This window comes from Pristis pectinata, chromosome 24 (genome assembly GCF_009764475.1).
Source record: "Pristis pectinata isolate sPriPec2 chromosome 24, sPriPec2.1.pri, whole genome shotgun sequence".
Lineage (NCBI taxonomy): Eukaryota > Metazoa > Chordata > Chondrichthyes > Rhinopristiformes > Pristidae > Pristis > Pristis pectinata.
Window position 1 is genome coordinate 5,010,368 of NC_067428.1, and position 507,268 is coordinate 5,517,635.

At 43.7% G+C, this 507,268-nt stretch overlaps 9 protein-coding genes and 1 non-coding gene across 13 annotated transcripts; 9 read left to right on the forward strand and 1 right to left on the reverse strand.

Annotated features, from left to right (window-relative positions):
- Positions 1–11,301: 11,301 nt before the first annotated feature.
- On the forward strand, positions 11,302–43,777 carry dapk3 (death-associated protein kinase 3). Of its 2 annotated transcripts, none has more exons than XM_052037873.1 (9): positions 11,302–11,355; positions 17,630–17,778; positions 23,353–23,713; positions 31,079–31,208; positions 32,093–32,141; positions 32,761–32,787; positions 36,455–36,607; positions 37,013–37,058; positions 37,937–43,777. In XM_052037873.1, exons 2-9 carry the CDS (start codon positions 17,693–17,695, stop codon positions 38,477–38,479), a joined length of 1,395 nt encoding a protein of 464 aa, XP_051893833.1. In that variant the 5' UTR covers positions 11,302–11,355; positions 17,630–17,692; the 3' UTR covers positions 38,480–43,777. The 2 variants fall into 2 exon arrangements, with proteins under 2 accessions (XP_051893833.1, XP_051893834.1); XM_052037874.1 differs by having other exon boundaries at positions 11,341–11,454.
- A 6,597-nt stretch (positions 43,778–50,374) lies between these two features.
- trnag-ucc (transfer RNA glycine (anticodon UCC)) lies at positions 50,375–50,446 on the forward strand. Its single transcript has one exon. It is a non-coding gene; the product is annotated as a tRNA-Gly (tRNA).
- A 30,098-nt stretch (positions 50,447–80,544) lies between these two features.
- Positions 80,545–107,447, forward strand: LOC127582613 (procathepsin L-like). The gene is made up of 8 exons (XM_052038054.1): positions 80,545–80,824; positions 88,780–88,921; positions 94,569–94,691; positions 96,020–96,178; positions 96,894–97,118; positions 98,247–98,412; positions 102,696–102,801; positions 103,937–107,447. The coding sequence occupies exons 2-8, from the start codon at positions 88,787–88,789 to the stop codon at positions 104,034–104,036; spliced, it is 1,014 nt and encodes a 337-aa protein (XP_051894014.1). The 5' UTR covers positions 80,545–80,824; positions 88,780–88,786; the 3' UTR covers positions 104,037–107,447.
- Positions 107,448–117,033: 9,586 nt separating this feature from the next.
- On the forward strand, positions 117,034–143,947 carry LOC127582614 (procathepsin L-like). Of its 2 annotated transcripts, none has more exons than XM_052038057.1 (8): positions 117,034–117,321; positions 125,675–125,816; positions 131,843–131,965; positions 133,240–133,392; positions 136,540–136,764; positions 138,933–139,098; positions 141,997–142,102; positions 143,013–143,947. In XM_052038057.1, exons 2-8 carry the CDS (start codon positions 125,685–125,687, stop codon positions 143,110–143,112), a joined length of 1,005 nt encoding a protein of 334 aa, XP_051894017.1. In that variant the 5' UTR covers positions 117,034–117,321; positions 125,675–125,684; the 3' UTR covers positions 143,113–143,947. The 2 variants fall into 2 exon arrangements, with proteins under 2 accessions (XP_051894017.1, XP_051894015.1); XM_052038055.1 differs by having other exon boundaries at positions 117,037–117,192.
- Positions 143,948–175,912: 31,965 nt separating this feature from the next.
- Positions 175,913–371,802, forward strand: LOC127582617 (cathepsin L2-like). The gene is made up of 7 exons (XM_052038060.1): positions 175,913–176,029; positions 181,903–182,055; positions 183,023–183,244; positions 185,074–185,239; positions 344,322–344,402; positions 371,525–371,604; positions 371,772–371,802. Exons 1-5 carry the CDS (start codon positions 175,928–175,930, stop codon positions 344,330–344,332), a joined length of 654 nt encoding a protein of 217 aa, XP_051894020.1. The 5' UTR covers positions 175,913–175,927; the 3' UTR covers positions 344,333–344,402; positions 371,525–371,604; positions 371,772–371,802.
- LOC127582616 (procathepsin L-like) lies at positions 200,254–214,760 on the forward strand. The gene is made up of 8 exons (XM_052038059.1): positions 200,254–200,310; positions 200,646–200,665; positions 201,925–202,027; positions 205,234–205,389; positions 206,231–206,452; positions 206,979–207,144; positions 211,956–212,061; positions 214,661–214,760. Exons 3-8 carry the CDS (start codon positions 201,926–201,928, stop codon positions 214,758–214,760), a joined length of 852 nt encoding a protein of 283 aa, XP_051894019.1. The 5' UTR covers positions 200,254–200,310; positions 200,646–200,665; position 201,925.
- On the reverse strand, positions 242,187–261,002 carry LOC127582615 (procathepsin L-like). Its single transcript, XM_052038058.1, has 5 exons — positions 260,865–261,002; positions 253,156–253,278; positions 249,899–250,078; positions 243,858–244,073; positions 242,187–242,312 (listed from the first exon to the last, which is right to left on the reverse strand). The coding sequence occupies exons 1-5, from the start codon at positions 260,994–260,996 to the stop codon at positions 242,256–242,258; spliced, it is 708 nt and encodes a 235-aa protein (XP_051894018.1). The 5' UTR covers positions 260,997–261,002; the 3' UTR covers positions 242,187–242,255.
- On the forward strand, positions 289,801–309,822 carry LOC127582472 (procathepsin L-like). The gene is made up of 8 exons (XM_052037753.1): positions 289,801–289,836; positions 294,576–294,730; positions 297,055–297,177; positions 299,122–299,280; positions 300,574–300,798; positions 304,771–304,939; positions 306,631–306,748; positions 309,720–309,822. Exons 2-8 carry the CDS (start codon positions 294,602–294,604, stop codon positions 309,820–309,822), a joined length of 1,026 nt encoding a protein of 341 aa, XP_051893713.1. The 5' UTR covers positions 289,801–289,836; positions 294,576–294,601.
- LOC127582611 (procathepsin L-like) lies at positions 371,772–408,152 on the forward strand. 2 transcript variants are annotated; one of them, XM_052038051.1, is made up of 8 exons: positions 371,772–371,892; positions 378,712–378,853; positions 381,196–381,318; positions 384,710–384,886; positions 393,777–393,995; positions 397,507–397,669; positions 399,105–399,210; positions 407,781–408,152. In XM_052038051.1, exons 1-8 carry the CDS (start codon positions 371,795–371,797, stop codon positions 407,878–407,880), a joined length of 1,128 nt encoding a protein of 375 aa, XP_051894011.1. In that variant the 5' UTR covers positions 371,772–371,794; the 3' UTR covers positions 407,881–408,152. The 2 variants fall into 2 exon arrangements, with proteins under 2 accessions (XP_051894011.1, XP_051894012.1); XM_052038052.1 differs by having other exon boundaries at positions 397,510–397,669.
- A 57,099-nt stretch (positions 408,153–465,251) lies between these two features.
- LOC127582612 (procathepsin L-like) lies at positions 465,252–498,728 on the forward strand. The gene is made up of 8 exons (XM_052038053.1): positions 465,252–465,334; positions 468,797–468,938; positions 476,517–476,639; positions 484,138–484,317; positions 488,973–489,191; positions 491,234–491,396; positions 492,849–492,954; positions 498,358–498,728. Exons 2-8 carry the CDS (start codon positions 468,807–468,809, stop codon positions 498,455–498,457), a joined length of 1,023 nt encoding a protein of 340 aa, XP_051894013.1. The 5' UTR covers positions 465,252–465,334; positions 468,797–468,806; the 3' UTR covers positions 498,458–498,728.
- Positions 498,729–507,268: the final 8,540 nt, after the last annotated feature.

Consider the following 507,268-nt stretch of genomic DNA (forward strand, 5'->3'; position numbering starts at 1 on the left):
TGTACTGCTGATTGAACATGCAGCCCAGTTTTTATCCTTCAACTAATATCATCAAAGCAGACAATCTGATTATTTTCGTGGGAAGTTGCTGTGCATTACTTGATTAGTGATAAGTCTCGTATGGCCTGACCTCTTCAGATAAAACAAGGCAAGTCCTCTCAAATACACCAGTAACTGCCATTGTTACAGCAAGAAAATGATGAAATCTTGGCTGATAAAATATCAACTATTTAATAGTCTTATCATTTTCTTACTGCCATTCACAGGTGTGTGAATTTTAATGCATAGGTTGGGGCAGAGGTTATTTTGTAGACTTATAAAGCCCCAGTTATCATCAGTACATCAATCTGCTAATGGGAAAAATAGCTGTAGAGCAATGGGCAGTGTTCAAAGAAGAATTTTCCTTGTTATGGTAAATAAGAATCAAAAACAGCAGATGCTGGAAATCTGAAATATAACCAAAATGCTGGAAGCACCCAGCAGGTCAAGCAGCATCTGTGCAAAGAGAAAGAGTTAATGTTTCAAGGACCCTTTATCAAAAACTGGGAATGAGGGTCCAGACCTGAAAATTTAATTGTTCCTCTTTCCACAGGTGCTGCCTGATTTGCTGAACGTTTCCAGCATTTTCAGTTTTTATTACCACATTACAGATTCAGTTTATACCTTAAAGAGCAAGAGATGTGGTAGCCAACAAAACAGCCATGGATGTGTTCGAAGAGCTCAAAGACGATGGAATACTAAAAAGAAAAAGTAAACAAGAAAGCAAAAGAAAGAACCTGACGAAGGGTCTCGACCTGAAACGTCAATGGTTCATTTCCCTCCGTAGATGCTGCCTGACCTGCTGAGTTCCTCCAGCGTTTTGTGTGTGTTGCAAAAGAAAACCTTGTTGACTGGAATAATGAATAATTTTCTTTTCCCTTTAGCATATTAATTTATATTAAATATTAATAATATATTAAATATAAATATATCCATGTAAAAAAGGGTGGTCAGGAATAATGGCCTTTAAAAATGCATTATGATGATATGATAAATGAAGGTAAGAAAATCGGTGATTGATAATCTTGTATCAGTGATTACACTGGAGGAGGAGTGCTGTATCCAGGTATCCATGATAAACAGCATTGGATCTGGAACAATATAAGCAAAGTAGGCAGCGATGAAGAGAACAACTGGATTAATGAGAACCAAATCGCCAGATCCAGACGGATTTCCTCCAAGGATTTTAAAGCAAGGGGATGAGCACCCAGCAGGCGAGCTAATTATAATTTCCTTACGGTCACCTCATTCAGAAACTGTAGCTGGGTTGGAAACGTGACCAAACCACTCCACTGTTTGAAAAGGTGGGGAGAAAATAAGAAACTATAGACATGTTAGCCTAACGTTTGTTGTCAGGAAATTACTAGAATCTAGTTAACTAAGGAAACATTTTAAGGTAGGATTGGTATGGATTTGTGTAGAGCAGAATTCAAATTTGCAGCATATGCCTTGTTAACATAGGAGTGCACAGGAAAAATAGTATGGAAGCAGCCTAACCTCATTTGAACCAACTCCCTTCTTTCCCCATCTGGTGTGATGCATGGAACTCCTCACAGTAAATCAATTCTGGTCCAACTAGGGCTTTGTAAGTCTACAGAATAACCTCTTCCCCAACCCTCTCCCTGTACTCTAGCCGTCTATGTCTGCTTTCTTATTTGCCTTTTTGATTAGCTTTCTTTCCCCGTCTATATCAGTGAAAGCTATCAGGGATGCCAAGAGGCAATACCGACTCAAAATAGAGTCCCTGACCAGCCGTCAGTTATGGCAGGGCTTACATGCCATAACAGGCTACAAGACGAAGACGGGCTGCATAGCTAACAACAGCGCATCCCTTCCTGATGAACTTAATGAATTTTATGCACATTTTGAACAAAAGGGAAGTGGATTGTCACCACCCACCCTGACAGCCACCAACGCAGCTGAACCTGTGATCACAGTGGAGGATGTAAGATCAATCTTCCGGAGAGTGAACACGAGGAAAGCACCTGGCCCAGATGGTGTCCTGGGCTGCGTGCTCAGATCTTGTGCTGATCAGCTGGCAGAAGTATTTGTGGACATATTTAACCTCTCCCTGCTTCAATCTCAGGTTCCCACCTGTTTTAAGGAGACCACTATCATCCCGGTACCGAAGAAAAGCAAGGTAACGTGCCTCAATGACTACCGACCAGTGGCTCTGACATCCACCATCATGAAGTGCTTTGAGAGGCTGGTCATGGCACACATCAACTCCAGCCTACCAGACAACCTGGACCCATTGCAATTCGCCTATTGCCGAAACAGGTCTACAGCGGATGCCATCTCCCTGGCCCTACACTCAGCTCTGGAGCATCTGGACAGTAAAGACACCTACGTTAGACTATTGTTTATTGACTACAGCTCTGCCTTCAATACAATAATCCCAAGCAAGTTTGTCACCTCTGAGACCTAGGACTCAACACCTCCCTCTGTAACTGGATTCTTGACTTTCTAACAAATAGACCGCAATCAGTGAGGATAGGCAGCAATACCTCCGGCACGATTATTCTCAACACTGGTGCCCACAAGGCTGCGTCCTCAGCCCTCTACTCTACTCCCTATACACCCGTGACTGTGTGGCCAGATTCTGCTCTAACTCCATCCACAAGTTTGCAGATGATACCACCGTTGTAGGCCGTATCTCAAACAGCGATGAGTCGGAGTACAGGAAGGAGATAGACAGCTTAGTGGAATGGTGTCATGACAACAACCTTTCTCTCAATGTCAAAAAGACAAAACAGCTGGTCATTGACTTCAGGAAAGGGGGCGGTGTACATGCACCTGTCTACATCAATGGTGCTGATGTCAAGAGAGTTGAGCGCTTCAAGTTCCTAGGAGTGAACATCAACAACAGCCTGTCCTGGTCACATCACGTAGAAGCCACGGCCAAGAAAGCTCACCAGCGCCTCTACTTCCTCAGAAGGTTAAAGAAATTTGGTTTGTCCCCTTTGACTCTCACCAACTTTTATTGATGCACCATAGAAAGCATCCTATCTGGATGTATCACGGCTTGGTATGGCAACTGCTCTGCCCAGGACCGCAAGAAACTGCAGAGAGTTGTGGACACAGCCCAGCGCATCACAGACACCAGCCTCCCCTCGAACTCTGTCTTTACCTCTCGTTGTCTTGGTGAAGCAGCCAGCATAATCAAAGACCCCACCCACCCGGGACATTCTCCCTTCTCTCCTCTTCCATTGGGTAGAAGATACAGGAGCCTGAGGGCAGGTGCACCAGACTTAAGGACAGCTTCTACCCCACTGTGATAAGACTATTGAACGGTTCCCTTATACAATGAGATGGACTCTGACCTCACGAAATACCTTGTTGTGACCTTTCACCTTATTGCACTGCACTTTCTCTGTAGCTGTGACACTTTACTCTGTACTGTTATTGTTTTTACCTGTACTACATCAATGCACTCTGTACTACCTCAATGTAACTGCACTGTGTAATGAGTTGACCTGTAGGATTGGTTTGCAAGACAAGTTTTTCACTTTACCTCCGTACAAGTGACAATAATAAACCAGTGTAACCTTCTATTATACTCTTCTCCCTCCTATAGTTGTCCTATCTCCTTATAAATGCTTTGCTTCACCCACTCCATGTTGTACTTTGTAAGGATCAGCTAGGATGTAAGTTTTCACTGTATTTAGAAATGAATCAGACGATGGAAAAGAATGCCATGGAATCATTTGTCAATAATGGGAAGTTGGTTGGCACTGTAAGCAGTGTAGCTAGATGCATTCAATTACAAAGATAATAGACTGAGCAGATGAGAACAGTGTGGTCAGTGGATTTCAGTGTTGGCACATGTGAGGCTGTTAATTTTAACCTAAAATGACAGACTAGAGTACTTCCGGACAGGCAGGAGGAGTGGAAATCCAAAGAGACTTGAGGATCTGTGCACAAAGACTATTGAAATCTCGTGGACAGTGCAAAACGAAACCTGAACGGCTAGCAGAGGACGAACGAACAAAGGGATAGAAGTTATGCAACAGCCCTGTAAAATAACACGCTGATCACTGTGAGCGGTTCTGGAAATCACAGCAGAAAGGATATACTGGGCTTGGAGGGAGAGCAGCACAATTTATTGGAATGGTATCAATAATTCTGTGGATTAAATTATGAGAAGGGGTTGTTGAAATCAAGATTTATTTTCTGCACTTATAAGGTCAGGGGTAATTTGATTGAACAGTAATTAAAGGAAATTTGCAGGGTAGAGAGAAATCACTTCTGTTGGCTGGAAAATCCAGCACCAGGGGCTGTAGGCAGTAAGTTAAGGTGAAGCCTAAAGGAGTGAAGTGAGGAAAGGTCTCAACTTGCAGACGGTGGTGAAAGTTTGGGACGCTTTTTTGTCTGCAGCAATTGCTGATGGGTCAATTGTTAATTTTAAATCTGAGATTGTTAGGTTTTTGATAATCAAAGCTAATAACTGATACGGGGAAAAGTTAAGAATACAGAGTAAGGTCACTGATCAGCCAGCTGGCGTGGTGCCTAAAACACCTCACAGTACATGAAAAAAATAAAATGCAGATCCTGGAAATTTGAAACAAAAACAACAAATGCTGGAAAAACTCAACAAGTCAGGCAGCATCTATGGAGTCAATGCTTTGGGTCTGTGATCCATTCACAGGAACTGCAAAAGAGAGAAATGCAAGTGAGTTTTCAGGAGGTGGGGAGAGGGATGTGTAGAACAAAGAGAAGGACTGTGATAGGACAAGTTAAAATAGCTTACTGGTAGCAATTATCAGTATGTTGAACTTCTTAGTCTGTGTAATAAGTTGATATAGGTAAGACGGTGGGATCTGCCTAGCAGGCTAAACATCGGTTTTGGTCTAAACAGGGCTTTTGCAAAAAAATGGTACTGTGGATATGAGATATCACAAATATAAAAACATTTGGCAGATCCAGCAACATCTGTGGAGAGATAAACTGTGTCAGCATTTCATGTCAAATGCATCAGGATGGGGAGAAGTTAGAGATAACTTCTCTGCAACTTAACATGTGTTTATGTTGTTCCTTCTCCCTGCATACAAACAGCAGCTGATACGGGAGGATCCAGTAGAGTTATGCAGTGCTGGGCTGAGGAAACAGATGAGCTTCTATGCGACTGCTTTGAGTCAGTGGACTGGTCCACGTCCAAGGACTCAGCTGCCAGCCTAGATGAGTGTCACCAACATCATGGACTTTATCGGCAAGTGTGTTGAGGACTGTGCACCAAAGAGGACAATCCGGGTGTTCCCAAACCGGAAACCATTAATGAACTGGGAGATGCACTCCCTACTGAAGTCTAGGATTGCAGCATTCAAATCAGGTGACCCTGACCAGAATCGAGTCCCAGACTAGCCATCATTTGTGGCAGGGTTTACATGCCATACAGGCTACAAAACGAATTTGGGCAGCATCGTTGACAACAGCACATCCCTTCCCGATGAGCTTAACACCCTCTATGCACATTTTGAACAGAAGGGACCACCCACCCTGACAGCCTCCAATGCGCCTGAACCCATGGTCACAGTTGGGGACACAAGGCCAGTCTTCCGGGGAGTGAACCCACAGAAAGTATCTGGTCTGGATGGTGTCCGTGGCCATGTCCTCAGATCCTGTGCAGATCAGCTGGAGGGGTACTTGCAGACATTTTTAACTGAGGGTCCCAGCTGCTTTAAGAAGACCACTATCATCCTGGTACCTAAGAAAAACAAGGTAACATGCCTTAATGACTACTGCCCAGTGGCTCTGACATCCACCATCATGCTTGGAGATCCTGGTCACGACACACATTAACTCCAGCCTCCTAGAAAACCTCGACCCACTGCAATTCACCTACCATCGAAACGGGTCTACAGCGGACACCATCTCCCTGGCCCTACACTCAACTCTGGAGCATCAGGACAGTAAACACACCTCTGTTAGACTATTGTTTATTGACTACAGTTCCACCTTCAATACTATAATTCCAAGCAAACTCATCACCAAACTCCGAGACCTGGACTCAACATCTCCCTCTGCAACTGAATCCTTGACTTCCTGACCAGTAGACAGCAATCAGTGAGGACAGGCAGCAACATCTCCGGCACGATTATTCACAACACTGGTGCCCCACAAGGCTGCGTCCTCAGCCCCCTAATCTGCTCCCTATATACTCATGACTACATGGCTAGATTCTGCTCTAACGCCATCTACAAGTTTGCAGATAATACTACCGTAGTGGGCCATATCTCAAATAATGATGAGATGGAGTACAGGAAGGAGATAGAGAGCTTAGTGGAATGGTGTCATGACAACAACCTTTCCCTCATTATCAGCTAAAGAGCTGATCATTGACTTCAAGAAAGGGGGCGGTGCACATTCACCTGTCTACATCAATGGTGCTGAGGTCAAGAGGGTTGAGAGCTTCAAGTTCCTAGGAGTGTACAACCACGTAGACGCCATGGCCAAGAAAGCTCATCAGCAGCTCTACTTCCTCAGGAGGCTAGAGAAATTTGGCATGTCCCCCTTGACACTCAACAACTTTTATTGATGCACCATTGAAAGCATCCTATCTGGATGAATCACAGCTTGGTACGGCAACTGCTCTGCCCAAGACTGCAAGAAACTGCAGAGAGTTGTGGACACAGCTCAGCACATCATAGAAACCAGCCTTCCTTCTATGGACTCTGTCTCTGTGTGTAGTGATTAGCGTAATGCTATTACAGCACCAGTGACTCGGAATCAATTCCGGCTGCTGTCTGTAAGGAGGTTTGTACGTTCTCTTTGTGTCTGCGTGGGTTTCCTCCGGGTGCTCCAGTTTCATCCCATATTCCAAAGATGTAGAGGTTAGGAAGTTGTGGGTATGCTATGTTGGCGCCAGAAGCGTGGTGACACTTGCGGGCTGCCCCCAGAACACTCTACACAAAAGATACATTTCACTGTGTGTTTCGATGTACATGTGACTAATAAAGATATCTTATATTTCTCGCTGCATCAGTAAAGCAACCAGCATAATCAAAGACCCCACCCACCCTGGACATTCTCTCTTCTCCCCCCTCCCATAGGGCAGAAGATACAAAAGCCTGAAAGCACGTACCACCAGGCTCAAGGACAGCTTCTATTGCATTGTTATAAGACTATTGAATGGTTCCCTAGTACGATAAGATGGACTCTTGACCTCACAATCTACCTCAATATGACCTTGCACCTTATTGTCTACCTGCACTGCACTTTCTCTGTAGCTGTGGCGCTTTACTCTGCGTTCTGTTATTGTTTTACCTTGTATGACCACCATCCGGGTCAGATGCTGTACGAACGGTACGCAAGACAAGTTTTTCACTGTACCTCGGTACAGGTGACAATAATAATAAATCAATCCCAAGAAGTGGTGGTGCGGAATGGAAGGCAGGAGAGTGTATGACAATGTATGGGTGGGTAGCAGCTGAAGGGGTGGTAGGAGCCGGCGAATAAGAAAAGATGCGTCTCGGGGAAGTGAATATGTTAAATGATAGAAAAGAAAACGAATGCTGGAACTGTGAGATATAAAAGCGGATTGTCTTAAATTATTGAATTCAATTCTGAGCACCAAAGGCTGATGTGGGAGATGAGGTGCTGTTACTCAAACTTTCACTCAGTTGCTCAGAACTCGAAGCACAGAGAAGTCAGCATGGAAGCACAATGGAGCAATAAAACCTCAGCAACTGGGAGCCCATTGTCACACTCCTGAACAGAGATTCTATGCATTGCAGTCACCCAGTCTGTGCTCGGTTTCCCCAGTGCTCAGGAGGCCACGTCGTGAGCACCAGACGCAGTACAAGTTGTCAGTGATGCCGCCACCAGGCGTATTTTCCCTACAACTCCCTCCCATTTCAAAATTCCGAAGGACCATTCCTTCCCCTTAGGATCTAGTCTAGTTTTCTGTTTCCACCACCGCCCGTCCCCCTTCTACATCCTACCCCTTTTGCATCCTTTCCTGTCATCCAGGAATCCAAACACTCCTTCCAGGCGAAGCAGTGGTTTATTTGTATGATTTCCAATTTTAGTGTACATCATAGAGGTGTCAGTGAAGTTTCTACATCTTTTACCTCCATGATATGCTCATTCAGTAATGCTGAATTAGTTTTAAAAATTAAAAAGGAAAAAAAACGGAAAACACGGAATAGCTGGAACAAAAAAAAAACGAGATGTTTCCCCCAGATCTATTACCCTGTAAAGTTCACACAGTTCCCATAGAACCATACAGCACAATACAGGCCCTTCGGCCCACCATGTTGTGCCGTCCATCAAACCAACCTCACACTATCTAACCCTTTCCTCCCGCGTATCCCTCCATCTCACATTCCTCAATGTGCCTATCCAACAAACTCTTGAACCTGTCCAATGTATCTGCCTCCACCACCACCCCAGGCAGTGCATTCCATGCACCAACCACTCTCTGGGTGAAAAACCTCCCTCTGACATCTCCCCTGAACCTCTCACCCATAACCTTAAAGCCATGTCCTCTTGTCTTGAGCATTGGTGCCCTGGGAAGGAGGTGCTGACTGTCTACTCTATCTATTCCTCTCAATATTTTATATACCTCTATCATGTCTCCTCTCATCCTCCTCCTTTCCAGTGAATAAAGCCCTGGCACCTTAAGCCTCTCCTCATATTCCATACGTTCTAATCCAGGCAGCATCCTGGTAAATCTCCTCTGCACCCTGTCCAACGCCTCCACATCCTTCCCATAATGCGGCGACCAGAACTGAACACAGTACTCTAAGTGTGGTCTAACTTGAGTTTTGTAAAGCCGCATCATCACTTCGCAGCTCTTAAACTCAATCCCACGATTTACGAAAGCTAACATCCCATAGGCCTTCTTAACTGCTCTATCCACCTGCGAGGCAACTTTCAGTGAACTGTGAATATGAACCCCCAGATCCCTCTGCTCCTCTACACTGCCAAGTACCTTGCCATTTACCTTGTACTTTGCCCTGGAGTTTGTCCTTCCAAAGTGTACCACCTCACACTTCTCCGGATTGAACTCCATCTGCCACTTGTCAGCCCAGTTCTGCATCCTATCAATATCCCTCTGTAAGCTCCGACAGCCCTCCACACTATCCACAACACCACCGATCTTAGTGTCGTCCGCAAACTTACTAACCGAGCCTTCCACCCCTTCATCTAAGTCATCTATAAGTATCACAAAAAGTAGAAGTCCCAGAACCAATCCCTGCGGGACACCACTAGTCACTGCCCTCCAATCCGAGGGCACTCCCTCCACCACAACCCTCTGCTTTCTACATGCAAGCCAATTCCTAATCCACACAGCCAAGCTTCCTTGGATCCCTTGGCCTCTGACCTTCTGAAGAAGCCTACCATGAGGAACCTTATCAAACGCCTTACTAAAATCCATATAGACCACATCCACCGCACTGCCCTCATCAATCTTCCCCGTCAGCTCCTCAAAGAACTCTATCAGGCTTGTGAGGCAAGATCTTCCCTTCACAAAGCCATGCTGGCTGTCCCTAATCAGTTCATGATTCTCTAGGTGTTCATAGATCCTATCCCTTAGAATCCTTTCTAACAGCTTACCCACCACAGACGTGAGACTCACCGGTCTGTAATTCCCTGGACTATCCCTACTACCTTTTTTGAACAAGGGGACAACATTCGCCACCCTCCAATCCTCCGGCACCATCCCCGTGGACAACGAGGACTCAAAGATCCTTACCAGCGGTTCAACAATCTCCTCCCTCGCCTCTCGAAGCAGCCTGGGGAATATCCCATCAGGCCCTGGAGATTCATCTGTCTTGATATTAGTTAACAACTTCAACACATCCTCTCTCTTGATATCTACAACCTCGAGAACATTACCCTTACCAGCACTCCTTTCCGCATCATCAAGACCCCTCTCCTTGGTGAATACCAAAGAGAAGTATTCATTGAGAACTTCTCCCACTTAACCTCTAGTTTCACCTCTAGTTCTAACCCACTTAACCTCTAGTTTCACCTCTAGTTCTAACCCACTTTCACCTCTAGTCCACACTCTCGGTGTAAAAGCAAAGTATCGATGATGCTGAAGATCTGAAAAATAAACAGAAAATGCTGGATATTGGTATTGGTTTATTATTGTCACTTGTACCGAGATACAGTGGAAAAACTTGCCTTGTATACTGATCGTACAGGTAACACAGTGCAGTTACATTGAGTTAGTACAGAGTGCATTGAAGTAGCACAGGTAAAAACAATATGGTTATATCGCGTTGAAAGGTCCTCGACCTAATGACAAACCCTGCTTCCCTCTCCCCTCAGCTGCCCGGCCGGCTCTGCATCTCCAGCAGTGCTCAGTGCAGCCCATCCCTGGAGCTGGAGCTGGAGCTGGAGCCGGAGGGCGGACCGCAGCGTTTCTGCAGGTTGTACCAGAGCACACCACCACTGTGTCACCGCTTTCACATTTAATCAGAATACCCATACCACACACCTCCTGCCCCCATCACCCTAACTCCACTCCCCCCTCTCCATCACCCTAACCCCACTCCCCCCTCCCCATCCTAACCCCACTCCCCCTCCTCCCCATCACCCTAACCCCACTTCCCTTCCTCCCATCACCATAACCCCACTTCCCCCCTCCCATCACCTTAACCCCACTTCCCCCCTCCTCCCCATCACCCTAACCCCACTCTCCCCCTCCCCATCCTAACCCCACTCTCCCCCTCCTAACCCCACCCCCCTCCTCCCCATCACCCTAACCCCACTTCCCCCTCCTCCCCATCACCCTAACCCCACTCCCCCCTCCCCCTCCTAACCCCACTCCCCCCTCCCCCTCCTAACCCCACTCCCCCTCCTAACCCCACTCCCCCTCCTAACCCCACTCCCCCTCCTCCCATCACCCTAACCCCACTTCCCCCCTCCCCCTCCTAACCCCACTCCCCCCCCCATCACCCTAACCCCACTCCCCCCTCCCCATCTCCGGACAAACCTCCTGCTGCAACAGCGGGGCCGATTTGATTGACATCTCGGGCCTGATACATTTCTGGCCCGTTGCATCTGTGTGACATCATAGCTGTCCAATCAGTGAGCAATATGTCCCCAATGCAGCCAATTAGAAAGGAGGAAAGGCGTACCCTCAGCGAACCACTTACATTCGTTCACTCGATGATTGAGTTGGAATCGGTCGAATCGGAAGAGCATAAGGAGGCGGGTCGTAAGTCTCCGCATTACATCATGCAACTGGGTCACCGTTTGGTTGATTGACGTACGGGTCAGCCTATTATAAGGCTGATTGGATGGGAAGGCGGGAGCTGTGTGCGTGACGTCAGTTCCTCCGGTGGGGCCGGGATCCTGACAACGGTGAGTGAGCGGCGGGACCTTTCGTTCCGTCCTGTCCCGGGACAGACCCCGAGCGGCCGTGTCACGGCGGGAGGCTCCGAGCCGCCGTGTCCTTGTCCGGTAAAGCAGTCATTTTCTCCTTATACAGACGGGCAATGGAAGTGGAGGCACGGAGCGGAGGGTGGCGGAGAGCCCAGGGCGGCCGGCCGCTGCCTCACCCCCTCCCTACCCCCTCCCTTCACCATCGTCCCCCTCCCCCTCCCTACCCCCTCCCTTCACCATCGTCCCCCTCCCCGTCCCCTCCCCTACTCCCCGTCCCCTCCCCTACTCCCCGTCCCCTCCCCGTCCCCTCATCATCCTTTCTCCTCCCTCTTTCTTCCTTCCCCCCCTCCCCTCTCTCCACACCTCCCCTCACCACCCTCCCTCTCTCTCCCCTTCCCCCACTCCTCTACCCTTGTCTTGAGTCTCCCTAACCCTGCTAACTGACTCTTCCTTTCTGATCCTGATGCCTCAATCTTCCCTCCTTCAGTCTACTGAATACCAGAGCCTCTGCCACACAGTGCCAGAGACTTGGGTTCAATCCTGATCTTGGGTGCTGTCTGTGTGGAGTTTGCATGTTCTCCCTGTGACTGGGTTTCCCTCTGGCTGCTTTGGTTTCCTCAGACATCCTAAAGATGTGGGTTGATAGGTTAATTGGTCTCTGTAAATTGCCTCCAGTGTAGGTGAGTGAGTGAATCTGTAGGGAGTTGTGGGGGAGAATTAAAAAAAAGGATTAATATAGGATGAGTATAAGTTGATGGCTGGTGCAGACCTTGTGGGCTGCAGTGCACATTCACCAGTAGCCGTGCATTGCCAAAGCTGGGAATATAATAATGGAAGTGTGATCCTTGATGTTTAAATATAATTTAATATTTGGTTTTGTATTTCAAAATGCTAACCTCTGTGTAGAATTGGAATGGAGAAAATTCTGAGCAGGGTTTTGAATGTTCAAGAAGTTAGGTTGGGAGGAGAGAATTTAAGATTTTCTGTAAATTTGTAATGTTTCATGTGTGTGGTATGTGCAAACCTGGAATGCATCCAGAGCCCAGATGTGATGTGTAACTGGGCTAGTCATGAAATGATGTGTCTCTATTAGTGAATATTCCCTTTTACTTGGGAATCATTGTTACTAAGTTTTCAATGTACAAAAATAACCTTGGTTTTCTTCAGCTAAATTTATTTCAATGTAACACAGAAAATGTAACCATACTTTAACAAATCAGAATTTTGGGTAGATATAGGGGGGATGTAAGAAGTAAGTTTTTCTTAGAGCCAGATAAAATGTTGGCACAACATCGTGGGCCAGAGGGCCTGTACTGTGAATTTAGTACCAGGTGATCTGAAATAAGGGCACAGAAATGATGGTATCCGGTGTGATGGTTATCTCGGTGATGGAGAGCATAGTTAAACTCCCCTCTGGGGCAAATAGTCTAGTTCAGCATCAAGATATTTGCCAGAGAGCATTGGAAGCTAACATATTTATAGATGAGATCCCTAGAAAATAGTTTTTGTTTCCTCAGTATTCAGCTGGAGAGCATGCCTCTTAATTCGGATGTAGTTTAGGGGTTCAGTTCTTAAAGCCCCCACTTTCAGCAAAGGAGACCAAAACAGTGGGTGTAACTCAATCCAATGTACTAACAAACCACCAATGTCTGCGGTTACCTTCCTTTTCTAATATAATAAGTAGGTGTACTCTTGCTTCTAGGATAAGGTTATGGAATCAAGAAAGCATTGGATAGTAATGAAACGGAAGGTTATTTGCCCATTATATCTGTGCTGGTTGGAAAAGAGCTACCCAACCTAATGCTACCTTACAGCTTTTAGTCTGTAGCCCTGCATTGCTCTTTGAGTACACATCCAATATTGTCTAAATGTGATGAGGGCTTTTGCTCCTACCACTCTTTAATGCAATGTGTTCCTGACCCTATTACCATCTGTGTTGTTGTTGAATTGATCTGTATGAACAGTATGCAAGACAAGGTTTTTCACTGTACCTCAGCACGTGATAATTAAGTCCGGTCTGGGTTTAAGAATGAGCAGTGTTAATAAAGCTAGAACCTTATTTTGCTACTGTTGCCAACTCTGTGGACGTTGAGGAAAAGAAATCACTTTCAAGAGCCAGAAGTACTTTCAATCCTTGGATTTTCTAATGGCGAGATATGTCCCCAGGTTTATTAAACCACGGTCTGTGCTGCCTCACACAGCTGTTGAAGATCCTGTGCCACAGACAACAATTTAAAGAGATACACCAAGTGTCCAACTTGGGATTCTTCACTCAATTATTTTCCTTGCTGTCGCTTGTGAAATCTTGCAGTATGTAAAATGTCTGATGCGTAGAACTGTAGTCACTGCTTTTAAGATGAGAGTTCTTGTCTACCACTGTTGGTGTGGAGGTGCTCCCAACTCTCTGAATGCTACTATAAAAACAGTGATGTAGCAAGGAGCTGTTCTAAGTAAGAATGTGGCTTTTTCTCCCCCCCCCCCCCCCCCCCCCCCCACAGGAATTCAACAAAACTATGCAAATAATGCTTTATTATAAATTTCTTCTGTTTCCTAAGCTCCAGCTCCCTGATGGGGGATTTTTTGCTAGATCGTTATCTGGGATTGTTGGAAGATGAGAATTTGAGGTGTCACTGAACTCCCAAGATTCCAGTAATGGCTATGGCTTGAGATTCAAGATGGAGATCTGTGCTTAAGTTTTGTTTCTCTGAGCTAATTTATCCATCTACTCTAGTTGAGGGATATCCACCTACCCAGCCCTCTGGCGCTGCCCAGATCAATTTGCCCAGTATAGATTAGGGTTTAAAACACCACATTTCTATAGAATAGCACAGTACAGGCCCTTCAGCCCACAATGTTGTGCTGACCTATATAAACACCTACACGATTAATTTAACCCTTCCCTCCTACACAGCCCATAACTCTCCATTTTTCCTAACATCTATATGCCTATCTAAGAGTCTTTTAAATTCCCCTATTGTATCAGCCTCTACTACCACCCCTGGCAGTGTATTCCAGGCACCCACCATGTCATTCAGCTGACCATTGTGTCAGTGGTGGTATACTTGCATGCACACACCATTTTCATTTGCATTCTGGTCCATTTATTATTAAGCAGAGAATTACCTGGTCTGCCTATTGATATGTAGCAAAAACACATTCAAAACTTGTGTTGTATAATGACATTGTGATCTCTGGTACACTTTTTCAGATGTTAGCAGATAATATTGTCAGTGTGCAGTTGATACATCTTCAGCTTAAAATGTAAAGGATGATGGGTTTAATGTTTTCCTTTTTGGTTTTGGCTTGTTAATGGAATGTAGCATTGTGCTGTTACTGTGGAATGTGTTTACTTTGAACATTCTCTACAAATGAGCTTTTGGAAGAAAATTGATTCCAGAATTAGTTGGGATGTGATGTCAGAACAGATCTGAAAAGGGGTCAATAAATGCATGATCCATAAATAGCACATCTACAATTCATTACATGTGTCACTGCATATTAGGATGCTGGTAAACACAGATTCAGTTAATGGGATGAAAAATACTGCCGCACTTCTTCCTGAAGTAAGTGGGTAATAGCATGCTAAAATTTAAATCACTTGGTGTGGTTAATGAAAACTGGTTTCACTTCCTTTCAAAGCCTCGAACAACAGTGAGTTTAATTACATTCTTGAAGTGGTTTAATGATTCAGGAATTTAAATAACATTGATTTTTTTTTAACCTTCAGACACAAAGCAGGCAAAAGTGAAACTTGCAGTTGCACCCAATATGCTCCACAAGTGTGGGGATATTGAGTGTCGTTGGTTAATATGGGGAATGACTGAAATGGGATTCCTCGTGCCCCCCATTTGTTTTTGTAAAGCGTCAACATGCAACAATCTTTCCCCCTCCTCCCTTTGGAAGTTCTGATGGACCTTTCCCTCTGCAATACCCTCGTCCACTCCCATCATCCTCTACTCGTTCCTATGACGCTCCTGTGCAAGCACAGGAGATGCAGCACTGCCCTTTTTAACCACCTCTGTCCCATCGCTGGGTCCCAAACACTCCTTCCAGGTGAAGCAATTATTTCTTTATAAATGTTTTCAATATTGTATTCTCTGCTTGTACTGTGGTCTCATTTGCACTGGAGATGGTAAGCGCAGATTAGGTAACTGCTTTGTAGCAGACTTCCATTCTGTGGGCAAATGTGGCCTGAGCTTCATGTTGTCTGTCACTTTAAATCACTGACCTATTCCTTCTCTGACTGCTCAGAAGTTCAGCATTCCTGGAGCTTTCAATTAGGCACTGCAGCCAACTGCACTGAACACTAAATTCAGATTGTAGCTAGCCCCATTTTTCTTAGACAGCTGTTGAAGGCAATGATTTTGTATGTTCGTTCTTTACTAGCCAGCCGTTTTTGCATTGTACCATCTGTCCTTTAGTTATTTAATCTCCCTGCCTTTCACCCTATCATTTGTTCTTTCCCATCTTTCTTTGCATCTAAAACTTAGCGGGAGCATATTTCAACTGTGAATGGCCATATATCTGAAATATTCTCCACAAATGCTGCCTGACCATTGTTTCCGGTAATCTGTTGTTTTAGATTTCCAACACCTACAGTTGTGGTGGCCCTCAATCAGGGCACCACATTTCGGTAAGGGTAGGTTGACCCCAGCATCACAGACCAGGTAAACCAGAATATTAAATATTGAGGACAAATTGCATGTAGTGACTTTTGATTAGACATCTTACTCTCTAATCTTCAATTTAGGTTATTGACTTTTTTGGTAATTTTGCTATCTCCATTCGTGCTTTGTCTGGGCCTTGTTTGTTTCTTACTGTCCTTCTGCCACATCTTTTGCCTTTCACTATCACTCCTTTTGTCCATTAATTGTGCCTCCTACCTTTACAGGCCTGTCTTTTGTTTTAATTTCCTTTAGTCCTTTCCCTGTCTCAGTATAGTGTAAACCTGTTCTATCTGTAATCTCTTCTACTTCAAATGAAATGTCATTGACTGGAGTTATTTGTTTCTCTGTATCCAAGTATTAGGGAATTTGAAAAACAAAAGACTGCAGATGCTAGAAGTCTGGTACGAGGTCTGGTGAAAGGTTAACTGTTCTCACCTCAGATGCTGCATGATTTATTGAATATTTCTATCAATTTGTTTTTATGGCAATTTCTGTTTTAATTGTATAAATATGGGTCTGCACTTTCTGGACTTCATTAAAAATCATACCTCTGCCCTCTGAAGTTTTTAGGGTTGTTGTAAATTGAAAGGAAAATTTTCCTTAGGGGAGGCAATTCAGGAGAGAAGTGGTTCTTTAGGCTGATAAGTTAAGAACTTTTTGACAAAAAAGACAGTTAATTAGTTAAACTTTATCTAACCAATAGGTTCTTTTGAGTTGGAAAATGTAGAACTCAAGTGGGTAAATGGAGTTGAGATACAAATCACCTATGAAGAAACTTCAGGGATTAGTAGAATTAAAAAAAAATTCAAGTCCCATGGTGCTTGGGCTCTAACACACTCCGTTTGACACTTTGCACAAAAATTTGTGCATGAGGTCTTATGGTCCCTGATTGTATTGTGAACACTGGGTTTGTTTTCCTGGGGTTTGCAATAGAGGCATACCAAATGGTGGTAATAGATAGGGTACATAATAAAAAAAACTTTTCCCATAGAGGTTTCTGAAACTAAAGGGCACGGGTTTAAGGGTGCAGGAAGTTCAGAGATCTGAGGAAGATTTTCTTTTTCTCCAGAGGGTGGTTAAAATCTGGAATGCACTGCTGGTGGGGTGTGGTGTGGTGGTGTAGGCAGAGATTTAATTAAATAAGCAAGCAGTTGAATTGCCAAGGCATAGAAGCCACAGACCACCTGTTGATTAATGGGATGAGTATAGATGGGTACTCAGTGGTTGGCATAGTTACGATGGGCCAAAGTGCCTGTTTCTGTGCCATACGACCTTGACTTTTAATGAAGAAGGCAATCTGCTTTTAATGGAGTCATTTGCTCTTGACGTTATACTGGTATGGGAATGTATGGAGGACAAGTAACCATGTGTGGCACTGGAAAGTTCTTGTGTGACGTGCTGTAACTATGCCACAGTTACTGTCCACAGATTTGAAAGGCAATGGAGCTTTTCCTAGGCACGCAGTCTCTTAGAACAAGATTTTCTGAAATTGTGTTTGAGTTGAAAGTGAGACTTTAATTTCCTGTAAATAATATTTGAACTTCTCTGAATATTTAATTTCCTTTGTTTTAAATTTTATGTTCTAGACTCTTGAAATGTGAAGGTTTTGCACAGGAAACATCACCTCCAGCTGATAATCCTTGAGGATAATGACATTGGGTCTGACCTGCACAATGGCAGTTTTCAAGCAAGATAATGTAGAGAAGTACTACGAGATGGGTGAAGAGCTGGGGAGGTGAGATATCATGGCCTGTTGACTGTGGCTTTGTTGCTTTCTTCTTGGCCTTGACTTTTGTAGTTGTGATGCATTTTCCTGAAATGACTTTTTTTTCCACTGAATGTCAGACAAGCTCAGAACACATGGAGAAACAGGTCCTATTGATATCATCAATCGCATAGAGAAATTGTGCAATTGATGATATTGATAGGACCTGTGTCTCCATGTGTTCCTCCTCTTCCCTCTTCAGATTTGTATGCCAATTGGTCTTTAATGCACCTAACTGCATGTCTTAAAATAGCTCAAATGTATCTTGAGAGTATTGATCCGCTCTGAGTTTATGATGCAGGAGAGGTGAATACTTAATGACTGACTTAAAGGCACAGTTCCTTTTGTACACTGCTTAAAATACAATGGTTCCTATGTGGGATAGTTAAGCTAGGTAAGTGCATATCAATGGGATGGTCGTTAATGTGAAATTAAGTTTTCTGTTTTATTATTGACTGCCTTTGGTCCCTTGTGTTAAATGTGTATGCAGCACTAATCATGTAGTGTGCTGCTTCTGAATTCCAACATCGTTATTAATGATATGACTTCTTGACTGTCAAGATTTCAGGTTTGCTTTAGCGGTAGGAATCTTGCCTCCAAGGCAGATAGTTTTGGTTCAATTCCCATTGAGACTTGAGCACACGTTCTCAGTTGATGCCTGAATACAATGCTAAAGGCCATTATCCTAAGATATTGAACTGAGGCTGCATCTGACTTTTCAGCTGGGTGTAAAAGCTCCCAGAACACAATACGAGAAGCACTCAAGTTTCCTGGTCAATATTTAGTCCTCAAACTAATCTGGTGGTCACTTTCTTGCCCAATCCATTGAGTCCAAAGAGTGAATCATTGATCTTTATTCAATCTAGTTCTTTCCTGTCAGAAACATATTTTGTTTGGTCAAACAGCATCTGTGGTGCAAGAAATGGGTAATACTTCAGCCTGATGACCTGAATCATTAACTCGTAGCTCTATCAAGTGCTATATGACATGAGTGTTTATGGCATTTTCAATTTTTGTTTGGGGTTTTCAATGTTCTCAATATTTTGGTTTTATAATATTTGTCACTTGCACTCCTGGGCGAGGAGCAGATTTCCCCTTTAATGAGGATTATTGTCCAAAGTAAAAACATCACTGAATTACCAGGTCTATTCACTGATTAACCCTGGTATTGATCTTCATTTGAAAAGTTTCATTAGATCATTGGTGTTGTGTGGTTGCACTGTAGCATTGCCTCTGCTTTGAGTTTTAAATTTCCTAGTTATGGAAATCTTCTTGCCTCTTTCCCCAAGAATTGATATTCCACTTTTGAGATCAATGTTAGGGAATCATTTACTTGGTCTTGGCGATGCTCTTGTTGGTCCATTTACTTGGGGCTTTTTTTGCTTCAGATTGCCCAGTAGGAAGCTGGAACTATCATCCTGTCATCCTCTGCCTCATGATTCTGACCTTCTGTTCCTTTAGGAATGGGTATTAATCGAATTGTATTCTAGAAGAAATTACCTGAATTAATATTTTGAATACCTGGGACACTATGTAGTTTCAGAACTCCTGAAGGCCTCAGCTGTAAGTTTTGGTAGTTTTGAGTTTGAGTCTAATTCTGATATCAGGCCTTTTGACAACTTAATCAGAAAACAGTCAATTTCCACATGTAAGCTGATGACTCTCTGCTCTTGACAAGACAATTGAATGCGGTTAATCACTTAATTTGACCATATGCCCAACACAGTATTGGATGAAGAGACATTAGAAAGACATCACTTCCCTCCCTCCCTCCCAGATGGCTGAGCCTGAAGTCGACTAATCACAGCCTTTGTGTAGCACAAAGCTCCAAACTCCAAACATCCAGTAAAATCTCTCATTCTGGCATTTCTACCTTTTTAACATTGGTCACCTCTATCCCATGCCTCAGCTTGTCTGTTGCCAAGATCCTTGGATGAATCGTATCATTCCTAAATTAGTTATTTCAATGCACATCTGATTGACATCACTTGTTCTACCCTCTAATCTTGAGATAATCCTAAATTTATCTGTTTGCATTCAAACAAATTAAATTTATCTAAAATCCCTGTTTGCTGATCACATTGTCTCCTGTTTGCAAAATCTGCTTACAAATTCTTATCCTAATTTTCAAATCACACTACCATTTACCTTTTTACCTTTGGTAATCTGTGCAGCTTCCATAATATGTACTTCATCACTTCTGGTTTAGCATTCCCAAGTTTAATTCTGCTTCAGAGGTGCAGTCAACTCTCAAGGCTTTAGAATTCACTTCCTACCTTGTTTTTAATGTAAGTTTTTGATCAACTGTCCTAGTCTGTGGCTTGATATCAAATATAGTTGGATAACACTCCTGTGAAGGTCTGAAAGTAGAAGTTATTGAAGTTAAATCTTCAAGGGCAACCATACCCAACTAAAGCATCTCCCATGCAAACTGACTTAAGATTAAGTGTTTGAGTCATTCTTAGTCAGTGAGTCATTATCATTTAGACTAAACTGCAGACCTTTGCCTTTATAAGGATGTGTTCTCTATTGTATGTATTTGCTCATACTTTATTTACATTATAGACCTCTATCTAGGGACCTTTGCATGAGGTGGATATTTTCTGGAAGACCAAAACATTAAACTTTGCCTTAAATTAGAATTTACCATATTTTGTTTGCCTTTGTGGATTGACATATTAATAAGCCAATGTGGAGATGCTGAGCGACAGTTGTTTGCAACTCTTGGCAACTTTTGGAATTTGAGCAGGAAAACACTTGGTTTTTGTTCTTTTTCTCTCATTTTCCTTTGAGCTGCATGGTTTTTGATTTGGATTTTGAAAGGTAATTGAATGGAAGGTCACACTGTGTGCTACTGGTCTAACTTGCAGTTTTGATTTCATTATTAACATTTTCATCAGCTTTTGGAATGTCAGTTTGCCTTGTCTTTGTAAATGAACTGCTGAGGAATTCCTGCTCCCAAAGAATAGGGGTGATTTTTTTCCTCTCTCCACTTAAAGTGCTTATTATTGTAGTTGGGTTTGCTGTAAAGTTTGATATCAGTCAATAGCTTGTCTTTTTGTGGAATGTTGTAAATTATTTGACTTTCTGCCTTAGGCTCTGGATGCTCAGTCATTCAGTATATTCAAGGTTGAGATTGATGGAGCTTTGGACACGTGGAGATTGGCAGGAAGATGATGAGGTGCAGGATCACCTATGATTTTGTTGAATAGTGAAGCTTTCTCAAGTTACTGTGTGGCTTGTTCCATTTTGTTGTTTAACAAAGTTGTACAGTGCAGCCTGGTGTTGAAGAGTGGATGGGAGCCTGCATTGGGGATGGGAGATGGAGGGGAGTTGGGTGTGCAGGAAAATAGTTTGATTTTTGTACAATACGTCCTTGCATAGGAAAGCCTATAATGTGGAGGCTTCTGTTTTCATTGGAGAATGCAAAAGGGTGCAATTTTCCCTAGTTATCACAGGACATTAAAATTGGATCCTATCTATTAGAAGAGCTGAAGGTGACAGGTGCTTGAAATCTAAAATTAAAACAAAATGCTGGAAACATTCAGCAGGTCAGACAGCATCTATAGATAAGTTAGTCTCAGGTTGATGACCTTTTTCAGAAAGGTGAAAGGTCTTCAGCTGGAAGCATTAACTCTTTCTCTCTGTCTCCACAAATGTTGCCTCAATTTTTTGTTTTTATCTTGTCTGTTTGGGTGTTCTAGTGCACTGGTTTTCAAACTTGAGTGATCCTCTTTTAATCAAATTTTTCACCCACAATGAATAATTAGCTAACTAAATCTAATTGTAGGTGTGATCAACCCATTGAAGTAAATGGGAACCAGCCTTCAAACTGCTTCTGTTGAATGTATGATGCTTGCATGCACTGATGGGTTTTTAAATCAGAAAGTAGAGCTGTGTGAACAGTGTGATTAGAGCAGCAGCTAAGATATTACACAGCAGGCAGCCACTCTCTTCTGTGCATAGTGGAGCCATGAGTAAAATTAATTGTGGCAACCCATTTTCTAATGTCCTGTGGCCTACCTAAGTATTGCTTTGAAGCCACTGTTCTGGTGGGCGACCAATATTTTCAACAAAGACTGATTTAGCTTCCCCACGTGGCAAGATGTATTAATGGCTTTCATGCAGTGATAAAGTACATTGAGTCACTTCAACATTAAGAACTCAAATCAATGTTTAGCTGGAATGTAGATGAAAGTATAAAAATTCTTAATGACTAAGATGGTACAGATGTGAAAGTGTTCCTGATTTTTCAGTTTTCGTGTTTAGTTGACTAAGTTATGGAATTTTGTTTCTCTTCTCTTCCTGGGTGAATTGCTGTGAAAGGCCATCTGTTTTTCCCTTTCAAAGAATTTTTGAAAAATTCCAAAAATTCCCAGGTGGAGAGGCAAAGTAGTCTGGACAAATGCTTCAGAAACTCAAGTTCACATCTCACCACAACGGATGGAGAATTTTAATCTAGCTAATCTGGGTTTAGAAGGCTGGTATCAGGAAAGGTAACCATGAAAGCACCACATTAAGTCCCTTCGAGTTCATTAATATTTCTTCTAGGAAAGAAATCCACTGTCCATACTTGGTCCATGTGACTCCAGACATATAGGACTGTGATGACCCTGTGCTGTCTTCTGAAATGAATCAACAATATGGTCCTACTTAAATTGCAGGATGAGCTTCAAAAAGAATTGTGGCTGAATTGTAGACTGGAGAGAACTAAAGTTTTGTATTTACTTTCTGTTAATTGCTAATTTGCAAATGTTAATGGAGAGGTAACCCCAGAGATGCTGGAGCATATGATCTGGCCCAATGTCACTGATAAGATGATGTGGGATCTGCAATATCATTTAAGTGGGGCATTTAGTGGAACTGTTCTGGCCAAATAAAATCATCACCACCTGCAGGTTTTCCTCCAAGTAGCACTTGTGGCTTGGAAATATCAGTCCCTGCATTGTTGCTGGGTCCAAGCTGTGAAATGCCCTACCTACAATGTAGGTTATTTTCACCAGAAGGATTGCAGCGGTTTAAGGCAGCTCTACCAGCTACTGGAGGATAATTAGGAATGGGCAATAAATGTTGGTCTTATTTCTGGAGTGTGGATGTTACTGATGAGTAAACTAAATGCTGTGTATTCTGCTTGTGTAACTCAACACCTGACTCTCAAATTCTTCCTCCAAATACAAGTCGTAAGTGCAAATACCCCTTACCATGTCGCTACCCCCTAGTAGAGCTGCTCTCTCGGTGCCAGAGACCCAGGTTCAAGCCTCACCTAGGGTACTGTCTTTGTGGAGTTTGCACCTTCTCCCTGTGCCAGTCTTAAGCTTCCATCTGTCCAAACAAACTCTACTTTTGAAATTTTGGCCTAAAATTAACAGCATTTTGACAAATGGGAATTCTAGTTGCAAATTCTGCAACCTTTGCTTGGGGAAAACTCGCCCACTTCTGTTGCAGATGCTGATATGCCTGTTGTATTTTTAGTTTTTCCCTTAGTCAAATATTATGATACTCTATCCTTTGCAGCTTAATCACCACCACTCTTTGTTCCTTTAGTGGTCAGTTTGCCATTGTGAAGAAATGCCGTGAGAAAAGCACCAATATTGAGTACGCGGCCAAGTTCATCAAGAAGCGCCGCCTGTCTTCCAGTCGCCGAGGGGTGAGCCTTGAGGAAATCGAGCGGGAAGTGAACATTTTGAGGGAAATCCAGCACCCAAACATCATCACTCTGCATGATATATTTGAGAACAAGACGGATGTCATTCTCATCCTTGAGCTGGTGTCGGGAGGGGAGCTTTTTGATTTCCTGGCTGAGAAAGAATCATTGACTGAGGAGGAGGCAACTGAATTTCTTAAACAGATTTTGGATGGCGTGCACTACCTACACTCGAAGAAGATTGCTCATTTTGATCTAAAGGTACAGTTTCCGTGGCTCTGTGACGCTGAAAGATGTGAGTTCTATGTAAATGATTTAGTGATAGTCATTTGGCTTTTAAAGTGCAACCTTGCTTCTCAGTTGAGCACTTCTACAAGGGTGATCCTGATCTTTCAGTTGCCTGTCTCGTGAATTCACCACCCCATTCAGATGTTGTCTTCCATCGCAGCTCAAAGCAAACTCAAGGATCCCGATTTGACTCGGCACACTACAGCCTTCAGGGCAGCGTATTTCACATAATCAACCAATCCAGTATCTCCTTTCCAGTTGCATTGTTCTCTCATTTAATTTCATTCAGTTCCTCTTATTCACTCAAACTCTGGGTATTCACTGCCTTATCTGCCTACTTCAGTTGTCACAGTCATTCAATCTTGTTTGGTCTACGCCCTTTGTGTTTCCCTTTACTCCCCCTGCTCTCCTTTTTCTGCAACTTGATTCATTTCTAATTTTTCCTATTTTGGAGGAAAACTCATTAACTGGAAATATTACTTGTCTGTCTCTCTACAGGTGCTGCCTAACCTGATATGAATTTGGAATATTTTCTGTTTTCAGAGTTTCAGCATCTGTGGTATTTTACTTTTGAACCACATCTTCTGTTCCATTTTGGTTTGTCCCACATTATAATATTGGTGGTGCCTGTGGATGTCTATTCTAAACATTCTATTTTTGAAAAATCATCTGCAGATTAATTTTTATCAAGGAATCTTTCCTAAAATTTTCAAATATGGAACTGGCCATTCTGTGCAACCTGTCAGCAGTTTCCTGTCACTCTCTAATCCTCTGAACTCTTCTTTTTGGACTCTGTTATTGTTAGAAAGCAGTAGCAATCAGCCATCGCAGGTAAATGAGATGAGCAAATTCGATTAGATATCTTAAAGAAGCAGTTCCAATAGGTATTTTCTATTGGCTTATAAACTATATAATTAGAACTGGATGTAGATTTAACTCCAAGCTCTCCAGTCTGCACAACATTCTTGTGAATCTCTTCTGCACCTTCTAGCATAATTGCCTCCTTCCTATAGTGTGGTGACCAGAACTGCACACGATATTCCAAGTGTGGTTGAACCAACATCTTGTACAACTGTAACATGGCATTCCAGCTTTTGTACTCATTGTCTCAGCTGATGAAGGCAAGCATGCCATACGCTACCACCATCTTGTCTACCTGTGTCACCACTTTTGGGGGAATTATGTATTCTATGCCCAAGTCTCTCCATTCAACAACACTCCCCAGGGTGCTGCCAGTTGTGTCCTGGCCTGGTTTAACTACTCAGTGCATCATTTCACACTTGAGTTGTATTCAATCTGCCAATTCCTCTCCCCACTTTCCCAGTCGATCAATATCCTGTTATCACCTTAAACCTACTTTACTGCCCACCATACAACCAATGCACAAAACTGGTCTTCACCAGCTCAGGTGAACATAAATTGTCCAGGCAAGCTTTCTAAGTGTCCTATGGATATTTCAACCTATCCAATGCCACTGAGAGATGTCTATTTGTACACCTTGTATGTAAACCTTTGACTACTGTATTAGATTTCCTCTCTTGTGGAAGTTCATCTTTAGGTGGCACCTGGAAGCCACCATTCTGGGTGCTATACCACTTTGCTGTGTAAGCTAGAGTACTGTGGGCAATGGACAGCTTTTGCTGAAAATGATTAAAGGCTCTACTATCTTCTGGAGGAATGCATGTAGTTCAGTGGATTGCAATCTTTCCCTTGTGGTTCACTACTGGGTCAAGTATGGTATCTTGGTAGACGTTTTGAGGATAATATAACTGTGCAAGTATAGAAGTGTGATATAATTAATGGCACAGAAGGATTCCATTAAGTTACAGGATAAAAATTCACTATTTGGGCTACTCCTTCCCATTTTGCTGCTCTATAGCCTGCAAGGCTATGGGTCTTTAAGTACTTATCCAGATAAATTTTAAAAATGATAAAGGTTTGTCTCCACCCTTCCAGTCAGTGAGTTCTGGATTTCCAATAAACTTAAAATTCCTCTAATCCTGTCTCATGGTTATTGACCTCTCTGCTGAAGGGAAGTCCTTCTTCTTACAGCTCAATTCAATCTCTTTCCCATTTCACCCCCACACACGGCCCCACCCCCTGTTCAAAAGAGAATTACCCAGGTCGGTTGCCCTTCTAAGTTTAATTCTCCAGCCCTGTCAATATTCTTGTAAGACCTTTCTGCACTAACTCCTGTGCTATCACATCTCTTCTATTATGTTAAGACCAGAACTTTGCACAGTGCTCTACCTATTGCTTATCAGGTGACTATTTTAACAGCCTTTCAAAAATTACCATTTTTGTGCCCACCAAACTAGCTCATTGATACCTTCCTGTATCGATCACTGCCAACTTTGGTATCTTTGGCAAACTTCCTAATGTGCCTACTATGATTAAATCTCACCAATATCTCAAGCTTGAGTACTAATGCTGAGCCCCATGGAAGCTGTGGGTCACCAGGACTGTCCTTTTTCTCATTGATATCATTTTTAATCCAACTTGCTGCTTTTCCCGTAGATCTGAATAATTTCCTGATCAATCTTCCATGTAAGATCTTCTCAAACACCTTTCAAAAATCCACATGGGCTACATCAAATGCATTACCATAGAACCATACAGCACAATACAGGCCCTTTGGCCCACCATGTTGTGCCGACCTTTAAACCACACCTAAGACTATCTAACCCCTTCCTCCCACATATCCCCCTATTTTAAATTCCTCCATATGCTTATCTAACAATCTCTTGAACTTGACCAATGTATCTGCCTCCATCACCACCCCAGGCAGTGCATTCCATGCACCAACCACTCTCTGGGTGTAATACCTCCCTCTATCTCCCTTGAACTTCCCACCCATTACTTTAAAGCCATGCCCTCTTGTATTGAGCATTGGTGCCCTGGGAAAGAGGTGCTGGCTGTCTACTCTATTCCTCTTAATATTTTGTACACCTCTATCATATCTCCCCTCATCCTCCTCCTCTCAAAAGAGTAAAGCCCTAGCTCCCTTAGTCTCTCCTCATAATGCATACTCTCCAAACCAGGCAGCATCCTGGTAGATCTCCTCTGCACCCTTTGATACGCTTCCACACCCTTCCTGTAATGAGGTGACCAGAACTGGGCACAGTACTCCAAGTGTGGTCTAACCAGAGTTTTGTAGAGCTACATCATTACCTCGCGGCTCTTAAACTTGATCCCATGACTTATGAAAGCTAACATCCCATAAACTCAGTCCAGACATTCCTTAAGTGCACATTGTCTTTCGTTAACCGGTGCCTCTTAAATGCTAATTTATACTGTCCATCAATAATTTATCCATAGAATCACAGAAATAGGTCCTTGTGGCCTACCTCATCCATGCCAACCAAGATGCCTGTATCTCTCTACTCTTCTGTCCAAGTACCTGTCCAATGCCTTTTAAACATTGTAATAGCATCTGCCTCCACTACTTAGCGACTCACTCCAACTATTTACTGCTCTGGAAAAACCAATCCCTCAAGTCTCTCCTCTTCACTTTAAACCTGTCCTCTAGTTCCAGACTTCCCTCCCCTGGGGAAAAAGAGTGCGACCATCTGTTGTATTTATGCCCCTCCATAATTTTATAAACCTCCTAAGGTTACCACCTCTCAGCCTCCTACATTCCAGTGAGAATAAACCCAACCTATCCAATTGTATCTTATAACTGCAGCCCTCCATTCCAGGCAACATCCTGGTGAATCTCTTCCTGCGCACTGTTGCTACTACATCCTTCCTGTACGTGACAATCGGAAGTAGACCTAATACTCTAAGTGCGGTCTAACCAATGTTTTGTACAACTGCAACGTGACATTCTAACTCTTGTATTTGATGCCCTTGTCACTACCCTATCCACCTGTGTCTCCACTTTGAGCTGTGGACTTTCACCCCAAATTCTTTCTGTGCATCCAATGCTCCTAAGGTCCCTGCCACTTTGTCCTACCAGAATTTGACATTCCAAAGTGCATTACCTCACACTTGTCTGGATTAAATTCCATTTGCCATTGCTTTGCCCAACTTTCCAGCTGATCTATGTCCTGCTGATTCTTTTAAACAACTTTCTCTATATGACTCCTCCAATTTTTTTGTTGTCTGCAGACTTGCTAATCATGCACAGTACATCCTCATCCAAGTAGGTCTGAGCACTAATCCTTGCAGCATACCTCTGGTTACAGATATCCAGTCAGAGAAGCACCCATCTGCCACTACCCTCTGCCTCCTCTCACCCAGCCAATTTTGATCCAGTTCACCGACGTGCCTCTGATTCCTTGTGCCTTAACCTTCTGGACCAACCTACCACCTGGGACCTTGTCATAAGCCTTATTCAAGATCATGTAGACCAACATCTACTGCCCTACCTTCATCAATCTCCTTGGTTACCTCTGCATTTATCCATCCTAATGTGCTTCAATATTTCTGGCATTTTGTCCTGATACAGATACACTCAAATATCAGCATATCCCTTCCTTAAATCTCCAGCCTAACCTCTTAAGTCCAAACTCTTACTACCTTGCTTTTAAATGCCTCCCACTTATCAGATTTTTTTTAGAATTAAAATCTGGCTTTCTCCACACCACCACCCCCACCCCGTAGCTGCAGTATATAAGATTTGCTGAATCTTATTTGTATTGTGAGAAACTGAAGCTCAGGATTGTGAACTAGATCTGAATTGTAGGCATACGGTGCATCAGGGTAAGGGCTGAACATTGTGATCCAGGATGCCAGTAGCAGCCTTGATTTGGGCTGTTGTCATGGGCAGGTGGATATGGCTGTAGGGCAGGTGTAAGGATCCTGAATGCTGCAATTCAAGCCTATGAGCTGGTTCAACAGGTATTAGCTACCTGCTTCCTGTAGGATGCAAGAACTGATTAAGGCATCAATGTACGGAAAACAATTCAAGTGAGGAGTAGAAAGGAATGTGGTAGGGGTAGTCAGGGGAAAGAATACGGTTCAGTCAAGGAAAGATTGTATGTTGACCTTTATTGCAAGGGGTTGAGTTATCAGGATCAGGTTTATTATCACTGACATATGTCATGAAATTTGATTTGTGGGAGCAGTACAATGCAAGACATAAAAATTACTATCAGTTACAAAAAAAAGTGCAAAAGAGGAATAATGAGGTAATGTTCATGAACCGTTCAGAAATCTGATGGCAGAGGGGAAGAAGCTGTTCCTAAAATGTTGTGTATGGGACTTCAGACTCCTATACCACCTCCCTGTGAATGTGAAGAGGGCATGTCCCAGATGGTGAGGGTCCTTGGTGATGGCTGCTGTCCCTTTAAGGCACTGCCTCTTGAAGATGACCTTGATGACTGGGAGGGATGTGCCCATGATGGAGCTGGCTGAGTCTACAACCTTCTGCAGCCTCTCACAATCCTGTGCTTTGGAGCCTCCATACCAGGCAGTGATGCAACCAGTCAGAATGCTCTCCACTGCACACTTGTAGAAACTTGCAGGAGTCTTTGTAACATACTGAAGACATTATAATAATAATTGTAATGCCTTGGACCATAACTTGAGTTCAGTGTACAATTTTTAGTCTCCTTTCCTAAGCAGATACTTTCTAGCAGGGAATGCAGTGAAGATTCACCAGACTAGTTCCTGGGTTGGCAAGTGTGCTATAAGAGGAGAGAATGAATACGTTAGTCCTCTGTCTTGGCAAGGTCACTTTTCATTCCTCTGAACTCCAGAGAACATAGATTACTGGAGGGTTCAAGTGGGGGGATGTTTTCCCCTGGCTGACGACTGTAGAACTACTTTCAATATGGGATAAGCCGTAGGTGTTGGACGAGAGAAATGGGGGGTGGTAGATCTTTAAGATTCTCTACCCTGTAGTGCTGTGGAGGTTTCATCATAGCTTGCATTCAAAACTGGAATCGAGGAACATGGGGTTGAGGTAGAAGATTGGCCATTATCTTGTTGAATGGTAAAGCAGGTTTGAGAGACCTCGTGGCTGTCACCTGTTTCTGATCGGGCTGCGCTGAATGCGCTGGCAAGTTGGAAAAGTTAAGACTTTAGATTTTAATACAAAATAATTGGGTGGGTTGGGTGGTGCCATTTCAGCTTGAGGGAAGTATTGAAATTTAGCAAGGAAAGATAATGGCCGTCGCAATATAACTAACAATAAGCAGAAGATGCTGTGAACACAATGATAGTGCTGTGACAGTCGAGGTTGGAGGGGAAAATTAAGCTTCTAACTGAACACAATATTTGAATTGGATGCACAAGTATAGATAAATGGGTTCAGTCTAACAGCATTCCAAAAATGGTTGGAAGATGATCCAAAGCTCCAAAATGAATACTTTATGCCGCTTGACATTTTGGAAAGAGGTAGAATGGGAAAGTGTTGATTGGGGGGGGGCGGGAGGAGAGGGTGTGTTTGGGAGGGGAGCTATGAAAATAAAGATGACATTAGGTCAGGAATGGGAAAGGATCTGGGGTTGGAGGTGAGGAAAGTGGAGTAGTCTACAGGCCCCCTTGTGGCTACCCTCAACGATGAATTAGAACCTATTGGAAGGAATTTCTTGGGACTGAATCTATGGAATTCAGTACTCTATCGAGCTCTGGACCCCATTAAATGCATTTAGTGTTGAGAAAGATCTTTTGGGAAAACTGGAGAATTGAAGGTATAAGGGTCAGGCAGGAAATTAGAGCTGAGACCAAAGATTGATCACTTATAGTCTTGCAGCCTAAGGGGCTGTGGCCTACTACTATTTGTTTGTATCATTGACTCATTAATGAGATGGTATTTCTCCATTCAAGATCAAAATTTCATAATTGTAAAAGCACCATTAAATCCACTGCCTTCTCTGCTGTAGTGGAAGTGATGTTAACATCGTCCTTTCTACAATAGGATTACCCAAGAAAATGGTACCATAATCATTGTCAGCAGTAAATTTGTTATGGTTTTGTACTTGTGTGCATTGAAAATGGGGGTAAGTGAACACGAGAAGTTGGTAATGAATGAGATTGGAGGAGAGCAAGCCATATGTTAAATCCTGGCAAAGGACATATTGCCTGTTTAAAACCATCGGGAGGTTTTGAAAACTGTGATTAGCTGCCAACTTAATTCCTGCCTTAAAGCTGGCTGTGCATCATTGTTTTGGTGAAACTGTATATTAAGACTCATCTTTTAAGGTTTTGAAATTACTTGAAGAATCAGGGTTTCAGATAGATGAAAGGAAAATGTCATTGTAATGTATTTATTAACCTTGTATCACATTAGAACTGGTCCCAACTTGCATTATCAAGTAAAAATTTGCTTTCAAGGTTTTGTACTGTATGTACAATTTCTTTTATCTTAACTGTTTTTAACATCTTTTCCAGCCTGAGAATATTATGCTTCTGGACAAAAACGTTCCCAATCCCCGCATCAAGCTGATCGATTTTGGTATTGCACATAAAATTGAGGATGGCAATGAATTTAAAAACATCTTTGGAACCCCTGAGTTTGTTGGTCAGTATACTTATTGGTGGTTTGAGATTTTTAGCTATTCAAATGAGAGCAGGAGAGTTACTGAAGATGCAAGGAAGGTTTTGTTAACTAGTCAATATACTGAGTAAGCAGTGAGGCTGCAGAATCCTGTGGAACAGCCTGTCAAGTACAGTTTTTACTGTGGCCCTTGAGTAGCACAGTTTAATGTGAAGCAGTGTTAGTAAATGCTAGTTCTGTGAATAAAGAACAACTTATTTTTCAGACCAGTGGGAGATGAATACTGGGCAATAAACTATTGTTGACCTTTTAAGGAGAGTCTTGAATCAGGAATGTTTCGAGAGCTAACACAAGTCCTGGCGGAAAGCTGAATTCCCTGCCAGGTGCTTAAAGGCCTGGAAATGGGTGAGGTTTTGATCTTTGGGATAAGCCCGTTTTCAATTGCACACTTTTTTTTTGAGAAGGAATATCTGGTTCAATGTATGTGAGCAGGTTTGACTTGTAGTCTTTGAACGTTGGTTTTATCCAAATCTGTTTTTGACTTTTAATCAGATCAAGAGTGCAGTTGACTTTTATTGTTTTTCCCCTATTAATTCAATTGAATTCCTGCCTTTATCTACAAATCAGTTTTAAGTGTTCATGATGTAATTGCCCATTAACTAAATTTGAGACATCCCAGTTTGATGTCTGAAATATTCTTTGCTTTTTATAGGGAGGAATGAAAAACAAAACTCTTCATCAGTCCAAGTTCGATGACCATACTAATGTGCGTTTTTGAGAGAACATTGTTTTGTGGTTATCAACTGTACAATTTTCACTATTTGTTCCTCCTTGCTCCCCTTCCTGCCATTGCAGCACAGTTTCTTTAAGTAACAGCTTATTGAGCGTCCTTTCTTTCTTTCTTTTAGCTCCTGAAATAGTCAATTATGAACCTTTGGCTTTAGAAGCAGACATGTGGTAAGTTCATCCCATGCTAGTAATGAAACTTTATTTTTTTTAATTTAAAAATAGGCGTATCCTTTACTGCCCTTCTGTATTTCCTTTCCTGAAGGGATCAATCTTTGCTATAATACAGATCCATGGATACTGGCTGTTGCAACTAATCATTGTTGGAAGTAGTGTCTCAGCAGGGTATCCAGCTCTGAGACAATACTGGGTCAACTCAGGTCCTTGGGTTTCAAATGTGCCATCCTTCAATAGTTTACAAGAATGAGAGCACTTCTGAAGATGTTCTGCATTGCACTGTTGTAATCTATATTTTCAAACTAATGGGCATAAGAATTTCAGAAATAGGTTGACAAACCCTGGTCAACTTTATAGTGAAAAATTGTTTAACATCTTTGCCACAATTTAAGCATCGTTTCTCGCATTAAATTAACCCTCTTGTCTCATTTTGTTGCTCTGCTAAATTGATACTGTCACCTTTTTGATGTTATCTGTACAGTACACAAGCTGGTTTGCTTTGATTTTTCTTAAAGTAACCCAGCATATCACTCAACCTATTGCTGATTCTACGTGTATTGAGATTTATGCAGAGTATTCCAAAGCTAACCAATATCCTTTTCTTTTGCTGCAGGAGCATTGGCGTTATCACTTACATTCTGTAAGTATATCAGTGCTGTTGTTTTATGCCTCGGCTTGTAAAGAGCATAGCGTGACTTGATGCACAATTCCTGTTTGGTTTTGCAGAAGTATTTTCCTACAGGCAATTAATTGTCAGTTGAGATCATTGAGTAATTTTGGAATTCTTGATTGCAGCTTAATAGCATGTACCCTTGGTAACTTGATTTTGTACTGTGGTTTTTGTTCATCTTTTCCCACCCACCTTGCAGTCTTTTATCTAATGCCTAAGTCATAGGCTTCTATTTAATGTGAGTTTGTTCTCTTTCTCTGCTCCCATTCTCCCTTTTTCCTTTCTTTCATTTGACCTTGGATGACAATGGCCATATCTAATCCACTGCGCACTTTCCTATGAGAATCACTGGTTACAAGCTAGAGGTGTGAGGAACCAAGATGGTTTTGTTTAATTTTCTACCCGAAGCTGTGGAAGCCAATGGTAGTGCCCAGTTAATCTTGTTTTTGGTTGTCTAACTCAATACAAACCAGAAATAATTACTGGACATTTTGGTTAATGCTAAGTGCTAACCATGGGTTATTTTGGTTCATTAGGTCACTAAGGCATTAAGTAATTAGGCCCAGTTTTACTCCATTACTAGTGGGATGTGGTGTAGTCTTGAAGCAAACACCCATGTCTCTGCAAATGGTTGAGAAGCAGCTGCTTCAAACAAATGAGGACACTAAATAGCAAGAACTGATCAGCAATAGCTGGCACAGATTAGGTGGGAGATCCTGTCTGACTAATTTGAGCTTTTTGAAGAGAACTAAACCTATGAGGGCAGTGTGCTTTGTGGTCTTCAGTAAAACTGTGACAAGGTCCCAAATGGAAAGCTGGTCTCAAAGGTTGGAGCCTAAGGGATCCAAGGCAAATTGGAATCTGAAATTGGTTTGGTAATAGGAGACAGGGTGATGTTGGAGGGCTGCTTTTGTGATTAGAAGCCTGTGACCAGCAGTGTACCACAGGGATCAGTTCTGGGACCTTTTACAATTTGTTATGTACTTTAAGAACTTGGATATGAGATGATTAAGTTTGCAGATGACATGAAAATTGGTGTTGATAGTGATGAGGGTAATCTTGGGCTACAGAATAATATTGATCAACTGGTAAATTGGGTAGGACAATAGCATATGGAATTTAATCCTAATAAATGTGAGGTGGTGACTTTTCATCTAATCAGGGTATGATGTATACTATGAATGGTAGGGCCTCTTGGAGTATTGAGGAATAGAGATGGCAACACAAATAGATAGTGGTGAAAAATGCATATAGGATGTTTGCCTTCATTAGCCAAGGAGTAGAATGCAAGTGCAGGGAGATCTTTGTACAACATTTATTTAAAAAAGAAATTGGGCCACAGGTGGAATATTGTGTGTGGCACTGGAGAGGGTACAGAGGAAATTCACCAGTAAGTTGCCTAGGATGGAACATTTCAGTTGTGAGGGGAGACTGGGTCTGTTTTCCTTGGAACAGTGGAGGCTGAGGGGGCACCTAAAATACAAAATTGAGGGGCAAATATGGGGTATAGAGTATAAACCTTTGGCAGAGGTATCTAATACTAGAGGGCATAGGCTTGAGGTATGGGGTAGGAGGATCTGAGGAATATTTTTCATCCAGCAAGTGGTTGCAATCTGGAAGATGCTGCCTGACAAGGAGGCAGGTACTTTCAACTTTGAAGCATCTGGCTGAGTAATCAAATTGGTAATGCGTAGAGGATGAACCAAGTGCTTGCAACTGGGATTAGCTTGTATAGATACTTGATGGTTGGCATGGACATGGCTGAATGGCCTATTTCTATGCTGTATGACTATGAAATACAGATGGGAGGGATAAAATGACAATATAAGTGGTTCATTTTCTTGGTTACTTCCCTTTTTAACCACTCCAACATTCTGTCCCTCACTCGTCAATTCTATTTGCAAACTATTGCTCCATTTTAACCCCTCTGCCCCTGGTCTCTAAATTCATGTTCATCTTTGTTTGAACCTTTCCAATCAGATGCCAGGCCAGTATTTTGAAGGTTCTAGTCAAAGACACAGACCACCAGAAAAAATGGTACTTAAGATTATAGAAGTAAGAAAAGGCTATTTAACCTGCTCTGTCATTTAATGAGATCATGGTAGATCTGTGACCTGACTCTAGATTCGTGCCTTTTCCTGGTATCCTTTGATAACTATTGGTGAACAGATGTCTATCGATCCCTCATTTAAAACTGACAGTGGGTCAGGCATCAATTGCCATTTTGTGAAAGTGTTCTAAATTTCTACCACCCTGCTGTTTTCTAACTTTGCTCCTGAAAGGCCTGTCTCTTAAGGTTTTGCCCCCAAGACAAAGCAGCAATAGTTCGATTTCCTTGCCCAGAGTATTCTAAGATTTTCAATTGTGACTTAATGTTCTAAATTCCACAGAATACAATTTTATTTCTTTAATCTCACGCTGTTTAAACTTTGGAGCCCAGGTATTCTTGGTACACATTGTTACTGTAGTCTGAAGAGTTGGATTTGTGGCTTTGATTGCGACTGAAGTCCATACCCTAAATACATGGACAGTCTTGCTGTGGCCACAAGTATTAACTGGTGTTTGAAATTGCACGTCTGACCCCCTTTCACATGCAGCTTAGGAACTGTACTTTTGACTTTGCTCAAAACAATTACATGCTTGCAATCTTTGACAAACTCAGTAAGTCTGGTCCTGAACAGTTTTAGTTGACGCTGTACTACTGAAGACTGCTTTTCAAATTGTTTGAAGTGCTTGTTTGGGCAATCCTTTCTCTCAACTCCCTTTGTGTTTGTTTTGGGAAGTGATGGCCTTCCATTCTCATGATGTGTCTTGTCCATTTCAGCAGTGTTTTCTTGATGCAGGTTGTATTTGCATTTTCAAGGACCTGATCATTCTGTTCAGCCAGAAAATGCTCATTGAGCCATGGGGAAAATGAGAAACTTGCACAGTTTAATGTGCCATCTGTGGAGGTTATAAACCTTAACTAAAGATGATCGACATACTATATTGTAGATATTGTTAGTTGAGGACTTTTATACAGAATTGGCTTGGGCCTGATTATAAAATCTGAAAGCAGCTGCCTTATGTTTTTCACGTGCCCTGGATTTTTTTTTTATTGACTAGGTTAACTAAATATCTTCTGGTTACTAATCCTTTTTTCCTGCTACACTCTTATCAAACACTTAATTTTGAACATTAAATATCTTCTTATTATATTCCCTTAATCATCTCTTCTGTGGGAAAACTATCTTGGGTTCTCTCGCCAATCCTCCGTATAACTGAATCAGAGTAACTTCCGTGTAATTTTTCACAACATCCTGCTTTTGGTTAATATTTTTTTTAACTGCTTGGCATAAAATAGTTCAAGTATTTCTCTGTGTCTTCCTCCCTTCGAAGTGAGGTGAGCTAATGCTGCCAGTGTTGGATTTACTCTACTGATCTTTACTTTGGCGTGGCATATGATTCAGGTTTCTGAAAACTACCAGAAATTTCATTCCCGATTTTCCTTGCAAATTAGCAATGAATCTGACACATTCCTGCTATACTTTTAAATTAGTTGACCTTATTATGGTGCAAAAGTGTACTTTCCCTTCAGAAGAGACAGCTGATGGAATGATGTGCTGGTATTAAATACAATTCTTCCCCCAATTTCCAGTTTGAGTGGTGCTTCTCCATTCCTCGGTGAAACCAAACAAGAAACCCTGACAAACATTTCTGCTGTGAACTACGACTTTGATGAAGAGTATTTCAGTAACACTAGTGAACTGGCGAAGGACTTCATCCGCAGGCTTCTGGTGAAAGACCCCAAGTAAGAAAAGCCTTTACCAAATCATTCAAAGATTGAATGTGCCAGTAATGAGCAGAGAACACTTTGATTTGTCAGTTAGATTTTATTTTGTGATTAAGATTTTTTTTTACTCAAAATTGTCTTTGTCAATTCTTGAGAGATGTGCATGTGCATCTGGAGTAAACATTGTCACCTCCCAAACTTCTCCCTTTGCACTTCACAGGTGATCAGGTACTCGAGCTATTGATGTTTAGAATCACTAATGCTTAATTTGCTTTAATATCATGACATTGCTTGTCATGACGACCTCCATCTGACTGGGGGAAGAAACCATGATACACAGCCTCTGATGTAAAGTAGGGGGAATGTGGGGCCTGACCATCTGGCAATATTTGTGTAACTTCATACCTTTTGCCTTTCTTTCAGAAAAAGAATGACCATCGGTGATAGTCTTGAGCATCCATGGATTAAGGTAATCCTTTTATTTTGTGCTTCTGTGTTAGAGGTCCAGTTGACTTTCTGTGGGGAAGGCAGCCTACTTGGTTGCGCTGTGGTGCTAAATGACAACCCTTCTACCTTGCCTGTAGTAGTGTTCAAGCAATGTGATTCACCCTGGAACACTATCTCTATCTGGTAGTGTCAGTAAAGTACTACAACATGCCAAAAATTTGTATGTATTTTTTCATTTTTTAATATAGTAAATCTTCCACAAGTGCTTCATTATATGTTAGTTGTGAAGATTTTTTGCTGTATAGGAGATAGTTGGCCAAAATTGAGGGTGTTAAAGCAGCAAAGTGTTAAGAGTTAATCGGTATAGAGAACATTCCAGAATTTAAGTACTAGGTATCTGAATGATATCTAAAATGTTGGAGGTCAATGTTGAAAATTTGAAGTACTAGAAGAGGCCATAGAGATGGGATAAGTAGACTTGAAAATTGAGGATGAAGGTTTGAAAATTGAGGATGAAGGTTTGAAAATTGAGGATGAAGGTTTGAAAATTGAGGATGAAGGTTTGAAAATTGAGGATGAAGGTTTGAAAATTGAGGATGAAGGTTTGAAAATTGAGGATGAAGGTTTGAAAATTGAGGATGAAGGTTTGAAAATTGAGGATGAAGGTTTGAAAATTGAGGAACTTGAGGCCAGAGTAGATCAGCAAGAACAAAGCCAGTTGATAGGTAGCTGAGGTTGTTTATACAGGATACAACATGTTACGCTGCCAGCATGAAGTTTAGAAATGTGCGTGTATGCATTGCATACAAGGTGGGCTCAGTTACATTATCTGCAGCAGGGCAGAACTTGATTAATGCTGAAGTGGCCAACCTAACATATTCCTCTTCACCCCTCTTAAAGGTGATCAAGAGAAGGAATGTGAGACGGGAAGATAATGGCAAGAAGCCAGAACGTCGTAGACTGAAGACAACGCGGCTCAAGGAGTACACAATCAAATCTCATTCCAGCATGCCTCCAAACAACACCTATGTCAACTTTGAGAGATTCTCTAAAGTCCTAGAAGAAATCACTGCAGTAGAAGAAAGCATTCAGGAGCTGGTGAGAAACAAGAAGTCCTTCAAGGAGGACATTGATGCCCTTGTTTCCATTTACGATGAAAAGGAATCGTGGTATAAAGAAGAGAATGAAAGCATCAGCCAGGACCTCGGGCACATTAAAAATGAGTTGCGCAAAACAGAAACCCTGAGGAAGCAGGCACACGATGAAGTCAAATCGACCATGCTGTCCACCAACATCCTGAAGCGGAAATATACTAAACTAGAAAACCGATACGATGCATTAACTGCAGAACTGAAGTGGGTTGAGGAACTCCTGAAGTCCGTAGAGCAGGAGGGAATGCAAGGAGGGATTGGTAACGATGGCCGGCACGGAGGAATGCGCTAGGTGCCATTCCAATGGGGAAAATGTGAACCTCCTGAGCCAGTCTGTTATCTGGAACTCTTGCCAAATTGGAAGTTGGCTACAGCCACAGTTCACAAACCCGAGTGTTTTCAGACTGATTTGATCTTTATTTCTAGTCCTCAAGGGTTTATTGATAAATGTAAATGAAATTTCACCTTGAATCTCATGAGGATATAGACCTGTCAGTGGATTCTCGATCACAAGCTGCGCATGCTGCTATTGGCATTGCCTTTGCTACACGTGTAGTTGTTTACCTCCCAGTGGGCCCCATTCATTTCCCATCACTATTGGCCATCATAACTCTAGAGGACATGGCCATGCTTTATTTCAGCACCTCTATATTGGGGATGGCAGGGAGGGCATTGATTTGTTCAGAAAGGTGTTCTCCTGTTTTGGACAAAATTCAAGCTCCCACCCACCCATCCCTCCCCCAAAAACAAAATCACCCTTTACCCTTGTACTGGGGTTATGGAACAAATCTTGTAGCAAAAAAATCTAAGGAAAATGTTAGTCTTCCCCACTTTTCTTTTTACTGCTAGAATTATTTGAATCTTTTGAAGGGAATATGGTTGTGTCTATCAAGAGCTAATCTAAGTGGGTGATTGGGTTGCTGTCAGGTCTGAGTCTTGTGATGAGATTGTTATAATCAGTCTAAGATGGTTACATATGAAACCAGATGAGAGAATTTCCTACTTGCATGAGTTGACATTCACTGGAGAAAAAGCAATCTTCAGGAAAAGACTAGATGTATGATTTGCATCAATGATTACAGTAGTGTTTAGTGAAACTAAAGACCAACTTCGTTTGGTTTTCGAGGAGAATTCCCTTGTTTTACACACTGGCTTTTGCTTCACTGCTTCAATAGGGAGAGTAAATCTTTCATAATTCTCACTTATTGCTAACTCCGGCAGATTGATGTATCCTGGATATGAGAGGATAGCACAGATGTGTGAATTGAAATTTAAATTCTCTGAGCACCCTGACTTCATCTCTGCAGTGAAGAGATGGTGAGTGTTGGGGTGAATCTCATGCTGCTTCTGTCTTAAACTGCAAGTTCGGGTCCAATTCTCAGGAGTCCAATGGGCAGCACTCTCACATTTCCTTTGAGACAATCTGACATTGGGTTTATTTAGCTGGCATGGACCACTTTTGTTGCCTATAGGTAGATCTACTGAATCTGATTTGGGTGCTATGACATTGACATAATTAGTATTCGGGAAGAATGAGATGAAATGGGTCTTTATTTAAATCTAACTTGTGAAATGATTTGTTAATTGCTACACAAAGGCATCATATATGTTAAATGTTTACATGGTTATGAACAATCTCCAGTTTGGGTAGCAGAGTTGATGTTTCATGTGTCTGGGAACAGGCCAACTACCTTTCTGCTAGCAGAAGTCCTGTGGCAGAACTGGCAATGGTGTGGCACCAGACTCAAATGGAGCCAAACTGCCCCATAGTGGTATTTTGAACTGTTACATGTCAAAACAGTGTGGATGCCTGATTTCAAGTTTAAAGGGCCCTCATTTGTTCTGTAAAATCAGCATTCCACAAGTTGTTGAACCTGACTCTACCTCCCGCAAAATGACTGCTGAGGTCTCTAAACAATTTCAACAGTCCCCTTTTTATTTAAGTCTGTTAGAACATTGTATCTTCTAATAAAGCATCCGTTGCTTATTTGCATATTTCTTGTTCCTGACATGTACGTTGTGGAGTTCCCCAAAACCTCACATGATCTCATTCAATTGTTGCACCAGCCCCTCATTCCTTAAACTTCCCCTCCCATCTGCCAAACCAGGTAAATGCAAATACATCTTCAGGATACAAATATAATGCAAGCGTCATTAGTTGAGTAGAGTGTTGTCCCTCCTGTGTGAAAGGGACGGCCCCCAAATATAAACTTTTTTCCACCAGGTCAGTTTGTAGTGCAGTTTTTACTAAACAGTTTGAAGGTTGTAGGAAAGAATTACCTGTAAGTGGCTGAGATTTCAATGTGCCATGCACTAGAAGGACCACTGCAGTCAGTGTACTGTATTCATTTTTCTAAAACTGCTGCAAGTAACATTGGCTGTGGCTCCCTTCCCCTCTCCTATGATCCCTTGTAATATTCGTGGCTAAAGTATATCACTGGGTTTTTTGCATTCCTATTTTTGTACAGCAATATTGTCTTACACTCAATACTGCATTAACTTTATTTCCTTTTGAGCTTTACTATAAGCAAGTTAAATCTTTATTTATAATTTGTGATGTAAAGAACTCCAATGTAGTGAAGTGAAACTTTCTTTTGATCTAGTCCTAATGTTTAAATGTCCAGTTTGCACATTAATTAGTGCATTACATTCCATGCAATAATAAACTTAAAAAATTTCAAAGCATTTGAAGTTAGGAAATTAGTTTTGTTAATGGGTTTAATTTGTGGAGAAGAATATCCAGAGGCATCAACTATTCCTGGACTGTGAGTAAAAGGCACTTGGATGCCAAACTGTGGAAATGGTAAAATGTTCCTTGAGTAATCGACTATACTCTGTGGTGATAGGTCCATTTTGATCATGTGATTTTGTTTTTTCTTCATTGAGCAGATTTTGTATTGCAACACTCCCTTTAGTCCAGTTGTGTTCAGGAGTGATCTGCATTGTTACTGATGTCACCTTGGCCTGGTCATTTTGCCTTGATCAATACAGAGGGCAAACACTTCATTAACTGTAGATTCTGGTATATGGTCAAAATGTCTGGGTTTGCTTTTCCCTATCCTAGAATATATTTAGCAAAATATTAACTGAGCTAAATCATTGTACATTCCACATGCAAACCAATTTTTTCAGACTTGAATCTTGATGGTTGTGGACAACATGAATATGAAGTTATTCCAGATGTGTATTGTATGCATATTGAGTCTTGGTGTCATGTGCCACACATTGCAAAGTCCATGTTTATTCAGCTGAGCACTAAATGCACCTTCTAAATGTTTTGCTTATTTACCCATTGACCATACCAGTTTTTAATCCATTATGTATTTCTGGAAAACATCAAAAATATGGTCTTGACAGCACAGCTCAACATGGGTACATCTTAAACTCTGTTAATGTGGGTTAAAGTGCCAACTGTCCAGTATTGGAGAAATAGGAACATTAAAATGAGTGTTTGGTCTTGGAAAAGAGCATCGAGATTTTGCACCTCCCACTCCCAACCCTGCACTCAGCCAGAGAGAATGGAAGTTTACTAAATTGATTTCTGATGTGTGGAGTTAACCACCCTTGTAGTTAGCATCAACACCCTTTGTCAAGGAGAGAAATCTGGGCACCCTCCAACTATCTAGCAACTCCCCTGATTACACTCATTTGGACATTAGTGATGTTGCTTCCCTGCAGTCAAACAGCCTGCCCACTGGGCTCAAACCTGTTGAATAGCTAAGCTGTTTTTGCCTGCATTCGGTGCTAGGCTTTCAGGAGAGAAGGGCAAAATCCTACTTGGATGATGACAACATACTGAGATACTACCTCTGACAAAAACTTCCTGTGATGCTGCAATCTTGCATCTTTTTTTTGTATTGTTTCATCTAAAATCCAATCTAATCTTTTTATGTTTGAGCTGGCAGTACACAGGCCAGTGTCTTGCTGTGTTTAGACTATTGATATCAGTTGATCCTGAAGACTAGGGATTAAAGTTAATTTGTGGAAAATGAGTTGCAATTGGCCTACCCTGGTGCTTTGAATAAGAAAGTATTGTCACTGGAATATTAACTAGATTTCCGTGGATCCTGTACTGTCCCCACCATGACAGAAACATAACCTTATCTGTGGAGACTTGCTATGCACAAATTGGCTACTGCATTTTCTACATTACAACAGTGACTAACCTTAGTTACCCTCAGATTTCTGATCTATTGATTATCCCATATAATCCAACCTTTCTGTTGCACAATGTGCCATTGTGCAACAGATCTTGACATTTTCTGCAGGTACAGCAAGTCTTGTTCTGGGTTAATGTTTCAACTATCCCAGGTCACGTGAAACGATATGGTCAATCCAAGCAAGTGATCAGTTGTGAGTTTCAGGATATAGTCTCGCTCAGTGTCAAGTGTATTCTGTAACCAGTCCAGTTGTTTATCCTGTTCCAATTTAAACCAATGTTTTGGTACAACAAAAGGAATACTCTGGAATTGACTTTCAAACCAGCACTTGATAGGTTGAAAGCATAGCACATGTTTTTGAGGAACACATGATACACATTTGCACAATTAAAAAAAAGTGGGCATGTTTTACACCCAATTAGCCTTGGAGAATTTATCTGTAAATTAGCACTCATAATTAAACTATTTCACATGCACTGAGCTGAGAGCCCAAGACTTACAAAACAGCAAAATAATAGCCCTTTTCTGGGCTGTAAGTGCTGTTTGATCCATCAGGTTTTTGGTGTTTATACTGCAAGTTGTCCAGCTTTTGCTTTCATTGAACCTTATCAACATGTCCTGTTCCTGTCCTATTCAGCTTCCTTTTTAAATGGACATTCATGGTCTCGACCACTGTGCAGTTGTTCCACTGAACTTTCAGTGCAAATGAATTTAACTTTTAAATTGTATTTGTGTGTTGGTGGGGGGAGGGGGGGGAGAGTGGGAAAGGATCATTTGAGGAAAATATTTAAAAACATTTGCCTATATGTATCTGCTTCAGAGAGGAGAGGTTAAAACTTTTGGCTGCACCCAAGAGGTTCTCCAATTTAAGCCTTTTTCAGTGGGTGCAGGGCCCCACTTTGGGGTGAGTAGTTACCTGCCCTGTGTTTGGATGCTTGTTGCTAGCTGGTATCCTCACCTGACCACTTGGTTCCTGTTTATTACTGTTAAGGTGCAACTAAACTCATCAGTATTATTTCAATGAGCACTTGAGTTCTATAGGAGAAACAATATGTTTTTAATGATTTAAGGTTTAACAATTGTTTAAAGCAAATGGGACATTGATGAAAAGATGCCATATTTTATGGGGGGAGGTGGGAGAGAGATTAAGGTCCATCTATTATTTATCGCGTATTTAGTGTTCACCTTAATATTGTGGGTCCACTGTTTTCTAATACATTTGGTGATCATCTGTGATACTCTCACTATCATGTGTATGATGCATGTATTTAAAACCACATCTAATATTTTCCTTTTGTAAACTTTGAGCATTAGTTGCTATTTGTATGCTTCACACACAAATATCTTAAAGTGCTATTAACAAAGTATTTTATAACCATACTGTTTAAGGTGATCAAGGCCTGTTTCTTTAACATTTATAATAAACTTTTAAAATGAAATATGGTGGTATTTTTAAACTTGCCTGCCAATTGTGATGGGTCACTGAGATAAGGTCACTGCAGATGTTCTCATTAATGACCCCTCCCAAAAATGAACCTTGTGACTCTCCACCGAGCACTTTTCCCGTTTAGCTGATGAGTGGCATAACTGAGGCTTGGAACTTGGCTCCTGTTTCAAATACTGGACACCGTCTTGCATCTGTCCCCTACTTTATCCAAGTACTTTCATGAAGTGAACTGTGCATCAATAAACTAATTTTGGATTAACTGAATACTTTTGACAGGGCAATGTTTCGGAAAGAGGCATGGGGAGTGAGAACTAATGGTGCTTATGGAAAAATAGATAAACGGTGTAAGTGGACCAACAATCAAGGTGAACTGATGTTTAAGGTTGTCAGACTATAGGACTGCATGAGAATCTTTACTGAGCAATCCAGGGGAAACTCAAGATAACATGTACTTTCCCCGCAAGATGTTACAATTACTCAGTACACAAGATGGTTGAAGCAAGATGGGGCGTAGTTGAGAGGGAAGGACCACGGACTTCAAATGTGGTGTCGGTATTTAATAACAAAGGGTTACTGTGCAAGATGGGGTTTTGGGTAGCATATGGGTAAAGGATTGATCAACTAACAAAATATTGAGTAGGGATAAAAGGGTGATTTTCTGCTTGGCAAACTGTAACTGGCAGATGCCTAGAGGGATTGGTGCTAATACCTCAACAATTTTGTATTTTGATTTTGAAGAATCAAATGTATTATTGGAAAACTTGAATATTATACAAAGATGGTGGGAAAGCAAACTGAGAATGAGGTGCAATGTCTGCAAAGGGCCATAGACTGAGTGGGTGAATTGATGGCAGATGGTGTACAAGGTTTTCTATTTTTCTAAGAATAGAAAAGCAGAATAAAGCTAATGAATATTCAGATTGGGGTGGTTTACCAATAATGGGTAGCATTATTCAGAAGGCAACTAGTATGGGCCTTTATTGCAAGAGGAATGGAGTGCAAAAGTAAGTTTTTTGTACAATGGTGAGGCTAGATACTATGCAGTTCTCGTCTCCTTGTTAAGGATATGTTTGTATTGGAGGTGATGTAGGGAAGCTTCACAAGATTGATTCATGGCTAGTGATTTATGGGGAAAGTGACTAGATTATAGAGGGCCTTAATAGATTCTATGGGTGAATAGAATAGATTTGGAGTTTTTTGAAGAATGAGAGGTAACTCGAGTGCTTCCAGACTACTTTGTTTCCATCTCCGTTCTGTATTTGACTGATACATGGAGGAATTTTGACTCTGGCTATGAATCTTTGGAATTCTTTGCTCCGGAGTGCTCTAGTTGAGTCATTACCTACATTCAAGGCTTGGGTTAAATTTTGAGTAATCCAGGGTGAGTTTTGTGCTAGTTGGGCTTGTGACACCGGGTTATCATTAATACACTTTGCAACTTTTCCAATTCCCCCATAAAAGACATCTAACTTCTGCTTAGTACCTGCCCCTGTGGCTGAGAGAGGACAGACCTGAACCTGTGTGCAGCACAACTCAAAGGTTTAATCATGTCAAAACACAAGTGTGAAGGTGGGTTGGAAGTGGGTGGGTGATGGATTTAAACTAATCTTGACTGGCAGTGGAAACTGACAATTGCAAATCAACAGCTGGTTTAACTTTCCAATGTTGCATAAGGTTACAAAAGGGGACTGCTAGAGGCCATCGCACAATCATTCTTTCAGCTAGGATGAAGTTCTTTCCCTACGTTTTGTCATTTTCACATACAAGGAAATTCATTTGTTTTTGTTTTCAGAATGCCACAAATTAGATGCTCAATGTTGGAGTCCATTGCAGCTCTAACACCTTTCAGACCAAGGTACAATCACAAGTCAATCCTCCAGATCAGTCTGTTGTGTTTTTGTGGAAATGGTATAAATGGCTTTCGCTCTTTATTGACTGATTTTTTTTCCACAGCACTATGTACACTTTATACCAAGACCAGCCCCAATGCACACTCATTTTAGGATCAACCAGAAAAAATAGAAATATTGCCAGAGGAGAAGGTAACTGGAGACAGTCTAGGATTCCTATGAAATTTACAATTACACAAGTAGAACCAAACTGGATATTTGGCACTGTTGTGCCTAGGTTAACATCAAAAATGAAGAGAACAAGCCATGGTGAGCATTGACAACACCCACACCAATTTAGTGCGCCTGCGCCATCTCTTATAGAACAGTACAGGAACAGGTCCTTCGGCCCACAATGTCTGTGTTGAACACTGTCAAATTAAATCTCTTCTGCCTATACATGATCTGTGTCCCTCCGTTCCCTGCATATTCATGTGTCTATCTAACAGCCTCTTAAACACCACTGTGGTAATTGCTTCCACCATTGCCCCTGGCAGCCCATTCCAGGCACCTAGCTTGCCTCATGCATCTCCTTTTAAACTTTCCCCCTCTCATCCTGAGCAGTCAGAACCAGGTTCACAGGCATATTATCACAACCGATCTAATCTATACTGGTTTTCAGTAATCCCAATAATCCCATACTTAATTTCCCTGTTACCCCCTTTCTCTCACATGTGTATCAACTCCATCCTGAATTTTATTATTATTATTTCTTTATTTGTCATTGTACCGTTGCAATGACAACACAATGAGATTACAATGGCACTCCCTTGCCTAATAAAAACCAAAACAGTAAATTGATAAGAGCAATTATAACTATAAAATAAAACAAACATACTTGCACAAATATAAAGTATAAAAAAATAAAAAGGCAGTGTACAAATGAACCATGATAATCAACAGCATATCAATATATTAAATAACACCGTGATGAGTCCAGCTGGTAAAGGGGGGAAGACATAGTATGTGTGTGTATGTATGTATAGGAGGTGTCAGTCCATGTTCAACAATTTAACAGCTTTGGGGGAAGAAGCAGTGTTTCAGTCTTGTAGTGTGTGCATGTATTGCCCTGTATCGCCTACCAGAGGGGAGTAGTTTAAAAAGGTAGTGAGCAGGGTGAGCTGGTTCTCGAATGATGTTTAAAGCCCTGCTCCGACATCGAGCCTGATAGATGTCCTCCATCGCCAGTAACTGAGTCCCAATGATGTTTTGGGCCGTCTTGATGACCCTCTGCGGAGCCTTCTGCTCCTTCCTCGTGCAGCTGGCATACCGAGCAGTAATGCTGTATGTCAGGATGCTCTCTACCGCACACCGGTAGAAGTTCACCAGAATGTTCTGAGACAGTCTGGCTCTCCTCAATTTCCTCAAAAAAAAATAGAGGCATTGCTGTGCCTTCCTAATAACAGCTGAGGTGTGTATGCCCCCAGGAATTTAAAACTGGAGACTCTCTCCACAGCCTCGCCACCAATGAACACTGGACCAAGATCTACCATGATGCTACCATACAAGATGCTACCATCTACCTAAACAAATAGTAATTTACAGTAATCAATTAACCTCCCAACAACACATTTGTAGAAAAAGTTCCATTAGCTATTAGAGATGAGGTACCCAAGTTAATAGCATAGGTTCAGCTTGTATGAGCCATGAATGTCCATGAACTTTTAATATTAGAAGCTTAAACCCACTGAATAAATGCAGTGTAAAGTCAACATTATTCCTCATATGTTTTTAAATGTGCTGTTTCCAAGTTAAGTCCAGAAGATGCCCTGGATTCTCAGAGTGCAGTAATCTTGCTAGTGATATCCGCTAGTGGGTAAATGCTGGGGTAATGTTTATACCTTAAACAATTTAACTGAAATCCTGATGATCTAGTCATTAACCCTTTGTAGATGCTGTCCCTATGAAGTTAGCCACATTACAACAGTGAAAATATCAAAATACAATTTTTACCTGTAAAGTGTTTTGCGATGTTCCGATGTGAAAATGAGCCTGCCTTCCATTTGAACATCAACTGTTCAGGATGCAGGGAAGACTTAATTAAGGCAGGCAAAGATAGGACACTCTATCACTGGATAGGCTTAAGGTAAATCCAAAGATGTTCTATATTTATATTAGAGGAAAAAGAATAACTAGGGAAAGAGTAGTGCTCATTATGGACAACAGGAGCAATCTGTGCGTAGAGACAAAGCTATAGCTGAGGTTTGGAATGAATACTTTTCATTGGTACTCACAAAGGAAACAGATTTTGTAGCTGGAAGATTCAGTAAAGGGGAAGGTGAAATTCCAGTCCAAATCTCCAGAAATAGAGAGGAGGTATTTGATCTCCTAGTGGGCTCATAGGTAAGTGAATCCTCAGAGCCGGATGGGATTTATCCCAGGCTGCTTTGGGAAGCAAGGGGCTTTTGGAAGCAAAGGGCTGCTTTGCTAGGGCTCTGGCTGAGATCTTTAAATCTTTGCTGGCTATAAGGTGTCACAGGATTGGAGGATGGCAAATGGTCTGGTAATTATAGACGTCCGAGACTAATATCAGTAGTAGGGAACCTTTGGAAAAAATTCTGAGGGACAGGATTAATGATACCTTGGAAAGTTAATCAGAGATGGCCAGCATGGCTTTGTCAAGCAAATAAGCTACTGGAGGAACTCAAAGTTAAGCAGCATCTGTGGAGGGAAAGAAATTGTCGATGTTTCGGGTTAAGACCCAGCAACAGGACTGACGAGTGGAGATGGAAGATAGCCATGTACAGAGGAGAGAAGGGTAAGGGTGATAGGTGGACTGAGGAGGGGTGAGGGATGATGGGCAGATAGAGCCAGGTGGGGGAGGAGAGGGGTGAAGTTGGGAGACTCTGACCAATCTGATAAAACTTTTTGTATTAACAAAATGTGTAGGTGAGGAGAGTGCAATAGATGTGGTTTACATGGATTTCAGCAAGGCTTTTGACAATGTCCCGCATGGGAGACTGGTCCAAAAGGTTAGGGCCCGTGGGATCTAGGGCACGTGGTTTAATTAGATCTGAGATTGGCTTGGTAGAGGGTTGTTTTTGTGACTGGATGCATGTGACTTCTGGTGTTCTGCAGGGACTGGTCCTGGGACCCACGCTGATAGGGGGAACCTAGTGTAGCTGGGAACCTGCAGTACCACCATGCCCCTGAGCTCCAGGATGGGGTACAACTAGAATGGGTTTAGCCTGGGAGAGATGGGGTGAGAGATGCTGGGGAATGGGAGAAATGGGGAAAAGTTCAGGTAGCAAGTGTGACAAACCTGGGCATGTTTTGGGGCTAGTTGGGTTGATGTATTGGTGGGATGCGTAGTTGGAGATGGTTAATTTTCAAAAATAAAAAGCTCTCTTCATTTTGATTTGTTGCCCAGCCTCCGACACCCTAAATTATCTCCATCCAGAAGGCAGAGGTCAGGGATGTGATGTGATGCAATGCTCTCAGCTTGCCAGGATGAGTGTATCACCAGCAGCTCTCAAGGAACTCTACACCATCAAGCATGAAGCAGCCTGCTTGTTTGACACCTTATCTCCAACCTAAATATTGATCACCACTACTACTGCTGTGCAGTGGTTGCAGTGTGGACCATCTATGAAACACACTGCAGTTATTAGCTCAGACTACTTTGACAGCACCTCCCAACCCACAACCTCTACCACAAAGAAGGGCAAGGGTAGCAGACGATGAGAGCACCACCCACTGCAGATTCCCCTCCAAGTCACATCCCATCAGACTTGAAAATATATTGCCAGTCCTTCATTCTCACTGGGTCTAAATCTTAGAATTTTGTACTGAAGAGCACCACCTTTTGGAGGTCATTTAGGGATGGGTAATATGCTGGCCTTGCCAGTGGCACCTAGAGCCTGAGAAATGAATTTTAAAATTGGTAATTGTATGTCGGAGCCAACCCCTCATATCCAGCTGATTCTGATGTTATTGGGTTCGTATTGTCACGCTTGGAGGGTGAGGGAGAGATGGGATAAGGGGGAGATAACGTGGGAGGGATGGAATGAGGTTGAACATAAGAACAGAAGCAGGTGTAGGCCACTTGGCCCTTCTGGCCTTCTCTCCCCAGAAGATACCAACACATACCAACAAGGTTAAGGACAGCATCTATCCCATTGACTCTTGAATGGACCTCTTGGATAGGTCTTGATGAAGGGTCTCAGCCCAAAACGTCGACTGTTTATTTCCCTCCATGAATGCTGCCTGCCCTGCTGAGTTCCTCCAGCAGCTTGTTTTTTTTTGCTCCAGATTCCAGCATCTGCAGTCTCTTTGTGTGTCCACTGGAATGGTCTGCGTTTCAATAACATTGCCTCCCGTTATTCTGAATTCCAATGGGAATAGACTCAATTTAACAACCTCTCTTCAGCCATCAATCCCTCCCTTCCAGGAATCGTCCTGGCATGGAACAGAAGGAGATCCAACCCATAGAGAGGTACAGAGCAAGTTGCCGAGGTAATGGGAATGACAGAATATAAAAAGGGGATAAAATGAAGGTTGGGGCTGCTCTCATTTTGCGTCCCTGGGTCTGTTATAATTCCCTGCACCAATTTTACAATGTTGTGAAATAAATAAGCGTGTTAATAATAATCTTAAAATCAAGTATCAGTTATATAGCAAAGCTCTCATTTCCTAGGGTTACGTGTGAGACCATTGATGTAGTGCGCGCATTGAGGGCGCCTCTCAGCGCTGCGATGGTGGTATAGTGGTGAGCATAGCTGCCTTCCAAGCAGTTGACCCGGGTTCGATTCCCGGCCATCGCATCCGTTTTATGGAAGAGTTGAACCGGGCGCCGCCTGTGATGGTTTTTTTCGCTGACGGCTGATGTTTCAACGACGGTGTGAGGTTGTCACGGCCGCAGAGCGGCGCCGCCCGCCGTCACTGGCGGCCCGGGCCGTCCTGTGCCACCGCCTTAACTTCACAACAATGTTCATATTTCCCTCCCCTTGCTTCTGATTTCCTTTCCCTTCTCACTGTGCCCCCGACTGATGGTTCATCATGTGAATGGTGTATTCGGGGGGGGGGGGGGGGGTGGAGCGGCAATACTCAAATACCACCCCCCCCCCACCCCGCTCCGAACCCCACCCTGCCCGGTGCTGCAGCAGCCGCAGATCCGCTGTTGTGCGGGCTGCCAGCGGGATGATGCGGAGATTCACCCCGCTCTCCGGAGAAATCAGCTCCGGGACGGGCTGGGGGAGGCTGCGGGCCGGATCGTCCCTGAGCTCCTGTCTCCGCTGGTGGGACGTGACCCAGGTTCTATGTGTCTCCGTTGGTGGGACGTGACCCAGGTTCTGTGTGTCTCCGCTGGTGGGACGTTGACCAGGTTCTGTGTGTCTCCGCTGGTGGGACGTTGACCAGGTTCTATGTGTCTCCGTTGGTGGGACGTGACCCAGGTTCTGTGTGTCTCCGTTGGTGGGACGTTGACCAGGTTCTATGTGTCTCCGTTGGTGGGACGTGACCCAGGTTCTGTGTGTCTCCGCTGGTGGGACGTTGACCAGGTTCTATGTGTCTCCGTTGGTGGGACGTGACCCAGGTTCTGTGTGTCTCCGTTGGTGGGACGTGACCCAGGTTCTGTGTGTCTCCGTTGGTGGGACGTTGACCAGGTTCTATGTGTCTCCGTTGGTGGGACGTGACCCAGGTTCTGTGTGTCTCCGTTGGTGGGACGTGACCCAGGTTCTGTGTGTCTCCATTGGTGGGACGTTGACCAGGTTCTATGTGTCTCCGTTGGTGGGACGTGACCCAGGTTCTGTGTGTCTCCGTTGGTGGGACGTGACCCAGGTTCTGTGTGTCTCCGCTGGTGGGACGTTCACCAGGTTCTATGTGTCTCCGCTGGTGGGACGTGGACGGGACCCGATACCAGCGGCAGTGCCCTGCCGAGGTTCCCGTGTCCGAAGTTGAATCTCACCCCGTGTTGTGTAAACTGGCACCACACATCACACTTGTTAATCCGTGTTTCGGGTGGTTTAAACGGAGCCTGTGTGGTTCCCGACGGGGCTACAGCATGGAAACAGGCCGTTCGGCCCCTGGAGTCCATACTATCAACCATCCATTTCGCACTAATTCAGCATCAATCCTATTTTTTATTCTCCTCACATTCCTCACACAATTTACTCCTCACCACACCCCCCCCCCCCCAACACACACACACAGTTTACAGCGGCAAATTAACCTACCAGCAGAACTTTGGGATGAAGGAGGAAACAGGAGCACCTGAAGGAAACCCATCCGGTCACAGGAAGAACGTGCAAACTCCACACAGACAGCACCTGAGGTCAGGATTGAACCTGCGTCTCTGGAGCTGTGAGGCAGTAGCTCTGCTCCCCAGGTCACCCCTCAGCCTCCCTCGCTCCGGGAAAAACAAGCCCAGCTTCTCCAATCTCTCCCCATAAATTCCAGGCCCCATCCTGGTGAACCTCCTCTGCTCGATCAATGCCTCCCTGCTTCATCCGCTCTGCTGAAAGGCGACAAGGGTTGGTGTTCTGCTACGACTTTCCCAGTTGCCCCACTCGTCACTCTTTCCCTCCTGATCCTGCTGCCCTGCAGCCTGCACCTCAGCAGGACACCAGTGGGTATCAGGGCAGTAACCCAGGCTGACCCAGTTACCTCTCCTGGGTGAGCTAAACCACCTCAGCTCAGCACAGACTGGGCTCTGAAGTGTTGCAGGCTGATCACCCCATGAAGATCAGGGATTTAAACCTTGCTCAAGGGTTGTATAGAACTGACGACATGCCAATGTTAAGTCATGTTATTCTAATTATAGGCCAACCCCAGGTTAAGAAGGCCAGACTTATGGACACCCCTACATATAAACAAGCTCCCATAATATTACTGAATTCAAAGGTCTGACGTACGTACATGCTTTTGTTCCTATGAGTGGCAGAACTAATTTCCCCTCCGTCTCTCTTTCTCCACATTTAGTAATTGTTCTTTGTTATCACTCTTATGTCCTTTTGGTGCCAATATGTGGTCACCATAGCGACTGACTTTTGTGTATTTTCTGACTCACAGACAGAATCGACATATGGATGTCTGTAAAAACAGAACCCATTCTGTACTGGTGATGAAAATGTTCAGGAATGGTCTGTATTTTATAATTTTTTTATGAATAAAGTATATTTTTAAATAAAATCCTTCATTCAGACCTGATCCCCAAACTAGGCTTGCGCAGCTGTCCTGCATTGGTGTCATCTTCTGAATGACTTGTTAGCATGCTAAGGATTCCAGCACCCTGCTCCGGGGAGCGGTGGTGTGGCTGTAGTGTCCTGCCCTCTAGTTATCCCCAGCCCACATCACCGGTCAGGTGTTGTTCTTTGTTCTTTGCCGCCCATACATCTCCCGGCACCCCCCCCCCCCCCCCCATTCCCAACTCCCCAGCTGGACCACCAGGGATATGAGCACACAAATCTCAGTGTAGTATTGAGGAAGTACTGTACCGTCAGACTCAGTTTGGATGAGACCATTATCTTTTGGACAAGGCATCAAACAGAGACCATTTCCACTCTCTTATCAGAATATAATAGATCCCTCCTTGAGGTAGAGCTGGGGAGTTATCTTGGAGGTTCAGGGCATTAGCTATCATCAGTCAGCAGCATTAAAGCAGAATATCTGGGCCTTTTCACATTGCTATTTGTGGGAGCTTGCGGCGCAGATATTTGTTGCTGGATTTCCAACATTTCAACAGTGACTACACATGTACGGTGCTTGGGAATTTTCTGTGTTTGTGAAAGGCACTGTTTAAAAAGCAGTCACTCTACCTTAAAAGTGGCTTTAAGCACTGAACCTATTCAGGTCCATATTATATGACACGTTGATGTTGAAAAGAAACGTTATTGTCCTTTCGGAGATAGGAAGGGTTACATCTGGCGATCAAACAGCCAAGCACAACGGAACTGCTGAAGACACCATTTACCTGTGATTTGGGAAATTTCATCCGCAAGAATCCCACAGTTGGATCCTGAAGTCCAAGTTATTTCTGGGATGGGGGCAGGCCAACAGTGTGTGTTTCAAAGGACCTCAGGTATTAGGTTTCAAATATCTCAGCCTGAATGGACTAGTGCTCAATCTATCAGTGTACTAAACAATATTAGGTCCTACTTAACGAAAGACTTAAGCCTCATATATTTCGGAAAACTTGAAAATACAACAGAAAATGAGCTGATTTCAATGGAAGTTAATGTGCAGGGCGATCACGTTCCTTGGCCGACATTCTTACAAGGCTGACAGGCGAGTCTCTCCACCATTATCTCTCAGCTGCATAGTTTCCAGCCAATCCCAGGAATTATTGTGAGTTAATGCCAAGGTCAACAACCTTTGTGGGAAGGTCTGCGGGTGAACCATTAAAAAGTTTTTAAAATTTATTCATTTATTGGGATCTGAGCATCCACAGCGATAGAGCACAGGAAGAGGTCCAAAACCCACCATATCTCTGCCAACCATCAGGCACCTGTCTGTACTAATCCCATTCACCAGCACTTGGTCTGTAGCTTTCTATGCCTCGGTAATGATCACTGGTGATCACAAGGATCACCGGGATGGACTGCAATTCCAGATTTTGGGAATAAAAATCTTAAAATGTAAGCCCCAATATAAACATTTTTTTCTCAGAATCTATCTAGATCACAGGATCGCAAGAGGCTGCAGAGGGTTATAGATTCAGCCAGCTCCATCACGGGCACAGCTCTCCCCACCAGTGAGGACATCTTCAAGAGGCGGTGCCTCAAGAAGGCGGCATCCATCATCAAGGACCCTCACCACCCGGGACATGCCCTCTTCTTGTTACTACCATCGGGGAGGAGGTACAGGAGCCTGAAGACCCACACTCAACGATTCATGAACAGCTTCTTCCCCTCCGCCATCAGATTTCTGAACGGTCCATGAACCCATGAACACCACCTCGTTATTCCTATTTTTTGCACTAATTATTTATTTTTGCAATTTATAGATTTTTATGCCTTGCACTGTACTGCTGCCACAAAACAACAAATTTCACGCCGTATGTCAGTGATAATAAATCTGATTCTGATTCTGGATTTGATCCAGTCATTGAGGTGTTGTATTAAATGCACGTCGTTGTTATTTGCAGTCCCACCGATTGCCTGTAGCTGTCCTCATGTCACCACAGGCTGACAACAGTGCCTTCCCTGTCTTCCCCAACCCAGCCCACAGCCCATTCCGCTTTAATTTACTTCATACTTTGAACAGGACTGAAATCCATGGAGATTCCGGTAAGTAAGTAGCAGCGAGAAAGCAGCAGTGAGAAAGAAGTAGCAGAAACACAAGGACCATCTGGCTGTCTCCCAGCATGAGATTTTGCTGCATATGGTCCAGTGCGGTGGAGCGGGGAAGGACAGCAGGGCGAGCAGTGGTCATGGTACTTCCTCAGTTTTTTTCCCCACGACGTGGGAGGCCATTTGGTCCATCAAGTCCATGCCAGCTCTCAAAATAACCCCATCAATCCCATCCTCCCACTTAAGTGTAACCCATACACTCTGGTGCTCTAAATGAGGTCTCACCAGAGGTCTGAACACTCTCAATGAGATTTCCCTTCTGTTGTACTTCAACCCCCTTTTCTATAAAGGCCAACATACCATTTACCTAGCTCACTCCCACCTGTTTACTTTTGGTATCTCATGAACCAGCGCACCAGTATGTCTCTGCACACTAATGTTTACAGGTTCAGCACCTTTTAAAAAGTACCTGGTTTCTCTCTTCTTCTGACTAAGTGTGTTTCAAGAATCTGAATGATGTGAGCTGCCTGTTGTATCTGACTGAGAGTGAGTGCCTAGGGCCTCATTACTGGGTGATGTTGGCCAGGGACAGGCTGCTGACCTTGATTTGTTCATCCTTCCAGTGGATTTGGAGGATTCTGCAGAGGCAATGTTGGTGATATCTCGCTAGTGCCGAGGTGCTTGCTGTAGGGAATCCAGATCTCCAAAACATACCAGAAGTGAAGGATCGCTGCCTAGTGGACTGTGACATTTTGGTCATGTTTGATTTTCAAACACTCTTTTTCCTCAACCACTTTCGTCACCAACGTCTGCCTTCAAGGAGAGGTGGCTCCTGAGATATGAAATGTGGTCCACACGGGTCTCGTTGTGGTCCTTTATTGTTGAGAGCGGTGCAGAGCAGTGGGGCAGGTTGGTTGAGGACCTTAGTCTTGTGGATGTTGCGCGTAAGGCCCAAACTCTCAAATACTCCGGTCTTCTCCGTGGATTGTCACCTTGTCGTGGTGGAGAAGCCTGTGTGGTCCTGAGATCCCGAGAGTGATGCTGTCTGGAGCTATGCTCCTGGTAGGGTCACCCATGGCGGTAAGGTCGATGGTGAGGTCCCTGACAAAGAACAATCCAACCAAGACCTCAACGGTGGAGCAGGCGGACGAAGTTACTTCGAACTCAACGGCTGTGAAGGCGGATGAAGGCTGCAACAAATCCATCAGCTCCAATCGTCGTGGTTTCCATGCCATTGGAATCAGTTGGTTGATTTGTGAAGTATCGTGAGCTTTTTGTAGTCCAACATCAAGTACACGTTAAACAAACACATGCACAGGTGTCTTCGCTCTGTGGGCTACTTCTCAAGTCTTTCGGCGATCGGGGGAGGGCGACGGGAGCAGGCAATGTGATAGCTGGAAGCCGCTAGTCAAGAACCGGCAGCAAAGCAGTGAATACTTGATTCAGTTGCTCAACTTTTGGACAGAAGCAGGAAAGTTGTTCGGCAGCAGTGTTCACATCAGGGCAGCCCTATTTAGGATCCACTCTGCTAACCCTGAACTGGGAGGGGGCTAGAAAAGGTGCCCTAAAAATAGTCTGCTTCACCCCACCCTGTCTGGAAAGCCGCGTCCAGAGGGGTCACCATCATTGCGGTCGAAAAACATGGAGAAGTGAAACTATGAAATTTGGAACCTGGAATATACGGACTCTGATAGAAAACCCAAACTCAGACCAACCAGAGAAGAGAGCTGCCTTTGTTGCCTGGGAACTTCAAAAATTCAACTTTGACATTGTTGCTCTGAGTGAGACCCGCAGAGCTGGAGAAGGGCAACTAAAGGAAGAGCAAGGTCAATACACCTTTTGTTGGAAAGGACTTGATCCTGAACAACCGAGGATCCATGGAGTAGGTTTTGCCATCCAAAACAGCCTACTTCAGAAGCTGACAGAGCAACCACTGGGAATCAACGAACGTCTCATGACTCTGCAAATCCAGCTCGTCAATAACCAACATGCCACCATCATCAACACCTATGCTCCAACTCTGGACGCTGAAGATGAAGTAAAGATGAACTTCTATGCCCAACTTGATGATGTCCTTTCCTCTGTTCCCAATAGTGACAAGATGGTTCTCTTGGGAGACTTCAGTGCTAGAGTCAGGAAAGATCATAGGCTCTGGACTGGAATAATAAGCAAGGAAGGAGTTGGCAAGGTCAATGCCAATGGAACACTCCTCCTCACCAAATGTGTTGGACACAACCTGGTGATTGCAAACACCCTATTTCACCAGAAGAACAGGCACAAAGTCTCCTGGCAGCATCCACACTCCAAACACTGGCACCTCATCGACTACGTCATCGTACGATCTTGGGACCAGCAAGATGTACTGATAACAAGAGCTGTTACTGGAGCCGACGAGTGCTGGACAGACCATCGACTCATCTCGTCCACCATGAGAATGAAGATTTGGCCCAAAAGGAGGCACCAAAATCAGAACACTATTAAGAAATTCAATGTTGACATCCTTCAAGACATCAACCATATACAGAAGTTCCAACAAAATCTTCAAGAACAACTGCCTCAACAGATCCCACTATCTGTAGAAGAACACTGGAATAAATTGAAGAATGCTATCATCACCTCCTGCAAGGAAACAATTGGGTTCAAGACAAAAAAACATCAGGATTGGTTTGACGATAACAACAAACTACTCCAATAACTCATCGACGAAAAGAGAAAAGCTTTCATCACTTTACAAAATGACCAACAATCAGCTACTAAAAGGAAACACTATCAGGAATGCAAGGCTGCAGTCCAGAAGAGCACCCAAAACCTGAAAAACTAATGGTGGAGGAAGAAAGCTCAGGAAATCCAACAACTAGCAGACGCCAACGACACTCGAGGATCTTTTAATGCAACTAAAGCTATTTTTGGCCCATCCACTCACGGTCAAGCCCCTCTCAAAAGCAAAGATGGTTCAACCATCCTGAAAAGCAATGCTGACATCAATTCTAGATGGAGGGAGCACTTTGAAGATCTTCTAAATCAAACTGTCTCATTTGACAGGAATATGATTAACAACATTCCAAAACAACCTGTTGATGACTCCCTAAGCAAAATACCAACACTTGAAGAAGTCAAGGAAGCGATCAAAACCTTGAAGAACAACAAGGCTGCTGGACTCCATGGAATACTAGCCGAGGTCTACAAAATTGGAGGTGACCTGCTTCATTACCAACTGCATCAACTTCTCATCAAGATCTGGATAAATGAAGATGGACCAGTGGACTTTAGAGACTCAGCAATCGTTACCATCTACAAAAGGAAAGGTGATCGATCCAAATGCGGAAACTATCGTGGAATTTCCCTGTTAGCAACAGCAGGAGAGATCCTCACCTGCATCATGAACAACCGGCTCAAGCCTTTAGCCGAGAAGATCCTTCTGGAGACAGAAGCCGGTTTTAGACCATCATGTAGAGCAATTGACATGATCTTCACAATGCGACAACTGCAAGAAAAATGTCGTGAACAACTTCAACCTTTGTACATGGAATTCATCGACCTCACCAAAGCCTTTGACTCGGTATCAAGGGAACTCCTATGGGATGTCCTATCCACCTATGGATGCCCTGAAAAGTACATTTGAATCCTGAGACTCCTCCACGATGGCAGGCTTGCCCCAGTCATGGTCAGCAACAGTAACTGTGAGCCTTTTCAAGTCAAATCAGGAGTAAAACAGGGATGCGTGATTGCTCCAACTTTGTTCACCATCTTCATTGCAACAATCATCCACATCATCAAGGACGATCTACCCCCAGGAATCAAAATTGCCTACAGAACAGATGGCAGACTTTTCAATCTTGCCCGTCTCAAGTCCGAAAACAAGATGTCCGTGAGTTCCCTCATCGAATTCCAATACACAGACGGCAACTGTGTTGCAGCTCTCTCAGAAAACCACCTGCAACAGATTCTGACTGTCTTCAACCGTGCGTACACGAAACTTGGACTTACCGTCAATTCCAAGAAGACTCAGATCATCTACCAACCATCACCAACTGAGACAAATCGGATAGAACCATCAATTCAACTTGGCAAAACAACCCTGGAACACGTGGACCACTTGCCATATTTTGGAAGTCATCTCTCCTCCAATGTCGACCTTAATGACGAGATCCAACATCGTCTTAAATGCGCTGGAACAGCTTTTGGACATCTCCGAACAAGAGTCTTTCATGATCGTGACATCTGAACAGACACTAAAATGTTAGTGTACAAAGCAGTGGTGATCCCAACGCTCCTGTATGCATCAGAAACCCCGACAACATACCGACGACATCTGAAGGCACTTGAAAAGTTCCATCAATGCTGTCTTCAAAACATCTTAAATGTCAGCTGGGAAGATAGAAGAACCAACGTCAGCGTGCTAAATGAAGCAAAAACAACAAGCATTGAAGCCTACGTTATCAAGAACCAACTAAGACGGAGCGGTCATTTTGTTTGGATGAAAGACGAACGTCTGCCGACACAAATCTTCTACTCCCAGCTTAAAGTAGGCAAGCGTAAAAGAGGCGGACAACAGAAGAGATTCAAAGACGTCTTAAAAGCCAACTTGAAAAAATGTAACATCAACGTCAACAATTGGGAAACCAATGCCAAGGAAAGGAAACTCTGGCAAACCATCATCCGAGAAGGAACAGCAACCTTCGAAGCCGACAGATGTGCAGAATTAGAGGAAAAGAGAAAATGGGAAGAGGGGCAGCGACACCCAGAGCCCGATCTGCCGTCTGGAACCACCTGTCCTGAATGTGGAAGAACTTTCAGAGCCAAGATTGGACTCATAAGCCACTTGAGAGCCCATAAATAGATCAACGGAACGAAGACCATCATCCTCGACCTTGAGGGATTGCCACGACGACGATACTCTGGTGAATGAATCGTTGATTACTGTGGTGCCTTTACAGTCTCTCAATCTGAAAATAACCTGTGAATCCTCACTGTCTCTGCCCTTTAATCAATCTGCTTTCCGTACTAACTTTTAACCTCCAAACTCACAAGGTCTTATCTCATGCGACAACTTATTGAGTGGTACCTTCTCAAATGCATTTGGAACATTACCTATTTTCTTGTATGAATCTACTTAGGAGCTCATTAGTTAAACTAAGAGTTGTTGAAGCACAAAGGGGAGCTGAAGCTTCAGAGAGATTTGGAATCAGGGAGAAATTGGGAGTCTCATTGCTGGACACTGACCTTCCAAGGTGAGATGAAGGGAGCAGGGACAAGGGACGGTCCCCACACCACAAGTTGGGTTCAGGTCAGCTTTTACCTTTGTACCCAAGCAGAAGTTTAGTGCAGATGATTAGACAAGAGTTTGCTCAGCAGGAAGTGTGCAACAGTCACGGGATCCACTAACCAGCTCACACAGCGGCAGACGCAGCAACAGTGTCAGAGAGCTGATGTCAATGCTGCATGTGGTGTGGGAAAACTCACGTGAGAGAGAACTTTGTTTAAACTAATCGCATGCAGTTTGAGTGGAGTGGGACAAGCTGAAAGAGGAAGGATTCATGATGGTCTGGAAGATGAACCTTCCCTTTCTGGGTCATCACAATCTTCTGACTGGGGTAACCACAATTTCGAAACTGAATCCAAAAAGGAGCACGACAAGACGACAAGATGGAAACTATATTATGCAGTGCAGTGAGGCAACAACAACTTAACGTCCTTCACGGAGCAAAGCCTCCCAGGGCCATTTGCAGGAACAGTTTGTCACCAAGCCATTGAAGGAAGCCAGATGGTAAAAAGCTTTGTTCGAAAGGTAAAGTTCAGGAGGCTGATACAGGAGGAAAGGACAGTGGAGAGGGGAAGAGGGTTAGCATTGTGAACTCCAAGGCAGTGGAGGCATGGCCGTCAGTGGTGGAGTGATTACGTTGAGAGATGAACAAGAGGTAAGACGTGGAGGGGCTCGGATATCTCAGAGGGCTGCAGGTGATCATGGGGGGGCAACAACGTGTGAGGGACCTGGACACCAGAATGAGAATTTTACAGTTCAAGCACGGCTTCACACAGCTGGTGGAGGTGATGAAGTGTTAGGGTGAGGGTTGAATGGGAGGAGCTGAGTTAGGACGAGTTTTGGATGACCTGAAGTTCAGATGGTACAAAGAGGGAGAAGTTGTACAAATATGTGAATAGTGACTGTAGATTCACACAGCCAATAAATGATACAATTATACACAGAGTGGTCTCATCAAGGCCTGGTTTAATTGCAGCAAGGTATCCTTGCTCCTATATTCAGTCTTCCTGCTGCGAAGGTCTACACACCATTTGCTTTTTTACACCAGCAGGTTTGCTTTCTGTAACCAGTGTCCCTGTACATCAGCACTTCCTAGTACATCGACGTTAATGTAATGTGCCACCTTTCTGTTTTTCCAATGTGGGTAACATCACATTTAACCACTTTATGCAGCCATGTTCACACCCACTGCCCTATCTGCCTAAACCACCTTGTACACGCCTCACGGTTCATACTCCCACCCAGCTTAGTGTCTTTGAAATGTTACATTTGGTTTGCTCATCTGAATCATCGATCAGCGTGGCCCAGTGGCACAGCTGGTAGAGCCACTGTCCCACGGCGCTGGAGATCCGAGTTCAATCCTGACCTCAGGTGCTGTCCGTGCGGAGTTTGCACGTTCCCTGTGACCGTGTGTGTTTTCCCCCAGTGCTCTGGTTTCCTCCCACGTGAACGTTGACTCTAGTGAGTGGGAGTTGAAGAGAATGCAGGGAAGATTAAAAGAAAGGAATTAATGTAGGTTAAATGTAAAATGGGTGGTTGCTGGTGTGAACTCGATGGGCTGAAGGGCCTGGATGGGTGCTGTATCTCTCTATGCCTATGTGACGTGAATAGCTGCGGCCCAAGCACTGGCCCTGTGGTACCTCACTGGTTACCACCCACTGTTTCCAAAAGACTATATTTGCAGTTGTTCCGTTGAACCCATTCCAGTGAGCTCATCCTGGGATCCGACAGGGCCGACACCACGGGCACCATCTGATACACGTCTGGGTCTGGCCTTCACTGTCAGGGCCAGCATTTATTGCCCATCCTTAATTGCCCTTGAGAAGGTGGTAGTGTCACCTTCATGAACTGCTGCACCTCCTCTGGTGAAGGTACTTCCACAGTCTGTTGGAGAGAGAGTTGAACGATTTAAACCCAGTGATAGAACATACAACGTAGAGCACTGCAGCACAGTACAGGCCCTTCGGCCCACAATGTTGTGCCGACATTCTATCCTGCTCTAAGATCTATCTAAACCTTCCCTCCCACACAGTCCCCCAGTTTCTATCAGTCATGTGTCTATCTAGAAGTCTCTAAAATGTCCCTAATGTATCTGCCCCCACAACCTCTGTCGGCAGTGCGTTCCACGCACCCACCGCTCTCTGTGTAAAAACTTACCCCTGACATCCCCCTTATACCTTCCTCCAATCATCTTAAAATTATGTCCCCTCCTGTTAGCCATTGTCGCACTGGGAAAAAGTCTCTGACTGTCCACTCGATCTATGCCTCTCATCATCTTGCACACCTCTATCAAGTCACCTCTCATCCTACTCTCCAAAGTGAAAAGCCCTAGCTCACTCAACCTATCCTCATAAGACATGTTCTCCAATCCAGGCAGCATCCTGGTAAATCTCCTCCACACCCTCTCTAAAGCTTCCACATCCTTCCTATAATGAGGCGACCGGAACTGAACACAATGTTCTAAGTGTGGTCCAACCAGAGTTAGATGATGACGAAAGCCTGGTGATACTTTTCCAAGTCAGGATGGTGTACAGCTTGCAAGGGAACCCTGCGTGTGGTGGCGTTACTACAGGCCTGCTCCCCTTGTCCAGCTTGGCGGCAGAGGTCACAGGTTTGGGAGCCGCCTTTGCAGTAGACTGAGCAAGTAACGGCAGTGCATTTTGTAGATGGTCCACACTGCAGCCACTGTGTGTCAGTGGTCGTGGGAATGAATGCTTCGGGTGGTGAATGGGGTGCCAGTCAAGTGGGCTGCTTTGTCCTGGATGGAATTGAGTTTCTTGAGAGTTTTTGGAGCGGCAGTTATCTAGGTACACGGAGAGCTTTCCACCACACCCGTGGCGTCTGCCTTGCAGATGGTGGAAAGACTTTAGGGCGTCAAGAGGAGAGTTGCTTACCACAGGTTCCCCAGCCTCTGGCCTGCTCTTGTAGCCGTGGTGGTTATGTTTCTAGTACAGTTGAGTTTCTGGTCCATGGTGACCCGCAGCCTGTTGATGGTGGGGGACCTGATGTTGATGATGATGCTATCGAATGTCAAGGGTAGGTGGACAGACTCTCGCTCGTGGCAGATGGTCATTGCCTGGCTCTTTTGTGACAGGAATATTACTTATCAGCCCACTCCTGAATGTTGTCTAGTCTGGTGGCAGACAGACACGGGCCGCAGCATTAGATAAGGAATTGTGAATGGAATTGAACGTTGTGCGATCATCAGTGAGCATCCCCGCTTCTGACCTTATGATGGAAAGAAGATCCATGATGAATCAGCTGGCGGACATTGTGTATCGAGGAACTCCCGCAGTGATGTCCCGGGGCTGGTTTCCAACAATCACAGCCACCTTCCTCATGTGAGGTTTGACTCAAACCACTGGAGTGTTTCCCCTCGTTGTCCTATTGATTTCACTTCGATCAGGGCTCCCTGAAGCCACACCAGGTGGGGTAATGGGCAGGAACTCTCGCCTCACCTCCTGGAATTCAGCTCTTTGGTCCGTGCTTGGACCAAGACAGCGATGAGGTCTGGAACGGAGTGGTCCTGGTGAAACCCAAAATGGGCATCAGTGATCAGTTACCGGACAGTAAGTATTGCCAACATGGGCTTAATTGTCAGTAATTAGCTGGATTGTATTTGCTCTGGTTTTTGTGAACAGGACATACCTGGGCAATTTTCCACAGTGTTGGCAGGATGAGATAAGATTTCTTTATTAGTCACATGTACATCGAAACACACAGTGAAATACATCTTTTTGCGTAGAGTGTTCTGGGGCAGCCCACAAGTGTCGCCATGCTTCCGACGCCAATGTAGCATGCCCACAACTTCCTAATCCGTACATCTTTGGAATGTGGGAGGAAACTGGAGCACCCGGAGGAAACCCACGCAGACACGGGGAGACAGTGGCCGGAATTGAACCCGGGTCTCTGGCGCTGTAAAGGGTTACGCTAACTGCTACACTACTGTGCCTGCCGGTGTTGTAGCTGTCCTGGAGCAGCTGGGACAGAGGCACAGCTGGTTCTGGAGCAGACCTTCACGGCCCGGTGGCGTGACGCTATTACAGCACCAGCGATTGGGGTTCAATTCCCGCTGCTGTCTGTAAGGAGTTTGTATGTTCTTCCCGTGACTGTGTGGGTTTCCTCCGGGTGCTTCGGTTTCCTCCCACATTCCAAAGATGTACGGGTTAGTAGGTTAACTTGGGTGTAATTGGGCTCGTTGGGCCGGAAGGGCCTGTTACAGTGCTGTATAAATGAAGTTTAAAGTTTAATAAAGTCTTTGGTACTACAGCTGGGATGTTGTCTGGTTCTGGAGCCTCTGCTGTACTCAGTGCTCTCAGCTGTTTCTTGATATCACCTGGGGTGAACTGAATTGGCTGAAGATTGATTTCTGTGAAGGTGGGGACCTCAGGAGAAGGTTGAGAAGATCACCCACTTGGAACTTCTGACTGAACGTGGTTGTGAATGCTTCAACCGTGTCTTTAGCACTCATGTACTGGGCCCCACTGTGGCTGAGGATGGGGATGTGTTTGGAGCCCCCGTCTCCACTTAACTGTTTAACGGTCCACCACCATTCACCACTCGAGCTTTGACCTGATCCAGTGGATGTGAGATCCCTCAGCTCTGTCCGGTACACACTGTTTCTGACGTTTACTGTGCGTGTAGTACTGTGTTGCAGCTTCTCCCTGCTGACACCTCGTCAGTGTTGGGTACGTCTGGTGTTGCTCTCAGAAGCCCTTCTGCACTCCTCACTCAACCAGAGCTGATGCCCTGGCTCAATAGTGAGGGCAGAGTGAGGGATATGCCGGGCCGTGAGGTTACAGATTGTGGAGATGGACATCTCTGCCAATGCTGATGGTCCACAGAGCCTCATGGATGCCCAGTTTTGAGCTGCCAGAGCTGCTCTGAGTCGGTCCCTTTGAGCGCAGTTGTAGAGCCAAATGACCCAATGGAGAGTGTCCTTGGTGCAGGGATGGATCTCTGTCTCCACAAGGACTATGTGGTGGTCACTTCTACCAATATGATCACGGATGCATGCATCTACCGCAGGTAGACTGGTGAGGATCAGGTCAATCAGGGTTCTTCCTGGTGTTGTTCACCCACTACCTGCCGCAGGCTCAGTCTGGCAGCTCTGTCCTTCAGGACTCAGCCAACTCAGTCTGTGATGCTACCAAACCACCCCTGGTGATGGACACTGAAGCCCCAGCCAGAGTATGTTCTGTGGCCTTGCTAGGTTCGGTGTTTCTTCCAAGTGCTGTTCAACCTGGAGGAGCACTAATTCACCACCAGGGAGGGCATGGGTGGTTGTCAGGGGGACACCTCCACGCTCATGTTTGATCTGATGCCACGAGACTTCATGAGGCCTGGGTTCAATGTTGAGATCTCCCAGGGCCATTCCTTCCTGTTTGTGTATCACAGTGTTTAAACATCTCCGTCCACTTCAGTAATGTGGAGCTGCTGGGTCACCGCACTCTACACAATCAGTTTCTTTCTGCTGGCACTTAGACAGGTTCTCCCCTATCCATCTCTTCCTGCACTAGAGATGGACGGTGCCTTCTTATGTTGTGGTTCTTTGACCCAGTATCTCTCAAAGTCAAAGTCGAGTTTATTGCCATGTGCACAAGTACACGTATGCACAGGTGCAATGAAAAACTTACTTGCAGCAGCATCACCGGCTCAGAGCATCGGATACGCAACATTCACAAGAAAAAAACAAATTAAACATAAAATATACACAATTTTTACAAGAAAGAACACACAAATAGAACAAAGAAAAAGTCCATTGTAGTGCAAAGTGGTCATGGTGTTGCTATATTGAGGCAGTGATTAAGGTATGCCGGTTGGTTTAAGAACAGACTGGTCGAAGGGAAGTAGCTGTTCTTGAACCTGGTGGTGTGGGACTTCAGGCTTCTGTACCCCCTGCCCGATGGTAGCTGCGAGAAGGTGGCACGGCCTGGATGATTTTGATGGTAGACGTTGCCTTCTTGAGGCAGCCCCCTCTTGTAGATACTACCTGTGGTGGGGAGGGATGTGCCCGTGATGTATTGGGCTGAGTCCACTATTCTCTGCAGCTTCTTGTGCATTCAAATTGCCGTACCAGACCATGATGCAACCAGTCAGGATACTTTCAACAGTACGTCTGTAGAAGTTTGTTAGAGTGTTCGGTGACAAGCCGAACCTCCTTAACCTTATAAGAAAGTAAAGATGGTGGTGTCCCTTCCTTGTGATTGCATCGATGTTCTATCTTCCTAAGATACCAAAAAATAGTTGGTGATTTGAATCAATTTCAAAGTACTTTATTGAACAGTAACATGGCCTACTATAGGAGAACATCTTTGCTGTGGCTTCCTTCCGTTCTGCCCAGTTCTACACACTGTACTGGGTCACACGCTAGAACTCTTAACATTCACTATTAATGAGCTATATTTGGATGACTTCCTGTTTCACTACATCTGACTTCCAGTTGTCTGGAGATCTGAATCCGTTTCAGTATGAATGCCGGCGTAAGACTCTTCCTGGAGCTCAATTTTTTGTCAACCCTCATACTTCTAGGAAGAGGCTTTAATTTGAGTTCATGTCTCAAGAATGCACATCAACACTCAGTGATTAATGCTGACACTCAGGATTTCCTGTCATTCCCAGTGAGTGTGTGATAGTCTCTGTGACTAGGTAATGGTCATGCCCCTGAATTAGAAGATGACAAATCCAGAAAGCCAAGTACAATGTCTAACGCAATGTAGAGAGAGTGTTGCACTACACTTTGTGAAACCAAAAGAGAATTTGCCCTTTCAAGTTTTTTTGTTTACAGGATGTGGGTCTCACTGGCAGGGCCTGCACTTAGCTGTCATCCATCATTGCCTGCTGCCTTCTGGACTCTCCGCTGTCCTGGTGAAGGTCCTCCCACAGTGTTGCTGGGGAGTGTGTTCCAGGATGTTGATTAGCTGGAGGTCTACTCCAAGTGACAGTGTGTGGCCTTGGGGGGAATTCGCAGAGGGTGGTGTTCCCCTATAAAAGGCACCACAGCACAATATGAAGGAGAGCAGGGAATTTTTCCTGGTGTCCCAACCTGTACTGTCTGGGCCATATCATGAAAAGGAGTTGTCTGATCATTATGGTGTTGTTGGCCACTCTGCAAATGGCAGCCAATTACTTCTCCACCTTATCAAAGAACCCTTGAGGCAGCCCTCATAAAGAAAGCAACTTGCTTCATAAACCCGGTCTACAGACGTTTCAGTGTGAGGGGGTTAGAACAGGAAGTTGTGTTGAGCTGAGGGATAGAACGGTGGATCAAGTGTGGGGGGCCGAGTGGCCGACCCCTGCTTCTGTTCCTTCTGGTGCAGGGTGACCTCACAGTCAGTCCTGTCCTTCAGTGTTGGCTTGTCCTACCTCCCTCATTTTCTCTTTCTTCCAGTTCTTGTCCTGTCTTCAAGTCAAGTTGAGTTTATTGTCATGGGCATGTGTGCAGTGAGGTGCAGGTACAATGAAAAACTTGTTTGCAGCAGCATCACAGGCATGTAAGTACAGACATCACACAGGATATAGATTATATATAAAATAAGATATCTTTATTAGTCACATGTACATCGAAACACACAGTGAAATACATCTTTTTGCATAGAATGTTCTGGGGGGCAGCCCCGCAAGTGTCGCCACGCTTCTGGCGCCAACATGGCACGCCCACAACTTCTTAACCCGTATGTCTTTGGAATGTGGGAGGAAACCGGAGCACCCGGAGGAAACCCACGCAGACATGGGGAGAACGTACAAACTCCCTACAGACAGTGGCCGGAATTGAACCCAGGTTGCTGGCGCTGTAAAGCGTTACGCTAACCGCTAGTGAAAAAAAGACTGCAAAAGCAAGAACTTAGTGCAAAAAGAAAGCAAAGACACAATCAAAGACAAATCCACGGCAGTGCAAGAGGTGGTCCATAGATTTCCGTTGCTGAGGTAGGGTTAGGGTTGTGCAGGTTGGTTCGAGAACCAGATGTTTGAATGAAAGTTGCTGTTCCTGAACCTGGTGGTGTGGGACTTCAGGCTTCTGTACCTCCTGCCTGAAAGTAGCAGTGAGAAGATGGCATGGCCCGGATGGTGGGGATCTTTGATGATAGTATGGTTTGCTGGCCTTCATTCTGAGTTCAAGAACCACGAGGTTCTGCAAAGGGAATTTAGGGAGCTAGGCAGAAAGTTACAAAGCAGGATCTCTAAGGTTGTAATCTTGGAATTACTCCCTGAGCCACATGCTAGTCAGGCCAGAAATAGGAAGGAAGGTACAGTTGACTGCGTAGCTAAAAAGCTGGTGTAGGACGGAGGGCTTCAGATACCTGGGTCATTGGGCTCTCCTCCAGGATAGGTGGGACCTGAACAAGAAGGAAGGGGTGCACCTAAACTGGAGGTGTACCAATGTCCTCATAGGGAGTCTTGCTGGTGCTAATCGGGGGTGGGGGGGGAGGTTTAAACTAGTGCAGCAAGGGTTGGAACCAGAGCAGGTTCCAATGCTCTCCGTGAGCTTGAGACAGTCCAAGGAATGCTTGACAACCCCACTGAAGCTGTCAATGACTTGTCCTACTTTGATTGCATTGACAGCGTAATGGAAAAGGTGGGGAGTTGCTTTACTGATCAGGGGGAATGTCACGGCTGCACTAAGAGAGGACATCCTGGAGAGCTCATCAAATGAGGCCATATGAGCAGACCTCAGGAATAAGATAGGTGCAATCACTCCAGTGGGATTATACTACAGGTCTCTCCATAGGCAGTGGGAGCTAGAGGAACAGATATGCAGGCAGATCATGGAAAGATGTAAAATCAACAGGGCAGTTGTAGTGAGTGATTTCAACCTCCCCAATATTGCCTGGGACTCCCAGGAGCTCAGATGGGGCAGAATTTGTTAAGTGCATCCAGGAGGGTTTCTTGAAACAATATATAACAATATATAGATAGTCCGACTAGGGAAGAGGCTGTACTAGACCTTGTTCTGGAAATAAGCCCGGCCAGCTGATGGAAGTTTCAGTGGGGGAGCATTTTGGGAACAGTGGTCATAACTCTGTAAGTTTTAAGATAGATTGAGACTGGTCCTCGGGTGAAAGCGCTAAATTGAGGGAAGGCTAATAACAACAGTGTGAGGCAGGAACTGCAGAGAGTAGATAGGCTGCCAGTGAAGGATGCTGGGCTGTGGAAGTGGCTAGATGTTTCAGTATTAGATTGGCCAGGGTGCCAGATTTAAGCAGAAATGGAGAACCAACTATCAAACTAGTCACACTTCTGCAGGGAAGGTCCTGTCTAACAAATTTGATTTGAGTTTTCTGAATAAGTGACAAAAATAACTGATGATTGTAGGGCAGTAGATGTGGTCTACATGGACTCCAGTAAAGCACTTGACCAGGTCCCTTATGGTCGGCTGGTCCAGAATATGAAGTCACATGGGATCCACAGTGAGTTGTTAAGTTGGAAACAAAATTGGCTTGGTCTTGGAGGGCGAGGGTAGTGGTGGAGGGGTTGTTTCTCTGACTGGATGTCCGCGAGGCCATAAGGCCATAAGACGTAGGGGCAGAATTAGACCATTCGGCCCTTCGAGTCTGCTCTGCCATTTGATCATGGCTGATTTATTTTTCCCTCTCAACCCCATTCTCCTGCCTTCTCCCCGTAACCTTTGACGCCCTTACTAATCAGGAACCTATCAACCTCTGCTTTAAATATACCCAGTGACTTGGCCTCCACAGCCATTTGTGGCAATGAATTCCACAGATTCACCACCCAGTACTGGGACCTCTGTTACCTGTGATATATATATATAAATGAACTGGATGAAAATGTAGGTGATCTGATTAGTAAATTTGCAGATGACGCAAAAGTTGGCAGAGTCATGGACAGTGAGGAAGGTTGTCAAAGATACAGCAGGATATGGATCAGTTAGAAATTTGGGCAGAGAATTGGCAGATGGAATTTAATCCAAACAAGTGCGAGGTCTGTGGTTTGGGAGGTCAAATGCAAGAGGAAAGTACACAGTTAATGGCAGGACCCTTAGGAGCATTGATGTACAGAGGGATCTTGGGGTTCAAGTCCATAGCTCGTTGAAAGTCGCTTCACAAGTGGATAGGGTGGTAAAGAAGGCATATGACGTGCTTGCCCTCATTGGTTGGGACATTGAGTATAAAAGTTGGGAAGTCATGTTGCAGCTGTATAATAACTTTGGTTAAGCCACATTTGGAGTATTGTATGCAGTTCTGGTCGCCACACTATAGGAAGGGCATGGAGGCTTTGGAGAGGGTGCAGAAGAGATTCACCAGGATGTTGCCTGGATTGGAGAGTATTATCTATAAGGAGACGATCGACACACTTGGATTGTTTTCTCTGTCTTGTTGAAGGCTGAGGGCCAACCTGATAGAAGTTTATAATATTATGGAAAGCATCATTAGAGTGGACGGTCAGTCTTTTTCCCAGGCTGGAAATGTCAAATACTTTAAGGTGAGAGGGGGAAAGTTGAAAGGAGATTTGCAGGGCAAGTTTTTTTACACAGAGAATGGTGGGTGCCAAGAATGTGCTGCCAATGGAACTGATAGATGCAGATATAACATGAACAAGCAGGGAATAGAGGGATGTGGGCCATGTACAGGCAGATGGGATTGGTGAGATTGTCATTATGGTTGACACAGACATGGTGAGCTGAAGGGCCTGTGCTGTACTGTACTGTGTTCTCTGTTCTATATACCTGAAACATTAACTCTGTTTCTCTTCCCGCAGATGCCGCCTGATCGCTGAATGCTTCTGCCATTTTCTGTTTTCATTTTGGGGTTCTAGAAGTGCCTTGAGGAGTGAAAGAAGTTGTGAGGTTCCAGTTCTGTGGCAGCAGAAGCCCAGGCTGCCAGTGAAGGATGCTGGGCTGTGGAAGGTGATGTTCGGTATTAGATTGGCCAGGGTGCCTGACTTAAGCAGAATGGAGAACTAACTATCAAACCAGTCACACTTTCTCTTCAAAGTGACTTGCATTATTTTCAGTAAAAGCTTAAAAAAAAGATCTGTCAGTGTAAGCACTGGGAAAAACTGTCTTTAACTTTGCTTTCAGCCCGAAGAATGGTAAACCCTGGTGCTCCCTGGTGTTGGGAGCAGTTGAGAATATTGGTGTACGGAGCAAAATGTCAGGGTTTGTCAGTGCTACAAAACTTGGAGGTATGGTCTACAGTGAGGTTTGAAACCAGTCAGTTGTATCATGGTCACTGACGGGCAGGCACTGGCGGATGGAATATAGTACAGAGAAGTGAGGTGAGGTAACTTTGGCGGAAGGGGCGGGGAGAAGCAGTTATTGGCACAATTCCGAAGATCGTACGGGAACAGGGAGATGTGAGACGGGACACATTGAGAAAGATATTAGCAAAACAACTTGGCTTCATAAATAGGGGTAGAGTAAAACTTTGGTAACCCGCTCTCTGATCATTCACAAATCCTGATGGTTCGGCCACTGGCTCACCAGGTAATGTTTCCGTAATCCTTGTGAGCTGGTTGGATTCCCATTGACTCACCGGGCCCCTGATTCCCACGCTCCCTGTCCACTTGCCAGGGCCCCAGGTCCCCTGTTCCCTTGAAACTTACCCAGTTCTGCTGCTCACCCTCCCTTTAAACTTACCGGCTTCGCTGAAAGGTTAGTATGTAACCTCCTTAAACATCATTAAATATGCATAACATCATTAAAAGTATGTTGAGGTATTAATAAAATATTATCCGATAACCCAGAAGATCCACTGGCCCAGTTACCCATCAAAGTCCTGAACCTGTTGGATTAATGGAGTTTTACAATATTGAAGACAAAATTGGGGAAGTTTTGGTGAACCTTTATAATTGTCTGCTTAGGGCACAAGGAACATAGAACATAGAACATTAGAGCACAGTACAGGCCTTTCGGCCCACGATGTTGTGTTGAGGTTTTATCCTGCTCTAATATCTATCTAACCCTTCTCTTCCACATAGCCCTCCATTTTACTGTCATTCATGTGCCTACCTAACAGTCTCTTAGGTGTCCCTAATGTATCTGCCCTCACAACCTCTGCCGGCAGTGCGTTCCACGCACCCACCACTCTCTGTGTAAAAAACTTACCTCTGTCATCCCCCCAATACCTTCCTCCAATCACCTTAAAATTATGCCCCCCCCCCATGTTAGCCATTTTTGCACTGGGAAAAAGTCTCTGATTTCACTCGATCTGTGCCTCTTATCATCCTGTACACCTCTATCAAGTCACTTTTCATCCTCATTCGCTCCAAAGAGGAAAGCCCGAGCTCGCTCAACCTATCCTCATGAGATGTGCTCTGCAAACCAGGCAACGTCCTGGTAAATCTCCTCTTCACCCTCTCTAAAGCTTCCACATCCTTCCTATAATGAAGCGACCAGAACTGAACACAATACTCCAAGTGTGGTCTGACCAGAGTTCGAAGAGCTGCAACATCACCTCACGGGCTCTTGAACTCAATACCCCAACTAATGAAGGCCAACACACCATACACCTTCTTAACAACCCTATCAACCTTGCATGGCAACCTTGAGGGATCTATGGACATGGACCCCAAGATCCCTCTGTTCCTCCACACTGCTAAGAATCTGTATTCTGCCTTCAAATTCGATCTTCCAAAGTGCATCGCTTCACACTTTTCCAGGTTGAACTCCATCTGCCACTTCTCAGCCCAGCTCTACATCTTATCAATGTCCTGTTTTAACCTACAGCAACCTTCTACACTATCCACAACACCACCAACCTTCGTGTCATCTGCAAACTTACTAACCCACCCTTCCACATCCTCATCCAAGTCATTTATAAAAATCACAAAGAGCAGGGGTCCCAGAACAGATCCCTGCGGAACACCACTTGTCACCGACCTCCAGGCAGAATACGCTCCATCTACCACCAACCTCTGTCTTCTACGGGCGAGCCAATTCTGAATCCACACAGCCAAGTTTCCCTGGATCCCATGCCTCCTGACTCTCTGAATGAGCCTTCCATGAGGAACCTTCTCAAACACCTTACTAAAATCCATGTACACCACATCCACTGCTCTAGCTTTATCAATGTGCTTTGTCACATCGTCAAAGAATTTAATCAGGCTCCTAAGGCATGACCTGCCCCTCACAAAGCCTTGCTGACTGTCCCTAATCAGCCTATGCTTCTCCAAATGCTCATAAACCCTGTCTCTAAGAATCTCCTCCAGTAATTTGCCCACCACTGAAGTAAGACTCACTGGTCTGTAATTCCCAGGGTTATCCCTTCTCACTTTCTTAAACAAAGGAAAACATTTGCCACCCTCCAATCATCTGGCACTGCTCCTGTGGCCAGTGAGGATGCAAAGATCATCGCCAAAGGCGCAGCAATCTCTTCCCTCGCTTCCTGTAATAACCTTGGATATATCCCGTCCGGCCCCTGTGACTTATCTATCCTAATCTTTTTCAAAAGTTCCAGCACATCCTCTTTCCTCACATATACATGCCTGAGCGTATCAGCCTGTTGTACGCCACCCTCACAAATGTCAAAGTCTCTCTCACTGGTGACTACTAAAGCAAAGTATTCATTAAGGACCTCCCGTACCTCTTCCGACTCCAGGCACATGTTTCCTCTTTTATCCCTGATCGGTCCTACCCTCACTCTGGTCATCCTCCTATTCTTCACATTTGTGTAGAATACCTTGGGGTTTTTCTTAATCCTACTCGCCAAGGACTTCTCATGCCACCTTCTAGCTCTCCTAAATCCATCATTAAGCTCCCTCCTGGCTACCTTGTAACTCTCCAGAGGCCTGCCTGATCCATGCTTTCTAAACCTCAGGTAAGCTTCTTTCTTCCTCTTGATAAGATATTCTACATCTCTTGTCAACCACGGTTCCTTCCCTCTACCATCCTTACCCTGCCTCAATGGGACAAACCTATCCAGAAGCCCATGAAAGTACTCCCTAAGAAACCTCCACATTTCCGTTGTGCACTTTCCCAAGAACATCTGTTCCCAATTTATGCTCCCAAGTTCCTGCCTGATAGCATCATAATTCCCCCTCCCCCAATTAAACACTCTCCTTTATCGTCTGCTCCTATCCCTCTCCAAGGGTCTGGTAAAGGTCAAGGAGTTATGGTCACTTCTCCAAAATGCTATCCCACTGAGAGATCTGAAACCTGATCAGGCTCATTGCCTGGTACCAGGTCCAGTATGGCCTCTCCTCTAGTCGGCGTGTCCACATACTGTGTCAGGAATCCTTCTTGGACAACCTAACAAACTCTGCCCCATCTATCCCCTTTACACTAAGGAGGTGCCAATTAATATTAGGGAAGTTGAAATCACCCATGACAACAACCCTGTTATTTTTGCACCTCTCCAAAACCTGCCTCCCGATCTGCTCCTCAGCGTCTCGGCTGCTATTGGGGGTCTGTAGAATACTCCCAATAGAGTGATTGCTCCATTCCTGTTTCTGACTTCCACCCACACTGAATCAGTGGACGATCCCTCCAGGACATCATCCCTTTCTGCAGCTGTGACACTGTCCCTGATCAGCAAAGCCACTGCCCCACCTCTTTTACCTCCGTCCCTGTCCCTGTTGAAACATCTAAACCCTGGAATATCCAGCAGCCATTCCCGCCCTTGCGACAGCCAAGTCTCTGTAATTGCCACCATGTCGTAGTTACATGTACTTACCCACGCTCTAAGTTCATCACCCTTGTTCCTGATACTTCTCACATTAAAGTAGACACACTTCAGCCCATCCAACTGACTGCAATTTTGCCCTTTCAACTGCCTATCCTTCTTCAGTCTTTCTACACGCTGCATCTACTTGTACACTAAATGCACCAACCTCTAACCTATCACTCGGGTTCCCATCCCCCTGCCAAGCTAGTTCAAACCCTCCCCAACAGCTGCAGCAAACCTGCCCGCAAGAATATTGGTCCTCCTCCAGTTCAGGTGTAACCCGTCCCTTTTGTACAGGTCATACCTTCCCCAGGAGAGATCCCAACGATCCACAAATCTGAAACCCTGCCCCATTCATCAACTCCTCAGCCACGCATTCAGCTGCCAGATCAACCTATTCTTACCCTCGCTGGTGTGTGGCACAGGCAGCAATCCAGGGATTACTACCCTTGAGGTCCTGCTTTTCAGCTTCTGACCTAGCTCCCATTATTCCCTCTTCAGTACCTCATTTCTTTTCCTGCCTATGTCATTGGTACCAATATGTACCATGACCTCTGGTTGTTCGCCCTCCCCCTTCAGAATGCTGTGGACCTGATCAGAGACATCCCTGACCCTGGCACCCGGGAGGCAACATACCATCTGGGAGTCTCTTTCACATCCACAGAATCTCCTGTCTGCCCCCCTTACTATTGAATCCCCCATCACTACCGCCCTCCTCTTCTCCCCCCTTCCCTTCTGCACCACACAACCAGGCTCAATGCCAGAGACCTGGTCACCACAGCTTTCCCCTGGTAGGTTGCTCCCCCCCAACAGCATCCAAAGTGGTATACCTGTTATTCGGGGAAAGGCCACAAGGGTACTCTGCACTACCTGCCTATTCTCTGTCCTCCTCCTGACAGTCACCCAGCTACCTGCCTCCTGCAGCATAGGAGTGACAGCTTCCCTGTAGCTCTTACCTATGAACTCCTCGTTCTCCGTAGGAGCCGAAGGTCATCCAGTTGCAGCTCCAGTTCCCTAACACGGTCTGTAAGGATCTGCAGCTGGATGCACCTCGTGCAGATGTAGCTATAGGGGAAACTGGATGTCACCCAGAACTCCCACATCTCACAAGCTAAACACACCATTGACCCTGGAGCCATTCTAACTACTCTAGCTTGGCACTGAAGGAAAAATCAAAGAAAGAAAGAAACTTACCAGAGACTTACCTCAGCCTCCACCTCCTCTCGCTGAAGTCTCTTGAGCCGAAGCCTCTTGAGCCGAAGCCTCTAGCGCTCCCCACACCTGGTCACCACACCTGTGGAAAGTTCTGAAGACCCTGGAGAGGGTGCAGAGGAGGTTTACTGGAAAGGTTCCAGGGATGAGGGATATCGGCTACAAGGTTAGACTGGACGAGCAAAGGAGGTGGACGGGAGTTTGATAGAAGACAGGTTTAGAAAAGGCAGACAAAGAAAAATTGTGCCTGTGAGCCGTAGAGAAACAAAGGACAGAGGTTTTTGGGCAAGAGATGCGGAGGGGGTGGGTGGATTTGAAGAAGAACTCTTTTACACAGTGGGTGTTAGACGCTGTTAGGGCGATGGAAGTGGAGGGAAATTTAGGGGGAATTTGAGGGAATTGAACCTGCAAAGCAATAGTGATAGAGCAGGGGAAAAGGATTGATGGGATTGCTCATAGAGAGCTGGCATGAACTGGTCTCCTTCTGTGCCCTGATGACTCAACGAGTGTGAGCCTCCTCACATGATCCAAAGCTCAAGAAGTAGTTTCACTTCTGTCGCAAAACTGACTTTGGAGCAGGGGCTGATACTTTGAATCAGCATATATTAGGCAATAAAGTGTCAGGCTCTGATTTTGGCTGCGGAGGCAGCAACTGAGCAAAGGGCATGAACCATGTTGATTTGTAATCTTCAAGATCCTCTCTTTTTAAGCAAGACAACCACAAGACCTAAGATTGTTTCTTTTTTAGCTTGAACTTCATATAGGAGAAGTTGTGCAAGAATCAAATGACAAGTAAACAATTTCAAAACACTGGTAGGGTTTTGGGCAAGGTGGTTGCAAAGGGGAAATAAAAACAAGCACATTAGATTAATTTGTTTAATTTGATTAGTGGTTTGTCTTCAGCTGATATAAAGATCCAAGATGCTGACTCAAATCTCATATCAATCATGGTCAGAAAATTTGTATTGGTGATTATCTTAGAGAACTGTACTGATTCCTACTGACTCTCACTGAAAAGAACTTGATGCTAAAGGTTATGCACCCTTGGAATTTCAGAGTACTGTTGTGATATTGGTATTGGTATTGGTTTATTATTGTCACTTGTACCGAGGTACAGTGAAAAGCTTGTCTTACAAACCGATCGTCCAGGTCAATTCATTACACAGTGCAGTTACATCGAGTCAGTACAGAGTGCATTGACGTAGTACAGGTAAAAACAATAACAGTACAGAGTAAAGTGTCACAGCTACAGAGAAAGTGCAGTGCAATAAGATGCAAGGTCACAACAAGGTAGATCGTGAGGTCATAGTCCATCTCATTGTGTAAGGGGACCGTTCAATAGTCTTATCACAGTGGGGTAGAAGCTGTCCTTAAGTCTGGTGGTATGTGCCTTCGGGCTCCTGTATCTTCTACCCAATGGAAGAGGAGAGAAGAGAGAATGTCCCGGGTGGGTGGGGTCTTTGATTATGCTGGCTGCTTCACCAAGACAACGAGAGGTAAAGACAGAGTCCAAGGAGGGGAGGCTGGTGTCCGTGATGCGCTGGGCTGTGTCTATAACTCTCTGCAGCTTCTTGCGGTCCTGGGCAGAGCAGTTTCCGTACCAAGCCGTGATACATCCAGATAGGATGCTTTCTATGGTGCATCGGTAAAAGTTGGTGAGAGTCAAAGGGGTCAAACCAAATTTCTTTAGCCTCCTGATAAAGTAGAGGCGCTGGTGAGCTTTCTTGGCTGTGGCTCCTGTGTGATTTGGCCAGGACAGGCTGTTGGTGATGTTCCAGAAACTTGAAGCTCTCGACCCTCTTGACCTCAGCACCGTTGATATAGACAGGTGCATGTACACCGCGAAGGAGAAAATGAACAAAGAGCTTTAATCATAAAGGTAGCCCTTGCAATGATTCTTTGGTTGCTGTAGCCCAGGTAATACTGCAAAAGTTCCTTATGATGGAGTCCAAGACCTAGCCATCTTCAGCTGCTTTGTTAATGCCCTACCCTCTTTCATAAGTTTAAACACGACATTGTTCGCTGATTAATGCATAAATTTCAATTCCATTCTTTATTCGCAATTTCTCTTCTAAGTCAAACAACATCAGAAATGTGATGTTGCTCCTTCCTTGTCACCCAACAGAATGCTACAACTTACGCACTGTGGGAGTGCCTTCACCACAAGGACTGCTGCAGTTCATGAATGTGGCTAGCACTATCTTCTCAAGCACAGCAAGATACTATGGGGGCTCGCAGACTAATCAGAAAAGGGGGGAGGAGTATTCATCAATGGCGCTGATGTCCAGCGCGGAGTGCTGCTGCTTTCATGGAGTTTTGTTTGCTTTAGCTCTGTCTTATCATGAGGAAGTTGGAAGCTATGGGTGAAGATGGTCAAGTGGTAGATTTTATTGGGGCCTCTGCCCTTTTCACTGTAGGTGCAGGAGCCCAGGGTTTAGAAGGTGCTGTTGAAGAAGCCTTGTTGAACTGTTGCAGTCATTTTGTAGTGCACAAGCTGTCAGATTAATGAGAAATTCACTGAACCCACAACTAGGTGAGTAAGGTGGCCCTGTGCCACTCAGAATGTTCAATCTATGATTCTAATCGTCTATTTGACGGGATCAGGAGGTAGATAGTTCAGCCATTTGGATTAGAGACTCTTAAAGTTAATGGGTGGGTTTTCTGCAGTTCAGCTGATCAGACATCAACATAAATGATCAGAGACTCAACTGGAGCAGCCACATAAATACTGTGGCTACAAGGGGCTGGCTATTCTGTGGTCAGTGACTTACAGACATCCGAACTTGGAGTCACAGAGTCCTAAAATGGGGAAAAAGGCCATTCAGCCCACTGTGTCCATGCTGACTGATGGGCACCCATCCGTATTACTTCTATCTTCCAGCTGTAGCCTTGTACGCCCGGGTCATTCAAGCATTCATCCGGACAAATGCTGTCAGCACTTTGAGTTCCACCACCATCTCAGCTGGTTCATTTCAGGTATTCCTGGGTGAAAAAAGGTCCCCTTCCTTTTCCTTGGAATCAGAATCGGTTTATTCATCTACAAGGCACGAGTCTGGAGTGTGTTGGAATACTCTCCACTTGCCTGGATGAGCGCGGCTCTCTCATTCAAGAAGCTCGACACCATCCAGGACAAAGCAGCCCCCGATTGGCTCCCGATCCACCATCCTGAACATTCGTTTGCTCTACCATCAGTCAACATCACATCTCTGCACCGTCTACAAACTGCACCACAGTTACTTGCCCAGGCTATTCGGACAGCGCCTCCTCTCCCACCGAGAAAGACAAGGGCAGCCACCTGTGGGTTTCCTTCCAAATCACTCCCCATCCTGATTTGGAAATTTATCACCAGTCTAAATCCTTGAACTGCCTCCTCGACAACACTGTGGGGGCACCTTCACTAAAGGACTGCAGCGGTTCAAGAAGGCAGCTCCCCACCACCTTCCGAAGGGCAGTTAGGGATGAGCAATGAATGCTGGCCTTACTCATGCCACCCAGGTACTAAAATATGAATAAATATTAAAATAGTACACTGATTGCAAAGTTAATATTAATTAAACTGTTGATTTCCATTCAGAAATTAGCCTTCCTGGTAAAATGTTGTCACGTGTTGGCTGATTGCCTCAATCATAGAAAGATAACAGTCGTTCGGCGACAATCTGCTGGAAGAAACCAGCGGGTCGAGCAGCATCTGTGGGGGGAAAGGAGTTGTCGACATTTCGGGTCGAGACCCTGCATCAGAACTGAGGGCGGAGAGGGGAGACGGCCGGTGTAGAGAGGAGAGGGGGACGGGTGAGACGGGGGCCTGAGGGGATTGGTGGACTGGGGGTGGGAGGCGAAGGATGACGGACAGATTGTGGCAGGTAGGGGAGGGGAGGGGCGGTGGAGCTGGGACACAGAGGCAGGTGGGTGATAGGCGGAGGTAGACCAAGATGGGGTGCGGATGCAGCGAGGTGGGAGGGGGAGGGGGAAGGTGGGAGACAGCTGCTGGAGGGGGACAGACAGGAACACAAAGGGATAGTGAGAATGGGAACCATTCAGGGAGAGGAGCACGGCAGGCAGAATCAGAACCAGAGGGGGCAGGGATGTGGGGCAAGCTGGTGGGTGAATCATGTGTGGGTGGATGGAACCTGGAGGGGGAAGGGGGAAGAAGATGGGTGTTGGGGGGGGCTGGGGGGGTGGGAAAAGGGACATAAGTGGGAGGACAGGAGAAGGATTGGAAGGAAAAAGGGGAAGAGGGTAGAGGGGTAAGGTGGCGACCAGCGGAGGGGAGGGTTACCTGAAATTGGATATCCTAACAGGGATGGATTGATTCTGTCTCTCCCCCCCCCCCCCCCCCACAGATGCAGACTGACGTGCTGAGTATTCCCAGCATTTTCTGCGGCTGTTTCACCATCGTCAAGCAGATCCAGGCAGTTGCTGCAATGATTTCCTGAGTCCCTGCCCCAGGGTTAGCCAATGGGAACATGTCCCAACACAGCGGAGGAAGTTCAGCTGCAAAAAGAAGGCGTTTGTTGAGAGCAAACTTGTCGGAAGGGAAGTCCCACCGCTGTCACATGAAGTGTGGAGGGGTGGAGTCGGACCAGTGATAAAAGCCCCGGGAGGAGGTGAACGTTGTCCGTCTCAGCAGCCGTCCCGTCCCGTGTGAGGAGCGAGTGCTCCAGCGCCAGGTTCAAGGCTTCGGACCCACCACCGACCAGTCCTTGCAGCGGATCGGATCTGAAGTCCGCCTGCAAGAGGAAAGGGGAACTTTGCCGCATCTCCAGGAGGTGAGCCGGACCCCGGAGCTCGGGAGGAGAGGGTTGCTGCCAGAAGTTTGGGGTAAGTGTCACCTCCCCCTCCAAGACTGCCGGAGAATGACATTCGCTGCACGGACAGGGTAGTTCAGAGATGTGATTCCAGGCAGGGTTGGACTTTCTATCCGCTGAGGTTTGAGACTTTAGTTTCAGTTTAGTGTGGCTTCACGGTTGAGCAAGTTGGACCCTGCTCAACCCCTGGTCCCCCCGAACCCACGGGTTGTCTCGGTTCATTGAGCCGTACAGTGGAAGTGAACGGACCAACCCGGGTTGGGCACTTCACCCACTCTGCATGTGCGGCGGTGGGGAGAGGGGTGTGGGGTGAAACCTCACTGGTGTCTACAGTCTGGGCCGGTTCACTGGTGTCTGCAGTCTGGGCCGGTTCACTGGTGTCTGCAGTCTGGGCCGGTTCACTGGTGTCTACAGTCTGCTCTGGTTCACAGTGCATCTTTATCTCATTTACAACCAATGTTCTCATCCCCAAGGGCCCATAGATTTGTTTTTTTGTTGATATTTTTACTGTAATTTTCTTTCCATTAGTTTTACTTTGCCCCATGTTGGGGTCCGGCGGATGGACATTGAAACTGCTGGATGTGGGCCGTGCATTGATTGTACGTCCCAATGGGCTATGCAGCCAGCATTGATCCTGATCTTGTCCTAAACGCACGTACATTAGTTCAGTGGGTGGCAGAAGAACCGGAGCAGGAGAAGGTCCCCTATCCCACCTGACGACTCCGCCCTTCGATATGATCATGGTCCATCTACCCCATGCCCCAGCCCTTCTATGTAGCCCATAGCCTTCAATCCCCCGATCTTTGGGAAATTAATCTACTTCCTCCTTGAATATCGCCAGTGAGCTAACCCCCACAACCCTCTGTGGTAGTGAATACCAGATACTCACAACAGTGTAATATGAGGGTGTGGATCGCTGGTGGGCAGTATAAGGCAGGAAGATTGAGCCTTGCTTCCTCAGCTTCGGAGAGGTGTGGATCTAATAGAAGGGGAGATGGGTACAAGGACTGAATGATCTGCTGCTCTTGGTGCACTGCTACCAGAACTGAACCTGCTGCTCAGGTTCAGTTCTGGTACATGAGAATTCTCACAATAAAATGTTTTAATAAAGAAATAAGGTGCCAACAGTGGACCAATGATATAATTTCATCATGTGAAAGGTGTGGAGGGCTGTCGGAGCTTACAGAGGGATATTGATAGGATGCAGAGCTGGGCTGACAAGTGGCAGATGGAGTTCAATCCGGAGAGGTGTGAGGTGGTACACTTTGGAAGGACAAACTCCAGGGCAGAGTACAAGGTAAATGGCAAGATACTTGGCAGTGTAGAGGAGCAGAGGGATCTGGGGGTTCATATTCACAGTTCATTGAAAGTTGCCTCACAGGTGGAAAGAGCAGTTAAGAAGGCCTATGGGATGTTGGCTTTCATAAATTGTGGGATTGAGTTTAAAAGCCGCGAGGTGATGATGCAACTTTACAAAACTCTAGTTAGGCCACACTTAGAGTACTGTGTTCAGTTCTGGTCGCCGCATTATAGGAAGGATGTGGAGGCATTGGAGAGGGTGCAGAGGAGATTTACCAGGATGCTGCCTGGATTAGAGCGTATGGAATATGAGGAGAGGCTTAAGGTGCTAGGGCTTTATTCACTGGAAAGGAGGAGGATGAGAGGAGACATGATAGAGGTATATAAAATATTGAGAGGAATAGATAGAGTAGACAGTCAGCGCCTCCTTCCCAGGGCACCAATGCTCAAGACAAGAGGGCATGGCTTTAAGGTTATGGGTGGGAGGTTCAGGGGAGATGTCAGGGGGAGGCTTTTCACCCAGAGAGTGGTTGGTGCATGGAATGCGCTGCCTGGGGTGGTGGTGGAGGCTGATACATTGGACAGGTTCAAGAGTTTGTTGGATAGGCACATGGAGGAATGTGAGGTAGAGGGATATGCGGGAGGAAAGGTTTAGATAGTGTGAGGGTGGTTTGATGGACGGCACAACATGGTGGGCCGAAGGGCCTGTTTTGTGCTGTATGGTTCTATGGTTCTATTAATTGTATGGAGTGTTGATTACAAAGTGATTTCTAAAACCTGTGACCGTCATCAGTGGCAGGAAGCAAAGAGTGATGATTTCTGGATGGTTTTTTGACTGGGAAGCTGTTCCTAGTGGAGATCCACTGTGCTCTGTACCCAGTCTCTTTCTGTAGTCGCTGAGTTTTGCAAGGACTCCATTCCCGAGAACTGTCCATAAGCCGATTTCTCTGCAAGTCAGAAATGTCCATTTTCTACAGTAACCCCCATTGTGTCACTCTACATACATTTGCCATAATTCTTGCAACCCTAACACTCCCCATAATTAGACTAATGGAATGTATACTGTGTCCAGTCATTAATCAATACCATGAAACATGTTATTACTAACTTGAAGAAAACTTTAAAAATATAAGGGAGAATTTGAGTAAAGTCAGATCTCTAACTCAGGTCATTTGTAACCTGGGGAGCCCCTGCATAGATTAATGATTTAAACTTGAATACTGGGGCAAAGAAGGTTGAAAATAATAAAGAAGTTAACATGTGGTGGAAAGAGAACTTCAGCCTGCAGTGAGATATCGATGGTCCATTGCCCAGGTGGAATTTAATCCAGAGAAGTGTGAGGCTGAGATTGTGGAGGAACAGAGGGACCTTGGAGTGTACGTCCACAGATCCTTAAAGGTGACGGGACAGATCAGTATGGTGGTTAAAAATGTACACAGGATGTTTTACTTTTTTTAACAATAGAATCTAAAGGCAGGAGGCTTTGCTAGAACTGTACACAGTGCTGGTTAGGACACTGCTCAGAACATAGAACGTAGAACTCTACAGCACAGTACAGGCCCTTCGGCCCACAATGTTGTGCCGACATTTTATCCTGCTCTAAGATCTATCGAACCCTTCCCTCCCACATAGCCCCCTATTTTGCATACAGTTCAGGTCACCGCATTACAGGAGCGGTGTGGACGCAAAGGGTATTGATGATGATGTTGCTGGGGCTGGAAACTGTAGCTATGAGGAAAGTTTGGATAAACTAGGATTGTTTTCTTTGAGCTGTAGATAGACTTAATTGTGTATAAAATTATGAAAAGTTTAGAAGGAATAAATAGAAGGATTTATTTCCCTCAGCAAGAGGGTCAAAAACTGGGGAGCACAGACTTTAAGTAATTTGCAGAAGGATTAGAGGAGGAGTAAAAGCTTTTCACCCAGAGGTGGTGTGGGTGTGGAACTCACTGCTGGCAGGCTGATGGATACAGAAACCCTCACCACATTTCAGCAGTACTTGGGTAGAGTAATGACCTGCAGGCAGTGGTCACTACTTGATTTTTGTCCCAGTATGTGTTTTTATCATCCAAAGAGAATCACTTAACAGGTAAACAGATCAACAATCCCTCCCCAGTTCCATCCCACACCAGGATATCCCGAAGGCCCTTCGATTAGACACCCAACACATCCTCCTCGTTACTGTTCCCCTCCACCCTGTTTCTGTTCCTGTTTCTCCTTTAATCCACTCACTTCCTCCAAGTCGAAAGTGCAGCTGTGGGCACGCACTTGGGTCCAAGCTCTGCTTGTCTCTCTGTGGGATACATGGGACAATCCCTGTTCCATGTTCTATGTAGTCACCAGACACATTTTCCCCTTCGCTCTCCTCTCGGTGTTCTGAAGGGACTTTACGTGCTGTAGCTCCCTGCTTTTTCAGTCTAACATCTCCATCAATAGCTACCCCGCTTCTCACAGCACTTTCCAATGTGACTGCAGGAGAAAATCCTGTCACGTCTTCCCTTCCCACCATCTAGGGACTCGAGCACTCCTTCTGGGTGAAGCAGCGATTCACCTGTACTTCTTCCGATGGCGTACACGGCATTCAATCCCCTGTACATCGGAAAAACCAAACGTGGACTGGACAACCACTTTGCTGAACACCTCCATTCAGTCCACAAAGGCGACCCTGAGCTTTCAGTGGCCTTCATCCCATCCCCACCCTGATCTCTTTGTCGTCGACCTCTTGCCCTGTTCCAATGAATCCCAAGGTAAGCCGGAAAAACAGCAGTTAACCTTCAGACTGGACAAGTTAGGGCCTTCAGGAATTCAACGATTTCAGATAAGTTGCCTTTTATACCAGAACTGGCCAGTTCTGAAGAAAGCTGTCAGCCTTTAAAGTTAACTCAGTTTCTCTCTCTCTCTCAGATACTGCCTGACCTTCTGGGCATTTCCAGCATTCTCTTTTATTTCAGATCTCCAGTGACTGTACTGCCACGTATCTCACAGGTTCCTTCATCATTCCCTCTGTCCTTATTCACCCTCGTTTCATACAAAGAACAGAACGCTGGGAAAACTCAGCACGTCAAGCAGCATCTGTGGAGGCAAAAGGTTTATGTAGACATTTCATGCTAATTCCTGATACACAGTCTCAACCCACTCTTTCAGCCACCACCATGCACGACGGCCTGTGGGAGCCGGGGGTGGGGGGTGGGGGGCGTGGAGGGAGATGTCTCGGCGACCCCGTTTGAGGGCGAAAGGTGTTTAGTGAGAGCGACCAAAGGTGTCCCATTTGGGATGAAGCAATCAGGCCTGCAACACTTGGTCTTCCACTCTCAGACACCCCTCCCACTCCCCTGCAACTTCAAACTTATTTGATACTCCACATTTTCGATCTTTATGTCAGATTTCCCACATCAGCAGATTTTCTTTTTGCCTTTTGAGTGAAAATTGGTGAGTTTCAGGAAATGCAAACCAACATTCGGTATTTTAATTCAGATCAAGGCCCACTCTCCCATGACCCCTGTTATCTCTGACCTGCATCGACTATCCACTAACATTTAAAAACTTCTCATCCTCGGGTTTACGGCCTCAGTTCTCTGTATCTCTTTCACCCTCTGCAACTACTGTTGTACTCAAATTGTGCAGCCCCCGCACTTCTGCATCGTTGGCAGCTGGGCCTTGTGGCCTCAAACTCTACAGCTCCCTGCCTACATCTCTTCATTTCTCTTTCCTCTAAGCTGCTGCTTAGAAACCTCTTTGATGAAGTGTTTGATTCAGCTCATTGTCAGCTTATCTCTAAATATCGTCTTGTATGGTGCCAGGTAAAAGTTCTAAAAGGCATTGAGGCTGCAGAAAACATTTTTTTTTGATGTAAACACTTTAAACTAAGCAGGTATTTCAATTATGGGCAATCTGGTTTTCTGTTGTAGCAATGGATGTACTAGTGTTTAAGCAGTGTTATACCGCAGAGATAATTTACAACAAGTGAGAGTGGAGATATCCTGTAGTGATGTCAAAGTGAGGGCAGCCTCTAACACTAACGTAATTCTGTCAAACCTTTGTTGAGGAAATGAGTAGCTGAGAGGTTTCTTTCCTTGCTATCTTGTATTAAAATCGCCATTAAAGGAAGTCACCAGTGGTCAAATAGACATGATTTTTAATGACTGCCGTGGTTAAATTGAAGCTAACCACTCAATGGTAATGGTTGCTTAACTATTTTCTGATTATTACCATCTTTGAAAGTGCTAACTTGTCTGGCAGCCTTGCATACTATAACAGACAATTTATACGCTAGAAGTTGTTGCTTGGGTATCTGTACAATTTTTTTTACTTTCAAAAATAGACTTTAAGTAAAGTCGAGTTTATTGTCATTGGCACATGTATGGTGAGGTACAGGTACAATGAAAAACTTACTAGCAGCAGCATCACAGGCACATAGGTACAGGCAAAACACAGAATAAAAATCATACATAATATATACAGTTGATACAATCAGTACGCATCTTCCTGTACGTTTATGTACCATCATTTCAATACATTCTCTTACAATGCGTCAATGCCACTCATGTTTTCTCCTTGAACAATGACCCACAGAGCGTTAGGGAGGCTGTAACAGAGGGCCCATCACCTCAGAGTCAGGTGGCGGCAGGACCTTAGGTAGCACGAGCCGTCGCTCGGAAATACCCTCCGTGCAATTCTACGCCTGATGGAGGCGTTTCCGATATGAGCTGCTCCTGCACAGTCTCCACTTCCTTGCCCTCATGTTCCATCTGGACACGTTCTGTTCACTCTGCCGTCCCGCAGTGAAGGGGTGGAGGTCTTTCTACGCGGAATCCTTCTCCTTTACGTTGGGGACCAGGGTGGAGGGAGCCCTGTAACAGGCCTTGAGTAGCTTCACAGACTTCCAGGTTGCCTGCTGCTTCTGCTTGTCTGTGTGTATTGAGTGTGAGAGCTTGCAGCCCCTGTTTGAGTATTTGAAAGGGCAGCTCCTTAGGCAAGGCAGAGAAAGATATGGACGAGTGGGATTAGTGTAGAAGGGCAAAAAGGTCAGCACGGAGATGGGGCCGAAGGGCCTGTTTCTGTGCTGTACATCTCCATGACTCTATGACTCCTCAAGTTCTGGTTGCAATTTAGCCCCTCTCTCCTGACCTTCGGACATGGTGCGGAAGAGGATGAATTTGTCAAAAGACCTCCTTGTCCGTCTGCTGCTGGGCTTGGCCTCTTCCGGGTGTCCCTGGAGACATAGCACATGGAGTCCACTGGCTCTCTGGAGGCCTCCTGAGATGCACTACAAATGTATGGATCCCATTAGACTACAAATGTAGAGACTACGAATGGAAAGAAAGCCACACAATGTTTTTTCGTATTTCTTGTGTATAGTTTTTATGTGTAAAGTCTATTTTTGAAATAAAAAAAGATTAACTGTGAAGTAGAGGGCTCTGTGTTGTTTCCAGCAACACATCCTGAGACAGACATCGAACGCTGTGGGAAGATATTATCTCAGTGAATGACGCACTTTGGTCTGGCCAAAACTTGTTGGTCTTCCCATGTAAGGAGATGTCTGCAAGCGACGTTGCTGACTGGCACATTCCACGGTGCAGGAGAGTACTCACTGAGGGACACACTGAAGCTTGATACAGTCACTACAAAGGCTCTGTTGGGAAGGAGTGCAGTCCACAGTGTAGGGTCATGCTGCCACTGGCACTGAAGGGCTGGGTCCTCTGTCACAGCCTTTCAGCTGTTTCACCGATGGAATATTTGAGATATTTATTAGTCACATGTACATCGAAATACACAGTGAAATCCATCTTTTTGCGTTACTGAGAGTGTTCTGGGGACAGCCCGCAAGTGTCGCCACTCTTCCGGCGCCAAAATAGCATGCCCATGACTCCTAGCCTCTGGGTCTTTTTTTTGGAATGTGGGAGGAGACCGGAGCACCCGGAGGAAACCCACGCAGACACGGGGAGAACGTACAAACTCCTTACAGATAGCAGCCAGAATTGAACCCGGGTTGCTGGCGCTGTAATAGTGTTATGCTAACCGTTACACTACCGTGCCACTACATTAGTAGCATAGATATGTTGAAAGGGAATGTACAGAATTGCTGGTACAATGAATGTAGAAAATGACACGTCCTGTTTGTATTTACTGTTTATATAGTGAATAAAGTATATTTTTCGAAACGGAAAGGCAAAACCCTGCCACAACTGGACACTGAGGGGCTGGACCCTGTGTAACAGCCTCTCAAATGCTTTGGTGATGTAATATCTAAGGATGCAACATTAGGGACATTGACATATTGTAAGAGGATTTGAAAAGCACTATGACACTATCCTCCAGCATCATCATGTTTTTCATCTAGATTCCAGCATCTGCAGTCCTTTGTTTCTCTAGTAAGAGAATTTAATTGCTTGGTTCAATGAGTAACAGGTCCCGATTGTATTTTCTGTATATATTATGAATAAAATGTATTTTTGGAAAAGGAGAGGAGAAACCACCTCATTGATATTAATTTGTAGGGAGCTCTTTATTACAAATGCAAATGATAGGACTCAGACCTCTTCTCTGCAAGCATTAAGAAGGTTGAGTGATCTCCTTAGTTAAGAAACATCCCAAGTACATAATTCCATTGGGTTGCCTGTGGATCACTGTCCATCGTCCTTCATTGACTCCAGTTTGTTTGTTCGTTAGGTCCTACATGATGAAGCCTTTGTTCATTTCCATTGGCGCGTTGGCGCCCTTTTTGGCTGTCGCCTTTGCGAACCTGCACAACCCTGCGTTAGACGAGGCCTGGTTGAACTGGAAGTCATTTCACAAGAAGGAATACGTGGGGGTAAGTGGCTGACACAAGCAAACTCAGGTCAAATCCCAGTTAGTAAATGTCCACATCACCACCGTAACCATAAATTGTGTAGAACTCCCATTATTTCTTGCATGGCCAATGAGAGTATCAGATTATTGCACCTTTTATGTAAACCTCCAGCATTTTGTGTGCGTGTTGCTCCAGCTTCCACCTTCTGCAGAATCTCTTGTGTCTCCGTTTGGCCGCTCCACTCCGAAGTCTCTTCGAGGTGTGCCTACCCTGAAGAAGTTTTCCTCCAGCAGTCCGGATGAAGGGTCTCAACCTGAAATGTCGACTATTTATTTCCATCCATAGATGCTGCCTGACCTGCTGAGTTCCTCCAGCATTTTGTGTGTGTTACTCCAGATTTCAGCATCTGCAGAATCTCTTGTGTCTATACAGTATATCCTGCTTCTGTTATTTTAGACCATTATTTTAAGTACATCCCAGTTCCCTAAGGCTGAGAGAGTATCCGTGTGGATTCAATACCCTGTTGGGCCAGACCAGCTCTCAACATGGCCAGTTCTCATTGTGGGAATCCAACTTCATTACTCTCATGTCAGAGCACTGCCGTACTATCATACATTTGATAAGCTCTTCAGTTTCCCACACAGCTAGGATTTGTATGGCCTACTCTTGGTATCTGTCAAATAATAGTCAGGAAGAGAGGAACACTCCCTACAGGTCTATAGTTTCAGTCTTCCCCTCCCTCTGGAAGATGATATCCAGGATCCAGACCTTACCACTGCAATCTTTAGTTCTCAGTTCTTTAAAGGCAGTGCAATCTTATGATGGCACTTGATCACATTGTAAGCTGTTAGAAAGGATTCTAAGGGATAGGATTTATGAACACCTTGCGAATCATGGACTGATTACGGACAGCCAGCATGGCTTTGTGAAGGGAAGATCTTGCCTCACAAGCCTGATAGAGTTCTTTGAGGAGGTGACCAGGAAGATTGATGAGGGCAGTGTGGTGGATGTGGTTTACATGGATTTTAGTAAGGCATTTGATAAGGTTCCTCATGGTAGGCTTCTTCAGAAGGTCAGAGGCCAAGGGATCCAAGGAAGCTTGGCTGTGTGGATTAGGAATTAGCTTGCATGTAGAAAGCAGAGGGTTGTGGTGGAAGGAGTGCCCTCGGATTGGAAGGCAGTGACTAGTGGTGTCCTGCAGGGATCGGTTCTGGGACCTCTACTTTTTGTGATATTTATAGATGACTTAGATGAGGGGGTGGAGGGCTGGGTTAGTAAGTTTGCGGACAACACTAAGATAGGCGGTGTTGTGGATAGTGTGGAGGGCTGTCGGAGCTTACAGAGGGATATTGATAGGATGCAGAGCTGGGCTGACAAGTGGCAGATGGAGTTCAATCCAGAGAAGTGTGAGATGGTACACTTTGGAAGGACAAACTCCAGGGCAGAGTACAGGGTAAACGGCAAGGTACTTGGCAGTGTGGAGGAGCAGAGGGATCTGGGGGTTCATATTCACAGTTCATTGAAAGTTGCCTCACAGGTGGAAAAAGCAGTTAAGAAGGCCAATGGGATGTTGGCTTTCATAAATCGCGGGATTGAGTTTAAGAGCCGCGAGGTTATGATGCAGCTTTACAAAACTCTAGTTAGGCCACACTTAGAGTACTGTGTTCAGTTCTGGTCGCCTCATTATAGGAAGGATGTGGAGGCATTGGAGAGGGTGCAGAGGAGATTTACCAGGATGCTGCCTTGATTGGAGAGTATTGAATATGAGGAGAGGATTAAGGTGCTAGGGCTTTATTCACTGGAAAGGAGGAGGATAAGAGGAGACATGATAGAGGTATATAAAATATTGAGAGGAATAGATAGAGTAGACAGTCAGCGCCTCCTTCCCAGGGCACCAATGCTCAAGACGAGAGGTCATGGCTTTAAGGTTATGGGTGGGAGGTTCAGGGGAGATGTCAGAGGGAGGTTTTTCACCCGAAGAGTGGTTGGTGCATGGAATGCACTGCCTGGGGTGGTGGTGGAGGCAGATACATTGAACAGGTTCAAGAGCTTGTTGGATAGGCATATGGAGGAACGTGAGATAGAAGGATATGCGGGAGGAAGGGGTTAGGTAGTGTGAGGGTGGTCTGATGGACGGCACGACACGGTGGGCCGAAGGGCCTGTTTTGTGCTGTATGGTTCTATGGTTCTATCTACAACTTTATCGTGACGACTGATCTCACTGGTTTTAATACAAATTCATCTGTTTGGGATATTGTCAATTGCTTCAGCACATCTTCTGCAAGATTTAAGTTAGTCCTTCGAACCGGCATGCTGCATTTGGTAGGGTACACATTGGTCTTTAAAGCAATAAAGTCTTCAATTTGGGTTGTTTAATGGGTCTCACTAATGTCATCCACTCTTTTGAGATCTTGCCATTTTGAAATTTAATGATTCCTGTACCCAGGTGTGGGAGATTCGACCACATACTGAACATCCTATCTCCCCAATGAACATAACTGCTGCACAAATTATACAAGTCCGTACAATTCTGAATAGAACCAACTTCCTTTCACAGCTCAGGACAGTTGTTGCCTGCAAGTGATCAGGTTCCAAAGTTTGTTAATTCTGGCATGCAAATTAATGCCAATAGGCCTTTGAGAAGCTCACATACATTGGGAAGGCCTGAACCTGGTCTTTGTTACCTTCTCAGAAGACTGCAGGGGAAGCAATAAATCTTTGTTGGCCAAGAAACCCATAAAGCAGCTTCTCTTGTTAGAGCCATAATCTTGTTGGAGCAAGAGAGCTCCATGTCACATTAATACATGTGACCTACGGAATGCAAGCTTGTCCTTTGCAATGTTAAACTCAGCTCTTTATTATTTGTTAATTCTCAGGATGCACTGAGAAGGCAAGTATTTATTGGCAGTGAAACAGCCGAATTACTCACCAGGTCTACAGTGGTTAAAAACCAACCGCTTCTTGGGAGACCAGCTGGATAGGTTTGTTCCTTAAAGGGTAGTGGTTTTTAACTGTAGTCCAAGCCAAAACTCAACTCAAGTTCTTAAAATACAATGGGAGGAGTTAAATTCACATTCTCACAGTCATTTGTTGAATCCAGGATCTAGTAAGCTATCATGAAGCTATCGTTCCTGTGTCGATATACAGTAGACCAATAATCCTCTGAAACTGATAATATTGGATCCACCTATTTGCTCATGTGTTCGTTATAGGTCTGAGAAAACATGAGGGGTGGTGGGGAGGGAACGTTCCTCCAGGTGCTGGATTTCGGATAAGGTGACAGAGATATGTTACCTTGGTTTGCTCTCCCACCAACTGCCCTGGGCTGCCCCAGTGTGTTGTTCCTGGACCAGTGCCTGAGGATCCCATCCACGTTCTTGATGTTCACTCCCTCCATCACTGCCACACAAGAGGCTGCACCTTCAACTGTGTACTGCAGGAGCTCAACAATGCCTCATCCCAAACCCACAACCTTTGCTATCAGGGCAAGGGTGTCAGGCCTGTGGACACACCACAATTGAATGTTCTCCTCCCCGTCAGGAAACGTTCTGATTTGGGAATATATCCTGGTTCCTTCTTTGTTGTTGGTTCAAAATTCTGGAACTTGCTATCCACAGTGGCATAGCTGGTGGAGCCATTGCTTCACAGCTCCAGTGACCTGGGTTCAATTCTGATCTCTGGTGCTGCCTGTGTGGAGTTTGCACCTTCCCCATGTGGGTTTAACTCGGGTCAATACACAAGAAGTGCTGGAGGAACTCAGCAGGTCAGGCAGCATCCATGGAGGGAAATAAACAGTCAACGTTTCAGGCCGAGACCCTTCATCAGGGCTGGAAAGGAAGAGGGCAGAAGCCTGAATAAGAAGGTGGGGCAAGGGGGAGGAGCACACGTAGGCAGGGGACAGGTGAGTTCAGTTGATAGGCGAGTCCAGGTGAGAGGGGGAAGGTAGGTGGGTGGGGGAGGGGGAGAAGATGTAATAAACTGAGAGATCCTCCTGTTTCCTCAACCCAAAGACGTGCGGGTTGGTAGGTTAACTGGCTGCTGTAGATTGCCCCCTAGTGTGTAAGTGAGTTGTAGAATCTGGGGGGGGGGGGGGAGTGGAGTTGCTGGCAATGTGAGGAGAGTACAATATGATTAGGTGGGCGGTTGATGGTCAGCAAGGACTCAGTGGGCCGAAGAGCCTGTTTCCGTGCTGTATCTCACTATGATCTGTGGTTCAGGGTAGTGATAAGGCATTAAATGCTGGCTTCTCAGCAAAGCAACTTAAATCCTTGCACTACTCCTATAAGCAGTGACTGGCCGTTATCTGTCTACTCCAGTAACTAAACTGAAATGTTTAATGGTGTACTTTTCGTGTGAGTCACTATTTGTTTCTGTTTGCACCTGGCTGGTGACAAACCAACAGCACAGTCACATTGTCTTCAGGGCAGTTTCATTTCCCTGTCCCCAAGTGGTTTTCTGCTCACAGAACCTGATCTGTCAGTGTTTCAAACTCTGCACAACTAGGGTGCTGCCAAAACAAAACAAAACTAGATTTGCGTGTTCAAAATAAAGTGAATTGTTTCTTTCTCCCCTGGTGGTGAAGTCTCCCAATGCCTCAGGCTGAAATGAAAATGCCAATAGCACTGGAATGTAGTGAGCAGGCATTTCTTGAAGGGTGTGCCAGCAAACTAATCCCTTTTTCCGGGAGATGGTGCCAGTTATGAGACCAGGAGTGAGTGCTAAGCTCTCAGAGCAGTGGGCACGTCAATAGGGGACTGGGAGAGAAAAGAAATAGGATGCAAAAGGAAGATAATAAAAGATAAAATGACATGTCAGAGTGCAGTGCCAAGCAGGAAGTTGCTGCCGAACTGGGACCTTGCTCAGCTGGTCCAAAATATAGTACCAGCCAATCCCTCCCCAACAAAAGAGTGATTGCAATCAATGATTGTGATCATGTTCAACAGTTCCTTTTATCATATTTTAAGAGCAAACCCTTTGATTTAGTAGCACTGTTTGTATGTCTAAGTAGAGGATGCCGCATTTGAAGCCTGCTCCAGATTGATCGGAATTCTGGGTTGATATCCCAGAAGTCTGGGTTGTGGTGTCCATCAAAACCCCCTGGTATCCAGAACCAGGAACCCAGGTTTTTCCTGGCCTTGGAAGGAGTCTAATGCCAGGGTCTGTTGGACTAAGGTATGAACTAAGAGCAGGACTGAGCCAATCAGTCCCTCTGCCATTCAATAAGACCATAAGTGATCTGACCGGCACCTTGAGTACATTCCTGCCTTTCCCCCAGTAACATTTCACCTGTCTTGCTTATACAAGAACCTCCACTTTAAAGATATTCAAAGACTTCCACTGCCTGAGGAAGAGAGTTCTAAAGACTCACAACACTCAGAAGGAAAACATTTTGCCTCATCTCTGTCTTAAATGGGGGGGACCTCTTATTTTTAAGCAGCAACCCCCGGCTCTGGGTCCTCTCACCAAAGGAAGCATCCTCTCCACACCCTCTCTGTCAAGACCCCTCAGGATTTTACATCTTTCTGTCAATTCCTTCTCCTGATACACTCTTCACACCAGAAGATACATAAACAGTGGCTACTCCAACAGTGGTAATGACAATTTTCAAGACAAGTTTTCGTGCAGCTTGTAATATGTGACTACTTTGTTTTTCTTTTTTCCCTCTCAGAATGAAGGCAGTTACAGGAGGACGGTGTGGGAGAAAAACCTGCAGTTAATCGAACTCCACAATCTGGAGCATTCCATGGGAAAACACTCGTTTCAGATGGGAATGAATCACTTTGGTGACCTTGTGAGTGGGACGAAGTGTTGCTTACAGTACGAAAGGTAGTGGGTGCTTGATGTTCAGTACAGACTCAGTGGGTTGAAGAGCCTGTTTGCATGCTGTATGACTGCAGGGTGCAAACTCCATAGTACGGTACACTTCCAATAATCTTCTATCCGATAGTTCAGAAACCCTGGCTTTGGTTCACCGGGACCCTGTTCCCACACTCGCTATAAACTTAACAGCGACCTGTTCCCACATTCCTCATAAACCCATGGGGCCCAGTTTCCAACGCTCATAAATTCACCAAGACTCCATTCCCATTGCTCCTTATAAGCCCACCAGGGCCCCATTTCCCATTCCTTCAAGCTCACCGAATTTCTTCTCCTGCACTCTATTTAAACTCACCGGGCTCACTGAATAATTATTGTATTCCTGCATAGCTTCTTCAGAAAAAGTGAATTAGAAGTGTGTTGGGTATCAGTAATCTGATAGTCCAGTCCAAAGTCCCGAAGCAGTCAAGTTACCCGAGTTTTAATGAATGTGGTGTTCAGTAAGGTGCAAGGCCCAAACCCCAAACCCCAACCTAAACTGGGTGAATCAGCCTGTAGGGAAGATATGGGTCTGGTATAATTGACCTCAGAGTCCTTAGGCTCAGGAAGGCAGAAATCCAACTGGTCACTACCCAGTGATCTCTCCAAGGAGTGCTCATGTCTAGCACCCATCTGAGTGCTGGAGAGATCACTTTGCTGAATGCTGGTGTTGACTGATTTAGTGGTTGAGCTGCATTTAGATTCAGCTGCCATGCTAGTTGATGTAGAGTTTGCCTTTGGTGGGAGTGGGCTGCTACTCTGCAACAGAACAGGTGCCTGACACAGGAAGGAGCTTGTGAGTGAAGTGGGTCAGTCGATCACAGGGTTAGCTACACTGACAGCAATGAGGAAGTGAACCTATGAAAGTTTTAAAAATGCCCCCAAAAACTCAAGGGAGTGAAGACAAACAGAACATCCGACCTTCTCCAACCCTCCCCCAACTGCAGGTGAGACTTCAATGCAGGCCATGAACCTTGGAATAGAACATAAGTGGGGAGTTTCAAGGCTTGGAGGAATTCCAGCCTCACCTGTCATTACAACAGCTGAATGTGGATTAACTAGTTCTGGGTTTTATTCAGCCTGAAGTTCCTGTTCAATACTGTGGTTGCCAGTTGTGGACTGACCAATCACAAGATGAGAAACCACAGGAGATTTTCTGCTTCTGATTTGCTGATTTGGTTTGTAGGTGTAAGGATTTTTTTGGGAGGGTGGGTGTGGGTGCAATGGTTGGTCCTAACTTTAATTATCTGCTGATTATTACAGACAACTGAGGAGTTCAATGAAGTTTGGAATGGATTCCAAGCATTTGAAGTGAAGAACTCATCCAGGAAAGAGGCTGCTTCTGGTGGGCCCAAACCTTTCAAACTCCCTCAGAGTGTTGACTGGAGGGCCAAGGGTTACGTAACAGAAGTAAAAAACCAGGTAAGGTGGTGACGAGAATCGTGGTTAAGGTATCTGAAGAAGCTGTCAACTACTTAGAAAAGGAAGGACCTGAAACAGCTTTTGCTGCTGATTTGCTTTTCCTCGTGAAGATCAGGACACAGCTCCGAAGCTGCCTGTTCCTTCTCTCCAAAGTGGTCCTCTCCAGAATGTAATCTATCACAGGCCCTGAAGCAGTAGAGTCAGAGTAAGACAGCATGGAAATAGGCCCTTCGGCCCAACTCATCCATGCCAACCAAGGTGTCCACCTAAGCTAGTCCCATTTACCCGCCTTTGGCCTGTATCCCTTTCCTATCCATGTACTTATCCAAATAAATTTACATATCCATGTACTTATCCATAGATTTGTCCATATACTTAGCCACACAACAAACCCTCCCCAGTCCTCAGGGTAATTGCCAAGCACCGGCTCTGCAATTAGGTTTTCTCTGTCAATTAAGTTCTCAGCCCCTGAGGAGGAGGACCTACCTTTCTCTAGATGCTTCTCTGTCCCAATATGCCTGAGATTTTGGCTATAAACAAATATCAGAGCAATCCTGCTGATGCTTGTTGGTTCTTGATATGCCAATATCTTAGAGTCTTTCAATAGCTTATTATTTCAAACTATAATTGCTGTAAATTACCTTCAAATTATGGTTGGACTTATATTGGAATTATTACTATATTAACACCAATTATTGTTATCACTGTTTTCTAGGGTTACTGTGGCTCTTGCTGGGCTTTCAGTGCGGTGGGCGCCCTTGAAGGACAAACATTCAGGAAGACAGGAAAACTCATCTCGTTGAGTGAGCAGAACTTGGTCGATTGCTCCAACTCAGAAGGGAACCATGGATGCAATGGTGGCCTGATGCATTTGGCCTTCAATTACGTACAATCTAACAATGGGATTGATACCGAGAAGTATTATCCATATACTGCTCGTGTATGTTTAATTTCTCACATTGCTGTCTTTTGCTGAATGTATTTCTTCAACATTAAGTTCAGTTCCACAGCTGTTAGCTGACCATTAGAATAGCTGTTGTACTATACTATTATAGTATAGCTAGGTGGCAGATAGCATTAGGATAGCCCAAATAGTTCATCTTCATCTTTAAGTCTATTCCAGCCCAGGGCAGCAGAGTCATGTTTGTTCCTTGAATAGGAGTCAGGACATACAATAGCAGGACATACAGCTGCCCTACTTTCAGTAGCTCAGATAAAGAGGGTAACAGTAGCAGAACTCATCATTTTGCCAGCTGGACCAAGTCAAAACTGTCAAGGCAAAGACCTTACCTGATCCTTGCTTGTCTATGTGGATCAGTAACACATGATATGATGCATTATTGAATGGTTTACTGACTTTGAAATGATTTCCCCCCACCTCTTCCAAAATTGTAGAGCAAAGAATTCCAACAAAAATCCACATTCAGAGTTCATATACTAGAACTTAATGGTTTTAAAGGAATGGTTTCAACTGAAGTAGAGTCATAGAGTTGTACAGCACAGAAACAGTCCCTTCAGCCCACAACGCCCATGCCAACCTTTTTGCCATCTACACTAATCCCATGTGTCTGCACCAGACTGCACGGTAGATAATGTTGCCAAGAAACTAATGACATGAGGAGGGAGGGAAGGAGTCTGTAGAGTTCAGCAGAGTAGCCAGCTTTGATCCCGACCTCGGGTGCTGTCTGTGTAGAGTTTGCACGTTCCCCGGCGAACTCTGGGTGCTCCAGTTTCCTCCCACATCCCAGGACATGAGAGTTGGGAGGTTAATTGGCCACTCTAAGTTGTGTAGGTGAGGGGTAGAATCTGGATGGAATTGATGGGAAAATGGGGAGAGGAAAATGAATTGGTGTGGGATTAGTTGAATTGGTTGTCATTTCTACTTGTTCTGATTTTTTTGAAATAAATGATGCATTTAAACGTGGTATCAGTCTTCTGTTGAGAATTGTACCCTGCTCTCACTGTGACCGAAGGCTTTATCAGTTTTGTTACTACAAGTCAAAGCTTCATGATTAAATAATCATGACTACGCAGTTAAATGTTTTCTTTATAATTTCCTCTCTTATAGGAAAGCACCTGTAAATATAATTCCATTTGGCGTGGGACCACTTGCCACGGTTATAGATTTGTAGCCTGGGGTAGCGAGACGGCACTGGCAGAAGCTGTGGCCACTGTTGGACCGATTTCTGTTGCTATTGATGCAAAACATCCATCGTTCCAGTTTTACAGATCAGGTAAAAAAAAGAACCAATGATCTGCCATTTTATATCTGTCCATCTCTTATTTCCCATCTACATTACCCTTGGCAACATTATGCAAAGACATGGAGTCTGTTTCTGCATGTCTGACAGAGCTACAACTAGGGCTCACTGATTAAAATAAGGGGTCGCCCATTTAAGACAGAGAAAAGGCAAAGTTTTATTCTCTCAAAGTGTTGAGTGTTTATATCGCAGGACAGGACAGATACCAGGAGGAGACTGGCGAAATCAGCAGACACATGGCAGGTGACTACAAAGTGATTCACTTTTTGTAGGAATCACAAGGAGAGGCAACATGAAATGAATGGCATCGTTTGAAAGGTTGTGCGGGAAGAGCGAGAGTGTGGAGTGTCAATGGTGGTGGGACAGGATCCTTGGCTTCATGAACAGAACTGTAGGGGACCAAAGCTAGGAAGTTGTACTAAACATTTAGAAGCCATTTTCAGGCAGCACTTAAAGGAAGGATGATGAGGTTTAGGAGAGATTACAGAGGAGATTTACTGGAATCGTACCTGGGACCAAAAGCTTCAGTTACGTGGGGAGGCTGTCGAAACTGGGGCTACTCACCTGAGAGAAGGTCAGAGGGAGGTCCGAGAGCAGTCTACAAAATCATGAAATGTTCGTACAGGGTAAGTAAGGAGAAAAAGAATTCAAAAGTAGAAGGGTCGGGAACCAATGGACACAGACCCAAGAAAAATGGGAAACGAACCAGGACCTGAGGGTGGAATTGGGAGCAGATTCACAGAGGATTCAAAAGGGAATTTGATAAGTAACTGAAGGGGAGAAATTGACTGGAAGTACAAGAATGAGACTAGTTTAGTAACACTTTCAAAGAGCCAACACGGGCAGGGCATGCCGAGTGGCCTCCTTCTGTGCTGTTTCATTCTATCTGCCACAGCTGCAGGTTGTATGAGGACGACCAGTGGGAAATTCTGAATGAGAGTCCTGAATTTAGATATTGGAATTGGAATTGGTTTATTATTGTCACTTGTACTGGGGTACAGTGAAAAACTTGTCTTGCATACTGTTCATAGAGATCAATTCATTACAACAGTACATTGATGTTAGTACAAGGTAAAACAATACAGAATGCAGAATAAAGCATTACAGTTACAGAGAAAGTGCAGAGCAGGTAAACAATAAGGTGCAAGGTCATAATGAGGTAGATTGTGAGGTCAAGAGTCCATCTTAACGTACTAGGAACGATCGTATAATCGTTCAATACTTTTATAACAGCGGGATAGAAGGCTTTTGCATCTTCTGCCCAATGGGAGAGGAGAGAAGAGGGAATGTCTGGAGTGGGTGGGGTCTTTGATTATGCTGGCTGCTTTACCGAGCCAGTGAGAAGTGTAGACAGAGTCCATGGAGGGAGGGCTGGTTTCTGTGATGTGCTGAGCTGTGTCCGCAACTTTCTTGAGGTCCTGGGCAGAGCATTTGCCATACCAAGCCGTGATGCATCCAGATAGGATGCTTTCTATGGTGTATCGATAAAATTTGGTGAGTATTAAAGGGTACATGCCAAATTTCTTTAACCTCCCGAGGAAGTAGAGGTGCTGGTGAGCTTTCTTGGCTGTGGCTTCTACGTGATTTGACCAGGACAGACTGTTGGTGGTGTTCATTCCCAGGAACTTGAAGCTCTCAACCCTCTCAACCTCAGCACCATTGATGTAGACAAGTGCATGTGCCCCGATCCCCCCTTCCTGAAGTCAATGACCAGCTCTTTTGTTTTGCTGACATTGAAGGAAACATTGTTGTCATGACACCATGTCACTAAGCTCTCTATCTCCTTCCTGTACTCCGACTCATCGTTACTTGAGATACAGCCCACTACGGTGGTATTATCTGCAAACTTGTAGATGGAGTTAGAGCAGAATCTGGCCATGCAGTCGTGAGTACATAAGGGGTAGAGTAGGGGGCTGAGGACGCAGCCTTGTGGGGCACCAGGGTTGAGGATAATGATGCTGGAGGTGTTGCTGCCTATCCTCACCGATTGTGGTCTGTTGGTCAGGAAGTCAAGGATCCAGTTGAAAAGTGAAGTGTTGAGTCCCAGGTCTTGGAGTTTGGAGATGAGCTTGCTTGGAATTACAGTATTGAAGGCAGAGCTGTAGTCAATAAACAATAGTCTAGTGTTGCCGTCCAGATGCTCCAGAGATGAGTGTAGGGCCAGGGAGATGGTGTCCGCTGTAGACCTGTTTCGGTGGTAGGTGTATTGCCGTGGGTCGAGGTTGTGAGGGAGGCTGGAGTTGATGCGTGCCATGACCAGCCTCCTGAAGCATGATGGTGGATGTCAGAGGCACTGGGCAGTAGTCATTAAGGCACGTTACCTTGTTTTTCTTAGGTACCAGGATGAAAGTGGTCTTCTTAAAGTAGGTGGGAAGCTCAGATTGAAGCAGGGAGAGGTGTTACGACCAGCAACAAAAGAAACACACTGAGTCATGATTCAGTGTTAAAAACTACTTTATTAATAACTACTTATGATAATAAGAAAAATAAAAGTAAAAATGTTAGAATGTTAGAAGTAAAAATGTTAAACCTTGAACATTAACCCCAAAACTAAACTCTGAGTGTGTGTGTGGCAAAGTCCCAAACTCCAAGTTCAGCAATTGTTCTTAAAGTTCAGTTCCGCAAGCCATAAGGTGAAACATGAGCAAAGGCTTCTTCAACAACCACCGTTGTCTGAAGATAAGACGTAGATGTTGAGAACATAGGGAGAGTAATTACGAAATCCAAATGTTCCACAATGGAACCCAAATGACACCTCAGTGTTTACTCGGTAGTGACTTCCTCACCCCAAAAAGCATCCGAATTGTGGCCGTCCACACAAATACCTGTTTCCCTCTACAGGTCAGCAATAAAGTGAACTCCACCAGATTACTTCCAATTTCCATACATGGATTGTAGTGACGGACACAGTTATTGTTTCTCATCCATCGATAGAGAAAACTAGCAGGCTGGTGTCTCTCTCTTTCTCCTCTGACTGACTCCTTCAACAACATCATTACGTCCTTTATCTTCTGTTGACGTAAGCACACCACACACACACACACACACACACACACACACACACACACACACACACCACTATGCTCTATCTTAAAGGAACATTCACCTAGTCCGTAACAGAGGTTAAAAATGTCTGCAAATATCCCCACCAGCTGATCTGCGCAGGATCTGAGGACATGGCCAGGGACACCATCTGGGCCAGATGCATTCCGCGGGTTCACTCCCCAGAAGACTGATGTGACACCCTCAGGGATGATCATGGATTCAGATGCATTGGAGGCTGTTGGGGTGGGAGGTGACAAACCAATCCCCTTCTGTTCAAAAAGTGCATAGAATGCATTAAGCTCATCAGGAAGGGATGCGCTGTCGTTGGCGATGATGCCCGACTTCATTTTGTAGCTCATTTTAGCACGTAAACCCTGCTGCAACTGATTGCTGGTCTGAGACTCGATTTTGGACTGATATTGTCTCTTGTCATCTCTGATAGCTTCGTAAAGGTCAAATCTCAATTTCTTGTAAAGGTCAGGGTCATCTGATTTGAATGGAGCAGTCCTGGACTTCAATAGGGAGTGGATCTCCCGGTTCATCCATGGTTTCTGGTTTGGGAATACCCAGATTGTCCTCTTTGGTACGCAGTCCTCAACACCCTTGCTGATAAAATCTGTGATGGTGGTGACATACTCAGCTAGGCTGGCAGCTGAGTCTTTGAATATGGACGAGTCTACCAACTCAAAGCAGTCACGTGGAAGCTCATCTATTTCCTCAGACCAGCACTGTAGGACTTTCTGTACTGGATCCTCCTGTTTCTGCTTCTGTTTGTATATGCAGCGAGAGGGAGCACAGCCTGGTGGTCTGACTTACCAAAGTGAGGGTGGGGGGAGGTGGTTGTGTAGCAATGGTGAAGGGTGTTTGGGCCCCTGGTGGGACACGAGATGTGCTGGTAGTATTTTGGTAACACACTCTTGAAGTTGGCCTGGTTAAAAACAGGTACACCGGAATGGCACAGCAAAAACTAATCATGAGATCATCAAAAACTTACAGCTAGCTGTAATTTAAGGATGTTTATTTGTATCTAGCCTTGGTTCTGCTGGAGAGATATTTAGTAAAGAAGCAAAGGTTTATTTGTTCCTTGAGATGCATTTGGCTGCTGATCCCAAGGTTTTCTCTCCTTAGGGCAGTGTACACATTGAGGATGAACTTGCTGAGATTGTGGCCTCTGATGATTACCTTGTGATTTAAACTGTTTATCACTGCAGGTGTTTACTATGAGCCGAACTGCAGCAGTGTCAATGTCAACCATGGAGTACTAGCCGTGGGATACGGAAGTGAAAATGGAGAGAACTATTGGCTCGTTAAAAACAGGTACATCGGAATGGCACATCAAAACCTAATCATGAGATCGTCAAAACATTACAGCTAGTTGTGATTTGAGAGGAAAACTATTCAAGCAGTTCTTAGATTCGTCAAATGTACTTCAAGGTCCCTGAGTGAAATGTTGATAAGAAGTATCTTAATAGATGCTATTTATATTTCCTCCTTAAAATACAGAGTGCAAAATAAAAGTTATGAAGCATTAATTACAAAATGAAGCCCATTTTGGAAAAGGATGAGGATAATTTTATGGCAGGTGGGAGATGGAGAGCAGTGTATCACAAGACCATAAGATATGGGAGCAGAATGAGGCCATTCAGCCCATCCAGTCTGCTCCACCATTCAATCATGGCCCATTCTCCCACCTTCTCCCAGTAATCCTTAACTCCCTTACCAATCAAGAACCTATCAATCTCTGCCTTAAATACACCCAATGACTTGCCCTCCAAAGCCCCATGCAGCAACAAATTCAGCTGAATTCTATCCATGCTGTCACTGACATTTGCCGTGGTTTGGTTTGTTTCTGACAGGTTGAAGTAGAAAATGATCTCAGATGTACTTTCTTCCTCATGCACCACTCCCTTCCAAGGCTCCTACTAGAACCCTTCTTGTTCCAGATACTCAAAGAACCTCTGGGATTGGCTGCCCTGATGTTCACCCTTCCTATGAGCCTGCACCTAGCTGCATAAAACCATTCACTCTTGTGTCATGATCGAATCTGAGAACTCAGCCGCAATTAGGATTGTGAAGTTCAATGTCCATCCTGTGATAGAACAGGCCAGGTGGCTGCATAAATTGAAATCGAAGTCTCTGAGTCCATAATTGCCAAGGAGACACCCTCATCCTATCAGCCTTGTGGAGCCCCAGCTACTAAATCCTTCCTCAGCCTGTCCATGTCAGTCCTATAGGGGAGAGTTTCCTGTGTCCTGAAACAGACCACGTTGTTGGTCTGGGAACCAGTTCTATTGGACAGGGCACGAACTGAGACTGAGGGACTTGAATAAGTCCTTCCCCAGTGACTACACCTCAGCTTTGGATGTTTTAGGAAGCCTTGTATTGTATGTTTTGTAGACAACAAATGTAATCTGACAAGATTTTATTCAAACTTTAATATTTTTGTCCTCAGCTTTGGAACAGGGTGGGGAGACCATGGCTACATCAAGATGGCCAAGGACAGGAGCAACAACTGTGCAATTGCTACCTATGCAGTCTATCCTCTGGTTTAGGACAGAAGGGATTATTGTCTTCGCAAAACAAAACATGCAGCACTTTCTGCAAGATTAGATGCTTCCACATATTGTTTTATGTGTGTTCATTTATTATGGACTGTGAATCATGAGTAAATTCTAGTTTCCACCAAATATTGCTCGTTTCAATTTTGGTGTCACTCATACTGAGTCCATCATTAATTTTGACATTAAATATCGACGGGCCAAGAAACAAGTTACAATTAAACACGCAGTTATTGGAAGAATTCTCCCTTGGACAATATTCTACCTATTTTGGGATGAAAAGCCCACCAGGTGCCATTTTGATTTTTACATTGACTTTGGCTTTTACATGGACAACACTATTCCCAGTCAGATTGGAGAGGATTGGGTAATTTAACGATCCACCAAGTCCATTGAGTACTCTGCTGTAGGTAACTGAGATAGTTTTATCTGATAGTTTGTCAGTGGCTATCCTCCATTCACTGCAACTTTCTGGAGAAATTATCCTGCTTTTCTTGGGAGACATTGCTGTAGTGTTTGTTTTTACTTCTGTTTCTCTGATCTTTAACTGGACCATGTTCTCTGCGTAAATTGTCTTTGGCTAATGTGCAATCAACTGCCTGCTGTGAGCCCAGTCAAATGACTTGCCCCACCTTCAACTCAGTGGCTGACACTAATTGGTCAGTATTCAACCCCCAGGTATTCTTTAAAGGTAGTTATAGGTGGAATTTAGCTTTCCTCCTATCTAGTTACATTAAATGAATACACAGAATAAAACAGACTATTTGTCAAGTACCTTCTAACTGAAGTGCTTGGCTTGGGATAAAGCAATGCATTCAAATGTGTATTGTTTAATAGGATTCCCTGAAATTCTTTACTGAGGTTAATTTATTTTTAAACCCAGTAACACATTACTGGGCTTCACAGTCTGATGAGAAATGTTGAGGAGATCGTCAGTTGTCCAGTAGAACTCTCTTGTAAAAAATGTTTAAACACCTGTGGCTTAGTTGCCTTGTAGGAAACCAGGTAATAAAACATGCAGAGCAGCCCAACAGCTGGTCTGAGATGAGTCAGCTGAAAGACACTGACTCACTGTTTGTTTATCCCATTATTGATTGTGGGATCTTGCTGTATGTGAGTTACTTTGGCACAAAGGTAGTTTCGGTCAAATTGAATGCAATATGTTTTAGAACATTTGAGAAATAGTTCATATAAATTCAAGGTTTAGCCTGAAGCTACACCTTTGGAGTTTGACTTTGGAACCATTAATTGTGTGGGATCAATTAATACAGAACCCTGCAGAAATCGTTGATTGCTTATTAGAAATCCATCTTGTATATCACAATGGTGAACTTCATGAGGAAATTCCTACTGACACTGGAAATCTTAAATAAAATAAAAGAGAAGTGCTGGCAGCAGAGTCAACATTTCAAGTCAATAACCTTAATCAGAACTGGGGAATGTCAGTGATAAAACATGTTTTTAGATACAAGTAGTTCTACTGTAACTTGTGTTTTCATAACATGAATTGGTCATAACATGATTGATGGCAGGCATGGTAGTGTAGCAGTTAGCATGACACTATTACAGTGCCAGTGACCCGGATTCAATTCTGGCCACTGTCTGTAAGGAGTTTGCACGTTCTCCCTGTGACTGCATGGGTTTCCTCCGGGTGCTCCGGTTTCCTCCCTCATTCCAAAGATGTACAGGTTAGGAAGTTGCGGGCATGCTATGTCGGTGCCAGAAGCGTGGCGACGCTTGCGGGCTGCCCCCAGAACAATCTATGCAAAGATGCATTTCACTGTGTGTTTTGATGTACATGTGACTAATAAAGAAATCTTATCTTGTCTTACGATTGACAGATTAGGAACACTATTTGCATTACACAGGCTGCATTGGTCGTACCATGATCGGGAAAATCTGTTTAAATCTGTACTTTGAAGGCAACTACAGTCTGTTCTGCTATAATGCGAGTTTCTATATGTGAGGTTTCTTAGGGATGTGACTATCGCATTATAGCAGAACTATCTGTACAGAAATAGTACGGAGAGATTGAGGGGACGAAGGGGAAGGTCTGTGTGAGGATTGAAGACAGAAACAGTGGTGGTGCAAGGTGAGGGATGTGGCAGTGGGGATAGAATGATCAGTGTGGGCTGGAGTGAATGTGGACAAGCTGAAACTACCAGAGGAATGTGGCGTGTGCACTGGACATCTGAGACGTTGATTATCTGCGAGTGTCAAATGTTGAGTCCTGATGGCTGAGATGTGCCCAGTTGGAAAATGAAGTGCTGTTCCAAAGGCTTGAGTTGGGTTTTGCTGACTATGTAGGAAGCTGAGCATAGAGATGGAAAATTGAAAGTGACACGGACTGGCAGCTCAGGACCACTTCTACAGACTGATGGAGGTGTCCCGCCGCGAGGAATCGCTCATTATGCCTTTAGTGTTACAGTTTGAGCTGTGAGTACGGTACACCAAAATTTGAAGTGTAATTAGTTGCTACTTCAAGATATTGCTCTGGATATTGGGGAAGGAAGTGGTGAAAGGGTAGGTCTTGTGATTGCACAATAAGATGCTGTGGGAAGAGGAGGTAGTTACTGGAACTGGTAGTTCACTCATGAACTACTGAAAGGGAAGGACAGGGGACGTGTTTGGTGGTGGAACCATGTTGGATGTTTCAGTCATTAGAGGATGATATGTTGAACATGAAGGCCAGTGGATAGGGAACTTGGGGAATTATATCCTGGTGCTGGGATTGGGGATAAGGGCTAACATGTGGGAAATGGGAAAGGCACATTTAGGGGCCTTGTCATCTCTGGTAGAGGGGAGATCATGGTTGAAACAAGGAAGAGGTGTAGTAGGTTTATCAGGGACAAATAAGACACAGAAGCTAGGAAAATGGAATGGAGTTTTCACACAGTGGAGTTGGGTTGAAATGCATCACTAGTTGTGGGAGTCGGTGGGTTTGTGGTGGATACTGGTCCTTAGCACATCCCCTGAAATGGAGATGGAGAAAATGAGAAAAGGAAGAGCTGGTGAAGGTGAGAGCAGGGTGGGAATTGGAAACAAAGCGGCTGAAATGTTCTCATTCCGGACAAAAGCAGGAGGTAGTAACGTTATAGTCATCAGTGTACCAGAAAAATCGGGTGGTGGGTGGACTTGATGGGACTGAAATTGAGAATGAGAAATGAAATTTATGGTAACTGGAAAAAGCAAAGAACTGTAATAGGTCAGGATGCAGGAGCCCTGCCGAGCTCTTTAATACAGTCAGTCTGAGGTCCTTGGATTGGTGAGGGTTTGTGCTTTTTAAAAAGCCACTTCCAAACTAACTTCCTGCTCTGGTCTGATGTTTTACCCAACTTTCCTCTCTGTTAACAATGTATGTGTCTTTGTTTTTATTGTAATTTGAAATAAAAGCATTAAGAAAGATCAATTGTTCCTACTTTTCTTTCAAAAATAAATCCTTAACAAAAGCTCTTCCAGAACAAAAGATCACCTTTTCCTCTCCTTGGGTTTGTTTTAAGCTCTCGTTCATGGGATGTAGGAGTTGTTGCCCTTCCCTCATTGCTTGGAACATGTTGCTGTTGGCTTGGTTGGGTCATCCCATGGTGTTGTTGGGTAGCAATTTTCTGAACTTAGACCCAGACTCAGCAAGCCAGGACGGTATGCAACTTGGAGGGAAACTTGCAGAGTGATGGTGTCCCCATGTGCCGTTATCCTCCTTGGTAGATAGCACTGGTTAGGGAAGTGCTGTTGAAGAAGCCTGAGTTGATGCAGTGCATTATGTAGCTGGTACACATTGCAGCCACAATACACTAGTAGTAGAGGGAGTGAACGTGTCGTGTGGTAGAAGGGGCGCCCAAACCATTTGACCAGTTTAATGCACATGATGGAATGGCATCAGGCTTTGCATCCCTTCCTCCATCTACAACCCTCTGTCCTGATGGGTGTTAATGGATTGCGGAGAGAAACTTCGACACTGGTTGATTGACTTCCACACATCACTCCTTAATTCCCACTGGTGAATCTGCGTTCACCCACATGGACGCCCTACCTTACTATTTAAAGGCATTGCCCACAAATTGCAGCTTAATAGTTGCAATTCTGTGTTTTGGCTGGTTTGAGCATATGCTTAATGTTTCAATAGCATTTTTTTGCTGATTTAAAGAATAAAACCAGTTGCTTCCTGGCTGGTTGGCTCAGAGGTGGTCCCAATGGGGAAAAGTAAAACTGAGTGAATGATCAGGTCGAGGAAGCTCTCTCAGCAAAAACTCATGTCCAAAGGAGTAAATCTTTAGTTGGCAGACTGTTGAAGTGCTGTAACTGCTGGGGGGCCCTGTGCACACTGGGGACACTAGTCCACTTCTCCATGCAGCAACCCCACCTTGCATGGTGGCTTGGGTCTAACCCAAACATTCCTTCCAGGTGAAGTTCACTCACACTTCTTCCAGTCTAATCTACTGCAGTTGAAGAACCACACGCACATTGGGTCATTGCTTCGCGGAGCACCTACGCTCAGTCTGCAGAGTTGATCCTGACCTTCACGTTGTGTGCAACTTTAATTCTTAGTCCCACTCCCATTCCGGCCTGTCTGTCTGCAGCCTCCTCATTGTCTTGGTGAGGACCAATGTAAACTAGAAGAGCAACAGCTTATCTTCTGTCTGGGCACTTTGCAACCTTCTGGAATGAACACTGAATTTTCCAACTTCAGGTAACTGCTCTCTCATCTTTTCCCATTATCATGCTTGTGTCCCCTTCTCAGCTCATTTCTTTAAATTGCCTCGCTAACAGTCAGACCTCAAGATCCTTATCACCTGATCTGTCTCAGCCTATCTCCCTATAGTCTTTTCTCATATACCTCTCTCCTTCCCCCAGCTCTGCTTTGAAAACTGTAAACCTTCCACTTACCTAAAATATAACAACCTTCCCCTTAAAAATATTCACAACACTGTTTCCATTGCCCTTTAGAGGAAGAGGATTCCAAAGTCTCACAACCTCTGAGAGTAAACATTTCACTTTATTTTTCTTAAGTGGGTGACCTCTTATTTTTAAGCAGTATTCACTAGTTCTAGATTCTCCCACAAGAGGAATCATCCCCTCAACATGCACCCTCAGGATCTTGTTTCAGTCAAGCCCCCTCTCACTCTTGTAAACTCCAGCAGATACAAGCCTAGTCTGTCCAACCTTTCTATTCCAGGTATTGGGCACATAAACCTTTGAGCTGCTTCCAACACGTATGCATCCTTCCTTTAATAAGTTGACCAACACTCGTCAAATAGGGGTAGGACGTGTACAATAAATGGTGGGGCATGAAGGAATGTTGATGAATAGAGAGATCTAAGGGTCCAAGTCCATAGTTCCCTAAATGTGGCAACATGAGTGGATGGGGTAGCGAAGAAGCCATATGGCATGCTTGCCTTCATACATCACGGCATGGAGTATAAGAACTGGGACATCATGTTGCAACTTTGCAAAACACTGGTTGGTCCATAGTTGGAGTATAGTGTGCAGTTCTGGTTGCCACAACACAAGGAGGATGTGATTGCACTGGAGAGAATGCATGGGAGATTCACCAGGAAATTGCTCGCATTGGAGGACCTTAGCTAAAGGGGAGAGATGGACAGGTTGGGTTTGTTTTCTGACAGTGCAGCGACTGAGGAGTTACCTGATAGAGGTAAGACTATGAGAAGCATAGCTGGGGAGACGGTCAAAATCTATTCCCCATGTTAGGGGTATCAAAAACCAGAGGGCATGAGTTTAAGGTGAAAGGAAGGAATTTTAAAGGGGATCTGAGTGGTAAGGTTTTGGAGAGAAGTTGATATCTGGAAATGTGCTACCGGAGGTGGTGGAGTTGGATACAATCTCAACATTTAAGAGGCATTTAGACAGACACTTAAATAAGTAAGGCATAGAAGGATATGGTCGTAATGTGGGCAAATGGGATCATTCTAGCTTGGCAAAAAGGTCAGCATGGATGTGATGGGCTGAAGGGCCCACTTCTGTGCTGTACAACTCCAAGACTATGACACAGTACTTTAGATGTGGTCTATAAGTGAAGCTTAACCTCCCTACTTAGTACTTCTCCTCACCATAAACAATAACATTATGCTAGCTATTTGTTGTGTGTTATTACCGGCCTTTGGGACACACAGATCCCCCTGCAGCTCAAAACCCTGCAATCTCTCACCAGTTAAATAATGTTTTTTTTCCTGCCAAATTAGGCACTATCACACTTCTCCGCAGTATACTCTTTGCCCACTAACTTTATATCCCTTTTAGCCTTCTAATGTCCTCTGCACCACTTACTTTTCTATCAATCTTTGTGTCATCAGCAAGTGTCACACCACACCTTCTGTGCCTTCACCCAACTCATTAATATAAATAGTAAAAAGTTGATGCCCCAGGACCAATCCCTGCGGCACACACCACTTGTTACACCATAGCAAGCAGAAATAGACACATTCAAACCTACAGATTCCTGTCAGCCAATCTTCTACACCGTCACACCATGAGCTTTTATTTTTCCACATTAATCTTTCAATGTTGCACTTCATCAAATGCCTGCTGGAAATTGAAGTATAGTACACCCATCTGTTCTCCTTTCTCCACAATATACCTCTCGAAAGGATGTTTAAGTCTCTCATAATTTTGAATAAAGGATTGTTTCTATTGGCAGGTGGTGGGTAACCAGAGAAACACTTTTCGGAATCACTGGCATAAGGCCAGAGAGGGTGATGAGCAAGTCCTGCCTCACCTAGTCATGAATGGCGATGGACCATCGAACAGTTAGTGGAAGATGGAGGCCCCGAGAATGTTCCTGCCCTGAACAACGACAGGGTATATTATGTCTCTGCGAAAGACAAGGTTAAAAGGTTTGCAACCATTTTTCAGCCAGATATGTTGAGTAGATTTCCACATTTCCTTACAACATACGAGGGGGCCATTTGGCCCATTGGGTCTGTGCTGGCTCACAGAGCAATTTTCCCTGTAAACTCTGCTCCTCACGTTGCTGTCGGCTCTTCCCAGGGTCTACCACTCACCTACACACCGGGCACAATTTACAGAGGCCAATTAACTAGCACATCTTCGGGATGTGGAAGGAAAACGGAGCACATGGAGGAAACCCGCACAGTCACAGGGAGAATGTGTAAACTCTGCGCAGCCAGCACCAGAGGTCGGGATAGAACCCAGGTCACTGGAGATGAGGCAGCAGCTCTAAGTGCGCCAGTGTGCGGCCTTCAGGAGGAGGTTGAGATTAATCATCAAGAAACTGTTGAGAGCATTGGTTACAGCAAGGGCTCCGGGACTGGCCAACATCTCGGCTGTACTGGACAGCCAAACTCCAGGCCAATTTGTTCCACTACCATTACAACACTGAAACCGTCTGACAATGTGGAACAGACGCTGAGGCAAGACATGCCCAGAAAAAGCAGGACAAACCCCACCTGGCTAATGACCACCCAATCCGTCTACTCCCTGCCATCAGCAAAGTGATAGAAGCTGCCATCAACAGTACCATCAAACAGCACTTCTCACCGGTAACCTACCCAGTAATGCCCACTTTGGGTTTTGTCAGGACTATTTGGCCCAGGTCCAAACATGGATCAAAGAGCTGAATTCCAGAGGTGCCGGGAAGTGACTGCCATTGACATCAAGGCAGTATTTGACGGGGTGTGGCATCGTAGATCTCGTGGATATCAAGGGGAAAGCATACGGTCAGAAGTGGGGATGTGCCATCGGCGGTGAACAATGTTCAATTCCATTTGCATTTCCTCAGCAGAGGAAGCAGCCCATGGCCTTGACAACATTCAGTGAGGGATAATAAATGGCAAGTAACAAGTGTCAGGCAATAACCACTTCTAATGAGAGTTTAGCCATCATCCTTGGCATTCAATACCTTTACCATTACTGAGCCACCACCATCAGTATGCTGGGAGGTGTCCACTGATGTGGAAGTCAGCTGGACCAACCATATTAATACTGGTGGCTACAAGTGTAGTGATTCTGTGGTGAGTGACTCACCTCCTGACACCCCAATCATCTACATGGATGTGTCTATTTCTATTTTATTGAATTCTATTGAATGTGTCTATTTCTGCTTGCTATGGTGTAACAAGTGGTGTGTGCCACAGGGATAGGTCCTGGGGCATCAACTTTTTACTATTTATATAAATGACTTGGGTGAAGGCACAGAAGGTGTGGTGCGACACTTGCTGATTTCCATCATCTACAAGGCACAAGTCAGGAGTGCGATGCAATGGTCTCCACCAGAGTGGATAAATGCAGCTCCAACAACAACTGAAGACGTCAACACCATTCAGGCACCCCATCCACCATCCTAATCCATTCCTTCTCATAACCAGCAATGCATTCATGTGCAAGGCATTCTGTCTGCAAAATATACCACAGTACTCGCTTAGGTCTACCTACAGCAGATCCCAAACCTGTGACCTCTACCACATAAAGACAACAGCAGTAGGAACACCACCACTTGCAATGTTCCCCCCACAAGTCCTGATTGTGCCATTTCTCTGTTGTTGCCTGGTCTAAATCCTGGAAATATATCCATAAAATAATTGTGGGAAAACCTTCACCAGAAGAATTGCAGCAGTTCAAGAGGGTGGCTCACTACCAACTTCTCGGAAACAGCTGGGGATGCTGGCTTTGCCATGAATAGTTTTACTCTGAAAAAGGAATGAAAACACTCTAATGTTTATCCACAAAACAAAGAAGTCTGATTAGAAAAACAGAGGGCCATGGAATAAAAGGGAAGAAGGTAGCATGAATAAAAACATTGGCTTGATGGAATAGAGAGAGCCATGGGACTTTCCGCTGCAGACTTCAGTGAAACAGCCATTCTTTCTAACCTGGTCCCATCTGCATAGTAATTGTTGGCAACATATTGTGAAGGCAGAGAGTTGCTACAACAGAGCCTAATCCTACTCTCACTCAATGCCCTCTGACGCTGGCTGTTCCTCACCTGTCTGCGGACGTTGATCTCGGTAGTGTTCAGACTGTTACCTGAGCAGACCAGTTGAAAGGATGCTTACTCAATGGGAAGAGATGATCAGTCTGTTAACTCTCTTTTTAATATATTGCAATCATTTCCACATTCCTGTTAGTGTGCTTGGAACTAGATTAAGTGGTAGTGCTAGTAAAATGTGAGATCCACAAATCAAAGCTTTGCACTAAATTCCCACTGGGTCCACAATGCACAGCATCTGCCTGCCCTTCAAACCTGGGTCTGTGTGGCTCAGTGTTTCACTGAGTTACCAGGAGACCAACTTCCGCTGTAGACCACCAACATCACACCATGTCTGGGAATCGAGGTTGTGATGTTGCAGTTAAGTGCAATTGTTGTGTGGCATCCAGCAGCTGGGTTTATCCCTCATTTTGACATGCTAAGCTCGTACTGCATAAAGAGCTAATGCCCATTTTTTATGGGATATGGGCATTGTTGGCAAGACCAGAATTTTTTGTGTATCCCTACCTGCCCCTGTACAGAGAGGTTGCTCGGATATTTTGTTGTGAGTCAGGAGTTACAGGTAGGGGTAAAGGGGACAGGTCTCCTCTCCTGAAGTACACTGGCGAAGCAGCAGCTGGTTCTTTTTGTTAAATTGAACTAAACCCAGCAGGGTTTTACCTTAACATTCCAGATCATTAACTGGATTGCTATGGCGGGATTTGAACTTGAATCTCTGGACTCTTGGATTGCTAAAATAAAAACAGAAAATGCTGGCAATACTCAGCAGGCCAGGCTGCATCTGTGGGAAGGGAAACAGAGTCAATGTTTCAGCTCAAAGACCCTTTGCCAGAACTGAAAGGGAGACAAAAGAAGTTTGTAAAGCTGGAGTGGGGTGGCAGAGGATAAAACCAGGGTGACCACAGGGATAAGCTGTAAACAAGGTTATCTGGTCAATGAGTGAAATAGGAGCAGTTCGAGAGTGAGAACACAAGCAAAAGAATGTAGGAGGTGTGAAATGCAGAGCAGGAAGACATGCCCGGAAGGTCAGGCTGCGACACAAGAGATTCTGCGGATGCTGGAATCTGGAGCAACACACACAAAACGCTGGAGGAACTCAGCAGGTCAGGCAGCACCCATGGAGGGAAATAAGCAGTTGACATTTTGGGTTGAGACCCTTGATCAGGACTGGAAATGAAGAGGGCAGAAGCCGGAATAAGAAGGCTGGGTATGTTCTCCACTCCTATAGAAGAGGAAGGAAAAAAAAGAGAAAAAAAACAAAGCTGAGCCACTATCACAGATGGACAACTGATACAGACTGAGAGATCAAGTTACCCAAAGTTGTAGAATTCATTATTGAGTTCAGAATGTTACAACATACACAGACGGAAGGTGAGGTGCGGTTCCTCAAGCTTGCACTGGGCCTCACTGTGACAGTGCAGGAGGCCACATACCATTAGGTCAGAGTGGGAGTGGGATGGGGAATTAAAGTGGCCGGCAACGGGTGGCCGCTGCAGGCTGAACACCGGTGTTCATCTAATCTGCGTCTGGCTTCTCCAATGCAGAAGAGACCATATTGTGAGCACCAAATGCAGTGCAGGAGACTGGATGAAGTGCAAGTGAATCGCTGCTTCACCTGGAAAGGCTGATGGTGGGAAGCAAAGAGGTGGAAGAACAGGTGTTGCATTGACTGCGGTTGCAATGAGAAAGTGCCTTAAGATGGGGGGTGGTGGTGGAGGGAGGTAGTTGGTGGGAATGGAAAAGTGGATCAGGGAGTCATTAATGGTCCCTGCAAAATGTTGAAATGGGAGGAGAGGAAGATGAATCTGGTGGTGGAATGTCGTTGTAGATGCCAGAAATTGTGGAGAATGATCTGTAGAATGTGGAGTCTGGTGGGCTGTCAGGTGACAACCAGGGGGACTCTATCCTTCTTCTGTCCCAGAGTGAGAGCAGCATGGGACATGGATGAGATGCAGTCAAGGCTTTGTTCACAATGGTAGAGGGGAAGCCATGGTTCAGGAAGAAAGAACACATTGGAGCAAACACAACAGAGACAGAGGAACTAACGGGAGGCAGGGTGGGAGGAAGAGTATTGAGATAGCTGCGCGAATTGGTAAGCTCGTCATGGATGATAGTAGCCGGCCTATCTCCTGAGATGGAGACTGAGATCTAGAAAAGAAGGGAAGAGTCAGAGGTTGACCATTTGAAAGTGAGGGCAGGGTGCAAATTGGCAGCTAAAGTAATGAAACTGTTGAATACTGAATGAGTGCAGGAGGCAGTACCAATGCAGTCATCGATGTACCAGAACAAGAGTGGGCCTGGGTAGGACTTGAACAAAGACCGTTCCCCCTATTCCACAAAAAGACAGGCACAGTGTGGGCCCATGCAAGCGCCCAAACCTAGATCTTTGATCTGGTGATGGTGGGTAGAGTTGAGAACAAGTTCAGCCAGGTGAATGGGTGTGCTGTTGGAGGGGAACTGGTTGGGCCTCTGCTCCAGGAAGAAGCTGAGGGTCCTCAGACCATCCTGATCTGGGATGGAGGTGTGAAGGGACTGCAGGGACCAGGGAATTGGAAACAGTCAAAATGGGGAGGGCATCAGAGCTATTATGGATACAAGTGGGAAGGGACTTGACCAGGAGAGAACGGATTGAGTCAAGGCCAAATGGTTTGGTGGGGCAGGAGCAGGCTGAGACAATGAGTCTGCCAGCACAGTCCTGCCTGTGGATTTTGGGCAGGAGATGGAAGTGGGCTTCGCAGGGCAGGGGGCAGTGTCAACAAAGAGGCTGTGATCAGTGAAGGAAGAACTGGTGAATCATTTTCCATGATGCTGGCCTCCGGAAGAGAAGTGGAGCTGGCAGATGCTGTGGGACGGCCATGGATGAGAGAGCGGGGCTTTTTAATTACTGACAGCGCCACCCCCCCACTCCCAAACACCTGCCCCGAGGTTCAGTGAGTGAACAGCGAGGGTCGTAGGTCGCACACAGAAGTTCCAATTTCTGCCACAGGGAAAAGAGGTAAAGTCGAGGGGAATTGTCGGAGGATGGAGATAGAGAGCTTAGTGGAATGGTGTCACGACAACAACCTTTCCCTCAATGTCAGCAAAAGAGTTGGTCATTGACTTCATGAAAGGGGGCGGTGTACATGCACCTGTCTACATCAATGGTGCTGAGGTCATGAGGGTTGAGAGCTTCAAGTTCCTGGGAGTGAACATCAACAACAGCCTGTCCTGGTCAAATCACGTAGATGCCACAGCCAAGAAAGCTCACCAGTGCCTCTGCTTCCTGAGGAGGCTAAAGAAATTTGGTTTGTCCCCTTTGACTCTCACCAACTTTTACCGATACACCACAGAAAGCATCCTATCTGGATGCATCACGGCTTGGTACAGCAACTGCTCTGCCCAGGACCGCAAGAAACTGCAGAGAGTTGTGGACACAGTCCAGCGCATCACGGACACCAGCCTCCCCTCCTTGGACTCTTTCTTTACCTCTCGTCGTCTTGGTGTAGCAGCCAGCATAATCAAAGACCCCACCCACCTGGGACATTCTCTCTTCTCTCCTCTTCCATTAGGTAGAAGATACAGGAGCCTGAGGGCACGTACCACCAGACTTAAGGCTAGCTTCTACTCCACTGTGATAAGACTATTGAACAGTTCCCTTATACAATGAGATGGACTGAGCTCACGATCTACCTTGTTGTGACTTTGCACCTTACTGCACTGCACTTTCTCTGTAGCTGTGACACTTTGTACTGTTACTGTTTTTACCTGTACTGACTCAATGCACTCTGTCCTGACTCAATGTAACTGCACTGTGTAATGCATTGACCTGTACCATCCGTTTGTAAGACAAGCTTTTCACTGTACCTCGGTACAAGTGACAATAATAAACCAATACCAATATGCCCAAGTCAATCTCCCAGCGGGATGAATCCCACCCGGAAGCCACCGCGAGCTTAACACTAACATGTTCATTAAAAAAAGAGCCTGAATCGGTCCAAGTTCCGGGCTGGCATTTTTTGCACAGTTACACCCTACAATTGCTTCCACTTCTCACCCTGCGGGAAATATCACACATTGCACAACCCGACTGGCTGTTCGGATTCACAGTCACATGAGAGCGGCGAAGGGAAGCTGTTACAACTGTTGTATTTGCACGGAATCCTGACAGTTCCCGCCGGGGCTGCAGAGCGGAGCCGCGGGAGAGGCAGCGAGGTAGGTCCGCGGATCAGTGATTGACAGTCGGTCCGGGCACCGCCGCCGGGGGAGCCGGACCCGGAGCCGGACCCGTGGCAACTTTCTCTGGGAGCCGTTCCAACCGGTATCGCGTATCGGTTCATATCGGTATGGAGCTCAACGTGGAAACTGTTGGGCCGCGGGAGGGGAATTGAAACAAAACCCGTCTCACCCGTGGGTCCGGGACTGGGAGAGGCTTCACTTTAAATGTGGAAAGTTATTTGAGGGAGGGGAGGGGAGGGGAAAGTGAGAGAGGGAAGGAGGGAAGGGAGGGAGAGGAGGAGGGCAGGAGAGGAAGGGGGAGAAGGGGGCAGGAAGTTGGGAGGGGGGGGGAGGAGAAAGTGAGGAGGTGGGGGAAGGGAGTTGTGGAGAGGTAAATCACAACGGGAGAGAAGCACCCAGAATGGAGGGTGTGGCTGACAGACGGTGGAGAGAGTAACATGGAGCTTGGTGGCGGAGAGGGAGATGGGCCCAGAGGGCTCCCAAGAGAATCGGGATCCACATTTTCTTGCTTGATGCTTTTTTTTCCCCCAGGAGTTTAGCAACTGTGTTCCGTGCCTTATTCTCTGACCCATGTCACTGACCAAACTGACAACGTCGCTGCTTATCCTCTCAGACCACTTGGTTTGCAGATAATGTTATTTTTTATCCAGGCCCAAGTGACCTCAAAGTTAACATCACTGCTTGTCCAAGCCCACCGCTAACCGCAATGTCATGGGTTCATATCAATTAACATATTGATACTGTCCCTGCTGATTAGGGCCTATTACTGACCGTGTTGAGAATGTTAATACAGGCTCATTGCTGCTCACTCCGTTAGATCCATCACTACTTATTCAGGCCCATCACTGACCATGGACCTAATGCAGGCAAATGCAATTAATGTAGCCGTGAACAGCATGGACGTGGTGGGCTGAAGGTCCTGTTTCTGTGCTGTATGACTTTATAACACCGTTAATGTCACTGTTTATCCATGCCCATCAGCTACCAGATTTATAACGTCACTTTTCTACACACCCATAACTGATCCCGCTTGAATCTTGTGGTTTGCTGACTGGTAATGTTGCCTCTTTTCCATACACATCACTGACAGAGAGAGAACATCACTAGATCTTGGGCGATTGCCGATTACATCATTGCTTTTCCAGACCCATCACTGACAAATTGCTGTATATTGTGAAAAGCTGTGTAAGAAAATGTGAATCACTAATTCCAGTGTTGAGCAGTGGTCTGTTTTCAACTGTATTTGATAATTCATCAAGTATATCAGAATACATTTCTTTATGAAGACAAAATAAGATATAAACAGAGACTCTCAGTAAATTGAGCTCTAGGCCTTATTCAGAACCTAGAGTCATAGCAGCATACAGCAGGAAACAGGCCCTTTGGCCCAACTTGTCCGTGCAGACCAAGTTTCCTAACTGAGCTAGTCCCATTTGCCTGCGTTTGGCCCATAGGCCTCTAAACCTTTCCTATCCATGTACCTGTCCAAATGCCTTTTAAATGCCACCTCTACCACTTCCTCTGGTAGCTTGTTCAATCTACTCACTGTGTGGTAAAAGCTCCCTTTTAAATCTTTCCCCTCACTTTAACCTTATGACCTCTAGTTTTGGACTCCACTCCCCTGGGGAAAAGACTTTGGCTATTCATCTTATCGATGCCCCTCATGATTTTATAAACCTCCATAAGGTCACCTGTCAGCCTCCTATGCTCCAGGGAATAAAAGGTCCCAACCTTTCCTGGCCCTCCTTATAACTCAAGCTCTCCAGTGCTGGTTAGGTGTTACAGTCATTTTATTTTTCATTGCTTCCTGATGTTGCCACTGCAGTGGGCAGTTCCCCTCGGAGCTGATAAAACCAAACAGAAAGGCTTCTGCTAGCCCAGGCTGGACTTGGGCAACTTTGAGGCAAACTGGAATTTCTCAACAGCCTTACCTTTGGGTGGCACACGATGAAGCTGCATTCTGTGTTGCTTGTGATCTGATGAGTTGTTGCTGAAGTAACTGGAAATGTTGGTTTATTGAAAAAAAATGTGAAAGCCCTAGATTGGGAAAAAGTTGGTGAGATGCCACATTTTGTATTTATACGTTTCTGTCCAAAACTAAAATATGACTAATTCTTAAACTAGGAACAAGATTAAAACCAGAAACAATATTCTTCTAAAGACTAAATACACATCAACAAGGGCTTGAAAAAAATTTACTGAACAAGGGAAAACTTGACCTACTTCCTTTCTCTATTTCAGAATTGTTGCATGGAAATTGGATTTCACACATTTTTGTTGTGGTAAATTGTGTTTAGTTCAGCAATTAATGCCAAATGGAAGATCACTCAAAAAAATTTTGGAACTGGGAGCATTCTTGCATCATGAAAGCATTTTGATCATTTACCAGCATTTAAGTGATGTTAAAACCTGACCTGTGTGATTGACACACAGACACACAGACAGACAGACACACAGACAGACAGACACACACACACACACACACACACACACACACACACACACAGAACACAGAACGTTACAGCACAGTACAGGCCCTTCAGCCCACGATGTTGTGCTGACATTTTATCCTGCTCTGAGATTTATCTAACCCTTCCCTCCCACATAGCCCTCCATTTCTCTATCATTCATGTGTCTATCTAAGAGTCTCTTAAATGTCCCGAATATATCTGCCCCCACAACCTCTGCCGGCAGTGCGTTCCATGCACCCACCACTCTCTGTGTAAGAGAAAAACTTGCCTCTGACATCTCCCTTATACCTTCCTCCAATCACCTTAAAATTATGCTTCTTGCTAAACAGATGCCCACAATATCAGTGTGCTGACTTCCAAAAAGTGGTCACATGTCTGGTGGAGGGAAATTCAGATGAGGAGGATTCTGATAGAGACCTGAATATAGAACAGGCAAAACGTGTCCCAAGTCGAGCCCCTCTATCTGATTAGTGGCAGCATCGAGTCAGAGTTCAGTGAGCTGCAGTTATTGGTCCACAAACACCCTGATCTGTACCAAGGGCTGCGATAACAAAAGTTTAAGGAAGTGGATGTTACTCGGGGTGACTGTCAACATATAAAAACTATATCCCAAAATTGTGTGCAAAGTGCTGTTGACACATCAAGAACAGGGGCAAATGGGATTTATCTAATCTAATTCTGGGATCGCACTTCCAGTCAAAGCCATTCCAACTTGCTAAGTCAGATATTAGTGCTAAATACATTCATTTATTTAAAAGACTGCAATAGTTAAGGAAGGATTGTTTATTGCTGACACTTTTGAGGAGACGTGGGAAAGCCAGCTGAATGTTGCAGAATCTTAAGATTGTCTAGCATGTTTTACAGTGATAACGAAATGACGTAATTTACCACCAAATGCTCTGCAGTGAGTTACACTGGAGTGGGCGGAATTGATCTTTGCTGCACCCCCTTTATCACAAGTATACTCTTGGGTAGGGAGGTCAGACCTAATCTAAACTCCAGATTTCTCAGCAGTGCTCTATATAGTTGGAGCAAGACATCTCTACTCTTATCCTCAAAGCCTCTTGCAATAAAGGCCAACATTCCATTTATCTTCCTAATTGCTTACTGTACCTCCAGTGATTTGTGTGTAAGGACACCCAGGTCTCTCTGAACACTGATCGGCTCCTTTCAAAGTCTTATCGTTTTAAAAAATACTTTGCATTCCTATTTTTTCCACCAAAGCAGATGACCTCACATCTTTCCACATTATATTCTATCTCCTGTTTCCTTGCCTGATCTCTTATCATATCTATATCTGCCTGAAGCCTCTTAGTCTCCTTCTGACAACCACACAAACGCTCATTATTGTGTCATTATTGCATTTCATCCCCTTGTCAAGTCACAGATATACTGTATATTGTGAACAACTAATGCCCAGCATTATATTCTATCTCCTATTTCCTTACCTGATCTCTTATCATATCTATATCTGCCTGAAGCCTCTCAGTCTCCTTCTCACAACCACACAAACGCTCATCATTGTGTCATTATTGCACTTCATCCCCTTGTCAAGTCACAGATATACTGTATATTGTGAACAACTAATGCCCAGCACTGATCCCTGTGGCCCCCACAAGACACTAACTTCCAACACAAAACGACCTCTATCCCTACTCTTTACTGAATGTTAACCAATCCATAATCCACGATAGTTGTACCATGAGCTCTAATTTTGTTTAATAACCCTTGTGTGACAGACTCCACCACTGTTGTATCCTGTTCACCTGGCAGGATGATGAGGAGTGCAGAAGAACAAGCTGGGAACAACATCAACCATACCTAGAAATGACAGGCCTAGTGAATCTGCAACACAGGACCATTGATCTGATCCATTAGTTGTGAGAACTAAGCCATCTCACACTCAATGGATCAGATCAGAGCTCTGCGGTCCTACCACATCCAGTTAGGAATGTTGGTGGACAATTAAACAACAAATGTGCAGAGGAGGTTCCAAGAACATCTACATCTCAACAATGGTGGAGACCAGCACGTGAGTGCTAAAGAAGGGGCTGAAGGATTCAGAACTATGTTCAGCCAGGAGTATCAAGTGGGTGATCCATCTTGGCCACCTCCTGAGGTCCCCACCACCACAGAAACTAGTCTTCAGCCAATTCAATTCACCCCACATGATATCAAGAAACAGCTGAGATCACTGGGTACAGCAGAAACTCTGGGACCAGACAGCATCCCAGCTGTAGTACTGAAGACCTGGGCTCCAGAACTAGCTGTGCCTCTAGCCAAGCTGTTCCAGGACAGATACCACACTAGCATCTGCCCGACAATGTGGGAAATTGTTCAGGAATGTCCCATTCACAAAAAGCAGGACAAATCCAGTTGGGTTAATTACTGCTCAATTAGTCTACTCTCAATTGTCAGCAACCAGAATGGTTTGATTTTGCTGGGACTGTTTGGCTGCAGACCTCATTGCAGCCTTAGCCCTAACGTGGACCAAAGAACCGAATTCCAGAGATCAAATGATACTGACTCCCCTTAATATCAATGCAGCATTATAACAAGTGTGGCATCAAGGTGCCTGGTAAAACTGAGGTCAGTGGGCATCAGGGCAAAATACTCCAGCATTTGCAGTCATACCTCACACTATGGAAGGTTGTCGTGATTGTCGGAGGTCAATCATCCCAGCCCCAGGACATCACTGCAAGAGTTCCTCAGGCCCAACCATCTTCAGTTCTTCATCAATGACCTTCCTTCCATCATAAGGACAGAAGTGGGGACGTATGTTAATGATGATTCAATGTTCACTTCCATTTGCAACTCCTCAGCAATGAAGTTACACGCGCCTACGTTCAGCAAGACCTAGACAATATTCAGGCACAGGCTGATAAATGGCAAATAATATTTGCAACACAAGTGCCAGGCAATGACCAACTCCAACAGAGAGTCTAACCACCTACCCCTGACATTCAATGCATTGCCTTCACTGTGTCCCCCACCATCGATATCCTGGGGATCACTACTAAGATTGATTAGACTAGCCACATAAATCCCATGGCTACAAGAGCAGGTCAGAGGCTGGGTATTCCATAGTGAGTGACTCACTCCCAAGGCCATTCGACCAACTACAAGGTGCATGACGGAATATTCTTCACTTGCCTGGATGAGTGCAGCACCAATGACTCAAGAAACTTGACGCCATCAGAACAAAGCAACCTGCTTGTTGGGTACCCCTTCAATAAACCTAAGTATTCATTCCCTCCATCAGTGGCGCACAGTGGCTGCGGCGTGGATCATCTTCAAAATGCACTGCAGATATCTGCCCCGGCTACTCCGACAGCACCTCTCAAACCCATGGCCTCCACCACCGAGAAGTGCAACTGTACACCTTCGTAACTTGGAAATAAATCAGCAGTCCCTCACCGCCACTGGATCTAAATGCGGAGGCTCCCTCCCAGCAGAACTTGGGAGTTTCTTCACAAGGAGGACTGCAGCAGTTCAAGAAGGTAGTTCACCACTATCTTCTCAGGGGTGGTTGGGGTTCGCAACAAATACTGACCCTGCCGGTGACAACCAGATCCTGAAAATGAACAAAAAAGGAAAAAAATCTTTATTGACAATTTCCATACATCCACGTTGACACTGCCCAAACCTATTATTATCTTCCACTGTATCCTTCCTAATAGATCCCAGCACTTTATCTATTTCTAAAGTCCTCAAACTGTCCTCTAATTCTTGACTAACGAATAACAGTATTTCATCTGTAAGCTAGTACTGAGATTTCACCCTCAGATAAGTGAAATTATGTGAAAAACATCCTTTCTCATCAGGGCCAGCAGAGATTCTCACAACATCTTCATATCTTTTTCTCTTCCTCACTCACTTGGTAATGGGGTGAGAATGGTGCAGCTGCCTGCAGTCTGCAGAAACCTGTCCTTATCTGTTGATTGCTAAGCACCAGTACATTTGCTCAGCCTGCACCTTGTGTATATACGCACTTTAATCTTAGCCTCCGTGTCTCGGCTCTCATCCTCGTCACTGCCTCCATTTTATGACTACAAGGTTTTATCTTAATCAAGTATTCTTACCAAATATTTATGGTTCAGAATTAACTTGGTTAATATGGTTATTTTTCAGCATCATGCAATCAAGAATTGATTTTTTTTCTGTTTGCTTGTGTGAAACGCTGTCATTCCCACTGGATCATTTTGTGTCACTGTGGGAATTTGAATTCGCCCTTCTTGGGCACAAGTCACCCTTGCACCCACCTGACGGTTCACATGTGGATGTATGTGGCGTGTAGGACGACATCATCCCATGAGGGCACATAGGACGACATCATTCTATTTGAATGTGGAGGTCACTGTCCTGGGACACTTGTCATTGGGCACTTCCATGAGAGTGGGCTGATTCTGGAATGCGGACCTGTAGGTCCTGCGATGCAAGTAAAATACTTACCTGGACCTTGTGCCTCCTTGTACTTGTCATCTTCACACCATCCACCACTACCTACCCTCCCACCTCACCCAGGGACCCAATCCTCCAAATACAAAGTGCAAGTGCTGGTCTTTTACCTCCCAATTTCTTCTCGAGTGCTACTGTTTCTTGCCTTTCCAACTCTGTGACCCAGTTGCACCCCTTCTTCACTGAATGATGGTCTCTTAGCCTCAACCCTAGGTCATGGGCATTGGCAGCCTCCCAAAACCAGTCTCATGAGAGGAGATTGGGCCAGAACACTGACAATGTGCAGGGCCCTCTCTGTTGTGATTGAAGCCTTGGGCCTTGGTCCCAAATGAATTTTGAAGTGGTGGGTCAATGAGCAAATCAGTCATTATTGCCAATAATAATGATATGTAATTATTTCCCATTTATCTCATTACTGGTACCAGTAGATCTTGGTGTCCTTATTTAAGATTTCTGAACCAATTAACACAGACAGCCATCTCCGAACCTTATGACCAATACAGTTCAAAATGGGACAAGTCAGCAAGTGTCATTCCTTGGTGTTTTTGTGGTGTGAATGCTAGTTACCTCTTTCCAGTCATGCCTGAATGTTGGGTTGGTCTTGCTGTGTAGAGACATGGGTTAATTTATTTGCTGAATTGCTAATGGAATTGACCATTGTACAATCATTGGTGAACATCAGACCTTGTGATCGAAGGAAGGTCATTAATGAAACAGCTGAAGATGAACTCCTGCAGCGATGTTCTGAGGCTGCAATTATTATCTTCAACAACTAGAACTGTGGCACAGCTAGTAGAACTGCCGCTTTACAGCTCCAGCACAGGGTTTGTCCTGACCTGCGCTGCTGTCTGTGTGGAGTTTGCATGTTCTCTCTTTGACCATGTGGGTTTCCTTCAGGTACTCTGGTTTCCTCCCAATCCCAGATACTTGAGTTGGCAGATTAATTGACCATAAATTGCCACAGGTGTCTAAGTGAGTGGTAGAATCCATGAGATGTCGATAGAAATGTGGGGAGTATAAAATGGGATTAGTGTAGGATTAATGTAAATGAGTACCTGATGGATGGTGCAGACTTGGTGGGCTGAAGGGTCTGTCTCTGTGCTGTGTGACTCTATGATAACAGTAAGTGTAGCTATGATTGAGATATTGGTTCATAGTTAACTTGATTTGCTTTAGTGGTGTGGTTCTCTGGGAGAGCAATTCCACTGGTTGTGTGTTCCAGTGGCATTGTGTTCATGCCCATTGTCACACCATGAGCCCAGGCAGAAATAGGGGCAATGGAAATCCATGCAGCAATACGTGATGGGAAATCTTCCAATGTAAGATGCCCGTTGCTTGCATGATTTCTAACGGGGAGGGAGCACCAGAGCCTGACTGGACTGCAGTGAACCATGAAGCCCAGTGTGTGGCTCAGCAACTAATACTGTAACGTCGCCATCAGCTGTTTCTCATGTTGATTGGGCTGCAGTTCCAGAAATGGGGAACCTTGAACAGCAGAAGTTAACTGTGCCGTGTTTTAACTTTATCAGGTGAGCTGTCATGAAGGCCCTTCAGCTTGTGGAGACTTTGCTCACGGTGGTTCTGACCGTGGTTGCCGCCTCTCCAGTTGATCCGGCGCTGACTGAAGACTGGGAGAAGTGGAAGCTGTCACACCAGAAACAGTATGCAGAGGTGAGGCCATGAAACGGCAGGTGCACTTCGTGTGGTTCAGGATGTAGATTGTTAATTCAAAAGAAAGGTTAAAACTTACATTTATATAGCACCTTTCATAACTTCAGATGTCGCAAAACTCTTCATGCCCAACTCCATTGACCAGGGTTTGATGCTGACCTTGGGTGTGGTACGTGTAGAGCTTGCATGTTCTCTCCATGACGGCGTAGATTTTCATTGGGTCCTCTGGTTTCTTCCGAGATCCTAGTGTGGTGCTGGATGGCAGGTTATAAATTGTCCCTTAGCGTAGGTAAGTAGTGGAAGAGTCAAAGGGGAGTTGATGGGTTTGTAGGGAGAATAAGGTGAAGGGCTACAGTGTGAATAAGGTGAGGGGAGTGGAACTGATGTGATGGCTCTGTTGAGATCCAGCATGGACCACAGTGGGCTGAATGGCCTCCTTGTGTGCCACGGTAACCAGGTAAGAAGTACTTTTGACCAGCAGGGGACATCGAGGAATTCGCCAGCAAGACCTGGGAACAAATGTTTTTGCTTCAGGCATTGATTTGGGGGGATAAACATCAGCGACACAGGGAAGACCTGACTGATGTTCTCAAGAATACTGCTATGGATCTTCTTACCACCTGTGAGAGAACTCGGGGCATCATCTGAAAGATGCCACCTCTGCCAGTGGGAGCACTTCCTTGGTACTGCAGAAACATGTTGGCCCATGTGCAAGTGTCCAAGAATGTGACGTGCCCTCACTGCACTCCCACAGCGGCAATGTGACGTGCCCTCACTGCACTCCCACAGCGGCACCTACATTTTAATGATACAGAGAAATAATAAAAGAATAAAGCATCCGAGTGCTGATTGATCAGATCTGAAATAATTTTAACTTCGTCTGACACGAAATAAACTACGGAAGTACATAAAGTCCACAGCATCCTGCGGACCTAGTAATTCCAGTGTCTGGACCCTGCAGCAGTGCCAAACATTAGAACCTTATGAAATAGAATCAGAAGCAGGATACTTGGCTCCATCTGGCTGATCTTTAACCTCACCACTACTTTCCTGCACTAGCCCCATAATCCCTTGATTACTTGAATATTCAAAAACCTATCAATCTCCGCCTTGAATAGGGAATGAGCCTCTGGAACCTTCTTGGGTAGAGAATGCCAAAGATGCACCATCCTCTGGCCTAAAGGTTGTCGCTCATTTGTTTTAATGAACGGACTGGGAAGGGTTTTCATGGACTGGTGTCGGGGGGGGGGGGGGGGGGCGGTCAGCTGGAGGACCCGATGAAAATCCACGCCTTCATGGAGGGAACATGCAAGCTCCCTACAGAAAGCAGCCAGAATCAAACCTCGGTCTCTGAAGTTGGTCATGAAGAGTTTTGGGATGCCTGGGGGTTATGAAAGGTGCTACATAAATGCAAGTTTTAACCTGCTATCCACCATGACACTGCGATTAGGAGAGAACTGGAAGACCCAACATAAATCCATGCAGACACTGAAGGAACATACAGACTCGGGATCAAATCCCAGATGCACCCATGAGCCTGGGTCAGGCTGTGTCAGGACACTGCTGCAGTCTGTTGGCTCATTGATATGTCTGATTAAAGTCCTGCATGTCACAACCCACCATAAAACCTCCACCAACTGTCTGATGGTTATCAGCACTGAGATTAGTCACACCTATTCTGATCAGTTCAGGTAGGAAACATCAGTAGCTGAAGAGACTATTTATAAAATATGCAATCTATGTCATGCTATATAGCAAACTGACATTATAATTGGTAATGAACAGCCCAATTATCACTCAACTCCTGGCTTAAAAGTACTTTTTCCCCAGTGTTTGGACTTGCTCACCTTGTCCTGGCCCATGATGGAGGCAGTCAGTGCCCCTGATGTTCTTCTTTATACGGCAACTGCTCTGCCCAAGACTGCAAGACATCGCAGAGAGTTGTCAACACAGGCCAAGTCTATCATGAAAACCAGCCTCCCCTCCACAGACTCTGTCTCTGTCCTGCTGCTTCAGGAAAGCAGCCAATATAATCAAGGCCCCCTCCCGCCCCAGTCATTCTCTCTTCTCCCCACTTCCATCGGGCAGAAGATTCACACATTTGAAAATATGCACCACCAGGCTCAAGGATAGCTTCTATCCCGCTGTTATAAGACTTTTAAACAGATCACTTGTACGGTAAAGATGAACTCTTGATCTGTCTACCTCATCATGGCCCTTGCACCTTATTAGTCTACCTGCACTGCACTTTTTCTGTAACTGTAACACTATATTCTGCACTCTGTTATTGCTTTTCCCTTTGTATTACCTCGATGTACTTGTGTTTGGAATAATCTGTATGGATGGCCTGCAGAACAACAATTATCAGTGTATCTCTGTGCATGTGACAATAATAAATCGATTACCAATTCTGGGACCTATTGCCTGGATTGTTCCTCCCAGCTGAAACATGGTCTTATGATCAGGACAGGGGATCATTATTGGGCACCCGAATATGGGGGTGGGTACGCTCCCCCACACTAAGTGTTTTGAAGCCAGAATACAGGATAAGATAAGATATCTTTATTAGTCACATGTACATCGAAACACACAGTGAAATGCATCTTTTGCATAGAGTGTTCTGGGGGCAGCCCGCAAGTGTCGCCACGCTTCTGGTGCTAACATAGCATGCCCACAACTTCCTAACCTGTCCTCTTTGGAATGTGGGGGGAAACTGGAGCACCCGGAGGAAACCCACGCAGACACGGGGAGAACGTACAAACTCCTTACAGACAGCGGCCGGAATTGAACCCGGGTCACTGGTGCTGTAAAGCGTTATGCTAACCGCTACACTACTGTGCCTGTGTGCCTACCTTGTGTACACTACCTGTGCGCCAAAGAGTGGAAGCAGCAGGCAGAGCTCAGCATTCCCACAGCCAGTGGATCAAATCAAAGGTCTTGAGTCAAATCACAGTCATTGTGAATGGGGGTTGTCAATTAACGGGCTCCAAAAACTTTCCCATCCTTAATGATGGCAGAGGCCAGGACCTGAGTGAGAAAGACCAGAGCCTAGAAATGTATCTGCACAACACCCGTACAACTGATGTTGCTCAGGCGATAATCATGTTAACTAATTTTGGACTTGATTCTGAGTGAGCTAAGGCCAGTCATTAAAAGGATGGGACTCTTGGTTCGAGGATTCAGTATAATCTTACTGTTATTTTCCTGTTGTTTGGCTCAGCCAAATGACAGCAACAATGCAACACCCAAAATTCATTTTCAGCGAGATTTTGAACCATGTTGGCCTGAGTATGATAGGCACTGATCACTCTTTCTAAAAAAAAATAGCCTACAGTTAGTCAGTTTTATTTAACTGGTTCACGTTGTCATTCCTGCAGTCTTGGCTAGAGTGCTGCTCAACTCTCTACCAAACGCACACAGTACCTGAACCAGGGCCCCAGTCATCACCTCACCCTCCAGGTGGTTTCAGCAGGTTGACCCTCAGAACTAAGTGGCCAGAGATGATGGAGGAATTCTGCAAAGACAGAAATAGTTTCATGTTCATAATTTGGAGAAAGACACCTGAGACAGGAATGTGCCAGGGAGGAGTCAGTAAGGGCAGGAGTGCCCTCTATGAATGCCTGCACTTCCGAAACCTTGAACTGTGGCCAAATGCCCCTTCCGAGTGTCAATGCTGAGGTCGCACTCACTGAAAGTGAAAGATTCCCCACTTTGCTGGTGGGGCATTTCTTGATAACAGCATGGCGGCAAGGAACAGCAAGGTGTTTCAGCAGAGGTAGCCTGAAAGGATCTGTGGCAGGATTGCTGAACCAGCAGCAACTTCCTGTACATAATGTTCTTTAGAAATCTATGCTGATTCCTTTCCCCCACAGAAGGACTCTGCCGGCTCCACCCATCACAGTGCACTCCTTCCCCTCCCAGTTCTCCCCAGTAGCTGAATGAACCCAGGTGTAGTGTGGTCTAATCCTTTAAGGGTTACTTCCTAGGGTCAGGACTGTGTGGAAAGATGCTACTAATGTGGGAAACTTGATCCCTATTGCCCCTGTTCCTGAAACTGAATAATAATGCATGTAAGAGCCTGCTGGCAGTATTTTGAAACTGGTGCTAAAAACTGTTGCTATTTTGTCTTGTTGGAATTTTTTCAAATAATGTTACTAACACTGCTCTAACACTGGAAAGCTGACGCAGGTGAATCTCTAGGCCAGTGCCTATTGGTCCAATAGATGACCAATCTTGGCTTTCTCCTGGGCTCACAGAAGTCAAACATCTGTTCACCCCTTGTGATAAAGGGTTGGGAGCCACTGATACAACAAGGTTTTGTATCGCCACAACATCCCGGCTGCAGTGTTGAAGAGTTGTGCTCGAGCATCAGCTACGCTCTGGGCAAGCGGTTCCTCTATAGATGCAACACTGGTGTCGAGCCAACAACGTGGAAAATTTCCCAGACATGTCTGGTCCACAAATATTTGGACAAATATCAATCCACTGCATGTGACGTTCAGCAAAGTGACAGGAGGTGCAACACAATACTTGCTCAACAAAAACCTGCTCACTGGGCCTCAGTGTAGGTTCTGTCAAGGCCACCAGATTGCAGACCACACTGCGATCTTGCTGTGTAGACAACAGCTGCAACCCGGAGCCTCAATAGGTGATCCTTATCGGCGTGTGAGAGCCTGGCTGCCTCATCGGACCTTTGAAAAAATGATAAGTTGTCGTATTGGGTTCTCCTTATAAATAAATAAAAAGAATGCTCTCCTTTGATTCTATACTGGGTGTAGTGTGTGTGCCCCATCCTGAGTAGAGGGTCCATGCACTGGTGGGCTGGGGGAGAGAATAAAAGGCATAGGGACCTGAACTGATCAACGGGTAAGGGCGGTGGCCTGGGCCATGGGTCCTCAGTTGTGTAATGGGTGGAGCCCTGACAACCTTACAACTCCACCGCAGCCTGATGGGACCTGACCATAGGGGTCGAGCTCGGGTCAGGTATCAAAAAAAATAAGTCCTCGGGTTCAGGTGGGTTTGGTTAGGTTTGTCTTTATACCTGAGTGGCCCTCTAACACATGAGTGTGGACACTGGTTGTTGGACGAGTGGCAGCTTCCTGCCAAGAATGCAGTTTGCACTGGGAACTTCTGCATGCTTTGTTCGTGAGAGGCGTGCTGATTCCTCTTCCCCCATGCCAGCTCCCTCCTACTACTGTAGGCTGCACTCCCATCCCTTCGCTGGATACGCAGACGGTACCAGAGCCACGTCCAACTCTGACCTCATCATTGTCTGGAGATGGAAGCTTTCCAGCAAGGAGTTGATGTTGATGAGGAAGGTTGGATTTGTTGGGGTCAAATTGCACCCTAGTTCCAGCGTTGTCACCATCTTGCAGCTCTGCATGGATCACTACTTGAACATGTGACCTTCCATCTTTCCATGACCTGCTTCGTAGAGGTCAGTGCAAACGAACCTGCGAATTAGAAGTAGGAGTAGGCCACTCGCCCCTCGCACTTGCTCCGCTGTTTACTAAGGTCGTATAAGATCATGGCTGATCTGAGTAACCTCAACCCTGTGGTAATGTTTCGTCCCACACTTACATATCATATTTCTATCAAGCTCTGCTCTAAAAATATTCAAATACTCTGCTTACAATGCCCGTTGAGGAAGAGAGTTCTAAGGTCTCTCAAAACTTTTGTCTCATCTGTCTTATATGACTGACGGTTTATTCTTCAATAGTGACCCCTGGTCCTAGACTCCTAGTGCCATTCAGTTGTAAAGAATAATGAGAATTCATGTAAAAGTTAAATCCTTTGGTTAGAAATCTTTATGCACAAGGAGAACATTGCGCAATATTATTAAACTTTTTCCTTGAACGAGGAGCAGGAATAATTGAAAGTTACCAAGACATCAAGCACGAGGCTATAATGGTGGGTGACTAAGGCTATCTGTGGAAGTGACGAACATGTCCTTATCTCCAGCTGCAGAAAGCTCCCTGAGAGATGTTGTTTCATCAGCAGAACTCTGTTTTCTTATTTTCCTTCAGGAAGAAGAAAGTCTTCGGAGAATGGTGTGGGAAAAAAACTTCAGGTTAATTGAATATCACAACCTGGAATACATGAAGGGTAAACACACCTATGATCTTAGGATAAACCAGTTTGGAGACCTGGTAAGTGAGAAGTTCTTAATGTGGAGAAAGCATTTGAACAGAGGCTTAGAGCTGGGTAATATGTGTATAAAGTGCTGGTGGTGACATAGCTACATCTCGTGATGGGAGTGCCTTATGAATATGGGTGGCGCAGTGGTGCAGCAATTAGTGCTGCTGCCTAACAGCTCCAGGGACGTGGGTTCGATCCTGACCCCAGGTGCTGTCTGTGTGGAGTTTGCACGTTCTCCCAAAGGGGAGTTGATGAGCTTGTAAGGGAGAATACGTTGTAGGGGTCCAGGAGAACAAGGAAAGGGGGAATGGGTTTCATGGGATTGCTCCCCTGGGAGCTGGCGTAGACCTGATGGACAAATGGCCTCCTCCTGTGCCACTATAAGATGTCATGCAAGGAGTTTAATGTTCCATTGTCATTAGCCGAGATGAAATTTTCCTGAGAATATGGATATCAGCCAAGCCAGGTGATAACATGGTGATGTTAAAGCCTGATGATCCACATCTGTTGACTGAGTGTTGTTGCTTCCTTTAATTTTCCTAAAGCTGACTGTTGAACTCTGGAGAGGTGGGAACAGGTTGATCTGACTTGGGATGTGAGCCACATGCAACCATGCACAAAGGGATCACAAAATAATACACCGTCCTCTGAAAAAAGATACAATCAAAAAAAAGCAGTGGCGTTAATAGAGATGGTTCTCCGGACGAATACACTGAGGAGCCAATTAGTGAGCAGGCCATTCTGGACTGGGTATTGTGCCTTCAGAAAGGATTAATTAGTGATCTGTTTGTGCAAGGCCCCTCAGAGGGGAACGACCATAACGTGATAGAATTCTTCATTAAAACAGAAGGTGATGTGGTAGATTCTGAAATCGGTCCTGGTTGGCTATGAGATTGAGAGACATTGGCTGTGAATCAGCAGTGGCGTACATTTAAGGAGCAAGTGGATGAATTCCAATAATTGTTGATTCCTGGGACAAGTATAAAACAGGAAGGGTGGCTCAACTGTGGCTAACAAGTAAGATCCAATAAGAAGGCATATACGGAGACACAAGATGCTGGAATCTGGACCAACAAACAATCTGCTGGAGGAACTCAGCGGGTCAAGCAGCATCTGTGGGAGGAAAGGAATTGTTGACATTTTGGGTAGTTGAAAATTGAGGGCATTTTGTAGCCTTGTCCAGCGAGTGAGTCAGGGATTGTTTCCTGCATTTTGGGAGTTCTTTGATTCGTTCCTCTGCCGATGTGATGCCCACCCTTTACTAACACACTCGCTCACCTTTCAGACTGCAGAGGAGTTCAACGAGCAGATGAATGGGTTCCGTCCACCCAAATCCGGGAACTCAACGCAACGGCTTTTAAGGATTCCAGAATCAGTCGAGATTCCAAAGAGTGTTGACTGGCGTGACAAGGGATACGTCACTCCTGTGAAGAACCAGGTAAAAGAATTTCGCCTAAGGAAAAAAAATTAGGGAAGATTTTCCTTGTTGGAGCAGCAGTAGTAGAGGAGGTGCTGGGGAGTGTTCATCTGGACAGGACCACTGAGGCTGAGATTAGACTTGGGCCCCAGGGAATCAGTAGCCAGTTTTAACCCACCCCCAACATTATTTCAAATGAGTCAGTCTGGTGGCATGAGGAATGGGTTAGTGCTCAATAATAATCTCACCCCTGTTGTGCTTTCTTCCTGACAAAACTGTCAGTCCTTTCAGTTATTTATGGTGTCAGTGGCCCTCAGACAGTGAGCAGCAGCAGGATAATCTCCCACAAGGGTCGATATTATACATGGAACATAGTCAAAATTGAGTTAATTGTCATACGCACAAGTCCATGTGTGCACAGGTGCAATGAAAAACTTACTTGCAGCAGCATCACAGGCACATAGCATTGTATAAGCAGCATTTACAAGAAAAACATAAACATAAATAAAACACAATTTTTACAAGAAAGAACACAACTAGTACAAAAAAAATGTCCATTTTAGTGCAAAGTGATCAAAGTGGTCATAGTGTTGCTAAACTCTAGGGTTGTGCCGGTTGGTTCAAGAACTGAATGGTTGAAGAGAAGTAGCTGTTCTTGAACCTGGTGGTGTGGGACTTCAGGCTACAACAGTACAGCACAGGAACAGGCCCTTCAGCCCACCACGTCTGTGTTGACCATGGTGCCAACCTAACCTAACCCCCTCTGCCTGCACATGGTCTGTATCCCTGCCGGCTCATGTGCCTGTCTAAATGCCTGTTAAACATTCCTATCGCATCTGCTTCTACCATCTCCCCTGGCAACACATTCCCGGCACCCACCACTCTCTGTGTATAAAAAAACTTGCCTCAGAAATCTTCAAACTTTCCCCCCTCACCATAAACTCTGCCCTCTCGTATTTGATGTTTCCACCCTGGGAAAAAGCCACTGACTATCTGCCCTCTCTTAGCCTCTTAGAATTTTATAAAGCTCTATCAGGTCGCCCCTCAGCTTCCATTGCTGCAGAGAAGACAATCCAAGTTTGTCCATTCTCTCCTTATAGCTAATACTCTCCAATCCAGGCAACATCCGGGCGAACCTCTTGTGTGCCCTCTCCAGAGCCTCCACATCCTTCCAGTGGTGTGGTGACCATTAGGGGAGGTTATAGGTCCCTCCTTTAGGTGTCACCATCAATGACCGGAGCAGCTGCAGGTCTATGTTTCCTGATCCAGGGGTGCGGCGGTCTGTGGTGGCTGCCTCCCCCACTGTCCGTACCGAGAACAGCAGCTTGACGGAGAGTAGGCCCTGAACCTGGGACTTTCCTGGAGTGTATGTTCTGGTGACAGAGGGGCTGAAATTCATCGAATCTGGTTGCAGAGAGTGTTTCACATGTGGTGAGAGAATCCCGTACCTACACGGAGGCTAACAGAGGTCCTGGTCAAGTTAGTTCTGATGAGGGAAGGAGTAGTCTTTATCCCACTGTACAAGATGATGGTGAGGCCACACTTGGATATAGCTTTGGTCACCCTTTTATAGGAAAGATGTCATTAAGCTGGAAAGATGTCATTAAGCTGGAAAGAGTGCAAAGAAGATTTATGAGAATGTTGCCAGGACTTGTGGGCCTGAGTTACAGGGAGAGGTTCGTCAGGCAGGGATTTTATTTCTTGAAGCGTAGGAGGCTGAGGGGTGACCTTATGAAGGTGTATAAAATCATGGGAAACTTTGATAGAGTGAATGGTCATAGTTTTTTTCCCAGAGAAAGGGACTCAAAAACTAGAGGACATGAGGTGAGAGGGGAAAGATTTAAAAGGGACATGAGGGGCAACTTCTGGTGCTTATATAGAATGAGCCTCCAGAGAGAGTAGCTGAGGCAGGTACAATGATGAGATTTAAGAGACGTTTTGATAAGTGTATGGACAGGAAAGGTTTAGAGGGATAGGGGCCAAACATGGATAAATGGGACTAGCTTAGGTCAACATAGATGAGTTGGGTGGAAGGGCCTGTTTCCATGCTGCGTTACTCCATGACTCTATGACTAAAATATGACTTTAACGTCTTATAGAAACCATGTCCTGCAGGGGGAGGTATTTGATCCCATCTCCTCTCCCCAGCTCGGAATACCTCAGCTGTACTATGTTTCCTGAGCTTTAGAAAGACCCCTATTTTCTCTCAGTTGGTGTGGGAATAGCTGGGCCACATTGCTCTGTTGGGTAGGAGCTCGATGGTAACCCCTTCTCCCTGAGACCTGCCCCAATTTGCTAACCAGGTGACAGCCAGCCCCAACACACTATCTGAAGGAAAACCAGTGGAGCCTCCACCTGACTCATCAGCCTCCAGTCCCTCTCCCTGACACAGATAACCCTCAAGTGCTGCTTCTGCTATCAGAAATATGAGATCCATTTATGACTGAAGTCAAGAGTTTGGTTTAGAGGCACTACATGAATGATAGAACAAGAGGGAGTACGTGGATTGATTCCTCATTGTAACTTCACATTGGAAATGATCCTCTAGTCACCGCAACACTACATTCTGCATTCTGTTTGTTTTTTACTACCTTGCTGTAATTATATACGGAATGATCTGTCTGGATGGCACGCAAAACAAAAGCTTTTCACTGTATCTCAGTACACGTGACAGTAATAAGCCAATACCAATACCATCGTTAAGGAAGTGTCCACCCGAGTACGAGAAGGAAGGCTCCTTTTTCACTTCTCGCTGCACTACAGTGTCAGGACCAGTATTACTGATAAAATAATGCTCTCGACTGGGAGGAAGGTCTTGTGTGAAGGTCCACAGAGGCTCGAGTATTTGGGGAATAAATTCAGGAGTGGGATTTTTCTGCAAAGACCTTCGGAAGAGTTGTACAAGCTGAGCCCTCACTCTCCTCCTTTCCCTTATTTCCAAGGGCGAGCTTGGAGTTTGATGCGGAAGGAACACATGGGTTAGGAGTTCAGGTTAAGTATCCTTCACAGCAGGAGAGCCCCATTCCTTAACTGAACCCTGATCAGCTTCAATGCCCAATGTGAATGTTTTGCAAGGGCATCGAGCAAATAACATTGAACTTTGCAAGTTTTGCAAAAAGCAACGGTACTTTCTAAAGTTCAGCTCTATTTGGGATTGTGTGTCCTTAGGGAAGTTGTGGATCCTGCTGGGCATTCAGTTCAACCGGAGCGTTGGAGGGGCAGACCTTTAAGAAGACGGGAAAACTTATCTCCCTGAGCGAGCAGAACCTGGTCGATTGCTCAAGGGACCAGGGGAATGCAGGATGTCATGGTGGATGGATGGAAAATGCCTTCTTGTATGTACATGAGAACAATGGAATTGACTCTGAGGTTGGATACCCCTACACTGGGACGGTGAGTAATCTCTTACTTGCTACATTAATCATGACGTTCTTCAGTGATTTTTTTTTCAGTGGTGATCCAACACTTGAATGTTTGATGTAGTTTTAGGAGAAATGTAAAGAGGTTGCTCAGTCATTACTGCCCCTTGTCCCCATTAGCCAGGGTTCAACTCCAGTCGATGCCAGTATTTCCTGATGGGCAGCAATCCCCTGTCTCCCTCTCACAAATTTTCCCTTCTGTTGGGGTGGTGGTTCCTCAGGGAGCAGCCAAAGCCAGGAGAGGGACACCTTGAGTGGCTCAGTTGCATAGGAGGAGAGGCAGAAGAGTGAGCGAGCAATAGTGATGGGGGATTCAATAGTTAAGGAGTTAATGCGTTCTGGACGTGATTCTAGAAGGTGCATTGCCTCCTGCGTCAAGGATGTGACTGAATAGATGCAGGAAGGTAAACAGTCGGAGGTTGGGGACCATATGACAATGATAGAAAGAGAGATGAGGTCCTGCAGGCAGAGTATAGGGAACTAGAAATAGATTGAAAAGTAGAAACTTGAAGGTAGTCTTCTCTGGGCTGGAGAGAAAGTGTGGGAGGGAGGGCTTTATATTCCTGAAGAATTGGGACCCCTACAGGCCACCTCAACAGGGCTGGGACGTTGTAGGGGTACAGTGTTGTTGGGGAGGGTTTAAACTACCTTGACAGTGGGGGAGTAGGAACTTGAGGCAGAATAACAAGGAAGAAAAGGTGAGCTGGTAGGGACTCAGGATTGGGTGTTTATAATGACAGGGGTAACTATAACTAGAGCATATTGGGAAGAGGGGAGCATAGAGTCAGAGTAAGGAAATACGAGAGGATAAAATTAATGGCTCTTTATCTGAATATGCACGACATTCATTGCACGATGGAGGAGATGATGGTACAGATAGAAATAAATGGGTATGATCTGGCCACCATTACAGAGAAGTGGTTGAAAGGTGACCAAGGCTGGGAACTGAATATTCAGGCATATTTGACGCTTCAGAAGGAGAAGGAGAAATGGAAAGGAGCTGGACAAGCTCCGATAATGAAGGACAAGATGACTGTGATGGTGAGGGACAGTACTGGCTCTGAAACTCAAGGTGCAGAATCAGTTTGGGTGGAGATGAGGAGTAGAAGGGGTAATTAGTCACTGACGGGAGAAGTGCACAGGCCCCCTAACAGTAGCTATACTGTAGGACAGAGTATAAATCAGGGAATTATGGGCGACTTCTAGAAAAGAGATTGCAATAATTATGGGTGATTTTAATTATTATATAGATTGGACAAATCAAATTGGTGAGGGTTGCCTTGAGGATGACTTCATAAGAGTATATTCAGGATGGGTACTTAGAGCAACACTGAAGAACCAACCAGGGAACAAACTATTTTAGATCCAGTATTTTGTAATGAGATAGGATTAATTAATAACCTCATGGTAAAAGACTTCCAGAAAAGAGTGATCATATTCAGAATATCAAATTGTTTAATTGTGAGAAACCTGGAACTGAACGTCCTAAGATTCATTAAAGGCCATTTCAATGGTATGGGGACAAGAGGTGACTAAAGTGGCCTGGGAAAATAGATTAAAGGAGAAGACGACAGATGTGTAGTGGCAGACATTTAAGGAGATATTTTGTAAATCTCTGCAGAAATATACTCTGGTGAGAAGGAAAGGCATTATGATAAGGATGTATTATCTCTGAGTAACTCAGAAAGTTAAGGATGGTCTCAATTAAATGTAAAGGCATAAAATGCTGCAAAGATTAATGGTAGGCCAGAGGACTGGGAAATTGTTAGGAACCAGCAAAGGATACTGAAATTAATTACAAAGCAGATAGAGTTTGAGAGTAACCCAGCAAATAATATGCAGAGATAGAAAGAGCTTCTGCAGATAAATGAGCTGAAGTAAATATTGGTCCCTTTGAGGATAGGTCTGGGAAATTAATTAAAATCACAGAACAGTTTACACCAGCACTCTGAGACTGACATCAGTGAATTCAGCACTGAATTGAAGAGGAATTTAGTTCAGGAAGTTTACTTAACTGGAATTATTCAGGTACCTTTTTGAGTTTAGGCGCACTTCACTTCTCAATCATTGAGCTTACAGAATGTTTCTTTGACAGTGTGATGATAACATTGTATTTACTGCAAGTTTTGTTTTTCTAAACAGGACGATCCCTGTGCTTATAAAATCAAGTACAAAGCTACCAACTGCACCAATTACTATTTTGTTCCTCAAGGCAGTGAAAAAGCTCTAGCTCAAGCTGTCGCCAGAAATGGACCAGTTTCTGTTGCTATTGACGCCACACATTCATCCTTCCAGTTCTACCACTCAGGTAATTCCCTGTGGGCAGTTTAAATATCCAGAGGGAGCTGTTCATGTAGGATTGATGGCTTCACTGTATCTCCCGTGAAAGTGGAGCGTTAAAGGACAATGTCGTCACAGAGTTAGCGAATTGCAGAGATGTTGCGTTTGTGTGCCAGATGTTACCTATTCTGTATTATGATGGCTCAGATCTGATACTGAAATGTGTTAGAGTCATTGGCCTTGATATTAACCCACAAGAAAGTCAAATGAGGATTGAAGAGGTCTTAAGACTTAAACATGGAGAATTCACCTCAAAACAGTCATACAGCTGCCCCTGTAATATTCAACAAATTGCTGTGGAGAGACAAGTCCTCCATTAACATATTTTAATTAATTTCCAACGTTGCAATTGGGAATTTGATTTGAAATTCAGTGATCCTGTGTGGATTTCCTGGCAGATGAAATTCAAGTAATAAAGGCAGTGCATTTCTGGAGTGAATTTGGGATATTTGGAGAATCAACAGGGGCGCAAATATAGAGATTAGTAATACAACTGGAATGAGATTTCAGTTTGCTGATAAATTAGAGCCACAGAGTACTACAGCACGGAAACAGGCCCTTTAGCCCAATTTGTTGATGCTAACCAAGATGCCCATCAAAGCTAGTCCCATTTGCCTGCGTTTGGCCCATATCCCTCTAAACCTTTCCTATCCAAGTGTCTTTTAAATGTTGTTATTGTACCTGCCTCAACCACTTTCTCTGGCAGCTCGTTCCATACACGCACCACCCTCTGCATGAAAAAGTTGCCCCTCAGGTCCCTTTTAAATGTTACCCCTCTCACCTGAAACCTATGCCCTCTAGTTTTTGGTTCCCTTTCCCTGGGAAAAAGACAGTGTGCATCCACCCTATCTATGCCCCTCATGATTTTATACACCTCCATGAGGTCACCCATCAGTCTCCAATGCTCAGAGGAATAAAGTCCTAGCCTGCCCAACCTCTTGCTATACCTCAGGCCCTTGAATCCTGGCAACATTCTCGTAAATCATCTTTGCACTCTTTCTAGCTTAATGACGTCTTTCCTGTAACAGGGTAACCAAAACTGTACACAATACTCCAGGTGCGGCCTCACCAACATCTTGTACAACTGCAACTTAACGTTCCAACTCCGATACTCAATGCCCTGACTGATGAAGGCCAGTGTGCCAAACACCTTCTTCACCACCCTCTCTACCTGGTAAAAGAGAGTAAACATTTCAAGTTTAAGCAAGACAAATATGAAGGGTATGAGAAATGAAAATAGCATCTTCTGCACTGTCAATCCCTTTCAGAATTCAAAACACAGTCTGTATTCTGGGGAATGCAAATTTAGTGTATTTAATCTGATAATATAACTTGATAATGTAACCCTGAGAATATTCTGGTGAATCTTTCAGGCTAATATGACCTGATGTTCCCAGAGGTGAACGCACAGGTGTAGTCTAACCAGACTTTTACACAGCTGGAGGAAAACTTCTTTGCCCTAGTACGCCGGTAATTTAGTTATAAAGGGTGACATTCCATCAGCCTTTTTCATTATTTCTTGTACCCGACTGCTACATTTTAGTGATCTGTCTTTGTGGACCTCCAGATTTCTTTGCATCATTAAGTTCCCTGCTTTCCATTAGGTATAGAACCCTTGGATTTATCCTTGCATTAGCACTGAATAGAAGACCTCATAACCTCTGTTAAAAAATACTGCAGATGCTGGAAATCTAAAATAAAAACCGAACTGCTGGAAACATTCCACAGGTCAGGCAACATTGGTGGAATGATGAACGGGCAATGTTTTGGATCTTTGGCCCTTTGTCAGAACTAGAAAAGAGAGAGAACTAGAAAAGGGAAGAGCGGACCAGAGAGTCACGAAGGGAACGATCCCTGCGGAAGCTGAAAGGGGAGGAGAATACGTGTCGGCTGTTGGAATCTTGTGGGAGCTGGCAGAAATTGTGAAGGATGGTTCATTGAATGTGGAGGGTTGTGGGTTAGAAAGTGAGAACTCTGTTCTTATTTTGTCCAGGAGGAGAAGGGGTGAGAGCTGAAGTGCGAGAACTAGGTGAGCTGTGGTCAAAGGCTCTGTCCGTTGTGGTGGAGGGGAAGCAGTGGTTCAGGAAAAAGAAAGACATTCTGTGCGAAATGTCTCACCAGATGACAAGTCTAACTGCGGCAGTTAGTCCAGAAATATCTCACTGTAACCTTATGCCATCAACATTATTTGCAGTGGCACCACCTAGTGCATTATCTAAGTTCTTTTTAACATAATTAACCATTCTATCGATTGTTCTTTGTTGGGACATTAGTATAAACTTTATTAGTAGTGGGCTGTGAGTGGCCACAGCAAGGCCACATTTATCACCTTTGAGAATATGGTGGCGAACTGCCTTTTTGAACCGTTGTAGTCCTTCTAGTTCCTGCAGTGTGTGGGAGTAGCAGGATTTGGACCCTGTGATAGTGAAGGAAAGGCCATGTATTTCCAAGTTAGGATGGTGTACAGCTTGGAGGGAAACCTGCAAGGGTGGATGTCCCTGGCAATCCCCGTGCAATCTCTTTAAAATGATGCCAGGGGATCTTTTATTTCCACTTGATTGAACCAGTGGAGCCTTGCTTTAATTCAAGGACCAGAGTGTAATCGGACAAAGCTTTGTTACAGCCGTACAAAGCCCATGGTATCGGCTCAGATTGTTTCAGGGGTGGGAATCAAACCCACACCTTCTGACACTGAGAAGAAAGCCACTGCCCACGCACACAATACATTGAGATGGATTTAAAAATGGAACCTGTAGCAGAAAGCTCTCTATTTTTTCAGAAGCATATTCTAGTTTATTTTTGTTATAGAGAAGACTATGTCCTGTAGACGAGATTTTCCTGAGGAAAGTGTTATTTCACTCTCCAGGCATCTATTACGAACCGGAGTGTCAGACTAACATTATGAGTCACGCAGTGCTGGTCGTTGGATATGGAAGAAAATCCAGGCTGAACTACTGGATTGTTAAAAACAGGTAGATTTCTAACATGGGGCGTTTAAGTACAAATACTATAATTCCTCTTGCCATGTTGGTTCTTTATTACCTTTAAGGGTACTTAAGAAAATATTGGCAGCTTGCCAAGAGAGAAGGCGTCTGGCAGGAGACGGGGACATTCCATTGAGTTTGTCTGAAGCTGACACCTAATTTACATTGTTGAAATACCAGCTTGGTAGAGTGTAGCTGGAACGTAAGCAGAGAATGCACGAGATGCTCAGTGGGTCAGGCAGCATCACTGGAGAGACAAACGGTAGACGTTTCAGGCTGATGAACCACCAGATTTAGGAAAAGTTAGATGTCAAATGTTTTTAAGTTTCGGGACGGGATGGGTGGAAAGAACCCAGGGAGTGTCTGTGATAGGCTGGAGGTGCAATATCACAGAGTCATACAGCATGACACAGATCACTGTGTCTGTACCGACCATCAAGGACCCATCCACACTCATTGTACACTATTCCCACAGGATATATAAAGGGTGCAGGGTGTACATAGGGGACAGTGTACTGGACAGTGTATGTATACTGGAAAGATGTATGAGAATGTATTCAGTGGTATATGTATAGTTAAGTTTAAAATTAATACAGGGCAGTGTAGAGGATGTATACTGAACTGTAAATACATAACAGTGTAGATAGTGCATTGGAGAATGTGCGTATGGGAGTATACTGGACAGTGTATACACAAGACAGTGTGACGGGCAGTGTATATCAGGGACAGTACAGGGCAGTAAACATATAGAACAGTACATTTAGGAAAATACACAGACAGTGTACAGACCACAAAGGAGTGTCCAGGGAAGCAATGACCACAGCAGAGGTACAACAATATTACTAATTGCAAACCATGTAATTTACTAATTTGTCATTTCTTTTTTACTGTTTTCTAGCTATGGCATTGAATGGGGAAATCAGGGCTACATTTTAATGTCCAAAGACAGAAGAAACAATTGTGGCATTGCAACACACGCTGTCTACCCAGTGATTTAAAGTCTACTCTGGACAGAGTCTGGGACTGCAGTGTAGGCGGTGCTTCACCCACTCTGTGTCTGTGTGAAACTGGAGAGAGAGAGAGAGAGGTTTTATGTTGTTTTAATTACTGTTGCTTCATTTTAAATAGAATCACAACCTATAATTTTCTGTGGTGATTTAACATAACTTGTCTTTCCTGGAACTGGAACTGCAGTTCTATCTAAATGGTACACACAGAGAATGCAATGCTTGTTAAAGTGATTGACTGACGAACAGGTCTTGTTGATGATGTAAATCATGTGACTACTTCAGAATGGAGCATACTGCCCTGCTGGACAGGGCATTCCTTACCTTCCTCCCCTTGAAGACAGCAGCCTGGGTGGAGAACTTACTGTGACACAAAGGAGGCCATGTGGCCCTTTGGTTCTATGTTGACTCCGAGTCAATCCCAGTCCGCTCTGTATTTTCCCTGCACCCCTGCAACTTATTCTCTCTCAAGTGCCCACAAACCCTTTTGATTCTTTTGCCATTTCACTGCACTAATGGTACATTCCAATAGTCAGCTAACCTACCAGCAATAAAAACAGAGAATCCTCAAACACTCAGCAGGTCAGACAGCACCTATGGAAAGAGAAACATTTATAGCACATCCTTGGGATGTGGGAGGAAACCCACACGGTCACAGGGAGCACCAGGGGACAGGATCAAACTTGGGTCACTGGAGCTGTGGGGAAAGTTCAACTAGCTGACTTCTTATGGTCAGCTTTATGGAAGGTCCTAATTCTGAGTGTCCTGCAGCTACCTACATGGTGGTTGATGTTTACAGGTATTAATAAACATGATTAACCCATAATGTGAAGAGTGTGGTTACTGATTTTATGTCTTGCATTTATTTTTTAAACCTCCATGTCTCTCAGAGAAGCAAGGGTTCTGAGACGCAAGCACGTCAGAAGATTAAAACAAGGAGCAGGACTTGGCCAATTGGCCCCTTCAGACTCCTGCACCATTCAACCATGGTTGATAAAAAGGTAATCTGGGGACTCACACCAGTGCAGTATGGTGTGGGCATCAGCACCACTAGTTAACAAAGATCTAATAGATTGAACAAACAGTTTACTGAGCATCAATTGCCATTTGTAGAAGAGTTCTAAATCTTGGGAATTAACTTCTGGAACTGCTGGTTTCAGATGGTTGTAAGCATTTGTATGAGATTTAAACCCATGGAGCCGATGTGGGGTGTTTGGCACCAAGCACCGATGACAGGTCATAAACATTCCCATCAGACAATACACTGACCCCGGCTACATCTTGATCCGATATCGTTACACTAAGATTACTGTGCCAGTTGGGTGTTCGTGGGGAGCACTGTTGTGTTAATGTTCGAATGCAGGGTGTTTTAGATGGTTTGACTCACAGTTCTAAGTTTGTGGGATCTTGCTGTGTGAAAAATGACTGCTGCATTTTCCTGTATAACACTGGTAAAATAGTATCTCTCAGCAGATGAAGTGCTTAAAGTTGTGTTAATCCAGATTTAACTTTAAATCCATGTGTAATGCTGGGCACTCTAGTGGCGTTGACAAGGATAGAATCAGAGAAAGGGACAGTGTGGAAACAGGCCCTTTGGCCCATCAACTACCCATTTACACTAACGCTACATCAATCCTGTTTTGTTTTACCCTTCCATATTCTCATAACCCCAAATTCTACCAGTCACCCGCACACCAGGGGCAATTCACAGTGGCGAAATATCCCTCCAACCATCACGTCTTTGTGATGTGGGAGGAAGCCAGAGGACCCAGAGAAAACCCACGGAGTCACAGGGAGAACATGCAAACTCCACACAGACAGCAGCTGAGGTCAGGATTGAACCAGGGTCACAGGCAGCTGTGCCACCCCTGTGAATGTCTGGCATTCTCCTGCAGTTCTGCCTACAACATTGTAATTGTATTAAAGGGTAATTTCATCGTCTGTTTATTACCTAAAGCACTCACCAGGCTGTGATGTACTGAGATTCTTCTGAGGCTCTGTGGGTTATTGTTGAACTTGTAGAGCAAGGCAACCTGATTTGTCTCCATTTGGAGAAGGTTCTGGGGCATAGGATTTGTGTCCACTTCGAAAGTCAGGGACTGATTAGGAGGAGTCAGCAATGGTTCTGTGCGGGGGAGATCATGTCTCACAAATCTGATTCAGTTTTTTTGAGGTGGTAAATAATAAAATTGATGAAGGCAGAGTGATAGACGTGGTTTACGTGGACTTCAGTAACGCTTTTGACGAGGTCCCGATGACAGGCTGGTCCAAAATGTTAAGGCACAAGGGGTCCGAGGTACGTTGGCAAACCGGGTCCAAAATTGGCATGATGACGGGGGGCAGAGGGTAATGGTGGATGAGTGTTTTTCTGTCTGTAACAAGTGGCGTACCGCAGGGATCAGTGCTGGGACCTTTGATGATGTGATTACTTGGACGAGAATATAGGTGGTCTGCTTAGTAAGTTTGCAGATGCCATGAAAATTGGTGGAGTGAAGGAGGTTGTCTAAGGAAACAGCAGAACAGATCAGCTGGAAGGTTGGGTAGAGCGGTGGCAAATGGAATTTAATCCAGACAAGTGTGAGCTGATGCACCTCGGCAAGTCAAACTTTAATAGGACTTATAGGGATCTTCGGAGCATTGATGTACAGAGAGACCTTGTGATGCAAGTTCATAGCTCCCTGAAAGTGGTGACACATGGATTGGGTAGGGAAGAAGGCATTTGATATGCTTGCCTTTGTGGGCTGATGTACTGAGCATAAGAGTTGGGACATCATTGGTTAGACTGCACTTGCAGTATTGTGTACAGTCTGGTCACCACACTGCAGGAAGGATGTGGTAGCAGTAGAGAGGCTGCAGAAGAGATTTATCAGGATGTTGCCTGGAATGGAGGGCTGTAGTTATAAGGAGAGATCAGAGAGGCTGGGTTTATTCTCACCAGACCTTATAGAGGTTTATAGCATTATGAGGGGTAATGGATAGGACAGATAGAATCTTTTGTCCCAGGGCAGGCGAGTCTAGAACTAAAGGGCACAGTTTAAGACGAGGGGAGAAATTTTGTCCCGGTTTCCTCCCACATTCCAAAGACGTACAGGTTAGGAGCTGTGGGCGTGCTATGTTGGCACTGGAAGAGTGGCAACACTTGCGGGCTGCCCCCAGCACATTCTTAGCAATGTAAGAAGACGTATTTCACTGGGTGTTTCGATGTACATGTGACTAATAAATAAATAAATATATCGAAGCCGACCTGAGGGGTAAGTTTTTCACACGGAGGGTGGGGAATATCTGGAGTGAGCTGCCAGAGGCGGTGGTGAAGGCAGATACAACTGCAACATTAAGAAAGCATTTGGACAGGATAGGAAGAGGGGGAGAGGGCCTAATGCAGGTAAATGGGACTGTGGACATCATGGTCGGCATGAACAAGAAGGGCCTGCTTCCGTGCTACATGCTTCTATGATTCCAGCATACAAAGAGTTAACTGACTTGGTTTACAAGCCTCTTCTCTAAAGTTGGCCTGAGCAGACCTGAGTTACAGTTGGAGTAGGGTTTCTGCTCTCAGTCCATGGTCCATTAACCATGTTTGGGCCTCGGCTGAGACATGGACTCAGAAGCCTCCCACAGTAGGACAATCTGCTAACACACTTCCTTTTCATTGCCTGTTGGCAGAGTTAGAAAAGGAGGTGGGTTCAGTGTGTGCTGGGCTTTGGCTTCATTTATATCCTCTAGCATTTCAGGGGGCTGGTTGGGGAGGATTTAGCTGTGTGCCTCAGTCTCGGTGTGGGGCCATGCACTCTGCAATAGGGGACCTTCCTCAGATCCCGGAGCTGTGCAGTGAGTTGAAGGTGAGCCTGGGGTTTCTGGCCTTTCCAATGTACTGGGCTTCCTAGGCTGTGGGTTTTCACCAGCAAAGGGCCTGTGATCAGTCCTGGCCGTGTCTTCCGCCCAGCCTCTCAGTGTTCAGCCTGGCCTGGGAGGGGAAGCTTGGTGGGGACTGTTTTCTGCCTCATGCCGGGCAAAGCTGGCTGTCGGATCAGTCTGGCTGTCGGATCAGTCCGACTGTCGCAGTCCATTGCGGGAAGTTGGGCCAGGGGTGTGTTCACTTCATAGAGAGGAGTGCCTGGTGCGAGTCAGTGTATCCAGGAGAGGAAGGGAAAACCTGGCAGGGAGAGGTGCATAATTCTACAAATGCTTTGGCTTGTGACCTTTCCCACTGTTGAATCAGTCCCCAAATATAAAGCATCATAATTACACCACTGGCACTGTTTCTTAAACTACTTGCTGTGAACTTACTTATTGAAGAAACAGGGTCCAGGAAGTGAGCTGGATCAGGGGATTTCCAAGTCCACAGTTCTGGGGAAAGTCCACCGAGCAGTCATGGCAGAGCACCACATCTGTAGGCATTGTTCTCAGCCTGCAGCACCCCACACCAGAAAGCACTGGCTCTGAATGTTACATTTCTCTTGTTAAACCTTTGGCAGGTTTGGTCTTAGAGGAAGGAGCAGCTTCTGTTGCCGACTGGGAGAAAAATTGCAGGAACATTGGCCGGGTTTAATGGAGGAGGTTGATTGACAGCTTACTCCATGCTTTCCTCTAGGGGCCTCAGCGCCATCTTGTGGAGTGAGCAACCCATCACCGAAACCAGCCTCAGCCGCTGGTTCTTGGGCTTGGGGCTACCACTGGAACAGCATCACTTACATCCCTGGGTTTGATTCTGCCTGCTGCAGGAAGGGCAATTTAACATCTGTTCACCAGTTACTGTCTCTGCCCAAGGAGCAGCTGAATTGTACTGACCGATGGAAATGAGGGATCGCACACAATCTTCAAGAATGAATCATGATTCTACATTATAATAAGTTTAAAAAGGCGCTCATCTCATTTACAAACAAGAGATTTTAGGATGAGTAAATTGAGCATGTTTGCACAGTGCGGGCACAGTGGCCTTTGGTCAGGAGTTTGGAAGTTGAAGACCTATCCAGAAACTAACTCCTCGCTGGCAGTGTGGTACTCACTGTGTTGGACAAGATGTTAAACCAAGGTCCCGTCTGCCCAATTAAGAGGCGACAAGAGATCCCAGCAAAGTTTTTCGGAGCCCTTTCCAGGAAATGTTTAAGAATTTAACGTGCTCAGGATGACTGTGATTAAAGCTGGGAAGTTTCTTCTATTCCATGTTCTTCAGCTTTATTTTCTTGCAGTGGGAATCAAAATCATTTTATTCTGCAGATATTAAAAATATAGAAGGATGCAGCAAATAAGTAAACACACAGAATTTTCAGGTCAGGGTTAGGGTTAGAGGTGGTGGTGTTCCCATCAGTACAGATAAGTACAAAGGGAGGGGTGCTTCTTGTTGCTGCTGGTACCTCGTTGATAGGCTCATAACAGCCAGGATGGGCCGCTGGTGGGAACTTGTCCCGAGGAGGTTTTAAGGGGCACCTCAAAGGAACCGAGAGGTGGAGGAGCTAGGGAAAGATTCCAGAGCTTTGGAATTTGAAGGCTGAAGGTATGACTGCCAGTGTTGTGATGGGAGCAACGGGAATTGCACAGAGGACGGAGTGGAGGAATAGCGTTGTTGGTCCGAGGGAGGTTACAGAAATGAAGGGCCTGAGGCTAAAGAGGAATTTAAACGGTTTAAAGTCCAGGCATTGGTGCTGGGAGCCAGTGGAAGTCGGCAAGCACAAACCAGCTGGGAGAATGGGGCAGAGTGGGTTTAAATAAGCACAGAGAGTTTGATTGACTGCTTTCAAGATTCAGACAGTGGACCTCCCTACAAAGCACCGAATCATCCGAGCTCTGGCATTTCCACATGGACCAGTGGATTCTCTCACTCCTTGCACGTTGGTGACCTTCCTCACCACCATCCCTCACCCCTTCTTTTCTTCCTCACCACTTCACCACACTCTTACCCCCTTGCTCATCTTGGTATTGGTTTATTAGTATTGGTATTGGTTTATTATTGTCGCATGTACTGAGGTACAGTGAGAAGCTTGTGTTGCATACTGTTCATACAGATCAATTCATTACATGGTCCATTGAGGTAGTACAGGGTAGAACAATAACAGAATGCAGAATAAAGTGTAGCAGCTACAGAGAAAGTGCAGTGCGGGCAGACAATAAGGTGCAAGGTCATAATGAGGTAGATTGTGAGGTCAAGAGTCCATTTGTACTGCCCAATTAAGGGGCGGCAAGAGATCCCAGCAAAGTTTTTTGGAGCCCTTTCCAGAAAATGTTTAAGAATTTAACACACTCAGGACGACTGTGATTAAAGCTGAGAAGTTTCTTCTATTCCATGTTCGTCAGCTTTATTTTCTCGCAGTGGGAATCAAAATCATTTTATTCTGCAGATATTAAAAATATAGGAGTTCAATAGTGGGATAGAAGCTGTCCTTGAGCCTGGTGGTACGTACTTTCAGGCTTTTGTATCTTCTGCCCAATGGTGGGGGGAGAAGAGAGAATGCCCAGGGTGGGTGGGGTCTTTGATGATGCTGGCTGCTTTACCCAGGCGGCGAGAAGTGTAGACAGAGGTCCTCAATGGCCCTGCAGCCCCTTTGCTGCTCTCCCCCCCACTTCCCATCGGTCTCTCAGTCCTTTGTTGGGGTCTCAGTCCATTGACCATCCCTCATGGCCTGTCACCCGCTCAACATCTCCTTCCCCCCCTCACCAGCCTCTCGCTGTGGGGAATCTCCCAGTCTTTGTGTTGGTTGGTGATCTACGATGGCAGTGATCAGGGGTGGGGGTGGGGGGTGTCTGCCAGCTCTCGTTGTTGCATCAGGACCATGAGGTGGGGAGTGTAAGACCTCAGACTGTGAGATCCCAGGAGGAACTGACTCACTCTGGGATGGGTGTTGGAGAGGGAGGGGCGGGCAGTTGGTATGGGAGGCGTGTGTGGGTTCAGGGGACTGTGAGGGAGAACTACGTTTAATACCTTTGTGTTTTAATTTATCCTCCTGTTAACACAGCCCATGGGAACCAGCCTCCCATCCATTGACTCCGTCTACATTTCCCGCTGCGTTGGGAAAGAAGCCAACATAGTCAAGGACTCCTCCCACCCCGGTCATTCTCTCTTCTCCTCCCTTCCGTTGGGCAGAAGATACAAAAACTTGCAAACATGTTCCACAGGCTCAAGGGCAGCCTCTATCTCACTGTTATAAGACTCTTAAATGGACCTCTTGAATGATAAAGATGAACTCTTGATCTACCTCATCATGGCCCTTGCACCTTATTGTCTACCTGCTCTGCACTTTCTCTGTAACTGTATCGCCATGTTCTGCATTCTCTTTTCCTTTTGTACTACCTCAATGTATTTATTATGGAATAATATGTCTGGATGGCACGAAAACAAAAGCTTTTCCTGTATCTTGGTGCATGTGACAATAATAAACCAATTACCAATAATATTTTTGACAGTCTAACATTCACCCGGGGGACAGTGCACACCAGGGCAAGGCAAGAAGAGTGAGGAAGGTTGGCCTTCCCCTTCCCTCCCCTCCCCTCCCCTCCCCTCCTCGGGATGTCCTACCTGTCTGATCCAGGAAGGAGGTGCCCACCCACTACACAGGAGGGAAAGGGTGTGGCAGGTTGACATAGACTCAGCCATCCTCGTCCCGTCCACAGGTGTCCCGTCACCACACAGGGCCCTGATTATTAATCATGTCCGGACCACTGTCTGACAGTAACTCCTGCTGTTTGTATTGCTGATTTGTCTCCTGATATTACATAGGTGGGGGTGGGAAGACGGGAACTGCACTACAAGGCTCAGAATCACAGGAAACCAAATAATAAATGTCAGACCTCAAAAACTAAAGGGAAGAGATATCACGTGCTTTCGTAACACCAGAACAGCAGAGACAGGAGCAGGAGTAGTCCATTTGAGCCCTGTAGCTGCTCACCATTCAGGAAGACCATAGCTGATCTTTTACCTCAGTGCCATTTCCCTGCACTGACTACAGTAATATCTAAAAAGTTCTCAAGCTGTGTCTTGAACTTACTCAGTGACTGGGCCTCTGCTGCCCCACTGGGTGGACAATTCCAAAGGTTCACCTCTCTTTTGGTAAAGATATCTGTCCCTGAATGGCAGACCCCTGAGGTACTGTGGGAACATATCTCGGCACCTACCATGCTGAGTCCTGTTTCAGTGAGATCACAATTCAGTCTTCTAAACTCTAAGGAGTACAGACCCGGTCTTCGTATTCTCTCATTATCTCTTCAAGACTCAATCTGGTGAACCTTCATTACCTTCTCTCTACTGCAAGTATAATTTTCCTTAGGCCTGGAGTCCAGACCTGTACAGAGAGTCCAGGTGCACCTCACCAGAGCTCCGTACAATTAGAGCAAGGCACCTGTACTCTTGTACTCAAATCCACTTGCAATAAAGGCCGACATCCTGTTTGCCTTTCTAATGGCTTGCTTCACCCCTATGTTATCTTATAATTAGCTATCCCGACTATACCCCCTACCACCCATCCCATTCTCCCAATTTCTCCGGCTCCATCACACCTGTTCTCCTGATGTCACCTGTCACACCAGCACTTTTGATTTGTCATGCTTTTACAATGGCTTTCTCTCCACTATCTCTGATGAGAATCTCAACTGTGTCTGTTCTGTTTATTTCTGCTCTTGCACCTCTTCTCCCATCCAGAGCAAGGATAGGGTTGCCCTTGTCCTCACCCTCCACCCCACCAGCCTCTACTTCCAATGATTATCTCCACACCTTCAAAGAGATTCCACCACCAGGCTCATCTTCCCCTCCCCCTCCCCTTTCCGCATTCAACGGTTTGCTTTTGCATTTCCTCCAAACCAACCCTTTCTCAAGGCACTGTCCCCTGCGACCACAGGAGACCCAAACCTGCCCTTCTTCTGCTTCCCTTTGCAGTATGCAGGAGCCCAGGAGTTCCTCCCAGATGAAACAGCGATTCACTTGCACTTCTTCTGATCCACTGTACTGCACCTGATGCTCACGACACGGTCTCCTCTACATTGGAGAAACCAAACACAGATTGACTGTGATGCCTAACACCTCCATTCAGTCCATAAGTATGGCACAGGGCTTCCAGTCACTTGTCACTTTAATCCTCCATCCCACTCCCAGTCAGGCCTTCCTTTGACCTCTTGCACTGATCCAGTAAAGCCCAATATAAGCTCAAGGAATGGTACATCATCTTCGGAGCAAACACGTGCAACTTAAAACATATCTGATTTCCAAATTTCCCCAAATCTAATGACAAGTCTTTGATCTGAAACCGTAACTTAGTTTCTTTTCAACGGTCCTGTACAGTGTGACATCAGTTATGGGGACCGGATGGAATTCACTTCTGGTTCACCTTAATGTCTGATGAAACATCATCAAAATGCTGCCTGACCTCCCGAGCATTTTGCGGCATTTTCTGTGTTTACCTACTGAAACCATCAAAAGTGGTTTTATTTGCTAAAAGGATGTCCTTGATCTTCCCCTCACTACTGTTTATGTTTGTTTGTAGGATTAATTGAGCAGAAATGCCTTTAGAGATTATGCATCTGCGGTTCTCTCTCCACAGAGCTATAGACAAAATAACAGGAGATGCTGTTGAAAACTTTGCTGAAATAAAACTGCACTCAAACCTCAGTAAAAATTAGTCCCTGGCTTTCCAAGTGAACATAAATCCGGTCCCTCAGAATCTTCTCCAGCGACCTCCCTTCTGCTGATGTAAGGCTCACTAGCCTGTGGTTGCAGGCTTATCCCTAATGCCCTTTTTTAACAAGTGGACAGCATTAGCTATCCTCCAGTCCGCTGTTACCTCATCCGTGGCTAATGAAGATACAAAAATCTCTGCCAGAGCTCCAGCAATCTCTCCCTTGCTTCCCTTGGCATCCTGATTGACGATACCAGTGCTCATCATCAATGATGCTGAGAAACAAGGACACTGCAGCCAAGAGGTGTGTATATTTGCTACCCCAGCACTAGCCCACCTTGGTTATAAACTCCATGCTGAACTGCTCAACCTAATTGAAGATGATGGTAAAGGCATGTTGTATCTAGTCTGACAGAGTTGAAGCCCCGTTTAGGGCTTCTCAACTATTATGAAGATTTCCTTCCATCTTCGCAGTTGCTGCACTTTTCAAGCAGATACGAGCAGTTCCAATGGATACATCTACATCTCAAACAGTGGTTTCAAGGCTGGGAACGAACTCTCCTGCACGTGGTCTTCCAGGGTCAGTGGGAGCAACTTCATTGGTGTTGAATGTGCCGAGATCCCCAGAAGGAGTGGAGACCATCTCTATATGAACATCTCTATACACCAGCTTCTGTTTGGCAGGAACGGCAGTTAGACTGTGAGAGAGTGGAAGGATGTGAAATGGAGAAGGTGCATGTTTCTTACTTCACTGCTGGTATCTACCTCAGATCACCAGAGCACAGACACCAGCCGGCACTGATAGGCAGATGTGTCGGGAAGTATTTGGATTCAGTGAAGCCACGATTTAGTACTACAGTGTGTTTGAAACAAGAAAAGTAGAAGGGGCAAGATGGTGTCAGAACCTGTGATCACCATCTTGATGTAGATTGTCCTGTACAGTGTTATAGGGACACATCCTCAATTGGACTGAATGGAACTCACTTGCGGTTCACCTTGGTATTGGTTTTGGTTCATTATTCTCAGGTGTACAGAGATACAGTGAAAAGCTTTTGTTCCGATGAAACATCATCAAGGCCACACAGACATCAAGACCACACAAGCCAGGACCAGAACCTTCCTCATCAGTTGCTAAACCTTTGATGTAGTGACGAGAGAAGCCTTGAAAAGACTTATTGTCATCCACTGGTGATGTTCCAGAGCAAACTGAGTTTGTCATTGCATCAGACATACTGAATTTGTCGTGACGTGTATGTTTGTTACATGGTCCTACTGTAGCATTGTACTTACTTCACTGCTTTTTAGGCATGCATGTTTAAATCCACATTAACAGGGAGGAGATGCGATCCTTTTTGGGAGAGATCCCTTATGCAGATGTTGTGATTCTATTGTTATCAACACCATCTAGTGGTGAGATGACAGCACAAAATGAAATAGCTTTGGATACAGCATTGGTGACCTGAGATTGTTTTTAACTCAATGCATGCACTGTTCCGTGTCATTATGATGCTCCACAGTCTGGATTTATAGAAAAACCTTGCCCTCTATCCATAAGATAGGGGTGCATGGAGTTGGGGGTAATGTATTAGCATGGACAGAGGATTGGTTAAGCAATAGAAGGCAGAGAGTTGGGATAAATGGGATTTTCTCCGGTTGGCAATCAGTGGTGAGCAGGGTGCTGCAGGGGTCGGTGCTGGACCCACAACTGCTCACGATATACATGAACTATTTGGAAGAGGGGGCCGAGTGTAGAGTATCTAAGTTTGCTGATGACACTAAATTGAGTGGAAAAGCAAATTGTTTAGAGGATGCGGAGAGTCTGCAGAGAGTTATCGATAGGTTAAATGAGTGGGCAAGGGTCTGACAGATGGAGTACAATGTTGCTAAATGTGAGGTCATCCACTTTGGAAGGAAAAATAGAAGATCAGATTATTATTTAAATGGTGAAAGATTGCAGCATGCTGTTGTGCAGAGGGAGTTGGGAGTGCTTGTGCATGAATCGCAAAAGATTGGTTTGCAGGTGCAACAGGTTATCAAGAAGGCAAATGAAATGTTGGCCTTCAGTGCCAGAGGGATTGAATTTAAGAGCAGGGAGGTTATGCTGCAACTGTACAGGATACTGGTGAGGCCGCACCTGGAGCACTGCGTGCAGCTCTGGTCTCCTTACTTGAGGAAAGATATACTGGCTTTGGAGGCGGTGCAGAGGCAGTTGATCCCAGAGATGAGGGGTTTAGCCTATGCGGACAGATTGAGTCGCCTGGGACTATACTCACTGGAATTCAGAAGAATGAGAAGGGATCTTATAGAAACATATAAAATTATGAAAGGGAGAGATAAGATAGAGGCAGGAAGGTTGTTTCCACTGGTAGCCTCAAGATTTGGGGGAATAGATTTAGGATGGAGATGAGGAGAAACTGCTTTTCCCAGAGAGTAGTGATTCTTTGCCCAGGGAAGTAGTAGCGGCTACCTCATTAAATGTATTTAAGACACAGTTAGACGGATTTTTGCATAGTAGGGGAATTAAGGGTTATGGGGAAAAGGCAGGTTGGTGGAGCTGAGTCCATAGCCAGATCAGCCATGTTCTTATTAAATGGCAGAGCAGCCTTGACGGGCCAGATGGCCGACTCCTAGTCCTATTTCTTATGTTCTTATCAAAAGTGGATACCATCTTGGGCTCAGAGGGTCAAAGAATGTGGATTCACGTCACAAATGCATGAAGCCTAGCTTTTATCCAAAGAGGCAGAGGTTTACTTATAAGACAAACTATTTAGTTACTGAGACATTAAGACTTGCTGCAAGCTGAATGTCTATGTAAGACCTTGTTGAGAGCAGGGACACCATGCAATTCTCCTGACCAATCAGAATCCTGACACGAACACACTCATTGTTACAGAGAGACCAAATGTTCGATGATTAAAGGTACACCTCTCCAATTTTAAAAGCACCAATGTGATAAAAGTGGATAATTAACATAGGAATTTACCAAACAACTATGAATTTAGTTGTAACTGGGTTTCAGTTTTCCTGATCGTTACAGTTTTTGTGTTAAATCCACTTTTGCACCGTGTGATTCTGGATTTGAACTGTTTCTTTGTCAGACTGGTTTGTAGTTAATGCTTCGCTCCTGGAGTCCGCCCGCATCCGAAGCAGACTGAACCTCAGTTTTGCCACCCATACTTGAATCAGAATCAGATTTGTTATCACTGACTAATGTGATGTGAGATTTGTTGTTTTGTGACAGCAGTACAGTGCAAAAACATAAAATTACTATAAATTACAAAAATAAATAAATAGTACAATAAAAAAGGAATAACAAGGTAGTGTTCATGGGTTCAGGGACCATTCAGAAATCTGATGGCAGAGGGGAAGAAGCTGCTCCTGAGTCATTGAGTGTGGGTCTTCAGGCTCCTGTACCTCCTCCCAATGGTGGTAGTAAGAAGAGGGCATGTCCCGGCTGGTGAGTGTCCTTAATGATGGATGCTGCCTTCTTGAGGTTGTGCCCGTGATGGAGCAGGCTCCTGTACCTCCTCCCAATGGTGGTAGTAAGAAGAGGGCATGTCCCGGCTGGTGAGTGTCCTTAATGATGGATGCTGCCTTCTTGAGGTTGTGCCCGTGATGGAGCTGGCTGAGTCTACAACCCTCTGCAGCCTCTTGTGATCCCTTGTTTTATCTCTAGCCAAGATCTGCCGGCAATGGTGGTGGAGGCTGATACGTTAGGGTCTTTCAAGAGACTGTTAGATCGGTATATGGAGCTGAGTAAAATAGAGAGCTATGGGTAAGCCTAGTAATGTCTAGTGTAGGGATATATTTGGCACAGCTTTGTGGGCCGAAGGGCCTGAATTGTGCTGTAACTGTTCTATGTTCTATGTTCTATCTACATTAACATTTCAGATTTTATCACCAATTTGAACTAAATATTGTTTGGTTCTGCAAACTTCTGTTATAGTTCTACCTTCTACTTGTGTGAGCTCAGCTTGTTCTTGGTGGCTAAAAATATGAACGTGATCTCTTTGTTTAAAACTGCATTCCTCCTGTTTAATGTGATTTGAGAGATTGCGACTTTTTTGACTCATCAGTTTCTGTTCACCTCTAGAAGCCAAAGCTGGTTGAACAAAACTGATCAGTGTCCTGTCTTCTCTTCACGAGGAGTTCTGCTGGGGTAACCCCTGCGGTAGTGTGCAGGCTATTCTTGAGTTAGCAAGAAATTGGCCAAGTAACGGGTCGAGCTGAGGTTTGACTATTCCTGCAACCCTTCATCCTTGAGAACTTCCTTCACAACTCTGACTGATATTTCAGTTCTCCCATCCAAAGTAAAGGAAATGAAAGTACAAATGTAGGTTTGACACTGTTCTATTTTGCAAACAGAGGAGCTCAAAACAGAGGGTCATTGTCAGATAGAGCTCTTCTGGGAAACCATGATGGGCCCATGTAGACCCCAGCTCACCTACAGTAAGGTCCACAGCAGTACAAGAACACTTGTTTCTCTTCGATCCACTGTGAGTGACTGTCAATCATTTCTTGCCCTTTTCACAAAGGGCTACATGAAGCCTCTGAAAAGATTTGGTTGGCCATAGCCATGACTACAAAAGACGTTTTAAATGGCTTGTTCCTACCAGAATGTGCACAACACCTCCCACCCTTCCCACCCCATTGGTGTATGAATCTGAAAAATCTCCCAGAAAACATCATCAAATTGGCAAATTAGGCCGGGTTGGATGAATTAGACCAGGACAACCAGAACTGCATTGTGAAAGATCAACAAATGAGGAGCTGTTAAGAGTTTGAGCAGCAGGGAATAACGTTTGGGGCCAAAATGCTCAGCCATGTCCTCAGTGTTAACCAGATGTCTAGGGGCAGTGTTAATGATGAGCAAGTCTCTGTTCTGTTTATTCCTTTGATGAAGTGAGAAAGAAGCAATGTGTGTAATCGTGGAAGGGCAGTGCCATCATACTGGCTTGTCTGTTAGTTCACTGCATCACTAGAAGATCGGTCTTTGAAAATCCCTTTAAATCCCTTGGGTTCCCTGAGTAGCAGATTAAGAGAGACATAAACCTACAGTCACTCTTGGCTTTACCTCCAAGGAGAAGGTTAAGATGACCTTTGGCTAACCTGAAGCTTGGAGCAGTTTTCTTGGCCTTGAGATCAACATGTGTGGGGCCAACCTCTCCCAAAAGAGCCCACCTCATCCATCTGAGACACCTGTTGGGAGAGTAGCCGCTTCCTCAATATGTTTCAGCTGCTTGGGAATATTTTCTGCTGCCTCTGGATCTGCACTCATCGCTTCTCCTGCAAGATCAATATTGTGCAGATCGGCATGTTTGTTGAAATGTTCAAACCGGCCAAGGCTGACCTGCCAGAAAATCCATTACCCCCCACCTTCTGTCAAGTCTTGCTGAAACAACCTTGCTTTTCACTAGATCATCATCAAACTCAGGGACGCATGCAATTGATTGGGATGTTCTAACCGCATGTTTAACATGTTACGGACTCAGTGAAAGTCCCTTTAAAATAGAGAGTGTGTGTGTATGTGTGTGTGGGGCGTGCTTATGTCAATAGAAGATAAAGGACGTAATGACGTTGTTGAAGTTAGAAGAAGAAGGAGAGAGAGAGAGAAGGGAGAGAGACACCAGCCTGCTTGTTTTCTCTATTGATGGATGAGAAACAATAACTGTGTTTGCCACTGAAACCCATGTATGGAAGTTGGAAATAATCCGGTGGAGTTCACTTTGTTGCTGACCTGTAGAAGGAAACAGGTATTTATGTGTGGACGACCACGGTTCGGATGCTTTTCGGGGTGAGGAAGTCACTACCGAGTAAACACTGAAGTGTCGTTTGGGTTCCATCGTGGAACATTTGGATTTCGTATGTACTCTCTCTATGTTTCTCTACGTCTACGTCTTATCTTCAGACAACGGTGGTTGTTGAAGAAGCCCTTGCTCATGTTTCACCTTATGGCTTGCGGAACTGAACTTTAAGAACCATTCCGGAACTGGGAGTTTTGGACTTTGTCACACACACACACGACGAGTTTAGTTTTGGGGTTAACGTTCAAGGTTTAACATTTTTTGAATTCTAACATACTAACATTTTTACTTTTATTTTACGTATTATCATAAGTAGTGATTAATAAAATAGTTTTTAACACTGAATCATGCTCAGTGTGTTTCGTTTGTTGCTGGTTCGTGACAAACACTTTTTCCATTATAGTGAAAGGCAATCTGCTGGAGCTCAGTGGGTCAAGCAGTATCCGTGGGGGGAGAAATCATTGATGTTTTGAGTCGAAACCCTTCATCAGAACTGAGGGTGGAGAGGGAAGATTGCTGGCACACAGAGGAGAAGGGGAGGGGTGAGACAGGGGCCAGTAGGTGATAGGTGGACGGAGGAGGGGTGAAGGACGATGGCCAGGTGGGGAGAGGGGAGGGTGAAGGTGGAGACAAAGGCTGGAGGGTGATAAGCGGGGACACAAAAGCTACAAGTGCTCGAGTCTGGTAAGTAAGGAAGGTGGTAACAGGAACCAGGTAAGGGAGAGGTGAAGGACAGATGGAACCAGGCGGGGGCGGGGGTCGGGTGGGTGAAGTGTGTGGGTTGTCGGTGGATGGGACCAGGAGGGGGAGGGGGAGAAAAGTGGGCGATGGGGGGGGGGTGCTGGACGGGGGTATGGGAAAGGGAAAAAACAATGTGAGGACCGGAGGTGAGGGTTACCTGAAATTGGAAAACTCAACGGGGACACAAGAGACTGCACGGATACGAGGTGTTGCTCCTTTAGTGTGCGTTGGACAGTGGAGAAGGCCGAGGTCAGTGTGGGGATGGGAAGGGGAATTGAAATGACACGGAACCGTTAGCTGGGGATGGCCATGGTGGACAGAGCTCTGTGAAACGTTGGCCCAGTCCGCGCTTGGTCTGGCCGGTGTAGAGGAGGCCACATCGGGAGCACCGAATGCAGTAGACGAGGTTGGAGGAGGTGCATGCGAAGCTGTGCCTCACCTGGCCGGGCTGTTTGGATCCCTGGATGGTGGCGAGGGAGGAGGTGTAGGGACAAGTGTTACACCTCCTGCGGTCGCAGGGGAAGGTGCCAGGGGTTGGGGAGGGCTGGGTAAGGGGGATGAGTGAAGCAGGGAGTCACAGAAGGAGTGGTCCTTGTGGAAGGAGAAAAGGGGTGGTGGGGGAGGAAGATGTGGCGAGTGCTGGGATCCCGCTGCGGTTGGCCAAAACGTCGAAGGGTGATGTGCTGGATGTGGAGGGTCATGGAGTGAAAACTGAGGGCGAGGGGAAACTCTGTCTCTGTTCTGTCTGGAGGGAGGCAGGGTGAGAGCAGGTGTCTGAGAAATGCAAGAGAGGGCTCCATCGACCGCAGTCGACGGGAGACCATGTTTCCCGAAGAAGGAGGATATTTCAGATGTTCTGGAATGGGAGGCCTCATCTTGAGAACAGGTACGGCAGAGATGGAGAAACTGGGAGAAGCGGATGACATCCTTACAAGAATGTGGTCTAGGTAGCTGTGTCTCCGTTATAGTATCTCTGCCCTGTGTAACACATGATACAATGCCAGGGCTACATCTAATAGCAATAGTGTAAATAGTTAATTATGACTATAGACTGTGGTTTCTTTCAGTAGCACTTATGTCAATGGTTTGTGTAAATCACAGTGTATTTCAGAGCAGCTTTGGTGGATAGTGAGCTTTGTTGATACAGCTACCTGGGATTTCAAGTACTACCATTGCTAATATTGATATCATCTCTCTCTCTCTCTCTCTCTCAATACCTTTTTTCAGCTTTATAGTAAAATCTTTGTAAATTGCGAGCATGCACACCCAAAATAGTCAGCAGTTTGTAAATCGAAAGCTCAAAAATTACGGGACACCTGTAGATACTGGAGACCAGAGGATGTGACGCATTTGGACTTTAAGATGGCCTTCAATAAGGTGCCACATAAGAGATTCTTAAACAGAAGTTGTTCACATGGGCTCGAGGCTAATATACTTCATGGAATGAGGATTGGTTAACGGACAGAAAGCAGTGAGTGGGAATAACTGGATCATTTCTCGGGTTGGGAGGTTGTGAATGTCACAGGAATCCATTTCGGGGCCTCAGCTGTTTACAATCAATTTCAATTATGAAAGGTGAAGGGTGCGTGTAACACATCCAAATTTGCTGGTGACAGTGTGAGTTGTAAGAAGGATACCGAGAGCATTTGGGGGAGAGGATAGGGGGAAGTTGGGCAGGCTAAGTGAATGGCCGAGGTATATGAGGTCATTTCTTGCTGGAGTGACTTGAGTCATTACTGAACAGTTTGTGCCAGCGTGAATTTCCTTATCAATTGCCAGTTGTTAATCTATGCCTTTATTCAAAAGTCTGTCTGCTTGGTGCTGCTGTTTCTTGTGGCCGTCATTGTCTGAATGAGCTGCCAAACTCAGGTTCTTTTTTCTGTTTTCATTTTGAATTATGTTTGCTGCTTGTCTTGGCCTTGGATCTGCAGGATGTCAAAATGTGAAACGGAAAGATTTGACTAAACTGACAAGACTGAGTTTAATGATGCCCATTGGCAATGGTCTCGTGAGTACACTTTAGACTCAGTTTCATTCCTTATATTTTGCTATGACTGAGTTATCGCTATATCAGTCAGTGTGACCAACAAACTTCTGATTTTTGTATCTTTGTGAGGCGCTGGTTATTGGACAGAACATTGATTGCTTTGGATGGGTTTCACTCGTGATTATCTTGGATGGTGGTCATGTGATGAAGTGTCGGTCTCATAGCTTTGGATTTTGCTTTGACTCATTGATGATGGACTTCTGCTATCGCAGTCACTTGTGATCGACAAAACTCTCTGGCTTTCTTGGATGCCCTTTCCGTTAACACACAATTTTATATGCATTTCACTTTTTAAAAAATATTTTATTTACAGCGTAGTAACAGGCCCTTCCGGCCCAATGAGTCCGCGCCGCCCATTTGAAACCCATATTAACCTACCCGTACTTCTTTGGAATGTGGGAGGAAACCGGAGCACCCGGAGGAAACCCACGCAGACACGGGAGAACGCACAAACTCCTTACAGACAGCGACGGGAATTGAACCCCGATTGCTGGCGCTGTAATAGCGTAGCGCTAACCGCTACGCTACCGTGCCGCCCTCACTTGCATTTGGTTTTGCATTTGAACTTGTTAATCCACCACTTCAAACCTGAGGCACGATCCAAAAAGGCACCAACATTGCAATGCCATTATAAGTTCTTCAGTGAACCCACGTACCTACTGATTGCTCCATTCTTAAAGGTGCAGTCCAGGACTTGGAACTGCGGTGCTTTAATGCCAGTTGAATGGGTTGTATCCTCACCTTTTCACATGGACTTTAAGGTCTTCCCCTCGGGTGCTTTTAAAAGACTCCCGTCAAGCCATTCAGTGAAGAGATGGTAAGTAACTTAAGTTCCAAAATGTGCCATGCAAATGCAAGCATTTGGCAAAATTGTGTTTATGGATTAACAGACAATTTCACTTACTCAGACAGAGAAACAATTTCACAGTACATGGGAGCATGAGAGGTGGAGTCAACATTGCTGGACAGTGATGTGTAAATTTTTACTATTTATGATTTGTTTCTTCTTTCATTAACTCGCTGATCTAAATGTTATTTTGTTCTTTTAAATATCTTAACTGCAGGTTTTATCTATGGATCAACAGAGGGCGACGTTGCTCTCTGAACATTATCTTTGGAAGGTTCGCTGGACTCTGCAGTTCGTCGTTGGTCTCGCGTTTTCTCAGCGTAGATTGGTTAGACCCTGAGAAATGGGCACGAGTAATGTGGTGAATGATGAACCCACCCCCATTAATTAAACTGCAAATTCTGTGCTGCCTGGCTGTTTTAGTGTCCAGACAGCACCTCAGCAATCATTGGTGCACATGGAGGCTTTACATTCAGCTGAGCCTGTGACCAGTGAGTTTTATTATTAAAATTCCCCAATCTTTGCAACTTTGTTCCTGTTTAAGAAGGCATGTGACCCTACAAGTAATGCTTACATTACAGTGGTGTGTGGTGATGGAAGTAGACATACCTACATCTTCATCATGGTACAGAAGACATCACCAGGGACTAGACCAGCCCTCTTGCTCTGATTTTGAGGAGATTGGAATCAGGAGCCCGCTGGTGTTAGCGATGGACTTGAACCCTATGGTGAGCATTGTGTGCTGAACGTTTGTCCTGTTTTCTATCCTTGCCCTCCCTGTTGTGTGATTGGCCAGGAGCAGCGCAGCGAGATCCCAGAGGGATCAATGAGATGCAGCACATTGTGTTGTCACGTGCAGTCCCCTCGAGCTCATGGCTGATTTTTACCTCAGCACCACTTCCCTGCACCAACCCCATTATTCTGGGTTTCCTTCCACATCTAAAGCTCTATTGATCTCTGTCTAGCCCTGCTGGCTGGGGAGTCAGTCACCATTGCCGAGATGGGGTCGGAGCCAGAGCCAAAACCATCAAACTCATGGTTTCCTCACGCCTGTCTTCCTCCTCCTCACGTCACACCTCCCTCACCTCTGTCAGCTCACACTCACCACGCAATTATGGGCTACAGATTAGACTCAGAATTAAGCACCACAGCCCTACCATGGAGGAATACCGCATGGAAACAGGCCCTTCGGCCCACCTGGTTTGTGCTGACCATCAGGAAGTCGTTTCCATCATTCCCAGTTTCTCCTCTTCCGTTCCCATCAACTCCTTCCAGTTCTCCTGTCATCCTCTTACACTAGAGACAATTTACAGCGGTCAATTCAACCAACCAACCCGCACGTCTTTGGGATGTGGGAGGAAACCGGAGCACCCGGAGGGAACCGACCTGGTCACAGGGAGAACGTGCAAACTCCACCCAGACAGCGCCTGCGGTCAGCATCGAACCCGGGTCTCTGGTGCTGTGAGGCAGCAGCACTAACCACTGCACCACTGTCCCGCCCCTTTCTCTGTTTCAGGAACTGCACCTCGGAGAGGCCACAGAAGGACAGCAAGGTGACAGTGAGGGGAAGGCACATCAGCACTCGATCCCTCCTCACAGCCTCCTAATTTAGAGGTTGGCATGGCGATGCAATGGAACATCTGGCACAAACAGCCTGCAGTCAGGTCAGGGGTCAAGGACAGGGCAAGGGGCTACACCCCACCCTGCACAGGGCAAGGTACTGATGGACGTGTACAGTGAAGTTCCCGCTGTGTTAGGTCATCGTCAGGGAGCCTGGAGCCCAGCCTTGGCAGCCCGCAGTGTTGGTGAACCTCATCCATACACTGGTGGGCTGAGTGACCAATTGGCAATGTCACGGCTTCCACTGCAGTGAGGGCACCACTGGTAGTGCCAGCTCAGGCCACTGCCATCGCGGCCCTGGGTCACAGTGCAAAGGCGTTGTCCGGTGTTCTGATAAACAGGGCATCGGCCAAAGTTCAGACTGAACTACCACAGGACACCAAGAGGTAATACATATCCTCTTCTTCCTTGCAAAAGTGGTGCTGGTCACACATTTTGTGGGGCTCATAAACAGCCTGAAAATCACCTACCAAAGTGTACGGTCATTGGTGGAAAAGACCTGGACCACCAGCACCAGGAACCACCCAATCATCTTCCAAAACACCAGCACCAAGAAGTGAAGCACGTTGAGGACGACAGTTGAAACCGCCTGCTGTGCTGAGTGATGGATGAGCCAATGTGGGCTATTTCCCAACAGGAACATTTCATTTTTGTAAACCGTTAACTAAGTAAGGGAGCCACATGATGTAAAGAATGGGCTGGAATAGGGTCATCCCTCAATTCCCAGCCTACTCAAGTAGTATAATGTACAGTACGGTAGTGTAGCGGTCAGCATAACACTATTACAGCGCCAGCAACCCAGGTTCAATTCTCGCCGCTGTCTATAAGGAGTTTGTACGTTCTCCCCGTGTCTGCGTGGGTTTCCTCCGGGTGCTCCGGTTTCCTCCCACATTCCAAAGGCGTACGGGTTAGGAAGTTGTGGGCATGCTATGTTGGTGCCGGAAGCGTGGCGACACTTGCGGGCTGCCCCCAGAACACTCTACGCATAAGATGTATTTCACTGTGTGTTTCGATGTACATGTGACCAATAAAGATATCTTAAATCCCCTCGTATTCAGAGACCAGATTCTTACGGGCTCTCTGGTGCAAACATTCTGATTCTAGGATGGGATGAAGACCCCTGGGATAATGATCACTCCATCTGAAATGATTGTAGCTTCGAGAATGATTTGAGGATAAATAACTATTTGCAATAGAACCCTATGCATTGCAGCGGTACAAACCTTATTTCAGCAACGATCACTTCAAGTAAACGTTGGCAAGCACAGCAATACAGCACAATATATGTACTGGCATCTCAGCCTTGTTATAGCAGGATTACATGACACTCACATTCTAGATTGACCACAACCCCTGCTATGTTTTTACCAGGACATTTGGACAAGCTGAGGCCAGGCTCCATAAGGGTGGAACCTGCGGCTTCACGAATGAAGGACTTGTGTTTGGGAGTCACTTGATGAAAAACTCCAACGGAACACCTGATAGCTGATAAACCTTCACTTGTTTCAGCCACGCTGGAGAAATGAAGTCACCCTGAGAGGCAGAGTACAGCTGTAATGGAGCTTTGATTGTCATAAAGCAGCGACATCCAACATCACTGGAGCATTGTAAGTGAAGGCTTGGGCTTGTTATTAGGTTTAGGAAGGTGGCTGGGGCTGGCTGGACTTCACTGGATTCGACCATTCTGTATCTGAATGGCTTCACAGACTATTTTAGATGATGACAATATTTAACCATGTATGCTGGAACTTAAGCCTCATACAGACCAACCAGAGTAAGTATGGCAGGCTCTTGTCCCTACAGAACTTTAGTAGACCAGTTGGGTTTTTAACAAGAACTGAGAAACTTTTGGGTTCAGCCTGTCAAGGTATTCAGTGTATTGTGCTGTATCTTACTGCTGGTAGCTGGCAGTTTTGATGGGGATAGATGGGGTTCAGCCATTTGACCTGAAGTAATTTCCAGGCCTATGTGCACACAATGTGAATCGGAGGCTCACTGATAGATCTGTGGTGGGGGGCTAAATCTGTCACTGTGCTCCCTGGCCAGACTCCACTTAAAAAAGATTTACTCCAATTTTAACAGTTGTTAAATATTTTATAATGTCAGAGACTTTAATCACTGTTAAAATTCATGACAGCATTAACAGATAGCAAAACTCCAGCCCAAGCTCTGCGTTCTGCTGAAGTCAGCTGTGGTCACCTGCAGCCTCCGCAACCTTTGACCCCATCGCAGGGCTGGAGGGAGGGCAGGGCTCCTCATCTAGCAGTGGTGAGTGGTGGGGGGGGGGGGTGGGGGGAGCGGGGGCTGTGATTCTGGGCAGCCTGTCCCGTCCAGCAGGATCCAACCTGTTGGAGGGCTTCAGTGACAAGGAGAGATCAGTTAGGCTGAGATTATTCTCACTGGAGCACAGGAGGCTGAGGGGAGACCTTATAAAGGTTTATCAGATCATGAGGGGCATAGATAAGGTGGATGGTCACCATCTTTTTCCCAGGGTGGGGGAGTCTAAAACTAGAGGACATAGGTTTAAGGTGAGAAGGGAGTTAAGGGAGACCTGAGGGATATGTTTTCACACAGAGGGTGGAGGGTACATGGAACGAGCTGCCAGAGGAAGTGGTAGAGGCGGGTACAATCACAGCATTTAAAAAGCATTTGGACAGGTACATGAATAGGAAAGGAATAGAAAGGTATGGGCCAAATGCAGGAAGTCGGGATTAGCAATAGATAGGCATCTTGGTCAGTATAGATGTGTCGGACTGAAGGGCTGTTCTGTGCTGTACAAATCTATGACTCCCTCTGACTCTATACACAGTTAAATCTCCAATCAGCCTCCACTATTCCAAGGAAAATTTCAAATTCATATTTTCATATTTCTCACGACATAGGACACCATTCGGCCCATCGAATCTATTCCTGTCCTCACAGCTATCCCATCGACCCCATTCTCCAACTTATTTCCTGCAACCCAAAACTGTCAATCATTCCTCCTTGGTTAAACCTCCCCTCCTGGGCAACAAACTCGTCTATGTCTTTAGTGCCCCCTCTAGTGCCAGTGGAAACCTTCCAGCAATGAGTTGATGGGAACCACATACAGTGCTCTAGATCACTGTGGGATCAGGTTCCACTGTGCTAACAGCATTTCGGGGGCAGTGTTGAATGCCACAAGCAAGATTTCTGAGACTACTTTCCCTGGGGAGCTGTACTCCAGTATCAATCAGCATTTTATACAAAATAAAGGAAAAAAATCCATAGTGAACTATTAACCTTGGTATTCAAATTATTCACACATATTAGAGTATCCTGAGTGTCAATGGTTACATGACAACGAAGCTTGTTTAAAGATTGGGAAAATCTGCATTTATATAGCACCATGAAGCGCCATTCTTGGTGCTGCTCATGAATTACCTTTTGAAGTGCAGTGACTGTCCTCTGTACTGGAAAGAAAAGAAACTTATTCAGCAGTTTCTGCGTAATATACTCTTCCATAACACGTGGCTAATATTACTTGTGGGATTAGCAACTCCTTAACTTACCAATCAGTTTTTGTTAGAGCAGCATCTTGGCAAAGAAAGGACAAGGAAGGGGTGTATATATACAGTCTAGACTCTCTCAGGGGACATTCATACCAAAGAAACTACAGGACAAAGTCCGCAAAACTGGAGGGTAAGCTCAATGTTTTCTTACTGATTCCATAAGAATTAATACTTCCATTTTTCAGGCAACAGTATGTGTAAGGAATCAAAAATGGAAGCATAACAAAATACAAGCTGTTTAATTTTTGTCTCTGTGTTTAAAACCATATTCACTTAAAACACTGACTGTGGAATTCAAAATCAAAAACTGCAGATGGTGGAAACCTGAAACATAAACAGAAAACGCTGGAAACACTCAGCAGGTCAGGCAGCATCTGTGGAGTGAGAAACAGTTAACGTTTCAGGTCTGAAACACTTCATCAGAGCTGGGAAAGAGAGAAAATCCAGTTTTCTGCTACTGAAAAGTTACTTGTTTTACTCTCCCAGTTCTGATGGAGAGTCCCATTAACTGTTGACAACCTGCCCCTCACAGCATGGCTTTGTGAGGGGCAGATCATGCCTCACAAGCCTAATTGAGTTTTTTGAGACGGCAAAACAAATTGATGAAGGTAGGGCAGTGGATGTGGTGTATATGGATTTTAGTAAGGCGTTTGACAAGGTTCCCCATGGTAAGTTCATACAGAAAGTCATTAGGCATACTTGGCTGCATGGATTCAGAAATGGCTTGCCCACAGAAGGCAGAGGGTGGTAGTAGATGGAGCATATTCTGCCTGGAGGTCCGTGACTAGTGGTTTCTCCGTAGGGATCTGTTCTGGGATCCCTACTCTTTGTGATATTTATAATGACTTGGATGAGGAAGTAGAGGGAGGATTAGTAAGTTTGCAGATGACATGAAGGTTGGAGGTATTGTGGATAGTGTAGAAGGTTGTCGTAGGGATATAAACAGGATGCTGAGTTGGGTGGAGAAGCGGCAGTTGGAGTTCAGTCTGGAAAAGTGTGAAGTGATACACTTTGGAGATCAAATTTGAAGGCAGAATACAAGGTTAATGGCAGGATTCTTAGCAGTGTGGAGGAACAGAGGGATCTTGTGATCCAAGTCCATAGATCCCTCAAAGTTGCCACACAAATTGATAGGGTGGTTAAGAAGGCATATGGTGTGTATGGTGTGCTGGCCTTCATTAGTCGGGGGATTAAGTTCAAGAGCCACGAGGTAATGTTGCAGCTCTATAAAACTCTGGTTAGACCACACTTAGAGTACAGTCTAGTTCTGGTCGCCTCATTGTAGGAAGGACGTGAAAGCTTTAGAGAGGATGCAGTAGGAGATTACCAGGGACGCTGCCTGGATTGGAGACCATGTCTTATGAGGAAAGGTTGAAAGAGTTAGGGCTTTTCTCTACGGAGCAATGGAGGATGAGAGGCAACGTGATAGAGGTGTATAAGATTATGAGAGGCATAGATAGAGTCGACAGTCAGCACCTTTCCCCATGGTGGCAATGGCCAATACCAGGGGACATCCATTTAAGATGAGTGGATGAAAGTTTAGGGAAGATGTCAGAGGTAGGTTCTTTAACACAGAGAGTGATGGGTGCCTGGAACACACTGCCAGGGGTGGTGGTAGAGGCTGATACAACAGGGACATTTAAGAGACTCTTAGATAGGCACATGGATGTAAGTAAAATGGAGGGTTCTGGGCTGTGTAGGAGGGAAGGGTTAGATTGATCATGGAATAGGTTTATATAGGTCGGCACAACATGGTGGGCCGAAGGGCCCGTACTGTGCTGTACCATTCTATGTTCTATGCCGCCTGACCTGTTGAGTGTTTCCAGCATTTTCTATTTTTGCTTCTGGGGATTCAAAGGCCAAGCCTGTGTCTCTGCAGAAAAGTTCATTGAGGAGGTAGTAGAGGGTTCAGAGAAACAATGCGAACTGTGCCCCAAGATGAGGACGTCTCCCATTTGTCGAGTAAATATTTTGATGAACTAAAATGAAGTCTACACTCCAGGCTTCTAAAATAAATTTTCCAGAGTAATCTATGAACTGCATTCCTGTAGATGTCACAGCAATGGTCTTCTTCCATCAGTTTGCCCATCATGAAGCTCCTTCTGCTTTTGGCCTGTGTGATGGGCTCGGTTGTGGCAGAAATCTCCAACTCCATGTTTGACCCAACATTAGATGAAGGTTGGAAGAGCTGGAAGTCATTCCATAGTAAGCAATACGAAGAGGTAAGAAACAATAAATGCTGTCCTTCTACTGTCCAAACCCTTGACACACAAAGAGTACGATGATTTTAGTTTGCTTTATAATCTGCTGCTTATTTGGCTTTGATTGACTACCAGAGCATGACTATTGGTAAATTGGTAAATTTGTTTATTACTGTCACATGTACCAAGGTATAGTTCAAGGCTTTGTTTTGCATGCCATCCTTACAGATCATTTCATCACATCAGTGCATTGAGGTGGTACAAGGGAAAAGCAATAACAGAATGCAGAATAAAGTGTTACAGTTACAGAGAAAGTGCAGTGCAGGCAGACAATAGGATGTAAGGCCATGACGAGGTAGATTGTGAGATCTTATTGTACAAGGGGACCATTCAATCATCTTATAACAGTGCGATAGAAGCTGTCCTTGAGTCTGGTGCTACACGCTTTCAGACTTTTGTATTTTCTGCCTGATAGGAGGGGGAGGAGAAGAGAGAATATCTGGGGTGGGTAGGGTCTTTGACTATGTTGGCTGCTTTGCCAAGGCAGCGAGAAGTGTGGATAAAGTCCATGGAGGGGATGCTGGTTGTCGTAATGTGCTGAGCTGTGTCCACAACTCTCTGCAGTATCTTGTGGTCTCAGGCAAAGCAGTTGCCGTACCAAGCTGTGATACATTCGGATAAGATGCTTTCTGTAGTGCATCTATAAAAATTGGTGCGGGCCAAAGGGGACATGCCTAATTTCTTTAGCCTTCTGAGGAAGTAGAGGGCACTGGTGAGCCTTCTTGGCCGTGGCGTCTATGTGGTTGGACCAGGGACAGGCTATTGGTGATGATTCACTCCTAGGAACTTGAAGCTCTCAACCCTCTTGACCTCAGCACTGTTGATGTAAACAGGAGCATGTGCACCGCCCCCCCCTTCCTGAAGTCAATGACCAGCTCTTTTGTTTTGCTGACATTGAGGGAAACGTTGTTATGCCACTAGGCTCTCTGGCAATGGTGAATTAGCTGCTTATTTTCCACACTGAACAATCTTTATTCCCATTGACAGTTTTGGAAAGGCGATAAGATTCAAAAATAGGGGAGAGTTAGACAGTAAAGCAGTCTAAAGCCTTTGTTTTTTTGCCAGCCATCATTAATCTGACTCCTCCATTACTGGTCCTCTGACTTACAACTATTAAGGACATTTCCTGATTTGAATATTGGCTGTAAATCTCCTTTGAACATTCCCTGCTCAGTGGGGTTAGAACCCCAGTTATGTGATCTCTCCACATCACCAGTAATATTCTAGCTAATCTTTTCTTCAACCACTGTGAGATTTCCCCTGCTGTTTGGGTGAGGGTAGAATCTGAGGGAAGTTGATGGGAATGTGGGAAGAATTAAATGGATTAATGTGTGATTAGTGTAAGGCATGCCTCGTGGTTGGTGCGGACTTTGTATGCCAAAGGGCCAGTTGCCTCTGTAGCTTCATGATTCTATCCACCATAAAAACCAAAAAGTATGAAATGGCCGTCGTGAAGTTCACTCCTACTATGGGAAGAGAACAAATTACTTTGATAACCAAGAATTATATTGACAAATTCATTCACAGAATATTGACCAAGGGCAACACTTCCAATCAATGCAGAACCATAGCAACAACAGCGCAGAGGCAGCATTGTGGAATGTGTCAGAGAAAGAAGAGCTCAACGGTATTGTACTCTGATCGGAGTGGGCCTTGAACACTGCCACCAGTTCTGGTTGCCTGGGAACAAGGCAGACGTTCTAGCACTGAGGGTGGTGTAGGGGGGAGCAATGATAGGCTGATCCTGTGGGTGGCAAAGAGGGAACAAGGAGTCACCACGAAAATAAATTCAAGTTGCGACTTTTCTTGTATGGATTCTACTGCTGGTTGAACGACGTTCTATGTAGGGTCATGGGGGTCATGCAGCACAGGGACAGGTCCTTCGGCCCTCTGTGTCCATGGCAACCATCAATAACAATTCCATTTCCCAGCACTTTGCCCATAGCCTTATGTGCCTTGGTGATTCAAGGGCTTGTTTAGATACTTCTTCAATGTTAAAGAGTCTCAACCTCCACCACCCATCCAGGCAGCTTGTTCCAGATACACGCCATCCTCTGGGTGAAAATCTTTTTTCCTCAGATCCTCCTTCTCTTCACCTTAAACGTGTGCTTTCTGGCTTTCTACACCTCTGCTTTTTTTAGAAAAGTTCCTGTCTCTCCTCTCTCTGACCCTCCTAATTTTGTATACCCCATTCAGGACCCCGCTCAGCCTCCTCCATACCAGGAAAGACAAATTAGATCCATTCAAGTCTTTCCGCATAACAGAAACGCTCCATCTCATGCAATATCCTGGTGAATCCTCTCTGCACATGTCCAATGCAATCTTGTCCTTTCTATATTGTGGCAACTAGAACAGCACACAGTTCTCCAACTGTATCCTAACCCAATGTTTTATAAAGTTGTATCAAAACCTCCCTGCTCTTATATTCTATGTCCCAGCTAACAAAGCAAGTATCCATATGCCTTCTTAGCTACCTTATCTACCTGTGCTGCCAATTTCAGGGATATTGGATGTGCACCAAAGGTCCGCCTGTTCCTCTATGCTTCCTAAGGTCCTACCGTTCATTGTATATGTTCTAACCTTATTAATCTTCCAAAAAGTGCATCACCTCACACTTATCAGGGTTCAGTTCCATTTGCATTGTCCTGCCCAATTTATCAAGTGATCAGTGTCATCCTGGAGCCTAAGACTCCCCCTTCTCACTCGCAGCAACATCACCCAATTTTTATGTCATCTGCAAACTTACTAATCATTCTGCCTGCATTACCATTCAAGTTCTCGATGAAAACGAACAGGGGGGGTCCCAGCACTGATCCCTGTGGTAAGCTGCTGCTCACAGGCTTCCAGTCACAAAAACAACCCTCAGTTATTGTCCTCTGTCTCCAAAAAGCAAGCCACTTTTGGATCCAATTTGCCGAATTGCTCTGGATCCCATGGTGTGCAACCTTTTGGACAAGTCTCCCATGTGGGACCTCGTCAAATAACTGGTCCATGTAGACTACATCACCTGTACTACCCTCATCGTTACACACTGTTACCTCCGAAAAATTCAATCACATTTGGCAGACAGGATCTCCCCTTAACAAAGATATGCTGACTATCTTTGATTGATCCTTGGCTTTCCAAGTATAGATTAATACTGTCCCGCAGTATTTTTCAATAACTTCCCTACTCCCATTGCCCTTCTTGAATAATGATGCCATATTTGCTATCCTCTGCTCATCTGGCATCTCACCTGTGGCCAACAAAGATTTTAAATTGTCTGTCATGGCCCCAGGAATCTCTCCCTTGCCTCCCATAGCAGCCTTGGATTCATCTCATTAGGCCCTGGGGATTTATCCATCTTTAAGCCCATGATAACATGTAGAATTTTACTGTCCCCCTCCTTGAGTTCTACAACTACAATGTCTTTCTCCCTAGTGAACATGTAAGGCCTCACCCACCTCCCCTGGATTCACATAAAGACTGCTCAGTCCCAACTCTTTCCTTGGTTAGTCTCTTGCCCTGAATATACTTATAACATGCCTAATGACTTTTCTTGGTCTTTGTCCATCTGTGACAGTTAGTGCTAACTTTTTACCCTCCTTTTTTCTTTTGTAAGTACCCCCAATACTGTTTATACTCCCATCAGATCTCCCTCACTTTCACTTCGTTTGCATTTGCTTCTTTTTATTCCTTTATCCAATGCTCGGTATTCTTTGATATCCTGGGTTACTTGGACTTGTCATGCGTACCTTCCACCCGTATTTGAATGCGTTGGCCCTATACTCTCACTTTTGTTAGATGGAGATTTACCTGCAAGTAGTTCCTCCTGCTCTACTTTAGTCAGGTCTTGCCTTAATGTATTAAAATCGGCTTTCTACAAATACAGGACCTTAATTTCTGCTCCATCCGTATCCTTTTCCATTCCTACAATATACTCTCAGCCTTCTGCCATCCATGGGGAATAGGGGTGGGGAGGCGACTGCATGAAAATCACTCAGAAATAACCATTACTGTACATCACACACAAGTATCCTATGCATAAACCTTTAAATAAATGACCGGACTATATACAGTATCATCTCCTTACCCTTTTAAATAACAAGGTTTTACACTGCAACTTTTTTTGTTTTAAACAGTTTTAATGTAAAATACAGCAAAAGTAAATCAATTGACTGACTGTACTCACTACCACATGAAGTGCCAAGTCCAAAGCTTAACATTCTTAGAATTTTTTGCCGGTTGCATGAGAGTTCCGGATGCATAAATAGTGGATAAAGGAGAGTTTACTGTGTGTTGAACGTTATAGAGTTACGGTCAATACCTCCAAGTGCTCTGCAAAATGGCCTGGGAGTGAAATACTACAGTGCTTACAGGGAAGAATCACAAGGCTGATTTTATTAGAGTAAACAAACTCGCACTCTAATCCCTATCCTTAACCAACACCCAACGGGGGACCTTCTTGGATTGACTCAGACATCATGGGATATTGTTCCTCTCTTATCTTCCTCAGAGATCATGGATTTGACAATTTACATTGTGAAGCTGCCTCTTGAATATTACTATATATTCTCATGTCTGAGTCTCAATGAGACATGAAGAGTCGTAGAGTCATACAGCACAAAGTCAGGCTCTTCAGCCCAGCCTGTTGTTCTGTCCCATCCACACTAATCCTATTTACCAGCATTTGGTCTGAAGTCTCTCATTGAAATATCATGTACCATAATGACACTGAGAATGTACTCTCCAAGCGCACTTTGTCATTCATCCTAGTTTGCCGCATTTTTGCCTGTTGCCATTGGGCTCAGCAAGGTGCCAGTAATGGCAACGTACAAGGATCTTAAAGTAAGAACAGACCATTTCTTGTGTGTGATATTGTCACAGATCATTCAGAATGTTCTCAGGGACAACCTTCTGCTTCCCTGACTCTCAGCCCATCATTTTCCATTACTTTTAATTAATAGAAACAAAAAATCCTGGCGTTATAGCAAATTGATCATCTGTTTTCACTCTGACATCAAGTAGGGACTTCCTATCATGCACATGTCTATCCAACTGATCCTTCTTTTTGGGACTTGGGCAGAAATTTCCAGTTGAAATCTTATGGAGCAGTTAAAAAATAACTTGTATCTGTTAAGCACATTTTATAACTCTAGGATGAATTACTTCTGAGAGTAGTTACGATCCTCACTTCAGAGATGCTGGGTACATGAGAGTTCAGCATAGTCAGACTACATAAACTGCAATGAAATAAATGACCATATAATTTTAGTTTATGGAGGTTGTTTGAGTGATCAGCATTGGCCAGGGTGCAGAGCGAGTTACTCTGCTCTTCTAACAGTGCTGTGGGAATTTCTTTTGTTATCCACCCAAGAGGTCACTGTCAGGAGTTAATGTCTCCATAGAAAGGTGGTGGCCCAGTAATGAAGCAGTGCAGTAAAACGCCGATAACCCTACATCCAATTGTTTGGAAATGCTGATGATTTTCCACCTGGCTCATTCATTAGTCCAGAAAGTGAGCCGGTGGTCCGGAGCGCTGCCAAATCTGGGGTCTGAACTGTGGGCCGGGTGTGCAGCTGGATCCAGGGGTTATGCTACAGAACACCAGGGGTCAGGAACGTGGGTAGGTTTGTGGCCAGAGCCAGGGCTGAGCATTTCCTGTTCCCTTTAAACTCATCGAGTTTACTGGAATATTTATTAGAAAAAATGTGATGTTAAGAGTGTGTTGGGATACCAGTAGGAGTAACATCCAATAGTCCTGAAAATCTGCCTGTCCAACATCACAGTGTTCCGATGGTGCCGGATTATTGGGGTTTTACTGTCCTGCATTAGTGTCAGCATACAGTACACAATGAAGAGTTTGTTATGGGGATTAAACCCACAGCTACAAAGGAAAGAACCGTTTCTGTGACTAAGATAAACTAAAACCTCACGTTAATGTATCCGTTACGGAGATGTTGTAATTGGCCAAGCTGTTCCAAGTTGGTCAGAGGTGATTAAATGATTTCCTGATCAAATGGTAGTACCGTCTGTTGTCCACCTGAAATATTTCCCTACCAATCTCTGTGAGAATCTCAGCTACACCGAGGAATGCGGATTAAAACTGCTGTAATATTGTTGCTCCACAATCTGTATGTGTTTCGTTCTTGGAGGATAATTTAAGGAGGAGTATTGATCTGTGGATTTGGATTTCAAAAAATTTTACAACAGAATTTTCTTTTTTCTTAGACTGTGATGTGGTCAAGGAACAATTTCATGTCCTTTCATGGCTTTTCTCTCTAACATAAAGAGCAATTCTCAGCGTTTACAGTGATAAAATGAATTAGAATTTAACTTTGTTGCGTTATTTTTCAGAATGATGAAAAATACAGAAGAATGGTTTGGGAGAAAAATATGAACTTCATTGCGAAGCATAACCTGGAGCATTCAATGGGAAAACACACATTTACTGTAGGAATGAATCAGTTTGGAGATCTGGTATGTACAGAACCACCTAAAGTAAAATTAATAGGGCATAACAGATCCTTTGGCCGACCTGATCTGTGCCAGCATTCATGACCCATTTGAGCCTCTTCCCACCCACTTCCCCTAATCCTGTCTGCTGCTTCTTCTATACCTTCTCACTCAAATTACCTCTTAAAGGGGGTTGATGATGTTTGCCTCACTTATTCTAAGCAGTAGTGTGTTCCATATACTAACAGAAGCCCCTGATACATCCTTCATTGGATATATGAGTTCTTAGCTTACATCATTATTTTGGATGTATGTTAGTGGATATCTGTATATCATAATTTTAAAATCTATTAATTTGCACCTCGGTCATCTCTTCTGTAGAAGGAAGAGGTCCAGTTTGCTTTTTGACAGCTAAAATGTTTCTGTTGTGTTGTGAAGGGGAAGACAAAGAGAATAGCAGCACGGAGGTTCCTTCAGGGAACCAAATGTGATGCTGCATCATCAAACAAATCAAACAAGGACCTTGTGTCAGCGCCAGAGTCTCTCTGTGAACAGCAGTTGCCTTCTCCTGTGTTATTCTTTCATATTTGCTTTAATTCCCTGTGCATGTAGATATTTGGAAAATGTGTTTGGTTTACCGGCTGGGTTCTCTGGGACATTCTTATGGACACAGATTTCCTGGCTGAACTCCCAATGTCATCTCCTAGAATCTTAAGGCAGTAGTGGATCCCACCATCATAATCAACAAGTTTAAGGAGGCTCCTACAGACAATCCAATATATTCAGTAACTGTGTACAAGGACATATATATATATATATTAACTGTTGGTTGCTTGATCCATCATCTGAGTTCATCCCTGCAGAGCTAAACAAAGAGCCAGCCCCAGGCCTTTCTTACCACCTGTACTTGCTCACTTGTGCTTGGCAATCCCCAGCATAATGCCTTTAAACTCACTACCAAATGCTTGCCAACTTCTGCACTGCTTTTTGACATGGTAAGAGAAAAGACAATAATGATGCACCATTAATAAGGTTTCCATTTTCTTTGCAGTTCGAGTCTTCTGAAGGAGATAGAGAAAGTTAAGAGGGTCAAAGTCAGGATGAAATATTGATGGCTAGGACCTTCCAGGACACGGGTACTATTATACTGTGCTTCTGTGCTCGGGAGATGAGCGAGTGCATGACTGAAAGAGTTAAGTTGAAAAAGTAGGTTGGGAAGCTGTCCACAAGTACTGTTGGGACATCAAGCATTTGGGACATCTGGACTATTGCCTTAATATCAATATGTATTTCTTCTTTGGTCAACAAGTCTGACATGCTGCTTTCATTGATAAGACTGTTAAGTTAACAAAATACAGTTGATGAAGACAATGGTACCTAAGAGTGACAGATCACTGGGAGGATTTGGTTCCGTTCTGGGCTTTAAATTAAAGTGGGTGAAAACATTGTAGGCTGGAAAATTGTGTATGTTAATTTTATTATTTAAGAAAAGTGTGTAAGAGGGAAACTGGGCAATTAAATTCCAGTTAGGCTAACATTTGTTGTTGAATTATCACTTCTGCCTATAATTAAAGATTGACCGTTTGAATCCCTTGAATTTTTTTTAGCTAATCAGAATTAGTCAGCATACATCTCTAAAGGGCAAGTCATGTCTGAGGAAATTGAGCTTGTTTTTGAAGAGTAAAACAGGTGACATGGGATTGTATATGGATGTCAGTTATAAACACATGCAGAAGCCATTTGATAGAAGTCCCTCATAAGAAGCTGTTGGTTAAGGTAAAGCAAATTATTGACCTAGTTAAGCAATTGGTGGAGCAGAAAAAATAGTAGGAATAATGACCAGAAACATCAGCATGAGGGTGGTGGTGTCCTGGAAGGATCTCTGTTGAGGGCAGAACTCTTTAGCTTACTTATTAATGACTTAAGTGCTGGGATAGAAAGCCACAAGGTTGCTTGTGACAATGACAGCTGCATTGTCACAGTCTCAATGAAACCTAAAATTATAAATGTTGGTTAGTGGATTAAGCATAAACCTTTTTATTGCAAAGGGACTTCATTGAAGACAAATGGATTTGAATAGAACAGAGCAGCATAACTGACGAAAGACAGTGGAGATCTAAAGAGATTAGTGGGGTGGATGCTTGTAAATCTTTCAATTATCATGAACTGATGCAGAAAGTAATCAAGGTGACCAAGAATAAGGGGTAATTTACAGTCGCCACTTAACCTATTAACATTTATGGTATTTGGGAGAGAACCGGAGTACCTGGAGACAATCTCACACAGACAGCCCCCGAGGCCAGGATTGAACCTGGGTCCCTGGGCTGTGAGACAGAGGCACTAATTACTGCCACACTGAGCCATGGGGAATAAGGAAATGACAGAGAAATTAAACAAATATTTTCTGCCTGTTTTCTTGGAAGTGGATGCAATGAAACTGCCAGAAATACCAGAGAACCAAGGGTCCAGTGAGAATGAAGAACTGAAGGGAATTAATATTAGTAAAAATATCTACCGGAGAAGTTGGTGAAATTGAAAGCCAATAAATCCTAAGGACCTAATGATCTACATCCCAGAGATTTGACGGAGGTAGCTTTAGAGATAGTGGATGTATTGGTTACTATCAATTGCTCAGGATCTAGGAAGCATCCTGCTGATTGGGGGCCGGGGGCTGGAGAAACTGTGATGCCAATATTGAGAAAAGGAGTGAGAGAGAAACCTGGGAACTACCGACCTGTTAGCCTGCCGTTAGCAGCGAGGAAAATACAGGGATCCATAATGAGGTCTGTAATAACAGAACATCTCGAAGAATAATAGTACTGAACAGAATGAGGTGGGAAAATGGAGTTAGGCCGCAAGTCTGGCATCATCCCACTCAAAGGTAGAACATGCCCAAAAAGGGGAATGAGTGTCTGCTGTCCTTTTGATCCCATGATCCATGCAAAAAGGAATCCCCACTGTTTGTTGGGATCTCCCCTTGACAGGGCAAACAACTGGCAACATATTTGATTCCAATCTGAAGTTATGAAGAAATTCATAACTGGAAAGCTTTGAATTGATACCAATGAGCAGTTAACTCTTGTTCAATTCACCCTGACACCTTGAACCTTTAAAATCAGGCTGGTAACCACTTTAAGATGCCCTGGAGAGTGCCAGGGTCGTCAACGATTTCCCCTTCGGTGATGGTTCCAGGTAATGGCACAGTCGTCAGCAGGAACTCCTGTGGATGTTCACAGCCATTGCAGACACTGTATCCAGACCAGATATCGACTTGAAGTGTGAGTTGGGCCCAATGGGTGCTGCAGGAATATCAGGATTCTCTGAATGTGACTTTTTAATGCACTGCCTTCTAATCCCAGGGACAGAACAAAAACAGAATTAATGTGCTTCTCAAGGTGGAGAAAGCATTTCTTTTTAATTCTAATCCAAAATCAAATTACCACTCATCTAAAATCTGAAATTCAAACAGAAAATTGCTGGAAAACACTCAGCAGGTCAGGCAGCATTTGTGGAGAGGGGAAGTCAACTTTCAAATGCAAAACTGTTTCTCTCTATGCAGATGCTGCCTGACCCGTTGAGTGTTTCCAGCATTTTCTGTTTTTTTTTAAAATTCCCATTATTTTAATTCCAGTTGAACACAGAAGCAGATAACAACTGGAATGATGAAGTAACAACACTGGTGGGGGTGTGAATCAACCAAATGGATTTGCTGCCCTCAGTAAATTAGACATTGGAATTCTGATGCAGAGTTTGGTTTATGTTGGAGGAATGGAGACACCCAGCTTCCACCACTTCCATCTTCATTTTGATTCTTTCTGTTGGACTTGATATCACTTACAGTCACTGAATCCAGTTGGGAAGTTGTCCTGACGGGACAGTCTTGAATACAAACTACAGGTTGAAACGCTCTGGTCTGGCATTCTCCGTTCTGGCACGTCTTAACTCTGTACTTCACATCTGTACTAATTAATCTGTACTAATCTGTAACTCTAACTAAGATCTTACCATGATTCTAAAATTAACTAAGATCTGTAGTAATCTGTAGCTAATTAACCTAGTTTTGCGATCTCAGCTGACAGCGTTTTCCAACTCTAGGTTACAGTGTTCTCTATGTAACCCAAGAAGTGTCTAAAATAACAGTGTTAAAAAGAAGAGCTCTCTTGCTCAGAGGAAGGGTGGTCTGGAGGCAGCTTCTGTGGGTCCGGAACCGGTCAAGTCCCAAGGGTGCCAGTGTAGAGAGTTTAAACTTGTAATAGGCATCTTCCTGTGGGGTTTCATCCATTAGTGGCTACCGTTAGGCTCTAAGGAGATCCAGACTGTGAATATAAGATAAGACAAGATCAGATGGATATCTTTATTAGTCACATGTACATTGAAACACACAGTGAAATGCATCTTTTGCGTAGAGTGTTCTGGGGGCAGCCCACAAGTGTCGCCATGCTTCCGGCACCGACACAGCATACCCACAACTTCCTAATCCGTACGTCTTTGGAATGTGGGAGGAAACCAGAGCACCCAGAGGAAACCCATGCAGACACAGGGAGAACGTACAAACTCATTACAGACAGTGGCCGGAATTGAACCGGGGTCGCTTGCATTGTAATAGCATTACGCTAACCGCTACACTACCGTGCCTGCCTGACCAGTGATGCAGGGTTTCAACCCAAAACGTCGACAATTCCTTTCCCTCCCACAGAAGCTGCTCGACCTGCTGAGTTCCTCCAGCAGATTGTTTCTTGGTGTGAATATCTCCAGCTGAGGTTAAGGCAGCTCTGATTGGATGCATAGGTACAGCTCCAGAGATATTAAGCTGCTTAGTCCTAAGCCACCTTTTGTGGATCAGGACATTTTGTACAGTGTGTAACTTCATGCAAATTCACTTGTGGTACAATATGAATCAACCTCTGCAAAGTATTAATAATAGAACCATAGAACCATAGAACCATAGAAAACTACAGCACAGAAAACAGGCCATTCGGCCCTTCTAGTCTGTGCCGAAACATTATTCTGCTAGTCCCAGTTACCTGCCCCCAGCCCATACCCCTCCAGACCTCTCTCGTCCATGTATCTATCCAATTTACTCTTAAAAGTTAAGAGCGGAGCCCGCATTTACCACATCAGATGGCAGCCCTTCCACACTCCCACCACTCTTTGAGTGAGAAGTTCCCTCTAATGTTCCCCCTAAACCTTTCCCCTTTCACCCTAAAGCCATGTCCTCTCGTACTTATCTCTCCTAATCTAGGTGGAAAGAGCCTACTTGCATTAACTCTGTCTATGCCCCTCATCATTTTATAAACCTCTATCATATCTCCCCTCATTCTTCTCCGCTCCAAGGAATAAAGTCCTAACATGCTCAATCTTTCCTTATAACTCGACTCCTGAAGACCCGGCAACATTCTTGTAAATCTCCTCCGCACTCTTTCAATCTTACTGACATCCTTCCTGTAGTTCGGCGACCAGATCTGCACACAATATTCTAAATTTGGTCTCACCAATGACTTATACAACCTCACCAAAACATTCCAACTCCTATACTCAATACTTTGATTTATAAATGCCAGGATGCCAAAAGCCTTTTTTACAACCCTGTCTACCTGTGACTCTACTTTCAGGGAATTATGTATCTGAACTCCCAGATCCCTTTGTTCCTCTGCACTCCTCAGTGCCCTACCATTTACTGTGTATGTCCTCCCTTGATTTGTCCTTCCAAAATGCAACACCTCACACCTGCCTGCATTAAATTCCATCTGCCATTTTCTGGACCATTTTTCTATTTGGTCCAGACCCCTCTGCAAGCTTTGAAAGCCTTCCTCGCTGTCCACTACACCTCCAATCTTAGTGTCATCCGCAAGTTTACTAATCCAATTTACCACATCTCAGCTTTCTTCATCTTCTAGACCATGAAGGAGTTTGCGCAACTTTTGAATAAATTCAACAAAAAAGAAGTGGGGAATTCGACGTACAAAGTGTTTACAGCTCAGCAGAATGCTGACCTGCCGTCATTTGTTGACTGGCGCCCTAAAGGTTATGTTACTCCAGTGAAGGACCAGGTAAGAAGGGATGAAGGACTCCATTGATTATTAATGTGTGAAGTTTTGAAGAATTGCTGGTGAAAGATGATATCGTCACCCAGACCGTTACACACTGTGCAATGTTTTCCATTCAAGTTTTTCAGAGAAATCTTGGGTAGTCGGACTTCATTTTCAATGCACAACAATTGCTAGCATAAAAATTGCATTCTTAATGCAGTAAAACATCTCAAGAAGCTTTTTCAGGAGTAAAGCACACAGTGAACCAAAGCAGGACATACTGAGCCCAATATTGCCATTGTAGCTCGTAGCTCCCAAGGGAAGAGCTGGCAATCAAAGAGGAGCAATTCTTGGACAGAGGGGTGCCCACCATGAGTTGAGGGCAGGTTTTTGGGGGCTGCATCCTCAGCATGCTCCAGGGAATTGGCTCTCGGACCCTGCACTGGTCAGACTGCACAGGATCTGAAACACTGCTTTTCAGTGGGGGCAAAGGGCAAGGGCCAGTTATATGATCATCATTTTGATTTAGTTTAATGTTTTTAATTATTTCTGAGTGTGTTTATACAGTTTTCATTAACTATCTTTTGTAACTTTTATTTTGTTAATTACTTATTTCAATTGAAAAATAAAACAGAAAATGTTGGAAATACGCAGCTGGTCAGGCAGCATCTGTGAATAGTGAAGCATAAGAACACAAGAAAATAGGAGCAGGAGTAGGCCACGTGGCCCCTCAAGCGTGCCCTGCCATTCAATCTGATCATAGCTGATCTACACCGGCCAGTTCCCCATCACCCTCAATCCTCTGATCTTCCAGAAATGTATCTACTTCCACCATAAAAATGATCTAATATCCACACCCCTGAGGTACAGAATTTACCCATTACATATTTACCCTCGTGTTTCTAACCTCACAATGCGCTGTGCCCAGCTGCAAAGGTTTCAAAGTATCACGAGCACTTTAATCCCAAAGTGATTGTTTGTTTTCCAGGGACAATGTGGCTCCTGCTGGGCTTTCAGCACGACTGGAGTACTTGAGGGCCAGGTATTTAAGAAAACAGGAAAACTCATTTCCCTGAGCGAACAGTACCTGATGGACTGTAGCAGAGATGTAGGGAACCGAGGCTGTAATGGTGGATACAAAGTGCGATCCCTTCTATTTATCAAAGAAAAAGGCATCAGTTCAGAGCAATCCTACCCCTACACTGCAAAGGTAACCTTCCTTCTTCTTTAAGCTTCCTAAGAATTTTTATCATCCTCAGAAAGTTAATATAAGACTTTTTCTATTAGTCACATGTACATCGAAACACAGGGTGAAGTGAATCTGGGGGCAGCCCGCAAGTGTCGCCACGCTTCCGGCGCCAACATAGCATGCCCACAACTTCCTAACCCGTACGTCTTTGGAATGTGGGAGGAAACCGGAGCACCCGGAGGAAACCCATGCAGACGTGGGGAGAACGTACAAACTCCTTACAGACAGCAGCCGGAATTGAACCCGGATCGCTGGCGCTGTAATAACGTTACGCTAACCGCATAACGCTATTACTACAGAGGGTTTTACCTTATCTGTCAGCTGGGATGACTTTCCTTTTTAATTTTATATAATCTATATGACATAAATGCACTTTCTCTGTTGCTGTGACACTTTATTCTGCATTCTGTTATTGTTTTCCCTTGTACTACCTCAATGTACTGACATGATGAAGTGATCTGTATGGACGGCATACAAAACAGTTTTTCACTGTACCTCAGTACATGTGACAATAAGAAACCTATTTACCAATTTATATATATTAGCACACACTCACACACACACGTGTACATATTTATAAACATCTATATATAATATATAATAATAAAAATCTAATATAATTTCATAAAACCCATTAAAAAGGATTTAAACTAGATTAAGAGCATAGATATGCTTAGGATTTCCTCAGCTCGATGCTAATTGGGGATGACCATGGTTGCTTTGGTCGGACCTGCCCCATGGAAATATCATGAGGGTAATCTAAGCTTTCGACGATGATGTGAGAAGGGGGGACTCAGAGACGTCATCTCAGTTCTTCCTGCTGCTGAAGTAAGTGGTGAGAAAAATTACTCACTGTTACTCCATGGCATAAATGAGTCCCCTTTAAACGATTGGATTAGTGATCTGAGAAGGAGCTCTTTCCTCGGTTTGCTTTTAATGGTAAAGATGGTTATTGCAGGATTTTTAGCAAATGAAAACTAAAACGGTTCACCTATTTGTGCAGCATGTTGCCATGACCAATCAGTGGCAAACTTTGTGTGTATGTGGATGGGATTTACTGCCCCTGTGCAATCAGCAGTCAGTGGTTAGGGTGATGCAGTCTGTAACAGAAGATCCAGCTCACCTTGTGCTAACTTCCTTCTCCTGACTCCCCTGGGCTTCCTTCCTTATTATGACGCAGAAGGGGAGACCAATCAGTGCATGGGTCCAGCCGAGCGATTCCATCTGTCCCATTCTCATTCCTTGTAGCCCCGCACCATCTCCTTCACAAGCTCGTCAACTCCCCTTTGGTTCCTGAGTCACTTAGGTCCATGTGGGGGACTGGTCATAGGCAGGGGGGACAGCTGAGGAATTTATTACAGCAAGGCTTGCAGGTTGGACACATGAGGAATGGAAGGCTTACTTGAATGCATCAATTAATAAGGATTTAAGCTGTAAGAAAGCTACGGACGTAGATATGCCCGACTTTCCTCAGCGCCACACATGGAAAACTGGAGTCATGTCCGAAGCCCAAGGCTGAACAGGGCCCACATTAGCAGAGGGACTTTCTTCAGGCGCTCCACCAGTGCAGGCTGTCAGGTAAATTGGGAGCTGGATTGTAGTGTGGGGCAAGGGGGTTGGGGGTTGCTGTGGGGCAGACAGGCCTGGTTGAAAGGAGCTGTGGTTTGAAAGGGAAGTCAGGGGGAGTCTCAGATTCGAGCAATTGGTAGTAGTGTGACTAGTGACTGTGGATGGGGGGAGGCATTGAGTCTGGGTGGGTTTATCAGCTTTCTACCACCTCTTTCTTTCAGGATGGGGAATGCAAGTTCAACAGAAATGATATTGTCGCCACTTGCAAGGGTGTCAGGAAGATTCCGACAGATTCGGAAGCGGATTTGGCTGCAGCTGTGGCCACAGTTGGACCGATCTCTGTCTCCATCGATGCAGAGCACAGATCCTTCATGTTGTACAAATCAGGTGAGAGCCACGGACCAGGAGGTTCTATTGCAGAGCTCGCCATTGTGCAACCTCCAGTGATCAAACGCTCGATCAGTAAGTGGAGACCATGGACTGGTGCACTGTTTGTCTTGATCTAACATTAGAAGAAATTGTTCTGCATGTATGAGACCCGGTAATGCAAGGGGCTAGTTCACTGAAACAGGCCTCATCCACAGATCCAGCCCTCCTCGGTGCTGTTGTTAAAGGGACCTCCCCCTTCCCCCACTGCTGGGAACTCCGAAAGCTTCATCTTAAAGGGCCAGATCGTGCTGACCCAGTCCCTCTGGCTCTGCCAGCCATGGTCCTCCCTCATATCTGGGCCTAATATGGATGGCCCCTCTTGCCCCTTGAACTCAGTGGCCTGGTCTGGGTTCCAGGGGCAAGGGAAGCCGTCCGTAAGCTGGAGGGGAACTTCTGCAAAAATTGTCATTTATTTTAATGGGTTTTACATGTCTGGCATCCTTTAATAACAGTTAAAATCAAAGTAAATATATTAAAATTGTAACAATTTTAGAAAATAAACTAAGAATACATGGTGACAACTGAAAACATTAATAAAGCAAAATAATTTAAAAGTATCTCCCATCTATCCAGTCAGTCCAGAAATCAATCGGATTTCAAATGGACCTGGCCCAATGTCCCAGGGGGATTTGCCCCATGCCACACTATGAAATCCGCCCCCCCCCCCCAAGAATTGTCCTGCAGGTGGGGTCCAACAGTGCCCCAGATGTGTCAGCAGGTCCCATACTGGTATTTTCCACAGCATGTCAATGGATGTTGGAGACCGGCTGCGGTTCCAATGCTGGACACTGGAGGTGCTGTTGGGACCATTGGCGCACTGTTGGGCCCCAGGTGTTTCTCTGAGTGCTCCCTCCCACCAACCATGCCTCTGGAGTGCAGACAATATTCTCAGCCGCTCCCAGTCCTTCCCCTAAAGGATGCTCCCCTTTTGTTTCCCCAAGCCTTGCCATCGTTTTCCCAATTCTCATTCCCCTGATCATCTTCCCACCATCTTCACCCAAGCTGCTTACCGAGTAACATAACCTTGACCTTTATTCTCCACACTGGTACCAGCTTCTGGATGAAAGGATGTTGTGGGCATTACGTTGTGCAAAGACTGTTCTCTCAGGTAACAACATCTTGGGCCTCCTGGGCATTAGAGAATGGCTGAAGTTGGGGCTCCCACTCCAGGGTAACAGTATGTCATCCTCCCTAGGTATATTTTATGAGCCTCACTGCAGCTCTGCCAGGCTGGATCATGAGGTGTTGGCTGTCGGCTATGGGACTGAAGATCAGAAACCGTACTGGATCGTTAAAAACAGGTACGTCGGTGGGGATGGAACTGACACATTAACTCAGCCACAGAGTTCAAACTGGCAATGCTGCACCACTTCAGTCTTTCCACATGTACAGTACGAGGGACAACATAGTCATGTAGCTGGTGGACCTGTTGCCTCACGGCTCCAGTGACCCCGGTTCAATCCTGACTTCCAGCACTGTCTGCTTGGACTTTGCATGTTCTCCCGGTGATTGTGTGGATGTCATCTTGGTGTCCCTGTTTCCTCCCACATCCCAAAGATGTGTGGGTGGGGAGGTTAATTGGCCAGTGTAAATTGCCCTTAGTATGGAGTTGAGGGGTAGAATCAGGGAGACGGGTGTTAAGGGGAATGAGGGGGAATATAAAATAGGATTAGTATAGTGTAGTGGGTGGTTGATGGTCAGCAGGGACTCGATGGCTGAAGTGCCTATTTGCATGCTGTATGACTATGACTCTAATGAATGACCTTCCCCCATTGAAGCTCTCTTGCATCTTTGTCTCTTGGAGCTGTTCGAGTTTCCTCCTTGCACGTTCCAGAGAGCCAGGGACACTTACTGCGCTGCACTTATAGAATCAATAGCACAATACAGGCCCTTTGGCCCACCATGTTGTGCCGACCTTTAAACCTCGCCTAAGACTATCTAATCCCTTCCTCCCACATATCCCTCTATTTTAAAATCCTCCATATGCTTATCTAGCAATCTCTTGAATTTGACCAACGTACCTGCCTCCACCACCACCCCAGGCAGCGCATTCCATGCCCCAACCACTCTCTGGGTAAAAAAACCTCCGTCTGATATCTCCCTTGAAATTCCCACCCATTACTTTAAAGCCATGCCCTCTTGTATTGAGCATTGGTGGCCTGGGAAAGAGACGCTGGGTGTACACTCTATCTATTCCTCTTAATATTTTGTACAGCTCTATCATGTCTCCTATCATGTCTCCAAAGAGTAAAGCCCTAGCTCCCTTAGTCTCTCCTCATAATCCATACTCTCTAAACCAGGCAGCATCCTGGCAAATCTCCTCTGCACCCTTTCCAACGCTTCCACATCCTTCCTATAATGAGGCGACCAGAACCGGACACAGTACTCCAAGTGTGGTCTAACCAGAGTTTTATAGAGCTACATCATTACCTCACGGCTCTTAAACTCGATCCTCCGACTTATGAAAACTAACAACCTATAAGCTTTCTTAACTACCCTATCCAGCAGTGAGGCAACTTTCAGGGATCTGTGGATATTTGTTCTGAAGCAGATCGTAGGTGGGAACAAAATTTCTGTTTATCTCTTTTCCTCAATCCTGGGCTCTTTCCTGGATATTTTGGATATCCAGCAAGATACTTTGGATACCTTGCACCATTCACCCCGGAGCCTGTCCTTGTGGGAGGTGGAAAGGAACCTCTGAGGGTAAAGAGATGCACAGTCCTAACTGAGTCTAGACCCATGGGGTTTGTGCAAGAAAGAGGTGCTGAGGTCAAAGACCAGCCACAATCCTGTCGAATGGTGGAACCAGGACAAGGGGCTGATTGGCCGACTCCTGATGATCCCTTTCTGCAACCCATTGCACTGAAATGAGACACTTAACATTGGCCAGCAGGGTCAGATAGAGGGCGCTTCTAACCGGAGCTGCTTAGGTGAGACTGACGGGAGTATGTTGAACAACCTCTCCTCCTGACTCGTGTGACAGCAGATTGAGACACTGTAATAGGTGCCCAGTGTGTCTTCTGATGGGAAACACAGGGCCTTTGGAAGGGAAGGCTGTGAACTGCTAGTTCCCCTTATATTACCTTAACTACTTCTAGCTCTACAGTGGCTAATCTCTTCACCCCCTCCTCTCCCTGCCTCTCATCTAAAGCAAAGATAATTGATTTTAAACAAGTATAAAGATCTGTTTAATCAGGGCATTAATGCAAATCTTTTTGGTCCATTTAGTTGGGGGACAAGTTGGGGCATGGAGGGATATGTCCACATGTCCAAGGATATGGATAACAACTGTGGAATTGCGACAGATGCGGTTTATCCTGAGGTGTAACGGCTGCCTCTGGTGGAACTGGACGGCACTCCACAACATGAACCGGATTCCTAAAGCTGTTGATCCGATGTATTATTGTTAACCACAGAGCCGTGCCTTACTCTTCTCATTGTCATTTACAGCTGTAACAGGCTAAAAGAAAGTACATAGAAACTTCCCTGTTGCAAGGATTGTTCAGAGTTCTTAGAAACAATATAACAGTTACTATCTGTATGTGCTTTAACAGTTATATTTGTACATTTTATGCTCGTAGCAACGTTGCACTTTAAAATTATTTTACAACAATATGAATAGGTGAATTGCAGTAATGTAATAAATCTTATTACTTGTCAATCTGCGAGCCCTGTTTATGTAACTACTGATAAAATGGGGTGAGTGAACTAACTGCGCTCTATCATTCCAGCTCGGGCCCAGTCTCCTGCCTCTCTTCCAGCGTCAACGTCTTTACAGCAAAACACATTCCACAGAAGTGTTCAAGGTGTCAGCGTTGCTGGTTTAACTGGCCTGCTGACCTTTCTGCTGGTTAATGGCAACAGTCCGTCAGATGAATCTTTCATTTATCTTTCAGTCTTGCATTTCAGTCCATATGTGAGAGAGAGAGAGCATGAGAGCGAGAGAGTGGGAGAGAGTAAGAGAGTGAGAGAGAGAGAGAGAGAGAGAGAGAGAGAGAGAGAGAGAGAGAGAGAGAGAGATTTCGAGTTTGACCAATGCCAAAGCACCCAATTTTAACATGAGGAGTTTTTAACAAGTAGCATTGTGGACACCTAATGGAGGGGTCTGTTCAGAATAGAGCCAAGCACATTGACCTCATCCAGAGGCAGTTCTCACCAGGTGAAGGCAGTATCAACAAAACAAACCAATCCAATGTTCTGCACAAAGAGTTGTCACTTCAAGTTTGTTGGGATGTGGATATCACCAGCTCTGCAGTCATTGCCAACTCCTGATTGCTTTGAGTGGGCAAGCTGCCTTTTGAACTGCCAGGCCATTCAGGGGGCAGTCAATATTGGCCAGTCTGGACCCAGGTAACGGCAGCAGTTTCCCCCAGAAAGGCATTAGTGAACCAGAGAAGTTTTTTTTACAAAAATTCATTGGTTTCAACATTTCTGGCAATATTTTTTAAAAATTCCATACTATTAATTAACTGAATTTAAGTTCCACAGTGGATTTTTTAAACTTATTTTGACACGAAGGAGTCCCTTTAGCCAATACCTTCCATGTGGATCCCAGCAGAGCATTGTTGGCCTAGGCTGAAGATTACAGGCCCACTAATGTAACCACTGATCTGTTACTCTGCCCGCTACTGTAGTGAAAGGACATTCACCAAGGTCTAAGCAGCTGCCAACACATTGTTAAGCATGGCGGTTGTTTGTATTTTGGGTGGCACAGAAGTGCTGCTGGCAGAGCCTCTGCCTCATGGCTCCAGTGACCCTGGTTCGATCCTGAGCTCTGGTGCTGTCTGTGAGGAGTTTGTGCTTTCCCTGCCACAGTGTGGGATGCTCCATTTTCCTCTTGCGTCGCAAACAGTGCGGGTTGGTAGGTGAATTGGCCGCTGTATGTTACCCTGAGTGTAGGTAGGTGGCTGGAGTTGAAGGGGTATGCCTTTAACTTACAGTAATCCTAGAATGTGTTGTTGTATACACTGAAACCAAAACGTGAAGCCACCCTCTCTGCACAAAACGTGGTCAGGTTCTCCTTCCATGTCACAGACCCGTCTCTCCCTCTCCTCCCATTCCTCCACGGTTCCCATCTGCCCTCCCCACCTCCCTCACTTGATCCCGTGTTCCCTTTCCTTTCAAATTCCATTATCTTCAGCACTTTGTTGCTTCCACATTGCCTCTCAGCTTCTGGTGCTATTTCTACTCTCTCGTCCTCCATCTGCCCCTCTTCACGTGGATCCATCTGTTGCTTGTTAGCTCCATCCCTTCCTTCCACCTTTTTACACTGGCCATCTCCCTTCTATCTCTCAGTCCAGATGAAGGGTCTCGAACTGAAACGCTGACTGTCCATTTCCCTCCACGGAGGCTGCCTGACCCGCAGAGTTCCTCCAGCATCTCGTGTGTTGCTCCAGATTCCGGCGTCCCCAGTCTCTTGTGTCTCCATCTCCTTCTCTCACTCTGTCTACTTAGACCTGTGTTTGGACTTGGCCTCTATGTGGAGTTGGTAACTGAACTGGGAGCTGCTCTGTATCTGCACTTCATGGGCTGCACTCTGAGAAGGACCATGCAAAGAACTCACACGTAGTGCAGTTGGCACAGAATTTAGGTAGTTCTCAAGGGCACATCATCCTAAACACAACTCAGCACCAAACCATAGCTGGACCTCAAACTCAACAATGGTTTTCCAAGAGTGATAGAAATCACCCAGGCAGAGGGGCCACTCAACTCCTCCTAGCTGTTGCCAACCGAGAAAAGGCAGAGTCAGGAAATATGGCATAGGAGCAGCAAATGTTGGAAATACTCAGCAGGTCAGGCAGCATCTGTGGGGAGAGTTAAAGATCCTTCGCCAGGATCCTGTACCGGTGCTCTGTTTTGTGACTCCTTCCCTGCAGATCCTTTTGAAGGGCAAAGGGGAAAGTGCAGGGAATGGGATCGATCTACCGGGAGCAGGCACGGAAACAATGGGCTGAGTGGCCTCTTTCTTTGCCAGAATAATTTTATAAATTCCATGAATTTTCAATCTATATCCCATTCCCTTCCAAGTTAAAGGGTGAGGGTGGGGACAAGGGGATTTTGAATTTTCTGTAGGTATTGAGGGGCTGGTGGGGATTAATACTGAGAGGCAGTAATTCATCAGCTTGTTGGGTTCACTCCAGTGTGTTCATCTGGGAGACACAAACCCTCTAGAGAGGTGGGTTTTCAGTTGGTAAGTGCTAAATTGAGTGGTGGTGACACTGATTCACTTGCTGGGGCCACAGATTTTTACGAGTGAGAGCACAGCAAATGCAGAGAGGCCATTGAGGGGCCCCTGGCTATACTGAAGAAGGAATCTTAAGAATTATAAGAAATTGGGAAAGTTTGTAATATGGTCAACTTAAGTATCATATAAGTTAGAAAGAGGTGATGGGAAAATGGACCAATCGTGGAGATGGCTTAAAGGTCACTTAGAAGAAACAGGCTACTACTGAGAGCAGGGGAGTGTTTAGATTACAGGACATAGCTGGCTGGAGCAGAGATAAACAAACGATGGTCAGAATACAGCTTAGGTGCAGGACAACTGATCGTGAGATAAGCTGAATCATGACAGAAGGGCAAGACCATAAACCAGAGCACTCAATTGTAGGGAGAATGGGGGAATCTACTGTCTGGCAAAGGAAGTAACGTCCCATTTGTCGGACAGTTAGAGGCAACCCCGGCAGAGGTAAAGCAAAGATCGAATACTACAAAGAGAAGTGGGCTATTGATGAAATTGTGAAATCTGCATGTAACTATTGTAATGCGAATACTATACGTTGCTGTAAGTCTTTTGGATCAGTGGAGTATCTTTGAGCTCTCACTCAAAGTGCTCCCCAGTGGACACTGTAACAGGCCTGAATAAACTGACGTTGGAGAAACTCACCACTGCTGTACAAGAGATTTTCTTTGTGTGTTGTCCTGTTCTGAGCGGCAATTAAGGGGGCAACTGGGCCCCACGTGAAAGCCAGACTCAGGGTGTAGGTTAAACATATAAATTCCTCCTACAATACATCGCACCTTCACCTTAGCCATCTGTATTGTGTACAGTTTGTCCTCCTCCCTGGAAGTTTTATACCAGCAAAGCACTCCGGTCGACACCGACCTACTGATGGCCCAACGATGCCTCGATATTCAAGTCCCTCCAATGGCCTCACCCTTCACTGGATATGAAAATACCTCTTGCATTATTGATGCTCCTCCAACTCCCAGCTCTTCTGCAGTGTCCATTTCCTCTGCCTCACCATCCCTTCACCAATCTAAGTTCTGGCAACGGCTCCTTAACCCTCCTTGCCTCTCCACTTGTCTCTCCTCCGACCGGCATACTAATTGTACATTTCGGAAAGTGACAATGGGATTTATAGACAAGTTAGAGAGGCTCACTTACTCCAACAATAACCAGAATGCTGGAGGAACTCGGAGAATGTTCATACCATTGGGTTGCAAACTATCCAAGTGGAATATGAGACGTACATTGAATTTTCCGGTTTCAGGTGACCCGCACCACCAGGTGTTCTTCTCCTACACACACTCACCTGTCCACCCAGTCCACCCATGTCATCCCCCCCCCCCCCCCACCCTTCCCTACCTGGTTCCATCTGCCCATCATCCCCCTCCCCATCTGGTCCCACCTATCACCTAGCAACCTCCGTCCCACCCCCTCCCTTGGACTGCTGGCAATCTTTCCCCTTCCCTCTCAGTCCTGATGCAGGGTCTCTTTTGCCTCCACAGATGCCGCCTGTCCTGCTGAGTTATTCCAGAATTCCTTTATTTGTTCCAGATGCCAGCATCTGCAGTCTTGTGTGTCTTCAGGCTCATTTATTTACTAAGATCGAGGTCTAAGTCCATCACCTTCTGTTTGGTGGACATTTACCTACCATTCCATTACTACCATGGACATGATGATTCTCACAGAGGCTTTACTGAGTGGGTGGAATGAAATCCAGAGCCAGACCCACTTAATGTGATCTCCAGGCTCAGCTACGCAGGCCAGCCACGGGACTGTAACATGAGATCAGCTCTGTCAGGTTGTAATAAATGCAAAAAATGCTGGAAACATTCAGCAGGTCAGTCAGCATCTACACAAAGAGAACCAGAGTCAGAGCTGTCAGGCTATATGTCTTGCACCACCCAATCTTCCTGTGTTTGCTGCCCGCAGACAGTTTAATAGTCCCAGATACAGAAACGGGAAAAATTTGGCGTAGTTGGCAAGGAGACTATTTTTCAGGGTGTTCTGGTCCATTTGCCCAGACTTTGTATGGTAGATCCCAAGGGATCTCAACGGGGTGGATCTGGAGAAGATGTTTCCTCTTGTGGGAATATCTGGAACTAGGGGTCACTGTTTAAAAATGGGTGATTGCCTACTTAAGTCAAAGATGAGGCAATTTCTTTTCTCTCAGAGATGGTCTTGAATCTTTGGAAGCAAAGTCTTTGAAGATTTGTAAGCAGGAGGTAGATAGATTCTTGATAAGCAAAGAGGTGAAATGTTATCACTGGTAGGTAATTGGTTTATTATTGTCACATGTATTGAGATACAGACAGATTATTCCATACATTAGTACATCGAGTTAGTACAAAAGGGGAAAAAAAACAGAATGCAGAATATAGTGTTACAGATACAGAGAAAGTGCAGTGCAGGTAGACAAATAAAGTGCAAGGGCCATGATGAGGTAGATTGAGAGATCAAGAGTTCATCTTTATCAAATGAGAGGGCTATTCAAGAGTCATAACAGTGGGGTAGAAGCTGTCCTTGAGTCTGGTGGTATGTGGTCTCAAGCTTTGGTACTGTCTGCTCGAAGGAAGGGGGGAGAAGAGAGAATGACTGGGGTGGGAGGGGCCCTTGATTGTGTTGGCTGCTTTCCTGAGGCAGCGGGAAGTGTAGACAAGTCAATGAAGGGGAAGCTAGTTTTCATGATGGACTGGGGCTGCGTTCACAACTCTCTGCAATTTCTTGTGGTCTTGGGCAGAGCAGTTGCCGTACCAAGCTATGATGTGGTGTATGATGTTATAATCAGATCAGCCACGACATTATTGAATGCTGGAGCAGGATCAATGGGCCGAATGGCCTACTTCTGCTCCTAGTTCATATGTCCGTAGCTCCAACCGGGGGCAGCATTTACCCAACCTGCCTCCAAATGATAAGAAACAGCACAGAAGTCCAGCACTCAGTGAAGGAACAGTAGAGAAACAATGATCACAATACTGGAGGACACACTGGAGGTCTTGTCCACAGAGGCAATTTGGGTGGAGCTCAGAAGTAGGATAGGTGCAATTACACTGATGGGATTACATTATAAACCTCCCAATAGCCACCAACAGGTGGAGGAACAGATATGTAGACAGATTATGGAAAGGTGCAGAAACAACAGGGTTGCCATGGTGGGGGACTTTAACTTCACCAGTATTGATTGGAATTTCCTTAATACACGAAGTTTAGATGGGGTGGGATTTCTTCAGTGCATCCAAGAGGGGTTCTTGAAACAGGATGTGAAAAGTCCAACTAGTGGAGAAAACATACTGGACCTGGTTTTGGGAAATGAGCCAGGCCAAGTGACAGGCCTGATAGTGGGTGAACATTTTGGGAATAATGACCACAACTCACTATGTTTTAAGTTAGTTATAAATAATGATAAAATCGGATAAATTGGGGGAGGGCAAATTACAACAGGATAAAACAGGAGCTAAGGAGCATTGATTGAGAGCAGCTGCTGTCGGACAAGTCCACGTCTGACATATGGGATTTATTTAAAGACCAGCTGATCAGAGTTCAGGATCAGCAGGTTCTGGTCAGGAGTAAGGAAAAGGATGGTAATGTGAGGAAACATGGATGACCCGAGAGGCCGTAAATTTCGGTTGAAAGAAAAAGGAAGCATATGTAAGGTTTAGGAAGCTAAAATCAGACTGGACCCTTGTAGAATATAAAGACAGCAGGAAAGTTCTCAAGCAGGCGATTAGTAAGGCCATGACCAAAAGAGGTCATGAAATGTCCTTGGCGAGCAGGATCAAGGATAATCCCAAGGCATTTTATACTTATATTAAGGAAAAGAGAATAACTAAAGAGAGGGTAGGTCCACTCAAGGATAAAGGAGGGAATTTGTTCTTGTTGTCAGAGCTTGTGGCTGAGGTACTAAATGAGTACTTTGCGTCAGTAGTTACTGAGGAGAAATTGGAGGATAGTGAAGGCAGAGGGGGGCCTGCCAAAGTGCTGGGACATTTTGAGATTAAGGAGGAGGTCGTGCAGGGTCTTGTGAAAAACATTAAGGTGGATAAGTCCCCAGGGCCTGATGGCATATTTCCTGGATATTGAAAGAATAAAGTGAGGAAATTGCTGGAGCTTTGACAAAGATCTTTGTGTCCTCACTAGCAACAGGTGAGGTCAAGGAGGACTGGAGAGCAGCAAATGTTGTGCCTTTGTTCAAGAAGGGAAATAGGGATAATCTAGGTAATTATAGGCCAGTGAGCTTCACGTCAGTGGTAGGGAAGCTGTTGGACAGGATACTGAGGGATAGGATTTAAGCACATTTCGGAAAGGCATGGCCTGCCTAGGGACAGTCAGCATGGTTTTGTGCAGGGCAGGTCATGCCTCACAAACTTGATTGAGTTTTTTGAGAAGGTGATAGAGGTGCTTGATGAGGGTAAGGCAGTGGACGTTATCTACATGGTCTTTCGTAAGGCATTTGATAAGATCCCTCATGGTAGGTTGAATCAGAAGATAAAGACGTCTGGGATTCAGGGTGAATTGCAATTTTAGATTCAGAACTGGCTTGCCCATAGCAGACAGAGAGTAGGGGTGGAAGGCTGTTATTCTGGCTGGAGCTCCGTGACCAGTGGTTTTCCAGATCGGCGCTGGGTCCTCTGTTGTTTGTGATATATATCAATGATTTGGATAAAAATGTAGACGGGTGGATTAGCGACTTTGCGGATGACACTAAGATTGGTGGAGCTGTGGACAGTGTAAAGGACTATTAAAGAATACAGTGGGATATGGATCAGTTACAGATATAGGGAAAGACGTGACAGATGGCATTTAATCCAGGTAACTGTGAGGTGTTGCACTTTGGGAGGCCAAATGAAAGGAGAAAGTATACAGTTCTTGGTAGGCCCCTTAATAGCACTGAGGTACAGAGGGATCTTGGGGTCCAGGTCCATAGTTCACTGAAAGTGGCCATGCAAGTGGATAAGGTGGTAAAGAAGGCATCTGGTATGCTCGCCTTCATTGGTAGGGGTACGGAGTATAGGAGTAAGGAAGTCATGCTGTAACTATATAAAACTTTAGTTAAACTGTACTTGGAGCATTGTGTTCAGTTCTGGTCGCCCCATTATAGGAAGGACGTGGAGACTGTGGAAAAGGTGCAGAAGAGATTTATCAGGATGCTGCCTGAAGTAGAGGGTATGAACTATAAGGACAGGTTGGACAAACTTGGGTTATTCTCTTTAGAGCATCGAAGGCTGAGGGGAGACCTGATAGAGGCACAGATAGGGTAGACAGTCAGAATCTGTTCCCCAGGGTAAAAATGTCAAACAGCAGAGGACATGCTTTTAAGGTTGGGAGAAGTTTAAAGGTGATGTGAGGGACAAGTTTTTTACGCAGAGAGAGGTAGGTGCCTGGAAAGGGTTACCAGGGGTAGTAGAGGAAGCAGGCAGTTTAGTGGTGTTTAAGAGGCCTTTAGATAGACACATGAATATGAAGGGAATGGAGGGATGTGGATGATACACAGGAGGAGGACATTTAGTATCAATCAGCATCAAGATCGGCACAACATTGCGGGCCGAATGGCCTGTCCAGTGCTGTACTGTTCTATGGTCTATAATATCAGTAATGTACAAGGACATGAAAAACAGTTGTGGATAATCACCCTGCTCGGGTCATTGCCGTGGGAGATTCCCAGGGTAGGGTAAAGCCACAATAATCTTCAGTTGCCGCGACGATGGTCTTTTCTCCATTATAAGTTCAGAAGAGGAGATCTTCACTGATGATTGTAAAATGTTCAGTCCCAATCACTGTCCATCAGGTAGTAACAGAGACTGTGCATGTGTGAAGCAAGTCCTGGACATCATTCAGTCTTGTACTACTGAGTGGCAGGTAACATTCTCACTACCCAAGTTTCAGACACTGACCATCACCAACCTAATAAACTCCCAACGCCTCTGGAGGTGGCAAAGTTCCAGAGTCTGTGGAATCGTGCCCTGGTGTCAGTCTGCGTCTTCAGGAGAGAAAGAAATCAAAAATAGTAACTGTGGACTGTGAATATAACAAAACCAACTTGTTGCAAATGGTGCAACTTAGTACATTTGACAGGAGAAGGATCTTATTGAAAAATATACCCTTCCCCAGCACATGATACCTGCTATCACTTGCCAGCATTGTGACCGCTTCACTTGTCAGTGAGGTGAGCTGCAGCAGCATCGTGGGGCAGGAAGGACGCTGAAAAGGTTTGCAGTATAAAGTACACCCTCTGGCCTTCATGGTGTTGCATTTAGACACCAGAACGCTGGAAGGTAGGCTCATTGAGATAATTTTTCTTCTTGGTTATTATTACAATATTTATGTATCTGTGTGGGCTTTTCAGCAATTATTATCTGATTAAATTAATATCATTGGTGCTAAATATCAGCATTTCCACACATGCTCTAACAGCTTTTCAATATTCCAGAAACAAAATATTTTTGCTTGTAATAGTTTAACATGGGCAGGCTAGAAAACGTAAGCAAGTTCTGATGTATTGGCAATAATTGGAGTTAGTACTAGGAATGTAATGAATCCTATTGTTAGAATTTGGATGCTCATTATGTTCAGTCCCTTGATAATGTTGAGTGAATGATTATGCATTGTAATGCTGACCCCGAACAATATCTGCAGTGAAGACTAGAAAGATCCCTGAGGCGTTAAAGGCAAGAGCAGCAGTGGCTCCCACTGTCGTGGTAATTCTGTACCCGACTGATCCGCACACCCTCTCTCTTGAACCTCATCCTGTAGGCTCCTTGTCAAACCATGTGGCTGGGCTATCTCAGGTGGTCCACTCCCTGAACTAGAGTCATAGGGTCGTACAGCACGGAAACAGGCCCTTCGGCCCAACTGATCCATGCTGACCAAGATGCCCATCTAAGCTAGTCCCATTTGCCCATGTTTGATCCATAACCTTCTAAACCTTTCCTATCCATGGACCTGTCCAACTGTCTTTCAAAAATTATTAATGTACCTGCCTCACCCACTTCCTCTGGCAGCTCACTCTGCATACGTACCACCCTCTGTGGAAAAAAAATTGCCCTTCAAGTTCCTGTTAAATCTTTCCCCTCTCATCTTAAGCCTATGCCCTCTAGTTCTTGATTCCCCAACCCTGGGGAAAAAACTAGTTTCCCCGGTGCATGCCCTGAGGTTCCCATTGACCAAAATGAACTCATCCTTCCTGTACATAACATAGCTACTACGCTTGTGATGCTAAAGAGCATCTTGCTACCTTTCCTTTTGTTAAGATGATGAACACCACCTTGGGTTTGAATTCAGGACCCTTGCTCTTATTGTTCCTTCTTACCCCTCTATGTACAAGTTAGCAGGACTTCATTTGACTGAACTGCATTGCAGTCTTAGTATTCATTAAGGAGCAATGTTTCTGCCGACACATTTATAACTAAATATTCTTAAAATGGAAGGAAAGTCATTATCAATCTTGTTTATGTTGGTCAACTTTTTAGGAATATTTAACAGGCATGAAAATGCATGAACAGGCATAACTCACTCTTGCTGACATGGCCTAATCTTATTTGCTGGGACATTCCTTCTTCTTGAATTAGAGTCACAGAGTCATAGAGCTGTACAGCACAGAGACAGGCCCCTTGGTCCCTTTTGTCAATCTGTACTATCTATACACTGTCCATTTGCCCACATCAGGAACATATACCTTGCCTACTTAAGTGTGGGTAAACATTTGACACAACTGAAAACCAAAAAAAACCCCTGCAGATACTGGAAATCTGAAATAAAAACAGAAAATCCTGGAAACACTCAGCAGATCAAACAGCATTTGTGGAAAGAGAAACAGTTTCAGGTTCAGGACTCTCTGTTGGTTCTGATGAAGGTTTGAAACATGAATTGTTTCTCCCCCCCATAAACGCTGCCTGCCCTGCTGAGCGTTTCCAGCATTTTCTGCTTTTATTTGACACAATTTAAAGGCTTCCAGACAACTTCAGAGGGCAATTAAGGAGCAACAAATTAGAGTGGGACTGGAGTTGCATAACGACTAGATTGGACAAGAATGTTATGATTTAGCGTCTGAAGGAGACTGGTAAACTAGATGGATTTTTACATCAATATGGCAACTTAGTCACAGGATCATGCAATGTGGAACCAGGCCCTTCGGCCAACATATCTGTGCCAGCATCACCCACCTGTTTACAGTAATCCCATTTAATTCACACCACATTCCCATCCACTCTCCCTAGATTCTACCTCTCGCCTACACTCTAGGGGGCAATTTAAAGTGGCCAATTGACCTATCAACCATACATCTTTGGGATGTGGGAAGGAACTGAAGCACCTGGGGAAAATCCATGCAGTCATAGGGAGGACATGCAAACTCCACACAGATAGCACCAGAGATCAGGATTGAACCAGGCCTACACAGCTGTGAGGCAGCAGTTCTATATACTGTGGCATTGTGCCACCTACGTGGCCATGTTACTGAAGCCAGCTTTTCACTTAAGGTTTGCTTAGAATTATAATTCCCAAAATAGTCAGGTACCATTTCAATTAAGTTGTCGGGATTGTGATCCATAGCACAACTAGTGGACTACCAGATCAAGTGTTCATAAACAGTTAAAAGCAATGATACCTCAAGAACCTGGGAATGTTATTCACAATTGTTGATATATTCCAAAGGCCTTGCTCTGTCAGACCGTCCAACATGAAGTTCCCTCTGAGTGCAGGCTGTGCAATGGTCTGGATTCTGGCTGTAGCTTTTGGCTTACCATTTGACCCATCACTGGATGAAGATTGGATCAGCTGGAAATCATTCCATGGGAAGCAGTACCAAGAGGTAAGAGGCAGTAAATGCTTGTTGTTCTATCAAGGTTCTGAGCTAATGAAGGTTGTAGAGCTTTCTCACAACTCAAATTACATTGAAACAGTAGCTAGCATTTATCCAGTGTCTTTAAGTAGTAAAACATCCTGAGACCCTTCAGGGGAGTCAAGCGAAATTTGATACTGTCACCAAAGGACATAATACAACATAACCAAACACTTGATGGAGGAGGTATATTTTAAGCATCATCCTGTAGGAGGAGATGGATGGAGGTGCAAGGTCCAGGAGAGGAATTCCTCAGCAATTTGGGGTGTCCAGGAGGCCATTCTGGGAGGAGTTTGGGATCTCAGAGGGTGGAGGGTTGGAAAAAGTTACAGATACAGGGAGGAATAAAGGCATGGAGGGACAGCAGAGCAAGGATAATGATTTCAGAATGGAGGCATCACCAGACCTGGAGCCAATGTAATTCAGCAAGAGAGGTGTAAGTTAGAAGGTGCGTTGCAGTGGTTGGATGAACACAAGGCAGCAGGACTATTAACTGACCAGAACACCAGAAGTGACAACTCAACTGCTAATCATTCTTTATATAATTTTTTCCTGTTACTACTTTATACTAAGATTCAAAACATAATACTTTTAATGAATGTATGAGCTGAGCAACATTTCAGAGTCTGAAGATATGTTTCCCAAGGTCCTTTATGGAATTATTCTGTTAAAGGACAACACAGAAAAGCAATTCAAAGATATCTAAGTTACAGAACTGACCAATTAGTATCCAGTTAGGTAATCTTAACTTTGTGAATCTGTTGAGGAATTAATATAGCTTTTAACATCATTCTCTCAGCATGTTAGTATAGAATGCTAAGACACATTAATCTCCTGGAATGTTCTACATAAAGAATTACACATCTCAACCAAGCTTAGACAAGTGTGTGACAAGCTGGAGAGTGTGGTTTGTTCACTCACTGCTTTGGCTGAATCTCTGCTCCAGATCTGCCACACGGTAATGGGATGTGAACAGTAGATGTTCCTGGCTGGGTGGTAGCGGGAGCTGAGTGGGAGCAACAGGAGAGGAGGGGTCATTCTGAAAGGCTTCTTTCTGAATATAGTACCTAAGAGGGCTGTAGTTGGCCTGGTACTTTCTAGCAACCAGGAAGGAAGATGCACAACAATGAGAAATTGGAGATTCCCACTGGTACCTACATTTATAAGAGTCTGACTTCCATTAAGGATGCTGGTGAGAAATCCTTTAGAGCAGTACTGCAGTAACATTTACTCAAGAGTAGACTTGTACACAACAGTTCAAGAGTACACAGCAATTTGTGCAGAATGGGACCCTGCTCAAAAAACAGCAGAGGATCACTGTGGGTGAAATTCAAGGTCCTGACCCGCTTCCAGCAGATAGCCCACCTTCTGTTGTCATTAATAAGGTGAGTTATCTTCTAATATTGAAGTTCAGAGCTATAGTGGGAATGGAGAAATGGGAATATTGACATGGAATGTGGAACCTGTCCATTCCCATTTGATTGGGCTGCTGGAGTAATAACAAATATTGGGCACAATGATCAAATAAGTTAATGTTTACTTTTAGTGCAATGTTGCTTTTTAGGAAAATGTGAATCACAGAAGAATGATTTGGGAGAAGAATATGAGATACATTGAACAACATAACCTGGAGCATTCAATGGGGAAGCATTCATTTACTGTGGGAATGAACCAGTTTGGCGATCTGGTACGTACAAAGTGGGAGTGAGGGATGCCAACGTCCAAAAATACTGTCAATGGATGAAAGGTGATGGTCCACCATAGAACAAATGTGAAGTGTACCAAATGTTCATCTTGTTTTGGTGAAGGATCACAAACGTTGACTGTTTCTCTTTTCACAGATGCTGCCTGACCAGCTGAGTTTTTCCAGCATTTTATGGTTTTGTGTCTATTTTGTTTAATTTGATTACCTAACTGCCCAATGCTGTTGGAAAATGAACACCAGATGTAATATTAATCCAGTGCAAAGTATTGAGAAATACACACATTTTTGTTTGCCCTAAGGGATATTACATTTGCTTCCTAGAGTCCAGGGAGTTTAGGGTTATATGAATTACTCTGAGCATAGTAAGTGGTTAAAGAATTAAAAAGTTGATGGGTATGTGAGAGAGATTAATGTACAGGACTATAGGGAAACATGGAGAGAAGGAACAGGATGAAGAATGGATCTAATGGGCCAAATGGCCTCCTCCTGTGTCTTCAGTGTCATGGGAAGCTCAGAGGAGAGTGCCATTGGGAACCTCAAGTCATGATTCCCTTTCCTGGCTTGTTCGTAGGGCTCTTCGAAACTGGTCTCATGCTTCATTCAAAATCTTGCAATGATCGGGCACAATTCCAGCCTGTAGCTCGGGAGTGGGAGGAAGAAGAGGTGGAGGACGAAATGAGGAAGAAGGGTGTAGCTGTGTCAAAGAGAATGGTACGAGGAGCCCACTCCTCTAGCTTAGGTCTCAGACAGAGAGACGGTTCTTCTCTGCCAGAACTTGGCAGGATAAGTAGCAATTCACTATGTTCTATACTGTCCCTGGCAATGACTTTCAACGCGGTGGAAACCTCACCATCTCCTTACCACATTCAGTGCCATTGCCCAATTCCTGAGGATCACCAATGAACAGAAAATAACCAGGAGATAGTTGGTTGCCATAGTTCCTGCAGCACTTTGGAGACTGATTACACTTCTGTGAGGGATCAGTTCCTTACTTCACGCAGCAATGCAGGAATGCAAGGAGAGGTCTCCACAGCCATAGAGACTCGGATGAATTCTCCATACAAGCCGACTTTTGCCACCTGGAAAACCAGGAGCAGCTTCTCCTTGGATATTTCAACATGTGTGGACTCCAAGTCACACCATATCCTCAGTTGGAAGTAGACATTTTTTCTCCTTTGATCAGTCACAATGTGGGAGTTGTCTCTGTAACAATAATATCAATGTTTCCTCTCTATAACCACTCTGCTGGATGAGAGACAACTCCTCACCACCCTCATGGAAAACAGGGAAGGTCAAGGGATGCTGATCTCCCAGCAGAGCCATCACTATCAGCAATAACAAAGGAAATCCTGAATGTCCCTGGTGGTATAGTTCACGTGACCATCTTTCTGTTTCTGGTCACCTCAGGCTCCAGTAATACACTCATCGTGAAAACCAGAACCAGGCAATTCAGCAAGCCAAGCATTTTCCTCCATTCAATCAAGATCAAAGCCATTTAATATTCATCCAATCAGCTTGCGCATTCCCTTTCGTTCCTGGCTCCCAGTGGCTGCTGCTTGATTATCTCAAAACAGCACCATAGCCAGCTGGTAGACTGACGTTCCCTTAGCACGGCTGTGCAGAGTGACCCTGAGCAGCTGTGGGCCTGGATGCACTGCGTTCGGACGGCATGGTCAAGTCCTGAGTAGTGGCAGTCGGGGGTGGTCAACTGATGGACGAGCATCAAGGTCAGTGGTGGGGCAGCAGCTGTGGAAGCATGAACTATGTCACCCTGAGGGAGGGGCACTGATCCTTTGCCCAGGGAAGTATTGCCATTCCAACAGGGCAGGGCATTAACTGGGCTGCCAATCTGCTGGGGAAGTGGCTTCTTCAAAGCTCTGGCCAGCAGTAAAATCCATAGCCATGATGGCACAACATGGACTTGCATGAAGATGACCTGAGCCTACAAGGCAGAAGCTTTCAGTGCAGATCTCATGCATTGAGTATTTTGTCTTTGGGATGCTCTCCATGGTTGGCTTGGAGTGTGTTGACGTGGAACTGGTCACTCTGTCCATACTGGAAAGGATGGGCTCAGGCTCCACATTAGGACATTTGCCAGGTCGGAGCTTCTCTTTCCTCCAGTACATCTCTGATTGGCTGAACGATGCCAGAAGCATCTTTGTGTTCATGGGTGTCAGCCTTCACCCATGCTGCCTTTACACAGCCCTCATCCGCACCTTCCAGAGCAGGATTGGGATGCGGACTCACCATCGAGGGAGCTGGAGCACTCGCTGTCCTTTCCTCTGGCCTGCTTAAAGTTCACTTGTACTGGTGGTTAGAGCTATGGTCATGGTAAGGTGAGAGGTGCATGTTTAAACTATTTGATTCTTATAAGACTGGAGAAACTGTGGGATGAGGGGTAAGTGGGATGGAGGATGCACACACTGTTACCCTCAGTAATCTGCTATTCTCTTCCCTGCTCTGTGCTGGCTGGGCTCATGACCGCTATACCCTCTTGCCCAGGTGACTTATCCTTTGGGCATAGTTGGCATCACTCCCAACTGTCTCCTGCAATCTTTTCAGCTGTGTGAGCTAACCTCCTGCAAGAGAAAGAGTGTCAGTGATTATGACCCAGTGTGTGCGAGGATGTGAGTGTGCGAGTGCATTGATATATTCAGCTAATGTCTTCCAGCAGATGTCATCCTAAATCTCAACGTATCACACAGGTGATAGGTATCTTTCTTCAATGGAAGAACATGCTGCGGAAGTATCTGCCTCCATCTCAATCTATCTTTGAGCAATGAACATCTTCCAATTAATCCCTCCATGTCAACCATCAATGTCCTCCTTGCCATTTCTACAGGTCCCTTGTTTGGTGAAGCCTACCAGCTCTTCTGCAAAATGCTCTACTGTGGTTGCTTAAAAAGGACGTATGTGTGATTTTTCTCTGAAGTTAAAACGACCCATTTATGGGATCACACATACGCTGTGAGGAAATTGAGCCACAGATGTCAGCAGCTCTGATTTGCTTAGTTAATAAAGTCCCCTTGTTGACAGTGATTCTCAAACTCTTGTTTCTAGTGGTCAGAATTTAATGAATGCTTTTAGTGCAGTGAGCAATTATGGAAACATACTGTGAAATTGTAAAACATTATGATAGAGTCTTCAAACTGTTAGAAGTTAACATTTCAGATTTCTTGAATTTCTAGACTCTGGAGGAATTCAGGCGACTTCTGCTGAATACGAGCAGGATAAAGGAAGTTGAGAACTCAACTTGCAAAGTATTCACAGCACAGGCGAATGCTCAATTGCCTCTGAGTGTTGATTGGCGGCCTAAGGGCTACGTTACTGCAGTGAAGGATCAGGTAACTATCGGCTGCTCAGTAGTTTTAAACTGGGCAGTTTATTGATAATGGGCAATATCAAAACTTCACTGGGATAGATCTTGAATTTGGAAGGGGCAGTGTTGAATGAATAATTTTCTATAATTTGCTGAAGTTTTTATAATACAATTAATTGCTGAAGATGAAATTATTGGGCTTTTTTGACTTTATGTAGCATTCTTTACAGTCCGTGATTTTCTACCCAGTCACACAAAGAAAAGCCTTTGATTTTCCCATATTTCCCTTGTTTCTTTGTTTGTTCTCTTTAAGTTGCCATCTGTTGTCCTCCAGCACTCCCTTCCTCCCTCACACTCCCTTGATGTGCTGCAAGTCTCCTGGACTCATTTCCTATGCTGACCAATCCCTCTCTTCACAAATATAGTACTGCCTTTCATCTCTTCCAATGTTCACAAATTGCTTGAAACTCAGGGAAAATCAAAAAAAAACTGAGGAATGCCGGAAATACTCAGCAGGTCAAACAGCATCTGTGGAATGAGAAACAGATGTTAATGTTTCAGGTCAAAGATTTTTCATCAGTCCTTACAGAATCTGTAGTTTTTCTCTTTTTGATTAAAAGTTTTAAAATGTCTCTGAATGTTGGAGCAATTTAAAAACAGTTAAAATCCATGATTGTCCAAACAGCTGGCAGAATCCAGCTCCAAGCTTTGCCCCCAAGAAAGGCTGCCACCTAACCCACACCACTATATTTCTTCCCTTGACTCACCTTCTTGCCCTTGGAGTTCAATATTCCTCAATAACTGGGAAGACAGGAACTGCTCTGCAGATCTTCTCCCCTCACTTTGAATCTTTGTTTATTCATTAGGGCCAATGTGGTTCCTGCTGGGCATTCAGCACCACGGGAGTACTGGAGGGACAGGTATTTAGGAAAACTGGAAAGCTCGTTTCCCTGAGCGAACAGTACCTGATGGACTGTAGCAGAGCTGTAGGAAATGCAGGCTGTAATGGTGGATCAGTCATGGCCAGCTTCTCGTTCATAAAAGAAAAAGGTATTGCTTCCGAGCAGTCCTATCCGTACACTGCAAAGGTAATATTCCTTTTTCTTCGACTTCATTGGTTGTACCTGTCACACGGTTTTCTGACTTTATTTGCTCAACTTCCTCATTGCACAGTCGGTAGAGTTGCTGCCTCACAGCGGGAGAGACTTGGGTTCAATCCGCACCTCTGGTGCTCTCTGTGGGGTTTGGACGTTCTCCCAGTGATCGTGAGCTTCCTTCGGACAGTTGGGTTTCCTCCCACATCCCAAAGGAATGCAAGTTGGAGGTTAATTGGCGGCTGTAAATTCCCCGTTGTGTGTAAGTGAGAATCTGGGGGATGTTGATGGGAATGTGGAGAGAATAAAAAATTGGTTCAGCGTGCTTGATGGTCAGCACAGGCTTGGTGAGCAGAAGGGGTCTTTCTGTGATGTTTGACTCTACGATAATGTAGCATTTTCCAAAGAGCTAGCAGATTTACGTTGCACTTCAAGCAAAGTTGTCTAATCAGTGCAAGGCAATTCCTGGCCATTGTTTGGGTCTCATGTACTGGCCTTTTTCTGGTGTGTTTTGCTCTAGAATGGTGATTGTAAATCCAAACAGAGCAACATTGTTGCCACTTGCAAAGGTGTCAAGCAGATCCCAAAGGACTCTGAAGCGGATTTAGCTGCAGCAGTGGCCACAGTTGGACCGATCTCTGCTGGCATCGACGCAGAGCACAGATCCTTCATGTTGTACAAATCAGGTAAGGAGCAGGATTTGAGACAAAAGTAGAAAACTAGAGCTGTGGTTTGGTGACACTAAACTTCAGTTTCAAGAACGGAAACAGAAAATGCTCAGCAGGTCAGGCAGCATCTGTGGAAAGAGAAACAATTAACATTTGGGTCTTCTGAAACCCTACTGGGAACAAGATTTTGTTCCGCTGTCCCAATGGGAGAGGTAAATTGGCCCACGTCTGTTATAAATGCAAACCAAGGATAACATCCAAAATAGCCCACAGATCCTCCAAAATTGGTCTTGGGCCTCATCCTAATTTGGGGCAGCTCTACTGTAAAGAAGCTTTGGATTTTTTTCAGGATTTGGCCATTGCTGGCATTTATGGTCCACCCCCCCAATTGTCCCTTGAGATGGTGATGGTGAGCCACCTCCAGCTGAATGTCTTTCTCAGCCATTTGAGAATCAAACAGATGACTGTGTGCACTCATATACAGACCAGTTCAGAGAAGGACAACAGATGTTGGCCGTCCAGGGACAAAGCAGAAGAAAGGTTCAGAATTCTTTCCGTAGCCCCCCTTTAGTGCGCGAACATGAGGAATAAATGCTGTTGGCCCATTTTACATGGACAGATTGACGATTAGCAGGTAAACTGGTGGCTAAGTATGTGTTTTTTTAATGTCATTTGAAATTAATTTTCATGTATTTAAAATTGACAGGCCCTCCAGCTATTAGTGCAATTGATAAAATGCGTACATTTGCACTAATCCAACATTAATTCAATTTTTAAAAGTTTTCTCCACATTCCCATCAATTACCCCTAAATCCTACCCCTCACCTACACACTGGTGCCCATTTACAGTGGCCAATTAACCTATCAACCCGCAAACCTTTGGGATGTGGGAGGAAACCGGAGCACCCAGAGGAAACCCATGCAGTCACAGGGAGAATGTGCAAACTCCACAGAGAGAGAGTCCGAAGTCAGGATTGAACACGGCTCGCTGGAGCTGTGAGGCAGCGGCTCTACTAACTGCGCCACTGGTCCACCCACCTAATCTCGGAAGTTTAAGGAGCAATTTGGAAGGTACAATAAATGCAGGTCATGCCAGTGATGTTTACGGCCCGTGAGCGAATAGTAACAGAAGATCCAGCTGAGTGATATACAACATAATCTCTCACAATGCATAGTATTGCCACTTCCAGAAGGAGAAAAGCAGGAACTTCTTTCTGCAACTTTACTCTGTTCCCTCAGAATCCATGAAACAGGGTCATTTCCCTGCATTGGTGGGGTAGGGGAGGTATTCCTGGCCTACTGAGAAGTATGATTGTGGGATGATACTCGCTTCCCAAATCACCCCCTGAACTCAATGACTTCCTAGATCATTTCGAAAGGCAATTAAACTTCACCCACATTGGTGAGTTTGGAGTTACACTGTAGATTGCAAACTTCCTTCCTTCAAGGACATTAGTGAACTAGATCAGTTTTTCTGATAACACGGTTGTTTCATGACTCTAGATTTTCACTCCAGAGAGATTCCTGATAAGCAAGACAATGAAAGTTTATGGGAATTGAAGTTACAGTCAGGTCAGCCATGATCTTATTATGGGCTAGATCAGGCCTGAGGGGCCGAGTGGCCTTCTCCTCTTCCTGTTTTATGTTCAGATGTACCTTCCTTTCCTAAGAGGATCAGCAAAGTCACCAACTGAGCCACAGATGAATAAAGAAGAAAGTTTTGCACATTCAGGTCCAACTTCTATGGAAATTATGAGAGCTGTGTCTTGCCTGGACCCTACACCTGTACTCTGAGTCACCTCTTAATCCAATTATTGCTTGTGGGCACTGCAGTCACAAGGGGAGCAACTTGGTTCCTTCATTAATTGGGACGCTACTGCTCATTGTACAGGATGCAAGAGAACTGAGAGGAGAAGATAGATCAAAATGCAATGGAATTGTAAAATCATAGAAACTCTCAGACACCAAAAGAGTCCATTTAGACCATTGTGCCAACTGCTGGTCAACAAAGAATAAATCTACCTCCCTGCAGTTGTTCTGAAGCCCTGCAGGTTACGGTTCTTCCACTAACATCCAAGTACTGTCTTCAATGAGCTCCCCTTCTCTACCTTGTCTTGTTCTCCATGCACCTCATCATCCATGGGGTTATAGTCTTGGCAATACCACCCTTTCTCTTTGGGGGAAGATATTTACTCTGAAGTTCTTTCTTAGATGCCATCATTCTGAGACTGAACCATTGTTGTTTCCAGTTCGTTTCTGCTAAATGACTTCTCACTCCAGTAAAATGGACCCTTTCCTGCAATCTAAACCTAGAGTTGCACCATACCACACACCCCTTTGTTCCTTCGTTATTGGCTTATTACCTACCAGATAAATGACTTGAATTGAAGAATTATGTATGCTCTATACCCTTTACACTGACCGTCTCCCACTTAATATTAGGGCAATTGAAATTGCCATTTGCACTTGTCCAGTACTTGCTTACAAGTTTCCCTTTCTATCTCCCTCATACTGTTTGGAGATCTACTCCCATCAATGTGATCAGTGTCATTCCACCCAAATAGCCTCATTTGACTATCCTCTCGTTCCTTCTCATAGTTGGAATTATTTCTTTAAATAATATTGTCATCCACTATTTTTATCCCTTCTTTAACCTTGTAACCAGGCCAGCATCCGCAGTCTCTTGTGTCTCCAGACTTTCTATCCCACATGAATTAAGCTGTACTTCCATAATACCTATAATATCATATTTCTACACATCATTCATCAGTGCCCTCAACTCAGCTGCATTACGTACTATACTTTGAGGTGTTAGGATTAAACCATTAGGCATTTTCAGAGTTTATATTTTGTCTTTTTTCTGTTTTCTCTACCTTAAGCTCTTTCATTAACTTTCTGCCTTTCATCCCCAGTTCTGCTTTTCTCTCTTCAGAATCTTTGTTCCATTTCCCACCCACATGTCAGGCTGGTTTAAATCCTTCCCATCAGTGCTAGCAAACCTATCGGAAGCAAGAGTTTAAATAGGGTGTAAGTATCATTGGAGAGGACCGACTGTGGTAACTACAGAGGGGTTTCCCAGTTGTCTGCTACAGGGAGAGTCATCGCCAGGTTGCTCCTCTACAACTTCCTCCTAGTGGCTGAACAACTGTGCCCAGAGGACATGGTCTTCACCTTGCAACCAGTCCAAGAGAAATGGAGGGAGCAACAAGACCCAATATATACAACCTTTCTCAATTTCACTAAAGTCATTGACTCCATCAAGTGGGAGGGTGGTGGAAGACCCTCCAAGATGATCTCCATCTTACACCTTACATTTGCTTCAGAGTGGGTCCACAACAGAGTGAAGCTCGGTGAAGCTGACCTGCCTTAATGACTACCATCCAGCAGCACCTACATCATCTGTAATGAAGTGCTTTGAGAGGTTGGTTATGGCGCGAATCGACTCCTGCCTCAGAGAGGACCTGGATCTACGTCAATTTGCCTACCGTCACAACAGCTCAACAACAGATGCGACTTCTCTGGCTCTTCACTCTGCTCTGAACCATCTGGACAATAGGAACACATCCATCAGGCTTCTGTTGATTGACTACAGCTCGGTGTTCAACACAATCATCCCATCTAAACTTATCATCAAGCTTCAAGACCTGGGACTCTATACCTCCATCTGCAACTGGATCCTAGAATTCCTCATTGGCAGACCTCAATCAGTGAGGATTGGTAACAACATCCCCTGCTCGCTGACCGTCAACACAGATGAACCTCAAGGCTACGTGCTTACCCCCCTGCTCCACTCTCTATACACACATGACTGTGTGACTAAGCACAGCTCCAGTGCCATATACAGATTGGCTGACAACACCACTGTGGTGATACGTCAGTGTACAGGAGCAAGATAGGACACCTCATTGAGTGGTGCCCCAACAACAACCTCTCGCTTAATGTCAGTAAAACTAAAGAACTGATTGTTAACTTCAGGAAGGGGAAGGAAGGTGAACATGCGCCAGTCTACATTTGGGGGATCGGCGGTGGAGAGGATCAGCAGCTTTAAATTCCTGGGCATTAACATATCAGATGGCCTGTCCTGGGCCCAACACATAGATGCAATCACAAGGAAGGCACACCAGCATCTCTACTTTCTTAGAAAGTTAAGGAGGTTCGGCATGTCACCGAACACACTTACAATAGTGGAAGGAATGCATAACCTCACAGTGCACCCATCCCGGCAGCCCCATCAGTGGAAGAGTCTGCGCTTTCCATATTGGCTTCATCAGCCACCTCAGAGCCCACAGAAATGCAGTGGAAGCAAGTCACTCTCGACCCCGAGGGACTGTCTAAGAAGCAGGAGCAAAGAAGAGATAATTGAAGGAAGGGGGCTATGGAGTTCTACACCATTGAGGTGGGAAAGAGAGTATTGGATGATGAGCATGGTCTGAATTTTAGCACAGAAAGGATGCAAAGAGGATAGTTCAGAGGTCAGTGAGAGAAAGGTCACCCTTCCCCTTCCTCCTCCTCCAGTGGCTTTCAGCTGGGCGTGATATACCCACTCACCCTGATTTCACCATGAGAGGAGAAAGATCTTTCCTCGCTACTATTCCTAGAGCAAGATGTGGGTCAGGAAGCTGAGATGTTATGAATTCACATCAAATTTTTACTCCCCTGGGATCTCCCCTGCCCCATCCCATGTGAACCCCTGCACTGCAGAGGTTTTTCCTTTGGTTTCCTCATACAGAATTTTATCATTCCCACACAGGTTTCCGATCCTTATTGTAAAATTTGCCACATTGTTTGGAAATTCCATGATAACATGCCGTTTTTAAAATTTTCTGCAGGAATTTTTTATGAACCTCGCTGTAGTACTGTGAACCTTGATCATGGAATTTTGGTGGTCGGATATGGAATGGAAAATCAGAAACCATACTGGATCGTAAAGAACAGGTAGGTTGCTGAGTGGGAATTGGAGGATTGCATTAAACACAAGTTAATCTGAACTCAGACTTTGATTTTATTTATTATGAATCAATGAAAATGTGAGGTCACTCTGGTAATCAAAAGAGAAAATGCTGGAAGAACTCAGCAGGTCAGGCAGCATCTGTGCAGAGAAACAGTCAATATTTCAGGTCTGTGACCCTTTGTCACACTGACAAGTTTTCAAAATTATTTTCCACTCTCCTTGACTGGGATTTATACCTAATGTAATTAAATTTCACAGAAGACGCTTTCAGTTAGGGTCAGATGTATCCCATGACTAATACTCTGTCTTTAGGAGTTTACAAGTTAAAGTCCCATGCCAAGCATTTGAGCAATTCCTTATCTTAACTCCTGTTACAGAGGAAGAGCCACTCTGCAGATGTAGAGTCTTTCAAATGAGCAAGATAACAGAAGCCCTGCTTGCCTCTTTGGGTGGATGTACAGAATATCAAGACACTATTCAAGCAAGAGGGGTGTCCTAGATGAAAACAGGCTCTCCCTGTCATTATAGAATTATTGAAGTTCAGGCACAAGAAGAGGCCATTTGGCCTTTTGGATCCATGCCAGCCAACAGGTCATTAGGTTAATCCACCATTACTTGTGGGATAAGGTCACAAGTGGACCTTTATAAATACAAATTGTATTGTTCATTAATTGGATGCCTGGACTCATAACCAATACCGAGAGGAGATAAATCAAAATGCATTAACTTACAATAAGCTAAGGTTTGAATATTGCCGACGATTTGAGGAAGGAGGCTACACAAGTGAGGCTGGCAAAGAAAATTAAAATAAGAAATCTGCAGATGATGCAGGTCTGAAACAAAAACAGAAAATGCTGGAAACACTCAGCAGATCAGGCAGCATCTGTGGAAAGTGGAGTAGATGTTAACATTTCTGGACAAAGACCTTTCATCAGAGGAGACCTCACAAAATTTGCAGTTTTTTGCTCTTTGATTAAGTCTTACAATGCCTCTGGATGTTAGAGCCATTTAAATAAATGTTAAAATTCATGATAGGTTTGACAGCTAGCAAAGCTCCACTTCAGAGTTAACGTCTAAGGTCCAGAAACCTTCTGGTGAAGGGTCTCTGACCTGAAACATTAACTCTTTCTCTTTCTGTAGATGCTGCCTGACTTGCTGAGTGTTTCCAGCATTATCTGAAGAAGGGAAAGATTGGATTGTGACTACTACAACACACAGATTATGTGACAAAGGTTTAATTGACAGGGAATTTAGCCAATTATTCCCATGCTAGCTGGGAGTAATACTGTCACCATGTGCAGCCATGGAAAAAAGGCAGGTTATTAAAGTTAAAGCACTTGATGTGGCAGAACGGGTTGAAAGTTCATCAGCCAATTCTGCCTCTACTTCATCTCAAGTTCTTCAGCAATATTGTAGCTGTACAGATCCATGTGAAATGCAAAAAATCCCCTGCCAGGAGTCCCCATTCTGCCTTGCCAGGTGTTCCTTGCCCTTGCACACATGGAACGGGCCCTTTCCTTGATGGAAACTCTATACTAATTCCCCGCAGGCAGTCAATACCCCTTGGCACAGTGTTGATGCTCATCCCTTCTTGCTGCTCCTGATGCATCAGCAAATTCAGAACACGACAAAAATATCGAAAGGAGCTGAGTTTGCATGGATGAAGGAAGATGCTTGTACTGGTGAGGACTGGTTGTCCCTCTGCACATTGGACCTGGTTCACGTACAGGACCCATGTGAAGGCGAGAAATAAATGTGGGTGAAATGATTGATTGTTGTGTGGAGCACAGTTGTTCCAGAGATACTGTTGACCAGACACATTTTGTGGAAAGAACACCTGGGCTTAGAAGATTAAGTTAGAAGGGCAGGTTGCATACACTTGACTTTGACAAGTGAGCTCTAACTGAGGTGTTTAAAATAATAGTGACTTGATAGGGCAGATTCAGGGAAACCACTTCTTCTGAAACAAGGTAAATGTCAATCAAAATTAAAGGCATAAATTCAGCACAAGTTCAGGACATTCTACTCCATACAAAGGATGGTGGAAATGTGGAAGTCTCTCCCTCGGAAGCCTGTGGATGCTGAGACAATCGAAGCTTTGAACCCTGGCATATTTTTGTTGGGAAAAGTACCAAAGACATGGAAGCAGTAACTGAAGCTGCGGTAGAGATTGGCAAAGATCCAGTTAATGGAGAGAACAAAGTCCTGGGCTGAATGTCCTGTTTACAATGTTCCTATCCCAATGATTGCTATCTGTCCACCTGCCTTCATGATAAAGTAAGATTTTGCTTGCAAACCTTGTTTATATGAGAAAATCTTCGAAGAAATGACTTATCAGAACATTAATGCAGAACATTTTTGTTTACACTGAGAGTGGTGGGTGCCTGGAATGTGCTGCCGGGGTGGTAGTGGAGGCAGCTAAGATAGTTTATAAAGCTCTTAGATAGGCACATGAATGTGCAGAGAATGGAGGGATATGGTCCATGTGCAGGCAGAAGGGATTAGTTTAACCAAGTGTCATTAACTTAATTAGTTCAGCACAACATCATGGGCTGAACTCTTCTATGTTCCATGTTGTTTCAGTTGGGGACCAAGTTGGGGCAATGAAGGTTATGTCCACATGGCGAAGGACATGGATAACAACTGTGGAATTGCTTCAAATGCGGTTTACCCTGAGGTGTGACTATTAAAAGTATATCGTATGGAATGGATAAAGGAATCACTTTTTGTCTGCCTGGAGCTGCTGCTTTGCACTGTTGTTAATCTTCATTTAACTTTGTCACAGCCAGTTATGGATACAAAGTATTGAACTAAAGCACAATTCCTGTCATTGAGAGGGCTGAAATCCATTGCGCATGTTGAAGTGTTACATAAGTCATTAAGAAATTGCTGGGCATAGGTGATTCTGCATTGATATGTTGAGTGATGACATGTCCAAAGTGTAAAGCCTGTGGTCTGCATGTTTCAGCAGTACAGAACTATATAATAAAGTTTGCCAATAGTTAGTTGTTGTCCCTTTTCTTTGGTTTTGGGTACCTTGCCTGTCCATTCATAGCAGGGAATCGGCCATAACACACCCCGTTCTCGCCCACACAACATTGCCTGAAGACCCCAAAGATCCATCCTGTTTCTCATCTGTCTGCATAGTGGCACAACTGATAGAGCCTCTGCCTCACAGCTTCAGCTACTTGGGTTCGATTCCGACCTCAGGTGCTGTCTGTGTGGAGTTTGCACGTTCTCTCTGTGACCGGGTGGGTGCTCCAGTTTTCTCCCACATCCCAACAACATGCAGGTTGGCCATTGTAAATTGCCCCTGGTGTGTGGTGAGTGGTGGAATCTGGGGGGAACTGATGGGAATTGTGGAGAATAAAATGGGATTAATGCAGGATTGGTGCAATTGGGTGCTTGTTGGTTGATGCAAACCTGGTGTGCCGAAGAGCCTGTTTTGTGTGGTCTGACTCAGTGTCCCTGTGCACAAAGATGTTACCCAGCTCCATCTCAGCACTGATCCCTCTCAACCCTTTACTGCCTCAGTGATCATCCAATATTTGATGCAGAATGAATCACATTTCTAGCAACAAAATATGGAGAAGACAGTTGCCTTTAGCCCAGTCCAGAAGCTCTGTTCTCTTGTGGTCGATTTCATTTGCCTCTCTGTTCACTATCTAAAGCCAAACCAAACTTCTGAAACATCGGAATTCTATTTGATCTTGAGCAGGACTCCTGACCTTGCATCTTCTACATTACAAAGGCGCACCCTTATAATTTCACCCCTCTCAGTCCCTGCCACAATCTAGGGTATGTGGGATAAAAGGTAGACCATGGCTATACGAAACCGGCTGGACCAAGCTGGAGGATTGGAGGTCAGCTTGGACACCGCACCTTAGAAAAGTCTGCAGCATTAGGGGGAACCCAGTGTAGATTTAATATAGAAGGTTATAATCCCTGGAATTTAGGGGGGGTTATGAATCGATTTGTTTGTAATGTGGCAGCTCACCACCACCGAGGGCAATTAGGGATGGGCAATTAAATGCTGGCTCAGCCTGGGAAGCTCACATCCCTTGAACGAATAAAAGAATTAGTTTTTAAGGTGAGGTTACAGTGCAGGCAGGAAGAAAATGCATCTGCTGGTTGGGGAGCTCAGAACCAGGGAATCAGCTGAAAATTAGAAGCAGTCGTTTGTAAGTGAATTTTGAAAACATTTTTGCAAGCAGTAAGGGGTAGAGTTGTGGAACTCTTCTGCAAATGGCAGTTAATATAGGTCAATTATTAAGCTTAATTCCAAGATTGATCAACTTTGTTTGTCAATCATGCCATCGAGCAGCACTTATTCTCCCATAACCTGCTCATGGATGTCCAGTGTGCTTTCCTCAGGGCCATTTGATCCTGATCTCATCGCAGCTGTGGTGAAACGAGAAGCTCAGTTCCAGAGGTGAGTTGAGAGTGACTGCCCTTGACATTAAGTGACTGCCCTTGGCATTGACTGAGTGCTGCATCAAGAAGCCCTGGTAAAATTGGAGCCCATGGGCACCAAGGATAAAACACTCCAAAGTCTGGAGTCAAACCTCACAAGAAAGAAGATGGTTGCATTGTTGCAAGTTTATCATTCCATTGTCTAGGACATCTGTGCAGGAAATCCTCAGGACAGTGTCCAGGGTCCAACCATCTACAGCTGCTTTATCATTGACCCTCCTTCCTAAGATCATAAGATCAGAGGGGGAATGTTCATGATAATTGTACATGATTCAATTCCATTTGAACTCTTCAACAAATGAAGCTGTCCATACCTGCATTTAGCACACCCCTCAGATAACACTTAGGCATGGAATATGAAGGGCAATTCACGTTGGAAGTGCCAGGTAATAACCATCTCCAACAAGACATGGTCCAACCGCCAACCCTTGGCATTCAAGGGCATTACCAGTGCTGGGTCTTCCACCATCAACGACCTGGGGCCACAGAGACCAGGAACTCAACGGGACATAAATACATGGCTACAAGAGGAGGTCGGAGGCTGGATATCCCGCAGTGAGTGACTGAGCACCTAACAACCATTCCACCATCTACAAAACACGTATGCACTTCAACAGTACCACCAGGACAAAGCAGCCCACTTGTCTGGCACCCCATCCTCTACCCTAATCATTTGTTCTCTCCATTATGGCTGCAGTGTGTACCATTTACAAGGTGGACTGCATTTACTCACCCAGGCTGCTCCAACAGCACCTCCCAAGCTGTAAACCAAGAAGGACAAGGGCAGCAGGCAAATGGGAACATCACCACCATTTACAGGTGACACCACCGTAGTGGGACGTATCTCAAACGATGAGACAGTGCAGGAAAGACAGCCTAGTGGCAGGGTGTCAAGGTAACAAACTCTTCCTCAAGGTCAGCAAAAAAAGAGCTGGTCACTAACTACAAGAAGTGGGGCAGAGTATACGTCCCCATCTGTATCAATGGTGTCGAGGTGAAGATGGTTGACAGCTTCAAGTTCCTCAGCGTGCATTTCACCTACAATTTGTCCTGATCCAAACACATAGATGCTATGCTTAAGATACCACAACCATGCCTCTACTTCCTCAAAATGCTAAGAAAATTCTGCATGTCCCCGAAAACTCTCACCAATGTTTACAGATGCACCATAGAAAGGATCCTTTCCAGACGCATCACACTTGGTACAGCAACTGCTCTCCCGAAGACTGCAAGAAATTGCAGAGAATTGTGAACACAGCGCAGTCCATCACGCAAACCAGCCTCCCTTCCATTGACACCGTCTATACTTACTGCTGCCTCGGGAAAGCAGCTAACTTAACCCACCCCAGTCATTCTCTCTTCTCCCCCTCCCATCAGGCAGAAGATACAAAAGTTTTAGAACATATACCACCAGGCTCACGGACAGCTTCTATCCACTGTTATCAGACTCTTGAACGGACCTCTTATAAACTAAAGATGAACTCTTGTTCTCTCAGTCTACCTCATCATGGCCTTTGCATCTTATTTGTCTACCTACACTGCACTTTCTCTGTAACTGTATCACCATGTTCTGCATTTTTTCCCCCTTTTGTACTACCTCAACATACTTATGTATGGAATGATCTGTCTGGATAGCATGCAAACAGAAATTTTTCGCTGTATCTCGGTCCATGTGACAATAATAAACAAATTAGCAATCACTAAGTACCCTCCAAGTTGCACACCTCCTGTCTTTGAAACTTATTTTAGGTCCTTCCACAGTGCTGGATCTAAATCCTGGAAATCCTCAGCCAATCAGACAGCATAAGTGCCTTAACTAGAAGGACTGCATTAGTTCAAAAAGCTGGCTTCCCAGAGTTTTTGAGAGAGTACAGTAAATGCTGGCCTTGGCAGTGACACCCAAATCATGAGAAATTAATAAGTTCAAACAAGCTTGGGGAAAAGGTGGGCACATCATCAATCAGCCACAGCTTGCCTGAAGGGCTAGAGTGACGTGCCGACCATTAATGCCCTCATTCTCTCTGTCACCTCTTTCACCGCTGGTTCATTGGTCATGGTGTTCAAATTGACCCATGGTCTCACGCTCCTCTCTCTATGCAACTTTCCCCACCACTACAACCACCAATGAACTCTGCTATCTACAGACCGGATCCATTACTCATTCAGAAATCCTGAGTACACTGGTCCGTCATTTAGCACTCAGGATGTGTTCCCAGGTATCCAGTGACCATGATTCTATTAGTTTTAAAATACGACTATAAGACATAGGAGCAGAATTAGGCCATTCGGCCCTTCAAGTCTGCTCTGCCATTTGATCATAGCTGATTTATTTTTCCCTCTCAACCCCATTCTCCTGCCTTCTCCCCGTAACCTTTGACACCCTTACTAATCAAGAACCTATCAACCTCCGCTTTAAATATTTGGCCACCACTGCTGTCTTTGGCAATGAATTCCACAGATTCACAAGTTCAGTGAACTTGTGGCACAAATCAGCACAAAGGGGTATGATTTAGTGGCCATTACAGAAATATGCTTACAGGGTGGAGATGAGTGGGAATTAAATATCCCAAGGGTATCAGGTAATACGGAAGGATAGGCAGGAAGGTAAGGGAGGTGGGGTAGTGCTCTTATTTAAGAATGAGATGAGGGCAATAGTGAGAGATGATATAAGATCTAAGGAGCAGAATGTTGAGTCCATCTGGGTAGAGATTAAGAATAGTAAAGGGAAAAAATCACTGGTGGGAGTTGTCTGTAGGCCACTGAATAATAACGTTACAGTGGCACAGGCAATAAACCAAGAAATATTTGATGCATGTAAGAATGGTACAGCAGTTGTCATGGGGGACTTTAACTTCCACATAGATTGGGCGAATCAAGTTGGTCGAGGCAGTCTTGAGGAGGACTTCATAGAATGCATCCGTGATGGCTTTCTTGACCAGCATGTAAGTGAACGTACAAGGGAAAATGCTATCTTAGACCTGGTCCTGTGCAATGAGACAGGTAAAATTAATGATCCTGCAGTTAGGGATCTTCTTGGAAAGAGTGATCATAGACCCTAGTATGAATGAATTTCTCATATACAGAGAGGGTGCAGTAATTTGATCTAAAACCAGTGTATTATGCCTAAACAAGTGAGACTACAATGGGATGAGGCAGGAGTTGGCTAGTGTAGACTGGGAACACAGGCTATGTGGTGGGACAGTTGAGGAACAGTGGAAGATTTTTAAGAGATTTTTCATGGTGCTCCACAAAAGTATATTCCAGTTAAGAGCAAGGACAGTAAGGGTGGGGAGAGCCAGCCTTGATTAACTAAAGAAATAAAAGAAGGCATCAAGCTAAAAGCTCATGCATAAAAAGTCGCCAAGGGTAGTGGGAAATTGGAAGATTGGGAAAACTTTAGAAAGCAACAAAGTGCACAGTTCGCTGAAAGTGGCCGCACAGTAGGCAGGGTGGTGAAGAAGGCATTTAGCACGCTGGCCTTCATCAGTCAGGACATCGGGTTTAGGAGTAGGGACATTATGTTGCAGTTGGTGAGGCCGCACTTGGAGTACTGTATACAGTTTTGGTCACCCTGTTATAGGAAAGACATTGTCAAGCTGGTGAGGGTACAGAAGAGATCTACGAGGATGTTGCCTGGACTAGAGGGCCTGAGTTATAGGGAGAGTTTGGCCACACTGGATCTTTATTCCTTGGAGCACAGGAGAATGAAGGGTGACCTCATAGAAGTTTATAAAATCATCACCCACACACCTAACGACGTCACAAGATGCACACTGCATTTGAATGTAAGTTGCAGCTGTTGGGTGCAGCCATCAACCTTAGTTGAACAGTCACAGAAAACAAGGAACACGTTGTTCTGCGTTCACCAATAAGGTGTCAATAAAGGGCCTTTATCTGGACGTTACAGACAGCAGCAGCTGGCCTTTGTTTCCAATGTCAGAATGTTTGTCAGGGCCGTCAGCTTTTACATGGAGCAAATCAAATTGACTGAAGCCAAGCTTCTCTGATGGTGGTGACTTCAGGAGGAGATTGAGACCTTTACATCTCTTTGCTGCTCTTTCCCATCTTCCCACCATTTGTATCACATTCTGATCTATCATTTTTAGGTATAGAATGGATGACCCCACTCTTCCCTATATTAAACTCCATTTGCCAGAGGTTTGCTCAATCACTTAATTTACCCTCTGTAACCTTTTGCTGCCACCTGCATTAAATTTAATATCATTAGCAAACCTGGATTTCTGGCTCCTTACTCCTTCACACTCATCACTTCTGAAGCCCCAGTACATATTTCAAGACCACCATTGCTCACGCACAGAAAACTTTAGCCCATGACAACTATTCCTACCCCTTTCCTTCCTCTCAATCTGCAGTTTCCACCTGTTTTAAAAAGATCACTACCATCTTGGTACCCAAGAAAAATAAAGAAAAACACGCCTTAATGAATGCCGCCTGGTGGCTCTCACATCCACCATCATGAAGTACTTCGAGAGGCTGGTCATGGCAGGCATCAACTCCACCCCCCAGGCAACCTCGACCCACTGCAATTCCTCTACCGCTGAAACAGGTCCACAGTGGATGCCTTCTCACTGGCCCTACACTCATCTCTGGAGCATCTGGATAGTAAAGGAATCAACATCAGATTACTATTTATTGACTACAGTTCCACCTCCAATACCATAATTCCAAGCAAACTTATCTCCTAACTCCTGGACCAGGGACTCAACACTTCCCTGTGCAACTGGATCCTTGACTTCCTAACCAACAGACTACAATCAGTAACGAAAGGCAGCAACACTTCTGCCACAATTATCTTCAACACTGGTGCCCCACAAAGCTGAGTCCTCAGCCCCCTACCTTACTCCTGATACATTCACAACTGCGTGGTCAGATTCTACTCTAACTCCATCTACAAGTTTGCAGATGACACCACCACAGTGGGCCGAATCTCAAATAACGATGACACAGAATACAGGAAGGAGATAGAGAGCCTAGTAGCTTGGTGTCATGACAACAACCTTTCCTTCGACGTCAGCAAAACAAAAGAGATAGTTATTGACTTCAGGAAGGGGGCGGTGTATGTGCTCCTGTTTACATCAACAGTACTGAGGTTAAGAGGGTTGAGAGCTTCAAGTTCCTAGGAGTGAACATTACCAACAGCCTGTCCTGGTTCAACCACATAGATGCTATGGCCAAGGAAGCTAAAGAAATTTGGCATGTCCCTGTCGACCCTCACCAATTTTTATAAATGTACCATAGAAAGCATCCTATCCGGGTGCATCATGGCTTGGTGTGTCAACTGCTCTGCCTGGGACCACAAGAAACTGCAGAGGGTTGTGGACACAGCTCAGCACATCATGGCAACCAGCCTCCCCTCCATGGACTCTGTCTATACTTCTCACTGCCTCAGTAAAGCAGCCAGCATAGTCAAAGACCATAGCCTGGTCATTCTCTCTTCTCCCTGCTCCCATCAGGCAGAAGATACAAAAGCTTGAAACATGTACCATCAGGCTCAAGGTCAGCTTCTATCCTCCTGTTACAAGACTATTAAACAGTCCCCTTGTACAATAAGATGGACTCTTGACCTCGTCATGACCTTGTACCTTATCATTTGCCTGCACTGCACTTCCTCTGTAACTGTAACAATTCCTTCTGCATTCTGTTATTGTTTTTCGCTTGTACTACCTCAATGCACTGATGTGATGAAATGATCTGTAAGGATGGCATGCAAAACAATTTTTTTCACTGTACCTCGGTACATATGACAATAATAAACCAATTTACCAAACTTAGCGTGCCTCTATGTTATCTCCACATCCCTAACTCTATTGAAGTCATAACTAATCCAAAAGAAAACCTCTTCAGAAGTCTTTGCTGTAGACAGGAGACTCAGTAATATGAGATCCAGACAGTGACTCAGTGAAACAATAGATGTAAAGTGAAGCAATGCTGCTCAACGTTACATGATCTAGGGTACATCAACAAGCAGTGTAATAACAACTGAAATGGGGTTAGCCTTTAACTCAACCATGAGATTGTGAATTATGATGAATTTCATGACATTTATGCTGAAATGGTATAAATTAGCATTCCCCAGAACATCTCAGGAAGGCTATAGAAGCCAAGCTGTTAAATAAGTGAGGGAAAAAGGGTAAGATTAACTGAGTAATGAAACCAACAGACAGTGTGATGAGTTGCCAGAGAACCGTGCATCCCATCAATGGGAGAAGCAAGCCAATGCACTATCACCATTACAACAGATGAGAGTTGAACCGAACGCAATACAGCCCAAGACACATGATGCGTTCTGAGGAACCACAAGCTGCAAAATATGAAATCAGATCACCATGGCTGATGTGACATTGAACAGCTGTGCAGAAAAGTTGCTCATTATAATTTAGCCCTTTGATTACCTTAGAATGTTTGGCATTCCCTTGGTTTTCATGTGTCTGCTGATCTTAGATGTTAAGAAATACACCCGCAGTCACTGAGCTCATCAGTTCAATAACCTTAATTCAACAAGATAAAGGTGCAAATTCTGAACCAGTAAACTCTGGGTGCACCATCAGGGCAAGGGTTGGCACAGAATTAACCAGAATAACCAGAATATAAGGAATAAAATGGGCATATTCTGTCAAGTATGATCCCCCTTTCAATAAGATTGTGGTTGATCCCATAACTTATAACGTATCCTAGCTGTTATCTCCCTGTGGCCCTGCAGCTGATTATTTCTGACATGCCCATCAGCTGCCTTCCTGCCACTTACCAACACCAGTTACGGGGTAGGTACGGCCAATTAAACTACCAGCAGACAGTTGGGATGTGGGAGGAAATCAGAGCACACGTGACCACATGAAGAAACTGCAAACCCCACACAGATGGCACTTAAGCTCAGGATTGACCCTGGGTCCCTGGAGCTGTGAGAAAGCAGCTTTACTGCTGCACCACTGTGTCACCCTGCTGTCCCTCTGAAATGTTATTGTCCAAGATCTATTGATCCCAGCTTTGAACACACTCAACAACTGAACATCTACAGCGCTCTGAGTTGGAGAATTCCGATTCACAACATTCGCATTGATCAAATTTCTCCATATCTCATTCGAAATGACCAACAACTTACCATGAGCATGGGTCCTCTGGATCTAGATTCTGGACCCTAGAATCTGGTATGAGATGACCTCTGATTCTTCCAGTAATGAAAATCTTACTGAATCCCTTCTCATTGGATAATCTCCTCATCTCGTGAGTCAGTACAATGACCTGCATCCCTTTCAAGGTAAATACAATCTTTCTTACAGACCAGAGTTATGGCAAATCAAATAACCAGATCTGTAGTTTAAGTTTTACAGTTTAATTCTGTGAGTTGAGAAGAGGTCAGGTGAAGAGAATTTTGGAAAATTATAAAGGACAAGTCTGGTCATAGAGGTGAGTGTGACAGGACGGGGCAGAGTTTGTGACTGAGTGCAGCAGTAAATAGTGTTAAAGTAGGAACAATTAAAAGCTCTTTATCTGAATGTATGACAAACCTTATTAAGTGTAACTACAGAGGTACGAAGGGAATGTTGCCTAAAGGAGACTGAGAAACAAAGGCATGACGTAGTTGGTAAAGACATATTTATTAATTCTCAATCATGGTGTATTTTAATATAACCACAATTATACAAGACCGTCTGTGACCACAGGACAGGCGATGAGACTTTGGAATTCTCTTCTTCCGAGGGCTGTGGAGGTTCAGTCATTGAGTCCATTCCAAACAGAGATTGATACATTTCTGTGTATTAAGGGAGTCGAGGAATGTTGGGATAGTGCGGGAAAATGGGGCTAAGATGGAAGATCAGCCTGGATCCTGACGAATGGCGGAGCAGGCTCTAAGGGCCACATGGCTGACACCTGCTCCTAATTCTGAGGTTCTTACATAACAAGGACTGTGTCGGAAAGAGGATTCAGTTGTAGCTAACTAATATGTGAGGGACAGTCGTAGACTTAAGAATTGAGAGAATGGTTGTTCTGAAAAGTGGGAGAATTCTTGAAAGCTGTAAAGTATGAATATTAGTAGCTTCACAATGGCACAGCTGGTAGAGCTGCTGTTTCACAGTTTCAGCGTCCACAGTTCAATCGTGGCCTCTGCTGCTGACTGTCTGGCGTTTGCACCTTCTCCCTGTCACTGTGTGGGTTTCATCCGTGTGCTCCTGTTTCCTACCAGATCCCAAAGACGTGAAGGTTGACAGGTTAATTGGCTACTAAACTGCATGGTGAATGCCAGAATTTTAGTGGAATATTGGGAGAATAAAATAGGATATCTGAATGGCTGCTTGATGGTTGGTGTGGACTCATGGGCCAGAGGGCCTGTGTCCAGGCTGTATGACTCTACCACTCTACATTGATAGAGAGGCAGAAACAACATATGAGAGTGAATAGGAAAGAAATATAAAAATAGATTGTAAGAGCTTCAGTGAGTTTGTAAAAAGGAAGAGAGTGTCAAATGTAAATGTTAGTGCCTTGGTAGCTAAGATGGAGAATTCAATATGACAAATAACGAAATCAAAGAGACTTTAACAGCTATTTTTTTAGCTGCCGTCACCATGGAAGACACTTAAAGCATACCACAACTAGTAGGCAGTAAAGGGTAAAGGAAGGGAGGAACTTAAATCAATATCACATTACAAGACAAACTCATGGGGTAAAAAGGTTGACAAACCACCTGATATTGATGGTTCACATCCCAGTGATCTAAAAGAAATGGTTGCAGAGATAGTTGATATCATCATAGCTGCTTTCTTTTAAAATTCCCTGGACATTGGAAAGGTCCCTGTGGGTTGGAAAACCACAAATATATTATTCCAGAAAAGAGGAAGAGAAAAAGCAGAGAGATGTAGTTCAGTTAACCTAACTGACCACCAGAAGTAGTAATCATAATATGTTCAAGCAGAGTTAAATAGTTTTATGAAAGGGGGGTTGTGACAAACTTATGAGAGTTTTAGACCTTTAGATATATAATGAGGTGGGACGAATGGAAGAATTTTTTGAGGATATCTTTAGCAGAGTGGATAAAGGGAAAACTCTGTACCTTCCTCTGTAGCTGGATCCTTGTCTTCCTTATCAGGTGACCACAGTCAATGTGGGTCGGTAATAACATCTCCTCCTCGCTGACAGTCAACACAGGCGCACCTCAAGGATGCGTGGTTAGCCCACTGCTCTACTCTCTCTACACTCATGACTGTGTAGATAGGCACAGCTCAAGTGCCATCTGTAAGTTCATCGATGACACCACTGTTGTTGGCAGAATCTCAGATGGCAACAAGGAGGTGTACAGGAGTGAGATAGATCAACTGTTCAGTAGTGTCACAACAATAACCTCGCACTCAATGTCAAAACCAAGGAATTGATTGTGGACTTCAGGAAGGGGAAGTCGGGAGAACACACATCAGTCCTCATTGAAGGGTCAGCAGTAGAAAAGGTGTGCAGCCTCAAGTTCCTGAGCATCAACATCTCAGAAGATCTATCCTAGGCCCAACACATTGATGCAATCATGAAGAAGGCACGCCAGTGGCTCTAGTTCATTATGAGTTTGAGGAGATCTGGTATGTCACTAAAGACTTGCAAATTTCTACAGATGTTTGGTGGAGAGCATTCTGACTGGTTGTGTCACTGCCTGGTATGAAGGCTCCATCCAATGTGCAGGATTGAAAGAGGTTGCAGAGGGTTATAGAGTCAGCCGGCTCCATCACAGACACAACCCTCCCCATCATCAAGGACAAGAGCTGATGCCTCAATAAGAAGGAGCCCGTCATTAAGGACCCTCACCATCTGGAACATGCCCTCTTCTCGTTACTACCATCAGGGAGGAGGTACAGGAGCCTGAGGACCCACACTCAATGTTTTGGGAACAGCTTCTTCTCCTCCACCATCAGATTTCTGAATGGTCAATGAACCCATGAACACTACCTCGAAATTGCTCTTTCACACTATTTATTTATTTTTGGTAACTTACAGTAATTTTTATGTCTTGCCCTGTACTGCTGCCACAAAACAACCAATTTCACGATATATGTCAGTGATAATAAACCTGATTCTGATCCTGATTCTCATTCTGTTGTTTTTCATTTTACTGGTTAATCCTTTAACATTGGTTAACAATTTGTGCTTTTTTGTCAAGGTGCTGCATAAAATTAGTAAAGGGGTTAGCAATCTTGTTAAAGTTGCGATACAAAGACATCTGCTCTGAATAAATGCCAGTGCTGGCAATTACAGAACAATTTCCACTTCGTATGTCTTGATCTTTTCCATCACCAATGAAGTCTCTCTCTGTTTTGTAAAGCCCATCCTAAACTTATCATCTTATCTTTCCTCCTCAAAACTTAGCTTTTTGGCTGAGTTTTTGATTGCCCAATCTAACATTTGCTTATGGGACTCGATATGCTATATTACCTGACGTTCTTTGGGACATTTACCACAATAAAGACACTGCAATCATCTCTCGTGGATGACTATCAGACTATTAAAGAGGCAGGGGTGAAAATAAGAACAAAATTGAGAAGGCAGCTAAAGGGAAAATACCAACCACCTCTATGTGAAAAACTTGCTCCTCAGGACCCCTTTAAATTTTTCCTCTCTCACCTTAAACCTGTGCCCTCTAGTTTTAGACTCCCCTACCCTGGGAGAAAGACTGTGACCACCCACAATATCTATGTCCCTCATGCCCGGGATGGTGTCAAACTTCTTGCTTTCCGTTGCTGCTGCACTCAGCCAGTGAAATAGAACATAGAACACTACAGCACAGTACAGGCTCTTCAGCCCACTACATTGTGCCGACATTTTATCCTGCTCCAAGATCTATCTAACCCTTTTCTCCCACATAGCCCCCCCCATTTCTCTATCATTCATGTGTTTATTTAAGTGTCCCTTAAATGTCTCTAACGTATCTGCCCCCACCACCTCTGCTGGCAGTGCATTCCACTGTAGGGCGTTCCTTACTTGTGCCTTGTAAATGATGGAAGGATTTTGGGATGTCTTGGGGTGAGGTGCTTCCGGCAGGATACTCAGCCTCTGACCTAGTCTTGTAGCCATAGTGGCTGATCCAGTAGTTTCTAGTAAATGGTGGCTTCCTGGATGTGGTTGGTAATGTGATTGAATATCCAGGGTAAGTGGTGGGACTGTAGTCAATGGTCATTGCCTGGCACTTTGGTGGCACAAATGTTGATTGCTATTTATCAGCCCATGCTTGAATGTAGCCTAGATCTTGCTGTACACGGCTATGGAATGTCACATCTGCAGAGGGTTGTGAAAGGAAGTGAATATTTTGTAATCATCAGTGAACATCCTCAGTCCTGACCTTATGACGGAATGATGGTCATTGGTGAAGCAGCTGAAAATGGTTGGGCCTAGGACACAGACTTGAGGAACACCTGACATTCTGGGGCTGGGATGATTGACCCCTGATCACAACCATCTTCCATCACATAAGGTAAGATTGCAACCATGAAGTGTTTTCTCCTTGACGTTCATTGATGTCATTTTTACCAAGCTCTTCGATGCCACTCTTGGCCAAATGCTACCTTGATGTCAAAGGCAGTTACTCTCACCTCAGCTTTAGAATGTAGCCCTTTGGTTCATGTTGCCAGTGCTGGGACTGTTCTAGAACAGCTTGGACAGAGGGGCAGATAGTTCTGGAGCACAGGTCTTCAGTACTAAGGTTGTGATGTTGTCTGGTCCCTTGGCCTTTAATGTCCTTGGTGCCTGGTGCTCTCAGCCATTCCTTCATATCACATGGAGTGAATCTAACAGGCTTTTACAGCAGTGGGGATCATAGGAGGAAGCTAATTAATACTTGGCACTTCAGATTGAACAGCTCCGAGTGCTTCAGCCTTTTGTTTAGCACTCACGAGCTGTTCCCACTGTTGTTGTGGATGAAGATGTTCTTGGAGCCCCTTGCTTCTGAGTTGTCTGCCCCCATTTATGACTACATGTGATGGTACAACTGAAAGCCTTTCCATTTAAGAATTAACCTCTGGTGGGTCTGGAATCTGATATAGGCCAAACTGATGAAGAAAAACGTACTTGTTCCCCTGAAATGTATCAGTGGAGCAGATGGATTCTTACGACACTCCAGTAGCTCTGCAGTCATCATTACAAATGATTTGTTACCTCTAAAATTCCAGATTGTTAATTGATTTCAACTTCCACAGATGATGTGGTGGGATTTGAACATCTGTGTCACAAATGGGACAGGCAATGGATGTCTCCAACAAGAGAGTCTAGTCACCTACCTCTCACAATCAATGGTGGCATTTTACCTGGGAGAGTTCAGGCTGTCGGCTTGCTTGGCTGGTAACTATGCTGCAGCACCAGCTCTGTACCCACCATACCTGGTCATGGTGAAGAGGGAGGTAATATAGATGTAGACACTGAGGAAGAATTTGAAGTATTGGAGGAAGGACAGGTTTTTATAAAGAGTCCAGCATTGTTGAAAGTAGATAAATCATTTGGTCTGGATAAAATGTCTCCTGGGCTCCAAAAGGAAGCAACGGGCAAATAGTGCAGTCTTGGATCACCACTTTGGTTATGTTGTTTGCTGGAGGACTAGAACTTGAATAAATTGGTACCATTGTTTAAAAAAGGTGAAAGGAGCTAGGATGCCTCCAAGAATTACAACCATTTTTCTTTGTGAAAGGCATGGAAGGTTGCAGTGTTCTCCCTTTGCTACCCATTGGCATCAGTTTTCCAGGGCTCCTTGAAGCCACCCTCGGTCACATGCTGCCCTGATATCAACGCCATTCAATCTCACTTAACCTTGGGAATTCAACTCTTTGATCCATTTTGGGACCAAGGCTGTGGTGAGGTTTGGAGTTGCAAGATCAGGCAGAACCTCAGTTCATTAACCACGTTTGAAATAAAGAAACAATTGAAGAGATTGCCAGCAGCTTTTATTAATTTCTCAGCACTACAACTCATTGCCTCGACACAACTTGAATAACACTGTCACTCAGAATTGCAGTTAACAATACACCATTAGTTTCCCTTTAATACCACACTGACGAGGATGCAGAAGCTGCGATTATTCCCCTGGACTTGTTTTTAATTGCTGTAGAATGTTAAAGCAACAGCGTAGAATGAATAAGCAGCAGCAGAATTTCCACAATTTTTCAGGCTGGGTTCTGAAGCTCTGGTTGAACGTTGGAGCATTTACAAAATTGGAAAGACTGCATAATTGGCTATTCCACAATTATTGTTCCTGTCCTTCGCCATTTTAATGTAGCCCTTGTCACCCCATGTTGTTCCCCAACTGGAAAATGAGAAATGAAATGGTGTTAATTTCACAGTTCTGTTAGAGTGTTAACCTTGAAGAACTGGGATTTTATACATTGCAAAAAAGGGATTTTGATTGGATCGGATTGTAATCTTTAAAATAATGTCAAGGCACACAAGTTATTTGAGTTAGATAGCTGAGTAGAATGTCGCAATAATTTTTTTTTAAATGTACAGTTAGGTTAAGAGTCAAAAAGTTTTCTCTGACCTCTGACATACAGTAAATTGTTAGTCAGTGGGTTGAGTGTGGGTTTACCACAAGCTTTCAAATCAGAGTTGGGTGAGAATGGAAAGTATTTAAAACCAGGTGGGGTTAACAGTATCAGTCATCATGGTATCCTGGAGCTTGCCTTGTTGTCTAGAGACATTTTGACCTACATCATGTTAAGCTTCCTTCCTGCAGGAGATGGTTTGAATGGAAAAGGAAATGATGCTGAATGTGGGCTGCATCATATCAGGACTGGACTGGCCTGATGGGCCGGCTGGCCTTTTATCACCAAAAATTTTACATCCTAATAGCCCATGACTTGATAGTGGGGACAAGGTTAAAAAGAACATGGGAGTACAAGAGTAGGGATGTCATGTTACAACTGTAGGAGACATTGGTGAGACGGCACGAAGTATTGTGTGCAGTTCTGGTCACACAGCTTACAGGAAAGATGTCATTAAGCTGAAAATTGTGCAGAAAAGATTCACAAGGATGTTACCATGACTGGAGCACTTGAGTTATAAGGAGAGACTGGATAGACTGGAGCTTTTTTCCTCTGGATCGTAGGAGGCTGAAGGGTGAATTTGCTGAGGTTTATAAAATCATGAGGGACATAAATATGATGAATGGTCACAGTCTTTTTCCCAGGGTAGGGGAGTCTAAAACTAGAGGGCACAGGCTTTTTGTGAGAGGGGAAAGATTTAAAGGGAACCTAAGGGGCAAATTTTTCACAGAGAGAATGTTTAAAATACATTTAGACAGGTACAAGGATAAGAAAGGTTTAGAGGGATATAGGACAAACGCAAGTGAACGGGACTAGTTCAGGTTGGCACCTTGGTCGGCAAGGGCCTATTTCCGTGCTATATAACTCTATGATTCTATGAGTACGAGGCTCTAGATTTGAGAGCAGAAATGAGTTTAAAAAGAGCGGGAGGCTTGAGACATGAGAGTGGAGCTAACATTTCAGATTGATGGCTTATTGTCAGAATTAGGAGAAGGTTAGTCATAAAACAAACCAAAAAGTGTAAGGTCATGCACCTTGGTGAGAGGAATCAAAAGGCAGACTATTATCTGAAAGCACAGAGATTAGAAATGAGTAGAATTCAATGGGACTAGGTGCTGTGAAACAATGAGTGTTCTCAGGTAAGTACAGAAGTTGCTAGCAGGGCAAATGGCATATTGGCCTTTTTGCAAGGGGACTGGAGTTTAGAAATAGGCAAGTACTGGTATTCATGAGTTAATACTTGGAGTACTATGCACAGATTTGGTCCCCTTATTTAAAATAGGATATACCAGCACTGGAAGCCAACCAAAACATATTCTCTGGGCTAATTCCTGGGATGAGAGGGTTGCTCTCTCACAAGTGGGTATAGAAGTTGGACCTATATTCTTTAAGTTAGAAGAATGAGGAGCAATCTGATTGAAACGTATAAGACACTAAGGGGGCATGACCGGGTAGATGTTGAGATTTTACCACTCATGGGAGAGGCCCAAATGAGGGGATATGTTTCAAGATTATGGGCAGTCTTTTAAAACTGAGGAGTTTCTTCTCGCATAGGATGGTGAACCTCTGGAATTCTCTACCTTGGAGAGCTGCGGAGGCTAGCTCATTCAAGGTATTTAAAGAGGGAGTATTTACACTTTTGAAATATTGATGAATCAAGGGCTACGGGATTGGTACAGAATAGACGTTGAGACTTGGGGCAGATCAGCCAGGAAAACATTGAATGGTGTGGCAGATGATGCGGCCAGGCAGCCTACTCCTTCACCAGTGTGTTCTTGTTTTTTTTAAAGTATCTTTATTAGTCATATGTACATCGAAACATACAGTGAAATGTATCTTTGTGTAGTGTTCTGGGGGCAGCCCACCGGCACCGACATAGCATGCCCACAACATCCTAACCTGTACATCTTTGTAATGTGGGAGGAAACCGGAGTGCTAGGAAGAAACCCAGGCAGACACGGGGAGAACATACAAGCACTTTACAGACAGCAGCTGGAATTAAACCTGGGTTGCTAGCGCTGTAATAGCGTTACACTAACCGCTACACTATCATGCCTGTTTCCATGATATGTGCTTCATGATATATTGAAGCACATATCATGGGCTTCAACCAATAATTCTAACATGCTAACAAGCATTAATGCCATCTGTCTCATCCAACCTTGCCACTTCCCATTGACCCCTGCTGCAACCCACCACACCCAACCGTTCTATCACTCCATCAGATGCTGCCACAATCCATTCCATTGAGTTGTTCCTCCATTCCTATCACTATTGCCAGCACAAATCCATCCTCAAAATAGAACAGAAAACCCTGGGAATACTCAGCAGGTCAGGCAGTGTCCATGGAGAGGGAAAAAGAATTAACTCTACAGATTGATGATTATCAGAATTGAGTAAAAGATTAGTGATGAAACAAATTATAAGATGCTGAGAAAGTGGAAAAAGCAAGGAGAGAATAAAAGGAAAGGTTTTGATGGAGTGGAAACTAAGGGACAATAAAAGAAAGAGGGACAATTGCCAAGGGAGATGTAGATGCTGAATAATTATCTAAAATTACTAAAGGAATGTAGAAGGATTACAGGAATTTGGAAATACAAATCCAGTAAATGCTGTTATCTGAAATTGATGAGTCTGGAGGCTATAATATGCTTGGTTAGAAGATAAAGTATTGTTCATTGAGTTTACATTGAGCTTCATTGCAACAGTGCAGATGGTCAAGGATTGAGAGGTCCCAGTGGGAGTGAGATGACAATGAAAGTGATAAACAAGTGAAACTCAGAATCACACTTGTGATCTGATTGCAGGTGTTCTGCATCACGTCATTCAATCCTCATCTGGTTTTCCCAAATTACAAGAAATCATTTTAATAAGCAGTAAATATGGTACACTAAATTGAAAGAAGTACAAGTAATTCACTGCTCCACGTGATATGCATGTTTGGGAATTTGGAAGGTGAGCAGGGAAGAGGTACAAGTACAGTGTTGCATCTCCTGCTGTGGGAAAGAGACTGTGTGGTGAATCAGATGGAAGAGTGAAGCATCTTTTTGGAATGGTGAAACTAAACAGACGGAGGACGTTGGAGGTGTTGGAAGTTGCAGATAATGATCCAATGAATGTGAAGACCAGTGAGGTGGATAGTGAGGACGAAAGGCATCCTATCCTGGTTCTGAGGGCAGGGAGGAGGGCAAGAGCAAAGGTGCAGGAAATGGACTGGATGCACTTGAGGACATCTTGTCAATCCCATTCAACTGTGTCACTGACTCTTCACATCTATAAGAACATATTTTCTGGTGTTGGTCACATTGTTACATCGTCTACATCACCATTTAGACCAACTGATTTCTGTAACGTTAATGCTCTACAAGAGCCTCCTCTATTTAAATACATCTTTTCAGTACTTTCTCCCTCATGTGATTGTCTGTAGTATTCCTAGTGGTAGTACATTCTTTCCATGCTTTAGATAAACAAATTCCTTTGAATTTCCTATTGGACGTATAAGTGACAATACAATAGTAAGGATGTTTAGATTTGGACATTTCCACAAATGGAAACATATTCTCTGCCCTATTCATTTAATTTATAATTTTAAAGATTGTTATCAGGTTACCCTAGACTTCAGTTTGCTATGTAAAAGAGCCTCACCTCAGTCAGCTTCTCCTGATAAACATATTTCTTAGTTCTGATATCAATCTTGTGAATCCTTTCTCTGCTGCCTCAGGGTGGTAATCAGTTTCCCTCGTGAACTACATGAACACTCAGACCAAACACAGTGTTTTGCCACTGCTCCTGCTGTGGTCATCTTTTGTCTTTCATCTTTTGTGGTACATACCTGTTTTTAACAAGCCAATATTTTACTCCATTCTCTCTGCCATATCCAACCGCCAGCACTGCATGGTTCACAGTTCTAGAGTTGCAACGTTGATCATAGTAGACGCCTGGAAGGAAACATTTATTCATATAATTGAAAAATGTGATGACCTCGTGTTGCACAGATATTTACTCTTTGTTATCCTGCCTTTCAATTGACACCCACTCCACAATTCTGTTTACTTCTGTTTGTCACATTTCTTTCATTTTTGTCTACATTTTTTACTATAAATCATAATGTTCATTTTTATAATGAGAAATCCCAACATAAATTTCTTGTGTTGTAACTGTGTCATCCAACCTGCCCTCAGCGTTCCACCTCCACATTCCTTGGACTGTGCCATGAGGAACCTTCTCCCGTGGAACCAATATCAATTTCCATATCAATGCAAAGTTTGTTGATTTAAGTTGACCATATTTTCTAAGTTGCTTCTGGGGATCAGCAAAAGTAGGACACAGCAAAGCCAGGATAGTAAAGGCAGCAGGGTGGTGCAGCTAGTACAGCCAGTGACCTGGCTTCAATCAATCCAATTTGTGGAACAATTTTTTTTGGCTTCTTCACAAAATGATTGATTTTTGTCATGTACTTTACAATTTTGAATATGAAAAGATCACTTGCTTTATTATTCAATGATGTAGTTATTGTTCGCTTTTCTGATTGGATTCATTTTGGTCAATCTACGTGTGGAGTCCATGAGAAGCCTTTGATCTTTTTCACAATTTGAAGTGTACTTAAACATTTTGTACAATTTGTGAATAGTTAATTCAAACAGAATTGTGATAAATAAAGTTGTCTCTTGCTGTTTGCTCAATATATCCACAAAAACATGAGAAATCTGGGATTGATTTAACCTCAAAAAGTCAAGTAATGATTTTGAAAGCAGCAGGGAGACTGAACTTGGTCCCGTGTGCCAGTGTTTTATCACCCACAGTGTTCTACCACAGGTGCACAGGGGGAATGGGAACATGTACCAATTGGTTTTACTCAACCCTGTTTCTTAATACAATGGCATTTAAGCAATTTGTGTCATGATTTCTCCATTCAGGTGTTGGAAAATGGGAACACTGGAATGGACAGACACCTTTCGATAGCACCAGAATGCACGTGCTGGGGGTGGTAAAACTTGACGGGAAAGTAAGGGTGATATAATTTCCATTATAAATATTCAACAGGAATTACTAATGATAAGCAAGTTGAGAGAGGAAGTGTGTGTAAATGTATGATTGTTAATATAATGCATGGAATGTATAATTAGTTTCTTACCTTGTTGTAATACTGGAAGGATCTGTGGCTTGCGTCAATGGCAACAGAAATTGGTCCAATCTTTGCCAGTACTCTTGCTAAACATACTTCATTACATCTTAGTAAAATCCAAGAATGGACCTTGGCAAAAACTTTGTTTTCCTTAAATCTGCAGTCTCCTTGCTAATTGATAAATTAACCATTAGAATTTGAAGTTCATCAGAATCATACAGTATTACAGCACAGAAACAGGCCCTTTGGCCCATCTAGTCCATGTGACCTAATCTTCTACCTAGTCCCATCTACCTGCACCAGGACCATATCCCTCCAAACCCCTCCCATCCATGTATCTATCCAAACCTCTCTTCAATGTTACAATTGAACCCGTATCTACCACTTCCGCTGGCAGCTTGTTCCACGCTCGCACCACCATCTGAGTGAAGAAGTTTCCCCTCAGATTCCCCTCATATATTTCACCTTTCACTCTAAACCTATGACCTCTAGTTCTAGTCTCACCCAACCTAAGGGGAAAAAGCCTGTACGCATTCACCCTATCTATACCCCTCATAATTTTGTATACCTCTATAAGATCTCCCCTCATTCTCCTGCGCTCCAGGAAATAAAGTCCTCACCTCTTCAGCCTTGCCCTATAACTCATGTCCTCACGTCCTGGCAACATCTTTGTAAATTTTCTCTGCACTCTTTCAAGCTTAATGATATCTTTCCTGTAGGTAGGTGACCAGAAGTGCAAACAATACTCTAAATTCAGCCTCATCAACGTCTTGTACAAGTTCAACATAACTAACGCCTGTACTCAATGCTCTGATTTATGAAGGCCAAAGTGCCAAAAGCTCCTTTTACAACCCTATCTACCTGTGGCTCCACTTTCAAGGAACTATGGATCTGTAATCCCAGGTCCCTTTGTTCTACTGCACACTTCAGAGCCCTACCATTCACTGCGTAAGTCTTACCCTGGCTTGTCTTCCCAAAGTGCAACACCTCCCACTGGTCTGCATTAAATTCCATCTACTATTTTTCAGCCTATTTTCTCAGCTGGTCAAGATCACACTGCAAGCTTTGAAAGCCTTCCTCGCTGTTCACTACATCCCCAATCTTGGTGTCATCTGCAAATTTGCTGATCCAGTTAACTACATTATCATCTAAATCATTAATGTAGATGATAAACAACAACGGACCCAGCACTGATCCCTGCAGCTGCACATTAGTACCACACAATGCTTTTCAAAGTGCCTCTCGGCTGGTGCAGAGCTTTGGAAATTGAAGATGCAACCATTATTGGCACATTCAATTGAAAAGGGAAAACTGAGAACAGGGTAAAAATTGAAAGATCTCCTTATATAAATTGTTACGGACTCAGTGAAAGTCCCTTTAAGATAGAGAGTGTGTGTATGTGTGTGTGGGGCGTGCTTACGTCAATAGAAGATAAAGGACGTAATGACGTTGTTGAAGAAGTCAGAAGGAGAAGGAGAGAGAGAGAGAAGGGAGAGAGACACCAGCCTGCTTGTTTTCTCTATCGATGGATGAGAAACAATAACTGTGTTTGCCACTGAAATCCATGTATGGAAGTTGGAAGTAATCCGGTGGAGTTCACTTTGTTGCTGACCTGTAGAAGGAAACAGGTATTTGTGTGTGGACGACCACGGTTCGGATGCTTTTCGGGGTGAGGAAGTCACTACCGAGTAAACACTGAAGTGTCGTTTGGGTTCCATCGTGGAACATTTGGATTTCATATGTACTCTCTCTATGTTTCTCTACGTCTACGTCTTATCTTCAGACAACGGTGGTTGTTGAAGAAGCCCTTGCTCATGTTTCACCTTATGGCTTGCGGAACTGAACTTTAAGAACCATTCCGGAACTGGGAGTTTTGGACTTTGCCACACCCACACACACACGAAGAGTTTAGTTTTGGGGTTAACGTTCGAGGTTTAACATTCTTGAATTCTAACATACTAACATTTTTACTTTTATTTTACGTATTATCATAAGTAGTGATTAATAAAATAGTTTTTAACACTGAATCATGCTCAGTGTGTTTCTTTTGTTGCTGGTTCGTGACAAAATTGGGGGCTCGTCCGGGATAGTTCCCAAGGTTAACGAGATTCGTCCAGGATCCAATCCAAAGATTAACGAGTGTCATCTGGGATCGTTCCCCAGATTGACGAGATTCGGTCGGGATTCAATCCAAAGATTGTTGAGGGAGGTCTGATAAATTCTTTCTAATTGGCTTGTGTGTGTGGAAACCAGCAACAATGGATACATTTTTGAAAAAACCCTCTCCTGGAGGATTGCAGGGGATGAGGAAGCCTGATTTGGTGAAAATTGCTGCAGAGTTACATCTTGAGGCAGTAACGCGATTTATGAGGAAGGCAGATATTCAGAGACTGATAGCTGGCCATTATGTGGAAAAGAAGGTGTTTGAGGAATAAGTGTTAAAACAGTTTCCTGGCAGTGAAATAGCAATTTCTGAGGCACAGGTGCAGATAGCAAAGATGGAGTTAGAACAAACACGACTGAAGTTCAAGTTGGGACAAAAGAAATTAGAGGCTGAACGAGAGCAAACCCAGTTAAAGATAGAGGCTGAACGAGAGCTAACTCGGATGAAGATAGAGGCTGATCTAGCAATGAAGCAGATGGAATTGAAGAGGATGGAGCTGGATAGTGAGGAGAAGGAGAAACAGAGGCAGCATGATTTACAAATGATGCAAAAGAGTGTGGAATCTGATTCTGATGATGGTTTTTCAGCCAGCAGGGAGGTTCGATTAGTCCCTCCGTTTGAAGAAGATCAGGTTGATCAGTATTTCCAACATTTTGAAAAGGTTGCTGTGAGTTCAAACTGGCCAAGGAAAGGATGGGCTCTTATGGTACAGAGTGTGATTAAAGGTAAAGCTCAAAAAGCTTATTCTGCTTTGTCTGCTGAGGATGCAGCTGATTATACCAAGGTAAAACAAGCTATATTGAAGGCCTATGAATTGGTACCTGAGGCTTATAGACAAAAATTTAGAGACTTGAGGAAATCTGCAGATCAGACTTATATGGAATTTGCCAATGGAAAGAGAATATGTTTTGAACGATGGTGCCTGGCTAAAAATGTAGATGTGGATTTTGATAAATTGAAAGAATTGATATTAGTGGAAGACTTTAAAAGATGTGTTCCAGCTGAATTAACAACATATTTAAATGAAAAGGGAGTGGAAATTTTACAAGAAACTGCTAGGTTGGCAGACATTTATGCTTTAACCCATAAATCCAAATGGGGACAACCTAAAACCTTTCAAACGAGTTATAAGGACAATCCAGGTAAACTGGAGATTAAACTGGGAGGTAATCAAAAAGGAAAGGATGAAAAGAAGCGAGTGCTGGAGAAACCTATTGAGCGTACTTGTTATTACTGTAAGAAACCTGGCCATGTGATAGCTAATTGTGCCCTTTTGAAGAAAAGGAAGGAAGCTGTGCCCAATGCTTGCTTTCAGGCAATTAAAAATCAAAAAGGTTTAGGAGATGCTGTTAAAGATCAGTCCTTGCAAGAGGTAAAGGCTGAAAAGTTGGTGGAGGTGAGGAAGGAATTCCGTTCTTATGTATCAGAGGGTTTTGTTTCACTGAATGATGGGTCACCCCAGGTGCCAGTGAAAATTCTTAGAGTTACTGGGGCTAGTCAATCTCTCTTGCTGGACAGTGTTTTAAATTTTGGTGAAGAAAGTGACACTGGTGAGGTAAATCTAGTGCGAGGCGTTACAGGTGACACCATGTCTGTCCCTTTACACAGGGTGATTTTAAAGTCAAAGTTCGTAGAAGGACCAGTCGAGATAGGGATAAGACCTAGGTTGCCAGTGGAAGGAGTTTCTTTGTTATTGGGAAATGACCTTGCAGATGGAGAAATTGTTCCTGTGGTACGGTTAACAACCAAACCAAGGATTGATGAGTCTGAGAATGATCCAGATGTTTACCCATCATGTGCGGTGACTCGAGCTAGAGCTAAAGAATTAGCCAAGACAGACAGTCCGGTGCAGTCTGATGTAGTTCCTTGTGACAGTCCTAAACAGGAAGAAAATTATGATGCCTTATCTGAGACTTTTCTGTCTTCATTGGAGGATCAACATCCTTATAGTGAGCCTGAATTTAAAGATTTGTCTTTGTCGAGGAAGGATTTTATGGTGGAACAGACAAAGGACCCTGAGTTGACAGAATTGAAAGAAAAAGCTCTCTCATGTGAGGAGATTGAAAAAGTGCCAATTGGATACTATGTCAAAAATGGAGTGTTAAGGAGGAAATGGAGACCTCCCCATGTCCAAAAAATTTAAAACTTGGTTGGAGAGAGTCTGCCAGCTAGCGAGAGAGAATTTGAAAACCAGCCAGATAAGAATGAAGACATATTTTGATAGATGTGCTCGGCCTAGGACATTCGCAGTGGGGCAAAAGGTGTTGGTATTTTTCCCTAGCCAAAATAATCCCTTGCAATCTCGTTTTTCTGGACCCTATGTTATTGAATCTCGAGTGGCTGATCTAACATATATAATCAAAACACCAGATAGATGCAAGAAAACACAACTCTGTCATGTAAACATGCTAAAACCTTATTATGAGAGGGATTCAGTTGTGGCCTTGGTGGATGGTGTAAAGGTTGTTTCTAGAATGCCTGATGTTGATGTTGAGGAAGGCCAATTTAGACCAAATATTGTTCCATCGAAACTAAAAAACCAAAATATCATGGAGAACCTTGAAACGAAATTGGACCATTTACAAGTTTCACAAAAACAACAGATGAGAGAATTAATTTTAAAATTTAAAAATCTGTTCCCAGATGTTCCAAACAGAACATCGATAATTACCCATGATGTTGATGTTGGGGATGCAAAACCAATCAAACAACACCCATATCGAATGAATGTGGAAAAAAGTAAACTTGTTGATCAGGAAATAAAGTACATGTTGGAAAATGATATTATTAGACATTCAACTTCAAATTGGAGTTCGCCCTGTGTTATTGTACCTAAACCTGATGGAACTGTTAGATTTTGCACAGATTACAGGAAAGTGAATGCTGTAACAAAGTCAGATGCTTACCCTATTCCTAGGGTGGATGATTGCATAGACAGAGTGGGAAAGGCAAAATTTCTTACAAAGATTGACCTATTAAAGGGGTACTGGTGTGTTCCATTAACAGATAGAGGAAGGGAGATTTCAGCCTTTGTAACCCATTCTGGATTGTATGAATACAATGTTTTGCCATTTGGAATGAAAAATGCTCCGGCAACATTTCAAAGAATGATTAATTCAGTGATTCATGGGTTAAAACATACAGATGCCTACATTGACGACTTAGTGACTGGGAATGATACTTGGGAAGATCACATCTCTGCGTTAGAAAGGTTGTTTGAAAGACTTTCCAAGGCTAACCTTACAGTTAACTTGGCTAAAAGTGAATTTGGCCATGCCACTGTGACGTATCTTGGGTATGTTGTAGATCAAGGCAAGCAAGCTCCTGTTCAGGCAAAAGTTCAAGTGATATCTGAGTTCCCTATTCCCACAGGCACAAGAAGCATTTGAGAAGCTGAAAGCCATTTTATGCTACCATCCTGTGCTCAAAACACCTGACTTTGAAAAGCCATTTTCATTAGCAGTAGATGCCAGTGATGAAGCTGCAGGAGCTGTGTTGTTGCAGAAGGGTGACCTTGATGATATTGACCATCCTGTAGCTTACTTTTCAAAGAAATTTAATGAGCATCAAAAGAATTATTCCACCATAGAGAAAGAATTACTGTCGCTTGTTTTAGCCTTGCAACATTTCAGTGTATATGTTTGCACTGCTCAGAAACCATTGACTGTGTATACAGATCATAACCCATTGGTGTTTCTGAGCTGAGTCAAAAACAAGAACAGAAGGCTGTTAAACTGGAGTTTAATTTTGCAAGGGTTTGATCTCATGATAACTCACATTAAAGGCAAAGATAATGTGATTGCTGATTGTCTTTCTCGATGTTAAATGGGAAACATGTATCTGTACTAATCTGACAGTCTGTAGTTGTGTAGCATGATAATTATTAACATTACTAACTGTATGCGCGGTTAAAATTTTCTTGGGAAAATTTTTTTTGTTGGTGGGAGGTGTTACGGACTCAGTGAAAGTCCCTTTAAGATAGAGAGTGTGTGTATGTGTGTGTGGGGCGTGCTTACGTCAATAGAAGATAAAGGACGTAATGACGTTGTTGAAGAAGTCAGAAGGAGAAGGAGAGAGAGAGAGAAGGGAGAGAGACACCAGCCTGCTTGTTTTCTCTATCGATGGATGAGAAACAATAACTGTGTTTGCCACTGAAATCCATGTATGGAAGTTGGAAGTAATCCGGTGGAGTTCACTTTGTTGCTGACCTGTAGAAGGAAACAGGTATTTGTGTGTGGACGACCACGGTTCGGATGCTTTTCGGGGTGAGGAAGTCACTACCGAGTAAACACTGAAGTGTCGTTTGGGTTCCATCGTGGAACATTTGGATTTCATATGTACTCTCTCTATGTTTCTCTACGTCTACGTCTTATCTTCAGACAACGGTGGTTGTTGAAGAAGCCCTTGCTCATGTTTCACCTTATGGCTTGCGGAACTGAACTTTAAGAACCATTCCGGAACTGGGAGTTTTGGACTTTGCCACACCCACAAACACACGAAGAGTTTAGTTTTGGGGTTAACGTTCGAGGTTTAACATTCTTGAATTCTAACATACTAACATTTTTACTTTTATTTTACGTATTATCATAAGTAGTGATTAATAAAATAGTTTTTAACACTAAATCATGCTCAGTGTGTTTCTTTTGTTGCTGGTTCGTGACAAAATATATTGGCCAACATGCTCCTTAGGATCTACCAAAGCTGTCACTAGTGTAGCTCAGAATCACAGAGGAATCCAGAGCAAAGAGGAGCGCAATCAATAAATTGTAGATGCAGGATGTACACTCATTCAGACAAAGAGGCAAATCTGGAGAGAACACAGTGCCAGAAGGCACACCGATCCCAAAGTCTCTCTTGTAGTTGCAGTCTCAGTTTGCCTCCATGAAACCAGCCCGCACATCAGAGAGCCTGACAAGTTTCACAGATGATGGAATCACCCAGCAAGTCAGGCAGTAGCTATGGAAAGAGAAAAAAAGTTAGTGTTTCGGGTCAGAAACTGTTTGTTCTGATGAAGGGTCTTTGACTTGAAATGCTAACTCTGTTTTTCTTTCCACAGATACTGCCTGACCTGCTGAGTTTTTTTCAGCATTTTCAGTTGAGATTTCAAATTTCCAGATCTTTGTTTTTTTTGATTTTCACAACAGATCAGAGCCATCACAGATCACAAAAGATAGAGACTCAGAACGCAATGTGAGGTGCTGAGACAGAGAAAAATAAACTGTGTTGGGTCAGTCCTGATAATATAGTACTGGATAAAAACAGATAGATAATGTGGGTAAGGAATTCAAAAATGAGTGTGTGGAATTGCCAATGGAGCAAATTTAAGGAAGCTGAATGTACACAACACGGATAAAAGCAGTCAGGAGATGCTTGTGGTGTACCAATCAGGATAGTACACAATTCTAATTCTAGGAGCGATTGTCAATAGCAGGAGGTGCACTGCTGAAGAAACAGCATCAATGTTAAACATCAATGATATAAATATTTACCTGAGAACAATTTTAATCATTATTTCTTGATTTAAACCCAATATACAAAACTCTGAACTTGTCAAATAATGGCTTAATTTTCATTCCTAAGAAATAGATCTCTTTCTTAACAAATAACTCTGCTTACAATAAGTTACTCTACACAATAGTTCACACCCTAAATGTAATCCTTTGTATCAAACATTAATGGCTTTTTATCGGCTACACCCCAAATTTAAACCACTTTGTGCTTAAACAGTAGCACAGCAGTTGGTGCTGCCGCCATAAAGCTCCAGCAACCCGAGTTTGGTCCTGACCTCTGGTGTTGTCTGTGTGGAGTTTGCATGTTCTCCCTGTGACCTCTTGAATTTACCTTGGGTTCTCTAGTTTCCTTCCACATCCCAAAGATGTGCTGGTTGGTAGATGTTTAAAATTCCAGAAGTCAAATACAGAGCAGGTACAATGTGTTGACTCAGGTGACTGATACACCAACACCCAGCATCACAAGGCAAGGGATGTGGTAGCAGAGTGGTTATATTCTTGGACTAGCAGCCAGAGGACTGGGCTGTTGATCCAAAGACCTGAGTTGAGATCCCACCATAGCAGGTGGGGAACTTAAATTCAAGTAATTAAACAAATCTGCAACTTATAAATTTTTACTTTCATTTCAATAGTCATGAACGAACAGAACTACTGTAAAAAATACAGCTGGTTTTAATACTCTTCAGGGTAGGAAATCTCCCATCCTTACCCAGCAAAGGCAGTATGTGACTTCAGATCCACCAGTGTGGTTGATTCACGGCTGCCTTCTCTGTTCAGGGGCAATGGGAGAAGGACAATAAATGCCAACATTGGCAGAGACCTCTGCATTCCCATGACTGAATAAGTAAAATCAAAATGTTCTCATCTCCTCAACCAAGTAATGTACCTGAACAGAGAAGACATACCATTTGGACATACGTATGTTATGCTTTGCCATCTAACACCATGAATGAACCTGGGCAAATTAAATACATATTGAAAAGAGACTTACATGTGCAGTGTAGCGATAAGTACGTTCAGAGTTTATGCCACCAAGTCTCATTATACAAGAGAAGGCACCGCCCATATATCCACCTCTGCATCCATGAAATTCAGGGCAACAATCCAGCACGTTTTGTTCACTCAGAGAAATAAGTTCATGTTTTTTTGCCCACTGTCCCTCGAGGGATCCAACTGCACTGAAGATCCAGCAGGAGCCACATGGTCCCTAGCAATCAGAAACACAGTCACACTGAAAGCAATACAATGTAAACATCACATCATTTTCATCTCTACTTAGATGGAGTACAGATCTACACTGGAGAAATGAATCTGGCTTCTTTTCGGAAATGTACAGAGACTTTCCGAGACAATGAGCATCAGAGTTGTAAAGGCAGTGCTTCTGCCCTTGTTCTTCAGGGCTGAGATGTGATTGTTGCAGAAGAATTTGAGCAAAATATTTTAGGCATCAGACCAAGGTCACTGTAGGTTAGCATGCTTCTGGACATCCAGTTCTCTCTGCTGATAAAGAGGGTCAGAGGGAAAACTGGACCATCTCAACACAATTCTCTATAAATATTAGACCAGAATCCAAAAAAAATGCCCAATATGTCTAAAATAGCCCAGAGCCAGAATGAATGATTGGGGTAGGAGATGAGAATGTCAGTCAGCAATGTGTCATTAAGACTAACTGATGGATAACTTTCTCTTTAAGATACTTCTGCATGTATTGAATGATAAGGGAGAAGATCACAGAGTGGAAACAGGATTAGTGGGGTGGAGAGATGGTGTGGTGGAACAGAGGGCATGGGATGATAGAGATAGTGCCATGAGAAGAATTGGACTGGGTTTGGTGGAGGTCAAGAGGTTGGGCCCTTGGGAAAGTTGGTGGGGGTTCATCAGTCTGGAAGGTGACTGAGCCAATGCCCAGGTGGCAGCCCAGTTAACACTTAACTGGATCAAAATAGGCCTCTGCCCTTCTGACTTGTCCTGGGCACACAGAAAAGTTTATGCAAGTGATATCATAACATGCGTCACATGCCCTTTGAGGTCACAGCCATTGTCCAGTAACCTCTGTGCACATGCATCTCACTTGTATAGAGGACCCAGAACGAAAATGTAGAAGCATGCTATCAACATGCTAAGTGCACAATTACATTTAATGGTTGGATTTTTTGATAAAATTCCATCATGCAGAGCACAAAAATGTTAGAGTCATAGAGACATACAACACAAAGACAGTAGTTTGGGCCCACTGAGCCTGCACTAACCATCAACCACCCACATACATTAATCCTACAGAAATCCCGCTTTTAATTCTACCCACGTTCTCATCAACTCCTCCCTGATTCTACCATTCATCTCCACATCAGGGCAATTTACAGTGGCCAATTAATCTAAAACCTGCAGTCACAGGGAGAGGGTGAAAACTCCACACAGACAGCACCCGAGGTCAGGATTGAATCCAGATCTCTGGTGCTGTGAGGCAGCAGGCTCTACATACTGTCCCACCCCTTCACCCTGTTAAAAAAATTTCAAGACTGAGGACATAGATTAAGTCATGTTGTAGGTATGGACTGTGAGGCTGCGAGGGGAAATTGTGCTTTACTTGTGGAATAAAAATATTTAATTGGAAAGGTTGCTTCCAGGGACAATACAACTTCCAGACAAGAGAGGGAATGAATGGTTAATTTAGTTATTGGGATTGGAATTGGTTTATTACTGTCACTTGTACTGAGGTACAGTGAAAAACTTGTCTTGCATACCGCTCGTCCAGATCAATTCATTACACAATGCATTGAGGTAGTACAGGGTAAAAACAATAACAGAATACAGAGTAAACAGAATACAGAGCTACAGGGAAGTGCATCGCAGGTAGACAATAAGGTGCAAGGTCATAACAAGGTAGATTGTGAGGTCAAGAGTCCATCTCATCGTATAAGGGAACCATTCAATAGTTTTATCACAGTGGGATAGAAGCTGTCCTTGAGCCTGGTGGTATGTGTCCTCAGGCTCCTGTATCTTCTGCCTGATGGGAGAGGAGAGAAGAGAGAATGACCCAGGTGGGTAGGGTCTTTGATTATGCTCGCTGCTTCACCAAGGCAGCAAGAGGTATAGACAGAGTCCATGGAGGGGAGGCTGGTTTCTGTGATATGCTGGGCTGTGTCCACAACTCTCTGCAGTTTCTTGCGGTCCCAGGCAGAGCAGTTGCCATACCAAGCCATGATGCATCCAGATAGGATGCTTTCTATGGTGCATCAATAAAAGTTGGTGAGTGTCAAAGGGGACATGCCAAATTTCTTTAGCCTCCTGAGGAAGTAGTGGCACTGGTGAGCTTTCTTGGCCGTGGCATCCACGTGGTTGGACCAGGACCGGCTATTGGTGATGTTCACTCCAAGGAACTTGAAGCTCTCAACCCTCAGCACCATTGATGTAGACAGGTGCATGTACACCACCCCCTTTCCTGAAGTCAATAACCAGCTCTTTTGTTTCGCTGATATTGAGGGAAAGGTTGTTGTCATGACACCATGTCACTTAGTTCTCTATCTCTTTCCTGTACTCTGACTCATCATTATTTGAGATACGGCCCACTACGGTGGTATGATCTGCAAACTTATAGATGGAGTTAAAGCAGAATCTGGCCACACAATCATGAGTATATAGGGAAAAGAGTAGGGGGCTGAGGACGCAGCTTTGTGGGACATCATTCATCCTGAAGACCACACTATTGTAGTGCACGTGCATAATTTGTGTACAGCTATCCTCCATTTGCTGCATTTTTTTCTGCGGAAATCACACTGCTTTTATTAGGAGAAGTTGCTCAGTTTTCTGCCATAAGTTCTGTTTCTTCCACTCTCTCTATCAATTCTGCTTTGAGTAAATTGACTTTGCTTGCTGAACAATTGCTTGTTTACTGTGAGTCCAGGCATCATAAGCTAACACAGGAAGTCCAGAACTTGGAATTGCCTGTTTTAATTGAAGGATTAGGGATGAGGAACTAAACAATATGGCATATGTTTAGATTGGGTGAGCTTTGGTCTATGAATAATGTACAGCACTCCTAGGTTAGGCATCCAAACAAATAGCGTATGGAATAGCTAGAAATCATTGAACACAAGTTTAGGATCATGAAATGGCCATTTTAAGAACATAGGAACAAGACCAGTCTATCCTGTCATTCATTGAGATCATGTGATCTAGCTCCTTGTGCCGCATTACTTGACACCTTTATTTTAGAAAAGCCTACCGATCACAAATTTAAAATTAACAATTCACCTGAGTCATTTTGGCATTTTGTGGAAGAGGATTCAAATTTTTGCTCCCAACTGTATGTACAATGGATTCCTAACTCTTGAAAGTTTCAATTCTGCTTTTTAGATCATGTTTCTATCAGTATCTTTCCCCTAATACTTCGTAACCTTCAGTCAAATCACTCCCTTAATCTTCTGAGTTCCAGGAAATTCAACCATAAATTCTGTATCTCTTACCCTAATTTAACCATCGAATTCCTGATGACATTCTGGTAAATTTATGCTGGGCTCTATCCAAGGCAAATATATCTTTACAAAGATGTGGTGACCTAACCCAGACATTGTATTGGTGTAGGATAACTTCCACTCTCTTTTTTCATAGCCCTCCAGTAATAAAGATCAGCATTCTTCAGCCTTCTTAAATCATTTTCTTTAACACTTCATGTACATGGATCCTTCTACTTGTCCTTTCACCATTTAGAACGTGCTCTTGTAACCTTCTTAGATCCAAAGTGGATAATCTCACATATGCCCACATTGAAATCCATTTGGCAATTTTTGCTAATTTGCTTAATCTATTTAAGCTTTGGAATTTAATACTTTCATCCAGATTGTTCACAACGTGGCTTATCTTTGTGCCATTGGCAAATTTGATTATGTGGTTTTCTATCACATTCTCTAAGTCATTTAAAAATATTGTGAATAGTTGATGGCCCCATACAGATCTTTATGTGAATTCACAAGTTACATCCTGCCAATGTGAGTACTTGCCCATTATTCATATTCTCTGTCTCCTGCTACTTAATTAATTTCTGAAACAGGTTAATAAGTACAATTTCTGAGCTCCATGTTTAGGTAACAGTCCCTGTGAGAGGCTTAATCAAATGCTTTCTAGGATCCACAATTGGCTTGCGAATAGGAGGCAGAGGGTGGTGGTGGAGGGTTGCTTTTCTGATTGGAAGTCTGTGACCAGTGGTGTACCATAAGGATTGGTGCTGAGACCTTTCATATTTATACATTAACAACTTGGATGTGAATGTATGAGTTATGATCAGTAAGTTTGCAGATGATACAAAAATTGGTGGTGGTGTTGATAGCAAGGATGGTTGTTTAAGCCTACAGCATGATATAGATCAGCAAGAAAGTTGGGTGGAATAATGGTGAATGGAATTTAATCCTGTAAAATGTGAGGTGATGCACTTTGGGAAGGCAAGTAAGGTTAGGATGTGTACAGTAAATGGCAGAGCCCTAGGGAGTGTTGTTAAACAGACGGAGCTTGGGACAAGTCCATAAGTCCCTGAAAGTGGCACAGATCACAGGGGATAAAGTGGGGAAGAAGACATATGAGATGATTGCTTTCATTGGTTGTGGCAAATAATAAAAGCACTAGAATGTCACATTACAGCTTTATGTAGTTCTGGATACCCCACTATAGGTAGAATGTGATTGCACTAGAGAGAGCGGAAAGGGGATTCACAAGGATGTTGCCTGGATTGCAGCATTTCAGTGACAAAGCAAGTCTTTTTTTGCCCTGGAGCAGAGGAGGCTGAAGGGCAACCTGATAGAGGTATAGACAGGGTGGGTACGAGAAATCTTTTTCCCACAGTGGGAGTGTCTAAGACAAGAGGCCTTAGGTTTAGTGTGAGAGTGAGGTTTAAGAGGGGATCTGAGGGGGAATTTGCTTTCACTCAGAGGGTGGTTGGAGTCTGGAACACACTGCCTGAAGAAATGGTGGAGGCAGATACTGTCACAACATTTAAGAAACAGCTAGACAAGTACTTGACTCACCAAGGTATAGAAGGTTATGGACCTAATGCAGTGAAATGGAATCAGTGTAGTGGGCAGCATGGACGTTGTGGACTGAAGGGCCTGTTTCTGTGCTGTACGAATCTATGGTTCAATGAAAGTTAATATAACATCCAAAAATGTTTCCTTCTTTCTTGCTGTTGCCACCAACTTAAACTTGCCCAGATGCAGAAGGGGCTCAGGTAAGTAATACTGAACATATTTCATATTGCAGGTTCCAGGCGCAGCAAGGATAGAATGAAGGAATATAAATATTGGACCTGTCAAGAGTGTACCTTGTAACATTGTTGATGTTGAGTTTAGCCAGGTTTTATCTCAAGATCAATTTAATTTGTTTTAATTCTGCTTGTACATTGTATAGTAAAATCTGTACCGCCCTGCAAAAGAAAGAGCATATTTTGGAATAAATTACCCATAGCCTCTTTCTGCAAAGGATGAACCTAAAGCAGTCAACAGCAATGAAATTCATCCTCAGTCACAGGCCCCAAGTTTATAACGTAGCATTCAAGTTCAAGTTCATTGTTGTCGTAAACATAAAGGATATAAATGCCAGGAAAATTAGCTTTTTGAAGCAGCAGTGTCAACATTATGTCAAGGACAAACATAAGGTAACATAAACTTAAATTAAAAGAACATAACTCACATGTGTGCAAAACCAACAACAAAATAAACGCTGTATGCATGTTGTAGTCCACTTCTGACACTCAGCTTCTGTGTCTTCCATAGAACTGGATTTCGGGAAGCAAGGGATGCTATGCATATGCCACTCTACTACCTATTGACTGTGTGGGACTGAGGATGAATTTTGCCCTGTAGTGCATGACTCCACATGTGTGGCTGAACTCAGAAGACATCAGCAGCATTATCAAGCAAGTAGGGGGCAGCACTTTCAGACAAATAAGACTCATTAGTTCCTAAAAGACATCAACAGAACATCTTAATTAGCGCTGAATGTTAGCGCAGCAACATTTCCAAAATGATACAAACCAGTTTTTACCTGGTTCTTCACTGGTGTAACCAAACCCCCTTTCCTCCAGTCAACAGTACTTGGTGGCTCGAAACCATCTTCATTATCATCATCATCAAGCCCATCATATTCTTCAACTTCTTCCTCAGTTGAGTTTTCAGCTTCATTCATGCGGAATCCATTCATGAGTGTATTGAACTCTTCACTGGTCTAGAAAGACAATTACATGTACATTTATTAATGTAGTGACAGTCCATGGGGAATACGCAGGAGGAGGATAGGGAACCTCCTGGGGTTACAATGCACCAGTGTTTCATTTACAATATCAGGAGAGATGAGAATATCAAGCACCCTCTTCCTTACCTTTTGATGAAATCAGGTTTTTCGAGCTAGCACAATCTGAAGTGTTTATAGCTACATTTGTCTGTATCATCTTTATGATGTTAAAACAGCAATCATGATTCCCCTAAAACAGTCTCAATAAAATGTGAAATCTGTCAGCAACATTTCCAAAATGGTGCAAACAAGCTCCCTCACGTAACACCTTCAGGAGCAGTGGGCATCGGAGGGTTATTCTGGAATCAAAGGGTTGCTCTTCATGTCCCATGCCACAATACAGCCACACTCAAACAGCTGCTGGGGAGAATTGGCAAACCATAAATGTGAGCTATAATAATGGGAGAAGTGGCTGGCAAAGTTGCCTGGGGCAGGTGGGGTGTGGTGTGGAGAGAGGAACCAACCCATGCTGATGAAGAACTGTTTGTACAGGAAAGAGCTTCCTTGCAGAAAGGGCACTTATGGCAGGAAGTTACTAGGGAGGAGACTGTAAGCAAATGTGCCTTCTTTGAAGGCCTGCACTTTTAGAAGACCTGGACCACAGTCAAATGCCACCTCCAGATGTGCATGTTATAGTTGCGTTTATCAGAAAGATTTCTCACTTTCTCAGTGGAGCTAATCTTGTCCCCTGCAAAGTAGCTGTCAGCACCAAAAAGACATAATGTAGCTCATCTCAGAAGGGACAGCCTGCAGGGATTCTGAAGCAAGGCTTCTGAGACGGTGACCCTCACCTAGACTTTGAGAGCAATGCAGGTACTTGTATTTGTTTGCTACTTGATAAGATTTCTTTATTAGTCACAGGTACATTGAAACACATAGTGAAATGCATCTTTTGCATAGGGTGTTCTGGGGGCAGCCCACAAGTGTCGCCACACTTCCGGTTCCAACATAGCATGCCCACAACTTCCTAACCTGTACGTCTTTGGAATGTGGGAGGAAACTGGAGCACCCAGAGGAAACCCACACATACATGGGAAGAACGTACAAACTCCTTACAGACAGCACTTTGAGATATTCCTGGCAGCCAAACACGTGCCTGTTCTTGCAGTAAAGTCCGGGTCACACTTACTCTCAGAAACCCTGCCTCAGATTCCTTACAGGCTAGCCTCTGCTGAAACACATTGCTGCTTATCACTGCCATGCAGTTATCAGGAGTAGCCCCAGCAGCAAAGTGAGGAAACCTTCATTTTTGGTGTGACCTCAGCATTTACACCTGGAAGGGGCATTTGGCCACAGTTCAAGGTTTCCAAAGTGCAAGTGTTCACAGAGGGCACTCCTGCCCTTACTGACTCTTCTCTGGCACATTCCTGCCATGAGTGCCTCCTCCTGTCTTAGGTGTCTTTCTCCTTGTTCTTTTACTTGTCTATACTTGGTTCTGATCTGCTGGACATGGTACCATTTCTATTAATTTCAAGGTTCACCCTGCTAAAATCACCGAGTGGGTGGATGGGGTAAGGTAGTGCTGATTGGGACACTGGGTTGGGTTAGCCTGTGTGAGGTTTGTTTGGCAGCACTTAGTCAATGGCTAAAAGAAAGACCTGTCTAACCTTTTAAATAATGCTCAGTTTGAGCCTTTGGCATTATTAAATGTTATTTTTTTCTGTGAGGGAACAGAGCAGTTGTGGTCCCAACCAAAGTAGCTGAAGATCCTGCCAGAAATAAGTCCTGGGCATGATGACACTTATTGAGCCTAATTAGGTGTGCTGGACTCCAGGAAAACAGCGCTGCAGTACATCATGATGGGAAGTCCATCCTTATTAATGGTTGGTGTTAACTCAACTGGCAAGTGTCTTAATGTTATTTTTTACATCAATGTTTTGTGTTTTGTAAACAAATTCTAAACCATATTTCTTCGGAATCTGATATAAAGGGTGTTATGTTTAAGTTGAAAAAGACAACAAGGCCATTGCACGATACTCAAAATTGGAGCCATTATTATTCATGCAATTTATTTAATCTGAAACCAGCTGTTTTTGTGAATGTAGAAACCATCTTCCATTGTGAATATAACCTCACAGAGCGCTTAAAAGGGAAATGGGTAAAAGCTGCCACTCCATGATGCTAAATTATCTGGGGCAAAACTGAGTGTCATTTATCAGGAAGGTCTCAGCTTTCATTTCCAGCCAATGTGAATTAATTGTTGTCAGCTGGACTGCGGTTGAGGTCTACATTTTGCCTCACTGCTCTTGGACTTAGAGAAGAAAGTCAGGCAGCATTCCTGTTTCTGATTGTGATTTAATGCACTGATGCAAAGCAGTTGCACAAGGATCAGAAACAATAACAGAAAATGCTGGAAACATTCAGAAGGTCAGATGGCATTTATGTAAAGAGAAGCCGAATTAACTCTCCAGGTCAGACTTGCACAAGGATCAGCTTGGTTCTAATACTCTGTGGTTAAATCCTATGGCCACCCTCACTGAAGCTCATACATTGAGGCAGAGAGTGCTTCTGGATTGGAGTCATTGCTCTGGAGGACAGAAGTTGACATTTTGAACTGTGTTCCAATATTTCTCATTTAGATTTTATTTTATTTTATTTTCAGCTTTGCTTCTCTCCAATTTTGCAACATCCTGCTTATGAAGATAATCAAAATCAATGCTTGGTTGGATTTTATTTCAGTGAAGGGGGTGAGGATCAGGAGAGTTTGATATGGCTGGTGCATGCAGCACAGCCTATACACAGTCACTATTTCTTTAGTGCTACTTGGCCTGGTGCAGCTGTGGCCATCGTGTTCCTTTACTTCACAGTGGCAAACACAAAGAGGACACTAGGCTCGAGGCAGCAGCTCACCATGATGCTGGCTGCATTGGTGAGCAGAAAGAAAGAAACACATTGGCAAGAGAGGTTGGACTTTGTAACGTGATACCACTAAATGGAACATAGCTCACTCAGTAATAGCACCTCAGTAACCGGCATCTGACAGACACACATATTTTGCATCTTGTACACACCAGATCTCCAAATTGGTTCATTGCCACAGTAAATGTGTGCTTCCCCAATGAGTATTCTCGATTGTGCTGTTCAATGTAACTCATGGCACTTTCCCAAATCATTCTCCTGTTGATCTCCTCACCCTGAAAAAGACATAAAGGCAAAGTCAAGCTCTATCACCTTTCTTTACCATTATTATACAAGTTTTCAAAGGCTGTATGCAAAAACTGAATTAATACTTTACAGCAATGCTTCAATTGCCCCTACCTTGTCTGAGAGGAGGGACTCAATCCACATGCTGGGTCAACACTACTTGCATTTGTATAGCACATTTAATCCAGCAAAATGACCCAAGTCACTTCACAAGAGCTTCATCAAACAAAATGCGAAGCAACACAGGAAAACATTAGGGCAGATGATCAAGAGCCGGGTTTTAAGAAGGAAAGAGAGCTAGAGAGGTAGATGTACCTTCTGAGGAATTTCCAGTGTTTCGGTCATGGTGACTGAAAATATATCTTTCAACTAAGGAGTAAGTAAATTCTAGGATGATTAAGAGTCCTACAGCATGGAAACAGCCCCTTTGGCCCAACTCATCCATGCCCACTGTGTTGTGCAGCGAGCTAGTTCCATCTGTCCACACTTGGCCTATAGCCCTCTAAACCTTTCCTATCCATGTGCTTATCGAGATGGCTTTTAAATGTTGCTAATGTGCCCACCTCAACCACTATTTCTGGCAGCTCATTCCAAATACGTACCACCCTTTGCGTGAAGAAGCGGCCCCTGATGTCCCTTTTAAATCTCTTGCCTCTGATCTCAAACCTATACCCTCATTTTTAACACCCCTCCCCAGGAAAAAGATTATGTACTTTCACCCTGTCTATGCCCCTCATGATCTCACATACCTCTCTCAGGCCACCCCTCAGTCTCCTATATTCCAGGGAATAAAGTCCTGGTCTGTGCAACCTCTCCTTTTAACTCAGCCCTACAAGTCCAGGCATCATCCTGATAACTCTTTTCTGCACTCTTTCTAGTTTAATAGCATCTTTCCTTTAACAGGGTGACCAAAACTGTATACAATACTCCAAATGTGGTCTCACCAACATCTTATATAAGTGCAACATAACTTCCTAACTCCTGAACGCAATGGCCTGACTGATGAAGGCCAGCATGCCAAATGCCTTCTTCACCACCCTATCCACTGGTAATGCCACTTTCAGTGAACTACGCACTTGCACTCCTAGGTCCCTCGGAGTCCTAGGTCCCTCAACATCCACTGCCCTACCCTCATCTACCCTCTTGGTTACCTCTTCGAAGAACTCCAAGAGATTTCTCAGACACAACTTCCCACACACAAAGCCGTGCTGATTGTCCCGAATCAGACCTTGTCTCTCCAAATGTTGGCAGATCCTGTCCCTCAGAATCTCCTCCAGCAATTTACCTACCACTGATGCCAGCTTCACAGCCCTGTAGTTTCCTGGCTTGTTTTTGCTACCTTTTTTAAACAATGGTACTACATTAGCCACTCTCCAGTCCTACGGAATCTGACCTGTGGCCAGAGATGAAGCAAAAACCTCTGCAAGGGCCTCCCCAATCTCTTCTCTAGCGTCCCACAAGGTCTGAGAATGCACCAGGTCGGGCCCAGGGGATTTATCCATCTTAATGCACTTTAAGCTCTCTAATACCTCCTCCCTGCTAATTTTTATGTGGTCCAAGACATCACTACTTATTTCCCGCATTTCCTTAGCTTCCATCATTTTCTCCACAGTACAAACTGAAGAAAAATATTGAATAAAAATCTCTCCTACTTCTTTTGGTTCCACACAGAGATGGCCATGCTGATCTTTAAGGGGACCTATTCTCTGCCATGCCACCCTTTTATTCTTAATATACCTAGAGAATCTTTTGGGATTTTGCCCTACCTTGCCTGCCAGATCCCTCTCATATCCTTTTTGCCCTCCTAACTTCTCTCTCAAGTGCACTCCTACACTTCTTGTAATCATCAAAAGATTCACTAGTTCCCAATTGCTCCTGTGCAGTGTATGCCTCCTTTTTCTTAACCAGGGCCTCAGTCTCTCTCGTCAACAAGGGTTCCCAAAACTTGCCAGCCTTACCCTTCAACCTAACAGGAACATGCAGGCACAGAACTCTTGATATCACACTGTTAAAGGCCTCCCACTTGGCAGAAGCTCCTTTTCCTGCAAACAATCTCGCCCAGTCAACCTCTGCAAGATTCTGGCTAATGGCTCCAAAATCTGCTCTGCCCCGGTTCAGGACCCTAACCTGTGAATGGGTCATATCCTTCTCCATAACTATTTTAAAACTAATAGAATTACGGTCACTGGACCCAAAGTGCCTACTGACAGACACTTCCTCCTCTTGCCCTACCTCATTCCCCAGGAGGAGGTCCAGTTTTGCACCCTCTCTAGTAGGTCCCTCTATATATTGAGAAAGGAAGCTTTCTTGGACACATTTCACAAATTTCACTCCATCCAAGCCTGTGACACTATGGTTGGCCAAGTAAATATTAGGGAGGTTAAAATCTCCCACTAACACTACCCTATTATGTTTACAACTAGCTGCAAACTCTCTACATATCTGCTCCTCCAATTCCCGTTGACCATTGGGGGGCCTATAATTCAATCGCATCAGAGTGACCATCCCCTTCTTGTTTCCAAGTTCTACCCATATGACCCTACTGGATGATCCCCCAAGAATATCCTCTCAGGGAACCATTGTTATGCCCTCTTTCATCAAGAAGGCAGCTGCCAGTCCTGCCCTTCCCTCAGCCATGTTTCTGTTATAGCTATGATATCCCAGTCCCCAGAGCCAATCCGCGCCCTGAGATCATTAGCCTTACCTGTTTAAGCCTCTTGCATTGGTTTAAATTGCATTTATTTCAATGGTCTCCCTTTGCTGTGCTCCTGTCTATCCCGATGACTAAACTTGTTTTCATCATATTATCCCGATTTCTCATCAGCCACTCTACTGTTCAGAGTACCACCACTCCTGCCACTCTAGTTTAATTACTTCCTGAGTAATTCAGAGACCACAACTGGAGAAGTGCAGAAGGGTGTAGGGCTGGAGATAATTAGAGGTTGGAGAGCTTGTGCTTTGTAGACATTTTAAAACATCACTGAGGAATTTACAACTGAAATTTGCTTAACTGGAAATCAATGTGGGTCAGCAAACATTGGGACGATGACTGCACAGAACGGTGGACCTGGGATACAGGTAGTGTATTCTTAGATGGTCCAGAGATTATGCAGGGTAAAACAATGGAAGCTGGCAGGGTGGGTATTTGAATAATAAAATTGAAAGGTAACAAAGGCAGAGGTGATCGTTTAAAAGTTCCTGACAATTGTCAGGGAGAGGGCTGTGATACACATTACCCATTCCCACTTTGCCCAAAGCAAGCAATGCACCAAATACTGTTCATTGGCTTATCACTTCACCAGGGAGGTTAATTTTGTGAATGACTAGCCTGCATCTCTTAAAGGGGCTGTGGTAGGTGCTAGGAGGCCATCTGCTATTGAAGCTGATCCTGCAGGTCATGAGGTCACTCAGACACACACTCAGAATGTAGTGTGGGGACAGCTGTTGCATTCAATGGTGCAAACAATTCAATAGCTTTTAATGTGTGACCAATGTCATTGAATGCATGCTTGAATGACTTATCCAGTGGACTGAGCATCTCAATACATCAAATCCTCACTACTCTTCTGCAAACAAGCTCCATCATATCTCACCTACCTAACACTCATTTGCCCCACTGTTTGCACACAGTCTTGGTGCTGCTGCAACCCTCAAACCCAGAGCTTGTACAAAATGCCAGCAATTCAATTGCATTACCCAATGGGAGTGCGTGGCACTCACTTATACATTTCCCTTTCTCCTTCAGGACAAGAGGGCAGACAACCAGAGTCACCGGAAGCTACCTGGAGGGTGACAGATGAGACAGCATCAGATCATTCCAATGGAGGAGACAGAGGCTGTTATCAATGGACTGGCCAATGTGGATGCTGTATCGGCAGTGGGATGGAAACTGAAGGATATACCACAACCCGCTTTGCCCCTCATCATACATTCTCTTCTGATGAATTCACACTGTCACTTGATAGAACATCTGCAGCCACAGACTCAGGTAATGAAGCTGCACATAACCTAGGAGACAGCTTGAAGAGGGGATTGCTACCACACATGAAAGATGTCTTGTGCTTCATTTATTTATTTTTCAGGATGTGGTCACCACTGGCAAGGGCAGCGTTTATTGCCCCTGAGGAGCTGCGGGTGAGCCACCTACCTGAACCACTGCAGTCCTTGTAGTGAAGGTGCTTCTACTGTGCTACTTACAGGGTGTTCCATGGCTTTGGCCCTGTCATGATAAAGGATTGGACACATATTTGCAAGTAAGGATGGTGCATGACCTGGAGGGGGACCTGTGATGTTGGTGTCCACATGCACTTCCTTCCCTTGACCTTCTTTATGATGGTAGAGGTCGCGGGTTTGGGAAGTGCTGTCAGAGTAGCCTGAGTAGTAACTGCTGTTCCTCTTTCTAGATGCCACGCACTGTTGCCACTGTGCACCAGTGGTGGAGGGAACGAATGTTTGGTGTAGTCAGTGTAATCCCCATCAAATAGGCTGCTTTATCCTGGATAGTGTCAACTTCTTGAGTGTTGTTGGAGCTGCACTTGTCCAGGCACATTCTTGACTTGTGCCTTGTAGATTGAGAAAGGTCTTGGTGTGTCAGCCCATGAGTCACCCACTGCAGAACACCCAGCCCCTGACCTTCTCTTGTGGTTGCAGTATTTATGTGACTGGTGCTGTTGAGTTTCTGGTTAATGGTGTCTACCAGGATGTTGACAGTGGGGAACTCACCAATGGTGGAATCATAAAATCACAGAAATGTACAACAAAGAAATAGGCCATTTCAGCCCACCTAATCCGTGTTGTCGAGCTGCATTAATCCAATTTGACTGTATTAGGCTCGTATCCCTCCAGCCCTTTCCAAATACCTGACCGAATACCCTTTAAAAGTTGTAATAGTATCTGCCTTCACTATCTCCTCCAGCAGACCATATAACCACCCTCCCCTCTCACCATAAATCTATATCCCCTGGTTCTGGACTCCCCTGCCCCTGTTAAAAATATACTTTAACTATCTATGTCTCTAATAATTTTGTGAACCACTATAAGGTCACCCCCTGGGCCTCCTACATTCCTGTGAGAATAAACCCAGTCTATCCAATCTGTCCTTATAACTACAGCCCTCAATTCCAGGCAATATCCAAGTGAGTCTCTTCTGTACTCTCTCTATTGCAACCACATCCTTTCTGTAGTGTGGCGACCAGAACTGTACACAACACTTTAATCAGTGTGAGAAAGAAAGGACTGCAGATGCTGGAATCTAGATGAAATAAAACAAGATACTGGAGGAACTCAGCAGGCCAGGCAGCATCCGTGGAAAAAAACAGACGGTCAACATTTTGGGTCAGGACCCTTCTTCAGGACTGAAGACTGGAAAAGGGGAAGCCCAAAGGGGAAAACAGAGCAGTGATAGGTGGACCAAAGAGGAGAGGTGGGGTGGGCACAAGGTGGTGATAGGTAAATGCAGGTAAGAGATTGTGATTGGCAGGTGCGGGGGAGGAGGGGAGAGCAGAACCAGGGGGGGATGGGTCAAAGGTATGGAGGCAGGTGGGATAGGGGGAGGATAGGAGAGGAAAAGGAGGTAGAGAAGGAAAAAAAGGAACCCCACTCCAATGGGACCCCACCACCAAGCATATCTTCCCCTCCCCACCCCTTTCAGCCTTTTGCAGGGACCGCTCTCTCCGCAACTCCTTAGTTCACTCCTCCCTTCCCACCCATCCCACTCCCACCCCAGGGACTTTCCACTGTCCCACCATAGGTGTAACACCTGCCCCTACGGCACCTCCATCACAGGGCCCAAATAGTCCTTTCAGGTGAGGAAGAGATTTACCTGCACCTCCCCAAAATCATCTACTGCACTAGGTGCTCTAAGTGTGGCCTCCTCGACATTGGTGAGACCAAACGCAGACTAGGTGATCGTTTTGTAGAACACCTGTGCTCCATTCGTAACCATGATCTGCATCTCCCCATTGTCAGTCACTTCAACTTCCCCTCCCACTCCATCACTGATATGTCAGTCCTCGGCATTCTCCACTGGCAGCATAAGTCCAAATGCAAACTGGAGGAACAACACCTCATTGTCCGTCTTGGGACCTTAACAGCCCAATGGCATGAACATCGAATTCTCCCACTTTAAGTAAACAAACCCCCCCAACCATGCCTCTTTTCTTTCCTTTCCAAGCCTATCTCTTTCCTCCTTGACAATTTTTTTTCTTCTCCATCTCCTTTTCCTCCCCTCCCCTGATGCTGCCTGCCTTCGTACCTTTGACCCTTCCCCTGGTGGATCTGCTCTCCCCTCCTCTCCCACATCTGCCTTTCGCTATTGCTTACCTGCATCTACCTATCACCACCTTGTGCCCACCTCCCCTCCCCTTCTTCTGTCCACCGATCACTGCTCTGTTTCCCCCCCCCTATACATTGGGCTTCCCCTTTTCCTATCGTCAGTCCCGAAGAAGGGTCTTGACCCGAAACGTTGACCATCAGTTTTTCTCCATGGGTGCTGCCAGGCCGGCTGAGATCCTCCAGCAGCTTGTTGTTTTTTCACTCTAATCAATGCTTAGTACAGCTGCAACACAATGCCCCAACTCTTATTCTCAATGCCCTGGCCTACGAAGGCAAGCATTCCAAATGCCTTTTTAACTCCCCTTTCCACCTATATTGCCACTTTATGGTAGCTATGGACTTGCACCCAAAGGTCTCTCTGTACGTCAACACTCCCAAGGTTCCTGCCATTTACTCTATTAACACACTTATTAACACAACCATATGAATTGTTTGATGCCCAAAGGCTTGGCCTCAATTGCAGTACAGGCAAGTCACCTGATATCTGAACATTGTTGTCCAAGTTCAGACTATTGTCATTCTGTTTTTGGTTATGTGTTCAAATGTGTTCCAGCAATACGTCCTTCATCTGAGGTACTTCACAGGAGTCATGCTGACAGCATTCATGATGGCATCAATGCCGTCTGCATTCTCTCCCACCAAGAAACCCTTACTCCCACTACAACACCTGCTCATCAGCACAACTACAACCACCATCACCTTTCCCCAACCACACCCCCTTCCCAACACAATTCCTTCACCCCACCACTCCTCCCTCCCTCCACCCAAACCCCTACAATTCTCTTGCTACCAGCCAGCAGTCCAGATTTTTTACACAGATCTAACCCAGTTGGCCCTTCTTAACCCAGGTGTGTTCCAGATTGTGTTCTAACACTTTTGTGACCCCTGCCTCAACTGTCAGGTAGAACCCTCCATTATTCATACCACCAGGGTTGCACGGTGTGTAAAGGCACTTAGGAGACAACCAGGTTCATTAATTAAGATTGCATGCAACTTGGATTTTTTTGATTCATTAGCTTGGTTGGGAGTGCTTATTCTGACATTGGGGTAGGCTGACACTGCGGTAATCAGCAGCGATGGGAAAGTGGAATGTTAGACCAGTGGCAAATGGGAAATAAGGGCAGTGCAGATCGATGACTTGGTCACTGACAAACTGGTTAGAAAGAGACTGCTGAGGTTGCCCTTCCTCCTCCTGGCATACACTGTCACAGTAGGTGTAGTCTGAGAACAAATTCTGTTTTACCTCTGAGTACTGCTTGCTGTACTGTAGTTTCCAGTTCTCCCATTCTTCATTCAGTGCTGAATTGAATTTGTGGTCTGAGGCTACAAGCAGAATAGACCCCGCCACAAAGCCCAGAAACAAAGAGAACTTCATTGTGCAGAACCTAAAGAAACAAATGAAATGGCATTACACTTTGAACGGGCTGTGTTCATTAATTATGATAAAAGTAGTTGTTTTGTAAAGTTACTGTGAATAGAGAGCAATGGTCCTGATATCATTCTGTTCCAAAGACTCTCAAATTTTTCCATCTTTGCTGTAGTAAACTGAAAAATACTTCACAAACATGGTTTCTGGATTAATATCTACCTGCACTTTAGCTCTGCTTAAATAATATTCAAAATAAGATCAATTATTCAAAATAATAAGCTGTAAAGAAAACAAGAGTACTTGTTTTATATATCTCGAAATCCCTGCATACCCTTCTTGGGGTATCAACATCCACTGTGATACTTGTAGTGACTGGAAACAGGGCACTTTCCCATTTAAGCATTCGCCCAGTGAGTAGATCAGAACACCAAACTTTGCATAACATATTGTTTTATTTCACAGTAAATAAATTATCATACTGTACTGGTTACTGTTCATGCACTGACATTCACATATGCTAAGCTGTATAAATAATTATACATATTATTTACATATGGTACACATTGAAACTAGTAGTTGGAGTTGGCCATTCAACTATTTATAGCATTGTGGGAGGCCTCTCCTGATAAGATTTTTGTAAAATAAAGGGCTCAAAGGGTTAAGAATTCAGGGCTAGAGCCGCGGAAAGCTTAAAAAGTGCTGAAAAAGATGGTGTACAGAAGTAAGGGTATGGACACACAATGTAAGGATAACAGGATGTGTAAAGAGTGAATAACAAGTCCTTGTTTGGTAAGAACTTGTCAGCAAGCGGTTGCAGATGTCCTTGTAGCCGAGGATAACAAATAGTACAAATTAAGGAGTAACTGCCGTAGGCATTGTAGACTGCCATGGAATGTGAACACCCCCATCTCTCATGAACGGTATAAATCTGTTAGCTAATCAATGTACAGACAAACTCCCTTGGACTCTGACCAGCTGTAGTCAACAGTGAGTCGGGGTAACAATGTAGTTCTCTACCTCTGCAGAGAAATAAAGAAGTTTGGTCCTGAAAATGTTTCTGAGTGATGATCTCGGTTTATAGTAATTAAGAATTTGCGAGAACTCACCTGGCCTTGCCCCACCTCATTGTCCCTGCTTTAATTGCACGCCTCACCTTCAGATCCTCCTCTGCCATAATGTCTTTATGCTACTCCAACAGCACCTCCCAAACCTGTAAGACTGGCTGGTTCAGAGAAACAACCGACACCTACAGGTTCCCTCCAAGTCGTGCACCATCCTGATTTGGAAATGTATTGTCACTGGTCTCCATCTCCGACAGTACCACCGGAGTACCTTTACTAGAGGACTGCAGCAATTCAAGAAAGCAGCTCATCACCAACTTCTCAAGCGCAAACAGGGATGGGCAATGAATGCTGGCCCTGTAAACTATGCCAACATCCAAAAAAAACAATTAAGATAAGTCTGAAGTAATATAATGCATAGATGTGTACTCTACCGCCAAGAACCTTTCTTTGTTGTTTTATAATAAATGGCTTATAATGCCTTTGGTGGAAGCAGAAATGTATTGTACATTCAATAAATTTTTATGCAGTAATACTGGCGATGGCTATTTCTATCCTTGTGACTTCTCATCTCTGCCAACTTTTATCTCCATTAGGCGTTCCTTGCAATCAACAGGTAACACCCAAAACAGAAATCAAGCAGAAGTAATTGAAGGAAGCCACGCAAACTGGGAAGTGATGTTCTACAAGAATTGGAAATGGGAGCACTCCTTGTTATTATTTACAAATTTTGGAAGCAATTTCAAAAGTTAAAGCTGACACCAAATTGGGGTTAATTCAGAAAAGGACAGTGGAAAAGTACAGAAGGAAATGAATGACTTTTCTGACAGGGTGTGCTACTGGGGCAAGGATTTTAGCTTCAATAACTGTGACGTTACACACTTAGTAGGAAGAACAAGGAAGCCACATATGTGCGTAAATTGAGTAGGGGTTGCCGGGAGCACTGATGTACAAATGACTGGAAGCTGCAACATGAGTTAGTAAGGCCATGACAAAACTAAAACATCTGGATTCATTTCTGAAGGATTAGACTAAAAAGCCGAGGCATTTATGTCAGACTTCTGTGTGGACCCCAGTACAGATTACACATGGAGTTCTGGTCCCCAGGTAAAAATGGTTACAGAATTACCAAAAAAGATGCAGAAACAATTTACTGAATGATGCCAGAACTGAAAGATTATCCTGACATGAAACAATTAACCGGCTGAACTCTTTATTTCCCCGAAAAGTGAAGACTTGAGGGGATCAGAAGTTAGTTCACACAAAAAAGGGAAAAAGGAAATGTTGAGGATTTAGTTAAGTGCGGAGGATTGGGTGGAGCTTATGACAAGTATCAACACTGGCATGGCCAGTTAGGCTGAATGAAGCTTTCCTGCTATACATTCACTGCAACACTTTATCATCAGCCACCACCCCTTGATCTGGATACCCTTTGCTCCTATTCTTTTATAAATATGGTCGTTCCTTTGGTGAACTTTGCCTTCTTACTTTAGTCTCTCTGTTATAAACAACAAAGTTCCTGTGTAAGCTCCCATTTACAATGTCCATCATTGACCATTGAGTCTGGAACCAACCATGACAATACCACAGGTACAGGTACAACTACTGGCTGGGTACTTTGAGACAAATGACTCACATTCCGACCCATCTTATCCTTTCCAAAGTTTACAAGATTCAAGTGAAATGTAATGGAATAATGACCACAGCCCTGGATGGTGCAGCAGCATCAAGAAGGGAACATTACACATGATTGGTTTGCTCACCGCCAGACTCCACTTTCTGCTGGACTTTGGCTCAGGATAATCTATTTCCAGGACTTGCAGCAAATTACCAAAGTTATTGTAACCTCTATCACCAAGAAGGATTTGACAGCAATGTCTTGTAAACAACAATACTTCCAAGTCATATTCCATCCCCGTTCCGTATCATTGGGTTGGTGCACCACCTAATACCGCTCTGGAATCATCTTCATCCCAAGTACATCAAATAAATAACCCTCAACCACATTCTGAATGTGGCCAGGAAAAGGCAATAAGTTCTGCCCCACTGCTAACTATATCCTGTGAAAAAGTATGAGGAGAAATTTGGATTGTTTGCTCTGGAGCTTCGAAGGCTGAGAGGAAATCTGAGATAAATATATAAAATTAGGAGAAACACAGAGAGTCAATGACACAGAGATTCAGAAAGCCAATGCCTTTTTCCCAGGATGGAAAGGTCAAATACTAAAGGATATAGGTTGAAGGTGAAGGTGAAAGTGAAAGTTTAAAGATATGCAAGGCAAGTTTTTTTACACAGAGATCGGTAGGTGCCAGGAACGCTCTGCCATGGGAGGTGGGAGAAGCAGATATGATAGCAACTTTTAAGGGGCACTTAGACAGACACATGAACAGTCAGGGAATGGAGGTACGGAGCAAGTGCAAGCAGCTGGGATTAGTTTCGATTGGCATCACTGTCGGCAGATATGGTGGGCTGAAGGGAGTGTTCCTATGTTTAAGAATTAGGACAGCACAGTGATGCAGTTAGTACACCTCCTACTTCACAGCTCCAGTGAGCCAGGTTCAATCCTGACTTCAGCTGCTGTTGGTGTGGAGTTTTCACACTCTCACTGTGATCGTGTGTGTTTCCTTCTTCAAGCCAAAGATGTGTGAGTTGGAATTTAATTGATCACTGTAAACTGCCCCTAGTGTACGTGTGCGGTAGAATTTGGGGGGAGTTGATGGGAATGTGGGAAGAATAAAATGGGATGAGTGTAAATGGGTGCTCGATGGTTGGCACGGACCCGGTGGGTTAAACATACAGAGGATCAGAAGTTCATTAACCTGTTGATAAGTGACTGGTAATACACTCCCAAAAACACTGAGACCAAGGAATTTGTTCCCTGTTCCATCTAGACCTTAATGTAAAATACACACAGATCCCGTCCCACGCCTGCTGTTCCATCACATACCTTCCAGTCCTGTCCCGTTCACTCTACACAAGGAATAAGACGGAAGGCTTGAATTAGCAAACTCACCTTGCCCTTGAAGTTTCACTGAACATTGGGTGCACCTGTTAAATACATGTGCAGCATCCCAGGATCCGCCCTCACTTCCCATGGCAACACCACTGATTGGGAAACCTATGGAAGTAACATCACACATTTCCTGACTTTCAGAGTGATACTTGAAAATCAAATTCCTCTTTTTTGAAGATAAACAAAACAAAAATATGAGATATAATTCTCCCTTTTAATTTTTATCTTTGGTTAATTTTATGCTTATTTTGATATCAGTACTGGGCATACTTACAGATGTGCTTCGGTATCAGTCATGATTGCAGAGTCTTTCCATTGAACCTGCTGTGCTCCTGATGTATTCTGTACTGAACAAGGAGATTAGTAAGAATAAATGTTAGAGGGCTCACCCCTTTCCAGCATTTTCTGTACTGTGGGGTCATGCAGGATTCAAGATTTGAGCGAATTCTGGTTTGAAGTGTTCTTTTTATTGACTTGCGACTATGCAGCGTCAGAAACATGAGTAGGTCATACAGCCCCTCCAGCTTTCTCTGCTATTCAGCAAGACTTTGGCTGATCGAATCTGTGTGCTCAATTCCATTTTCCTGCCTAATCCCCAGAACCCTTGGTTCCCCATACCCCATATTGAGTACAATGATTATGAACCTAACGTTATCATGTAAAAGATTGTCAGCACTGAGAAGGAAAGATTTCCGAGGTAATTTTCACTTAACTGTCTGCACTGCCCAGGTTTATCATGGACATATTCACTATCTCCCTTTAGCAGGACAGTGTGTGACTAGGAGGGGAACCTGTAGATGGTGGTGTTGTCATGAGCCAACTGCTCTTGATCTTCTCGGTGACAGAAGTTCCGGGTTTCAGAGGTGCTATCAGAGTAGCCTGGGTGAGTAACTCCAGTTTCATGGGGTAGATGGCTCTGATGGTGGAGGGAATGAATGGTTAGGGTGGATGGCGTGCCAGTCAAGTAGGTTGACCTCTTGTGGGAAGGCATTTTAACTTTGTCTCTTGTCCTGGATGATGCTAAACATCTTGCATACTGCTGGAGTTGTGTGCATCCAGGCATGTAGAGAGTATTTGATCATGTTGCTGACTTGTGCTTTGAAGTGGGCAGCACTGTGGCACATCTAGTTGAGCCACACTCTCACTGTGCCAGACACCTGGGTTCAGACTCCTGGGTTCAATCCTAACCTCAGGTGCTATCTGTGTGGAGTTTGCATGTTCTCCCTATGACCACACGGGTTTCTCTGGAAGCTCCAGTTTGATGTGCAGGTTGGTAGGTTAATTGGTTGTTGTAAATTTCCCCTCATGTGTAGGTGAGTGCAGAATCTGGGGGGAGTTGATCAGAATGTTGGGAGAAGAAAAAATTGGAATTAATCTAAATGGGTAGCTGATGCGTGGCATGGAATCGACGGGCTACAGAGCCTGCTTCAATGCTGTATCTCTTTCTGACTACGTGTCAGAAGCAATCATGAGATACCCAGTCTCTGACTGGCTCTTGTAGCCACTGTCCAGTTGAGTTTCTGGTCAATAGGGACATCCAGGATGTTAATGATGGAGGACCTAGCAAGGGTAATGCCTTTGAATGATAAGAGGAGGTGGTTAGGGGCAATTTATCAAGGCCAATTAACCTACCAACCTGCATGTCTTCAGAATGTGGGAAGAGACCAGAGCACCTGGAGGAAACCCACGTGGTTACTGGTAGAATGTGCAAACTGCACACAGACAGCACTGAAGGTCAGGAATGAACAAGTCCATGGAGCTGTGAGGCAGCAGTTCAACTAGCTTCACCACTAGGCTGCCCTTTATTCGCCGCTTGCCAGCCATGCCTGAATGTTGCCTAGGTCCTGCTGCTTGCAGGCATGGGGTGCTTCATTTGCTGACGAGATATGAGTGGAACTGAACATTGTGCAATCATCAGAGAACATCCACCTTCTGGCCTTATGTTGAAAGAATAGTCAATGATGAAGCAGCTGAAGATGGTTGGGCCTAGGACACTGCCCTGAGGAACTCCTGCAGTTATGTCCTGGGGCTGGGGTGATTGACCTGCAATATATATAACCATCTTCCTTCGTGCGAGTAAGACTCCAGCCATTGAAGTGTCTTTGCTCTGCTGCCAACTCTCTTCAGTTTTATCAGGTCTCCTCGATGCCCCACTCAGTAAAATGCTGCCTTGATGCTAAGAGCAATCACTCTCGCTTCAACCCTGGAATTCAGCTCTTTGGTCCACGTTGGTCTGAAGCTCTGATGAGGTCTGGAGTTGAGTGATCCTGGTGAAGTCCAAACTGAGCATCTGACCAGGAAATTGGTGAATAAGTGCCTTGTGATACCACTGTTGACAACACTTTCCACCTCTTTGCTGATGATTTCAGCAAACTGATTGGGCTGTAATTAGCATGATTAGGTTTGTCCTGCTTTTTGTCGACTGGACGTAACTGGGAAAGTTCACATTATTGGGTAGATGGCAGTGATATAACCGTACTGGAACAGCTCTGTTATAAGTGCAGCTGGTTCTGGAGTGCAGATCTTCAGTCAATCTCCTGGGATGTTGTCTGCTTGCACAGCTTTGTCTGTATCTAATATGCTTGGCTATTTCTTGACATCATGTGCAGTGGATCAATTTGACTGAATACTGGTTTCTGTGATGGTGGGCATCTCGGGGGAAGCTGAGGTGATCTTCGATTCAGTAGCATTTCTGTAAATATGGTTACAAATGCTTCAGCTTTACCTGCAGCACACATGCGCAGAGGACAGGGATGGTCTTTCAGCTGCCTCTTCCAGTTAACAGTTTATTTGTCCATCACCATTTATGATGAGACGTGGCAGGCCTGCAGAGCTTAGATCTCCTCTGTTTGTTGCAAAGCTATCTACTTCAGGCTGCTTTTGTTGGTTGGTAGGTATGTAGTCCTGCACTGCACCTTCACAAGGCAGCCAGCTCATTTCTCGGTATTCCCAGAGCTGCTCCCAGCATGCTCTTCTACACTCTTCATCAAACCAGGATTGATCCTCTGGTGTGATAGTGAGAGGATCAAACCAGAGTGGTTACAGATTGGGTGGTGCACATTCTGCAACTGCTGATGGTCCACAGTACCTCTTCGATGCCCAGATTCGAGCTCCCAGATCTGTCCTGAGTCTATCCCATTTTGCACAATTCTAATACCACATGACACAATGGAGGCTGGCCTCAGTGTGAAGGTGTCATTCTGTCTGCACAAGGACTGTGCAGTGGCCACTTCTACCAATTCTCTCATGGGCAGATGCATTTGCCACAGGTAGAATGGGCAGGATGAGGTTAAGAAGGTTTATGTCTTGTGTTGGAGACACAAGCGGCTGCAGATACTGGAATCTGGAGCAAATAATAAACTGCTGGAAGAACTCAGCAGATCAAGCAGCATCTGTAGAGGCAAAGGGATGGCCAATGTTTCAGGTCAAGATCCTACACCAGCCCTGACACGGGGCCTCTACCCAAAACGTCGACCATCCCTTTGTCTTCAGAGATACTGCTTAACCTGCTGAGTTCTTCCAGCAGTTTACTATTAATCTCTTGTGTTTATCAACATTCACAAACTTACCCTGGCAGACATATTCATCAGGAGTCAGCCATTTCAGTCTGTGGTGGAGCTACCAATACACTCTGAAGTACCAACCCAGAGTACATTCTGCTTCATTGTTATTTTCAGTGTTTTTTTCTATCATGGAAGAGCTGTGATTCATCTAACGAGGGAGGAAGATATTTGGTGATATTTGGACAAAGATTCCTTGCCCATGTTTGACCTGGTGCCTTGACTCTTCATGGGATTTGAATTCAATGTTGAGGAATTTGAGGGCTACTCACTACTCCTTTAAGCCACAATGTGGCCATTTCTGGTGGATATGACTTGGTGGTGGGACAAAATATACCCAGGGATTGTGATGGAGGAGTCTGGCATGTTGTCTTTAAAGGATGATTCTGTGAGGACAACTTTGTCAGGCAGTGGCTTCTCTGGTCCATGGGACAAATCTACAGTCCCAAATTGTTTGTGAGGTGGAGTTTGGAAGGTCAATTGTGTTGGGATTGACTTTGCCGTGTCTGAATTTGCTGACTAGGTCGATCCCCGGTGGTCTGTTTGACTTTATCCATTTTCTATAGCAGTGATGGAACAAATGTTTGACTTGTTAGGCTATTTAAGAGTCAAGCACATTGCCATGGGTCTGGAGATCAGACCAAGTAAGGCAAAGAGAATAAACTTCATTGCAGTTTACACATTTCAGTGTTTTGAAGTATTGAGAAATCCTGGCCAGGATTACACTTCACTTTCTCACAGTTTCTACCTGACCTCAAAATCAGAAATAGAAATTTGGGCAAATATGTTTCTCAATCTTTGTTAACAAGGACTGTTTGCAATGGAGGTAGTGGAGACGGTTATGAAAAAAAACTGACCTTTGTGGGACCATAAAATGATCACCGAAAAAAATCATTTGACTCAAGATGACGGGGTGAGAATGTTCATGTGATTTTGACTGTTAATGGAAATGTGCGCCAGATTCCCATCTAATAAATTATCATCCTTTGTTTGCAGACAATACCAATGATGGTCAGCCTTCATAATGTCGTAAGAATGCCTGAACTTTGTTCTAGATATCATGCTATCGTGGAGCAGAATGTGCTCATTTTCTGTTTAAAGTACTTTCACTCTAAATTCACATATTATCAATGCTCATTTTGCAACACTAAGCATAGGTCTAAAGAAATACATGGGAAATTCTGTGTTGGTGTTGACTGAACATACAAATCAGGAGCATGAATAAGCCATCTGGCCCCCTTGAATGACGGATTGTAACCTCAGCTCTGCAGTCCTACCAACCTGTGGTCATCCTTCACATCTTGCTTGTCAAGTGTCTATTTACTTCTGCCTTAAGAGTATTAAAGACTGTCCTTTGAATAAGAACAATTTCACTTCATCTCTGCCTTAAATGGGTGACCCCTTTTTTTAAAATAATGGCTACAAATTTGAGATTTTCCCAGAAGAGGAAACATCTCCACATCTATCCTCTCAAAAACCCTCAGGACCTCATATGTTTCAAATCTCTGGCAAATACAAACCTAACCTGTCCCAACTTTCCTCATAAGACACCCACCCATTCCAGGTATTACACAAACAGAAAATGCTGGAAACACTCAGCAGGTCAGACTGCATCCGTGGGAAGAGAAACAGAGCCAACGTTTCAAGTCCAGCATCTGCAGATTTTTTGTTGACTTTCATTTCAGGTGTTATTCTGGTAAACTTTCTACGAACTGCTTCCATTCCATTAACATGTTTCTTAAATGACCAGACCAACTCTGTGCAGAGTATTCCAATGTGGACTCATTGATGCTCCTGATTTCTTTGACCATATGCTCATATGTTACTCTGAAATGGTAAGAGTAACACAACGCTGAGAAAAAAGACCGATGGAAAAGTTATATTTGAAAGGCTAGCAGAAAAGGCTGTGTTAAAGTGAAAAGGTGGCGGGAGTGAGGGGGGGGGGGGCGGGCGGAGGGAATGGGACTAATATGATTGCTCTGTTGGGAGCTGACGTGGACCTAACAGGCTGAATACCCTCCTTCCATGAAGAAGTAAATACCAACACAGCTAAAGATTGTGGCTGAAGTCAACACCAAGACAACCACAGGTAAATATTTTCACAGAGAGGAGACAGGTACTGAATGCATTTTCATGCAGAGTCAGGAGCTGGAGCGAGATTTTGAGCGGGACGCTTGAGAACTGGTGAGTCTCTGTGCGGGAGCTGGTGAGTTTCACCTTGCAAGAGTCTAAACGAGGCACATTTGCAAATTGTTACCTGCTGATTGGCTTATTAACAGCAGCAAATAAAGGGAAGGCAAGTATAAGTGGAGTGGTCATTGGGTGAGTGGGGGAGCTGAGGCTGTGGTGAGAAGAGGCAAAGGTAAGTCTCCAGGAACTTTCTTTCTTTGAGTTGGTGTTCCCTGTAGTGCAGAGCAGTGAGAATGGCTCCAGGGTCAGTGGTGTGTTCAGCTTGTGAGATGTGGGAGTTCTGGGAGACATCCAGTCTCCCTGACAGCTACATCTGCATGAGGTGCATCCAGCTGCAGCTCCTCACAGACTGTGTTAGGGATCTGGAGCTGCAGTGGGATGACCTTCAGCTCATATGGGATACTGAGGAGTTCATAGACAAGAGCTACAGGGAGGCAGTCACTCCGAGGCTGCAGGAGGCAGGAAGCTTTGGTGACTGTTGGGGGAAGGATGGAGAATAGGCAGGTAGTGCAGAGTGCCGTTGTGGCCATTCCCCTCAATAACAGGTATACTGCTTTGGATACTGTTGGTGGAGATGGGGGGGGGGGGGGGGGGGAAGATGGTGAATGGCCTACCAGAGGAAAGTCACAGTGACCAGGTTTCTGGCACTGAACCTGGTTGTGTGGTGCAGAAGGGAAGGGGGGAGAAGAGGAGGGTGGTAGTGATGGGGGATTCCATGGTAAGGGGGGCAGAGAGGAGATTCTGTGGATGTGAAAGAGACTCCCAGATGGTATGTTGCCTCCCTGGTGCCAGGGACAGGGAAGTCTTGGATCAGGTCCACAGCATTCTGAAGGGGGAAGGTGAACAGCCATAGGTTGGTGCCAATGATGTAGGTGGGAAAAGAGATGAGGCCCTGAAGAGGGAATATAGGGAGTTAGGTAGGAAGCTGACAAGCAGGGCCTCAAGGGTAGTAATCCCTGGATTGCTGCCTGTGCCACACACACCAGTGAGGGTAAGAATAGGGTGATTTGGCAGATGAATGCGTGGCTGAGAAATTGGTGCAGGGGGCAGGGTTTCAGATTTATTGATCATTGGGATCTCTTCTGGGGAGGGTACGACCTGTACGAAAGCGATGGGTTACACCTGAACTGGAGGGGGACCAACATTCTTGCGGCCAGGTTTGCTAGAACTGTTGGGAAGGGTTTAAACTAGTTTGGTGGGGGGATGGGAACCAGAGTGATAAGTCAGAGGTTGGTGCATTTAGTGTACAAGTAGATGCAGAGTGTAGAAAAACTGAGGAAGGATAGGCAGTTGAAAAGGCAAAATTGCAGTCAGTTGGATGGGCTGAAGTGTGTCTACTTTAATGAGAAATATCAGGACCAAGGCTGATGAACTTAGGGCGTGGGTAAGTATGTGGAACTATGACGTGGCCATTAGAGAGACTTGGCTGTTGCAAGGGCAGGAATGGCTGCTGGATATTCTGGAGTTTAGATGTTTCAAAAGGGACAGGGATGGAGGTAAGAGGTGGGGGAGTGGCTTTGCTGATCAGGGATAGTGACACAGCTGTAGAAAGTGAGGATGTCCTGGAGGAATCTTCCACTGAGTCAGTGTGGGTGTAGGTCAGAAACAGAAAGGGAGCGATCACTCTATTGGGAGTATTCTACAGACCCCCCAATAGCAGCAGAGATGCTGAAGAGCAGATTGGGAGGCAAATTTTGGTGAGGTGCAACAATAAGAGTTGTTGTCATGGGTGACTTCAACCTCCCTGATATTAATTGGCACTTCCTTAGTGTAAAGGGGATAAATGGGATGGAGTCTGTTAGGTGTGTCCAGGAAGGATTCCTGACACAGTATGTGGACAGGCTGATGAGGAGAGGCCATACTGGATCTGGTACTAGGCAATGAGCCTGATCAGGGTTCAGATCTCTCGGCGGGAGAGTATTTTGGAGACATTGACCATAATGCCTTGACCTTCACCATAGCCTTGGAGAGGGATAGGAGCAGACGATATGGGAAAGTATTTAACTGGGGGAGGGGGAATTATGTACAGGATACCCTGAAGGTTAACCACCAGGTTGGATCAGTGGTTTAAAAAAAAAGTGAATGCTATGTTGGCATTCATTTCAAGAGGTATAATGTATAAAAGTAAGGAAGTATTGATGAGGCTCTATGGGGGCACTGGTGAGACCTCATTTGGAATACTGTGTGCCGTTTTGGGCCCCTTATCTTAGGAAGGATGTACTGATGTCGGAGAGGGTTCAGAGAAGATTTACGAGGATGATTCCCAGAATGAAAGAGCTTGCATACGATGAGTATTTGTCGGCTCTTGGACTGTACTCATTGGAGTACAGAAGAATGAGAGGGGACCTCATAGAAACATTTTGAATGTTGAAAGGACTGAACAGAGTAGATATGGCTAAGCTGTTTCCATTGGTGGGTGAGAACAGGACAAGAGGGCAATGTCTTAAAATTATAGGGTTTACAACAGAAATGAAGAGAAATTTCTTTAGCCAGAAGGTTGTGGATTTATGGAATTCTTTGCCACATACAGCTGTGGAGGCCCGATCATTGGGGGTGTTTAAGGAGGAGATTGATGGGTATCTAATTAGTCAAGGTATCAAGGGATATGGGGAAAAGGCCAGAAATTGGGGCCAGATAGGAATAGTTTAGTTTGGCTCATGGAGCAGACTCGATGGGCCGAATGGCCTACTTCTGCTCCTTTGTCTTGTGATGATGCTATTAGGCAGGAACTTGGGAGCATAAATTGGGAACAGATGTTTGTGGGGAAGTGCACAACAGAAATGTGGAGGTTCTTTTGGGAGTACTTACATGGGCTTCTGGATAGGTTTGTCCCATTGAGGCAGGGTAAGGATGGTAGAGTGAAGGAACCATGGTTGACAAGAGATGGAGAATATCTTGCCAAGAGGAAGAAAGAAGCTTACCTAAGGTTTAGGAAGCATGGATCAGACAGGCCTCTGGAGAGTTACAAAGTAGCCAGGAGGGAGTTTAAGAATGGATTTAGGAAAGCTAGAAGGGGGCATGAGAAGTCCTTGGTCAGTAGGATCAAGGAAAACCCCAAGGCCTTCTACATGTATGTGAAGAATAGGAGGATGACTAGAGTGAGGGTAGAACTAATCGGGGATAAAAGAGGAAACGTGCCTGGAGTTGGAAGAGGTAGGGGAGGTCCTTAATGAATACTTTGCTTCAGTATTCACCAGAGAGAGAGCGCGAGAGAGAGACCTTGACATTTGAGAGAATGGTGTATGACAGTCTGATATGCCAGGGCATGTCTATGTAAGGAAAAGATGTGCTGGAACTATTGAAAGACATTAGGATAGATAAGTCACCGGGGCCAGATGGGATATATCCAAGGTTTTTTAAAGGAAGCTAAGGAGGAGATTGCTGCACCTTTGGTGACAATCTTTGTGTCCTTACTGGCCACAGGAGTAGGGCTGGATGATTGGAATGGTGGCAAATGTTGTCCCTTTGTTTAAGAAAGGAAGTAGGGATAACTCTGAGAATTACAGACAAGTGAGTCTTTCTTCAGTGGTGGGCAAATTACTGGAAAAGATTCTGGGAGGCAGGATTTATGGGCCTTTAGAGAAGCATAGGTTGATTGGGGACAGTCAGCATGGCTTTGAGGGGCAGGTTGTGCCTCATGGGCCTGATTGAATTCTTTGAGGATATGACGATGCACATTGAAGGTAGAGCAGTGGATGTGGTGCACATGGATTTTAGGAAGGTGTTTGATAAGGTTCCTCATGGAAGGCTTATTCAGGAGGCATGGGATCCAGGGAAACCTGGCTGTGTGGATTCAGAATTGGCTTGCCCATAGAGGGTAGTGGTAGATGAAGCCTATTCTGCCTGGTGGTCAGTGACCAGTGGTGTTCTGTAGGGATCTGTTCTGGGACCTCTGCTCTTTGTGATTTTTAAAAATGACTTGGATGAGGAAGGATGGGTTAGTAAGGTTGGTGGTGGTGTGGATAGTGTAGAAGATTGCTGTAGATTACAACAGGACATTGATAGGATGCAGAGCTGGGCTGAGAAGTGGCAGATGGAGTTCAACCCGGATAAGTGGGAAGTGATACACCTTGGGAGATTGAATTTGAAGGTGGAATACAAGGTTGATGGCAGAATGCTTAGCAGTGTGGAGGAATAGAGGAATCTTAGGGTCCACGTCCATAGATCCCTCAAGGTTGCCACACAGGTCCATAAGGCTAAGGAGTATGGAGTGTTGGGCCTTCATTAGTCAGGGTATTGCGAGGTGATGTTGCAGCTCTTTGAACTCTGGTCAGACCACACTTGGAGTATGGTGTTCAGTTCTGGTCGCCTCATTATAGAAAGGATGTGGAACCTTTAGAAAGGGTGCAGAGGAGATTTACCAGGATGTTGCCTGGATTGGAGAGCATGTCTTATGAGGACAGGTTGAGCGAGCTAGGGCTTTTCTCTTGGGAGAGGAGGAGGGTGCAAGGTGACTTGACAGATGTACAAGATAATAAGAGGCATGGATCAAGTGGAGAGTCAAACTTTTTCCCAGGGCAACAATAGCTAATGTGAGGGGATATAACTTTAAGGTGATTGGAGGAAGGTATAAGGGGGATGTCAGGGGTAAGTTTTTTTTTTACATAGAGCAGTGGGTGCGTGGAACACACTGTCGGCAGAGGTCGTGGGGGTAGATACATTAGGGACATTTAAGAGACTAAGACAGACACATGAATGATAGAAAAATAGGGGGCTATGTGTTAAGGAAGGGTTAGATATATCTTAGAGCAGGATAAGATGTTGGCACAACATTGTGGGCTGAAGGACCTGTACTGTGCTGTAGTGTTCTATGTTCCATTACATCTTTACAGTAAATTGTTGACAATAAGTTATCATTAAACTGGTGGCTCTGATGGGAAAGATGTTTTTTGACTTTCAAAGTAAAATTTCCAAATATATTTACAGCAAAATTAGTAATTCTTGACAATGAGCCTGACCTGGAATTTGGTATCTTCTAGATGGATTGATGTAGATTACAGCCTAACCTCCCTTTGGTCTCATGAGAACAATACGAGTCCAGGCCAGACTCAGGAAGATGCACTTGGAGATTTCAAACCTGATAAACACTGCTGGTGTAAGGGCTCTCTGCCCAGTTCTGGAAGAGATAAGGTTATATTATGACTAGAATGAATAAGGATCTGTATCAGAAAGGGAAAACCTGCAGATGCTGGAAATCCAAAATAAAAATGCTGAAATACCCAGCATGTCAGGCAACATCTATGGAGAGAAACATTTTGGATGTACTGTTATTGATGCAAATGTACATTGTACCACAACACTCACTACACTACTATATTCTGTGTAGAAACACACATGGCACCTCTTGGCATTTCATGACTTGTAGCCTGAAAATAAGGCTGCAAGAAACAGATTTCAGTCTTAAAGCATAATTAAAAAATAGTTTTGAGAAAGATAAGACATAACAAGGCTGAAAGAGTGGCAGAGACAGAAACCTCTACCACATACAAAAAGTATCTGAAAGAGGAATTGAAGAGCCCATCTGTTTCAGTGTTGACATCTTTCATTTCACAACTAGTGCTCATTGTGTGGACGAGTAAAATCACTTACTCCTAATGATATTGGTGTCAGGTTGGAGCAATGAACACCAAATAAGATCAAATCTTCCCAAAAACCTTTGGTTTATATTTCAGAATAACATTTCCACGGCAGACAAGCTGATCATTGAGGTCCAAGGTGGGGATTAGTTTTCATATTGCTGAACCACAGAAACCTCATGTTGATTAACACTAAGCCTTTGTTGGATTGCTGTGACCCAATTTGGCATCAAATTAAATTCAATGAGGACTCACAACATCAATTGCCTATACTGTATACTGCTGGCTAATGCATCCGATGTGTGGGCAACCGAGTGATGCCACTTGCTGAGAGGTTTTTTAAAAAAAGACAGATTGCTGGAGATACTCAAGCAGCAGTTGTTGGGGGAAAGGAATTGGTGAAATTGCATCAGGACTGAGAGTGGAGAGGAGAGCTAGCTGGTATAAAGGGGAAAGGGATGTGGTGAGATAGGGGCCAGTGGGTGATAGATTCCCCAAGGAGGGGTGAAGGACGATGTGCAGATGGAGCCAGGTTGCCAAGAAGGAGGGGTGGAGTTGGGAGACAGAGGAAGGTGGGTAATTGGTGGAGAGATGTAAGTTGCACTAAAATTGTGGACTTGAGGCTGAAGAAAGCAACCACTACACAAACCAATTTCACGACCATCATTTTCAATTGGCGTGTGGCTTGAGCTCATGGTGTAGGGGCTGTAAAATCACTGCAGAAAAATCAGAATGGTACCGATAGAGAACTGCCAAAAGAAATGAAAAATGTTTGGAAATAGTGGTTAGAAGTTATAACGAACTAACGAAAGTACTGTTAAGAATATTAAGAAATTATCTGAATCCTAACAGCTCGTTCCCACACTTCTTTCTGGTGCACTGCTATTGCGGAATAAAGTGCCAAGGACTCCAAGATGCTTCTTGCCTAAGATTGTAGCACACTAAACAGCTAATGCTTTCTCACAATATTTGCCCAGAAAATATGTGACCTATTCGTTAACAAACAGTTACAAACAACTACATTAAACACAGGATTAAAATTTCAAGCATGCTGGAATCTGTGTACAGGGATAGTAATACAGATGATAGAGTGAGAGAGTCATAGAGATGTACAGGAGGGAAACAGGCCATTCAGGCCACTATATTCATGCCAACCATTGGGCACCCATCCACTCTAATCCCATCTCCCCAAGATACCCCCAACAGTCTGACCCAGAGGTGTTCTCATCTGAAATTTAGGCATGCAACACTATTGTAGGAAAAGGTGGCATATAATAGCTGCTGTGGTAGACTGGGTGCAGATCTACTGTGTCCATAGGTTCAGTATCTTATAACCAACCGTGCTCGCTATCAAAACCTGCAGACCCAACTATAGTGCTGTAGCTGCTGGTAAAGCCAAACCATTACTGCCCGCTGTCTCAGTATGGACAGACAGAGCATCTGAATTACTTTTTCCCAGGTCAGGGGAGTCTAAAACTAGAGGACATAGATTTAAGGTGAGAGGGAAAAGATTTAGAAGGGACCTAAGGGGCAACTTTTTCACACAGAGGGCGGTGGATATATAGAACGAGCTGCTGGAGCAAAATGTAGAGGTGAATACAATTACAATATTTAAAAGTCATTTGGACAGGTCCATGGATTGAAAAGGCCTAGAGGGATATGGGCCATAGGAGCCATTTGGGATATCTTGGTTGGCATGGACGAGTTAGGACAAAGGTCCTGTTTCATGCTCTATGACTCTTCTCTCGATTGAGAATGGAACACTGTTATCTGAACTGGTGGCCATCAATGACAGATCAGTGACTGGATGCTTCTGTGTTCTGTGCCTTATTTGCCAGGGCCTAAGCATTTGGTTGGACCTGGATAGCTGAAGGGCAGAAGATGGTTGTGTGGTTGTAATGCAGCATGCAAGAAAGACGTGCTTAAGTTTGGCACTCCTTGCAAAGTAGAGACAGAACCCAACCAGTCACTGAGGACTCCAGTGGAAACTCTGACTTCCCATGTACAGCTTCAGCTCATTGCCAAAACAAACTCTGGAAATTAGATGTTGGCATCTGTATTCTTGACCAAAACCTGTTGAATTTTCATAGAAACATTGGTGTTCAATGATGTCCTTTAGGGAACAATACTCACCACACATTCCTGTTCATGATCCTAGTAAATTAAAATAAATCACTTGCTATTCAGATCTCCGTGAAGTGCCGTATTAAGCCAAGTTGAATCCAACTGCAACCACTGATGGTTCAAGAGATGATCCATCATCATCTTTTTGGGGCAATGAGGGATGAGTAATAAATGCCAGCTTTATCAGCTAATCTCTCTAGAAACTAAATTACCTACCATTAGCAGCAATCTTTGTCCTCAGCAGTTCCTAACGCACCTCCTAATGTTAATCCAATTTTGGTGTTTAGCATTTTTGGACCACTTCAACACCAGCCAGCAATAGCCCATGGAAGTTTTCAAATTACATTTTCCATTTTCTCATCTCATGAGGCTTTTTTTTTTGAGTTCCCTACATTTCACAAGTTATTGGAATGACAATTTCAATTGATCCATAGACACGTAGAGACAAAACAATGTCCCAATCTTTCCTGAGGTCATCCAACACGAGTAGGACATCTTTTTATTATTATTATCTAGGTGATAAAGGAATGGAGTTCCTCCAATATGTACAGGGCTCCTTTCTAAACCAATACGTAAAATGCCCAATTAGGGAGCTGTTGCTGTTATGTCTAATAAAAGACTTAAACCAGAGCAGGTAAGAGGAGACCAAAGTACAATTTGCTGAAAACAGAGAAGTACATAAGAAAACCTCGGTTAATAAGGTGGAGGAAAGCTGATTTTAAGGAGCTGGGAATAGAATTTGGGATGATAGAATGATTAACATTACTGGAAAATGTCAATGTAGGGCAACACTAAGAAGCATTTAAAAACGCTGTTTGACAGTGTGCGGGAAAGTGTATTCTGTTGAACGGAAATAACAAATTAAATGCCCATGAGACTTCATGGATGAAAAAAGACCATGAAGGACTAATTGAGTGTAAGGAAAGAGGCTTACATTAAGTGCATGTTTAGCAGAGGAGTCTGGTAAGAGAGAACATGTAGGAGAGAAGTAGAGAAAAATCAATTGGGAAGATGAGATTAAGTCATCAAGGAACATAAAACAAAATGTAAAACATCTTTTGCAGACACATCAAAAAGAGAGCAAGGTTGGGATGGGAATATGGTCCTTTATAGATATACAGGGAACCTGATCAGTAACAACAGTAAGATGCAGAAATATTAATTTACTTTCTTGCTTCAGTATTTTCCAGAGATAGAACAGGTGGGTGTAGTGTTGGATGACATATAATTACGTGGGAATGTTTAAAATAGATAAAGTGGATACATATGTAAAAGAAATCAAACTGAAAGAAGATAAATCCTACATTCCAGATGGATTACTTCTATGCATTTCAAAAGAATCCAGGGAACAGACTGCAGAGGCATAGCCTCACATATTTAATAATTAATTAATGAAAGGAGTAAGGGTAAAAGGACCAGTGGATAGCTAATGTAATACCCGTGTTTAAGAATGGGAATGGAACACGTCAATTCAACATGGGTGGTGGGAAAAATAACTGATTCAATGATAAAGAAAAGAAACACAGCTGGAAATACCCAGCCAGTCCCCTCATATAAAGTCAATGAAATTGACAAAAAGATGTTAGAGACGGTGCAATCATGGTTTACATCCAAATTTAGACCTGCACAGTTCCTGAAGGGACATGTTCTAAATTAGCAGAGCTTCAAACATGTCTTCACGTAACTTTGAGAAGTATTTCTATATCAGGGAGTTCCTTGTTGCTTATGTAGTCAATACCTGCTTCATCCGCTCTGCTGAAAGGCGACAAGGGTTGGTGTTCTGCTACGACTTTCCCAGTCGCCCCACTCGTCACTCTTTCCCTCCTGATCCTGCTGCCCTGCAGCCTGCACCTCATGGCCCTCAGGCTCCGGGTTTGCAGGCTGCTCTTCCTTCGGTAACAGCTGTTGCCTTCCACATAAAAGCTTCAATTTATGCTTTAAAGTGGAAGTGTGCATTCTGCAACTCATAACATGATGAGATGTTGTCAGATGCCAGAACTTCAAATGTGATAATGTGAATTAGGTCCTCTTTTCCAGTGATGCAATTTCACTCAAAATCAATAGCTGTTGATAGAGGCCCTGTTGGTGAGGAATGAGATTCAGTCCCTTGCAAGGGGGGACATTGAATCAGGAGAAGTAGAGTCAGTGTGGATAGAACTGAGGAACTGTAAGGGCAAAAAGACCCTAATGGGTGTTATCTACAGGCCTCCGAACAGTGGCATGGATATTGGGTGCAAGCTGAATAGTGAGTTAATGTTGGCATGTGGCAAGGGTAATGTCACAGTAGTTATGGGGGATTTCAATATGCAAGTGGACTGGGAAAATCAAGCTGGTACTGGACCCCAGGAAAGGGAGTTTATAGAGTGCCTCCGGGATGCATTCTTGGAGCAGCTGGTACGAGAGCCGACCAGGGAGAGGGCTATTCTGGATTTAGTGCTGTGCAATGAGCAGGATTTAATAAGAGAACTTGAAGTAAAGGAGCCATTGGGAGGTAGTGACCATAACATGATAAGTTTTCATCTGCAATTGGAGAGGGAAAAGGGCAAATCAGAAGGGTCAATTTTGCAGTTGAACAAAGGAGACTATGGAGCCATGAGGGTGGAGCTGGCTAAAGTTGACTGGGCGGGCATCCTAGCAGAATTGTCAGTGGAACAGCAATGGCAGGTATTCTTGGGAATAATGCACAAGGGGCAGGATCAGTTTATTCCCCAGAGAAGGAAAGACTCAAAGAGGGGTAAGGGGCCACCGTGGCTGACAAAGGCAGTCAGAGATAGCATTGTGTTAAAAAGGAAGAAGTATGGCAGAGCCAAGCTGAGTGGGAAGATAGAAGATAGGGAAATTTTTAAGGTGCAGCAGAATTTAACTAAAAAGGTAATTCAGGAAGAAAAAATGAGGTACGAAGGCAAGCTAGCCAGGAATATTAAGGAGGATAGCAAAAGCTTTTTTAGGTATGTGAAGGGAAAGAAGTTAGTTAGGAACAATGTTGGGCCCTTGAAGACCGAATTGGGTGAAATTATTACGGGAAACAGGGAGATGGCAGTCGAATTTAATAAGTACTTTGGATCTGTCTTCACCGGGGAAGATGTAAGAAATCTCCCAGAAGTAAGGATGGACAAAAGGCAGAGGGTGACAGAGGAACTGAAGTGGATTGACATTAGGAAAGAAATGGTGATGGGTAGACTAATGGGGCTGAAGACTGACAAATCCCCAGGTCCAGATGGTCTGCATCCCAGGGTACTAAAGGAGGTGGCTCTAGAAATTGTGGATGCATTGGTGATCATTTTCCGATGTTCCTTAGATTCGGGGACAGTTCCTGAGGATTGGAGAATGGCTAATGTTATCCCACTTTTTAAGAAAGGAGGGAGGGAGAAAACAGGGAACTATCGTCCAGTTAGCCTAACATCTGTGGTGGGGAAGACGCTAGAGTCCATTATTAAGGATGAAATAGTAGCATATTTGGATAGCAGTGATAGGATTGGGTCGAGTCAACATGGATTTACCAAGGGCAAATCATGCTTGACTAATCTACTGGAGTTTTTTGAGGACGTAACCAGGAAAATAGACGAGGGAGATTCAGTGGATGTTGTATACCTCGACTTTCAGAAGGCATTTGATAAAGTGCCGCACAGGAGATTGGTGGGTAAAATTAGGGCTCATGGAATAGGGGGGCGGGTATTAACATGGATAGAAAACTGGTTGGCGGATAGGAAACAAAGGGTAGGGGTGAATGGATGTTTCTCAGAATGGCAGGCCGTGACTAGTGGGGTGCCACAGGGCTCGGTGCTGGGACGGCAGCTGTTTACGATCTATGTTGATGATTTAGATGAAGGCATTGTGAATAACATTAGCAAGTTTGCTGATGATACAAAGTTGGGTGGCAGTGCGACATGTGTAGAGGAAGTTAGGAGCATTCAAGGTGATTTGGATAGGTTGGGTAAGTGGGCAGATACTTGGCAGATGAAGTTTAATGTGGATAAGTGTGAGGTTATCCACTTTGGGAGCAGGAACAGGAAGGCAGATTATTCTCTGAATGGTGTGGAGTTAGGTAAGGGGGAAATACAAAGGGATCTAGGAGTCCTTGTTCATCAGTCACTGAAAGTGAATGAGCAAGTGCAGCAGGCAGTGATGAAGGCTAATGGAATGTTGGCCTGTATTACAAGGGGAATTGAGTACAAAAGCAAAGAGATTCTTTTGCATTTGTACAGGGCCCTGGTGAGACCACTCCTGGAGTATTGTGTACAGTTTTGGTCTCCAGGGTTAAGGAAGGATATCCTGGCTATAGAGGGCATGCAGCGTAGGTTTATGAGGTTAATTCCGGGGATGTTGGGACTGTCTTATGCTGAGAGGTTGGAGAGACTGGGATTGTACACGCTGGAATTGAGAAGATTGAGAGGGGATCTGATTGAAACATACAGGATTATTAAGGGATTGGACAAGATAGAGACAGGAAATATGTTCCAGATGTTGGGGAAGTCCAGGACCAGGGGGCATGATTTAAGAATAAGGGCTAGGCCATTTAGGACAGAGGTGAGGAAAAACTTCTTCTCCCAGAGGGTTGTGAATTTGTGGAATGCACTGCCTCAGAGGGCAGTGGAGGCCAATTCTCTGGGCACTTTCAAGAAGGAGCTAGATAGGTTTCTTATAGATAGGGGAATCAAGGGATATGGGGACAAGGCAGGAACAGGATATTGATTGTTGAGGATCAGCCATGATCTCAAAATGGCGGTGCAGACTCGAAGGGCCGAATGGTCTACTTCTGCTCCTATTGTCTATTATGATCTAAACTGGGTAAAATTTATGTGCTATTTCTGCTGAAACCAGATGCTAATGTACCCAATTTCTAGCCACCACAAGATGTGTAATATGTTGGTCTGTTGCACTCCAGCTACCAAAGTACTGTTATTGAATGAGCTCCGTTACACTCAGTGGTATCACAGCATCTAATTTCGACCAAGTCTCCAGCCTCCATCACCAATGTCTGATTCTGCCAAGTTAGATTCTTCTCTCCATTTCATCCTCCGTTCCATTTCATTAATGCAGCCACTGACAAGTAGCACCATGGAAATGATAAGTGTGTAGGCTGTGTTGCATGCACCAGCTGCATCAGACTCTCCTGATCCTCACCCACTTCGCTGGACTAAATTCCAACTATGGCAACATGAGCACTGATCACTCATTATCATTTGAAATGAAATCAACTATTGAAAAACTGATGCAGAACAGAGGCATTAATTCATAAAAGACAAATAACTTCAGCATCTCTTCTAAACTTAACCACCATAAGTATTTGCCTTCACTGCCCATGGGCTTAGAGAAGAATGTTAGGCAGGATTCCCATTTCGGATCACAACTGGATCAAAGCAGTTCCACAAGGACCAATATGGGTTTGATGCAAAATGGTCAGATCGCATGGCCACACTAACTTTGGCTCACACAACAAGATAGACGATGACACAAGACACTGCAGGTGCTGGGATATGGAGCAAAAAAACAAATTGCAGGAGGAACTCAATGGGTCAGGCAGCATCTGTGGAGGAAAAAGGATAGTGGATGTTTTGGGTCAAGACCTTGCATCAGGGTAGAGGGTACCTCTGCTTCTCTAATGAAATGTAAGAACCTGTGAGGGAGCTGCAATCATGAAGGGTTGGTTTTCTATTCTATTTTTCCATTAACTGCTCTTCCACTTGCTTCTGAACTCTAGTTAAGGCTTGGCAGGGAAACATTAAGAAAGAAGACAAGAAGAAAATATTAGAAAACAGAAAAACAGAAGTAAGATTCAAGGCAAGCCCCTTCAAAAAAAGTTTAAAACAAAATGAAACAGTTACTAAACAGGAATAAAATGAAAATGGACAAAGCAAATAAGGGGACAAGTGGAAAAGTTAAGCAGAAAATAAAGATAAAAGGACAGAGTGGTAAAAGGAGTTACTTCATACTTTTCTGTGTTAAAATTCATCTGTTGTCTGACTGTCCATTACGCAAAGCTTGCATTATTCTTCGGATGTCGATTACCATTTTCCTCACTGTTTCTGAGTTTTATGCCCAAGGCCAGACCGATCGTATGTACCAAAAAAACAGTGGTTCTAAACCCAAACCAGGGAGATCCATTGTATGGAAATTAGATTAGGTAAGGGATCCACTGTTTAAGGTGGCTTTGTTAATCTCACTTCCTTACAATTTTTCTCCTTTTAATTCCATCGTCTTAAATTTCACTCATTTCTATCATGTGGCCTATTATCCAATGTTTCTCTGAAGTCCATATAGACAAATCAACATTAGTACTCATCCATTAGGGCTGGGATGATTGTTCCTAAGAAACATGATCATCAGAGCTGCTCATTTCCACCTGTCATTAATATTTTGGCTCAGTTTCTCTTTTATCTACTAGCACAGCCTGACCTTCTGGGGTGTCACACATTAACACAACAAACAGATAAAGAAGCATAGTGTGCCTCTAACTGCTGCTCTGACTGTTACATTAACTCATTTGGTCTCACAGTATCAGAGATATTGCCTTTGTTCTATTCATCGATCCCCCATATTTTCAAGTTAACTTTTCAGGTCAGGACTTTTTGACTTTGTCAGGAACTTTCCACACATGTTGCTTTACATGCTGAGTATTTCTAGCATTTTTGTTTTTTATTTCAGATTTCCAGCATCTGCAGTTTTGGTTTTCATGAAACGTTAACTGTTTCTCTTTCCAGAGATGCTGTCTGACTTGCTGAGTGTTTCCAGCATTTTGTTTTTACTTCAGATTTCAAGCATCTGCAGTTCTTAAAAAATGTTCATTTACCAATTTTTCTTTAAAATTTTCATTTATCTTTGATAAATTTTTGTTGAGGGCAAGGTCTAGATAAGCTATTCCTTCACAATGTATCTCTCATGTCTGCCTCACGCACCTTCTGCCTATATTCTCCAGGATTCAGTCCTCTTTCTTAATGCTATATAAGTATGGTTGATGGACATTAAAGTTCCTACCCAGAGCGCTTTCTATCCTCAGTGGTTTCTCCAAGTGATGTCCAACTTGCACGACTTTACATCCATTCTTATCTATGCTGTCATAGTTGGAGATCACCTGCAATCACTATCTTATAATGGCAGTGTTTTGTCTTTGCAAACATTGAATAAAGACCACTCACATGTCAGCAGCTTTCTGTGAGGCCATTTTATTTTTGTGTTACTATCCAACCACTAAAGGGAGGTCACAATATGACTTGAAGCCTCAGGGTCACTGTCAGGATTTACAGGCTTCTCCTCTAGTGCTGTATTGTCACCACTCTTCCCCCAGGATCGAAATTCTAGCCCCTCCTACTTCTCAATTAGATGCTGCTCCCTGCCAAAACCACAGCAGATGCACTGAAATTTCCTCTATTTTAATACTGAGAAGACAAAAGCCACAAGCACCATTCTCTGGGCTCAGTGGCAACTGTCTGAAACCAAGGTAACTTCTGCATCCTACCTGGGCATGAGGTGATCTGTGGACTACATATCTGTGTCATTGCTAAAACCAGCATAAAACTAGTCCACACCTCCTCGCTTGTCACTGACACCCAATCCTCTTCTGGCATGCCTCTCTCTTTCTACCCTTTGTAAACCTGAAGTCAACCAAAGCCCTGCACCCTGTGTCTTCCTCACATCACTTTGTTCACCCATCACTCCTGTGCTTCTTGGCCTACACTATCTCCCTGTTAAGCATCATCTCGGTTTGAAATTTTCCACCTTTGATGTCAATTTATTTGATGCGTTCATGCCCCTTTCTAATGTCCTCTCAGTGTCCTCTCTCCCTTTGAACTTCTGAACTGCCTGCATTCCTCCATATCAGTTTGCTATCACCTCAAATCCATTAAATATCACAGCAACATTTACAGTCAGTTTTCCCTCTTTTTATCTTGCCTACAATCCTTATATTTTAGTATTATAAGTCCCAGCTATTTGAAAGTTTTGCCCTGTTCTTTACAGTTACTTTACACTCAATTGTATTCTCCTCCCACCAAAATTTCAAGTTCAATGTGAGAACAACCATATTTTCATAGGCGGTAGAGTGACTGTAGACTCATTCCTAACAAACACATGCTTCAGTATTTGGATTTAACCTTGTCAAATAGTGTAAGTAAGTTATTCTCAGCTTTTGTTTTCAGCGTGTTTTTACTGTGCTTTTACTTTTACTGCATGTTTTTACCCTTTGGCTGGTGAACTGTACCCATAACCTATGGTCCCCTGTCGGTGCTACTTGAATGGGAAATGAGTTTTTGGTAGCAGAATGTTGTTCACTAGTGGGACATTCCTGTGGCCATGTGCTAGTTTATGGACAGCTCTGCAGCTACTATCAGACTGCACAGGCTGTTGTGGCCTACCATTTTGTGAGTTCTACGAGTGGCCCACCATGTTGAATGGACAGGGAAATGAGCCTCAACCCAGAGCGTGTCTGTGTTAATATCTTGGCCAAAGATTTTGCTGTGGGTCAGAATAGTTTGGCCCAGCTTTGTTTTGTGGCACTAAGCAGGCTGGGGGACAGGAGTGGCGGTGTTGTAGAGTCCTATCGGGGAGTAGGAGTGCTGTTATCCTGAGAGAGATCAGCAGATGCCTCTTCTATGGAGTTAATGCCTTTTCCTAGGATGGTGCCTCCCTATGCCACTGTGGGGGACAATGATGACCTTTGGGGGCTCCTGTAAGCAGTGCCTCCCAGAACTACAGACAACCCATCTTAAATTCCAGGAAGTTGTCAGCTTAGATTCCATGTTATTGGAATCATCATGGTGCTGACCATTTGATTCATTCTCATCAGAATGATCTCCATGCTCTTGTCAAAGTATTATGGCTAGACTCCTCCAAGCTTTGCTTCATTATGTGCAAGCTCCCTGCTGGGCTGCCCAGTGTACGCAAGAGATCTTGGGAGATGCCGATGGATCTGCTTTATGAGTTAAAACAATGGAAGAACGATGAAACCACACCCTCTACGCTCTCCTATCTCCTATCCTATCGCCAGTCAGGAAAGGAGGTGGGTGCAGCATTTAAGTTAATAATCCAAAGGCCTGGGCTAATGATCCAGGGATGAGTGTTCAGTTACCACCACTGCAGCTCTGGTATTTAAATTCAGCTGATGATCTAGCTTTTGTTTTAAAATAACAGCTAATCTACAAAACTACCAAGCTGTACTTAAAAGCCCAACTGGTTCTCTGATATCTTCAGGAGAGGAAATTTGCCAGACTTATCCAGTCAGGCCTAAATGTAACTCCAGACCACTAATGTGCTTGACTCTTAACTGTCCAGTGAAATGTCCTCGCAAGCCATTCTGCTCAGGGCAATTAGGGATGGACAATAAATGGTGCCCTTGTTATGTCCACTTGCCAAAAAACAATAAGCAAAGGAAAGTCTGCACATTTGTGTCTGGTCAAATGTGGACATGTCTTCCCCTCAGTTGTAAAGTCCAAATGGTGTCAGTATCTGAGCTGGTGCTAGCAAGGACCAGACTGAGTACAGCACAGTCTAGGAGCCACACTTCTTCCAATGTTACTTACACACAGGCTTCGACATTCTTAACAACTAAAATGAAAATGAAAGGCAAGGGGTGATTTGTGGTGTGAAAGTACAGCTGCGAAAGAAGTGGCTGTTTCACACATCTGCAGCCCATGTGCACAGTGTGGTATGAGGCAGAAAGGGGATATGATATGAAGAAGTCCTAAGTGACTTTCCCTTCAACATCACCAGGCATCAGAACGTTGACTCTGCTCCTAACTGAAAAGGGAGTGCTTTCTTAAAGTTCATTGAACGTGTGCAGACTGCCTCTTCCTCCTCCATTATCAACTTGTCTCCAGCTGTCTGACATCTTCTGCAAGAAAGGAAGGAGCGTATTGGTGAGAGACTTGGCAGATGTTTTGAAAGTGCCTCTGTTAGGTAGAATAGTTGACAATCTGCATGTCAGATATGTTGTAATACTTGTCCTCAGGTGTGCTGTGTGAATGCACAGGAAAGTGGGCAGGAAATAGAAGTGGGTGGGGGGAATGTCTTCTGATGACTGAAGTTGTAAGCTGTGGAGCTTTTATCAGCAGTCTTTTTTTACTGTAGCTACACCACTAATACGATTGCATGTCTTCCAGTACCACACCCTCTTCTGAATTTCAGGCTCCTGCCATAAACATATCCTGTGACTTCAGTTTTCTCCTGAATTAACGTCTGCAGGACTTTTTTAACCCATCGTGGAAGAAACGGTTGGATCTTTAGATATTAAGGCAATTGAAGAAAATGGGGTTAGTGCAGGAAAGTGACGCTGAGGTAAAAAAAAGTCAGCTATTAATTTGCTAAATTACAGAGCAGGCACAAGGGAATGAATAGCTTACTCCTGCTTCAGTTTCTTATGGTCTTATATTCTTATGTCTGTCCTCTTCTACTATCTGATTTGGGCCTCCTAGGCAGCATCTGACAACCACAGAGATCCCTTGACATCTACTTCAGACACTTCCAAAAGTCTCTTCCTGAAGGTGCTGGCTATCTTTCTGTGGCATTGACTTAGCACTGCCCCACTCCTCCATACAGTTGTGCAATGCACAGCACAGTTGCTTAAAGCAATCAGGTTGTCTGGCCTGAGTCAATGGTAACAGCTGGGTGTGCCCAGGTTCCACCTGTGATCAGATTGCAAGGCCTCGATGCCAGGACCTTGTACCTCTGTCCACAGAGGTTCCCTGCAGACATCTATGGAGTTGTTCAGGTGTTTGCAAGAATTTTGATCCCTAACCTGTTCTCACTCATGGCTTTGTTTCATAACTGGCTGGGCATTTACTGCCTGGGGATGAGGTGGTGAGAGTGGTGTGTGTAGGGAGGGGGGGGGAGGGGTCATTCCTCAAAGATTCTGTGTAATAAAAACATATTATTATGCTTCTTCAGCTGTTACTCATGACTTTACAAATCAACAACCACTAACAAAAGTTATTAATGTATAGAAATTGATCTAAAAGCAGGCACGCTCTAACCTCGCTGCATGTTGATATCCTGATGACGGAGACATAGACTGCAATCTACTGGTACAATTTTTAAGTGCACAATGGAAAAGCATTGGTGCACTCAGTACTGTTACCACTCATCTTGGTGAAAGGAAACCTACTTACTTGCAGGTTTAATTCTGGCAGTTGCAAGAGTGCGTGCATGCACAGGCTTTTGAGCTTTTTGAAGTGCACTTGCTTAGTTAGTGATATGAGAAATCACCGCATAACAAGGAAGCTGAACTTATAAATTAACACCAGTAACTTAGTCGGTGACTCACAATGGTTTTAATCTAAAGGTATATGTTAGTGTCCAAGAACTGCCAGATTCAACTGACAAGGTTATAAGGTTAGTTAATAATCTTTCTGCTTCCTCCTTCAATAACCTACACTCTTTAAACATGTTTTCTTTACATTTTCTCTCATCTGCAAGTCTGTTAAGATGAAAGTTTTGCATTTTAAGTAGTATTTGCTTTCACTCAAATGGCATTTATATAGTCATTTTAATGATGTCATGTAATCTCAAAGAGCTTCAAAATGAAGCTTTGTTAAATCTAGTCACTGCTGTAATACAGAAATAGAGTAGCGAATTTGCACAGAGCAAGATCCCACAGACAGTAACTAATGGTCAGATAATATGTGTTAGGAACACTGTTCGAGGAATAAATACTGAACTTTAACTTCTTTAAAATAGCTTTCACATCCAATCTGAAGGGGAGAAGGAGACATCTCTGAAAGTCAGTATCTCTGAAATGCAGCATTTCCTCTGAATTGCACTGAAGTTTCAGCATAGATTAGATAGAGAAATCTCTTCAATGTGAGGATACAACTCATAGGAATGGGTTACTAACTGAACCATGGCCAACACCGTAAAGACCTAGAAGCAGTGCAGAAAGGATTTTGAAAATTTTATTGTGGAATAGTGTGACACACAAAATACATGAGATGGATGCTCTGTTGAAAGTTCACTGACCTGAAACGTTAACTGTTTCCCTGTCCATAAGACCATAAGAAATTGAAGCAGGAGTAGGCTATTCACTCCCTTGTGCCTCCTCTGCAATTTAGCAAATTAATAGCTGATTTTTTTACCTCAGCATCACTTTCCAACACTTCCTGTTATTTTAGATTTTTAACATACACAACTTCAATAATATGCCTAGGAATGGTAATTGCTATGAAGCAAAGGTTTTCTCTTAAGTTAATTATTGCTGAGTACAATCGTATTTAGTCTGAAATGTCATGAAAAAAATTAAATGAGTAACAAACATCTTTCCCGTGGTCAAAGATTGGCTATGTACTGCTTCACTTCAACTGTTTGAAAGTTTAAATCTGAAGTTTAAACAGTTTAAAACTGATTAAATCTGAAGTTTTAGTCAAACTAATCAAACCTAACCTGGGCTAGCATGATGGATAAAACCCCAAAAATTGGATGGACAAGCTCATTGACTGATTGTCTCCTTTGAGAGACAGATTGGTGACTCTCATTCTCCAGGTATGGGATTATATTGACTATGCTTTTAATTTAGTCAGTTAATTTTGCAGATAGTGACTTGTCTCATTAAGATATAGGGCATGTTTGGTGGTGTGAGAGATGTGTTTCAGCTTCAGAGTCAGAGTTGGTTTCATAAGAACAGAAGAAGCAGAAACAGTAGAAGGCTACACAACCCCTTAGCTGGTAACACCATTCAGCAGATGAGCTTCAAAACCTCATCTTCTTTCCCACCCAGTCCTAATAACACTGGATTTCCCTGGACTCCAAATCTCAGCTCTGAATAAACTCAAAGACTCAGCATCCACAGACATGGACAGAAGGTTAGATAACTTGGGATCCAGGGCGAGCTAGCCAATTGGATACAGAACTGGCTTAACAGTATGAGACAGAGGGTGGTAGTAGAACAGTGTGACACAGGGATCGGTGCTGGATCCATGTTGTTTATCATTTATATCAATGATTTCAACAAGAATACAGGTAGCATTGTTACTAAGTTTGTCGATGGCACTAAAATTGGTGGTATGGTGGACAGTGAAGAAGGTTATCTGAGAGTATGACAGGATCTTGATCAATTGAGCCAGTGGGTTGTGGAACGGCAGATGAAGTTTAATTCTGATAAATGTGAGGTGTTGCATTTTGGTAAGAGAAACCAGGGCAGGACTTACACAGTAAATGGTAGGGCCCTGTGGAGTGTTGAAGAACAGAGAGACCTTGGGGTGCAGGTATGTAGCTCCTTGAAAGTGGTGACACAGGGTGGTGACGAAGGTGCCTGGTATCTTAGCCTTCATCAGTCAGGATATTGAGAACAGGAGTTGAGACAGCATGTAAGGTAAGGTATCTTTATTAGTCACATGCACATCGAAACACACAGTGAAATTCATCTTTTGCATAATGATCTGGGGGCAGCCCACAAGTGTCGCCACGCTTCCAGCGCTAACATAGCATGCCCATAACTTCCTAACCTGTATGTCTTTTTTTGGAATGTGGGAGAAAACCGGAGCACCCGGAGGAAACCCATGCAGACAAGTGGAGAATGTACAAACTCCTCAAAGACAGTGGCCGGAATTGAACCCGGGTCGCTGGTGCTGTAAAGCGTTACGGTAACTGCTACACTACCGTGCATGTTACAGCTGTACAAGACATTGGTAAGCCAGATTTGGAGGACTGCATACAGTTCTGGTCACCCTGCTATAGAAAGAATGTCATTAAACTGGAAAAGGTGCAAAAAAGATTTACGTGGATGTTACCAGGACTGGAGGGCTTACACTATAAGGAGAGGCTGGACAAGCTAGGACTTTTTTTCCCTGGAGTGTAGGAGGCTGAGGGCTGACCTTATAGAGACTTACAAAGTCATAAGGGGCATAGATAAGGTGAAAAGCCACAAGCTTTTCCCCAGAATAGAGGATTCCAAAACTGGAGGGCCTTGGTTTAAAGTATGAAGGGAAAGATTTAGAAGTGACCTGAAGGGCAACCTTTTCACACAAAGGGTGGTGCATAAGTGGAAAGAGCTGAAAGAGGAGGTGGTAGAGGTGGGTACAATTAGCACATTTAAATGATATTTGGAGAGTTACATGAATAGGAAAGGTTTAGAGTGATGTGGGCCAAACACAGTCGAGTGGGACTAGCTCAGTTAGGCAACTTGGTTGGCATGGATGACTTGGGCCATTTGGCCTGCTTCCGTGCTGTATATGAGTTCTGGGGCAGAAAATTCCAATGATTCATAACTCCAAGTGAAGAAATTCTTTATTATCTCTGTCCTAAATGGAAAACCCTTTATCCTGATAATGTCTCTTCATTCTGGACTCTCCAGCCTGTCAAGCCCTCTAGGTTATTATATGCCTCAATGAGATCATCTGTCATTCTTCTGAACTCTTAAGAATAATGGCTCATTCTATCATCTTATTATAAGGTGGTCCCCTCATCTGAGGAATGAATCAGGTGAACCTTCATTGAATCATCCAATTCCTGTTTGTGGAACATTGCTCCATATAAACTGCTTGCTATTTTTATCTGTGTTAGAACAATGTTTACACTTTGTTAGCTGCACTGCACTCTGCTATATACAGTGTATGCTCAATATGTGAAAGGTGTCATGTTAATTCATTTCCTTTCTTGCTCAGTATGCTACTGTCTGCCATTTCTCATATAATTTATGCGCCTATCAACCAGAAATCAAGTAATTTTGAAACATACAGATTTTTGAAATGTGCTTCAATTTTATCCCAAACACAGAAATTAAAGAACATCTGGTCTGAAAATGTCACATGTAACATTATCCAACTAAAATATAACTCTTATTAAAACCAGAACTACAGTTACACAATCCATGCACCATTAAAGTTGCAGAACTTTTTTTACTGAGGTCAAAACCACAAACAATTCTTTCCAATTTGATCTTACATCATGTTTAGCACTGTGGTTTAATTACCAGAGTTTGCATTGAAATGGTTAGGACACTCATTTTCTGGTACATCTGACACCTTTTGCTTTAATCTTCCCTCACATCTAATATGCTATTAAAACTACAAGTAACTTCACTAACCAGGTACTTTAATGATTTGTTTTCTTGTGTGATGATTTCACTGTTCCACAGAAATTTATTGAAGATCACTAAACCAAGCTACAAAGAAATTCATAAAGGTGTCTGTAATGGAATGCACAGGGACATGTATTGACAATAAATCATTGAAAGAGTTCACAGCTGTGTTTGCTGTTGTAGAGATATAGGCTAAACCCTGAGAATGGATAAGAAATTGGCTGAAGGGTAAAAAATCTGTATGAAGATTTGAACAGTCTGCCCTGGGATCAGTGCTCAGGCTCCTGTTTTTTTTAAATTTAGACATTCAAATAGCTAACGTTCAGCTTGATGGAAGTGTCTACTCAATGCAATCTGCAACTTGCTAGATTTACCTGATGTATCTGTCAAATAGTGTGTCTCAGGCTTCATCATCACCAATAAGGCAAAGAGTCATGCTCATCATGTAGGGGTGAAGTATCACGTTTAAATTTAAAAATTAAATGGAGAAAGTGACTGTACTAAAATGAAAAGTGTGCTTTAAAGTAAATTAGATAATTCTCATTCTGGACACACCATAATAAGCTGTTGACCAGAATATACTTTTTGCCTTGGACAAAAAAAGAGATTGCCCACTGAGAACTAGCTCTCAGCACTGCAATTAATACCTTGGCAGGAGGCCTTTGAAATTAGGTGTCATTTCTCATACTTTTTTTCTCATATTATTTCATGACAGAGGAGGACTTTCAGTCCATTGAGTCTGTGCTAGCTCTCAGAGCATTCGCATCAGTCCCAATTCCCTATTTCTTTCCCTATTAACCTATTCTCTCTCATATGCCCATCAACTCCCTGCCCCCACCCCAGTCCCCCTGCCACCCTCCTACACCACAGGCAATTAACATGAACCAATTAACTTACAAAGCACATCTTGCGATTTAAGATCAGGATCAAACTTTGATCCTTGGAGCTGTGAGGCAGCAGCACTAAGTGCTACACCATTGTGCCATCCACTTGGAGTTAATTATAACACTCGGAAGCTACTGCACTGCACCAGAATAATAACTACTCTTGGATCTAACAGTTGATTTCAGTTTTAGACAAGAGATCATGAAGATTCTTCTAGTGCTGTGTGAGGTGACTTGCATTTTGGCGGCAATCTCTTCACTCACTTTTGATCCAACATTGGATGAACATTGGATGAACTGGACAACACTTCATGAGAAACAATATGGAAAGGTGGGAAACAGATGAAGCCTTAGAAAGATGACTGTTACTTGATCTGCTTGCTTCCAGTAAAATGAATCAACTTGAAATATCTCTTGAAGTCCCAGATATATTTTTGTTATGCTCCCGGAGAGCAGGGGTAAAGTATCAGCCTTTTTAAAAGGTAAAATTCAATGCAGAAAATGACTTCATTAAAATGAAAAGTACGTTTTACAGTCAACTACATACTTTGAAATGTAAACATTCTTGTAATATAGCCAGTCAATCAGCATACACCAAAATAAACAATGAGATACAGAGCAGATATGGGTGGGATAAATAATGGAAAGGACACCAGGAATAATTCTGATGCTGACACAAGAGACCACAAATCCTGGAATCTGGAGCAAAAAACACATTGCTGGAGGAACTCAGCAGGTTAAGCAGCATCTGTGGAGACAGAGGGATAGTTGATGTTTTGCGTTGAAACCTTGAATCAGGACTGTTCTTCTGTCTTCACACTGGTTGACTGCTTGACCCTTTGAGTTCCTCCAGCAGTTTATTTATTGCTCCATAATTCTGGTGCTCTTCAAATAATATGACACATATCATTTAGATTTTTATGAAAGGACAGATGGCACCTCAGTTTAATTTCTCATCTGAGAAACAGTGGAGCTTGCAGTAAAGCATTATACTGGAGTCATTCCAAAGTATATTCTGTATCCACTGGAATGGGACATCAACCTCAAGGTACTGACTCTATTTATGACTCTTGTGATGTAGTTCCAAGGGTAATTTGCCTAAAAGTTAGTGCAGAACCTTGGAAAGTTTAGGTTTAGCAATAGCCCATTCACCCATATCTTTGCCAACTCTTTACTTGAACAACCTAAAGGTAATCTCAGAAGATGTTGGAAACACACCACAGGTCAACCAGCACCTGTGGAATGAGAAACAGAGTTAATGTTTCAGATTGAGAAGGTATAGAATCAGCCATGATCTTATTGAATGCCAGAGCAGTCTCAGGGATCTTATAGCCTGCTCCTGGTTCTAGTTCTTCAGTTTCCTCTTTCCCAACAAAGGCAAAGCTAGATCATCAGAGCAGTTATCCATCTCCAACAGCCACTTCCCTCCTCGTGACATTTACCCATGCAATACCTGCTCTTTCATCTCGTCTCTTCCCTCCACCCAGGGACAAAAATTGTCATTTCAGGTGAAGCAGGATTCACTTCCACTTTTTCCAATGTGGTCTTCTCTCCAAACTTCCATATCTGCTTTTTAAAAGCCACCCATTGTTCTCACATGAGTCATACAGCACAGAAATGGACACTTTGGCCCACCACACCCTTGCTGACATTTTTGCCCATCTACACAAATCTTATTTGCCTGCATTAGGACCATATCCTTTTATGCCTTACCCATTCAAGGGCCTGTCTACTTGCCTCTTATATGTAGTGATTGTATCTGGTTCAACCATTTCCTCTGGCAGCGCATTCAGATATCAAACACACATGTAAAAATTAACTTTCTCCTCAGATCCCTTTTAAAGCTCCTTCCTCTCAACTTAAACCTATGTCCTCTTGCTTTTAATATCCTTATCATGGGAAAAGATTCTGACTATCTACCTTGTTCTGTTACAGTTTTAACCGCCAACATTTGGTGTCACCTTATTCAAGTAATGTCCTTTCTTGTCCAATTAAAGACAATGTTCATCCAATTTAGACTTTGGATTTCTGCTTGCCCCTCTCCATTATTCACCCCAAGTGTTATATTGACACACAGTCTAACTGGCTCACCTCATTCTCCAGAACCAGATCGTCTTCACTGGGCTGGAATGTGCTGATTAAGGAAGTCCTTGAACACTTTTCAGAAAGTCCACTCCTTCCTTGCCCTTTATTCTAACACCGTTTCGGTCAATTCATCCCAACATCACCTACATTAATTTCACTCAGTTACTAACTTCAATATTTTTAACAGACAATTTCAAATGCCATCATAATCCTTTAACAGGTGACCATACCCATTACTGTTTTAGCTAAATTTGTTTCTGAGTACTTAAGTGTTTCAGTAAGAGGCTCTTTCCTCAGGCTGGAGAATGGCTAGTGATATAAGGACTTGGATATTTATAACCGACATGTTGAGAAATTTTTCCTTAGAAAGATGAAAATCTTTGGAATTTTGTGGTTGTTCATTTACTGGGTGTATTCAAGGCTGTACTCTAAGGGAATTAAGGGGTGTGGAGAATGGTCTTGAGATTGTCAATCTTACTGAATGGCAGAGCAGACTCAGAGACCATATAATCTGACCCTGCTTGTTTTTTGTTATGAAGTTATCAATTTTTACTTTGTTTTTATACATAGAATGAAGAAAAGTGGAGGAGATTAATATGGGAGAAAAACCTCAAAAACATTAAACGTCATAACCTGGAGTATTCAATGGGTAAACATACATTTCGCATGGAGATGAATCATTTTGGTGATATGGTGAGTGCCAAGCATGGAGTGGCCAGTCATGACAGTCTCACCTGCTGACAGTGACAGTTTGACTCAACTGGCAGCACTTTTTCTGCAGCAGATTAGAGACTGAGGGAGTTCTGCTTTGTAATAGATGCTAATTTTCAGGTGAAGGCGATTCTGATATTCCTGAGAGAAAAGGAAGGTGTTCTCCCGGTGTCCTGGCCAAGATTCTTCCAATACCATCAAAAACAGACTGTCAGGTTATTCCTTCATTAAATATTTGTAGGAAAGTCTATGTGCAAATTGGCTGCTGCAATTACTTACAAACTGACTGTATTTCAAAGTAAAAACAGAAAGGGCTGGAAATACTTTGCAAATCAGGCAGCATAAATGGAGAAGGAAATAGAGTTAATGTTTCACATGAATGTCCTTTCACCAAAACTGGGAAAAGTTAGAAATCAAAGATGTTTTAAATGGCAGAGAAGGGTGAGGGTAAAGTGAGCAAAGGAATGTCTGTGATCGGACCAAACAATTCTTTAGCTTTGAGGTGACCTGAGGGCATTATATAATTGCTATAAAAATTAATTCTTTCACTACCAGTCAATCAGAATGGCTCAGTTAATCAAGTGGCACAGGTTTAAAATAATTGGTAGAATGATTCGAGTGGAGATGAACTCGGGTGATAGGAGTCTAGAACTCAAAGTTCTGAATAGCTTAGATCTACAGAACTTCAGACCATGTGCATGACGGTGGGATTAAATTGAGCTGATCTTTTTCAGACTGGTATAAACAAGATAGGATGAATGGCTTCCTTCATTACTGCAATTTATTTATGATTCTACTGTTCTATGAATTGGAAGATGTTCTGCTCATGGACAATTACATTACGACAAAAAATCCTAATTGTGAATTTTTAACAAATAAGATACTGCATCCTTTCAGAAACATTCTCCACTCTTGAAAAATCATCAAGTTGTGGAAGAAAGCAACTAATGTTTTTCTAGAACTTAATTTCTAATTGAACTAATACGTATATAACTAAAGGTCACAGAAGTGTGGTGTGGTTTGCAGTCTGCAAAGTGCAGCCTTCATGATGATGAGAAATGACCTTTGCAAAGTGGATCACAGGAGTGGCAATAATGTTCTACAGTTCTGCTGTACTTGAATGTTATATAGTATGTTTCTCATATGATATTGATCATAAACACAGAGCATTTATCACATTCATTCCATGTGTTTACTGTGATTCATGAATGTTAGACATATCAAGGGTTAATGCATAAAAAAAAGGAGGCTTTAAATAATATGTCTTAGTCCAGGGCAGCAATACATAATGGGAAGTGTAATTCTGTGAAAATAGCTCCTAAAAAAAGAAAAAATATCAGCAGCTAAGTTCCTCATATCAACAAAGATCTAAAAGGATCCTTGTCTTCATTAGGCTGTGGTAAGTAGCAGAGCATTGGGCAGGGACACATGGGCAGGGTTGCAATGGAAGCAGCTGTAAGGAGAGAGGGAGAGTGAGATTCGGTGGGAGAAAACGATTCTGTAATTCATGTTTCCGGGTTCGAGCCTTACTCCAGGGCCTTGTACACCAAATTGAGACATACTCCTAATGCAGTATTAAGGACACTTGTCTCTTTTTGAAATAATGCTTTTTCAGGTGAGATGATAACTGAGGGCTATGTCCACTCAGATTAACCCACAGATTCCTATAGCACTGTTCCAAAGAAGAGCATGGAAGCTGATCCCAGGATATTGGTCAATATTCATCACCTGACATCACTAAAAACATATCAATTACTTATTATCACTTTGGTGCTAGTGGTAAATTGGATGATGTTTTTAATGACAACTTTAACAGTATGTCTTTGGCTGTATGTCAGATTATGATGTTCTGAGGTTGCAGAAGGCACTGTATAAACGTAAGCCTTTTTTAGATAATAATAACACTATTCTTTTTATTTTCTTTAGACTAGTGAAGAGTTCACACAAATTATGAATGGATTTACTCCAAGGAACTCACAGAACACAGCTTTCAATGAGCCAATGCTCCAGCAAAATGACTTTGTAGAAATTCCCCAGTCCATTGACTGGCGTGTACATGGCTATGTTACTGAAGTGAAGAACCAGGTGAAAAAATATATTCTTTAACAGTATTTCTGTTGCAATTCAGTTAAGCAAATCACATTCCTGTGTGATGGATTCTTAAGAATGTTCATTGATTTACCTCCTAAATTTAATAATAAATTGGTGAGATGCTTTTGAAGAAGCAAAAAAGGCATTTCTCATAATCCTATTTAATGTGTACCATGAATAGTAGGATAATGAGAAATGTCAAGAACTGAGAGATCATGAATGCATGTCATGGATCCTTTAAAATAACAATTCATATAGATAAGGTGTTTGGAAAGACATGTAGAAATGAGGCATACAAAATCAGAGCAGGGAGATTATACTAAAATGTATAAAACACCAATTAAGTCAGAGCATAAGTATTGGATACTGTTCTGGACATTGCATTCTATTCACAAACCCTCAGCAAATGAAGCAGCCTATGCCTGCATGCAGCAAGACCTACACAGCTTTCAGGCATGGGTGATGTGTGGCAAATAACATTTATGTCACAAAAGAGCCAGGTAATCACCATCTTTAAAACCCAAGTCCTCTACCATCAATACCTTGGGAGTCACCATTGAACAGAAACTCACAGGACCAGCCACATAAATACCATGTCAAAAGCTGGGCTTCTGTGGTGAGTTACTCACTTCCTGACCCCCCAAGACCCTTCCACCATTTAAAAGACACAAGTATCAAGCACAATGGACAAATAGATAGGATCTATTTCCTGGAGCAGATGGGTCAATAACAAATAGTTTAATATTTAAAATAGTTGATTGAATAACTTGAGGAGAATTTTTTTCAGAGTGGTGTGGATCTGGTACTCACAGCCTGCAAGGGTGGTGGAGGCAGAAACCTTCATTGCATTTAGGGAATTTTTTGAGAAAGATTCAGTGAAGAATCATGGTCAGAATATGCTGAAGAATTTTTTTGAATACTCATTATATAATCAGCTTCATTAAAAAACTGGCTCCACAAAATACTTATCATGCTACCACTTCTGAAATCAACTTTGTTGACTGCTTTAAAGCAATGAATTAAATAATAATTTCAGGTAGGAAAAGACCTTTGATCCATCTAGACTCCCTGTGCATTTCCAATTATGTACCTTTCTAGCTCACTGTTTGAAACCCATTACAAGCTTTTGATCCATCACTGCCCATGAAGGTCAGTATATTTGCATATCTACCACCATAGTAACAGATGAGGAAATTTTCTTGAGGAAATGTGTTTATTGTGGAGAATAACACTGTAACTCAGAAAGCTAGAGATTGATTTTATTCGCATTCATTGCTACATCAACAGGGACACTGTGGCTCATGCTGGGCTTTTAGTGCCACTGGGTCACTAGAGGGGCAGATCTTCAGGAAGACAGGGCAACTCATCTCACTAAGTGAACAGAATCTTATTGACTGCTCGAGACATGTTGGAAACAGAGGATGTCATGGTGGATGGGTAAAACAAGCCTTGAAATATGTACAGAGCAATGGTGGAATAGACACCGAGTCTTCCTATCCCTATACTGGAATGGTAAGATCTTCTTAGCTAAGAGTAAAACAAATCCAAAGTTTCCTTTGTTTTTACCTAAACAAATGAGTATATCTACTGCATGGTAATGTAAGAGGGTTAATACATCTGCTAAAATTGCAGGCTTTTACTTCTCAAATCATTTTTTTGGAACATGGGCATACTGGAAAAGCCAACAATTATCGCCCATGAGGCAGCTGAAGACGGTTGGACTAAGGATAATATGCTCAGGTACTCCTGTAGCAATGTCCTGGAGCTTGATTGATGGACCTCCAGCAACCATAACTATTTTCCTTTGTCTGAGATATGGCTCGAACTATTGGAATGTTTTCCATTTGACACCCATTGACTTGCGTTTTACCAGGGCTCCCTGAGGTCGTACTTGGGGTCAAGTGCTGCCATGATGTCAGGGGTAGTCAGTATCACATCACCTCCAGAATTCAGCTCTTTGACTAATGTACAGGCCAGGGTTGTGATGTGATTTGGAACAAATGCTACATGATAGCAATGTCAATATCTTCCATTACTTTGCTGATGGTTAAGAGTACACTGATTGGGCAGTAATTAGCTGGTTTGAATTTGTCTGGCTTTTCTGTGAACCACGTAATTTCCCTGTTTGTTTCCAAGATGCTGACCTACTGGTACAGCTTCGCTGGACGTGCAGCTAGTTCTGGAGTGCAGGTCTTAAGCACTATGGACAGGAGGTTGCAGTTAATCGATTTAAAGTGTTCACACCTCTCCCCACCACCCCCAAAATTATTTTAATGTATTAAAAATTTAGATACTAGTAGCACTGAGCACAGATTAAATAATTAGTGTGCTGATATTTTCAAGTCAGTAGAAAAGTAATTAATTTACTTGACTAGAAACCTTAAGGATTATAGTAATAATCCCAAGAAACAAATTCAATCCTTCCATGAACTCCCATGAATTTAAATTTACTATATCACTGAAAGAGACTGCAGTGCTTTCGGCTGTCCTTTACAATGTCCAATGTTTCACTGTGTCCTTTATGAGGGGAACTTGCTGTTCTTTGACTTAAATACAACTCCAGTGATTGACTACCTGATTCCTGAAGTGACTATCACCACCACCCACTTGGGCAACTGGGGATGGGCAATAAACCTCAGGCCTACACATCAAGAATAACTTTCTCAAAATAAACAAACTAAATGGCAAAATAAACATCTGCCATTTTATTGTACCCACACTAGGTGATGTTAGGAACTTAAAGATTGTAGGCACAGGAGTAAGGCATTTTGCCCCTTGTTCCCATTGCATCAATTAATGAGATCTCACTCAACAACAGTATCTCTTTGCTTAACAAACTTCTACCAATCTCAGATTTTAGATACAGAAATGGCCCAATCTTTGAGATGAGATGAGATATCTTTATTAGTCACATGTACATCGAAACACACAGTGAAATACATCTTTTGTGTGGAGTGTTCTGGGGACAGCCCACCGCTGCCAACATAGCATGCCCACAACTTCCTAACCTGTACATCTTTGGAACGTGGGAGGAAACCGGAGCACCCGGAAGAAATCCACACAGACACGGGGAGAACATACAAACTCCTTACAGACAGCAGCTGTAAAGCGTTACGTTAACCGCTAAACACTTAAAAGCAAACATTAAAAAAGAAAAAAATATATTAAAACATCTTAAAGTGATTTTATTTGCTTGAGTTTTGGCAAGGATAATGATCACTTGACCATTTTAAATGGGATAATCTCTTTAAGTGAGATAATTCTCCAGTGCTTTGATTGCAGCCTGCCTTTGTTACATCCTTGAGCATTTTACCCAAACCAACTATGTTTTATGGTTTAGAAGCCCTACCCAAAGCCCCTCTCTGCCTCTAAAAATCCTACAAATTCATCTCTTTAAGTATTCACTTGATAAACTCTTCCCATATCTCTTTCTTTGGGCTGCTGTTTGATTTTCAGTATAACCTTGTGAAGGAGCTTGAGATGTTTTTGACATCAGAGAAGCCATATAGAGACAGGAGGCCTTCTCTTCTCACAGCTGCTTGCTGAAATCAAAAAAGAAAATGCTGTAATCACTCAGCAGATTCAGGGCTCACTTGTAGAAACGGCAACAAGTTAACATTCCAGGCCAAAGACCGGGAAAGGAAGGAAATAAGTTATTTTAAGTTGCAGTGAGGACAGGGGAGGGATGGATAGGTCAAAGTGAATATCTATAATAGGCTGTGGCTAGTGTTGTGGAAGTGATGTTTATGGAGCTCTCTGGTTAATAGATTAATGAGAGAAGATGGATAGAGAGAGAAAAAAAACAAAAAAAGGGACATGTTAAAGCTGTGAAAAGCAGAGTGGTTGCAGAGAACTGTAACCGAAAGGAGAATGCCAGAATGTGTCTGTGGAAGGAGAAAAAAAACAAGTTAATATTCAAATGAATAACCTTGCAGCAGAACTGATCAAATAGCCAATTATTTGAAATTGTTGTATTTGATATTGATATGGGAAAACTGCAACGCAATGACATGGAGGATGAGGTGCTGTTCTTCAAGCTTTTGTTGGATCTCGTTGGCCACAACAGATGGATTAGAGTGGTAGTTCAGACAGAGAATTCAAGTGACAGGAAACTGGAAGTTCAGGGTTGCTCTGCAGACTGAACAGAGGTTCACTACAAAACAGTCACCTATTCTGTGTTCGGTTTCTCCAATGCAGAGAAGGCCATATTATGAGCATGGAATGCAAATACACTAGATTGGAAGAAGTGCAACTGAATCACTGTTTCACCTGGAAGAACTGCTTGAGTCCTTGGATGGTGGGAAGGGAAGAAGTGAAAGAATGTATATTACATCTTTGTTTATTGCATGGGGAAGTGCCATGAGAAGCAGAGTGATTGGGGGAGATAGAAGATGGTATGATCCCTTTGGAATGCTGAAAGAGGTGGGGAAATTGCGTCTGATGATGGAATCTCATTAAAGGTTGGAGAGAAATTACAGACGATGATCCATTGAACGCGAAGACTGGAGGGGTGAAGGTGACACTCTGCCAGGAAAGAGAATGGCAAGAGGAGAGGTGTGGGAGATAAATGAGACATGGTCAAGGGTTCTGTCAATTGTGGGGAAGAGGAAGCCAAGATTCAGGAAAAAGGAAATCATGGCAGAGTAATATAAAGTCTTGTCATCAGAGCAGATAAAACAGAGACTGGGAGAAGGGAATGGATCCTTACAAAAATTGACAGGGTGGGGTAGAAGAGTATGGTTAAGACACCTGTAGGAATTAGTGGGCTTTTATTGGATAGTGGTGGTTGACTTATTCCAAGAGATGGAGACAAAGAATCCAGAAATGAAAGTGAAGAGTCAAAGATGAACCACCTGAAAGTGAGAACAGGGTAGATATTCACAATAAAAGTAATGAATTTTTTTTGTATTATTTCAGAAAGCAGCACCAATACAGTCATCAATGCACAAGAAAAAGAGTTGAGGAAGTAGGCCCGAATCAAAGACTACAGGTTATCCCTGCATTATGGAGGTTGCGTTCCTCGAAATGGGCTGTATCACAGTTTTCCATAATATGAAGCCGTGTCATTTGCCTCTGCACCAAGAAACGAGAATAGAAAAAGAATAAATTTTGTTTTGATTTATTTACTTTTTTTCCCCCACATAAACTCATGACAGTAAATTTTATTCTGTATCTCAAACTTCTGGGTAGTGATTTGTGAATTCTGTAAGGGCGAATTTCTAAGCGAGGGTCACCTGTATTTCACATATCCCACAAAGAGACAAACGCAGCTTGAGACATGCAAGTTTCCATGATTACACCTTCATTCTGGAGAAAGTGGAATGTTAATTCTGTTTCACTGTAACAGTGATGCTACCTGATCTGCGTTTTCAGCATCTTCTGTTTTTATTTCAGGTTTCTAGTATTTGCAGGTTTTTTCTTTTGATTTTCAATTGCCTATAATTCCACATTTCTCGGTGTGAACATTATTCTTTTACGTTACAGGATGAGCAGCCTTGCAGATATAAACCTCAGTACAGTATTGTCAACTGTACTGGGTTGAAGAGAGTCCTTAAGGGCAGCGAGAAAGCACTGGCGATGGCAGTGGCCTCCATTGGACCTGTATCAGTTGGAGTTGATGCAGGCCACTTGTCCTTCCAATTCTATCACTCTGGTAAAAAATGTGTCATGATTTTGTGCTTGTGTGTAGAGTAGGAAGTTCAGAGATTTGATATACCTTGAGGTCCTCTTTGTTATCACCCAAAACTCTTACCAGATATAAGAAGTGTTGAAAATCTGAGGGAGAATCCTGCAGCAATTTGTCTACTCTCTTTCTGAGGAGTCAGTTATACTTTGGACCATGCTACCCCAAAGGGCAGTGGAAGCAACGTCTTTGAATATTCTTATGGCAGAGGTGGATAGATTCTTGATAAGCAAAAGGGTGAAAAGTTACCACAGGTAAATTAGAATTGGCGTTGAGGTTACAATCCAATTAGCCATGATCTTATCAAATGGTGGAGCAGGCACGAATGACCTCTGCCTGCTCCTGATTCGTCTCTTTGTATGACATTCATAACGAACAATGCTTTCTTGCTGAAGACTAAAACAAACTCACTTTCTCAAGAATGATCACAAGAACATGAAGTTAATGAAGGATAACATGCATGTGCTGTGGTAGCATTTGGTTGGGACAGGGTATAGGATCCAGTTATATAATAAAAAGAGCAGCTTTGTCCATTTATTTCAAAAATAACAAAGTATTTCTCTCAGGTGCACATCTTTAAAGATGGCAGGACAAGCCTATGAAAATGATCCTTGGCTTATTATCAAAAAGAGTATTAAAGCAAAGACATCGTGCTACAACTATATAAACAAAAACCTGGCTAGGTCTCAGCTGGAGAAATGTGTTCAGTTCTGGGATCCAAGTTTTAGGAAGGTCAATGTCTTGGAGTGGCATTGAAGAGATTTTCCAGAATGGTATGAGATGAGAGATTCTGGTTGTCTGCAGAAGCTGAAGAAATTGGGTTTGTGGCCCTAAGGTTGAAGAAGGTTGAGAGGACATATGATAAAAAAAGTTTAAATTTATGAATGGTTTTGATAGTCAATAAGAAGGAATAGGTTTGAATTACTAAGTGATCAGTATCCAGAGATTTAAGGTGATTGGCAAAAGAACCAAAAACACAACAAGCAAATAGTCATTCAGTGAGTGGTTGTGATTGAGAATGCACTTTATAGAGTGAAGAGGCAGTATATTCATTACTTAAGTATTGGATAGAGTAAAAATAGAGAAGAAGCAGGGAGGTGCAGTGGTGCAGCAAATTGTGCTGGAGACTCACAACTCCAGCAACCTGGGTTCTATCCTGACCTGTGCGTCCCATCTGTTCTTACATGTTCTCCCTGTAACTGTGTGATTTCCCCCAGGTGCTCTGGTTTCCCCCAGATCCATGAGACATTCTGGCTGGGAGGTAAATTGATTACTGTCAAAATTGCCCTTAGGATGGTAGGCGAATCAGGGTTAATGGATATACGAGAGAGAATGGGCTATGGGGTAAATAAATGGGGGAGGTCGTGATCGCTCTGACAGCCAGTATAAACTCGATGGGGCAAATAACCTCCTTCCATGCTGTAAGGGAATAAAAGATATGAAATATGAGAAGTGGGACAGTTGGATATCTCTACAAAAGAGACATAATAGACTGAATGATCTCCTCTGCTGTATCACTGTGTGTAATGCCTGGTGGGCTACACATGGACTATAACAAAAAATATTCTGGCTTGATTTCTAAAGGAAACCAATTCATCACCAGATCTTAAAGGTGAATACACAGCAAGCTCTTCACTCTTGTTAAATGTGTTCCTATACAGGGATTTATCATGAAAGCTTGTGCAGCAACTCCAAGGTGAACCATGCAATGCTGGTGGTGGGATATGGAAGTTACGGTGAAGGAGAAGATGTACAGAATTACTGGATAATTAAAAACAGGTACTTTACACAAAATTGGTTCCAGCTCACTTTGCGTTGATGGCTTTTGTATTAGAAACTGGTTAACAACCAGTTTGGTTTGCTGCACTTTTAGCCATGTAAACAAACCTTCAGATTTGAGGCTGGCTCAGAGTGCAGTCAAATTATCTTACTTATTCAAATAGGTGGAGGCCATTCAGCCCATCAAGTCAATGTTAACTCCCAACAGAGCAATCCCATCAGTCCTCTTCTCCCTTCCTTGATTCCTTGTAGCCCAGCATCTTATTCCCTCTCATGCTTTTTTAGTTTCTTTCCCCACTTATTCACATAAAGGGGCAATTTTACAGCAGTACATTATCCTGTTGGCAAATCTCTGGGATACAGGAGAACACCGGAGCACCAGCCAGAAGTTGCACGGTCATAGGAAGAACATGCAATCTCCTCAAAGGTAGCACACAAGGTCAGAAGTGGACCTGTGGTCCCTGAGCAGTACTAACTGCTGTGCGCCCTTAGATCTTGCAGATGATATTCAGAAATTTATTTCTGGGAAGAACTGAAATCTTTTCCTTCAGGCCTTCCATTTTGCTGTAATTATTTTCATGTGGAATTTAACTAGAGTTTGTAGATCTTTGTCTCCTTGTGTCAGCAATTCTTATCCAGTGAGTGAAAAAGCCATCAAACTTCAACCCTCAAAATTGCTTCACACAACTCCAAAAAAACAACACTACTCAGAAGTCAAAAACCATACTTGCCAGTGGCTCCTATGACACCACTAAACAAGCACAATATTTCCCCAATATGTTGAGTGCCTGCTGGGCAATTTGACACCTGACAAATTGGCAGGATTTTCATCTGCACTAGCTTGGATTTTCTGGCATTAGATATCCACGATAGGGCAATACCCAAAGTTCTCCAATATGATTTTCAGCCTTACCAGTCTGAAAAATGATTTGTTCACAGAAATAAAGAGGTTTACAAGTCTAATTGCCTGGTGGCACCATGACTCATTTGCCTATTACACATAAATATACAACAGACCAGTCAAGTACCACCCATCACATTCATACTCAGGTAATCTTGGCCTAAAAATTTCTTTTCACATTTTGAATAAACTGTTGTCATGCAGTTAAAAATAGGCTTAAGCCGGAGCAGAGTGTAATTACACTCTGTTTGGGCCACTTAGCACCAGGCAGGAAATTCAACCTCAGAAGTTTCTGGTAGGATTTTCATCAACACGAGAAATGTTTATCTGGTACAAAACTCCCCCGTAAGATCCACAACTTCATCTGAAACATGATTTTCAAACATTGCTCTGACAAATGCTGGTTCTTATTTATTTGAAGAACAAGCAGGCTTCAATAACTTCAAATCCCTGAAACTACTATTTAAAGGACCATAAATCAAACTATTTTTTGGCCAGGATGTGCCAGACCACCCTGCAGCTCACTGCTCACTCTACACATTGCTCACACTTGACACTGAGCCTTCCCTGTATCTTCAGCAGCTTTTCTGTCTCCAAGCTGACCAATGTGGCTTTGTCTACACATATATCTCTTGCTGGAAGGCGTTGAGATGGATCACAGACATCAGAGACAGCATAAGCAGCAATGGGAGCATACAGAGAGAAAATCATTACCAAAAGCCTATCTGTCCTGAGTTTATAGGAAGCTAGACTTCTCTAATGAGCAATGTCTACACATCAATACAGTCCTCACTCAGATCTGTCATTTTCTGCGACCCCAAATTCAGCTCACATGTGCCTTGTCTGATTTAACTGTGGAGGTCAGGGTCATGGTCACTATCACTTTCCCAGCCTCGAGATCAATCCAGACTGCTGCTGCTGCTGCTGATTTCTCCCCATATTCCACGTTGCTGATTGCTGCTGCTTTCGGAAGGCCACCCAAACTCCACACTCCAGACACACTTCATCTATTATCTCTATTTGGAGTCTTTCCAAAGTATGTTCATATACTGCACCCATGTGATAGTACTCCTTGCAGAGACCTCCCTGGCAAACTCCTTCCAGGAGATCCTGGCTGTAGTCCAGGTCCCTGTGAACCCCAATCCCCCACACGCCCTCTCACTGCAGCATCCATTCTTTAGGCAACAAGGCTATCCAGTGGCTGGAACGGTGCGTCTTGTATTGTGATTGGTCCCTTTAGGAGCTTGCTGCCAAGACTGCAGCTTCTAAGCTAAAGTACCTGCAATAGATCAATAGAATAGTACTGCACGGAAATTGAAGCCGTGTGGTGTTATATAAGGAAGCTGGACAATACTGTTCTGCATAATTGAATATGTTTAAGCGACATCCAAGTACAATAAAATGTAAGATATGTGGAAGCAATTTCTATGACCCATTGTCCACAAATGGGAATCTTTGGGGAACTTTATCTGCTTCTTTCTTAATGGTTATATACTGAATCACTAACAAATTAAAGCCTATGTATTTCTGAAAAATTCTCTAATGTGACAGATTTACCAGAAGGCTAATTGATTGGGTCTAGAGCAATGTTAACAAATCTTGTTAAATGAATGCCTCACTTATTCACACTCAACAAAATATGTGCCCATAACTTGCCTCCCCTCCCTCCACCAAGTCACCATGAGCATCTGAAGGTCTCCAGGGCTGCTCCCTTTAGGAATTGGAGCCATCCAATGGATTCCCTATGACAGAACAACTCACATGCAAAGTATATTTTATTTACTTTAACAATTTTCTGAACATTCTCACTTAATTACCTCAATATTGTGGAACATGTGTAATCTCTGCAAACCCCTAGAGGGGTCACTTACCCCAGATTGATATCCACTAATCTAGAGTTTATAATTAACGCACTGCATCTTCTGTTTGATGAACAAGCATCAAGCTCAACCCTAGGAAAAATATGCTGCAGTCAGGATCATCCTGCCTTGACTGCATCACACTGTAAATAACTTTAAATTGAAATCACAGACAATGCAGTAAATTAATAAAAATGTTTTGTCTTTGCAGCTGGGGAGAACTGTGGGGCACCAATGGCTACATGTTCCTTGCCAAGGACATGAACAATCAATGTGGCATTGCCTCTTATGCAATTTATCCTCTGGTGGAATGATCAATTCACCAACTGTCTGTAGAGGCAACTCACAGTGACTAGGCAAGGAAGTTACTACAAAATGGAAACTGTCACATCAGTGCCAACTAGAAACTTACTGCACTGGACTGCAACATTTAAAATAAAACATTTGAGCTTGGCTGATGACAATGTTTGTAGTTGGACTGATACTGAAAATTTTTCCAAGGATCTGAAAAATGGTGCATGATTTCTGATGCAATTACCATCACATCAACTACTTCCATTCAACATTAAATTAATATTGTCATTTCCCGAGTTATAGAATTTCTTGTATTTGTCTGCCTTGAGTCATCATAGTGCTGGATTACCATCAGTTAATCAGCAGAGGGAATGTAGAGCTGCGGAGTCAAACAGCATGGAAACAGGCCATTCGGCCCACCGTGCCCATGCCAACCAGCAGGCACCTTTCCATATAAACCCCCTGATCCTGCCTTTGGCCCACAGCCTTCTATGTTTCTTAAATGCTGCCAGCAACTCTGCTTCCACCACTCTCTCCAGCAATGTGTTCCAGATACTCACCACCTTCACAAAATGGTCCCTCTCAGCTTACCACTAAATCTCTGACCCCTTTCCCGAAATCTACATCCTCTCGTATTATTCACCTCTGATAAGGGGAAGTTTCCTGCAATCTACCTTATCTATACGACTCAATTTTATTTACTTCAATCATTTCCGCTTTTAACCTCCTCCACTCCACAGACTTAGCCTCTCCAGTCTCTCCTCATAACTAGAATGCTCCATCCCAGGATACATCCTTGTGAATCTCCACTGCACCCCTTCCAGCACTGTTACATCTTTCCTATAGTGTGATGACCAGAACTGCATGCAATACTCCAGCTGAGATCTTATAAAGTTGCATAGCTTCTGTGCTTGTACACAATCCCTCAACTAATCAAGGCCAGAGTCCCATCTGCTTTCGTAACATTACCTACATGTGCTTTCAAGGATCTTTGGAATTCAACACTAAACGTCTCTGTTTCTCAATGCTCCCTAGGACCTTACCATCTATGATGCATGTCCTAACCTTATTAGTACTCTCAAAATGCGTCACTTCACATTTATCAGAATTCATCTGCCATTTCTCAGCCCACTTGACCAACATATCGAATTCACCCTGTTGCCTAAGACTATCCTCCACACTGTCAACAATTGCACCAATCTTCGTGTCACCTGCGAACTTACTGATCAAGCCTTCTATATCCACATCCAAATAATTCACATATATTACAAACAGCAAGGTCCCAGCACTGATCCCTGTGGAACACCAGTAGTCACAGGTATCCATTCACAAAAGCAACCCTATACCATCACCCTCTTATCTCCTTTTGCCAAGCCAATTTTGGATCAAATTTACCAACTTGCCCTAGATCCCAAGGTCTCTAATCTTTTACATCAGTTTCCCTTATGGGACCTTTTCAAAGTCCATGAAACCACATTCACTGCACTGCCCATATCAATAGACTTCGCTACTGCCTCAAAAATGCAATCAGATTCATCAGACAAGATCTCCCCTTGACAAACCATGCTGGTTATCCCTGATTAGTCCCTGCCTTTCTATGTGATCATTAACCCTGTCCCACAGAATTTTTTTTCCAATACCTTCACTACTACTGATGTTAGGCTCACAAGTCTATAATAAATAGTCTTTTTCCTGCTGCCCTTCTTGAAAAGGGGTACAACATCTGCTGTGCTCGTCATTTGGTACCTCACTTGAGGCCCCAGTGAAAATTTAAAAATCTCAGCCAGAGCCAATGCAGTTTCTTTCCTCGTCTCCCATAGCAGCATAGGATAAATCTCTTCCTGCCCTAGAGATTTATCCATCTTTAAGCCCACTGAGGCATTGAGTAATTCCTCTTTATTTCTGCAGCCTTGCACTAGAAATACTTCCACTTTATTTATGGAGACTAGAGGAGAAGAAAAATGAAGACAGCTGCACACTGGTGAATAACACAATTTCCTATTTGCGTTATTACAAACATGGTTGCCATTGATGCACTGAAGTTACGCCGTGTCAGGGACTGCTTCACCCCATAAATTTGTATGTCAGCTGACCCAAAGGGACCTTGCCTACATGGAGCAGAGATCATGCTGGGGATTAAGGAAAATAACTTAACTGTACCCAATATCGAGTTAGAAGAAATTTCTACTCATCCTAAGCACCAGTCCTGTCAACCAATTTAACACTTCAGAGTGAAGGGGTTAGGAAGGTGGTGATGAGGGTAGAGTTGAATGCCATCAGAATACAAGTAAACACTCACTAACTTTGCAGTAAACACATGGGCTGCTTGGCAGCAGATATCCTCAGTTTGCTGTGTGGTTTGGACATATGCACTACCTACAACGGGCACCTCAAAGTAACAAGAGATACTTACTTATTGTGTCCATACCAACTCCAGGCAGAATATCCCATCAATCCTATCCCCCCCTCTCTTAATTTTCTCCGTAGCCCTGCAAGTTATCTCTCTCACATGCCCATCAATTCCCCTTTGATTTTGTTTTACCTACACTAAGGGGTAATTTACAGCAGCCAACTGGCCTACCGGAACATCTCTCGAACAGATGCTGGCTTCACAAAGTCTTCCAAAGCCATTCTCAGAACAACATCAGTATCCTCTTCCAGGCCAATACCTCCAGCACTGAAGCCCTAATTGCAATCAGTTGGCTTTGTTGGGCAAGCTATATCATACATATTCCTGACACTAGTCTCCCAAAACTGACATTGTCTTCTAACTGCCAATGCACAAAAAGATTATCAAGGGGACACAGGAAAAGATTCAAGTAAATTCTAAAACCTTCCTGAAAAATGTAACATTGCCACTGAGTTTTGGCAATTCCTAACCCATGACTGATCAAAATGAGGGATCATTCAGGGTGCACAGAGAACCTAGAATCTCTTTGTCAAGAGCACACAGAGCCCTGTAAACACAGCAGAAGGAACACACCAATATCCCACACTCAGTACCACCTCCGATTCTTCACCCTCCCCAATCTCCTCTCACTCCCTCCCACTCCAATACACCCCTCCTCTCCCTCCTATGGCCCTTTGTTTCACCCCTTCAAACCCTGCCATGTCTTCATCATGCACCCCCCCCCCCCCCACCACCAACCTCCTTCTCTCAAAAGCTGAGTTGTCAGTCCTCAGCAGTGTTCTCACCTTTGTACCCTCCTGCCTGCACCTCAGTGAGTTCTGGGCCTGATATGATGTCAAGCTATTCTTCTGCCACCTTGGACTCTGCCTAAGAAAGTGTGAGAGGGAAGAGTAGGGCAAGAGAGAAGGAATTGGGGGAAAAAAAGAGATAATGAGAGGGGAAATGAAGAGTGCAGTATCCTGCCATCTTGCAGGCACAGAGTCCTGACTTGGGTTAAAAGCCAGGACTTGGTTTGGAGCACCCTCCAGCTACTGTCCTCTGGCAGCAGTCCAGCCCTCGTCTATCTTTCTCTCCTCCCTCAATTCATCTGCTCCTTCTCCCACTCAACCTGCCTTTTTTCGGTCTGCTTCTCTCTCCTACCCGTCCTCCATCCCACTTCTCTTGCTCACTCTTCATCCTGTCTCCCTCTATTCTCCCACTACTCTTTTGCACTAAAATACTGAAGGCAATTAAAATGATCAGTAACTGAACACAATCTTCACATAATTAATGATAACTGAGTCACTGAAACTTACAAAGACAACCAATGCATATGGTAGGTCACCAGGAACAAGACTGGGAAACCACATCAGTCAAACATGAGATGGGTCTTAAAGGCAGGGTGCCACTTTTGTTGGGTCTGAACACAACAAAATAAGAAACCTTGACCAAAGAGGGTAGCAGGAACACCATTTTCTGCAGATTCACCTCCTAGTCACATACCATCCTGATTTCTAAATATATCACCAATCCCTTATCAGCTCTGAATTTAAATACAAAGGCATTCTGGGAGGACCTTCACTAGAAAGACTACCATGGTTCAAGAAGAGGCTCACCATCACTGTCCCTGGGGTCATTTTTGATGGGCAATAGATGCTGGCCTGCCAATGATGCCCATTACCATGAAATAAACGAACTGATGAAATTGTAGGCCTTTGAAGTTGAAACTGCACTGCAAACTTCCTGTCAAACTTTGTATAAGCCTCCTCTTCCTGCTAATTTTCTAAATGAATTGAGTTAACTCTTAGTTCAAACAGTGGAGAAAGACATTTCCTAAATCAGAACTTGGGCCCCGTTCTTATCAACAGTTTTAGATACCTGCACTTTAATAGTGACATTCTACCTTATGGAGGCCCTGTCCTCTCCTCTGCTCCCCTCAATACCTGTGTGGCTATACAAAGAAAGTATGGATACCAGGCCTGGATTAACCAGCAATGTGCAACAGGTTTTAAATTGAACAGTTTTTCTTTAATCCTATGGTAAAGTGAGTATCAGTTTAGTTTCACTTTCAAATTATGGATGTACAAATTTCTTTTAGGGCTTGACATGGGAGATGCAGAGTTGATGTTTCCCTTGTCTCTGGTGTCTCACATCAAAGTCTTAAAATAATGGGTTGCATATTCAGCAAAGAGATTATTTCACCAGGTGGTTAGCAAATATTAGTAATTCTCTGCACAAGGAGATTGTGGAGGTTCACTCACTGAGTACATTCAAGACAGAGATTGATAGATTTCTGGGTATTAAGGGAGCAAGGGATATGGAATTAGTGCAGGAAAGTTGCACTGAGGTAAAAGATCAGCCATGATCTTCTTGAATGGTGGAGCAGGCACAAGGGACTGAAAGGCCTACCCCTGCTTCTAATTCTTATGTTCCAATGTTCTCTGACCACAGACCCACACAGCTCAGGTACTTTCAGCCATAAAACATTTACACAGCTTCCTGTTTCAGAGTTTTTATATGTCTAGTAATTGTTTTACACAGCTTGCAACATAAAAATAACCTAGCCCAGGCTGACACTTGTGAGCTGCCTTATTCTACTCTTACCAAAAGAATTATATACTTCTTTCACAGGAGGCATGAGTAAGTGAGGAACAGAGGCGGTGTCTCCACCGCAGCAACTGTTGTCATTTTACCATATGCACACACCTGTTTGGCTCAGCCTCAACATTACAAAATTAGTAACTGCAAACTAGAATTCAAAAGTAAGACACTGTTTCATAGCAAGGCGTATGCATTTTATTCTTCAGCCAAGAGTCCGAGGGTGTAATTTATTGCATCCGGTGCTCCTGGTGTGGCCTCCTGTACATTGGTGAGACCTGACATAGTTTAGGCGACCACTTCATCGAGCGCCTTCACTCCATTTGCCACAACAGCCAGGACCTCCCGGTAGCCACCCACTTCAATTCCACATCTCACTCCCATACTTACATGTCTATTTATGGCCTCCTCTACTGCCACATTGAGGCTAGATGTGGGTTGGAGGAACAACACCTCATATTCCTCCTTGGGAGTCTCCAACCTGATGGCCTCAACATCAATTTCTCTAACTTCTGGTAATCCCACCCCTTCTTTTTCTTCCACCCCCCCCCCCCCCAACTCCGTTGTCTTCCATTATTCCTGTGGCTCCCTTCCCCCACCTTCATGACCTGCCCGAATCCTCTCCATCCTTTATTCCACGGTCCACTGCCTTCCCCTACTGGATTCCTTCTTCCTCAGCCCTCTGCCTCTTCTACCTATCATCTCTCAGCTGACTACATCTTCTCCCCCTCCTCCACCCACCTACCAACCCCTCACCTGGACTCGCCTATCACCTGAACTCACCTATCACCTACATGTGTGTGCTCCTCCCCCTCCCCCCACCTTCTTATTCTGGCCTCGGCCCTCTTCCTGTCCAGTCCTGACGTAGGGTCTCGGCCTGAAGTGTAGACTGTTTACTTCCTTCCACGGATGCTGCCTGACCTGCTGAGTTCCTCCAGCACTTTTTGTGTATTGCTCCAGATTCTAGCATCTGCAGAATTTTTTATGCCTCTATTCTTCACAACCCTTGTTTTACTTTCTTGTGATACTTTTACAAAGCTGATTTGTTTTTCTTTCAGCAAGGAAGCATGCCAATTATAAACCTAAATGTGAACATAATTAGGATAGAAGTAGGCCACTCAGCCCCTTGAGCCTGCTCTGCCTTTTAATTGATCATGGCTGTTCTGATTGTAATCTCAACCTCACAGTCCCATCTTCCCATGATAACCCTTCACTACCATGCTTATCAAGAGTCTATCTCACTCCACCTTAGAATTATTTAAAGACTCTACTTTCACTACCCTTTGAAGAGAGCTTTAAAGACTCGTAACCCTCAGGGAGAAAGAGTTTTGCCTCATCTCTGTCTTAATGGGCAATCCCTTATTTTATAGCTCTGCACATTCAATATTGATGTACTTTGTTTCTACTGTTATATACAAAAAGTTCCCTCACTGACTGATCCCTCTGGTGGTTCCCTAGTTGGCTTCCAATCATCCACACTTTCCTAAACTTCAGGTCCTCCAGAATTACTCAATTATTGCTACCCTTCAATCCCATCCTCACTCACTGACAATGATCCACCAAGGATTGGGCAAGTTCTCCTGATATCTGAAAGCTTCACCTGCCCAGCCAATACCTAGACCTGGGTCTCTCTCATTCTGCCCTTTTAAGCATTTTCCATACTTTGCCCTAGCTGTCCCACAATCAGCCACCCAAACTTCACACTGCTCATTCCTGGTCTCTCTGCTTTTCTCACCCCTTGTAATATTGTCATCATTGGTTTGGCATTCACTTTTAATGATTCTTCTAATGGCACAATTAGTGCCAAGGGCCACAAATTGGCTGGGTTAGCCTGGGAAGTGGGGGCAAGGAAGTAGTACTAGTGACTATCAGCTGTCCAGTGACCCATGCTGAACAGTGTTGCTATGATAACGATGAATGATTTACTGATAATTAATGCCTCTGATGTCAAATGGCAACTCCCTCAGTAGATATCTCACAGATGAAACAAACTGCCAAAGACTGGAGGCTTCTTATCATCTGTGATGAAATATAGAAATTGCAAGTTGTGAAAATACCAATTCAAATTTGATTGAGATCAACATATCTGATGAAAATGAAGAGGTAATTCCAAAATCCCAGAGTAGGCTGCTACTGCAGGTGCGTATTTCTAGGGAGTTAAAAATAATGAAATGCATTGTCTGGCCCCAAAATTGACATCACTTCTCACCAGGTAGAAAGTGTTCAGCCAGTAGTCGGAACCTGACCATTTCTATCCTTTCTCAGATCAACTCCTCTAGTGGACTTTCAATGTCTTCTTCATTGTGCATTCTTTGTAGAAATGATTTTCAAATCTTCATTGCACACATTTTCCCCATAAACAGGTCATTTCTTTTACAGTGGCATGTGTTGCTTCCACAATATTTGTAACATCTTGGCTGTAATTTCCTAGTTCTGCCTTTTGTTTCACATTTCACCAAGCCTTCTTCCTGCTGATGGCCATCCAACATTTCTGGCCTGGTCTAGAGAGTTCCCGCAGCTTTGGATGCCTGTGTACTCTTTCCTATCTTTAACAGTCTCACATGGTAGCCTTTCACTCAGGATTGAATCCTGGATTCCATGAATAATCTAATCTCTGAAGGGAGAGTCCTTCAGACCTGTGAAACTGCAGTCCTCTACTTCTGCAAAACCACGGTTGACTGAAGATAAGATGGAGATGTAGAGAGTAATTATGAAATCCAAATGTTCCACAATGGAACCCAAACGACACCTCAATCATTGATGATCTCCATTCCTTTGTTCTGAAGTACCTGCCACCCCGAAAGGCATCCAAGTCGTGGCCGGCCACACAAATACCTGTGTCCTTCTACAGGTTAACGACAAAGTGGACTCCACTGGATTTTTCCACAAATCCATACGTGGATTGTAGTGACAGACACAGTTACTGGTTTTTATCCATCGATACAGAGACCAGCAGAGAGTGCCTCTCTCTCTCTCTCTCTGACTGACTCCAAACTGAGTGACCGTCTGCTCCAAAATGTCATCACATTGTTATCTCGTTGCCATGGTAATGCCACACACACTACGGTACTGTGTCTTAAAGGGACATTCCCCCAATAGCAACCTAACCTGTAACACATTCTATTTGAAACTAGCCCATCTGTAAGAGATATTTAGTATCCTCCCTGGCAAAAAAATTTGTTTAACATATTTGCCATTTCCTTGATATAATTCCCCAGCCTCATTCTCTAAAGATTTCACACTTACCTCAGCCACACTTTTTTATCGTATATCCACAGAAGCTTTTGCTGCTTGTTTTGACATTATATACAAGTTTTCTCTCAAAATCAATTTTCTCCTTTTGTATGAACTTTTTAGTCTTTCAACTGCTGATTCCTGAAAATTCCTAGTCCTCTCGTCCACCACTTGCTACCTTGCATGCTCTACAAGTGCATGGGAACACAATTGTGGACACAGCCCAGCGCATCACAGAAACCAGCCTCCCTTCCTTCATCTTTACCTCTCACTGCCTTGGCTAAACAGTCAGCATAATCAAAGACCCTTCCCACCTGGGTCATTCTCTCTTCTTCCATCAGGGAGAAGATACAGGAGGGCACGTACCACCAGGCTTAAGGACAGCTTCTATCCCACTGTGATAAGACTATTGAACGGTTCCCTTATACGATAAGATGGACTTTGACCTCACGATCTACCTTGTTGTGACCTTGCACCTTATTGCACTGCACTTTCTCTGTAGCTGTGACACTTTACTCTGTACTATTATTGTTTTTACCTGTACTACCTCAATGCACTCTGTACTAACTCAATGTAACTGCACTGTGTAATGAATTGACCTGCACGATTGGTATACAAGTTTTTCCACTGTACCTCAGTACAAGTGACAATAATAAACCAATACCAATGCCATTTCCCATTTGTCCTCTCCAAACTGCCCACTATCCTGATTTGGAAACATAGTTCTGGTCATTCATTAATGTTGGGACCAAATCCTGGACTCCCTATCCAACGGCATTGTGGAAGAACCTTCACCAGAGAAACTGCAGCAGTTCATGAAGATGGCTTAAGGGCAATTAGTGATGGGCAATAAACAGTAGCCTTGCCAGTGACGTAAGATCCTGGTAAATGAATGAAAATTTGTTCTCTAAATTCACCACATGTGCACGACAGGAGCAGATGTTGACACTTGAGCTTATTTTCAGTCAGCAGTAATAATTGTTGCTATCCTGCCAGGGGTTTTAGCAACCCGGCCTAGTGCGTCCATTAGGTGAAAAATACCCCTCCTTTCAACTTTGTTTTATTTCCCCGTTTACAAGTAGAAGCGTAACTGGAAGTATTTTTAGTTTATTCCTCCTTCGATTTTGTTCCCAACCACACCTGCTTCTTACCACAGGATTCACCAAGGGAGATTTGGATCACTGATTCCCTGTGTGAACTGTACTTACTTTACCTTCTCCTTGAGCAAAAGCCCGATTCTTGGCGTTAATTATTAATTTAAGTATCTTCCCGCAGCGCTTCTGAGGCTCGCCGACATAACCCGACCTAAACACCACCACTCGCCGCCTCTGCCCCTCGATGCAGCCGCCAAAAGGCGCGTCATCAGCGCATGCGGGGACCAGTCACGTGGTGGTGGTGAGCGCGGGATCTGCTGTTGGGTGGCGGGTCGATGGCGGTCGTCACTCTGAGGTAAAAACTCTGTAAGCCGCGGGTTTCAGGATGTTGATGGTGTGAGACTTGGCAATAGGAATGCCACTGAATGTCAAGGGTAGGTGGTTAAACTGACTTGCTGGAGATGATCATTGCCTCGTATGAATGTTACTTTTCAATGCTTACCTGAATGTTCTCCAGGTCCTGCTGCATTGCCGGCACAAACTTTAGTTCAGGAGCAGGTAATGGGAATGAACATTGTTCAATCATCAGCAAACATCCCCACTTCTGGCCTTATTGATAGTAGAAAGGTCATTGGCAAAGCAGCTGAGGCCGATTAGAGTTAGCACGCTGCCCAGAGGAAATGGTGGAATAATTAACTCTTAACAGTCACAACCATCTTCCTTTGTATGAAGCTGAAGTCCAACTACTGAAATGTTATTCCCCTTGATTCCCAGTGACTTCAGCTTTACCAGGGCTCTTTGATGTCCCACATGGTCAAATGTTGCCTTGATGTCAAGAACAGTAACTGTCACCTTGCCTTTGGTGTTCAGCTCTTTGGCCCATGTTTGTTTGGCCCAAACCATGATGTGATCTGGAATTGAGTGGTCCTGGTGAAAGCCAAACTGGTCATTAGTGGTCAGGTTATTAATGAGTAAGTGTCACTCGACCACGCTTGTGACACCTTCCGTCACATAACTGGTGATTGAGAATAAGCCGATTGGGTGGATTGGGTCAGATTTGTCCTTGTGAACAGGACACATTTGGGTGATATTTCATGTTGTCGGACTGATGTCAGTATTGCACCTGTAGTGGAACAGCTTGGCTAGAGGTGCAGTTAGTTCTGGAGCACAGGTCTTCAGGGCTACAGCTGGGATGCTGTCTAGTCCCTCAGCCATCTCTATCCTATCAATTGAAGATGGGCCTCTGGGGATCTTGGGAGGAAAGCTTGTTGGCTTTGACTATCCCAATATTCCTGCTCAATTAGCAACACATATTAGAATTATAGAAAACTAACCAAGCAGAAGGAGGCCATTTGGCCCATCATGTGCTTGTCAGTCTGAAAAGAGCTAATCAGATTAATCCCATATTCCAACACTAGGTCCATAGACCTGGAAGTCTCTACTCTTCAAACATGCATCCAATTACTGTTTCAATGTGGTAAGAGTTTCTGCCCCAACCACTCCATTAGGTCATCATTTGCAGATGACTACCATTCGCAGAGTGATACCTTGTCTTTCTTCTACTGATTATTTTTCATCCAGAAAGTCATGAGGCATGGGACCAATGGAGACTTGGCTGCATGCATTCAGAATTGGCTTGCCCACAGAAAGCAGAGGGTGGTAGTAGATGGTGAGTATTCTGCCTGGAGGTCGGCGACTAGTGGTGGTCTGCAGAGATCTGTTCTGGGACCCCTGGTCTTTGTGATTTTTTTAAATATAAACAACTTGGATGAGGAAGTGGAGGGGTGGGTTAGAAAGTTTGCAGATAACATGAAGTTTGGAGGTGTTGCGGATAATGTAGAAAGTTGCAGTAGGTTACAGAGGGATATAGACAGGATGCAGAGTTGGGTGGAGAAGTGGCAGATGAAGTTCAATCTGGAAAAGTATGAAGTGATACACTTTAGAAGATTGAACTTGAAGGTGGAGTACAAAGTTAATGGCAGGATTTTTAGCAGTGTGGAAGAACTAAGGGATCTTGTGGTCCAAGTCTATAGATCCCTCAAAGTTGCTGCGCAAGTTGATAGGGTGGTTAAGAAGGTGTATGGTGTGCTGGCCTTCATTAGTCAGGGGATTGAATTCAAGAGCTGCAAGGTAATGTTGCAGCTTTATAAAACTCTGGTTAGACCACACATACTGTTCAGTTCTGGTTGCCTCATTATAGGAAGCATCTGGAAGTTTTAGAGAGAGTGCAGAGGAAATTTACCAGGTTGAGTGAGCTAGGGCTTTTCTCTTTGGAGTGACGGAGGATGGGAGGTGACTTGGTAGATGTGTATAAATAATATTGAGAGGCATAGAGTGGTCAGTCAGCACCTTTCTTCCAGGGTGGCAATGGCCAATACAAGAGAACATCCGTTTAAGATGAGTGGAGGAAAGTTTAGGGGAGATGTCAGAGGTAGGTTTTTTTTTACACAGAGTGGTGGGTGCCTGGAATGCACTGCCAGGTGTGGTGGTAGAAGCTGATATAATAGGGACATTTAAGAGACTCTTAGGTAAGCACATGGATGTAAGAAAATTGGAGGGTTCTGGGCTGTGTAGGAGGAAAGGGTTAGATTGATCATGGAATAGGTCTATAAAAGTTGGCACAACATCATAGGTCGAAGGGCCCGTACTGTGCTGTACTGTTCTATGTACCTTAGCTAAGGGAAATAAATCTTCCCTCTTTACTTATGATCCCCAAATGTTATGCAACTCAACTAAGTCTTTCCTTTGAACTGAGAAGAGAAACCGACTTAATGTTTCAGGTCAAAGATCTTTTGTCAGAATTGGGAGGAGGAGAAAGAGATAACATTTCACGTCAAAGATCCTTTGTCATAACTGGGAAATGTTAATTCTTTCTTTTCACAAATGATGCCTGCCCTGCTGAGTCTTTCCAGTATTCTCTGAACTATTTGTTGAGTCTTGAAGACTAATGTCCCCATTTGGAAGATGAAGTGCTGTACCTTGCACTTGCTTAGAGTTTACATGGAATGGTGTAGGATGCTAAAGACAGAGAGGTCATAGTTGAAGTGGATAAACCAATGGTCTTGTATGCATTTTGAAATTTCCATACGAGTGAAGAGAGATTTCATAGCTCAGCTGGAAGTGGTATTGGTGGTGAACTGGTGATAGGGATTATCTGTATCGTTAAACATAAGGCATTGCAATCATATGGATTACACTGGATGAACCAATGGTCTTGTATGCATTTTCAAATTTCCATTCGAGTAAAGAGTGTGCACATGCCTTGGTGATTAATGCTATATTGTCTCTTTGCTAGACTGGGTGATGCTATTGATCAGTACAGTACATTGGGTAAGAATGTGGCAGTACCCTTGAGCCAAGTGTAAGTTAAAGTAATTATCCTCATTGAAGTTGTAGATTTGTGTGAGCTAATGGAGATCTTTGTGAAGAATAGAGAGAAAATGATGAGATGAGTACGACAGGAGGAAAATTAATGACGTTAGCCTGCATGGACACAAGCAAGTAAAGAGGATGGTAAAGCTTGGGCTACTGACCCTACATCAGCAAAAATCACTCTCAACTTCCTCTGGCATCCCATAGATATCCAATGGATCAACAGAAACTATAACTGAAAAGTGTTCAAAAAGATTACCCTTGACTGATGCTAGACCATTTATAATTACTTGGTTGATCCTTCTTTTTAGAAGAGAGATGTTATTATTTAAAGTAAAAGCAGAAATGGCTGGGAAAACTCAGCAGATCAGCTGGTATTGTGGAAAGAGTTAACATTTTGAGTTGAACTTCAGAACTGAAAAGATGAGAAAACAAATTTGTTTTAAGGTGCACAGAGGGTTGAGGAGGGATGGATTGGACAAAAAGAGCATCTCCAATAGGGCGAGGCCAGTGTTGCCACAGTGATATGCTTGTTATGAAGCAGTCTGTATGATAACTTATGGGAGTAATTAGAAAGAAGGGAAATAAACAAAGGGACATGTAAAGTTATGAACTGCAGGTCAAAGCTGTTGTAGAGAATTGAAACCAAAAAGAGAATGTTGGAAATAGCCAATTGATCAAGTAGAAAAGTTGGGTTAATATTACAGATGGATAACCTTTGCTTTAGAATTGGAAAGTTCTAACGTAACAGAAAGCGGGTTACCTGAAATGTTGAATTCAATAGTGAGTCCCGAAGGCTGCAACATGCTCTAATGGAAATGAGGTGCTTTTCCTTAAGCTTACGTTGGTCATGTTAAAACAGTGGAGAATGCAAGAAACAGGTCAAGGTGGATGGAGAATTAAAGTGACAGGCAATTGCAAGCGCCGGATTGTTCCTGCAGACTGAATCAAAGTGCTCAACAAAGTTATGAAACCACATCACTATGACTGAATGCAGTACAAGAGATTAGAAGAAATGCAAATGAATCACTGTTTCATCTGTTCCTGAATGGTGGGAAGGGATAAGGTAAAAGAACTGCTGTTGTATTGAAAGAACTGTCAGAAGGAGAGCAGTTGGTGGAGATGGGAAAGGGGAGCAGGGAGTCAGAAGGAGAACAGACCTTTCGGAAACTGAAAGAGAAGGGGAAGTAGTAGCATTTGTTGAAAGTGCTGGAAACTGAATGCAGAAACTGGTGAAATGAAAAGTGAGGATTGGGGAACTCTTCTTCGGCTGGGAGGAGAGTAGGGGAGAGCAGAGGTATTGGGCGTAGATGAGAAGTGGTCAAAGATTTTGTCAACTATGGTAGAAGGGAAACCATGGTTGAGGTAAAAGGAAAACATGAAAAGGAGGCATCTGTGTGGAAAATCTCAAGATCGGAGACACAGAAGAACTGGAAGGATATAATAGGGTCTTTACATAAGGCAGGGTGGGAGGAAGTATAGTTGAGAGATTTTGGAATCTGTAAGCTTTGATTTTTTTGCTAATCTGTATCTCCTGAGACAGACAAATCTAGGTAGGGACAGGAAGAGTCAGGAATAGATTTTGTGGACAAGAGAACAGGGTGGAAATTAGCAGTAAAAGTGGTAAAATTTTTGAGTTTCTGAGTGCAGGGAGCAGCCCTATACAATCATCTTTAGGCCCAAGCTACACCATTGACCTGGAGAAACTGAATGGATTTGAAGAAGTAGTTCAATGTGTGTATGAGTTCAGCCAGGTGAATGAGTGTGTTGGTGAGAAAAACTGGTAGGGTTTCTGTTCGGGGAAGAAGTAGAAAATCCTCAGACCATCTGGGTGTATGATGGAGGTGTAGAGAGGTTGCATATCCATGACACAGATGAGCTGATTGGGCACCAGGAAATTGGAAACTGTCAAAATGGCAGAGCACATTCAAGGCGTCACAGAAATAAGTGGAAGGTCCTGGATCAGGGAAAAAAAGATGAAGTCAAGGTAGGAAGAAATAAGATTGTTGAGGCAAGATCAGACAGAAGCAATGGGTCTGTGTGGACAGTTCTGCTTGTTGATCTGGGGCTAGTGAAGGGAAAATCACATGAGCAAATGAGGCCCGTGACTGCCTGGGAGACAATAATATAATGTTCAGTCATGGGGTCATGGTCCAAAGGAAGGTATGATGAGGTATCTGAGAGCTGACGTTTTGCATCTGTGAGATGGAGGTCAGTTCACCAAACCACAACAATACCATCCTTTTTGGCAGATTTGGTGATGATATTGGATTTAGTCAGCAGAGTGATTGAAGTTCAGGAGGAAAGGTTAGAGTTAGCAAGGGAAATGTGGGGAAAAAACGAGGCAGTTAGTGTCACATTGGCAGTTTCGGATAGATCTAGAGACTGTAAAGCTGAGGCCTTGTTCTTACTTTTCCAGTTCAGCCTAAAGCTTTAATTCTGTTTCTACAAGTGCTGCCTGACCTGAGTGTTCCCAACAATTTCTGTTCCGATTTCAGTTTTCTAGCATCTTGATGTCTAATGTTACATTATTTACACTTTAGTCCTCTGATACAATTTGTATAATCCAAGAAGGACCAAAGGAAAATATGATCAGTACCATTGTTATTGTCTGTATCTCAGGCTCCATGCAATCAGCACCTAATGAGTTAACCTGTGATACTAAAGATGTTTTTTTTCAAAACTGCTTTGCCATACAATGCTGCAATAATTATCAAACATCCCCCTCTAGTGATTAAAAACGTTTACTATCTGCAGTCATACTTTCTTTTTTCCCCCAATTAGATACCCCTCTGAGTTGAACTATGCTCTTAATTTGCTTCTAACTGTTGTTCTTTTCCTCACTGGATACCTATTGCCCCAAAGTACTGCATGCTTTCCCTTTGTGCCTCTATACTTGGAGGGACTAAAACTATATATTTATTAAGAGGGAGCTGTAGTATTTTTTCCACATTGCTTCCTCCTCCCAGTTTAGGACCACCCAGTTCGTGGACTAAAGTGTTGAATTCCAGAGGAGGGGGAAGAATGATTGTCTTAGCATGAAAATGGTATTTGACTGAGTGTGGTATAAAAAGAAAATTCCATGGTTGGAGTCATACCTCACAGAAATACAAATGATTGTGTTTGTGGGAGATCATGCTGTAAGACCTGGACAACATTAAGTACAGGCTGATAAGTGGCAAGTAACATTTGTGCCATTAGAAGTGCAGGCAATGACTATCTCCAACAGGAGAGAGTGTAACCACATTAAATAGCATTAGCATTACTGTGCCCCCTCTGCCAGCATCCTGGGGCACATGATTGACAGGAAATTCAACTTGACCAGCCACGTAAGTGTATGGCTGGCAAGTCTGGATCAGAAGCTGGATATCCTGCAGCAGATGACTCACTTCCTGACACTGTATAGTTTTTCCATCATCCACAAGAAGTCAGAACCATAATGGGATTTTCACCACTTGCATGGATGATTGTAGTGCCAACAAATCTCAAAGCTCAACGCTATCCACACAAAGCAGCCCATCAACCACCTTATTCATTGCCTCCACAGCCATGCAGTGAAAGCACCTTCCTAATCCATAACTTCTACCATCAAGAAAGGTAAGGATAATGGGTACATGGAACCTGCAGGTTCTCCAAGTCGCCATCCATTCTGATTGGGGGAAAATATATCACCTTTTCTTCATTATCGTTGGGTCTAAATCCTAGAATTCCCTACACATCAGCACTGTGGGAGTACCTTCACCAGAACAGCTGCAGTGCTCCAAGATGGTGACTCACCATCATCTTTACAACGGCCATAAATGCTGGCCTTGCTATTAATGCCCAGATTCTGAAAGCTAATTGAAAAATCTTTCTGTGGAGTGTCCATTCTCTGGAACTTGTCCTCAAGAAATCCTGCTCCCCTACCTTTCTGCCACTTCTGCGTGACCCCCTTCTGAAAGTTGCAGTGTGCATCTGGCTAGTCCTTGTGTAACACAGGTTGACACTTCATATACACGTTTTCTTGGACACTGCACCAAGAATATAATGGACTACTCTGCCACAAGATCAGTGAGGATGTTCTGCTCTGGTAATTAATTAGTTTAAGTCTATTCTCATCTCCCTGCCTGACCTTGCAGATTCGAGTCTCTTATACTTTTTGGCCAAACTACCTTTTTGGGGCAATGTCATTTCCTACTTTTTGTAAAAGTACATGCAGGGCATGAGCCTGTTGCAAGTGAAAAACTGCTGGATGGACGTGAGGCTTTTAAGTTTTAACATGCTGACAGTAGAAATAGCCTGTGTACATCTTGGAATGTAAAGTATGGATCATTTTTCCTTCTGCTCTAACTTGAGACTGAAAGGTAAGAATCCACATCAGCCTCGCAGACAAGCTAGAACCTCTGCAATTTTCATACAGGAAAAATAGGTCTACGGAGGACACCATCTTCCTTGCACTATATTCAGCTCTGGATCACCTTGACAATAAGAATACATACAGTATGTCAGGATGTTATTCATTGATTACAGCTCAGTCTTCAACATGATAATAACTAATAAAGACATAGCTAAACTCTTGGTCCTTGGCCTTGGGGGAGGGGGGGGACAGTCAGGGGGTTTCTGTAACTGGCTTCTGGACTTAGAGTGACAGACCTCAATCAACTGAGCTGCTGTAGAGATGGCTGACAGCTTCAAGTTCCTAGGCATCTACTGTATATTACCAGCAATTTCTCCTGGTCCCTCCAAAATAAATGATGTGGTCATCGTGAAAGCAGATCAGTGTATGTACTTTCTTGGGCATCTGAAAAGATTCGGCTTGTCCATGAGGATTCTCTTGAACTTGTACAGATGCATTAGGGGATGTATCCTGATTAGTTGCGTCTCAGCCTAGTATGACAGCTGCTCTGCTCTGGACTGATGGAAACTGCAGTGGATGGTAAACAGTGCCCAGTCCATCACAGGCTCATCACTTCCTTTCATCCAGTCCACCTTTGTAGTGCGTTACATTAGGAAGACTATCGTCAAGGATGGCTGCCACTCTGGCCATTCCCTTTTCTCTCTTCTACCTTCCAGGAGAAGATACAGGAGCTTTGAAAGCCCAGATGACCAGACTCGAACAGCTTGTTCCCCACTGCTATCAGACTTCTGAACCAATCACCTCTTTCACATCTCCTTCCCAGTGGTGGTGGTACGATCTCGAACCCTTAATTCCACCTTTTCTGTTATTGTTACTTCAGCATTTCTTTTTGCACTGCTTCAGTTTGCACTACTGTACTTCACACCATTCCATTGTTTGGCACTTGTTGTATTTATTATTACCATGTATACTGTTTACTTCGTGAGCTTCACATCAGCAAGGAATTTCATTGCACCCTGGTGTAGATGACAATAAACTGATCTGAGTCTGAATCAAGCAAAATTCGGACCATATACACTACTTCTTGGGGACCACCACTGGTCTCCTCTTTAATGAGTTCACAGATGATCGGTGGGTTAACCACTGGAATTTCCTGGGTAATGTCTCAAAATTAAGGTCAACCCTATTTCCTTTAAAGTTGAGCACTTTTTGTAAACTTACTGTGACCTTGTGTTCCATGGTTACTTCAAACGTGTTCTTCTTTAATAGTCCTAAAGCGCAGAAATTTTTCATAGATGAATCCTTCAATCTCCAGTTACCAGACTGTAAGGTTTCATGCTTAAGTTTCTCCAACCTTGCTCTCTATAGTTCAACACAAAACCCATCCAAATCCATTGTCTTGAACACACTTCAGATCATTGAGTAATTTTCCTTTTATGTCTTAGCATTCATTTTTTTCCCCCTTGCTTCAACGAAATCGCACACTTTAACAATGTTAATCCTGTTATTAAAATGGAAATTGCTGCTATTGGATAGGGATAGGATTGAGCATATGTATGTTGTCTCCCAATATCTGCCATGTTGAACATCTAGGACACCAAATATGAACTACAAGTTTTGTGAGGAACCCAAGGACATCCAGAATCTGAAACTGGCCAAACAGGACTGATATCTTCAGGAGAGTGAGGTTAAAGTCAGTAAAGGATTTGAGATCAATGCAAATTGAATTAAGTGATACAATTATTTAATGAGTTGCACTGCCATACATTTATTACAAAAGAATAAGAATTTGTAAATATATTTTCTTTCAATACACATTTTGAATACTCAGCAAAGTTGTTGTTGGTTCCTGCCCTGAAACAAACTCCCTGGGTGGTACAGTTTGCAAAGATTAAAACAAGTCTTTTACTGAATGGCAATGTGAAACCAAGTTCCTATGGGGATGAATTTCAGAACTGTGGCTGCGAGCAGACAAAGTCTTTTCTTTAAAAGAAAGTACATCAAATTCCCAACAGCAGGTTTGTACATGGCTTTTGAAGTTGAGAAAATAAGCATTCAGATCTTTTTTTTGTTCAGTTACAACCATCATGGAGTCTAAGGCATGTGAAAGGGAAAAAAATGCTGAATTCAATGCTGATATATGGTTTGGTGAATCAACTTTAACTTCACATAGCATCATTAACATTTATCTAAATTCAACCAGAATAAGTAAGTTTGGGCTAGTCAGTCAATCCTGATCACTTGTGCTGTCTGTGGAGTTTCCGTATTCTCCCTGTGACTTGTTTTTCTTTGAGTGCTCTGGTTTCCTCTCAGTCAACAATATGTTGGCTGGTAGGTTAATTTGCCACATTAAATTGTTCTGAGTGTGAAGATGAGTGGTAGAATCTTGGGTGAAGGAGGAGGGGTTGTTGCGAATGTTGGGAGAATAAAATAGGTTGGAGTAAGATCAGTATAAAAATGGCCTCCTGATGATCAGTGCAGACTCAGGTATACCAGCAGTGCTGGCGCTCCGAGCACCTGATGGACTACAACCTGCGGCGCCAGTGGCTTGTCTGCATGGTGTGCGGCAAGGGGCTGGCCACCCTCACCCTTGGCACCATCTGGCGCCACGTGCTCCAGAACCACCCCCACTCCCTGCACTTCAACTGGGCCGAGAAGGAGAACGTCCTGGAGGCCTGGAACGAGCAGCCGTGGAGTCAACAGGGCGACAGAACCGCTGCCCCTTTGGTTGGCAGGCAAGAGGCCCCTCCGGTGCTACCAGCAGCGCTGGCGCTCCAAGCACCTGATGGACTACAACCTGTGGCACCAGCGGCTTGCCTGGTGTGCGGCAAAGCGCTGGCCACCATCAGCCTCGGCACCATCTGGTGCCACGTTCTGCACAACCACCCGCACTCCCTGCACTTCAGCCCGACCGCCAGGGAGAACATCCTGCAAGCCTGAAGCAAGACGGTGCCCTGGCAGTGCGAAAAGGAGAGCATCCCACTGGACTCGGGGCAGGTCCAGCCCTCGGCCCCCAGCTTACAGCATGAAGCTGCAGTAGTACTGGTGGTCAGGGAGCTGGGGCAACCCCAGGAGGACAGGCCACGGAGCCCAGTGAAAATCGAGGTGTACGTGGAGGAGCCAGAGAACAGCCCAGCGGCCCGGAGGTGTTTCCCGGCCCAGGATCACCGGCGCAACTACCAGGAGCGCTGGCGCCTCAAGTACTTGATAGACTATGACCAGTGGCGGCATGGGCTGGTCTGCATGGTGTGCGGTGCCACCCTGGCCACCCTCAAGCTCAGCACCATCAAGCGGCACATCCTGCAGAGGCACCAGGCCTCGCTGGGCTACACTCTGACCCAGAAGGTGCTGCTGGCCCAGGAGTGGAACAAGAAGGTGGCCGCCATCGCCAGGATGGACCTCTGGTGTCTCCCCAGCAACCAGAGTGAGGAGGGTCATCCCAGGGATCCGGGAGGAATAGCTGCCGGCGGGACTTAGGGGGTGGCCCGTTGGTTGTCATGTAAATTCTTCCCCTGCCACCCTTTCTCTCTCTCTCTCTCTCTCCCCTCCTTCTCCTCTCTACCCCCTTCGTTCTGTCCACCCCTCCCCTCTTTCTGTCCCTCCCCTTTTTACCCCCTTCATTCTCTCTATCATGCTATGTTGGCGCCAGAAGCATGGCGACACTTGTGGGCTGCCCCCAGAACACACTACGCAAAAGATGCATTTCACTGTGTGTTTCGATGTACATGTGACTAATAAAGATATCAACTTCATCATCATATAAGTGTATGCTTCTGTGCAGATTTGGTCCCCAACTTGCCCTTAATCACTACAGGAACTGGGGCTTTTCAGTGTTCTGTATCCACCATGTAGATTAGGGAGTGAGGGGGGAAAAGATCATAGCAGCCAAGCGCTACCATTAGAAGACGCAAGTTCACAGCAGATAAAGATGGAATTAGGTTCTTCTGATCCTTTCCATGAACAAAAAGTCTTCAAATGCAGTGTACACAAGTAGAATCTATGGATGTAACCCCCACCAAAAATCTGCATGCTCTATCCAAACTGTCATTGCTTTTGTTGGACTCTGGAGATGAAGGCTTCCAGAAATAATCAGATGTATAGGCACTAGTAATAAGGTATCTTGAAAAATTTGCAATTGTACAGAAGAGTTCAGTGGAACAACCAGCAATGTATTTGACCTTTTCATTGCTCAGGGATACAGGGCAATGACTTTTGTTCCACTTCAATTATTAGAGTATTTCAATGGGCATTCTGAGCTACACATAGAATGTAGGAAGAAGGGAATAACAAAAACACAGAAGTGGAGTATTAACATACAGAAGTGAACTTGAAGCAAAAGAATTTCCAGGTGTATGGCTGCATCAGGTCTTGAAGGGATTTTAAGATAAAGAAAAAGTAAAATTAATACATTTTGGGAATGGGAACAAGTTAGAGGGAAGCAGGTTTGACCGTGATGAGCTCAGTTTTTCTCTCGTTATTAGCATAGCTTTCCCTGCATTTTTCAGGTTTTGCATAACTGGGTTTTCTATCTATAAATGCCTTCTTCTCACAGCTGTGTTTTTGTTTTTTCAGACTTCCAGCATCTGCACTTTTTTGATTTTCATCTGACAGTGATACAAGCTGATGTCTCCATGCTGGACATAATATGAAGATCTTTGAATTCAGCAGGTGAAAAAAGTGGTAGGGAATTTTGGCCTTCAGGCAGCAAAACCATGGACAAAACATTTGGAGCCTGGCAAGGTAGGAATGAGGGAGGGCACTATTGCAAGGGTGGTAGCAGTTATGCTGATGGGTCAGTGCAGTGTATAATCAAGATCAGAATTAACAGGGCACGTGACCTGGTTTAGTCCAAAAGCAACCATGGAGGGAGAAGGATCAACTGGAATTGTCTCTGATCTCTAAAATTTTGACTTAACAGTGATAATGACATACAGGAGTATTACAAAGGTGTCCATTTTGTAAATTAAGCTGTGCTAGGTGTCAGTAGTCCGTAAACAGAAATTATATTTCCAAATGCGGCCATTGGATGGCGTTAGGTCGTCAAGGAAGAGTAAAACATAATAAAAATAGCTATGGGTACGCTGAACAGGAAGAGAAGCCATTGGTGAAGCTGTACTGATGGAACCAAAGGGTTTTTGCACTGGACAACACTGGAGAGTTAATGGAGGAAAGGTGATGAAGCAATCTGATACATCAATTGCTACAAACAAAGAGGATGATAAGGCAGGTTATTGTACCATGGCAAGAGTTGCAGAAGAGTTTGGCAAGGATTAATTTGCTAATGTGAGTGTTGGTGCAGCCTGGGCATGTAGTGTAGAAAAAACTGCTACTCCCCAGTGCAGAAGGTTGCTACTTCAATACTGTCACCACCTGCTGTGAAGGAGATTACGGAGGTACGATGGAGCAGTTGGCCAACTTTTCTTGAAGTCATCTATCTGGGCAGAAAGCTTAAGGTACATGGAAGAAAGAATGCAAGCACATTATTGCAAGACAATGGGCTACCCAAAGGTGGTGGAAATCCCAGAGACACCATGAATGCAGTTGAGGACCATTCATAGAAGTAAGTGCCACAGCTCCGATCACTGGTCTGTGACATTATACAGTCATAGCCAAGCCACCATTGCAGATGCTGAAACTGACACCCGGCCCCAAAGTGGTCAATGGATGATTGGTCTTGCCTGTGATATTCCCACAGACAAATAAAAATAGTGTCATTAAAACAAGTGAGTTACAATGCAAACTGGGTGAGGATTCGTTATAGGAAAATGGAATGCATGGTGAGTCCTAACTAACCGAGAATTTCAGGTAGTACAGCACAGGTAAAACCAAACTTAAAATCACAGAATGATAAAGCAGAGAAGGTCATTCAGTCCATACTGTATGTTCTTTGAAAAAACTTTTAAATTTGTCCCATTCCTTCTTCCCAAAGCATTTTTTTTCTTTTCAGGTATTTCTTCAATTCCTTTTTGAAATTAATTACTGGATCAGTTTCCACCACAGTTGTAGACAGTGCATCCCAAATCAAAAACCCAATTTTCCTCATGTTGTCCTTTGTTCCTCAGATCTAATTCTCAGAATCTCATGTGTACGCAGAATTGCTGTTGTGATTACTAGGCTCAACTCAAACTGTAGAAAATGCTAGCTACTTGTCCAACAGAAACTGCCACTTCTACTAAAATACTAGTATGTGGGTTTATCAGGTGGAAGATAATTCATTTCCTGATCCAAACTGTTTAGACAATCAACTGCAGTGGCATGTACTGTACCTTCCATGCTCAGTCTGTCAGACTAGCTAGTATTTCAGAGGGTTAGCTTGGCAGTGAACTTCTCTGACTGGTATGATCTTGGATCTTTCTCAATTCTAAGGTCTACCTGCATTCTTCCCCAAGGAATTCAGTCACTATACCTTAACAAATGCAAGAAACCATTCCTATAAGGGAATGATTCAAATATGAATTCGCATATCTATTCAACCTGGATATATAAACCACTGTTTCATCATCACCTTCAAAATCCTGGAATATTCCACCCAACAACATGGGAGTACATTCACTAGATAGTCTGACAATTAAAGAACATATCCCGAAACCACCTTCAAGAACAATGAATAAATACCAGCTGTGGTGGCAATATAAAATATTGTTATGAACTAGGTTACTATTGGTGAATGTCCCTTTAAGATAGAGCATTGTGTGCGTGACGTGCTTACATCAACAGAAGATAAAGGACGTAATGACGTTTTTGGAGAAGTCAGTCGGAGTCAGGAGAGAGAGAGAGACAGCAGCCTGCTAGTCTCTATCGATGGATGAGAAACAGTAACTGTGCCTGTCACTACAATCCACTTATGGATTTTTGGAGTAATCCGGTGGAGTCCACTTTGTCATTAACCTATGGAGGGAAACAGGTACTTGTGTGGACGGCCACATCTCGGATGCTTTTCGGGATGGCAGATACTTCGGAACAAAGCAGAGTTCACTTTGTTGCTGACCTGTAGAAGGAAGCAGGTATTTGTGTGGACGGCCACGATTCAAGTGCCTTTTCGGGGTGAGGAAGTCACTACTGAGTAGACACTGAGGTGTCGTATGGGTTCCATCGTGGAACATTTGGATTTCGTAGTATCTCTATTTTCTCTCTACATCTGCGTTTTGTCTTCAGTCAACGGTGGTTGTTGAAGAAGCCTTTGTTCACGTTTCACCTTATCTCTTGCTGAACTGAACTTTAAAAACCATTCCTGGACTTGGAGTTTGGGAATTTGACGCGCGCGCGCGCACACACACACACACTGAGTTTAGTTTTTGGGGTTAATGTTTAAGATTTAACCTTTTTACTTCTCACAATCTAACATTTTTATTTTTCTTATTATCATAAGTAGTTATTAATAAAGGTTTTAACACTGATACATGAGTCGGTGTGTTTCTTTTGTTGCTGGTTCGTAACAATATTGTACCATTATTGGAATTCATTTCAGCAAAATCTGTTTTTTTTAATTGCCATTTAATTTTCAACAAACTAGCTATTACAATGAATAAAAGTCTTGCAATGGCCTTATCTGGAGGCTGCAGGTTGTGAGATTTATAAAACATTGCCATACAATTTGAATTCAGATTTACCATAGAAGCTGAAAATTTCAGGTGGCACGTAATCAGGCAGACAACCTTTACAAAATAAGGGAGAAAAGTTAAAACTTACTCTACCAAGTAACAGGATTATAGGTCAGTTTATCAAAGTTTTATACAGTTTTAGATATCAACATCATTAGTATCAACATTGGTCAAAGCTTCATCAAAGCTCCTCCAAGTCAACCACTAGATTTGTGATCAATGTTGCACTAAAAGACTGCTGGACTTCCATTCCAAACCCTAGTCTCTTGAATTACTAAATGTTGGAGGAAATTTAGGGCTCCTAATCTGATGTTACATGGGGCAAAATAAATAACCGCTAGGTTTTCTACTTTTAATCATTATCTCAGAAAAGCACGGTGAGGATGTCACATAAAACTAAGATTTACATAGATTTAGCCCTGCAGGATCCAGATCTTATTCAGGAGAGGGATGCCACCTAATATCAAGTGAGAGAAGGAGCCCACATAGCCCCTTAAGGCATCTTTATGACCACACTTAAATCTCAATTAAGTCTCAAAATTAAATCACAACAAGATTATGGCAAAACTTAAATCTCAAGTCCACTTTTTTGCCCAATTCCCATTGATTTCATCAGATTCCAAATATAGAACGTAGAACAGTACAGCACAGGAACAGGCCCTTTGGCCCACAATGTTGTGTCAAACCAATTCCATTAGTAATAAAATGCCCAACTAAACTAATCCCTTCTACCTGCACAGTGTCCATATCCTACCATTTCCCTCACTCTAATGTGCCTGTCTAAGAGCTTCTTGATCACCCCTGTCGTATTTTGTCTCCACCACCACCCCAGGCAGCGCATTCCAGGCACCCACCACTCTCTGTGTAAAATAAAAAAAACTTGCCCCCATCACCTTAAATGCATGCCCTCTGGTATTAGACATTTTAACCCTAGTGAAAAGATACTGGCTGTCTACTCTATCTATGCCTCTCATAATCTTATAAACCTCTATCAGATCTCCCCTCAGCCTCCACTGCTCCAGAGAGAACAACCCAAGTTTGTCCAGCCTATCCTGATAGCACATGCCCTCTAATCCAGGCAGCATCTTGGTAAGTCTCTTTTGCACCCTTTCCAAAGCCTCGACATCCTTCCTATAATGGGGTGACCAGAACTGAATGCGATACTCCTGATGCAGCCTAACTAACGTTTTATAAAGCTGCAGTATAACTTCCTGACTCTTGAACTCAATTCCTTGACTAAGGCAAGCATCCCCTATGCTGCCTTTACTACCCTATCAACTTGTGTAGCCACTTTCAGGGAGCTATGAACTTGGACCCCAAGATCCCTCTGATCTGATGATCAGATAAGGGTCTTGCCATTAACAGTGTACTCTCTCTTTACATTTGATCTCCCAAGGTGCAACACTTCACATTTGGCCAGGTTGAACTCCATCTACCATTTCTCTGCCCATATCTGCAACTGGCCTACTGTATCCTTTGCCAGTCTTCTATGCTATCCACAACACCACGAATCTTCGTATCATCTGCAAATTTACTAACCCACCCATGGGAAGGGGAACATATGACTTGTGGTGGGATCCTGTTGCTGCTGACGGAAATGACAAAGGATGATGTTCTGGATGTGGAGGCTAGTAGGGTGAAAGGTGAGGACCAAGGGATCTCTATCTCTTTTCTGTTTGGAAGGAGGAGGGATGAGAGCAGAAGACGGGGAAATGGAGGACATGCAAGAAAGGGCTCCATCAACCACAGTAGAAGGGAGGCCAGGTTTTGTGATAAAGGAGGACATTTTAGATATCCTGAAATGGAAGTACTCATCTTGAGAGCAGATGCAGTGGAGATGGAGAAATTGGTAGGAAGTGATGGCATTCCAGGACATCTGAAATGTCCTCTTTTTTTCAGGATCCCCATAAAAATCTGAAAAAGCACTTCCAGGTGAGGCAGAAATTCACATGCACTTATCCAACTTGGTCTATTGCATTTGATGCTTGCAATGTGGCCTCCTCTACAATGGTGAGACCAAGCATAGATCGGCACCTGCACTCTGTCTGCAGTGGCCATCCCAGCTCCAGGTTGCATGCTATTTCAACTCGCCTTACCATTCCCACACTGACCTGTCCATCCTCTGCCTTCTTAACTGCTAACGTGAGGCCAAATGCAAACTAGAAGAACAACACCTCATATTCTGCCTGGGTGGTCTACAACCATATGATATAAACATTGAATTTTCCAATTTCAGGTAACCCTTACCTCCTGTGTTCCCTTCTCTCTCTCTTTCCTAATCCACCTCTGGTACTCCAATTTTGTTCACTTTCCCAAACCCCCATCACCCATTTTTGTCGCATTCCACCTCCTGGTTCCATTCACCTACTACCCATAATTTACCCACCAGAACCCCTTCCCCATCTGGTTTCATCTACCTTTTGTCTCTCCCTCAAATAATTCCCATTACCAGCTTGCTAACTTATCAGATTCCAGTACTTGGAGCCTTTGTGTTCCCGCTTATCACCCTCCAGCCTTTGTCTCCACCTTCACCCACCACTCTTCCCACCTGACTTCATCTGCTCCTTTTTTATCCTGGTCTGTGTACACCTACCACCCACCTGCCTCTGACTTCCAACTCCAGCCCTCCACCCTCCCCAACCTGGCTCCTTCTCACTATCATCCCTCACTTCTCCTTGATTCACTATCACCTACTGACTCGTGTCTCACCACTCCCCCTCTTTACTTGACTGTTGTCCCTCTCCACTCTCAGTCCAGATGCAAGGTCTTGACTTGAAACTTTGACAATTCCTTTCCCCCCCACATATGCCACTCAACTCACTGAGTTCCTCCAGCAGTTTGTTTTTTACTCCTGACTTCAGTACCTGCAACCTCTTGTGTTTTCCTGTCTATAATCACTCTTCTGGGTGAGAGACAACTCCTCACCATCCTAATGGAAACAGGGAAGGTCAAGGGATGCTGATCTCCCAGCAGAGCCATCACTATCAGCAATAACAAAGGAAATCCTGAATGTCCCTGGTGGTATAGTTCACGTGACCATCTTTCTGTTTCTGGTCACCTCAGGCTCCAGTAATACACTCATCGTGAAAACCAGAACCAAGCAATTCAGCAAGCCAAGCATTTTCCTCCATTCAATCAAGATCAAAGCCATTTAATATTCATCCAATCAGCTTGCGCATTCCCTTTCGTTCCTGGCTCCCAGTGGCTGCTGCTTGATTATCTCAAAACAGCACCATAGCCAGCTGGTAGACTGACGTTCCCTTAGCACGGCTGTGCAGAGTGACCCTGAGCAGCTGTGGGCCTGGATGCACTGCGTTCGGACGGCATGGTCAAGTCCTGAGTAGTGGCAGTCCGGGGTGGTCGACTGATGGACGAGCATCAAGGTCAGTGGTGGGGCAGCAGCTGTGGAAGCATGAACTATGTCACCCTGAGGGAGGGGCACTGATCCTTTGCCCAGGGAAGTATTGCCATTCCAACAGGGCAGGGCATTAACTGGGCTGACAATCTGCTGGGGAAGTGGCTTCTTCAAAGCTCTGGCCAGCAGTAAAATCCAGAGCCATGATGGCACAACATGGACTTGCATGAAGATGACCTGAGCCTACAAGGCAGAAGCTTTCAGTGCAGATCTCATGCATTGAGTATTTTGTCTTTGGGATGCTCTCCATGGTTGGCTTGGAGTGTGTTGACGTGGAACTGGTCACTCTGTCCATACTGGAAAGGATGGGCTCAGGCTCCACATTAGGACATTTGCCAGGTTGGAGCTTCTCTTTCCTCCAGTACATCTCTGATTGGCTGAACGATGCCAGAAGCATCTTTGTGTTCATGGGTGTCAGCCTTCACCCATGCTGCCTTTACACAGCCCTCATCCGCACCTTCCAGAGCAGGATTGGGATGCACACTCACCATCGAGGGAGCTGGAGCACTCGCTGTCCTTTCCTCTGGCCTGCTTAAAGTTCACTTGTACTGGTGGTTAGAGCTATGGTCATGGTAAGGTGAGAGGCGCATGTTTAAACTATTTGATTCTTATAAGACTGGAGAAACTGTGGGATGAGGGGTAAGTGGGATGGAGGATGCACACACTGTTACCCTCAGTAATCTGCTATTCTCTTCCCTGCTCTGTGCTGACTGGGCTCATGACTTCTATACCCTCTTGCCCAGATGATTTATCCTATGGGCATAGTTGGCATCACTCTCAACTGTCTCCTGCAATGTTTTCAGTTGTATGAACTAACCTGCAAGAGAAAGAGTGTCAGTGATTATGACCCAGTGTGTGCAGAGGATGTGAGTGTGCGAGTGCATTGATATTCAGCTAATGTCTTCCAGCAGATGTCATCCTAAATCTCAATGTATCCACAGGAGACAGATTTCTTTCTTCAAAGGAAGAACATTCTGTGGAAGTATCAGATTCCATCTCCTTCTATCTTTGAGTAGTGATCATCTTCCAGTTATTCCCTCCATGTCAATTATCAATTTGGAATATCTGGATAACAAAGATATTTACATCAGACTCCTATTTATTAACTATAGCTCTGCATTGAACACCACAATTCCAAACAAACTCATATCCAAACTCCTAGACCTACGACTCTACAGCCCCTCTGCAACTGGATCCTGACTTCCTGACCAACAAACCGCAATCAGCAAAGAAAAGCCAACAACACCTCCTCCACAATGACCCACAACACCAGTACCCCACAAAGCTGGACACTCAACCCTCAATTATATTCCCTCTGCACTGACCGTGTGGCCAAATTCCACTCTATCTCCATTTACAAGTTTGCAGATGACACTGCTGTAGTAGGCCAGATCTCAAACAACAACAAGACGGAGTACAGGAAGGAGATAGAGAGTCTAGTGGCATGATGTCAGGACAACAACCTTTCCCTCAATATCAGCAAAATGAAGGAGCTGGTCATTGACTTCAGAAAGTGGGGTGGAGTACTCATCCCTGTCTGTGTCAAGCGTGCTAAGGTGGAGGTAGTTGAAAGACCCAATGTACCTTGTTGTGCCCCTTGCATTTTATTTGTCTACCTGCATTGCACTTTCTCTGTAACTGCAACACTATATTCTGCATACTTTTTTCTTTTTACTACCTCAATTTATTTATGTATGGAATGATCTGTCAGGATGGTGCGCAAAACAAAGTCTTTTCACTGTATCTCAGTACATGTAACAATAATAACCCAATACCAATGTCCTGGTTGTTATCATTTCTACAGGTCCCTTGTCTGGTGAAGCCTACCAACTCTTCTGCAAATGTTATTCTGTGGTTTGTTAAAAAGGACATATCTGTCATTTTTCTCTGAAGCTAAGACATCCCATTTTTGGATCACACATACACCGTGAGGAAATCTGAGCCACAGATGTCAGCAGGTCTGATTTACGTAGTCCCCTTGTTGACAGTGATTCTCAAAAACTCTCATTTCTAGTACTCAGAATTTAATGAATGCTTTTAGTGCAGTTAACAATTATGGAATCATATTGTGAAATTGTAAAACTATGATAATACTGTTAGAAGTTAAAATTTCGGATTTCTTGAATTTCTAGACTCTGGAGGAATTCAGACAACGCACAGTAGTGTAGCGGTTTGCGTAATGCTATTACAGCGCCAGCGACCCAGGTTCAATTCCTGCCGCTGTCTGTAAGGAGTTTATGTGTTCTCCCTGTGTCCCTGCATGAGTTTCCTCTGGGTGCCCTGGTTTCCTCCCACATTCCAAAGACACAAGTTAGGAGTTGTGGGCATGCTATGTTGGCGCTGGATGAGTGGCGACACTTGCGGCACATTCTCAATAACGCAAAAAGACGCATTTCACTGTGTGTTTCGATGTACATGTGACTAATAAATAAATATCTTATGTTAATTTCTGAGTACAAGCAGGATAAAGGAAGTTGAGAACTCAACTTGCAAAGTAGTGACACCGCAGGAGAATGCTCAATTGCCTCCAATTGTTGATTGGCAGCCTAAGGGCTATGTTACTGCAGTGAAGGATCAGGTAACTATCGGCTGCTCAGTAATGGAATTGTAGTTTGTGCTTTTCTACCCAGTCACACAAAGATAAGTATTTGATTTTCCCATATTTCTCTTATTGCTTTTATCCTGAACGTTGTTTCTTTGTTTGTTCTCTTTAAGTTGCCATCTGTTGTCCTGCAGCACTCCCTTCCTCCCTCACACTCCCTTCCTCCCTCACACTTCCTTGATGTGCTGAAAGTCTCATGGACTCATTTCCTGTGCTGACCAATCCCTCTCTTCACATGTATTACTGCCTTCCATCCCTTCCAACGTTCACAAATTGCTTGAAACTCAGAAATTTTTTTAAAAACTGCAGGATATTGGAAACAGTAAGTCAGACAGCATCTGTGGAAAGAGACAGATGTTAATGTTTCAGGTCAAAGATTTTTTAATCAGAACTGTCCTTACAGAATCTGCAGTTTTTCTCTTTTTGATTAAAAGTTTTAAAATGTCTCTGAACGATGGAGCAACTTAAAAACAGTTACAATCTATGATGGCCTTGGCAGCTGGCAGAATCCAGCTCAACACTGCTAGAGAGACCTGGGTTCAATCCCGACCTCCGGTGCTCTCTGAGGAGTTGGTATGTTCTCCCTCTGATCATGTGAGTTTCCAACAGGTGGTGGGGTTTCCTCTCACCCCAAAGAAATGCAGGTTGGAGGTTAATTGGTGGCTGTAAATTGCCCCTAGTGTGTAGGTGAGTGGTAGAATCTGGGCAGGCGGGGGGGTGGGGTGGGGTGGTGGGGGTTGGTGTGTGTGTTGATGGGAATGTGGAGAGAATAAAAAAATGGGATTAGTGTGCTTGATGGTCAGCACAGACTTGGTGGGCAGAAGGGCTTTTTCTGTGCTGGATGATTCTTATGATAATGTAGCATTTTCAAAAAAGAGCTAGCAGATTTATGTTGCACTTCAAGCAAAGTGCAAGGCAATTCCTGGCCATTGTTTGGGTCTCATGCACTGTCCTTCCTCTGGTGTGTTTTGCTTTAGGGTGGTGATTGTAAATTCGAACAGAGCAGCATTGTTGTGACTTGCAAAGGTGTCAAGCAGATTCTGAAAGACTGAAGCGGATTTAGCTGCAGCAGTGGCCACAGCTGGACCGATCTCAGTTGGCATCGATGCAGAGCACAGATCCTTCATGTTGTACAAATCAGGTAAGGAGCAGGATTTGTAGGAGAGGTCGAAAAGGTGAGACAAAAGGAGAAAAATAGTGGTCTGGGTTTGGTAACACTAAACTTCGGTTTCAAGAATATAAACAGAAAATGCTCAGCAGGTCAGACAGCATTTGTGGAAAGAGAAACAATTAACATTTGGGTCTTCTGAAACCCTGCTGGGAACAAGATTTTGTTCTGCTGTCCCAATAGGAGAGGTAAATTGGCCCACAACTGTTTTCAGATGTAAGCCAAGAATAATGCACAGGGCAAAATAGCTGGTCCAGACATCCTCCAAAATTGGTTTTGGGTCACATCCAAATAACCTGGGGCAGCCCTGTTGTAAATAAGCTTTTGATTTTTTTTATTTTTCAGGATCTGGACATCACTTGCATTTATGGTCCATCCCTGATTGCCCTTCAGATGGTGATAGTGAGCTACCTGTATCTGAATGTCTTTCTCAACCATTTAAAGATCAAACAGATGGTTGTGTCTGCACTCGGATATAGCCCAGTTCAGGGAAGGACAACAGATGTTGGCCATCCAGGGACAAAGCAGAAGAAAGGTTCAGAAATCTTTCCATAGCTCCCCTTTAGTGCACGAACACGAAGAATAAATGCTATTGGCCCATTTTACATGGACAGGTAGATGATTAAGAGGTAAACTGGTGGCTAGTTAAGTGGATGTGCTTAATATTGTTTGAAATTAATTTTCATGGCAGACACTCCAGCTGTTAGTGCAAAATGACGAAGTACACCCTTTTACAATAACTCTACACTAATTCCATTTTTTAAAATTCTCCCCACATTCCTATCAATTGCCCCTCATATTCTATCCCTCACCTCTACACTAGAGCCAGTTTACAGTGGCCAATTAACCTACCAACCCACATATCTTTTGGATGTGGGAGGAAATTGGAGTGCCTGAAGGAAACCCATGTGGTCTCAGAGAGGATATGCAAACTCCACACAGAGAGAACCCAAGGTCAGGTTTGAATTTGAGTCACCGGAGCTGTGATGCAACAGCTCTACTAACTGCACCACTGGTCCACCCACTTGATCTTGGAAGTTTAAGGAGCAATTTGGAAGGTACAATAAATGCAGGTCATGCCAGTGATGTTTACGGCCTGTGAATGAATAATAACAGAAGATCCAGCTGAGTGATATACAGGGCATTTTTGCAACACAATAACAACATCTAGTATTTCCGTTTCCAGAGGGGAAAAAGGCAGGAGTTGCTTTCTACACCTTTACTCTGTTCCTGCACTACTAAGAATCCATGAGGCAGGGTCATTTCAGTACATTGGCAGGGTGGGAGGGGATCTCTTGGTGCTAGGAAGTATAATTGTGGGATGATACTCTGCTTTCTGAACTACCTCCAAAACTTAATGGCTTGCTAGATCATTTCAAAAGGTAATTAAACTTCACCCACATTGGTGAGCTTGGAGTTACACCAGAAACTTGTTGCAGGTTTATCATTCCATGGTCTAGGACATCCCTTTAGTAGTTCCTCTGTACCGTGTCCTAGGTTCGTCCATCTACAGCCATTTTATCAATGACCCATCTTCCATCTTTAAGATCAGAAGGGGGAATGTTCATGTTAATTATACATTATTCAATTCCATTTGCATCTCTTCAGCAAATGAAGCAATCCATGCCTGCATTTGCAAGACCCAGGAAGCATTTAGACATGGAATGCTAAGGGCAAGTCATATTCTCACCCTGAAAGTGCCACGCTATAACCATCTCCAACAAGACATGGTCTAATTATCTACCCTTCCCATTCAAAAGCAACATCATTGATGGTTCCTCCACCATCATTATCCTAGGGCCACATTGACCAGGAACTCAACTGCACAAACATACGTGGCTACTCCTCAGTTCAGACATCTCTGTATACTAACAAGCTTGATGGCAGCAACCACCAATGCTACCATGCAGAAATTTTCATGCTGGGGTCAGCTGAAGGAAACCATGGGATCCAGGCAGTCTGTCAACACTTTGAGCAGGGATTAACTGTCCCCAGCAGTGGCTGCACACACCATGCTGATCAGGGTGAAGCCCTGAGCCCCACATTTCAGGGCTGAATGGCCACACCCCTCACTCCAGCCCCATTGAACTCCATCCTCCAGGGCAGTCTCTGAGCACTGGCACACTCACACCAATCTGAGGGGGGGGGGGGGTGAGATCAACATTATCAACATTTCATCACTGCAGAAGCACTGATAAAAGGCTGGAGTTAGTGTTAGGTTCCCTGCACAGTAGTGCGCAATCCTAATGAATGTTTTCAGGGGATACCAATCTATGAGTATCCAGATTGAAGGCCCGAGAGTGCTACAATGAACCAGCATCCATCAGGCAGTGCTAACTGGGCATCTGTGTAAGAGCAACCTCACCTGGGTTAGATTGCATTAGCAATCATTTCTGGGTAACATTGCTTCCATTGGCAAATTATAGAAATACGTACAGCACAGAAACACATTTTTTGGCCCACCGAATTTGTACGACCATCAACCACCCATTTACACTAATCCTACGTTAATCCCATTTTTTTTATTCTCCCCATATTCCCATCAACTCCCTCCCAGATTCTGCTACTCACCTACATACTAGGGTCAATCTATAGTGGCACATCTTTAGGATATGAGAGGAAACCAGAGTACTCAGGGGAAACCCAACGGTCATAGATTTATTCTATACCTCTTCAATCTGAAATGTTAATTCTTTTTCTCTTTCCACAGGTGCTGGCTGACCAGCTGTGTTTCCAACATTTTCTGAGATCAGCTTCAGGTTGTTCAAGCAAAAAGCTGGCAAAGATACAGGTGAGCCTAAAACTTCTAAGGTTCTGTACTAATCTTTATGTAAATTATAAGAATAATACATCAGAGAATCTTAATGTACTGAATAGAGTCAGTACGTTAAGATGGTGTCCCATTCTAGTGGTTACAGAATATACTTTGGAATGACTCCAGTACAATGCCTTACAGTCAGCACCACTGTTTCTGAGGTGTCATCTGTCCATTCACATAAATAAAAAAAATTATCTACGGCACATTATTAGCAAAGAACACCAGAAATATTCCTATTGTCCTGTCCATTATTATGTAATTTCTGCACTCACATCTGCTCTTTATCTCATTGTCTACCTTGGTGTATGCCAATTCACTGCCTTACTGCCTACAGTACAAGAGTGACAGCATCTCAAAAGTATAGAAGTATACCTCAAAAGTAAAAAAGTATATCTCAAAAGACTTCAACATACTTTTAATGTTAGTGCAGTAATTTTCTGCATTCAGTTTTTGCATATTAAAGAAACTGACATTTCACCCCTGCTCTCCAAGAGAGAAACAAAAATGTATCTGGGACTTCAGCAGATATTTCAAGTTGATTCATTTTAATTGGAGCAAGCATATCAAATAGCAGTCATCTTTCTAAGGTTTCATCTGTTTCCTACCTTTCCATATTGTTTCTCATGAAGTGTTGTCCAGTTCATCCAATATCCATCCAATGTGGAATCAAAAGTGAAGACATTGCAGCCAAAGTACAAGTTACCCCACACAACACAAGAAAATCTTCATGATCTCTTGTCTAAAATTGAAGTCAACTGTTGAAAAGGTTAAAATTGAAATCTAGTAAGTTGCAGAATGCATTGAGTAGACGCTTCCATCAAACTGAAAATGGCAGTTTGAATTGTGTAAATTGCAAAAACTAGAGGCTTGAGCACTGATCCCTGGGCAGACTGTTCAAATCTTAATCCAATTTATTTTCTTACCTTCAGCCAATTTCTCATCCAGTCTCAGGGTTCAGCCTGAACTACAACAGCAAACACATCTATGAACTCCTGTGGTAATTTATTGCAAGTGCATATTCCTGTGCATTCCATTACAGGCACCTTTATGAATTTCTTTGTAGTTCGGTTTTGTGATCCTTTTTGAATTTCTCTGAAACAGTGAAATAATCACACAAGAAAACACATCATTAAAGTTCCTGGTTAGTGAAGTTCCTTGTAGTTTTAATAATACATTAGATTTGAAGGAAGATTAAAGCAAAAGGTGTCCGTCCGATCAGGAAAATGATACTAGAAAATGACGGTCCTGGCTATTGCTATGGAAACTCTGTACTTATACTACGTTTAGCATTGTGGTTTAAGATTAATTGGAAAGAACTCTTTGTGGTTTTGAGCTCAGTCTCACTCTGCAACTTTAATGGTGCCTGGATTGTCTGGGTGTAATGAGATTTATATTGTAGTTGGATAATGTTTCATTGATGTGACTTTGTGAAGCCAAATTTTTGTAAATTTCTCTCAATTCAGGATGAAATTGAAGCACATTTCTAAAATCTATGTTACCAAATTATATGATGATTCTGGTTGATAAGCCTATAAATTATGTGAGAAATAGAGAAAACAGCAGCATAGTAAGAGGAAGAAAGAAAATGAAGTAATATGACACTTTTCACATGTTCAGCATATCCCAAAGCACAGTGCAGCTGGCAAAGTGCGATTATTGTTCTAATGCAAGTAAACATAGCAAGCAGTTTGTACAAAGCAATGTTTCACAAACTGTAATCGATGATACAATGAAGATTCACTGGATTCATTCCTGGAGTGGAGGAACTATCTTATGAGAAGATGATCAGAATGAGCCATTATCCTTAAGGGTTCAGAAGAATGAGAGGTGACCTCATTGAAGCATATAGAGGGCTTGACAGAAGGGATGTAGTGTTTCCTCAGGCTAGATAGTCTAGAATTAGGGGAGATTATCAGGATAAAAGGTTGGCCATTTAAGGACAGAGATCAGGAAGAATTTCTTCAATTGAAGTTATGAATTGTTGGAATTTTCTGCCCCAGAAGTCTGTGGATGCTGAGTCACTAACTTTATTCAGAGCTGAGATTTGGAGTCCAGGGAAATGAAGTTATATGGGGATTGGGTGGGGAAGTGGATGAGGTTTTGAAGAACATCCATCGGATGGTGTTCCCAGTTCAGAGGTGGCGTAGCCTTCTACTGCCTCTGCTTCTTCTGTTCTTATGAAACCAACCCTGATTCTGAAGCTGAAGCACATCTCTCACACTAGCAAACATGCCCTGTATTTTAATGAGACAACTCACTGTCTTCAAAATTAACTGCCTAAATTAAAAACATAATTAATATAATCTCACACCTGGAGAATGACAGTCACTAATTTGTCCCTCAAAAGAGAGCTTGTCCATCAGGTTTTATGGGTTTTATCCATCATGCCAGCCCAGGTTAGATTTGATTAGTTTAGCTGAAACTTCAGTTGACATTTGAAGTGAAGCAGTACACAGCAAATCTTTGACCATGAGAAAAAAGTTTGTATCTCATTTAATTTTTCCATGACATGTCAAACTAAATATGATTGAACTCACCCCTAGCTAATATAAGAGAAAACCTTTGCTTCACAGAAATTACCATTCCTATGTATATTACTGAAGGTGTGTATGTTACTGAAGGTGTGTATGTTGAAAATCTAAAATAAGAACAGGAAGTGTTGGAAATGTTTATCAGTGGCATCTGTGGACAGCGAAACAATCAACTTTTCAAATCAGAAAATGTTCAACAGAGCATCCGTCCATCTCATGTCTATTAGCTTTTGCATGTCATACCAGTCCACAAAATTTTCAAAATCCATTCTGCACTGCTTCTAGGTCTTTATGGTGTTGGCCATGGTTCAGTTAGTAACTCATTCCTATGAGTTATAACCTCATGTTGAAGAGATTTCTTGACTTAATCTAGGCTGATACTTCAGTGCAATACAGAGGAAATGCTGCCTTTCAGAGATGCTGACTTTCAGGTGAGATGTTAAACCAAAGCTGCTCCTCCCCTCCAGGTTGGATGCGAAAGCTATTTTTGAAGAAGTTAAAGTTCAGTATTTATTCTTGAACACACGTTATCTGGCCATTAGCATGTTGCTGTCTATGAGGAACAGCACTTCGTATCCCGCCGGGGTAGTCTACAACCTAACAGCATGAACATTAAACTCTCCAATTTCAGGTGACCTGCTCCCCCTCTGTTCCTTTTCTCTCTTGCTGTTTTTTTCCCCTCTTCCACCCACTATCTGCCTATCACCCACACACTCCTTCCACTGGGTCCCCTCCTCTCCCCTCCTCCTACTGTTCACATCTACCCCTCCCTGTTCCCTTATTTGGTTTCATGCCCCACCTTCCTTTCTATCAGATTCCATCATCTGCAGCCCTTTGTTGCCTCCACCTGTCACCTAGCCTCTCTTGCTATTTCCACTCTTGCCCCCTCCATCTACCTATCACCCACCTCCACTGGATCCACTGATGTCTTGTCAGCTCTTGCTCCACCCCTTCCCCTCACCTCCTTATACTGGCTATATATTTCTGTCCAAATGAAGATTCTCAACCCAAAATGTTGACGGTTCACTTCCTTACACAGATGCTGCCAGACCCGCTGAGTTCCTCCAGTAGTTTGTTTCTTTGCAAGTAAGTGGGTTTTCTTTCACTAAGATGAGTGGTAACAGTACTGAGTGCACCAGTATTTTTTCCACTTCGCAGCCTAAAAATTGTACCAGTAGATTATAGTCCATGTCTCCTTCAACAGGATATTAACAGGCAGAAAGATCAGAGCATTCCTGCCTTTTGATCAATTTGTATTCATGAGTAACTTTTTGTTAGTGACTGTTGAATTGTAAATTTGTTAGTAATAGCTGGAGGCAGAAAGATGTGTCTTTATTGCACAGAATCTTTGAGGCAACCCATAAACAAACAAACATGCACAGAATGCCCTCATCACCTCAGCTCATAAAGTAGATTCATAGACACTATTCCAAACTTATGCACCCTAAAAACTTGTTGTCCATTTAGGTAGCACCTATGGGGGACCATAAGTTATGGGTACAGCTCACCAGCCAAAAGACATTATCAAACAAACACACACACACACACACACCCTCCCCACCTCCCCCCCCCCCCCCCAAATAGCTGGGAATAACCTTCTTACACTATTTGACAAGTTTAAGTCCAAAGACTGAAGCATGTGTTTGTTAGGAGAGAGTCGACAGTCACTCTACCGCCTGTGAAAATGTGGTTGTTTTCACTTCAAAGTTGAGATTTTGGTGGGAGAAGAATGCAGTTGAGTGTAAAGTAATGTTAGAAGTCCAGGCAAAACATTCAAATAGCTGGAAAGTATAAGATTAAAATATAAGGATTGTAGACAAGATAAAAGGAGGGAAAAAAGACTCTAAATGATGCTGTAATATTTGTGGCTTTGGAGTGATAGCAAACAGATTTGGAAGAACACAGGTAGTTCAGAAGCTTATAGGAATAGAGGACATTAGAGAGGAGAATAAACCCATCAAATAAATTGACAGCAAAGGTGGAAATTTTAAAACAGGTGATGCTTAACAGGGAGATAGTGTAGGCCAATAAGCACAGGAGTGGTAGGTGAACAAAGTGATGTGAGGAAGAAACAGGTAGAAAAAGAGAGGTATGTCAAAAGAGCATTGGGTGTCAGTGACAAGCAAGGTGGTATGGACTAGTTTTATGCTGGTTTTAGCAATGGCACAGATATGTAGTCCACAGATCACCTCATGCCCAGGTATGATGTGAAAGTTGCCAGTAGCCTACTTTGGTTACAGACAGTTGCCACTGAGTCTACAGAATGGAGCTTGTGGCTTTGGTCTTCCCAGTATTCACTGAAGGAAATTTCTGTCCATCCACTTCTGGATTCCAGTCTGAAGAGATTTATAGTGAGTTAGATAGACATTCACAGTGTGCATGTGGAAGTTGACACTGCTTTCAGCAGGGGCAGTATCTAAATGAGGTTTAGGAGGGGCCATAATTTAGATCCTGCAGGAAGAAAGGTGATAATACAGCACTAGGGGAGAAGCCTGTAAAATCATGACAGTGACCTCGAGGCTTCAAGTGATAATGTGACCTCCCTGTAGTGATTGGATAGCAACACAAAAATAAAATGTCTCCACAAAGAGAAAACACAGCTTCAGCTGCTGAAATATGTTGTTTATTTGACGTTTGCAAAGACAAAACACTGTCGTTAGGAGATAGTGATTGCAGGTGAGCAAAATGCACCTGAGGCAGGTATGAGAGTTACATTACAGGTGAACAATTTATTTAGACTTTGCCCTCAATAAAAACTTGTTGCAGATAAATTTGTTCATGTCAGTATTGGTAAATGATTTAAAAAAAAAACTGCAGATGCTTAAAATCTAAAATAAAACAAAATGCTGGAAGCACTCAGCAAGTCAGACAGCATCTGTGGAAAGAGAAACAGCTAACATTTCATGAAAGTCAAAACTGCAGATGCTGGAAATCTGAACTATAAACTGAAAATGCTAGAAACACTCAGCAGATAAGGAGCATGCTTGGAAAATTCAGACAAAGGGTCTTGACACAAAAAGTTAACTATTAAAAGAGATGGCGGGATGGATAGAACAACGGGAATATTTCTAATAGGGTGAGACTTCAATGTAGCAGTTAGAAGCATGTTGTGCTTCTTTATCTGTGTATTGTACTAATGACAAGAGTATGCAAGACCAGACTTTGTAGCAGAAAAAAAGAAAACCTGAGCCAAAATAATGACAGTCAGTAATGGCCCGTTCTAATTCAGACAGAAAGAAAGAATACGTTACCTAAAGTTTGAAATTTCAGTATTGAGTCCTGAAGGGTGCAAGGTGCCCAGATAGATGATGAGGTGTTTTTGTCAAGTTTGCACTGGGCATCATTGTAACAGTACAGGAGGGCAATAACAAATAGGTCAGAGCAGGAGTGGGATGGGTAATTAAAGTAGCAGGCTACCAGAAGCTCAGGGTCACTCCTGTGAACTGAACACATGCTCCGCAATGCAATTACCCAATCTGCATTTGGTTTCTTCAGGGTAGAGGAGTCGACATTGTGAACACCAAATGTGGTGCACAAGGTTCAAAGAGTGCAAGTGAATTGCTGATTTACTTAGAGAGACTGTTCAGTGCTAAGTGGCACTTCAGTAATTAACTTGTCACTGTTCTGCTTGGGTCTCACCTGGATTACTTGGCTTCAGACATCATTAAAGCCTTAGTCCATGCATGGACTAAGGAGTTCAATTCCAGAGGCAAGATGAGAAGGATTGTCCTTTGCATTGATGCAGTAATTGACTAAGTATGGCATCAAGAATCCCTGTTAAAACTGAAGTCAACTGAAAACACTGTAACGGCTCAAATCATACCTTGCACAAAGGAAAATGATTGTGTTTTGTTGGAAACAATCATCCCAGCCTTAATGGATGACTACTAATGTTGATTTCATCTACATGGACTTCAGGGAAACATTTGCATAATGGGCCACATGATAAAAATTAGCAAAATTTAAGCTTATGGGATTAAAGGGAGAAAAACTGTAAAGCAGCATTAAGTAGAGGGTTCCTTACCTCATCTAATATCCATACAATGGATATCTCTGGGGTAGGTTCAGAACCGCTGTTTTTGTTGGTACATATATTTGGTCTGGCCTTGGACATAAATCTCAGAAACAGTGAGGAAAATGGTAACAGACATCTGGAGAATAAAGCAAGCTTTATGTAATGGACAGTGGATAGCAGGTGAATTTTAACACAAAAGTATGAATTAGGTTCTTTTATAACGACTGTAGAGACGGTTTCACAAGAAAGAAGGAGCATGGATAATAATGTCTATTGATTATTGTAAAGTGGGCTTTATGGCTTTATTAGAGTGATAAACCGCTTGGTTTTGGGATGTGGTCGTGGACCAGAGCACCCGGAGGAAACCGACACAGTTACAGGAAGAACGTGCAGACTCCACACAGATAGCAGATCAGAATTGAGCCTGTGTCTCTGACACTGTGAGGCACCGACTCTACTAGCTATGCCACTCAGGGCACAGTCATTAAAAAGATTATTAGCAGCTTTGACTACCGTGTTCTCTGTGCTTTTAGTATGGTAGAAGTCAAAGTGAAGAGAATCGAAAGACTGGAAGAGTTGAGTATGTAGTTGGCAGAGAACAGAACATTGATTGCCCTGGAGATAAAATGGTGGCTGAAAAAGACAAAGTATTTGGGGCAAATACAGCTATGCCTTCATTTTAAAAATAAGAGATCACTCATTTAAGACAGATATGAGGCAAAATGTTGCTCTTAGAAGATTATAAGTCTTTGGATGTCTCTTCCTCAAACGGCAGTAGAAGCAGAGACTTTGAATATTTTTTAAGGCAGAGGTGGACTTTTGGTGAGCAAGAGTAGATAGGAACGTGAAGTTGAGGTTACACTTAGATCAGCCAAGATCTTATTTAATGCCACAACATGTCTGAGGGGCTGAGTGGCCTATTCCTGCTCTTAATTAGTATGCTTTGAATTATTAGTTCTTGAGGCCGAGACACAGCAAATCTATATAAAAAAGGTTGAATTTTTTTTTAGCAAGTCTGTACTCTTTCTATTTATGTGCAAAGTCTGAAAGCTAGTGCTGCAAGCTTAATATCTGTGAGATTTTCTGTGATTTTACTATGTTGTTGGAAGTGAGCAGGCCACAATATCTCAATGCAAGCACATGCGCTCACACACACACATTTTTGAGGCAACCATTTAGAAGATAGAGTTAATCAGCTTACAAAAGATAAAAACAAGTAAAAGTATTGGCTTTTATCACTGAATCATGAAAAGTTCCACCACAAACCACTTCCCTGTTTCACCTGCTGGATATTTAAAACAGTCTATAATTGGAGCTTAAATTATTGACTCTTGTTCTCCTGCATTGGCACTACCCACTTTTAGGAGCAGCACCTAGGGCTGAGGAATACCTAATACTTGCTGGGATCCTTAGTACCAGAATATCTGTGTGACTTGGATGTATAAAACTTTTTATCAGAAAATTTGCAAAGATATTTCCAGAAATGCAGGCGTATACAGACAGACAGGAAAAGACAAACAGATCAATTTTTTTTGAGGAAAGAAGGCTGCGTGGTGTTCTTATAGAGGTTTTTAAATTGATGAAAGGTCTTGATAGACTGGATACGGAAAGAAGGTTTTTAATTATGGGGAAGAGCAAAAGTTATTCACGATTTTCACATTTTAATAAGTCTACAAGTGATAAAATAGCATAAAACTTCGACTAACCTCACATTTTGGGAAGTTCTATTGTTCAAAAGATTGGGAAATCTTGGTATAATACAATTTCACTTTTTACTATTTCTACATGACCACAAAAACAGAAAGCAGAAGTGTGTTTCTCAATCTCTGTTAGCAAGAACTGTTTCCACAAACTCCTGATTGAGTGACGAGAAAACAGAAATTGGCACTTAAATGATTTTGGTAACAGCAGACTCTGTACAGAGCTGCAATTTATAACTTATCATTTCCAATGTCCGTGGCACAAAATTTGGTGATGGGTGGACATGTACTTCACAATTGCTTTGTTTCTGTACACAAGCTAAACTCACACTATCTAAATAGTAAACAACCTCTCTATTTTACTTGCAAAATGTATTGTCTTGCACTTATTGGAGTTGAACCTCATCTGCCAATGATTTTCAATTCTTCATTATGACATTCTCCACTAGTTTGGGTTTATTCGCAAATTTATAAATTGTTCTTTTGATTCCAGAGTCTGTATCATTAATGTAGGGTATGAACAACAGTTGTCTGTTATTGTTTTTACCCGTATTACCTCAATGCACTCTGTATTAACTCAATGTAACTGCACTGTGTAATGAATTGACCTGTATGATCGGTATGCAAGACAAGTTTTTCACTGTATCTCGGTACAAGTGACAATAATAAACCAATACCAATACCCCCCTTCTTCCATTATGAATGTCTACCCTTTACTCCAACTCTCTACTATATTTCTTGACACTCGCTAGCAATGCATTCTGTTTTTTGTCGCCTGACTTCATTTTCTCAGACCTCATTCATTCATGGGGTAAAGTACTGAAAAGTTTTGAAAATCTAGATAAGTTATATCTACTACATGCTATTGTCCAAACTCACTGATCACTTCAAAAAATTCAGTAAGGTTAATCAAACAACACATTGCCTTTTGAAATCCATTTTATTCACTATTATACATTTTATTTCAACTGTTTTTCTTTTTCTTTAGCAATGATTCAGTTATTTTTCCTACCACCACTGTTGAATTGACTGGCCTACAATTTCCTGGACATGTTCCATTTCTTAAACATGGGTATTACATCACAAGATCACAAGACAAAGCCATTCGGCCCATCGAGTCTGCTCCATGAGCTGAGCTAAACTAAACTATTCCTATCTAGCCCCAGTTTCTGGCCTTATCCCCATATCCCTTGATACCTTGACTAATTAGATACCTATCAATCTCCTCCTTAAATGTCCCCAATGATCGGGCCGCCACAGCTGTACGTGGCAAAGAATTCCATAAATTCACTACCCTCTGGCTAAAGAAATATCTCTTCATTTCTGTTTTAAACAGGTACCCTCTAATTCTAAGACTGTGGCCTCTAGTCCTGGACTCACTCACTAGGGGAAACAGCTTAGCCACATCTACTCTGTCCAGTCCTTTCAACATTCAAAATGTTTCTATGAGGTCCCCTCTCATTCTTCTGTTCTCCAGTGAGTACAGTCCAAGAGCCGACAAACGCTCATCATATGTAAGCCCTTTCATTCCGGGAATCATCCTCAAATCTTTTCTGAACCCCCTCCAACATCAATACATCCTTCCTAAGATAAGGGGCCCAAAACTGCACACAGTAATTAGCTATCCATGAGTCCTATAATACAACTCCTTGCACTAATAAATTATTAAATATGTGAGATAATGCCTCTGCAATCTGTTCCCTGGATTTTTTGGAAATGCATAGAAGTAATCCATCTGGAACACAGGTTTTATCATCTTCCAGTTTGATTAATTTTTTTAAATATATGTATCCCCTTTACCTATTTTAAACATTCCCATGTAATTATATATCATCCAACATTATATCTACCTGTTCTGTCTCCATAATAAATACTGAAGCAAGATAAAAAAGTATATATATTTCTGCATCTTCCTGTTCTTTCCCATTGGATTGTCTTGTATATCTGTAAAGGGACCTATTCCCATCCCAACCTTCCTTCCTTTATTAATGCATCTACAAAAAATGTTTTTAATTTTGTTTTGTGTTCCTTGATGACTTTGGTTCATGATTCCTCTGTCTTCCCAATTGACTTTTCTCTACTTCATATTCTGTCTTATCATTTGATATCATACCGAATTTGTCCTTTAGATCTCTTTTCGTCCATGAAGTCTCATGAGCATTTAGTTTGTTCTTTCCATTCAACAGAATACACTTTTCCTGCACTCTGATTGATGACGACAGGTAGTGGATATTGTCTACATGGAATTTTGTGAAGTATTTGATAAGGTCCCTCATGGTAGCCTGGTCCAGAAGATTAAGTCACATAGGATTCATGATGAATTGATGAGCTGGATACAAAATTAGCTTGTCATAGAAGATACATAGGAGAAGGGGTGCTTCTCTAACTGGCGCTCTGTGACCAGTTGTGTTCCACAAGGATCATTCTGGGACCTCTGCTATTTGTGATATGTATTATTAATCAGATCACCTACATTTTTATTCAGATTGTTAAGTTAGAACCATAGAACAATTCAGCACAATACAGGCCCTTCGGCCCACCAATTAGTACCAACCTTTAAACCACGCCTAAGACTATCTAACCCCTTCCTCTCACATATCCCCCTGTTTTAAATTCCTCCATATGCTTATCTAACAAACTCTTGAACTTGACCGACGTATTAGCCTCCACCACCACCCAAGGCAGTGCATTTCCATGCACCAACCACTCTCTGGGTGAAAAATCTCCCTCTGATATCTCCCTTGAACTTCCCTCCCATTACCTTAAAGCCATGGCCTCTTGTATTGAGCATTGGTGCCCTGGGAAAGAGGCACTGTCTGTCTGCTCTATCTATTCCTCTTAATATTTTGTATACCTCTATCATGTCTCCCTTCATCCTCCTTTTCTCCAATGAGTAAGGCCCTAGCTCCCTTAGTCTCTCCTCATAATCCATACTCTCCAATCCAGGCAGCATCCTGGTAAATCTCCTCTGCACCCTTTCCAATGCTTCCATATCCTTCCTATAATGAGGCAACCAGAACTGGACACAGAACTCTAAATGTGGTCTAACCAGAGTTTTGTAGAGCTGCATCATTACTTTGCGGCTCTTAAACTCAATCTAATGATTTATGAAAGCTAACATCCCATAAGTTTTCTTAATTACCCTATCCACCTGTGAGGCAACTTTCAGGGATCTGTGGATATGAACACCCAGATCCCTCTGCTCCTCCACACTACCCAGAATCCTGCCATTAACCTTGTACTCCACCTTGGAGTTTGTCCTTCCAAAGTGTACCACCTCACACTTCTCCGGATTGAACTCCATCTGCCACTTCTCAGCCCAGCTCTGGATCCTATCAATATCCCTCTGCAAGCTTCGACAGCTGTCCACACTATCCACAACACCACCGACCTTTGTGTCGTCTGCAAACTTGCTAACCCACCCTTCTACCCCCTCATCCAAGTCATTAATAAATATCATGAAAAGTAGAGGTCCCAGAACCGATCCTTGTGGCAAATCACTAGTCACAGCCCTCCAATCTGAGTGCACTCCCTCTACCACAACCCTCTGCTTTCTACAGGCAAGCCAATTCTGAATCCACATGGCCAAGCCTCCCTGGATCCCTTGCCCTCTGACCTTCTGAGAAGCCTACCATGTGGAACCTTGTCAAATGCCTTACTAAAATCCAAGTAGACTACATCTACTGCACTACCCTCATCAGTCTTCCTGGTCGCCTCCTCAAAGAACACTATCAGGCTCATGAGACATGATCTTCCCTTCACAAATCCATGCTAGCTGTCCCTAATCAGTCCATGATTCTCTCAATTTTCATAGATCCTATCTCTTAGAATCCTTTCTAACAGCTTGCCCACCACAGACTTAAAGCTCACTGGTCTATAATTCCCTGGACTATCCCTACTACCTTTTTTGAATAAGGGGACAACATTTGCCGTCCTCCAGTACCATTCCTGTGAACAACGAGGACTCAAAGATCCTAGCCAACGGTTCAGCAATCTCCTCCCTTGCCTCGTGGAGCAGGCTGGGGAATATTCCGTCAGGCCCCGGGGACTTAACTGTTCTAATATTTTCTAACAGCTCCAACACATCCTCTCTCTTGATATCTACATGCTCCAAAACATTAACCATACCAACACTGTCCTCAGCGTCATCAAGGACCCTCTCCTTGGTGAATACTGAAGAGAAGTATTCATTGAGAACCTCACCCACTTCCACAGCTTCCAGGCACATCTTCCCACCTTTGTCTCTAATCGGACCTACCTTTACTCTCGTCATCCTTCTGCTCTTCATGTATGAGAAAAAAGACCACACAAAAATTTGTAGAATTGTGGATAGGGAGAAAGGTTGTCGGGATATAGATCAGTTGGAAGTTTGGGTGAAGAAATGGCAGATGGAGTTTAATCCAGGCAAGTGTGAGGTGTTGCATTTTGGGAGGTCAAATGCAAGAGGAAAGTATACAGTAAATGCCAGGACCCTTAGGAGCATTGATATACTGAGGGATTTTGGGATGCAAGTCCATAGTTTCCTGAAAGGGGCAACGCAAGTGGATAAAATGGTAGAGGAGGTGAATGGCAAGCCTGCCTTCATCGGCCAGGATTGCAGCTGTGTAAAACTTTAATTAGGCCACATTTGTAGTATTGCTTGCAGTTCTCGTCACCACACTACAGGAAGGATGTGGAGGCTTTGAAGAGGATGCAAAAGAGGTTGTCCGGATTGGAGAATATTAGCTATGAGAAGAGGTTGGACAAACTTGGATTGTTTTCTCTGGAGTATCCGAGGCTGAGGGGTGAACTGTCAGGTTTATAAAATTATGAGAGGCATAAATAGAGTAGCTAGTCAGTCTTTTTCCAGGGTGGAAACTTCAAATACCAGAGCACATAGGTTTAAGGTGGCAGAGGGAAAATTTAAAGAAGTGTGTGGATTTTTTACGCAAAGTGGTAGGCGACTGGAACACACTGACAGCAAGGCTGGTAAAAGCAGATACAAGAGCAACGTTTAAGAGCATTTGGACAGACACTTGAACAGGCAGAGAGTAGAGGGATATAGAACATATGCAGGCAGATGGGATTAGATAGATTGGCATTGTGGTCAGCACAGACATGGTGGGATGAAGGGGCTTTTCCTTGCTGTACTGTTTTACGATGAACAGCATTTCTGAACGTTTCTCAGTGTTGCTCTACATTGACATTTTCCAGTATTATTAACCACTATATCTTCCCAAGTTCTATTTTCAGCTCCTTAAAATCAGCTTTTCTCCAGTTTATTAAGTTAGTTTTTCTTATACTTGTGTATTTCTCTGTTTTCAGTAGATTGTACTTTGGTCTCCTTCTCTTACCTGCTCTGGTTCAAGTCTTTTATTAGATCCAAAAGTAAGTGTTCCCTAATTGGGCATTTTTCATATCGGTTTAGAAAGGAGACTGGTGCATATTGTAGGAACTCCATTCCCTTGTCACTAGCTAACAGTAACAAAAAAAAAGGCTTACTCATGTTGGATCACCTCACAAAGGATTGGGACATTGTGTTGTCTCTACATATGTATGAATCAGTTGAATTTTACCATTTGGATAACATGTGAAATGTAGGGAACTCAAAAAAAAAACCTGAATGTGGGCTAATGAGATGTGAAAATGAAAAATGTAATTTCAAACATCCCATGGACTATGGCTAGTGTTGCATGGGTTCAAGAAAACTAAACACCAAAGCAAGATTAACATTTAGAGATATGTTAGGAACTGCTGAGGGAAAAGATTTCTACTAATGGTAGGCAATGCAGTTTCTAGAGAGATTTGTGGCCATTCACTTCCAATGAGAGTGTTGCTGATAAAGCTGGCATTTATTGTTCATCCCTTGTTGCCCTGAAAAGATGATGATGGATCGATCATCTTTTTGAACCATTAATGGCTGCAGTTAGATTCATCTTGGCTTAATAAAGCACTTCACAGAGACCTTAACAGCCAATGATTTATTTTAATATATCGGGATCATGAACAGGAATAGATGGTGAGTATTGCTCCCTAAAGGACATCTCTGAACACCAATGTTTCTATAAAAATTCACAACATGTGGTCTTGCTTCCATAGTTTGTTTTGGCAATGAGCTGAAGCTATACATGGGAAGTCAAAGCTTCCACTGCAACCCTCAGTCATTGGCTGGGTTTCTGTCTCTGCTGAGTCGTCTTACTTTACAAGGAGTCAAACAAGCATGTCTTTCTTCCATACACTTGTGCCTTCTGCCCTTCAGGTATCCAGATCCAACCAAATGCCCAGGCCCTGGAAAATTAGGCACAGAAAACAGAGGCACTGAGTCACTGATCTGTCACTGACTGTCACCAGTTCAGATAACAGTGTTCCACTCTCAGTCAAGAGTAGTTCAGATGCTCTGTCTGTCCATACTGAGAGACTAGGCAAGAATGGTTTGGCTTTACCATCAAACACTGTAGTTGGGTATGCAGGTGTTGATTGCAAGCACAGTCGCCTCTAAGATACAGAGCCTATGGACACAGTGGATCTACAGCCAGTCTACCACAGCAGCTATTACTGTATATGCCACCTTTCCCTACAATAGCATTACATGCCTGAATTTCAGATAAGAACACCACTGGGTCAGACTGTTGGGGGTATTTTGGGGAGATGGGATTAATGAAGGAGTGCCCACTGGTCATCGTGGATATGGTGGGCTGAATGGCCTGTTTGTATGCCGTATATCTCTATGACTCTCACTCTATCTTCTGCATCACTATCCCTGCACACAGATTCCAATGTGCTTGAATTTTAATCCAGTATTTTGATGCAATTGTAACTGTTTGTTAAAGGATATGTCAATTATTTTCCGGGCAAACACTGTGGAAAAAGCATTAGTTGTTTATTGTAGCATCATGGAATCCATGGCACTTTATTCCACAATAGCAGTGCAGCAGGAAGAACTGGGGGAATGAGTTACTACAATTCAGATAGTTTCTTAATATCCTTGCCACTAGTTTGGTTAATTCGTTATAACCTCTAACCAAAATTTCCAAACACTCTTCACTTCTGTTGCAGGTTCTCTTTTGGTACCATTCTGACCTTTCTATTGTGGTTTTACAGCCTCTATACCTTGAGCTCAAGCCACACGCTAACAGAAAATGATGATCATGAAACTGAGTTGTGTAGTGGTTGCTTTCTTGGAGCCACGAGAGTCAATTTACATCTAGTTTTCATAGTTATCCACAAGTCCATTTTTTTTAGTGCAACTTCTCAGGAAGTCAGATCACTCAGTTGCCCATACATCTTATGCACGAGCCAGGAGTATACAGTACAGGCAGTTGGTGATATGAGTTGTCATTGAATTTGATTTGATTCCAAATTGGGTCACAGCAATCCAGCAAAGGCTCGTGTTAATAACATGAGGATTCTGTGGTTTAGCAGTGTGAAAACTAATCCCTGCCTTGGGCCTCAATGATTTGCATGTCTGCCGTGGAAGTGTTATTCTGAAACATAAAGCAAAATTTTTTGGGAAGATTTAATCTTATTTGGTGCTCAGTGATTCAACCTAACACCGATATCATTAGGAGCAGGTGATTTTATTTGTCCACAAAAGATAATGAGCGCTAGTCGTGAAATGAAAGAAGTCAACATTGAAGCAGATGATGGGCTCTTCAAGTCCTCATTCAGATATTTTTTTGATGTGCTGAAGGCTTCTGTCTCCACCACTCTTTCAGTATTGTTATGGCTTATTCACAGAATTATTTCTTAATTACATTTTAAGACTCAAGTCTTTTTCTTGCAGCCTTATTTTCAGGCTACAAGTCATGAAGTGCCAAGAGATAAAATGTGTGTTTCTACACAGAATATAGTAGTGTAGTGAGTGTTGTGGTACAATGTACACTTGCATCAATAACAGTACATCTGAAACGTTTCTCTCTCCATAGATGTTGCCTGTACTTCAGCATTTTTTTTCATTTTGGATTTCCAGCATCTGCAGTGTTTTCCCTTTCTGATACAGATCCTTATTCATTCTTGTCATAATATAACACTATATCTTCTAGAACTGGGCAGAGAGCGCTTACTCCAGCAGTGTTTATCAGGTTTGAAATCTCCAAATGTATCTTCCTGTGTCTGGCCTGGACTTGTATTGTTCTCATGAGACCAAAGGGAGGTTAGCGTCTAATTTAGAAGATACCAAATTCCAGGTCAGGCTCTCAATTGTCAAAAGTTACTAATTTTGCTATAAATATATTTGAAAATTTTACTTTGAAAATCAAAAAGCATCTTACCCATCAGAGCTACCAGTTTAATGATACCTCGATTGTCAACAATTTACTGTAAAGATGTAATGCTTTCAGTACCTGTCTCTTCTCTGTGAAAATATTTACCTGTGGTTGTCTTGGTGTTGACTTCATCCACAATCTGTCTTTAGCTGTGTTAGTGTTTACTTATTCACAGAAGGAGGCTATTCAGTCCATCAGGTCCATGTCAGCTTCCAATAGAGCAATCCTGTTAATCCCATTCCCCTGAACTGCTGAGAATTTCCAGCATTTTCTGTTTCTGTAATACCTGGAATGAATGGGTGTTTAATGAGGAAAGATGAGACAGGCTAGGTTTGTATTCGCTGGAGTTTAGAATAGAATGAGGAGACATTTGAAACATATGAGGTCTTGAGGGCTCTTGAGAGGATGGATGTGAAAATGTTTTCTCTTTTGGGAAAATCATGGTAGTATAGTGGTTAGCGTAATGCTATTACAGCGCCAAAGACCTGGGTTCAATTCCGGCCACTGCCTGTAAGGAGTTCGTACATTCTTCCCGTGTCTGCGTGGGTTTCCTCCAGGTGTTCCGGTTTCCTCCCACATTCCAAAGATGTACAGGTTAGGAAGTTGTAGGCATGCTATGTTGGTGCCAGAAGCGTGGCAACACTTGCGAGCTGCCCTCAGAATACTCTACGCAAAAAGATGTATTTCACTGTGTGTTTTGATGTACATGTGACTAATAAAGATATCTTGTCTTAAAATCTAAAATAAGTAGCCATTATTTAAAAACAAAGGGGTCATCCATTTAAGGCAGAGATGAAGTGAAGTTGTTCTTATTCAAACGGCAGTGGAAGTAGAGTCTTTAATATTTTTAAGGCAGAAGTAAATAGATACTTGATAAGTAAGATGTGAAAGGTGTCTACAGGCAAGTGGGACTGCAGAGTTGAGGTTACAATCAGAAGAGCCAGATGGCCTATTCATGCTCCTGATTTGTATGTTCAGTCAACAGCAACACAGAATTTCTCATACATTTCTTTAGACCTATATTTCATGTTGTAAATTGAGCATTGATAATATGTGAGTTTAGAGTGAAAGTACTTTAAACAGAAAGTGAGCAGATTGTGCTCCACGATTATGTGATATCTAGAACAAAATTCAGGCATTCCTATGACATCATGCAGCTTGAACATCATTGGCAAACAACAGAGGATAATTTATTAAATGTGAATCTGGTGCACATATTGTCCAAATCACATGAACATTCTCATCCCATCATCGTGGGTCAATTGGATACTTTCTGTGTCATATCCTTCTATGATCCCACAACAGTCTGTTTCTTCATAACTGACTCCACTACCTCCATTGCAAACAGTTATTGCTAACAATGGTTGAGAAACATATTTGCCCAAATTCATATGTTCTAATTTTGAGGTCAGGTAGAAATTGTGAAAAAGCAAAGTGCAATCCTAGCCAGGATTTCTCAATTCTGAGAAACACTGAAAACTTCCCAAAATGTAAAGTGCAATGAAGTTTATTCTGTTCTCCTTACTTGGTCTGATCTATATGTGACTCCAGATATATAGCAATGTGCTGGGCTTTAAATGGCCAAACAAGTCATACATTTGTACCATCACTGCTACAGAAAATGGATGAAGGCATACAGACCACCTGGCATCGACCTAGTCAGCAAACTCAGACACGCCAAAGTAACTCCCAACACAATCGACCTTGCAAATTCCACCTCACAAATATTTTGGGACTGTAGATCAGTCCCATGGGCGAGTCAAGTCACAGCCTGACAAAGTTGTCCTCACAGAATCATATTTCAAAGACAACACGCCAGAACTCCTCCATCACAATCCCTATATTCATGGAGAGGTTGTAAACTGGATTCGAATTGGCTGTGTGGGAGAAGACAGAGTGTGGTAATGGATGATTGTTTCTCAGACTGGAGGCCTGTGACTAGTGGTGTGCCTCAGGGATCTGTGCTGGGCCAGTTGTTGTTTGTTGTCTATCAGTAATCTAGATGATAATGTGGTAAATTGGATCAGCAAGTTTGCTGATGACACTAATATTGGAGGCATTGTGGACAGCGAGGAAGGCTTTCAAAGCTTGCAGAGGGATCTGGACCAACTGGAAAAATGGGCCAGAAAATGGCAGATGGCAGACAAGTGTCAGTTGTTGCATTTTGGAAGGACAAATCAAGGTAGGACATACACAGTAACTGGTAGGGCACTGAGGAGTGCGGAGGAACAAAGGGATCTGGGAGTTTGGATACATAATTCCCTGAAAGTGGAGTCACAGGTAGACAGGGTTGTAAAGAAAGCTTTTGGCATCCTGGCATTCATAAATCAAAGTATTGAGTACAAGGGTTGGGATGTTATGGTGAGGTTGTATAACACATTGGTGAGGCCAAATTTGGAGTATTATGTGCAGTTCTGGTCACCTAACTATAGGAAGGATATCAGTAAGATTGAAAGAGTGCAGAGAAGATTTACTAGAATGTTGCCGGGTCTTCAGGAGTTGAGTTACAGGGAAAGATTGAACAGGTTAGGACTTTATTCCTTGGAGTGCAGAAGAATGAGGGGAGATTTGATAGAGGTTTACAAAATTATGAGGGGTATAGACAGAGTAAATGCGAGCAGGCTCTTTCCACCTAGATTAGGAGAGATAAGTATGAGAGGACATGGCTTTAGGGTGAAAGGGGAAAGGTTTGGGGGAACATCAGGGGGAACTTCTTCACTCAGAGAGTGGTGGGAGTGTGGAACGAGCTGCCATCTGACACGGTAAATGCGGGCTCACTCATTGGATAGATATGTGAATGGGAGAGGACTGGAGGGTTATGAACTGGGTGCAGGTCAATGGGACTACCGGAATAAAATTTTGACACAGACTAGAAGGGCTGAATGGCCTGTTTTCTGTGCTGTAGTGTTTATGGTTCTATGGGTATATTTTGTCCCACCGCCTGTTACGGACTCAGTGAATGTCCCTTTAAGATAGCGTTAGTTGTGTGTGTGTGTGTGTGTGGGGCGTGCTTACGTAAACAAGATAATGGACGTAATGATGTTGTTGAAGAGGTCAGTTGAAGTCGAAGGAAGAGAGAGAGAGAGGAAAGGGAGAGAGACACTAGCCTGCTAGTTTATCGATGGATGAGAAACAATAACTGTGTCTGCCATTGAAATCCATGTATGGAAATTGGAAGTAATCCGGTGGAGTTCACTTTGTTGCTGACCTGTAGAAGGAAACAGGTATTTGTGTGGACGACCACGATTCGGATGCTTTTCGGGGTGAGGGAGTCACTACCGAGTAAACACTGAAGTGTCGTTTGGGTTCCATCGTGGAACATTTGGATTTCGTATTTGCTCTCCCTATGTTCTCAACATCTATGTCTTATCTTCAGTCAACGGTGGTTGTTGAAGAAGCCTTTGCTGATGTTTCATCTTATGGCTTGCGGAACTGAACTTTAAGAACCATTCCTGGACTTGGAGTTTGGGACTTTGCCACACACACACGAAGAGTTTAGTTTTTGGGGTTAATGTTCAAGGTTTAACATTTTTGAATTCTAACATACCAACATTTTTACTTCTATTTTTCGTATTATTATAAGTAGTGATTAATAAAATAGTTTTTAACACTGAATCATGACTCAGTGTGTTTCTTTTGTTGCTGGTTCGTAACACCGCCAAAAATGGCCACATTGTGGTTTACAGGGAGTAGTGAGTAGCCCTTGAAGTCCTCAACATTGACTTCAAACCCCATGAAGACTCATGGTACCAGACCAAACATAGGCAAGGAATCTTCCTTCTGATTGTCACCTACCTTCCTCCCTCACCTCATAAATTAGTGCTCTTCCATGTTGAACAACACTTGGAAAAAACACTAATAATAACAATGAAGCAGAATGTGCTCTGGGTTGGCACTTCAGAGTGTATTGGTAGCTCTACTACTGACTGAAATGGCCAATTCCTGATGAACATATCTGCCATGTTATGTCTGTGAAACCTGGTGAACAAACCAACATGAGCGAAAAAAAAATAAGCTGCTGGAAGAACTCAGCCTGTTGAGCAGCACCTGTGAAGGCAATAGGATGGCTCACAATTCGGGTAGAGGCCCTATGTCAGGAATGATGTAAGGTCTCGACCTGAATGTTGACCATCCTTGGCCTTCTCAGATGCTACCAGACCACTGAGTTCTTCCAGCATTTTATTATTTGCTCCAGATTCTAGCATCTGCAGTTTCTTGTGTCTCCAGCACAAGACACAAACCTTCACAACCTCATCCTGCCCATTCTACCTGTGTCAAATACATCTGCCCATGAGAGAATTGGTAGAAGTGGCCACTGCACGGTCCTTGTGCAGCCAGAATGACACCTTAACACTGAGACCAGCCTCCATTGTGTCATGTGGTATTAGAATTGTGCTAAATGGGATAGACTCAGAACAGATCTGGGAACTTGAAACCGGGCATCTAAGAATTACTGTGGACCATCAGCAGGAGCAGAATGTGCTCCACCCGATTTGTAACCACTCTGGCTTGATCCTCTCACTATCAAGCCAGAAGATCAATCCTGGTTCGATAAAGAGCAACTCTGGGAATAGCTAGAGCTGGCTGCCTTGTGAAGGTGCAGTGCAGGACTACATACCTACCAACCAACAAAAGCAGCCTGATGTAGATAGCTTTGCAACCAACAGAGGAGATCTAAGCTCTGCAGACCTGCCATGTATCATCTTAAATGGTGATGGACAAATAAACAGTTAACTGGAAGAGGCAGCTGAAAGACCATCCCTGTCCTCAGCACGTGTGTGCTGCAGGTAAAGCTGAAGCATTTGTAACCATATTTACAGAAATGCTGCTGAATAGAAGATCACCTCAGCTTCCCCCTGAGATGCCCACCATCACGGAAGCCAGTCTTCAGTCAAATTGATGATCACATGATGTCAAGAAATAGCCAAGCATATTAGAAACAGCCAAAGCTGAGCAAGCAAACATCCCAAGAGACTGACTGAAGATCTGCACCCTAGAACCAGCTGCACTTATAACAGAGCTGTTCCAGTACGGTTATATCACTGCCATTCACCCAACAACGTGAACTTTCCCAGTTACGTCCAGTTGACAAAAAGCAGGACAAACCTAATCAGGCTAATTACAGCCCAATCAGTTTGCTGAAATCATCAGCAAAGAGGTGGAAAGTGTTGTCGACAGTGGTATCATGAGGCACTTATTCACCAATGACCTGGTCTGACGCTCAGTTTGGATTTCACCAGGATCACTCAACTCCAGACCTCATCAGAGCTTCAGACCAACGTGGACCAAAGAGCTGAATTCCAGGGTTGAGGCGAGATTAGTTGCTCTCAACACAAGGCAGCATTTGACTGAATGGGCATCGAGGAGATCTGACAAAACTGAAGAGAGTTGGCAGCAGAGCAAAGACATTTCAATGGCTGGAGTCTTACTCGCACTAAGGAAGATGGTTATATATATTGCAGGTCAATCATCCCAGCCCCAGGACATAACTGCAGGAGTTCCTCAGGGCAATATCCTAGGCCCAACCATCTTCAGCTGCTTCATCATTGACCATCCTTTCATCATAAGGCCAGAAGGTGGATGTTCTCTGATGATTGCACAATGTTCATTTCCATTTGTATCTCTTCAGCAAATGAAGCACCCCATGCCTGCAAGCAGCAGGACCTAGACAATATTCAGGCCTGGCTGACGTGGCAAATAATATTGGGGCAGCCTAGTGGTGAAGCTAGTTGAACTGTTGCTTCACAGCTCCACTGACTCAAGTTTAGTCCTGACCTTCAGTGCTGTCTGTGTGGAGTTTGCACATTCTCCCTGTGACCATGTGTGAGTTTCTTCCAGGTGCTCTGGTTTCCTCCTACATTACAAAGACATGCTGATTAGTGGGTTAGTTGCCCCTAACCACCTCCACATCATTCAAAGGCATTACCATTGCCAGATCCTCCAACATTAACATCCTGGAGCTCACCATTGACCACAAACTCCATTGAACAGCGGCTACGTGGTGATTGCTTCTGACACGTAGTCGTAAAGAGTTACAGCATTGAAACAGACTCTTCAGCTCATCGAGTCCATGCCACACATCAGCCAACCATTTAGATCATGGAATCATAGAAAGTACAGCACAATAAAGGCCCTTCGGCCCACAATGTTGTGCCGACCTTTAAACCTCACCTAAAAACTATCTAACCCCTTCCCCCCACATATCCCTCTATTTTAAATTCCTCCATATGCTTATCTAGCAATCTCTTGATTTTGACCAATGTACCTGCCTCCAGCACTGCCCCAGGCAGCGCATTCCATGCCCCAGCCACTCTCTGGGTAAAAAAACCTTCCTCTGATATCTCCCTTGAACTCCACCACCGCCCCCCCCCCCCCATTACTTTAAAGCCATGCCCTCTTGTATTGAGCATTGGTGCCCTGGGAAAGAGGCACTGGCTGTCTACTCTATCTTTTCCTCTTAATATTTTGAATACCTCTATCATGTCTCCTCTCATCCTCCTTCTCTCCAAAGAGTAAAGCCCTAGCTCCCTTAGTCTCTCCTCATAATGCATACTCTCTAAACCAGGCAGCATCCTGGTAAATCTCCTCTGCACCCTTTCCAACGCTTCCACATCCTTCCTATAATGAGGTGACCAGAACTGGACACGGTCTTCTAAGTGTGGTCTAACCAGAGTTTTGTAGAGCTGCATCATTACTTTGCGGCTCTTAAACTCGATCCCACGACTTATGAATGCTAACATCCCATAAGCTTTCTTAACTACCCTATCCACCTGTGAGGCAACTTTCAGGGATCTGTGGATATGAACCCCCAGATCCCTCTGCTCCTCCACACTACCCAGAATCCTGCCATTGACTTTGTACTCCACCTTGGAGTTTGTCCTTCCAAAGTGTACCACCTCACACTTCTCAGCCCAGCTCTGCATCCTATCAATGTCCCTCTGCAATCTTCAATAGTCCTCCACACTATCCACAACACCACCAACCTTTGTGTCGTCTGCAAACTTGCCAGCCCACCCTTCTACCCCATCATCCAGGTCATTAATAAAAATCATGCAAAGTAGAGGTCCCAGAACCGATCCTTGTGGGACACCGCTAGTCACAGCCCTCCAATCTGAATGCACTCCCTCCATCACATCCCTCTGCTCTCTACAAGCAAGCCAATTCTGAATCCACACGGCCAAGCCTCCCTGGATCCCATGCCCTCTGACCTGAAGAAGCCTACCATGTGGAACCTTGTCAAATGCCTTACTAAAATCCATGTAGACCACATCTACTACACTACCCTCATCAGTCTTCCTGGTCACTTCCTCAAAGACCACTATCAGGCTTGTGAGACATGATCTGCCCTTCACAAAGCCGTGCTGGCTGTCCCTGATCAGACCATGATTATCTAAATGCCCATAGATCCTATCTCTAAGAATCTTTTCCAACAGCTTGCCACCACGGACGTAAGGCTCACTGGTCTATAATTCCCTGGATTATCCCTACTTCCTTTTTTGAATAAGGGGACAACATTTGCCACCCTCCAATCCTCCGGTACCATTCCCGTGGACAACGAGGACTCAAAGATCCTAGCCAACAGTTCAGCAACCTCCTCCCTCGCCTCGCGGAGCAGCCTGGGGATTATTCCGTCAGGCCCCGGGGACTTATCTGTCCTAATATTTTCTAACAGCTCCAACACATCCTCCTGCTTGATATCTACATGCTCCAAAACATTAACCATACCAACACTGTCCTCAGCGTCATCAAGGCCCCTCTCGGTGAATACTGAAGAGAAATATTCATTGAGGACCTCACCCACTTCCACAGCTTCCAGGCACATCTTCCTACCTTTGTCTCTAATCGGTGCTACCTTCACTCTCGTTATCCTTCTGCTCTTCACATAAGTGAAAAAAGCCTTGGGATTTTCCTTAACCCTACTTGCCAAGGCCTTTTCATGTCCCCTTCTTGCTCTCCTCAGCCCCTTCTTAAGTTCCTTCCTTGCCACCCTATATTCCTCAAGAGACCTATTTGATCCTTGCTTCCTAAACCTAAATGCTGCCTTCTTCTTCCCAACTAGTTGTTCCACCTCTCTTGTCACCCATGGTTCATTCACCCTGCCATTCCTTCTCTGCCTCCATGGGACAAATTTATCCCTAACTTCTTGCAAGAGATCCCTGAACAACGACCACATCTCCATAGTACATTTCCCTTCAAAAATGTCATCCCAATTCACACTCGCAAATTCTAGCCTTATAGCCTCATAATTTGCCCTTCCACAATTAAATATCTTCCTGTCCTCTTTGCTCCTATCCTTGTCCATGGCAATGCTAAAAGTTAGGGAGCGGTGGTCACTATCCCCCAAATGCTCACCCTTGACCCGGTTCATTACCTAATACTAGATCTAATATGGCATTCCCTCTAGTCGGCCTGTCAACATACTGTGACAAGAATCCGTCCTGAACACACTTTACAAACTCTGCCCCATCTAAACCTCTGGTACTAAGCAGGTGCCAATAAATATTTGGGAAGTTGAAGTCTCCCATGATAAGAACCCTGTTATTCTTGCACCTTTCCAAAATCTGCCTCCCAATCTGCTCCTCAGTATCTTTGCTGCTACCTGGGGGCCTATAGAATACTCCCAGTAGAGCAAAACCTCCTTTCTTGTTCCTAACTTCCACCCATACTGACTCTAGAGAGGATCCTGCTACATTATCCACCCTTTCTGCAGCTGTAATAGTATCCCTGACCAGTAACACCACCCCTCCTTCTCTTCCCCCCGCTCCCCCATCACTTTTAAAACACTGAAATCCAGGAATATTCAGTATCCATTCCTGCCCTGGTGACAGCCAAGTCTCTGCAAGAGCCACAATATCATTAAATTTAAATTAAATTTAAAATCTTTTTTTTAGATTTAAATTTTATTTACAGCGTGGTAACAGGCCCTTCTGGCCCAACTAGTCCGCGCCGCCCATTTTAAACCCAACTAACCTCCCCGTACGTCTTTGCAATGTGGGAGGAAACCGGAGCACCAGGAGGAAACCCACACAGACACGGGAGAATGTACAAACTCCTTACAGACAGCGACGGGATTCGAACCCCGATCGCTGGCGCTGTAATAACGTCGCGCTAACTGCTACGCTACCATGCCGCCCCTTTAGTTCCACATATTTATCCAAGCTCTTACTTCATCACCCTTATTCCTGATACTCCTTGCATTTAAGTAAATGTACTTTAGCCCATCCACCTTTCTACTTTTATACCCTATGCTCTGCTTCTCCTTCCTCAAAGTCTGTCTATATGTTAGATCTGACCTTACTCTATGCACTTCTTCCACTGACCTATCCTTCCGGTTCCCATCCCCCTCGCAAAGTAGTTTAAACCCTCCCGAACCACACTAGCAAACTTGCCTGCAAGGATATTGGTCCCCCTCGAGTTCAGGTGTAACCCATCCACTGTACAGGTCCCACCTTCTCCAGAAGAGATCCCAATGATCTGAAAATCTAAATCTTTGCCCCCTGCACCAACTCCTCAGCTAGTAACTGCCATCTCCTCCTATTCTTACCTTCGCTATCATGTGGCACTGGCAGCAATCCTGAGATTGCTACCCTTGAGGTCCTGTTCTTCAGCCTCCTGCTTAGCTCCCTAAACTCCCTTTTCAGGACCTCATCCCTCTTCCTACTTATGTCGTTGGAACCGACATGTACCACGACTTCTGGCTGCGTTCCCTCCCACTCAAGAATGCTGTGGACCCGATCAGAGACATCCCGGACCCTGGCACCTGGGAGGCAACATACCATCCAGATTAATCCCATTTTTTTCTTCTCCCAACATTTTCGTCAACTCCCCCCAGATTCTGCATTCACCTACACACTAGGGGCAATTTACAGCAACCAATTAACCTACCAACCTGTCTATCATTGGAATGTGGGAGGAAACTAAAGTACCTGGAGGAAACCCATGTGGTCATAGGGATAACGTACAAAGTCCACACAGCACTCAGTGTTATGATTGAACCCAGATCTTTGGCGCTGTGAGGCAGTGGCTCAAATAGCTGTGCCATGGTGCTGCCCACTTCAAAGCACCAGCCAGCAATATGATAGAATACTCTGCATGCCTGGACGCACACAACTCCAGCAATATGCAAGACGTTTAGCACCATCCAGGACAAGACATGCAGTTAAAACACCTTCCCACAAGAAGTCATCCTACTTGACTAGCAATCCGTCCACCATCCTAATCATTCATTCCCTCCACCATCAGTGCCATCTACAACATGAAACTGCAGTTACTCGCCAAGGCTACACTGACAGCACCTCTCAAACCCAGAACCTCTTTCGCCAGGAAGATCAAGAGCAGCAGGCTCATGATAACACCACCATCTGCAGATTTCCTTCCAGGTCACTCACTATCCTGACTAAAGGGAGATAGTGTAATGGTGAACTAGTCCATGATTAACCTGGGCAGTGTAGACAGTTAAGTGAAAATTACCTCAGAAATCTTTCCTTCTCAGTGCTGACTATCTTTCACATGATAACGTTAGCTTCATAATTATTTTACTCAATATTGTGGTACATGGAGTGAGCTCTCTAACATTTACTCTTGTTAATCTCCTTGATCAATACAGGATTCATCAATAACATTGCAAGTTCAATGGAAAGAGTGTCATAGATTCTGAGCAATCATTAGTGATACCCAAGCACGTCGGTAAGTATGCCCAGTTCTAATGTGAAGATAAACATAAACTTAATCAAAGATAAAAGTTAATAGGAAGAATTATAACTCATACTTGTTTGGTTTATCCTTGAAAAAGAGGAATTTGATTTTTAAGTATTGCTCTAAAGGTCATGGAAAGTGTGACATTACTTCTCTAGGTTTCCCAATCAGTGATATTGCCATGGGAAGTGAGGGCGGATCCTGGGATGCTGCCCATGTATTTAACTGGGATACACCCATTGTTCAGTGGAACTTCATCAAGGGCAAGATCATATCAAGGTGAGTTTGCTAATTCAAACCTTCTCTCTTACTCCTTGTGCAGACTGGGTCAGACAGTACTAGATGGGATGGGATAGAACAGCAGGGGATGGGATGGATCTGTGCTTATTTTATTTTGAGGTCCAGATGAAACAGGGAACAAATTCCTTGGTTTCAGTGTTTTTGGGGAGTGTGTAACTGGTTACTTATCACCAGGATGTTACAAGGTTGTTACTGGGACTGGAGGGCTTGAGTTATAAGGAGAGGCTCGATAGGCTGGGACTTTTTTCCCCAAAACCATAGGAGGTTGAGGGATGATCTTATGGAGGTGTATAAAATCATGAGGGGCATAGATAGGGTGGATAGTCACAGTCCTTTTCCTTGGGTAGGGAAGTCTTAAACTAGAGGACATAGATTTAAGGTGAGAGGGTAAAGATTTAAAAGGGACCCAAGGGGAAACTTTTTCACAAAGAGAGTAGTGGGTATATGGAACGAGCTGCCAGAGGAAGCTGTATAGGTGGGTACAATCACAATGCTTAAAAGATATTTAGACGGGTAGATAGATAGAAAAGATTTAGAGGGATATGGGCCAAATGCAGGCTAATGGGACTAGCTCGACATAGATGACTTGGACCGAAGGGCTATATAACTCTTAGGTTAATGAACCTCATCCCCTTTATGTTTCGAGACATAGAAATGTACAGCATAGACACAGGCCTTTTGACCCACCGGGTCCGTGCCAACCATCGAGCTCCCATTTACACTCATCCCATTTTATTCTTCCCACGTTCCCATCCACTCCCCTCAGATTGCACCATTTACCTGCACACTAGGGGCAATTTACAACAACCAATTAACCTCCAACTAGCACATCTTTGAGATGTGGAGGAAAGTGGAACACCCAGAGGAAATGCATGCGATCACAGGTAGAATGTGCAAACTCCACACAGGCAGCACCTGAGGGCAAGATTGAACCTGGCTGACTAGAGCTGTGAAATAGCAATTCTATTAACTGCATCACTGTGCTGCTCTAATCCATAAACATAGAACAGTACAGCACAAGAACACTTCATTCAGTCCACCATCTCTGCTAACTGTGATGCCAATCTAAACTAATCCCATTTGCTTGGACATGGTTTATATCCCTCCATTTCCTGCCTGTTCATGTGTTTGTCTAAATGGCTCTTAATAGTTGCTATCATATCTCTTCTACCACCTCCCCAGCAGTGCATTCCTAGCACCTACCAACCTCTGTGCAAAAAAAAACTTGCCTTGCACATCTTTAAACGTTCACTCTCACCTTAAACCTATGCCCTCTAGTATTTGACATTTCCACCCTGGGAAAAAGACACTGACTATATCCCCTCTCTGTGTCTCACATCATTTTATGAATTTCTATCATGTTTCCCCTCAGCCTTCGAAGCTCCAGAAAAAAAACAATCCAACTTCTCATACTTTTTTCATCGGATATAGTTAGCAGTGGGGCTGAATTTATTCCCTTTACCTGGCCATATTCAGAGTGTTTATTTGAATTGATTGGGATGAAGATGATTCCAGAGTGGTATTAGGTGGTGCACCAACCCAATGATATGGAATATGACTTGGAGGTATTGTTGTTTACAAGACATTGCTGCTCAAGTCCTTCTTGGTGATAGAGGTTACAATAACCTTGGTAATTTGCTGCAAGTCCTGGTGATAGATTGTCCTGCAGCCAAAGTCCAGCAGAGAGTGGAGTGAAACTGAGTCTGGTGGTGAGCAAACCAATCACATGTAATGTTTCCTTCTTGATGCTGCTGTCTGGGTGCAGCCGCACCATCCAGGGATGTGGTCATTATTCCATTACGTTTCACTTGAATCTCATAAACTTTGGAAAGGATAAAAGGGGTCAGAATGTGAGTTATTTGTCTCAAAGTACCTAACCAGTAGTTGTACCTGTACCTGTGGTATTGTCATGGTTGGTTCCAGACTCGATGGTCAATGGTGGACATTGTAAATGGGAGCTTACACAGGAATGTTGTTGTCTATAACAGAGAAACTAAAGTGAGAAGGCAAAGCTCACCAAAGAGACGCCCATATTTATAAAAGAATAGGAACCAAAGGGTATCCAGATCAAGGAGTGGTGGCTGATGATAATATACATTTTGCAGTGAATATATAGCAGGAAAGCTTCATTCAGCCCAACTGGCTATGCCATTGTTGGTACTTCTCATATGATCCATCCAATCCTCCACACCTAACTCTGTCAACATTTCCTTCTTTCCTTTTTCTTTTTTGTGCTAACCAGTTTCTGGTCCTCTCAAGTCTTCACTTTTCAGGGAAAAAAAAGAGTTCACCTAGTTAATTGTTTTGTGTCAGAATAATCTTTCAGTTATGGCATCGTTCAGTAAATTGTTTCTGCATCTTCTTTGGCAATTCTCTGTACATTTTTACCTGGGGACCAGAACTCCATGCGTAGTCTATAATGGGGTCCACACAAAAGTCTGACATAAATGCCTTGGCTTTTTAGTCCAATCCTTTAGAAATGAATCCAAATGTTTTGCTTTTGTCATGGCCTTACTAACTCATGTTGCAGCTTCCAGTCATTTGTGCATCAATGCTACCTACTCAATTTACCACATATATTTCAAGCAATATGTACTGTAGCTTCCTTGTTCTTCCTACTAAGTGTGTAACCTCACAGTTATCGAGGCTAAAATCCTTGCCCCAGTAGCCTATCCTTTTGTACTTTTCCGCTGTCCTTTTCTGGTATCAGCTCTAAATTTTGAAATTGTTCCCAAAATTTGTAAGCTGTAACAGAGTGATGCCAGTGCCAATGCTTGTAGAACACCACTTCCCAGTTTGAGTAGCTTCCTTTAATTCATTTTGCTTGATTTCTATTTTGGGTGTCTGGAATAACAGGGAAAGCCTAATGGAGATAACAAGGTGGCAGAGATGGGAAATCACAAGGATAAAAATAGCCATCGCCAGTATTATTCCATAAACATTTATTAAATGTACAGTAAATTTCTGCTTCCACCAAAGGCATTATAAGTCATTTAATATAAAGCAACAAAGAGAGGTCCTTTGACATTACAGTACACATCTATGTATTACCAAAGATTTCTTCCAACTGGTTTTTTTTTGGATGTTGGCATAGTTTACAAGGCCAGCACTCATTGCCCATCCCTGTTTGCCCCTGACATGTTGGTGGTGAACAGCTTTCTTGAATTACCACAGTCCTTCTGATAAAGGTACATCCATGGTGCTGTTGAAGATAGGGTTCAGGGATCAGAGGATCAGTCAGGATGGTGCACGACTTGGAAGGAAACTGTAAGTGCCAGGTGTTTCCATGCACCTCCCTCCCTTGACCTTTTTAGAGGTTTGCACTGGGAGGCACTGCTGGCATAGCAGAACTGTCTAATGGCAGAGGAGGATCTGTGTGCAGGGTGTTGCAATTAAAGCAGGAACAATGAGGTGGGTCAAGGCCAGGAAAGGCTGTCCTGGTTGCAAATAGCTGATTGGCCAACTCCAACTACTAGTTCCAGTGTGTATAATATGTAAATAATGTGTGTGATTATTTATATAATTTAGCATACATGAATGAATTATTTATAGTGAAATAAAACAATCTGTTACGCAAAGTTTGCTGTTCTGATCTCACTGAGGGAATGCATGGATGGGGAAGTGCTCTGTTCCCAGTCACTGCACATGTCACTGTGGATGTTAGTCGAATGCTTATGGGGCACAATTCTTACTCTCATCTGTTGTAGAGCTTTTTAAGATGCATTCTTGGGATGTGGACATTTCTTGCCCGCTTCCATTTGGAGTGGGACTGGAGTCACATAAGGTGAGGTCAGATAAGGATAATCATTTGGAGAAAGAAATGAACTAATCTTTTTTTATTTGACTGTCTGACAGGTTTATGGTTACATTTCTGGTTGTAATAACATGAGGAGAATTTAGACAACATGGTCGGGCACGCATAGAACAGGACTGGGAAGAGTCAGGGAAGAGGGGCATGGGATGGTTGACACCAATTAAGTAAAGTGCATCAATGTCTTAACACCCACGCCCTACACCACAATCTGCAGTCTGCCTGCAGTCTTGTTATCCCTCCAACCTCCGCTGAAATCCCAATCCCACATCTCCAACATGTGACTGGCCATATGCTGGTCCTGATCATAACATTTCCCTTTTTCAAAGTCCTGATTTCCTGTCCACTTCTAAAACATGGTGTTGGTCCCTCACATTGGTATCTACCCTTCCACAATGCCAGCAGGTTGAGAGCCAAAGATCAAACAGTCATAGGCAGCCTGCTGCTTCACTCATCAAATACCCTGTGAAGGGTATGCTGGGATATCTAGATTTTTAAAATAAGTACTCCTGTTTTCGTTACAGCTTATTATTTCAGATAATTGATCTTGTTTTGAACATTATTTAAGTAGTGCTAAAGGGCAGGTAGGCATTAATCCAGAAACAAAAATCAAGCTGCTGGGGGAGCTCAGCGGGTCAGGCAACATCTGCGGATGCAAAGCGAGAGTTGACATTTTGTGTTGAGACGCTGCAATGGAACTGAGAGTGTAAACGGGAGATAGTCTGTATAGAGATGTGAGGCAGGAGTTAGCAACTGATAGATGGATCCAGGTGAGGAGGAGTTGATGGGCAGATGAAGCCAGGTGGGGAGAGGGAGGCGAGGAGATAGTGACAGAGGCTGGGAGGTGATCATAGAAACAACCAGGGATTGCAAATTATGGAATCTGATAAGAAAGGAAGGTAGTGAATGGAACAAAATCAGGGAGGGATGCTGGGCAAAAAGGGAACAATAGGAGGGGGGAGGGGATGGGGGACTGAGTGGGTAGAGTGTGTGAGTGATAGACTGATGGAACCAGGTAGGGCAGGGGAAAGAAACTGGGAAACGCGGCTGGAGGAAGTGGTGGTGGTGGGGGGGGGGGGGAGGTTGGAAAGAAGTGGGTGAGGGGGTGTGCAAGGGGACCTGGGTGAATCAGGAGGAGAGAGAAAGGAATGGAGGGGATGTTGGTTACCTTAAATTGGAGAATTCAGTTTTCATGCTATTGGGTTGTAGACTACCCAGGCGGAATATGAGGTGCTGCTCCTGTAGTTTGCGTTTGGCCTCACCCTGGCAATGGAGGAGGCTGAGGACAGGTGGGTTGGTGTGGGAATGGGGAGGGGGAATTGAAACGGCTTGCAGCCTTGAGCTCAAGATGGCCATTGCAGACAAAGCAGAGGTGCTCTGCAAAGCAGTTGCCCAGTCTGTGTTCAGTATGTCTGATGCGGAGGAGGCCACATCAGGAGCTCTGAATGCAATGGACCAGGTTGGAGAAAGTGCATGTGAATCTCTGCTTTACCTGTAAGGGCAGTATAGGTCCCTGGATGGTAGTGAGGGAGGAAGTGTACGGACAAGTGTTACACCTTGTATGGTTTCAGGGAAAGGTGCCTGGGGAAGGGGAGGGATGGATGAGTGAACCAGGGAGTCAGAGAGGATGCTTCCTGCAGAAAGCAGAAAGGGGTGGGGAGGATGGTGGGATCATGTAGCAGTTGGCAGAAATGATGAAGAATGATGTGCTGGATGCAGAGGCTGGTAGTGTGAAAGGGAAGGACCAAGGGAAGTCTAACTCTGTTCTGTCTGGTGGCAGCTGGGCTGTGAGCGGAAGTGCAGGAAATGGAGGAGGTTGGGTGAGGGGATTATCAACCACACCAAAGGGAAAGCCACATTTCCTGAAAAAGGATATTTCCATCTGTCTATCACCCAGGCACTCTACCCACCCATCCCCCCTTCCTCTCCCCCTTCCTCCATTGTTCCCCATTTGCCCAGCATCCCTCCTTATCTGGTTCCACTCACCACCTTCTTTTCTTATCAGATTCCATAATCTGCAACCCTTTTTGTCTCCACTATCATCTCCCAACCTCTGTTGCTATCTTCACCCCCAGCCTTCCCACCCCACCTGGCTTCATCTGCCCATCAACCCCTCCTCACCTGGATCCACCTATCCTGCTTCCCCCCTCCCCCTTCTCCAGTAGCTTGTTTTTCGCTCCAGATCCCAGCACCTACAGTCTCTTGTGTCTCCACTAATCCAGAAACCATTTTTCTGTTTAACAGGGCTAGGATGCAAAACTGTGAGAGCCATTGGAGCAGAATGATATCAGGACTGTTGCTCTCCATTTCAGAGCAACCTTTACAAAACAACTAATCTCATCATTTTTCAGACTGGAGACCAGTAGTGTACCATAGGAATCATTGTTGGTCATATATATTAATGATTTGGATGAGAATGTAGGTGGCATGATTAGTAAGTTGACAGATAACACCAAAATCAGTGTATAGTGGAGAGTGAAGAATCTTGTCTAAAGTTGCAATAGGATATTGATCAACTGGGAAGGTGGGCAAAGTAATGGCAGATGGCATTTAACTCAGATGACGTGATGCATTTTGGGAAGTTCAACCGGGCCAGTACATACAGTGAATGGCAGGGCCCTGGGGAGTTGTGTTGAACTGAGAGACACAAGGGTACAAGTACATAGTTTCCTGAATGTGGCAACATAGGTAGACAGGGTGGTGAAGGAGGCAAATGGCATGCTTGCATTCATCGGCCGTGGCATTGATTACAAGACTTGGGATGTCATGTTACAAAATATTGGTTGGACTGCCCTTGGAGTAATAAGTGCAGTTATGCAGAATGGTTTAGAAGAACATGGGCCAAATGCAGGCAAATGGGACTCGTTTAGATAGCCATTTTATTCAACATGGATGAATTGGGCCAAAGGGCCTCTTTCCATGCTTTATAACTCTATGAATTATTGAACATTGCTCAAAGTGTAATGCCATTTCATTTGTTTCTTCAGGTTCTGCACAATGAAGTTCTCTTTGTTTCTGGGCTTTGTGGCGGGGTCTATTCTGGTTGTAGCCTCAGACCACAAATTCAGTTCAGCACTGGATGAAGAATGGGAGAACTGGAAACTACAGTACAGCAAGCAGTACTCAGAGGTAAAACAGAATTTGTTCTCAGACTACACCTACTGTGACAGTGTATGCCAGGAGGAGGAAGGGCAACCTCAGCAGTCTCTTTCTAATCAGTTTGTCAGTGACCAAGTCATCGATTTGCACTGCTCTTATTTCCCATTTGTCACTGGTCTAACATTCCACTTTCCCATCGCTGCTGATTACCGCAGTGTCAGCTTGCCACAATGTCAAAATAAGCACTCCCAACCAAGCTAATGAATCAAGAAAATCGAAGTTGCATGCAGTCTTAATTAATAAACCTGGTTGTCTCTTAAATGCCTTTATACACTGTACAACCCTGGTGGCATGACTAATGTAGGGTTGTACCTGACAGTTGAAGCAGGGGTCACAGAAAGTATTAGAACAGATAGAACTGCAATACTTAAAAGGCATTCATACAGGTACTTGGATAGGAAAGGAGTAGAGAGATATGAGTTTAATGCGGACAAGTGGGATTAGTGCAAATGGGCAGAGTGAACAACCGGGGCTAAAATGCCCATTTCTGCGCTATTCTGTGATTTTATGATTCCACCATTGGTGAGTTCCCCACTGTCAACATCCTGGTAGACACCATTAACCAGAAACTCAACAGCACCAGTCACATAAATACTGCAACCACAAGAGCAGGTCAGGGGCTGGGTGTTCTGCAGTGAGTGACTCATGGGCTGACACACCAACACCTTTCTCAATCTACAAGGCACAAGTCAAGAATGTGCCTGGACAAGTGCAGCTCCAACAACACTCAAGAAGTTGACACTATCCAGGATAAAGCAGCCTATTTGATGGGGATTACACTGACTACACCAAACATTCGTTCCCTCCACCACCGGTGCACAGTGGCAACAGTGTGTGGCATCTAGAAAAAGGAACAGCAGTTACTACTCAGGCTACTCTGACAGCACTTCCCAAACCCACGACCTCTACCATCATAAAGAAGGTCAAGGGAAGGAAGTGCATGTGGACACCAACATCACAGGTCCCCCTCCAGGTCACGCACCATCCTTACTTGCAAATATGTGTCCAATCCTTTATCATGACAGGGCCAAAGCCATGGAACACCCTGTAAGTAGCACAGTAGAAGCACCTTCACTACAAGGACTGCAGTGGTTCAGGTAGGTGGCTCACCCGCAGCTCCTCAGGGGCAATAAACGCTGCCCTTGCCAGTGGTGACCACGTCCTGAAAAATAAATAAATGAAGCACAAGACATCTTTCACATGTGGTAGCAATCCCCTCTTCAAGCTGTCCCCTAGGTTATGTGCAGCTTCAGTACCTGAGTCTGTGGCTGCAGATGTTCTATCATGTGACAGTGTGAATTCATTGTCACTTTCCTCTGTGTCTTCTATGATTGCCTGGCCAAGTTCCATTGCTGAAAGGAGGAGGCTTGATAGAGGAGGATGGTTTGGTAGGGGGAGGTAGATAGTGGGAAGTGGTTGGCTACAACATGTGCTGCTTGCAAATCAGATGAAATTGTAGGATGAGGGGCAAAGCAGGTTGTGGAATTTCCTTGAGTTTCCATCCCACTGCTGATACAGCATCCACAGTGACCACTCCATTGATGACAGCCTCTGTCTCCACTGGAATAATGTGATGCTGTTTCACCTGTCACTCTCCAGCTAGCTTCTGATGACTCTGGTTGTCTGCCCTCTTGTCCTGAAAGAGAAAGGGAAATTTGTGTTTGAGGGTTACAACAGCACTAAGACTGTGTGCAAACAGTGGGGTAAATAAACGTTAGGTAGGTGAGCTTTTTTGTGGAAGTGTAGTAAGGATTTGGTGCATTTAATTGTTCAGTCCACAGGATACGTCATTCAAGCATGCACTCAATGACTTTGATCACACATTAAAAGCTATAGAATTGTTCGCAGCATTGGATGCAACAGCCATCGTTCTACATTCTGAGTGTGTGTCTGTGTGACCTCATGCCCTCCTGCAGAATCAGGATATCTCCTCCTGGACCAAGCCTCCGATGTTGGATAATAGTTTAACCAACCCTTTCCCAGGTTCTGCCATTCTTGAACCTCTCCCAGATCAGCTTCAATTGTAGATGGCCACATCCTGCCACAGCCACCAAGCACCTCCCCTTTAAGAGATGCACACTAGTTTCAAATAGCATTCGTCAGTCACAAAATTAGCACCTATGGTGAAATAATAAGCCAATGAGCAGTGTGCTCCCTGCATGTGGAATGAGTCCCTCCTCTCAGACAAGGTAGGGGCAATTGAAGCATTACGTAAAGTATTAATTCAGTTTTTGCATACAGCCTGTGAAAACTTGTATAATAATGGTAAAGAAAGGTGATAGAGCTTGACTTTGCCTTTATGTCTTTTTCAGGGTGAGGAGATCAACAGGAGAATGATTTGGGAAAGTGCCATGAGTTACATTGAACAGCACAATCGAGAATACTCATTGGGGAAGCACACATTTACTGTGGCAATGAACCAATTTGGAGATCTGGTGTGTACAAGATGCAAAATATGTGTGTCTGTCAGATGCCGGTTACTGAGGTGCTATTACTGAGTGAGCTATGTTCCATTTAGTGGTATCACGTTACAAAGTCCAACCTCTCTTGCCAATGTGTTTCTTTCTTTCTGCTCACCAATGCAGCCAGCATCATGGTGAGCTGCTGCCTCGAGCCTAGTGTCCTCTTTGTGTTTGCCACTGTGAAGTAAAGGAACACGATGGCCACAGCTGCACCAGGCCAAGTAGCACTAAAGAAATAATGACTGTGTATAGGCTGTGCTGCATGCACCAGCCATATCAAACTCTCCTGATCCTCACCCCCTTCACTGAAATAAAATCCAACCAAGCATTGATTTTGATTATCTTCATAAGCAGGATGTTGCAAAATTGGTGAGAAGCAAAGTTGAAAATAAAATAAAATCTAACTGAGAAATATTGGATCGCAGTTCAAAATGTCAACTTCTGTCCTCCAGAGCAATGACTCCAATCCAGAGGCACTCTCTGCCTCAATGTATGAGCTTCAGTGAGGGTGGCCATAGGATTTAACCACAGAGTATTAGAACCAAGCTGATCCTTGTGCCAGTCTGACAAAGAGTCTTTGACCTGGAGAGTTAATTCTGTTTCTCTTTCCATAGATGCTGTCTGACCTTCTGAGTGTTTCCAGCATTTTCTGTTTTTGTTTCTGATCCTTGTGCAACTGCTTTGCATCAGTGCATTAAATTACAATCAGAAACAGGAATGCTGCCTGACTTTCTTCTCTAAGTCCAAGATCAGTGAGGCAAAATGTAGACCTCAACTGCAGTCCAGCTGACATCAATTAATTCACTTTGGCTGGAAATGAAAGCTGGTTCAATGACACTCAGTATTGCCCCAGATAATTTAGCTTTTACCCATTTCCCTCACTGGCGTAAGTGCTCTGTGAGTTTATATTCACAATGGAAGATGGTTTCACATTAAATAGGTTGTATGAATAATAATGGCTCCAATTTTGAATATTGTGCACTGGCCATTTTGTCTTTTTCAACTTAAATATACCTTACTTTATATCGGATTCTGAAGAAAGATGGTTTAGAATTTGTTTACAAAAAAAACATTGATGTAAAAGAATTACATTAAGACATTTGCCGATTGTGTTAACATCCATCAATGTAAGGATGAACTTCCTATTATGATGTACTGCAGCACTGTTTTCCTGGAGTCTAGTGCACCTAATTAGGGTCAATAAGTGTCATACCCAGAACTCATTTTTGGCAGGATTTTCAGCCACTTTGGTTGGAACCATAACTGGCTCTTCCCTGACAGAAAAAAAGCATTTAATGATGCCAAAGGCTCAAACTGAGCATTATTTAAAAGGCTAGACACATCTTTCTTTCAGCCATTGATTAAGTGCTGCACAATTCTCTGCCAAACAAACCTCACACAGGCTAACCCAACCCAGGGTCCCAATCAGCACAACCTTACCCCATCCACCCACTCAGTGATTTTAGCAGGGTGATCCTTGAAATTAAGTGGCCAGAAATGAAGATATGTTGCTGAAGCAGAAATGATACCATGTCCACCAGATCACAGACAAGTAAAATAACAAGGAGAAAGACACCTAAGACAGGAGGAGGCACTCATGGCAGGAATGCCTGGGAAGAGTCAGTAAGGGCAGGAGTGCCCTCTGTGAATGCCTGCATTTTGGAAACCTTGATTTTGAAGTGGCCAAATGCCCCTCCCAAGTCTAAGTGCTGAGGTCACACCAAAAATGAAAGATTCCCCACTTTGCTGTTGGGGCCACTCCTGATAACTGCATGGCAGGGATAAGCAGCAAAGTGTTTCAGCAGAGGCTAGCCTGTAAGGAATCTGAGGCAGGGTTTCTGAGAGTAAACGTGACCCGGACTTTACTGCAAGAACAGGAATGTGTTTAGTTGCCAGGAATATCTCAAATAACAAACAAGTACAAGTACCTGCACTGCTCGCAAAGCCTAGGTGAGAGTCACCCTCTCAGAAACTTTGCCTCAGGATCCCTGCAGGCTGTTCCTTCTGAGGTGAGCTACATTATGCCTTTATGGTGCTGACGAGGGGTCAAGATTAGCTTCACTGAGAAAGTGAGAAATCTTTCTGACAAATGCAGCTATAACATTCAGATCCGAAGGTGGCAGTTGACTGTGGTACATGTCTTAAAAAAGGTCCACAAAACAAAGTCAGGCAGCATTGCTCACAACAGCACATCCCTTCCTGATGGGCTTAACGTATTCTATGCAAGTTTTTAACAGAAGGGGATTGGTATATCACCACCCTCCCCAATAGCCTCCAATGCACCTGAACCCATTGTCACCAATGCAGATGTAAGATCAGTCTTCTGGAGAATTAACCCGCGGAAAGCATCTGGCCCAGATGGCGTCCCTGGCCATGTCCTTAGATCCTGTGCAGATCAGCTGGCAGGGGTACTTGAAGAAATTTTAACCTCTCCCTGCTTCAATCTGTGCTTCCCATATGCTTTAAGAAGACCACTATCATCCCGGTATCTAAGAAAAGCAAAGTAATGTGCCTTAATGACTACCGCCCAGAGGCTCTGACATCCACTGTCATGAAGTGCTTCAAGAAGCTGGTAATGGCCCGCATTAACTCCAGCCTCGCAGACAACCTCGACCCACTGCAATTCACCTGCCGCCGAAATAGGTCTATGGCAGATGCCATCTCCCTGGCCTTACACTCATCTCTGGAGCATCTGGACAGCAAAGACACTTAAGTGAGACTATTGTTTATTGACTATGGCTCCACCTTCAATACTACAATTCCAAGCAAACTCATCACCAAACTCCAAGACCTGGGACTCAACACCTCCCTCTGCAACTGGATCTTTGACTTCCTGACCAACAGGCTGCAATCAGTAAGGATACACAGCAATGCTTCCACCACGGTTATTCTCAACACTGGTGCTCCACAAGGCTGCGTCCTCAGCCCCCTGCTCTACTCCCTAAACAATCATGACTGTGTGGCCAGATTCTATTCTAACTTCATCTACAGGTTTGCAGATGATACCGCCATAGTGGGCCGTGTCTCAAACAACGAGTACTGGAAGGAGACAGAGAGCTTAGTGACAAATTTATTGAAACTGTTTTAGGCGAATTGTGATTGCTGTTTTAACATCAACAGGATGATGCAGACAAAGTTCTAGAGCAATGTAGCTATAAACACTTCAGATCATTCTTGCCTGAAAAACCTGATTTCCGTCAAAGAGCAAGCAAGAGCACAGAAGGTGCTTGATATTCTCATCTCTCCTGATATTGTAAACAAAATACTGGTGCATTGTAACCCCAGGAGGTTTCCTATCCTCCTCCTGCGTATTCCCCATGGACTGTCACTACATTAATAAATGTACATGTAATTGCCTTTCTAGACCAATGAAGAGTTCAATACACTCATGAATGGATTCCTCATGAATGAAGCTGAAAATTCAACTGAGGAAGAAGCTGAAGAATATGATGGGCTTGATGATGATAATGAAGATGGTCTCGAGTTGCCAAGTACTGTTGACTGGAGGACAAAGGGTTTGGTTACACCAGTGAAGAACCAGGTAAAAATTGGAAAACAACACTCCAGTGCTAATTATGATGTTTCATTGATATCTTTTAGGAACCAATGAGGTTAAGTCTTATTTGTCTGAAAGTGCTGTCCCTATTTGCTTGATAATGCTGCTGGTGTCTACTGAGTTCTGCCACACATGTGGAGTCATGCACTACTGGGTAAAGTTCATCTTCAATCCCACACAGTCAATATGTAATATAGTGGCATATGCGTACTATCTCTTGCTGCCCAAAATCCAGTTCTTTTGAAGTCAAAGAAGCTGAGTGTCAAACGTGACCTACAACATGAATATAATGCTATATTAGGAACTTAGTGTATGTGACTGAAGATGAATTTCATTGCAGTTGACTGCTGAAGATCAATCCTTTGCACAAAGAGGCAGTGGGTAACTCATTCCAAAATACACTCTCTTTTTTGCAGGGCAGTACACATTTTAAAATACAATATACAAGTATAATTAAAACAAGTAAAATAAAATCTTGAATTAAAACCTGGCTAAGCTCAACATCAACTATGTTATGAGGTACACCTTGGACATGTCCAAGATCTGTATTCCCTCACTCTGTCCTTGTGCCTGAAACTTCTAATGTTAAACAGCCTTCAGTATTACTTAACTAAGCTCTTTCTTCTTGTCCAGGTAAGTTTAAGTAGTTGGCAAAAGCAGTAAAGAATGGAACGTTTTTAGATGTTATATTGACTTCCTTAAAGCCATAGATTTGTACAGCAGAGAAACAGGCCCTTCAGTCCACAATGTGCATGCTGCCCATCGTACCTACCGACACCAGTTCCATTTATTTACATTAGGTCCAGAACTTTCTACTCCTTGCCAAATCAAGTACTTGTCTCGCTGCTTCTTAAATGTTATGAGAGTATCTGCCTCCACCATCTCTTAGGGCAACACATTCCAGACTCCAACCACCCTCTGAATTAAAAAAATTCCTTGTTACATCCCCTTTAAACATCCTCACTCTCATCTTAAACTTATGCCCTCTTATCTTAGACACCCCCACCATGGGAGAAAATTTTTTACTATCTACCCTATCAAGGATGTCTCTGAGAGGGCACAGGACATTGTAAAAGGGGAGGGTGAGTAGCCAGAGGTCGTGGTCCATATCGGTACCAATGACATGGACAGGAATACAGATGAAGTCCTGTAGGGAGTTAGGTATTGATTTATAAAATAGGCCCTGTAGGGTTGTAATCTTGGGATTACTCCCCCCGTGCCACAAGCTAGCGAGGCAAGAAATAGGAAGATAGTACAGTTAAATGCATGGCTAAGGAGCTGGTGCAGTGGGGAGGGCCTCAGGTATATGGATCATTGGCTCTCTTCTAAGGCAGGTAGGACCTATACAGGAGGAATAGGTTGAACCTGAACTGGAGGGGAACCAATATCCTGACAGGGAGATTCGCTAGTGATACTCGGGAGGGTTTAAACTAGTCTAGCAGGGGGATGGGATCCAAAGCAGAGGTGTGGCAGATGGGAAAGTTGAGGCTAATATAAATGTTAAAATGTGCATATTCAGTAGACAGGACAGGTAGGTGCTAGACAGAGAGCAAGGAAAGTATGAAAAACTAAACTACATTTATTTTTATACAAGAAACCTGATAGGTAAGACAGAGGAACTCAGGACATGAATTGGTACATGGGACTGGGATATTATAGCCATAACAGAAACATGGTTGAGGGAGAGGCAGGACTGGCGGTCCAGTGTTCCAGGGTACATATGCTACAGGCATGATGGAGATGGAGATAATAGAGGAGGGGGAGTGGTTGTTTGGATTAGGGAGAACATCATGGTAGTACTTAGTGAGGATATTCTTGGGGCATCATCCAGTGAGGCTATATGGGTGGAACTTCGAAATAAGAAGGGGATGATCACTTTGATGGGATTGCATTATATGTCCTCCAGTAGTCTGCGGGAATTAGAGGAGCAGATATGTACTGAGGTCAGAGGCAACTGTAAGAATAATAGGGTTGCAATAGTAGGTGATTTCAACTTCCCTCATGTTGACTGGGCCTGCCATAGTTCAAAGAGCTTGGATGGGTTGGAATTTGTTAAATGTGTCCAGGAAAGTTTTCTCAAACAATATGTAGGTGGCCCTACTAGAGAGGGCAACACTGGACCCCCATTGGGAAATGAGGCAGGGCAAGTGATTGGGAGAGTCTGCTTGCAGGTAAAGGGATGTCTGGCAAGAGGGTGGCTTTTAAGCATGAGACAGGGAGAGTTCAGGGACAGCTTGTTCCTATTAGAGTGAAAGGCAAGGCAGGCAGGATAAGGGAACCCTGGGTGACGAAGGATATTGAGGCTCTGGTCAGGAAAAAGGAGGCGTATGACAAGTATAGGCAGCAGGGATGAGGCACATCTCCTGAGGAATATAAGAGGTGTAGAAGTACACTTAAGAGGGAAATCAGGATGGCTAAAAGAGGATATGAAGTAGCTCTGGCAGATAAGGTAAAAGAGAATTCTAAGAGATTCTACAAGTATATTAAAACCAAAGGGGTAACAAGGGAAAGAATAGGTTCCCTTAAGGATCAATATGGTTGTCTATGTGTGGAGACACAGGAGATGGGCGAGATCTTAAATGAATATTTCTCATCTGTATTTACCATGGAGAAGGTCATGGAAGCTAAGGATTTAAGGGAAATGAATAATGTTTTGGAACATATCCACGTTAAGAAAGAGGAGGTGCTGGCTATCTTAAAGCATATTAAGGTGGATAAATCCACTGGCCAGACCAAGTGTACCCTAGGGCATTGTGGAAAGCTAGGGAAGAAATTACAGGGGCCCTGGCAGAGATATTTGCATCATCTTCAGCCACGGTTGAGGTACCGGAAGACTGGAAGGTGGCAAATATTGTGCTTTTATTTAAGAAGGCCTGCAAGGACAAGCCAGGGAACTACAGGCTGGTGAGCCTAACATCAGTGGTGAGAAATTTTCTGGAGGGGATTCTGAGGGAAAGGATCTACCAGCATTTGGAAAGGCAAGGACTGATTAGGGATAGTCAGCATGGTTCTGTGCATGGGTAATTGAGTCTCACATATTCAATTGAGTTTTTTTGAAGAGATATTGAAAAGGGCAGGATGGTAAATGTTGTCTACATGGACTTTAGCAAGGCCTTTGACAAGGTCCCATATGGTAGTCTAGTCTGGAAGATGAGATCACATGGGATCCAAGGTGAGCTAGCCAATTGGATACAAAATTGGCTTTGTGGAAGGAGTCAGAGATTGGTAGTGCAGGGTTGTTTTTCAGATTCAAGGCCTGACCAGTGGTGTGCCGCAGGGATTGGTGCTGGGTTTATCATCTATATTAAAGATTTGGATGAGAGTGTAATTGGCATGGTTAGTAAGTTTGCAGATGACACCGAAATTTGTGGTTTAGTGGACAATGACAAGGCTTATCTAAGATTACAACAGGATCTAGATCAATTGAGGAAGTAGGCTAAAGAATGGCAGGTGGAATTTAACTCAGAGAAGTGTGAGATGTTTAACTTTGGCAAGATAAACCAGGGCAGGACCTACACAGTAAATGGTAGGGCCCTGGACAGTGTTGCAGAACAGACTGACTTGGGGGTAGAGGTAGAAAGGATGGTGAAGAAGGTGTTTGGCATGCTTGTCTTCATCGGTCAGGACGTTGAGTGCAGGAGTTGGGACATTATGTTACAACGGTACAAGTCGTTGGTGAGACCATACTTGGAGTATTGTGTATAATTCTGGTTGCCTGGCTATAGGAAGAATGTCATTAAGCTGCAGAAGGATGCAGAAAAGATTCATGAGGATGTTACCTGGGCTGGAGGGCTTGAGTTATAAGGAGGGTCTGGATAGACTGGGCTTGCCACGTACAGCAGTGGAGGCCAGATCATTGGAGGCGTTTAAGGAAGAGATAGATAGATATCTAATTAGTCGGGGTATCAAGGGATATGGGGATAAGGCTGGAAATTGGGGTTAGAATAGTTTTTTTTTGCACCCCCCCCTCCCCACCAATTTCTCACTTCTTTTTCTTTTTTCCCTTTTCTTTGGAGCAGACTCGATGGGCCGAATGGCCTACTTCTGCTACCTTGTCTTGTGATCTTGTGACATTTTAAAAGGGAACTGAGGGGCAACTTTTTCACACAGATGGTGGTGGGGATGTGGAATGAGCTGTCAGAGGATGCTGTAGAGGTGGGTACAATTACAATGTTTAAAAGACATTTGACAGGTACATAGATAGAAATAGTTTGGAGGGATGTGGGCCAAATGTGGATAAGTGGGACTAGCTCAGTTCGATAACTTGGCCGGCATGGATGAATTGGTCTGAGTGGCCTGTTTCCATGCTGTATATCTCGATGATTTTATAACCCTTCACAACTCTCCCCACTATTGAGTACATCTTCAAGAGGCGGTGCCTCAAGAAGGCGGCATCCATCATTAAGGACCCTCACCATCTGGGACATGCCCTCCTCTCATTATTACTGCCATCAGGGAGGAGGTACAGGAGCCTGATGACCCATATTCAACGTCTTAGGAACAGCTTCCTCCTCCACCATCAGATTTCTGAACGGTCCATAAACACATGACCACTACCTTATTATTCCTCTTTTGCACTATTTACTTATTTTTGTCACTTATAGTAATTTTTATGACTTGCACTGTACTGCTACTGCAAAGCAACAAATTTCATGACATATGTCAGTGATAATAAGTCTGATTCTACAACTATGTATCCCCCTCACAATTTTATATACCTCCATTAGGTCTCCCTTCAGCCTCCTCCACTCCAGGGGGCAGAAAGTCCTTGTTTTATAACTGAATTGCAATTCGGACAACATCCTGGTGAATCTCCTCTGCAGCTCTTTCCAGCACAGTCACGTCCTTCCTATAGTGTGGCAACCAGAACTGTCCACAGTCCCCAAGTTGTGACCTAACTAGTGTTTTATAAACTTGTGAAACATTGACATCCCAGTTCTTGTATTCTTTGCCACATCAATGAAGGTGCCCTCAGTCATCCTATATGCCTGCTTCAGCACCTTATCCCCTGTGCTGCTACTTTTAGGGATCTATGGACTTGTGCTCCAAGGTCTTTCTGTTTATCAAAATCCCTAGGCTCTACAATTTACTGTACACATCCTACTCTTGTTTGCCTTCCCAAAATGCATTACCTCGCGTTTGACAGGATTAAACAACACCACCAATTTTTGTATCATTTGCAAACTTATTTATCATGCCTCATACATTCACATCCAGGTGACTAATATATATCACAAACATGAAGAGTCCCAATCCTCATGGTACACCACTGGTCACAGACCTCCAATTAGAACCCTCCACCACCACCCTCTGCCTCCTCTTAGGAAGTCAGTTGTGGATCCCAGAAAGCATTTGATAAGCCTCTTGAAGGAACTGTTATCTAAACTTGAAGCTTAGAAATTGCAGATATCTTATTAACCTGTTTCAGAAATTAATAAAGCAGCAGGAAACAGAGAATCTGAATAATGGGCAAGTACTCACATTGGCAGGATGTAGCTTGTGAATTCACATAAGAATCTGTATGGGACCATCAACTATTCACAATATTTTTAAATGACTTAGAGAATGTGATAGAAAACCACATAATCAAAATTGCCAATGCAACAATGATAAGTCATGTTCTAACCAATCTAGATGGAAGCATTAAGTTACAAAGCTTAATAGTTTAAGGGAATGGGCAAAAAATGTCAAATGGATTTCAGTGTATTTCCTAAGTGTATTTCAATGGATTTCCTAAGACTATCCACTTTGGATCTAAAAATAGTACAAGGAGCACATTCTAAGTGGTGAAAGGACAGAAGCAGCCAGATCCATGTACATGAGTGGATAAAGAAAATGTTCAAAGGATGCTAGAGAATACTGATCTTAATTACTGGAGGGCTATAAAAAAAGAGTAAAAGTTATCCTATAACAATACAATGCCTAGGTTAGGCCACCACATCCTTGCAAAGGTATATTCACCTTGGAGAGAGTTCAGCATAAATTTGCCAGAATGTTATCTGGAATTCAATGGTTAAATTAGGGTAAGAGATATAGAATTTATGGTTGAATATCCTGGAAGATTGGGGGAATGATTTTATTGGAGTTTTCAAGGTATTAGGGAAAAGAGACTGATAGCAGAACTGAAGGTTTCAGGAGTTAGGAACCCATTGTACATAGAGTAGGGAGCAGAAGTTTGAACTCCCTTCTGCAAAATGCCAAATGGTTCAGGTGAGTTGCTGATTTTAAATTTGTGATTGGTAGGTTTTTGTTAAAAGTATCGGGTAAGATGATGAACAGGGAGCTATATGGAGATACATGGCATGACCTCTATGAATGTCACAATAGCCTAGTCTTATGGCAGAAAACAGAGCAACTTTTCCCAATAAAAGCAGGTGATTTCCTCAGAAAAAATGTAGCAAATAGTACACAAATTATGGACATGCAATACCATAGTGTGGTTACCAGGATGAACGATTAACTACATTAACCATTCCCTCTCTTGACTAGAAATAGTATTGTCGCTGGACGCAGCCTTTCTAATTCAATATTTTTATTCCACAAGTTTCCTTCACAGCCTCACAGTCCATATCTACAACATGGCTTAATCTATGTCCTCAGTCTTGAAATTTTTTAACAGGGCACAAGGGTGGCACAGTGGCACAGAGCTGCTGCCTCACAGCACCAGAGTCCTGGATTCAATCCTGACCTCGGGTGCTGTCTCTGTGAAGTTTGCAGAAAGTTGCAAGAATAATAGGGTTATCAAGACTGGGACTGCCATCGTGCTAAGGGCTTGGATGGGGTGGAATTTGTTAAATGTGTTCAGAAAAGTTTCCTCAGGCAATATATAGAAACCCCAACCAGGGAGAGGGCAAAGCTTGACCTACTCTTGGGAAATAAGGCAGGACAAGTGACTGACGTGAGTGGGAGAGCACTTTGGGACCAGTGACCATAGTTCTATTAGATTTGAATTAGTTATGGAAAGAGACAGATCTGGTCCACAAGTTAAAGTTCTAAGTTGGAGCAAGGCACATTTTGGTTGCATTAGAAAGTAAAAATTGATTGGATTAGGTTATTTGCAGGCAAAGGGACATCTGGCAAGTGGGAGGCTTTTAAAAGTGAGATATCCAGAGTTCAAGATCTGCGTGTTCCTGTTAGAGTCAAAGGGAAGGCTGGCAGGAATAGGGAACCCTGGATGACAAGGGATATTAAGGCTCTGGTCAGGTACAGGCAGCTGAAATCCAGCAAATCCCTGGAGGAGCCCTGGAAGTGCAGGAGTGTACTCAAGAAGGAAGTCAGAAGGGCGAAAAGAGGGCATGAGATAGTTTTGGCAGAAAAGATTAAGGAGAATCCAAGGAGAAGGGAAAAGGAGTAACTAGAAAGAGAATAGCTCCCCCCCAAAGACCAAAGAGGACATCTTTGAGTGGATCCACAGGAGATGGACGAGATCCTCAATGAATATTTCTCCTCTTTCTTTTAACCATGGACATGAAGACTTTGGGGCTTAACATAGTTAATGGGGATGTCTTGGGGATAGTCCACATTAAGGGAAGAGGAGGTACTAGATGTCTTAAAGTGTATGAAAGTAGATAAATCTTCAAGGCCTGTTCAGGTACATCCAAGAACACTATGGGAAGCTATAGAAGAAATTGCGGAAGCCCTGGCTGAGACGTATCATCGTTAGTGACAGGTAAAGTGCCAGAACACTGGAGTGTTGCCAACGTCCTGCCTTGATTTAAAAAGGGCTGCAAAAAACTATAAACCAGTACACCTAACATCTGTGGCAGATATGTTACCAGAGGGATTCTTGAGGGATAAGATATACAAGCATTTGGAAAGAAAGGGGTTGATGCACACTTAGCATATTGTAGCATACTTCTATATTTTTGTTCTGGGTCCTTTATACAAGTGAGGTGCATGTGCACAGGGGCTACTGGGCAATTGCCATGACCTCAAGGGCATGTTATGATATCAGTTGCATTAATTTTTCTGTGCACATGACTCAGGCAGAAGGGCAGAGGCCTGTTTTGGTCCAATTAAGGGTTAACTGGGCTGCTGCCTGGGCATACATCGTCTTCAAAGTCAATCTTAGCTATTTTTCTCTGTGGTTGTTCTTGCCACAACTTCCTGACCACCTCGTTGTTTATGTCCCCTGCTCCCTAATCGCCTTTGCATCTTATCCCAATTCCCACCCAGACACAGGCTCATTCATCTTCCAGACTGATATTCACTGCACCAATTCCCCCAATGGCCCAACTTCATACATTCCTGTTTTGACCTCCACCAAATCCAGTCCAGTCCTTCCCATGACACTAACTGTATCATCTCTTGCCCTCTGTACCACCACATTCTCTCTCTACCCCACTGATCCTGTCTCCACCCTGTGATCCTCTCCCTTATTGTTCAATACATGCAGAAACATCTTAAAGAGAAAGTTACTTAATGACATTTTGCTGACTGACATTCTCACCTCCTACCCCAATCATCCAATCTGGCTTTGGGCTAATCTAGTGCCATTCTTTGGGCTTTTTTGGATTTTGGTCTCATATCTATCAAGAAATTGGTTGATATGGTCCAGTTTTTCTTCTGACCCTTTTTATCAGCAGAGAGAAATGGATGTCCAGAAGCATGCTAACCTACAGTGTCCTTGGTCTGATGCCTCATCTATTTTGCTCAAATTCTTCTGCATCAACCACATCTCAGCCCTAAAAAACAAGGGCAGAAGCAGTGCCTTCACAACACTGATGCTCATAGTGTCTGGAAGTCTCTGTACATTTCCCAAAAGAAGGTACACTTATTTGTCCAGTGTAGATCTGTACTCCATCTCAGTGGAGATGAAAATGAGGTGATGTTTACATTGGATTGCTTTCAGTGTGACTGTGTTTCGGATTGCTAGGGACAATGTGGCTCCTGCTGGGCCTTCAGTGCAACCGGAGCCCTCGAGGGACAGTGGAAGAAGAAAAAAAATCAACTTATTTCTCTGAGTGAACAGAACCTTCTGGATTGTGACCGTAGATCTCATGGATGCAGAGGTGGATATATGCGAAGTGCCTTTGCGTGTGTAAAGAGACTCCGTGGCATAAACTCTGAACGTACTTATCCCTACACTGCACAGGTAAGTCTCTTTTCAATAGGTATTTAATTTGCCCAGGTTCATTCATGGTGTTAGATGGCAAAGCATAACATGTCCAGATGGTATGTCTTCTCTGTTCAGGTGTATTACTTGGTTGAGGAGATGAGAACATTTTGATTTTACCTATACAATCATGGGAATGCGGAGGTCTCTGCCAATGTCGGCATTTATTGTCCTTCTCTCATTGCCCCTGAAATGAGAAGGCAGTCGTGAATCAACCACACTGGTGGATCTGAAGTCACATACTGCCTTTGCTGGGTAAGGATGGGAGATTTCCTTCCCTGAAGAATATTAAAACCAGCTGTATTTTTACATGAAATGGAAGTAAGATTTGTTAAATTACTTGAAGAGTTCCCCAGCTGCTGTGGTGGGATTTCAACTCAGGTCTTTGGATCAACAGAATATAACCGCCCCGCTACCACATCCCTTGCCTTGTGCTGCTGGATGTTGGTGTATCGGTCACCCGAGTCAACACATTGTGCTTGCTCTGTGTTTGACTTCTGGAATTTTAAACATCTACCAACCAGCACATCTTTGGGATGTGGAAGGAAACTAGAGAACCCAGGGTAAATTCAAGAGGTCACAGGGAGAACATGCAAACTCCACACAGACAACACCAGAGGTCAGGACCAAACTTTGGTTGCTGGAGCTTATGGCGGCAGCACCAACTGCTGTGCTACTGTTTAAGCACAAAATGATTTAAATTTGGGGTGCAGCCGATAAAAAGGCATTAATGTTTGATACAAAGCATTACATTTAGGGTGTGAACTATTTTGGAGAGTACTTTATTATAAGCAGAGTTATTTGTAACAAAAGAGATTTATCCCTTAAGAATGAAAATTAAGCCATTATTTGACAAATTCAGAGTTTTGTATATTGGGTTTTAATAAAAAAAATGATGAAAATTGTTCTCGGGTAAACATTTATAACATTGATCTTTAATGTTGATGCTGTTTCTTCAGCAGTGCACCTCCTGCTATTCACAATCACTCCTAGAATTAGAATTGCTAATCCTGATTAACAATTGTGCTATCCTGATTGGTACACCACAAACATCTCTTCACTGTTTTTATCAGTGCCGTGTACCTTCAGCTTCCTTAAAATTGCTGTTTCAGTAATTAAACGTACTTATCTTTGAATTCCTTACCCACATTATATATCTGTTTTAATCCAGTAATATATTATCAAGATTAACTCAGTTTATCTTTCTCTGTCTCAGCACCTCACATTGGGTTCTGAGGCTCTACCTTTTGAAATATGTGATGGCTCTGATGTGTTGTGAAAATCAAAAAACAAATCTATAGATCTGGAAATTTGAAATATAAACTGAAAATGCTGAAAAAACTCAGCACGTCAGGCAGCATCTGTGGAAAGAAAAACAGAGTTAGCATTTCAAGTCAAAGACCCTTCATCAGAACGAACTGTCTCTGACCTGAAACGTTAACTCTTTTTCTCTTTCCATAGCTACTGCCTGACCTGCTGAGTGTTTCCATCATTTTCTGTGTTGTGAAACTTGTCAGGCTCTCCGATGTGTTGGCTGGTTTCATGGAGACAAATTGAGGCCGCAACTACAAGAGAGACTTTGAGATCGGTGTGCTACTTGACATGATGTTCTCTCCAGATTTACCTCTTTATCTGCCAAAGAAGGAACTGAATAAGCAGGTACCTATTGATGTACAATCTGCATCTACAGTTTGTTGATTGTGCTCCTCTTTGATCTGGATTCCTCTATGATTCTGAGCTACACTAATAACAGCTTTGGTGGAACCTGAGGAGCAAGTTGGCCAATAATTGGTAATTTAGTTGGTTTATTATTGTCACATGTACCGAGGTGCATATGAAAAACTTTGCATGCCATCCACAGATCATTTCACCACATCAGTACATCGGTGTAGTATAAGGGAAAGGCTATAACAGAATGCAAAATAAAGTGTTACGGTTACAGAGAAAGTGCGGTGGAGGCAGACAATAAGGTGCAAGGCCAGGACAAAGGAGATTGTGAGGTCAAGAGTTCATCTTATCATACAGGAGGTCCGTTCATTTGTCTTATAACAGCGGGATAGAAGTTGTCTTTGAGCCTGATGGGACGTGCTTTCAGGCTTTTGTACCTTTCGCCTGATGGGAGAGGCGAGAAGAGAGAATGTCAAGGGTGGGAGGGGTCTTTGATTTTGTTGGCTGCTTTTCCAAGACAGTGAGAAATGTAGACAGAGGCCATGGAGGGGAGGCCGGTTTTGTAATGTGCCGTGCTGTGTCCACCACTCTCTACCATTTATTGCAGTCTGTGGCTGAGCAGTTGCCATACCAAGCCATGGTACATCCAGATAGGATGCTTTCTGTGGTGCATCTATAAAAATTGGTGAGGATCAATGGGGACATGCCTAATTTCCTTAGCCTCCGGGAAAGTAGAGGCACTGGGGGTACACTTTCTTGGCCATGGCATCTATGTGATTGAACCAGGACAACTATTTATGATGTTTCCACCTAGGGACTTGAAGCTCTCAACCATCTCCACCTCAGCACCATTGATGTAAGCAGGAGCATGTGCACTGCCTCGCTTCCTGAAGTCAATGACCAGCTCTTTTGCTTTGCCAACATTGGGGGAAAGGTGGTTGTCATAACACCATGCCACTGTACTCTCTATCTCCTTCCTGTACTCGTTATTTGAGATTCGGCCCACTATGGTGGTGTCATCTGTGAACTTGTAGATAGAGTTAAAGCAGAATTTGGCCACACAGTTGTAAGTGTATAGGGACTAGAGTAGGGGACTGAGGATGCAGCCTTGTGGGGCACCGGTTTTGAAGATAATTGTGGCATAGGTGTTGCTGCTTATCCTTACTGATTGTGGTCTGTTGGTCAGAAAGTCAAGAATCCAGTTGCAAAGGGAGGTTTTGAGTCCCAGGTCTAGGAGTTTGCAGATGAGTTTGCTTGGAATTATGGTATTGAAGGTGGACCTGTAGTCAATAAATAGTAGTCTGTAGTAGGTGTCTTTGTTATCCGAATGCTCTAGAGGTGAGTGTAGGGCCAAGGAGCTGGCGTCCACCATAGAACTGTTTTGGCGGTCAGCAATTTGCAGTAGATCAAATTTGCCTGGGAAGCTGGAGTTGATGTATGCTGTAACCAGCTTCTTGAAGCACTTCATGATGGTGGATGGTAGAGCCACTGGGTAATGGTCATTAAGGCAAATTACCTTATTTTTCTTTGGTACCAGGGAGATAGTGGTCTTTGTAAAGCATTTGTGAACCTCATATTGAAGTAAGGAGAGGTTAAAAATGTAAATAGTTATATAAGGAGATCTTTCAATTTTTACCCTGTTCTCAAGTTTCCCTTTCCAATTGAATGTACTGACAATGGTTGTACCTTCAATTTCCAAAGCTTGCACCAGCCTAAAATTTGAAGGGCTAATAAAATTCCTCGCATTCATATCACTGGCACTTTGAAAAGCATTGTGTGGTAGTAATGAACTTCAAATTCTAATGATTAATTTATCATTTAGCAGGGGTATTGCAAATTTCAAAGAAGGAGGATCGCTGCTAGGCTCCAAACTTACGGAGGAGTCAAGCGTAGGGAATATTATTTAGCAAGAGCAATAGCAGCAATTGGACCAATTTCTGTTGCCGTTAATGCAAGACATAGATCCTTCCAGTATTACAGTAGAGGTAAGAAACGGAAATTATTAATGTATACTTAAGGTTCCATCCCATGCAGTATATTACAAAACATACATATGTACACATATACTCTGTCAACTTGCATATCATTGGCAATTCCTGTTGAATATTTATAATGGAAACTTACATTCCTGTCAAGTTCTACCATCCCCTGGCATGTGCATTCTGGTGCTGTCAAAAGCTGCGTGTCCATTTGGGCGTTCTCATTTTCCAACACCTCCTTTTGGTGTTAACACTTTTCTCCCTCTCCCTGAATGGAGATTTCATAAGACCGACACTCTCTACGGTATCTCCTTTCATCTTAACTATACGTTACATTCCAGGACAGAACTCACATGCCAATAAACACTCAAATCACCCTTCCACTTTATTCAAAACCTGCAACCAAGTAAATCTTCCTCTCATCTTCTGTATTCCTCTTTTGTAAAGCATAAACTTAAACTAACATATGATTAGAATCTTCAGTAAATAGAATTACCATCTATCTTATTATAGCAAACTTCAAGATAGAAATCACGATACAGATTTGTTAAATGCCATTACATAAAGAAACTGAGTTCAGTAAAAACAATGCTAAATGTTCCTGTTCCATCCTATCCCTCTGTACACCTATGGTAGAACACTGAGTGATAAAATACTGACACACAGGACCAAGGTCAGTCTCCCGGCTGCTTTCAAAATCATTACTTGAGTTTTTGAGGAAAAATCAATCCTAGATCTGTCATCTTGTGGATATATTGAACAAAGAGCAATAGACAACTTTATTTATCAAAATTATGTTTGAATTAACTATTCACAAGTTGTTCAAAATGCTTTAAGTACAAAATTGTCAGAAGGTTCAAAGGCTTCTCATGTTCTTGATTGACATGTGGATTGACCAACATGTATCCAAACAGAAGAGTGAATGCATTTCCACACTCCAGATTGTAAATTACTTTACAAAAATCAATTATTTTATTGAAGAATCCAAAAAAATATTGTTCAACAAATTGGATTGATTGAAGCCAGGTCACTGCCTTTTCCATCCTGGCTTCTTTGCTGCCCTCCCACTTTGGCGATCCCCAGAAGCAAGTCAAAAAATATGGTCAACTTAAATCAACAAACTTTGCATTGATATGGAAATTGCTAATGGTTGCATGGGAGAAGGTTCCCCATGGCACAGTCCAAGGAATGTCGAGGTGGGATGCTGAGGGCAGGTTGGATGACACAGTTACAACACAAGAAACTTATATTGGGATTTCTCTTTATAAAAACAAACATTATGATTTACAGTAAAAAAAATGTAGACAAAAGTGACAGAAATGTGACAAACAGAAGTAAACAGAATTGTGGAGTGGGTGATAATTGAAAGGCAGGATAACAAAGAGTAAGTATCTGTGCAACATGAGGTCAATCAATAATATGAATAAATGTTTCCTTCCAGGCGTCTACTATGAACGACGTTGCAACTCTAGAATTGTGAACCATGCAGTGCTGGCAGTTGGATATGGCAGAGAGAATGGAGTAAAATATTGGCTTATTAAAAACAGGTATGTACCATAAAAGATGAAAGACAAAAGATGACCACAGCAGGAGCAGTGGCAAAACACTGTGTTTGGTCTGAGTGTTCATGTAGTTCACGAGGGAAACTGATTACCACCCTGAGGCAGCAGAGAAAGGATTCACAAGATTGATATCAGAACTAAGAAATATATTTATCAGGAGAAGCTGACTGACGTGAGGCTCTTTTACATAGCAAACGGAAGTCTAGGGTAACCTGATAACAATCTTTAAAATTATAAATTAAATGAATAGGGCAGAGAATATGTTTCCATTTGTGTAAATGTCCAAATCTAAATGTCTTTAGTATTGTATCGTCACTTATACATTCAATGGGGAATTCAAAGGAACTTGTTTATCTAAAGCATGGAAAGAATGCAGAATGTACTACCACTAGGAATACCACAGACATAGTCAAGGAGAAGATGGATAAGCACATGGTGGAGAAAGAGCGAAAATATATTTAAATAGAGGAGTTTCTTGTAGAGCATTAACATTACACAGATCAGTTGGGCCAAATGGTGTTGTAGATTATGTAATATGTTTGTGTGAATGTCAAGAGTCAATGACGCAGTTGGATGGGGTTGACATGGTGTCCTCAACTGTATCCAGTCCATTTCCTGCACTTTTGCTCTCTTCTCCCAACCCTCGGAACAGGATAGGATTTCTTTTGTTCTTACCATCCATCCCACCGATCATTATCTGCAACTTCCAACACCTCCAACATCTTCTCCCTCTTTTAGTTTCACCATTCCAAAAGGATGCTTCACTCTTCCATCTGTACCACCACACAGTCTCTTTCCCACAACAGGAGGTGCAATACCTGTAGATGTACCTCTTCACTCTACCTTCCAAACTCCCAAATGTGCATATCACGTGAAGCAGTGAATTGCTCGTACTCTCTTCAGTTTAGTGGACCGTGTTCACTGCTTATTAATGTGGTTTCTTCTACATTGGGAAAACCAGATGAGGATTGAGTGATGTGATGCAGAACACCTGCAATCAGATCACAAGTGTGATTCTGAGTTTCACTTGTTTATCACTTCCATTGTCATCTCACTCCCACTGGGACCTCTCAATCCTTGACCGTCTGCACTGTTGCAATGAAGCTCAATGTAAACTCAATGAACAATACTTTATCTTCTAACCAAGCGTATTACAGCCTCCAGACTCATCAATTTCAGATAACGGCATTTACTGGATTTATATTTACAATTTTTTGCAATCCTTCTACATTCCTTTGGTAATTTCAGATAATTATTCAGCATCTACACATCCCTTGGCAGTCACTATCTTTCATTTATTGTCTCTTAGTTTCCACCTCATTAAAACCTTACCTTTTATTCCCTCCTTGCTTTCCCCACTTTCTCAGCATCTTACAATTTGTTTTATCACTAACCTTTTCCCAATTCTGATGATCAGTCATCAATATGTAGAGTTAGCTATTTTTTCCCTCGCCATGGACACTGCCTGACCTGCTGAGTATTCCCAGGATTTTCTGTTCTACCTTGAGGATGGATTTGTGCTGGCAATAGTGATAGGAATGGAGGAACAACTCACTGGAATGGATTGTGGCAGCATCTGATGGAGTGATAGAACGGTTGGGTGTGGTGGGTTGCAGCAGGGGTCAGTTGGAGGTGGTAAGGTTGGATGAGATGAATGGTATTAATGTTTGATAGCATGTTAGAATTGTTGGTTGAAGTCCATGATATAAGGGTTGAATGGAGTAGCAAGATTTGGATACAAGAACACAAAAAAATCAGTGGATGAGTAGGCCACCAGGCCCTTCAAGCCTGCCCCACCATTCAATATGATCATGGCTGATTTGCTCTGGCCTCAGCTTCTATTCTGTACCATTCCCTGTCACCTTGAATCCTAAAATTTTCAAAAATATACCTACCCCCTCTTTAAATACCTCAAATGATTTAGACTCCACAACTCTCCAAGGTAGAGAATTCCAGAGGTTCACTATCCTATGCAAGAAGAAACTCCCACAGTTTTAAATGACAGCCACCTTATCTTGAAACATAGAACATAGAACTGTACAACATAATACAGGCCCTTCGGCCCACAATGTTGTGCCGACCTTTAAACTTCACCTAAGACTATCTAATCTCTTCCTCCCACATATCCCTCTATTTTAAATTCCTCCATATGCTTATCTAGTAATCTCTTGAATTTGACCAATGTACCTGCCTCCACCACCACCCCAGGCAGCGCATTCCATGCACCATCTACTCTCTGGGTAAAAAACCTTCCTCTGATATCTCCTTTGAACTTCCCACCTATTACTTTAAAGCTATGCCCTCTTGTATTGAGCATTGGTGCCCTGGGAAAGAGATGCTGGCTGTCCACTCTATCTATTCCTCTTAATATCTTGTATACCTCTATCATGTCTCCCCTCATCCTCCTTCTCTCCAAAGAGTAAAGACCTAACTCCCTTAGTCTCTCCTCATAATTCATACTCTCTAAACCAGGCAGCATCCTGGTAAATCTCCTCTGCACCCTTTCCAACACTTCCACATCCTTCCTATAATGAGGTGACCAAAACTGGACACAGTACTCTAAGTGTGGTCTTACCAGAGTTTTATAGAGCTGCATCATTACCTCGCGGCTCTTAAACTCAATCCCTCGATTTATGAAAGCTAACACCCCATAAGTTTTCTTAACTACCCTATCCAGCTGTGAGGCAACTTTCAGGGATCTGTGGATATGGACCCCCTGATCCCTCTGCTCCTCCACACTACCAAGAATCCTGCCATTAACTTTGTACTCTGACTTGGAGTTTGTCCTTCCAAAGTGTACCACCTCACACTTCTCTGGATTGAACTCCATCTGCCACTTCTCAGCCCAGCTCTGCATCCTATCAATGTCCCTCTGCAATCTTCGACAGTCCTCCACACTATCCACAACACCACCAACCTTTGTGTCGTCTGCAAACTTGCCAACCCACCCTTCTACCCCAACATCCAGGTCATTAATAAAAATCATGCAAAGTAGAGGTCCCAGAACCGATCCTTGTGGGACACCGCTAGTCACAGCCCTCCAATCTGAATGCACTCCCTCCACCACATCCCTCTGCTCTCTACAAGCAAGCCAATTCTGAATCCACACGGCCAGGCCTCCCTGGATCCCATGCCCTCTGACCTGAAGAAGCCTACCATGTGGAACCTTGTCAAATGCCTTACTAAAATCCATGTAGACCACATCTTCTGCACTACCCTCATCAATCTGTCTGGTCACCTCCTCAAAGAACACTATCAGGCTTGTGAGACATGATCTGCCCTTCACAAAGCCATGCTGGCTGTCCCTGATTCTATCTCTAGAATCCTATCTCTAAGAATCATTTCCACAGCTTGCCCACCACAGTCATAAAGCTCACTGGTCTATAATTCCCTGGACTATCCCTACTACCTTTTTTGAATAAGGGGACAACATTTGCCACCCTCATCCCTCCGGTACCATTCCCATGGACAATGATGACTCAAAGATCCTAGCTAAAGGCTCAGCAATCTCCTCCCTCATTTCGTGGAGCAGCCTGGGGAATATTCCGTCAGGCCCCGGGGACTTATCTGTCCTGATATTTCCTAACAGCTCCAACACATCCTCTCTCTTGATAGCAACATGCTCTAGAACATTAACCTTACCAACACTGTCCTCAGCATCATCAAGGCCCCTCTCCTTGGTGAATACTAGAGAACCATAGAATAATACAGCACCGCAAACAGGCCATTCGACCCTTCTAGTCTGTGCCGAAACGTTATCCCGCTAATCCCACTTCCCTGCACCCAGTCCATAACCCTCCAGACCTCTTCCGTCCATATATCTATCCAATTTATTCTTGAAGCTTAAGAGCGAGCCCGCATTTACTACATCAGATGGCAGCCCATTCCACACTCCCACCACTCTCTGAGTGAAGAAGTTCCCCCTAATGTTCCCCCTAAACCTTTCCCCTTTCACCCTAAAGCCATGTCCTCTCGTACTTATCTCTCCTAATCTAGGTGGAAAGAGCCTACTCGCATTAACTCTGTCTATGCCCCTCATAATTTTGTAAACCTCTATCAAATCTCCCCTCATTCTTCTCCGCTCCAAGGAATAAAGTCCTAACTTGTTCAATCTTTCCCTGTAACTCAACTCCTGAAGACCCAGCAACATTCTAGTAAATCTCCTCTGCACTCTTTCAATCTTACTGATATCCTTCCTATAGTTAGGTGACCAGAACTGCACACAATACTCCAAATTTGGCCTCACCAGTGACTTATACAACCTTACCATAACATCCCAACTCCTATACTTAGTACTTTGATTTATGAATGCCAGGATGCCAAAAGCCTTCTTTACAACCCTGTCTACCTGTCACGCCGTTTTCTGGGAATTATGTATCTGAACTCCCAGATCCCTTTGTTCCTCCGCATTCCCCAGTGCCCTACCATTTACTGTGTATGTCCTACCTTGATTTGTCCTTCCAAAATGCAACACCTCACACTTGTCTGCATTAAATTCCATCTCCCATTTTCTGGCCCATTTTTCTAGTTGGTCCAGATCCCTCTGCAAGCTTTGAAAGCCTTCCTTGCTGTCCACAACGCCTCCAATCTTAGTGTCATCAGCAAACTTGCTGATCCAACTTACCATATTATCATCTAGATCATTGATAGACAACAAACAACAATGGGCCCAGCACAGATCCCTGAGGCACACCACTAGTCACAGGCCTCCAGTCTGAGAAACAATCATCCACTACCACACTCTGTCTTCTCCGACACAGCCAATTTCGAATCCAGTTTACAACCTTTCCATGGATACCTAGTGACTGAACCTTATGAACTAACCTCCAGTGTGGGTCCTTGTCAAAGGTCTTACTAAAGTCCATGTAGACAACATCCACTGCCTTTCCTTCATCTACTTTCTTGGTAACCTCCTCAAAAATCTCTACAAGATTCATTAAACATGATCTACCATGCACAAAGTATTCATTGAGGACCTCACCCACTTCCACAGCTTCCAGGCACATCTTCCCACCTTTATCCCTCATCAGTCCTACCTTTACTCCTATGTCCCTACCTTTACTCTTCACATAAGTGAAAAATGCCTTGGGGTTTTCCTTAACCCTACTCGCCAAGGCCTTTTTATCTCCACTTCTAGCTCTCCTCAGTCCCTTCTTAAGTTCTTTCCTTGCTACCCTATATTCCTCAAGAAATCTATCTGATCCTTGCTGCCTAAACCTTATGTATGCTGCCTCCTTCCTCCTAACTAGATGTTCCACCTCTCTTGTCAACCATGGTTCCTTCACCCTGCCATTCTTTCTGTGGCTCATCGGGACAAATTTATCCCTAACACCCTGCGAGAGATCCCTGAACAATGACCATATCTCCATAGTACATTTCTCTTCAAAAATATCATCCCAATTCACACTTGCAAGTTCTAGCCTTATAGCCTCATAATTTGCCCTTCCCCAATTAAATATCTTCCTGTCCTCTTTGCTCCTATCTTTGTCCATGACAATGCTAAATGTTAGGGAGTGGTGGTCACTGTCCCCCAAATGCTCACCCACTGAGAGATCTGTCACCTGACCCAGTTCATTACCTAATACTAGATCTAATATGGCATTCCCTCTAGTCAGCCTGTTAACATACTGTGACAGGAATCTGTCCTGGACACACTTAACAAACTCTGCCCCGTCTAAACCTTTGGTACTAAGCAGGTGACAACCATGTCCTCTTGTTTGAGCCTCTCCCACTAGGTAAAATCTCAACATCTACCCGGTCATGCCTGCTTAGGATTTTATATTTTTCTGGAAGTTTGACCCCCATTTTTCTAGTTTCTAAAGAATATAGATCTGCACCCGCTTGTGAGAGAATATCCCAGGAATTAGCCTAGAATTAGAATTAGACAACTTCCAATGCTGATATATCTTATTTTAAAGAAGGGGACTTAAACTGTGCACAGGACTCCAAGTGTGGTCTCACCAGCAGCCTGTATAATAGTACCAATACATGCCTATATCTATACTCCAGTCATCTTACAATAAAGGCAAATATGCTATTTGCCTTCCTAACCACTTCTGCACTTGCCTGTGAACACTTTGTATTTCATGCACAAGTACATATAGATCCCTCCGTTAACCACTCATTTCCAATTTCTCCGCATTCAGATAATTGCCTTTTGATTCCTTTCGCCAAAGTACATGACCTAATGATTTTTGACATCAAACTGAGAGGCAAGTTTTTCACACAGAAGGTGGTGGGTACATGGAACGAGCTGCCAGAGGAAGTAGTAGAGGCAGGTGCAATTACAACATTTAAAAGACCTTTGAATGGGTACATAGACAGGAACAGTTTAGAGGGATATGGGCCAAATGCACACAAATAGGATTAGAGTAGAATAGCATCCTGAAGACCCAAAGACTGCATATGCTGGAACGTGGGGCAATAAGTAAACTGCTGGAAGAACTCAGAGGATCAAGTAGCATCTGTGGGGGGAAAGGAATTGTTGATGTTTTGGGTTGAAATCTGGCGGGAGTGGAGGGGGCAGGGGTGTGACAGGGGCAATAGGTGGATTAAGGAGGGGTGAAGGATGACAGGCATATGGAGCCAGGTGGGAGAGGAGGAGGGGTGGACATGGGAGACAGAGACATTCTTATTCCTGATGCAGGCTTCAACCTGAAACATTGGCCATCTCTTTGCCTCCACAGATGCAGCTTAATCCACTGAGTTCTTCCAGCAGTTTGGTTTTTGTTCTTTGCCTCTTTTACATCAAAGTGGAGGAAATTAATGCAAGGGTTGTGATTGCCTCCTGGAACACAGTGTCCAGGTAACTCTCCCCCTTCCTTGTGTCACAGTGTTTGAAGATTGAACTCCAGCTGATTGACTTTCAGCTGAAGTTCCACAGCGAGTTAACACTCACTGCAGATATGGTCACTGAAAACCACACTGGAGTCACCAGTTTCCCCAGGATGCATGGAGTTGGAGGTAATATATTAGCATGGATAGAGGATTGGTTAACCAATAGAAGGCAAAGTTTGGATAAATGGATTTCTCTGATTGGTAGTCAGTGGTGAGCGGGGTGCCGCAGGGGTTGGTGCTAGGCCCACAACTGTTCACAATATACATTAACAATTTGAAAGAGGGGACCAAGTGTAGTGTATCTAAGTTTGCCGATAACACTAAATTGAGTGGAAAAGCAAATTGTGCTGAGGATGCAGAGAAATATAGATAGGTTAAGTGAGTGGGCAAGGGTCTGGCAGATGGAGTACAGTGTTGGTAAATTTGAGGTCATCCATTTTGGAAGGAAAAACAGAAGATCAGATTAAGGGGATAAGATAGAGGCAGGAAAGTTGTTTCCACTGGTAGGTGAGACAAAAACTAGGGGACGTAGCCTCAATATTTGGGGGAGTAGATTTAGTACGGAGATAAGAAGGGACTGCTTTTCCCAGAGAGTAATGAATCTATGGAATTCTCTGCCCTAGGAAGCAGTAGAGGCTACCTCATTAAGTATATCTAAGACACAGTTAGATGAAGTTTGGCATAGTAGGGGAATTAAGGGTATTGTGGGAAAGGAAGGTAGGTGGAGCTGAGTCCTCGGCCAGATCAGCCATGATCTTATTGACTCAACGGGCCAGATGGCCTATTCCTGTTTCTTAGGTTCTTGTGTTCACATGTTGCAACAACAGCACATTGCCTGCCCAGCCATATCTGTTCTAATTAATTGCTTAGATAAATTAGATTATTTCATTTGATTTGGATTTAATTATTTTAAATGTACATCGTTAGCTGTATTAATGTACCCCCCCCCCCCCCCCCCCCATCTAAGCCTTGACAATTAGATGAGATGGGAAAGAAATGCCTACCAATCATCTACCTGCTGTCTGGGGATATCACACTCCGGTACTGACAATCAGGAACAAATTATAACTATGTCTATGCCTTCCCATTCATTTAAACTGAATTCTGCTCACTGTCTCGCACCTCCCTTTCTTTTTAAACTCGCTTCAACTCTCAAGTCTCAGCCTCCCGCTCTTTTCAAGCTCACCTGCACTACTAGGATGTAAAGTTCTCTGGGACAAAAGGCCATCTGGTTCATCAGGCCAGTCCAGTCCTGATACGATGCGGCCCACATTCAGCATCATTTCCTTCTCCATTCAAACCATCTCCTGCATGAAGGAAACTTAGCACGATGCAGATAAAAATGTCTCCAGGCAACAAGGCAAGCTCCAGGATACCATGATGACTGATATTGTTAACCCCACCTGGTTTCAGATACTTTCTATTCTCACCCAACTCTGATTTGAAAGCTTGTATTTAATCCATTCTGACTAACAACTTATGTCAGAGGTCAGAGAACATTTTGACTCTTTACCTAATTTTGGTTTACAAAGCATATTGATATTGCAACATTCTGCTCAGCTGTCTAACTCAAATAACCTATGTGACTTCACATTATTTTAAAGATCACAATCATTTCCAACAAAATCCTTTTTTGCAATGTATAAAATCCCAGTTCTTCAAGGTTAACACTCTGAAAGAACTATCAAATTAACACCATTTCATTTCTCATTTTCCAGTTGGGGAACAACATGGGGTGACAACGGTTACATTAAGATGGTGAAGGACAGGAACAATAATTGTGGAATAGCCAATTACATGGTCTTTCCAATTGTGTAAGTGCTCCAATGTTCAACCAGAGCTTCAGAACTCGACCTGAAAAATTGTGGAAACTTCTGCTGCTGCTTATTCATTCTACGCTGTTGCTTTAACAGTCTATAGCAAATAAAAACATGTTTAGGGGAATAATCACAGTTTCTGTATCTTCTTCACTGTGGCAAGAAAAGCAAACTAATGGTGTATTGCTAACTGCAATTCTGAGTGACAGTGTTTTTCAAGTTGTGTCGAAACAATGATAGTGCTGAGAAATTATTAAAAGCTGCTGGCAACTACTTCAACTGTCTCTTTATTACAAACATAATGAATGATTTTGTCTTTCATTTTCCATGAATAGCCTTGGTTAAATTAAAGCTATAAGTGTCCTATAACTGCACAAAAAAACATAGTGCTTTAAAAATAAGGCTACACCTTTTAATACCAGAGCACCCCTGCAGAAATGTGTAATCTGATTCTGTCAGACTGTGGATTGACACATACTCCACTGAAGCAAGTTCAAACAAGTGAGGTATGTTGTTTAATCCAGTCATTAGACCAAGCATTGCCTAAATTCATAACTTCAGATAAAATACATTAAAACAGATTAAATTTAGAATTAATGTAAGAATGTGAGGAGACTGAGACCATCTTGTTCATCATGTGGATTAGATTTGGACAGCATAGCTATTATTCAGTAAGTAGGATTTCCTTTCCTGCATGTTCTCAGTTCAAGTCCAGTGACCTGAGCACAAAACTTGCTTGTGTGCTGAGATGCTAAAATGCGGAAGTGCTGTTTTTTCAATGAAGGAAACATTGAACTGAGGTTCTGCCTGATCTCTCAGCTCCAAACCTCACCTCAGCGTTGGTCCCAAAATGGACCAAAGAATTGAATTCCCGAGGTTAAGTGAGATTGAATGGCATTGATATCAGGGCAGCATGTGACCAAGGGTGGCTTCAAAGAGCCCTGGAAAACTGGTGCCAATGGGTAGCAAGGGGAGAACACTTCAAACTTTCATGCCTTTCACAAAGAGAAATGGTTGTCGTTCTTGGAGGTCAAGCATCCTAGCCCCTGTCACCCTTTTTAAACAATGGTACCAATTTATTCAAGTTCTAGTCCTCCAACAAACAACCAAAGTGGTGATCCAAGACTGCACTATTTGCCCGTTGCTTCCTTTTGGAGCCCAGGAGACATTTTATCCAGACCAAATGATTTATCTACTTTCAACAATGCTGGACTCTTTATAAAAACCTGTCCTTCCTCCAATACTTCAAATTTTTCCTCAGTGTCTACATCCATATTACCTCCCTCTTCACCATGACCAGGTATGGTGGGTACAGAGCTGGTGCTGCAGCATAGTTACCAGCCAAGCAAGCCGACAGCCTGAACTCTCCCAGGTAAAATGCCACCATTGATTGTGAGAGGTAGGTGACTAGACTCTCTTGTTGGAGGCATCCATTGCCTGTCCCATTTGTGACACCGATGTTCAAAGCCCACCACATCATCTGTGGAAGTTGAAATCAATTAACAATCTGGAATTTTAGAGGTAACAAATCATTAGTAATGATGACTGCAGAGTATCATAAGAATCCATCTGCTCCACTGATACCTTTCAGGGGAGGAAGTACGTTGTTCTTAATCAGGTTGGCCTATATCAGATTCCAGACCCACCAATGAGGTTAACTCTTAACTGGAAAGGCTTTCACATGTAGTCATAAATGGGGGTAGACAACTCAGAAGCAAGGGGCTCCCAGAAGATCTTCATCCACAACAACAGTGGGAACAGCTCGTGAGTGCTAAACAAAAGGCTGAAGCATTTGGAGCTGTTCAATCTGAAGTGCCAAGTATTAATCAGCTTCCTCCTATGATTCCCACTGCTGTAAAAGCCAGTTAGATTCACTCCATGTGATATGAAGGAAAGCTGAGAGCACCGGGCACCAAGGACATTAAAGGCCAAGGGACCAGACAACATCACAGCCTTAGAACTGAAGACCTGTGCTCCAGAACTACCTGCCCCTCTGTCCAAGCTGTTCTAGAACAGTCCCAGCACTGGCAACATGAACCAAAGGGCTACATTCTAAAGCTGAGGTGAGAGTAACTGCCTTTGGCATCAAGGTAGCATTTGGCCAAGAGTGGCATCGAAGAGCTTGGTAAAAATGACATCAATGAACGTCAAGGAGAAAACACTTCATGGTTGCAATCTTACCTTATGTGATGGAAGATGGTTGTGATCAGGGGTCAATCATCCCAGCCCCAGAATGTCAGGTGTTCCTCAAGTCAGTGTCCTAGGCCCAACCATTTTCAGCTGCTTCACCAATGACCATCATTCCGTCATAAGGTCAGGACTGAGGATGTTCACTGATGATTACAAAATATTCACTTCCTTTCACAACCCTCTGCAGATGTGACATTCCATAGCCGTGTACAGCAAGATCTAGGCTACATTCAAGCATGGGCTGATAAATAGCAATCAACATTTGTGCCACCAAAGTGCCAGGCAATGACCATCGACTACAGTCCCACCACTTACCCTGGATATTCAATCGCATTACCAACCACATCCAGGAAGCCACCATTTCCTAGAAACTACTGGATCAGCCACTATGGCTACAAGACTAGATCAGAGGCTGAGTATCCTACTGGAAGCACCTCACCCCAAGACATCCCAAAATCTTTCCATCATTTACAAGGCACAAGTAAGGAACGCCCAACATTTCACTGGCTGAGTGCAGCAGCAACAGAAAGCAAGAAGTTTGACACCATGCAGGGCATGAGGGACATAATGTGGATGGTCACAGTCTTTTTCCCAGGGTAGGGGAGTCTAAAACTAGAGGGCACAGGTTTAAAGTGAGAGAGGAAAGATTTAAAGGAGACCTGAGGAGCAGGTTTTTCACACAGAGGTGGTTGGTATTTTCCTTTTAGCTGCCTTCTTAATTTCGTTCTTATTTTCACCCCTGCTCCCTTAATACTCTGCTAGACTTTTTGTAACGTTAAGCTCTCAGTACTTGTCGTAACTTCCCTTTTTTCCCTTGTCCATCCATGTATGTTCCTCAACATAGTTGTAAAATTGAGGTCCCCTCTATTCTTTCACTGGGAACATACTTGGACTAACCTGACGTCATCTCCTTGGCTGCCTGCCATTGCTCCGAGATTGATTTTCCTTCAAGTTGCTGCTTCCAGCCTAATCAAATCTCAGCCTGGTAACGTCGGCTGTGCCCAGTTTTAAGTGTTTACCCTGCTCTGTCTCTGTCCTTTTCCATAATAATATTCACTGCCTCCAAAATATATTCTCCCACTTTTCAATCTCAAGGTTAATCCTTAAAATTAAGTCACCCTTCTGTTGTTGGACTTTTACATACTAATTACAAATGTTCTCAAATATATTTAAAGGGTTCTGCAGCTTTGCCCTTTGTAGTTCTTGTGTCCCAGCCATGTTAGGCTAATGAAATACAGCTTTGTCATCATTGCCTCTTCTGGTTGTTCGAGCAACTACAGTACATTCCCAGCACCTGGGTTCTTTTTAGGTCTGCAGTTCAAACCATAGAAAGTAAAACACTTTTAATCCAGCACACTCAGGACTCAGATGGTGCCAGACTACCTGATGCTCCGGACCATTGGATGTCATTCGATTAACGATCCATTGCATGTTTATTTTTTTCTCTAAAGGTTACACAATGGAATTTTAAATTTTAAAGTAGACCTTAAGGGAAGGCAGGAAGTTGGGCTCCCGTAAGTTTAAAAGAAGAGCAGCCAACAGAACCAGGTGAATTTAAAGAGACCACAGGAAATGGGGCCTCGGCAGGTGGAAGGGAGGATGGAAGCAGGGCCTTGGTAAGTGTACAAGTGTGTGGCAAATGGGACCCCAGTGAGTGTACGTAGAGTGCGACATACATCACCTGGGGATCATAGGTAATCAATGATGACTTCTATAAAGCATCACTCTGGACAGCTGCACCTGTCCATTTGCCTCATTCATTTATTTTACCAGAGCCAGACGCCAAACCATCAGGATTTCTGAATAGTTGGATCGCAGAATACAAGAGTTTTACTGTGGTCTTGTAAATCCTTCTTCTTAGCGGTATGTTATCTCAATCAATACTGCAACAACTCCTGCTTTTTTTGCCACCCTAGCCCCATACTCTATCTCATCTGAACAAACTGTAATTAATGATGAAACAAAATAGGTGGAAGGTACGATGAGGATAATTGGTTGAGCTGCATTCTGCTTACCTTTGTCAAGAATGGGCCCATGGAGCAGACCCTCACAGATCTGCATGCCCTTAATTCTGCTTCCTTGCATTAGACACATCAACCTGTTGAGCCTTCTTTAGAATTTTCTTCCAACTTCCTTTCCAACTTATGTGGAATCAGTCAAGACAATTATTGTTGTCTTGCAGGACTTACATCAATGTGCAGACAAGCTCAATATTTGAGTTCTTTGACATTTATCATTTGCAACAGGCAATGGAAGAGCTGGAATCATAGAACAGAAGGAGGCCTTTTGGCACATCACACCCGTGCTGGCTATCTGCAGGGAAGTCCCATTCTGCATCCTTTTCTCTCTCTTTGTTCCATGCAGTGACTCAGGCCCAGTTCTCCAGATAGGCAGGAAAGGAATATGAGAATTCTACTGCCAAGAGAGTAGCTTTGCCAGAAGTGTATCGGAATCTCAGTTAAGACTCATACATCCCATTGGCGTTTATATACATAAAGTTATATCAGCTATTTACAGATACAAAATTATACAAACAATTAATCAGATACACAAACACACATGTATACGGTTATAAACTGAACAAAACACACTCTGTCCTTGCAACTTCCAAAGACCTTACCAGTGAGCTCTACTCCACTCCCTAGTAATTTCACTGGATCACTTCTCCAGAGAGGTGTCAGTTATATGTGTCATCAAAAAGTTGCGGATGCCGGAAATCTGATATTAAAACAAAATGCTGGTGATCTTCCATCAGAACTTCATTGACTGGAACATTAATTCTGTTCTCTCCACAGATGCTGCCAGATCTGCTGAGTATTTCCAGTAATTTCTGTTTTTAATTTCAAATGCATCGATCCCAATCTCATATAAAGGTAACTACAACTATTACCTTATTTCTATAACTCTGCATAACTGTAAATACATTGTTATATGTACTTTCTAATCATCAACTGTTAACATTGATCAGCTGAAATCACTTGTCAATAATTCAGTAGTAACAAATATGCCATGTATTTGGTACACTATTAGATACTATGAAGTCAATCACAGTCATTTCTACATTGGTTCTAAAAGAAGGCTCTAATGTTTTACCTCTTGCTTCACTCTGAACTGCATTACTGTGTTGTACGATTCTATGAATCTCTGACTATCAGCTGACACAAAAAAGCTGGTGCTCAAGGTAAGAGGTCACTGTGTTGGAGGAAATGTGTTCATATGAATTAACGGCTGGTTGTCACAATGAGAATCAGAATAAATGTCTTTTTCAAGCTGGAAGGCTGCAACTAATGCAGTGCCCCAAGGTTCAGCTCTTGGCCCTCAATTTTTTAACATCTGTATTAATGACTTGGAGGAAGGGGCAGAGTGTAAGGTATTCAAGTTTGCTGATGACACAAATATAGGTGGAGGGATATGTTATGATGAGAACATTAGGTCTCTGCAACAAGAAGTGGATAGGTTGAGTGAATGGGCAGAAACCTGTCAAATGGAGTTTAATGTGGGGGAAACTGAGAGGTCATAGACTTTGGTAAGAAGAAACAAAAGGCAGACAATCATCTACATGGAGAGAAACAGCAAATAAGTGGAGTATAGAAGAAGCCAGGTGTCCTTAGGAATGAATCACAAGACATTAGCAGGTAGATGCAGCAAGTACAGTGAAACTCCAATAATCCACTGTCTCATCTCCAGAAATCCCAAGGGTTTGGCATTTGGCTCACGAGAGCACCATTTCCCACACTTCCTCTAAGCTCAGTGCAACCCTGTTCCCCACAGTCCCATTAAGTTCACCAGGGCCTTGGACTCCTTCAACTATCTCCACAGTCTTCTCGATTCAGCATCTCCGTAAACAACCATGGTCTAGCACACACTGAGCTCTTCCCCTAAACTCTTGCAGTCTCACCTTCTGCAGCATCATCATCTGTGAACCTGTGAATACTTGCAATGGTACCACATCATTCCACAACTCTGGTGAACCAGCTCACTGTCTCCAAACAGGTTACTGACTGTTTCTCTGAACTGCTTACTAGTTAGGATTATAAATATTCTCATTGCTTTGAAAGTGCTAGGTTACTGTAAATGGGTCTTCTGCACACAGACTGCTCATAATGAACTGTCTTTCCCTTGGGACATCTCACTCTGGACTAATTTTCTGGCCACATGACTCTTTTTCGTAGGCTTGTTTCATAACCTCATGATGAGCCCTGTAGACTCCCAACAATGACCACCTTCTACTTTGAGTATCTAATGTCATATGATTTGACGTGTTTGTAGTTGCTATTTTATTTGTGGAATTTACTCAGTATTAATAAATTTCTAAAATGTGCTCTGGATTGTGCTGCTCTGTGAGCCTGGACTAGCCTTAACTGCCCTGACAGAGTTATGCTTACCCCAGAACTCAGGTGTAAAACTATTTGCAGGAAAGTGCTCTTAATATTCTCTCTATGTAACTGAAGTGCATTCTTTGTTGACATTGCCAACTTGCACTCCCAACTCAGTTCTGGGGATATCACTTTCCTATTTTCCACCATACAATTTCACCAGTCCTTGGCTCTGCTCCCAGGAAGACCTAACCTGCAATTGCTTATCCAGCCCAAGCTGTTCTTTCTTCTTCTGAAGGACTATCACCAAGTTCCTTCTGCAAGGCACCGGTGCGTCATCACCATTGCCTTGATCTCCACACCTGCCTTCTTGGAGAAAGCTGGTTATCTTAACTGTTTGCAGTACATCAAGCAACATAGAAATGCAATCAACCTTTGGGTTGGTTTCTTTCACTGAAGTGGAGCTGACAATTCCTACCAGAGGGAATCATCTAAAGTTGTTAACAGTTACAAGTAAATGATTACCAGTGTGTAGGTCTGCAAAATCAGGACTAACATTAACCCATTGCCGTTTGGATATCTCTGACATTTGTATCAGATATTGTAGACGTCTGTGGATTTCATTTTTAACCAGGTGATTTATTCCTGGGATTCATACTTTTTCTCTAACAACAGTTAGTTTTCACAGTTCCTAGATGATCTATCACGTATTCTGTTAGTGATGACAATATGATTACCTCTTTGTACCAGGTCTGAGATAGGTACAGTTGTGAGTACATTACAAACTTTGAGCAAACCTTGCAGAGTCTGTAAGCTATCATGAGAGGGTGCACCTTTGATGTGAGATAATTGTAGTGTCTTTATTGAGGGAAATGTCCCAAAGAATGTCAGATAATATTGCATGTCGTCCCATAAACAGATGTTAGGTCAGGTAATCAAAAACTCAGTCAAAAAGCTAAGTTTTAAGGAGGAAAGATAAGCTGATAAGTTTAGGATGGGCTTTCCAGAACAAAGAGAGACTTCATTGGTGATGCAAAGGATCAAGACATAGGAAGTTGAAATTGCTCTGTAATTGCCAGCACTGGCATTTATTCACTGCAAATGTCTTTGTATTGCAACTTTAACAAGATTGCTAACCCCTTTACTTCATGCAGCAGCTTAACGAAAAAGCACAAATTGTTAACCAATGTTAAAGGTTTAACCAGTAAAATGAAAAACAGCACAGTTGAACAGTGCGTAATTTTCCCCTCATTTGCCTAAACAGTGAATAGCTGTTTAGCCAACGATCCCTTCGTACCTCTGTAGTTACACTTAATAAGGTTTGTCGTACATTCAGATAAAGAGCTTTTAATTGTTCCTACTTTAACACTATTTACTGCTGCACTGTGTTACAAACTCTGCCCCGTCCTGTCACACTCACCTCTATGACCAGACTTGTGCTTTATGATTTTCCAAAATTCTCTTCACCTGAACTCTTCTCAACTCACCGAATTTAGCTGCAAGACTTAAACTGCAGATCTGATTATTTGATTTGCCATAACTCTGGTATATAAGAAAAATTGTATTTACCTTGAAAGGGGTGCAGGTCATTGTACTGACTCTCGGGATGAGGAGATTATCCAATGAGAAGGGATTCAGTAAGATTTTCATTCTTGGAAGAATCAGAGGACGTCACACACCAGATTCTAGGGTCCAGAATCTAGATCCAGAGGACCCATGCTCATGGTAAGTGGCTGGCCATTTAGAATGAGATATGGAGAAATTTGATCAATGTGAGTGTTGTGAATCGGTGGAATTCTCCAACCAAGAGCGCTGTAGATGTTAAGTTGCTGAATGTGTTCAAAGCTAGAATCAAAAGATCTCGGACAATAACATATCAGTCAGAGGGACAGCAGGGTGACACTGTGGTGCTTTAAAGCTGCTTCCTCATAGCTCCAGGGACCCAGGTTCAATCCTGAGCTTTATTGTCGTCTGTGTGGAGTTTGCAGTTTCTTCATGTGGTTGTGTGTGCTCCAATTTCCTCCCACACCTCAGATGTGTGCTGGTAGTTTAATTGGCCATACCTACACCGTAATTGGTGTAGGTAAGTGGCACAAAAGCAGCTGATGGGCATGTGAGAAAGAATCAGCTGCAGGGTCACAGGGAAATAAGAGCTAGGATAAGTTATAAGATAATAAAATAAATTATGGGATCAACCACAACCTTACTGAAAGATCCTATTGATTCTGTTCCTTTTATTCTGTCTAATTCCGTGCCAACCCCTGCACTGGTAGTGATCCCAATGTTTATAGGTTTGGAATTTGCATCTTTATCAAAAGCTTTAATCTTGTTGATTTGTAGTTATTGAGCTGATGATCTCAGTGACTGTGGGTATATTTCTTTGCCCAGAACTGCTGAGATCAGCAGACACATGAAAATCAAGGGTGAGGCCACATCTGGAATATTGTGTTCAGATTTGGTCGCCCTCCTATAGGAAAGAGAGCAGAGGAGGTTTACGAGGATGTTGCCTGAACTTGAGGGACTGAGCTCTGGAGAGAGATTGAGCAGGTTGGGACTTTTTTCATTGGAGTATAGGAAAATGAAAGGTGAACTTATAGAGGCATATAAAGTTATGAGGAGCATGGATAGGGTTAATGCACACAGTTTTGTTTTCCAGGGTTGGGGAATCAAGAACTAGGGGGCATAGGTTTAAGGTGAAATGCAACTTTTTCACTTAGAGGGTGGTCAGTATATGGAATGAGCTGCCGGAGGATGTGGTTGAGGCAGGTACATTAACAACATTTAAAAGGTACTTGGACAGGTCCATGAATTGGAAACGTTTAGAAGGATATGGGCCAAACACAGGCAAATGGGATTAGCTTGGATAGGAATCTTGGTCGGCATGGATCAGTTGGGCTAAAGGGCCCGTTTCTGTGCTGTATGACTCTATGAATGCAAAACATTCTTAAGTAATCAAAGGACTAAAGTATAATGAGCAACTTTTCTGCACAGCTGTTCAACGTCACATCAGCCATGGTGATCTGGTTTCATATTTTGCAGCTTGTGGTTCCTCAGAACGCATCATGTGCTTTGGGCTGCATCGCGTTTGGTTCAACTCTCATCTGTTGTAATAGTGACAGGGCTGTTACAGTTCCTTACTTTGTAGATTGCCGCTTCAGTGCAGCCATAGTGCATTGGCTTGCTTCTCCCATTGATGGCATGCATGGTTCTCTGGCAGCTTGTCACATTGTCCGTTGGTTTCATTACTCAGTTAATTTTACCCTTTTCCCCCACTTATTTAACAGCATGGCTTCTATAGCCTTCCTGAGGTTTTCTGGTGAATGCTAATTTATGCCATTTCAGCATAAATGTCATAAAATTCATCATAATTCACAATCTCATGGTCGAGTTAAAGGTTAACCCTATTTCAGTTGTCATTACACGGCTTATTGATGTACCCTAGATCATGTAACGTCAAGCAGCATTGCTTCACTTTACATCTAATGTTTCATTGAGTCACTGTGGGGATCTCATATTACTGGGTCTCCTGTCCACAGTAAAACTTCAAAGGAGGTTTTCTTTTGGATTTTGCATTCCAAATCCAACGATCAAAATTCCATGATCAAGGTTTACAGTACTGCAGTCAAATATTTCCTGCAGAAAATTTTAAAAACGGCATGTTATCATGGAATTTCCAAACAATGTGGCAAATTTTACAATAAGGATCGGAAACCTGTGTGGGAATGATAAAATTCCGTATGAGGGAACCAAAGGAAAAACCTCTGCAGTGCAGGGGTTCACATGGGATGGGGGGAGATCCCAGGGGAGTAAAAATTTGATGTGAATTCATAACATCTCAGCTTCCTGACCCACATCTTTCTTTAGGAATCGTAGCGAGGAAAGATCTTTCTCCTCTCATGGTGAAATCAGGTTGAGTGGGTATATCACACCCAGCTGAAAGCCACTGGAGGAGGAGGAAGGGGAAGGGTGACCTTTCTCTCATTGACCTCTGAACTATCCTCTTTGCATCCTTTCTGTGCTAAAATTCAGACCATACTCATCATCCAATACTCTCTTTCGCACCTCAATGGTGTACAACTCCACAGCCCCCTTCCTTCAATTATCTCTTCTTTGTTCCTGCTTCTTAGACAGTCCCTCGGGGTCGAGAGTGACTTGCTTCCACTGCATTTCTGTGGGCTCTGAGGTGGCTGATGAAGCCAATGTGGGAAGCTCAGACTCTTCCACTGATGGGGCTGCCGGGATGGGTGCACTGTGAGGTGACATACCGAACCTCCTTAACTTTCTAAGAAAGTAGAGACACTGGTGTGCCTTCCTTGTGATTGCATCTATGTGTTGGGCCCAGGACAGGCCATCTGATATGTTAACGCCCAGGAATTTAAAGCTGCTGATCCTCTCCACCGCTGATCCCCCAAATGTAGACTGGCGCATGTTCACCTTCCTTCCCCTTCCTGAAGTCAACAATCAGTTCTTTAGTTTTACTGACATTAAGTGAGAGGTTGTGGTTGGGGCACCACTCAATGAGGTGCCCTATCTTGCTCCTGTACGCTGACGTATCACCACAGTGGTGTTATTGGCCAATCTGTATATGGCACTGGAGCTGTGCTTAGTCACATGGTCATGTGTGTATAGAGAGTGGAGCAGGGGGGTAAGCACGTAGCCTTGAGGTTCATCTGTGTTGACGGTCAGCGAGGAGGGGATGTTGTTACCAATCTTCACTGATTGAGGTCTGCCGATGCTTCCATCCCCTTGCTTAAGACGGCGTCGCAGTGTGGCAACTCATTGCAAGCTGCTCTCTACAAATCTACTCATTACCCTTACTATAATCATTCTACATGTTTAAATTTAAACTCTATGTCACTAACGATTACTAATAATGTTCTTTTAAATCTTCTTACAGAGCTGGCGATCTTTTGACTTCCAGGAATGACTACGAAGTGGACCTGACTCCCGGACCCAGAGGGAAATGACCAGCGCAGCCTAGGATGGGCCTGTCCACATGGAAGCCTGCGCAGGGCGAAGAGACGCCCCCACAGAACCCCCATCGCCGAGACCAGACTCCCGGACCCCACTGGAGCACCAGATGCCAAGACCTGACTTACCAGAGCACCTGATGCCGTGACCCAACTCCCAGACCCCAACGGAGCACCCGACACCGCAACCTGACTCCCAGACCCCAACAGAGCACCCGATGCTGAGACCCGACATGTGGAGGACGAGTCTCAAGGCCCAGCCCGGCCCAACCCGTGGGAGCTGAGTCCCGACCCGATGAGATCGACTCCCGAGGCCTGACCAGACACGAGGGCGAGTCCCGAGGCCCGACCAGACGTGAGGCCGAGGCCTGACCCGTCACGAGACCCAACCAGCTGGGGCACAACACTGGGGCCCCTCCAGATCGGAAGCCCAATCCTACAGAGCACCCGAGACTGAGTCCCGATGCCGAGGCCCCCCTAGACGCCCCCACTTACCTGCTGAGGCAGCTCACTCCTCCTCAGGACACTTAAACCTGTGTGGAAACAACAATTTACCTCACAAGATAGGAGATTCCACCCCAGGTCTTCCAAGTTTACCTCCCAGTCCAGGTGGATCCACTCCAGGTCTTCCAAGTCTGTTCACAAGCAGTCACTTACCTTGCAGTCCAGGTGAATCCGCTCCAGGTCTTCAAAGTCGAGCAAGGCAAAGTTACTTACCATCCAGTCCAGGGAATTCCACTCCAGGTCTTACAGGTCTGACCTTAAACAATCACTTACCTGGTGGCTCCACTTCAGGACCGAAGAGTTGCCGCCGCGCATCTCGGAAACGTGGCAAGAGGGCTCAGCTGCAGGCGAAGCTGAAACAACGTGGATACAAGACCCCCCCTCTCCCCACAATACTACTAGCTAACGTCCAGTCCATTGAGAACAAAGTTGATGAAGGGCAAGACTGACCTACCAAAGAGAACTGAGGGACTGCTGTGTATTATGTCTCACTGAAACGTGGCTTACACCTGCCTCACCTGACTGTGCTATCCAACCTGAGGACTTCTCAATTCATCGAATGGACCGTACAGCGTCCTCCAGCAAAGTTAAAGGCGGAAGGGTCTGCTTCTTAATCAATAACTTGTGGTGCTTGGACGTGACGGTCCCGGTGAGCTCCTGCTCAACCAGCCTGGAATATCTAACGGTGAAGTGTCGACCATTCTATCTGCCAAGGGAGTTCACTTCAGCTATCCTAATGGCAGTCTACATCCCACCACAGAAGGACATGAAGCCTGCACTCAATAAGCTATACTCCGTGGTCAACAACCTTAAGACAGGATACCCTGAGGCCCTCTTCATTATCACAGGAGACTTCAATCAGGCCAACCTCAAGAATATGTTACCAAAATACTATCAGCACATCTCCTGCTCCACCAGGGACGCTAACACCCTTGATCGCTACTATACAACCATCAAAGATCCCTTCTGAGCCACCCCTCGTCCTCACTTTGGGAAATCAGACCACCAGGCTGTGTTCCTTTTCCCTGCCTACAAACAGAAACTGAAACGGGAGGATCCGGTACAGAGAGTCTTGCAGTGCTGGTCTGAGGAAGCAGATGAGCTCCTACGCAACTGCTTTGAAACAGTGGACTGGCCCATGTTCAAAGGCTCAGCTGCCCGCCTAGATGAGTATGTCACCATCATCACAGACTTTATCAACAAGTGTGTCGAGGACTGTGTACCAAAGAAGACAATACGGGTGTTCCCAAACAGGGAACCATGGATGAACCGGGAGATCCACTCCCTACTGAAGGAGAGGACTGCTGCACACAAATCTGGTGATCCTGATCTGTACGAGAAATCGAGATATGACCTTCGGAATGCTATCAGGGATGCCAAGAGGCAATGCCGACTCAAAATAGAGTCCCAGACCAGCCGTCAGTTATGGCAGGGTTTACATGCCTTAACAGGCTACAAGACGAAGACGGGCTGCATTGTTGACAACAGCGCATTCCTTCCTGATGAGTTTAACACATTCTATGCGCTTTTTGAACAGAAGGGAAGTGGATTGTCACCACCCACCCTGACAGCCTCCAATGCAACTGAACCCGTGGTCACTGTTGAGGACGTAAGATCAGTCTTCCGAAAAGTGAACACGAGGAAAGCATCTGGCCCAGATGGTGTCCCTGCCCGTGTGCTCAGATCTTGCGCTGATCAGCTGGAAGAAGTATTTACAGACATATTTAACCTCTCCCTGATTCAATCTCAGGTTCCCACCTGTTTTAAGAAGACCACTATCATCCCGGTACCGAAGAAAAGCAAGGTAACATGCCTCAATGACTACCGACCAGTGGCTCTGACATCCACCATCATGAAGTGCTTTGAGAGGCTGGTCATGGCATGCATCAACTCCAGCCTCCCAGACAATCTCGACCCTCTGCAATTTGCCTATTGCCAAAACAGGTCTACAGCGGACGCATCTCCCTGGCCCTACACTCAGCTCTGGAACATCTGGACAGTAAAGACACATATGTTAGACTATTGTTTATTGACTACAGCTCTGCCTTCAATACAATAATCCCAAGCAAACATGTCACCAAACTCCGAGACCTAGGACTCAACACCTCCCTCTGTAACTGGATCCTTAACTTTCTAACCAACAGACCGTAATAAGTGAGGATAGGCAGCAATACCTCCGGCACAATTATTCTCAACACTGGTGACCTACAAGGCTGCGTCCTCAGCCCTCTACTCTACTCCCTATACACTCATGACTGTGTGGCCAGATTCTGCTCTAACTCCATCTGCAAGTTTGCAGATGATACCACCATTGCAGGCTGTATCTCAAACAGCAATGAGTCGGAGTACAGGATGGAGATAGAGAGATTAGTGGAATGGTGTCATGACAACAACCCTTCCCTCAACGTCAACAAAAGAGCTAGTCATTGACTTCAGGAAAGGGGACGATGTACATGCACCTGTCTACATCATCGGTGCTAAGGTTGAGAGGGTTGAGAGCTTCAAGTTCCTGGGAGTGAACATCACCAACAGCCTGTCCTGGTCAAATCATGTAGATGCCATGGCCAAGAAAGCTCAGCAGCACCTCTGCTTCCTCAGGAGGCTCAAGAAATTCAGTTTGTCCCCTTTGACACTCACCAACTTTTATCGATGCACCATAGAAAGCATCCCATCTAGATGCATCATGTCTTGGTATGGCAACTGCTCTGCTCAGGACCGCAAAAAACTGCAGAGAGTTGTGGACACAGCCCAGCGTATCACAGACACCAGCCTCCCCTCCTTGGACTCTGTCTTTACCTCTCGCTGTCTTGGTGAAGCAGCCAGCATAATCAAAGACCCCACCCACCCAGGTCATTCTCTCTTCTCTCCTCTTCCATCAGGTAGAAGATACAAGAGCCTGAGAGCACGTACCACCAGGCTTAAGGACAGCTTCTACCCCACTGTGATAAGAATGTTTTCCTTATACGATGAGATGGACTCTGACCTCACGGTCTACCTTGTTGTGACCTTGCACCTTATTCTCTACCTGCACTGCACTTTCTCTGTAACTGTGACACTTTACTCTGTACTGCTATTGTTTTTACCTGTACTACCTCAATGCACTCTGTATTAACCCAATGTAACTGCACTGTGTAATGAACTGACCTGTACGATCAGTATGCAAGACAAGTTTTTCACTGTACCTCGGTACAAGTGACAATAATAAACCAATACCAATCTGGAATGAAAACCTAGAATCATGAAACAACCATGTTATCAGAAAAACTGATCTAGTTCATTAATGTCCTTGAAGAAAGGAAGTTTGCCATCCCCACCTGGTCTACAGTGCAACTCCAAGCTCACCAATGTGGATGAAGTTTAATTGCCGTTCGAAATGAGTTACTGAGTTCAGGGGGAATTTGGGAAGCGAGTATCATCCTACAATCATACTTCTCAGTAGGACAGGAGTTCCTCCCCTACCCCACCAATGCAGTGAAATGACCCTGTTTCATGGATTCTGAGGGAACAGAGTAAAGGTACAGAAAGAAGTTCCTGCTTTTCTCCTTCTGGAAGTGGCAATACTATGCATTGTGAGAGATTATGTTGTATATCACTCAGCTGGATCTTCTGTTACTATTCGCTCACGGGCCGTAAACATCACCGGCATGACCTGCATTTATTGTACCTTCCAAATTGCTCCTTAAACTTCCAAGATTAGGTGGGTGGACCATGGCGCAGTTAGTAGAGCTGTTGCATCACAGCTTCAGCGAGCCGTGTTCAATCCTGACTTCGGACTCTCTCTCTGTGGAGTTTGCACATTCTCCCTGTGACTTCATGGGTTTCCTCTGGGTGCTCCGGTTTCCTCCCACATCCCAAAGGTGTGCGGGTTGATAGGTTAATTGGCCACTGTAAATGGGCACCAGTGTGTAGGTGAGGGGTAGAATATAGGGGTAATTGATGGGAATGTGGAGAAAACTTTTAAAAATTGAATTAATGTTGGATTAGTGGAAATGTACGCATTTTATCAATTGCACTAATAGCTGGAGGGCCTGTCAATTTTAAATACATGAAAATTAATTTCAAATGACATTAAAAAACCATATACTTAGCCACCGGTTTACCTGCTAATCATCAACCTGTCCATGTAAAATGGGCCAACAGCATTTATTCCTCATATTCTTGCACTAAAGGGGGGCTACGGAAAGAATTCTGAACCTTTCTTCTGCTTTGTCCCTGGACGGCCAACATCTGTTGTCCTTCCCTGAACTGGTCTGTATATGAGTGCACACAGCCATCTGTTTGATTCTCAAATGGCTGAGAAAGACATTCAGCTGGAGATGGCTCACCATCACCATCTCAAGGGACAATTGGGGGTGGACCATAAATGCCAGCAATGGCCAAATCCTGAAAAAAATCCAAAGCTTCTTTACAGTAGAGCTGCCCCAAATTAGGATGAGGCCCAAGACCAATTTTGGAGGATCTGTGGGCTATTTTGGTTGTTATTCTTGGTTTGCATTTATAACAGACGTGGGTCAATTTACCTCTCCCATTGGGACAGCGGAACAAAATCTTGTTCCCAGTAGGGTTTCAGAAGACCCAAATGTTAATTGTTTCTCTTTCCACAGATGCTGCCTGACCTGCTGAGCATTTTCTGTTTATATTCTTGAAAACGAAGTTTAGTGTCACCAAACCCACAGCCCTATTTTTCTCCTTTTGTCTCACCTTTTCGACCTCTCCTACAAATCCTGCTCCTTACCTGATTTGGACAACATGAAGGATCTGTGCTCTGCTTCGATGCCAGCAGAGATCGGTCCAACGGTGGCCACCGCTGCAGTTAAATCCACCTCAGAGTCTTTCGGGATCTGCTTGACACCTTTGCAAGTGGCAACAGTGTCGCTCTGTATGGATTTACAATCACCATTCTAGAGCAAAACCCATCAGAGAAAGGCCAGTACACGAGACCCAAACAATGGCCAGGAATTGCCTTGCACTAATTAGACAATTTTGCTGGAAGTGCAACATATAGTTGCTACCTCTTTGAAAAATGCTACATTATCAGAGTCAAACATCACAGAAAAAGCCCTTCAGCCCACCGAGACTACACTGGTCATCAATCACACGAATCCAATTTTTTATTCTCTCCACATTCCCATCAACTCCCCCAGATTCTCACTTACTCACACACAATGGGGGATTTACAGCAGCCAATTAACCTCCAACCTGCATTTCTTTGGGATGTGGGAGGAAACCCGACCATCCGAAGGAAGCCCACGGTCACTGGGAGAACATACAAACTCCACAGAGAACATTGGAGGTGGGGGTTGAATCCGGGTCTCTCTAGCTGTGCAGCACTGGCTCTCCCAGCTGTGACATGAACAAGTTGAGCAAATAAAGTTAGACAACCATTTGACAAGTACAACCAATGAAATCAAAGGAAAAGGAATATTACCTTTGCAGTGTATGGATAGGACTGCTCGGAAGTAATACAAAGAGAAGCTATCCATGACTGATCCACCATTACAGCCTGCATTTCCTACGGCTCTGCTACAATCCAACAGGTGCTGTTCACTCAAGGAAATGAGCTTTCTAGTTTTCTTAAATACCTGTCCTTCCAGTACTCCCGATGGGCTGAATGCCCAGCAGGAACCACATTGGCCCTAATGAATAAACAAAGATTCAAAGTGAGGGGAGAAGATCTGCAGAGCAGTTCCTGTCTTCCTAGTTATTATGAACTCCATTAAGGGTGAAAAGATGAGACAAGGGCAGAAAAATACAGGTGTGGGTTTGGTGACACCAGTTTTAAGTAAGAACAGAAAATGTTCAGCAGGTCAGGTAGCATCTGTGCAAAAAGAGAATTAACATTTGGGTTTTCTGAAACCTACCTCTGGAAACAAGATTTTGCTCAGCATTCCCAAAGGTCACTTGACCAGCTGTTAGAATGGCCACTCACGATCCCGACACACCTGCACGCACCTGGGCAAAATGTGAAAGGCTAATCAAGCTGGCAAAGCACACCCCCAAATGTCGTCAGGCAGTTAGGGCTGAATGATGATTAGTCCATGAGTAACAGTGCAGAAGTCCTGTCCCCTGAACACCCCTTTCTCCTTTCTCAGGGAGCAGAGCTCGGAGCTAGATTCTGCCAGCTGTTTAGGCCATAATGGATTTTAACTGTTTTTAAATTGCTCCAACGTTCAGAGACATTTTAAAACTATTAATCAAAAAGAGAAAAACTGCAGATTCTGTGAGGATGGTTCTGTTGAAAAATATTTGTCCTGAAACATTAACATGTTTCTCATTCCACAGATGCTGTCTGACCTGCTGTGTATTTCAGGCATTCCACAGTTTTTTTTGATTTTCCCTGAGTTTCAAGCAATTTGTGAACATTGGAAGAGATGAAAGGCAGTAATATATATGTGAAGAGAGAGATTGTTTAGCACAGGCAATGAGTCCATGAGACTTTCAGCACATCAAGGGAGGTGAGGGAGGAACAACATTCAGGATAAAAGAAATAAGAGAAATATGGGAAAAGCAAATAAAGGCTTTTCTTTGTGTGACTGGGTAGAAAATCACGGACTGTAATTCTGCTACATAAAGTCAAAAATGCCCAATAATTTCATCTTCAGCAATTAATTTCATAATTATAGAAACTTCAGTAAATTATAGAAAATTATTCATTCAACACTGCCCCTTCCAAATTCAAGATCTATCCTAGTGAAGTTTTGATATTGCTCATTATCAATAAACTGCCCAATTTAAAACTACTGAGCAGCCGATAGTTACCTGATCCTTCACTGCAGTAACGTAGCCCTTAGGCCGCCAATCAACACTCAGAGGCAATTGAGCATTCACCTGTGCTGTGAATACTTTGCAAGTTGAGTTCTCAACTTCCTTTATCCTGCTCGTATTCAGCAGAAGTTGCCTGAATTCCGCCAGAGTCTAGAAGTTCAAGAAATCTGAAATGTTAACTCCTAACAGTTTGAAGACTCTATCATAATGTTTTATAATTTCACAGTATGTTTCCATAGTTGCTCACTGCACTAAAAGCATTCATTAAATTCTGACCACTAGAAACAAGAGTTTGAGAATCACTGTCAACAAGGGGACTTTATTAACTAAGCAGATCAGAGCTGCTGACATCTGTGGCTCAATTTCCTCACAGCGTATGTGTGATCCCATAAATGGGTCGTCTTAACTTCAGAGAAAAATCACAAATACGTCCTTTTTAAGCAACCACAGTAAAGCATTTTGCAGAAGAGCTGGTAGGCTTCACCAAACAAGGGACCTGTAGAAATGACAAGGAGGACATTGATGGTTTGACATGGAGGGATTAATTGGAAGATGTTCATTGCTCAAAGATAGATTGAGATGGAGGCAGATACTTCCACAGCATGTTCTTCCATTGAAGAAAGATATCTATCACCTGTGGATACATTGAGATTTAGGATGACATCTGCTGGAAGACATTAGCTGAATATATCAATGCACTCGCACACTCACATCCTCGCACACACTGGGTCATAATCACTGACACTCTTTCTCTTGCAGGAGGTTAGTTCACACAGCTGAAAAGATTGCAGGAGACAGTTGGGAGTGATGCCAACTATGCCCAAAGGATAAGTCACCTGAGCAAGAGGGTATAGCAGTCATGAGCCCAGCAGGGAAGAGAAGAGCAGATTACTGAGGGTAACAGTATGTGCATCCTCCATCCCATTTACCCCTCTTCCCAGTCTCTCCAGCCGTAGAAGATTCAAATAGTTTAGTGCGCCTCTCACCTTACCATGACCATAGCTCTAACCGCCAGTACAAGTGAACTTTAAGCAGGCCAGAGGAAAGGACAGCGAGTGCTCCAGCTCCCTCGATGGTGAGTGTGCATCCCAATCCTGCTCTGGAAGGTGCGGATGAGGGCTGTGTAAAGGCAGCATGGGTGAAGGCTGACACCCATGAACACAAAGATGCTTCTGGCATCGTTCAGCCAATCAGAGATGTACTGGAAGAAAGGGAAGCTTCAACCTGGCAAATGTCCTAATGTGGAGCCTGAGCCCATCCTTTCCAGTATGGACAGAGTGACCAGTTCCACGTCAACACACTCCAAGCCAACCATGGAGAGCATCCTAAAGACAAAACACTCAGTGCATGAGATCTGCATTGAAAGCTTCTGCCTTGTAGGCTCAGATCACCTTCATGTGAGTCCACGTTGTGCCATCATGGCTCTGGATTTCACTGCTGGTCAGAGCTTTGAAGAAGCCATAATGCATTGGCAACACTTCCCCAGCAGACTGTGAGGCCAGTTAATGCCCTGTCCTGTTGGTATGGCAATGCTTCCCTGGGCAAAGGATCAGCACCTCTCCCTTAGGGTGACAGAGTTCATGCTGGTGGGAATTTGATGTACTTTTTTTTCCAAGAAAATATTTTGTCTGTTAGGGTTTCACATTGCCATTCAGTAAAAGATTTGTTTTAATTTCTGCAAGCTGTACCAACCAGGGAGTGTATTTCAGGGCAGGGACCAACAACAACTTTACTGAGTATTCAAAATGTGTATTAAGAGAAAATATATTTACAAATTCTTATTCTTTTATAATGAGTGTATGGCAGTGTAACTCATTAAATAATTGTATCACTTACTTCAATTTACATTGATCTCAAATCCTTTACTGACTTTAACCTCACTCTCCTGAAGATATCAGTCCTGATTGGCCAATTTCAGATTCTGGATGTCCTTGGGTTCCTCACAAAACTCGTAGTTCATATTCAGTGTCCTAGATGTTCAACATGGCAGATATTGGGAGACAACATACATATGCTCAATCCTATCCCTATCCAATAGCAGCAATTTCCATTTTAATAATAGGATTAACATTGTTAAAATGTGAGATTTCGTTGACATGCAAGGGGGAAGAAAATGAACGCTCAGACAGAGGAAAATTACTCAGTGATCTGAAGTGTGTTCAAGACAATGGGTTTGCATGGGTTTCATGGTGAACTATAGAGAGCAAGGTTGGAGAAACTGAACGAAATTCAAGTATGAAACCTTACAGTATGGTAACTGGAGACTGAAGGAGTAGTCTGTGAAATTCCCTGGCTTTAGGACTACTAAAGAACAACAAGTTTGAACCAACCACAGGTCACAGTCATAGTGAGGTTAAGAAAGAAGAGTGCACAACTTTAAAAAGAAATAGGCTTGATTTCAATTTTGAGACATAACCCCAGAAATTCCAGTGGTTAACCCACTGATCATCTATGAACTCCTTAAAGTGGAGACCAGTTGTGGTCCTCAAGAAGTGTATATGGGCCAAAATTTGCTTGATTCCTACTCAGATTAGTCAGGGTGCAGTGAAATTCCTTGCTGGCCTGGAGCTCACAGAGTAAATAGTATACATGGTAAGAATAAATACAACAACAAGAGCAAAATAATGGAATGGTGTGAAGTATAGTGGTACAAATTGTAGTGAAAAAGAAATGCTAAAGTGACAATAATGAAAAAGGTGGAATTAAGGCTTCGATATTGTGGCAGCACCACTGGGAAGGGGATGTGAAAGAGGTGATTCGTTCAGGAGTCTGACAGCAGTGGGGAAGAAGCTGTTCTTGAGTCTGATCATCCGGGCTTTTGAGCTCCTATATCTTCTACTAGAATAGCCAGGGTGGCAGGCATCCTTGACGATTGTCAGCCTTCCTGATGCAACACACCACGATGATGGACTGGATGGAAGGGAGTGATGAGCCTGTGATGGACTGGGCAACGTTTACCACCCACTGCCGGTTCTGTCAGTCCAGAGCAGAGCAGTTGCCATATCAGGCTGAGATGCAACTGATCAGGATACATCCTCTTACGCATATATACAAGTTTGAGAGAATCCTTGTGAACAAGCAGAATCTTTTCAGAAGCCCAAGAAAGTACATATGTTGATGTGCTTTCATGAACACTGCAGCATTTTGGAGGGACCAAGAGAAGTTGCTGGTGATATGCCGAGGAACTTGAAGCTGTTGACCATCACTACAGCAGCTCCATTGATTGAGGTCTGCCATTCAAAGTCCAGAAGTCAGTTACAGATGCCCCCTGACCTCCAAAGCTCCCCCCACGACTACAAGACCAAGGACCAAGAGTTTAGCTATTAGCTTATTAGTTTTTATCATGTTGAAAGCTGAGCTGTAATCAATGAATAACATCCTGACATACATATTCTTATTGTTGAGGTGATCCAAAGCTGAAAGTAATGCAAGGGAGATGGTATCCTCCGTAGATCTATTTTTCCTGTATGAAAATTGCAGGCATTCTAGATTGTCTGTGTGGCTGGTGCTGATGTGGGTTTTTGCCTTTTAGTTTCGAGTTACAGAGCAGAAGGAAAAATGATCCATACTTTACATTCCAAGATGTACACAGGCTATTTCGACTGTGAGCATGTTAAAACTTAAAAGCCTCACGTCCATCCAGCAGTTTTTCACTTACAACAGGCTCATGCCCTGCATGTACTTTTACAAAAACTAAGAAATGAGATTGCCCCAAAAACATAGTTTGGCCAAAAAATGTAAGAGACCCGAATCTGCAAGGTCAGGCAGGGAGATGAGAATAGGCTTAAACTAATTAGTTAGCAGAGCAGGATACTTGATGAAGATTCTCAGTGATCTTGTACCAGAGTAGTCCGTTATATTCTTGGTACAGTGTGTAAGAAAACATGTATATGAAGTGTCAACCTGTGTTACACAAGGACTCGCCAGATGCACACTGCAACTTTCAGAAGGGGGTCACGCAGAAGTGGCAGAAAGGTAGAGGAGCAGGATTTCTTGAGGACAAGTTCCAGAGAATGGACACTCCACAGAAAGATTTTTCAATTAGTTTTCAGAACCTGGGCATTGATAGAAGGCCAGAATTTATGGCCCTTGTAAAGGTGATGGTGAGTTGCCATCTTGAAGCATTGCAGCCCTTCTGGTGAAAATACTCCCACAGTGCTGTTGCGCAGGGAATTCTAGGATTTAGACCCAACGATAATGGTGATACCTTTCCCCAATCAGAATGGATGGCAACTTGGAGAACCTGCAGGTTTCATGTACTCAGTACCCTTGCCTTTCTTGATGGTAGAAGTTATGGATTAGGAAGGTGCTTTCACTGCATGGCTGTGGAGGCAATGAATAAGGTGGTTGATGGGCTGCTTTGTGTGGATAGTGTTGAGCTTTGAGTTTTATTGGCACTACAATCGTCCAGACAAGTGGCGAAAATTCCATTATGGCTCTGACTTCTCCTTGTGGATGACGGAAAATAACTCCATGGTGTCAGGAAGTGAGTCATTTGCTGCAGGATATCCAGCCTCTGATCCAGACTTGCCAGCCATGCATTAATATGACCGGTCAAGTTGAAGTTCCTGTCAATCATGTGCCCCAGGATGCTGGCAGAGGGGGCACAGTAATGCTAATGCTATTTAATGTGGTTACACTCTCTCCTGTTGGAGATAGTCATTGCCTGCACTTCTAATGGCACAGATGTTACTTACCACTTATCAGCCAATACTTGAATGTTGTCCAGGTCTTACAGCATGCCACTGTGGGCTACTTCATTTCCTGAGGAGTTGAAGTGTAATTGAACATTGTGCAATTATCAGCAAACATACCCACCTTTGACCTTGTGATGGAACGAAGGTCAAATGGTGAAGCTTTTAAAGACGGAGGCATAAGATATCTTTCTTAGTCACATGTACATCAAAACACACAGTGAAACACATCTTTTGTGTAGAGTGTTCTGGGGGGCAGCCTACAAGTGTCACCACGCTCCTGGCACCAACATAGCATGCCCACAACTTCCTAAACCGTATGTCATTGGAATGTGGGAGGAAATTGGAGCACCCGGAGGAAACCCACACAGACGCTGGGAGAACGTACAAACTCCTTACAGTCAGTGGCCAGAATTGAACGGGGGTCGCTGGTGCTGTAATTGCGTTATGCTAACCACTACACTATCGTGCCTGCAGATGATGGAATCAGGAGCATAAAGGAAGCTGCTGGAGGAACTCAACAGGTCAGGCAGCAGCTGTGGAGGAAAAGGGATAGTAGATACTGCAGGTTAAGACCCTGGATCAGGACTGAGTACATGGGGGGAGGGGGAAGCAGGCATTAAGAGGCGAGGGGGGCGTGCCAGGAGCTATCCAGCAATAGGTGGATCCAGGTGGGGAGGGGTTGACATGCAGCTGGAGCCAAGTGGGGGGAGGGAGAGGTGGAGATAGCGACAGAGGCTGGGTGGTGATAGTAGAGACAAAGGGCTTCAGATATGGAATCTGACAAGTAAAATGGTGAGTGGAACCAGATAAGGGAGGGTGTGAAAGTCAACCCGCGCTCTGTAATAAATCAGACAACAGCACAACCAAAGAACTTACGATTATACGATTAATGCTTTATTAGTTTAACTCTAGCGGGAGTGGGGGATACAGAGAAAGAGTAAACAGTCTAACCTGAGCTCTGTTCTGATACCACTCAAGGATCCCCCGGTTAGTGTGTACCTTTATAACCACTTCGAGAGAAACCTTCGTGAGAAGTTGCACTCACTACAGCAATTGCTTACAGCAAGCTTGAGCAAAACAATATCTGTCTAAAAAAAACTATTTCTTTCTCACCCACACCTGGCCTCACTTCGGCCATAACTATAGTCACCCCATGGCTGAGGTAATTTCTTTCCATGGGAAGAATAGTTGCATACCATTAACCCTTACATTGCCAGTCATTAACCCTGGCATGTTGAGTTATCTTTTATATTTTTACAGGGATGCTGGACAGAAGAGCAACAGTGAAGTGATGCCTGATCTCCATCAAATACAACCATTTTCCTTTACTGATCTCCCACAAACCTTTCCATTTGTGCAAGGTATGACTCCAACCATGGGACTGCTTCTCTTTTTATACCATGCTCAGTCAATTACCGTTTTCGTATTGAGACAATCACTCTCCTCTGGAATTCAACACTTTAGTTCACGAACTGGGTGGTCCTAAACTGGGAGGAGGAAGCAACGTGGGGAAAAAAAACTGCAGCTCCATTTTATTAAATATATAGTTTTAGTACCTCCAAGTATAGAGGCACAAAGGCAGAGAATGCAGTACTTTGGGGCAATAGGTATCCAGTGAAAAAAAGAACAACAGTTAGAAGCAACTAGATAGTTCAACTCAGAGGGGTATCTAATTGGGAAAAAAGGAAGTACGACTGGAGATTGCAAATGCTTTTGATCATTAGAGGGGGATGTTTGATAATTATTGCAGCATTGTATGGCAAAGCCATTTTGGAAAACAAAACATGTGATACTGAATATCGTTAGGTCATTAGGTGCTGATTGCATGGAGCCTGAAATCCAGGCAATAACAATGGTACTGATCATATTTTCCTTTGGTCCTTCTTGCATTATACAAATTGTATCAGAGGACTAAAGTGTAAATAATGTAACATTAAACATCAAGATACTAGAAAACTGAAATCGGAACAGAAATTGTTGGGAACACTCAGGTCAGGCAGCACCTGTAGAAACAGAATTAATGTTTTAGGCTGAACTGGAAAAGTAAGAACAAGGCCTCAGTTTTACAGTCTCTAGATCTATCCGAAACTGCCAATGTGACACTAACTGCCTCGTTTTTCCCCATTTCCCTTGCTAACTCTAACCTTTCCTCCTTCTGAATTTCAAGTCAGCCAAAAAGGGTGGTATTGTTGTGGTTTGGTGAACTGACCTCCAACTCAGAGACAAAATATCAGCTCTCAGACAGCTCATCATACCTTCGTTTGGACCATGACCCCATGACTGAACATTATATTATTGTCTCCCAGGCAGTCACGGGCCTCATTTGCTCATGTGATTTTCCCTTCACTACCCCCAGATCAACAAGCAGAACTGTCCACACAGACCCATTGCTTCTGTCTGATCTTGCCTCAACAATCTTATTTCTTCCTACCTTGACTTCATCTTTTTTTCCCTGATCCAGGACCTTCCACTTATTTCTGTGACGCCTTGAATGTGCTCTGCCATTTTGACAGTTTCCAATTTCCTGGTGCCCAATCAGCTCATCTGTGTCATGGATATGCAACCTCTCTACACCTCCACCACACACCAGGATGGTCTGAGGATTTTCTACTTCTTCCCCGAACAGAAACCCTACCAGTTTTCCTCACTAACACATCCATTCACCTAGTTGCACTCATTCACACATTGAACTACTTCTTCAGCTCCACTCAGCTTCTCCAACTCAATGATGTAGCTTGGGCCTAATGATGACTGTATAGGGCTGCTCCCTGCACTCAAAAATGTTACCACTTTTACTGCTAAATCCCATCCTGTTCTCGTCCATAAAACCTAGCCCTAAAGTTTCCTTTCTCTACCTAGATCTGTCTGTCTCAGGAGATACAGATTAGCAAAAAAAAAATCAAAGCTTACAGATTCCAAGATCTGTCTCAACTATACTTCCTCCTACCCTGCCTTATGTAAAGACCCTATTATATCTTTCCAGTTCTTCTGCGTCTCCGATCTTGAGATTTTCCACACAGATGCCTCCTTTTCATGTTTTCCTTTTACATCAACCATGGTTTCCCTTCTACCATAGTTGACAAAATCTTTGACCACTTCTCATCCACGCCCAACATCTCTGCTCTCCCCTACTCTCCTCCCAGCTGAAGGACAGAGTTCCCCGATCCTCGCTTTCCACCTCATCGGTTTCTGCATTGTTTCCAGCACTTTCAACAAATTCTACTACTGGACCTATTTCCCCCTTCTCTTTCAGTTTCTGAAAGGTCCATTCTCCTTGAGACTCCCCTTTCCCATCTCCGTCAACCGGTCTCCTTCTGACAGTTTTTCCACTGCAGTTCTTTTATCTTATCCCTTCCCACCATTCAGGAACTCAGACAGGTGAAGTAGTGATTCATTTGCATTCCTTCCAATCTAGTGTATTGCATTCAGTGCTCGTGATGTGGTCTTATAACATTGTTGAGCACTTTGATTCCATCTGCAGGAGCAATCCTGAACTTCCGATTGACTGTCACTTTAGTTCTCCATCCCACTCTGATCTGTCTGTTGCCTCCTTCATGGAAAAGCACCTTTATTGCTCCAGATTCCAGCACCTGCAGAATTTCTTGTGTGTCCTCATTTCCATTAGAGCATGTTGCAACCTTCAGGACTCACTATTGAATTCAACATTTCAAGTAACCTGCTTTCTCTGTTACATTAGAACTAACCCATTCTAGAGGAAAGGTTATCCATCTGTAATATTAACCCATCTTTTCTACTTGATCAGTGGGCCATTTCCAACATTCTCTTTTTGGTTTCAATTCTCTACAACAGCTTTGACCTGCAGTTCACAACTTTTACATGTCCCTTTGTTTCCTTTCTTTCTAACTTCTCTCATTAAGTTATCACACAGACCGCTTCATAATGAACATATCACCGTGGCAGTGCTGGCCTCGCCCTATCGGAGATGCTCTTTTATGTCCAATCCATCCCTCCCCAACCCTCTGTGCACCTTAAAACAAACTTGTTTTCTCATCTTTTCAGTTAAGTTCAACCCAAAATGTTAACTCTTTCCACAACACCAGCTGATCTGCTGAGTTTTCCCAGCTATTTCTGCTTTTACTTTAAATAATAACATCTCTCTTCTAAAAAGGATCAACCAAGTAATTATAAATGGTCTAGCATCAGTCAAGGGTAATCTTTTTAAACACTTTTCAGTTATAATTTCTGTTGATCCATTGCATATCTATGGGATGCCAGAGGAAGTTGAGAGTGATTTTTGCTGATGTAGGGTCAGTAGCCCAAACTTTACCATCCTCTTTACTTGCTTGTGTCCATGCAGGCTAATGTCATTAATTTTCCTCCAGTTGTACTCATCTCATCATTTTCTCTCTATTCTTCACGAAGATCTCCATTAGCTCAAACAAATCTACAACCTCAATGAGGATAATTACTTTAACTTATACTTGGCTCAAGGGTACTGCCACATTCTTACACAATGAAATCACTGTACTGATCAGTAGCAACACCCAGTCCAGCAAAGAGACGATATGGCATTAATCGCCAAGGCATGTGCACACTCTCTTTACTCGTATGGAAATTTGAAAATGCATACAAGACCATTGGTTTATCCACTTCAACTATGACCTCTGTCTTCAGCATCCTATAGCATTCCAAGTAAACTCTAAGCAAGTTCAAGGTACAGCATTTCATCTTCCAACTGGGCATATTAGTCTTCAAGACTCAACAAATACTTCAGAGAATACTGGAAACACTCAGCAGGTCAGGCATCATTTGTGAAAAGAAAGAGTTAACATTTCCCAGTTATGCCAAAGGACCTTTGACCTGAAATGTTGACTCTCTTTCTCCTCCTCCCAACTCTGACATAAGATCTTTGACCTGAAACATTAAGTCGGTTTCTCTTCTTCTCAGTTCTGATGAAGGTTGAGTTGTAGAACATTTTGGGGATCATAGGCAAACAGGAAAGATTTATTTCCCTTGGCTAAGGGGTCAAAATTTTGCAGTAATCAGCAGAAGAAAGACTATTTATCGCTCTGCAAATGGTAGGCTTCTGGAAATGATTACCTAACGGAGTGGTTGGGGCAGAAACTCTCACCACATTTAAACAGTAATTGGATGCATGTTTCAAGAGCAGAGACTTCCAGATCTATGGACCTAGTGCTGCAGTATAGCTGATTAGCTCTTTTCAGACTGACAAGCACATGACGGACCAAATGGCCTCCTTCTGCCTGGTTAGTTTTCTATCATGCTGATATGTATTGCTAATTGAGCAGAAATATTGGGAATAACCAAAGCCAACAGACAGTCCTCCCAAGATCCTCAGAGCCCATCTTCATCCAAACCAAAATGGGACTATACAGCATCCCAGCTGTAGCACTGAAGACTGGTGCTCCAGAAGGAAGAAGCAGATAAAGTTCCCCAAAGATTCCCATTTGTGGACAATGGGTCATAGAAATTGCTTCCACATATCTTACATTTTATTGTACTTGGATGTCGCTTAAACATATTCAATTATGCAGAACAGTATTGTCCAGCTTCCTTATATAACACCACACGGCTTCAATTTCCATGCAGTACTATTCTATTGATCTATTGCAGGTACTTTAGCTTAGAAGCTGCAGTCTTGGCAGCAAGCTCCTAAAGGGACCAATCACAATACAAGACGCACCGTTCCAGCCACTGGATAGCCTTGTTGCCTAAAGAATGGATGCTGCAGTGAGAGGGCGTGTGGGGGATTGGGGTTCACAGGGACCTGGACTACAGCCAGGATCTCCTGGAAGGAGTTTGCCAGGGAGGTCTCTGCAAGGAGTACTATCACATGGGTGCAGTATATGAACATACTTTGGAAAGACTCCAAATAGAGATAATAGATGAAGTGTGTCTGGAGTGTGGAGTTTGGGTGGCCTTCCGAAAGCAGCAGCAATCAGCAACGTGGAATATGGGGAGAAATCAGCAGCAGCAGCAGCAGTCTGGATTGATCTCGAGGCTGGGAAAGTGATAGTGACCATGACCCTGACCTCCACAGTTAAATCAGACAAGGCACATGTGAGCTGAATTTGGGGTCGCAGAAAATGACAGATCTGAGTGAGGACTGTATTGATGTGTAGACATTGCTCATTAGAGAAGTCTAGCTTCCTATAAACTCAGGACAGATAGGCTTTTGGTAATGATTTTCTCTCTGTATGCTCCCATTGCTGCTTATGCTGTCTCTGATGTCTGTGATCCATCTCAACGCCTTCCAGCAAGAGATATATGTGTAGACAAAGCCACATTGGTCAGCTTGGAGACAGAAAAGCTGCTGAAGATACAGGGAAGGCTCAGTGTCAAGTGTGAGCAATGTGTAGAGTGAGCAGTGAGCTGCAGGGTGGTCTGGCACATCCTGGCCAAAAAAGTAGTTTGATTTATGGTCCTTTAAATAGTAGTTTCAGGGATTTGAAGTTATTGAAGCCTGCTTGTTCTTCAAATAAATAAGAACCAGCATTTGTCAGAGCAATGTTTGAAAATCATGTTTCAGATGAAGTTGTGGATCTTACGGGGGAGTTTTGTACCAGATAAACATTTCTCGTGTTGATGAAAATCCTACCAGAAACTTCTGAGGTTGAATTTCCTGCCTGGTGCTAAGTGGCCCAAACAGAGTGTAATTACACTCTGCTCCGGCTTAAGCCTATTTTTAACTGCATGACAACAGTTTATTCAAAATGTGAAAAGAAATTTTTAGGCCAAGATTACCTGAGTATGAATGTGATGGGTGGTACTTGACTGGTCTGTTGTATATTTATGTGTAATAGGCAAATGAGTCATGGTGCCACCAGGCAATTAGACTTGTAAACCTCTTTATTTCTGTGAACAAATCATTTTTCAGACTGGTAAGGCTGAAAATCATATTGGAGAACTTTGGGTATTGCCCTATCGTGGATATCTAATGCCAGAAAATCCAAGCTAGTGCAGATGAAAATCCTGCCAATTTGTCAGGTGTCAAATTGCCCAGCAGGCACTCAACATATTGGGGAAATATTGTGCTTGTTTAGTGGTGTCATAGGAGCCACTGGCAAGTATGGTTTTTGACTTCTGAGTAGTGTTGTTTTTTTGGAGTTGTGTGAAGCAATTTTGAGGGTTGAAGTTTGATGGCTTTTTCACTCACTGGATAAGAATTGCTGACACAAGGAGACAAAGATCTACAAACTCTAGTTAAATTCCACATGAAAATAATTACAGCAAAATGGAAGGCCTGAAGGAAAAGATTTCAGTTCTTCCCAGAAATAAATTTCTGAATATCATCTGCAAGATCTAAGGGCGCACAGCAGTTAGTACTGCTCAGGGACCACAGGTCCACTTCTGACCTTGTGTGCTACCTTTGAGGAGATTGCATGTTCTTCCTATGACCGTGCAACTTCTGGCTGGTGCTCCGGTGTTCTCCTGTATCCCAGAGATTTGCCAACAGGATAATGTACTGCTGTAAAATTGCCCCTTTATGTGAATAAGTGGGGAAAGAAACTAAAAAAGCATGAGAGGGAATAAGATGCTGGGCTACAAGGAATCAAGGAAGGGAGAAGAGGACTGATGGGATTGCTCTGTTGGGAGTTAACATTGACTTGATGGGCTGAATGGCCTCCACCTATTTGAATAAGTAAGATAATTTGACTGCACTCTGAGCCAGCCTCAAATCTGAAGGTTTGTTTACATGGCTAAAAGTGCAGCAAACCAAACTGGTTGTTAACCAGTTTCTAATACAAAAGCCATCAACGCAAAGTGAGCTGGAACCAATTTTGTGTAAAGTACCTGTTTTTAATTATCCAGTAATTCTGTACATCTCCTTCACCGTAACTTCCATATCCCACCACCAGCATTGCATGGTTCACCTTGGAGTTGCTGCACAAGCTTTCATGATAAATCCCTGTATAGGAACACATTTAACAAGAGTGAAGAGCTTGCTGTGTATTCACCTTTAAGATCTGGTGATGAATTGGTTTCCTTTAGAAATCAAGCCAGAATATTTTGTTATAGTCCACGTGTAGCCCACCAGGCATTACACACAGTGATACAGCAGAGGAGATCATTCAGTCTATTATGTCTCTTTTGTAGAGATATCCAACTGTCCCACTTCTCATATTTCATATCTTTTATTCCCTTACAGCATGGAAGGAGGTTATTTGCCCCATCGAGTTTATACTGGCTGTCAGAGCGATCACAACCTCCCCCATTTATTTACCCCATAGCCCATTCTCTCTCATATATCCATTAACCCTGATTCGCCTACCATCCTAAGGGCAATTTTGACAGTAATCAATTTACCTCCCAGCCAGAATGTCTCATGGATCTGGGGGAAACCAGAGCACCTGGGGGAAATCACACAGTTACAGGGAGAACATGTAAGAACAGATGGGACGCACAGGTCAGGATAGAACCCAGGTTGCTGGAGTTGAGTCTCCAGCACAATTTGCTGCACCACTGCACCTCCCTGCTTCTTCTCTATTTTTACTCTATCCAATACTTAATTAATGAATATACTGCCTCTTCACTCTATAAAGTGCATTCTCAATCACAACCACTCACTGAATGACTATTTGCTTGTTGTGTTTTTGGTTCTTTTGCCAATCACCTTAAATCTCTGGATACTGATCACTTAGTAATTCAAACCTACTCCTTCTTATTGACTATCAAAACCATTCATTAATTTAAACTTTTTTTTAAATCATATGTCCTCTCAACCTTCTTCAACCTTAGGGCCACAAACCCAATTTCTTCAGCTTCTGCAGACAACCAGAATCTCTCATCTCATACCATTCTGGAAAATCTCTTCAATGCCACTCCAAGACATTGACCTTCCTAAAACTTGGATCCCAGAACTGAACACATTTCTCCAGCTGAGACCTAGCCAGGTTTTTGTTTATATAGTTGTAGCACGATGTCTTTGCTTTAATACTCTTTTTGATAATAAGCCAAGGATCATTTTCATAGGCTTGTCCTGCCATCTTTAAAGATGTGCACCTGAGAAAAATACTGTTATTTTTGAAATAAATGGACAAAGCTGCTCTTTTTATATAACTGGATCCTATACCCTGTCCCAACCAAATGTTACCATACCACATGCAGGTTATCCTTCATTAACTTAATGTTCTTGTGATCATTCTTGAGAAAGTGAGTTTGTTTTAGTCTTCAGCAAGAAAGCATTGTTCGTTATGAATGTCATACAAAGAGACGAATCAGGAGCAGGCAGAGGTCATTCGTGCCTGCTCCACCATTTGATAAGATCATGGCTAATTGGATTGTAACCTCAACGCCAATTCTAATTTACCTGTGGTAACTTTTCACCCTTTTGCTTATCAAGAATCTATCCACCTCTGCCATAAGAATATTCAAAGACGTTGCTTCCACTGCCCTTTGGGGTAGCATGGTCCAAAGTATAACTGACTCCTCAGAAAGAGTAGACAAATTGCTGCAGGATTCTCCCTCAGATTTTCAACACTTCTTATATCTGGTAAGAGTTTTGGGTGATAACAAAGAGGACCTCAAGGTATATCAAATCTCTGAACCTCCCACTCTACACACAAGCACAAAATCATGACACATTTTTTTTAACCAGAGTGATAGAATTGGAAGGACAAGTGGCCTGCATCAACTCCAACTGATACAGGTCCAATGGAGGCCACTGCCATCACCGGTGCTTTCTCGCTGCCCTTAAGGACTCTCTTGTACCCAGTACAGTTGACAACACTGTACTGAGGTTTATATCTGCAAGGCTGCTCATCCTGTAATGTAAAAGAATAATGTTCACACCGAGAAATGTGGAATTATAGGCAATTGAAAATCAAAAGAAAAATCTTGCAAATACTAGAAACCTGAAATAAAAACAGAAGATGCTGAAAACACAGCAGATCAGGTAGCATCACTGTTAAAGTGAAACAGAATTAACATTCCACTTTCTCCAGAATGAAGGTGTAATCATGGAAACTTGCATGTCTCAAGCTGCGTTTGTCTCTTTGTGGGATATGTGAAACACAGGCGACCCTCGCTTGGAAATTTGCCCTTATAGAATTCACAAATCACTACCCAGAAGTTTGAGATACAGAATAGAATTTACTGTCACGAATTTATATGTTAAAAAAAAGTAAATAAATCAAAACAAAATTTATTCTTTTTCAATTCTCGGTTCTTGATGCTTGTGCAGATGACACGGCTTCGCATTATGGAAAACTGTGATACAGCCCATTTCCAGGGACTCAGCCCCCTCCACAATGCAGCGCTTGCCTGTAGTCTTTGATCCAGTCATACCTGGGTCTACTTCCTGAACTCTTTTTACTCTACATTGTTGACCGTATTGGTTCTGCTTTCTGAATTAATTCAAAAAGTTGATTACTTTTAATGTGAATATCTACCCTGTTCTCACTTTCACATGGTTCATCTCTGACTCTTCACTTTTGTTTCTGGATTCTTTGTCTCCATCTCTGGGGATAAGTTAACCACCACTATTCCTACAGATGTCCTAAAGCCCGCCGATTCCAACAGCTGCCTCAGCTATACTACCCCACCCCCTCAATTTTTGTAAGGATCTATTCTCTTCTCCCAGTCTCTGTTTTATCTGCTCTGATGACGAGACTTTATATTACTCTGCCATGATTTCCTTTTTCCTGAATCTTGGCTTCCTCTTCCCCACAATTGACAGAACCCTTGACCATGTCTCATTTATCTCCCACACCTCTCCCCTTGCCGTTCTCTTTCCTGGCAGAGTGTCACCTTCACCCCTCCAGTCCTCGTGTTCAATGGATCATCCTCTGGAATTTCTCTCTGACCTTTAATGAGATTCTACCATCAGACACAATTTCCCCACCTCTTTCAGCATTCCAAAGGGATCATTCCATGATTTCCTGGACTGCATCTTCCATCTCCCCCTCTTTCCTCCTCATGGCACTTCCCCGTGCAATAACCTGCAATAAGATAAGCATTCTTTCACCTCTTTCTTTCCCACCATCCAAGGACTCAAGCAGTTCTTCCAGGTGAAACAGTGATTCAATTGCACTTCTTCCAATCTAGTGTATTTGCATTCCATGCTCATAATATGGCCTTCTCTGCGTTGGAGAAACCGAACACAGAATGGGTGACTGTTTTGTAGTGAACCTCTGTCCAGTCTGCAGAGCAACCCTGAACTTCCAGTTTCCTGTCACTGGAATTCTCCATCTGAACTACCACTCTAATCCATCTGTTGTGGCCTCCTGCATTGTTCCAATGAGACCCAATAAAAGCTTGAAGAACAGCATTTCATCCTTCACCTCATTGCATTGTAGTTTTACCAAATCAATATCAAATTCAACAATTTCAAATAATTTGCTATTTGATCAGTTCTGCTGTAAGGTTATTCATCTGAATATTAACTTGTTTTTACTCCTTCCACAGACACATTCTCCTTTCGGTTACAGTTCTCTGCAACCACTCTGCTTTTCACAGCTTTAACTTGTCCTTTTTTTTTTGAATTTTCCTCTCTAGCCATCTTCCCTCATTAATGTATTAACCAGAGAGCTCCATAAACATCACTTCCACAACACTGGCCACAGCCTATTATAGATATTCACTTTGACCTATCCATCCCTCCCGTCCTCACTGCAACTTCAAATTAACTTATTTTCTCCCTTTCACAGTCGTTGGCTTGAAATGTTAACTTGTTGCCATTTCTACAAGTGCAGCCTGACCTGCTGAGTGATTACGGCATTTTCTTTTTTGATTTCAGCAAGCAAGTGTCAGAAGGGACAGCCTCCTGTATCTAACTGGCTTCTCTGATGTCATTATGGAGCAAAAACTAAACTGCTAGAGGAACTCAGTGGGTCAAGCAGCATCTGTCGAAACAGAGGCACCGTCCTGATTCAGGGTTTTGACCCAAAACATCGACTATCCCTCTGTCTCCACAGATGCTGCTTAACCTGCTGAGTTCCTCCAGCAATGTGTTTTTTGCTCCAGATTCCAGGATTTGTGGTCTCTTGTGTCAGCATCAGAATTATTCCTGGTGTCCTTTCCATTATTTATCCCACCCACATCTGCTCTGTATCTCATTGTTTATTTTGGTGTATGCTGATTGACTGGCTATATTACAAGAATGTTTACATTTCAAAGTATGTAGTTGACTGTAAAACGTACTTTTCATTTTAATGAAGTCATTTTCTGCATTGAATTTTACCTTTTAAAAAGGCTGATACTTTACCCCTGCTCTCCGGGAGCATAACAAAAATATATCTGGGACTTCAAGAGATATTTCAAGTTGATTCATTTTAGTGGAAGCAAGCAGATCAAGTAACAGTCATCTTTCTAAGGCTTCATCTGTTTCCCACCTTTCCATATTGTTTCTCATGAAGTGTTGTCCAGTTCATCCAATATCCATCCAATGTTGGATCAAAAGTGAGTGAAGAGATTGCCGCCAAAATGCAAGTCACCTCACACAGCACTAGAAGAATCTTCATGATCTCTTGTCTAAAACTGAAATCAACTGTTAGATCCAAGAGTAGTTATTATTCTGGTGCAGTGCAGTAGCTTCCGAGTGTTATAATTAACTCCAAGTGGATGGCACAATGGTGTAGCACTTAGTGCTGCTGCCTCACAGCTCCAAGGATCAAAGTTTGATCCTGATCTCAAATCGCAAGATGTGCCTTGTAAGCTAATGGGTTCATATTTATTGCCTGTGGTGTAGGAGGGTGGCAGAAGGGTTAGGGTGGGGTGGGGTGGGGGCAGGGAGTTGATGGGCATATGAGAGAATAGGTTAATAGGGAAAGAAGTAGGGAATTGGGACTGATGCGAATGCTCTGAGAGCTAGCACAGACTCAATGGACTGAAAGTCCTCCTCTGTCATGAAATAATATGAGAAAAAAAGTATGAGAAATGACACCTAATTTTAAAGGCCTCCTGCCAAGGTATTAATTGCAGTGCTGAGAGCTAGTTCTCAGTGGGCAATCTCTTCCCCCCCCCCCCCCCCCCCCCAAGGCAAAAGGTATATTCTGGTCAAAAGCTCATTATGGTGTGTCCAGAATGAGAATTATCTCATTTACCTTAAAGCACACTTTTCATTTTAGTACAGTCACTTTCTCCATTTAATGTTTAAATTAAAAAGTGATACTTCACCCCAACACTATGGGCATGACTCTTTGCCTATTGGTGATGACAAAGCATGAGACACACTATTGAGTAGATACATCAGGTAAATCTAGCAAGTTGCAGATTGCATTGAGTAGACACTTCCATCAAGCTGAACATCAGCTATTTGAATGTCTAAATTAAAAAAACAGGAGCCTGAGCACTGATCCCAGGGCAGACTGTTCAAATCTTCATACAGCTTATTTTTTTTACCCTTCAGCCAATTTCTTATCCATTCTCAGGGTTTAGCCTATATCTCTACAACAGCAAACACAGCTATGAACTCTTTCAATGATTTATTGTCAATACATGTCCCTGTGCATTCCATTACAGACACCTTTATGAATTTCTTTGTAGCTTGGTTTAGTGATCTTCAATAAATTTCTGTGGAACAAAGAAAACAAATCATTAAAGTACCTGGTTAGTGAAGTTACTTGTAGTTATAATAGCACATTAGATGTGAGGGAAAATATGTTTGATAAGAAAAACAGTACCAGAAAATGAGTGTCCTAACCATTTCAATGCAAACTCTGGTAATTAAACCACAGTGCTAAACATGATGTAAGATTAATTGGAAAGAACTGTTTGTGGTTTTGACCTCAGCAAAAAAAGTTCTGCAATTTTAATGGTGCATGGATTATGTAACTGTAGTTCTGGGTTTAATAAGAGTTATATTGTAGTTGGATAATGTTACATTGATGTGACATTTTGGGATAAAATTGAAGCACATTTCAAAAATCTAAATGTTTCAAAATTATTTGATTTCTGGTTGGTAGACCTGTAAGTGACATGAGAAATGGCAGACAGAGTAGCATACTGAGCAAGAAAGGAGGTGAATTAACATGACACCTTTCACACATTGAGCATATAGCAGAGCGCAATGCAGCTAACAAAGTGTAATCATTCTTCTAACAAAGGTAAACATAGCAAGCAGTTTATACACAATGTTCCACAAACAGTAATTGGGTGATGCAATGAAAGTTCATTGGATTCATTCCTGGGGTGAGGGGACCATCTTATGAGAAGATGACCAGAATGAGCCATTATCCTTAAGAGTTTAGAAGAATGACAGATGATCTCATTGAGGCTGAAGAGTCTAGAATTAGGGGACACTGTCAGGACAAGGGGTTTGCCATTTAGGTCAGAGGTCATAAAAAATGTCTTCACTTGGAGTTATGAGTCATTGGAATTTTCTGCCCCAGAACTCAGAGCACGGAAGCAGGCCAATTGGGCCAAATCATCCATGTCAATCAAGTTGCCTAACTGAGCTAGTCCCATTTACCTGTGCTTGGCCCACATCACTCTAAACCTTCCCTATTCATGTAACTCTCCAAATATCTGTTAAATCTGCTAATTGTACCCACCTCTACCACTTCCTCTGGCAGCTCTTCCCACTTATACACCACCCACTGTATGAAAAGTTTGCCCTTCAGCTCCCTTTTAAATCTTTCCCTTCTTACTTTAAACCAATGCCTTCCAGTTTTGGACTCCCCTATCCTGGAGAAAAGCTTGTGGCTATTCACCTTATCTATGCCCTCATGACTTTATAAACCTCTATAAGGTCACCTCTCAGACTCCTGCACTCTGGGGAAAAAAGTCCTAGCCCGTCCAGCCTCTTATAACATAACCCTACAGTCCTGGTAACATCCACATAAATGTTTTTTTTTGCATCTTTTCCAGTTTAATAACATTCTTCCTATAGCAGGGTGACCAGAATTGCATGCAGTCCTCCAAATCTGGCTTACCAATATCTTGTATAGCTGTAATATGCTGTCCCAACTCCTGTACTCAATATCCTTACTGGTGGAGGCTAGCATACCAGGTGCCTTCTTCACCACCCTGTCTACCTGTGTGACCACTTTCAAGGCACAATGTACCTGTACCCCTAGGTCTCTGTTCTACATCTTTCCATAGGGCCCTACTATTTACTGTGTAAGTCCTGCCCCGTTTCTCTTACCAAAATGCAACACCCTGCATTTATCAGAATTAAACTTTGTCATTTTGCAGCCCACTGGCCCAGTTGATCAAGATCCTGTTGTAATCTCAGATAACTTTCTTCACTGTCCACTATACCACCAATTTTAGTGTCATTGACAAACTTAGTAACCATGCCACCTGCATTCTTGTCAAAATCGTTCAAATGAATGACGAACAACGTGGACCCAGCACCGACATGCTCTATCTTAATGAAACAAGTCACTTCCTGCAAAATTAACTGACTAAATTAAAAACATGGTCGATATAATCCCATACCTGGAGAATGAGAGTCACCAATCTGTCTCTTGAAGCAGACAATCAGTCGATGAGCTTGTCCATCTGATTCTTGGGGTTTTATCCATCATGCTAGCCCAGGTTAGGTTTGATTAGTTTGGCTAAAACTTCAGATTTAATCAGTTTTAAACTGTTTGAACTTCAGATTTAAATTTTCAAACAGTTGTAGTGAAGCAGTACATAGCCAATCTTTGACCACAGGAAAGATATTTGTAACTCGTTTAATCTTTCCATGACATTTCAGACTAAATACAATTGTACTCAGCAATAATTAACATAAGAGAAAACCTTTGCTTCATAGCAGTGACCATTCCTGGGCATATTACTGAAGTTGTGCATGTTAAAAGTCTAAAATAAAAACAAGGAGTGTAGGAAAGTGATGCTGAGGATAAAAAAAATCAGCTATTAATTTGCTAAATTGCAGAGAAGACACAAGGGAGTGAATAGCCTACTCCTGCTTCAATTTCTTATGGTCTTATGTGTGGACAGGGAAACAGTTAACAGTTCAGGTCAATGAATTTTCAACAGAGCATCCATCTCATGTATTTTGAGTGTTACACCAATCCACAATAAAGTGTTCAAAATCCTTCCTGCACTGCTTCTAGGTCTTTATGGTGTTGGCCATGGTTCAGTTAGTAACTCATTCTTATGAGTTAGAATCTTATGTTGAAGAGATTTCTCTTCCAAATCTATGCTGAAGCGTCAGCGCAATACAGAGGAAATGCTGCCTTACTGAGATGCTGACTTTCTGATGAGATGTTAAACCAAGGCTCCTTCTCCCATGCCTTTCCCCCACCCCTCCACCACCGCTACCCCCAAGGTTGGATGTGAAAGCTATTTTGAAGAAGTTAAAGTTGTGTTTATTCCTCAAAGTGTCCCTAACACACATTATTTAGCCATTAGCATGTTGCTGTCTGTGGGGTCTTGCTGTGTGGAAATTCGCTATGCTATTTCTGTATTGCAACAGTGACTAGATTTCACAAAGCTTCATTCTGAAGCTCTTTGAGATTACACGAGATCATTAAAATGACTATATAAATGCCATTTGACTGAAAACAAATACTACTTAAAATGCAAAACTTTCATCTTAACAGACTTGCAGATGAGAGGATGATGAGATGTTGTAAAGGAAGTATATTCTAAGAGTGTAGATTATTGAAGGAGGAAGCAGAAAGATTATTAACCAGCCTTACGACCTTGTCAGTTGAATCTGGTAGTTCTTGGACACTAACATATACCCTTAATCTAAATTGTTGTGAGTCACCGACTAAGTTACTGGCGTTAATTTACAAGTTCAGCTTCCTTGTTATGTGGTGATTTCTATCACTACTAAGCAAGTGCACTTCAAAAAGCTCAAAAGGCTGTGCATGCACTCACTCTAGCAACTGCTGCAATGAAACCTACAAGTAAGTAGGTTTCCTTTCACCAAGATGAGTGGTAACAGCTTACAACCTCAGTCATCAGAAGACATTCCCCCCACCCACTTCCCTGTGCATTCACACAGCACACCTGAGGACAACAAATATTACAACATATCTGACATGCAGATTGTCAACTATTCTACCTAACAGAGGCACTTTCAAAACATCTGCCAAGTCTCTCACCAATACACTCCTTCCTTTCTTGCAGAAGATGTCAGACAGCTGGAGACAAGTTGATAATAGAGGAAGAGGCAGTCTGCACACTTTCAATGAACTTTAAGAAAGCACTCCCCTTTCATTCAGGAGCAGAGTCAATGTCCTGATGCCTGGTGATGTTGAAGGGAAAGTCACTTAGGACTTCATATCATATCCCCTTTCTGCCTCATACCACACTGTGCACATGGGCTGCAGATGTGTGAAACAGCCACTTCTTTCGCAGCTGTACTTTCACACCACAAATCACCCCTTGCCTTTCATTTTCATTTTAGTTGTTAAGAATGTCGAAGCCTGTGTGTAAGTAACATTGGAAGAAGTGTGGCTCCTAGACTGTGCTGTACTCAGTCTGGTCCTTGCTAGCACCAGCTCAGATACTGACACCATTTGGACTTTACAACTGAGGGGAAGACATGTCCACATTTGACCAGACACAAATGTGCAGACTTTCCTTTGCTTATTGTTTTTTGGCAAGTGGACATAACAAGGGCACCATTTATTGTCCATCCCTAATTGCCCTGAGCAGAATGGCTTGCGAGGACATTTCACTGGACAGTTAAGAGTCAAGCACATTAGTGGTCTGGAGTTACATTTAGGCCTGACTGGATAAGTCTGGCAAATTTCCTCTCCTGAAGATATCAGAGAACCAGTTGGGCTTTTAAGTACAGCTTGGTAGTTTTGTAGATTAGCTGTTATTTTAAAACAAAAGCTAGATCATCAGCTGAATTTAAATACCAGAGCTGCAGTGGTGGTAACTGAACACTCATCCCTGGATCATTAGCCCAGGCCTTTGGATTATTAACTTAAATGCTGCACCCACCTCCTTTCCTGACTGGCGATAGGATAGGAGATAGGAGAGCGTAGAGGGTGTGGTTTCATCGTTCTTCCATTGTTTTAACTCATAAAGCAGATCCATCGGCATCTCCCAAGATCTCTTGCGTACACTGGGCAGCCCAGCAGGGAGCTTGCACATAATGAAGCAAAGCTTGGAGGAGTCTAGCCATAATACTTTGACAAGAGCATGGAGATCATTCTGATGAGAATGAATCAAATGGTCAGCACCATGATGATTCCAATAACATGGAATCTAAGCTGACAACTTCCTGGAATTTAAGATGGGTTGTCTGTAGTTCTGGGAGGCACTGCTTACAGGAGCCCCCAAAGGTCATCATTGTCCCCCACAGTGGCATAGGGAGGCACCATCCTAGGAAAAGGCATTAACTCCATAGAAGAGGCATCTGCTGATCTCTCTCAGGATAACAGCACTCCTACTCCCCGATAGGACTCTACAACACCGCCACTCCTGTCCCCCAGCCTGCTTAGTGCCACAAAACAAAGCTGGGCCAAACTATTCTGACCCACAGCAAAATCTTTGGCCAAGATATTAACACAGACACGCTCTGGGTTGAGGCTCATTTCCCTGTCCATTCAACATGGTGGGCCACTCGTAGAACTCACAAAATGGTAGGCCACAACAGCCTGTGCAGTCTGATAGTAGCTGCAGAGCTGTCCATAAACTAGCACATGGCCACAGGAATGTCCCACTAGTGAACAACATTCTGCTACCAAAAACTCATTTCCCATTCAAGTAGCACCGACAGGGGACCATAGGTTATGGGTACAGTTCACCAGCCAAAGGGTAAAAACATGCAGTAAAAGTAAAAGCACAGTAAAAGCACGCTGAAAACAAAAGCTGAGAATAACTTACTTACACTATTTGACAAGGTTAAATCCAAATACTGAAGCATGTGTTTGTTAGGAATGAGTCTACAGTCACTCTACCGCCTATGAAAATATGGTTGTTCTCACATTGAACTTGAAATTTTGGTGGGAGGAGAATACAATTGAGTGTAAAGTAACTGTAAAGAACAGGGCAAAACTTTCAAATAGCTGGGACTTATAATACTAAAATATAAGGATTGTAGGCAAGATAAAAAGAGGGAAAACTGACTGTAAATGTTGCTGTGATATTTAATGGATTTGAGGTGATAGCAAACTGATATGGAGGAATGCAGGCAGTTCAGAAGTTCAAAGGGAGAGAGGACACTGAGAGGACATTAGAAAGGGGCATGAACGCATCAAATAAATTGACATCAAAGGTGGAAAATTTCAAACCGAGATGATGCTTAACAGGGAGATAGTGTAGGCCAAGAAGCACAGGAGTGATGGGTGAACAAAGTGATGTGAGGAAGACACAGGGTGCAGGGCTTTGGTTGACTTCAGGTTTACAAAGGGTAGAAAGAGAGAGGCATGCCAGAAGAGGATTGGGTGTCAGTGACAAGCGAGGAGGTGTGGACTAGTTTTATGCTGGTTTTAGCAATGACACAGATATGTAGTCCACAGATCACCTCATGCCCAGGTAGGATGCAGAAGTTACCTTGGTTTCAGACAGTTGCCACTGAGCCCAGAGAATGGTGCTTGTGGCTTTTGTCTTCTCAGTATTAAAATAGAGGAAATTTCAGTGCATCTGCTGTGGTTTTGGCAGGGAGCAGCATCTAATTGAGAAGTAGGAGGGGCTAGAATTTCGATCCTGGGGGAAGAGAGGTGACAATACAGCACTAGAGGAGAAGCCTGTAAATCCTGACAGTGACCCTGAGGCTTCAAGTCATATTGTGACCTCATGATGTCCCCATCATGAGGGTCTCACCGCCCTCCTCTTCTTTCTTAACCAGAGACAGAACCAGTCCCCTTCCACTAACACTCTCCTCCACCTGGCTGAACTTGTCATCACCCTAAACAACTTCACATTCGATTCCTTTCACATTCTACAGACCAAGGGTGTAGCTATGGCCACTCGCATGGACCCCAGCTATGCCTGCCTCTTCATTGGCTACATTGAACAGTCTCTGTTCCAACCCTACTCCAGCCCCATTCTTCAACTCTTTCTCCGCTACGTCAACAACTGCATTGGTGCCATCTGTGCAGAACTCAACAGTTTCATAAATTTTGCCACAAATTTTCACCCTGCTCTCCAATTCACTTGGACTCTCTCTGACACCTTTATCTCTCCTTCCATCTCCATCCCAGGAGATTCCTTATCCACTGACATTTTCTACAAACCCACTGACGCCCACAGCTACCTCGATTACAGCTCCTCCCACCCTGTCTCTTGCAAGGACGCTATACCCTTTTCTCAATCTCTCCACCTGCGCCACATCTGCTTCCATGATGAGGCTTTCCACTCCAGGATGTTCGAGAAGTCCAACTCCTTTTCTAACCGGGGCTTCCCCCTGACTGTGGTCGAGAGAGCTCGCACCCGTATCTCTGCCATTTCCTGCACCCCCACTCTCATCTCCACCCCTCCCAGACCCAACAGGGATAGGGTCCCCCTTCTCCTCACATTTCATCCCACCAGCCTACGCCTCCAACTCATCATTCTCCACCAATTCTGCCATCTCCAGTGGGACCCTACTACCAGACATATCTTTCCCTCCCCACCTCTATCTGCCTTTTGCAGGGACCACTTTCTCCTCAACTCCCCAGTTCACTCCTTCCCCTCCCACCCATCCCGCTCCCACCCCGGGAACTTTGCACTGCCCCTGCCTTAGGTGCAACACCTGCCCCTACATCACCTCCATCCAGGGACCCAAACAGTCTTTTCAGGTGAGACAGAGATTCACCTGCACCTCCCTTAATATCATCTACTGCATTCAGTGTTCCAAGTGTGGCCTCCTCTACATTGCTGAGACCAAACACAGACTAGGTGATCATTTCACTGAACTGTCTGTAACCTGTGCTCTGTCTGTAACCACGATCTGCATCTCCCTGTTGCCAGTCACTTCAACTCCCCCTCCCACACTATCTCAGATATGTCAGTCCTCGGCCTCCTCCACTGCCAGGAGAAGTCCAAGCGCAAACTAGAGGAACAGCCACTCATTTTCTGTCTTGGAACCTTGCAGCCTAACGGCATGAACATTGAATTCTCCCACGTTAAGTAACCCCCCAGCCCCACAACCCCCCATGTTTCTTCTCTTTCCTTTCCTAGCTGATCTCTTTTTCCTCCCTCCTTTTCTTCCTCTCTCTCCTTACCTGTGACCCATCCCCCGGTGGATCTGCTCTCCCCTCCTCCCCCGCACCTGCCCATCACTATCTCTTACCTGCATCTACCCATCACCACCCTGTGCCCACCCTGCCTCCCCTCTTTTGTCCACCTATCACTGCTCTGCTTTTCCCTCCTATACATTGGGCTTCCCCTTTATCTATCTTCAGCCCTGAAGAAGGGTCCAGACCCAAAACCTTGACCACCTGCTTTTCTCCACGGATGCTGCCTGGCCTGCTGAGTTCCTCCAGCATCAGAGTGTTTTTTCACTGCAAGTTTAATCAGGACGGTTTTCCAGGGCCAACTATCTTCAGCTGTTACATTGATGACTTACATTCCATCATAGTCAGAAGTTGGCTGATAATTATCCAATGCTTCATAGCAAAAGAACCACATCATACCTGCTTGCAGCAAGAGTAAGGTAACACAGACAGATAAATGGCAAGCAACATTCAGACCAGGCAATAACAATTTTCAACAAGACGGACTGAGAGCACATCCCATGGGGTTCTTTCATCGTTGTCTATTTAAAAGGACACTTACCCAACATCAGAAGACTTGACTGCAGCTTCAGTACTCACTGAAACACTTCCAGTTCACAGAGTGTGTGGAAGATAAAGAAGGGTGCTTTCTCCGTAATTTGGATGCTGATCAGTTCAATTCAACATGAAAACTAATCCCCACCTTGGACCTCAATGATCAGCTTGTCTGCCGTGGAAATGTTATTCTGAAATATAAAGCAAAGGTTTTTGGGAAGATTTGATCATATTTGGTGTTCATTGCTTCAACCGGACACCAATATCATTAGGAGTAAGTGATTTTACTCGTCCACGCAAAGTTAATGAGCACTAGTTGTGAAATGAAAGATGTCAACACTGAAACAGATGGGCTCTTCAATTCCTCTTTCAGATACTTTTTGTATGTGGTAAAGGTTTCTGTCTCTGCCACTCTTTCAGCCTTGTTATGTCTTATCTTTCTCAAAACTATTTTTTAAATTATGCTTTAAGACTGAAATCTGTTTCTTGCAGCCTTATTTTCAGGCTACAAGTCATGAAATGCCAAGAGGTGCCATGTGTGTTTCTACACAGAATATAGTGTGGTGAGTGTTGTGGTACAATGTACATTTGCATCAATAACAGTACATCCAAAATGTTTCTCTCCATAGATGTTGCCTGACATGCTGGGTATTTCAGCATTTTTATTTTGGATTTCCAGCATCTGCAGGTTTTCCCTTTCTGATACAGATCCTTATTCATTCTAGTCATAATATAACCTTATCTCTTCCAGAACTGGGCAGAGAGCCCTTACACCAGCAGTGTTTATCAGGTTTGGAGTCTCCAAGTGCATCTTCCCGAGTCTGGCCTGGACTTGTATTGTTCTCATGAGACCAAAGAGGTTAGGCTGTAATCTACATCAATCCATCTAGAAGATACCAAATTCCAGGTCAGGCTCATTGTCAAGAATTACTAATTTTGCTGTAAAAAGTTTTGGAAATTTTTACTTTGAAAGTCAAAAAACATCTTTCCCATCAGAGCCACCAGTTTAATGATAACTTATTGTCAACAATTTACTGTAAAGATGTAATGGAACATAGAACACTACAGCATAGTACAGGTCCTTCAGCCCACAATGTTGTGCCAACATTTTATCCTGCTCCAAGATATCTAACCCTTCCTTAACACATAGCCCCCTATTTTTCCATCATTCATGTGTCTGTCTTAGTCTCTTAAATGTCCCTAATGTATCTGCCCCCACGACCTCTGCCGACAGTGTGTTCCACGCACCCACTGCTCTCTATGTAAAAAAACTTACCCCTGACATCCCCCTTATACCTTCCTCCACTCTCCTTAAAGTTATATCCCCTCACATTAGCCATTGTTGCCCTGGGAAAAAGTTTGACTCTCCACTTGATCTATGCCTCTTATCATCTTGTACATCTGTCAGATCACCTTGCATCCTCCTCCTCTCCCAAGAGAAAAGCCCTAGCTCGCTCAATCTATCCTCATAAGACATGCTCTCCAATCCAGGCAACATCCTGGTAAATCTCCTCTGCACCCTTTCTAAAGGTTCCACATCCTTTCTATAATGAGGCGACCAGAACTGAACACCATACTCCAAGTGTGGTCTGACCAGAGTTCAAAGAGCTGCAACATCACCTTGCAGCTCTTGAATGCAATACCCTGACTAATGAAGGCCAACACTCCATACTCCTGCTTAGCCTTATGGACCTGCATGGCAACCTTGAGGGATCTATGGACGTGGACCCTAAGATTCCTCTATTCCTCCACACTGCTAAGCATTCTGCCATCAACCTTGTATTCCACCTTCAAATTCAATCTCCCGAGGTGTATCACTTCCCACTTATCCGGGTTGAACTCCATCTGCCACTTCTCAGCCCAGCTCTGCATCCTGTCAATGTCCTGCTGTAATCTACAGCAATCTTCTACACTATCCACAACACCACCAACCTTACTAACCCATCCTTCCTCATCCAAGTCATTTTTAAAAATCACAAAGAGCAGAGGTCCCAGAACAGATCCCTACAGAACACCACTGGTCACTGACCACCAGGCAGAATAGGCTTCATCTACCACTACCCTCTATGGGCAAGCCAATTCTGAATCCACACAGCCAGGTTTCCCTGGATCCCATGCTTCCTGAATAAGCCTTCCATGAGGAACCTTATCAAACACCTTCCTAAAATCCATGTACACCACATCCACTGCTCTACCTTCAATGTGCATCGTCATATCCTCAAAGAATTCAATCAGGCCCATGAGGCACAACCTGCCCCTCAAAGCCATGCTGACTGTCCCTAATCAACCTATGCTTCTCTAAAGGCCCATAAATCCTGCCTCCCAGAATCTTTTCCAGTAATTTGCCCACCACTGAAGTAAGACTCACTTGTCTGTAATTCCCAGGGTTATCCCTACTTCCTTTCTTAAACAAAGGGACAACATTTGCCACCATTCCAATCATCCAGCCCTACTCCCGTGGCCAGTAAGGACACAAAGATTGTCACCAAAGGTGCAGCAATCTCCTCCTTAGCTTCCTTTAAAAAACCTTGGATATATCCCATCTGGCCCCGGTGACTTATCTATCCTAATGTCTTTCAATAGTTCCAGCACATCCTTTTTCCTCACATAGACATGCCCTGGCATATCAGACTGTCATACACCATTCTCTCAAATGTGTCTCGCTCTCTCTCTCTCTGGTGAATACTGAAGCAAAGTATTCATTAAGGACCTCCCCTACCTCTTCCAACTCCAGGCACGTGTTCCCTCTTTTATCCCTGACTCTAGTCATCCTCCTATTCTTCATATACATGTAGAAGGCCTTGGGGTTTTCCTTGATCCTACTCACCAAGAACTTCTCATGCCCCCTTCTTGCTTTCCTAAATCCATTCTTAAACTCCCTCCTGGCTACTTTGTAACTCTCCAGAGGCCTGTCTGATCCATGCTTTCTAAACCTTAGGCAAGCTTCTTTCTTCCTCTTGACAAGATATTCTACATCTCTTGTCAACCATGGTTCCTTCACTCTACCATCCTTACCCTGCCTCAATGGGACAAACCTATCCAGAAGCCCATGCAAGTACTCCCAAAAGAACCCCCACATTTCTGTTGTGCACTTCCCCACAAACATCTGTTCCCAATTTATGCTCCCAAGTTCCTGCCTAATAGCATCATCACAAGACAAAGGAGCAGAAGTAGGCCATTCGGCCCATCGAGTCTGCTCCATGAGCCAAACTAAACTATTCCTATCTGGCCCCAATTTCTGGCCTTTTCCCCATATCCCTTGATACCTTGACTAATTAGATACCTATCAATCTCCTCCTTAAACACCCCCAATGATCGGGCCTCCACAGCCGTATGTGGCAAAGAATTCCATAAATCCACAACGTTCTGGCTAAAGAAATTTCTCTTCATTTCTGTTGTAAACACTCCAATTTTAAGACATTGCCCTCTTGTCCTGTTCTCACCCACCAATGGAAACAGCTTAGCCATATCTACTCTGTCCAGTCCTTTCAACATTCAAAATGTTTCTATGAGGTCCCCTCTCATTCTTCTGTACTCCAATGAGTACAGTCCAAGAGCCGACAAATGCTCATCGTATGTAAGCTCTTTCATTCTGGGAATCATCCTCGTAAATCTTCTCTGAACCCTCTCCGACATCAGTACATCCTTCCTAAGATAAGGGGCCAAAAACTGCACACAGTATTCCAAATGAGGTCTCACCAGTGCTCCCATAGAGCTTCATCAACACTTCCTTACTTTTATACGTTATACCTCTCGGAATGAATGCCAACATAGCATTCACTTTTTTTTTTTTAAAACCACTGATCTAACCTGGTGGTTAACCTTCAGGGTATCCTGTACATAATTCCCCCTCCCCCAATTAAATACTTTCCCATATCGTCTGCTTCTATCCCTCTCCAAGGCTATGGTGAAGGTCAAGGCATTATGGTCAATGTCTCCAAAATACTCTCCCGCCGAGAGATCTGAACCCTGATCAGGCTCATTGCCTAGTACCAGATCCAGTATGGCCTCTCCTCATCAGCCTGTCTGCATACTGTGTCAGGAATCCTTCCTGGACACACCTAACAAACTCCATCCCATTTATCCCCTTTACACTAAGGAGGTGCCAATTGATATTAGGGAGGTTGAAGTCACCCATGACAACAACTCTTATTTTTGCACCTCACCAAAATTTTCCTCCCAATCTGCTCTTCAGCATCTCTGCTGCTATTGGGGGGTCTGTAGAATACTCCCAATAGAGTGATCGCTCCCTTTCTGTTTCTGACCTACACCCACACTGACTCAGTGGAAGATTCCTCCAGGACATCCTCACTTTCTACAGCTGTGTCACTATCCCTGATCAGCAAAGCCACTCCCCCACCTCTTACCTCCATCCCTGTCCCTTTTGAAACATCTAAACCCCAGAATATCCAGCAGCCATTCCTGCCCTTGCGACAGCCAAGTCTCTCTAATGGCCACGTCATAGTTCCACATACTCACCCACGCCCTAAGTTCATCAGCCTTGGTCCTGATATTTCTCTTTAAAGTAGATACACTTCAGCCCATCCAACTGACTGCAATTTTGCCTTTTCAACTGCCTATCCTTCCTCAGTTTTTCTACACCCTGCATCTACTTGTACACTAAATGCACCAACCTCTGGCTTATCACTCTGGTTCCCATCCCTCCGTCAAACTAGTTTAAACCCTCCCCAACAGTTCTAGCAAACCTGGCGGCAAGAATGTTGGTCCACCTCCAGTTCAGGTGTAACCCATTGCTTTCGTACAGGTTGTACCCTCCCCAGAAGAGATCCCAATGATCAATAAATCTGAAACCCTGCCCCCTGCACCAATTTCTCAGCCACGCATTCATCTGCCAAATCACCCTATTCTTACCCTCACTGGTGTGTGTGGCACAGGCAGCAATCCAGGGATTACTACCCTTGAGGTCCTACTTGTCAGCTTCCTACCTAACTCCCTATATTCCCTCTTCAGGGCCTCGTCTCTTTTCCTACCTATGTCATTGGTACCAACCTATGGCTGTTCACCTTCCCCCTTCAGAATGCTGTGGACCTGATCCAAGACATCCCTGACCCTGGCACCAGGGAGGCAACATACCATCTGGGAGTCTCTTTCACATCCACAGAATCTCCTCTCTGCCCCCCTTGCTATTGAATCCCCTATCACTCTCCTCTTCTCCCCCCTTCCCTTCTGCATCACATGACCAGGTTCAGTGCCAGAGACCTGGTCATTGTGACTTTCCTCTGGTAGGCCATTCCCCCCCCCCCCATCTCCACCAACTGTATCCAAAGCAGTATACCTGTTATTGAGGGGAATGGCCACAAGGGCACTCAGCACTATCTGCCTATTCTCCATCCTTCCCCTGACAGTCACCAGAGCTACCTGCCTCCTGCAGCCTCAGAGTGACTGCCTCCCTGTAGCTCTTGTCTATGTGCTCCTCAGTATCGCCAAAGTTCCCTAACACGGTCTGTAAGGAGCTGCAGCTGGATGCACCTCCTGCAGATGTAGTTATCAGGGAGACTGGATGTCTCCTGGAACTCCCACATCTCACAAGCTGAACACACCACTGACCCTGGAGCCATTCTCACTGCTCTGCACGACAGGGAGGAAGGGAGGAAGGGAGGAAGGGAGGAAGGGAGGAAGGGAGGAAGGGAGGAAGGGAGGAAGGGAGGAAGGGAGGAAGGGAGGAAGGGAGGAAGGGAGGAAGGGAGGAAGGGAGGAAGCTTCCCAGAGACTTACCTTTGCCTCTTCTCACCACAGCCTCAGCTCCCCCACTCACCCAATGACCACTCCACTTATACTTGCCTTCCCTTTATTTGCTGCTGTTAATAAGCCAATCAGCAGGTAACAATTTGCAAATGTGCCTCGTTTAGACTCTTGCAAGGTGAAACTCACCAGCTCCCGCACAGAGACTCACCAGTTCTCAAGCGTCCCGCTCAAAATCTCGCTCCAGCTCCTGACTCTGCATGAAAATGCATTCAGTACCTGTCTCCTCTCTGTGAAAATATTCACCTGTGGTTTTCTTGGTGTTGACTTCAGCCACAATCTTTAGCTGTGTTGGTATTTACTTCTTCATGGAAGGAGGGGATTCAGCCTGTTAGGTCCACGTCAGCTCCCAACAGAGCAATCATATTAGTCCCATTCCCTCCGCCCGCCCCCCCCCCCCCCTCACTCCCGCCACCTTTTCACTTTAACACAGCCTTTTCTGCTAGCCTTTCAAATATAACTTTTCCATCGGTCTTTTTTCTCAGCGTTCTGTGTTACTCTTACCATTTCAGAGTAACATATGAGCATATGGTCAAAGAAATCAGGAGCATCAATGAGTCCACATTGGAATACTCTGCACAGAGTTGGTCTGGTCATTTAAGAAACATGTTAATGGAATGGAAGCAGTTCGTAGAAAGTTTACCAGAATAACACCTGAAATGAAAATCAACAAAAAATCTGCAGATGCTGGACTTGAAACGTTGGCTCTGTTTCTCTTCCCACGGATGCAGTCTGACCTGCTGAGTGTTTCCAGCATTTTCTGTTTGTGTAATACCTGGAATGGGTGGGTGTCTTATGAGGAAAGATGGGACAGGTTAGGTTTGTATTTGCCAGAGATTTGAAACATATGAGGTCCTGAGGGTTTTTGAGAGGATAGATGTGGAGATGTTTCCTCTTCTGGGAAAATCTCAAATTTGTAGCCATTATTTTAAAAAAAGGGGTCACCCATTTAAGGCAGAGATGAAGTGAAATTGTTCTTATTCAAAGGACAGTCTTTAATACTCTTAAGGCAGAAGTAAATAGACACTTGACAAGCAAGATGTGAAGGATGACCACAGGTTGGTAGGACTGCAGAGTTGAGGTTACAATCCGTCATTCAAGGGGGCCAGATGGCTTATTCATGCTCCTGATTTGTATGTTCAGTCAACACCAACACAGAATTTCCCATGTATTTCTTTAGACCTATGCTTAGTGTTGCAAAATGAGCATTGATAATATGTGAATTTAGAGTGAAAGTACTTTAAACAGAAAATGAGCACATTCTGCTCCACGATAGCGTGATATCTAGAACAAAGTTCAGGCATTCTTACGACATCATGAAGGCTGACCATCATTGGTATTGTCTGCAAACAAAGGATGATAATTTATTAGACGGGAATCTGGCGCCACATTTCCATTAACAGTCAAAATCACATGAACATTCTCACCCTGTCATCTTGAGTCAAATGATTTTTTTTGGTGATTATTTTATGGTCCCACAAAGGTCAGTTTTTTTTCATAACCGTCTCCACTACCTCCATTGCAAACAGTCCTTGTTAACAAAGATTGAGAAACATATTTGCCCAAATTTCTATTTCTGATTTTGCGGTCAGGTAGAAATTATGAAAAAGTGAAGTGTAATCCTGGCCAGGATTTCTCAATACTTCAAAACACTGAAATGTGTAAACTGCAACGAAGTTTATTCTCTTTGCCTTAGTTGGTCTGATCTCCAGACCCATAGCAATGTGCTTGACTCTTAAATAGCCTAACAAGTCAAACATTTGTACCATCACTGCTATAGAAAATGGATAAAGTCAAACAGACCACCCGGGATCGACCTAGTCAGCAAATTCAGACACGGCAAAGTCAATCCCAACACAATTGACCTTCCAAACTCCACCTCACAAACAATTTGGGACTGTAGATTTGTCCCATGGACCAGAGAAGCCACTGCCTGACAAAGTTGTCCTCACAGAATCATCCTTTAAAGACAACATGCCAGACTCCTCCATCACAATCCCTGGGTATATTTTGTCCCACCACCAAGTCATATCCACCAGAAATGGCCACATTGTGGCTTAAAGGAGTAGTGAGTAGCCCTCAAATTCCTCAACATTGAATTCAAATCCCATGAAGAGTCAAGGTACCAGGTCAAACATGGGCAAGGAATCTTCGTCCAAATATCACCAACCTTCCTCCCTCGTTAGATGAATCACAGCTCTTCCATGATAGAAAAAAACACTGAAAATAACAATGAAGCAGAATGTACTCTGGGTTGGTACTTCAGAGTGTATTGGTAGCTCCACCACAGACTGAAATGGCTGATTCATGATGAATATGTCTGCCAGGGTAAGTTTGTGAACATTGATAAACACAAGAGATTAACAGTAAGCTGCTGGAAGGACTCAGCAGGTTAAGCAGTATCTCTGAAGACAAAGGGATGGTCGACATTTTGGGTAGAGGCCCCGTGTCAGGGCTGGTGTTGGATCTTGACCTGAAACATTGACCATCCCTTTGCCTCTACAGATGCTGCTTGATCTGCTGAGTTCTTCCAGCAGTTTATTATTTGCTCCAGATTCCAGTATCTGCAGCCGCTTGTGTCTCCAACACAAGACATAAACCTTCTTAACCTCGTCCTGCCCATTCTACCTGTGGCAAATTCATCTGCCCATGAGAGAATTGGTAGAAGTGGCCACTGCACAGTCCTTGTGCAGACAGAATGACACCTTCACACTGAGACCAGCCTCCATTGTGTCATGTGGTATTAGAATTGTGCAAAATGGGATAGACTCAGAACAGATCTGGGAGCTCGAATCTGGGCATCTAAGAGGTACTGTGGACTATCAGCAGTTGCAGAATGTGCACTACCCGATTGTCACAAACCAGCAACAAAAGAAACACACTGAGCATGATTCAGTGTTAAAAACTATTTTATTAATCACTACTATTGATAATACGTAAAATAAAAGTAAAAATGTTAGTATGTTAGAATTCAAGAATGTTAAACCTCGAACGTTAACCCCAAAACTAAACTCTTCGTGTGTGTGTGTGACAAAGTCCAAAACTCCCAGTTCCTGAATGGTTCTTAAAGTTCAGTTCCGCAAGCCATAAGGTGAAACATGAGCAAGGGCTTCTTCAACAACCACCATTGTCTGAAGATAAGATGTAGATGTAGAAAAACATAGAGAGAGTACATACGAAATCCAAATGTTCCACGATGGAACCCAAACGACACTCCAGTGTTTACTCGGTAGTGACTTCCTCACCCCGAAAAGCATCCGAACCGTGGTCGTCCACACACAAATACCTGTTTCCTTCTACAGGTCAGCAACAAAGTGAACTCCACCGGATTACTTCCAACTTCCATACATGGATTTCAGTGGCAAACACAGTTATTGTTTCTCATCCATCGATAGAGAAAACAAGCAGGCTGGTGTCTCTCTCCCTTCTCTCTCTCTCTTTCTTCTTCTTACTTCTTCAACAACATCATTACGTCCTTTATCTTCTATTGACGTAAGCACGCCCCACACACACACTCTCTATCTTAAAGGGACTTTCACTGAGTCCATAACACGATCTGTAGCCACTCTAGCTTGATCCTCTCACTATCACACCAGAGGATCAATCCTGGTTTGATGAAGAGTGTAGAAGAGCATGCTGGGAGCAGCTCTGGGAGTACCGAGAAATGAGCTGGCTGCCTTGTGAAGGTGCAGTGCAGGACTACATACCTACCAACCAACAAAAGCAGCCTGAAGTAGATAGCTTTGCAACAAACAGAGGAGATCTAAGCTCTGCAGACCTGCCACGTCTCATCATAAATGGTGATGGACAAATAGTTAACTGGAAGAGGCAGCTGAAAGACCATCCCTGTCCTCTGCGCATGTGTGCTGCAGGTAAAGCTGAAGCATTTGTAACCATATTTACAGAAATGTTACTGAATAGAAGATCACCTCAGCTTCCCCCTGAGATGCCCACCATCACAGAAACCAGTATTCAGTCAAATTGATCCACTGCACATGATGTCAAGAAATAGCCGAGCATATTAGATACAGACAAAGCTGTGCAAGCAGACAACATCCCAGGAGATTGACTGAAGATCTGCACTCCAGAACCAGCTGCACTTATAACAGAGCTGTTCCAGTACTGTTATATCATTGCCATCTACCCAACAATGTGAACTTTCCCAGTTACATCCAGTCGACAAAAAGCAGGACAAACCTAATCGGGCTAATTACAGCCCAATCAGTTTGCTGAAATCATCAGCAAAGAGGTGGAAAGTGTTGTCGACAGTGGTATCACGAGGCACTTATTCACCAATTTCCTGGTCAGATGCTCAGTTTGGATTTCACCAGGATCACTCAACTCCAGACCTCATCAGAGCTTCAGACCAACGTGGACCAAAGAGCTGAATTCCAGGGTTGAGGCGAGAGTGATTGCTCTTAGCATCAAGGCAGCATTTGACTGAATGGGCATCAAGGAGACCTGATAAAACTGAAGAGAGTTGGCGGCAGAGCAAAGACACTTCAATGGCTGGAGTCTTACTCGCACGAAGGAAGATGGTTATATATATTGCAGGTCAATCATCCCAGCCCCAGGACATAACTGCAGGAGTTCCTCAGGGTAGTGTCCTAGGCCCAACCATCTTCAGCTGCTTCATCATTGACTATTCTTTCAACATAAGGCCAGAAGGTGGATGTTCTCTGATGATTGCACGATGTTCAGTTCCACTCATATCTCATCAGCAAATGAAGCACCCCATGCCTGCAAGCTGCAGGACCTAGGCAACATTCAGGCATGGCTGACAAGCGGCAAATAAAGGGCAGCCTAGTGGTGAAGCTAGTTGAACTGCTGCCTCACAGCTCCATGGACTTGTTCATTCCTGACCTTCAGTGCTGTCTGTGTGCAGTTTGCACATTCTACCAGTAACCACGTGGGTTTCCTCCAGGTGCTCTGGTCTCTTCCCACATTCTGAAGACATGCAGGTTGGTAGGTTAATTGGCCTTGATAAATTGCCCCTAACCACCTCCTCTTATCATTCAAAGGCATTACCCTTGCTAGGTCCTCCATCATTAACATCCTGGATGTCCCTATTGACCAGAAACTCAACTGGACAGTGGCTACAAGAGCCAGTCAGAGACTGGGTATCTCATGATTGCTTCTGACACGTAGTCAGAAAGAGATACAGCATTGAAGCAGGCTCTGTAGCCCGTCGATTCCATGCCACGCATCAGCTACCCATTTAGATTAATTCCAATTTTTTCTTCTCCCAACATTCTGATCAACTCCCCCCAGATTCTGCACTCACCTACACATGAGGGGAAATTTACAACAACCAATTAACCTACCAACCTGCACATCAAACTGGAGCTTCCATGACCGTGTGGTCATAGGGAGAACATGCAAACTCCACACAGATAGCACCTGAGGTTAGGATTGAACCCAGGAGTCTGAACCCAGGTGTCTGGCACAGTGAGGGTGTGGCTCAACTAGATGTGCCACAGTGCTGCCCACTTCAAAGCACAAGTCAGCAACATGATCAAATACTCTCTACATGCCTGGATGCACACAACTCCAGCAGTATGCAAGATGTTTAGCATCATCCAGGACAAGAGACAAAGTTAAAATGCCTTCCCACAAGAGGTCAACCTACTTGACTGGCACGCCATCCACCCTAACCATTCATTCCCTCCACCATCAGAGCCATCTACCCCATGAAACTGGAGTTACTCACCCAGGCTGCTCTGATAGCACCTCTGAAACCCGGAACTTCTGTCACCGAGAAGATCAAGAGCAGTTGGCTCATGACAACACCACCATCTACAGGTTCCCCTCCTAGTCACACACTGTCCTGCTAAAGGGAGATAGTGAATATGTCCATGATAAACCTGGGCAGTGCAGACAGTTAAATGGAAGTTACCTCGGAAATCTTTCCTTCTCAGTGCTGACAATCTTTCACATGATAACGTTAGGTTCATAATCATTGTACTCAATATGGGGTATGGGGAACCAAGGGTTCTGGGGATTAGGCAGGAAAATGGAATTGAGCACACAGATTCGATCAGCCAAAGTCTTGCTGAATAGCAGGAGAAGGCTGGAGGGGCTGTATGACCGACTCATGTCACTGATGCTGCATAGTCGCAAGTCAATAAAAAGAACACTTCAAACCAGAATTCACTCAAATCTTGAATCCTGCATGACCCCACAGTACAGAAAATGCTGGAAAGGGGTGAGCCCTCTAACATTTATTCTTACTAATCTCCTTGTTCAGTACAGAATACATCAGGAGCACAGCAGGTTCAATGGAAAGACTCTGCAATCATGACTGATACCGAAGCACATCTGTAAGTATGCCCAGTACTGATATCAAAATAAGCATAAAATTAACCAAAGATAAAAATTAAAAGGGAGAATTATATCTCATATTTTTGTTTTGTTTATCTTCAAAAAAGAGGAATTTGATTTTCAAGTATCACTCTGAAAGTCAGGAAATGTGTGATGTTACTTCCGTAGGTTTCCCAATCAGTGGTGTTGCCATGGGAAGTGAGGGCGGATCCTGGGATGCTGCACATGTATTTAACAGGTGCACCCAATGTTCAGTGAAACTTCAAGGGCAAGGTGAGTTTGCTAATTCAAGCCTTCCGTCTTATTCCTTGTGTAGAGTGAACGGGACAGGACTGGAAGGTATGTGATGGAACAGCAGGCGTGGGACGGGACCTGTGCGTATTTTACATTAAGGTCTAGATGGAACAGGGAACAAATTCCTTGGTCTCAGTGTTTTCGGGAGTGTATTACCAGTCACTTATCAACAGGTTAATGAACTTCTGATCCTCAGTATGTTTAGAGTCATGGAATATACAGCACAGAAACAGGTCTTTTAACCCACCGGGTCCGTGGCAACCATCGAGCTCCCATTTACACTCAACCCATTTTATTCTTCCCACATTCCCATCAACTCCCCCCAAGTTCTACCGCACACGTACACTTGGGGCAATTTACAGCGATCAATTAAATTCCAACTCTCACATCTTTGGGTTGAGGGAGGAAACACACGTGATCACCGGGAGAGTGTGAAAACTCCACACAGACAGCAGCTGAAGTGAGGATTGAACCTGGCTCACTGGAGCTGTGAAGTAGGAGATGTACTAACTTTGCCGTCCTAATTCTTAAACATAGGAACTCTCCCTTTAGCCCACCATATCTGCCGACAGTGATGCCAATCGAAACTAATCCCAGCTGCTTGCACTTGCTCCGTACCTCCATTCCCTGACTGTTCATGTGTCTGTCTAAATGCCCCTTAAAAGTTGCTATCATATCTGCTTCTCCCACCTCCCCTGGCAGTGCATTCCTGACACCTACCGATCTCTGTGTAAAAAAACTTGCCTTGCAAATCTTTAGACTTTCACCCTCACCTTCAACCTATGCCCTTTAGTATTTGATCTTTCCACCTTGGGAAAAAGGCATTGGCTTTCTGACTTTTTGTGTCGTTGACTCTCTGTGTCTCCCCTAATTTTATATATTTAACTCAAATTTCCTCTCAGCCTTCAAAGCTCCAGAGAAAACAATCCAAGTTTCTCCTCATACTTTTTCATGGGACAGTTAGCAGTTACGGGACCTCTTCCTGGCCACATTCAGAATGTGGTTGAGGGTTATTTATTTGATATACTTGGGATGAAGATGATTCCAGAGCGGTATTAGGTGGTGCACCAACCCAATGATACAGAACGGGGATGGAATATGACTTAGAGGTATTGTTGTTTACGAGACATTGCTGTCAAATCCTTCTTGGTGATAGAGGTTACAATAACTTTGGTAATTTGTTGCAAGTCCTGGAGATAGATTATCCTGAGCCAAAGTCTAGCAGAGAGTGGAGTGAAACTGAGTCTAGTGGTGAGCAAACTAATCATGTGTAATGTTCCCTTCTTGATGCTGCTGTCTGGGTGCAGCCGCACCATCTAGGGATGTGGTCATTATTCCATTACATTTCATTTGAATCTTGTAAACTTTGGAAAGGATAAGACGGGTCAGAATGTGAGTCATTTGTCTCAAAGTACCCAGCCAGTAGTTGTACCTGTACCTGTGGTGTTGTCATGGTTGGTTCCAGACTCAAAGGTCAATGGTGGACATTGTAAATGGGAGCTTACACAGGAACTTTGTTGTTTATAACAGAGAGACGGCAAAGCTCACCAAAGAGACAACAATATTTATAAAAGAATATGAGCAAAGGGTATCCAGATCAAGGGGTGGTGGCTGATGATAAAGTGTTGCAGTGAATGTATAGCAGGAAAACTTCATTCAGCCCAACTGGCCATGCCAGTGTTGATGCTTCTCATAAGCTCCACCCAATCCTCCACACTTAACCCTGCCAACATTTCCTTCTTTCCTTTTTTGTGTTAACCAGCTTCTGATCCCCTCAAGTCTTCGCCTTTTGGGGAAATAAAGAGTTCAGCCAGTTAATTGTTTCATGTCAGGATAATCTTTCAGTTCTGGCATCATTCAGTAAATTGTTTCTGCATCTTTTTTGGTAATTCTGTAACCTGGGGACCAGAACTCCATGTGTAATCAGTACTGGGGTCCACACAGAAGTCTGACATAAATGCCTTGGCTTTTTAGTCTAATCCTTCAGAAATGAATCCAGATATTTTAGTTTTGTCATGGCCTTACTAACTCATGTTGCAGCTTCCAGTCATTTGTGCATCAGTGCTCTCGGAACCCCTACTCAATTTACGCACATAAAGGAGTATGTGGCTTCCTTGTTCTTCCTAGTAAGTGTGTAACCTCACAGTTATCGAAGCTAAAATCCCTGCCCCAGTAACACACCCAATCAGAAAAGTTACTCATTAACCCCAATTTGGTGTCAGCTTTAACTTTTGAAATTGCTTCCAAAATTTGTAAATAGTAACAAGGAGTGCTCCCATTTCCAATTCTTGTAGAACATCACTTCCCAGTTTGCGTGGCTTCCTTCAATTACTTCTGCTTGATTTCTGTTTTGGGTGTTACCTGTTGATTGTAAGGAAAGCCTAAGGGAGATAAAAGTTGGCAGAGATGAGAAGTTACAAGGATAGAAATAACCATCACCAGTATTATTGCAGAAACATTTACTGAACATACAATACATTTCTGCTTCCACCAAAGGCATTGTAAGCCATTTATTATAAAACAACAGAGAAAGGTTCTTGGCAGTAGAGTACACATATATGCATTATATTACTTCAGACCTATTTTAATTGTTTTTTTTGGATGTTGGCATAGTTTACAGGGCCAGCATTCATTGCCCATCCCTGTTTGCGCTTGAGAAGTTGGTGATGAGCTGCTTTCTTGAATTGCTGCAGTCCTCTAGTAAAGGTACTCCGGTGGTACTGTCGGAGATGGAGACCAGTGACAATACATTTCCAAATCAGGATGGTGCACGACTTGGAGGGAACCTGTAGGTGTCGGCTGTTTCTCTGCACCAGCCACCCTTGCAGGTTTGGGAGGTGCTGTTGGAGTGGCATAAAGGCATTATGGCAGAGGAGGATCTGTAGGTAGGGTGTGCAATTAAAGCAGGGACAATGAGGTGGGGCAAGGCTATAAATAGTTGAATGGCCAACTCCAACTGCTAGTTTCAGTGTGTACCATATGTAAATAATATGTATAATATTGATACAGCTTAGCATATGTGAATGTCAGTGCATGAATAGTGATCAGTACAGTATGATAATTTATTTACTGTGAAATAAAACAATATGTTATGCAAAGTTTGGTGTTCTGATCTGGGCGAATGCTTGAATGGGAAAGTGCTCTGTTTCCACTCACTACAAGTATCACAGTGGATGTTGATACCCCAAGAAGGGTATGCAGGGATTTCCAGATATATAAAATAAGTACTCTTGTTTTTTTACAGCTTATTATTTAGAATAATTGATCTTGTTTTGAATATTATTTAAGCAGAGCTAAAGGGCAGGTAGATATTAATCCAGAAACCATGCTTGGAAAGTATTTTTCAGTTTACTACAGCAAAGATGGAAAAATTTGAGAGTCTTTAGAACAGAATGATATCAGGACCATTGCTTTCCATTCACAGTAACTTTACAAAACAACTACTTTTATCATAATTAATGAACACAGCCCGTTCAAAGTGTAATGCCATTTCATTTGTTTCTTTAGGTTCTGCACAATGAAGTTCTCTTTGTTTCTGGGCTTTGTGGCGGGGTCTATTCTGGTTGTAGCCTCAGACCACAAATTCAGTTCAGCACTGGATGAAGAATGGGAGAACTGGAAACTACAGTACAGCAAGCAGTACTCAGAGGTAAAACAGAATTTGTTCTCAGGCAAAACCTACTGTGACAGTTTATGTCAGGAGTAGGAAGGGCAACCTCAGCAGTCTCTTTCTAACCAGTTTGTCAGTGACCAAGTCATCGATCTGCACTGCCCTTATTTCCCATTTGCCACTGGTCTAACATTCCACTTTCCCATCGCTGCTGATTACCGCAGTGTCAGCCTACCCCAATGTCAGAATAAGCACTCCCAACCAAGCTAATGAATCAAAAAAATCCAACTTGCATGCAATCTTAATTAATGAACATGGTTGTCTCCTAAATGCCTTTAAACACCGTGCAACCCTGGTGGTATGAATAATGGAGGGTTCTACCTGACAGTTGAGGCAGGGGTCACAAAAGTGTTAGAACACAATCTGGAACACACCTGGGTTAAGAAGGGCCAACTGGGTTAGATCTGTGTAAAAAATCTGGACTGCTGGCTGGTAGCAAGAGAATTGTAGGGGTTTGGGTGGAGGGAGGGAGGAGTGGTGGGGTGAAGGAATTGTGTTGGGAAGGGGGTGTGGTTGGGGAAAGGTGATGGTGGTTGTAGTGGTGCTGATGAGCAGGTGTTGTAGTGGGAGTAAGGGTTTCTTGGTGGGAGAGAATGCAGACGGCATTGATGCCATCATGAATGCTGTCAGCATGACTCCTGTGAAGTACCTCAGATGAAGGACGTATTGCTGGAACACATTTGAACACATAACCAAAAACAGAATGACAATAGTCTGAACTTGGACGACAATGTTCAGATATCGGGTGACTTGCCTGTACTGCAATTGAGGCCAAACCTGTGGGTATCAAACAATTCATATGGTTGTGTTAATAAGTGTGTTAATAGAGTAAATGGCAGGAACCTTGGGAGTGTTGACGTACAGAGAGACCTTTGGGTGCAAGTCCATAGCTACCATAAAGTGGCAATATAGGTGGAAAGGGGAGTTAAAAAGGCATTTGGAATGCTTGCCTTTGTAGGCCAGGGCATTGAGAATAAGAGTTGGGGCATTGTGTTGCAGCTGTACTAAGCATTGATTAGAGTGAAAAAACAACAAGCTGCTGGAGGATCTCAGCCGGCCTGGCAGCACCCATGGAGAAAAACTGATAGTCAACGTTTCGGGTCAAGACCCTTCTTCGGGACTGACGATAGGAAAAGGGGAAGCCCAATGTATGGGGGGGGGGAAAACAGAGCAGTGATCGGTGGACAGAAGAAGGGGAGGGGAGGTGGGCACAAGGTGGTGATAGGTAGATGCAGGTAAGCAATAGCGAAAGGCAGATGTGGGAGAGGAGGGGAGAGCAGATCCACCAGGGGAAGGGTCAAAGGTACGAAGGCAGGCAGCATCAGGGGAGGGGAGGAAAAGGAGACGGAGAAGAAAAAAAATTGTCAAGGAGGAAAGAGATAGGCTTGGAAAGGGAAGAAAAGAGGCATGGTTGGGGGGGTTTGTTTACTTAAAGTGGGAGAATTCGATGTTCATGCCATTGGGCTGTAAGGTCCCAAGACGGACAATGAGGTGTTGTTCCTCCAGTTTGCATTTGGACTTATGCTGCCAGTGGAGAATGCCGAGGACTGACATATCAGTAATGGAGTGGGAGGGGAAGTTGAAGTGACTGACAATGGGGAGATGCAGATCGTGGTTACGAACGGAGCACAGGTGTTCTACAAAACGATCACCTAGTCTGCGTTTGGTCTCACCAATGTCGAGGAGGCCACACTTAGAGCACCTAGTGCAGTAGATGATTTTGGGGAGGTGCAGGTAAATCTCTGCCTCACCTGAAAGGACTATTTGGGCCCTGTGATGGAGGTGCCGTAGGGGCAGGTGTTACACCTATGGTGGGACAGTGGAAAGTCCCTGGGGTGGGAGTGGGATGGGTGGGAAGGGAGGAGTGAACTAAGGAGTTGCGGAGAGAGCGGTCCCTGCGAAAGGCTGAAAGGGGTGGGGAGGGGAAGATATGCTTGGTGGTGGGGTCCCATTGGAGTGGGGTTCCTTTTCTCCCTTCTCTACCTCCTTTTCCTCTCCTATCCTCCCCCTATCCCACCTGCCTCCATACCTTTGACCCATCCCCCAGTGGTTCTGCTCTCCCCTCCTCCCCCGCACCTGCCAATCACAATCTCTTACCTGCATCTACCTATCACCACCTTGTGCCCACCCCACCTCTCCTCTTTGGTCCACCTATCACTGCTCTGTTTTCCCCTTTGGGCTTCCCCTTTTCCAGTCTTCAGTCCTGAAGAAGGGTCCTGACCCAAAATGTTGACCGTCTGTTTTTTTCCACGGATGCTGCCTGGCCTGCTGAGTTCCTCCAGTATCTTGTTTTTATTTCATCTAGATTCCAGCATCTGCAGTCCTTTCTTTCTCACACTGATTAAAGTGTTGTGTACAGTTCTGGTCGCCACACTACAGAAAGGATGTGGTTGCAATAGAGAGAGTACAGAAGAGACTCACTTGGATATTGCCTGGAATTGAGGGCTGTAGTTATAAGGACAGATTGGATAGACTGGGTTTATTCTCACAGGAATGTAGGAGGCCCAGGGGGTGACCTTATTGTGGTTTACAAAATTATTAGAGACATAGATAGTTAAAGTATATTTTTTAACAGGGGCAGGCGAGTCCAGAACCAGGGGGCATAGATTTATGGTGAGAGGGGAGAAATTTAATGGAGATCTGAGGGGTAAGTTTTTTCATACAGAGGGTGGTTATATGGTCTGCTAGAGGAGATCGTGAAAGCAGATACTATTACAACTTTTAAAGGGTATTTGGTCAGGTATTTGGAAAGGGCTGGAGGGATACGAGCCTAATACAGTCAAATTGGATTAATGCAGCTCGACAACACGGATTAGGTGGGCTGAAATGGCCCATTTCTTTGTTGTACATTTTTGTGATTTTATGATTCCACCATTGGTGAGTTCCCCACTGTCAACATCCAGTAGACACCATTAACCAGAAACTCAACTGCACCGGTCACATAAATACTGCAACCACAAGAGCAGGTCAGGGGCTGGGTGTTCTGCAGTGAGTGACTCACGGGCTGACACACCAAGACCTTTCTCCACCTACAATGCTCTGGTCAAGAATGTGCCTGGACGAGTTCAGCTCCAACAACACTCAAGAAGTTGACACTATCCAGGATAAAGCAGCCTATTTGATGGGGATTACACTGACTACACCAAACATTCGTTCCCTCCACCACCGGTGCACAGTGGCAACAGTGTGTGGCGTCTAGAAAAAGGAACAGCAGTTACTACTCAGGCTACTCTGACAGCACTTCCCAAACCCACGACCTCTACCATCATAAAGAAGATCAAGGGGAGGAAGTGCATGGGGACACCAACATCACAGGTCCCCCTCCAGGTCACGCACCATCCTTACATGCAAATATGTTTCCAGTCCTTCATCATGACAGGGCCAAAACCATAGAACACCCTGTAAGCAGCACAGTAGAAGCACCTTCACTACAAGGACTGCAGTGGTTCAGGTAGGTGGCTCACCCGCAGCTCCTCAGGGGCGATAAACGCTGCCCTTGCCAGTGGTGACCACGTCCTGAAAAATAAATAAATGAAGCACAAGACATCTTTCACATGTGGTAGCAATCCCCTCTTCAAGCTGTCCCCTACGTTATGTGCAGCTTCAGTACCTGAGTCTGTGGCTGCAGATGTTCTATCAAGTGACAGTGTGAATTCATCAGAAGAGAATGTATGATGAGGGGCAAAGCTGGTTGTGGTATATTCTTCAGTTTCCATCCCACTGCCGATACAGCATCCACATTGGCCAGTCCATTGATAACAGCCTCTGTCTCCTCCATTGGAATAATGTGATGCTGTCTCATCTGTCACCCTCCAGGTAGCTTCCGGTGACTCTGGTTGTCTGCCCTCTTGTCCTGAAAGAGAAAGGGAAATGTATAAGTGAGTGCCATGCACTCCCATTGGGTAATGCAGTTGAATTGCTGGCATTTTGTACAAGCTCTGGGTTTGAGGGTTGCAGCAGCACCAAGACTGTGTGCAAACAGTGGGGCAAATGAGTGTTAGGTAGGTGAGATATGATGGAGCTTGTTTGCAGAAGAGTAGTGAGGATTTGATGTATTGAGATGCTCAGACAACAGGATAAGTCATTCAAGCATGCATTCAATGACATTGGTCACACATTAAAAGCTATTGAATTGTTTGCACCATTGAATGCAACAGCTGTCCCCACACTACATTCTGAGTGTGTGTCTGAGTGACCTCATGACCTGCAGGATCAGCTTCAATAGCAGATGGCCTCCTAGCACCTACCACAGCCCCTTTAAGAGATGCAGGCTAGTCATTCACAAAATTAACCTCCCTGGTGAAGTGATAAGCCAATGAACAGTATTTGGTGCATTGCTTGCTTTGGGCAAAGTGGGAATGGGTAATGTGTATCACAGCCCTCTCCCTGACAATTGTCAGGAACTTTTAAACGATCACCTCTGCCTTTGTTACCTTTCAATTTTATTATTCAAATACCCACCCTGCCAGCTTCCATTGTTTTACCCTGCATAATCTCTAAGAATACACTACCTGTATCCCAGGTCCACCGTTCTGTGCAGTCATCGTCCCAATGTTTGCTGACCCACATTGATTTCCAGTTAAGCAAATTTCAGTTGTAAATTTCTCAGTGATGTTTTAAAATGTCTACAAAGCACAAGCTCTCCAACCTCTAATTATCTCCAGCCCTACACCCTTCTGCACTTCTCCAGTTGTGGTCTCTGAATTACCCAGGAAGTAATTAAACTAGAGTGGCAGGAGTGGCTGATGAGAAATCGGGATAATACGATGAAAACAAGTTTAGTCGTCGGGATAGACAGGAGCACAGCAAAGGGAGACCATTGAAATAAATGCAATTTAAACCAATGCAAGAGGCTTAAACAGGTAAGGCTAATGATCTCAGGGCGCGGATTGGCTCTGGGGACTGGGATATCATAGCTATAACAGAAACATGGCTGAGGGAAGGACAGGACTGGCAGCTGCCTTCTTGGTGAAAGAGGGCATAACAATGGTTCCCAGAGAGGATATTCTTGGGGGATCATCCAGTAGGGTCATATGGGTAGAACTTAGAAACAAGAAGGGGATGGTCACTCTGATGCGATTGAATTATAGGCCCCCCAATGGTCAACGGGAATTGGAGGAGCAGATATGTAGAGAGTTTGCAGCTAGTTGTAAACATAATAGGGTAGTGTTAGTGGGAGAGTTTAACCTCCCTAATATTTACTTGGCCAACCATAGTGTCACAGGCTTGGATGGAGTGAAATTTGTGAAATGTGTCCAAGAAAGCTTCCTTTCTCAATATATAGAGGGACCTACTAGAGAGGGTGCAAAACTGGACCTCCTCCTGGGGAATGAGGTAGGGCAAGAGGAGGAAGTGTCTGCCAGTAGGCACTTTGGGTCCAGTGACCATAATTCTATTAGTTTTAAAATAGTTATGGAGAAGGATATGACCCATTCACAGGTTAGGGTCCTGAACCGGGGCAGAGCAGATTTTGGAGCCATTAGCCAGAATCTTGCAGAGGTTGACTGGGCGAGATTGTTTGCAGGAAAAGGAGCTTCTGCCAAGTGGGAGGCCTTTAACAGTGTGATATCAAGAGTTCTGTGCCTGCATGTTCCTGTTAGGTTGAAGGGTAAGGCTGGCAAGTTTTGGGAACCCTTGTTGACGAGAGAGACTGAGGCCCTGGTTAAGAAAAAGGAGGCATACACTGCACAGGAGCAATTGGGAACTAGTGAATCTCTTGATGACTGCAAGAAGTGCAGGAATGCACTTGAGAGAGAAGTTAGGAGGGCAAAGAGGATATGAGAGGGATCTGGCAGGCAAGGTAGGGCAAAATCCCAAAAGATTCTAAAGGGATATTAAGAATAAAAGGGTGGCATGGCAGAGAATAGGTCCCCTTAAAGATCAGCATGGCCGTCTGTGTGTGGAACCAAAAGAAATGGGAGAGATTTTTATTCAATATTTTTCTTCAGTTTGTACTGTGGAGAAAATGATGGAAGCTAAGGAAATGCGGGAAGTAAGTAGTGATGTCTTGGATCACATACAAATTAGCAGGGAGGAGGTATTAGAGAGTGTAAAGTGCATTAAGATGGATAAATCCCCAGGGCCCGACCTGGTGCATTCTCAGACCTTGTGGGACGCTAGAGAAGAGATTGGGGAGGCCCTTGCAGAGGTTTTTGCTTCATCTCTGGCCACAGGTCAGATTCCGTAGGACTGGAGAGTGGCTAATGTGGTACCATTGTTTAAAAAGGGTAGCAAAAATAAGGCAGGAAACTACAGGGCTGTGAAGCTGGCGTCAGTGGTAGGTAAATTGCTGGAGGGGATTCTGAGGGGCAAGATCTACCAACACTTGGAGAGACAAGGTCTGATTCGGGACAGTCAGCACGGCTTTGTGTGTGGGAAGTCGTGTCTGAGAAATCTCTTGGAGTTCTTCGAAGAGGTAGCCAAGAGAGTAGATGAGGGTAGGGCAGTGGATGTTGAGGGACCTAGGACTCCGAGGGACCTAGGAGTGCAAGTGCGTAGTTCACTGAAAGTGGCATTACCAGTGGATAGGGTGGTGAAGAAGGCATTTGGCATGCTGGCCTTCATCAGTCAGGCCATTGCGTTCAGGAGTTAGGAAGTTATGTTGCACATATATAAGATGTTGGTGAGACCACATTTGGAGTATTGTATACAGTTTTGGTCACCCTGTTAAAGGAAAGATGCTATTAAACTAGAAAGAGTGCAGAAAAGAGTTATCAGGATGATGCCTGGACTTGTAGGGCTGAGTTAAAAGGAGAGGTTGCACAGACCAGGACTTTATTCCCTGGTGACCTGAGAGAGGTATGTGAGATCATGAGGGGCATAGACAGGGTGAAAGTACATAATCTTTTTCCTGGGGAGGGGTGCTAAAAATGAGGGTATAGGTTTGAGATCAGAGGCAAGAGATTTAAAAGGGACATCAGGGGCCGCTTCTTCACGCAAAGGGTGGTACGTATTTGGAATGAGCTGCCAGAAATAGTGGTTGAGGGGGGCATATTAGCAACATTTAAAAGCCACCTAGATAAGTACACGGATAGGAGAGGTTTAGAGGGCTCTGGGCCAAGCGTGGACAGATGGAACTAGCTCGCTGCACAACACAGTGGGCATGGATGAGTTGGGCCAAAGGGGCTGTTTCCATGCTGTAGGACTCTTAATCATCCTAGAATTTACTTACTCCTCCGTTGAAAGATGTATTTTCAGTCGCCATGACCAAAACACTGGAAATTCCTCAGGAGGTACGTCCACCTCTCTAGCTCTCTTTCCTTCTTAAAACCCGGCTCTTGATCATCTGCCCTAATGTTTTCCTGTGTTGCTTCGCATTTTGTTTGATGAAGCTCTTGTGAAGTGACTTGGGTCATTTTGCTGGATTAAATGTGCTATACAAATGCAAGTAGTGTTGACCCAGCATGTGGATTGAGTCCCTCCTCTCAGACAAGGTAGGGGCAATTGAAGCATTGCTGTAAAGTATTAATTCAGTTTTTGCATACAGCCTTTGAAAACTTGTATAATAATGGTAAAGAAAGGTGATAGAGCTTGACTTTGCCTTTATGTCTTTTTCAGGGTGAGGAGATCAACAGGAGAATGATTTGGGAAAGTGCCATGAGTTACATTGAACAGCACAATCGAGAATACTCATTGGGGAAGCACACATTTACTGTGGCAATGAACCAATTTGGAGATCTGGTGTGTACAAGATGCAAAATATGTGTGTCTGTCAGATGCCGGTTACTGAGGTGCTATTACTGAGTGAGCTATGTTCCATTTAGTGGTATCACGTTACAAAGTCCAACCTCTCTTGCCAATGTGTTTCTTTCTTTCTGCTCACCAATGCAGCCAGCATCATGGTGAGCTGCTGCCTCGAGCCTAGTGTCCTCTCTGTGTTTGCCACTGTGAAGTAAAGGAACACGATGGCCACAGCTGCACCAGGCCAAGCAGCACTAAAGAAATAATGACTGTGTATAGGCTGTGCTGCATGCACCAGCCATATCAAACTCTCCTGATCCTCACCCCCTTCACTGAAATAAAATCCAACCAAGCATCGATAATGATTACTTTCATAAGCAGGATGTTGCAAAATTGGAGAGAAGCAAAGTTGAAAACAAAAAAAATAAAATCTAACTGAGAAATATTGGAACGCAGTTCAAAATGTCAACTTCTGTCCTCCAGAGCAATGACTCCAATCCAGAGGCACTCTCTGCCTCAATGTATGAGCTTCAGTGAGGGTGGCCATAGGATTTAACCACAGAGCATCAGAACCAGGCTGATCCTTGTGCCAGTCTGACAAAGAGTCTTTGACCTGGAGAGTTAATTCTGCTTCTCTTTACATAAATGCCGTCTGACCTTCTGAATGTTTCCAGCATTTTCTGTTATTGTTTCTGATCCTTGTGCAACTGCTTTGCATCAGTGCATTAAATTGCAATCAGAAACAGGAATGCTGCCTGACTTTCTTCTCTAAGTCCAAGAGCAGTGAGGCAAAATGTAGACCTCAACTGCAGTCCAGCTGACATCAATTAATTCACATTGGCTGGAAATGAAAGCTGAGACCCTCCTGATCAATGACACTCAGTTTTGCCCCAGATAATTTAGCATCATGGAGTGGCAGCTTTTACCCATTTCCCTTTTACAAGATCACAAGATCACAAGATAAGGGAGCAGAAGCAGGCCATTCGGCCCATCGAGTCTGCTCCAAGGAAAAGGGAAAAAGAAATGGGGTGGGAAAAAAAGAGAGAGAAAAAAAAACTATTCTAATCCCATTTGCCAGCCTTATCCCCATATCCCTTGATACCCTGACTATTTAGATATCTGTCTATCTCCTCCTTGAATACCCCCACTGATCTGGCCTCCACTGCTGTGCGTGGCAAGGAGTTCCACAATTTCACCACCCTCTGGGTAAAGAAACTTCTCCTCATCTCTGTCTTGAAACTGTACCCTCTAATTCTAAGATTGTGCCCTCTGGTCCTGGACACGCCCACCAAGGGAAACAGCCTAGCCACATCTACTCTATCCTTACCTGTCAACATTTTAAATGTCGCTACGAGGTCCCCTCTCATCCTTCTGTACTCCAGCGAGTACAGTCCAAGAGCCGACAAACGCTCATCATACTTAAGCCCTTTCATTCCTGGAATCATTCTCGTAAATCTCCTCTGAACCCTCTCCAACGTCAGCACATCCTTCCTAAGATGCGGGGCCCAAAACTGCGCACAGTATTCCAAATGAGGCCTCACTAGCGCCCCGTAGAGCCTCATCAACACTTCCTTACTTTTATACACTATACCTCTCGAGATGAATGCCAACATAGCATTCGCTTTCTTAACCACCCCAACCTGGTGGTTAACTTTTAAGGTATCTTGTATGAGTACCCCCAAGTCCCTTTGTACTACCACACTATCAATCTTCTCTCCTTCTAGATAATAATCTACCCGCTTATTTCTACTTCCAAAGTGTACAACTGCACATTTCTCAACATTGAATCTCATCTGCCATTTCCTTGCCCATTCTCCTAAACTGTCTAGGTCCCTCTGCATTCTTTCTATTTCCTCTATGCTCCCTACTCCTCCACTTATCTTGGTGTCATCCGCAAACTTAGCCACACAACCATTTATTCCATCATCCAAATCATTGATGTACAAGGTAAAAAGGAGAGGCCCCAACACCGACCCTTGCGGCACACCACTAGTAACCGGTAACCAACCAGAACGAGATCCTTTTATTTCCACCCTTTGCTTCCTGCCAACCAGCCAATTCTCCACCCATTTTGCTACCCTGCCCATAATTCCATGACCTCTCATCTTATTAATCAGTCTCTTGTGAGGCACCTTATCGAAGGCCTTTTGAAAGTCTAAATACACAACATCTACCGCCTCTCCCTTATCCACCCTACCTGTGATTTCTTCAAAAAACTCCAATAGGTTGGTCAGACAGGACCTCCCCTTCACAAAACCATGTTGACTAGGTCCTATCTTGCCTTGCGCCTCTAGGTATTCGGTAACCTCCTCCTTGAGGATAGACTCCAATAATTTTCCCACCACTGACGTCAGACTAATAGGTCTGTAATTGCCTTTGTGCTGCCTCCCACCTTTCTTATACAACGGAACTACATTCGCTACCCTCCAGTCCTCCGGAACCATGCCAGAATCTATCGATTCCTGAAAAATAATCGCCAACGCCTCCGCTATCTCCACAGCCACCTCCTTCAGAACCCGGGGATGCACCTCATCCGGTCCGGGAGACTTATCAGCCTTAAGCCCCTTTAGTTTTCCAAGCACCTTCTCCCTATTAATCTCAATTGAACTCAGCTCCAATTCGTGAGACTCCTGACTAATGGGCACATTGCTTATGTCCTCCACGGTGAAGACCGATGCAAAATATTCATTCAATTCCCTTGCCATCTCACTATCATCCATTATAATACCTCCTGCACCGTTATCAATTGGTCCTATGTCAACCCGTGTCTCTCTTTTATTCCTTATGTATTTAAAAAAACTCTTAGAATCCTTCCGAATGTTGTCCGCCAGCTTCCTTTCGTAACTCATCTTTGCTTTCCTAATGACCTTCTTAGTTTCTCTCTGCAGATTTTTAAAATCGTTCCAATCTTCTGTTTTCCCACTAATTTTTGCTACTTTGTACGCCGCCCCTTTTGCTTTTATTTTATCCTTCACCTCCCTCGTTATCCACATCTGTGCCTTTTTTCCATTCAAAACCTTCTTTTTTCTTGGAATATATCTGTCCTGCATTGTCCTTATTTCCTGTAGAAATTTCTTCCATTTTTCCTCTGCCGTCCCTCCAGCTAACTTACTCCTCCAATCAATTTGGGCCAACTCATCTCTCATACCTTTGTAATTTCCCTTATTCCACTGAAATATCGATACACCAGTTATCAGCTTCTCCTTCTCAAACTTGAAACTAAACTCAATCATATTGTGATCACTTGTTCCCAGTGGTTCCTTTACCTTTAGTTCCCTAATCACCTCGGGTTCACTACACAGCACCCAATCCAAAACAGCCGATCCCCTGGTGGGCTCCTCAATAAGTTGCTCCAGAAAAACATCCCTTAGACATTCCACAAACTCACTCTCCTGAGTACTACCGCCTTGCTGCATTTCCCAGTCCACCTTCATGTTAAAATCCCCCATAATTATCTTCACATTGTCACTCTGACATGCTTTTTCTATCTCAATCTGCAACTTATGGTCCACTTCCTGACTGCTGTTCGGGGGCCTATATATGACTGCTATTATTGTTCTTTTACCCTTGCTATTTCTCAGCTCCACCCATAAGGATTCCACCTCCTCTGACCCAATGTCCTTCCTTTCTATTGATTTTATATCGCTACTAACCATCATGGCCACACCTCCCCCTCTGCCTACCCTCCTATCCTTCCTATATACTGTATACCCCTTGACATTCAGTTCCCAATCACATCCATCATGAAGCCACGACTCAGTGATTGCAACGATGTCATATTTATTAACCTGTAGTTGTGCCACTAGGTCATCTACTTTATTCCTGATGCTACGTGCATTTAAATATAGTATGTTTAGACTGGTATCTGCTATTGATTTTATTGTACCTCTATTGATCAGCAGATTATCCTGACTTTCTACCTGTCCATCCTTCTTACTATCTTCGCTACCTACTATCTTAGACATGTTCGTGTAGACCTCATCCCCTATCCTAACATTCGGTATCCGAACATCCTCATCCCCGATCCTAACATTCTGTATCCTAACATCCGGATTTGTTGTACTTCTATTATTCAGTAAATTATCCTGACTTATCACCTGCCTGTCATTCTTGCCATCCTCAATGGATTCGTTTCTATACACTTTCTCCCTCACCTTAGCATCTTGTAACCTAGCATCCTGGTTACCATCCCCCTGCCAGATCAGTTTAAACCCTCCCCTACAACTAAATTAAACATTCCCGCCAGGATATTGGACCCTTTGGAGTTTAGATGCAACCCATCCTTAGCAAATATGTCTTGCCTCCCCCAAAAAAGGTCCCAGGTATCCAAGAATCTGAAGCCCTGCCCCTTGCACCAGTCACTCAGCCACGCATTTAACTGCCAGAGCTTTCTATTCTTCCTGTCATTGATACGCGACACGGGTAGTAGTCCTGAGATTACTACCCTTGAGGTCCTACTTTTCAACCTTCTCCCTAATGCCTTGTATTCCTCCTTCAGGACCTCTTCTCTTTTCCTACCTACATCATTGGTACCTACATGTACCAAGATTTCTGGCTGCTCACCCTCCCCCCTCAGAATATTCTCGACACGGTCTGTGATATCCCGTACCCTGGCACCAGGGAGGCAACACACCATCCGAGACTCATTATCGCTATCGCAGAATCTCCTATCCGTACCCCTTACTATCGAATCCCCAATAACCACTGCATGTCTCTTCCTCTGCTGGACCACAGTATCAGACACGGTGCCAAGGTCCTGGCTGCTGAGGTCTTCCTCTATGAAGTCATCCTCTCCAACCGAATCTAAAATGAGATATCGGTTTTTGAGGGGGACTGCCACTGAGGTGCTGTCTACATAATCTTTATAACTCCTGTCTATCTCCTGCTCGCTCTCCCTAACCAACCGAAGGTCATCCAGCTGCTGCTCCAGACCCTCAATCCGTTCCTTGAGGAGCCGCATCTCGGTGCACTTTGCGCAGATGTAGTTATCAGGGAGTCTGGTCGTCTCCCAGGGGCCCCACATCTGACACTCCAAACACAACACTAATCCCAGATGCATACTGCTGAATATCACTGAGCTCAACACTAAACTAAACTAATAACTCACCCCTCTCTATAATCTCGCCTCTTTCCCGCTCTCGCCGAAGCCCGTTGAGCCAAAGCCGAACCCACTCTGCTCCCTCTCACTCAGCTGCCCGCTCCGACGCTGCCCGCTAGATATGCTCGTCTGCTTTTTAAATCGCCCGCGCGCTTCCGGGTGACGTCACGCGCCTGCGCAGTCACTCGCCGCTGTCCCGAACGCTAGAAAGAGAAAAAAAGCGCTCTGTGAGGTTATATTCACAATGGAAGATGGTTTCTATATTCACAAAAACAGCTGGTTTCAGATTAAATAAGTTGCATGAATAATAATGGCTCCAATTTTGAGTATCATGCAATGGCCTTTTTGTATTTTTCAACTTAAACATAACACCCTTTATATCTGATTCCGAAGAAATATGGTTTAGAATTTGTTTACAAAAAACAAAACATTGATGTAAAAAATAACATTAAGACATTTGCCAGTTGAGTTAACTTCAACCATTAATAAGGATGGACTTCCCATCATGATGTACTGCAGCACTGTTTTCCTGGAGTCTAGCGCACCTAATTAGGCTAAATAAGTGTCATCATGCCCAGGACTTATTTCTGGCAGGATCTTCAGCTACTTTGGTTGGGACCACAGCTGCTCTGTTCCCTCACAGAAAAAAAAAGCATTTAATAATGCCAAAGGTTCAAACTGAGCATTATTTAAAAGGTTAGACACATCTTTCTTTTAGCCATTGACTAAGTGCTGCCAAACAAACCTCACACAGGCTAACCCAACCCAGTGTCCAAATCAGCACTACCTTACCCCATCCACCCACTCAGTGATTTTAGCAGGGTGAACCTTGAAATTAAGTGGCCAGAAGAGAAGGAGATGTTGCTGAAACAGAAATGGTACCATGTCCAGCAGATCAGAACCAAGTATAGACGAGTAAAAGAACAAGGAGAAAGACACCTAAGACAGGAGGAGGCACTCATGGCAGGAATGTGCCAGAGAAGAGTCAGTAAGGGCAGGAGTGCCCTCTGTGAACGTCTGCACTTTGGAAACCTTGAACTGTGGCCAAATGCCCCTTCCAGGTGTAAATGCTGAGGTCACACCAAAAATGAAAGCTTCCCCACTTTGCTGCTGGGGCTACTCCTGATAACTGCATCGCAGCGATAAGCAGCAAAGTGTTTCAGCAGAGGCTAGCCTGTAAGGAATCTGAGGCAGGGTTTCTGAGAGTAAATGTGACCCGGACTTTACTGCAAGAACAGTCACGTGTTTGGCTGCCAGGAATATCTCAAAGTGCTGTCTGTAAGGAGTTTGTACGTTCTTCCCATGTATGTGTGGGTTTCCTCTGGGTGCTCCGGTTTCCTCCCACATTCCAAAGACGTACAGGTTAGGAAATTGTGGGCATGCTATGTTGGCGCTGGAAGCATGGTGACACTTGTGGGCTGCCCCCAGAACACCCTATGCAAAAGATGCATTTCACTATGTGTTTCAATGTACCTGTGACTAATAAAGAAGTCTTATCAAGTAGCAAACAAATACAAGTACCTGCATTGCTCTCAAAGTCTAGGTGAGGGTCACCCTCTCAGAAATCTTGCTTCAGAATCCCTGCAGGCTGTCCCTTCTGAGATGAGCTACATTATGTCTTTTTGGTGCTGACAGCTACTTTGCAGGGGACAAGATTAGCTCCACTGAGAAAGTGAGAAATCTTTCTGATAAATGCAGCTATAACATGCACATCTGGAGGTGGCATTTGACTGTGGTCCAGGTCTTCTAAAAGTGCAGGCCTTCAAAGAAGGCACATTTGCTTACAGTCTCCTCCCTAGTAACTTCCTGCCATAAGTGCCCTTTCTGCAAGGAAGCTCTTTCCTGTACAAACAGTTCTTCATCAGCATGGGTTGGTTCCTCTCTCCACACCACACCCCACCTGCCCCAGGCAACTTTGCCAGCCACTTCTCCCATTATTATAGCTCACATTTATGTTTTGCCAATTCTCCCCAGCAGCTGTTTGAGTGTGGCTGTATCGTGGCATGGGACATGAAGAGCAACCCTTTGATTCCAGAATAACCCTCCGATGCCCACTGCTCCTGAAGGTGTTACGTGAGGGAGCTTGTTTGCACCATTTTGGAAATGTTGCTGACAGATTTCACATTTTATTGAGACTGTTTTAGGGGAATCATGATTGCTGTTTTAACATCATAAAGATGATACAGACAAATGTAGCTATAAACACTTCAGATTGTGCTAGCTCGAAAAACCTGATTTCATCAAAAGGTAAGGAAGAGGGTGCTTGATATTCTCATCTCTCCTGATATTGTAAATGAAACACTGGTGCATTGTAACCCCAGGAGGTTCCCTATCCTCCTCCTGCGTATTCCCCATGGACTGTCACTACATTAATAAATGTACATGTAATTGTCTTTCTAGACCAATGAAGAGTTCAATACACTCATGAATGGATTCCGCATGAATGAAGCTGAAAACTCAACTGAGGAAGAAGCTGAAGAATATGATGGGCTTGATGATGATGATAATGAAGGTGGTTTCGAGTCGTCAGGTACTGTTGACTGGAGGACAAAGGGTTTGGTTACACCAGTGAAGAACCAGGTAAAAACTGGTTTGTATCATTTTGGAAATGTTGCCGTGCTAACATTCAGTGCTAATTAAGATGTTCTGTTGACGTCTTTTAGGAACTAATGAGTTTTATTTGTCTGAAAGTGCTGCCCCCTACTTGCTTGATAATGCTGCTGATGTCTTCTGAGTTCAGCCACACATGTGGAGTCATGCACTACAAGGCAAAATTCATCCTCAGTCCCACACAGTCAATAGGTAGTAGAGTGGCATATGCATAGCATCCCTTGCTTCCCGAAATCCAGTTCTATGGAAGACACAGAAGCTGAGTGTCAGAAGTGGACTACAACATGCATACAGCGTTTATTTTGTTGTTGGTTTTGCACACATGTGAGTTATGTTCTTTTAATTTAAGTTTATGTTACCTTATGTTTGGTCCTGACGTAATGTTGACACTGCTGCTTCAAAAAGCTAATTTTCCTGGCATTTATATCCTTTATGTTTATGACAACAATGAACTTGAACTTGAATGCTACGTTATAAACGTGGGGCCTGTGACTGAGGATGAATTTCATTGCTGTTGACTGCTTTAGGTTCATCCTTTGCAGAAAGAGGCTATGGGTAATTTATTCCAAAAGATACTTTTTCTTTTGCAGGGCGGTACAGATTTTACTATACAATGTACAAGTAGAAATAAAACAAATTAAATCGATCTTCAGGTAAAACCTGGTTAAACTGAACATCAACAATGTTATGAGGTACACCCTTGACAGGTCCAATATTTATATTCCTTCATTCTATCCTTGCCGCACCTGAAATCTGTAATATAAAATACATTCAGTATTACTTACCTGAGCCCCTTCTGCATCTGGGTAAGTTTAAGTTGGTGGCAACAGCAGTAAAGAAGGGAACATTTTTGGATGTTGTATTGACTTTCATTGAGCCATAGATTCGTACAGCACAGAAACAGGCCCTTCAGTCCACAATGTCCATGCTGCCACTACACTAATTCTGTTTCACTGCATTAGGTCCATAACCTTCTATACCTTGGTGAGTCAAGTACTTGTTTAGCTGTTTCTTAAATGTTGTGACAGTATCTGCCTCCACCATCCCTTCAAGCAGTGTGTTCCAGACTCCAACCACCCTCTGAGTGAAAACAAATTCGCCCTCAGATCCCCTCTTAAACCTCCCTCTCACCTTAAACCTAAGGCCTCTTGTCTTAGACACTCCCACTGTGGGAAAAAGATTTCTCGTACCTGCTCTATCTATCCCTTTCGCATTCTATACCTCTATCAGGGCAAAAAAAGACTTGCTTTATCACTGAAATGCTGCAATCCAGGCAACATCCTTGTGAATCCCCTTTCCGCTCTCTCTAGTGCAATCACATTCTACCTATAGTGGGGTATCCAGAACTACATAAAGCTGTAATGTGACATTCTAGTGCTTTTATTATTTGCCACAACCAATGAAAGCAATCATCTCATATGTCTTCTTCCCCACCTTATCCCCTGTGATCTGTGCCACTTTCAGGGATTTATGGACGTCCCAAGCTCCGTCTGTTTAACAACACTCCCTAGGGCTCTGCCATTTACTGTACACATCCTAACCTTACTTGCCTTCCCAAAGTGCATCACCTCACATTTTACAGGATTAAATTCCATTCACCATTATTCCACCCAACTTTCTTGCTGATCTATATCATGCTGTAGGCTTAAACAACCATCCTTGCTATCAACACCACCATGAATTTTCGTATCATCTGCAAACCTACTAATCATAACTCGTACATTCACATCCAAGTTGTTAATGTATAAACATGAAAGGTCTCAGCACCAATCCTTATGGTAAACCACTGGTCACAGACTTCCAATCAGAAAAGCAACCCTCCACCACCACCCTCTGTCTCGTATTCGCAAGCCAATTGTGGATCCTAGAAGGCACTTGATTAAGCCTCTCACAGGGACTGTTACCTAGACCTGGAGCTCAGAAATTGTACTTATTAATCTGTTTCAGAAATTAATTAAGCAGCAGGAGACAGAGAATATGAATAATGGGCAAGTACTCACATTGGCAGGATGTAACTTGTGAATTCACATAAGGATCTGTATGGGGCCATCAACTATTCACAATATTTTTAAATGACTTAGAGAATGTGATAGAAAACCACATAATCTGGATGAAAGTATTAAGCTCCAAAGCTTAAATAGATTAATTAGCAAAAATTGTCAAATTGATTTCAGTGTAGGCATACAGTCTGTGAGATTATCCACTTTGAATCTAAGAAGGTTACAAGAGCATGTTCCAAATGGTGAAAGTTCAAGTAGAAGGATCCATGTACATGAAGTGTTAAAGAAAATGATTAAAGAAGGCTGAAGAATGCTGATCTTTATTACTGGAGGGCTATGAAAAAAGAGAGTGGGAGTTATCCTACAGCAATACAATGTCTGGGTTAGGTCACCACATCTTTGTAAAGATATATTTGCCTTGGATAGAGCCCAGCATAAATTTACCAGAATGTCATCAGGAATTCAGTGGTTAAATTAGGGTAAGAATTTATGGTTGAATTTCCTGGAACTCAGAAGATTAAGGGAGTGATTTGACTGAAGGTTACGAAGTATTAGGGGAAAGGTACTGATAGAAACATGATCTAAAAAGCAGAATTGAAACTTTCAAGAGTTAGGAATCCATTGTACATACAGTTGGGAGCAGAAATTTGAATCCTCTTCCACAAAATGCCAAAATGACTCAGGTGAGTTGCTAATTGTAAATTTGTGATTGGTAGGTTTTTCTAAAATAAAGGTGTCAAGTAATGCGGCACAGGGAGCTAGATCACATGATCTCAATGAATGACAGGATAGCCTGGTCTTGTTCCTATGTTCTTAAAATAGCCATTTCCTGATCCTAAACTTGTGTTCAATGATTTCTAGCTATCCCATACACAATTTATTTTGATGCCTAACCTAGGAGTACTGTACATTATTCATAGACTAAAGCTCACCCAATCTAAATATATGCCATATAGTTTAGTTCTTCACTCCTTGCTTGTTCAGCAAGCAAAGTCAATTTACTCAAAGCAGAATTGATAGAGAGAGCGGAAGAAACAGAACTTATGGCAGAAAACTGAGCAACTTCCCCCAGTAAAAGCAGCGTGATTTCCGCAGAAAAAAATGTCGCAAATGGAGGATAGCTGTACACAAATGATGCATGTGCACTACAATAGTGTGGTCATCAGGATGAATGATTAAATAAATTAACCAATCATTCCCTCTCTTGTCTAGAAATTGTATTGTCGTTGGAAGCAACCTTTCCAATTCAATATTTTTATTCCACAAGTAAAGCACAATTTTCCTTCACAGCCTCACAGTCCATACCTACAACATGGCTTAATCTATGTCCTCAATCTTGACATTTTTTAACAGGGCCAAGGGGTGGGACAGTATGTAGAGCTGCTGCCTCACAGCACCAGAGACCTGGATTCAATCCTGACCTCGGGTGCTGTCTGTGTGGAGTTTTCACCCTCTCCCTGTGACTGCAGGTTTTAGATTAATTGGCCACTGTAAATTGCCCTGATGTGGAGATGAATGGTAGAATCAGGGAGGAGCTGATGAGAACGTGGGTAGAATTAAGAACGGGATTTCTGTGGGATTAATGTATGTGGGTGGTTGATGGTTAGTGCAGGCTCAGTGGGCCCAAACTGCTGTCTTTGTGTTTTATGTCTCTATGACTCTAACATTTTTGTGCTCTGCATGATGGAATTTTATCAAAAAATCCAACCATTAAATGTAATTGTGCACTTAGCATGTTGATAGCATGCTTCTACATTTTCGTTCTGGGTCCTCTATACAAGTGAGATGCATGTGCACAGAGGTTACTGGACAATGGCCGTGACCTCAAAGGGCATGTGACGCATGTTATGATATCACTTGCATAAACTTTTCTGTGTGCCCAGGACTCAGGTCAGAAGGGCAGAGGCCTGTTTTGATCTAATTAAGGGTTAACTGGGCTGCTGCCTGGTCATTGGCTCAGTCATCTTCCAGACTGATGAACCCCCACCAACTCTCCCAAAGGCCCAACCTCTTAACCCATCACCTCCACCAAACCCAGTCCAATGCTTCCCATGACACTATCTCTATCATCCCATGCCCTCTGTTCCATCACATCCTCTCTCTACCTCATCAATTTTGTCTCCACCCTGTGATCTTCTCCCTTATTGTTCAATTCATGCAGAAACATCTAAAAGAGAAAGTTATCCATCAGTTAGTCTTAATGACACATTGCTGACTGACATTCTCATCTCCTACCCCAATCGATCGTGGCTTTTTGGGCATTTTTTTGGATTCTGGTATAATGTTTATCAAGAATTGAGTTGATATGGTCCAATTTTTCCTCTGATCCTCTTTACTAGCAGAGAGAATTGGAAGTCCAGAAGCATGCTAACCTACAGTGACCTTGGTCTGATGCCTAAAATATTTTGCTCAAATTCTTCTGTATCAATCACATCTCAGCCCTAAAAAACAAGGGCAGAAGCAGCTGATAATGCTCATAATCTCAGGAATACATGCTCACATATATTTCCCAAAAGAAGGTGGACTCATTTGTCCAGTGTAGATCTGTACTCCATCTCAGTAGAGATGAAAATGATGAGGTTTACATTGGATTGCTTTCAGTGTGACTGTGTTTCGGATTGCTAGGGACAATGTGGCTCCTGCTGGGCCTTCAGTGCAACCGGAGCCCTCGAGGGACAGTGGAAGAAGAAAAAAAATCAACTTATTTCTCTGAGTGAACAGAACCTTCTGGATTGTGACTATAATTCTTATGGATGCCGCGGTGGATATATGGACAGTGCCTTCGCGTGTGTAAAGAGACTCCATGGCATAAACTCTGAAAGTACTTATCCCTACACTGCACAGGTAAGTCTCTTTTCAATATGTATTTAATTTGCCCAGGTTCATTCATGGTGTTAGATGGCAAAACATAACATGTCCAAATGGTATGTCTTCTCCGTTCAGGTACATTACTTGGTTTAGGAGATGACAGCATTTTGATTTTACTTATTCATGGGAATGCGGAGGTCTCTGCCAATGTCGGCATTTATTGTCCTTCTCTCATTGCCCCTGAAATGAGAAGGCAGTCGTGAATCAACCACACTGGTGGATCTGAAGTCACATACAGCCTTTGCTGGGTAAGGATGGGAGATTTCCTTCCCTGAAGAATATTAAAACCAGCTGTATTTTTACAGTAGTTCTATAGGTTCATGACTATTGAAATGGAAGTAAGATTGCGGATTTGTTTAATTAATTGAATTTTAAGATCCCCAGCTGCTATGGTGGGATTTCAACTCAGGTCTTTGGATCAACAGCCCAATCCTCTGGCTGCTTGTCTAAGAATATAACCACCCCGCTACCACATCCCTTGCCTTGTGATGCTGGGTGTTGGTGTGTCAGTCACCCGAGTCAACACATTGTGCTTGCTCTGTATTTGACTTCTGGAATTTTAATCATCTACCAACCAGCACATCTTTGGGATGTGGAAGGAAACTAGAGAACCCAGGGTAAATTCAAGAGGTCACAGGGAGAACACGGAGACTCCACACAGACAACACCAGAAGTCAGGACCAAACTCGGGTTGCTGGAGCTGTATGGTGGCAGCACCAACTGCTGTGCTACTGTTTAAGCACAAAATGGTTTAAATTTGGGGTGCAGCCGATAAAAAGGCATTAATGTTTGATACAAAACATTACATTTAGGGTGTGAACTATTGTGTAGAGTAACTTATTGTAAGCAAAGTTATTTGTTAAGAAAGAGATTACTCTCTTAAAAATGAAAATTAAACCATTATTTGACAAGTTCAGAGTTTTGTATGTTGGGTTTAAATCAAGAAATAATGATTAAAATTGTTCTTTAACAATTGATCTTTGATAATTGATATCAATTATATCATTGATCTTTAACATTGATGCTGTTTCTTCAGCAGTGCACCTCCTGCTATTGACAATCACTCCTAGAATAAGAATTGTGTACTATCCTGATTGGTACACCACAAGCATCTCCTGACTGCTTTTATCCGTGTTGTGTACATTCAGCTTCCTTAAACTTGCTCCATTGGCAATTCCACACACTCATTTTTGAATTCCTTACCCACATTATCTATCTGTTTTTATCCAGTAATATATTATCAGGACTGACCCAACGCAGTTTATTTTTCTCTGTCTTGGCACCTCACATTGGGTTCTGAGGGTCTACCTTTTGAAATATGTGATGGCTCTGATCTGTTGTGAAAATAAGAAAAAATCTGTAGATCTGGAAATTTAAAATATAAACTGAAAATGCTGAAAAAACTCAGCAGGTCAGGCAGCATCTGTGGAAAGAAAACCAGAGTTAGCGTTTCAAGTCAAAGACCCTTCATCAGAACGAATGGTCTCTGACCCGAAACGTTAACTCTTTTCTTTCCATAGCTACTGCCTGACTTGCACTTTCTGTGTTGTGAAACTTGTCAGGCTCTCCAATGTGCGGGTTGGTTTCATGGAGGCAACTGAGACTGCAACTACAAGAGAGACTTTGAGATCGGTGTGCCTTCTGACGCTGTGTTCTCTCTAGATTTGCCTCTTTATCTGAATGAGTGAGTACCTTTGATGTACAACCTGCATCTACAATTTGTTGATTGTGCTCCTCTTTGCTCTGGATTCCTCTGTGATTCTGAGCTACACTAGTGACAGCTTTGGTGGAACCTGAGGAGCAAGTTGGCCAATATATTTATATAAGGAGATCTTGCAATTTTTACCCTGTTCTCAGTTTTCCCTTTTCAAATGAATGTGCCAAAGATGGTTGTACCTTCAATTTCCAAAGCTCTGCACTAACCAAAAGGTTAAAATTTCTTGCATCTCATTGGCACTTTGAGAAGAATTGTGTGGTACTAATGAACTTCAAATTTTAATGGTTAATTTATCAATTAGGAAGGAGACTGCAGATTTCAGCGCAGCAAAGTCGTTGCCAGGATTCGTACATACACGCAGAGTAAGTATACTGAAGGACGTTTAGCAAGAACAGTGGCCAGAGTTGGACCAATTTCTATTGCCATTGATGCAAGCCAAAGATCCTTCCAGTTTTACAATCAAGGTAAGAAACAGAAATTCTCCATTCCATGCATTATATTAACAATCATTCATTTACACACACTTCCTCTCTCAACTTGCTTATCATTAGTAATTCCTGTTGAATATTTATAATGGAAATTATATTACCGTTACATTCCCGTCAAGTTTTACCATCCCCTGGCATGTGCTTTCTGGTGCTGTCAAAAGCTGCCTATCCATTCGGGCATCCCCATGTTCCAACACCTCCTTTTGGCGCTAGCATTTCTTTCCCTCTCCTTGAATGGAGATTTCACAAGACCTGCACTCTCTATACTTTTTCATCTTGACAATCCATTGCTGTCACACTCCGGGATAGAACTCACATGCCACTTTATTCAAAACCTGCGACCCAGTAAATCTTCCTATCATCTTCTGTATTCCTGTTTTGTAAAGCATAAACTTAAACTAACATATAATTAGAATCTTCAGTAAATGGAATTACCATCTGTGTTATTACAGCAAACTTCAAGATAGAAACCATGACTCAAATTTGTTAAATGCCATTACGTAAAGAAAGTGGGTTCAGTAAAATCAATTGGTACACGTTCCCATTCCCCCTGTGCACCTGCGGTAGAACACTGAGTGATAAAACACTGGCACACGGGACCAAGTTCAGTCTCCCTGCTGCTTTCAAAATCATTACTTGACTTTTTGAGGTTAAATCAATTCCAGATCTGTCATCTTTTTGTGGATATATTGAGCAAACAGCAAGAGACAACTTTATTTATCACAATTCTGTTTGAATTAGCTATTCACAAGTTGTACAAGAAGTTAGAAATGCATTTCAAATTGTGAAAAAATTCAAAGGCTTCTCATGTATTCGATCGATACGTGGATTGACCAAAATGAATCCAAACAGAAAAGCGAACAATAACAACATCATTGAATAATAAAGCCAGTGACCTTTTCATATTCAAAACTGGAAAGTACATGACAAAAATCAATCATTTTGTGAAGAAGCCAAAAAAAGTTGTTCTGTAAATTGGATTGATTGAAGCCAGGTCACTGGCTGTACTAGCTGCACCACCCTGCTGTCTTTGCCAATCTGGCTTCTTTGATGCGCTCCCATGTTGCCGATCCCCAGAAGCAACTTAGAAAATATGGTCAACTTAAATCAACAAACTTTGCATTGATATGGAAATTGCTAATGGTTGCATGGGAGAAGGTTCCCCATGGCACAGTCCAAGGAATGTCGAGGTGGAACGCTGAGGGCAGGTTGGATGACACAGTTACAAGAAATTTATATTGGGATTTCTTATTATAAAAATGAACATTATGATTAATAGTAAAAGATGTTGACAAAAGTGAAAGAAATGTGACAAACAGAAGTAAACAGAATTGTGGAGTGGGTGCTAATTGAAAGGCAGGATAACAAAGAGTAAATATCTGTGCAACATGAGGTCAATCAATAATATGAATAAATGTTTCCTTCCAGGCGTCTACTATGATCCAGAATGCGGTTATAATGGTGTGAACCACGCAGTGCTGGCGGTTGGATATGGCACAGAGAATGGAGTAAAATATTGGCTTGTTAAAAACAGGTATGTACCACAAAAGATGAAAGACAAAAGATGACCAGGAAATTCAAAGGAACTTGTTTATCTAAACCATAGAACCATAGAACCATACAGCACAAAACAGGCCCTTCGGCCCACCGTGTCGTGCCGTCCATCAGACCACCCTCACACTACCTAACCCCTTCCTCCCGCATATCCCTCTATCTCTCTAAAGCATGGAAAGAATGCAGAATGTACTACCACTAGGAATACTACAGACAATCACATGAGGGAGAAAGTACTGAAAAGATGTATTTAAATAGAGGAGGCTCTTGTAGAGCATTAACATTACAGAAATCAGTTGGTCTAAATGGTGATGTAAGAATGTGACCAACACCAGAAAATATGTTCTTATAGATGTGAAGAGTCAGTGACACAGTTGAATGGGATTGACAAGATGTCCTCAAGTGCATCCAGTCCATTTCCCGCACCTTTGCTCTTGCCCTCCTCCCTGCCCTCAGAACCAGGATAGGATGCCTTTCGTCCTCATTATCCACCTCACTGGTCTTCACATTCATTGGATCATTATCTGCAACTTCCAACACCTCCAACGTCCTCCGTCTGTTTAGTTTCACCATTCCAAAAAGATGCTTCACTCTTCCATCTGTATCACCACACAGTCTCTTTCCCACAGCAGGAGATGCAACACTGTACTTGTACCTCTTCCCTGCTCACCTTCCAAATTCCCAAACATGCATATCACGTGAAGCAGTGAATTACTTGTACTTCTTTCAATTTGGTGTACCATATTTTCCCTCGCCATGGACACTGCCTGACCTGCTGAGTATTCCCAGGATTTTCTGTTCTATTTTGAGGATGGATTTGTGCTGGCAATAGTGATAGGAATGGAGGAACAACTCAATGGAATGGATTGTGGCAGCATCTGATGGAGTGATAGAACGGTTGGGTGTGGTGGGTTGCAGCAGGGGTCAATGGGAAGTGGCAAGGTTGGATGAGACAGATGGCATCAAACATGTTAAAATTATTGGTTGAAACCCGTGATACGTGGGTTGAATGGAGTAGCAATAGTTGGAAAGAAGAACACACTGGTGAAGGAGTAGGCTGCCTGGCCGCATCATCTGCCACACCATTCAATGTTTTCCTGGCTGATCTGCCCCAAGTCTCAACGTCTATTCTGTACCAATCCCGTAGCCCTTGATTCATCAATATTTCAAAAGTGTAAATACTCCCTTTTTAAATACCATGAATGAGCTAGCCTCCGCAGCTCTCCAAGGTAGAGAATTCCAGAGGTTCACCATCCTATGCGAGAAGAAACTCCTCAGTTTTAAACGACTGCCCCCTTATCTTGAAACATGTCCCCTCATTTGAGCCTCTCCCACGAGTGGTAAAATCTCAACATCTACCCAGTCATGCCCCCTTAGTGTCTTATACGTTTCAATCAGATTGCCCCTCATTTTTCCAACTCCAAAGAATACAGGTCCAATTTCTTCACCTGCTTGTGAGAGGGCAACCCTCTCATCCCAGGAATTAGCCCAGAGAATATGTTTTGGTTGGCTTCCAATGCTGGTATATCCTATTTTAAATAAAGGGACCTAATCTGTGCATAGTACTCCAAGTATGATCTCACAAATACCAGTACTTGCCTATTTCTAAACTTCAGTCCCCTTGCAATAAAGGCCAATATGCCATTTGCCCTGCTAACGACTTCTGTACTTACCTGAGAACACTCATTGTTTCACAGCACCTAGTCCCATTGAATTCTACTCATTTCTAATCTCTATCCACTCAGATAATAGTCTGCCTTTTGATTCCTCTCACCAAGGTGCATGACCTTACACTTTTTGGTTTGTTTTATGATTAATCTTCTCCTAATTCTGACAATAAGCCATCAATCTGAAATGTTAGCTCCACTCTCATGTCTCAAGCCTCCTGCTCTTTTTAAACTTACTTCTGCTCTCAAATCTAGAGCCTCCTACTCATAGAATCATAGAGTTATATAGCACGGAAATAGGCCCTTGCCGACCAAGGTGCCTACCTGAACTAGTCCCGTTCACTTGCGTTTGGCCCATATCCCCCTAAACCTTTCTTATCCTTGTACCCGTCCAAATGTATTTTAAATATTGTCTCTGTGTGAAAAATTGCCCCTTAGGCTCTATAGAACCATAGAACAGTACAGCACAATACAGGTCCTTCGGCCCACAATGTTGTGCCGACCTTTAAACCTCACCTGACTATCTAACCCCTTCCTCCCACATATCCCCCTATTTTAAATTCCTCCATATGCTTATCTAACAATCTCTTGAATTTGACCAATGTACCTGCCTCCGCCACCACCAGGCAGCGCATTCCATGCACCAACCACTCTCTGGTATTTCCCTTGAACTTCCCACCCATTACTTTAAAGCCATGCCTTCTCATATTGAGCATTGGTGCCCTGGGAAAGCGGTGCTGGCTGTCTACTCTATCTATTCCTCTTAATAATTTGTATACCTCTATCATGTCTCCCCTCATCCTCCTTCTCTACAAAGAGTAAAGCCCGAGCTCCCTTAGACTCTCCTCATAATCCATACTCTCTAAACCAGGCAGCATCCTGGTAAATCTCCTCTGCACCCTTTCCAACGCTTCCACATCCTTCCCATAATGAGGTGACCAGAACTGGACACAGTAGTAGTCTAACCAGAGTTTTGTAGAGTTGCATCATTACCTCATGGCTCTTAAACTCGATCCCACGACTTATGAATGCTAACTACCCATAAGCTTTCTTAACTACCCTATCCACCTGTGAGGCAACTTTCAGGGATCTGTGGATATGAACCCCCAGATCCCTCTGCTCCTCCACACTACCCAGAATCCTGCCATTGACTTTGTACTCCACCTTGGAGTTTATCCCTCTAAAGTGTACCACCTCACACTTCTCCAGATTGAACTCTATCTGCCACTTCTCAGCCCAGCTCTGCATCCTATCAATATCCCTCTGCAATCTTTGACAGTCCTCTACACTATCCACAACACCACCGACCTTTGTATCGTCTGCAAACTTGCCAACCCACCCTTCTACCCCCTTATCCAGGTCATTAATAAAAATCATGAAAAGTAGAGGTCCCAGAACCGATCCTTGTAGAACATCGTTATTTACAGCCCTCCAATCTGAATGCACTCCCCTCCACCACAACCCTCTGCTTTCTACAGGCAAGCCATGTGGAACCTTGTCAAATGCCTTACTAAAATCCATGTAGACCACATCTACTGCACAACCCTCATCAATCTGTCTGATCACCTCCTCAAAGGATCCTATTAGGCTTGGGAGACATGATCTGCCCTTCACAAAGCCATGCTGGCTGTCCCTAATCAGACCATGATTCTCTCAATGCCCATAGATCTTATCTCTAAGAATCATTTCCAACGGCTTGCCACCACAGACATAAGGCTCACTGGTCTATAATTCCCTGGACTATCCATACTACCTTTTTTGAATAAAGGGACAACATTTGCCACCCTCGTCCTCCGGTACCATTCCCGTGGACAATGAGGACTCAAAGATCCTAGCTAAAGGCTCAGCAATCTCCTCCCTTACCTCGCGTAGCAGCCTGGGGAATATTCCGTCAGGCCCCAGGGACTTATCTGTCCTAATATTTTCTAACAGCTCCAACACATCCTCTCTCTTGATATCTACATTCTCTAGAACCTTAACCTTACCAACACTATCCTCAGCGTCATCAAGGCCCCTTTCCTTGGTGAATACTGAAGAGAAGTATTCATTGAGAACCTCACCCATGTCCACGGCTTCCAGGCACATCCTCCCACCTTTGTCTCTAATCGGTCCTACCTTTACTCTCGTCAACCTTCTGCTCTTCACATAAGTGAAAAAAGCCTTGGAGTTTTCCTTAACCCTACTCGCCAAGGCCTTTTCATGTCCCCTTCTTGCTCTCCTCAGCCCCTTCTTAAGTTCCTTCCTTGTTACCCTATATTCCTCATGAGCCCTACCTGATCCTTGCTGCCTACACCTTATGTATGCTGCCTTCTTCCTCCTAACTAGTTGTTCCACCTCTCTTGTCACCCATGGTTCCTTCACCCTGCCATTCTTTCTCTGCCTCACCGGAACAAATTTATCCCTAACATCCTGCAAGAGATCCCTGAACAATGACCACATCTCCATAGTTCATTTCCCTTCAAAAATGTCATCCCAATTTACACTCGCAAGTTCTAGCCTTATAGCCTCATAATTTGCCCTTCCCCAATTAAATATCTTCCTGTCCTCTTTGCTCCTATCCTAGTTCATGATAATGTTAAAGGTTAGGGAGCAGTGGTCACTGTCCCCCAAATGCTCACCCACCGAGAGATCTGTCACCTGACTCGGTTCATTACCTAATACTAGATCTAATATGGCATTCCCTCTAGTCAGCCTGTCAACATACTGTGACAGGAATCCATCCTGGACACACTTAACAAACTCTGGCCCGTCTAAACCTTTGCTACTAAGCAGGTTTAAATTTAAATCTTTCCCTTCTCACTCTAAACCTGTGCCCTCTAGCTTTAGACTCCCCTACCCTGGGAAAAAGATGATGACCTTTCATCATATTTATGTCCCTCATGATTTTATAAACATCCATAAGGTCACCCCTCAGCCTCCTACGATCCAGGGGTAAAAAGCTCCAGTCTATCCAGTCTCTCCTTATAACTCAAGTGCTCCAGTCATGGTAACATCCTTGTGAATCTTTTCTGCACAATTTTCAGCTCAATGACATCTTTCCTGTAAGCTGTGTGACCAGAACTGCACACAATACTTCGTGCGGTCTCACCAATGTCTCCTACAGTTGTAACATGACATCCCTACTCTTGTACTCCCATGTTCTTTTTAACCTTGTCCCCACTATCAAGTCATGGGCTATTAGGATGTAAAATTTTTGGTGATAAAAGGCCAGCCGGCCCATCAGGCCAGTCCAGTCCTGATATGATGCGGCCCACATTCAGCATCATTTCCTTTTCCATTCAAACCATCTCCTGCAGGAAGGAAGCTTAACATGATGTAGGTCAAAATGTCTCTAGACAACAAGGCAAGCTCCAGGATACCATGATGACTGATACTGTTAACCCCACCTGGTTTTAAATACTTTCCATTCTCACCCAACTCTGATTTGAAAGCTTGTGGTAAACCCACACTCAACCCACTGACTAACAATTTACTGTATGTCAGAGGTCAGAGAAAACTTTTTGACTCTTAACCTAACTGTACATTTAAAAAAAAATTATTGCGACATTCTACTCAGCTATCTAACTCAAATAACTTGTGTGCCTTGACATTATTTTAAAGATTACAATCCGATCCAATCAAAATCCCTTTTTTGCAATGTATAAAATCCCAGTTCTTCAAGGTTAACACTCTAACAGAACTGTGAAATTAACACCATTTCATTTCTCATTTTCCAGTTGGGGAACAACATGGGGTGACAAGGGCTACATTAAAATGGCGAAGGACAGGAACAATAATTGTGGAATAGTCAATTATGTGGTCTTTCCAATCGTGTAAATGCTCCAACGTTCAACCAGAGCTTCAGAACTCGACCTGAAAAATTGTGGAAACCTGCTATTGCTTATTCATTCTACGCCGTTGCTTTAACGTTCTACAGCAAATAAAAACAAGTCCAGGGGAATAATCGCAGCTTCTGCATCTTCGTCAGTGTGGTATTAAAGGCAAACTAATGGTGTATTGTTAACTGCAATTCTGAGTGACAGTGTTATTCAAGTTGTGTCGAGGCAATGAGTTGTAGTGCTGAGAAATTAAAGCTGCTGGCAATCTCTTCAATTGTTTCTTTATTTCAAACATGATTAATGAACTGAGGTTCTGCCTGATCTTGCAGCTCCAAACCTCACCACAGCCTTGGTCCCAAAATGGACCAAAGAGTTGAATTCCTAAAGTTAAGTGAGATTGAATGGCGTTGATATCAAGGCAGCATGTGACCGAGGGTGGCTTCAAGGAGCCCTGGAAAACTGATGCCAATGGGTAGCAAGGGGAGAACACTTTAAACTACAATGCCCATCTTTCCTCCAATACTTCACATTCTTCCTCAGTGCCTACATCTATATTACCTCCCTCTTCATCATGACCAGGTATGGTGGGTACAGAGCTGGTGCTGCAGCATAGTTACCAGCCAAGCAAGCCGACAGCCTGAACTCTCCCAGGTAAAATGCCACCATTGACTGTGAGAGGTAGGTGACCAGACTCTCTTGTTGGAGACATCCATTGCCTGTCCCATTTGTGACACCGATGTTCAAATCCCACCACATCATCTGTGGAAGTTGAAATCAATTAACAATCTGGAATTTTAGAGGTAACAAATCATTGGTAATGATGACTGCAGAGCTACTGGAGTATCGTAAGAATCCATCTGCTCCACTGATACCTTGCAGGGGAGGAAGTACGTTGTTCTTAATCAGTTTGGCCTATATCGGATTCCGGACCCACCAATGAGGTTAACTCTTAAATGGAAAGGCTTTCAGTTGTACCATCACATGTAGTCATAAATGGGGGCAGACAACTCAGGAGGGGACTTCAAGAACATCTTCATCCACAACAACGGTGGGAACAGCTTGTGAGTGCTAAACAAAAGGCTGAAGCACTCAGAGCTGTTCAATCTGAAGTGCCAAATATGAATCAGCTTCCTCCTATGATCCCCACTGCTGTAAAAGCCTGTTAGATTCACTCCATGCGATATGAAGGAAAGCTGAGAGCACCGGGCACCAAGGACATTAAAGGCCAAGGGACCAGACAACATCACAGCCTTAGTACTGAAGACCTGTGTTCCAGAACTACCTGCCCCTCTGTTCAAGCTGTTCTAGAACAGTCCCAGCACTGGCAACATGAACCAAAGGGCTATATTCTAAAGCTGAGGTGAGAGTAACTGCCTTTGACATCAAGGTAGCATTTGGCCAAGAGTGGCATCGAAGAGCTTGGTGAAAATGACATCAATGAACGTCAAGGAGAAAACACTTCATGGTTGCAATCTTACCTTATGTGATGGAAGATGGTTGTGATCAGGGGTCAATCATCCCAGCCCCAGAATGTCAGGTGTTCCTCAAGTCAGTGTCCTAGGCCCAACCATTTTCAGCTGCTTCACCAATGACCATCATTCCGTCATAAGGTCAGGACTGAGGATGTTCACTGATGATTACAAAATATTCACTTCCTTTCACAACCCTCTGCAGATGTGACATTCCATAGCCGTGTACAGCAAGATCTAGGCTACATTCAAGCATGGGCTGATAAATAGCAATCAACATTTGTGCCACCAAAGTGCCAGGCAATGACCATCGACTACAGTCCCACCACTTACCCTGGATATTCAATCACATTACCAACCACATCTAGGAAGCCACCATTTCCTAGAAACTACTGGATCAGCCACTATGGCTACAAGACTAGGTCAGAGGCTGAGTATCCTACTGGAAGCACCTCACCCCAAGACATCCCAAAATCTTTCCATCATTTACAAGGCACAAGTAAGGAATGCCCTACAGTGGAATGCACTGCCAGCAGAGGTGGTGGGGGCAGATACATTAGGGACATTTAAGGGACTCTTAGACACGTGAATGATAGAGAAATGGGGGACTATGTGGGAGGGAAGAGTTAGATAGATCTTAGAGCAGGATAAAATGTTGGCACAACATAGTGGGCTGAAGGGCCTGTACTGTGCTGTAACGTTGTATGTTCTATTTCACTGGCTGAGCGCAGCAGCAACAGAAAGCAAGAAGTTTGACACCATCCAGGGCATGAGGGACATAGATATTGTGGGTGGTCACAGTCTTTCTCCCGGGGTAGTGGAGTCTAAAACTAGAGGGCACAGGTTTAAGGTGAGAGGAAAAATTTAAAGGGGACCTGAGGAGCAGGTTTTTCACATAGAGGTGGTTAGTATTTTCCCTTTAGCTGCCTTCTTAATTTCGTTCTTATTTTCACCCCTGCCTCTCTAATAGTCTGAAAGTCTAATAGTCATCCATGAGAGATGATTGCAGTGTCTTTATTGTGGTAAATGTCCCAAAGAACGTCAGGTAATATAGCACATCAAGTCCCATAAGCAAATGTTAGGTCAGGCAATCAAAAACTCAGTCAAAAAGCTAAGTTTTGAGGAGGAAAGATAAGCTGATAAATTTAGGATGGGCTTTACAAAACAGAGAGAGACTTCATTGGTGATGGAAAGGATCAAGACATACGAAGTGGAAATTGTTCTGTAATTGCCAGCACTGGCATTTATTCAGAGCAGATGTCTTTGTATCGCAACTTTAACAGGATTGCTAACCCCTTTACTTCATGCAGCAGCTTAACAAAAAAGCACAAATTGTTAACCAATGTTGAAGGATTAACCAGTAAAATGAAAAACAGCACAGATGAACAGCGCGTAATTTTCCCTTCATTTGCTTAAATAGTGAATAGCCGGAGCCCAGAAGTGAGATCTATGACTCCTCACTAACTACAGCTTCCCAGTATGAAAATGACCCAATTGTCACTCTCTTTTCTATCAATTAACGAATTCTCCATCCATGTTAATATATTACTTTGTCACCAACCCTATTTTGCACGGTAACCTTTTATGTGGGACCTGACAGAAATCCAAACTCACTGCATCCAGAGTTTTCCCTTCATCCATTCTTCCAAAGCTATCCTCAAAAAACTCTTCCATTCATCCCACCTCATTACATACATGAAGGTCTAAAGCTCTCATAAATTTGTCACAACCTCCCTTTCATAAAACTATTTAACTCTACCTGATCATGTTATGGTTATTACATCCAGTGGTCGGTTAGGTTAACTGGGCTACCGCTCTCTGCTTTTCCTCCTCCTCCTTTCTGGAATAATATATTTGTGGTTTCCCAATCCACAGGGACCTTTCCAAGGCCCAGGGAATTTTAAAAGAAAGCAGCTATAATGATATCGACGATCTCTGCAACCACTTGTTTTAGATCACTGGGACGTGAACCATTAAGTCCAGGTGGTTTGTCAACCATTTTACTCCATGAGTTTGTCTAGTACTGTGATAATGATTTAAGTTCCTCCCTTCCATTACCCTTCACGAGTTGTGGTATGCTTTAAGTGTCTTCCATGGTGAAGACAGTTAAAAGATAGTTGTTAAAGTCTCTCTGAATTCCTTATTGAATCCATAATGAATTCTCCACATTAACTACCAAGGCACTAATATTTACATTTGACACTCTCTTCTTTTTTAAAAACTCATTGAAGCTCTTACAACCTGTTTTGATATTTCCTTCCAATTTACTCTCATATATTGTTTCTGCCTCTCTCCCACTGTAGAGTTGTGGAGTCATACAGCCTGGACACAGGCCCTCTGGCCCATGAGTCCACACCAATCATCAAGCAGCTATTCAGATATCCCATTTTATTCTCCCAATATTCCACCAAAATTCTGGCATTCACCATGCAGTTTAGTAGCCAGTCGTCCTGTCAACCTTCACGTCTTTGGGATGTGGTTAGGAAACAGGAGCACACGGATGAAACCCACACAGTGACAGGGAGAAGGTGCAAACGCCAGACAGTCAGCAGCAGAGGCCACGATTGAACTGTGGACGCTGGAACTGTGAAACAGCAGCTCTACCAGCTGTGCCATTGTGAAGCTACTAATATTCATACTTTACAGCTTTCAAGAATTCTCCCACTTTTCAGAACAACCATTCTCTCAATTCATAAGTCTACGACTGTCCCTCACATATTAGTTAGCTACAACTGAATCCTCTTTCCGACACAGTCCTTGTTATGTAAGAACCTCAGAATTAGGAGCAGGTGTCAGCCATGTGGCCCTTAGAGCCTGCTCCGCCATTCGTCAGGATCCAGGCTGATCTTCCATCTTAGCCCCATTTTCCCGCACTATCCCAACATTCCTCGACTCCCTTAATACGCAGAAATGTATCAATCTTTGTTTGGAATGAACTCAGTGACTGAACCTCCACAGCCCTCGTAGGAAGGGAATTCCAAAGACTCATCATCTTTCCTGTGGCTACAGACGGTCTTGTATAATTGTGGTTATATTAAAATGCACCATGATTGAGAATTAATAAATATGTCTTTACCAACTACATTGTGCCTTTGTTTCTCAGGCCCCTTTAGCCAACAATCTCTTCATACCAAAGTTCATCATACATTCAGATAAAGAGCTTTTAATCATTCCTACTCTGATACTACTTACAGCTGTACTCTGTCACACTCACATGTATGACCAGACCTGTCATTTATAGTTTTCCAAAATTCTTTTCACCTGAACTCTTCACAACTCTCAGAATTTAGCTGCAAGATTTAAACTACAGATCTGGTTATTTGATTTGCCATAACTCTGGTCTGTAAGAAAGATTGTATTTACCTTGAAAGGGATGCCGGTCATTGTACTGACTCTTGGGATGAGGAGGTTATCCAATGAGAAGGGATTCAGTAAGATTTTCATTACTGGAAGAGTCAGAGGACGTCTCACGCCAGATTCTAGCATCCAGAATCTAGATCCAGAGGACCCATGTTCATGGTAGTGGTTGGCCATTATGGAGAAATTTGATCAATGTGAGTGTTGTAAATTGGTGGAATTCTCCAACCCAAAGCGCTGTAGATGTTAAGTTGCTGAATGTGTTCAAAGCTGGGATCTTTCAGTCAGAGGGACAGCAGGGTGACACAGTGGTGCAGCAGTAAAGCTGCTTTCTCACAGCTCCAGGGACCCAGGTTCAATCCTGAGCTTAAGTGCCATCTGTGTGGAGTTTGCATTTTCTTCTTGCGGTCGTGAGTGCTCTGATTTCCTCCCACATCCCAAATGTGTGTTGGTAGTTTAATCGGCCGTACCTACACCGTAAGTGGTGTTGGTAAGTGGCAGGAGTGCAGCTGATGGGCATGTGAGAAATAATCAGCTGCAGGGCCACAGGGAAATAACAGCTAGGATAAGTTATAAGTTATGGGATCAACCACAATCTTATTGAAAGGGGGATCATACTTGACAGAATATGCCCATTCTATTCTTGATATGCTGGTTAACTCCATGCCAACCCTTGCCCTGATGGTGCACCCAGTATTTACCAGTTTGGAATTTGCACCTTTATCAAAAGCTTTTATCTTGTTGATTTGAGTTTATTGAACTGATATCTAAGGATCATCTAGTGAGGTCATATGGGTAGAACTTCGGAACAATAAGGGGATAGTCACTCTGATGGGAATCATAGGCCCCCCCAATACTCAGCAGGAACTGGAGGAGCAGATGTGAAGAGAGGTTGTCAATAGCTGTAAACATAATAGGGTAGCATTAGTAGGAGATTTTAACTTCCCTAAGACTGACTGGGCCAACCATAGTGTAAAAGGCTTGGATGGAGTGGAATTTGTGAAATGTGTCCAAGAAAGCTTGAGGGACCTACTAGGGAGGCTGCAACACTAGACCTCCTCCTGGGGAATGAGGTTGCGCAAGTGGTGGAAGTGTCGGTCGGTAAGGACTTTGCGTCCAACGACCATAATTCTATTAGTTTTAAAATAATTGTGGAGTAGGATGCGACCAGTTCACATGTTAAGGTCCAGAACTGGGGCCATTAGGCAGGGTCTTGCAGAGGATGATTGGGTGAGATTGTTAGTAGTGAAAGGACTGTCTGCGAGTTGGGAGGCTTTTAAAAGTGTGATGTCATGAGTTCAGGGCCTGCATGATTCTGTTAAGGCGAAGGGCAAGGCTGGTAGGTTTCGGGAACCCTGGTTGATGAGAGATACTGAGGTTCTGGTTAAAAAAAAGGAGGCATACACGGCGCATAAGCATTTGGGAACAAGTGAATCTCTTGAAGACTACAAGAACTATAGAAGTGCACTTAAAGTTCGTTGGGCAAAAGGATAGAAGGATCTGGCAGGCAAGGTGAGGCAAAATTCTAAGAGATTCTATAGGTATATTAAGAGTAAAAGGGTGGCTAGGGAGAGAATAGGTCCCCTTAAAGATCAACATGGCTGTCTGTGTGTGGAACCCAAGGAAATGGGAGAGATTTTTAAAGAATATTTCTCTTTACTTTTTATGTGGAGAAAACAATGGAAGCTAAGGAAATGAGGGTAGTGAGTGGTGATGTCTTGGACCATATACAGATCAGCAGGGAAGAGCTGTTGGAGGCCTAAAGTACATTAAGATGGATAAAACCCCAGGGCCTGATCTGGTGCATTCCCAGACCTTGTGGGAAGCTAGAGAAGAAATTGTGGAGGCTCTTGCAGGGATTTTTGGTTCATCTCTGGCCACAGGTGAGGTTCCGGAGGACTGGAGAGTGGCTGATGATTCCACTGTTCAAAAAGGGTAGCAAAAACAAGCCAGGAAACCAGGAAACTGCAGGTTGGTGAGTCTGACATCAGTGGTGGGTAAATTGCTGGAGGGGATTCTGAGGGACAGGATCTACCAACATTTGGAGACTGATTTGGGACAGTCAGCCTGGCTTTGTGCGTGGGAAGTCGTGTCTGACATCTCTTTGAGTTCTTTGAGGAGGTAACCAAGAGGGTAGTTGAGGGTAGGGCACTGGATGCCGCCTATATGGATTAGCAAAGCCTTTGACAAGGTCCCTCATGGCAGACTAATCTGGAAGGTTAAATTGCATGGGATCCAGGGGGAGATAGCACATTGGATTCATAACTGGCTCAGTGGTAGGAAGCGGAGGGTGATGGTCGAGGTTGTTTCTCGGACTGGAGGACTGTGTCTAGTGGTGTGCCACAGGGGTTGGTGCTGGGACCTTTGTTGTTTGTAATTTACATAAATGATTTGGATGTGAATGTACAAGGGATGGTTGGTAAGTTTGCGCATGATACTAAAATAAGTGGTGTTGTAGATAGTGTAGAAGGCGATGAAAAATTACGGGGGCATCTTGATCAGCTCGGTAAGTGAGCTGAGGATTGGCAAATGGCTTTCGATCCAGATAAACGTGAGCTACTGCATTTTGGGAGATCAGACCAGGGTAGGACTTATACAGTGAATAGTAGGGCCCTGGGCAGTGTTAAGGAACAGAGGGACCTAGGAGTGCAAGTGCATATTTCAATGAAAGTGGCGTCTCAGGTAGATAGCATGAAGAAGGCATTTGGTACTGCCTTCATCAATCAGGGCATTGAGTTTAGGAGTTGGGAGGCACGGTAGTGCAGCGGTTAGCGTAACGCTTTACAGCACCAGCGACCCGTGTTCAAATCCGGCCGCTGTCTATAAGGAGTTTGTACGTTCTCCCCATTCTACGTGGGTTTCCTCCAGGTTCTCCAGTTTTTCCCACATTCCAAAGACGTACAGGTTAGGAAGTTGTGGGCATGCTATGTGGGCACCGGAAGCGTAGCGACACTTACGGGCTGCCCCCAGAACACTCTATGCAAAAGATGTGTTGCATTGTGTGTTTTGATGTACATGTGACTAATAAAGATATCTAATCTTATAAAACGTTGGTGAGGTCACACCTGGAGTATTGTGTACAGTTCTGATCACCCTCTTATAGTAAAGACACTATTAAACTAGAAAGAGTGCAGAAAAGATTTACCAGAATGTTGCCTGGATTTGGGGACCTGAGTTACAAGGACAGGTTGCGTAGACCAGGATTTTATTCCATGGAATGCAAGAGATTAAGGGGTGACCTGATATATACTGTATAAGATCATGAGGGGCATAGGGAGGGTGAAAGCACAGTCATTTTTCCCCACGGAAGAGGTGCTAAAAACAAGTGGGCATAGGTTTAAGATCAAAGGTTTAAGATTTTGAGTCCCTGGATGGTGCAAAAGGACTAGATAAAAGAACTGTAGTTGCATTGTCCGAACTTGTCTGAAGGAGAACGGTGGATGGGAAGGGGGACCAGGGAGTAAAGAGAACAGACCTTTTGGAAGGTGAAGAGGAGAAAATGTATCCAGTAGTAAAATTTTGTTTGAAGATGCTGGAAACTGTGATGGTTGATCCACTGAATGGTGAGCTAGAAAGTGAGGATCGGGGAACTTTATCCTTTGGCCAAGAGGAGAGTAGGGGAGAGCAGAGGAAGTAGATGATAAGTAGTCAAGGATTTTGTTAACTATGGTGGAAATGGGGTGGGGGGGGGGAGTTGTTGGGGGGGATCGCCTGTATAACGTTCAGTGTTGGGTCATGATCCAAGGGAAGATATCGAGAGGTGTCTGAGAGCTGACATTTTCCCTCTGAGATAGAGGTCAGTTCACCAAACCACAACAAACTTGTTGACAAATTTAATAACAATAGTGGATTTAGTCCTTAGTAAATGCGTCGATGTTTAGAAGGGGAAAGGTTAGAGTTAGTAAGGGAAATGGGAAAAATTGAGGCAGTCGGTGTTGGAGTTAGTAATGGATAAATCTAGAGACGGTAAAAGTGTAAAGCAG

Excerpts from the sequence above, each read along its gene's own strand:
- dapk3 (XM_052037873.1), top strand. The coding sequence starts at position 17,693 with ATGACATTGGGTCTGACCTGCACAATGGCAGTTTTCAAGCAAGATAAT. Across the intron at positions 32,142-32,760 it reads GCTTTAGAAGCAGACATGTG|GAGCATTGGCGTTATCACTT; the intron begins GTAAGTTCATCC and ends CTTTTGCTGCAG. Across the intron at positions 37,059-37,936 it reads TTGAGCATCCATGGATTAAG|GTGATCAAGAGAAGGAATGT; the intron begins GTAATCCTTTTA and ends CCCCTCTTAAAG.
- LOC127582613 (XM_052038054.1), top strand. The coding sequence starts at position 88,787 with ATGATGAAGCCTTTGTTCATTTCCATTGGCGCGTTGGCGCCCTTTTTG. Across the intron at positions 88,922-94,568 it reads ACAAGAAGGAATACGTGGGG|AATGAAGGCAGTTACAGGAG; the intron begins GTAAGTGGCTGA and ends TTTCCCTCTCAG. Across the intron at positions 97,119-98,246 it reads ATTATCCATATACTGCTCGT|GAAAGCACCTGTAAATATAA; the intron begins GTATGTTTAATT and ends CCTCTCTTATAG.
- LOC127582614 (XM_052038057.1), top strand. The coding sequence starts at position 125,685 with ATGAAGGCCCTTCAGCTTGTGGAGACTTTGCTCACGGTGGTTCTGACC. Across the intron at positions 131,966-133,239 it reads TAAACCAGTTTGGAGACCTG|ACTGCAGAGGAGTTCAACGA; the intron begins GTAAGTGAGAAG and ends CTCACCTTTCAG. Across the intron at positions 133,393-136,539 it reads TCACTCCTGTGAAGAACCAG|GGAAGTTGTGGATCCTGCTG; the intron begins GTAAAAGAATTT and ends GTGTGTCCTTAG.
- LOC127582617 (XM_052038060.1), top strand. The coding sequence starts at position 175,928 with ATGGTTTGGGAGAAAAATATGAACTTCATTGCGAAGCATAACCTGGAG. Across the intron at positions 176,030-181,902 it reads TGAATCAGTTTGGAGATCTG|ACCATGAAGGAGTTTGCGCA; the intron begins GTATGTACAGAA and ends TTCATCTTCTAG. Across the intron at positions 182,056-183,022 it reads TTACTCCAGTGAAGGACCAG|GGACAATGTGGCTCCTGCTG; the intron begins GTAAGAAGGGAT and ends TTTGTTTTCCAG.
- LOC127582616 (XM_052038059.1), top strand. The coding sequence starts at position 201,926 with ATGATTTGGGAGAAGAATATGAGATACATTGAACAACATAACCTGGAG. Across the intron at positions 206,453-206,978 it reads CCTATCCGTACACTGCAAAG|AATGGTGATTGTAAATCCAA; the intron begins GTAATATTCCTT and ends GTTTTGCTCTAG. Across the intron at positions 207,145-211,955 it reads CTTCATGTTGTACAAATCAG|GAATTTTTTATGAACCTCGC; the intron begins GTAAGGAGCAGG and ends AATTTTCTGCAG.
- LOC127582615 (XM_052038058.1), bottom strand. The coding sequence starts at position 260,996 with ATGAAGTTCTCTTTGTTTCTGGGCTTTGTGGCGGGGTCTATTCTGCTT. Across the intron at positions 244,074-249,898 it reads TTACACCAGTGAAGAACCAG|GGACCATGTGGCTCCTGCTG; the intron begins GTAAAAACTGGT and ends TCTGATTGCTAG. Across the intron at positions 242,313-243,857 it reads CTTATCGCTACACTGCACAT|CTACTGCCTGACTTGCTGGG; the intron begins GTAAGTCTCTTT and ends CTCTTTCCATAG.
- LOC127582472 (XM_052037753.1), top strand. The coding sequence starts at position 294,602 with ATGAAGATTCTTCTAGTGCTGTGTGAGGTGACTTGCATTTTGGCGGCA. Across the intron at positions 299,281-300,573 it reads TTACTGAAGTGAAGAACCAG|GGACACTGTGGCTCATGCTG; the intron begins GTGAAAAAATAT and ends CTACATCAACAG. Across the intron at positions 306,749-309,719 it reads TACTGGATAATTAAAAACAG|CTGGGGAGAACTGTGGGGCA; the intron begins GTACTTTACACA and ends TTGTCTTTGCAG.
- LOC127582611 (XM_052038051.1), top strand. The coding sequence starts at position 371,795 with ATGGGAAGTGAGGGCGGATCCTGGGATGCTGCCCATGTATTTAACTGG. Across the intron at positions 381,319-384,709 it reads TGAACCAATTTGGAGATCTG|ACCAATGAAGAGTTCAATAC; the intron begins GTGTGTACAAGA and ends TTGCCTTTCTAG. Across the intron at positions 393,996-397,506 it reads CTTATCCCTACACTGCACAG|CAGGGGTATTGCAAATTTCA; the intron begins GTAAGTCTCTTT and ends TTTATCATTTAG.
- LOC127582612 (XM_052038053.1), top strand. The coding sequence starts at position 468,807 with ATGAAGTTCTCTTTGTTTCTGGGCTTTGTGGCGGGGTCTATTCTGGTT. Across the intron at positions 468,939-476,516 it reads ACAGCAAGCAGTACTCAGAG|GGTGAGGAGATCAACAGGAG; the intron begins GTAAAACAGAAT and ends TGTCTTTTTCAG. Across the intron at positions 492,955-498,357 it reads TATTGGCTTGTTAAAAACAG|TTGGGGAACAACATGGGGTG; the intron begins GTATGTACCACA and ends CTCATTTTCCAG.